The sequence below is a fragment of the Cavia porcellus genome, unplaced genomic scaffold (assembly GCF_034190915.1).
Source record: "Cavia porcellus strain 051 isolate PalLab524CR breed Dunkin Hartley unplaced genomic scaffold, mCavPor4.1 scaffold_10, whole genome shotgun sequence".
In the NCBI taxonomy this organism is placed as follows: domain Eukaryota; kingdom Metazoa; phylum Chordata; class Mammalia; order Rodentia; family Caviidae; genus Cavia; species Cavia porcellus.
The window spans coordinates 23,519,457-24,027,308 of NW_026947493.1; the positions used below are offsets into that span (position 1 = coordinate 23,519,457).

Below are 507,852 nucleotides of genomic sequence, written 5' to 3' on the forward strand. Positions count from 1 at the left end.
TCTTCTAGCCGTTAAGCAATCAAAAAAGGAAACAAAAGGAGATAATATAGAAAACAATAGGGAACATCTACATACGGAAATAGCCAAATAAGTTAAACATACAAAATAAATTTTGTAGAGTTTGGTTCATTGAACAAGGGTAAAAATACTTGACACACTACCTTTTTTTTAGTGTGTAGTTTCGGTTCTGATGAAGAGCATGCTATCTTCGGCTGTACAAAAAGGGCTGGTTAATATCATAATTCTCATTAAAATTTAGATGTTCAATAAATGTTGGCTATTAAATTGGTGGTGGAAAAAAGTATTTCTGGAAACCTCATTTTTAATGAGACTATATTTTTGTAAGGAAATGAGAAAACTTAGTCACTGAAATGAAAAGTAACAATCTATTAAAGAGCAACTTCAAAGCAATTACACTTGTTCATTTATCTAGCATTTCCTAAACATAATTTGTATTTTAAAATTTTATAACTTAAAATAATTGTGTGCCTTTATAATTACACAAGTACGTTTTAAAATTCAGTTGTTATTTCCCTACTAAAATGGACAATTGTAAACTTACATGCAAAATTAACCAAGTCTCTCTTGAGGTTATGTATCAACCTTTGCACCTTCCTTTGGTGCCTACATCAAAATAATTTTAATTTCACTCCTCATTTGAACTCATTTTGTTATCAGTTTAATCTACTTAGTAATTATGGGGAGGGGAGAGGTAGAGAAAGGGAAGCAGTCTTAGACCTTTAAAAATTCATATATTGGGTCTTCAAGTCATTACATTTACTGAAGTTGGCATTGGCATTGAGTAACAGTTGATAGGCCAGGACATGTTGAGTAGTTTCACTTGTTTGAAGGGAATGTCTGCAGCCGTTAACAATGAATTTCTGCAATTGCCCACAAGTCCAGTGAAGAGACATTACTCTTGGAATCAGAAAATACTGTACAAGAAATGAAAAAATGCAAGAGGTCGCATTTTGCCTGCTACGCTAGGTCTTTCTGGATCTAAAGGCACGTTGGTCTGCTCCAAGTTTTCAGCGCTGGCAAACTAGTCTCCGCTCAGTTCGCGGCGGACAGAGGCGCGGCGCGCGGGGAAGCAGGGTCACCGCCTCCCCCCCCCCCCGTTCCCTCCCCCCATCACCACCTGCGCCGGGTGCAGGCGGTCTGGGAGCCCAAGCTCGCGGTCGGACCCACGCACCGAGGGGCCCCGTAGCGCGCTTGCGCGCTCAGTCACGTGGTAGCTGCTCGGTACTGAGCCGGTTAAAAGTCACGACCGCAGAGCATACGAGCTGTTCGCCCGGCTGGCCTAATGCCCTTCGCACCCCTTAAGTCAAGTATGGCGACAGGCGCTCCCTTTTGTCCGACTACCTCCCGACTCCTCGGCTAGGTTCAACTACAGGAAGCGAGCAGACCAGCACGCACAGGCGAACAGCGTTTCAACCGACAATGAAGCCGTAGCCGCACACCTCAGCGGCTCCCGGCGAACAGGCGCGAGGCCGGGAGGGGGAGGAGGAGAAACGCTTGGCTAAGCCCCGCCCCAGCTCGGGCCCTCGTTGGAGGATGCCTCATTCTGGACCCGCCCCTTAACGGACCTGTCGCTTTGTGACAGGCGGAGGGGCCAGTTCCTGTTGGGTGAGGGGCGGAGTCAGACGTTGCCAGAGCTCCGCCCGGACTCCAGGGGGCTCCTCCCCTTGCTCGTCGCGGCGGGGCGGGCGTGAGGGGGAATGTCATTGCTTCTCCGAGCTGTGGTGCCGCCTCCGCCTGCTCCTTCTCTGGCGCCCTCGTCCCGTCGGCTTTCGCCGCTACCGCCACCGCCACCGCCGCCACTGCACTGGGGACACGGATGGCTAGTGGAGCGCGGGGGCCATCTGGCTTGAGAGAGCAGCGATCTCGGCCGCTGCTGAGGCGGAGACTCCCCGCCGCCTCCACCCCCAGTTCCCTGGCCTCGCGGCGCTGAGGGCGGGAGCGCGCTGAGCTCTTCCCTCCTCCTTCCTTTTCTTCCTCCTCCTCCTCCTCCTCCGGGTCCCCGCCCAGCACCCCTCGCTCCAGGCGGCGGCGGCGGCCGCTGAGGAGCGCGAGACCCGCCGCCGGGGCACAACATGGCGGAGCCCTCGGCCCCGGAGAGCAAGCACAAGTCGTCCCTCAACTCGTCCGCGTGGAGCGGCCTCATGGCCCTGGGGAATAGCCGGCACGGCCACCACGGGCCCGGGGCCCAGAGCGCGTCCAAGGCGGCAGGCGGCGCGGCGCCGCCGAAGCCGGCCCCCGCGGGGCTGTCCGGGGGTCTGTCGCAGCCCGCGGGTTGGCAGTCGCTGCTCTCCTTCACCATCCTCTTCCTGGCCTGGCTGGCCGGCTTCAGCTCGCGCCTCTTCGCCGTCATCCGCTTCGAAAGCATCATCCACGAGTTCGACCCGTGGTGAGTGCCGCCGCCCCTCCCCCGCCGCGGCTCCGGGGCGCGGGACGGCGCTGCTGCCCGCCGCGCTCGGTCCCGGGCTCCGCGCGCGCCCCCTGCCCGCGGGCGAAGTTTGCCCCGAGCGGCCCGCGGCGGGCGCCTGTGACGACCGACCGAAGGTGGGCGCCCCACTCGGGACCCGGCGCGCCTGGAGGCGGCGGGTCCTGCTCTTGGACTCGCGGCGATTCCCTGCCCGCAGCGCTCGGGCTCTTTGATATTTGCCGGCGCGTTTTTGCTGCTTGGGATGGGATCAGTCCCGCGGTTGCCCGTCGCCACAGGAGCTGGGACCCGTCCAGCTCAATCTCGCAGTTTTAATGTTCTTACACCTTTTTTTTTTTATACTCTTACACGAGAAGGGACAAGGAGAATGTGGTGTTGTAGGAAAGGAAATAATAAAAATCCTTGAAAGTGATCTGAAAGCTGGCGACTCTTATTCGCCATTAGGTATTTTCAAGAGTGGGTTTTTATTTGTTTGTCTTGTCAAGGCTCTTAACTGCACTCAGCGCCTCACTGTCCCACAATCATCTTGGGTTGCTTTTTAGAGTGGGCTCATTATTCTTTTAGCCAAACTGTCAGCCTCAGTGTGTTAAGCACTGTATCAGATAGCATTGCGTTAGTTCCTTTATTGGTCTCCGCAAGAAGATTTGTAGGTAAGAGAACCATAATGATGGGAGCCCTCGATGATACATCCAAGTTGCTTATAGTATAAGAAACTAGCTGAATTTTTAGGAAATTAGTCTACCCTTAACCCTGGCTAAAATAAGAAAACTATATTGATCTGTGAGTTGAGAAAGTAAGATTGTGTCAACTTTTTCTCTAACTTGATCAACCTGAGTTAAATTTTTCCCACCTGATCGTACCTTTTAAACAGCTTGTTGACCTGTCAACCCTCAGTTAATCTTACTTCCTTAAAATTACACCTATGAAACTTTAGGATATTTATTTGAAATGCAGAGCATCTTCTTGAGTTACTAAATACTTACGTAGATTATAAATGTTTCAGGGGTAATTTATGCATATATTAAAATACTGGATGTAAATTCTGCTTTTATAAAGAGTAAGATTTATACTGTAGCATCTACTAAATACCAGACGGGTTTACTCATGGAGAATTCAATTTAGATAAAAAGTTAATTAGTGTGACATCTTCTGGGAATGTTTTAATACCATCTTACAGATTTTAATTTTCTAAAACTAGTGTTTTGTTTTTGATAACCTTTACGTTTGGAAGTACAGAAGAAAATATTAGTGTGGATTCTACGTAAGCCTGAGAATATTTATGAATCCTTGTTAACTAGATACAGTACTCTTAGGTAGACTTAACTTTGAAACACTTAAGCAAATTAGACAAAAATGAAATTAGAACCAGAAAATGAAAACCGCTGGTATTTATTGAACAGTGTAAAAGGAGAAAGTTCTGTCGTTTCAGGTTAAAATAGCAGAAGTGCATGATTGACCAAACATTTTGAGTAACAACTGAATGAGATGATTTTTGTCTTTTTTCCCCTTACTTTGATTCTAATTTGAAAATTAGAATCTACATCAAAATCAGCCTGAGAGCGCTATTGAAACTGAATAATGTAACATGAAAAGTCTTAGTAGATTGCTTTACAAAGTAGTAAAATATTGTTTTTAAAAAACACTTAGATTTTTTTTTTCCAGTTTTGAGAATATACATAGAGGACATGATCTTTTCTCATTTCTATAAAAATGTATTTTGTCTCTCTTTTTTCATGTGTTAAAACACATTTCTGACGCATCCTTTTGTTAAAACTATCTTTTGGATTTTTAGGCAAAGTCTGTAGCATATACATCTAGGGCTAGGGATATAGCCGAGGCACATTGCCTGTCTGGCAGGTTCGAGGTCCTGAGACTGATTCCTGATACCAAAAAAAGTATGTATCTCTTTAAGTCTTAATAATCTACCTGATTTAGCTATTCTCCTTACTAATAATTTTAAAACTGTATGTTCATTATATTCTTGGTTGATTATACTCCTAATGTTGGGTATATGTAGTGAGTTGTCCCTACATTATATTGTAAATAGGTATTTGTCAGTGTGAATCTCCTGCCATTTCCAATTCAGGTGATTTACTGAGAATTAAGCTTCAGACAAAAATGATTTGCCCTCTTTTGTTTTTCTTTTCATCTATTAAAGATCTCTAGTAGTTGAACATGTTATTCATACAAATAATTCTTGTTGAAAAAAACTTAGGCATAGATACATTATTACCTGCCATTACTTTGGATTTTTAAAGCCATTTTCCCCCACAGCTGCAGATTGTACCATTACTTTAACTGGTCTACCATAGTCTAACACTAAGTTACACACTGTCTTGGAACTTGCTCAGATTATCTTCTTACTAGATAGAGTGGCAGGTATTTTAGTGTTTTTCTCATGCTTTTGTCTACAGAACAAATTTATTCTGGCCTGCCACACCTTCCTCAACTCCTTTTTCCATGTTTGATATCATTCACTTTAGGTGAAAAGCTTATTTACTCTCTTTCTATAAATTTTACAGTAGTTTGTAAATTGTGTGCCATTCAAGTTAGCTGCCAAACTGACTTGTCACACTTGTTTTTTAAATTTGTCACCCAGCTTGTTTTATATCTTACCAACTGTTAAAGAGGTGGTATATGATGTTAATTAATATATACCTTTTTTTTTTTTTTTAAGAATTTGGCAACTTTTGGGGGGACAATCTCCTTACCTTTCACTTTAGTTATTTCCACTGTTCTTAGATCAGTTAATCACAAGGAAGTAGTTTGAGAGTATGTTGTTTATATGTGCCAAACAGTTGGTTGATCATAGCACTGAACTTTTATCTTTTTATCTGGAACAAAGTTGTTGTAACTGTTAATATTTGTAAGCTTTATTAGACAGGTCTTTTTCCCTGATCTATATCGTTAAATTATAGCTTCTTTCATAGAAGCGATGAGAAAAGCTCCCTATATAAGGAGAGCTGCTCTTTTTACCTTCACATAGTAATTTCTCCCTGGAAAGACAAAAAAGTTTCAGTTTTAACTGCAGCTGTCAAAAAAGCAGCTCTCTCTTTGCAGGGCAGAAAGTTTTAAGAGTTGAAACTTGGAGTACAATTTTTTCCATAGAAACTATGATATAGATAGGTTAATTAGTACAAACATGTTTTCAGAGGAGTGGTAAACCTTGGAGCATAAGCTGTTTATAATTTGAGGACTGCTTCAATACTTTTGAGATCTTTTTTTCTTCACTTTGCAGATGAGGAAAAAGATACTGACTTCATGTCTGAAGAATACAAAATGTGTGACAAAACTAGTTTGAGAAGCAAATGTCTCCAGGTCTTGAAAAGTCACTGATTATAGGATCATTAGCAACAGCAGTCCAACTAACTATACATTGGAACAAGTATATTGTCATTAGTTGCATTGTAATTTAAAATTTTTATAGCCTACAGCTTCTCAGATTATTCTAAATTATGCTTGAGTTGCTGAATTAGATGAGGGGATTGGACTAGCCCCCAGTTTTAGTAAGCATGACTCCTGTAAGTGGTAGTCATGGATTTCATGAAGCAAATATCGGTATGTCCCTGCGTAGTTAGGCTCTGTCATGAAAGACCTTGAACCTTTTCTTTTTCTTCGGGGTTTTCTTAAGGCCTGATTTGAGTAGGACTGCATATTCTTTACTTCCTTGAGTAGTTTGCTTAAAGACCTTGTAGAAACCAAAGAAACTCAATTCATGTTACTGGGTCTGTCTGTTATGAATATAGGGAAATTTAGTAGCCTATTTTTTGCCTAATGTGCAGTTTTTATGCTTTTTTAAAAAAAGAGCGTATGGGAAAATGTTAAATGTCTCATCATTGTAATATCTTAGTTATCATTGGTACAGAAATGAGAAATGAGAAATACTAATCTTGAGTGACCAAATCAAATTTTTCCTTAACTTACTTTGAAAACTTAATGATCATAGAGAGCCACAATACTGTAGTCAATTACAGTACAATAGATTTCTATGTATTGGTAAATTATTGTGAAAATTTTCAGACTATACCACATAAATTCTGTGTTTACTATTTTGCTTTGCTTTATCATGTATATGTCCTTTTTTGCTCCTTTTAATTTAAAGAGACCAGTAGGTAGTGTGGTGTTTACTGTTGAATGAGGAGTGTTTTCCCTGTCCCTCAAGTCCACCATAAAGAAGGTATCTTATTTCTGGATAGTATTTGTTTTCTGTAATACAAGTATTTGAACACACTATGTATGAAGTACTGTTTCTGTATCCTTTGTTGGACTGCAGGTTAGGATCAGATTCCATCCATTCCAAGTTTTGGTTAGTGATGGACCTGACTACAATGTAAGTCAGTGTGCTGATCTGTGTCTGTTAATGTCTGCTGAACCTGGTATCTCAGAAGAAACTCTGCAATGGTTAGGAGGGTATTAATGTTGCTTTTACTTAAGTTATGTGAAACTCCTATATTTTCTGAGTTTTTAGAAACTTTTTATTGTTCAGGCTGTTGTCTCTTCCAAGTTTAATCCAGATAGAATTTTTTAGTGCTTTTTTGTTTTGGTTTTGTTTTTTTCTCCAAGTTTAGGATCTGCAAATATATTGTATGGGCCAAATTAATATTATGGAAAAGAGAAGCAGTGTAAATGATTCACCTTCATCTGCACTAACCTAGTTCTCACCCTGAATGATTTCCAGAGATTAAAAACAAAACAAAACAAAAATGTATGTTAGTTGTGCCAAGTGTTGGGAGAGAAAGAAGTAGTTTCTCCAGAGGTTCTCATGGTTTAGTAAGTGTAGTTTAACTGGCATTTTTGTAGGCTTGATAGGAAATCTTAACTACTATTTAAAATTTTATGTCTCTGGAAAAAATCTTCCATGCAAAGATATCTAAACATATTTTGGAATATAACTTAAAATACGAGTTTGTGAATGCCTTTGTTTAATAAAATTTGTACTTGTTTGTAGGCAAAGAATTGATAGTTGCAGTAAGCTGGTAATTTCTTATTCTTGGGGAGTTCAGTATTGTAGGGTAACTTCAGTACATATTCTAAATGGCAAGAGGTACGTAGTTTTTATGGTGTTTAGTGATCTGTTAAGTATCTTAGAATTGAAGAGATGAGGTGACGTTTTTTATTTTCCTAGACAAAATATATTTCTGTTAAGTATTCTCAAAAAGCATGAAGAATGCAGATCTGCTTGACTCTAGAGTCTGTTCTTTTTACTGCACCTTCGGTCTCCAAGGCAGTCTTAAATGATAGTATCCTGCATTTAATTAATAGCTTTTAGTCAGCTGCTCTTAAGTTTTATACACTGGCTTATCAAAATTTCTGGTCAGTTTTTCCTCTAGCTAACTAAGCTGACCAGTTGGTAGATAACTAATTACTGTGTTTTGATTGCTGTAGTATAGGAAAGAGAGAAAGATTGAAAAGTTTTTTTTTTTAAATCCAGAATAAATGAGAAATTTGTTGAAAAGGTGTGTTTTGTTTTGTTTTTATCCAGAATAACTGAGAAATCTTTAGCAACCAATTTTTTAAAGAGGATAACTGAATGGTGGGAGGAGTTGAATGTAAAATCTAATGTTTTCCACTTAGATTTGTCTGTAAAACGTCATAATAATGAGTTTGGAAATATTAATTCATCCCAATGAAATGAATTGTTGGGTGGACAGTTGTACTTTCACAGTACACTCAGAATTCTGTACCCTAGTGAATTTTTAGAATGTAAACTCCCTTTCCTCATTTTTTTCTGGACAAAGCAGCTGAGGAACAGAGGGATTAAATGTGCACAGTGGTACTTCATAGTGTTGCTGGATTCTTTCCTGTTTCACTTGTTTGTATTAGAAAGGGAGCCTTTTGAGGAGTTGTTTGAAAATCGTTATTTTAGAAGATAGGAAGTTCCTTTCTGTGATCACTTTCAGTTGACAGTGTTGGAAATGTTGACAGTTCAGGGTTAGATACGGAAACAAATAGTTTTTATGTGATGCTTAATTTGGAATTGGTGATGTAAAAAGTAGTGTGCACAGGTCACCTATAATAATAAGTTAATAGCTTTAAACTTTAAAACTTCATTCTTTTTGGATTTTACTGTTGATTCATATTGAAAGGGGCACGTTATTATATATGAAGATATAGTCAAGTTTTGTTTATATATAAACTTAAAATACTAGTAATTGGTAATATTTATTTTGAGATTTCCTTTTAATTTCTTTTCCATGTGTTACAGACTTACTACCCATTCTCAAGTAAAGATTTTTCTCCTCAGTATTTCTTTAGCAAGTAATATTTAGCAATCCTTCCAATTTACAGAAAACTTGATGAAATTTTTAAACTTAAAATTTTGGAAGTCTAGCCGGGCTGGTGACTCACGCCTGTAATCCCAGCACTCGGGAGGTTGAGATGGGAGGATCCTTTGGAGTTCGAGACCAGCCTGGGCTACAAAGTGAGCTCAAGGCCAGCCTGAACTGCATAGCGAGACCCCGTCTCAAAAAAGACAAAAAAAAAAAAAAAAATTTTGGAAGTCTATCCTTCACCCCCTCCCTAATTAGATAGTGTGCAGCCTCTGATGTGTGTATGTATGTGTGTGTGTACTAATACTGAAGGTATGTTTATACTGTTGCCTATACCATTACAGAAATTATAGTGATACATTAATTTATACTTAATTTCTACAGTTCTAGTATACATAAACCTCAAATTGTTCATTGCTAGCCGGATTTCTTTTAAGAAGATACAGCCAGATTGATTGGAGAAAAGGATCATAACTGAGAGCTTACTTTGAGAGTAAATTATTATATTATCACCTGTCTAGTCCAAAGTAAAAATAATATATAGAATTATTGGAAAGCATCACTCTTGTAACCTTTGAATTATTTTTTGAAAATGTCTTAAATGTTCATGTAAACATGAGCAAAAAAACTATTCTCCAAAGGCTTTAATTATAGGTATAAAGGTGTTTAGGTCTTTAAAGCATTTCTCAATATGGCAATATATTGAAAAGTGTAAAATCTAATACACAGAATGAACTAATACATAGTAGAACGTGACTTACACAGATCAAGATCACTATTATCACTATTATCATAGGCCCTGCTGTGTGATTTCCCAATTCCCCACCTCTTCCATCTTTTAGAATAATTATATCCTTGCATATTTTCCTGGGTGGTAAAACTTTGTGAATTGCTAATACAGTTTAATTTTGCCTTAAACTTTAGGTGAATAGAATTACGGCTTTTGTATCTTGTTCTTTTTGCTAAATGTTTTTAAGATTCATTTTATTGGTCAAAGTTGTCAAGCGTATGTGGGTAGTAAGGCTTAGCAATAAATTCAGCTGTACTTTCTTACCCACGAGGTTACCTGCTCTTTAAAAGCAGAAGTATCTTTAAGAAAGGAATGGGGAAGAGATCCTCTTCGCTTAAGATTACAGTGATCTCAATGCTGAACTCTTGTTGTTTGAAACAGGGTTTCACTATATAGTTCAGACTGGCACTGAGCTCACTAACCTAGGCTGGCCTTCACAGTTGATCCTCCTGCCTCAGCTTCCTGAGTCTAGGATTACAGATGTGTGCCACCATGCCTGGTTTACAAAGCGGAATTCTTGAGATGGAGTCAGTATTGTCTCTAGATAACCTTGATGACTTTCTTTCTTTCTTTCTTTTTGTGAGTTGAATCCAGGGCCCTCACACTGAGCTATATATCCCCAGTCCTTTTAAAAGTTTTATCATTCTGCCTTTACCTTTGAGTGCTAGGATTGTGAGCATGTGCCACCAAGCCCAGCTGGACAACTACTTTTAAGGAAGTCTGTGGTCACAAGACAGTTTTTCATCTTTTAGCTGAGTATAATGGCACATGCCTGTGATCCCTGCTATTCACAATGCTGAGGTGGATCACTTTAGACTATGAATTTCGGACTGGCTTGGGCATCATAGAGCAATCTTAAAAGCTGTGTCTTTTGTCAACTATTAATCATTTTAAAAAACGTATATACACACATTAAAAAATTGTCATAAAGAAAGGGAATGGTTAGTAACTCTTGAAAGAAGGAAAAGTATCTGAAAGGAAAACTAAGCTGAAGAAATTTAGGAAAGCCCTAAGAAAGGACTGATTATTGGTATTTTCATACTAGATTGTTGACCCTGGTGTGGTTAGGGGTGTGTGTGTGTATGTGTGTGTGTGAGTTTTTTGTTTGTGCTGTGAAATCTTGAAAGTTTTCATTAAATTTTGAATGTTTTCTTGTATTTCTTATTTTCTATGTTGCTTTCTTGCAGTCTGTCATGGCTGCTATTTTTGTTTCTTTCCATTTCTTTTTTATTGATTTAGTAGCTGTCTCTTGGTCTTCAAAAAGATGGAAAATTATGCTTTTAGGAAGATTATTTCAAAAACTGTTGAGGATAAAATGATTCAGAAAATAGAAAAGAAAAAGTGGGTCTTTGTGTAAGAACTTGAAATCTATTGGGGTATGAATTGTGTGTTAGAAAATGTTTCAGAATATTTGAAATGTGACTATAGTTTATAAGATTTTAATCAAAAAAATTCCTAAGTAAAACAAAAAGGAAAGTTCTCTAAGGCATTTCTATTTTTGGTCAAAATGATTTTGTTCTATTTTGATGAAATTTTCCCACTGTGTATTAGTATAGGATCCAATACTACTTAGTAGCTGTGTTTCTTGTGAACAGCTGATGATCTGGCATCAGAGTTCATTCATTCATTGTTAGTTGAAGAAAAATTTAAATCTGGAACTTCAAATTTTGAATTTTCTGCATAAAATTTAAACCTTTTGTCATAAAAATATACATGTTTATATCCCTTACCACAACATTCCATGTAATAGGTGCCTATGTAACATAAAATACTTTGAATTAGATTCTGTTTGGGTAGAGTTCAGTGATTTAAGAGATTTCAGCATTCCTTGTGTTCCACTTACATGAATTCCCCAAGTGGAAATACTTTTTTGAAATGTGTTAACTGTTGAACATACTAGGCATACTATTTTAGAAATAATAACGTAATGATAGCTTATCTGCCTTAGAGATAATAGGCTTTATTAATCAGAGTATCAAATGTACTTTACATTTTGCTTATGAGTGTTAATTTTACTAAATAATCTAGAACTGTTTTGAAGATTTTACCACTTGTGAAAATATACTTCTCATGGTTTATGTCTGTGGCCCCCAGGCTCATGAGTTTGCATTGTGCATTTGTGATGGTTCATTGTCTAGTGCTTGGATTGATGGTGTCAGTGCTACACCCACAAAGGGGTGGAGCCAGGATGTGATATAATGGCAGGAAGAAGGTGTGTCTTGCTCTTTTGCCGGTTCCTGCTTGCTGTTTGTATCCGCCATGAACTGCGGCCCAGCCGTGCCCGCCTGCCTTGGAGCCAACTGAGTGTGCACTGAAACCTCCAAAAACTGTAAGAAATAAGCCTTTCCTTTCCCAACTTGGGCTTCAGGTATTTTATCTCAGGGACAAACATCAAGTAACTAAGACAATACTCAAGGAGACTTAAGTTATTTGTTCTTTGCCTAAGTTGGTAAGATACTGTGTGGTATATTGAATTTTAGTGCTCATTTTCTCTGTTAATAAATGATAATGTAGTGCTATTACTATAGATAGACACATTAAGTCAAGAACACATGTCTAATCTTCCTGCAGTATTTTACACAAAACAGGAACATATTACTCAGTGAGTATTCATACTTACCCTTTATCCTTAATAACCATATTTTTGTTTTGGTAATATTGGATATAGTCTCTTGTAAGTAAGTCTCTTGGGTATTACTTTGATAAATCTTGGATTTGACTGTGATGCCAGGACAATGATTTTGGTAGGGAACTTTGTAATCCCACTTTCAGTAAAGGTATTTCATTGTTACAGAAGAAGAGAGACTTGAAGAAAGGAGATGATAATGCTTACAGAAGAATGATTTTATGTGAATTCATTGATTGCCAACAGCCATTGGGAGATGAATGTTTGGATGGATACTTTAGATCTTTGAGGGAAATTTAGTTTCATGAGTCTTTTCAGTACAATAAGTCAAAGAAAGTTCTCTGACATTTTAACACATTAGTTAAGAATATTGAATCAAAGACTAGTTAGTATCCAAAACCATGTGAATTCCTAAAACCTCTTGATTTAATTCTGTGATTATAGATTATTAATATGCAAATTAAGCTACAATTTAGGAAGCCATTATAAAAACTCAGTTACATTTTAGGAAGGCATCATGGCATGAACTAATACTTAAACTTTACCATAAGAGGTTAAAGGCAAAAACACTCCCTATGAATGCACTTACTTGTTTGCTTCCATTGAAGTGCCTTTTTTTGAGGGGGAAATACAGGGACTTGAACTCGGGACCTCATACTTACCAGGCAGGCACTGTGTTGCTGAACTAAATCCCTGGCCCTAAAGTGTCTTTGGAGTGAAAATAGCTTTATGTAGGTCTAATTACTGGAGGATCATTCAACGTAGTGGACCTTTCGAGTTAAATAAACTAAGATTACTTTGTTTTGTGATGGTGTCACTGCGTAATGCAGACTGACTTTGAACGCACTATGTGGCCCAGGCTGGCTTCTAACAGTGATCCTTTTGCTTAGCTTCCTGAGTGTTGGGATTATAGTCTTTGTATTTCATTCTGTAAGCTGAACCCTAACAAAAAAATGGTCAGCTCTTTAATTATGCCATCTTTCCATGTAATTGTAGTAATAATCCTGTGAGTCCTAAAACTGATGTTAAAACAATCTGCAAGATGCTTTTACTTTATAATAATCTACATTGAAACAATACAAATATTTATCAGTGTTCCTTTTAAAAAACATAGCAAGATTTTTTAAATATGATACATGGATATGTAAAACAAGTTCCTGATTTTCAAAATTTAGCAAACTTGTTCCATGGAAGTGTAATTTTTATCCCCCAAATAATTTTTACTCTACACCATAGCTAAAGGCTTTTATTTTAATATGCTATGTAGTGGTCTGGGATTTGAAGAAGGAGCAGGATAATGAAACTATATGTGGAGTAGATGAAATAAGTTAAAATTGTAGAAAGGCTAATTATATGTTCAAAGCAGAAAAATGAGCTTGAGGAACAACTAAAAAAAATACAGATTTTTTGAAGATTGTTAAAATGAATTGGTCACTTCATTTAAAAGATCTTTTCTCTTGTTTAAGATAATTTTGGTTGTTTAATTTATAGCTTTTAAATGAAGTATCTTATATAAACAGTTTTTATATGAAAAGTTTTCAAAATAAATTCTGGACATTAAAAATTTATAAAAGAAATTTGTAAATTAAGTGTTTAGTGTTAACATATTTGATGTGAATCAACATAATATACGTTTATGTATTTTTATAAGTTGAAATGTATTTAAGATGTAACTTGTGTAAAATGGATGGGTATACTATATATATAATTATAAAAAAACACCTGTGAGCTTCCTGGTAACTACAGAACTGAAATACTAGGACATTACCAATTCATGTCTGTGTCCTTTAGCCCTTTCGTCTTAGCACTAAAAATCATTATTCTAGGTTTTAACATTTCCTTTGTAATATTGAGGAAAAAACCTTCATAATACATGTGCATGTAAACAACAGGCTGAATTTTACTTTACTTGGAGCTTTAAAAAATATTCCCATGTATTTTTCTTGACTTTCATTTATAAATTCCTTCTTGATGGAACATTTGAATTTCTGTTTTTAATGAACATTAAACATATGTTCTGATGAATGCATGTGAGTGCTTGTTAAAGAATATACCTGGAGCTGGAATTTTATTTTAATATGCTACAGTTTATAAAAATACATATCCAAAAACTTGGTGACAGAACAATGCTGATGGGGTACTACAGATGATTATAATCATCTGGAGGCTCCATAAACACGTGGGGCTAGAATGTATCAGATGTGTGGACAGCAGAAAGTTACCTGGAATTTTGATTAGGATTTCAGCTGGGGCATTTGGTTCTTCATGTAAGTGCTTGGGCTGCCTCGAACTGTGGAAGCTGAGTTCCGTGAATTGAGAAGCTGCCAGACCAGCTAAGAGCTAGGCTTGAGTTAGAGCATTTCCACTATATTTTAGTGTTCGTAGTAGAAACAGGCCTATCTCAATATCCAGAGGAGATCCTATATACAAGTAGGGATATAATTATTTAGGGCTATCTTTGGAAACTACTATAATGTGTTTATTAAATTATATTTATCTCCTCTCCTGGGAGATATTTCCTCGGCTGTGCATGTGTGAGGTCCTGGATTTAATCCCTGGCACTACCAAACAAAAGCTCAGTAAGTGTAATTATAATTCTATAAATAGGTTATAAAGTACAGTATATTAAACATGCTGATCTCTGAGCTTAATATATATTTCATATAGGTGAATAAAGTTAGTTTGAAAACATTAAGGATTCTAAAGCTTTCATATATATAGTTAAGTATTTCTAATCATTTCTATCTGAACACCTTTGAAAGGGTGGGGGGAGTTGATTTATTCTTTTTGTCACTTTGTTAGTATGTTTGCTGATAATTTCTATTTGAGGAAGAAATTGGATAGCTTTTGCTTATGGAATAAACTTCACACCTGGAAAAGAACTTAAAAATAATTTTTAGATGCTTGTCAAAATAAATGTACACTGCAGTTCACATTTCCTGGAAATTGTGATTTTAAATGAAATAACCCATGATAATTTAAATTTGTAAATATTGGCTTGCCATTCTTTATTGCTTTACTATATACATTAGCATGTTACAGGTAGAGAAGTTTATCAGTAAACTTAATTTGTGTAAAATATTTACTGCATTTAAAAATCACTGTATTAGTTCACTGAAATTGGTATTTTTCATTTTTTATGCTGCTATAACAATACTGGGTAATTTATAAAGAGCAGAGATGTATTTTCTATGGTTCTGGTATCTGGGAAGTCCAAAGTCAAGGTGAAGACCTTTCTTGCTGTATTAGCCCTTGGTAGAACACCAAGACAGCATGCATGTCACATGTTGCATCCACGAGAGCTAAGTTATGTGGGGGGATGACAAAAGGATGAAAAAAATAAAGATAGAGACAGAAAGCTTGGGATCAGATGGAGCCCTTCCTCTGGATGAGGGGAAGAGACTGCTCAACCATTGCAGTGCTTTATGTATGCATTTGTCATATGCTGTCTTTTTGTTTAACTAGCTGGCTGCTTACATGCACCCCTAAGAACTGGAACACCTGTTCACCTTTGGTATTCCATGCCCTCAGGGCATTTTTTAGGTGTTCCTTCCTTTGGGTGTTCATTGGGCCTCTGTGCTTTCAGCTCTGCAGGTGTGAAGGGTCCACTAGTTCAGCACTCCCATCAGTCACGCGCACAGAATTGCATATGTGCACGTACATCTGTGGGAGATAAATATTTTATAACAAATCCACCCCCTTGATAATGGTAATGATCTGTTCATGAGGGCAGAGCCCTCATGACCTAAACACATCTGAACATTGTTATGTTGAAGGTTAATTTCTAACACAGTTTAGGGGAGACACGAACTATAGTAGTGTTCCGTGCAACTGATTTGAGAGGCTGATCTAGTTTCTTTATTTGATAAGTGAACCTGAGGTCTAGTGAAGGTAAGTGACTTTGTCCTAGGGCTACATCTAGGATTTAGAGCCTTGCAGGCTTAAAATCTTTATTCTTTCTTTCTTCATTCAAACAGAAAGTATGTCCATATTGTAATAGGAGCATATATTTTTTAAAATGATTACCTGTTGTAGTATCCCTCTTAATTTGTCTTGATGGCTAAGTTTAGTACCTATTATGACAGTTTAATGTTTAGTAATTTGTCAGCTTATGAATATCCCTTCCCTTAATTCTTAAAAGTTAAAGATGTTCAGAGGTGACCAGTGTATACTGTTGTTTTAAATGATTGCTTTCTTTTAGGTTATCTTTTGTTGCTTCTCAACCCTTAGAGCAGTGGTGGTGAGCCTCTGATATGCATGCCATAGCTAGTTTGTTATTGAAGTTTCTAAAAGCTTCACCGTCACTGTCCTGTCATATTCCCTGCAGACTAATGTTTATTTTACTCTTAAGCTTACTAGTTAGCTAAACCACTTTAACTTTTTCATAACAGCGAGTTGTTGGTCATTGATATTTTTACTATAGATGATGCTTATCATTTATCTTCTATAGTATATGGGATATGCCCAGGTTTACACATATTTTGTGTCTACATATGTATTATACATAATTAGTATATGAAAGTCCTACTTATATATAACAAATCCTATTTACATGTCTGTTAGATAATGATAAAATTAAAAGAAACAAATCAGTTTTTCCATTTCACATGAATGTGTGCCTGACTTAAATGTATAGTATATTTGATATACAGTATATTCGTGTATGTTACTTAGAAAGAAAGGCTCATGTGCTTGGCCTTTTTTCTAAATTTCTTTAGATTTTAGTCTGTATTGGACTTAGCTAAACAAAAATGTGATTAGAATTTTCCAGATTTTTTGAGTGGCATTAAAATGGTATATCAGCATCTTATTTTGATGTGATTTTTTTTTCCCTGTTGGCTTATTTTTTTCCAGCTTATTAAATATCCTTTATAAAGCAGACGACCTTTTAGAAATGAATACTGATGAAAATTATTAGTTGTCATGGTCAAAGTAGAAATTAAGAGATGGGACTAAAATAGGTAGGTTGGTTAGTATGTACTGAGAATAAGTTTTGTTCTTTCTAGTTTTTTTTAATTATATTTTTCACTTTCACTGAGGAGGTACAGAGTCAAAGTGCTATCTCTAAGTGCAAAAACATTCAACCTTTTGATAACTCACCATTGTTCTCCTGTTTTGCTCAAAAGTAAAGAGATGCTTTGTCTATAGGATAAGTACAATATATTTTCTATAGTTGATGGTTTTCCGTCAAAATGTCCTTGTAGGACATTTTATATGTAGAAGTTATTGAGCCTTAAGAACCTAGTTGCTACTGCTTACATCTAATGGTCATTCTGTGTATTTGTAAGTCTTTCCTTCAGAATTGATGTAGTGAAAATGACATAGTAAAAGAGTTCTTTTTCATGTATCATTAGTAATCTTTCATATATTTTGCTTTGCTATTATTTGCTTAGACATTGATGTGAAACTATAATCCTAGTATGTTTGAATATAGCCTCATGTGAGTTTCCATAGTTTGCTTATAAAAATTTGTGCTGAGTCAGGCCTAGTGATAGGTGCCTATGATCCCAGTTATTTGTGAAGCTGAGGCAGGAGGATCACAAATTCTAGGTTACTCTTAATGAGATCCTGTTTCAAAATGAAATGGACTAGGATGTTGCTCAGCACAATAGTGCAGTAAGTAAATAAAAATTGATTATGTATTTAATTACCCAGACAGTATTTATGTGTATCACTTGATGAATTTGGATTTATTTTAATTTTTGTGGTCCCTACATCCTCTTTCCCCAGTAATATAACTGGTCAGTATGGCATGCTTTGTATTTTGATTTTACCACTAGATGGCAGGAACAATAAAAGGCAGATTGAAATGCCATGTTTAGTTACTTTGTACTTTACCTTGGTTGTTTCCTAACCTCACTGATTACTGAATTTGGGTTTTATATATGAAGTCTGTCAACTAGTAGGATTTAATTTTAAGAAATATTGGTATTTTGTGTATAGGTTGAGAAGGCCTAAGTGTCAAAGTAAAGGAGAAAGAACAGAACATCTTTTTTCTTTTATTCACTGTTTGTTGAATTTTATGTTTTAAATTTCCTTATTTTCTGATTTTATTATACATTTATTGACATGCATGATTGGCCATTTCTTTTGATGGTACTAATAGCTTTACTATTTAATAGGTTGGATACATGTTGTTATGGATTTAAAAACTGGTGGCCAACTTAATACCAGCAGAATTACATCTGTGTAGTGCGGAGTGTAGATGGCCCACCTGAGGAGAGTTGCCCACATGAAAGAGATGTGGAAAGGAAGAACATAGCCTTGTGGGGTCGCCTAACTGTTGGTGGTGTTTGGAGCCATTGATTCTCCTGGAGAAGCTTGTCATGCTGGTTCCCTGATATGAACTTGGCTGTTATTGGAAGAGCTTAGGACCTTGTTCCTGAGAATGATTGCGTTCACTTTGGGGGAGCTTTAGTCTTTATTTTGAGTATTGCTTCCTAGCTCCAGAGGGGAAGATGTGTGCTGTTTAATTTCCAGAAGTTTTTCACACTGCCTTCCTGAAATGTACTTGGCTGTTGTCATCATCAGAGGAGCTCAGGACCTCATTGTCACTGCAGGATGGCTGTGGTACTTTTGGGGGTTATTTTGAGTGTTGCTTCCTTGACTTCAATGTAGAACCCTCAACCTACTGGCACAGATCCTTCACCCTGCTAGCATAGATTTTGTAGCTTCCACTGTTGATCTATGGGCCTTCCCAGTGCAGATCTGTAAGGTAGACTTGCATGAATCGTCGTGACTATAGGCCTCCAGTTGTACTGATGGCGGGTATTATCCTGGGCTCTAGGTCTTCAGCTGAACTAGTGCACGACATTGCTGTGGGATCCAGGCCCGTGGCTGGGTTTTCTATGTCTTTCATGCTATTAACAGATTTCCTGCTCTTTCTTGTATTTAACTCTTGCTCTTTCTTGTATATAACTATGAATGACCATCATAAAGTAATTTATAAATTTTGTGTCCTATATATAATTGTTCTCCTTGTAACCTCTGCCTACAATATATGTTGTCATCACTAAAAGTCAGTAAGAAACTAGGACATTCAGTCCTATGCTCAAGGAAATCAATTCTTCCAATCCTAAGTGAGCATAGAAATTTTCTCCCAGGGAGCTAAACTCTGATTGACACCTTGATTACAGTCTTGTGAAATCTTGAACAGAAGTGCTAGCTAAACTATGTCCTGTCTTATTTCTTAGGCAATAGTTTGAGTGTCTCTTATATGCTAGGTGCTGTGAATACAATGGTGTGGACCAACTAGGCATGCTAGTCAAGTGGAGAAGAGAGACTTGCAACATGTTAAGAACAGCACATGCTATAAAAGGAATATTGGGGCTCACTGGAAGAGTCCTTGCCTTCCATGCAGAAGGCCCTGGTTTGGATCCCCAGCACCACCAATAAATAATAAAAATTAAAAGGCAGGTGGTATGATGAGTGCATATGATAAGATTTAATTGAATATAAGTATTTTTTCATGATTTACTCAGTCTTTTAAAATGTGTGCTTCGTATATTGCTGTCTATGATAATTTTGATTGCCAACTTGACTACATTGAGGAATGTCTTGAAAAGAGGTACTGGGAAATGGAATCATTGCTGTCACTATATGTTATTGACCCCTTTGAAATTGGTTCATAGGAAGAGTATGGAAAAGTTCAGAAGAGTAAACTAGAGAAAACCTAGAAAGCTATAAGCAGAGCTTACTGAGCAATTCTTGTGGGCCCTCAAAATCAGAATGCTGATAACAATGGGGACAGTAAAGGCCAGGCTGATAAAATTTCAGATGGAAGTAAGGGTTCTATTGGAATTGGAGTTACATTAGAACCAAGAATTTGGAGACATTTTGTCCATGGCCTGATACTTTATGAGAGGTAGAATGTTTCAAGTTTATCTGCCAGGGTGTTCAAAGCAGCAACCTGGGTATTTGCAGATGTTCTAGCCAAATTTACACTGAGACTCAGGAGCACAGAAGAACAGAATGGAAAGATCTGGCACATTTGCAGTTTGGTCAGGCAAGAAGCACCTTTCATGTAAGGGGGTACAACTGTAAGCCATTATCACTGTTAAAAAGGAGTCAAATTTCCTCCGAAGCTGGAGGAAGGATGACTGGCAGCAATCAGAAATTCTTTAGGCCATAGCCTTCACAGGTTAACCAGTATAAAAATGAAAATTTTCTTCAAAGTCTTTTGAGAAGAAAGCCCCAGGTTCCTTGCCCAACTTGGACAACTTAAGCCATGCAGACCCTCAGACAGCTGCACCTATGATCCAGGGTAGGTCCGAGTATAGCTAGCATTGGTGGTTGTCTTTGGTGTCATACATGTCCACGATGATGCTGGTTTTGCAGACGTGCAGAAAGCAAGAGTTAATGAGGTTATGGAGGCTTCCATCAAGATTTCAGAGGAAGACCTGCGAGGCTAGGCAGTATGTGGTAGAATTAGAGTCCCTGAAACTTGGTGTGAGAGTGGAGACAGCAAAAAGACAGGAACATGGACAGCTGGAGATAGAAATTTAGAATTTAATATTTAGATGCTAGAAATAGAGACTTAGGAATTTATGTTTATCCAACAAGGAGAGATAAGTCTTATTTTGGTCTGGTCCCTTCTCTCTATCCCCTATTCTTCCCTTTTATTATGGGAATGTTTATTTTTTGCTATTGTGTCTTGAGCTGTATTTTCTGAAAATAAGACTAACCAGAAAGTCAGTTCTAGCATGAGTTTTCAAAATGTTCATAATATAAGCCTCATCCCCAAAATGAGCCCCAGTTAAGGTCATCCATCAGCCAAATGGATGCATTTTGCATTTAGTCCATCCATTGTGACACACAATGGACATTGAATTATAAAATAACACATAATTCAATGTAAGTAAAATTGACACTAATACTTAAAGGATAATACAAATTATAATTAAACATTTGTTAAATACCAAATAGGCGCCTTTGGACAAAAGGTCAACACCTATGAGGCTTACTACTGCGTGGCCAGAGTACTTGACATGTGCACTTGACAATGAACATGTTCACTTGACGGTGAACAACAAATGTTACGTCTAATATGAATCGTGTGTTGTAATGGATATGCTTAATGCACTTGTGTGAAACAAAAACATTTTCTAAATTTTGGTGTTGGCAGTTTTTCATCACTTTTGTGTGGGCCATCATTCTTTAACTGTCATCATTTTTGTTGTCACTGCTGCCTTGTAAGTCTTAGTTAACACTTGATTTAATGGAAATTTTGTGAAGCTTGACTTGCAAGAAAGTTCTTGATTTGGGTAAAATATTCGTGGGATAAAATCCTGGACAGCTGTGTTGGCACTGCATTGCAAGCAGGTTATATGGACAAGAAGTGTTCATTTAAGGAGAACTCTTTTGCAGACATGAGAAACTGGGATGAGTTATTCTACAGGAAATGGAGCCACAAGAAATTCCAGCTGGAATTTTGGTGTGGAGAGTTACGATGTTTCAGAAGAAGATGACTTGATGGTATTTGAATAAATACAGATTTTTTAGATACATAGATGAATAAATACAGATTATTGTATGTGAATAAACGTAGATTGTTGCACATGGAAAAAATAAGACATTCCCTGAAAATAACCGCTGTTGTGTCAAGAGCAAAACTTGATATAAGACCAGTCTTATTTTGGGGGAAATATGGTAATTTGTTTTTTAATTAAGAGATTCATAACCAAGTTTGTGAGTTTGCTTTGAGTTTTGAAAGAGACTTTAAACTTAGGCTTTTGAGCCATGATAGAACAGTTAAAATTTTGGGGATGCAGGGAAGTACCAGGTGCAGATCATATTGTAAGATGATCATGCACTTTTTAGAGCCAGATGTAGAGTGCTATAGTTTGTATCATAACCATCCCCCCAAAGGCCAATGTTTTAAAGACTCATTCCCCAACTTTCCACTTTCAGGAAGTAGTAATGGAAGTTTTAATAGTTGGAGGGGGGAAGTCTTCTGGTTATTAGAGCTATTCCCTTGGAATAGTAGGAATTTGTCCCCTTTTTCTCCTGGTTGACTGCCATGAGGGAAACAGGTTTGCTCTGCTATACACTACTGCCATGTATGCTGCCCTCTACCTCTAGCCTAAAAGCAGTAAGTTCCACCCACCATGGACTAAAGCCATGAGGCAAAGTAAGACTCTTGTTAGTTAGTTTGGGTGTTGTTACAGTAACTGAAAGCTAGCATGCTCTCTGATTTTTTTAAAGCATAGTTCTATCACAAGACTTGTCTTAGCTTTTCTGTTAGCATTATGAAAATAGACTATGTACATGTTTTAGCCCTTTATGTGTGCTTGCCTTTTTCTGAACATTTATCTTTTTCTGCCTTTTTGGTCAAGAATTAACCAGGGTTAAGATGAATATCAGTTGTAGACAGCTTTTATGAATGAGCCCTTTAGATGTTGAGCTTTATGAGAACAGGTGTCCTACTTCCTAGTGTCTCTAGCACCCAGGATGGTGAGATGAGACCTTAAAAACAAAATGTGCTATGGAGGAATTGAAGCTGTTGGATATTGCTGGTGGGAGTATGAATGGTCACTTCTCCAGAGAACTGTTTAATATTTTCAGAATAATTATCTATTCTGTAACCTAAGAATGAAATTGGAAAATGTGGACCCAAAGAAATCAAAACACATTCTTAAAGAAGATCTTTACAATAATGTTCATTCATATTTTCTTAGAATATACAGGCTCTTAATATTTATTATGTCAGCTGGAAACAACCCAAGTGCCCTATAGAAAAAGTAATGAATTATAGTGGTCATAAAGAAGGAATACTACTCTACAATAAAAAAGGAATGCCTGCTGTATGAGTAAATCTCAAAAATTTTAAGTGTAAGACGCCAGACATATATCATAATTATGATTCCATTACATGCAAAGAAATATATGGTAAAAGAAGTGAAAGTGTTTGGGAAGGGGAGAATGACTAGAAAGATGCATGTGGGAACTTTTTGGAGCAATGATTTCAGCTGATAGTTAAGTGATGTTAATGTACACAGTTATCAAAACTCAATCAAATATGTAAGATCTGTGAATTGTAATGCATGTAAATTATATTTCAGATTTTTAAATGAAAAAAGAAAACACCAATGCATTAAGTGTCTTTAGTACCTCATGTGTTCTCTTTTTCTGCTTGATTATATTTGCTCGTTTCTGTTCATGCTACAGGACTGTTAGAGACAGTAGGCTATGTAGGGTCAGAGACCAAATTTTCCTTTAGTTCTTAGAAATGCAACTCACATGTAGAATGCCCAGCTTTATTAGTTCTGAGGTGAAAAGTTATTTGAGAACTATAATTTAGTCATAGGTTAATACCTGTATTTTATGGTTGCATTTTCAAGAAAAAAAAATTGCATTATTATAGTATGCTTTGTATTTTTCTTGGCATGGTTTAGCTTCTTGTTTTTTAGAATTCATAAAAGATGCCTGTTTAAGTGTTGGTAATATAATCCTGCTCTAATTATAATATTGCTAACCACAGTTTGGGATAGCACGATGTTGTATTTGTAAGCCAAAATTTAAAAACGGATTTTTAAACTATATGTGATTACTTTCTTTCCTTAAGCAAATGGAAACTATTAATCGTATGTTCTTCTGAATTTCTTCCTGCCACTTTTTAATTTTTGAGATAAGAAACGAGACTGCATTGTTCTACATTTGGTTAAAAAAAACCCTTCTAAACACTAGAGACATTTGAAAAAGTACCAGGTGATTATGTAACATTTTGTATAACTAATACTATTTCTTGATTTTTATTTCGTTTTCCCTAATGAAAATAAAATTAACTTTTAAGTGGTATAAAGCTAGGTTAAATACTTGAAAAGGAAATAAAGTTTGGGTTCCCCACAACTGCCTCAGCAGTTTCTCAGAGTATAGCTTCTCTAAAATCAATGAAGATAGTAACTCAGCAGGTTTTTCAGTGCTGGTGCATCTTAATTTGTTCTTCAGATAGTTGCCTCCTTTTGTGACACATGTATGGGAATAAGCAGTTTTGAAGTTCTGCACCACTTTCATACTTTTCTGGTAAGAGAAAGTTGTTCTCATTTTAATTAGAATCTCAGAGATCCTCATTCAAAGGCAAACCCCTCCTTTGTCTATTTATGAGATGTTTACGTTGCTAGCTGCTGTTGTGCCAGCGTTGTAGAAACCTACTATAAGGTTAATAAGAAATTATTCTGTGTTGAATGTTTGTCTTACTGTCAAAGTGTATTTGATTGTTTATTATTTCTTTCTTCATTGTTTTTACTTTTGTCCCCCCCCTCCCCACCCTTTGGTTGTAGAACTACATCAATTATTGAGTTCCACTGACTTGGCCTCTGCTTCTGTGTTTCAAATCATCCCAGACACAAGTATAAGAATAATGAGGAAAAAAATACACCTTTCAGCATGCCTGAATTTTCAATTATTTAGTGATGCTGAAAATCAAAGTCTTGTGCATGCTAGGCAAGTACTTTATCCCTAAGCTACACGCCCATATCTGATATTTGTTAGGAATTTCTGGTCAGAATATAGTTTTTCTCAGTTACATCAGTCTTGCAGGAAATAAAAACTTCTTGACAAGGTGTTTACAAATGCCAGAATAAAAAACTGAGAGCTTGCATATCCTGTGTCTTGCTATCTATTCTGCATTGGCTCTTATTTCAGTTACATCATAATCCTTGACTTGGTACCTAGATGTAAAACTTATGAAAAAAGAAGACCATGATGCTTGCTTAAAAAAAAAGTCATGACAAACTTCATGTTTTAACAAAATTTATGATAGAGACACTGAATTTTGATGTCTTCTATTGCAGTTAAGTACAAATATTGGCATACTTTTAATCAAAACTTAATTGAGAAAATTATAGTTCTAATTCTGTCTAGAATTCTGCACTTCTGTCTCTTCTCACTGGCTCTGATTGCTAGAAATACGTCAGATAACTTTCAAACTCATCTTACAACTTTTCTGTTTGTTTTTGTTATATTGGAAGTTAAAGCCAGAACCCTAGCACTGAGGTCTATCTCTAGCCATTTTCTTTATTTTTAAAAAATGCTTTTTACTTTAGACATTTTTTTATTTAGAATAGGTTTGCAATGCATAATGATTACTACATTGTGAGGAGATCTTAATTCTTTTTATGTCCCCTTTCCCTCTCCCTCCATTTCCTGATTCCCTTTCTACTTGCAAAAGATCTATCACCCTGTTTCATATTTTCTGTCTTTTGCTTTTTCTTTTATTTTTAGACAGAGTCTGGCTAAGTTGGTAGGTTGCCCAGGCTAGGCTCAAACATTTAGTAGTCCTCCCAGAATATTTACATTATTGTGTCTTATTGACTCTTGATTTGTTTATGTATTTTTAAAATTTATTTTTAAAGTTTTTTCTGTATGACTGTGGTGTTATTAAATGTCTTTTGTGGAACAAGAAGGTAATAAATTAAGATGTCTTGTAGTTGTTAAAATTCTAAAAAACATTGGTTTTTATGGATTTTGTTTATCAAAACTGTAGTAGAACAGCAGTACTGCCCATACTCTTTAACATTTAGGTATTTTAATAACATTCATTGTGTGCTATCTATGTGCCAGGCACAGTATCACACATTTGGGACATATGCAAGGTCTCAGTTACAATGCAGCTTATTTTCCAAGGCGATAAACAGATGGATAAATTAAGATAAGCTTACTTAATGATTAAAGCTAAAAAAATTGGTAAAATACTTGCCAATGTATGATGTATCTTTTTTTTTTTTTTTTTTTTGGTTAAATACTAGGATCTGATATTTTGGATTTGGGGGGGGGGTGTGTACTGGAGATGAACTTGTGACCTCGCACTGTATGGTGTATCTTTAAAGCAGATGTGGCTATGGGGCTACTGTTATAGATATGAAAATAAAACAAGGCTTTTTGAGGTGGTGTTTCAGTTAAGACCAGAAAATTGACAAGTAGTAGTTAGGCATGTGAAGATCTGAGTTAAAAGGAGGACTCTGAAGAGAAAGATTAGTATATTAAAGCAACAAAAGTAAGATCCCTATGGTCAGGGTACAGTTAAAGGATAATGTGGTAGGTAGATAGTGTTAGGATAGGGATGGCTAGATCAAGTGCTAAAATGGATAATATTAAAAATTAAGTGCTTATTCAGAATGATACTTTTTTTTAAAATTAGGTGTTCTTTATTTTGGGTTTTTTTTTGGTACTAGAGATTGAATTCATGGCTTTAACGCTTGCCAGGCAGGCACTGAGCCACTGAGCTATATCCCTGGCCTTTTAAATGCATATTCATACTTGTTTCTTTTAAAGGATTTTATTTTGTTTTGTTTTGAGATGCGATTGCATTATGTTGCCCATGCTGGTCTTGAGCTCCTGGTTACAAGATCGCCTCCTGCCCCAGCCTCCTGAGTAAGCCTGTGTAACAGTGCCCCACTTCAGTGTTGTTTCCTAAAGAATGGAACAGAAATGTATTTGGCTACAGCAAATATTTTAAATTCCTATATATTATAATACTGAAAAAAATTTTTTTGGCCACATTGGGTATTGAACCCAGGACCTGTGTACACTAACCAAGTGCTGTGTTACTGAGCCACATACCTGCCAATACTAAATACTTTTGTGAGTAATGTAGTACTAATGAGACACTCTAGAGACCTGAACTAAGAAGGATCCAAACAACATTGAATAAAGTGTGGAGTGTTGATTGTTCTCTAAATAAAATTCAGTTGAATGAGTTATATTGAGGGAGGAAAGTGCTAGGCAAGTGCTCTACCCCTGAGCTATAGTTATACTATTTTTACTACTCTCTTTGTGAATAGTGTACTTCTACAGAAAAATATTCAACTTAGTAGAACAGGGATGCCAAAATGTCAAACATTTTGCACAGTTTATGACCTTACCCTAGTACTAAATCAGTTTTCTCAGGGAAGAGTCATGAAAAAAAAAGTTTTAAAATAAGATTATATATAGAATATTCTAGAGAAACTTTAGAAATATTTATTGGAACTTTATAGCAGGTACTATGCTTGATGTTGGAGATTAGATGATTAATTTATTCATATTTCCCTAGAGACTATATTACGTGCGATAGACTTCTGACTTTGCTTTTCATTATTTTCATGATCTTGAACAAATTAATCTCTATGCTTTTGTCTTCACATCTATAAATCAAATACCAATTTCTGAAAGTTGTCATATTGATTTAAATGAGCTAGTAGAAATAAAGGTACTTAAAACAGCATATAGCACATAATAAATGCTCATTAAATGTTAAATAGTCATATAAATTAGGAGTTCCTAAATTAGGAGTTCCTGTTCTCAAGGACCTTTAATACAGTTTCTGTAGGAGATAGATGAAGTCGAATCAATTGTAAATAGCATTTAGTATATTGCTTTGAAAATAAGAGACTAAAGAGCAAGGTAAAAATGAAAGTGTAAGCGTTGCCAACTTTTATTTGAAAAGATACATAAGCCTTAGGAAGATGTGTCTTTTGAGGTAACACTTGAAAGGTAGGTATGAAAGGTTACAGGAGAAGGGTTTGCTTTTCAGTAACACAGTTTGCTGAAATATATAGAAGTAAGAAAATGCATTAACAGCATAAATTAAGGAAAAAACAGAAGTTGAAGAATATGAAGTTAAAAAGTAGGCCAGGGCCATTTCAGGGTAGGGACAGAAAATAGCATCTTAGAAATATTAAGGCTTTATCCTATAGATTTAGTGAAACAATTGAAGGGTCAGTATCATTTTAGAGAGGAAATTCGGTTGTGTAGTGTATATAGTAAAGGTAATAGAAGAATACTGGAAGCTGGGAATCCTGTAAGGAGGCATGTTAAGATAGTCTGCATGAAATCTGAAGAAGGCTTGAATTGGGGAAGTTTACAAGATGGGCTTATAAAATGAAGAATTCTGAGATTACCCCTAAATAAATACTTGGAATAATGGCAACATTTTAACTAGAATAGAGAGCAGTTTTAATGGTGGATGGCAGAGTAAATAATACATTCAGTTACAGGTTATATTGAGCTTGAGGTGCCTGTGGAGACAGATCTAAGCAAGCTGTTCAATATATGGATTTAGAATTTAGGAAAGGAATTGTATCCTTGGGAATCATGTTGTAGTTAAAGTTCAGGAAATGAGCAAAGGAAGAGAGGAGAGATACCATGGCAGTGAAGTGGATGAGCAAGCCTTGACATTAATATTTGGAACATAGTGACTAAGAAAAATCTATATATATGATTGTGGAAAATATGTCCATCCAAGGTACTTAGGGACATTAGCAGTTATAAGAAAAGCAGTGTTCTGGTTCTTTGTATATTTTTTCTTTAAAATGAGATTCAGTTACACTAATTCTCTTTTTGTCTTGTACTGTACAGTCATCCTATTTTACAGAGGGGAAAGTATGTCACACACGTGTCCTTATGTCCTTGCATAAATCACTAGGGCTCCTGCTGAAGGTATAATTCACAGTGTTGGTGTGGAGGTACTGTGCTTTCTCTAAAAAAGAGCAAATGTGATAGCTTGTTATTCATAGTGTCTTATGAAACCTTTGAGAATTTCTATTTCCTGCATGAAAATTTTTAGAAACTATAAAATGTAGTAAACTAGTCCGGAAAGTATGAATGTATATTGTAAGATAATTGTACCAGAAAGGGAAAAAAAAAAAAAATCAGGACTCTCACACTAATCCTAAAGCATGTAGAACAAGAGGCAGTACTAAATAGACAAATGGAAAGAGGTCAGTTTCAGGGACAGAAATTACAGTGCAAACTTTGAGGTGCTTGCTTTGGGTGAGGGTATGCATCATTTGGAATTTAGGTGTTCAGGTGGTGTCTCTTAGGATAGAGTCAAGATTTCATATAATTTAGCCGTAGACTTACGCATTAACTTAGTAATAGAATTCTTTATGATGGAGTATAAAACTCTGAAGTTACAAAAATAGATCTTTTCCATAAACCCAGCATCTTTTTAAAAGGTGGGGCTGCTGCTTGAGGTTTCATTCTGCAGTTTTTGCTACTTAATTGGGTCTGAAGGAGTAGGATGCCTCTTCTCTCATGGAAGACCAAAAGCAATGCTAGCAAAGAGTGAGATAATGAATTAGATGTAAAGGAGAAGGTGAGTTTCCATTTCTTCACTCAGGTGGAGATTGCCACTTATACTTAAGACATTACTTGAATAATATGAGAAAGCCAAAAGAAGCTGCAAATTACTTCCTCTGACAAATTTTTGACATTTTCCCCCCTTTGGAAAGAAGGGGAAAATGACCTAAGACAGGAAAAGATAAGTCTTACGTGGATTTTATTTCTTTTATTTATTAAATGTGGATATGTGAGTAATTATCTCATTTGTCTGTAAGTAAACCAGCTGTTTAAAGGAATGGGGGATGATTTTTTAAATTCAATAAAGAAAGAAACATACATAAAATTCCTATATAATTAGAAGGTACTTGACAAAATGGAAGAATCAGTAGTTACACTTTTGTTCAAATCAAATAACAATAAATGGTTGTGGTGCTAATTAATAAAGTTGTATGTCTTTTGAAACATGTTGCAATAATTGACAGTGGAAAAAATAGACAAACTTTTTACTTGCCAGCCTGCTTGCCACCTTTTTTTCCCTTCTTTCTGCCTGCCAAGCTTGCTTATTTTCTTTCTGGCTTTGTTTCCCCTGCTCCTCACTTTTTCTTAGAATTGGTACTTTGCTTGCTACTAAGATAGGTTTTTGAATTCTGCATAACATGTATATTAAAAGGTCAACTGATCAACTTCCAAATCAAATAGAAATTCCTATTTCTTGTTATACTTCATAGAATTATAAAATGAAGGAGCAGTTCTTTGTGAAAATATTTTCCCATCCTGTCTATTCCTTTTGTTGCATTTAGTACTCAGTGGTGACAGACATTTTTACTGTTAGATTTTCTTCTTCATAAAGGTAGGTGTTTAAAAACTTATTTTTGTTGTACGAGGGTTAGAACTTTGGACTGTACATATCCCAGTCTTTATTTTTTTTAATTTGTAATATGGGTATTTCTCTTCCTTTATCAAATTTAAAAACAACTTGTTTACTCTTTTAGCTCCAGGTCCTTAAGCAGTTCACTTGTATTGAGAAGCAGTATAGCTATTTATATATCACTTTTAGAAACAAAGATAAGTTTACCTGGTCTTTTTCAAGTAAGTATGTCTCCCATTATTGTAGAGTAATTCTAGAGATGCAGATTGAGAAAATTTGGAGGAGCCATTTACTTATTTTTTATTTTTATGAAAATATCAAGCTAGAAATAGATAAAAGATCTTAATGAATTTCATAGATCTTTTTTACTGATGCTCAATTATCAATTTTTGTTACTTGTTTTAAAATCTTTTATTGTAGTTAAAAATACTGAAAGTTTCTTTAAAATCACAGGTCTTGAATAAGATCTCAATTATTTTAGGCTCTTTTGGGATATATATTGTCTTATTACTTGTGTTTTGTTTTCATTTTTATTCTGGTGACTCCCAACTTTTAATGTTATCCAGTTTTTCTTGAGGAAAATTATAATTCATGAGTGTGTGAGACAGTGTATGTCTGTAATTTTCCGTAAGTTGGCAAATATGTGTATTATATTACTCATGTATATAATTTTGTAAGTCATAAATTTATTGCAAATACATACACACATGTATATAGATAGAAAGTTCTGTGGACACATTTTTATGGAAAAGTTAATTGTATAGAAAGGTAGAGCTAATATTACAATGAAATTTCATGGATATATCACCCAGGTACATTAGTTTTCAGTGGTTTAAGTACGAACCATCACCCTGCTATTTAAATGTTTTAAAAACCATAGTAAAGACATGCCAAAATTGAAGTCTGCTTTTGTGTACACAATGGCTTGAGTTTAATGAAAAGAGACTAGAACACAAAAATGTGGTTATTGACAAACAATGGTGTACCCAGACCGTAATAAACATTGAGTATTTTAAATAAAATGCTAAAAACTGTAAGATATCTCCAAAATACAGAAGTCACTAAGAAAAGATAATGCATTGTGGTGTTGGGTACAACCACTTGACTGGCAAGCGTGAGGTGGTGAGTTCGGTCCCCTGTACCGGGGGAAATAAAAGATACTGCATTGTGAGCTGCACCTAGAATAGATGTTTCAACATGATGTTTTGAACCTACATATTAAAGTAGTGGGTGAGGGTATAGAGTATCAGACAAGACCTCTTCAGCAACAATTAGTTTTAGGTCTGAGTTATTGCATGAAGAAAGAATAAAAAGCATGACCGTGTCAGGTTTCTGTGTAGAGAGCACAATGAGTTGAGAAAGACAGTGCTAAAATTGCACAGAAAAGAGGGTGTGATTGATAAATACATTCAACTTTTAGTTATTTCCTGTTAGTAGAATAGGCTTTTGGTCAGTCCAAATGCTCTTTGTATTTACTTTGGAGTTTTAGTGCTGCTGCTAACTTATCCTGTGAATTTACATAAATGAAAATAATCAGACTATCTTTTGTGTAATAATTAAGCTGTAAGAAATTTGTGATGTAAATTTAGATTTTGTACTTTAAGGTATATCTATATGATTATAAGGAGGAATACAAGCAATTTATATTGTCATTTGTCAACAGATTTTAAGACTAAATATTTCTGTTCTTTAATTGAATGTTATTTAACAACAAAGAAAACAAAACAAAACTATTGCTATTTGAGACTTAGGTGTCAAAATTTATACAAATTTTAAGTTTGACCTTAGATTTCTGTTGTCTTTTGAGTTCGTAATGATTTTGCTTGGTAAAAAGATTGTGCTCCTTTAAAAAGTTTAAAATCCAAGAGCTTATTCATATTGTATATCTTGTTAATTATTTCAAACTTATTTTGAATAAAATAGACTTTTACCTGTGTTTGATATTATATATTTCTTTAAATATGTTTTTGTAGTTGAACAGATAGGCAGTTATTAGGGATGATAAGAACAGAATGATACTCCTTACAAAGAAGGCTTTAGATACTGGGTTTGTCATGTAGTCATTGAGACACTTGTCCAACACATAAGGAGGGGTACTAATTCTCATTTTTGAAGTTTAAAATAATGTAATGAAATAGAATTAGTGAACACGAAAGGCTTCTGGTTATAATTAAGATGAAAATTAGATTTTTGTCAGAATGTAAAATTTAAAAATAGTGCAAAGATAGAATGAAATCTAAGCAAAGATGTTTATGGTTTCTAAAGTGAAATAAAACACTTCTGGATAGATACTATAGAACTTTAAATAAACAAGAGATAAAATGTTTTCATGAATTGGATGTATCCACATAATAAGGGTGTTAATTCTGTCCATATTAATTTGCAGAGTACACTGGTACCGCTGCCTGTAAAATTGCAGCCAGAATCATGGGATGAATTCCATGAACAGCATTATGGAAAGAATTAAGTTCGTGAACCAAAGTGCCACTATAATGGAATTACAGTCACAACTGACAAGGTTTTTTCCCTCCAGTGAAATGACAGTCACTTTAAAATTTATATGGAAACACAAAAGAATAAAACTAAAGGCACCATTAAAAATGTTCTGCCTGACATTAAGGTTTACTTTAAAGTTACAGTAATAATCATAGCATAATGTTGGTGCAAGGATACACACAAATATCACTTGGATAGAAGGTAGAATACAGAACATATTTAAACATTAATGAGCCCTTAATATAATAGAAGAAAGACTATACAGTGAAGGAGAAAAAACAGTTGTTTCAGTAAATGATAGAACAGTTAGGAGGAAAGAATTTAAATTGAACCTCTATTGCTCATCATACATAATCACTTTTTAGGTAAAGATCTGATTAGGCATATTTGAACTATAAATCATTATAAAGAAGAAAATAGAAAGTCCTTAAGAACTTTTGAGTAGCAATATTTTTTTCTTTTTGCCTGAAAAAAGTGATAAATATGTTACAAATCTCTGTTCTTTTAAAAAAAAACAATTGAGTACAAAAGTTAACCACAGATTGCAAGATACCACTAATAAAACTGACAAAAGTATAGTACCCAAGATATAAAAACTTATATCAACTGAAAAAATACAAAGGACTTCATACACTTTACCAGAAGAAATTTTGGTGGACAATAAAAATTCATCATGCTTCATGAAAATGAAAAATTTAAAAACTACAATAAAATGACACACAATTGCCTTATTGACAAAATTAAGAAGCTTAATAATCCGAGGTATTCATGAGAGTAAACTATAATTTTAGATGTGGTGTTCAGTTTTGTCTGTAGTTAGATGGTTAGTATTACTCGGAGTGGAGTGTCTGATCAAGTAAACATTTATAATTGCATCTGTGCCAAGTGCTGAAGTTTGAAGGATAGGGTTAATCAGGCTGAAAGGCTAACACCAGTGAATCCAGGTACAGGGGAGGAGTGGCATTCTAAGCAATGAGATGAATCTGGAGAACTGAAAGATGGGGTATATTGAAAGTAGGGAGGTAGGTAGGGTAAGAGATAAGCCTATAGAGTTGTCAAAGAGTGATTTCAATGATTATTGTGAATACAAGGCTTTTTAATGTTAAGATATGAAACATTTGAATGATTTGAATAGAGTTGCAGTATGATCACATTTGCATTTGGAAAGGACTTGTGTGACGGTACACAAATTGGGAAATCAGTTTGACACAGTGAATGAAAGGTAATTAAGTAGAGACTAATTCAGTGGTTTTTGTTTTAAAAGAGGGAAGCTTGATTAGAATGCTAGTAACAAAGTAGAAAAATAATAGACAAGTATTGGAGATATTTAGAAGTGACAGGTTGTTACTATTTGTTTGTAAGATAAAAGAATGAAGGAACTTCCCAAGGATAACACCTAGATTTACGATTTCTTCAACTTATTTAGGGAATATTACTCTGTACTTATTTTCCTATGGTGGTGAGTCTCTTCCCTGTGTGGTTTAATTGTTTATGAGCTCATCTCTACATCTCTGGAGCATTTTGGTATTTATATTGCTGATCAAGATTGAGTCTTGTTTTCAATGGCAGTTTTCATGCTAGGGACTTCCTTATAAATTTAGACTCTACTTTGCATGATATATCACAAAAATTGGCTTAGTTTATTTATTTGTTTGTTTGTTTTTATGGGAGTCTTTTTTCCCATGAGAAAAAAATAGTGTCATGTGGTGAATGTATTGTTTTCTTCTATCTCCTGTTACTGCACAGCCTTTGCATAGTCCTGGCTTGTGAGTACAATAAATACTTTGTTTCTGGCATTTGAATAGGTAGTTCTTTTTTTAAATTCAGCTCATATGAATACTTATTTGGTGGGTGAGCATTTTTAGCAATAACTTAGGCATCCATTTTGTTGCTAAAGAGGTTTTACTTTAAAATTCTGATTTTAAAAATCTTTTTCACTCAGAAATTTTAAAAATATGTTACTGCAGTGCTTTATAGTGTCTGGTATTTCCCACCGACAAATATGATGTTTAATCCTTTATAAAAGTGTCTTTTATTTCTTTGATTTTAAATTATACTTTATCCTAGTATACACTCACCACGTAGAAGTGACAGTATTTTTTTTCTCATGGGAAAGACTCCCATAAGACACACACACACACACATATCCTGCATGCCTCCAATCTTCTGTGTCCTTTAATGATTATTTTGAAATGAGTATAAGAACTTCCAGGTTTTAGTTAATCTAACTTTTCATAATACTTTCTATTTTGTTAAAATTTGCTCTTTTGCCTACTATATTACGCATCTTATCTTTGATTTTTATAGCTCAACAATCATTTTGCCATTTAGAATTTCTTATGGATGCTTTATCATAAGTCTGTTTTGTTAATAGTAGTAGCCTGTAAGTGTTCCAGAGTCACTATGTGTTTACTCAGAGCTACCTTATGCTGCAAGTACTATTATTTGTGTGTTACAGATGAAACAGCTAGAGTACATAGAGCATAAAGTAACTTGCTCAATATAAGTAAGTATAGAAAGAACTAAGATTCAAGCCCAGGCTCTATGATTCCAAAACCAATATTCTTAACTTTCAGAACTTTCTCTCAGGCGGTTTTGACTTTCATAGGTCTTTAAATAAAGATAATCTTATGTTTGTTTGCTGTATTCTTTGGCTGACTTTGTTGCTTAGCATTTGTGATGCTTAAATGCTTAATTTTTGGTTGTAGAAAAATCTGTCCAGGAGCTACATAGTTGTTGTTGAGTGGAGAGTTTTGACTGTTGGGAAGGATGTATGAAACTGAATTTGGGTATGAAAATTTCCTGTACATCTGTGTCCAGCATAGTTCTGCCTCTTACCTCATTTGCTACATTTGAGATGCTTTCCTTCTTGGCAATAATTGAGAGAAGTGGTCCATTTGCCTGTCTTTTTTTAAAATGACTTTGCCTTGAGGATTGTTCTAGGGTTTTCTTTTGGTCCCTATAGTTGCTTTTTTATTTTTTTGACATAGGGTCTCACTATGTAGTTCTGGTTAACCTTAAACTTTGCTATGTTTCTCCTGCCTCAGCCACTTGAGTGCTGGGATTATAAATGTATGCCTCCATGTATGACCCTTCAGCTACTTTATACTGAACATAGAATATTCCTGGAACTTCCCTTGGTGTTTTACTTTTTTTTTTTCTGCTTGCATTTTGGCCTTTGATTCATTTCTTCTCATTTGTCTCTTGTCTTAAAGATTAAATATAATTTTTCTTTATGGCCATATAGATTTTTGCTCTACAGAGATATTACGGTTTATACTGTTGGTACTTTCAGAGATACTATAGTTTTTCTTTATATAATTTTCAGGGTTTTGGACATTTCACAATGTCACATATATTCCTTCTTCCATTTTGATACTATCTTCTGTCAGAGGTTCTTTTGACAGTCATGAACTTGCTCTGATTATGTGTGAATTCTGTGGACTCTTAATTGCTTTTTTCACTCAAATTACAGCTGTTTATTCTGAATCACAAGAGGATGGCAGAATGTTGTTTTAAGCATTATTTTAGCCGATAAGGGATATTATTAATTAGGAGCATAAGCACATTCCTTTGATATTTTTAAATTATTTTATCTGTTATTTATGTAAACTTGAGGAACAAGTATTGTGCAAGATACATTTCTGTGTTCACAGAATTTAATTTTAAAAAGCTATTTTGGTTAGCAGTTTTATAATTTTTCTCAATTCTCTTTTCTTGTAGGTTTAACTATAGATCAACACATCATCTTGCCTCTCACGGATTCTATGAATTTTTAAATTGGTTTGATGAAAGAGCATGGTATCCACTAGGAAGAATAGTGGGTGGTACTGTAAGTATATTAACAGTTATTTTATTATTCATTATATAAATCATTCATTGGTAAGCATTTCTTGAAAGATTTGTATAGTTCATTAGTGCATTTTCTGTGGCTGAAGTTCTTTTCTGATGTTTCTTCGGTTTTCACCTTCCTGAATCACACACAAGCCTGTTTGGGGTTGTGTCACTCTAGCTACTCTTTCTGGCAAGTAGGAGAGATGGGATAGTAATTCAAGTAATACACATATCTGAAGTTCAGATTTTGTTATTGCTTTGTTCTACAACAATTTGGTTTTAAAAAATTTTTTAGGAAGGGATAGAACTTCATAATTTTTCAGGTCTCAATCTCCTTTAAATTATTCTAGGTACCTGAGTATAGAATATAATTCAAGATGAATTTGGCATATAATTTTGAGGTTAAACAATAAGGCATAAATCTATATTTGATATTTCTTAAAGAAACCTTTAGCTTTATTATCTTTTTTTGTTTGTTTTTGTTTTAATTACATTGATTTTTTTTCTCTTCCATTTTATTTTGATACTTTTTCTAACTTTTTGAGGTGATTTGCTAAATAATTGTCAATCTTTCTTTGTAACTAATGCATGCATTTTAAAGTGGTAACTTTCACATTAACAACATTCTGTAAGTTTTATATAATTCTCATCATTCTGTTACAATTTCCCCAGATTTGTGAGTTTATTTATAGTTGTATTTAACTTTTAAGAGGGTTTCATAGTTATCTTTTTTTGGTGCTTCATATATTATGATTCAGTATTTAAGGAAATTCTCTACAGTTTTTATACTTCAAAATTTATTGAGAGTTGATTTGTGGCTTAGGATATATTCACATTTTGTACATGTTGCTGCTGGTTTAGAAGAATCTCTCCTATGGTAGTAACAGATTGTATTTCTAATCTGGAGACTCTTGTCCTGAAGTACATAAAGACACAGTAGTCAAGACGGTCTTCTTAAAGACCATTAATGGTGAATTAGAGAAGTGTTAAAATGGTATTGGGCGTGGTAGTCAGCTATTACCTTTTACTCTTATGATGCTAATCTTATATACCTGACTGTATTATTATTGATGACTATAATTCGCTTCCTTGCATGCTTACAACTTTTTATCTTAAAGTCATGCTCAATGGAGGCCTGTTTGTTTGTTTGTTTGTTTGGTTGGTTTGTTTTTTGCTGAGGAAGACTCCTTCGTGTCCTAGGATTTGGGACTATAGTATCTCTGTAATTTTCTCATTTGTCTTTGTTGGAGCCCTCAAAGTTTTTCATTGGATTTAGGAAAGTTCTGGTCTTTTTCTTTTCTTCCTTTTGGAAAGTTTCTACAGGTTATTGCTCAGTTTGAGGTTTCTTACATGTAATATTATTAATTGGGAACCTCCATTCACACATTTCAATTAGTTTCTTCTATTTTAGGATTTTGTTTCTACTCAAAGCTTTGGAAGGGAGGCAAAGCTCCTTACTGCTTCCTTTAGTATCTGTGCTGCTGAGGCAAGTACATTGCCTCCCTTAATGAATGAGTAGAATTTGTCTAATTTAATACCAGGAACAATATGTGGCTTTGTGCTAAAACTTAACTCTCTATGATCCCTGCGTCGGATGAAATCCTCATAGTCTCCAGTTCTTAAGGTATCGGGCCTGATTTGTTGGGGTTTTGCCCCCTTCCTTTCTGTTGTAGGCATCAGTACCTAACTTTGAATTTTCTCAATTTTAGTATACATCATTTTTGCTGTTGGGGTTTGTTTTGGGATTCTTTTTTCCAGTATTATTCATTCTTTTGCTTGTGTGTGTGTGTGTGTGTGTGTGTGTGTGTGTGTGTAAGCTCCATTTACAATATTATATAAATATGTTAACTTATCCTGAGAGGTATTTTAAAATTCATTTCCATTTTCTTTCACTATTAGAATCATACAGTAGGACCCCATACTGAATATGAAATGGAACAAAGGTTTTATTTTTTAAGAGTGAAGATAAATTATCCTTTATCTTTTTTCCCTTAATCTTTTTATTGTATGAATTCTTTTTATGTTGAATGTGCCATTTACTGTTCTTGATGCAGATAAAAAAATTCTTTTTATTCTGGAAGTTATCTTTTTGAGGGTAGGCAATGAATAGTTAATAATAAATAAGATAAATGGAATGTAATATGATGATAAATTTAGGATTGATTTGCAGTTTTAATAACTGAGGAATAGCTTTAAAATAGTGCCATATTTACCACTTAAGAGTATGACTGGTTACCAACCACCTCTAGTTTAGTATTTCCCTTCCATCCATAAATACTTTGTGATATTAAAACTTACCTTTTAGGAGTCTCAGAAGCCTTTGAATTATTTTTAAATTCTTGTAGGCATAAGAAGAATTAATGGGAATTAGAATTAGCATGTTGGTGCACACGTATAATCCCATTACTCTGAGAGGTAGAGGCATGACAATTGCAAATTCAAGCCCCCCTAAGGCAGTTTAGTGAGACCAGTCTCAAAAAAAAAGCCAGGCATGGTAGTACATGCCTGTAATCCCTGCACTTGGGAGGCTGAGGCAGAAGGATCATTGCAAATTTGAAAGCAGCCTGAATTGCATAACAAGACCCTGTCTCAAAAAGGGATCTAGGGTTGTAGGTCAGTACAAAGGCTCTGAGCTTGTTTTGTGTCCACCCAAAAAAAGGAAAATTACTTGGTGTCTTTTTTTTTTTCTATTTCTTTTTTACTGTGAACAATACATAATAATAAATTTGAGAACTAATGTTATTGTTTTGGGGTACCTCACTTTATATGTAATTATTTTTCACTTTTTTCCTTCCTAGGTTTATCCAGGGTTGATGATAACAGCTGGCCTTATCCATTGGATTTTAAATACATTGAATATAACAGTACACATAAGAGACGTATGTGTTTTCCTTGCACCAACTTTTAGCGGCCTTACATCTATATCTACTTTCCTGCTTACCAGAGAACTTTGGAACCAAGGAGCAGGACTTTTAGCTGCTTGTTTTATTGCTATTGTACCAGGTTATATATCTCGATCAGTAGCTGGATCCTTTGATAATGAAGGCATTGCTATTTTTGCACTTCAGTTCACATACTACTTGTGGGTAAGTAACAGTGTTGTGTTACCATGAATGTCCATAACCTTCCCATTGCAATGCTTTTATTAATTATAATTGCATACAGAGATCACATTATTCATAAATTTAATAATAAGTTTATTAAATAATAATAATAACATTTTTTAAAATACATGACAGGCACTTTTTTTTCTCTCTGGTTAGTAAATTAATGTGTAGACATAAATTTTAATTTTCAGAATAATCTTATGCCTGACTGCATGTGATGACAAGTCATAGTTCTGAAAAGGGGGCTGTCAAACAATTTGGGAAGGTTTTGTTTGCTTTGGGGAAAGTATTACAAAATAGTTATTAGGAAAGTTGATTTGATGGCTCAGTGTTTTAAAATCTGTTTCAGAAACTAGCATTATTTTGTTATTGCCAAGATATTTTAACTTAGTATGGTTTTTCCTGTTTATATTATAGTACTTTGTGTTGGCTTCAACTCAAAGCTTTTCATTTGTTATTACAGCTTTTTACTTTTGCAGTGACGGAAACTGACCAAAAACTTCCACGTGTTGATTTTTTTTTAATATATTAAGTATATTTTTAGGTAACTAAGTGAATGCAACATGATTTTTTCTGTAATAATTAATTTAATTTTCTGTAAAACTACTTGGCTAGTGAGTATTTTTGCTGTGGCCTGAAATTCCAGAAGAGAGTGTTATAATATGATGAGTAGAGACTGTCTCTTGATTTTGAGTTTAAAAGAGAAAAAAAGTACCTTAGAGATAAAGATGAGGAAAAGCAGTAGAATGTTGCCATCACTATTATAGCCTTCAAAAATGCTTTAAATAAAATTCTTCTCATTCTTTGTGTGTAGCTGGGGAGGAGGCTTAAAATTTGGAACTTGTTTAATGGCTTTTAATCAAAATTTTAAATGATACAAATAGTACATATAAAAGTAGATAGGTCTCCGTCATACATGTTAAGTAGAAAAGTAAGTTGCAGAAAAAAGTGTAATACAGTAAATCATTTTTGTAAATTTTAAATGTTACAAACCATGTTCTTTGTTTATGCCTGCATATGATCAAAGTTTAAAGAAAAGGATGTCTTTCCTATCACAACTTCACAAATAGTTGGGTTTTTATTTAAAGATAGACGATACTGAGGAAGTAGTGTTAAAAGAACTTCAACACACGAATTTTTTAAAATAACTGGAAGCAAATGTGGCATTACTTTGAATTGAAAGTCTGAATAACTTGGTTACTATGTAAATTAGTAGTTACTATGTAAATTAGTAGTTCTCTATTAAGTCAGGTTAATCGTATTCTGTAATTTTAAAAACAAAATACCCTGTTTGTGGGAAATTAGGTAACAGAAAAATATAAATAAAAAAGTTAGCCAGACATAACTGTCAATATTCAAGGTATATCTTAAAAAAAATTTTATGTTCTTAAACTCAAAAATAGTATGGTATTCTATTTAATTGTGTGTTTCTTTTTTTTTTTTTCTAATGCAAGTCTGAACCATGGAATTAGTGTCCTAACTGGCTTCTTAACTACCTTCCAACTTTTTTTAAGTTTTCAAAATTGAGACAAAATTCATTACTTGAGACATTGTAGAGTTAAATTATTGCCTTTTAGTATATTCACAATGTTGTACAGCCATCACCACTGTGTTACTTACAAAAAAATTTCATCAACTCTCAACAAACCCGTACCCCTGTCTATTTTCCTTCTGTCCTGTGGTAACCACAAATCTGTTTTTGTCATCTTTATGGGTTTCCCAATTGTGGACATTACATATAAATCTTAGATCATGTGGCCTTTCATATTTTGATTCTTTCACTTAGGATAATTATTATATTATTGCATATATCAGTATTTCATTTTCTTTTTTTATTGTAAAATATACATAGTAGAAAATTCTTTTTTTTTTTTCATAGTAGAAAATTCTATCTGATCTCTAATATTTTTCCACCATCATCGCCATTCGTCCAATTTTCTTCATCTTGTAAAGTCCCCCATTAAATTAACCTCCCAGTCCCTGACAACCAGCATTCTGCTTTTTGTAGCTTGATTTTAACAACTTACATGAGTGATGTTTTCAGAATTCCTGTGTTGTAATGGTCAGAATTTCATCCTCTAAGACTAAATAGTATTTTGTTTTGTGTGTATAGACATGGATATATATCATATTTTGTCTCAATTCATTTTTTGAAATTTTGATAACCTTTACATTTTGTCTGTAGTGCTTCTCCAAAAATGGATGTACAAAGATCTTGCTTTCATTTCTTTTGAGTTTGTACCCAGAGATGGATCTGCTGGATTATATAGTAATTGTAGCTATAATTTTTTTTAGCAAATGTCCTCCTATTTTCCATAGAAACTATACTGTTTAACAGTTCTACCAGGAGTGCGCAAGGACTTTGTTATTCTTTCTTCATCACGCATGTTATTTTCTGGTTTTTGTTTATAGTAGCAATCTGTAGTTTGGAGTTGCATTTCCCCAATGATTCAAGATAAGCACCTTTTGTGCATTTATTGGCCACATGTTCACATTTGGAGAAATGTCTATTCAAGTGCTTTTCTCATTTTGCAGTCAAGTTCTTTGTTTTTGTTGGGTTTTTTTTTTTTGTTTGTTTCTGTTTTTTTATAAGTTCTGAATTTATTTTTTAAATTATTCTTAATACCAAATAAATTATTTGAATTTTTTCCCCATTGTTTGGGTTGCTTTTTCAGTTTATTTATTGGTGTCTTTCGATGCATAAAAGTTAATTTTAATGAAGTCTGTTTTGTTTTTTTCTTCTGTTTTCATGTCCATTGGTGTCAAATTCTTGAAATCCTTGCCTAATCATTGTGGTGAGGCTTAAGAGCTAGGTTTAAGCCATATTGGGTGGCTGGCCTGGTGGTACATTCCTGTAATTCTAGCACTGGAGAGACTGAGGTAGGAGGATTGCTGCCAAGTTGAGGCCAACCTGGGCTACATAGTGAGTTTAAGACCAGCCTGAACTACATGGCAAGATCCTGTCTTGGGGGGAAAAAGTCATATTGAATTCTTTGATCCATTTTTAGATTTTGTGTTAGGAAAGGTCCAGCTTCATTCTTTTGGCTATGGATTTTCAGTTGTCTCAGCACCATTTGTTAAAAAGGTTGTCTTTCCCCATTGGACTATGTATGCCAGGGTCATGTTGCTATATGTCCATGTGTTGCCTTTTTTCCAGTATTGATTACTGTAGTTTCTAGTACATTTTGAAATCAGGAAAAGTAAGTCTTCTCACTTTGTTTTTGTTCAAGATTGCTTTAGGTATTTCAGGTCTCTTGAAATTCCATGTGAATTTAGGTCGGATTTTCTATTTTCCCATAAAATTTTATTGGGATTTTAATAGGGGCTGAATTAGTAAATTACTGTGTAGTGCTGAAATTTTAAAAATAGTGTTTCTGTCTTCAGGTCTGTGAAGATAAGGGGTGTGTTTATTTAGGTCTGTAGTTTCTTTAAGCAGTGTTTTGTAGTTTTCATTGTTTGCAAGACTTAGTTAACTTAATTCTTGGGTATTTCATTCTTTATAGTGCAATTGTAAATGGAACTATTTTCTTAGATTTTTTATTGTTGGTGTATAAAAATGTAACTTGAGTTTGTATCCTGTACCCTGGCTTTACTTATTGGTTCTAACAGAAGTGTGCATGTAAGAGCTTTAAGGTTTTTGTGATATATGATCATATGTAGGAACAGGTAATTTTGCTTCTTCCTTTCTAATTTGGAGGCCTTATTTCTTGCCAGATTCCTCAGGTGAGAGCTTCAAATACCACTTTAAATGGCTTTGACTGAAGTATCATCTTTGTTTTATCCCTGATCTTAAAGGAAAAGCTTTCTTTCACATTGAGTTGGATGTTTGCTGTGAGTTTTAATGTAGAGGCAGTTTTCCTTTCTATTCCTATTTAGTTGTATGTTCTGTTAAGTTTTGTCTTTTTTTTTTTTTTTTTTTTTCTGCATGTGTGCAGATAGTCATATGGGGGTTTTTGTTCCATTTTGTTAATGTGGTGTTATGACTTGTGTCTGGATGTGCCCCATAGCCTCATGCGATCATGGGAGGTGGGCTTTTTGGAAGTGGCTGAATCTAGAGTTTGTCATTGGTTCATTGTCTAGTGATAGGATTGGTCATGTGAGTGCTACACTGCCCTAGGACGGATACCTGCATACAGTATAAGAGAGGAAAAAAGGTTTGCTTCTCCTTTTGCTCTTGCTGCTTTTGATGTCTTCCACAGCTTAGGAACTATTGCCACCCTGCCTTGGAGCCAGCTGACTAGAGACTGAAACACCCACAAAATATGAGTTAGGTAAACTGTACCTCCCTTAATTTGGGGTGTGAAATATTTTGTCTTTGTAGCAAAAGAAAAGCAACTAAAACATGTGATATATTACATTGCTTTGAAGTTCTATGTTGAACCATCCTTGGATTCAGGATTAAGTCTCAGTCATAGAAATAGTCCTCTTAATATACTGCTAACTTTAGTCTACTAGTATTTTGTTGAGGAATTTTATATTGCTGTTTATAAGCAGTTTTCGTCTATAGGTCTTAGTTTAATAGAGGTGTCTTTATATTTGGCATTGAGGTTCCTGGCATCATAGAGTGAATTAGGAAATGTTCCCTTCCATGTTTTGGAGAAGTTTGAGGAGGGTTGGGTTTTTTCAGTTCTTTAAAGTGTTTGGTACAGTTTCCCAGTAGGACATCAGGTCTGGTGCTTTTCATTCTTGGGAGATTTTTGATTGCTAGTTCCATCTTACTAGTTATAAGTATTCACATTCTATTTCAGTATAATTGTTTCTAGGAGTTTTTCTACTCAATCTAGGTTGTTCAATTTTTTTTTTTTAAGAGGAAAAAGAGAAAAACACAAAACAAAGCGGTGTAAGGGTACACGTAATACAGAACTACCAAAAAAAAAAAAAAAACATAACAGTAAGAAATCACCTGTTAGTAGATTACATATTATCATCTTGAAAATAGTTGCTCAAATCACAGTATCAAAGAATACAAGGTGGACATTCAAACAGGGAGACTGCAAACAGCTGTGTTCAATGATCCAAAAACATTGATATAGTCAGCTATTTAACACCCCTAAACACACTTGCTGTTATATCCGTTAGAGCTCTTTTTCTTTTTTCTTTTTTTTCCCTCTCTTTTTTACAACAAAATTTACACATTTTGGATTTTATTACTCCTTAGTGCTTATTACTTTTTTTGGGGGGGGAGAGAATACAGTCAAATATGGAAAAACAAAGCTGTCAGTCAAAACCAAGGATAGACATAGCACATGGTGTAGAACAGAGTACAAGGTTATCAACAATGGTTATCAACGTTGTCTCTTGTTTCCTTAAAAAGATTTGTCTATCTCATTAGATATTATAAAGTTGGACAAAACAGTAGAGAACAAGACCAATTGTAGGCATTGTAAACATTACAGGACTTCCAAAGAAGACAATAGTCAAACCAGAATGGGTATCTTAGTGAATCTTATTGTCTTCAAAGTAGTTGCCTATGTCTTCAAACTTGATACTATCATATAGAATGAAACAGAGTCTAATCAGTCAAAACAAGATCGTGGGAGTATTACAGGACTTCAAAACAAGTTAATAGGAAATCAAAAAGAGTTACTATTTATATATCCTAATTTTTTAAATTTTTTCTTTAAGACAAACATAAGAAATGACTAATTTTTTTTTTAAAAGAATAAGGGGGAGATTGAGATAAAACAGGACATAACAATATAACAATAGAGGTCAAAGCACGACTGTTTCAGCAACCTAGTACTTCACCACCATATAACCCGACTTAATAGTAGTTACCATAGTGTCTGTCTTTTTCCTTGAAATATTTGGATAAAACTTCATATACTCTAGCTTCAAATATTTCCGTATCAAGAAGCCCAGAATAAAGCCTTTCTAATTAATGAGTGAAACCTTTATAAGGCTTCAAGGCCACCTAATGGGGAACCATGATTACCAGGTTGTTCAATTTTTTTTGACACAAGTATTCATATTACTGTCTTTATTTCTGCAACATTAGTAGTAAAGTACCTACTTTTTATTCTGTTTTTATAATTTGAATCTTTATAGCCTAGCCAAAGATTTGTCAGTTTTGTTGATCTTTTCAAAGAACTGACTTTGTTTTCATTGATTTTTCTCTATTGCTTTTTCTGTTCTCAATTTTGTTCTCTTTGTTACAATCTTCTTAAATTTTCTTCATTCTGCTGGCTTTAGGTTTAGCTTGTCTTGTTTCTTCTCCTTTTGTAGTACCTTGTGTTTTAAAGATTTTGCGGGTTGGGGGGGTACCAGAGATCGAACTCGCGACCTTGCCCTCACCAGGCAGGCACTTATGCCACTGAGCTAAATCCCTAGCAGTAGAGGTGATTTTTAAAATCGTTTTTAAAATGTAAGCATTTATTGCTATAATCTCCTGTCCCTTAGCACTGCTTTCATTGTGTGTAAATGTTTTGAAATATTTTTCTTTTCATTTCTCTTAATTTTCTAATTTACCTTTTGGTCTCATTTTTGTCCATTTATGACTGTGTTTAATTTCTGCAGATTTTTTAGTTTTCTTTGTAGCTTCATCTGTTGTATATCTTTTTAAATTTGTTGAGACTTTGCGGCTTAATAAATTCTGTATTCCATATGCATGTGAGAAAAATGTCTATGCAGTTGAGGAAATTGTTCTGTGTATATCAGGTAGACCCATGCAGGTTTACTAAGTCAGCTAAGTGCTTATCTTCCAATGGATTGTTTAATCCATTATTGAAAACAGGTTGTTGAAATTGCCCGCTGTTCTTGTTATTTGTTCTTTGAGTTCTGCTGATTTTTGCCTTTTGTATATTCATGGTCTGTTATTAGATGCATAAATGTTTTTCTTTCTCATATCTTCTTGCTGTATTCAACTTTTTTTGTAATGTATAAAGCTCTTTGTCAGTGTGTATTTTTTCTTATGTTAGTATAGTTAATCCTATTCTCTGGTTTACTATTTGCATAGACTATCTTTTTCCATCCTTTCACTTTCAGTCTGTCTCTTTGGATCTAAAGTGAGTCTCTTGTGAAACACATTTGAATCATATATTTTTATTCATTCTGCCAATCTGTCTTTTGATTAGAATTAATTCATTTAAATTACTGATATTGACTTCTGTCGTTTGTTTTCTTTATATCTTATGTTGTAGGTTTTTTTGGCCCTTCATTCCAAATGACAGTGTTGCTGTCATTTTTTGTGTTTTAATAAAACATTTAAACCCTTTTTTCTTTTGTGTGTGTTGATTTCCTTTTTGTTCTGTTGATAGTTTCTTTTGTAGAAGTTTTTAGTTTTAATAAGTCCAGTTCATCTATTTTTTTTTGTCTTGTTACCTGTTTTTGGTATCATTTTTAAGTAACAGTTGTGTAATTGAAAACTATAAAACTTAACACCTTATTTTTTTCCCCTAAGAGTTATACTTTTCTTTCTTCAGGCCTTAAATTCATTTGAATTTTTAAAGTATTTTAATATATAGTGAGAGATAGGGTGTCTAACTTCATTCTTGTGCAGGGAGATACCGAGTGACCTACCTAACATGGTTGAAAAAAATTATCCTTTTTCCATTGAATGGTTTTACTAGCACTCTTGTCAAAAATCAATTGGTTATATGTATAGGGCTTTATTTCTGGACTAAACTTCATTCCATTCCTGTTTATATGTCTCCTTTATGCCATTATCACATAGTTTTGTCATGTTTTAAAATCACTTTGATATATAAGTCCTCCAACTTTGTTCTTTTTCAAGATTGTTTTGGCTACTTGAAATCTTTATTTCTATATGTTGGTTATACAGGTTGAATGAGATTGATAGACTAATAGGAGAAATTATGAGTATCGTATGTCTTTGAAGAGCCTATAGAATGACAGAATGATAAAACCTACTCATGTGCCAGATTATATTGTGAGCTTTTTCTTTGTCCTTGTATTTTTTCACTTCATTCATCATGAAGACTTAGTATATGTACCTAAGAATTAACATCTTAATTTTTTATACGTATGTTTTCTCGTTCCCCTTCCTTCACCATCCTGTTTTGTTTTATAGCAAGGTATGTAAAATAAATTACGTTTAGAGTGGAAGCAGCTCAATACTTGAAACTAGACAACTTGTGTTTGAGCAAGAAAAGGCATGAAACTTTCTGGCTCTTGGCAAGTTGACATTTTTTGAATTTTAAATCTTATTCATCTTCCTCATAAGTGGAATACAGAAGATGTTTTGGCTACAAGTTCAGAATAAAGATGTGTATTTAAAGTGAAACTGAAAATAAATGAAAGTTTCACGAAGTGAAAGTGAACATAACATTTTGTTGTTGTTGTTGTTGTTGTTTTGAAACCGGGTTTTACTATGTAGTGCAGGTTGGTCTTAAACTCAGTATAGAGCTCAAACTGGTCTTGAACTCACAGATATCCTCCTGCCTTGGCCCCTGAGTACTGGAATTACAGAACTGTGCTTTAGTAGCCACATTAAAATCAAGTGAAATAAAATTAGGTTTTAACTAACCAAATACTGCTTTAAAAAAGCAATTTTGACAGAGCACTTTATCTTTTAAATTTTAAAAACACATACCTTGTAAAAGATGTAAAACACTTTAAAAATAAAAATACCAGTTGACAAATTAATAGAAAACTTATATTTTGGCGATTATAAAATGTTTGCACCTTTATAACTTCATTGGAAGAAGAAACTACAAGTTCAAGGCCAGCGTGAGCTACAAAATGAGTATGAGTCTAACCTGAACTATATATAATGAAACTCTGTCTCAAAAAAGAAAAAAAGGACTGCAAAGGACAACCAAGGGCTGGGATTACAGACAAGCATTATCATCTTGGCTGGGTACACTTTTAGATATGTATACAGTCTATAAAGATCGTAACCTTTTTTCTTCAGAGCCTAGTGATCTTTAAGAGTACAGTGGAGATAGATTGCCATGATATGATTTTTGTTGGTTGCTTGGGTTCAGAGTCCCTCTTATGCCTTTGTAATCAATCTTTAATCCATATTTCTGACAAACATTGATTTGATTTCTAGGCTGCTGTATCAATAGAAACAGACATGGCTGAGTGTCTGGCTTTCTTCACTCCCAATAACACTTTTAAGAGTCATGTACTTTGTTCCAAGGTAGAGTAACAAGTTAACTTTTATTACTGAGTAATACTTTGTTTTTCAGTTTTGTACAGTTACCAATAAAGAAGCTATAAATATTTGCATATTGGTCTTTGTGTGGAGATACATATTAGTGTTACAGTTGGGTAAATGCTTAGGTGTGGGTTGCTAGTTTGTGTGGTAAGCGTATGTTTAACTTTATAAAAAATAGCTGCCAAAATGGCTGAGTTCATTTTGCATTCCTTCCACCAATGCTTCAAAGTTGTATTTACGTAACCCCACCACATTATTATCAGATTTTTAAGATTTAGCCCTTCTAATAGTAGCTTATTTTTTTCTTTTTATTGATACCGGGGATCGAACTCATGACCACCTGTGTGCAAGGCAGGTACTTATGCCGCTGAGCTAAATCCCCAGCCCCTTTTATAGTAGCTTTAAATTGTAATAGTTTAATTTGCTTCTCTTCAGTGACAAATGATCGTTCATGTGCCTGTTTGCTGGCCCTAATCGTTAATGAAATGTCTGCTCAAATTTTTTGCCCATGTTTTGGTTGGGTTTGTCTCTTATTACTAAGTTATAAGTGTTCTTTGTATATTCTGAAAATAAATCCTTTACTAGATAAATGTTGTGCGAACGTTCTTTTCCCTATGGCTTACCCTCCCTTTTAAGAAGTGTCTTTAGAGCAGAAACTTTAAATTTCTGTGGTCTTAATTTGTCAGTTTTTTTCCTAAGAAATCTTCCGTATTTCAAGGATTTTTTTCATATGTTTTCTTGTAGAAACTGAAGAGTTCTATTTGTTTCAGTCATTTCTGTGATCCATCTTTGAGTGGATTTTTGGCTATGGTGTAAAATACAGGTTGAGTCTGTTGGGTTTGGAAATTACTTATTGCAATATTATACGTATAAAAAGACTATACATTCTCCATTGAATTACCTACTTTTGTGGCTTAGTCAAAATTAATTGGCTTTTAGAGGGCTCTGTTTTGTGGCTCTTTTTTGTTGATCTCTAAGAATAAATTTACAAAAGTATACTGTATTATGTAATATAGTTCATAGAAACTCTTGGAATAGAGGTAGCATGAGTGATCCAAGATTTTTGTTCTTTTGTCAGAATTATTTTGGCCCTTAACCTTTTGCCTCCTGTGAATTTTGGGATCATATTATTAACTTCTGAAAAATACCTTCTGAGATTTTGATTTGAGAGGGTTTTGACTTTACAGGTCAGTTTGGAAAGAATTGTAAAGTAAGTCTTCTGATCCATGAATGTAGTATCATATATGTTACATGTTGCAACATGTTGCAATTTTTGCTTTAGTTTTTCTATATTAATTTGGTTAGTCGTTTGATAGCGTCACTTTTAATGTAAGAACTTAAATCTAGAATTTCCCTCTACTATTTTAACCATACCTCCCAAGTATTTTTAATAGAAAAATAATTTTACGACTATCATAAAATTCATCCTTTTAAGTTATTCAATTTAGTGCTTTTAGCATATTCACCATATTGTACCACCATTACCAATATCAAATTACAGACCATTTTCAGCACCACAAACAGAATGACCATTATCGTTTACTTGTCACTGTTAATATCCTCACAGTCCCTAGGAACCAGTAATCTAATTTTTGCATCTGAATTTGCTATCCTGAAAGTCTGTATAAATGGAATCATACATGTTCTTTCATTTCTGGCTTTTTTCATATAACTGTTCATGAATTGCATTAGTTTTTTTCTTTTTTTTTTTTCATATTCAGGTTATAGGTCAATCTTCTACTTCAGTTCAGTCTTCAAAAATTTTTAATAATTGGTCATACATTTGATGTTGTCTTTAAGAGAAACAAAACAAAAGGTATCACCAAGCCCACTTATATCCATATTTTCCCCTCTATTTTCTAGAAGTCTTGTAGGTTTGCATTTATATCTGTGTTTTTGCTTTTTTTGAAAGGTATTATGCCTACATTTCCTTTACATTGTAGTTGTCCAGTTACTTTAGCACTGTTTGTGAAAAATTATCCTTTCTCTAGTGAATGACATTTGCTCATTTGTCAAAGATCAGTTTGTATTTATGTGAGTGTGTTGCTGGGCTCTGTTCTGTTCACTTGATCTGTTCATTATGCTATTCACCTTTTTTTTTTTTAATCGGTACCGGGGATTGAACTCACGACCGCCTGCTTACAAGGCAGGTGCTTATGCCGCTGAGCTAAATCCCCAGCCCCAGTGCTATTCATCTTGATTCCTATAGTTTTATCTTACAGTCAGGTTGTATATGTCATGCATTTTCTTTCTGTAATTCAATATTGTGTTAGTATTTCTGTGTCTATAGCCTTTTCATATAAATCTTTTCCCCCTCCCTTCCCCTCTCCTCTCCTTTCCTCTTTTCCCTTCCTTTCTTTTCCCTTTCCCTTCCCCTTTCTTTTCTCTCCCTCTCCTCTCCTCTCTTCAGTCTTACTATGTAATTCATACTGGCCTCACACTTGGAGTGACTCTCCTGCCTCAGCCTTCTGAATGCTGAGATTACAAGTGCGTGTCACCTTACTGGACAGTTTTTCCTAACCAAAAAGTATTTGAAAGTATTGAGTCTTCATATCATAAACCTGGTATATTTACATTTATTTAGAAGTTAGATTTCGTTTGTCCAAATTAGTTGAAACTATTTAATTTTTTGTGTGTGTCTTAATATGCGTTGTATCCTAAATTGTATTGCATTTGAAATTTTAAATTCCAGTTGTTTGTTGCTGGTATAGAGGAATATTTTTGTGTATTAACCTTGTGTCGTGTGATGTTGCCTATAATTACTGTGTAGTTCCAGTAGTTTTTTGATTCCGTGGGATTTTTTTATGTAGACAGTCATATCATCTATGAAAAAAGCCAGCTTTATTTCTTCCTTCCCACTCTATTAATTCTTTTGCTTACTGCATTTGTCTGCCTGTCAGCAGGGGGCCATGAGTATAAGATTTATTTCTGGACTGTATTCTGTTCCATTGATCTAAATGATTATTCTTTATCTCATTGACACATTGTCTTGATTATGTTAACTTTATAGTACGTTTTTAAATGGGAGTATCATAGATTTTAAATGTGTCTTGTGATCTTGGTAAACGTCTGACCTTGATAAACTTGCATGTTAAATTTGCTTTTGGTTTTGTTATTTCTTAGGTTCTCATACATGCAGTATCATGTTACCTGAAGGAAAAAGGGAAGGGAGAGAATGTTTTTACGCTGCCTTTTCAATCTGTTGTATACCTTTTTCAGTAATTTTTTTTCTCTTGCCTGATTGTGCTAACCACTCTTAACACAATGTTGAAATAATGAATGGGTATTTTCCCTTGTTAGGATTTTTAGTGAAAATTATTCAGGCTTTATATAGGTTTTGATAGATGTCCTTTATCATAGCTTTAAGGAAGTTGTTTTCAGTTTTTCATTTTGAGAGTTTTTATAATATTTTTTCTGTGTCTTTTGAAGTGACAACTGAGTTTTATCTTTTTTTTTTTAATAGATGTACTCATGTTTTCTCAGCTTCAGTACTGTAAACATTTAAGGCCAAGTGTGTATGATGCCTTACATATATTTAATATAAGCATTGTCTCCATATAGTAAATGCCAGTAGTACTCTTTATGTTTCCTTAGGTGTGACAACCAAAAATGTATGTAAACATTGTCACATGTTCCCTAGGGTTAAAAATCTTCACCAGTAAGAAAACTGCATTAATTTATAAATGTTAAAGGTTTTGCATAATGTAATATGCCAAATTAACAGAACCACAGACAAAAACCACACGCTCAATAGATGCAGAAAAAGCATTTGAAAAGTCTGACTCATTGATGATAAAAACCTTATAGAAAATTGGAATAGATGACCTTTACCTCAATCTGATAAAAGCCATCTGTGACAAACCAACAACTAACGTCATACAAAAGAGTCAAAAGCAGAACTTTTACTCTAAAATCAGAAACAAGACAAGGATGTCCACCATCACCACTTGTATTCAATATAGTTCTAGAATCATTAGCCAGAGCAATTAGATAGCAGAGGGAAATAAAAGGAATGAGGATAACAAAGGAAGAAGTTAAATTATCATTGTTTGAGATAATATAGGAAAACCCCAAAAATAAAAAAACTGAGATTTAATAACCAAAGTTAGTAGCATAGCTGGATACAAAGTCAACACTCAGAAATTAACAGCATTTCTATACACAAATAACAAACTCACTGAAAGAAAAATTAGGGAAACAATACCTTTCACAGTAGCTTCCCAAAAAATAAAATACTTAGGAATCTAATGAAGAAAGTAAAAGACTTTTACATTTAAAGCTTCAATATTGTGAAAAAGATCAAAGAGGATGTCAGAAAAATGGAAAAGTATCCCTTGTTTTGGGGGAGGAAGAACAAATGTAGTGAAAATGGCCATACTTCCAAAATTACTATATGGATTTAATGCAATCCTGATACCAATGGCATAACTCAGAATTAGAAAACAATCCCAAAATTTATGTGGAAGAGACCTAGAATAGGAAAAGCAATTGTGAACAACAAAGGTAAGGCAAGGGACATCATAATCCCTGATTTGAGATTATATTACAAAACTACCAGGAATAAAAACAGCATGGTACTGGCAAAAAATAAACCCAAGGATCAATGGAATACACTAGAAGATGCAGAAATAGCTCCAGTCATACCTAGTCACAACACAAAATAGCCTCATTGATAAATGGTGCTGGAAAAACTGGTTTTCCACATGCCAAAGATTAAAACTAGACCCATATCTCTCATCATGCACTAAACTAAAATTGAAATGGGCCAAAAATCTAAATATTAAAATGGAAACACTAAATCTACTGAAAGATAGAACTCTTGAATTTAAAAGTACAGGCAAAACCTACGAACAAAACCCCCATTGTATGGGAACTATTACGAAGATTCAGCAACTGGTGTCTCATCTTATAAAAAATGTTTTGCATAGAAAAGAAATCACCAAGAGTGAAGAGACCACCTAGAGAGTGCAAAAACCTTTTGCCTGCTGTTCCAGAGATAAAAAACAGTGTTTAGACTAAAGAACTCAAGTCAGACACCTCAAATTTAAAGACCCAATCCAAAAATAGACATCTGAAATAGACAAAGTAGAAATAGCAAATAGATTTATGAAAAAAAAATTTAACATCACTGATCATTAAAGAGATGTAAATTAAAACAACACTGAGATTCTATTTTACTTCAGAAAGAATGGCTATTATCAAGAGGTAAATAACAAATGTTGGTGGGACCATGGAGAAAAAGGAATCCTCCATTGTTGGTGCACCCACTGTGGAAATCAGTATGGAGAGTTCTCAAAAAGGTAAAACTAAAAGATCCGTTTGACCCAAATAGTCCCCTTGGTATCTTCCCAAAATAAATAAAAGTATCATACATAGTATAATACATAGTACACACAAAGTAGTAATATATGCACACACATAATGGCACAGTTTGACAGCTAAATCTTGGAAGCAGCATAGGTGCCCATTAGCAGATGAATGGATAAAGAAGATACTTTTTTTTTTTAATACAACAAAGTATATTTACTTGTTACTGTACAAATAAGGGAAGAGAGATTGAAAGGAGGGGAGAGAAGGGGAAATAAGAAAGTATATTATGTGTAGGTACAAATTCCCTATGATGAATGTGATCATTATGTATGTCTAAAATGTACAAATAAAAAATGTTTTAAAAGTTACAAAGCTTTTGGAAATAGAGGTTGAATGGATGGGTGGGGGAATGGGGAAAAAAGAAAAAAAACTACCTATAAAATTAATTTTTAAAAAAAGATAAATACCAGTTGTTTGTGATACAGTATCCTTTTTACACATTGCTGGATTTATGTTGCTTGTATTTTTTTTTTTCAGGACTTTTTGATTTATATTGACATGAGATATTAGCCTATAGTTTTCTTTTCTTGTAATGTCTTTGTCTGGCTTTGAGGATTATACCAGACTTCAAAAACAAGTTAGAGTAGTCTTTGTCTCTTCCATTTTCTGAACTTTTTTATAGATTTGTTATTTTTTCCTTAATGTTGTAGTAGATTTTTAGATCTAAGATTGCTAATTACTGAGTTTTTTAGTGATATAGTTTGATCTGTTGTTTCTTTCTTCATACTTTGGTTACATGTATCAGTGTAGAAAATTTTTGTTTTGATTTAAATTATCTAATGTATTAGATTTTGATATATTGTATATTATGTAGTTGAGTTTAGGGTTTCAGTTTTTTCTTTGACTCCTGGATCCTTTACAGCTATGTTAATTTCTGTGTATTTGAAGATTTCCAAGAGTACTTTCTTTTGTAGATTTCTAAATCTTTTGGTAAAGAACATACATTTTAGTCTTTTAAAACTATGTTGGGTTTCTTTATGGTGTGGCGTAGTAGGAGGCAAATTGTGACTCATTCAGGCCACCCGCCTTATTAAAGGTATACCAGAATACAACTATCAGTATTAGTTTTACATATTTGTGTATGGCTGCTTTTCATTCCAGTGCCAGAATCGAATACTGTAGTTGTGAAAGATGAGTTCTCTGAGACTTAATCTTTATTACCTTGCCTATTCAGAAAATCATTCCTGAATCCTGGTCTAACATGTGCTTTTCTGTTTTTACGTATATAACTCAATGTATTCATATGGTGTAACCATTACCACCGTCCATGTCAACAACTCTTTTTACCTCGGCTGAATCTCCATATCTTTTAATAATTCCCTGTTTCCCCAGACTCACTAGTAGCCTTCATTTTCCTCTCCCCTGACTTTGACTGATCTGACTACAGTACCTTATGTAAGAAGAATCATAGGCATTTATCTGTTTGTGAATGACTTATTTCACTTAGCATAACATTCCCAAGGTTATCCATGTTGTAACGTAAGTCAGAATTTATCTTTAGCATGGGATAATAGTTCATTGTATGCATATGCCACATCTTCCTTACTGTTTCATCTAGGAATGAACAGTTGGATTGCTTGAGTTTTGTTTGTTTGTTTGTTTGTTGCATATATGCCTTGTGAAATTGCTGGATCATGTATTAGATTTGTTTTAGGATTTTTGCAGAACTACCATATCACTTTTCCACAATAGCTGCAGCATTTTACATCCCTATCAACAGTGAACAAAGGTTTCAATTTCTCTACATCTTTGCTAACACTTGTTTTCTGATTTCATTTTATTTTAGTAGTAGCTATCCTAATAGGTATACAGTGGCATTTTGTATCGTTCCGGTTTTTATTACCTTAATGATTGGTGATATAAATCATTTTGTGTATACTTATTGGCCATTTCTAAAGTCCTGCATCTTTCCTTACAGGTGTTTAGAGGCTTTCTAATGACCTCTGTAGGTATGTTTCCTTTTGAAAGGCAGTCTTCATTGTTTGACTTCTAAAAAGAAACCACAATAGAAAAGTACAGAAAACTGCAAGCAGTTTAGTCTCCTGGAAGTCACATTGCACAAAGTGGGAGAGGCAACAACAGTAATCACTAGCCTCTTTGCCTGTACTTCTATGATTAGAAGCAATATAGTTGGCAATCCCAGTATTTGGAAGGCAGGGTTCTTTTTGCACACTGACTTCTGTATGTAGTTGTATTCAGGTTGCTCCAGGAATAGGTGAATAGCTGTCTGCTCTAGTGCTAAGTGAAGGTTGAAGTATGGTTACCTGCACCTCTGCTAAGAGCTAAAATTAACCAAAATAAATCTTCATTTACTGCCCCAGTCTTCCCACTGCCTATAGGGCACAAGCCTATACACTCCAAAGTTCAAAGATAGCTTCTGCCAGTGTAATTATTGTCTAGACAGGGAGCAGATTTCTGATGCTTTTTACTTTACCATCTTCCCAGAATCTTTCCTTGCCTCCATTGCTGAAGGATAGTGTCACAGAGATGAGGTTAGGGTTGATACTTTATGATCCCCACCCCTCAACTGGGAATCAGACTCATGACCTGGCACTTACAAGGCAAGTGCTTGAGCCGCTGAGCTAAATCCTTGGCCCAGGATTGATACTTTTTTTTTTTTCCCTTTTTTTTTCTTTCAACTTTGTGTCATTTTTCTGCCTCTGTCCATTTTTTTTCTCCCTGAAGATAAGTCAGCTATTAATCACGTTATTTTTTCTTGTGTATATTTTCTCTTCTCCTTTTAGAATTTTATTTTTTGACACTTTTACTACAGTGTGCCTAGATGTCATTCTTTGTATTTATTATGTTTGGTGGCTTATTGGGTTTCATGGGTCAAAGGTAATATTTGCTATAAAACTTTAGGAAGTTTTAATTGTTTCTTTAAATGTTCTTTGTTCTCTTTCTCCATAGTCCCTCATTTTGTGTTTTTATCTGTGTTCTTTGGATTAGATAATTTCTGTTACTCAGTTCACTGGTTCTGTTTCTACGCCTAGTTAGTTGAGTTTTTCACTTCTTTATTGTGCTTTTTAGCTCCAAAATTTTTTGGGGTTCTTATTTCACACCTGTATATAAGAACGTATATTCTATTTAATTATTGAAATTTACTTTTGTTATATTTTCCTTCAATTTTCTGAACATAATATTCTTTAATTCTTTGAATGTATAGATAATAACTGAGTAAAGTCTTTGTCCTCTAAACCTAACATCTGAGTCCACATCTGGATAGTTCCTGTTGACTACTTCCTTATCCTTCTTTCCACTGCTGCAAATATGGGTCATGTTTTCCTATTTCTTTGCGTGTCATATAATTTGTAGTTGTAGCTGGGCATTTTATGTAATACAGTAACTCTGGATTCAGTTTGATTTTTTCCTTATATACATTGTTTTAGTAATTTACCTGGTCTCAAATTCTATAATTTGTCACTCATAGTGCTATTTCCATTGATGTGTCTGCTTGGTTATTTGTATTACTTTTACATTACAATTTGACTTCCTAAAGATCACCCATGTCTATAGATTTTATGTCAGCCAAAAGATTTGGGTAGAGTTTATGTTCAAACACTTGAAACCACAAAGTTTCTGCACTGTAGACTGATCAGTTCATGAGGTGAAGAATACATTTAAAATTGTAACTCCTTTGCTTTTACTTTTCCTTGGTTTTCTCTAGTCTTCTCTGTGCACATACATAGCTTATTAGTCATCAGAGATCAGTAGAGGCCCTTCTCTAACCTTTTTGCAAATGTCCATCCATCTCATTTTCAGATTATTACAGTAATTTCTGTCTAGTTTGTAGTTCTCCCATTTGTTTCTGAGTGTATTGTTTTTAGCTACCATAGCTGTTGTTTTCATTCGCCCTACCTCCAACCCTGTGTCAAGTCTTCTTCCTTCAGGAACAAAGCAGCAGATTTTCTTGTCCAGTCTTACACCAGTTAAATAACTTTGTTGTTTGTTTGTTTGTTTTTGCTAACCAACCTGAGTGGTAAAGTTATTTTTTGGGAACAATTCTAAGCAAGACGACCACAGTTCTCAACTTACTTGTCTGCAGTTGATTGATTGCAGGTGATCTGAAGTAGTTATGTGTTTAATCTGTTTCCTCTTTCACCACTCACATCAGTGGGGAATCTCTAAACTTCATACTCTGTATAACCAAAAATGTTTCTTATGTCAGATGTCTTCCTTTAAATTTTTCTTTGATAAAAGGTTTCATTTTAACTGGCTCTGGTGGGCAAAATGTTTTGTTTTTAGTAATTTAATAAATTTCACTTAATGGCCGGTAGCTGAGAATTCAGAAAATAAACTTATTCAAGTATGATAGAATTTGATTTGGGGAAGCTAATTAGCTTTATTTTAAAATTTCTCAATATATTTAAAGCTTCATTGTTTTTTAAATTGATATAACCACTGTTGGTCCCAAAACTTGCCCCTCCATTTTTCTTTGCTTTCACTCTTAAATCTAATTTCTTATGTTTTAGCTCAGTAGTTCTTCCGAAATGCCTTAAGGATAATAAAAGAGATGTAATGAATGCCTTCTGGGTAATATACACAAGCATGATTGCTTTTATATTTTTTGTTTGTAATTTAATCTTCACAATTTTATAAAATAAGGTACATTAACTGGTTAAGATGTGAAGATTCAGAGAGATTTATTAGACTCTTAATTACAGAGAGAGAGTTTTGAATGCAGGTATGCCAGTTAATATTAATTGCCAATTTGACTGGATTAGGAGATGTGACTGGATCATGACTGTGTTGTATTCGTCAGTAAATTAATCCATTGATGTTCATAGCTGAGTATGCTGATAGAGGCAGGCTAAGTCAGAGAAAGTGAGTACTGAGGATGTTCTATCAGATAATGTGTCTTTCCAGGGTGCTCTTAACCTACCTGTGCTCTTGCTTTCTGGCTGCTGTAAAATGAGTAGCTTTGTTTTTTATTGTTTGTTTGTTTTGTCTTTTTCATTTTTATCGGTACCAGGGATCGAACTCATGACTGCCTGCTTGCAAGGCAGGCGCTTATGCCGCTGAGCTAAATCCCCAGCTCCTGTAAAATGAGTAGCTTTGTAATATGGGTCCAGTGAAGAGCAACAAACAGTTAGAACAGGTTAAATAAGGCAAGTTTTAAAGAAAGAAAGATTATCTGTGGTAAAGGAATCCATATTGGTATCCTGTGGCTGAGGGGGAATAGCCAAGGAAAGATAAATTTGGGAGGTGTTGAGAACTCCTACAAAAGGATGGAGCTCAGCCCACTGACAGCAGAGAAGTTCAGTGATTTGGCCAATATAGAAATGGTTTGTAGCCACTCCTTCCCACACAAGATAATAGACCACACTCTGGATTCTAGGCAGGTGAGGGAGAGGGAACTAGTAACCTGTGGCATGCAGTGGGTATATAAGAATCAGTGGCAGCAGAAGACTTTCAGAGTTGCATGGGAGCTTCAGATACCAGGTCAAGTCTATAGAAAGGCATCACCACATCACACCAGTTCAGTCACAGAACTATGTTCTGGGTCCATGACTGTGAACTTCACCAAATGCTCTGGCAAACCCCCAACGTACACCTCAAGTGATTGGAGAGCCCCTTCTCCTACAGTTTTCCTCTAGAAAACTTCCAAGAAAGCTTAAAGAACATTCAACTTAAAAGAAGAAATACTTACTGGGCTCTTTGTTATTTGTCACAAATCTTGATTATGTTTTGAGAGCTGAGAGCAGTAGAGCAACTGGTAGACTGTCTCTTTTTGCTGAGACAAAGTACTTGATCCCCAAAATGAAGGAAGGAAAGATTTATTTAGCTTACAGTTTTTGGAGGTTTCAGTCCATACTCAGCTGGCTCCAAGGCAGGGTGACATGGCTAAGGGGCAGCCATTCATGGTGGCTGCAAGCAAAAAGAGCAAAAAGGGGAAAGCATGCCTCCTTCCCCGCCTTATATTGTGTGCTGGCTACCTGCCCTGAGTGCATGCAGTACTCATACCACCAATTCCAGCGCTAGACAATGAACCAGTCACAAATATTAGATTTCAGTTGCCTCCATGACTGCATGAGGCTTTGAGGAGGCATCCAAACATGAACCATAATATAGATATAAAGGATAAAATAATCATTTGCAAGATTTCCCTGACAGTATTTTTCTTTTTCAGTTCCAGTCTGCTTAGATAGCCCATCCTCTCTACTGTCAAGTTCTACGTTGAGCTTTCCCCCACCTCATTTGCTCCATTGAGCTTTTATTCTATTTTGACTTCAGCCTTTTGTGCCCTTTTCCATTAGATTCCATTGTACTTTCTTGCCCATCTCACCCTCTAAGGATATATTTAGTGTCTCCATGTAGGATTAGGCCTTTCTGAAACTTTGTTTTCTTCTCCTTTGCATTTCCTAATACTACCTTTTCTAAAATGTGTATTTTGCTCTATTTATTTCTTTGGTTTTTATCTGAATGATTTTGAGAATATTACTTGATTCCAACAATCCTTATGATGATCACATATCAAAGGAATTATATCTGTCCAGGAAAATTTTCTTCTCAAGGTGACCTTGTCTCAGGAGGAATGGAGGGAAGGACAAAAAGATAGATGCAAAAGAGAGAGAAGAAATAAAGAAAAGCCTGGTGATATAGTTCAATGCAAAAGCCTTGGATTCAGTCCTTAGTACCAGCAGGGGGGAAAATCTGCATTTTAATAAACTTTCTTGCCTATTTACATGAAGTGCTATAAACTAGATAAGTTTCTTTTCTTACTCTCCATTTGTTCCATCCTTTTTCACACTTATTTTCCCCACAGTTTTGGATGCCACATATAGTTTGTTATAGATACATCAGTAGAGACCCCTTTAAAGTAACGAACCACTAGAAATTTAACTGTATAAAACCCTTAAATTCAATCTTATTTATCAAAACAAAGAGATAAAAGACAAACTTTTTTTTAAAAAAAGCATGATTTATCAACTTTTAAACTTTGATTTATTGTAAATAGTCATTTTAGTTCAGAGTGATTGAGAATTTTACTTACATATAAGGTGTTCTGAAAAATATTTCCTAATACAATTTTTTTGATTATTCATTATGATATTTGAAATTTTCTAAATATAACTGAAATTTTTTAAAAAAAAGATTATCAGAATTTTATGTAAGACTCACTGTGTTGACTTCCCGGAGAACATGGCAGACAAATAACAGCAGCCAAGGAGGCTCTCTGAGATTACCAGTTTAGAATCCAGGAGCAGTGCCGTGTGAGGAGTCCTACGCGAGGGGAGATGTACCCTGTCGATCCAGGAACAAACTAAGCTGAGAGAAACCAACTGGAAATGCAATCCTGATGCTATAACAGGAAGAGATAAAATCTCAGTGTGGAAGCTGGATCCCACACCACTGGAAGCCGCGATTTGAATTTCCTGCTGCCGCTACTGTGTCCCAATCTGCACGACAGAGAGAGAGACGCACAAACGCTCTGAGAGCTGGAATTGGCCAACCAAACGGTGTTGAGAGCGGGACTGGCAGGGAGCCCTGCATCGACCAGCAGTGAGTGAGAGAAATGGGGACCCTTTCATAGACTAGGAGGCTCCAATAGAGGACATTCTGGGAACGAGCAGACTAGCCGGAACAGGGCCCTGCAGTGACTTTAGTCGCATATTCTCCTCTCAAGCGGGAGTGGTGGGGAGGAGCGCTTGGCCTGGTGACGCCGCGGACTAAGATCCAGTAGGCTAGCCCAAATCAGGTCCCTGCGCCTGGTGGTGCACCCTAGCAGTGAAGCCTTTGGTAGGTTGACCTGGAGGGGTGGGCCCAGCAAAGGCTGCCCAGGTCTGTGTCTCCTTAGTACACTGCAGTGGGCGGGAACACCTAGCCGGCGGATTCAAACAAACTGTAACCAACAAAGAAAAAAACTGGGCCTCCTATATACGCTTGTACAGAAGGAACAAAAAGTATGGGAAGAGGTAGCAACAAGAAAGGGTCCTCAGTCCCGAATCCTGAGAACACTGATCCAGGAAAGGTAAATGTAAAAGAGAATGAAGACAGAAAACATACAATATCAGACATGGCACCTATAGGTAGATATAAAGCTGTATCTCCGGAGCCTCATAGACAAGTTCAAAAATGAAGTATTTAGTGAAATAAAGCAAGAAATAAGTAGAATAGTTAGAGAAGTGCTAAGCACCGCCCAATTAAAAACAGATGGTGGAATGGAAGAACAGAAAAAAAGGGGAGAATTGTTTGATGGAGAAAATGGAGAAAACATAGAATATGTGGGTTCACAGAGATTACCAGGAAACTAAAAACTCTATTGAAAGCTGGTATAACAGCTTGAAAGAAACTAAGGATAGATTATCAGAACTGGAGGACAGATTTGTAATGTGGGAGCATGAAACGAAAAACTTAAAAATAACAAGAAAACAAACAGCAGTAATACAAAGACTAGAAGATGATAAGAGGATCTATAACTTAAGAATTAAGAACATAGAAGAAGAAGTAGGGACTAAAATAAATGAACTACAAAAGCTATTCACAGAAATAATCCAGGAGAATTTCCCTAATTTAGCAAAAGGTAAAGATACTCAGATGTATGAGGCATACAGGACCCCAGCCACCTACAACCCAAACAGAGGTACACCCAGGCATATAATAATAAAAATTACAGAAATCCAATATAAGAACAGAATATCAAAAGCCATCAGAGACAAGAAACAGATCACTTACAAGGGAACACCCATCAGAATTACAGCAGACTTCGGCACAAACCATCAAATCATGAAGAGCGTAGGGGGAAATAATTCAAGTTTTGAAAGATAATAACCTCCAGCCAAGATTGATATATCCTGCACAACTGTCCCTAGAAATTGATGGAAAAACAAGGTTCTTCCAGTATAAAGAGGAACTAGGGGAATTTGCAACCACCAATTCAACTCTACAGAGATTACTGCAGGATATTCTAAAAATGAAAAATACCAAGATTCCAGAAACAATGGCAGAGCGGCCACAATGAATGGAGCAGAAAGCAAAATGAAGAGGACAAACTTGACAACTAATGACAGAAAAAGAGCTCAACAGAAATGAGGCAGAGAAGGTTGGATGGTAGGAACAGGCATTTTGGAGGAAACAAGACATCATAATAGCTAGTGCTGATTTAATATCCTCTTGTTTTGAAGTCCCATCAAGCTTTTGTTCTTCTGTCTCCATCGGTTTTAACGTGTTGTATCTTATTGGGTTTTATTATATGTGATAATATAAACAAAAACTTTGATAGACAAGGAGATTATACAGAAACCATTGGTCATTTTCTGTTAGTTGATTCTAAATACTTTTTAATACTGTCATTCTCTTGAGTGGTTTTACATGGTCTTGATATATTTGATGCTACAGTATACGAAGTTATACCCAAAGATTTTAAGGGAAGAGACACTATGGTAACTATTATTATGTCCAGATTATCCTGTGGTGAAACACTATTTTGCTTAAATGGCTATGTTTTCACCTGCACTGTTTTGTTGTTATGCCCTTTTTTTATCTCAATCTCCTTTTTATTATCTACTTTTTCATTTTTATCCTTTTAGTTAAGGGAAAAATAAATAAAAAATAGCAGGATATATTATAGTAATGCATTTTGATTTCCTATTAACTTGATTGGAAACTCTGTATTGCTCTCACCATCTTGTTTTGACTGATTTTTCTCTATTCTGTTATGCTAGATAGTACCAAGTTTGAAAGTATAGGCAACAACTATGAAGACAATAAGATTCATTGTGACACCCATTCTGGTTGACTATTATCTTCTTTTGAAGTCCTCTAATGTCTCCAATGTTTTGGTTTTCCTGGTCTTATTCTTTACTGTTTTGTTCAATTTTATTATAACTGATGATATAGGCAATTCTTTTTAAGATAACAAGAGGCATTATGGTAACCATTGTTGATCACCTTGTATTTTGTTTTTACGTTATGTATTATGTTCATCCTTTTGATTTGACTGACTCTGTCCTGGTATGTCACATTTGGTTTTACTTTCTTTAAAAAAAAAAAGTAATAAGAACTGTGGGAGTAATAAAACCCAAAATATGTAATTGTCATTGTACAAAAGAAAGGAAAAGAAAGTTCTCTAAAAGATGTAACTGCATATGTATTTAAGTGTATAAGATACATAGCCATATAGTTTTGTTGGATCATTGAACAAAACTGTTTGCAGTCTCACTGTTTGAAAGTCCCTCTATAGGCTTTAATTTTGTAACTTCAACAACTATTTCTAAGATGACAATATGTAATTAACTAGTGATTTCGTACTGCTTATTTTTTCTGAAAGTCTGTATAACTTGTACCCTTTTTCTGTTTTTTTTTTTGTCCTCCTTAAATAAAATTTTAAAAAAAGAATTTTATGTAAGATACAGATGATCACATATTCAAGTCAAATAAATTGAAGTGTTCAAGTTAAGCAAACCATCAACATAAAAATGTAGATTTACTGTATACATTTTTCATTAATCATTTTAACGTAGAAAGTAGAAAATGTAGTTTATTTTAAGGTGGTTCATTTTACTGAAAACTACATAACAAAACAGGTGTTCTTACAGTGTCAGCTACTCAGTTTATAAATGCTGCATTTATTATGATAGATGCAGATATCGAGGTCTTTAAAAAAATAACCTTGTCTTTTTATAGCAGAAGTTTACTGTTTAACTTTTTTTTTTTAAATCAAAGGAACTCTGTAAACATTTTCATTAAAAACTTGCTTATTTATCTTTTAGGTTAAATCTGTAAAAACAGGATCTGTTTTTTGGACAATGTGCTGCTGTTTATCATATTTCTATATGGTAAGGTTTCATGTTTGAAACTGTGGGTTCTAACAAATTTTAGCACAATTCCTTGTCACATTCTCATCAACGAGGACTAATTTTCTACTTTCTTTCTCCTAAAGCCATTAGGGTCTTGATTTTTATCTGATGCTCTTTTTTTACTACTATCCTCTTCTTTCATCCCTAAACCTGATCCTATACATAGACTTAAGTTTTGGTGGAGAGGACTAATACTGATTCCCTGGAAATCACTGTATATGATGAATAACATATTTTTCCAGATATTAATTTTTAAATATTTTAACTTTTTATTTACATTTAGAGCTTTTAAAATTATCTCTGGCTTTGTATTTTCAATTACACTGATAAGAAAGATGTTTTCCAAATAATATTACAAAATATAATGGAACATAAATTTTTTTCTGTGAAATATTGAGCACTGGAACCATGTTTAAACTTTTATAATTAAAAGTTGGATAATTAAAAATAATTGTACCAAAAATTAGGGTTCTTCTATTAGGATTCACTAAAGAACTGCTGAATGATGAAATAGAAAACTGAGTTTTTATTAGTCATCATTTACTCAGTGTGATAAGTTGGCCTACCGTAAAAAAAAATGAGAAAACTTAGAAATCTTAGAGAAAAAGATAACCTAAAGTGAAGATTAACTTGTAGAAAGAATGTTCTTTAAGGTCCATCTCGTTTCATCCTCCCCCTCCCCCGCCCCCCTTACTGGCCATCAAATGCACAATCTCACTTTTGTCAAACAGGCTTTATACAGCTGAGCTAAATCCCTGGCTTGTTTGCATTTTTGGTGGGAGAGTGCTGGGGATTGAACCCATGACCTTTTGCTTGGCCAGCAGGCACTTATACAGCTGAACTAAATCCTGGCCCCTATGTTTACATTCTTTAAGACTTGTTTGCATTCTTTAAAGTACATGGAAGGGAAAAAACAAAACAAACAAACAAAAACAAAGAAAAAACTTGTTAGGGTGAGTCTGTATGGGATAGAAAGGAAATAATGCCCTATATTATATTGAAAGAGCGTGCATAAGACTAACAAGTACTTCTCAAAACATCAGATTCTATTTCAAATTGCCTTGCCTTCTCTCTGTGGGTAAATAAGGCAGTATGCTGACACTATGCTCTGTTTTCAAAATTCTAGTGATTCTCTAGTCATTATCTAAAAATGACTGCATACTCTGTATCTTCAGACTACCCTATATAATTTTTTTAAAAACAGGTAAATTCGAGGTTCGATATTTTTTTCACTGTTCTACCTGTCATTTTTACTCCACAGCCTATATAATAGTCTTGTGCTGAAAATTGATAATTTTGCTGATTAAATTATTAAATAATTTTAAACCAATAGAGTAAATATGTGCTTCAGTGGCCTTAAAGTGGTTAAAGTCTAGCATGTGTTCTGGGCAAGCATACTCAGTAATAGCAAATTTATTCTCTTTAGAGTTTAAAATTAAAGTTTGAAAATAACTGTTTAATAAAGGCAACATAATTTTGATGAGAAAAATAGCAAGTAATTAAAGCAGTAAGTAGATATACATTATAAACTGATGGCAGTTCCTTATAAGGGATTCTGAAATATTTTAGATTATGGCAACATCATTAGATTATGCATATGTTCTCCTAAGGTGATAGCATCACTGATTCTTTCAAGCTTTTAGTTATTAGAGTACATCTAAAATTTTTTATCTTAATAAGAGCTTACTGCCTGTTGAATGTACTAGAATATTAATACTTTACTATTAGTTGAAGGTGAACATTCTCTGTTAAGACTGTTTAGCAATTTAGACAAGAACATCCTCCGTATTCTCATTAAGTGGTGTTATATATATTGTGTAGGTCACATCATAATGAAATCTTCTTTTATAATTCATTTGTAGGAAAAACATTTATACCCAGCAGGTACTTTTAAGAATCTCAAAGCGTATTACAGTCCTCCAAATAGTCTTTTTGGTTGAATTGTTGATGAGTCCTAACATTCATTGTTTTACTCTCAGTGAACTTTCTTAAATTTTTCAAAAATAAAAGCTGATTTTTTAAAAATAAATTTAAAACTTTACGGTTTATATTCTATAACTTTGTCACCATGACTGTTTACTACCGGTCTACAAATTACAATGTTCACAGCTTTCCTATTAAATCTAATTTAATTCAAATCAAGAAAATAAGGATAAATAGGTTATATAAACCCACATTTAAATATGATTCAAAATTTCTAAAAATTCTATAGGCTTTATATAGGCTTCTTTTATATTCTATAGGTTTTATATATATGCTGTCATGACAGGTAATTTGAAAGGTAGAGAATATTAAAAAGTAAAACATGACTTGTCTTGGTATTTCTTCTTGCACAGGTCTCTGCTTGGGGTGGGTATGTCTTTATCATCAACCTTATTCCACTGCATGTATTTGTGCTGTTACTGATGCAGAGATACAGCAAGAGAGTCTACATAGGTAAGTCACTAAATTTTTGAAATCTTATCACCAAGACTCACATATATCATTAAACAGATGTTTCCCATTTTGGTCATTATTACCCAAATAAAGATAAAAGTAATTATATATTCATTTTGCTTTTTATATACTAGCAGAACATTTTTATGTAAATGCTTTATCAGTTAGCTTGAGTTTTGTTTCCTTTTGGTAGGATTAATCTGGGCTTAGTATTTGTTGGCTGCTGCTGCTGTTGTAGGGGTGATGGTAATTGTTTGGGTTTTTTTGAGATAGGGTCTCACTATGCAGTTAAAGCTGGCCTTGAACTCCCTTTGTAACCCAGGGTGGTCTCGAACTCTCAGTGTTCCTCTTGCCTCAGCTTCTCATGTGCTGGAATTACAGACGTATGTCACCTTGCCTGGCTTATTCACCTATTCTGTCTTCTTAATTTAGGGACATGGTCATTTGTGTCATGAAAATTCTTTGTTTTTTACACCACACTCATTCAATTTTCTCAATGTAAGAGATTTAAATTGTCAAAATCAGTAGTTTAATAAACACCTGAAATCTCTTTTTGTGTGATACACAAGTAGACTGACTCTCTGTTGCTTCTAGAAAATGTTTTTTACTTGTACTATACACTTCTTAAGTCTTTATACTAATAAGATGTTTATTGATAGATGAAGAGTTAGCTTAGAACTTAGTTTCATTGTAGAACTTTTTTGAATCATAGTGAACTTTTAATGAATCATAGTGATTGAAATCTGAAACTATTGTCTTAATAAAATGTTATACTTCTATTATACTGTTAGAAAATAGTAACAAGATAAAACTTACATTTTTAAATATGTTCAGTTTTTTAGACATAGTGGCTTGGGAGGTCTCAAAAATTGACCATAGTGTTAGCATATGGCCTAGCAGTTGCACTCTTAGTCATTTACTTAAGAATGCAGAAAATAGATGTGATGATGCATACTGGTAGTCTCAGCACATGGGAGTCTAAGACAAGAGGATCAGAGTTTGAGGCCATCCTGACTATAGTGAAACACTGTTGGTAAAACCAAAATATAAGTCACACAAAACTTCTACATCATGCATTATTATTGTTAAGCTGAAAAGTGAAAACAAATGTCTTATCAGCTGATAAATGAGTAAATAAAATGTAACTATATACATACATACAGTGTAAGTATATACATACACTGAAGTTCTATTCTGCCATAAGGAATGGAATACTGATACTTGTTATAGTGTGAACCTTGTAAGCATTATACTCAATTAGCCAGTTACAAAATGCTACATAGGTAAATCCATAGAGGCAAGAAGTAAATTAGTGGTTTCGTGCTGCTTGGGGAAGGGGAAAATGGTAGAGAAGTGTTTACTAATGGAAATAAGGTTGGGGAGGATAGAGAGGTGTTATGAGATTAGTAGTGATGGCCATATAACCTTGTGAATATACTAGAAGCCACTAAATTATAGATTTTTAGAAGGTGTATTTTCTAATATATAAATTATATCAAAAGTAAATACAAAGCCAAAAATTCTTAAGTGTATAGTCCTTATAATATTTCTGAGAATATATATTGTTGTTACACTCATTTTTTAGATAGGATAGAGAAAAAGACATACTAATTTGCTGAAGCTCATAGAGCTGAGTCCTGAACTTACATATTTTGGCTTTAAAGCCCATGATTGTAAGAACCACTATAACTTTATGCCTTTTTATGTAAATAGATAACTTGACTGTCACAATAAGATCAACTTATGACATGTCCTATATCTGAAAAGAATACATAATAATTAGGGTCCCAGAAGAATATAGGTAAAAAGAAAAAGTTATTTAAGTGGTCAGGGGGAAAACATAAAATGTTTTTTGTTTAATTAAAAAACAAACTAAATTTTAATAGGGCAACAGGTAGAATAGGGGAAAGATTAAAAGACATACTGTTGTGAAATGCCCATGAATCAAGGAGCCAAAGTAGATATCAGAAGTAGTCAGATAAATAATGTTCCTGAAAATGTTAAATGGGAATACTTAAAACATCAACAGTGTATAGATCCCCTTGAACATTATCACCCATATGAACTGGACAAAAGGGTGAAATGAGAAAAAAGACTTTGTATTTGCTGAGAAAGATTTCTGTATTTACTGTAGAAACATGCAATTGGTACTACTTTAATTGCCTCTTGAGAACATTTCTTGTTTTTAGAACAAAGAAAAATAAAATAGTTCAGGGATATATGTAAAATTAGATTAGTAAATGTCTCAGGTAATCCTAATAGTGCTAAAATTCTCTACCCTGATTCTTTTATCTCTTAGTGTAAGAGTGTTTCTATCTTTGTATAGTTTACATTCAGTAGGAAGGAAAATGATGGTAGAAAGCAAATAGTTCTCTTCCTTTATACAGACTTTATTAGAATTTTAAATTTGATTCCTCCTGTCTTATAATCATTCTGAAAAGTATATATAAGGTTGTCCTTTGATGTAAGCGTATATAATGTCCTATGTCTACTGTGCCTATCTTTACACAGAAATAGATGGGTAAGGATTTGTAAATGGGAAACTCAGTCTCATTTTATTCTGAGTACCATATTAAATTTATTTTGAATGAATTGTAAAGTAATTCTGAAAAAGTTTGTTTCCCCTTTCAGTAAGATTGTTTATTTGCATGTTTCTTTAAATCACAGCTAGAGAACTGTGTGTTCACATGTCACAGAATGTCCATTCACTTGGGAGGCTGAGGCAGGCGAATCATTGCAAGTTCAAGGCCAGCCTAGGCTACAAAGTCTCAAAAAGACCAAAAAAAAAAAAAAAAAAAAGGTCTATGAAAAGTAATATGGATTCTTTGGTATGAGCAGAGAGAACAGCATGAGTTGGGGAAGAGGTATAAGAAAAACTGAGATGGGGAGGTTTTTTAATTTTGAGGAGAAAAATTACAGACTTTTGTGAAGATACCTTTTGGAGTTGTTTAATTTCATTGTATTAGGAAGTGAATGTTACATAATTATGGCATAAAGAGGATTCTAATGTTTTAATGAAAACTTCCAGTTCTTTTTTCAGTACATGCTTGCAGTACATGGTGAATACATTCCTTGTGGGTTGCTGGAACACATCTGACTTCTTTTTACATCCCTTTCTCCTCCCACTCCCAACATCTCTTAATCCCCTTCTAATCTGTCTATGATCCAGCTCCCTATTTCCTCCTATTGTCTGTCTTTGGTTTTTGCTCACTACTTATACTTTGCTTTTCTCATATGAAAGAAACCAAATGATTGATTTTTTTTTTTTTTTTTTTTTTTTTTTTTTTTTTGGTATTGAGGGTTGAAGTCATGACCTTGCACTTAACAGGCAGGTGGTTTGAGCCACTGAGCTAAATCTTTGGCCCAGAACCATATGATTTTTAAGCCTGAGTGCTTGTGTATTCAAGGTGCATTCGTTTTTCTACAAATGACTCAAATTTATGCTTACTATGTATGAATACCACATTTTCTTTATTCATTCATCTGTTGATAGACATATGGGCTGCATCCAAGATTTAGCTATTAAGAATTATACTACTGTAAATACAGGTATGTGTGTATCATGATATCTTTAACTCTTTCAGAAGATACCTAGAAGGGAAATAGCTGGCTCAAATGGAATTTCCAGTTACAGCTGTTTTTGAAGAAACTGCACTTTGGATTTAATTCTCTGTCTGAGGTGTAGCCTTCTGCATGTGGATAGCCCAGTTTTCCAGTACCATTTGTCTTTCCTCTAACATGTTTTTAGACCCTTTGTCAAAGATCAGTAAGCTGTATGTGTTTGGGGTTGTTTCTGCATCCTTTATTCTAGTTTGCTGATCCATATGCCTGTTTTTGTGTCAGTACCACATAACTTTAAATCTGGTATTATCATATCTCCTGTTTTGCTCTTGTTACCAAGGATTGCTTTTGATATTGTAGGTCTTCTGTCATTCCATATAAATTTTAGGATTGTTTTTCTAGTTTTATAAGGAGTAGTTGGTATTTTGATTGGGATTACATCAAATCTATATATATATCAGTTTTGGAAATATGGCCATATGGGCATCTTTCCATTTCCTGATGTCCTTGTTGATCTCCCTCTTTTGGAGTACAGTATGTGTTTATGTTATATTTGTCTTTCATTTCCTCAGTTACGTTAACTCCTAAATTAATTTTTCTTAACTGTTATTGTAAATGGTATTGTTTACCTAATTTCTTTCTTGGTGGAAGAACTCCCAATTCTTGTATTTATGGAAAGACTGGTTTGTAGGTATTGCAAAACACTGATGGGACATGAAATTATTTGACCTTTCTAATAAGATGTCACACTTTATTTATAAGAAAATTTATAAAAGATGTGAGAACAGGTAATTGGAAAATGTGGAATTGGCTTAAATGTTCAGCAGGGAAATGATTGCTTAAATTACAGTGTTGTGAGGTAGACTATTGTGAAGACATTAAATGTAATCTTGAGTAATTGATGATGTAGGAAAATATTAAAAAGCAGACAGAAAGAATCACCAATGTTTTGTTTCTCTGCACTTCTCTTTTTAGGCTTTCTACAGTGAAGATAAATAAGAAACAAAGTGTACCTTTTAGTTTATAGAAATAAGTATTTCACTGCTCATGATATATAAGGGCCATATTTTAAATGTCACTGGAGCAGCTTGATTATGGTACTGTCTAGATTTTCTGTAGTGAGCTGAGCAAGGAGATTGCTGGTTATTTTTCTTATTATAGTTCAAATGTATTTTTATTTTGATAATGTGCTACACCAATTATTAAATGAAAAGTTTTATGCACATACTGTAGAGTTAGTTTCTGATAAATTACAGAAATTTATATTTTGCAAATAAAGGAAAGATAATCATTCTGTTGAGATTTGAAGTGAAGCCACAATGGCTCAGATTTATTCTTGGTAGCTATAAACAGAATATATGTAATCACAGCTTTACTTATGAAAGACGTAAAAAGATTAAATGTAAAATTTCTAGATTTTATAGCAGCTAGAAGCCCTAGATTTTATCTGATTCTACCATACTGTTTTTAAGGAAATTAAAGCAAATTCATTCATCAGACATATTTATAAAGTGTTTTGTACAATTTGGTGCTAAGCATTATGATACAAAATGAATAAAAGATGACCTAACCGTAAGGCAGTTACAGTATAATCAGTTTTCTAGCAGGTGATCAAAATAGAGATGGGAAGTTTATGAAAATACTACAAAAATCTTTGAATTTGAGGAAGCTGTATTACAACTTTTCAACTAACCATGTGTCGAACATTTTGTAGGTAAATTTCAATCTTGAAAGGAAGGAATACAAGAGGGTAAGAGTATATTTTAAACTCCTACTACCAGGATGCAATTCCTGATCACCTACCTCTTACTGTATAATTTTGGACAGATTACTTGAAGTCTTTGTGTCTAATATTCCCATAAATCAAATGGACATAACAGTTCTTACTTACCTCATAGTATAGAAAAGATAAATGAGAATATATAGGAAAAATGCTTATAACTGAAATTAATTTTTGCTTCCATTGTTAATACTGAAGTTAACAAAAGAATAGCCAAAAAAAAAAAAAAAAAAGAGTTCCAAAGTCTGGGAGAGATAATAACAAAAGTCCAAGTACAATAAAACACCAATGCAAGTCTAATATTATATACTTTGTGATGCACACATCTGTGTGTGTTTGTGTAATAGAGGGAAGAGAGAAAAGAAACATTCACTACAATTATTTATTTAGGTACTACGGTTTATAACTTTTATATTTATGATAATAACTGTATATAATTGTGAAAAGATCAAATATAACTGCAGCTTTTATAGCGAAATTAGCAAGTCTCTTTCAGTTTTTCTTTAAGGGCTCATTACTTAAATTGTACCGTCTGGTTTTTGTATATGTGCTGCTGAAGCAAGCACTACCTTCTGGCTTTTAACATTAAATTTTTTTGATTCTTAAATTTTTTAAAACTTGATGCCATCTGTTGTTATCCCTAACTTTTTAAGATTTAGCTACTATTACTTCTCAAATAAATAGATGCATAATACAATTTCCTACCTCTCTGCTTCTGAATGTATTTATATTACAGTTTTACATTTTTTAGAAAAATATTTGGTATCTTTTAAAAGTGAACATACTACCAAATCTTAATTTTAAAATTATATACTTACATTTTTGTTTTAGCTAGTTCGCTTGATATCCTAAAAAAAAAAAATTAGAAAGCATTTTCTTTAAAGTCAAAACTAACGCTAATATATTCACATAAAGTGTAACAGGTAAAAATAGTCTTTATGTCATTGGCTCTTTATTATCTGTACTAATTGTTACCAGCATGGCCTATTCCAGTCTTTAGAAGTCTATTTTAGAAAGAGGCATAGGAACACTTGTGAAATAATAAAGACTATCAGCAACATACTGAGGTACGGACATGGACTGTTTCATTAAATAGAAGAGAAGCAGCGTTTCTTGTAATAAAACTTGTATAGCTTCACTGGAGTAATGTAAGCTAAAAATTGTTTACCTCCTTTTAAATTAAGTAAATGAGAATTCCAGTATTAAAATCTACCATTAAATATGAGATAAAATTGGTTTATTGTCCTCTGAGAATTGTAAATCAGCTAAGAATTTACAAAACAGCATAAAAATTATTTCTTTTCCATAGATTTTTGTAATTACTGATAATATATAAAAATGTTAAATATCAAAGTAATATTTCACCTTTTGTTGTGTAATTGTAAACCTAGTAATTAGTAACTTTAATTTTAAAGTAATATAGATTGTGATAAGCAGCATATATCTATCTGTCAGAATCATTTGTTTGGCAGATGACACACTGATACACATGTTGAAGGATTCTTACAATTTCCTTAAGGCTTATTTTTTCTTACATTACAAATGTTTCTGTTGAAGGTCCTGGGATTTGTAAAACAATTAGTGAAATTCATTTTTTAATGATTCTAAAATTATGTTTAATATCGCTAAATTTATCATAAAATATTTAGGCTAAATAAGCTGTTGTTTATAATACAATTCAGCATGCATCATTTTGACATGTTTGATCTAAGTTTTGATCTAAGTTTTGATCTAAGTTTTGAAAGCAGTAAAAGGCTGTATTTTATACTTGTGGCAAGTAAAATATTAATACAAGAGATTACGTATATCTTAGATTAGATATATTATTTGCACATATTGAGTATATCATGTAACATTAAAATGATTTCCATACTATTGAGGATTTATAATTTATCAATAATGTTCTGCCTTGTGTTAATTATTTTATGTACTTTTTAAATTCTACACATGTGAACCAAGAGCAGATAGGACTAAGAGTGTTGTCCTGGATTTTCATTTAAAGTTTCGGTATTAGTTACATGCATCTTGCGTATGAGTATTATAAGGCTACTAGGGGAAGGGATAAAGGTATATTGGTTTATGGTAGACTGTTTTACCCGTGGGTATTTTAAAGATTATTTTAGAGGAAAATTTTACCTGATGTGTGTACTGTCCGTGGGACGTGCTGTCCCTTTTTTTTTTTTTTTTTTTTTTTAAAACTGGGAATGGAATCCAGGACCTTGCAATTGCCAGGAAAGCACTTATGCTACTGAGCTATATTCCCAGCCCTTTTCTGCTGTCAAATCTGACTCATTGTTCAGTTTAGCAAGAATTAGTCTTCCAGTACCACCATGTCATAAAACTCAAGATACTTAGAGCAAGGGTCTTGCCTACAATTTAGCAGCAATCATTCCAAAAATTAAAAAAAAAAAAAATTTAAGTTTTTCAGTAGAAATAGACTTTCTACAAACTAAACAGATCAAAGTCAGTTAGTACTTTTAACCAGAAGGACAGATTTGAGATTATCTTTAAGGATCTGGCCTTATAGAAAACTTATGTTTCATAGGCCAGAAGAATTAATTTCTGTGTAGAGGTTAGTAAACGCATGGTGATAATAGTTCATGTATGCAGGAGCCTACTTATAGTAGTCATTGAGATGAAGAAAAGGATGTGTTAAGAAAGCCTCAGTTTTTTAGTAGTAACATACATTTATGATTTTGTGTAGTGTAAACCCTTTGGCTCTGTTGTGCTCCGTTTATGAATTAAATTTGCTAATCATACTATACAGTAAAGTTCTAGAAATTACTGAGGAGCATTATTTAATACTTTTGATTTAGATAACTGTTGCATGTATTTCATGAGTTTTGTATATAATCTTCAAATAGGCACATAGTGTATTTATAGTTGCAGAGTACTTTGATACTGATCTCACTAATCTTTGCCAGAATTAAGTGAATTACTTCCACATAATAGAATTAGACTTTAAAGTCAAATGTGTTTCTGCTAGAATTTTCAGTTTTCTCTATCCTTCATTTCATTGTAGGTGTCAATATATTTACTATTTTAAAATGCTATGGGGTAGACGGGGATATGGCTGTGCCGGACAGCACCTGCCCAGCAAGCACAAGGTCCTGAGTTCGATTCCCAGTACCAAAAAAACTAAAAATAAATAAAGTGCTGTGATGCCGGGGATATAACTCAGTGACACACCTGCCTGGCAAGTGCAAAGTCCTGAGTTTGATTCCTGATACCAAACAAAAAAGCTATGATTAGTTTCTGCTCAAGTTATTTGAATAAGCTATTTCTTGCTTGTGTAAATCTGAAGTTTTGTGAAATACCATTTTCAGTAGTTTATTTACCATCCTACATAGTTTACCATGAATAGTGTCTTTGGAAAAGAAAAAATGTTTTCTCATTTTCTCTTCTGGTCAAGAACAAGCAGCACATGTACACACATGTATATATGTGTGTTGTTTTATTACGTTTAATTAAAAATTTTGACCTTCTTACAAGCCTTTAATCATATTGACTTTTTGTTTCTTTTTTGTTTTTGAGACAAGGTCTCATTGTGTAGTCCAGCTGGCCTTGAATTCACTGTGTATCTCAGGCTGGCCTCAAGCTCATGGCTTGAGCTCCTACTGCTTCAGCCTCCTGAGTGCTGGGATTACAGGCATGTGCCACCATGCCCAGCTAATCATACTGTTAGTAATAAAACATTTTAAGTTAAATTGTTAAAGTATGTATGTTCTTTTTTTGAGATACTAATTTGGTTTAGAGAGAAGTTGGACAAAAAAGAACTATTTTGTTAGCTATTTCCATTAAATTATCAACTAGGAGATAAAGAAAACCAGAAATGCTAATGTAATTTAAGATTAATGAACTTCAAGAGTGAAACAAAAATGTTTAGGCCAATGATGGCAAAGCTATGGCATGCATGCCATGATGGACTGTTGATGTCATTGAAATCTCTAAAAGATTTGCCGTCACAGCTGTTTAGAAGATTGCTATTTGTTCCAGATCAAGATTTTCCTTGGTTAAAAATATACCAAATATATATGTGTCTACTTATGTATTATGTATTTGTATTGATATGTGTCTTTCTAATGGTGAGTTTTCCTGGAATTTTTCTAACCTCATTGGAAGCTTGATCTGTAGTAATAAATGCCAATAAATATGCTTCCACAGGATGGCAGTGTGGTAGCATTTTCATGATGTAGTGATGATTCACAACATTATTGGTTTTGTGCATTTTCTTAGTACTCAACACTTCAGTGCTTTAATATTCTGTGTTAAAAAGTGAGAAAAGGAGGTTAACATGGATGAGTATAAAGTTGCAGCAGATGGGAATAGCAGTTTGGTCAGGGTTCCTAAAGATTCGTGGGAGAGAGAATTGATACAAGAAGATTGGTACATGGTTGAATTTTTGAGGCCTTCCAAGAGCTGTAGAAAGCAGTATAGATCTTACTTATTACCTCTTACCTCTTCCATGCCCATGTCAAGAAGAGAGGAGATCTCATGCCTCTTTGTTTTTATAAAGCCTTTCTCCCCACACCTGTGTACCACACTTGCTCCATTGTACTGTGGAGCTTTATTTACTACTACTATGGTTATACAACCATATGCCTTTGATTTTACCATCTTATTTAACTCTTGGAGGCTAGGTAGGATTAATCTTGGTAGAATTTTCTGTTGTTACAGTACTCTGATCATAATAGTTATATAAAATCTAGAGAAATGCATACACTTATTTTGCAGCTGAAGTTGTATTTATTTTTAAGAATTTAATTCACCATTTCTTATTAATATTTAGGTAAATCCAGTTTCTTGTTTCTGCATTTTAAAATGAAGATTCATAAATGGGATTTAAATTGAGGTGTTAAAATACATGTTATTTTATACATTCAAGAAGAAAACTGCTATTATTAAGCAAGATAAATTTATAGGTTTTGAGACTGACTGCCTGGCAAGCAACCCTAAATATTTTTTTAATGGAAATGCTTACCTATGCATTGCAAAATACTCTCAGATAGGAGATACACTTCCCTAGGTAAACATTAGGGATTAGTGATCCAGAGGTGACCTGGATCCAGTTATCTTAAAATGCTTATCTTTGACTAACTTCAGACATCCAAAATTGTTTCTTTGGCATATGTAGGTAGGTATAAAGGAGGCTAACTGAGAGAGGAAGTTACCAAGCTTAGTCTTCTCATTTTCAGTATGTCTAGAAATGAACTTGAGCTAGTGCCTAAAAGAGATCTTCATTTGTATTTACCAAACAGGTAATTGCTGGTATTTTTACAATGTCAGGTGATGGTCCCATTTGAAGAGAAAGAAAATATGAATATGATTGCAAGTGTGTTTTTGTATTCACATTTATTTTGTAGTGATTAATTCTGGAGAATATAATTACAAGGAAATAAATTGGATAAAGTCCTTACTTTTTTTTTTTTTAATGAAAAACAAACCAGTAATCCATAGAGGCAGATTCAGAAGAAAATTGAGACCAATTGTGCTTGGTATGGGGTTTCTTTTAGGAAAATGAAAATACTTGGATATTAGGGAGAGGTAGTGGTGGTGGTTGTACAATATTATGGCTATACTAAATGCCTCTAAATGTTCTCTTATAGAATGACTTTGTTATATGACTTTCATCTCAGGTTTTTTTTTTTAATATCAGGTTTTGTTTTCTAAGAGATTACTTTTTCATTCAGTTTGCATCATTTACTATAGTCAGTCTAAACACAAAATTAGAGTTTGACTATACCTATCAGTCTGTTTTTGATCATTTGCCAAAAGAATATTGAGCATGTGTATAAAATAGTAAATTTATGTAAGCATTATGTTTTATTTACTAGAAGTAGTAAATTCTCCTTTTTCCCATTTTGTCTTTATAGCATATAGCACTTTCTACATTGTGGGTTTAATATTATCCATGCAGATACCTTTTGTGGGATTTCAGCCAATTAGAACAAGTGAACACATGGCCGCTGCAGGTACGAAAAACATTTACTGTTTCTTCTAAAGAATATAGAAATGAAATACACACACACACACACACACACACACACACACGATTGGCAACCTTCCAAAGGAATAACAGTATGTATTTGTTTTTAGTTTTCATCTTCAAAGTAACAAATTTTTGGAAATTAATTAAAATTTGAATCGTAAATTATCAGTGAAATGTCCATGACTCATAGGTGGTCCATGACCCATTGGAAGTTCATTTGTGTACATTTATAACATTTTATGAGTACTCAGTTCAAGCTAAATACCCCTCATCTGAAGTGCTTGGGATCGAAAGTACTTCAGATTTCAAAGTTTTTCAGATTCTGGAATACTTGTAGACTACCAGTTGAGCATCTCTAATCCAAAAACCCAAGTCATATTAAGTGTTCAAAGAGTTTGAGATTTTTGATACTAGATTTCTGAATTAGGGATACTGGCTTGTATGCAAGAATATAACTTTCTGAGTGGCATTTCATTCTGTTTATTCTCAGTGATGCTTAAAGTTTCCCCATCCTTATCAAAAGTTAGCATATATTACCTATTATGTGGCTCTTCTGAATCTATAAAAAAAAATCTAACTTACATTCTTGAATTGATGCTGTCAATTTGCCAGCTAGTAATCTAAGATTCAGAAAGATGTGTATTTTCATTATACAATAATGTATAGCACCATCAAATATAGTCATCTGTTTTTGTGCAGATGGTTATTACATTTCCTGAAATCTAAATTTTTGAGAATTAATCATTTCTAAATGTAACTTTTTAAGATGAAATTTATTTCAAAATATTAATATGCCAGTTAGGGCTCTCATGTCTTTGTTTAAAATTTTGCATCTAATGCTTTTGTATATGTACTTTTTGACAAATATTACTAACTAGTACTGCTTTAGTTTTGTTTATCTTAGTACTTGCCTTTATATTTACTAATGTAAGGTTCATGGCTTAAAAGAAAAATTTTGTATGACTGGGGCCTTCACAAAAGAAATAGTGAAACTTTTAAAGTTTGTTGAAGAGAAGTATGATTAGGAAATTTATGTATAATGATAATAAACTAGAAAATTTAACAAGTTCTGTTTGTTCCAATTCTTTTTAGCCTAGTACCCTGTGTCTTTCTTGCCTCTGGATATAAGGAACATCCCTTTAGAATGAAGATCTTAGGACCTGCTTAGTAAAATTTGAGAGAATTCTTATTACCCACGTTAGGGTAGAACAAAAGGATAAGGTCAGATAGACCTTTCTGTTTCTGCTATTTCCTCAAACACGTTTCAGTGTTTTGGGATACCTTGTCTTCAACCCCAACACTCAATTATGTTTAAGTATGTAATTGAGTTCATATTCTTATTACCAATGGCAAATAGTAACTATGGATGAAGATTCTCCTGATTGAAGTCATTTGTTCTCTTTGGCAAAGAAATCTTAAAATTATTTCTTAAGGATGTTTTTATTACTTCCCCCACCTAGAAAACATGGTCCTCAAATATAGAGGGAAAGAAAGAAGGTGGTATTTTAAATAAGCTTCAGTCATTCAAATGAGATTTTTCTTAACTGCTACATCTATGGGGAGTCTGAATATTTTAGAAACAAATTTATAATAAGTTTTCTTTGGATATATTAATTAGTTAATTGTCATTTGACAAAGGAAAAGTTGGCTAGATCAAATAACTAGTCTTTGATGTGAATGATAGTAGATATTCCATGAAACTCAAGTAAAATTTTTAAAATGTTATTGGTGAAGTACTTTGCTGATTATATGACTTTTTTTTTAATTAGGTGTTTTTGCATTGCTACAAGCTTACGCTTTCTTGCAGTATCTGAGAGACCGATTAACAAAACAAGAATTCCAGACCCTTTTTTTTTTGGGTGTATCACTAGCTGCAGGTGCCGTGTTCCTTAGTGTCATCTATTTGACTTACACAGGTAGGAGCCATCACCTGTAAAATATGTGTCTTATCTCTAGATTATTTAAAAAGATAATTCTTTCACATATTTTTACAATTTTCATTTATGCTAGAAGATTAAATACTGTGTTTGAGTTACATACTAATAGTACTAAAACAACAAAACTTTTTACATGTTGAATAACATTACTACAAATTGTGATTTGTTTTTTTTTTTTTTTACACAGCTTAATTTTGTTGCTTCAGATTCTGATAAATTCACAGGCATAGTTTTGCTGTAAGAATAGATCCGAACTAAAAACTTCAGAGCTTCCAGTGATAAAACCTACTATGTGTTCAACCACATTCTTTCCCCCATTAGTTTAGTTTTGTTTTGTTGGCACCAGCAATCGAACTTATTGTCGCGTGCTTCCTAGGCAGGTACTTTATGCCACTGAGCTAAATCCCTGACCCTTTTCCCCTTTAGTTTTTGAGTAGTAGTTTATCAAATGAATTTCAGTTTGCTTCTAGATTCTAAATTACTCTAACACTGATTCCAGTCCTTACAAACAAGTCCGATTTTTTCTAAAAATTTCTGTCAAGTTAGTGTATCAGCCTTTCCTCATAACTCATGAAGGACTGACTGGAATAAAATCGTAAGTATTCAGAATCACCTTTGTAACTTGTCAGATGGGATTTGGAAAGCTGTATTAGATCATTTAGACATACCCACTTAAAAGTTTTTTTTAGTGTTTAATGTGATCTTTTACTGGTTGCCAAGATGTTTAAAAGGGGGTTGGGAAACTTCTACAATTTTATCTAGCTACTTGTGCTGATTTTCTCTAGAAACAAGTTCTCCCTGAATTACTGTTTTTATTTATCACTACTTTATTTTATCTGACTTCGAGCTGTGAAATATGTTGACATCCATAAAATTAGAATCCCTTGAACATTAAATTAATCTGTAACAATAAGACAATTTAAAATTTACAAAATAATTAAAAGGCAGATAATTTCCTCTGCATTTTTCCTTCCAAGGTTACATTGCACCATGGAGTGGCAGATTTTATTCATTATGGGACACTGGGTAAGTGCAGATGTGTTATTTTAGCCTCATAAAATACTCTTGTTTCTTCTGTTATGGTATTGTATTTCAGTCAGTACTTGAACTTCATTAAGTATGTAGAGTATCCTAGTTCAATAAATACTGAATTCCTTGTATTTTACTTTTCTTAGTAACACCTGTTTTGAGTGAACCTTTAGAATGAAACATTGTGAGTTGTATGTGTGTTGGTATGTGTATGTGTTATATATTTCTATTCTTTTTTTTTTTGGTACGGGGGATTGAACTCACGACCTTGTGCTTACAAAGAAGGCACTTAGGCTGCTGAGCTAAATTCCCAGCCATATATTTCTGTTCTGTGTGGCCAACTCATTTTAGTTTTGTATGTTAAAACATCTTAGTAACATTTGTGCAATTTGAAGATTAAAGGTTTTGTTCATTTCTTTTACTAATGTATATAAAAATTCACCTTTAATATTTAATACTTAATTTTTAGTGTTTAAGATTAGGTGTTGTGTTATAAATCTACATGCATAAAGATGAAAATTTAACCTCTAATACTATATTTTTTTAAAGTATGAATTACATCTCGTTGCATTTTTTTAGAGAGCTATTTAAAGTGAATTGATAATTGTTGGTTTTGAATTAGACAACTAGTTCAGTAAAACGTTATAAAATATTTCCCTAGAGATAAGAAAATACATGTTAATGATCATTTATTCCCATCCATTTCCTGCTGGTTCTATCTCCTTCCAGGTGACTCAATAAAAACTTACCACAATTACTGAATGAGCATGTCTTCTGATGTGATACAAGCCCCAGAAGGGGTCGTGTCCAGGTCTAATTAAAAGATACAAGCAAATTATGTAGGAATGACTGAAGTATACGTTGAGTTAATCCTGCGGGCTCCCTAGAGGATTTGAGGGAATCAGTTATAGAGTTACTCTGATTAGGCTACATACTAGGTTAACGTTAGCTATACCCATTCTTGCTTTCTCAACTTTCTAAACTTGCACTTCTTCGGAATTTCAGGATGTTTCATGAATAATTTCCATTTCCTTCACTTGCCTCCATACTAGCTCTTTGTCAAGCAAGGCATTGTGGCAATCTGATGTCTTACATGGTATTTTTAGCTGTCAATAAAAAATAGTGAAATTTATTGACACATTAGGAAATGAAGATTAACTACAGAATAAATTCCCATTTGCACTAAGATTTTGTATTAGAAATCAGAGCCAACAATAATAATTTGATGATTTTTCTTAATTTAACAAGGGGCATATCAGTTTTAGTTTTGCCAAAGTGGCCCAAACAGACTGATTTCCACTACACCTTATTGCCTTAGAATATATGCTTATAAACAAGAAGAGGTAGGAGTAGAAACTATCTCTATATATAATCCAAAAAACTTCTAAGAACTCCTTTTTTATCATTTAATTGTAAATAATAAATATTAATTTTTTTTAATATCAGGTATGCAAAAATACACATCCCAATTATTGCATCAGTGTCTGAACATCAGCCTACGACTTGGGTGTCTTTCTTCTTTGATCTACATATTCTTGTGTGTACCTTCCCAGCAGGCCTATGGTTCTGCATCAAAAATATCAATGATGAAAGAGTATTTGGTAAGAGGGATTTTCAAATAAATAGTTTGATTTGGAATGGTTATTTTTCATTTTGAGATTATTACTTCAAGGGGTTTGGCTGTATATATGTAAAATAAGCACCTTGTGTATAGGCATTTAGTCAAGAAAAGAAATGTTAACTGAATTTTCTTTGTATATATTCTAGTTACTGTTTTGATTTGGAGCTAATATATAAAGTTTACATTTGATTCATTGTGGTTTTTAAGTGGTTAATCAGTATACTATGTTATTGAGAACTGAAAATTAGAGTTTGTGATAGCATAATTTTGACTTAATTTTGTAAGTTAGATGTAATTGAGAAAAGATTTTCAGGGACATCCTTTGCCCCAGTTGCAGAATAGAGTATGTTTTCTAATACAGTAAGGATGACCTCTCAATAAACAGTCTGTCCATTAATATATTTGTGTGTGTTCCCAAATAGCAAGACTGAAAAAACAGGTATTTAAAAGGCAGCTGTTTACACAGTGTTATTTCTGTAACATTCAAGAATAAGGAAAGCTAAAGTAGTACTTACTAAGTCCAAATAGTGGTTGCCTTTTTATGGGGAAGAGGAAGTTACTGACTGATGATTGAGGCATGAGAAAGCATACAAGTATACTATATCTTTATCACATGTAGTAATTATATGGGACCATGTATTATATGCAAATCAATTGAGCTGTACATTGAAGAATATGGTACAATTTTAGGAAAAATTTTTAAAGTAGTTCGGATAGAAGAATTCTAATGACTTACTAACTTTGTAAAGTTTATAAGCTTCAATCAGAAATTTGTTTGAATCTTTTTTTTTTTGGTGCCAGGAATCAAACTCATGACCTCACTCTTGGCAGGCAGGCACTTATGTCGCTGAGCTCAACCCCTTGTTTGAAATTTTTGAAAAAGTTTTTTGACAGTGACTTTACATGTTATTCCATTGATTAATAACTTAAGTTCCTCCTCCTGTTTTTCCTTTATAGTAGGCATTAAGCTAAATATTGGCGCTGGCTTAATGACTCAGTGCACAAATCTATTTTTGTTTGTCAGCTATGAATTTTATAATATATAATACCATTGGCAAATTAAGCCTTAATTCGCTATAACTAAAATTTGAGCCATACTTCACTAAATTATTAGTGTATGATTTTTATTTAGTCAGCACTAGTTACAGTTTCTAAATATGACTGTTCATTAGTTGGTCAGTATTACCAATTTAGAAACAGGTTTTATGAGACATTTGTCTACTTTTAAATTTGTTTTAAACTGTGGGACTGAATGTCTAGTTCAGTTTTCTGTAGTTTTCTCTGGAGTACTATAAGAGAACTTGTCTTTGCAGTTGCTCTGTATGCAATCAGTGCTGTCTACTTTGCTGGAGTGATGGTGCGGCTGATGTTGACTCTGACTCCAGTCGTCTGTATACTGGCTGCAATTGCCTTCTCAAATGTTTTTGAGCACTACCTGGGGGATGACATGAAAAGGGAAAACCCACCTGTGGAGGATAGCAGTGACGAGGATGACAAAAGAAACCCAGGAAATTTGTATGATAAGGTGGGAGATTGAAACTAAAGCCGTTTAATATTATGTATTTTATTTTTTCCCCTACAGTAAGAACTGCACATGTTAAGAAATATGATTGTGATGTTTAGTTGTTTTTCAGCTCAGAGAAAGAGAATCAAATACAGTCAAAGAAAAATTCTCATTTTATTTTGGCCAGTTATTTGTTACCCTAAATATTTAAGCCTTGTTTGTGTCCTTTCATTTTGCAAGCAAAAAAATTGGTGCTCTGATAAATCATATAAGATTTTAAACCATATGGACAAGTGCTTATTCTTAAAGTCTGTATTTACTATAAATTTTTATTACCCTTCCCCGCACTGGTGATTGAACCAATGACTCTGAGCATACCACACAAGAGCTTTACCACCGAGTTATATCCCCAGCACTTTTTTATTTTACAACGGATGTCACTGAGTTGCCCAGGCTGGCCTCAAATTTGCAATCCTCCTGCCTCAGCCTCCCAAGTAGTAAGGATTACAGGTGTGTGTTAGTGAGCCTGGATCATTGTAAATTTTTTAAATGATAATCTGAACAATGTTTGAAAATGATATTTATTTTTTTTTTTAAATAGCCTCCAGTTTGTGAGCAACAGGTAGCTGGCCAATACAGTACAATTTTTTTTTGTTGTTACCGGGGATTAAATTCATGACCTAGCGCTTGCCAGGCAAGCGCTTATGCTGCTGAGCTAACTCCCTGGCCCAGTACAATTTATTTTTAACCTATAGTCTCTTGAGTAACAGAACAGGCTCATATGTAGTGCATGGGAGAAAAAGTATTCTAAGAATTAGATTGCTTATCTTTGATGACATTAAACCTCATTTTTATATTGACTAGATTTTTAAGTAATAGTAACCAGCGAAACCTCACGGTATAGGAATTAATGATATTCTTTTCTTACTATGAGATCAATACAATTCATAAAGATTTCTTTTAATGAAAAATACCTGCTTTTATGTTTGTAATTTTTATATTTTGTTTTTTGTCATCTTGCGATTTTTTAAAAATTAGCTTTGTAGCTTTCTGACAATGTTTATTTTGATGAGGTTTTTGTCGTATACGTATATAAATGTTTTTTTAATTTTTTAAAGATAATCTAAGTTTTAACAAGTCTATCTTAGAGTTTCAGATTTGGAAGGATGATTCTTGGTTTTGTGTTCTAGCTGGACATTGCCATTTTCAGGATGTAGGATTGAGATTTTATAAGAATTTTACATATTAACCAGGCATGGTGGCTCACGCCTGTAATCCCAGCACTCCGGAGGCTGAGTTGGGAGGATCGTAGCAAGTTCGAGACCGGCCTGGGCTACCGAGTGAGATCAAGGCCAGGCTGAAATGCATAGCAAGACCCAGTCTCAAAGTAGACAAAAAAAAAGAATTTACATATTCAACTTTATATTGTCAGAAATGAGACTATTGGATTATTGTTTTTGTTTTTAAGACACAAGGAAAAAAAAAACTAAGTTTGATCACAGCTTCCTACTAGAGATACTTTGCTCTGAGATCAGCTTCTGGATTGGATATATTCTGAGGAAACTTTCTGGTTTACATTTTACTTCAGAGCCTACTTTTATGAATTCTAGAAAGGTTTTCATCACCTTCAGAAGAATACCTGAAGTGGCACACACTTCGAGAATTAAATGGGTAGATAACATATCCCCCACTGTTCCCTATGGATGTCATGGTAAATGTGTCTCAGCTGTCCTTGTTCCTACAGGCTGGTAAGGTGCGTAAGCATGTGGCAGAGCAGGAAAAGCCAGAGGAGGGGCTAGGCCCCAACATCAAGAGCATCGTCACCATGCTCATGCTCATGCTGTTGATGATGTTTGCTGTGCACTGTACCTGGGTCACCAGCAATGCCTACTCCAGCCCCAGTGTGGTCCTGGCCTCCTACAACCATGACGGGTAAAAATGTACCATAGCAACTCAAACATTATATGTTACACATTTTTCTTTATCTCAAAAGACAACGATGTGTTATTGATGAGACTGTAAATTCGAGCCTTTTTATTTTTACCTCCTCCTTTTCTGGGGTATTGCTAGATAGGAGCTCAACCACTGAACTACCCCCCAGACTCAAAGCTGTATTGGTGTGGCCTCTTCCACTATCTTTGGTGGAATGAATGGTAATCATTGTATTTCATGCTGTTTTCCATAATACTTGGCATAGGTAATCATATACATAAGTTTTTCCTTCAAACATGCTCATGCTCATGGACATACATCATTATCACTACTATAAACCATTTTAGACATACAAATTGACCACTTCCTAAGCCTGTTGAATCAGAAACCAGGCTGTGGGACCCAACAGTCCGTAGTTTAACAGGCCTGTGTTAGTCTGTGGAGCTAAAACTTAATTGCTGTTTTATAAAGTGTCTTGCCTCTTACCCTCTTCTGTTCACATAGATTAGTGGATAAGCAGAATATTAGACCTATCTCAGAAATCTAGTGGATCAACATCAGCTTTTATACGAGATATATAGGTGACTTGTATGTATATTAATTTGAGAAGTACTTGTCTAGTTCTTCTCCTTTTTGCATTTTCCTTTGGTTTAGTACCTTAAGATTTTAAGTTACCCACTTCACATTTATAAAATTTAATTTAGAATAATGTGATTCTTTTCAGTACCAGGAATATTTTAGATGATTTTAGAGAAGCCTATTTCTGGCTAAGACAAAACACAGATGAACATGCTCGAGTGATGTCATGGTGGGATTATGGCTATCAGATAGCTGGAATGGCTAATAGAACTACATTGGTGGATAATAACACCTGGAATAATAGCCACATAGCACTGGTAAGGATTTGTGTTTTTTTTTTTTTAATAAAAAATCTTTACTACTTAGCAATCTGACTTTACATATAATTAAGTAGGAAAATGGACGAAAGTGCTGTCTGCTTGCTGAATTTTCAAAGTACTACATCGCACATGTATTCAATAAAATGACCTCAGAATGTGCTTATTTTTTAAGAGTGATACTTACATAAATATCACTCAGAGTTGTATTCTGACTATATTAGTAGATTTTGTTATAGCTTTCTCTTATTGGAGAATTAGGCAAAGTCTAAAGCTTTTTAAATGGTATTTTACATTATGAGAAAAAATAATTTGCAGGTACTTAGCAACTAAATTGTATTTTGTGGCTCTGCAAATTATGTTCATTTGGTCTGCTAAATGACTACATAAATTAAGATAATATTTCTCCTTGGTTAAAAGGTTTTTGAATGACTACATAGGTCTTAACAAAGTTGTTTCTATTTGTGTTTACAGTATAACTAATTTACAAGATGGATGCTTGGTTAAAATATTTGTTTCAGTAAAATCACAGGTCTCCCCTGGCCTGGGGTTGTGAGACATTGTCTCTTAAAACTTGCTTATGTTCATTTTTAAATACTAATTTCATAGAACATAATTATTAACAAAGTACTATAACATGTATTCTGGTTTTGACTTTCTATGCTATAAGTTGGTTGTAGTATATAAGCTATTTATAAATCACAAATGTTTTGAGTTCATAGAAAATCATTTCTATAAAAAATTCTTTGTAAGTCAAACTCGATGAGATAACTCCAGTAAAATTATACATTCACTTTATTTTATCCTGTAGGTAGGAAAAGCCATGTCTTCTAATGAAACAGCAGCCTATAAGATCATGAGGACTCTAGATGTAGATTATGTTTTGGTTATTTTTGGAGGCGTTATTGGCTATTCTGGTGATGATATCAACAAATTTCTCTGGATGGTTAGGATAGCTGAAGGGGAACATCCAAAAGACATTCGGGTAAGAAACTAGATAATCCCACATGTGTAAAAGATAGCTCACAATCTTCAAATAACTCTGTTATCTTGCTAATTCCATTGTATTTGTTTTTGCATTTCTGTCCTCCAGATTAGTCTTTTACCTTGAACTTTATTAAAGGTACTAGAAACATTTCCTAGGTTTGAAACTTCTGAAACTCATACATGATATAGTCATTTTACATCAGACTACATGCAGTACTATAATGTCATTAATTTTGGGTGTGTTACAGGCTATCCCTTTTAGATTTGTGTAGGTGTGTTCTACAGTGTTCCCATACAAAACGTTTGACATAGCCTCATGATTATATTTCCATTCTAGCCTGTGTTGCAACCCCTTGGCATGACTACTTGATTCTGCATCTTCATAGCCTCTCCATTCAGTTCTTTCTGTTTCCATGGCTTCTGGCCCTGCACTGACTCATGACCCTGAAAGAAGTCTCTAACCTTGAAATTTCTGTCTTTGTGTTAGTCTTGTTTCCTCTCCTAGTGCAGTAAGACATATGGTCATGACACTTTCTGGATTGAAAAAGGCTATGAGAGAAGTCCCTGGAACCAGACAGACATGAGTCAGAACTAAAACTTTGTCAACTTTGGGCTGTGGGAGGTTAGTGGAGGTCAATCAACATAAATGCTCTAAGCACCAGGTCTAGTTCTGGAATTATCCTGGTGGCCAAGGTCATCTCTATGGGCATATCAACAATAACACATTCTAGTGCTGTGTTGAAAATCTGTAGTGATTTTAGTAGGTGTAATCTTAGCATAGTGTCCAAAACAAAGTAATAATTTGTTGGTATGAAGTCCAATCTTAACCTGACACAAGCTCCATTTTCCTTCATTTTCCTTTGCTGATTTGTACTCTGCCAGTCTATTCTTTCCCTAGAAATTTACATGGGGTTTCTTTTCTTTATGCATCTGATATATGCTTTTACTGTTCCCTTTTTAAGAATGCCTTCCACATACTTGTCATCTCTCCTTTTCTGGTGCATGACATTTGTATTTATCATCAACTCACACACCCGTTTCGTAGTTGGATTGTATACTATCTCTCCTACTCATTTATGAGTTCCTAGAGGATGGGCATCCAAAATTATGCTGTACATGAGAAAGGCACAAAAGATTTGCTATGAAAGAAAAGAATCATTTGAGGAGATTATATGTATCTGTATCATGTGATGGAGCTAAAGCACAGATTTCCTGGACAAATATATTATGACATTTCCTTAGCTGTGGTGAATAAGCATTATTTCCTTATATCAAATGGATCCTCTAAAACTTAGTTCTCCCCATATGTGATTTCCATTTGTGAATTTGCTTTAGCAGTGTTAAAACTGTGACATGTGTTAAGACTTTCTAAATATATGCTTTGAACCCTTTTATATACAAAGGCTAAATCTGTGCTTTTAAAATTTCTCATTTTTATGAGATTAGACTAGAGGATAAATTCATGTGGTTCAAAAATAAAGTTTAAAAGGATTTGTGATAAAAGTTCACCTTACATAAAAGAGATCTCTGTAGTTATTGACATATATACTTACAAATTGCTGAGTATAGATTTTATAATATTCTCACTATAAGAAATATTCTCATATGTCAGTTTAGCTATTCCACAACGTCTACATATTTCAAATAATTTGTGCACCAAAATTTATACACTTTGTCAGTGTGAAAAATAGATTGAAAATCCCTGTAATCTCTATTATTTTTTACAATCCTTAGTTAAGCAGATAACTAAGGAACAAAAGTATGTACTGTGTTTACTTCCTAATGTGTCTCGAGTCTTTTTATGTTGAGACTATGAAGCACTTCATTCTTTTTTAAACTTTTGCAGTGTTTGTATACCAGATTTATTTAACATATCCTTATTTATATGGATGATTTCCAGTTTTTTTAATTTCAAAAAGTGGTGCAACTTTCCACATTCATTACTTTGCCACTCACTATGTATCAGAAGAATAAATTCCTAGAGAAGACATTTCTAAGTACAGAATTGTTCCTTGTAAAGGTTAATTGTAAACCCAATGAAAAATAGTACTGCATACTATTAATAGTTTTCTTTAAAAAATCCTGTATAACAAAAGGAGCTGATTTTAGAGTTCATATTGGAAAATTTAGGTAAAAATTGAAGAGTAGTAATGAAGATAAGGATAATTAAAACAGCTCTAACTGATAGTGAACCATGGTATCAGTATCATTTTTTAAATGTTATTAAGACCTTATACTGCAGTTTAAAACTCAAGGAATTAATTTTGGGGGTGAGGGATATGAATGAATATAGCCTTACAAAGATATCTCAAAATATGGTTGTTAAGGGGAAATAAAACCTGTAATACTGGATTTATTAAGTTGAAGCTGACATAGAATTTCTGATTTCTTTCTTGTAGGAAAGTGATTATTTCACCCCACAGGGAGAATTTCGTGTAGACAAAGCAGGATCCCCTACTTTGTTGAATTGCCTTATGTATAAAATGTCATATTACAGATTTGGAGAAATGCAGGTTAGTTAAAATTTTCTATAATCTTTATCAAAAATAATCTTTTTTTCCTAGAAAACAGGATGTGTTTAATGTGCTTTGTATAAAAAAAGTACTCAACTAAAGATTATTTTTTCCCATTAAATTTAGATATCTGAAATTTGTGTGAAAAATTAGGAAAAAATTTTAGATCAAGGACTTCTTTCCAAAGTATTTTTTAACAGTTTCAAATTCAGCCTTTGCTTGCCATCATCCTACCTTTTGACCTCATGATTTTGGAAAGCATTTGTTCCCAGGAGAAAGGTGTCTCACATAGGAAACTGATCCTAGGTAGGTCACTCTGCTGTCTTTTGCAGAAAAGCCTCAGAGCTGAATTATCAATTCATTCTGTGCTACGTCTCCATTATCACAAATAGCCAGAACTAAGTCGGAATTTCTTAGTAAATTACAATAATGTAGGGCAACCACTTAATGGACTGCAAAATGCAATAAGGCATTGTGATGAAAGAAGAAACAATGAACTTTATGTCATAGTATCTGTTTTAGATCAAGCTGTCAAGTCTTGTAAGTCCCAGACCATTTGCTTCCTCCCTAGACTTTTGTTTTTTTTCTTGTTTGTAAATAGTGGTGGTTGGACTGATGCCTAGACTTCGAGGGAAACCAGAACATGTCAATCCAAAATTCCCTTATGTGACAGAAAAATTATTCTTTGAACTAAGAGTAGTTAAGCAGCAGCAAATGAAGGACTTTTATATATATATATATATTTACTTTCCCATACTGCCTTACATTGGAAACCTAAAGCCACTTGCCTTTTCTCCTCAAACTTAATATTCTTGGTTGAACATGGTATATAGCCAGAGATCTAAGCCATTGTGTTGAGTTACTTTTCACCGATACTTTTCCTGTGTAATATGTGACCCATGTGTTAATAAACTTGTTTTTCTCTTGTAAATCTGTCCTTTGTTACAGCAGTCTATCTCAACTAAGAATTCATGAAAGAATTCAAGTTTTTCTTGTCAACTATTTTTAAAATTTTATAGTTCTTAGGTTGTAAGACTATACTACCAAATTAGTACTTTCAATACTGAAATCTCAGTGAAAATTAATCTTGTATTGCTTTCTGGTGAAATGGATACCCTAGAAAGCAGAGGAAAAATTATGTTTATTCTTACACTGTCACTGGGGATCAAGGTAATTTCAAGCTGAGGTTTGTTTGTATCCCAATTTGTGGAACAAATTTTTATCTTCTTATAAGATACAAGTATGGGTGAAATAAGCTAGAATACTCTGTTTTTAGAGAAGTTTTATATATCACTGTTTGCATGCTGAGTGTGTTGTTTCAAAGTAGATTTGCACAACTAGTTATTTACTTCATTATCCACCTGCAGTCACTGCTCGTAGTGTTACAAATAGAAAATTCTAGACTGATAATCTATATTTAAATTTTTATTTCAAAGGCCATTGCCTAGCTTCTGAACTCAAGCTAAGAAATAAGTACTTGACTATAAGGAGTTATTTAACAGTTTTTCTGGGACAAATGGATTAGTTTCTTTGTTCACTAATGATATTGAAGGATACTTCTTCCCTTAAGTTTATTCATGGTTTTGGTGCCTGCTGTACTCAAGAATGATATATAGTTAATAATAGATAACCAAGAATAATTTATTCACTGCCGAGGATAGGTTTCTTTTTACTTTTTTTTTTCTCTCTCTCTTTTTTTGGGTACTGGGGATCGAACTCATGACCTCACACTTATCAGACAAATGCTTGAGCCACTGTGCTAAATCCCTGGCCCTTGTTTTGTTTGTTTGTTTTGAATAGTTATATCTTCAAGTTAGCTTTTTATTACATGTTTGTTCAAAGATAATTCTGTAGAAGAAATTATTTTGGGGAGGGGTACCGGGAATAGAACTCAGGACCTTGCACTTGCCAGGCAGGCACTTGTGCCACTGACCTGTATCCCCAGGCAAATGGGTTTGTTTTTATAAGTTAACTTTACTTGGGGTAGTTTTGTGTTTCTACATAAATATACTGCACTCTGAGGGGAAAAAGTCTCAACCTCATCACACTCCCTCTAATTCTTCGTAAGTTCCCCACAGTTGACTTCCTTAGCTTTCTTCGTAGTTTCTTTCCCACAGTTGTACTGTGGATAAAATAATGTCATCAGGCTGGTGGAGGACACAGGTAAATTTTTAATAAATAAAAATGCTAGCAGTGTGTGCTGTAGGGGGAAAGGACAGGGTTCTGTTAAGGAAAACTAAAGAAAATTTGCCAATTACCAATCACGAAATAACATTTCTCTGAAGAGGTGGTATTTAGCTGAATCCAAATGATAAAAAGCCACAGTGCAACAGAACCGAATAAAAACCATATCAGGCAGAGAAAACATAGTTGTAAGGCAGGAAATTGTGTTATCTCCATATAGTATGAAAAGGTTTTGATGGATTTCATTTTGATATCATGGGTGTTTTAATGCCTGTACTGTCTGTCCTTTAAGAATTCTATGAAACTGTTACACAAATACATTTATTTTCTTTTCCGAATTTCTTCCTGTCTAGTGAGCAGTGTGTGAGAACTGATTAGTAAGATACATTACTCAGTTCTGTTCTTAATTTTAAAGAGAGGGAGTTTTACTCTAAAGAAGCATTTACTGTCTTCTACAATTGAATGTTTTCCAGTGCATTAACATCTAATATTGATGTCACTCTTGCAGCTGGATTTTCGTACTCCCCCAGGTTTTGACCGAACACGTAATGCTGAAATTGGAAATAAGGACATTAAATTTAAGCATTTAGAAGAAGCTTTTACATCAGAACATTGGCTTGTCAGGATATATAAAGTGAAAGCACCTGATAACCGGGAGACGTTAGATCACAAACCACGAGTCACCAACATTTTCCCAAAACAGAAGTATTTGTCAAAGAAGGTGAGTGCCAAGTGAAGTTATTGCCACAAGAGGATAACTCAAGGTGGTTGGTTTGTATGAGAAAGAATTACTAGAAACTACTATTAAATTTGTTTTCCAGATTTAAAAGACTGACTTATACAAAGTTAATGTCTAGCTAACTTACTGGAGAATTCTTTTCAAACAGCAGTTTGGTTATCTAGCAACAGCTTTTTTTAGATAGCCTGGAGGTTATCTGAGAACCAAATTTAAGATATTTCTAAAAACATTCTGGCTTCACTTTGTGCCATTTACATTCATAAGGTTTATTCATAAAGTATCTGTGACCATCATTTTCCAAACCTATGTGAAACTGAAAATGTCAGATGCTTATTGGAGTTGTGATTAGTTCCTCATCTTTTGGTCAAAGTAAATATATATTGAATCTCCATGTTCCATTCGTAGTATGATGTTACTATATTGAATAATAATAGGCTTTGTTGAGTCCTGAAGCATCAAGATAATTAATTTTCAATGTAATTATTATGACGAAGCATACAAGCAAAAGTTACCAGACTATTACAGTCCTGTTCTAAGAAATACTAAATAAAGTGAAATATTTTTATTGGGCTCATTATTGCTCATTTAATCCAAATAAAGCTTTGATCTTTACTATAAAAGTTGAGTAAAAATGAGTATTTGTGTAGGTCGCCCAGCTGTGGAAGATGGGAAATAAAATGAGCAGTAAAATATTAAGGCTGTATTATAAGGTACTATACTTATAATGCTCTTGATTATTAGACTGATTATCGTCTTAATTTTTGAAAAGACATTTAGATTCCATAGCTCTCATAAGTTATTTTAAAACACTAAGGCAACTACCTTATCCCTTTGTTACTTAAAATATGCACCATATATATTCAGAATATACCTTATTTCAAGTATACTATAAAGGTCCTTAATATTAACTATATGATATGTAAATATAAACTTTTTATGTGATTACTTTCTTTGCCAGATAAGAATTACTGGATCTAGACTAATATATTTAAAGTTGTCACATAGAACTGACACTCAGGTTAGTCATATCAAATTCACTTACCAGGTGTCTGTAGCTCAGATGACAAAGAAGTCAAATGACTCGTTTCTTACAAGCATTAGATAGGAGAAACTGATGAGTCCATACCAATATAGAAGTCAAAGCAAATGCTGCTGATCTAAAAGCTGTCCAAGTCTAGTTACAATTTTTTAAAGACCTGTTGAACTTTATATCTGATGACAGAGATTCCACAGGGAGTACATAATCTTAACCTGACTCTTTTGTCTTTCTATCCATCATTTCCCTTAAAATAAGCAATGTGAATAAATAAATAAAAGTTAAATCTATTATGTACTCAAAACACACATTCTGGTAGCCAGTAATATGTATTTTGAGTTTGTGTTCCATGGCTCTATATTCTATTTTATACTGATACTATAGAGCAGTGATGGCAAACCTTTTAGAGACAGAGTGCCCAAACTGCAACCCATAAGCCACTTATTTATTGCTACCTGCCAACACTGCAATTAAGCCTGATACTGAAGTTTTAGAAAAACAACTGTTATCCAGTGCTCAGCTGCTAGACTGACTTAGCTCACATGCTGACAGAGAGGGAGGGCTCTGTGTCCCTGCTGCAGCAGGCATGCCATAGCTTTGCTACTATTCTTGTAGAGGAATGCTTTTTGTTTACTTTTCTCTTACTAATCTGGTTTTGCCTTTAGAGGAGATGGAGTAGTTGAGGGACTAGAGATTTTAGCCCAGTGCTACAGAAAAGATTGGCATAATCACTGCCAATAATAGGGGGAAAATGCTGTATGTGTTTTATATGTGCATAGTGGGGGGCGCATTATAAGATCTCATAGAAAGGGCTTTATGTTAGGTATGTATAGATAATAACAAAGGAACCAAATTTTTTTGTGCGTGTGTCTTTTTGAGACAGTCTTACTATAGAGTTTAGGCTGGCCTTGAGGTCACTTTATGGTCCAGCTTGGTCTCAAACTCACTGTGATCCTTCTGTCTCAGCCTCTTGAGTGCTGGGATTATAGGCATGTGCCACCACACTCAGCTAAGGAACCAAATTCTTAACCTTTTTTTTTTTTTCAAAATGCTATCTAAAAATAAAATAAAATGCTATCCAGAGCTTTTTGCATTCAACTTAAGTTGATAATATAACATATGTACTTAACAAATTGATGGTAGCCAAATTTTGTAACCTTAAGAAGCGATTGCCTTTTGCCTTGTGTTGTATCTGTTAGAATAACCTATTTTGAAATGAATATTGGGAATATAAGGAACCAAATGTTATATTTACCCTCAGCTTCTAAAATACCCTCTTAGGAGTTGTGTTTGAGCCACATGTGGTGCTGTACACCTGTAATCCCAACAGTCAAAAGGCTCAGGCAGGAAAATCATTGTGAGTTCGAGATCAGCCAGGGCTACAAAATGATTCCAAGGCTAGCATGAACTGAACAGCAAGATCCTGTCTCAAAAAGATTTTTTAAAAAGTTTTGTTTAAATGCAAAAATTAAATTAAGTGGTCAGGTTTCTTCAGCCTAATTAACTCAGTGATTTGATGATGCATTGGTATATTTCACAAAAATAGCTGGGTTAGTCAGCATCTAAGCATGTGTCAGACTGAAGACATATGCCATGTGATTTAAACTGTAAGTTCTAACATAGCAAACATTCTTGCAATAATTTTTGTCAACACATTTGCAAAAATTAGATTATTCTTGCGCTATTATCCCCCCCTGCTCCTCCTTTTTGAGACAGAATCTTGCTAAATTTCTAAATTGCCAGGTTGCCAGGGTAGGTTTGGACTTGCAGTCCTGCTTTCACCTCCCACAGTGCTGGGATTACAGGCATGTGCCACCAGTCCTAGTTGGGAAGTTTGCTTCTTATACCAAAAGAAAGTTTGTTGAGAAGATTTTAGTAGTATGTTCAGTTATTAAGGTTTTTTTAAAAAAAAAATAGTTCTATTAAAAGAGCTATGAAACTCAGGAAATACTTTTTCATTTAAGTGCTTACTTTCCCTGATGATTATAAAATGTGCCATGTGATGTCTCAGTGTTGTAGATGGAGTCATCCTCATTTTGCAGATAAAAAATATTAGGGCTTCAAAAGTTACCGTGCTAAGTTATATTTCTGACACATAATTTTTGGAGACTAAACCAATAGCATCATTATCATTTTCTGATTTTTTTCTTCTAGTGTTATAGTCTATCATGCTTTAAAGTTTGAGTAAGTATTACAACTAAGCATTTAATGGCTCGGGAGATACGGATTCATTCCCTTGATGTGAGAGATGCATTTGAGGAATGTTGTGGTAATTGTGTCATTAAAACTAGGGCCTTGGTCCCGTTGATGTGAGTTTCTCAATATGCTCAGCCATAGGTGGGACGCACTGACAGGGAATCCAGTCAGAGAGAGGGCTAACACTTAGATACTTTCCTGTTAGAAACCTGCGCTAACACTGTGTGTTCTCTTTTCTTTTTAGACTACCAAAAGGAAGCGTGGCTACATTAAAAATAAGTTAGTTTTTAAGAAAGGCAAGAAAATATCTAAGAAGACTGTTTAAACACACTGTTCTGGTTCTTGACTTGAAGCAGTTGTCCTTGTGAGAACCGGTCTTTGCCTTTAGCTCATGTCATGTTTCACAGCAACAGAGGGTACAGAACTATCACTGGTCCAGGTTAATGTACACAGTTTTCCCGGCAGTGTCCGATTTTTAAAAATAAAATTGGTTTATTGAGAAGAACTGTTTCGATTTGTAATGTGAAGCAAGACAGAGCACTGCTGCAGGTGTCTAGCAGCAGATTTTTTTTATTGGTACATATTATCCTTTAAACCTGAGAATTTGGACTAACTGCACCAAAGAACCTTCTAATTTGGTCCCTTCATGCACACTTGTCAATGTTTTTGTTATTTTACAAGACCTGCATTTTATTTGAATTACCCAGATAGCAATATGTAAAATACAAATGACAAAAACTGATGACAACTTCTTGAACAGTAAAACAGTACAGGTCTGAGGAAAAGGTATTAGAAAAGAATTTATACTTCCTTGAAATATATTTATTTTCTGTTTCTCTAGTGCAAAGAATGTTTCATCAAATGTACATTTTCTGTCTCTATTAATGTTTGCTGTAAGCTGCTGTTTCAAATAAGGACCTCTGAGTAGCTAATTGATTCAAACAGATTTTTTATGTTGATACATTATTACTGCTTTTAGCAGTTGTTTTCACAGGTACTTACAGAGCACATTTCATACATTGTTCATTCAAGGGCTAAATTTCTATCCTTTGGAAATCAAGGCAACTGCACAGAATGTTGCTTACCAGGATGGGGTTTGGTACTTTAGTACTGAAGTTGGGACTATGTTTACATGCAAAAGTTAGGGAAGAAACTCTTAAAGTATGTGGGTATCCAAAGTTCATTTTCTGTGACTCCTCAGAATGACAAAGGATTTGTAAACTTTGCCTGGATTTTTCTCACTTTATAACAATTCCATTCATCACAATGATTTTTGCTCTCTGCTCCATATTCTAATACCTTAACCATTTGATGAAACACTCTTTAGTGCTTATATGCATTTTCTTTTATTAAAAATGTGACAATTGTAAAAAAATGCACTAAAATAATAAATGGAGATTGAACATGTTCATTTTCCAGCTTATAGGCAACTTTATACAGACTTGAAAATTTTCTCCAGTTTAGTAAAAGTGAGAGGGTTTTTCCTGCCACAGGACATGGATATAACTTTTTTTTAAATAACAATAACACACCACTGCTTTTGGTGGAAAAGTACAGACTAGTATGTACCTTTTATGAAGAAAAATGTAATTTACAATGTTCAGTGAGAATGTTACTGCTGATTTTCTCTTTCAAGGTGTAGAATATTCTTTGATTTATAGAATTCATTTTTGACCCAGATGGTGGTTCTTTTACAGACCAATAAAATGGCTAAACATTTTTCACAAAGTATAACTAAATCTGGATATCTGATATCTTGTCATTTGGGGGATTTTATTTTACTTTGTTGCTTTAAAATTCAGTGCAGAGAAGTTGTTGACTGTAGGGGAAATAAAGTTAATTCAAATTTTGTGTTAAGTGTTGTCTTTTGCAAATCTTGTTGTCAAAAAGAAGTTACAGAGTATCTCACGTATCTCCTTTCTACCTCACTTTCATGAAGGTTTTAGAGAACATGTGTGGAAAAATTAAACTTTCTTTAAAATTTTGCCTTCCTTTTACCCTAGAATGAAAATCTTGGTTTGATTTTTCTCAGAAGGTAGAGAAAAGAAACCTAATGAAGAGAAATTTTATTTCCTTTTAAATAAAGACAAATCTAATAAATCCTTGTTCCACAAACTTGTTATATAGTCAGTAGTGTTCATTGTAGAATTTTCTTAATTACACACAGGAAAGATGCGGCCCCCATTTTCTCAGTTTTAGGAAACAATATTTTGGTTCATTGTGTTTTGTCAGCAAAATGCTATATTGTAACTTAAGAACTTACGGTTTTATGAAGAAAGTGAAAATACAATAGTGGGACTACATAGACATAGTAAAACCTTGGATTGTGAGTAACTTGTTCTACAAGTGTTTCACAAGATGAACAAACATTTCTGACAAATTTTAATTGGATAAACAAGTGATGTCTTCAATATAATTAGTACACGATACTGAACATTACATGCTCACAGCTGAGCCAGTGGTTCTCACGCTGTGGGATTATGTGCAATGTCGCATTCTGTGAAATCCTCAAATGGAGGCAAAAGCACGTTGTCAGAATAGATTTCCTTGTTCAAGCTACACGAAAAAGATTTTATTGAGCCAGAAGATTACAGTGATTTCATTAGTCAAAGTTGGCCCACGCAGTAAGCCTCCTCTCTTCTCCCTCACACCACCCATGAAGATTTTCAAAGGTAAGTGCAGGTTTATTTTTATTTATATTTTGTATTTTCGTTATTTTCTATATTACAGTATTGTAATCACTTTTACATTGTGGAACACATTTCTTAGAGGAAAATTTGCTTTGAAATACAAGGGTATAGATTACAATCATTTCTGGAATGAATTACACTCACAAGCCAATGTTTTACTGTAGTTGACTTAGGGTATTCTTTAGATCTCTAAATTTATTTTGTATGTGGTCAGTTACACTGTGTATCACATTAGAATTTAAAGCTTATGACCTTTGAAAGTTTTTTTGTAATGTTAAATGTTACTGTATTAACATTAGCATTGAAGAAGTAAGTCCAAAGACAATTATGTTTTCAGGCCTACAAAGAACAATCATAAAATTGGGTTAATGTTTAAATTGTTAAAAATTGTGACAGTGAAAGGAAAGTGCCGATTCCATTCCCCTTGCTTCAGACAAACTCCATTGTTCTTGACAGTGTCAGTTACTATAACAAGTTTTTTTCAGATTATACTTATTCATGGTATCTTTTGATTACCCTGTGTACATTATTCATTGATTGGGTTTGCAGTTGTAGAGTTTCAGTTCATTTGAGTTACTAAGCCATGGCCATGAGCCAAAGACTTGATAGTATAAAAGTGTCCTGTGCAATATTACTGTTTCAATAGCCAACGCCTATTAAGATCATAAAATTTGGGAGTTACTACCTAAAAAGGTACAAAGGGCTATATAGCTCATTGGTGGTAGCAAGCTTACCTGGCATGTGCAATCTGGACTAAATCGCCGGCACTACAAAATATTTTTTATCTAAAAAGCATGAAACATAAAATTTACCAATTTAACCATTTAAAATATGTAGTGTTTAGTGTGTTTATGTTTCTGTAATCTCTAGAGCTCTTCATGTTACTATAGGTCCTTGGCTTAATGAGGGCTTTACTGGACATCTGCCTTGTTATAATCTTCAACTGACATTGAGAAATAGATAAATACAAGCTTAATGGTTATCTGCAGTTCTGATAAGAAATTTTGAAAACAGAAGTCTGATTATGAAACACAACAGAGGCAGAGGTGTACACTTCAGTGAACTACCAAAGTAGGCAACTGTGTAACCCTGACTCAAGCCAAGAACAGAGCAGTGCCAGTATTCCAGAAATGCCCTAAACCATTCCCTCACTGTTATGCCTCTCACCATTCGGAAAGTAACCACTCCTAGCTTTTCTAGTAGTAATTGCTTTGCAAATTGTGCTTTTACACAGTATCTTTTAAAAACATGTTTAAGTATGCCTATTCTTGGAACTATATAAGTAGAGTAATAGGGTATACATTTTTCGTGCTCAGATTCTGTTGGTCAGTATTTGAGATTTGTCCAGGTTGGAAGCAACTGTTTGTTCATTTTCATTGACATAGTGTTCCGTTGGGTTTCCTCTGTGGCTTATATTCATACCTCCATTAAATAACTGATAGATACTTATAGTTTCCAGTTTGAGGATATTACAAATACAGTAATTTACGGATTATTCTTTCTATTATTCACCTAAAAATGGAATTGCTGCTAGGGCATAAAAGTTTTTGTTGATTTTTACATCCTAATAAATCCTTGTCATTCTGATTAATTTTGCCTTTGTAGAGAATAAATGATTTCTTTTTCTGTGAAGTTTGTCTTCTCCAGCTAACTGAGGTTAGCCACTGAAAAATTCCCTTTTTTAGGTTTAGGGCATATTTTGTTCTTTGTATACCTTATTTATGTATGATACCATCTGTGTTGTGTTGTAAATTACTAGGAATTTTATTACAGTCTAATTCAATCTTTTATATGTGTATGGTGTTCTATGCCTCGTTTTAAATAATCTTTTCCTAATCTAAAATTGTGAATTCACTTTCCTGTTTTCCAGGAAAGTTTACCTTTCATACATAGGTTTTTATGGTCTATCTCCACCTAGAATTCATTGGAGTATAACATGTATATCTAACTGTCCCAGCACCTTGTGCATATGTGTGTGGAAGAAGGAAAGAGATGGAGACTAGATATTGAATACACAGCCTTGCACATGCTAGACAAGCTTTTGTATCACTAAGCTACATCCCTGCTGCTTTTCTGAGTCAGGCTCCGAGTTCCCCAGGATGGCCTGAAACCTGGAATGTTTGCCTCAGCCTCCTGAGTAGCTGGTATTACAGGCCACATGACAACCCAGCACCATTTATTGGGGAAAACAATCTTTCCTGCAGCTCTGAATATCTATTAATCAAATTCCTTAGAACTTTTTATTAGTTGTGTTTATCTTTGTGTGTTGACTTAATATGTAGCTATAATTAAGGTAGTTCTCACCTTGCTCTTTAAAGTTCCCTTGGCTATGCATGAGAACTTTTACTTTTTCATGGAAATTTTGGAATCAGGTTATGTTACACTAAAAAAAAATAGATCTTATAAAAATATTGAAATTGTTTAGTAATCTTGTTTTAACTCATTCTAGTGATTTCAGATCATAAGTTCTCTCTTTGTAATGGTTTATATGTAAATTTCTTGCTTTGCTGTCTTAAGACCTATATCCAGTGCAGTACTACAGAGAGAAGATACCGGCCTTGTTCTGTTGTGTGTCACATAGGGACTTTGATAGTTCATCTTTAAGTGTATTTGATGTAGATTTTCTGTAGATCTCTGATCAAACTAAAAATAGCACTTTTGCTTTTAATCATAAATGGGTTTTGCTTCTCTTTTTTTTCCTCTAGTAAAATGATTCCAAATTTTATTGTTAATATGAATTAGTATCTTTTGTTCACAATATTAAATCAAATGTGTATTCCTGGAATAATGGTCTTTTGTTAGGTAGAAATCACTGCTGAGATCATTTATTTCTGGAGTTTTTTTGTGTAGACTCTTAAAATTATTATTTTACAGACACAGGATTGAGATTTTTTTCATTTGTTTTCTGCTTTTCAAGGAATTCATCTGCTTCATCTGCATTTTCAATGTGAAATTGTTGGTAACTATATCACCTAGTTTGTGTGCTTTTTCTTGTTGGGGAATTCTTTTATATAGTCCTTCGATTTCTTCTTCCCTAATACATGAATTGAAAGTTGCAGATTTATTCCAACCATACTTAAAGCTCCTTTGTCACAAGTTTTGATGTCATTTGTTGTAGTGAATAAATTCCATCGTACTACTTTAAACTGTGGGTCACTGCAGTGTACATTTCATGATTTCCAAATATAGTAGTTTTCTAATACCATACTTTACCTATTCTATCTTTATTATAGTCAAGATACTTTGATACTAATCCTTTCAAATTTGAGATTGCTCTGTGGCTAGTTAGTTCATACATAAAAGGATATAGTTCATTTAACATACTGCTTTCAGGATCATATGGAAATATATTTTAAAATACTGTATATATCATATACAAGCTATTTCACATTTCTGAAAGCAGTATGTTCTTTTGCCAATTGAATGTTTCAGTATGCTGCATATTCTGTTTACTGAGGAAAATTAAAATCGCACATTATTCGAGATTTGTATCCTTAAATTGTGAATTTGTTTTGATCCACGAACATGTACACATTTGGAGCTTAGTGGTAAACTAAAATTTCAGCATTATGGGATGGTCATCCTTTAATAGTATTATATACACTTTTATATGGTTCATACTTCTAATCTATCCCACTTAGGTGATATTTTAATTTTGTGAGACTTTTTAGTTTTCAGTAGTTCTTAAAATTTCATTATCTTGTTAAATATTCCTCCTGCCCTGCTCTCTCTCTACTCTAATTAAACATAATCTGGTTTAGGATTCTCTCTTCTGGGTTTGCATTTTGTATAATTAACTCTCCTTCCTTGAATTATCATTGGTTATAGCAAATCTACTGTTAAATCTATTCATTCACTTTTTGAATCATTTTTCAGTTCCAGAATATCTCTCTTTAATGTACTATGTCTGTGATTTAACCTGAAGTTTTTAAAGTTAGGTCTGATAAACCCAGTATTTCAAGTTTGTTTCTGTTGGGTCTTGTTTCTGTTGCATGATTTTCCCCTTTACTCATTGTAATGATTGTGGAGATTTTTGTGATTCAAGAAATTGGGCAGATTTAGGCCTAAGGGTATTAGTTTGCTTTTCAAAAACTTTCTTTGCATCTGCCTGATACATAGAGAAATTAACAAACCAGAATCATCTTAATCCAGTCTGAAGGGTGCATGTTACATACAGAGCTAGCCTGCCATCCATGTAAAGAAGTGAAATTATCCAGGTTCTTTACTCAAGCAAATAGGATGTATCCATTTTCCTAGTCCTATAAAAGCTACTAGAATTACTTATTGATCTCTACCTATTTCCCAGGGTATTTTGGTTATTTTTTTCTTGTTGCTGAGACAAATTACCCGATGCCCCCAATTCAGGAAGTAAAGGCTTATTTAGCTCACAGTTTGTAGAGGGCTCAGTCCATAACGACCTGGCTCCAAGGCAGAGTGGCACATGGCAGAGGGCAATGATCATGGCAGTAGAAAACAGCACAAGAGCAAAAGGGGAGAAGCAGAGAGAAGACTGTTTCTGTCCCTTACATTGTATGTAGGCCACACCCATTTAATTATAGGTGTGCCATGCCCCAGCATTGGACCATGGGTCATTCACAAATTGTAGAAGCCCACCTCCATGACTTCATGAGGCTTTAGGGGGACATGTAGACAAGCCATAACAAGGGAAAATGGCCCAACTATCACTACAACAGTTCCCATCATCTAGATTCTGACCTGGTGATTCACAGGATTGTGGTCTTAGGAAGTGTTAAAAGTTGAGATTTTCTAGTTTTCTTTCGCTGGGCAGTTCAAACTCCTTAGTTGCCAGAAGTGGAATATTTGAAACAAAATTGCTGTCCCAATTTGTGGTAATTGGATACTACCAACCCTAATTTTGCACCTTCCCACAGGTAGAGGCATAGCATTTACTTCATTTCCTTGGGAGTTGTCTCCACTTGTGAATCTTACTCCCTCTATTTTTTTTTTTTTTTTTTTTTTTTTTTTTTTTTTTGTCTTTTTGAGACAGGGTTTCACTATGCAGTTCAGGCTGGCCTTGAGCTCACTTTTGTAGCCCAGGCTGGTCTGGAACTCGCAATGATCCTCCTGCCTCAGCCTCCCAGTGCTGGGATTACAGGCGTGAACCAGCACGCCTGGCTCTAGATCTTTCATTAGGTTGACTTCAGCATGCTATCTTGTTAAAACCAAAAGCTACTCTGTATGAAGCATGTATTCCTCTATAAAGTACATGGATTAACATGGGTTTACGCTCATGTTATTTCCCAGCTTTAAAAAAATCTTTTTAAGTGATTATGTCTCCATTAATGGGGGAGGGGTAGCAGCACAGCATTAGAGAGCACTGCAGAAGATGAGTGCTAATCAAGCTGCTTTCCTTTCCCCTTGGGAATGTAAAATGTAAGATTAATAGGAACCTGTCAATGAGCAGCTCTCCCAGTTTATACCTTATTTATATAAGGAGTCTATACTGTAAATTTATCAGTTGATTGAGTACTATCTGTAGAAAGCTTTTTCCAACTGGCACTTTTGTAGAAAACTGACCAAAATCTTTTTTTGTATTCACCATTCCGTTCCTCTGTCCTTAAATATATCACAGTGGTCTTGAAGTTAGGCAATACATTTTCTATCCCATTGCTCAGTGAATTTTTTTTTTGAGACAAGGTCTTGCTATATAGTTGAGACTGACCTCGAACTCCCAGTGATCCTCCTGTTTCTGTGCTGGGATTACAAGCATGCCACCACCACACCTAGCCTTCAGTAGTAATTACCTGAGACCCTAGGCAAGTAGTAGATATCCAAGAAAACAAGAATGTAGTACATAAACTGTAATGAACCTAAAGCCATAATAGAGCTAAAACTTGAAGAAATGGGTGTATGCAGGGACTTTCTGAAAAGCACTCCACAAAAAAATAGTACTGAGAATAAACAAATGGTGTATCAAATTAAAAAGCTTCAAGTAAAGGAAACAGCCAACAAAGAAACAACTTACAGAGTGGAAGTGATCCTCTCCCCCAATAAAAGACTCAATACACACTTCACAGAAGTAATACAAATGGCCAATTAAGTAAATGAAAAATGCTCAACAGTGCTGGTCATTAGATGCAAATTAACACTCAGGTTCCATCTTACCCCAGAAAAACACCAACAAAAATACTAGTGATACTGCAGGGGAAAAAAGGACCCCTTCTGCATTGTTGATGGGAGTGTAAACTGGTATAACCACTATAAGAATCAGTATGAAGATTTCTCAAATTAAAATTTCCATTTGACCCAGCTATTCTGAGTATCTTCCCAAAAAGTTAAGACATCCTGTTAGAGTAATGCATACCCATATCTGCAGCAGCACAATTCACTGTAACTAAATTTTTGAAAATGGCTTATACAGCCATTAGTAGATGAAGGAATAAAGACAGGTGGTATTTGTATACAGTAGAATACTATGTTGCCATAAAGAATAAACATGTTATTTGCAAAAAAAAAAAAAAAAAATGATGTACCTTGCAACCAAGTGAAATAAATCAGATGTACAAGCTTAAATATTGCATGGTTTCTATTATTTGAGAAACCCAAAATATTAAGAGCAAAATAAAAATAGGGAGATATTAATAGGACTGAGAGATGAGGGGAGTGGAAAAACCATGAGTTACGTATATATACCACCTCTAAATAAGGAATGTAATTGTGCTCCAAATAGCCACAAAAGGATCAAAAGATGGGAGGAGGGTGAAAAGAGGAAGTCTGATGTCTGATACGCACGTACCAACTTCCCACAAGGAATGTCAACATTGCGTATTGTAAACAGATACTTTAAAAAGTCCATTTCTACCCAAGAAAAACTTGGATCCAGAAGAAACTAGGACGACACTTCCAAATGTCAACTACATGAAGAATATTGTACGTACATGTATTATAGAAAAAGGGCAAAAATTAACTGATACATGGCAGTAGTAACAAAGTACACAAAGCATAGGACCAGGTCCTTGGATTTTTTAAGTTTTTCAAAAACATAATGAAACAGTATATTAAAGGAAAAATTCCCCTTTACAAGATTATTGGTCCTTCTATTGTTATATTGTTATGTCCTGTTTTATCTCAATCTTCCCCTTATTGTTTCAAAAAAAAATTTAGTCATTTCTTATGTTTGTCTTAATTAAAGAAAAAATTCAAAAAAATTAGGATATATAAATAGTAACTCTTTTCGATTTCCTATTAACTTGTTTTGAAGTCCTGTAGTACTCCCACGATCTTGTTTTGACTGATTAGACTCTGTTCCATTCTATATGATAGTATCAAGTTTGAAGACATAGGCAACTACTTTGAAGACAATAAGATTCACTAAGATACCCATTCTGGTTTGACTATTGTCTTCTTTGGAAGTCCTGTAATGTTTACAATGCCTAAGTTTTATTGGTCTTGTTCTCTACTGTTTTGTCCAACTTTATAATATCTAATAAGATAGACAATTCTTTTTAAGGAAACAAGGGACGTTGATAACCATTGTTGATAAACTTGTACTCTGTTCTACACCATGTGCTACGTCTATCCTTGGTATTGACTGACAGCTTTGTTTTGCCATATTTGACTGTATTCTCCCCCCCCCCCCAAAGAAAGTAATAAGCACTAAGGAGTAATAAAATCCAAGATGTGTAAATTTTGTTGTAAAAAAGAGAGGGAAAAAAAAAAAAAAGAAAAGGAGCTCTAACGGATATAACAGCAAGTGTGTTTGGGGGTGTTAAATAGCTGACTTTATCAATGTTTTTGGAACATTGAACACAGCTGTTTGCAGTCTCCCTGTTTGAATGTCCACCTTGTGTTCTTTGATACTGTGATTTGAGGAACTATTTCCAAGAAAATAGTGTGTAATCTACTAGCAGGTAATTTCTTACTGTTATGGTTTTTTGTTTTGTTTTGTTTTGTTTTGTTTTGTTTTGTAGTTCTGTATTGCGTGTACCCTTACGCCGCTTTGGTTTGTTTTGTGTTTTTCTCTTTTTCCTCTTAAAAAAAAAAAAAAAAACAAAAAAAACAAGATTATTGGTCTTTTCCTTATAACAAGCAGTGGTGACAAACCTATGGCACACAGGCCACAGAAGGCTGTTCATATTCAAAGCTCTGAAAGGTTTGCCAACACTGATATACAGCAGAGGTTTCCATTTATATTAGTTTAAAAATAGGTAAAACTGGCACATTTTCTTTACATAGTTTTCAAGCTATGAAGCAAAGGAAGAATACCTTTATGTGCAAGGAATAGAATGGAATAGTGGTCAACTTTTGAAAAGAAGCACAGAATAACGGGGCTGTTGGTCAGAAGTGGATGAGTAAGGAAACAAGTTGTGGTAATGTTCTGTTTCTTAAATGCGGAGTACTTACATCTGCTCTGAAATAATCTGTATGCTGTACATTTTTATATTGGGTGAGGTCTATTTAAATAGCAAAGGAAAATGCAAACAGTATGGCAGGCTAGGTCCAGGGCCTCATTCCACTGGAAACAGAACTAGAGTAGCTTTAAAAAACGTAACAAAAAACAAAATAGGCAAAGCTCTAAAAGAACCAGTAAATGCCCAGTCAAAGAAAAGTCCTATTCAAAAAGATAAGCAACTGTATGTTTTGGGTTGGTCGGGTTTTTTTGGTGGTACTGGGGATTGAACTCACGATTTCGTGTTTGCCAGGCAGGTGCTTATGCCTCTGAGCTAACTTCCCAACCCTAGCAGCTGCATCTTTTGATACACCCTTTTCTCACCTCCATAGTGTAAGGCGATGTCACCACCTTTCTGGGGGCTGCCTCGGGAGCCCATCTAACCTAAGGTTTAGATCAGGAAAAGTAACATCTCAAGGAAAGCTGTGCAGAGGTGCAAATAGTGTTTACAAGGACTGCAGAGATTCTATAGACTCAAAACATGTGGGTCAAGAAATTATACTTAGATTGCAACAGACCCAGAGAGAGACTTTCTGGGAAATTATATCTAAAAGCAATGTGTAAACAGCACACACAGGGTCCCAGGCAAGACATGCCAGTCAAAGTTCTGAGAGGTCTTTAAATCATCCTGGGCTGCATTTCACGGATGAGTACACCCTGATTAGTGAAGTAATTCTCTAGCAGGGAGCCCATATCCAAAAGCTTTTCTCAGATGTCCACTTTTGAATAAAAGCATATGAAGAAAGAGAAAAACATGATCCATTCAAAGAAAATGTCCCTTACATAAGCATCAGAAATTTAAAATACACTTAAAGAATTAAAGTGTATTAGACACTTTAAAATAAAATCTTAAAACATTTGAAGACTGAAAAATTAATCTGAAGTACTTAGACTCAAAACTGAAATAATCAGTCATTTGAAATCCAGTCTGAGAAGCAAAAATGATAAATGTAAACAAAGCCTAAGGGATGTTATGGCCACCAAATGCAGACCAACATGTGCAGCAGCAGAGTTCCCAAAGGAACAGTGAGCATAAGGAAATAATGACAAAATCAAATTTAAGGAGAGATGTGAATCTACAAGTTCAGGATCTTCAGGAAACTCCAGGTAGGATAAGCAAAGGGATGTATGCTAGACAAATTCAACAGCAATGAGAATGGTGACAGTAACAGGAAGGCCCCAGATTCAATCCCCAGTATTGCCCTCCCTCCCCACAAAGAGTTAGTCTTGAAAAGAACAACAAAATTTGACAAGTCTTTAGCTGGGTTAAAAAGTAACATCTCAAATGAAAATGAGAACATTACTACCAATTCTAAAACAGTAAACAGGATTTTATCAGGACTGGCATGATAAAGTGAGATTCTCCCAACAAATATTCTAAACTGTATGCCAATAAATTGATTAATCTAAATGAAATGAACAAATTCTTGGAAACACATAACATGCCAAGACTGAATTCATAAAATCTGACCAGGTCTATAATAGTAATTATAAAGAATTAGTAATTTAAAACTACAGAAACGAAAACAAATAAAAAAACTAAGGACCAAGTGCCTTCATTGGTGAATGCTATCAAACATTTAAAAAACCAACATCAATCCTTAAAGCCAGAAGACAACTACTTCAAATGTCCTTAACAAAATACTACTGAAGCACTTCCAACAGCATATTAAGATTATACACAATAGCAAAGTACAACTTAATATTGCAATGTTAGGATGTTCAGTGTATAAATATATATTAACCAAATAAAAACCCACATGATCATTTCAATTCATGCAAAAAGACTGTCAAGACTCCGCACCCTTTCATGATTTAAAAAAAAAAAAGGAACAGACATTATCTCTATATAGTAAATTACAGATATAGAAAAAAAATCAAAATACCATGATGGTGAAAGGCTGATACCTCTTCCACTAAGTTTGAATACAAAACAATACTTGCTTTTACCACTTTTGTTTTATAATACTAGAAGTTTAACCAAATCAATTAGACAATAAGAAATAAAAGGTATCCCAACTAGAAAAAGACAGTGAAATTCTCTTCTGGCAGACACCATGACCCATCTAGAAAATCCGTAATTCTGTGCACATGCACAAAATGAATTCCTGTGAAGTCATAGAATACAAAATTAATACAGACCAAAAACCCATAAAGGAAACAATTATACTAAGAAGAAGCACCAAAAAGTAAAATGCTAAGAAATAAGTTTAACCAAGTAGGTAGATGGCTTGTACACTGGAAACTATAACATATTGCCTAAAAGAAGTTAAAGGAGGCATAAGTAATTGGAAAGATGTTCTGGTAGCTATGGGTTGGAAGATTTAAGATTGTTCAGGTCAAAATACTACCCAGAATCTACAGTCACTACAATTCCTATCCAAATCCCAATGATACTTTTTTTCAGAATTCCATCCTCAAATTTATATGGAATCTCACAGGGGCTCTGCAGAGGCAAACCTATCTTGGACAAGAAAGTAGTGTTGAAAATTTGACACTTCCTAATTTCATAACTTACTAGAAAGCTACAGTAATCAAAATAGTATGGTACTGGCATAAATACAGTCCATGGGACACAACAGCAAACCCAGAAATTCTCGTGTATAAGGCCCAATGATTTTCAACAAAGATGTCAAGATTTCTCAGGCCATACCCTAATAAAAAAATGGGCAAAAAAATGAATGTTTCCTGGAAGTACAAAGGGCCAATACATTTTTTAAAAAAAGATCAACATCTCTGCCTGTCAAATTAAACACTGCAACTCTACCTTATTTTAATTTTTAATTTTTTTAAAAATATGACAAAAAATGCTGGCAAGGTGGGGGGGGGCACCCTTTTACATTGTTAGTAGGAATATAAACTGGTACAACCACTATGGAAATCATGGCAATTGCTAAAAAAAAAAAAAAAAAACTAGAATTTCCATTTGACCCAGCTGTTCACCTTCTAGGTATCTTCCCAAAAGAACTACAGAGATATTACAATGATGCATGTATATTCTTGTTTATAGCAGCTCATAATAGCTAAAGCTTGAAAGGGGAGGTCAACAGATGAATAAAGAAATAAAATAGATTGTGATTCTGCCATTCATGTGAGTCATTAATAGCAAAATGGGTGTATCCTGAAACCATAAGCATAAGCTTAAATGTTACATAACTTAGAAACCTAAAGTACACAATTTTTAAAAACAAAAGACAGAAAGAGGAAGATAAATCATTTGTAAATGGAAAGAGATGTAGAGATGAGAGGAGGAGGACATGGAAATATAAAGAATTAAGGTATGTTAACTATGTGTACCTACTTCCTAAAATGAATGTCAACATGAACTGTAAATACAAATGAATAAGAGGGCAGCCGCTTTGATAAACGCTGCTGGGACAAGTGAATACTGACATGCAAAAGAATGGCCCTGGACAGGGAATACAGTAGAAAAAGTAACTGAAAATACATCAAAGACCTCAATGTAAGACTGAAACTTGAAACAATGAAAGACAACACAGGGCAAAAGCTTCCCAACACTGGAGCTGTTAATCATTACTTGTATATGATACCAAAAGAATAAGTGACAAAGAATTTACACCATCAAAATTAAATACTTTTTGCCAGGCACCGGAGTAGATGCTACTTACGAGGCTAGGACAGGCAAATCGCAACGTTGGAGGCAAACTTGGACAGTTTAACAATATCATGTCTCAAAATCTTAAAAATTTAAAAAGGACTGCAGGTGCAGCTTAATGGTAGAGCACCTGCATATCATGGGTGGGCCTTTAGTTCCAAACTAAAGAAGCTTTTGTGCATCAAAAGACACTGTCAAGAGCCAAAATGCAAACCCATGGACTAGAAGAAACTATTTACAGACCATATAGCTGATAAAGAATTACTACTCAGAGTATATTAGAACTAAAATACAAGTCTTATTTAACAATGGTCAAAAGACTAATCATCAGGGAAATGATAACCAAAATGAGATACTTCATAGTTATTAGGTTATTTTTAAAAATAATTTTAAAAATGTGTTAGGATGTGGAAAAATTCTATCTTTGTGCCTGGGGCGGGGAAGGGTGACTGCAAAACAGTGCAGCCTCCTGCTTTACAAACAGTATGGCAGTTCTTCAGAATTTAACACAGGAAGTTTTTGCACAACCCAGTAATTCTGAGTATGTGCCTGAACCCAAAGATTCAAACAGATACGTACACATTCCCCCATGAGCAATGGATAAACTGTGAGTGGGTGTTACTCGGCCTTAGATTCTGACACAAGCAGCAACATGGATGAATCTTCAACACATCATGCTAAATGAAGTAAACTCGAAGCACAAGTACAATTACAAGTAAGAGTTCCTTGTCAAATTTATAGGGACAGAAAGCAGATTTGCAGTTGGCAGGGACAGTGGGAAGAGAGGAGGGGCAGTTACTCTTCAATAAGTATACAGAATTTGGAGGAAGATATAAAAGTTCTAGAGGTCAATAGTGGTGCTGGCTGTACAGTAATACAAATATGATGCCATTAAAATAGTAAATTATGTTATATATTTTACAACAAAAAATTAAGAAAACGTAATGAGAACTCAGAAAGAAAACTCTTTTCAGAAAAAGAATTAGAACTCATGTATTGATTTAGAAACAGTGTTGGCTTAAATGAGCAACAATGATATGATGTGGTCTGACTATCTGTGTAACATCAAAAATAAAGCCCAGCACACTTAGAAATCCACAGTACGTACAGTCAAAAGAAAACAAGGGGAGGGTAAAGAGGAAATACAAGCAGGTAGGGGAAATGACCCTTTAGGAACTGAGCCCTTAGGTTTTATACATAAGCACTGGTTCACTCATATTCAATTATTCTTGGAATTTTACAGATATTTAAATCTAGTACGTGGTATTTCACAATTTCAAGAAGCAAACCAAATCCTGCCACACCTGAGAAATCAGTCTCCTCCATGTTTTGCTTCCCAGATGGTTCGTGTTTCACAGACCGGACACCAGAGTAGACTTGTTTTAATTCACATGGCCAATTCCCCCTGTCCACAAAATAGTATCTGCTCCACACTCCTTAGAAATAAAATGATTCCAAACACTTTATTCATCCAGACATTTTTTGTTATTGTAGTGGGTCTTGCACTCAATAATCTATATCCCCAACTTTTTCTATGGTTTGGTTTTATTTTTTGAGTTTTGTTTTCTTAAAACCAGGTGTCCCTATGTAGTTTAGGTTGGCCTTGAACTCACTATTGTAGCCTAGGCTGGCCTTGAACTCACAGCAATCATCCCGTCTCTGCATCCTGAGCACTGGAATTACAGGAATGTGCCACATGCCACCAGGGTTTGTTTGTTTATTTATTTATTTATTTATTTATTTATTTTTAGACTTAGGATATTTTGTTGTAAAGGGTTTATGTTTTAAAACAGGGTTTTGCTAAATCAGTAAATTGCCCAGACTGAGTTGAGCCTTTAATCTTCTGCTTCATCCTCCCAGAGTACTGGGATTATAGGTGTGTACCACCAGTTTTGATTTAATCCAGATGTTTTAAGACGATGGTCCTGAACAAATTTTTTTTTTTTTTTTCTTTTTGAGACAGGGTCTCACTGGGCAGGTCAGGCTGGTCTCGAATTTGCAACAATCCTCCTGCCTCAGCCTCCCAAGTGCTGGGATTACAGGCGTGAGCCACCAAGCCCGGCTGGTCCTGAACAAATTTACATTATAATTCCTGGTAGGAAACTGCTCATGAAACACTAGATGAGTCTTTGAACTTATAAAAAATTATCCATAAATAATATTTACCTGGTAGATTTTTAAATGTGCTTAGACCACACTGGACATACACAGAATATCCACATCGATAATGACAAGTATCTAACCAACAAAATGTAAACTCACAACCACCAATATATGAAAACTTTTGAATAAAACACAGACACACAGATGGGTATAGTATTTAATCGAAATATAATTGTCTAATATCTACAAAGTGTGAACAACTGGTCTTAAGAAAGCAGACAAAAGGCACAAAATTGTATTACTACAGAGAAGCATTCATGCTACTGGATTTTATAAATACCATTGGAGTGGCACAGTAAAAAATTAAGCATTCAGCAAAAACCAAATCATTTTCCCTTGCTTTTCATTTTGATCATCTCTTTGACCTCATCTGTAAAGGTCAAGGACTAAAATCAACTGAAAGAATAGAACACTTAGAGAGGCGTATGTATGTTTTAATCACAGTGGCTTTCTTGCGGTGTTTGGGTCAAACAACAGAGGTGCACTTAAGAACAAAAACTCACAGGAAATTCTTTCCCTTTTCCCAAACTAAATACAAGATGGAGGCGGTGGTTGTGCATGTTTTCTACGCATGCATGTATTTAATTTCTAAAGCCCTTTTTTCTTCATAAAAGTAGTGAGATCACTATATGATTTGTTTTCTGCTGTAAAGGAAGCAGCTTCTGAAAAATGCATGACCGGTGCTTTGTGCATGAGAAACTGTCAGAAAGATGGGAAGAGAATTCTAGGTGGAGCCTGGCTCTCGGTCCTTCCGGGGGGTATCCATTCTGGAAGGCTCTGGCATTAATCTCAGTCAGCTCCTACCCACACTTGCCATTCGGCAGGAGAGGAGTTTATATCTCTTGGGTGTGGACAAACAAAACACTGAGGTGGAGAGGGAGGTGAAAACCACAAAAATCAGGAAATTATTGCCACCCACACTTCTACCAGCAGTGAGCTACTTTCTGCTACAGGGACCAATTCAACCCTCATCTGGACAGGAATTGACTAAGTGAAAATTCACCTTTTAAGTGCAAAACATTTTTTGGCAAAGTTAAAAGTGAAAAATAGAAAACTTCAAACCTCATTGATAAAAAGGAGCTCATGATTAAACCTTAATTCTTGGGGAGTGCAGTATTTACATGTGTATTAATACTCAACATATGTGTTGAATACAGATAATGTTCATGTGTGAACATATACAATGTCACATGTGCCCCAATGGCTCTTGAATAAATTCAACTCCCTAGCAGAGTCTGAGGTGCATTTTTCACAGTATATTTCTCTGAAACCATTTCTTAGATGCTAACAAGAATTCTCAGTGAATGCCAACAGAACTTTGATACCATACCACTTTAATTCCTACAAAAACAGGGCTCTTAGGAAAGCTGCACACCATCACCTCATCAGTGTGTCTTCCAGAGGGGGTTGAAGTATACCCAGCCATCACCCTGAAAGAGAAGGAAAAAGGCATTACAGAAGACATCTCATCAGGGCAAACAAGATACAGTCAGAACAGATGCTCCAGCCTCCGATCTCCCAAAGCCATACAGTGGACACCAGGACTTCCACTGGCCTCTGGGCATCTCCCATGTTGCCAGTATTCTACCCAAGCAAAGCCGGTGGTCTCACAGTCCCTTCCTCTGCCTGAGTACTTTCAGAGCCCAGATGATCTCCTGTCTTAGCATTTCAGAAGGAAACCCCAAGAAATGATTAAAACAAACAAGAGTTTTGTCAGTTTACATCAAGATTCCTTGGCAAGATGTCTCAGAAACAGTGGAATAAGAGAAAGAGTGACTGAATGGACAGAGGACTGGACAAAGAAAGGTTAAGGGAGCACCTGGGTGAATTTGCCCAAACCAGTGACCTAACAGATCACAACCTGGAGAGGAACAGCCATCTCACTCTCTTTAGCAGGCAGCAGTTCCAAATAGATCAGCACATAAAAGACCACCATTCATCAATTATCAAGTAAGAAAAAGCCAAGAATCACAAAGGCACATATGACCTGATGCTAAACTAGCAAGGGATATATTAAGTGGTAACCAGTATAGTGCTGAGATGATTTTTATTCTCCACATGACCCAATGCCTTCTATTAAATGAACCACTGGCTTTTATTAAACCTAAGGAGAATTGTGGGGGTTTTTGGTTATCCTTCCCTCAAAAGTGAAGCAAACAAGCTATTTCCAAGAAATAGCCATCTCACTAAAGGATCTTTCCAGGGTTTAACCTCACCTGGACAAGGGTCCCTATGGGGTTTCTACCTAGAGACCCTTAATGGCAGAGTCCCCCCAAGTGGCTTTCTGTTCCTTATATGCCAACCTGTGAAGTGCTGTGTTGCCTGGCCCACCCACAGTGGTGGCAAACCTATGGCACGAGTGCCACAGCTGGCTATTACAGCGAAAGCTCTGAAAGGGGTGCCGTCACTTGTCTGGGCAGCAGGATGCCTCCCTGTAGCAGAAAGCAGAGATTAGCAGTACCCAGGCTAGACAAAGCTCCTTGGGTACATTCTGCCTGGCTCCTAGTATTTAGATTTTTTAAAATTACTTTGTATCATACAAAAATCTAATTCCTCATTTTTAGAAATCCAGATTTCTGGTTCCCCAGGAACCTGCGTCCTTCCTTTCGTAAAGAGTCTGGCATATCTGCCTCATTCCTTAGTGGCCTGCTTCTCTGTGTCGTTCGGTCCCCGAGGGCCTACCTTACAAACCGGGGGCCTGCATCTTCACACCTGTCCGCAGTGTGCTGCTCAGTTACTCCACCAGCAACTTCAGGGGCGTAAGTGTGCACTGGGCACACCGCGCCTGGCCACTTGGCCCACTGGGAGGTGCTCACCTGGGTATCACTTCTGCCTTCCAACATCACTTCACTAAGTGACAGCTCCATTTCAGGCAAGGGATCCCTGATGGCCTGCCTTCAGATTTCCACCTCATGTGGCCCATAATAGACAAAGCCCTGCTCATTCTCCAGCATGAGGGTCCCAGCCCACCCAAGTGCAAAGGCAAGAGTGAAATGCTCATAACTACTTTGTACACATAGTAACTAGGGATGGTGGTGCTTCCAACAGAATAGTGTCCAGGTCTCAGTCCCATTCCTGTCCCTCCCCAGCAGGCTGATGGGACTTTCAGATGACAGAGTACACAAGGGAAGTAGCAGCTGCTCAGTTCTGCCCTCTAGGTGGTTTTAGGCTTCAAGACATTACAAATATTGGTGCAGAAAATTTGTTGTGAATTCTGGAGCAAAACTGGACAGCCAAGCTGTCCCCAGTCCCGCCCATGACCTCCCTGTTCTGCCTGTCCCCATGTTCCCAAACTGTTTCATGAGAAAGAAAACCCTATTTGCCTCCCGCTTGGTACAAACTCTCTTTGAGGGCAAGAGAGGTGTGGCGGTTACCTCCTGGATAAAATATTTCGGTTGCCATGGTGTGCGGAGGCTCTCCCGCTTCCGTTCCTCTATCCGCTGCTTCTCCTCCAGCCGCCGCTTCTGCTCAGTGGCTGCATCAATGTCCCCTAGGCGCAAATATCGGGTCACCTCCTGCCAGAGATTCCTGAGAATGCAGAGTGGCAACAGTCAGGCAGGACCAGGGCCTGGAGGGTGAGGAAGTGACCAGAGAGAGGAGTCTCCAGGCAAGTGCTCTCTCTGAGGCATCTCAAAGTCTCAAGAGCCAGCATTTGGACCCAGGACACTTGTTCCAAGCAGCACCCCTTTCTCAGAGCTCTGAACTTCTGGAGATCAAATCTACCGTAACAAGCTAAGGCAGCATAGAACTCCTCCTGCCAACAGCAATGACAGCAGACATTTACATGGTGGTCACCATACACTTTTCTAAGCATTTTACATGTATAATTTCATTTAATCCTCACAAGCCAGTGACAGCAAAAATTAACATCTACATAGACCTAAGCAATGGAGCTTGAACAACTTCCACTGTCCCACAAGAAAACTTAAAACTAAGGAAAAACACTGACCCTGGAGTGAGAGTGTGTGTGGTGCGGGACTTGTCATCTGCCCCAACATGTACACAAAAAGCTACTTCTCTGTCTTGTTCCCTCAGAAACAAAAATGCAGTCAAGACTGGCCTGTGTCTACCACGCAGCTATGCAGTTTTTCCCTCAGGACTTCCCCGGAATCCGTCTGGATTCAGAACACCCTGTTTTAGGGGTATGGCCAAAAACCATGTAAAGCAGGACATTATCAACCATGTTTCCTCACTTGACTACATCGGAATCCATTTCACACAAAAGAAACTACCAGAATTTTCAATGGTGCAGATTCCCTCCCTGGTCTCCAGGAAATGATCCGCTGTACCCAGCTCAAGGGAAGGCTCACAAGTTCCGCCTCCGCCATGAGGTGCTCTGATCCCTTTCCACAGCAATGGGTTATTAGCACAGTACAGACAGAAAGAGGCAGGAGCCAACCCCTCATGTCACCCCCTGTTACAGGTGGAGTGAAGACGTTTCGTGGCCTGCCCATGCCTCTATCTGTTCCTGATGTCCACAGTGTGGTCTGGTCAAGGCTCCTGCATCAGCCGGAGCCGTGGGGACCACAGAGTGAAAGGCAGAGCTGGTGCCCAGTGACCGCAGCGGTGCCCTGCCTCTGCTGCTTGCCTGCCCTTTCCCACGTGGGTGGTCTTATGAGCAGGGACTCTCTTTGCTGCTTTTCATTTTTCCTCATTGTTACCTTTCTGCCTTTTAGCTCATGGTCAGCACCGTCCTCGGGCGAGGCCTTACTCACTGTCCTCCGCACACTGAGGTGACTCTGGGTTGGGGCCTTGTGTTTGGGTAGAACTCTCTGTCTGCAGTGAAGAGCTTGCTCTGCTCCCTGCCCTGGGAGTCTCTGCACACTACGTGGGCTACTGGGGTGTCACAGGACTTCCCATCAAAGTCCCTCCCTGGACAGGAATGCCCACCCTGACTGCCTTCGTCCTTTCCTTATCTCACTTCCCTATTTTGGGCAGTCTGTCCATCTGTCCTTCCTTCCTCCTCCCCTCTGTGGTCCCCAGGGCTCCGGCTGATGTAGGAGCCTTGACCAGACCACACTGTGGACATCAGGAACAGATAGAGGCATGGACAGGCCACGAAACATCTTCACTCCACTGCTAACAAGGCAGTGGCTCCCTTCCCAGGGGACTAGCTGGAGACCGGAGGCCTTACAGGGCTGGCACCACCACGGCAGCTGAGACAGTGGGTCTGCCCTGCTCTACGCAGTCAAGAAGCTGACCCTCCTCTGGCCCTGCGGATAAGGCCCAGGGAACCCACTGGAGACACAGAGCTCTGAGCAGCAAGGGAGCCCTGGGACCAGCCCCTCGCGCCCAAGGATGCCTCCTCCACAGGGGACAGGATGAGCCTGAGCCATCTCTCCACAGTCCAGCTCCATGGCTAGAAATAGTATACAGGGACAGAAAGAGGCAGAAGCCAACCCCTCACATCACCCCCGCCCCTGCCACCCGGAGGCTGAAATTTGAGTTCCCACGGGCTGAGGCAGCGGAAAGAGCTGTAGTTAAGCTACTCCAATAGCCTCAGGAGGACAGTGGCAGTCCTCAGTTTTGTTCTCAGGGGGCAGCCAGGAAACAAGTCACAGCTCAGTGGGAAGCATATGATTTCTAGATCTGGGAAAGTTCACGAGACGCAGTATGGCAGGGATGGGTTTCTTTCCTTATCACCTTTTCCTGCTACCACCATCCAAGAAGACAGCCAGAGGAGTTTGTGGCCTCCGCTTGGACTCAGAGAAGTCACAGTTACTCTCCTCAAATAACAATAAACAGTGTACTAACCCTACAACAAAGCTAAGGTTCCAGAGAAGCTGAAACTCTTTCTTCAATACATCAGTGAGAATGTATTTGTAGATGCTGGTATATGCCTGTTAGTTTCCACTTAATGAGCACTTCTTCCATTTGGCTGCGACTTCTAGTGATAGCAAACCCTTCCATAGAATCATTTCAAATTTCACTGTAACCCTCTGCGATATTACATAGAGCAGCATAACTTTTGGATTTCAGCAGGAACTGGAAAACCTTTTCTACAAAGGATCGGATAATAAGCATTTTAGGCTTTGCAGGTCATATGGGCTTGATTATAACTACCTTGTAGCAAGGAAGGCAGCCATAAACCAGGTATAGCTGTGAATGATATGGCTCCATTCAAAAAAGAAAAAAGCTTTATAAAATCAGCCATGGGATAATAACACAGACTGAAATATCAAAACGGCATATCCCAAGAAGATTCAACTTGTGTACCTTCATAAACATCACTTTTAAAAAGTTACTTAAATAGTTACATCATACTCATTACACAGGGTAGATATTCCAAATGTTGGTCAGATAAGTGATTTCTCTTTCATTTCTTTGTTCTTTATAGATTTTTCATTTTGTAAGAAAAAGAACTTTAAAATCTTTTATGAAGCAAATACAAGGTCATGAGTTCGATCCTTGGTACCAACCAAAAAAAGAAAAATACTTTCTGAATTGAAGAATTTTCCCTGAGAATAGACTCTAAGAAGTAAAATGTAAGCATTCACACATTTAAAGCTACTGATCCATGCAGGTAAATCACACCCACCCTGGATAGGGGATGCAGAATTCATTATACTACGGCCCCCTTGCCAGCACTGAGTTGTTTTGTTTTGTATGTTTTAAATGACTCTTGCTAATCTGGTAAGGAAACAAAAAACGTATTTCACAACTTCACTGCACAGCTCTTTGGTTACTAGCAACTTTTGGCAGTTAATTCTACAATCAACCAACTTGTCAGCTGAGCTGACGAGTCTTAGCTCCAGCATTCAAAGTGGCCATGGACGACCTTCCTTGCCTTCCCCGAACTGCAGCACAAGCCAGTTCCAGCCAAATGACTCTCCTCCGAAGGGAGACTGGGGTTGGGTTTGGGGATTCAAATGGGTAAAGCAGCCAGAAAGCCATTCCGAGCCGTGTCTAACAGCTGTGCTTTCAAGCTTCGGCTCCGTTCTGTCTGGTCCTGAGGGAAAAGGCTGAGAGGGCCACAGAGGCCAATTCCCACCTGGACTCCATGGGCCCCTGCTTCTCCAGGGGCCTGATCTTCTTCGGGTACACCGGCAGGGTGGTTGTGTCAATTACTTTGGTTTCCCCGTTGCTGTAGATGAACTCCAAGGTACCGTTCCACTCTCCGTGAGCTTTACAGACGATGGTGTTGGTCGGATTGTGCTTTACTTCGGCTGTGACCCTAAATGAATGAATGAGTTTAAAAGAAGCCTTCAGAAAGACACTTATATTTAGAGAAATTTTTAGGGGCGATTGGGAAAGAGGGATTGTTTTTGCAGTTTGGCCTGAAGACTAATTTTTAAAACATGATCTAATATCCTTGATCAGAAAACTGGCAAAATTTAAATGAAGCCTGAAATTAGTTAATAGTAATATAGCAATGTTTCTTATTTTGGAAAATGGTCACAAAATAGTTTTTGTAGTGATACAATTCGCTAGATAGAAGACCACCCCAAAAAAACACTAAAAGACTTCTAGAAGTAATAACCAAATTCAGCAGTGAAGCCAGATACAAAATCCACACAAAAATCATAGCATTCCTCTATGCCAATAATGAAACCACTGAGAATGAAATTAGGAAAAAAGTATCATTCACAAAAGCAACAAGAAAAATTACACACTTAGAAAGTAACCTCTACAGTGAAAGTGAGAGTGCTGCAGGGGATTTGGCTCAGCGATGTAAGCACCTGCCTGGCAAGCACGAGGTTGTGAGTTCAATCCCTGGTATCAAAAAGAAAAAAGAAAAGAAAAGAAAAAAACATGAGAGTACTCTGAAAACGGAAATTGAAGAGGGCATTAGAAAATGGAAAAAATCCCTTGTTCCTGGATAAGCAGAACCAATATACTCAAAATGACCACACTTCCCAAACTGATACATACATTTAATGCAATTCCAATTCAAATACTAGGAACATTCTTCCTAGAACCAGAGAAAGCAATTCTAAAATTTATATGGAACCAGAAGAGACCCAGAATAGCAAAAGCAAGGCTGGGTAACAAGAGCAAAGTGGGAGGCATCTCCATCCAGACTTCAGACTTACATTACAAAGCTTTAACGGCATGGTATTGGTAAAAAAAAAAAAAAACCCCAAAAACAACAACAAAAAAACCCCACCCCTACATGAGGATCAATGGAACATAACAGAAGATGTGCGAACAACCACAGGCACACCTGACTGTTTGATTTTTGACAAAGAGTATACATAGATAGTCTCTTTAATAAGTGGTGCTGGGAAAACTCACCATGTACTAAAATAAACTAAAATCAAAATGGATTAAAGACCTGTTAGGAACACTTAACCTTCTGGAAGAAAAAATAGATAAAACTTTTGAAGTCATAAGTGTAGGCGAGGACTTTGTGAACAGAAGCCTAAGATGCACAGGAGACAGTACCAAGAATCAACAAATGGGACCTAATCACATTAAAAAGCTTCTTCATAGTAAATGAAACGATAAACAAAGCGAAGAGACAACCTACAGAACAGGGAAAAAAAATTTGCTGGCTATTCAAGAACTATTATTTAGGATAAAGAAAAAAAGCCCTTTCCTCTAATAAAGACCCAACTAAAAAAATGGGCAAGATGGCTATGACAAGAAGATGGCAGCTTGTGAGGTAGATGGGTGGGGAGCTTCTCTGGGAAAAACAGCTGAGACGCTGGAATTTCACAACATGGAGAGGGCCGGAGGAGGGGAGAGGGATTCTCATGATCCCAGGAGGAAACTGAAGGAAAAAGAAACATAGGGAGAGGAAGGAGAAACGCGGGTGGAGGGCTGGAGCCCGAGGTGCTCACTGGGACCTGTCCCGTGCTGTGCTGGGCGCACCGTAGAGTCAGAGGATTCAAGGTTGCACTGAAGTCATAGCCACGGATACCAGGAGTTGGTGAGTCCCAGGCCCTTGGTAGGAGGACATGGTGCAGCATGGAGTAGAGCCAAGGTCGAGAGCTGCATTAATTCTTGGTGAGTGCTGGAAATTAGGTCCCGTGGTGGGTGTCGCTGGATGGAAGACATCTTGGAGTGGGGCAGAGCCTGGCACCACAGTGGTGTCAGTTAGCTGCCCCTGGACCAGAGAGGACTGGTGGGAGCTGCTTGGGCTGAGCCACGCCCCTGGTTGGGACCCAATAGCCAGGGATGAAACTGTCCCAACCCTGTGACCTCCGTCACAGCACAGGCTAAGTTGTGGAAGGCACTCGCCAGTTGACTGGCTCAGAGAAAAGGGGCCAGCCCGCAGTCCCTGCGTGCACCTCAGATGAGGGCCTGAGACCTCCACCACACACCTGTCTGTAAGAAACCAGAAACATGACAAGAGAAAAAAAATACAAGAAAACCTCCAGCCACTGACCCCTGGGAAAATAAGCCCAGGTAAATACAGAAGAGAACCAGTGCAGCAATCATGCAATATTGGCCACATCAGCAGACATAAAGAAATATCTTCGTGACCTCATAGACGAACTTAAAACTGAAATTCCAATCCAAGTGAGGTAAGATATAAAAAGATTAATAAAAGAAATGCTAAGCCCCTCTCAAGAAGACACAGATGGAAGAATGGAGGAACCCAGAAAAGGAAGAGAAACCTTTGGTGAAGAATATAAACAAAATCTAGAATACATGAAACAGATCCAAAGAGATTACCAGGAAACTAAAAACATTGAAAGCTGGCAAAATGCCTTGGCAGAAACTAAAGTTAGTCTTTCAAAATTTGAAAATAGATTTGCAATGTGTGATCATGAAAGAAAAGACCTATTAAAAATAACAAGGAAGTAGGACTTCCGGTGTCATGGCTGCCCTGACCACAACGTAGTGCTGAGAATTTCTGTCCCGGCTAGACTGCTTACTGAGACTTCTACGGCCTACAGGCCTCATGGAAGGACTCTTGCAGACCGGAAAGACACACAGTGGTATTGTAAGAAGCAGGAGAAAGTCTCTCAGGGAGACGAGTGGGGACCTTCAGAGTTGAGTCACCAACAAATCTGGATGTAGTACCATTTTGCGTGGCAGAGATAACATCCGCACCCCCTCTCACGGTCACTGTGCTGACGCGATTCTAGGATCTTTTAATATATTATGGAGGATGTCAAAGATGTAAGATCTAGCCAATTGCTCAGTACACACAATTAAGTTGCCATTTGACTCTTCCGGGAGAACATGGCGGACAGATAACAGCAACTACCGGCGGCTCTCTGAAAGACTCGGCTCAGAAGCCAGGAATGGTGCGGACTAAGGAGACATAAGCAGGTGGAGATATGCTCTGCTGACTCAGGAACGAACTGGGCTGAGAGAAGCCAACTTGGAATGCAGTCCTGGTGCTAAAACAGGAACAGAAAAGACTCGGTGTGGAGGCTGGAACCGCGCCATTGTAAGCCGCGATTTGGGTTTCCCGCCACGCAGCGGCTGGCTGCCTCTACAGCGGCTCGGCAAGGGGAGAGACGTGCAGAAGCTCTGAGAACGGCAATCTGCGAACGGCAGGGAGGCGTGCACTGACTTATGGTGAGGTGAGTGAGACAAACTGACACTCTACCACAGTTTGACTCCAGCAGAGGACTTTCTGGGCCCGAGCAGTCCTGCGGGAGCAGGGCGCGGTGGCGACTCCAGCCACACATCCCCCTCTCGGGCGGGATTGGTGAAAAGTGCCTGGCCTGCGTGACGCTGCCGGCGGACCTGGTAGACTGTCCCAACCCAGATCCCAGAGCCTGACGGTGGCCGGGAGGGGAGACGCGTAGGCTGCCTGGTCCGTAACTCCCTGGTGCGCAGCGGTGAGCGGGAACACCTAACTGGCGCAATTCGATCAGGCTGTGGCTGACTGGGAGAGAAGCTGGGCCTCTTATATAAGCTTGCATATATAAGGAACAGAGAAGAAGAGGCAGCATGGGAAGAGGCAGCAACAAGAAAGGCTCCTCGGCCCCCAATTCTGAGAAACAGGCAATAGCAGACACCGCACCAATACACATAAGGCACCATATAGAGAGCCTCATAGACCAATTCAGGAATGAAGTTATCAACGACCTGAAGCTAGAAGTATGCAGAATAGTTAGAGAAATGCTAAGCACCACCCAAGAAAAAACAGGTGGTGGAATGGAAAAACAGAAAAAAAGGGGAGAATTGTTTGATGGAGAAAACAGAGAAAGCATAGAATACGTGAAGCAGGTTCAAAGGGACTACCAAGATACTATCGAAGACTGGCATAACAGCTTGAAAGAAACTAAGGACAGACTATCTGAACTGGAGGGCAGACTTGTAATATGGGAGAATGAAATGAAAAACTTCTTAAAAATAACAAAGAAACAAACAGCAATAATACAAAGACAAGAAGATGATAAGAGGATCCATAACTTAAGGATTAAGAACATAAAAGAAGAAGTAGGGATGCAAACAAGTGAACTACAAAAGCTACTCACAGAAATAATCCAGGAGAATTTTCCTAATTTAGCAAAAGGTAAAGATACTCAGATGTATGAGGCATACAGGACCCCAGCTACCTACAACCCAAACAGAGCAACACCCAGGCATATAATAATAAAAATTCCAGAAATTCAATACAAGAACAGAATATTAAAAGCTGTAAGAGACAAGAAACAGACCACTTACAAGGGAACACCCATCAGAATTACAGCAGATTTCTCTGCACAAACCATCAAATCACGAAGAGCGTGGGGGGAAATAATTCAAGCATTGAAAGATAATAATCTCCAGCCAAGATTGAGATATCCTGCACAACTGTCCCTGGAAATTGATGGAAAAACAAGGTGCTTCCAGGATAAAGAGGAACTGGGGGAATTTGCAACCACCAATTCAACTCTACAGAAAGTATTGCAGGATATTCTAAAAAAAGAAAAATACAAAGAACCCAGAAATAGTGGCGGGGAGGCCACAACAAATGGAGCAGAGAACAAAATGAAGAAGACAAACTGACAGCTACTGACAGAAAAAGAGCTTAACAGAAATGAGGCAGAGAAGATTGGATGATAGGAACAGCTATTTTGGAGAAAATGACATCTTAATAGGTAATACTGATTTAGTATCATCTTGTTTTGAAGTCTCATCTAGCTTTTGTCCTTCTGTCTCCAATGGTCTAAATAGGCTGTATCTTATTGGATTTTATTATGTACGATAGTATAAGCAAAAACCTTTTAAAGACAAGGAGATTATACAGAAACCATTGTTCATTTTCTGTTAGTTGATTCTAAATACTCTGTAATGCTGTCATTCTCTTGAATGGTTTTACATTGTTCTGATATACTTAATGCTACAGTATACAAAGTTGTACTCAAGGATTTCAAAGAAAGAAACAATATGGTAACTACTTTTAGGTTAGGATTATCTGTTGGTGAAACACTATTCTGCTTAAATGGTTATGTTTTGATCTGTGTTGTTTCGTTGTTATGCCCTCTTTTATCTCAATCTCCACTCCATTATTTACTTTTTTATCTTTATCCTTTTAATTAAAGGAAAAAAATAGCAGGATATATTATAGTAACCCATTTTGACTTTTCATTACCTTGATTTAAAGCCCTGTATTACTCTCACCATCTGGTTTTTAACTGATGTTCCCCTATTCTGTTTTGCTGGATAGTATCAGGTTCGAAAGTTTAGGCATCAGCTGTGAAGATAATGAGATTCATTATGACGCCCATTCTTGTTGACTTTTAGCTACTTTTGAAGACCTACAATGTCTCCAATGTTTTGGTTTTGTCGGTTTTATTCTTTACTGTTTTGTTCAATTGTATTATAACTAATGATATAGGCAATTCTATTAGAGATAGCGGGAGACATTATGGTAACCATTGTTGATCACCTGTATTATGTTTTTACATTATCTATTATGTCCACCCTTTTGACTTGACCGATTCTGTTCTGTTATGTCACATTTGGTTTTACTCTCTTCCAAAAAAGTAGTAAGAACCGTGGGAGCAATGAAACCCAAAATGTGTAATAGTCATGGTACAAAAGAGAGGAAAAGAAAGTGCTCCAAACTATATAACTGCATGTATATTTAAGTGTATAAGATAGAAAATGATATCACAGAGTTTTATTGGATCAATGAACAGAACTGTTTGCAGTATCATTGATGGAATGTCCACTTTACAAGCTTTAATTTTGTGACTTGAACAATTATTTCTAAGATGACAATATGTAATCCATTAACTAGTGATTTCCTACTGTTCATTTTTTTTCTGTAAATCTGTATAACTTGTACCCTTTCCCTGCTTTTTTTTTTCTTTTCTCCTTAAATAAAATTAAAAAAAAAAAACAAGGAAGTAACAATACAAAGGCTAGAAGACGACAAGAGGATTTATAACTTAAGAATAAAAAATGTGAGCAAAAAGTAGGAGTAATCGTAAATGAGTTACAAAGGCTATTCACAGAAATAACTAAGGAAAGCTTCCCAAGCATAGGAAAAAGAAATGATATTCAGATAAATGAGGCATATAGAACTCCAACCAGCTACAACCAAAACAGATCTACACCCAGACACATAATAATCAAGAGCCCAGAAACCCACCACAAGAACAGAATATTAAAAGCAGTCAGAGAAAAGAAGCAGATCACCTACAAAGGAAAAATCACCTATAACGACAGACTTATCAACACAAACTATCAAATCGAGAAAAGCCTGGGGGGAAATAGTCCAAGCCCAGAAAGAAAATAACCTCCGATCTAGATTGATGTACCCAGAAAAACTCTCTCTCAAAATTAATGGAGAAATGAGATGTTTCCAAGATGAAGAGGAGCTGTGGGAGTTCATGGCCACAAACCCAACCATACAAAAAATACTGAAGGACATTCTAGAGAGAGAGAAAAAAAATGCCAGGATTCCAGCAACAGTGACAGAGAGGCCTCAATGAATAGTGCAGACATTTTAATGAAGAGAAAAGTGGACAAATAATAGCAGAAAAATAGAACAGCAGAGATGAGGCAGAGAAGGTGGGCTATAATCTTTAATATAGATAGCCTTGATACACTAACAAACAGAAACACAGGCAGAGTAGATTAGGAGGCAGGATCCATCGAGATGCTCTGAATAGGAAATATACTCAACCTGAAAGAGGGTTAATAAACTGAAAGTCAAAGATGAGAAAACGATGCTCTATGTGACAGGGAACCAGAGAGAACTAGGGACAACTCATCCAGAAGCTGCAGATAGGTTGGAAAGTTATGACACTTTTGTGCAGTGTAAACTACAGAGCTAGAAGGAAGGAAAACCTTGTGGCTTTAGTAAGTAAAGGAGTATAGCTCAAGATCAAGCTCAGGATAAAAAGGTTCAGCACCACTCAGATAGATAACAGGTTGACTCCCTAATCTAAAAACTAAAGGAGCTGGTGGGACCCAAAATATACAAAGCATCCTGAGAAAGGGAAAGGTGAGGAATTGCCTAAAAAAGGCAGGCAGAGGGCACTGTTAATAGTGTATCAGGATTTAAAAGCCACAGTAGTCTTATCGCTTTGTTTAGTTTGATTTTATTTTATTCCAGTCTGTCTACTCATACAAGATTTGAGGGCACAGACAGCTATCCCAAAAATAGCAGGCTATTCCAAGGTAACTATCTTTAATTTCCTATTAACTTAAACTGAAGCCCTGTATTACTTACATTTTCTTACCATGACTGATCTTACTTGAAGCTGGTTTGTTAGACCGCTGTTTTACCTTGACTGATTTTATTCGAATTTGGTATGCTTGATAGTATCAAGTCTAAGAGTAGAGGCAACTACTCTGAAGATGACAAGATGCAATAAGATACCCATTCTGGTTTGATTATTAACTGCTTTTGAAGTCCTACAATGTCTCCAAAGTTGTTTTTCTATTAAAATAGCTATGTAATGCTACGTTCAATTAAAAAAAATGAACAAGCAACAGGAAGAAGTACAAATGGCCAAAACATTAAAAAACACTGTACATCATTGGTCAGAAAGAAATGCAAATTAAAACAACACTCAAGAGTCCATCTGAGCCCCAGAAAGAATGGCCATGACCCAGAAATCAGTAACAACAAATGCTGGTAAGGCTGCAAGGCAAAATGCACTCTTCCACACTGCTGGTGGGCATGTAACCACTATGGAAATCGTATGGAGATTCCTCAAAAAACTAAACCTAGAATTTCCACTTGACCCAACCATGCACCTTCCAGGCATCTTCCTGAAAGTGTGAAATAAAGACACATACTGCAGGGACACATGCATATACCGACGTCGATAGCAGCACAATTTATAACAGTCAAATCTTGGAAGCAGCCCATATGTCCAGCAAGAAAAATGGATGAAGAAAATGCAGGATTTGTACACAGTGGAACACTACTCTGCCACAAAGAAAAATAAGTTACTTGTAGAAAATGGAGGCACTGTGGGGCCTTGTTACGTGAAATAAACCAGACTCGTAAACTTAAATCGCTCTTATATGAGCAAAATGAAAGATGACAGGAGAAAGATCTTTCTCATGTGGGAAGGGGATCAAGTGATGAAGGGAAAGAGGGGAAGAGGATGACAAGGAAGTAAAACATGTTATGTACCTGTCCCAGCTCCACACAAAGCATGCAAACATTATGTACTGTAAACATGGACAAAAAAATAACATTTAATGATGCTACACTTTAACCACAAAAGAAGAGCATACAGGAGTGTAGGGAGGGCTTTTCTATCCTAAAACAAGGACGATTCTGAATGTGCTCACAGGTCCAACAGAGATCACTGGGAGAGGGCAGCTCCTACCGGGCCATCTGTGCGTACGCCACTGAGGGTTAAGCAGTGTCCAGATGACAACCTCACTCCACAGTGGTGGTAGGAGGGACCATATTCAACCTGTCTGTAAGAAGCCTCTGTGAACATCTGTGATCTCTCACCGCCCTAGCCCTGTCTGAGGGTCTCTCCCAGGTCTTTACCCTGGCTAAGTGCGAGCAGATACCCACCTGCTTCCTGCCTGCTCCTTTCTGCACAGTCTGAGCAACAGCAGAAATAGGAAGCTGCACCAAAGCAGACAAGGCTAGGACAAAGCTCCGCTCTGTGCAGTGCCTTCCTTGGGCTTGCAAATTTTCTCTAAGCCTGACGACCATGCTAGCTCCTGAGCAGCAGCAGTGAGTTGCACACTGTGGAGGCACAGTGATACAGCAGTAATGTAACAGAAACATCAGACCTCTGTGCTGTGGCTAATGTCTGTGTACCAACATGGTATCACTGAACACGGAGCCTGTGAGAACCCCACACAATCAGCCCTCATGTGCAGTGTGTTCTGGGAGGGCAGCTGGTGAGGGAATCCTCGCACATCCTCCTGTTAGCACCAAAGCAGTTCAAGGACAGGAGCAGAGGTGGAGGCTGGTTTATGCAGTGAGTCTGCTCCAAAGGAGGCTTCCTACAGCTGGGCCAGGAAAACAAATTGCTCCTCAAACAGTCGGCCTCTCCTTCAGTTTAAGCTTCTAAAAGGAAAGACACAAGCCATCTCAGACACAAGATCCAAGATCCCAGAGAATCACAAGCAACTAAGAATCACAAACAACGCCCAGGTTCACATGGGCAATCAGGGCAAAGCAGTCAAACAGGCTGTGGCCACAGTTTACTTCACAAAGACAGAACGTCTTTTACTTTCTTGGGGGGGTGTTCCTTGAATGCATCACCAAAGAATCCCCCATAAATTAAGAGGAGGAGTCCTCAAAAAAACTGCCCTGTGTCGTAGAGAAATGATGTGCTTCTTCTGAAAAAGGTCTGCTGCACATGCGGTGGTACACACCTACAATGCCAGGATTCTAGGAAGCTGAGGCAGGAGGCTTGCTAGTTTGACCTAGCCCAGGCAACTTAGCAAGATCGTATCTCTAAATAAAAAATAAGAAAAGGGCTGGAGATGTAACTCAGTGCAAAACCCTGGATTCAACCTCCAGTGCTGGAAGGGCTGGGGAGGGGGTCCTGTTAACTTTTATTCTCATTTCCAACCTCAGAATTCAAGCTTCTGTTGAAGAAAGGAAGCTCAGGGCACTGTGATAAGACAAAGCCAGTGCACCGTGGCCGCCCTACCTGTGGACTTTCCCTCCGTAGAAGGGCTTCGTGTGGAATGTCACAGTGGCGGAGTACCCAGTCTTGGCGCAGTTGATGCTCACTTTTCCTCCAAGCTCCACCCACGGAATGGTGAGGATGGACCGGGCATAGGCGCTGGGCAGGGTGAAGACGTACTCCTCCCCGTGCTCCAGGAGCCTCAGCACACCTCAGGGAGAGAAGTGGGGAAGTCAGACAGACAGACACAAAAGCACAAGCACATGTACACAACACAGGAGACTCGGAGACCTGGACCAGAGAGGCTCTGCCACAGGAGCACGCCTCTTAACTCCAACAGGTCAGCCACCCACTCCAAGAGCTCAGCTGTGCACCTATCAGAGCACAGGACACAGAGAGGATGTGAGCAACCCAGCCCCAAATTCAAGGAGCGTGGATATGGATCAGTCACTAAACAAGGAGGCCACCAACAAGGTGGCCAGCCTGGAAAGGGAAGGTCTTTTAGGAGGGACAGTCTGCACCTGGGAAGGGACAGAGGAAGACAGCATATGCAAAGGCCCTCGGAGGGGACAGGCCTGGTGAGCCTGCAAGGGCTAAGCAAAGAGCCCCTGTGCAGCACAGGAGGTGGCGTGGGTGCTGACCAGGTCACTGGAGGTGAAACCCTGTCATTTAAGCTTCTACAAAGCATGCTGCTGAGTTCTGCATCTATCCTGAGAGCGAGAGACAACAGCAATGGTTCTCATGACATTAAGGCTACAAACCTCCTGTCCCCAACCTGGGAGAAATACCTACCTAGAGCCAGAATGTGACGCAGGTTGAGGGTTCTCCAACCTTAGATCTAAGGACTCAGCTTGCCTGGATCTTAATGCTCTCTTTTTAAAAAAAACTCAGAATTAGGTGGATTTGTCTGATTCTCCACGGAAAAGAAGTTTCATCAAGATTGACTTGATTATTTCATGACATACAGAGTCCCAAGGGCTGCTGTACAGTGTGCAGTCAGGGGCCCTGAGGACCTGTCAGGTCCCTTCCTTGCTAGTTCTGCGGGGCTCAGCTTGGGCCAGGCCACCTCAGTTTCAAGGGTACGTAAGTCTCAGGGAAGGCAGTCTGTCCTTCGGTCAGGCACTCACAACCAGCAGTGTGTTGCAACAACCTCTTCCTGGGCTCTTCATTCCTCCACTGGGAAAGGAAGTCTAGGCCAATGGCTCCCGCAGGGGAACACTTTCTGGAAGCCAGACTTTCCTGAGGGCCCTCACACACTCTCAGCCTCACAACTATCCCACCCGACAATGGTTACCATTTTAATCTAAGTATGAGACACAAACTCAGAGAGGCTAGGTCATCTGGTTGGCAGCTACTGCTCTCTCAGGCTGGGCATACCCAGGGGGCAGGATTGAGGGGGTTCAAACTTTAGGACCTTCCAGGGGTGTGAGGCAGTGCTGATTCACACAAAGGAGTCACCATTGCTGTTGTTTCTAAAGTAGCACTAAGAAACATCAACCACAGCTCAGTTTACCCTTAAAAATCCCTTTAACAGCCCCTGAGCTACCGTAGACATACTTGGCTCTCGGTTAAGTCCTCTAAAGTCAGTTCTCTCAACCCACAAAGCAGAGCACTGCTCTGTAAGCCCTGGGTGATGCACTGGTCTAGATCATCCCAGTGTGAAAGGATCCTTAGAAAGAAGAACAGGAACCTGCTGCCCAGGAAGGGCAGACCTGTCTTCTCCCCATCTTCCCTTGCCAATAATGTATACAACCTGCCCTTCCTGCACCTGCCTACTTTTATAGCCCTGCCACAGCCGGGGAAGAAGGGTGACACTTGGATGTCTCCAGGAGTGAGCATAGCCACTAATCCACAGCCTACACAGGCAGGAGATCCCCTAGAATCTGAGGAAGAAGTCTTATTAACACCTTCATTCATGACCCAATGGAAAATTCTAGGCCCTAACCTACCTCAGCGACACCGTAAAAGCCTGTCTCTTCTCTGTGAAGGGGCCAGTCTGATCTCCTCCATCCATTGTGCCCCGTCAGCTATTCTCAAGCCAAAGCCCCTGACCCATTTTCTCTTGCTTGCTTGTCAGCTGAATCTTGGCCTGTGAGTGAATGCTTTTGTCTCAGTGTTAATTTCCACCACCACGGAAGCAAGGAGTTCTACGTGGAAACAGACCACAGTGGGAGAGTGGATTCAGAGGTCATTGAGAATCATGGACAACAGATACCACAACAATATTTAAACTCTGCCTACTTACTGTCTGTCTGTCTGTCTCTCTCACTCGCTGGGATTTTAACTGAATGTACTTTATGTAAACACACAATGACATCAGAACAAACAGGCTGCCTCCTAGTCCCCAACAGCTCCTGGGAATGAACTGAGCCCTGGTGCTGAAAAGGAAGCTTTGGGCCTTCCCGTGCTCTTAGACATGTGTCCCTCCTTCAGTGCCTCAGAAAGACCTGGTAACCCTTGAAGACCAGTTCTGCCCCTGCATTTAAAGGTAGGATGGCTGTGTTTGTGACGAGAACCACACAGGAGTGTTTCCACCCCATGGCTTCTGATCAGAACCCTGGCAGAACAGTCGAGTCTGATGTAGCTTTCTGGGTCACAGCCTACTTCCTGCCTCACTTCTTCAAGCTGGGTCGCTTCAAAAGATGAGCTGAAGCAAGCAGGAAAACCCGTGTCACACAGACATGCGGTCAACAGCCGAGAAGAACCAGGGGCAGAGTTAAAAGAGAGAAATTCCTCAGGATGTCCTCTGTACTTTGGTTCCATTCCTACCTCCCCTGGACTCTCAGGTGCCAGCCACAGCCTTACTGCTGCTGGGATGCACCGTGTTGACAGATTTGACTTGGTGGCAACATCCTTCTGGACGGCCACTATGTCTCACTACACCACAGCCCCCTCCCTGCTCCTGTTCTGTGGTCAGCCTTCTCATCTTCATCGGGAACACTGTGGACTCTTGTCCATTCCCACAGCTCGCCAGGCTCCAAAACTGCAGTGCACACAGCCAAGAGCTCTGCGTGTGAAGCCGGCAGGGCTGGCTGACAACAGGAACTCCGCACAGCTGAGATCTCTTACAATGAACGTTGTGGCAGGAGAGGCTACATTACAATCTTTTTTAAAACATGAGTGAGACCATGGCAGATCATTATCCTGTCACTCATCAACCTGGCAATCTTAACTTTTCCGTGCTTCAGTTTCCTCCTCTGTGACACAAGTACGGGGTATGTGGGCCTCCATGTCCACTGACTGTACAGATGATGGAGAAAGCAACTCTGAAACAGGTTAGGCCTCCCCCTGGCACACCACCAGAATCCTAAAGCTTTATACCCTAATTACTCCTCCCACCCTGGGGAGATTCTTAAGACTGGCACTGCCATTTGGGAAGAAAGAGCAAACCTCAAACCTCTGGCAGTGGACTACGCATGTGGGAATGGGTGAGATCTTTTAAAATGTGATGCCTTTCACATAAAGGGTAACATCCCTTCCCGCTCCTGTTGGAAAATTTTCTTACAAACCACGGAGAAATTTCTCTCACAACATGAAGTCAGTGAGCCCCAGGCCTAAACTATTTTGAGGGCACTGGCAAAATCATATTCCTTGGGTTGTTTTCTGAAAGATCATGAAATGTGCGTTCATTCATTGAACTACCTGCGATTATATCTCAGTACTTTTGCAGAACAATGGTAAAGAAAATCTTTCCTTATCAAGAATAAATGACTGCATTAAAATCAGACTTACAAAATGCAAACGAAAGTTACTTCTTCACTTGGCCTAACAGTTGAGAGAAGCTGAAAAAAGCCAAATAATCAAATGCACTGTGGTTAATCCTCAAGAGGGGAGATTTTTACTTGATTTGATATTCCACAAACTGACTTAAGCATTAAGATTTTCAAACGGGTAAATTTAAAATAATTTCATATCTGACTGCAGGCAGAGGAACCAAAACATTCCGAGCAGATACCGACCCATCTAACAGAGAATCGGGATGACTCTGGGCTGTGTCTAGGAGCCCGCAGCCCCAGTGGCCCTAAGCCCCAGGTGCATGCGTCCCCTCCTGTCACAAGCAGGCTCTTCACTGGGGATCTTCTGTTTTGGAGGAAGCCAATTGTGACAGCAGCTGAAGACAGCTAAGCTCCTGGCAGTGAGGTCAGTAGAGCTGTCCCCTAAACAACAAAGGCTTCTGGTTCTGGGACCAGTGTGGTAACAGGGACTTAAGAGGCTGAGCCTGCTGGTGCCCACTGAGTACCTGAAAGCAAGATAAAGCTTGGCATCTCTGCGTTCAATTTATGTATCCTTTATTGCCTTAACACTTTGGGCCAGACCCCCCTGCTCAGCTCTGCACCAAACATGTTAATCACTTGAGGTGTACCTTATAACATAAGCGCTATCAATTTTAAATCTACTAGCCCCTTCAAAACTGAAGACACAAGATAAGCATAATTATTTTCAAGATCTGTAAGGACATCGACTGCCAGTTTTTTCAATAGCCATTTCCAGACCCCTGGGACGCCCGTCTTAAGTCTGCAGCTACCTCAGACTCCAGGAAAAGCAGAGCCCAGCAGACCACACAGCAGTGCAGTGCATCCCACACCAAGCAGAAACACCTGCCCCATGACGAGAACTGAGCCCCACTCCATTGTACCATGGGACATACACTGCTCCCCTTAAGCAATTCTGACTCTCCCAGAACCTTGCAGAACCAGCTCTGAGGTATTGATCAACCAGGCCAAAACTAGACTACAATTACCTGTGCTATACGCAACGCCCAAATCTTGTCTTAGCCCCCTTTTCTATGAAGGCCCCAAAGCTTGTGCCAGCCCCTTTAAGACAGATTTGAACCTTTCTGGGTTGCCCAGCATGGCCACCCTTCGCCACTGCTCATCTCCCTGATGTTTTTGTTGTTTTGTTTCATTTTGGTTTGAGGCAGGATAGCTGTTGCCCAGACTGCCTTGAATTCACAATCCTCCTACCTCCACCTCCTGAGTATGGAGATTCCAGGCATGCACTACCACGCCCTGCATGATCAGCATGATGGGCCGGTGGCTGAGCCTAGTCGGTTGGCACCCCTGAACCCCAAGTTTGCCCTGAGACTCTAGTAACAGACTTAAGGGGCTTTTCCCATCAGAGCTGGAAAGCGCTTGGGGTAGCTACAACCCAAGGGGGCTCACAGAATAATAAAGCACTTTATAATGGTACTTCATGGTGGCCTCATTTGCCATAGCCTGAGGGCACTAATTTAAACAGTAAGGCCACATATTTATATCCAATTTTTCAAGGGGATTTATCTAAGATATCATTTTTAAAATGAGAAGCTGGAGAACACATTACTTCAAAGCTAATCAAAAATTCATGGAACACATCCCACACCCACTTTGTGCCCAAAAGAGGCCTGAGTGCAGGAAGCAGAACCTCCTCTGCGGAGTCTCGGAATTCTTACAGGCATCTCGTGTGAAAAATAAGATCTCATGCTGCAGACGGTACAGCAAGGATGAGGGATCGTGACTACTGAAATGGCCCGAGCAAACCAAAGGTCTCACAGGACTGGACCCATGTCCAGGCCACACACAGCAGGAACACTGAGTGAGGCCAGGAGCGCCAGAGTGCTTCCCAGAATCCTCTCTTGGAACTCAGGCACCAAATTTTCAAGCAGCTAAAGAAAAGCAGAAGCTGCAAATTCAATTCTGCCTCAGGAGTGGCTGCACTGAGGGCTGAGGGGTTTCTCACCCATGGAGGGGGGGGAGTGGGGGCCTCTCCTGTGAATTACAGCCCCAGGTCCACAAAGTTGGAGGGGGCAGGCTAAGAGTTGAGATGTCACAAGCCTCTCAGTGACTTTAGGAGATGGAGGGGAAAGCAGGGCTGAAAAGGAAGACCTCATCATTAGTGGAAAGGCAGGTCCAGAGGTCATGAAAGGAGGCCATGAGTCCCGACAGGCAGAGGGAGGAGCCTGATGGGTAGGTGGTTTAAGCAGAAGGGCTGGGGTCACAGGAGAGGACAAGAATGCAGAGGAAGCTGGGAATGGAGCAATGGCACCAGGAAGCAAGAGCTGGCAAAAAATCTCCAGCGGCATGCGCAGAGCTGTACGGCCCACAGCCATGGCCAGAGCGGAGCACGGATGCTGCTGGGTTAGAGAAGGATGCTCTCGGGACCCTGAGGACAGACTGACGATACGACTGTCAAGTTCCTTCAAATCCCTAAACATGCATGATCTGCAGATCTTTACCTCCGTGGAAAATTTCCAGGTATTCCCTTAACGACAAGAATCCCTGCTTCCAGTTTCACAGACAGACCTCTACCTTACACACCCACCCAACTGGAGAATTAGCCTGCTGAATGCAGGGCAATCTCCAGAAAAGAAGGTGAATACAGATTTTCTGCATAGCATATCAAAAGGTATATTATATCCCCCAAGCACTTTCCCTGGCCAGTCGCAGAGCTATACTGTGTGACCTGGCCTCTCTGCCACCTTTCCACTGCCCACTCCCACCTTCGGGCTCTTCTTTACACAGCAGACACAGTAACACTGCTAAAATCACACCCACCTTCCAGGGATTCCCATCCCATGCAGAGTAAAAGCCAAAGTCCTTTCCCAGCCCTGGCTGCCCACTGGTCTCTTCCACCTGCTCCAAGCTGCAGCCACAGTGGCCTACGCACGTCCCTACGACCGCCCCATCATATCCTCTGACCGAAACCTCTGCGACCGTGAGCCAAAATGATCCTTTCCTCCTTTTCAGCTGACTTTCACAGGCATCTCACACAGACACTAGCATGGATTTTACCATGTTTTACTTCCTTTACCAGACTGCTTGGTCTAAGCACCATCATCTTCTGCCTCGGTTATTCTCATTCTCATGACCTCCCAACTGGTCACATTTCCACTTCTGCCCTCTTTATGATCTAGTTTCAGCAAGCAGTGGCTTAATACGGCTAAACTATAAGTCAGACAGTGACCCTCTCAGGTGGCTCTGTAACTCCCTCGGGTAGGAATCAACTCCCTACCAGTGGCCCGCAGGCCCTACATGGTCCACTCACTTCTCTGACCTCAGCCCTTCAGCCTGGTCCAGTCACATGGGCTTCCTGTCCTCTGCCAGTATACAGAGACCATCCTGACTCTGGTCCTCTGTCTTGTCGCTTCAACCTTACAATCTCCTCCTGAATGCCATGAGACTAGCTTCTCTTTGATCCCTTTAGGTCTCTGATCAAATGTCACTCTCTTGGCAAGGTGTTCTAGGGCAGCCAACCCACTCAACAGCTCACCTGGCCCTTTACTCGTGACCCTCTTCTGCTTTACTTTTGCCTATAGCACTCAGCATTTTCATCATGAAGATAAAAACAGGACTTGGGATCCTAAAAAATATGGATTTGGGAAGGGGTCCGAGGAGCCGTGTACTCCTGGAAGCTGAAAGCCAATTTTTTGTTAGTTTTTGTATTTTTTGCTTTTAAGTTTTCCTGGGACAACAGTCAGTCCTAGAATCTCAAAAGGATTTGTGGCTCAAAAAAGTTGAAAAACCACTAACACAGACGCTTCAATTTAACAAGGATTATTATTGGTTTCTTCAAACAATGAATAAACTTCATTCACAGCTATTTGCTAAAATAGGAACATGCAATCTAGCAGTGGTGTGATTATACTGTGTTCTTACTTCAGAATTTCTAGCACAGAGTCAAAAGATTTGCCTTGGGAATTTTTATGAGCAGCTTTTGAATAGGCAGTACTATTATCCTCATTGTCTCAGAGCCAGAACACTGAGGAGGGTGAATAAAAATGTGCTTTCACAGATTTGGAGCCAACTCCAATATTCTCACACAGCTGAATGAAAAAAGCACATGCCAGGAGGAGCCTATGAAAGCACAGCATGCAGATCCAGGGGGGAAGCTGGCTGCATGAACAAGTGAGTCCCATCAAAGCCATCACCTTGGCCCTACTGAGACACTGGCATACCTGGTCCAAAATTCAGCCTTGTTTCGCTACTCATGCTCCAGTTCTAAAACAAAGTAACCAAGAACCCCACACACAAAATAACACTCATCAACAGATGCACAAACGTTGTTGGAGTAAGAGCCAAGCTCCAGCGCATAATGTGACTTACCTTCCCCTACCATAGAGACCCCCACGGACATGCCCATGAATTTGCTTTTGGTCCATACATGAGTGTTGATGCACAGTCTCTTCTCCTTGCACTCACAGTAAAAGCAAGAGATGGGAGGGTGATGGGACACCTGCTCAGCTATAAATCGGAGCTTGTAGCTTTTGGAAGGGTCATCGGCTGCCGGGTACTCCTGACAGCCAGCAAGAGAAGTCCTCTTGGGCTTGACCCTATATTTGGGAACCTCCCAGGAGCAGTGAAACGTCTCGCCAATGATGGGGTTGTAGGGTTTCTTGGCCAAAGCCCCTTTCCGGCCCTCATGGAAGGCTGTAAGATAATACTCCACGAAGCAGATGACTCTTTCCTCTGGTGTGGCCCCAGCAGTGATGGCCAGCAGCAGGTCGGGGTGTGCCATAAAGTCTGCATACATCTCCAGCAAGGATCGCTTCTCCAAAATAAATGTGGGGAGCACAACCTGCGTTTGAGGGACACAAAAGCAGACAGAAGGCCCCGTGATTACAGGCAAAAAGCAGGTTGCAGTCATGGTCAAGAACTAAAGGTGGACCAGGCAAGGGAACATGTGTTTTTGATTTGTGCACCAGTGACAAATCAAGGAAAATTACATCAATGAAATGAGAATTGACAGCATCCATGTCGACCCACTTTTGTTATGAGTAATTCTCTTCTTTGCTTATCTGGGCTAAAACAATAGTCTCTCTTTCTCTACATGCCATGACTCTTCTAATCCACTCTAACCCTCCTTCACTCTCCAGATGGCAGAGATGAGAAGAAACCAGCCTGGAAAGGCTTGTTCCTCTTCCTCCTGCAGTCCGGCCCTACCATGAAGGGTGTGTGGTGTTCTCACAGACACAGACGCAGATACCATGGCTGGCTGGCGATGAGTCAAACGTGGCCTAGGCAGACTCCACATGACAGATGCAGGGGCCTGCAACATGGCCCATCAGCAGGCAGATGCCATGGAAAGATGGGCTACCCTGTTCCTATCTTTGGAGGCTGCTCTATAAATCAAAACCCCAAGAAACCAATGGGCATCATGCACAGTAAGTGGCACTTTAACATACAGAATCTCCTGGTAAAGGGGGACACAGGGTATGTCTAGGTGTGCTACTGGCTCATCACTGAAGGTAAGTACAACTTAGATGGTGGTCAGGATGGGACAAAGGGAAACCAGGGACTCCACAACTCCAAATGCATACAGCCCAGTGATGATGTCATTTAAAGCAAACAGAGGACTTTCTGATTCTGGGAAGCAGGTAATTTACTACTACAACAGAAAGCAGAGAGCGCCCGTTCCTCACTCCCTAAATTCACTTTGATATAGCTTAGTTCAGGGGTATACTAACCTCTTAGCTGCCAAACACAGCTAACTTTAACCTGGATACCTCCCTGTTCCTCCTCCAACAGATATGCAGGTTTGGGAAGAAGCTGGAAGCCTTGGCCAGATCTGCTGGCTTCTCCTGAGCAGCCACCAAGATTCACCCTTCCATGGCCACTTCTCCTTACTCTTCCCATGTCCCTAAGGCTTATGAAAATATTTCAGAAGGCAAATGATAACTGACCACCAATATCACCCTGGCTTACAGATATGTAACCCTGACTCCTGACTCTTCAATCGGCCCTTTCTTGCAGTAATACGGATATATCAGGAGTAAGAGATGCTCATAGAAACTTAAGTTTTACAAGACCTTCAAAACACAGAGTGATTTCAGAAGAAAGCAGTAAAAGTCCTGCCCATTGGAGAGGTGATGTTTGATATCACACCTCCTAATGCTATTTGTCTTTCATTTAAAATTATGTCTTACTATCTGTGCTAAAAAAGAAGCAATATATAAAACTAATGCAATTCAAATAAATTCATAAAAGATTCGAAATGTCCACATGTCCTCCTAGACAACAGAATAGAGTGATTGAAAAGTTTCCCCGAGTTCTTTCAGCTCTGCCTAACACTACACAGGAAGAAGAGACATGAATTAAACTGTACCTATGCAAATCAGCAGAGATTTCCCAATTTTACCTCAGCCACAACTTGAGAGAATCGAAGAGTTCAGCTGCCCGAGGATGTCACTGGACCAAGAAGAGTGTGTGGGGCACAGCTCAGCCTTCAGCTGTCACCTCTATCACTTCCTGTGTGCTTCTGTTGGGACAGGTTCTCACCTGGCAGCCATCGTGGGGGTCTACTTTGCTGAAGAGGCTCCCGGGGATAAGCAGAGATCTCTCACCAAACCAGCCCCTCAGTGTCATGCCTTTCCTCCTCTCCCCCAACCCAGAACCTACCTCTCCAGGGATCCCCAGATCCCTCACGGCACAAGCTCTAGACAAAGGGAGCTAGAAAGCTCCTAGTGAGGCTGAATCTATTTAAAAGGAAAAGCAGCTACAAATGTCTCCTTCCTACTATCCCAATTGGCTTCTTTCCCTGACTGTCCTTCTCCAGACCCACACAAGCCACAGAGGAGTGAGGGACCTGCAGGGCACACTCCAAGAGCCGTCTGCTCCAGTGGATCTAACTTCAAGCAACAATACTCCCACGTCCGGGGCTTCCTTCTCCCCACCCTGTGGGCAACAGGGTTCCTCCAGCTATGCTAGGGTCCCACCCCAGCCGGTACTGTCCCATTCCTGAGGTGCTCCTGCACTGCTGTCCACAGCTGAAATTCTAACAGAAAACCAGCCACGGCTTTTACTCTCTAACTGCATACTTCTGAAAAGGTCAGGAATTAGGCATTTCCCTTTAGTCAGCAAATCTAAACTCATACGCTAAAGGATTAAAAATAAATTAAAAAACTCCATTCAAAATCTCTAATCACCGAATGCCAGAACCCAAAAGCCTCTGAGCTTCTGTACTTTCACACCCTGGTCTCACAATGAGGTGAGAGAGCAGGGAAGAGAGCAGGAAGGTTCTGGACTGAGGCTGTCTAGGGTTCCCAACTGCCACTCAAGATCCCGTCCTCTCCCTACGACACACCATGACAGCGTGCTTCTGCCTAGAAGAACATTTTCTGCCCCTCACTGGCCTAAGGAGATGGAGATCACAGGACCAGAAGCTAGGTTGGCTGGGCCAGGACCCTGCTTGTCACTGATTAAGTAGGGAAGGACTCGATGTAGGGATAGAGTGGAAACACACCCATTTTCTAGGCCATCTGCTCTCCCTGGCATGGTAGGAAAGCCCACCATTCCAAATGCCAGCATTAATACTATAAGGTGGAAAGAGACCTTCGGGAGAGAGGAGGACAGGCTTGGGTGCCCTTCTTCAGTTTCCACGCTGGTTTTCAAGCCTCCTGCTGTGCTACCTCGAGCCCTTCTTTTTCTCCAGCCAGAGTCAACTTTCCGAAATCTCTGAAAGAGACACAGTTCAGCCCCGTCCCATCACTCTACAGCCTCACACCAAAACCTCCTACTCTGCCCCCCACTCTCCACTGCATTTTCCTTTCTGTCCCTCTCTCCTGCTTCATCTCAGTGACAAAAAGCCACCAGCACTCAGCTCCATGATCACCTCCTCTATGAAGTTCTTTTGGAGTTTCTGCTCCAAAGCCAAATCCACAGCGACTTCATATCCACAAAGCACCCCATACGTATCTTCATCAGAACTTCTCCCATGCGCTTTCCTCTAAGACATACATTTCCAGACTCTCGATCTGAATCCCTGGTACCTGCATGAAACAAAGCAAACCCATGACTGGTGCCTTAGGGGCACGCATTTTCTCTGACACGTAGGTGACCACTTCTACTTCCACATACAGGTTCTCTGCTCGGCACCCGCAGCACCCCAGATGACTTCAAATCAAGCTTCTAGCTGCTGCTTCTCTCAAGCACCAAGATCCAGACCCATCCTGAGGAAAGTCAGGGCTGGGAGCTCACTGAAGGCAGCTTAGACAGAGTTGGTTCATCTGGGGAATATCGTTTCTGACCCACAGAACCCAGGGCATCAGAAATGCTTCCTGAATGACTAATGAATAAGTGGACTCAAAACTGTCCAGCCCTCGTATGTTTAATCTCTTGTGATGAAACAAAAATAAATGAAATGATACTATGACTCACTTTTAAGAAGAGAAAGAGAATATATTTTCTTTTCAAGATACTGAAGAATTTCAGGTGAAATTATTCAATGACTAGGATTTACATCACAATGACACCACAGAGGTTTAGTGAGAAGAGATATAAACAGAACAAGATTGACCAGAAGCTGATTATTGTTGAACTTGGGGAAAAGCATGTGAAGGTGGATTTTGTATTATTTTCTCTCTACATTAGAAATTTCCATTTAAGAAAGTGAAGGGACATAGTCTCAGCCCTCCAACCAGCTGAGCATTCCCTGGGTTAGTTCCTGCCTCTGACAATACTCGTCCCCCCACCCCCCACATCTGACAACCTCCCCCTGGCCTGGAAAATGCCGCCTTTTGTCCATACCCAGGACAGCCGTCACCTCTGAGAAGCCTTCTCCAGCTGTCACAGGCAGAACAGCTGTTCCTTGCTTGTGCTTAGGGCTCCCAGAGAAATGTCATCACCTGTCTCCCCACAAGACAGGGAACTGCTTCATAAAAGAGACGAAGTCTCATCCATCTTTGTCTTCCCAAGCCCTAACTGGCCCTACGCTTCTCTTACTCACAACGGGGACTTAAAGACCTTTGCTGAATGAATGTGTCAGGTTCTAGCAAAGGCCTGGCCTGGAATATGTTGACCTTGCAGGAAGGAAAGCGGATGAGCAGCTGAGACGATGGAGCCTTGCAGGGGCACAAGACAGGGAGGCTTTCATCTCGAGGGCCTCACTGTCCCTTTGCCTGGGAAAGAGCACGGAGAGAGATGCGGTCGTGGGCACAATGAGTGTCATGGAAGAAATATAAAAGAACCCTGGTACAGCCCAAAAAGGTTCCCTGAGTCACCTTGGTGGCATAAGTAGTAAGGCTGAGTGACTTCCAGGACAGGGTCTTCGGAAGGAACGCAGAGCCGAGTCCAGGTATTTCCCATTTTCTCTCCATCGGGGTTAAAAAGGCTCTGCTCAGTGGCCTCGGTGTGTTATTAATGCCCCAATTATGAGAGGAAAAAAATAAATCCAAACAGGAACATTTAAAAAAAAAAAAACAAAAAAAGAACTTTGGACTCTTCAGAAACTTCACAGCCAAAAAAAAGGAAAAAAGAAGAAAATTTTCTAGGTTAAAAATTAATAAGACATGTAACCAGATATAACATAATTTGGATTAGATCCTGAATTTAAAAATAATTTCAAGGGGCATCACTAGGACAATCTGGGAAAACTGGACCATGGGCCGTATGCAAAACAGTATAGATTGAATGTTCTCATTCCCGGGGTGACAGTGTGCTTTGCAGGAGAACCACCCGGGCAGCCCCTCACTGGGAGGTTAGGGAGTCGCTATCACAAGCTATGCAAAGTGCTCTTAAAACAGTTCTTCAGAGAACCAGCATCCACATGTGTACCTGTGCCTGTGTGGAGGGAGCCTGGAGGAGGAACGGAGCACCAGGAGGGCAGGGGGCCAGCTCAGTGGGCTAGCCTGGCACACCGAGGCCCCCTGCTCCATCCCTGGCACCACAAGGAGTGGCAAGGGGTGTCAGGAGATGAGAATGCACTAGGGAAAGAACTGGAAGAAGGCAGGGGAGGGGAGAGATTGGCAGAGAGGGAAGAAGAAAAAAGAAACACAATGGGCCAAACGTTTATGATTAGCCAATAAGTTACAGAGGAATCCACTGTACCATTCTTGTAACTTTGCTGTAGATCAGAAAATATTCAAAATAAAACACTGGACGTAAAAGGGGGGGGGGAGGCTCTACTGGGGCTAGGGATGCAACACCTGAGAAAGCATCAATTTTCACACAATCTTCCAAAAATTGCAGGAACGATGAGCTCACAGCCATTATCGAGCCCAAACTACTTCCATCTGCACTCTGTGCTTTGAAATGATGCATGGCTTTGGCAGAGTTAGAGCGGACGCAGACCAGGCTGGGGGCGGAATGACCACCTCCTCTTTCCTCTCCTGTTGGAATGGGTCACTGGTGTTTACATGGGGCTGGCACCGGGACACTGCCAACAGGATGGCATTCTCTTCACTGAAACAGACTTCCTCGTCTGCTCAGATTTCTTGGTCTCATACAATCTCCTGACCCTCCCCCTCCTTTTCTTGGTGCACCTGCAAAGTGAGCCCCCTAATTGTCTGTTTCTTGGGCAGTGGGTATGGTGGACACAGAGTCAAAACTGCTCAGTACTAACTGGGCTGTCCGCCTCTGACAGTGAGTGATGGCCCAGCTGTTCAAACTGAGGCATCCAAATAGCCTGAGTCGTTGCTGTGGATTTATGGAGCCATCAGTGAGGACTGCCTTTCCCCCATTAATGTAATTAAGCCAATGAAGTACAGTGGAGGAAGTGTTTTTGGGGAAAAAAAGACCTGCAGTGGGACTCAGAGGACAATTAATTACCTTTAAAGTTGCATCAATCTAGCAGTAAATAACTAATCTTCAGCTTGGTCTCTGGGATCCTTAGAAATCTGAAATAAATGATCACCTACTGGAGAAGACAAAGGACGACCAGGAAGAGGGACAGTTCCCTCCCTGCACCAGGGAGCACGGCAGAGGATCCCAAGAGCCATCCACGATGTTCAGCCTGGTACACAGCCACACAAACCAGCAAGTGAGCGGACCCAGACCACCTCCAAGGTTACTTCCAGGAAACACTTCAAGGAAAACTGGGGCAAGGGCGGCAAAACCCAGTCTTACAAAATAAAAGGTCAATAATTCACCCTGCCAAATGTTTCTTCACTTAGCCAGCCTTAACCTTGGGCTTCTTTAAGGGCTCCCTTCAGACCCATCTAATGGTACCTGCAATAGCACAAAAGGCATTCCTTACAAATGGTGTTGGATGGGAGGAATCTAAAATAAACTTTTACATTTTCAAGATTATTTACTATGTGTGGGGCAAATCCACTGAAGTTAACCCCTGTCCCTTATTAATCCCGCCTTTCAGGGCACAAAAGAGAGCCAACTTTTGAGCTGGGATTCCTCTCTCAGCAGCTGCGGACCATCGATCCTTCTGGGCTTTTTGTATTAAATGATAGTATTAAATTACCCAGTACCTAACCAGCACATCAGAAGTGCCTGCTCTATGCTGGCGGTTGTTATATCCATTTGGGGACCAAACATGATGAAGATAAAGGAGATTAGACACAAACTTGTCACAAAATATCGCACTGACAATGTTGAAAACATGACAGCACCATGATAGGGAAAACCCTAGGACTACTGATGCTTCTGTAAATGATCAGTTAAGATAACTGCTCAGAGAAGGGGAAATCGTGCAAAATAAGAAAACTGTTGTAAACATTATAAAACATTTCAAACCAAAACTACAAGGCAAACTCTCTGAGTTTCACACATACCATCCTGTATAATCCCAGAAAGCTGAACACAGATACAAGCATTCTATTTTACAGATGAGAAAACTAAGGCTCAGAGAGATTTTGTGATACCTCATGGCTAAATCAGTAGACATCTGGAGTGTGAATCAACACTGTTTGATCAAGGCCCATGCCGGATGCTTTAGTGGCCCAAGTGGTCTGAAGATGTCATCACTTACCGCAACTCCTCCCATGGGAGCAGGATTGAGGAGCTCCTGCCAATGGGACAGGAGGAGAGCAGGGAAATCAAAACGTCACATCCCCACACAACACAGATTCACAGAGCTCAGGGAAAAGAGCTGGATCACACCAGGTCCTCTATCACCAGGCAGACCCTCAGAAGAGAGAGCAGGTGCTGCTTGATGGTTTATGAGAAACAAGATTTGGGACGCGGGAGACACAAGGCATTGAAATAGCAAAGTGGCTGCCATGCTTGGGATGCTGGTGACCTAGTGAAGTTCACCCTCTGGGACAGCCCTGGCGGTTCTTATCATTTTTGTAAAAATTCTCCACTTTTAAGAAGATGCTTAAGCACAAAAACATTAATTTTTGCCTACACTGATTGACTCTGGAAATTTAACCTAAAGAAAAAAACTAAACAGCAAAAAGCCCTATGCCAAGATATCCACTATCTCATTATCTGTAATACCAAGAAGCCCAAGGGTGGCAGCGTAACCCCTGCTGAGGAAGCAGGTGGCAATGCAACAACCTGGCAGGATGTTACACATTCACCAAAGTGCGCCCAGGTAAGCATGCGCTTTTCCTTAAAGCCTATGGTGAATACATGGATGTGTGCAGTGTAATTCTGTGTCTCAGGGATCAACAAACAACTCCCAGGCCCAGCCTCCACCTGTTCTTACAACTAGTTCCACTGGTTATTTCTGCACTCAACAGCAGAGGTAGAAACATGTACCATATACCACATGGCCCACAAAGCCGAAGTTATTTATTATCTGCCTTTTAGAGAAAGGTCTCTGACCTTTGCTCTGTACCATTCATATATTTAATGTTCTTTTGCAAACAGTTGAGATTTAGTTTTTGAACAGCTTTACTTTTAAAGCTTCTCTGAACATTCCTGACCTTCAACACACATACCTGGTCTCTGTAAAAGCAGGATGGAGGTATGAGGAATAGCCACTGGTAGAATTCCTCACCTAGCAAGGACAAGACCCCAGGTTCAAATCCCTAAGACCACCAAAAAAAACAAACAGAAAAACAAAAAAGAAATATATATATATAAAATAACAAACAGGGTTGATTTATAATGCCACCAGTGAGCGGCTGGGAATCATTTTCACTACCTACACTAGGTACAGTGTAATATCTATTGTTACTGTTGTTACTAAAACGTCCTCCAAAGGGTCACTGGGTTGAAGACTTCGTCACCAGCTCAGAGCTTTTGAGAATGTGACTCGGTCCTGGGGTCTCTAACTTCATCAATGAATCAATTCACTGATGATTCCAGGGCTCAATGGGCTTATCAGGAGGCAGGGTCCCATTGGATGACGGTCATGGAGGGTGTGGCTTTGAAGGGTACATTCTGTCCCTGACTCCTGTCTCTCTGGCACTTGCTTCTCTCTCTGCTCTGTGGCTCCTGGAATGAGTGTCTGGGTTCTGTCACCTGCTTCTTGCCTCGCTACGGGCCCAGAAGCAATGCAGCTGGTCAACAGTGGGCTGAAACCTCTTTTCCTCTTTAAGCTTTGTGTCAGGTCTTTTGTTACAACAAAAAGCCAACACACCTATGCTTCTGTTGCTAGAACAGATGGAATGTCAAAGCTATTTTATTTTTGTGCTTCTTTGATTAGCAACAACAGAAACAAAAATTTTCTAGGACTCACAGAACCCTAATTACCTTTTCTCAAAGTATGAATTTTGTCTGAGATGTTCTTGCTTTATGAGACTTGGACTATACAGCTAAAAACATCTCACACACACACACACACACACACACACACACACACACACACACACAGAAAGCCCAGTCTACTCTGCTCCTTGTTTTAACCACAATGTACACCCCAAATTTCCCCATTTTCTCTGGAACCTTATCCTCTGCAAGGGCTCAGCATTCAGTGTTCTAGATCTCCCCGAACTACTAACGCCAGTGTAGATGAAACTTCTGGCAAATCTGTGACGCCTGACCCTCCATACTTCCCTCAGATGGTTCCAAGCAGCTGGCGCCGTCAACCCAACCTTCTGCGGACCCCACACAGCTCACTCTGGTCAGTGTCACTCACCATCCCTCTCTGCCCAGACACTCTTCCCTAGAAGCTCAAATTGCTCTCTCCTTCCTTGCAGTCTGTTCTGTACCCAAACCCTGGCAGAAGCCTCCTCGGACCACTTTGAGAAGCCATGTCCCACCCAGTCCCTTCCCTGCCACCCTCCCACTGTGCTCCAGTTCTCACCATTGTACCTCCATCTATCTCCCTTTGCTCTGCGTTCCTCCTTCCTCCCGTCCCCCCCCTCGAGTCTGTCTCCCCACTGCACAAGCACCATCAGGATACAGACTCTGATGTTTTTCTTTTTCCACAATAGTACCCTGACTTCAGCACTCAACAAATCATGTCAGATGAATGCGCCCATTCGTTGCTAGTTACAGCCTTTTGTCTCCCTCCTGGACACCAGGTGCGTGGTTCTACACCTGCAGCCCTGAGCCTTCTGTGTCCCTTCTCGCTGCACAGCAGCCACCACAGCACTGCCCAGGACACCACAGTGTTTCTCACCGAACAAACTGCCCACCAGCCTCCATCCTGCAGCCCACACATCAGGGATACTTCACCGCTAGGTAGGTCTGCAGGGTCTGCCCCCACTGCCCCCTCGGCGGGCAGCACTACCTGTCCTGTGCTCTTACTGTCACATTCCCACTTCCACCTGCGCCATACAGCTCCCTCCACCAGGAGGGCTTCCCTCTCCCAACACCCACCTGCCCTTCAGGGGCAACCTACACGGCCTCCTTCTTAGAGTCCTTTTGTGACCTTCACTGTGCTTACTGTGGCACCTTCACGTGCTCCCCTCTTTTCCAGAACACCCATAGTTTACGGATACCTGACAGGCTGGCCAGTGGCAGGGCCCAGAACAAGTTAGGGTACAGCGCCACAGTAGAGGAAAGAGGGCAGACAGCATGCTCCTGAAGACAGGACTCAGCTTTGTAGACAGTGAAAAATGAAAGTGCAAGTTCCCTGGCTCAAAAACTATTCAGAAGTCAAGAAATGCCAGCAAAGCTTAGGCAAGCATGGAGCGCTTCAGCACATGGGCTGCTTGTAGCCCTGCAGGTCGCTCATCTACTTAAGTGTCCTATCTGATGGTCACAGTGAACTACCACAAAGACGGCAGTACACTTGTTTTATAGAAAGAGACCAGAGCCTCACCCTGCGTTGAAGAATTTTCCACCTCCAGGGTACATGGTCCCCAGGGAGCATGCTCCATCCCAGGTTAGTTCTCCCACTGCCAGCTTAGTGAAGACTTTGCTGAATAACATGAGCAAGAACCAAGGGGAGGAGGGGAGACAGCAGGAGAGGGTGTCATCCACTTTTGCAATGCAGCACAATGAAAGCCAGAAGGCTTGTGGGACTGGGCCATGGCAGATTCGCCTCTTCCTCTCCCAAGGGTTCAGCCTGTCACCTTTCCTCTGGGTTTGTGAATACAGCTCCTTTCCCAGCAAAGGACTGAGCTGGTAAACTACAGACTGAAGATGTTTTTTTTTTTTCAGGTACAAAACTGAGTAATGAATAAATGCCATGTTTGTTTTTTTAAAATGAAGGCCATGGATTTGGAAACATAAAGCAATCACTGCCTAACATAATAATAAACAGAAGCGTACACTTGCAAGGCCTTCTTTATTTTAAAGTAAGACAGCTGTTGTGTAAAGCATCTTGGACACTCAAACCTGTCATTATTATAGTTCCCTTCACGTTTTACTGTTTCTTTGTATCTCACCTAGACCATTTCATTACTTACAATCTTTCTATTCTATCACCCATGGTTCTAGTGCTGTATCTTACATATACTTTTTAAAATAGAATCCACAATGAATATGTCTTACACTGCATCCCAGAGCATATAAATCAATGGAACCAAAATAAATGTTTTATGTATGGTGCACTCTGATCTTTTCCATTGTATTTTACCCATTAGAAATGATAGCCTGACCTACTAAATTGGTTTTACAGCCCTCTGATGGGCCATGACCCACAGTTTAGAAACTGATTTTAGATCACATTTGTACACTTCTATGCTTGCACTCCGTCAGAATTAACTCAGTCATCATCTTGGTGTCTATGTAATCCATGAGAATAAAAAAATAGGCAAATTTGTAAAAAGCCAAGCATTCTCTAGCAGAAAAGTGCTGGTGCTTGCACAGCGAGGGGACTGAGATTCGGAGGGGCCGTGGAGCAGAGGACAGGTCTTCCAGTTTGTACAAGGCAGGGAATAGCCACTTATGCGAGGGGACAAGCAGGGTCCTGTGCCCCTGGAATCCTGCACAATTTTGTTCAAGTCACGCAGTCTGCCAAGATGCCAGACATTCTCACACTTAAACCTGCAAAAATACCCAAGAATCAGGCATGTACCTGTGATTCCACACCTGTGAGGTTGAGGCAGGAGGTTTGTAAATTCAATCCCAGCCTGGGCAATAGCAACTCAAAATAAAAATATGAAAAGCGGGGAGGAGGGAGTTGAGGATATAGTTCATTGCAGGGGGCTTCTCCCCTGCCCTCAAGTTTAGTCCTTTAGAATCACTCCTTTAAAAAAAAAAATCAAAGGAAGGCTTGCTTCCTCGGTCTCGTGTCCCCCCCCCCCCCCCTCTAAGTGGCCAGTCACCATCTTCACACTCGTTCCCTGGCCTATGGTTCAGTCTGAGGTGACCGCAAGGAATCCAGACTCCTCGCTGTAGTTGAATCCCAGGCTGTGTGGTTCTGCCCCATCAGGTACAGCCACCTTCTTCCGGCTGCCCTGAACCTAGAGCCTCCGACTCTAGCACCCTCTGTCTGCCTTTCCTACTGCCACTGCTCTTCCACTGCACTGCACGGCTATATCACACATTATGGCCACCCAGAAGAAGAGGATGACAAGACCCCAGGCATTCGGCACCACTGGGTCCTCTGTGCACCACCTGGATCCTCACCCCACCCTCCCAAGGGAGGCACCAGGATGGCAGTAACTGACTCCAGTCCAACCAGGTAGGCTATCCTACAAAACTCAGGCTCTTTCCACTGCCCCTTAATGTCCCATGTGATACTACACTGGCCCACTTGCCTCCAACACAAGGCTACAGAGGAAGAATGTGGAACCTTATCACGATTGAAGATTGACGCTGGAGAGGAAGAAGCAGCCTGCCTGCACCCAGCGCTACCAACAGACCCCCTGGGGGCTCTCCTCCCACATGAACAATGAGTTAGCAAAAAGGCCACCCCTCTTGTGAAAGCTCATGACAGCCAGCCGTAGACCAGGAGTCTTGTCCCAGCTTCACCATTTCTCTGTATAACCACGGTGCCACCCCGAACCTTCTCTAGAACACACAGGAGACATCATCTAACTAGATGCTCTCGAGCTTTTTCTGACGCTCGCCTTGGATAAGGTGCAGCAGCTCCACCAGGGAGCCAAAGCTGAGGGTATGCATTCATGTAAAAATGTCCCTTGTGGCAGGCACAGGGGCTTGGGCCCACAGCCCAGCACTCAGGAGGCTGAGGCAAGGGCGCTGTGAACACTCTGCACTTTGAGGGTAGCCTGGATCACAGACCTCATCTCAGTGTGTGTGTGTGTGTGTGTGTGTGTGTGCGCGCGCGCATGCGTGTATATCCTTCCCAATCACACCTAGCAAATCCACAATGGACACCCAGTGCTGGCCTTTTCCTCACCCTACTCCCCCAGCTCACCCTGGAAAAGGGGGCTCAAAGACAGAGATGGAACCCAGACAAGTGGTGGCAGCAACCTACCTTGGTCAAATCCATTCCAAGTTTGAGCTGTGAGATGAGATGCAGAATTACGCTACGCTGATCCTCCATGACGCCCAATTCTGTCTCTTCTGTATCTTCATGGTCAGTTTTCTCATCTTCAGACAAAACCAGTTCAGGGTCTGAATTTGGCTAGAATGAAAATCATCATTAAATATCACCAGCTGATCTGCTAGAAGTCAGAAGCCCAGCAGAGGGAACTCATAAGGGACCTCAACTCTGTTCTCAGGAGGATTCTCTATGCACCATCTGACTGCCTCCTATGGGTAGGCTCTGTGTTCTGTACCCCTCCTCGCCAGAAGATGATCCCTGACCAAACTTCCTAGCTTTTTTTTCCTTTTTTTTTTATTGGTACTGGGGATTGAACTCACGACCACCTGCTTGCAAGGCAGGTACTTATGCCGCTGAGCTAAATCTCCAGCCACCCTCCCAGCTCTTTAACAAACCAACTATATGACAAGGACATAGCTGTCCCCATCCTGCCTCTTGCCAAACAAGTCCTAGTAATTTGCTCTACCCATGCCACTAATGGACTCAAGATCTGATGTAAAATTTTCTGTTATAAATAAAAGTGGGATTCTCTCCTGAAACTGAAAGTACCTTAAAGAAAATTTTACTGAAATGATTTCTACTCAAACCAATTACGATCACTATTACCAAGTGTAAGAAATCTTAGAATTGGCATTAATTGAGGGAAGGAGACTAAAATGAAAATAAAAGGAGGAACATGGGGGAACTTGATGATGATACAATGATTTGTGCTTGCCACAATCTCTGTTTTCCTCAGTGCAAGTTTATGAATTCAGTTGCTGGATTCGCCTTTTCAAATTCACAAGAACAGGAAAGCTAATCCAATGGGCAACAGGGATTACTGAACATACAAGTTTCCAATACCCATGTGTCAAGGATTCTGGGTCTGTTGCAAAGCTGTGCATCACCCCACTCTCCTGCTACAAATTTACCTATGGCCTTAGGACACAGCTGCTCATCCATAAGCAAGACATTCTGCAGAACACGACAGACTTGTTTCCAATTACCTGTGACAGGTCAGGTATGATATACCGAAATGCAGCAGTTCAGAGGTATTAAATATAAAAGGATAAAGACTTGTCTAAATGTCCATGCAAAAACCCATTTGTTAATCTCATCAAAGAGAAGCATCTTGCATTCAGAACTACTTCTAATATGTGAGCACAAAAGTTAACGATGGTCAAGATGACCTAACTGTCTAGTGTAACGTACATGTGCTGACTGTCCCTTACCAACTCTACAAAGAGGGAGCCATTGTGCTTCTTTCTGTCTGCTGCAGGAATTTAAACAGACTTCTCTGTAGACAGATTCCAGGTTCTCCTGACTCTCTAAATAACCCCAACCATGAAGAGAGGGTTGGGAAGGCCTCAGCAAAGCCTCCAATGCTGGACTTTTGAGTTTTCTGGTTCTCTAGCCTCCTTCTATTACAGGCTATCCTGGCAAGTTACTCCACTAGAGCATACTAAAATAACTGAGAAATGGTTACCTATTCTATCCCAGGAAAGACCGCCCAGAAGGAAGTCTAGGAGGCTCTGATTCTCCCCCCACCCCAGGACGGGTTGCAAAAGCAAGGGTGGGAGCCCAGCATCACAATCAGGGTCCTGAAGCTGCTCTCCTTCACCGACACCAGCTTACTGCTTGCTGCAGTGGCAATGCTGAGCCCGAATGGCTACGGCCAGGATACACAGAGCCACCCTTCCATTCCCTGCCCCACTGGCTCTTCCTTCCCCCTCATCTGGATTCCAGGCCAGTGTCAAACAGGTGCTGTCTCGGCTCCTATGAGTCCGCATTCCCAGTCAGAGGCCACTGAGAGCAGGCAGCTTGGCCATGTACCTCTCCCGGGGCAGAGCTGCTGCAGCTGGCACTCCCTTGAGGCAATTTGTAGGTCACTTGTATGAGCAGAATACCCTCCGCCCAAGGCCACCTTGGGGTGGAGAAGGCACTGCCTGGACATTTTCCTTAAGAAGAAAAACAATGGAAAAGAACTAAAGTCAAACCACGCCACGCCCTGAAGGTAAAGTAAAAGGCAGACCTTTTTGCTAAATGTTTTGGCATAAGGGATAGTTGTTTTAAACACAATTATTCCTGCTTAAAAGTAGTTGGTCTCATAAAATACCTACTGCAAACTCATTGATAGCTCAAATGCGGTTGTGATACGCTTACGGAAGGAAAGAATCATTCTTCCCTTCTCTCCAAAAGCGAATGCATAGGAAAAAGCTTCATCTTTTCCATTTACTGCTACATTCAGTGTGACATCTTTACAGAGGCCTACATCTCTTCCTCTCTGCCTTAATCGAAAGTTACACCCAGCCTGGCCAGTAGCCTTCTGCAAGATCCTGCCACATGATGGATGCTTAGTAATGCGAACACAAACTTCTCTAGCTCCTCCCAGTCTCCATCAACAGGTGTCCTGTGGTTGGGATGATTCTTCTCCAACACTCTCACTGGCCCAGAGAATGAAAGCTGCTATCCAGGGTCCAGAGCCGACTCAACTGGACAACCACAGTCAGTTAGAGCTCTTAGGTCACTGACAGCTGCCAAAGGAAGGAGACAGCCACAGAAAGCCCAACAATCATCTCCTTCACTGGCACAAATCCTCAGCAAGCCTTGCCCCAAATTCAAACAGGATCCAGGGATTGCTATTTTCTCTTTCATGCAGCTTCTGAGAACCTGCCCTCTTTTTTTTTCCCCAGTGGGGAAAAAATGGTTTTGAGTAATTCTTTTCCTACACAAACTCAAGTAAATTATCAGGTTTTTTTTTTTTAAGGCTCCTTTATTTATGTGATTGGTAAGAGCAGCTCAGTCCCTCTGCAGAAAGGGCAGGCCACACTCCGTGTGTCCATATGGGGATGCAAGGAGGGGAGACACAGCACCCAGCAGGCCTGCTGGCAATGCAAACAGATCTGTGGGCATCACACAGTACCCACCAACAGCAGACACTGCCAGGATAATAGCTAAAGATCCAAGGTCCTGATGGAGGTTGAAAGGCACAAACCTCTTCCCTTTCAGGGTCAAGGACTTGCTTATCCTGTTCTGACATGGGATCCAAAGAGACTGTCACTTGTCAGTGTCACTTGATTAAGTGCAATCTACAATCGGGTGCATGTACTCATCACACCATGGCCTTCCCTCCCTTAAAACACCCCGCTTCTCCCCTGGGTACCTCCGCTCACCCACACCCTTCCAATCTTTTCACTTCTAAAGAACTAAAAAACAAACTGCTGGTGACAGAAGATGGCAGAACAGTATTTCTGTATCTCAGAAGAAAAATGGATGTCAGAGTGGTTTCTTAACACTGAACAAATTTATATGACTTAAGAAGAATGTACACATCTTTTTTCTTCAAGAGATCTTTGCAAATGAGCTAAGCCAGCCACAAAAATGTACACGAACTTGAAGATGAGATGGTATTAAATTAAAGAGAAGCAGCCTTTGGAAAAATGAGGTTTTTAATAAAAACAAAAATTATGACTCAATATTTCTACCGCATGAGCACCTCAAGGCATGTGGTGTTACAAATATCAAGTGACTCATGCCTATTAGCCGAGTGAGGAAAAACAAGTAAAAATTTGATGGACAGGGAAAGATTTAATGGGCTGGCTGGGGTTTAGGGACATTCACTGGTGACCCAGCAGTGCCCACAGCAAGATTTCTTGACCTACGTCCTATGGACAGGCCTCAAGACATCCATCACCATCCTTGAAATTTTATGCAAAACTTGCATGGATATTTTTCCAAATAGAGGGTCCATACCTTTTCTGGACTCTCAGAAAGGCCTGTGCCACCTAGGTGACCTCAGGCATCTTCAGTATCAACAATAATGTCACACAAGAGATTGGGGGGAGGCATTCACAGCCTCTGCAGATGTGGCCTTGTTCCTAACCACAGCACTCTACTCCAGATAGGAGGAGCTGGTGCCTGAGTCTGACCAAGAGCCAAAGCAGAAGGGAAAACTGACTTGTGTTCCACTGACACGGGTTCAACAGTTTTCTCACCAGAAACACGGGTAAAGGAGAAACACTTAGCTGTCATTTCAGCTCTTATTTTTAACAAAATCGTAATTCAATACAAATGCAAATTTCAAGGAAGAATGAATGAAATTCCAATCTTTTTTATTCAATACAAGCATGTAACTCCATTACAGTTTGGGTCAGTTCCAGGAAAAACCAAGGAGCAGACGCTTGCCTGTGAAATCCTCTCATGTCCCTGTCATGGGCCGTACCCCTCATGCCCACATCAAACCCCTCTCTGGTACCTCGCCCCAGCTTCCTTCTCAGCGATACCTGCCGATCTTCTCTCCTAATTGAGACCTGGCCCACAGAGCGCTGGAGTTAAGGTCCAGCCCTCTGGCTACACATGCCTCAAGACCTAAGCTCCTAATGCGAGGGGCTAAAATGTCCACTGGCTCCGTGGGTGGCATCGGATAAGGCTTGTAGTTGCAACCCCCAACATTTACAGCTGCCTTCCGCCACCAGACAGGGAGCACTTGCATGCTGGAGCTGTCCAACTGCAGACAAGCAGGGACTCCCTCCAGCAGGATTAGGATGGAATCTCACCGCATCTTCTGTCCAAGTAAGTATGAACCCTAAAACAGATACTTTTACATAGCGACATGTAACAGAAAAAAATAACCCACTGTGTTCACGTGATCTCTAGCTGTCCTGAAATCCTACATGCCAAGGACAGACAATTAAATCAGCTAAGAATGAACATGGCCTTCTCTTCTGGCAGTCAGCACATCACAGTTCAATCAACTTTAAAGCCTGGCAGCTTCCCCCACATGCAGTTACTCTGGCAACTGAACCAGACCAAGGAGTCTACACAGAATGACAAGACTGAACAAATCCAGGTATTATTCGTATGGGAAAACAGACAAATTTTTTATTATTTTTTTAATTTCTTTTCTGCTGGGGATGAAACCCATGGCCATTCATGCTAAGCATGCACAGTACTGTTAAACGAGATCCCCAACCCCTCAAAAAGCATTTTAAGGGTATTCTGAGGGTCAAAGAAGGGCAGGCTGTGGGGGAAATGACACAAAGCACCACCCTCAGATATCCCCAAAGGAAAGAGGCACACAGCAAGCAGCAGAGGGAAGGAGGAACCAGGAACATCACCCCCCTCATTTATAACTTATTTCTCAATTCCACATTTACACAGAGCATGCAATCACATGCAATTACAGCCCCCAGGCTGGGCTGTTTCTGTTCACTGGTGGCTAAAAGTCCAAAGAAGCTGGTTTGTCAGCAAATGAGAAGTTTTGAGAAAACCAGAAGAGGAAAGCTGAGTCAGGGATAAGGGCAAAAGAAACTGTAGAGGAGATGAATGGGAGACAAAGGACAGGAATAAGTAAATAAACAGTGGAAGAGAAGTGGAAGACACTCAGGGACCTGAGTGTCTAAGAGGTACAGGGGCTGGGGATGGAATTCCTGAATACATTTTTTTTCAGTTCTAATGACAGTGTATTACTACTGTTGATAACATTAATGGAACCCATCAAACCAAAGAATTAGCCCTTTTTCATCTCTAGGCATTTCCTATTTACAGTGTATTTAAAAGCAAAGGGTCACAATCATTTTACAATGCTACATTGTATCTTCACGTTAGTAACTCTACATTCTAAGCAGCTCCATAACAGCCCAGTGTCATGTAAACTGGCCCAGCTGCACTTGAAGATCCAGGCAGACACAGTATCCCAAGGTCATCACCCCTTCATCCCCCATAAGAAACTTTTTATCACAGGACTACTCATCACAAGACATTCACTATTATAGGCTTGGAAAAACTGGTCTCCCCACACAGGGACATAAAATTTTGTTGCATCAACTAATGGCTAAAAGAGCCATTCCCAATGACCTACTGTCTTTCCCAGTCTTATCTCAAGTGGGGTTTCTTTTCTTGAAGCATCTCTTTGGCGCCTGTTTCTACTAATTCCCCAAAAGTAGGCCATCTGTGCCGCAGAAGTCTCTCAGTTGATTGGATGGATGCTCCTCTCTGGCCAGAAGTCATGCCAAGGCCAGATGTGGACATGTGTCTTCACATGGCTCTCATACAACGGCCGCTCCTTGGCCTTGATGGAAGGCAGCTGTTCAAGGTTCTCGCACATCAACTCTCCTCTCTGTGGAGCCACTCCCAAAGCCAGGTGACCGACTGTGCCTCAGGGGCCACAGGTGCATTTAGAGGATCTTGCCATTTGGAGGTAGGTTCAAGAACGAGGCTACCGCGAGGAGGAGAACCTGATGGAGAAGCCAGCTGTGCCCTTAACAAGTCCACATATTCACATGTCCATGCAGCAGGCTGGCCCCCACTGCCATTTTGCAGATGCTGATTGTGGTTGACATCACAATCCCGCTGCCTCCAGTGGATGAGCTGGCCTTCTTGCTCTAACCACACATACACACACATTTACCACACTTGGCTCTCATAGACTGGAAGGTCAGATGCTCTTCCTGAGCAAAGGGGCCGACCTGCAGAAAGGTTAATTTTAAACAGAACACACCCTGGAAGGTAGAAGGAAGTCACTTCTGGGGTGGGGAAGCGAAGGGGAGGGCAGGGTGTTCACCAACCAGCCAATATAAGCAGAAACAATTCTGCAGGGAGGATTAACAGGCGTTCCCTTAAGAACATTCCAGGAAAGCAGCCACAGGAAACAGCAGCATGTCTCTGACTCATTTCCATCTATCTGCTAGGGTCTGGCCATTTTTAAATGAAATTTTAAAAAAAAGAAATCTAGGAGGAGAAAAGCAAGCCTAAAGAAAGTGCAAAAAATGCAAAGGAAGCAGCAGTAGCAGGTGGCGGGGAGAGCGCTGCTCTGCTCTGTGGCTCTGTGGCATGCCGCTGGGAACACTGACGAGCAGCATGCAGGGTGGGCGTCTGCAGCGCCAAAGTGTGCAGTACGTTAGCATCACCCTGCAGCCCGGACCGAGGGGAAGAGAAGGGCCCCAGAAGCACCCAGTGGCCTACTAAGTGCCAAGAGCTGTGTCTGGTGTTTTACAACATTGTGTCATGGAGCAGGAGGCTGGCACTTTACAACCAGATCCAGCTCTGAACTGGTTCAGTGCCCAAGGCTCAGCAGGACTTCCTGAAAGCCAAGCTGTGTGGAGGCCAGGAATCGGGATCACCACGGTTCTGATTTTGGTGTTGCATGAGCAACATAAATCACAGAAGCTCATTAGCATTGGGATGAAAGTCATGACAAGGAAAAGGAAGATGCCACCCAAACGGAACATGATCACCAGGCTCCAGAAGACAGTGACACATACCAGCAAGAGTGCTAAGCTTTATTTGTAGATGGTCCTAGAGAAAGTCCTGAAGCCACTAGTTTCTACCTTTAAGGCTCAATATCCTTGTCTGTAAAATGGGTACCTTCCACATCTGGGAAGTCCTAACACATCAAAGCATGTAAGGCCCAGAGCCAGGACAAGGCTCACAGAAATGCCTGGTAAGCAGCCAAGTCCTGTGAAGCCACAACTCTCACCTGAGTCACCACGGCACTTACAGGCATGCTGACCTGAAGCCACTGCTGTCAGACCCACACCCTCCTAACTTCATGGCCCTCGTCTCCAGCAGCACCCTCCTGAGCTGTACAACACCTCCCACTCTCTCCCTCCTAGACCTCTTCAGCAACGGGAACATGAGGGCTCTGGGGTTACCATGGTCCAGGCTCCTCAAATGTAGTCTGTAGTCCTGACCATTAAGCAGCATCACTTTCTAATCTGAGGCTAAAGACTTCACAGGGGATTTCCAAACGTTCTCCACCAAAGTTACAGGCAGGCATGAGGACTTCATGAGATTCACACATAGCAGTAAAAGTAATGACTCAGAGACCATATCCCAGAAACCATCCCCAGAGGACCAGCTATGGTTCAGTGGTGACAGGACCCACGACATGCCATCCATGGCCACCAAGTTAGGAGATGAAAAAAATTCCTTCAAAATCCCATTCTAGATGCTATGCAACTCTGATAAGAGCAACAGCAATGGTTTGGGACACAAATGATACACAGATGAGTCAAACGGTAATCAGGCACCAGGCCCGCACGTTTCTCTCACCTCCACCATCTTGGATTCACAGGTAGGAAAGCACTACATTTGACGTTAAAGCTGTAAGGATGTTAAAGACTGGTCCACTGAATTCAACAGGCTGATATTCTGGCTGAGGAGTGGTACACAGATCTCTCTTCCTTCATCCTAGGGCTAGGTCCAAACAGTCATTTCCAACTCCTCATTTAAGATTTAGTTCACCTACATTTCTGAGGCACCAAGATGGAGACTCCACCCTACCAAGGCACTTCATACTGATTCACATCCATTCACACACCTATCAAGCTATACATACACAGCAATTTGCTTCCTGACTGGATCAGGAATGTCGACTCCTTTAGTAGAGAACACTTAACTATTAGGCTGCCTACTCAGGGCGTGGGTTGAGATCACACCCAGAGCTGCAGAAAAGGGAGTACTATGGTCAGTGAGTATCATCAACCAGGGCATGGCAGAGGAACATGGCGGCCATGTGGCTGTCAGCTTCCCCATCCAAACTCCCTGATGACAGGAACTGGTCTAATTCAGGGTCTCGTTTCCAGAGTCCCAGCATAAAGGATGGCTTATAACTTCTTCAGTAAATACTTTTCTAAAGAAATGAATAAAACCAAAGAAAAAAGAGACTTGTGGACACAAAATTTAAAAGTTCAACTTTAAAATGACAAAGCAGGTCAGTGACAGAAGTCACATACTGTGTTTCTTTTGGAGGTAAAGAACATGCTCTAGAACTGGCCGTGGTGATGGCCACACATACCTGTGAATACAATGGAGTGCGTGATACAGCATCATTTACATTTTTTCAGCCTACTGGAATAGAAATATTAAAAAGTTCTGTCTACTAAACAGGCACACACACTTTTCTTGCCATTATTCCTTAAACCATTCACAGGGTGATTACACTGCACTAGGTAGGTATTTTAAGTCACCTACACGTGACCTAAGCATGCAGGAAGATGTACAAAGATGATAAGTAAATCCTGCACCATTTTAACAAAGAACTGCAGTACCCACTGGCTTCACTATCTGGAGGGGTGAGTGCTGGCTACCAACAGAGAACCAGACTTATTTCTCATGCTATTCTCTAGAAGTTCACTGTCAAATACAGTAGTAACTAGCCACATGCAGCTACTTAAGTAAAATTAAACACAATTAAAATTTAGCATAAACAGCACCGTCTACATTTTGAGTACTCCCCAGCCACAGGTGATTAGTGGCTGCCACATTGAACAGTTTTGAACGAAAATACAGCCACCATGACAGCAAGCTCTTTTGAAAATTCGTAGCAATACATTTTTGTGATACATAATGAATACAATCATCATTAATGCATATGTAAATCCGTACTCCTTTTTATTTCCCCTTCACTCCCCTGCCCACCCTGGATCCCCTCCACCTACAAAAGGAACACTTATTTCCTATCGTCCATTTTTTAGTTTGCTCCTTAAATTGTATGTTGAGCTTTTCTTATACAAGAGAAGCGTACAGCAGCCAGTTTTCCTGGAGAGCACTGCCCTCAAGTTTCAATGTTCTCCCAGGTCTTCTCTAATCCTTGCACAATTATTGCTCTACAAAGCCAGGACCCCTCCCATGATGCCACTCAGAGACGCACTCAGGCAGCTGCATCTGTCCCTCCTCTAATTCCCCACTCACTTGTAAACCTTGCTGGGGCCACGCGCAGGCTTCTGTCACACCTAACTGTTCTGAACTTCTTGGTAATGTAAATCTCAGTACAGATTCTGAAAATCTAAACTTCCTATTGAAACACACACACAAAAAGACAATTTTACAAACATCTCCATCTTGGAAATAAAATAGAGTAATGTTATTGGCATAGCTAGTAGTAAATAAAACGACTCTGTGCCCAAAAACTTAAAAGAATTCCACTATGATTTACTTCTATTGTAACCAGTGGTGCATGCTGAGAATAGATTTCTGGGCTTTCTATATCCAGTTTAAATTATTATTGATTTATGCTTTGTGCTGGGAGATGGATTTCTTCTAATTCTGCAGATGGTAAATGCCTTTATTCAGAAAATAAACACCGTGAGTCTAAAGTCGATAGCACCACACAGTGATTCTTTCAGACTCTAGAGTTAATGACACTAGTTGCTAAACTGCCTTGTGTTTTTCCCAAAAATTACTCAGTTATGGACTTCAACTATATGGCAGAGACAGAAAAGATGCAAAACAACAAGGGGATGCAGGGTGGTGGCAGGCAAAAGCTCTTAATCTGACCTACTCCACATGTGACCTGGACCTGGAGGGCCAGCATCACTGCCACTTGACAGAAAGGCAAGGTCCAGGCCCACTCCTGACTCGGAGTCAGAAATCTGGGGGGCAAGGACACAGACTTTCATTTGCTTGTTTTTCAGCAATTATTTTAATTGAAGTGTAATTGTTAATTTATTCCCAGTACAACATACAGATCTTTGAAACAATTCCATGAGTTACGACATAGCGGTTTTTTAAAACTGTTTTTCAGTGCACAATTCAGTGTTACTAACTGCATCAATATTGCACAATAGACCTCTAGAACTTTATCAGCTTGCAAAGCAAACTGCCCCTGCTGAACAATTCCTCTTTCCCTCCATGATGCTTGCCCTGGAAGAACCGGGAGTTTAACTGTCTGATGTGACCTAAGGTCTGAACACAGCTCTACCCATCCCAGGCCAAGGGGACTGGAGCTAGAAGAGCGACCAGGAGAAGCACAGGCCCCAGGGAAGAGCATGATGGGAAGTGAGTGTGCAGACCTAGTGTCAGCTCTGGGCTAGAGCAGGGATCGATGCAGATAAATGAACAACTTCTCCGGTATAGGCATGTATTTCCCCCCACTAGACCAGCTTCTATAAATGACACTTGGTGATCTCCAAAACAGATTGAGAAAGTTATCAACCTTGATTGAATGAGGGGGGGATTGCATTTCCATCTGTGCCGTGCCAGGTGGTCATTCAATTCTGACTCTGAAATTTCTCTGTCCCCTGTAACCATTTATATCTCTCACCTGGAAATCCTCAAATTATTCTCTCCAATGGAAATTTCACAAGGAACACAAGTAGGAGTATCACAAACCACAGAATAGTTCTGATTTACAAGTCATTAAAAGCAAGAGCCCTTTACTGTGCTTTGCAGGCCAAGAGGGACTGCATCATGAATAATGGAAAAAGCTAAGCGCGGTAAGGCCTTTTCTGCAGATAACACTCTCCTGGCTCCACAGAAGGCACATTCACAGGGCATTTTCAATGCACTAGGCACATAACATACACCAGCACAGCCTTCAAGGATCAAAACCAGGCAAATTCACCCTTTCTTGCATTAAGTGCTGGAGTTTCTAGATCATTATCTCCTGGCTCTCAATCAATGATTCAGGGCCACAGGAGAACAAGAACTAGACATTTCTTTCTTTTTTTTTTTTTTTTAGTACCAAGAATTGAACTCAGGACCTTGCACTTGCTAAGCAGGTGCTTCTGCCACTGAGCTAAATCCCCGGCCCAGGAGCTACACATTTTCTAAAACAATGCAAAGTTTAAGCAATTTTAGACTTTGCATTTTTCTTAAAGCTAGCTCTGGTTTATGCCAATTATGTCCAGGTTTCTGTGAATATTAACAAACTAAGAAAATAGCACCTGGGAGAAAACAAGCTCCAGTGTTTTTGCGGGGAAAAGAAAAACCAAAAGCAAAACAATCACAGCTCTTAACCCCATGGTGAAGAATCACCAATAAGTCTCTGATACAACTACAGTCTCTCAATCTCCTTGGTACCTTTTGGCTCAAACAGCAGACATTTCCTCTGCTTTTTCATTTGCATTATATGAGTCCATTTTTCTCGCCACCGTGACAGAGGACATTAAAAGAAGATTTCCCTGCACTCTTGTTCAAATGTGAGCTGAATAAAGGATCTAAGAGGGTAATTGCAGCAATTCATATTTTTTTCATGTTATTCCATAGCCATAAAACCCAAATGAGGCTCACTATGTCTTCTCCTTTAAAAACTGTCACATTATCATGCTCTTCTTTACCCTGCTCTCAAATGCTTCATTCAATGAAAACTTCAAGGGAAATTTGCGAGACAGCAGCAATCATCTTAGAGTAATGTGAACAGCGTGTGACGGCACTATTAATGATCTGAACTGTGGGATTATTGCCATTAGCTCAAAAAGAAGAATATGGATTTTAGGTCTCCATTTAATAAGGCAGGACTGCCACGCCTCTAAATACTGAAATCAGTTTTTGTTTGTGTGGATCACTGTGATGCACAGAATTTCCATTTCTGCAGGGAAAAAAAGGTCCAATGATGAATTTCCAAGCTAGAATATTTGTCATGCTCATAGAGATTTTGACAGAATTCTCTATTGCTTGATCCCATTCCTAAAACATGATCATGAAACATACTCCCTGTGAGCTTCAAGTCAGCCCCACAGTATGAGACACTCATTTGAAACTGACGTTTAACTGGATATTTTTATTTTACCCTATCATGCACAGCCCAATGTCCCTGAAACTAAAAAAATTCAACTTTCATCATCAAGCATTTCATTTTGGGGAAATTAACCTACTACTTTTTTCAAACTGGCAAATACACTACTTGAAGCTGCCTTAAAAACATGAAACACCACGCTGGTTGTAGCGTGCTTGCCTATAATCTCAGCACTCAGCACACTGTAACCCCAGGCTGAGGAATTCAGAGATTCAGTGATACCATCTCAAACATGAAAAGGGCTGGGACACAGCTCAGCACAGAGACCTTGGGTTCAACTCCCAACACCAAAAACAAACAAACCAACAAAAACACACACAAAAAGAGCAAGACCAGACCCTATCTAGACAGAGAAACAAAGTCCGAACCAGAACCTCTATAGAATGTCTCTCTACATGTTTGGATATTTGCCCCTCAGTAAGGAGGCGCCCCTTCAAGGAAAGGAAAATATCAGCCGCACCACGAAACAATTCATTTTCATTCCTTCTCCCACCACCCAGAAGTACCAAGGATCTGGGAGTTGAACTCCACCACTGAGTTGAGCCCAACCACTACTGAGGTACAGCCAGTCCTCTGACATAGGATCACACTAAGTTACCCAAGCTGGCCTAGAACTTGCACCCTCCTGTCTCAGCCCCCAGGGAAGCTGGCATTACCACTACAACTGGCAATTCTCTGAATGAAGGGACTGCTCAATTCTGGCTAGATGACATCCCCAGGACGGATCAATGTTATCAGTTGGTGTATACTCCCAAAGTCGCTGTGTCTCTCCACAAAACAGCTGGCACACAGACCTGCCCGCAGGGCAAGTCAAGTTGTGTTCCTAAATGGTGACACAAAATTCTGGATTCTAATTTTAAATTAATACTAAATTATGAAAGGACTCCCAAATGCTTCAAGCTACAAAGTCCTTGTGTGAGGACATTTTACAACAGCGACAATGATCAGGATTATTGTCGCTGCTTCTGATTTCTACAAGTGCTCCCAAAATGTAGAAAACAACAGTTTGCTTACTGTATAGAAGAAGTTGTGAAGAATATTAATTAGGAAGTTCAAAAACCCAACTGAAAATTTGCAAAGGCTATACACAAGAGGTTAAAGGCAAAAGAGATACAAATTGCTAATGAATTATAGAAAAATATACTTAATTTTGCCCATAATTATAAAAGCAGAAATTCAAAGCAAGATACCATTGTTCGCCTAAAATAAATAAGAGCTTGATCACTGTTCTTTAATGGCAAAGGTACAGAATAATTGGCAGCTTATAAAGTAGGCTCTTAATCTTAGACAGCATTTCTGTCATAATTATCAACATTTTAAAGTCCCACATTTTGCCTGAATTTCACTTGCATTCCATTACTACGAAGTTTCCTTACATAAAACAATTTGTGTACGTGCACAAAAATATACGTAGGCACAATCTGTAGTAGCAAAACACTGGACATATTAAATGTTTGTCCTCATATCTGGTTAATTACAGGATAACTAAAATATGACTTATAACTGTGAATTAGAAGACATTCATTGAATGGAATGGCTTTAAAGCCGCTCAAAAGAATGCAAACTATCTCTGCATACTGACACAGGAAGATACTGAGAAGCTGTTAAACTAAGAAGCCATAGAACATTACCTATAATATGAGCCCACTGGAATAAAAGGCCTGTAAAAATGATAAACATCTACGTGATGGCTGGGCTATTCCCCGAGACAGACACAGTGCAGCCCTTACGAAGGTGAACATCAGAAAAGTCAGTTTAAAAAGTGGATCTTTACTTTTGCCTCTGTACAAGCTCCATGCTGTTTTTTTTTTAAATGCAATTATGTTATTTTACAGCAATTTTTAAAATTCTCCACTGCCGGGCTATAAAAAGCCTGAATTGTCGGAGATGAGACATTCTGGTTTCATGTCTGGCTTACGTCTAAGACTCTCGGGGGCAGTGGGAAGAGAAGGGGTGACGAGTAGGGGCAGACTGGGAAAAACAAGTTTGAAAAGGTTTTGTCTGTACAAAAAGCAGAGCCAGTTATTTTTCTGCTAATAAAGAATGCAGTGGAGTCATACTTTCTTAAAGGGAGCATTTGAACACTGTGCTCAATTTCAAACCAGAGGGTGATCCCAGTTCACTCCTGCAGCAGCCCCAATGCGTGCTGTGACCTGGCTGACTCACCTGCTATCCCCAAGATGTGCAAGTCCAGGACCACGAAAGGCCACACAGCAGCAGAGAATTAAGGTGACTGATTAGCCGGCCTTGACTTAAGGAGATTTTTCTAGGTGATCTAGGTAGGTTCAATGCAATCTTTAAGCATGCTTTAAGTTAGAGCAGGATGCAGAGAGAAAAGTCAGAAAGAGTGAGAGGACTATAGAAGCAGGATAGAGAGATACAAGGTTTCTGGCTCTAAAGACAGAGGATGTCAAGACACCCGGAAGTCCTCTAGAAACTGCAAAAAACAAGGAAACAGATGCTTCCCTAGAGCCTCCAGAAAGGAACAGCCCTGCCAACACTGGGTCAGACTGAAACTTAAAGACTCCTAAGGCGACAGAGGCATGGTATTTTGTTACAGCAGCAACAGAAAACTAGGAAAACCTACTTCCTTATTTCTGCACATCCCAGGATTCTTCTGCTGCACAAACCTGTAAATATCAGCCTGAAGATCCTACTATGAGCGCTGCCAACTGGCCAGGTGATTGGAGACTTCCTCACAGAAATGCAGGCAAGACACCATCAACAGAACTCCCTAGATGATTATTAAATTAGCTACATATGGAGAGGATACCTGAAAAAATTATTAATGAAGTCCTTTGCTTTTTCTTTCTTTTTTGGCTTTGTTGTTTTTTGTGGTGCTGCCAATCACCACCCTGTGCATACAAGCGCTTTACCACTGAGCTATATCTCCAGCTGAGAAGCCCTTTGCAAATCACGCCACACCATGCAAATAGCACATCACCACTCACAACCAGACTCCTCTGGAAGACCAGTGACCCCCAGAATAGTGTCAGAGTGTAACAACGAACACTCCAAAGGGCCCCCCAGGATACTTCATATCTACAAATGAAGATAAGCAAGCCAGTCCAAAGTACAATTTTAATAAGGACAGACTCACTGCTGTATTCCGAGCACAGAGATGAAGCTTGAAAATATATGATCTCATATAACTGTCACCACACTGCCTTCAGGAAATTACTGCTATGACCACAGATGATGTGCATGCTCAGGTTCTTACAGGCAGTAATCACAGAGCTTGGGTTCAAAGCACTGTCAGACTCCACAGCTGGGACTCCAGAGAGACATCGTACTAATCCCCACCCCCACCAAGTAACAGCTTAAAGGGACAAAATAACAAAATGCTCCAGAGAAGAAAGAATATTGGCTTCATTCCCACCACCCTAAAATCCAATCACCTAATTGCACCTACCAAACCTCTGGGACTTTGAAGAACTTTTAAACTCAATATCCAAACCTCAAACACAGGACCTTCTCTTTTATTATTTTATATCTTATACCCTACCATTTGATTCCTTCTTTTAAAAAACATTTGCAGGGCCGAAGATATAGCTCAAGGCCTAAGTGTCTGCCTGGCAAGTGCAAGGTCATGAGTTTGATTACTGGTACCTAAATAAACAAATAAAAAAAAATTTAAAAATCATTTGCCAAGAATATCAACAAAAGCTTTTGTGTGGTGGGAGCTGGGACTAATAAACACTTCTGCCAGGCTTGCTCAGTAGCTGTGATGAGCATTTGTCCATGCAGAGCACAAAGACTCACCTGACTGAGAACCACTTACCAGGCAGGGCAGTATTTACCACGCACAAATGTTCCCATTATGCAGATTTCTATAAAAGATGCCATCCCAAATAAAGTTCTTAGCACTAAAAATTTATTAAACACAGAGAAACATAAAAGTATATCCTTTCCTCCTGTTTCCATGTCTTCTCTCAATGCAATACACCAGTATCAATCTACTATGAGAAAAGTTCATATTCCCCAAGGAGTAACTTTCTCCCTAAATTACATGATGTAGTTTTTTGAAGCCACTGATACAAGCTGGCTCTACATTCTAGTACATAAACAACTAAAAAGATACTTGGGATCCAAACCGTATTTTCCAAAACACAATGTCATCATGGAGAGAGGTCCCCTCCCAGAGAAACTCACAAATCTCTTCTAAACTCATAAAATCGGTTCAACACTACATATGTGCTATAACAAAGTTGAGATTTGATCATCTTAAAATACTAGTTTTAAATAACGATAAAGTTATAGACCGTACATGAACTTAATTCATTCCATGATTCCAAGAAAGATGGTCATGTTCCTATTTGTCACTCAATGCAGAGCTCACAAGCAAAAAAAAAAAAGTGTTGGAGAGGGGGAGCAGGAATCTGGGGATATGGTTCAAGAACACTTTTGTTGGTCGGCAGTGTGGTTCATAAACAAAAGTGTTCTTGAACCAAGGTACCACTATTTATTTTACCCCCAATACTGGAGACTGAACCTAAGGCCCTCACACAGAGCCATATCCCCAGATTCCTGCTCCCCCTCTCCAACACTTTTTTAAAATTCTGAAACAAGGTCTAAGCCATTCAGGTTGGGCTTGAACATGTGATCCTCCTGTCTTAGCCTTCCAGAGTGCTCTGCTTATATAAGCTTATACCACCAGGTCTCGCTCATTTCTTACCGATTTTAAAGGAAAACAATTCTGACAAAATGATGCAGGAAAATGTGGAGATCTGTGGCGATGTGAGGAACTCGTGGCTCTGTTCCCTGACATGGCTGTATTCTGCCACTCTTTGTACGTGTTAGTAAGGAGGTTATTTACTAGGACTTTTGTAGCCAACAGAGAGAGCAGCATGTGACACAGGACTATCTGGTGTATGCTTAGCTCACGGGTAAATGACAAAAAGCAGAAAAAAGGGGCCAGGGCGTTGGCAGGAGTGACAGTGCACTGTCCTCAAGAGGAGGAAAAGGACGGAGACAGGGATGACACAGCACACGCCCGAAGCACTCGTCTCATAGAGCCTGCCCACTTGATCCCAGCTAGGCCAGGACCTGCAGCAAGGAGGGCTGGGCCCCAGGGAGCTGGAGACAGCATGGGCAGCCAAGCAGCTGGTGGCACAGTATGTTCAAGCATCAGAGAAGGGGCCGCTCCAGTCCTGCACAGCAGGGTCTGAACACCACCGCCAGAGCTGAGAGACTTCCACAGCTCACCCACACAACCCGTTTCTCCCCTTATTCCCACAGCTGCCGTCACCACCAAAACACTACACACTTATAATCAAGCCCCTGCAATGCTACAAGACTCAATGTAAACTGCTAAAGGGATACAAGAACTCACCGATTAACTGAGACAAAGCCCAAAGCATATAGGAGAAATATTTTACTCTTTTTCCATAACATTCTTTCCCCAAGATCATAAATCTCTGAGCGTTGACTTTTCATCTTCAGAAAACAAATGTCACTGGGGCCAGCACATAAATCACCTCAGGAATAGTTCTTCATTGTGGGCAAATAAAAATTTAACCCAGGCAGACAGTGCAAAGGTCTTTTCTGCTGGGATGATTTCATGGGTCCCAGTTCGCGAGGAGGAAGAGGGCGGTTGTGAGGGTCGGGAGCTGCACTTATAACGGTGAGAGCAAGAATCCAAAACAATAGCACTAAAAACTTTCCTACCATATCACTAGTCCTTCAGACTTTGCCCTTCACACAGATCTGATGCTCTCCCTTCGTGGTAACAGGAATGCAAGAAAAGAAGGGAGAAAAGGAGAGAGTGGAGGAAAACCCACATGAAACACTGGGGTGGCTTTAATCCCTCTTCATTCACCAGGGTCAAAGCGCTTACTCCTGGGGGCACTGCTGCAGTACAGGAGAGACTGTAGTTCTCGGTGCTAATTTTTTTCATAGGGTTCCAGCTATTGGCAAATCCAAGGTGGTTATGTCCCCAACACTCTGATGGGTGTCTATGTCACAATGCCACTCTGGCCTGGGGGAGGGGAGAAAAGGGGGCCACGTGATGAACACTCACCCCAGTGGCAAACTCAGCAAAGAGCCCAGAACATCCCACCAGCAAAGCCGTGATTTGAGAATCTCCACTAAACTCTTCCTCTCGTAAAGACATCACTTAGCCAAGAAGATAAAACCTTATCACTGCTGACAAAAAGGAAGGAAACAAGGGGAATGGAGACAAAAGGGAAAAGGACCTTGAGAAAGTAGTGTAAATTGAAATGAATCCTCCCAAAGCTATACAGGAAAATAGAGAATCATGCCCTATAGTGAGAGAGCTCATGAAAGCTGCAGAAGCCAAGTCCAAGAAGTTCTTTAAAAACACACTTAGCTACTTTTGAAGACCTACAATGTCTCCAATGTTTTGGTTTTGTCGGTTTTATTCTTTACTGTTTTGTTCAATTGTATTATAACTAACGATATAGGCAATTCTATTAGAGATAGCGGGAGGCATTATGGTAACCATTGTTGATCACCTTATATTATGTTTTTACATTATCTATTATGTCCACCCTTTTGACTTGACCGATTCTGTTCTGTTATGTCACATTTGGTTTCACTCTCTTCCAAAAAAGTAATAAGAACCGTGAGAGCAATGAAACCCAAAATGTGTAATAGTCATGGTACAAAAGAGAGGAAAAGAAAGTGCTCCAAACTATATAACTGCATGTATATTTAAGTGTATAAGATAGAAAATGGTATCACAGAGTTTTATTGAATCAATGAACAGAACTGTTTGCAGTATCATTGATAGAATGTCCACTTTACAAGCTTTAATTTTGTGACTTGAACAATTATTTCTAAGATGACAATATGTAATCCATTAACTAGTGATTTCCTACTGTTCATTTTTTTTCTGTAAATCTGTATAACTTGTACCCTTTCCCTGCTTTTTTTTTCTTTTCTCCTTAAATAAAATTAAAAAAAAAAAAGAAGTGGGAATAAATCAAATTTTCCTGAGCAAAAAAAAAATAGATTTTTAAAAAAAATTTTTATGTAAGAGAAAAAAGCATGTTATGCCCTCTTTTATCTCAATCTCCACTTCATTATTTACTTTTTTATTTTTATCCTTTTAATTAAGGGAAAAATAAATAAAAAATAGGATATATTATAGTAACCCACTTTGACTTTCCATTATCTTGATTTAAAGCCCTGTATTACTCTCACCATCTTGTTTTTGACTGATGTCCCCCTATTCTGTTTTGCTTGATAGTACCAGGTTTGAAAGTTTAAGCAACAGCTGTGAAGATAGTGAGATTCATTAGGACACCCATTCTCGTTGACTATTATCTACTTTTGAAGACCTATAATGTCTCCAATGTTTTGGTTTTGTCGGTTTTGTTCTTTACTGTTTTGTTCAATTTTATTATAACTGATGATATAGGCAATTCTATTAGAGATAGTGGGAGGCATTATGGTAATCATTGTTGATCACCTTGTATTATGCTTTTACATCATCTATTATGTCCACCCTTTTGATTTGATTGACTCTGTTCTGTTATGTCACATTTGGTTCTACTCCCTTCCAAAAAAGTAATAAGAACTGTGGGAGCAACAAAACCCAAAATGTGTAATTGTCATTGTACAAAAGTGAGGAAAAGAAAATGCTCTAAATGATATAACTGCATGTATATTTAAGTGTATAAGATAGATAATGATATCACTGAGTTTTGTTGGATCATTGAACAGAACTGTTTGCAGTCTCACTGTTGGAATGTCCACTTTACAAGCTTTAATTTTGTGACTTGAACAATTATTTCTAAGATGACAATACGTAATCCAATAACTAGTGATTTCCTACTGTTCATTTTTTTCTGTAAATCTGTATAACTTGTACCCTTTCTCTGCTTTTTTTTTCTCCTTAAATAAAATTTTTTAAAAAAGAAAAAAAAAACACACACTTAGGCTTAGGTTGGTGTGTACTGCTTGTTCAGTGGTTAAGGAGAAACAAAGAGCTGGGGTGTAGCTCAGTGGTGAGGAGCCCCAGGTAACATTCACAGCTTATGTGGCGGGGTGGGGTGCAAATAGTACTCGGTACTGATTTTTTTCTTAACCACGGGAGTTACGACAATCATGACCTGTGTGAATGTGACAAAACATCTTCAAGTTCTCTGACACCTCACACCCAGTCACCTTCACTGCCTGTAGGCCACAGGAAGCCCCTCGGTCACATAGCACCAGCACCTACATAGCAGTGGCATCCTAATCTTGGAAACATCCCATAGTAAGAGCTATTTCTTCTGTTTCTAATCTCATAAGAAATGAAATATGCACAGAATAAACTGGGTTATGAAAATAGGCTAAACCAAGAAGGGTTTCAACAGCCAGCACACAGTAACTGAGTGGATGATCACCCCCTTACTATCCTGGACCACAAACTAATGAGTGTACAGCATGTTTTCAAGTAAAAACAACAACCTTGATCCACCTGAGTTTTAATAAGTCCTGGAAGTCTGACAGCTAGGAGACAATCTTCTACATCAGCTTGAAGGACAGACTACTTTCCCCAGGGGCCAAACTACCAGAAGAAAAGAAGAAATCCTGATGATCAAATCATCATGCATTTCACCATCGATGCCCTCATGGTTCTTCTGAAAGGTTATAATGAGTCCCTCTTCTACCCACCACCATCCAGCACCTATTGAGTAAGTGGTCAAGACCAACAGCTGGAAATGGACCAACTAATAGGAGCATCTTCTGCATGGAGAACTGCAGGGCACTGGTCATTAATAAACCTATCACAGAAGCATGGGTAAGCCATATGCCCCAACTCACTAAAGTCCTTTCTACTGGGGTTTATGAATCACCTAGGCATACATAAAAAAGACAAGAAGTGCAGAACATGCCATCCCACTACCAATGGGCTTTATCACTTCGATTTTTTTCAAATATTTGTGGAGTATCCACTACATGCATAGTACTTTGCTAAACATTCTGTACTTCTGCAAAGCGGTAATAGTGAGCATTCCATCCAAGAATTTGACCTATGAGATGAAACAGGCAACTGAAGAGGACCACTACATAAGAACAATTTGCTGGAGATAGACTTGGGAACCCAGCAGGTAACTGGATCTGCGCTACCACCAGGCCTTGCTCCCACCCTCTTCTGCTAACAGAAACTCCATGCTGGGCTCTCTGCACTCTGAGTGCCTTCTGGTCTCAGGAAAGGAACAAAAATTCTCCACAGTAAAGGAAGGACACTCAAGGGAACCAAGTTTACCCATCATCATCAGAGATGGTGTGTGAGCCAGTTCTGACTGTAATGTAATAGGGGAAGCATATTAGAGCTTCCTTTCCCCCTAAAGAGTCTTACAAACAGCCCCATGTCTTCCTTCTAAGGGATACAATGTGGAGATGCAGCATTTAAAATGATAGCCACCAACCTGCAACCATGCAGCGACAATCACAAGAATAAAAAGCTAACAGTGCAAAGAAAGGAAGAGTTCTGTGTCTTTAAGGCAAACAAAATTTGCTGCGCCAAACCTGGAACCACCAACTGCTGGAATTCTTATGTGAGAAATTTAAATGTATTATGTCTTGAATACTAATTGTTGGATTTTCTGTTACTTGCAATTGAAAGAATTCTACCAAACATAGGGAATGGTTTGGTATAAAGGAAAAGACATTATCACAAAAAGAAAGCAGTCTGGGTATGGATTTTGTTTCTTCCCTGACTAGTTATGTGATGTGTAGCTAATCAGTCAGCCACTCCAATTTGGAGAATGGTCATTTGACCCCGAAAAGCTATCCTAGGATTAAATGATTCAAAGGCAATGATTCCATGACTGGCCTTGTAGCTCAGCAGTGGAACATGAGCATAGGATGCATGAGGCTCTGGATTCAATCCCCAGCACCACAAAAAGCAAAAGAACTAACCAAAAAGGTCAGTGATCAAAGACAAAAAAGTTCATTCTACAGAACCTGGGGAGGAAAAACAAATGAGCTATGTTTGTTGATGGGAGGAGAACTGAGTTTGTAAGGATAAACCAATCACATGCAAATTCACTGTAACAAATCTTAAATGTAATCAACATTTCCGATGTAGCAATTTCATTTGGAGCAAGTTCCTCCCAGAATTCAATAAAGTGATTTTCAATCACTATAAATCATTGGTGGTTGCCTCCCTCCTTAGTCAAACTGTTGACAACCAATACATATGCTTCAAGTATTTTGAACAGACCTTTAAGATTGAAAATCTATGTTGACAGAATTAAAGAATTAAAACAACATACACTTTGGGTATCTTCAAAATGCCATCATCACCCCACAGCTGATACAGATGCGGAATTCAGGACCAGACCAAATGGAGACACGGCACCAGAGGGGCTTTAGAAGGCAGCTTTATTATGCTAGCAGGCTGACGGGAATCTCAGTTCCAAATCATCAGCCTTGACTGGAGTTTTTAATCATTTATGTTTGTTTCCAAAAGGAAGTACACAAAAGGCAGGTAACATAATTTTCCACAGTTGGTTATAAATGTCTTTGTCCTTAATTATTAGGCAGAATTCAGTTTTACAGAAACAACTCCTCTCTGGGGATAATATTCTACAACACAGAGGAAGAATCCCTCACTGAGATGGGGCAGAGGAGTCCAGATAACTTCTAGTGATAACTCTCTGGGATTTGGAAGTAAGAGAAATATTTTTTTTTTTCTGGCTGAGCTATACTTATCTCGCAATTGCAGTCAAAGTATCAAGGCTCATTAAGTTTGCAGTTGTCTAATCATGGGAATAGGTCCTGTCTTTTAGTTGTATTCTTGAACAGTGTTAGAAATGTATTTAATATTAGACAGTTAAGTTTTAAATTTTTATTACATTAAAATACCCTCTATGATACAGCTTCAAGCAACATTTACATTTATGTGTTGGAAATGAATAAAGAAATAAGAATGGTTGAGGGATTGCTCTGGTCAGGCTTCTAGTTGTATGTCAGAGAATTTTAAAATGACAGTTTTAGATGTTATTATTAAATGGTTCCAAAGTCCAGAGATAAAATGCAATTCAACCAAGAGCATGAAAATTCTTCTTGGAGGAGAACTTAGCTTAGTGATGTGGTTTATCCTCAAAAACAATTTTCCTCTCTTGGAGAAGAGAGAATTAGAACTTGCTTATTTGACAATTCAGTTGTGCATTTCTCTAACCAAAATCCAACAGGCTAACTTACACTCTTATCTAGTACTCTGTACACGTGGACATCACAGTAAGCCCCGGAATTACAAATGAGTTCCATCCCAGGAGAACATTTCTAAGTCAGACTTGTGCCTAAGCCCAACAAAGTGAGTCTTAGGGAAAAAGAGGTACCCTGTTCACCCCATTTTTTTCTTTAACTCCTCAAACAGGCTTTTAGCTTTTTTTTGAATAAGCATTAAGTTGACTGGACTCAATGATGATGCTGATCCTGCATTCACAGACTGGGAAGTTTCTCCATCTCCTCTATCCCTGGACCACACTTTTGGGATATTATTGACTTAAATGGCACAGCACGCTTCACCGGCACAGAAGACTTCACCTGTTCCATGACCCTGTACTTGCTCTTTGGAATCGTGACAGTGACTGAAGATTCACACTGTGAGAATGAGCCACGTCTACCACCTTTTCACCTCAGTTCAATCTCTCAATTATTTTTACTTTTCTTTGCACGGTCACTGCTTTGCACCTCCTAGCAGCCCCCACCCCGCCCCTTGCCATTGCCTCTGCTTTCCTCTTGCTTCTGGACATCCCGGACCCTGACTGAGCACTGTACACTCTCACGCTGCACAATAAGCACACAGCAGCACAACTGTGACAGTGTCTAGCAGGCATGTGAGCTACTTAGGTGATTTGTTTGCATTTAGAAATGTTCCCAACTCGAAGTCTGTTTCTTATCTGTTAAAGCTCGCAACTGGAATGTTTAAGTTGGGAAATTACATGTAAGAAGTCTTTGTAACCCTGCTGGATGTGGGAGTGTTGTCGTTATAGCTCTGTAGCTCTGCAACTTAAATGGTTAATCAGGCAAAGCTTCTAACTGGGATGAACAACAGGGTTTAATGGTAGTCAACACTGTGCTCTTGACAATGGACGTAGCCCTTGGAGCATAAGACTAATTTTGTCATCAAAGTGTATAAATGTGTCTGTCAGATGCACATTTATTCTTTAGAAAAGTTCTTTGGAAGGTTATAATTTTGAGTTTTATTAAACAAAGAGTACTTAACAGGAAAAATATAAAGTACTGAATTTTTAGAATTATTTATAAAAAAAGCACCAAAATTTTCAACATCATTTGGTTTTTGGTGAGTGCTTTTAGAATAGACATCAATATTCTCACATCAGCTGTATACTTCCTTACAAAACCTAAAAGATATCAAAAATAAATTTTTACATGACCTACAACAAAACACGAAAAGAACTCGGAAATGAGCTTTGATTCAACTGTCACATCCAAGGCATCTTCACACAGGACAACTGCATGCTTCACACACAGGTATTGCTCACACATACTACATGTGTTTCATTCTCCTGTACTTCCTCGTAAGGCACAGTTGACATCTTTTTTGTTTTCCTGTTGCTGTAGGTTTTTGTGATGCTGTGCCTGCTTGTTCACCTGGCAGCTCAACAACAGCTCTACAATTTTTTGGTGTAGTTCCCCTGGGCAGAAATATTTTGTTTTTCCTCTGCTGTAAATGATCTCTTGTGAGTTCTAGTCACAATCCTTTTAAGAAAATTTCTCTATGATATTTTGCACTTATTATTTTCTTTGTAAACTATCAAACTATTTGTGCCACACACATTTAGGACTGAGTAAAACACAGTCACTGGCCAATGCTTTGTGTTTCCAGTGACATCATAGTTGACAGAATTTACTTTCCCTTTGATTTTATTGTAGAAAGTCAGTCTCTAAGGCTTCCCGTTTTTTGTTTTGTTTTCTTTTCTTTTTGAGACAGAGTCTCGTTATGTAGTTCAGGCTGGCCTTGAGCTCACTTTGTAGCCCGGGCTGGTCTTGAACTAGCAACAATCCCCCTGCCTCAGCCTCACGAGTGCTGGGATTACAGGCGTGAGCCACCACACCTGGCTCAAGGCTTCCATTTTGTTGAGGTTTCTATCAGTATTTCCATCGTGGTGAAATGCTGACATCAGCAGTACCAGTTTGCTATTCTTTGCCATATACAAGGCCAATGTTATATCTTTTTGAAATCCAAAGATTGTACTGCATTTTGGACCCACATTCATATGAATTGCAACATTTCATCTGAAATTTTCACTTTGTTCCTGTGTACAGTTTCCACACGGGTCAATTTGTACTGTTAGCAAATACAACTGGAAACTGGTAAACCAACTGTCAAATGTCACAGTTCAATTAGTTTGAGAGATGGAAGGAACAAGTCTTCCACAACATCGTTGAGTTTATTTACTATATGAATAAGGGCCTGGTAGCTGAGTTCCAGCATAAATGTCTAAATTGAAAGCATTACTAATCTTCACATGTAAAAGGCCACAAATTTTTATGCCATGTTTTGACTCATCCCTTTTCCCATTCTTGTGATCACCATACAAAATCCATACTAACGCAAGCAGACCCATGAATGCTTTCTGTTCAACTAGTGAGGTGTTATCAGTCAATGCTTGTTCCATTTCACTGTCACAGGAACTTTAGCTCACACGTTCAAAGTCAAAGTTCATCATCATCGTCACCGATACCCTCTTCATCACACACCCATATCACTATTCTGTTGTGAAAACATATGTTTTACCATAATGGATCATTTTCATCATACATGCATGAGTAACCTGATGATTCACTTTTGACCTCCTCCAAAACTTGCATATCTGGTTTTTCACTGTACTGAATTGCCCTACTTCTACCTGAAAAATCAAAAGAAAACTTTTTTTCATTCTTTAACAAATCCCAGAGTGGTTGGGTCTATTGGACCCTCTGTGATGCTCTGGTAGACATACACAAAACCAGTTGACCAGGGCCTAAAGGTGGGTCCAAGGCCTGTCTTAATAACTTCTGCTCGTGTGCCTGGGTGCCCCTTGTCGTTTTCATACCAAGTGAGTAAACACACAGATTACTTCCTATATCTTCAAGGAAAATACTGGGATGCACAGCTGACTACCATAATGCTAAAGTATATATTTACAGTAAAAAGCAAGGATGGGTCCTCTGGACCAGCTTATGCCTTGAGGTTAAAAATGTTCCACTCAGGCTCTCCTGTGAAGAACCTAATAGTACTGATTCTCCTAAGGCCAGAGGAAGGTATCTGGACATCTAAATTTTCTCAAGTAACTAACACAATACTATTTCTTATTGCTGCTCTTTTCCCACCTTATCCAAGGAGTATAAAGTTTTTAAAGTTTGCCATATATTTTTCAACTCACCGAATGGAAAAATGGATCCAATGACTACCCATGACACAAGAAGAATGCGCTGGGGTGACATGTGACAGCACTGTGATGTGGGTTACATGATGCTATGTACTGTGTGATCCCATCTCGGGGACATTCTGGGAAAGGCAAAACTATAGAGACAGAAAGTGATCCATGGTTGCCAGGGTGAGGCATGAGAAAAGCTAATTATAAAGTGGCACAGAGAATTTGGAGGTGATAGAACTGTTCAGTGTTTTGATCTGTTGTAACTGACAAATTGAATTTAAAAGGTTGAACTACATTATGAATTATGCCTTCATAAGCATGATTTCTAAGAAAACTAAGATTTTGTCCCTCAACTACATTGTCCAGCAAGATGAGTATGTCTCCATGGCTCCTCAAGACAAGGATGGTCTTCACGTCACATTGTGCTCCCTCACGCCATCACTCCAGCCAGAAACAGAAATCACTTCAGGGATTTCAATCAGAAAGGAATTTGATGGAGGAATCCAGGGCTTGTAGAATCACTGAAAGGACTAAAGAAGGCAGGAGTCCTAGAGGGTTTTAACTCTGATGACAAACCACTATACACAGCAACGAGCCAGGAAGCCACCACGGCCACCACAGCAGCTTCTCACGCCCAAGCAGGTGGGATGAAAGCCCAGTGCAAGGAAGGAGGTCACCCCAATGCCCCTGAACACTAAGGTCTCTTTGACCCTGCCCTTTAGCAGCACATGTAGGGACTTGGTTTTCTAAACCACACACACACACTTACTGCTATGCAATTAGGAACCCAGCTATAAGGAAACTGGGGACATGGAGATGTGGGTTCTAATCTTTCCAATCAAGGGGGTGAGGATGGGGGTGCACACTCAGGGGCACAGGTTGTGCTTGGCATGTACATGTGCTGGGTTCAGTTCCCAGACCCAAATGTAGGGGAAACCCAGAAGGTGGAATGAAGGTACTGGAGCCAGCGCACAGTATTCAGCCCAACCACTACCCTTCTTGTCCTAAAACAAGGCATTATTCAAAAAAGAAAGCATGACAAAATCCTTTCTCTATTTAAATTTCAAATGCTGTAACAGAGCTGAAAAATTATTCTGTAAATGGGTGAAACCAAGATCCTAACTCATTTCACTGAAGACTATTTCACTTACATGGTTAGTTCTAGCCCCAAAAGAATAAAAATTAAGATCACTGCATTTGATAACAGCAACCACCAGTTCCCTTATCTCTCGTGTATTAAACTCACACTATTCTTTGAGCTTTGGCTCTGCTGAAAAGAACAGACTAAGCTTGAAAATACATTTGTTTCCTAGTTGTAGGTTATTTTATGGTAATCTCAAACCAGCAGTGGGGAGGGACATTTTGAATCTTAATTGTTATTCCCATAGACCTAAAACATAATCAAACAACAAACCAGAAGAAAATAAGATTATTTAGCTAATGCGCCACAATAACTAGACTTCTTAAAATTAGTTCTCCAACAACTGCTCACATAAATATATCCTTTGTACTAGGAGCATTAAGGAAACTTCTAAGGAATTTTTAGCCTGTATGAGTTTTGTTTCATTCCTTCTGGAGTTATTTCTCTATTGTACAGAAGGGAGGCAATAGAAAATTTTCCTTTTTCTGACAATAAACCTATGGAGATTTTGCTAGTTTCTTCAATTATAAAGACAGAGAAAAACAGTGACAAAGTACAAGGGGCTAAAATGAAAAATAGTGTCCAACCAACATGAGCTGTTTGGGTTTTGAGAATCAGATATGAGCACTGTCAACTGGAAAAAATGAGGGGAGTCTTTGCCAAAAAATTCTAATTCTCCCTGTTCAGGAAACCATCAAAACATCATGCCACTCCTAAGTCTCTCATTGCTAGAAGGAATTACTGAAAAAAAAATGCTTTATACTGCTCTGACCCAAGGAATAATGGTAAAAATACAACCAGAAGTTAAGAATGGTTCCAATTTAATGGTAAAAGCTCTTCTCCTTCAAAGTATCTTTAAATAGTTGAACTTAGGAGCTACTTATTTCTTACAGACAATTAGATGCTACCTTACGCCAGTGCTAATAACTGGGAAGACAAATGGTGATGATTTTATTAAAGACTCAGCCTCTCAGAGGAAAGCAGCAGAAACACTAAGGATTCACAGAGTAAGGACATCACTAGCCTCAACAAACAGGTCTATTAGGTTATGGCCCCTGTTAAGTTTTTTACCCAAGAACACACAAGAAATGTGAATCTAATTCATGATTACTAAAGCTCTAGGGGTGTCCTTCTCTACTCTTAATTTCCCTGTAGAGCAAGACTTTAAATACATTCATTGTGGTATGACTCCCTCATACAGAACCAGGTTGCTTTTGAGGAGAATAAAGGACATCGTACAGTATTATTTCAACTCTTTAACAGTCAAGTACCCGTCCTCAAAAGCCAACCCACCTAGCGCCCCCCAAAGGAGACAACAGGGCTCCTACCATGGACATAGGTGGCAACTTACCTGCAATTTGCTCACGATATAGGCCAAGTGCCTTTCAAAATTTCACATTCTCTGTTCGCTTCATACTGTATTAAGGCCCCTTAAAGAAGCTAATAAAACACTTGCAGGCAGACCGATTGTACCTTTGTAAGAGCTGGGCTACTAAGTCATTGTTGGAGAATATAATCATAGGAAGCTCAGAGGAAAACTTCAATTGATAACCGTGACTACCTGATGGAAGAAGTGGTCTTAGGACTTTCAACCTCACAAAACAGCCGTTGTAAAAGCTCCACAATTTTCAGCCAAAAGTGACTTCAGCTGAAATAAAGAATAATTCTAACAGATGGTGAACCGGTCGGTCTTGGCCTGGTTCAAGAGACATTTCAAGAAGACATGTACATCAAAGGAAAGAAACACAAAAATGCACTCCTGACACAAAATAAAATAGGCAAAAGGAATCCCTGCTTTTGGTGCCCTTCCTGCTCCCACGTCACAGAGACAGGAGAGCAGAGCTGTGACAGAAGGCAGGTTCCATGGGGCCTGCTGGGACCTAGCTGGCAGTCAAGGTCTGCAGGGATCAGTCCTCTACAAGGCAGGACAGTTCTCCTCCAGCCTAAAACGGGGTACAGCAAAATTGCTCTGCAGACTTGACCACCACCCCATGGACTCTGGCTGATTCAATAGCATGCGGGAGTCGAGCATGTGAGGCAGGAGCTTTTATGATCACAATACACAGGAAGAGGCCACTGTTCAGGGGAGCAACATAATATATTGTAACTGCTCCCATCGTGTCAACAGGCATCATTTTAATGGGTCAGTTAGAATCTCTCCCACTTGAAGTCAAAATGGCTCCCATTTCAATGAAAATAGGAGATTCCTCATTTGAAAAATTACAGTTCACCCACGGCAGCTGCCAGACATAAGGAACAAGAGAAATGGCAGGCAGACATGCAGCTGATTTGGTGTCTCCAGGCAATTCTTCCATTTGATAATTTGTCTCCTCTTAAAGCAAAGAGATGAGCAAGTTACAAATATAATTACTCTATTTCTGAACAAGCAATAACACAAGCTGTGAATGCACTAGGAGAGGATGGCTAGCTTACCTCTGGCTCCGGCTCCAAGGTTTGTTCGTCCTCCGTGGAGTTTGGTAAAATTGCCCAGGTTATGTTGGCACTGGCTGATGGCAAAGAGCCAAGTGTCCCATTTTTCAGCTGCTCTGTGGAATGTGACTTGGACCCATGCCATCCCAGGATGCTTTCTGAAATAAAGACCTAGAATGATGCCAAGTATTTTCCAAATTAAACATTCATAGCTCATGAAATATTTGTACCTCGCAGGAGGAGACTACTTCTGTGGGGCCAGTATAACGCATGGTGGGTCAGTTTAAAGGGAAGTACCAAGTAAGATTCTGACCATACACTTATGAGTTTTGAGTCTCTATGGTACCAGGATCAGACATACAGATTTTTTCTATCACCCACTCCAGACACAAGCAATTTCCAACAATACCAATAAAGCCAGATAAAGGTATTTTTCTTTAATCTCTCAAAGATGTTTTCAAATATTTATGATAAAAACTAAAAGTTAGGTCTTATCAAAAATAGACTGCCCCAAATATGGTTCAAATGGAGTCTCCATGATTATCTTGGCACAGAAGAGATGCCTTCAGCATGGTCACATAGCAACATATTGTCATATGTGGCCAGGTATGATAGGTGACAGGACATCCCGCACCGAGGGCCAACACATGCATATATGATACCAAGAAACATTCTCATAAACACCGATCTGGAAACCAAAAACATATTTTAAATTTTCCTTCAAGATCTTGCTCTTTTAATACTATTTTTAAGAGTCGTTTTTTTTATGGCTTATCTTTGTATGCTTACTAATGAGGGCAGGAGAAGCCTGAGGAGAAAGAATGTCTCTAGCCCCACAACAATTCCACCGTGAGAATTAGGTCTCACTCTCTGCTGATTTCCATGCTAGAAAGTTTGTTCCCATGGAAGAGCAAGAATAAACAACAGAGAAAATGTAGGCCGAAGTAGAAAATCACTTGTGTGACTGAAAACTCAACCTTGCAGTGACTCAGGTGTCCCATTCCTGAAGAAATCCATCAGGCATCTCACTGGAGTTACAAAAAAGTCTACAAGTACTCCAAACTTTGAACACCCCAAGAGGATCTGATTAACCACAGCAAAATGACAGGGGTAAAGGGAAGGGTTTTGTGTGTGTGTGTATGTGTGTGTGTGTGTGTGTGTGTGTGTGTGTGTTATATTCAACCCAAGCACACCTTTATGCAAAAATGTCCTTTAGCGCCAAGTGGTAAATCATATAACTCTGCTGTGGAAGCCTTAAGAAGCTTCTAATTGCAACTGAAATACCATCTAAACTGCTTGGCTTTCCCTGCAGCCTGCCAGCCTCAGTTAATTCTCCTCCTGCTGTGGTCATCAGGTTTCAGAAATGGTGGTATTTTTTTCCCACTCCTCAAATGACACAAGTGCATTACAGTCTCAGAGCCTTTGCACCTACATTCCCTCTCCTGAATGCTGTTCCTCCAGCTCTCCAGCAGGGAAGAACTCTCCTGAGTCAGTACAACAGTCAGCTACGCATCACCAGCAGAGGAGCTTCTGGACCTCCAGGCCCACACAGCGCCCACAGCCACTCCATCCCCTTGCTGCTTAGTGTCTTCAGAAGTCTCAGCACAGTCTGCCCTCAGCCAGTTACCTTGGGTTTTGTTTTGTTTTGTTTTGTTTTGTTTCGTCTTTTTCATTTTTATTGGTACCGGGGATCGAACTCACAACTGCCTGCTTGCAAGGCAGGTGCTTATGCCACTGAGCTAAATCCCCAGTCTCCCTTGTTTACTTCTTGGTGTTTTCTCCCTGCTCTCTGGACTGCCAGCTCCCAAGGGCCTGGCAGCACCTTTGCTCAGGGCTGTCTCCCCAGAACCTAGCAGATGATCTAGCAGAGTGTGCTGACCATGTACACGTGAACCAGTACATGACTACTAAGACGTGCTGAGACAGCAAATGTCACCAAGAAAGTTTTACAGACTCGTTTTAAAAAATGACAAAAAGAAAGACAGGAAGTAGGATGGTGGTGGCCAGAGGCTAAGAAGTAGTGGGGAGGGCTGTTTTTTAATGGTAAGTAGCCTGCATTGGCTGCTCCTTGGGGTATTTTAGTTTGCTTTTAGACAGGGTCCCACTATGTAGTTCAGGATGGCTTGAATTTCCTATGTGGCCCGGGCTGGCCTTGACTCACAGCAGTCCTCTCGCCTCATCCTCCTGAATGCTGGGACTTAGGTGTGTGCCACTACAGCCAGTTCAGAGCCTCAGCTTTACAAGGTGAAAGTGTGTCGGCGATTCATCACACAACATGTGAATGTACCCAGAACACAGGTACGCGTGCACACACAGAAAAAATGGTAAACTGGCCGTGGTGGCCTATAATTCCAGCTTCTCACAGACAAAAAATAGCAAATATAAATCCGACGTAGGCAACTTAGAAAAATCCTATTTCAAAAAAGGAAAGGGGGGGCAAGAAAGCTGGGGTCCAGTGATAAAGTGCCTACCTAGCATATAGAAGGCCCTAGGTTAACCCCCAGCACCATGGGTTTTTCTAACATTAAGATGGCAAATTTTATATTATGCATATTTTTCTACTGACAAAAACATCATCCTTACAGCAGCTATTGATATTTTTAAAAAAGATTTTAAAACGTAAAGAAGAGCAAAAGACAGAGACAAAAGGTAAAAACCAAATCCCACTAAAACGTAACAGGAATCTTCACAAATAATAAGCAGATGGAGTTGGACTAAGTCAAACACATCAAGATTTCAAACACTAGAATTTGCCATAAGAAAGGAATAGATACTTCTTACCTACCCTGCCAAATGACTCTGGCCTCAGAGACCTCAATTCAGACCTTAAATATCAGACAACTGTCCCATAAAAGCAGGCATACTACTTTAAATTTTTTACTTTATTAAACAAGTAGTAGAATCTTTTTCAGGACATCTTAAAAAGTATAAGGGGAAGTAAGATCTGCTTGCCTAGATGATCAGGATGTTTCTTCCGTGATTCCCATACCCCAAAGCTGTCCCTTCCTGGAAGAGAAGACAACCAAGAATACAATCGCAGTGGTGCACTGTATCTTGGGACAAAGACCAGGACTGGATGAATAAGGCAGCAATGCATGCTGGGTCATGTGTGTACTCCATGGATCAAGAGTCTCTAACAACCAGTGAGCAACTCACAACAGTTAGCTGCAGTAAAAACAATCATGGATTTAGGAGTTAAGAGAGACCAATCTTGCTGGAGGGTGAAGAAAAATTCTAATCGAGATAAATGAAAAAGACTGCACAAAGCCTAGAGAAAGATTATTCTTAGGAAAGAATTCATCTCTGAAATTTCCAAAGTAAAATAACAGAAAACACTATGAAAAGTATGTTCTAGGCACGAGACACAGTAAAGCAGCCTCTAGGAAACAAGAAGAGAAAGTCAGAAGAAAACAGGCTGAAGTGAAAAGGGAGATGAATGCATCGATGAACTATTAGGAGGAAATGAAATCGTCTGTACAAAACAAAAGATAGATAATAGGAAATGAGACAGATCTTTTGCAAAAGGGAAGGGGATGAAGAGACAGAGGAGTGAGAAGGGGATTAAAAACGAGTTGAGTTGTGTTTTGTGCAGGCACCAACTCCCCGTGAGGAATGCAATCATTATGTACTACAAACGTGTACTAATAAAAATTTTAAAAAATCCAAATCAGCATTCTGGAAAGCAGAGATAAGGTCTACCAGTGTTCAGGTGCAAAGGATGTAATGACATAGAAGATACAGAACAGAGATCTCAAAGGCAGAGTATCACTGTTTCCAAGGGAGGAGGAGCAAATCAGCGGGATACAAGCAAACCTCACGGCAAACAGACTTGTTCTGGGCTGAACAAAAAGCTATCAAGGCTGCTAGGAGGACTCACCACATTCCTGCAAAGCCAACAGGCAGAAGGAAGCTCACCCCAACATGGTCTGATATTTTCTTAGCATTTGGATTACTGAAACTTCCAAAAGAAAAGCAATATTAAGACATTAAGAACAGAGAGACATTAAGTACAGGTGGCAAGCGATGACCCCAGAAAAGCAGAGCTGGGTGGGCCAGGCCAGGAGTAGGGCCAGGCAAGGAGCCACTCGCCTCCGCACAGACCAAACCATGCACTGGATCTGCTTACACACAATGACTTTAACCAAACTCATAAGCACAGTGACTTTAACCAAAACAGGGAAGGACAAAGGTCAGTCGTCTGGGACTCAGCCTCATTTGTGTCACCCTAACCTCCTGCCGTGGGATCCTTTCTGCTATGAACTGAATGTTCCTCTGTACCCTGTCACTCTGCCCCATTCCAAATGAGCATGCTGTGGTCCTAACTTTCAGAGTGATTGAATTCAGAGGCCTTTAGAGGAAGGAGCTTGATCCAATAGAATTAGCACACACACCGCTCCCCAACCCCTTGCTATGCTGGATTTGAGTCTGCAGTCCTTCTGCCTCAGGCTCCAGGGTGCTGGGATTCTAGGCATCGGCCTCCATGCCCAACTTAAAAGACAAAGAAGTGAAAACCAGAGCTCCTCTGTACATGTACAGAGCAGGCGAAGGCCATGTGAAGACACTGCAAGAAGGCAGCATCACTAGACAGCACCCTCACCAGAAAGCACCTGGCTGGACCTGAGCTTGGACCTGCAGGCTGCACAGCTGTGAGAAAGAAATGTCTGCGAAGCCACACAGAAGCCTTAGCTAAAACACTGTCTTTATGTAAAATTTTGCTATTTTGTTCATCATGGATTCTTTTTGCATCAATTTGCGCTTAAGATACATTGCATTCAAGTTTTGTACCGTTTTTTTCAAGTTCTGAGTTTTTGGTGCCCGTTAAATTCTGCCCTCAAGGCCAGTGCCTCACGCACCTCATGCTAGTCCCAGCCTGAAACAGACTGTGAATAATTTCTCTAAATATGATTATATAATACAACAGCAAAGTCATTTTTGCTTTGGGGTCTGTTTGGGGTGGAGGATTCCAGGAATCTAACTCATGACCTTGTGCTTGCCAGGCAGTCACTGTGCTATGTCCCCAGCCTCTTGCTTTGGTTTTAAGGTAGCATTGGAAATTGAATCCAGGGCTTCTACACTGAAGTATGTCCCTAGCCCTTTTCTTGTTTATTTTGAGTCAGGATCTTAAATTGCTAAATTTCCCAGCATGGGATCAAACTTGAGATTCTCCTGCCTCAGCTTCTCAGAGCACAGGGATTATAACATATATGTGCATGAACAGCTCAAAGTGATTTTAAGAAAAATTAGTCATTATGAAACATTACGTAAAAAGTATCATGCTAACTTAAAATATTAATAGTACAGTGCTTCCCAGCAGGCAGGAGCCCTGGGCTTGATCTGAACACTGCCCCAAATTAATAACAGCCCAGATATTAAAGCACCAAAAATCTAAGAAATGAACTTGGGAAGCAGAGAAAGTTAAAATATGCCCAATCTTCATCATTAATGATCACAAGGATTCAAACTGTCATCTTTGACTTCAGTGACTGCAAAAATATGTTCAAGGATGCTATGAAAAATAATGCAACTGCACTTGTGTTTCATATCATACTTTTCTCCTACACACTAGGAGAAACGTAAAAGGAAGAAAATCTGTGTAGCAAAATAGAAAAAAAAAGCACGATGGAAAAGAGAAAAAAAAAAAGCATAAAGGAGACAAACAAAATACCATTCTTAAGGGTCAAGGTCTGGCGTGGAATCATCTTAATTAGTCCTTGGCCCAGTTTAAGCCTTGGCACGGTAGCAGCTGCCAGGGCCCTGCTGGGAGGCTGTGGTGACTGATGGCAGCCCAGGCTTCTCCCACACCTCCCGGCTTCAGTAAACCCAAAGGCTTTTCCAAAATACAGCACCGCTAAGATGGGAATCCATGAACCCTAGACAGCGTGGGGCGAATCTGCAGTGGAAACCAGGGTATTAGTTCCCAACTGCTTTCTTCAAGGTGAAGCGGCCACTCAGTAACTTCGCGTAGAGTTTCTATTCGTGTTGTTGTTATGTGTAGGTCTAGAGGTCGAATCCAAGGCCTTCACTCTGAGTTTCATCCTCAGCCCTTTTTAAGGGCCTCACTAAATTGCCCAACCTGGAATTGAGTCGTGGTCCTTCTGCTCAGCTCAGTGGAGCTCTGGGACTACACACAGCTTGCACCACCATGCCTTGCTTTCAGAGAGTTGACTTTTCTTTAACCCATCCATCTAAAATATCCTAGCTTTTCTCTTCTCCTATTATCCTACCTAGTGAAGGAATTATTACATTTCTATCTTGGGTCCTCATCATAAAATAAAAGAAGGTGGTTATTAGTGGTGAGAATTATTTTTACCAGATGCAATAGGTGTCAGAACAGCAAGGCGAGGAGGAAAGAACAAGGGAGGCTCAGAGTACAGAAGAGAGAAAGAACGGAAGGAAGTGCAGCCAGCGGAGAAGAGCAGTGGATGGCCAGACAAGCCAAGAGGAGTCCTGCAGCTGTTCACTTAATTCTTCTTTCCAAATCTCATCACAAGAGGGCCAGCAAAACCGGCTCAGTAACTGATACTGCCTATCAATCTCACAAAAGAACAAAATTGTTGTAAAGGCGTGAGTTAAAGACAGTGTTCTCAATCCTGCTGGGAGTCTCCTTCCTTCAGTGACATGGCTCTGGATCTTTTGCACTCATTTATGTCCCAAGGCCCCTGTGCATGCACTGCTGTCTGCCAGGGATCTCAGTCACTGGCCTTGACAGCTCCAGCTCCAGACCCTTTGCTATGTGTGACTTGTACTGATCATGTTCGTGCCCGGCCCTTCCCAGGCACTGGACCAGGCTTGTCTAGTTACACGGATCTGCTCTGAGTGTGAACTTTGTGCCTTGGATTGAAGCCTATAAGCAAAGAACTAGCCAGAAAATAGGGAACAGAGAACTCTGTACCCCCATAACACTCTGAAGGTCCAGATGACATCTGCATTTGCCAACCTCCTATAGCTCAGCACCCACCCACACGGCATAGGTTTTTTCAGCTCTGAGCACAGCCTTTTCCTTCAGGCTATGGATGTATGCGTCCAGGCTGGGAACTACACGCTCAGCCCACGTGAGCCAAGAATGCGCCTCCATCAAGCTGCTGAAGTAGATTTAGCAGGGACGGTAAGGGAGCTTCTTAACATAAGCCTTGACCAAAAAGCAAGACTACTTTATTATTTTCATTACAAACCTCTCCATAAACAGAGGCCGCTTCAGACCCAGTGTATGTCAAACACAACATCAGAGACAGGTCTGGACACCAAAATGTGTAATTGCTCAGTGTGCTTGAAAAGAAATGAGCACAAGAAAGAAGCATTTAAGGACCAAGGCTCCAAAGCCAACATACATCCCACAAGACACGACAAAATGTGATGGAACTTGAAACACTGGAAGACCTGGCATTAATTCACTTTTGATTCAGAAAAGGGGCAGGAGAACAAAACAAGGCCAGAGTCAGTAAAGAGATTCTAAGAGAGTCTAAGAACAATGCATGTGGGTGTTTGGTAAGCCATGTGTACCACGGGCCTTCCTGCCACTGCACAGCTACACCAAACCCTAAGGAAGCTTCCCATAATAAGATTCTACCTTCCATCAACCCACACGGGCACTTCTGAGATGTCCTCATGTTCTTACAGAGTATGGCAGGCAGCTACCTGAGAGCCCAGAGTATGTCAACAAACACTTTGTGGCAATAATTAGGGAGTCACCTTATTCTCTTTTTCCCACTCAGTTTGAAATTCTGAAATTCTGTTTTAACTGTTAGGCAATTATGACGACCTGGATCAAGAAATAATTCAATTTATTTCTACTTGCCACCTTTCAGCCAAACATTTCAATGAAAATGGTCAAAAAGAAGGATGGGCCAAGCAGGGTCATGCTTGGAAGACACGAAGGCAGTGATACCACACACGGCAGGACCTCAGGGGCACTGTTCAGTCTCCCTTTCTCCCAAATACCTCTTTCCATTTCCAACCTGTGACATCTCAGATTCTGCATTATTTGAATGTTGTTCCTTCAGGCACTTAAGAATACCAGGGATCTAGGGAGAAAAGGAGTTTGCTAGAAAATTGGGTCACAAGGTAGATTTTTGGAAAAAGGGTTTATTTCAGGATTAAGAAGTTCCTACTTCCTAGTGCAAGACTCTTGGTCTGAACCCATTTGGTTGCAGAGCCTGAAGTTACTAGTCAAGGTGAGTGAGACCACAAGAAAGTACCCAGGTTCATGGTGGAGCCCTGTCCAGGCCCAGGCACCGAGGCCCCACACACTTTAGAGGCAGAGACTTCTGCACTTGTTTTTTAAGCTGCCAAGGAACAGGACAGGAAAGCAGGTTTGGGCTTCTGCACTGGGCGTAGCTGAACACGCACACATCCTCTTCAACACTGGATTGTGCACCACAAATTTTTTTCTTCTGTTTTAAAGGACATCAGGGAGAAAACAGGTAAAACGTAATAGGATCTGCAGACTGGAGTATAATACAGTTGTATTTGTTAATCTGGTGATCTTGGTCACTGTGCTGTCTACACAGTAGAATATTATTTTAAAGGAAATACATGTAAAAGTATTGCAAAGAGAAAAGACATTACCTCTGCAATACAGTTTAAAAATAACAACATGCTTTACACATAGAAAAACGATGTGCAAACGTCATAGATGTTACTATTTAAGAAATTTGGAGAGGGATATGTAAGAATATTCCACACCATTCTTATCATTTTTCTGTAAGCCCCAAATTTTATTCTGTGGTAGTGGACATGGATAAGGCCTTTACACTAAGCTACGTCACCAGCCCTTTTTACTTTTATTTGATATATATTTTTTGAGACAGGGCCTTGCTACACAGGCTCATGATAGCCCTCTTGACTCAGCAACCTGCATGCTAAGATTACAGGCAGGCACCACCATATAGCTGGCTTCTTCATAGATTTTTCATCTCGAGATAGGGTCTTGCGAAATATTGCTAAACTGCCAGGGCTATGCTCAAACTTGTGATCCTCCTGCCTCACCATCCCAGAGCACTGAGGTTACAAGTGTATGCTGCCATGGTAACCTAAAGTTAATTTTAAAACAAACACATATACACCTGTCCCAGGAGAATTGTGATACTGGCCAACACTGTCCCAGCCCCACTTCAGAGGACCCAGAGCCTGCCTGGTGGTCTCTGAATGGAACACAGAACCCCAAGTATGGGGAAGAGTCTGCCACAGAGGTAGGAGTTGGTCACTCACCGTTGCCACATAGTTGAGTGGCCTTGGGCAAGTCACTTAGCTGCTCTGAGCCTCAGTATCTCATCTGAAAAAGTCATGTGATAGTATCTGCCTTAAAAGGATTTCAGACATAATATTATAAAGGCCAAACCAAGCTCAGGGTATGGGAGCCTGTAATGCCAGCATACTTGGGAGGCTGAGCTGTGAGTTTGAGGTCAGCCACGGCTACATAGTGAGTTCAAAGTCACCCGGACTACACAGCGAGACTCTGCCTCAAAAAAAATTTTTTTGGTGGGTATCACAGCAACAAATCTAAAGTATACACAGTCTCCTTTGTAAAACCAACCACAGTGGAACGGAGAACAAAGAGCACTGGAAGAAACCATGGCATAGAGATCAGCACTCCTAATCTCGCTATGCGCTTTAACTCCAAGTTGCCTATTTCCTCATTAATTAAGTGACCCCAGGTAACAAAGCTCAATAAGCTTCTATTGTCTTATGAATTACAATACTTTATAATTATACACAACATGACTAAGCTCAAGCTATTCTGACCTTTACTGCTGAATTTAACCTTCACTGATATCTTTGTATCTTCTTATTGATTAAACTCTTTCCTACAGGACTGAGGCATCTCTGGCTTCTAGATAAAGAATTTAAAATGTTTCTGTACGTGCTGCAGAGAAACCATCACCCAGGCCCCTAGGGAACCCGCACAGGATGTTCCCGCAGCAACGGTGTGGGGGCTGTCACCAAGAATGGCTGCTGGGTCAGTGGCAGTGGACGCAGGCCATGGAAACAGAGAGAGAGTGTGGCAGATCCAAAAGAGAGAATGCAGGGTGCGAGGGCCACAAATGGTACGATGCACACAGTGGACGTGAAAGCCATTCATGGGATTTGTGTAAATATGTTAGACTTTGCATAAAATGTTACATTCTAATTTGTAAAAGAAAACATACATTGCAAGCCAGAGAAGAAGGGGAAAGGGAGAATGGTGAGACCAAGACAAATGGAGGTATACTTGGATAGAAGAGTTACGTGATGGCCAGTGGAGTGTGTTCATGCACACACACGTGTGCCCCCCCCCACACACACACACACAGAGCCTGGGCAGGAGTCCTCCTGACCCATCCCACCTGAGGGCCCCGGCTTGTGGCTGGAGGCTGCCCCCTGGTGCACGCTGTGCTGGAGCAAGCTGAGGCACTCCCCAAGGCAGCTGAGGGTGGCGGCAGAGGTAGCTTTCAGGAGCAGCAGGTCCTGGTCGAAGGCAGTAAGGGGCCCGGAGCCTGGCAGGGACTCAATGGCATGCACCAGGTTCTTCTGCTGCCCTTCCACCTGGTTCATCATCTACAAGACAGGAGAACAGCAGGGAAGTGAGGGGTGGACGTTGCTCCTGCTAACAGGCTGACCAGCTGGCCCCTGGTCTGGGAATGGTATTGATCCAGGCAGAACTGGCACAGACTGTGCAGGCACTCTGGGCACCTTGTTGAGCTGTGCAATCTCAGGGGAAACTGGTCTAGGTCAGACTCCAAAGGCACACTGATCAAAGAGAATTTTAGCATGTTAGAGCTGAAAAAGACTTTCTGAATACGTCACATTACAGATCTTCAGAAATAGGTCAAGAATAAATACATTAAGAACAGATGTCCTTGCAAAATCCTTGGAGTTCTCTATGGAAAGGCTTAGTGAACACACCACAGTTTTTCCTCACCTCCCTCCTGCCTCAATCTTTTGCTCCTCAGTTGTCCTATTCTGAGGCGAAGAAATGGAAGCAAAACCCTGAGCTAGGATGTACACTGTGTACAACTGGGATCACAGTGCAGCCAGTGATGAACCATTCCACTCCCCCAAAACTCTGACACATGACTTTCTGTGAAACCAGATGCCAGGAAGAGGAGGAAACCTATTACAGCAGATCCAGCCCTACTGCATAATTTGTGCTGGGACAAACCAAGATAGTATCTGTGGTCTGGCTTCAATTCATACACTTATCAGAAGATTAACAGAAGTTTAATTGTGCCTTTCAACTGACCAATCAAAGACAGAGGAACTCCAAAGAGAGCTAGAAAAGGACTTAGTGGTTATCTTGTGGAGTTCATGTCCCTCATGTTTACAACTGACCACATTAAACAAGACGATGTTTATCAAACACTCAGCACTATGTTGGGCAAATAATTAGCTGTTGGGTTCTACAAGTGAGGGTGCTAAAGCCACGGCCCAGGGTCACAGAGCTGGTTGGCCTGTTCTCTGATCCCTTGTTCTGTAGCTTTCTACAAATGCTGCTCTTAATTTGAGGAACATTTCCTGCTTCGTTCCTATCACCCCCCAGAGGATCCTTTTCACCATCTTATCATCACTGGCTGGAAAGAAGCAATAATTCTGTAACGACCACTAAACCTGGCCCAAAAGCCATCCTACGCATGCCCTTTTCCCTTCTATTTCCTTTTGAAAAATGTCTGTCATTTTCTAGAATTCAGTGAAGTTGCTCAGATTCTAAAAAACAAAAGTTCATCCCACTTACAAAGACAAGTGCCATTTCATCCAAATCACTGGAACAGTCAGTGCTGGTGAGTCTGCAGACAGTCTGCGGCACCTCCCTTCACCCTGCACACTCTTACTAATCCAGTCATGCACACTGTCTTTTGCAGATGACAATGGTCATGTAGCTCCTAAAACAGCACCAGGGACACAATGGCTCAATAAGTATTTATATCACCTTTCGATTTTTGCTTAAAAGTCACTTTCTCTAAAAAACTTCCCCAAACTAAATTTCTAACTCCAGCCCAAACCTTCATACTCTGACCTTTCTTACCAATTTTAATTTTCACTATAGCAATTATCACCCTCTGGTTCGACTCACAATTCACTTATTTGTTAAGATCATTTATTTATATTAGTGTGCCAGCAGGGATCCGTATCTGTGTTATTCACTGATAAATCCCAAGAAACAGTAACCACCTGCCAAGTGAATGAATTCAGGGGCTGATGATGTCGCTTTGTAGACAGAGCACTTACTAGAAGGTTGGAGCTCCTGGGTTTGATCCCCCATCAGGTAGAAAAAAAAAATTCTGAATGAACAAACTCAAATCTCACCATTCTGTCACTGAAGGTCAAGAGAATCCACTAACACAGAGTCTACAGAGATTGTTACACCCCATAAGTATAATAGGACTAAACACTGTGTAAGGGCAGTACTTCCATCACCAGTTCACTTTTTTTTTTTTTTTTTTTTGTACTGGGGCTCGAACTCACAACTCGAGCTTGCCAGGCAGGCGCTTAGGCTGTTGAGCCAAATCCCTGGCCCCTATCCGTTTACTATTGCCAAGAATGACAGTCATCTGGCTGCATTTAATTTCAAACAAAATATGTCTGTGCACTCACTGGCTGTCGACCATAACTTTTTATAAATTTTTATTTAAAGAAGAAAAAAAGCAAAACAGTAAAAAAAGGTAGAAATAATATAGAATTTCAAAAAAATAAACACTAGAAATGACTAGTTGAGAAATTACGTACTGTCATCTTAGAAACAGTTGTTCAAGTTCAAAATTAAAGCATACAAAGTGGACATTCAAACAGTGAGACTGCAAACAGTTCTGTTCAACTATCCAACAAAAACTTAGTAATACAGTTATCAATCCTATACACTTAAACATACATGCAGTTATATACTTTAGAGCACTTTCCTTCCTTCTCTTTTTTACAATAGCGATTACACGTTTTGGGATTTATTATTCCTACACTTGTTACTACTTTTTACACTACAGACACAATGTGATATCTATAAATACGATTTTTGTTTATTTCACTAATGAGGATAGCCTCAAGTTGCCTCGATTTACCTATGAAGGCCTCAAGATCATTCTTTTTTATAGCTGATCAATATTCCATTGTATAAAAATACCACATCTTTTTCATACACTCTGCAGTTGATGGGCATCTTGGTTGTTTCCAAGATTTAGCTATCACAAATTGTGCTGCTATGAACATGGGTGCACATATATCACTGTGATATGATCTTTTCAGTTTTTCTGGGAAAATACCCAGAAGGGGAATAGCTGCATTGAATGGAACTTCCAATCCTAGCCTTCTGAAAAATCTCCAGTGATTTCCATAGTGGCTGCACCAGTCTACACTCCCACCAACAGTGGAGCAATGTTCCTTTTTCCCCACAGCCTCGCCAACATTTGTTATCAGTTGATTTCTCAATGGCCGCTATTTCTTCCGGAGTGAGATAAAATCTCAATGCTGTTTTAATTTGCATTTCTTGAATGACCAGTGATGGTGAACAGTTCTTCATGTATTTATTTGCCATTTGTATATCTTCATCTGAGAAATGTGTGCTCATCTCAAATGCCCATTTTTGGAGAAAGGCTTTGAATTTGGGAGGCTTTATTTTTTCAATTCTTTATATGTTCTGGGTATAAGTCCTTTGTCTGAGGGGTTGCTGGCTAAAATTAAGCTTTCACTCTAAAATCAGGAACAAGACAAGGATATCCACTATCACTACTCCTATTCAATATAGTTCTAGAAATACTAGCCAGGGCAATCAGATAAGAGAGAAATACAAAGAATAAAGATAGGAAAGGAAGAAGTTTAATTATCACTATTTGCAGATGACATGATACTCTATATAGAAAACCCAAAAAAACTCCATTAAAAAACAACTAGAGGTAATAAACAAATCTAGCAGTATAGCTGGATACTAATTCAGCATTCAAAAATCAACAGCATTCCTGTACACAAACAAAAAACTCTGTGAGAGAGAAATTATGGAAAATCACCTTTCACAATAGCATCTAAAAAAATGAAATACTTAGAAATCAACCTAACCAAGAATGTAAAAGACCTATATCCTAAAAATTATACTACTCTAAAAAAGAAGATTGAAGAGGATATTAGAAAATGGAAGGATATTCCTTGCTCTTAGTTAGGAAGAACCAACATTGTTAAAATGACCATTCTCTCAAAACTGTTATACAGATTTAATGTAATCCCAGTCAAAATACCATTTACATACCTTACAGATCTAGAAAAAACACTCCTAAAATTCACTTGGAAACAGAAGAAACCTAGACTAGCAAAGGAAATTCTGGACAACAAAGGCAAAGCAGAAAGCATCTCAATTCCTGACTTGAAACTATACTACAAAGCAACAGTGATAAAATCAGCATGGTACTGCCAAAGAAATAGACCTCAGGATCAATGGAACAGATTAAAAGATGCAAACACAAAGACATTCAGCCACCTGATATTTGACCAACGGGCTAAACATGTTGACTGGAAGAAGGATAGTTTCTTTAATAAATGGTGTTGGAAAAATTGGCACTCCACATGCCAAAGACTGAAACTAGACCCATGACTATCAACATGCACTAAAGTCAAAACAGATCAAAGATCTAAATATTAAAACAGAAACACTAAATCTACTGGAAGACAAGGTAGGTAGAAATCTTGGAGACATAGGGGTAGGCAGAGAATTCATGAACAAAATGCAAACTCCATGGGAAATACTTCAAAGAATCAACAATTGGGATGTCATATTGTTGAAAAGTGTTTGTACTTCCAAAGAAATCATCAACAGAGTGAAAAGAAAACCACAGAACAGGAAAGAATTTTAGCCAACTATAACTTTTAACAATAACAAAAAGTAGATTTCAAGCTATTTAAAGTAGTCAGCATTTTCATAAATTCTAATAACACAACTTACTTTAAAAATGTTTAAAAAGATGTTAAAAACAGTGAAATAAATTATATTCTCAACTACAGTCAGACTGCGACTGCTTGTGAGTAACTTGGTCTGTGAGTGTTTAAGACAAGCAAACCCTTCAAAGGAATTTTAACTCAATAAAGGAGTAATGTCTTACAACATGAATAGCGCGTGATGCCAAACATTACATGGTTACAACTCGATCTTCTCTCTCTGTTTTGATATAAAAGTGCTCTGGATTATGGGCAGAAGGAATTATACTTGCAAACCAAGGTTTTACTGTATTACAAGTGATGTCATAATGCTTAAAAGGTAAGAGGAAGTCTTTTTTTTATTTAAAGAGAAAAAAAAGAAAGGAAATAAAATTAAAAAAACAAAGCAGTAAAAGGGTACAAATAATACATTATTTCAAGGAAAAAAATACAGTAATATATCACTAGTTAATAGGTTACATATTGTCATCTTTGAAATAGTTGTCCAAATTATAAAATTAAAGCATGTAAAGTGAACATTCATACAATGAGATTGCACACAGTGCTGATCAATGATCCAACAAAAGTTCAGTAATATGGATTTCCATCCTACACACTCAAACATACATGCAGTTATATCCCTTAGACCATCTTCCTTTCCTCTCTTTTTAATAACAATTACACTTTCTGGGTTATTTTACTCCCACAATTCTTATTATTTTTTGGAGAGAATAAAACCTAACGTGGCTAAACAAAACAGAGTCGGTTAGAACAAAAGGATGGGCATAGTACATGATGTAAAAATAGAATATCAGGTGATCTAAAATGGTTACCATTGTGCCTCTTGCTATTTTTTTTAAAAAGTTGCCTATATCGTCAGGTATAATAGAATTGATCAAAACAGTACAGAACAAGACCAATAAAACTTACACTGGAGACCTTACAGGACTTCAAAAAAAGATAATAGTCAAACCATAATGGGCATCATAGTATATCTTATGGCCTTCAAAGTGGTTGCCTATACCCTCAAACTTGATACTATCAAACAAACCAGAATATAGAATAATCAGACAGAACAAGATGGGGAGAGCAATATTGGGGTTCAAATCAGGTTAACAGGAAAACAAAAAAGTTACTATAATATGTCCCGCTATTTTTTAATTTAGTTTTCCCTTAACTGAAAAAAAAAGTAAGACAAAAATAGATTAATTTTTAAAAAAAGGATGGGATTGAGGTAAAAGAGGACATTGTATTAGAACAATACAGGTCAGAACCGAACTATTTAAGCATCATTGTGTTTCATCCCCAGATAATCTAACATAATAGTAGTCACCATAGTGCCTCCTTCCTTGAATTATTTGAGTATAACTTCATATACTATAGCATCAAGCATATCAAGTCAATCTGAAGCTATTCAAGAGAATGAAGAAATTACAGGGTATTTAGAACCAGAGGAAGTCTTTATCTAACTATACAGAATATATTTCACTGATACATGTTTAATTAAAAAAAAAGCTATATTCCAATTATAATATGGGATAAATACTTGTCATTCTGTAAGCATTAACTATCAGGTAAACTTCAGGTAAGAAAAACTACCATAGGAAATGTCCTATATTACTGAGACAGAGGCTCAGAGATGGATTCACACATCAGCTGTCATTGAAAGTATCTAGTAAGAACCTGCTGCTGGTCGCAGAGGCAGGGAAGCCTTTTAGAAGAGGCATCTGGGGGGCTGGGGATTTAGCTCAGCGGCATAAGTGCCTGCCTTGCAAGCAGGCAGTCGTGAGTTCGATCCCTGGTACCGATAAAAAGGAAAAAGACAGAAAAAAAAAAAAAAAAAAAAAAAAGAGGCATCTGGAGATGGCAGTGGGTGCTTTGTAGTTGCAATGGGTGGGAGACCCACTGGCACAGAGTGGGTGGGGCCATGGTGTGGCCTCCAGAGTAGCCTACAAGAAAAACTCTTGCTGCCTAAACACTTCGGTGCCCCCTGGAACAACTCCAACAGCCTCTTACCAAGAATCAGGCACTGAATGTCTTTCTACATTTCTTGGTAAACTGGGCACTTAAGTCAAAATGAGCCGAGCTGCTTGCTTGGCACAAAGCGGACACCTCCTAAAGATGCCTTTTGTCCCCCTTTTCCATAAAATGTGAAACAGAGCTATAGTTTTCAATGACATGGTGGACACAGATCCTCATTTTATGCTGGTCGCATCAGACTCAAAGAAACTGAGTGACCTCAAAACAAAACAGGTGCCTAGGCCTCAGAGCTGTGTTCAGTTATTACCGTTCACATTCCATGTGCATACCCAGAACACCAAGAGCAGACCCTAAGAGGATCCTGCTGCCTTCCAAGGTGCCCAGAGGCTTAGGAACAAAAAGAGCTTGGCCTCCACCAGCTTACAAACCTGCAGCAGCTGCCTTTAAAAACAGGTGGAGTCACTTGCTTTAATTACACAGACTTCAGATTGGAGTCCCTCCCCCAGACACATCAACACTAATCCCCCATGGTGTTTAAAATCAAACCAAAGAAAACTTCCATTCTCTTTGGCATCTAGTTCCACAGTCAACCGCACTACGAATCAACCTTGTAACCCCGAAACAAAACTGAGGTCCCAATGAAGTTCCACAGTTACACTCTCTGTGTCTGCTCTCAGGCTGTGAGAGCCTAAATAGGTCAACTTGAACTGCACAGATAAGCAAACTTCAGAGGGAGAGGGAAACCCTTATCACCTGTTTCCCATGGCACAGATATACAAACTCTAGTTACAGGAACTAAAGTTAATAGGATTAGTGGCTGGGTAAAGCTTCAAGAACTTGAATACCAGAGGCAAAGATCAATCTTCAATATCACCCTGTTCAACAAGTTTAAATCTTAGGAAGAGGACTGAAGGGGACAGCATGGGGACAGGGCTTCGTTTACCTCAACTGCTTCCAACTCATCTGTGCTATAAACTGCAGGTCTCAGAGCCCCTGAAAAAAAGTCCAGTCCCAACAGGCTGAATATCAACAAGCACAGTTCAGCCATTCGTGTATCGCCAACAACACAGATTCCAAATCCTAAATTTAGGAATCCCAACTGCTTGCCTCCGTTGGCACAGTCTCCACAGGCTCCCTGACGCCTTTGGTAACTCAATCTGTCTTGCTTTGAAGTAGATCGAACAATTTGATGCTAAGGACAAGGTGGGCTGGGTTTGGCATTTCTCCTCAGCCTGGTGGAATTTCCAAGCTCTGAGGGCTTCCATCTGGGTCACAAGGGAAATCTGTGACCAACTCAGGTACTTTTCAACTTGACCTCACCTAGGCTTAACAGCTATGGAGGAGAAGGACATCACTTCAAGAACCAAAACAACCATTATGTGTCCCTAAATATGACTTTACTCTTTCATTAACCCCATAAGCATTATTTTATTTTAATGTGCCAGGAGAATCTGCCACAGAAATTTCTGATGCTTCATTACAAAAACTTCTTAAAACAGCCTGTGGACTCTCTTAGAAAACACCCCACAGTTTGTACCTTGAAATTCTTTGAATTCCGTGCCTTAAAATCTTGGTTTGTTGTTTACACCACTGTTGAATTGTTCTGTCTGGATCCTTTCATAATGTTAATCAAGTCCCTGCACTTTATACCAAACCTCCAATTCTCTGTGCTCAGCTCTGGCCTTCCCCCCAGGAGACCAGCTAGGTCGGTCCCTCTGTGGAAGCCATGTTCTCCTCACAGCCATGAGCAGCTCAGCTCTGCTATCCACAGACTGTGCAGTTAGCACCTGGAGAACTGGCATCCTGATCTGCAGGGACTCTCATCACACTTCTGAGTGTTAGCGCAAAGTCTTGGCCCACGTTTGAACAGTATGTTCCTCTCCCAAGGAGCAGCCAACTTCTCACTCCTGACATTGCACTTCCCTGGCATGTCCCAGGCTACGCTCCTTTTCCTCAGGGCATAACATGTACCTGGAATGATAACTTACCAAGCATTCCCTACAGGCAGAGTCCTAGACACCCCTGGCCACCCCCAACACAAGCCTGCGTAGCCCAGTCCTAAACATTTTCCTCCCAAACATCTCTCAAACCTGATGAAGTGACTGGAGAAAGAAAGCCCCAACAACAAGCACACAGATCTTCAAAACTCCCATGTCTCGGGAGGGTTAAGAGAATGACTGCGGCAACACGGAATAAGATACACAGCAGGAACCGGGGTCCAGCTCCAATGGAAGGATGCTGCTGGCTAAACCGATGAAGTCACTAACAGAGAAGAAAAGCCAGGTGTGGTACACACACTTGTAATTCAGGAGTTTGTGGCAGGAGGATCACAAGTTTGAGACCAGCATGTGTAATTCATAGAGACCTTGGCCCAAAATAAAAAAATTTTCAAAAATAAAAAAAGGTTTGGGATGTAGCCAGTGGTACTGGGGTTCAAGCCCCAGTACTGCAAAATTAATAACAAAAGATGTAAGGAGTGAACTCAGAAACCAGTACCAGGAATGTAACACTTTCTACTGTGAGCCACACAAAAATGCCATAAAACAAGATTTCAAAAAAAACCTGGCCATTAGATCTTCCATGAGCTTACTGCAGGGCTTAGCAAATTTCGTAAAGGGCCAGAGAGGAAATATTCCAGGCTTTGGAGACCATATGGTCTCTGTGGCAACCACTCCATTCTGCCATTGTAGCCTGGGGACTGCCGGGGACAGCAGGGACAGGGCAAATACACAGGGGTATGGCAGTGCTCCAACACAGCTCACATTTGACACATCTCAGATTCAGTGTCAGGCAGTTATCTTTTCCTCAGTCTAGTAACTCTCCTGGCTCTTGGGGATGACTGGTCCTTTTCAACTATATCCTGGACATTTTGACTATTATGTTAGGGAACTTGGGGTGCTATCTGAATTTTTCTAAGCGGGCAGTAGGGTTAACACACAGGCTGCTTTTGCAGGGTGTGGTTCAAACGAGAAACTAATTTCTGAGCTGCTGCAGTGCTATTTCATCTTTGGTTGTCTCCTGCCCATGCAGCCTTTGTGGTCCCTGCTGCTATTGCCTGAGTGACAGGGAAAGCTGCCCAGACTTTGCTTGCAGCCTGGGGCAGGGCTGGGGTGGTCCTCAGCCTTCAGGGACAGGTGCCTACTTGGGCAAGATCACCTCACAGATGACCACAATGCCCCTGCCCGCTAGCTCTAGGGAAGGGACAGGGAGTCTCTCAAGCCTAAAGTCATTTTTTTTTTTAATGCTTTAGAGCTTTCCTTTCCAAAACCTTAATTCCACTTCCAAGTTGCAGGTGCTTCATAAGCAATCTAACCGGTCACGTGGAAGGCTGCATTCAGCTCTTTGATAATGGACTCTATTCTGCTCTGAGAAAATTGTTAGGATCGAAGCATTCATCATATGATCTAAGATGTTTAACTGCTTTCTGATTCACACCCAATTTGCTCTGGACTTCTCAGTGTCATTCCTGAGGCTCACTAAATGACTTAAGCAATGGCCCCAGATTTTTCTGTCCACCTCCAACCTAGAAAGCAGGACAGGCTAATGGCATTTCAAAGTTCACCATTCTGACAGCTGGCCTTTATCATAGGAAGCGAGGGGGACAGAAATTAAAAAGTAGTTAGAAAGATACTCCAGAGACACTGGAATTCTGAAGTCTTTTTAGGCAGAGTTTAATAACGTGTACAGCTCAGCACTGCCAGAAGCTTCAGAGCCGATTATAAACCAACCCATGGTGTGGAGGGGAGAGGAAGGAGGGCAAAGGCATCGTTCTGAGCAACGGGGATGAACCCTCTGCTTTCCTTCACCTTTTACGTTTCCACAACCATTTATTTCCTCATCACCCATGATAACAGCTCCACACTGAACAAACATAAAAGGTAAACTGCGTTACCAAGTCATAAGAAGCAAACAGTTAAGAAGCTGAGGTTCTGGGAGGGCCTAACATTCACAAACAAACTAATCTCGGATCTGTCCGGTCCAGCCCCTTCTTTTTGCAGACAGGAACCCGTCCTTGGTCGGTTCAGGCAGCTCTACTTGAGAGGTCAGGCAGGACTGGCCTCATGATCCTCTGCTCTCCCTCTCACTCTTTCACATATTCTGGAAGCAAAATAGGATCTCCTGCCTCTGGAAACAACTACAGAAAAGTGCCCTTCCCCTGCTCCTCAGATTTACCCTTTCACACTACCTGGACACCCGCTGTTTCATTTTCTCATGAACAAAGGCTGGCTTATTTCATCAGTAAAAAATAGCTATAAAGTTATAAAGAAGGAAGAAAAAATTAACCATTAAATTACCGAGACAAGCCTTGGCATTGGGTATTATTTGGATTCCTCTAATCTGCACCCACACACAGGGTACACTTTAACCTTACAGCACCCCATAAAACTCCCCAGCAAACTCTGGAATGTAACATCTCTCCTGTCTGGGGTTTACTTCAGAGCACAGGAATGCGGGGTTGGAGTATAAGACAGCAAGGATGAAATGAGGCTGGCTTTGGGGAAGTTGAAGCTGCTCATGGGCAATGAAAATCCAATGTTATCTTCTCTTATGTTTCTATGTTTGAAATTTCCTATACTAATCTCTCAAAAATTCTTAATTACAATTTATCTCATTTTCGCATAGGCGGGGTCTTCCTAGGTTGCCAGGCCGGCCTCAAATTCCTAAGCTCAAGTAATGCTCCTGGCCTCAGCTTCCCAAACAGCTAGGCATGGTTCCCTGTGTGGGCTTATCATGCTTTTAAAAACCCGGGTGAAACACACTGTTGAATTGTGCCCTTCTCCTTTTATAGGGTGAAGTCCTAACTCCCAGGACTTCAGAAGCTACCCTGACTGGGGAGAGATCCTAGGTTAATTGGGGTAGGGCCTGTTCTGTTCTGAATGGTCTGAAAGGGAACTTCCAAACAGCCCAGGGGGAGGAGGAAGACACAGAATTAGGAAGACCATCAATAAGCCAGGGAGAGAGACCTGGAACACATCCTTCTCCCATGATCCTCGGGGTAGCAACCCTGCTGACAACTTGATTTTAGACTCCTGCCCTCCAGATCTAGAAACAACACAGTTCTATGGCTTTAGAGACCCTAACTATGCAGAGACTCTAACTTCACGAATGCAGCACTAGCAATCTGGTCTATAAACTGTGGTTGCTTTTCCACACCAATAAACAGAGAGTTAGCTGCATTGCTAACTCCAAGTAAAGCGGACCCTGGCTTCCTATTTCTGCAATGCTGAGCCTCAAATTCGGGGCCTCACATGTGCTCAGCAAGTGTTCTACCATAAACTACACCCTGATTTTTAGAACAAAAGTCCCTTCAGTGCTGTCTCCATTATTTCTTTACCTATACCTTTTGCTAAAAGTGAAAGTGAGGCAGAAAGTACATTTTTGGAATTGCATAACAGAAGATGGTGTACAAGACCCAAAATCTGCAAACCCAAAATATAACTGCAGGAAACTACACCATGCCACCCCACAATAATTCTCCTTGGCATAAGGATTATTGTGAGCTGGTTATTTTGGAAACTATAGACCCAGGGAAAGCACTGAAAATAGAAGTTTCCTTCTGGTAAGGGAAATCTATAGCTATAAAGGAAACTTGTTTTCATATGGCTGATGTCCTTTTGGCAACAGGAAGGAGGGCGAAGTCACTAAAGTCTCCCCAGTGGGGAGGGGACATGTGACATCTGCATAACAAAACATAATCAAGCTGCACACTGCAAATGCTTTCCCTGGATACCTTCCCAACACCTGCCTTCCCCATGCCCCTCCTTCCATTTCAGAGGAAGGTGGCACTCAAGGCTGACGCCTCTGCCACCCCACTTTTCTCTTTTCTTTTGTGTGTGTGTGTGTGTGTGTGTGTGTGTGTGTGAGAGAGAGAGAGAGAGAGAGACTGAGGACTGAGCCTTACACTAAGCCATATCCCAATCTTTTTTTCTTTCTTTTTCTAAAATTGTTCTATGGGGGAGGGGCAGTCCCTTGTTTTTTTTTCATTTTGACAGTCTTGCTAAGTCAGCAAGCTGCCCCAGTTGGGCTCAAATTTAGGATTCCTCTGCCTCAGCCTCCCAGAGTGCTGGAATTACAGGCGTGCGCCACCTCAGGAGGCTCACATTCTAGAGACTGCTTCGCCTCTACTCACTCACATCTCATACGAGCTTAGTTTAATGTCAAAGGAGCGCCATTTCTAGATGTTTAATCTCATTTCAGGAAATCTTTTTTATTTTGCAAGGAGGGTAGGTTACATCTAAGGGCTCCAAAGAAAAACTGCCAGCAGACACAAACACTCTAACTGTAGTTTGCAGTGAGAGAAACGCCACCATAGGAACAAGACGAACAGATTCATGGCCCTTAATCCATTACTCATCAAAGCATGATTTGTGTTTTCTTCTGAGGCAGTTAAGAACTTAAAAGGAATTTTTGCTTTAAAAAAAAAAAGAAAAGAAAGAAAGAAAAAAAAAAGATTCATGACTTGGGTCTACAGATGTCTAACAAGTGACTAAAAAAAAAGCTGGATGGATCTTTCTCTCTCTCTCTCTCTCTCTCTCTCTCTCTCTCTCTCTCTCTCTCTCTCTCTCTGCCAGCCAGGTACTGTGCTACAGAGCTATATCCCCGGCCTGTTGTCTTCCTATCACTTCCATGGCCTAGGTGCTTCCCTGGGGTGTCTTCCAGGGACCCTGGACTTCATGCCATTTGTTAATAGTCACAGGGTCTGTCTGTGTGGTACCGGGTGGTTTCAAGTGAACGAATGAACTTGTACCCCTCCCACCTGTCTCAGTCCCTTGTACCCAAAATACAAGGTTATCAGGTGTGCAGCATCGTGCCTAGCTTTGAGAGGGGCATCTCCACTGCTATGGCCTGGTTCTGGGGAATTATAAGTTTTTTCTTTTGGTGTTTTGAGACAGAGTTGGGCTCTGTCATTCAGGCTGGCCTTGAACTCACAGCCATCCTCTCCTGCCTCGGTGACTGGAAACTTAACCCATGGCCTTCGTGCTAAGCTGCCTACCTAGCCCATTCTAAATTTTCAATATCAATCATGTAAGTAAACGGTGTTCCTATTAACATGATTTTGAGATGGGGTCTTGCTAAGTCAGTCAGTTGCCCAGGCTGGGCTGGAACTTGCCATCTCCCTGCCCCAGTGTCCTGGAGTACAGGGAGCACCCAGGCTACATGGCATGGAGTGTCCTGCGGGTCCAGAGCCTCTCAAACATAGACTGTGACACCAGTTGGTCAGTCAGTCAGTCACTGCTCCATTCAGAACCCTGTAGGTTTGAGGGATAGAGGGGGGAATATCTGAGCCTTCTCTTGGGCCTGAGGGGAGCTGCACCCTCTGGCCTATCCACCCCCTGCTCTGTTTCCTGTGCCCCAGGGTACAGGACTGAACAACCCCCCCTCTCCTCTCTCTCTCCTCCAGACTGATTTCAGGGTCTCCAGTTTCTGGTTCTCAAGGATGAATGTCCTTGACTTTTATTTTGTATCCTTCTCCACTTTCTTAAAACTTTGGATCCAATTCTTGCTCAATTCTGCACAGTCATGTTAATAAATGAGGAAACACTGTCTAAAAGCTGGCAATACAAGGTTGATTAGCTTAAATTTCATGACCTATCTCATCTCCCTTCAAGATAAGATTAACAGGGCCATTCAACTATCAATAAGCACTCCAAGGTCTCTAGTCATTGCCCTAAGCCTAGGACTACCTTGGATTCCAGCAAAGCCTCTACAAAACTACAACTGCCCCAAGCAGAAATAATCACCTCCTAGAGATCACATGAGGTGATAAGGGTCCTCCAGCAGCCATCTTGCAAAACCCCAACACAGCGAGCCCCAGCTAGTCCTTAAAAGCTGTTCCAAGATGATAATATGTAATCTATTAACAGGTGATTTCTTACTGTTATGTTTTTTTTTGTAGTTCTGTATTATGTGTAACCTTACACTGCTTTGTTTTGTTTTGTGTTTTTCTCTTTTTCCTCTTAAATAAAAAAAAAAAAAAAAAAAAGCTGTTTCTTGTTCAGGGGCCTGATTTTAATCAGAGTTGCAACCCCCTCAGCTCCTCAAGCTTTACCATGTCCTCTAACTCTGTGTACTAAATCTATCTATCTATGCTGCACAATACATGTCCTAAAATGCTTTTCTACAAGAGTCAAAGACCTACCTGAGGCCAGATGAGGAGCCCACCTCCTCCCTGGGGGACCTCCTCCGACCCCAACTGGTGACAGTAGCACATATAGCTGGGCCTGAACTCCATCCAGTGCATGCCTGCTTTATTTTAATGCTTAATTACTACTTTTGGCTCCCAATACACTTAATGTAGCAGACAAGAACATGACCATGCAGTTCTCTTTTCTAGCTAAAATGAATTTCCCTAGGGCCAATTACATTCAGAAGAAATGCATCTCCAAAGGGTGCTTGAAAGAGGAAAGAAAAAAACTGGACAAGAATCTCACCCCCAGGCAAATCCTTTACAGAATTTGAGCCTTAGCAAATGAAATTCCGGAGAGACAAATGCATTCATCAGGAATCTGCTTCATTAATTGGAGAGGGAAAGTTATGTTAGGGGATAAGCCACCAGTAATTAATATTTATTGTATCCCCACTGGGTAAATGACACTGCAGTCACCATTTTTACAAAGAGAGAACACAATTCCTACAGACCAGCTGCTTATAATTTAATCCTCAAGGTGCTCACATGAGACAGAACAAAGCCAACAGCATGTACTGAGCTTTGCAATGGATCCAACAACCCTTCGCAGATGCCGGAGTTGAAACAGTATCTTGGTTATTTTGGTTCCTGAGACAAAACACCCAATATTCCAAGTTAAAAGAGAAAAGGTTTATTTCAGCTCACAGTTTTTAGAGGTGTTAGTCCACGGTCACATAGATCCCAGCCAGGAGCCATGGCAGAGAGGTGCAGAAAAGCAAGTCACAGTGACAGCCCTCTCTCTGTCCCTTATATCTTGCCCAGGGTGGGGGCACCCTTAATCTCAGCATCACAACCTTAATCCCAGAACCAGACATCCTAGATCCAGCCACCTCCAAAAAGCCCCACCTATGACCACATGAGGCTTTGGGGGACATCTAGATACAGGCCATAAAAAATACTTTCCAATGACAGAAATGGATGGGCCTGAATCTGATCCCAAACATTCCTCTAATTCTTCTGACTGTGGGCCCAAGTTTTTAAAGAAAAGGGTATGAGTTCATGATGACTGCTCATTGAAATAAAACACATAAAATGCATCTACTGTGTTCCATACACGCATACCCCTCCCCACAGCTCAGCCTGCTGACAGAATCAATCCACCACCACGCTGTGAACTCCACAGGCAGGGCAGATGGAACCTCACTCCGCTCACATGAGATGCCTGACATGCTTGTGAGTGAATGGGTTAGGAGAGAAGGGAAGAGAAGGGAGGGGAGGAAGAGGAAGAGAAGGTAAGAAAAAGGAAAGGACTAGCTCAGGGGGAAAGGAAACGATAACGACAGATGCAAAAAGCAGGCAGGCTAGTGCGCCAAGGTCTCTGCAAGTTTTTCCTAGCAAAGCCAATGACTCCCTCCCACTGAATTTAGCCCACTGCTACCATGTCCACTCAAAGAATAAAGCTATTTCCTCCTTCGCCTGGGACCCTGGAATTTCAGCATCAGCCCTTAGTTCTCTCCACTGCCAATCTCCCAAAGCGTGAGACACTTTAACTGCACATTAGACAGCTCTGGGCACAGGGCTCCAAGTGTCTTAAGTCTCTAATTTGATCTCTATGATCTTGAGACAAAACATACCCCTGAATGAGTTCCAGGTTCAACTTCCAGGGTTGCCCATGGAACACTTTTCTCCCACGTACCCCTTATATGTTCTTTAGTCCTCACAAGTAGCTTTCATCAGGAAACTTCCTCCATTCCCGCAGAAGGTCCCAATCCTCACCACCCACAAAATTCCTCATGGTTCTAAGTAAGTAATGCATTATGTTATTAACTGATTAAATTCTTATGTCTTTTTCAGGCTCTCAGCTCCAGGAGGGCAAAGACCTTTCTTTCTTGTCCACTCTTGTCCACCTAATACCTGGGATAAGGCATAATAAATAGTAGGCGAGAATTTTAAGAGTAGTTGGGAGAAAGAGCAAATAGATACATGAAGATGTGCACCTGGCATCTCCTTGAGAGCTGAGAGCAGTGGTTGTTACCCTTAGTCCTGACTGTCTACTTGACTGGACTGAGAAACACATAGGAAATTAGTAAAGCACACTTCTGGGTTTATGACATGCATTTCCAGGGATGACTGGCACATGAGACACAACACTAAAGGGAGAGTCCTGCCCTGGAGGTGAAGGCATCGACCAACAGGCTGGAATGGGACGCACACAGGAGGAGGAGGAAAGCCTGCCTGCACACGTTCTCACTATTGCCCTGCTTCCTGGCCGTCATGAGGTGAGCAGTTTCTACCTTGGAGTCAGGCGGCCATGGACTGAACTACCTGAAACTCTGAGGCACACTAGATCTTTCCCCTTCTAACTTGATTTTCTCAGCTATTTTGTCATAGAGACAAAAAGCTGACTAACATCACGGCCTGAGTTACCCCAGAGTATCCACTTGTCTACTCCCTCAGTTCAGGATCTCACCTCTACTCACTTCTGCCATATTTGATCCAATATGGAACTCTGGTGCTTATGAGATATAAAGTTTTTTTTATAGGAAATTTCACTGTGCTGCCCAAATTGGCCTGCCGCTCCTCCCTCGGTCTCCTGAGTAGCTGGGACTACAGGTACAATTGCTGCACCTACCTGCACATCATCATGAGAGACTGGCATCAAATGGATCATCAGTTAACACTTTTATCAGCTCAATAATGAGACACTGCACTAAAGTTACACGCTGGTAAGACGGGACTGTCAGGCTTATAAAGTTTCCTGTCAGAGAGTGCTGAAGTATACTACCTACAAGTTCCTTTGCTAAGATCCACTGTAACCAAGCCCCAAACACCTCATCTTTCTTTCATTTGTAGTGCAATTTCACAATGAAAACCCTGTAAAGGGCCAGGTTATAGAGGAGTTGAAGCTCTAAAAGCTCAATTCACACTGCTCTCTCAGTTTATACCTTTTCCAGGGATTTCTCAGGTCTAGAAAATAGCTCAACTAGCTATGATGTCTATTTTCCACCCCCCAACCAGTCCCATGGACCTAACACTTGAAATAACCTTGTGAAAATTATAATTACTAAAAGGAGCTCTGGATTTAGCTACACATGAGGCAATTCTCTCTCAAGAGCCCTTGAGTTTTCCTCATATAATGGAAATTAAAACAGTTCTTTTCAAGTGAATAATTTTGTTTCCCATGACTATCACCAAACTAAAGACACAAATATCTGGGCCAGCGGTGGCCACTTGAAAAGACAGGGTTTGGAAAGTAGAACAGGGGGAAATTCTCACAAAACGCAGCTTGTCTTACTTCTCATGAATGTACTTGGATAACTTTGCACCTCTCCATTTTCTCATGTACGACTGCCTAGAAATCCTTTCCTTCTCATTCTTCATAGTCAGAGTCCTACAGGATTCCACATCTCTTCTCAGTTCTTCTAGAAGTCCTCATTTCCTAGGTTGGAAGTCGCCCTGGTCGAGGCCCTATCAGCTTTGATCTTTTCTCTGTAAGACCTGCAGGTGAGGAGAACAGGCTCCTGCCCTGTTCTCTCTACACCTGGTGAGGGCCAGGTGATACCAGTCAAATCTCCAGCCAACCACTGAGCACACCCTTTAGTCTCCAGATCCATAACTCAACCTTTGGATTTGATCTTTCCAGGAAAAAGAATGTCCACATCAGTTGCTACACTTGTGTAAGCTCGACTGCCTATTTTTGGCTAATCTGGGCATTTATAAGAAGGAAAATACATCTCCCTTTCAGTATAGAAAATATTTAGAAATTATTTCCCTTTAGACTTATCTGTGTACTATTAATTCATTGTCATTAAACTTTTAGAACATGTATAATATTAGCTATTCTTCCAGATATTTTCTCATGTTTCCCAACAGCAAAATAAATGCTGTAATTCTTTCCACACAATACATATTTCACTCCAGGAATAAATTAACTATTTTCACATATATTTAGTTGTAATACAAGGTAATAATCAGCATAAGGAAATACTTACTGGCTCCCTTTTCTTTTGCTGGCTTTTTACCTTACCATTTACCCTGATCCAATAAACTAGAAACTCAAAAAAAAAGAAAAAAAAAAAAAAAAAAAAAGCATGTCTTCTAGTTTAAAAAAATTTTTAATATTCTTCAAACTGAAATATATGCTAGATTTTAATAAAGCTGCCTTTGTTTTTAAGGGCAATTTCTCCAGCATTCGCAGTAAGTAGATTTTTCCCTTAAGGGCTCTATAGCTCTGAGGAGCCTGGCCCATTTGAAGAGCAAGGGTCATCTTTACCCACACGACTGCTGCCCCCTACTGACCAAAGGATGGACATCTTTGCCAGACACAGCCCACTCGGCGGAAATGGTGGCTGAAACACCTACTGGTGTCAAGTCCTATGGAAAGCAAGATAGAAGCCATTAAGGGATGGTCCCTGTGTTGGTTATCTTCCTCTCATTGTTAAGACAAAACACTTGGCACCCAAAATTAAAGTGGGAAAGATTTATTCAGTTCACAGTCTACAGAAGTTTCAGTCCGTAATCAGGTGACTCCCAGTTAGGGTAGCATGGCTGAGGGGCGAGCATTCATGGTGGAAGAAAATAGAAAAAGAAAGAAGAGCAAAAGGGGGAGAACCAAGACCCTTTCTATCTCCTACACTATATGCAAGCTTCCTGCCCCAGGAGGGGGTAGCACTCACACCCATAATCCCAGCACTGGACCATGAATCAGTCACAAATTAGAAGCCCGCACCCAAGACTGCATGAGGCTTTTGGGAGACATCCAGACACAAACCACAGCAGTGCCTTAAAGTCCTAGGAAACAAAAGAGAAGTCAAGGCATGAACATATAAAATAAAGACCACCTCAAAATTACACTGCTATAAGAGTTACAGAGTCAGGACTGCTAGGACAGACCAGTAGGAGTCTCGGATGGGTACAGTAGGGAAGATGAAGAGACCGGTGGTTCCCAACATTTTCCCATTAAGAAACCACTAGTCTCTTCATTCACTCTCCCAGGCTGCATGCTTTCACTAATTCTCCTGCAGAAGAAAACGAGAGCAGAGCACCCAGTAACTATGTACTTAATTCCAGATAACAGCAAAAAAAAAAAGTAACTTTAATTTTATTTTTTACTTTTAGTTATTTTTAAATGGGGGGAGGAGGTGGCTTATAGAGCCCTTAGGAAGAAATTTCAAAATCTATGAACCCTAACCTAGTGTCTCAATGGGATTTTCAAAGGGTCTGGGAATACAGACAAAATACAACTAGTGACAAAGTTCTGTACCTAGAATTTTTTCATCCTGAGGAAACAATCCTTAACATTCACTAGAGTCCCAAAGGGGACTTGTGGCCAATGATAAATCAACAAACATATTAAAGGGTAGGCCCAGTGACATCCAGCAAGGAACTCCTGACACAGACAGAGAGGTCATTTCTATCCTAAGAGGCTGACATTCAAGTTTACATTGAAGAAAAAGTCTATTTTCCCTTTTAATTTGGGGAAAAGTGGGAGAGGGTTATACCAGCCCACCCAACTTTATACTCCATATCACTCTCTGTTATGGTTTATGTCTGGTTGTCCCCCCAAAGCCTCAAGTAATCATAGAAGGGGCAGTCTTTTCAGAAATGGCTGAATCTAGAGTTGTGATTGGTTCATGGTCTAATGCTGGGATTAGGGGTGTGAATGTTACACCACTCAAGGGTGGATAGCCTGCATACAATATAAGAGATTGAAAGGGTCTTGCTCTCTTCTTCCTCTGCTGTTGCTTTTGCTGTTTGGCACCATCATGAATGGTTGCCCCCCTGCCAGGTGCCATCCTGCCTTAGAACCAGCCAATTATGAATTGAAACCTCTACAAGCTGTGAGCTAAATAAACCTTGCCTCCTTTAACTTTGAGTGTAGGTATTTTGTCTTAGCAGTAAAAAAAAGTAACAAAGACACTCTCTATTGACAATGTCAAAGGTTTTCAAAAGTAGGAGTAGGCAAGCACAACAGACTATAATTCTTTTTTTTTGTCGTTTTCTTTTTTATCGGTACTGGGGATCGAACTCTGGACTGCCTGCTTGCAAGGCAGGTGCTTATGCCGCTGAGCTAAATCCCCAGCCTCTATAATTCTTAACTACTGATACTGTGTGGTCAACTCTCCACACAGAGTCAGTCTCTGTTTACTGATCTGACCAGACAGAGTTTCTAACACTTGCTATGTTATCCTATGTAGACACTGACTAGCTAAATGTAGGTGGGTACTAATTTAGAACTCAGCTTCATGAAAAAGAAGTGAAGAATGCATCCAAATTCCTAGCCAGTGAACTTGCTTTTTGGTAAAAACAGCATGTTCTCCACCCTCCCTATTGAGAAGCAGCAGAAGCTGGTGTCTAGAGATGCAGGCTCAGGAATCCTTACTCATTGCAACACTGGGCATGCTGTTTCATCTTGCTTGGCCTCAGTTTCCTAAGCTGAAAGATGGGCCTCAGAATAGCTCTTAATACTCTTTACAACAATCTAAGTGATATCAATAAAGGTGAAACCTCTGGAAGTGTTCCCAACATACCTAAGTGTTATACAGGAGTCTATGCTGCTTTTGTTCCTCTGTTTCCAACAACTAAATGTGACTAAGGTAACATGCTCAGACTAGTGACGTGCTGTGGGAAACAGTAGCACAAGTACCAGCAAGGGTGATGGTGAACAACAGTGCAAAAGTAAACACAAACTGAGATCTGTTGTCCCGGGTCATTTCAGCCAAACATCATAAAACCTTTTTATGTAAGAAGCAAAACATCCAACGCAAGGCTTTGTACTTCTCTTACCTGCCTAAAAGTAGTTTTACAAATAACTATCAATTAGTCAGTTCTCATTCACAGTAATTATGTTACACAAAGTCTCTGCGAACACAGAGGCAGGGAATACTGAGCTGTCCCTCCACAGGAATGGAAGGGTAGGTTTCTGGAATCCTCTAGCTGCAACATTTTCATCAACCAAAGCACCATGTGCCAAGGCGCTTGTTAAACCAGGCCATTGCATTAGTGTGGAAAACCGGCTCTTCGTATAACTTGATTCTCTTATTGGCAGCTTCACTTTCCAGGTTTTGTTGCTCTTGTGATCAACTGGGTACAAAAATATTAAATGAGAAATTCCAGAACAATTCATGAAAAAATAAATTTGCAGGGGCTGGGGATTTAGCTCAGCAGCATAAGTACCTGCCTGGCAAGCAGGCAGTGGTGAGTTCGATCCCTGGTACCGATAAAAATGAAAAAAAGACAAAAAAATAAAATAAATTTGCAAATATGAAGTGCATGCATCTCATAATAATCCTGAATAAAACTCATCAGGTCATCTTGGTAGATTTTATCTATGGTACAGATGAGAAAATTACATCCAAAAGTAGTCAGCATCTTGCCAGAGGCCACCTTACTGACAGACCCCAGAGCAAGGATTCACCCCGCTCCATAGCCCCAGAGCCAGAATGTGTGGCACGACAGGACCCAGTGCCCTCTGTGTCCATCCCCTGGGCCTCTCCGTATGAAGTCCTAACACAATACAGGGCAGCACCTTATTCGGCCTCCACTGAAAACCTGTACATCTGGCAATAATTCACTTGTCTTTGCAAATGCCTCCCTGTGCAATTTAATCCCACTGTGAATATCAATTTTAAGTTCCAAATTAATGTTAGCAAGTAGGATGATTTGCAAACATCAACTATGTGAATGAGGATAAGCTTTATTTTTAAAATTCACCCTCAGTTTCCTGATCGTCACAACCTTCCTCACCTACAAATTTAACACTTTCCATGCAACATCAACTTTTGAAATGTGAGGATCAAGGATTTAATTTTTGCTGACTTTGGGTGACATAACCAAAATAATTTTTCGGTGTGCAGCTCCACAACAATGATATCCACTATCCTTTTTAAAAGTCATTCTCTAGGGCCGGGGATTTAGCTCCGTGGCATAAGCACCTACCTGCCTGGCAAGCACGAGGTCCTGAATTTGATCCTCAGTACCAAAAGTCAGTCTTTATCTCATAAATCCATACTGGCTGATTTCTATTTTTCATAGATTCATATGAGGGAGTGGATTCTGAGACAGGGTCTCACTATGCAATTTAGGCTGGCCTCAAATTCACAGCGATTCTTCTGCCTCTGCCTTCCAAGTGTTGGGATTATAACAGTATGCCACCTGCCCAGCCATGATATTACTTTAGTACTTTCCAGAGTGGTTACACATGAAGACTGGCCTTTTTAGAGTGTACCATACTTTGAATAAAGCTGAGTGCACAGCCAACATCACTATCACTCATGCACAAGCATATCTAACACAGGAATTTCACCTGTGCTACAACTTCACAGCCTTCTTGTACTTAGTAATAGCAGGCAGCACTCAGCACTCTACCTGTCAACCATGCAAGATGGCAAAACCACCAGCGCAATGCACAGATACACGAAAACATGCCCTAAACAGATCAGCAATAGGACACTGGTTTTAAAGTATGCAACAGAAATAAGACGGCAGGTGACTGCCTTGTGCCTCTGCTAGAAGAGACATGCAACTGACTGAAAGTTTCACAGCTCTGGGAGAGTCATGAATGACCAAGAAGGCACCCAAATACTGGTTCTGGGGGGTCACAAATAATTAACACAGAGTAGGCAAATTTGCCATACAGGATCTGTGACTAATAAAGATCAACCATGTAGTTTTAAGTTATTGGAGTATTTTGAAAGTCTAGAGCCACCAAACTAATACAAGTAACTCAAATCTCAAAAGGAAACTATATAACACTGTGTATGTGTGTGCCTGTGCCTATATGTACGTTTACCCAAAACCACTCAGTCCAATTCTCTTTTCACTTAACTGTAGGCCTCTCTGATTACTAAGAGAAGACAGACACTTATTCACCACTATCACTACTTTAAAACAGGCAGCCTAACCTGACTCAATTATTGTAACATTGTGATGAATGGTAAATTACAACAATCTTTGCCACTGCAGTTATTCAAGTTCAGAAAATACACTCAAAAGACATGCCCCCCAAAGCTTTAAAAGTATTGATTTGGATGTAGAATAACGCTGCTCAAGCACCCCCCACACCCCATCTTTTTTGTTTTGTTTTCTTCCCAGTGAATCATTCTCTGGGCAGCTCTTACACAAACCTTACTGGATTTCACAACACAGATCATCCCTTCAGGTGCTAAATGATGCTCACCGATGGGTTCCACTCCGCTTCCTTTAAGTGGTGGTGTTTCCTTCACAGCTCACAGAGGCATCATATTTTAAAGATTTTTTAAGGGGAAAAGAACTAGGGCTGGATTTTCAGCCTTGGAAGTATTAAACAGGGGTGACATCCTCAGCACAGGGGAAGAGCAGTAAAAATTCTGTCCCTGGAGTTACCCTTCCAGGGGAGCAAGACTTGCCATCACTAAGCAGGCAAGTGTGCACTGTGCTGGGGTTGAGCACCATGGAGAGAAGTCCAGCAGGGAAAAGAGCAGGAGACACATAGGGATGCAATCTTCAGTAGGCGGACAACCTAGGTGACCTTGAAATAACTAGCATAAGGAAATAAAAAGCAGCAGTGCGCAGAGCCAAAGAAAAGATGTTCCAAGAAGAGGTGGAGGAAATGCAAAGGCCCAAGTTCTACCTGGCCAGTCGGGGAGAGGGAAGACAATCCTCTATGTGAGAAGGGCTGCATGAGTGGGTTGGTTTGATTTAGATGGAGTGCACTAGCTTTTAAAAAACTGATAGAACCCTCCCTATGCACCACCCAGGTTCAGTAACTGTTAATACCTACCGTATTTGCTTTATCAACACGCATGCATCTCTCTCTCCCATGCATACCTCTTTCCTTTGCGTCTGACCTCATGTTACAGCTATCTTAAAATCTCACCCTTTGTATTTCTGCAGACATCTCCTAAAACCCAGGACATTCCCTTCCCTGTACACAATTCCACATCTGACTTCCTATCATTAACAGTACTGTCATTAAATCATTTGTAGTCCATAGGCAGATGCCCCAGTTAGCAACCGAATTATGTATTTTGGATTTGCTGCTAGTGTCTCGTGTCTCTTTTTAATGGTTAAGTCTTCCACCATCTTCTTCCATGATATTGATATTTACAAGAGATGGCGTTGCATGGGGCAGCTCACGTTGTGGCTCTGCCTACTTCAAGGTGGTGTTTAATTGCGCGTGCCTCCCCCACCCCTCTTCCCTGTATTTTCTGTATACTAGGAAGGCAGGAATGAAAATTTAATTCAATGGTCAGGCCTCTGCATCCCATCAGCAGGCACACCCAGGCAGGGATCCCACAGCAGTGCAGGTGTGAGATGCAAATGAGGTGCACACTGCCAAGGACTCCTCTAACCACTTACCAGCCAACCACATCAATACAGAATGGCCAAAAATTCTGTCATCTTGTTAATTTTTGTAAGGTAATATAGTAGGAAATACAAAAGTGACAATTTCATGGAATCTATTCAGTACAAGAATGGGATGGTTGAAATGACTCCTCCCGAGGGACACTCAGGAATAGTTAGTACATAAACAAACATGCCATCTGAATGATGCTGGGGTAAACTGTCAAGTGGTCACGTGATGCTGCTGCCCTTGTAAAGAGCCATTGATCTTTGGTACCTTTTGCATACCACCACCACCCCTTAATAATAGCCTAGACACCAGTAACTGTCACCCAGTGACTTTGCATTCCTAAATGACATTGCCTAAATCACTATCTCACTGGGCATTGCAATGTGATTTTCCATCATTCTTTCTACATTGAGTAGCTGACACCCACCCCTCCTCATCACCACCACCACTTCTGTAGTTACTGTCATTAGAGATGCAGAAAGCACCTTTTTCATTCCAAATGTTATAAAATAGTACATTATCTTCTTGACACAACTCCATAAACCTTTGAGCACTTCCTGCTTCCTGGTACTATAAAACATCCCAGGCTTATTTTGTACTTTTCAGACTCCAAACCCAGAATGAGCCATTTCAGGGTTGGCAAGTTTCAAATAAAGAAAATTATCTTGACATTTAAAAGAATCACTGTGTCATGAGGAAGGTTGGAGGCAAGAACACCAGGTGGTGAGGGCTGGTAGCGGAGGAGATGGTCATGGGGTCAGAGTCTGGGTGTATTTTAAAGGAAGAGGCACTGAGAATGTCTTAAAATTCTGATAGGGGATAAAAAGAAAAATGGAATAAATGTGGGAAAAAAGGCCTCAGGGTTTGGAGTATGGAAGGATGGGTTTCCGCTTATTAATACCAGAGACAGAGGAGCAAGTTTTTGTTGCTTGCTTGTAGAGACAAAGAAAAGATATATAGCAAGAAGAAATATTCAGTTTTGGATACACGAATGTAAATACTTTTTAACTACTGACTGAGTATCCCAGTGCCACAAGAAGCCAGGACAGGAGACATTCACTCAGAGGTGGTCAGTGTAGTCTATATTTAAAGTCACAACTCTGGAAGCTGAGGCAGGAGGATCACATGTTAGCCTAGCCTGGGACACTTAGTGAACTCCTTTCTCAAAATAAAAAGGGTTGGGAAGTGAAAGCCATATAGGACTTCAAAGCAAGATAATGGGAAACAGACAAAGGCTACCATAATATATCTTGTTATCTTCCCAATAGCTGCCCATACCATCAAACATAATAAAATGAAACAAAACAGTGAAAATGATGCAGAACTTCAAAACAAGATAATAGATTAATAGTGGCTACCATAATGCCCCATCATCTTCAAAATAGCTGCCCATACCATCAGTCTGTTTGTTTGTTTGTTTGTTGTCTTTTTGAGACAGGGTCTCACTATGCAATTCAGGCTGGCCCTGAACTCACTTTGTAGTCCAGGCTGGTCTCAGAGTCCCAAAGATCCTCCTGCCTCAGCCTCCCAAGTGCTGGGATTACAGATGTGTGCCACCACGCCCAGCCCAAAAAAATTTTAAAAGAATGAAAGTGTGTTATTTGTATATATGTATACGAAGATGTTTAGCTATGTCAGATGTATAAGTATATATTGCAAAACAGAATATAAAGACAAAAGTACAATTTACCCATAATCCTATTTCTTACTTTACAATTTATTTTTTATTTTTTGCAGGTGCAGTGTGGTGCTGAGTTTACTGGCACAGCTGCAGCCACCCCTACAAGAAAGTGTTGGGCCTCCTGGTGGTGAAGCAGGGCTTGTGCTGGCAATGCAGGGCCTGGTGGGGCAGAGGGAACTTGATCTTGGAATCGTGGAACTTCTTGACAGCCAACTGCTACAATCTCTTCCTCCTTCATGATCTGGATGGGTGCTGGTGCAGTGCCAAGCGCCCATGTCCTGGTAGCACTGGGTGACAGTGCCTGCCACAGTCAGGTTGCGGTACTCCTGGTACATACTGTGGGTGCCACTGCAGGAGTCCTACCTAGCCCATGCAGGTGCCGAAGCTCTTCACCCTCAGGGAGGATTTCCCAAACCCTGCGCACAGATGATCATCTCCCTGGAAGACTTCCTCATTTTCTTCAGCTGGGATAGGAAGTACCAGAACCAGGACTTGGGTGTGAAAATCCCCATGTGGTAGAGAGGCGGAGTGCTGCACTTCAGGATGGGCAGACAGCACCCCACCACCTTGTATTCCCAGAATGTGCCTGATGCCTTCATGGCGATACCCCGCTGGCTGCCACCCCTAAAGGAAGCCCTACTTTATAATTTAAAAAGCACAGGCAAAATGGCTCAACATCCCTCCTCATGGCAAAAGCACAATCAAAAACAGTGAGGTGCCATTTCAATACCTACTAGGATGATAATCATTTTAAAAAGTGGGAAATCACACAAGTTGGCAAGGATGTGACACGACGGGAACTTTTGCACATTAGTGACGGGAATGGAAAATGCCAACAGTGTGGCGAGTCCTCAAAGAACACAACTTTCTAATTTTTATCTAAAAAAATCAAAGCTAACCAAGAATTTACACTGAATACTTAAATTTAGTGTAAAAATTCAGTGAATAACAGAATAGCAAGACTTAGGAGCACGTTAACACTGGTCTTCAGAACCAGTTCTCTTCTGGAAACTTCTAAAAGCCAGACAGCAAAGGGACTCCTTCAGCCCTGAGAAGCGCAGCACATGTAACCGATCCGGCTCACCCTCCCATGGTCTCAAGAGGCCAGGAAACAAACCACAGCAGTGAGCTTTGCGGTCAGCTCCTAATTAGTTACTTAGACATTTTTATGGTACACTTTCCCATACATTTTATAATATATTTTTCCTTGGTCCTAGGGATTGAGCCCAGGATCTTCACAGCTGGCCCCAAACTCACTTTGTAGCCCAGCCTGGCTTTAGATACACGGTGATTCTCCTGCTTTTCTTCCTATCAGGATCCCAGGTATGCACCCCCACATCTAGCTCCACAACCTTTTAAAATTTTAATACAGCTTCCTTCTGTGCTAGGATTACAAGCATGTGCCAGCATGCTGGGCTTCTTTCCCAATTTCTAGGAAATCTTTCTACAACAGGAGAATTGGCCCTTCATCTAATAGCTGGAACTTTCCCCAGGTTGACCTTGCTTTTGGTGTATTTTGAGGTCAGGAAATCTTTATTTTCTGATGACAAACTTATGATTCTTTTGATTTTTGCTTAAGATTTTTTGAGAGTTTTAAAAGGCTTTACTGCTCCAAAGTACCTTGGACCATTTATGTTGCTTTAGAAAAATACATGAAACTGGGTAATTTATAAATAACAGCAGTTTACTTCTCATAGTTCAGGAGGCCGAGAAGACCAAGATCAAGCGCTGGCTGACGTGCTGTTCTGAAGAGGTCTTGTTCACAGAAGGACATCTCCTGCTGGGTCCTCACAGGTCACAGGAAGAAGGGAGGCGAATGCTGGGTGCTCCACACAGAGCAGAAGCCGTGGGAGAGCAAGGAGCCGCTGCTCCCTACAGCCCTTGTGCGAAGCACTAGTCACCTTTTGAAGGCCTCGTCCTTGAAAGCTGCTGCACTGAGGATTTGAGTTTCAACAAGGTCTGGATGGGGCTGGAGGTTGAGGTGGGAGATTCAGACATGGCTGGCTGGGCCCTGTCAATCACAAAGATCCATGTCCAGAGGGAGACTGAGCAACCGGATGTGACTCTCAGTCACAGCCAGGACGCGTGGGTTCTCACAGACTGGATCTGAAGTACATAAAAGGCTATGGCCACTGACCCCACAGCCACGGCAGTCTTGCTGTCTTGCTGTCCTGTTTCTGCACTGGCCCCTTCTACTTATGGAACATTATCTCTTCTTACTCTTTTCCTTCCACTCTTCACTTTTTCCCTTTTCTTCCTTTACTTTAAATAGAAGTTGTATTTATCTGTTTACTAGTTACCCAGGCAATTCTTTGCACAGGACAGAAAGGGCCTGGGATCTTCAGACACTGTGCTGTCCAGCAGCAGGGGGAGGAGGGCAAAAAATAATACGTTCCCATATGATTCCTTTGAGCTCAGTCTCACTTTTCACACCCAAGTCTTCGCTCTGTTTAGAACACGCCTTGGCGCACTTCTCAAGTAACGCTATTGACTGCAACCCATCACCCTTCAGACCGCAAATGCCTCCCAGACCTTGGTCCCCTCCTCCAGGAGATAAACAGCATTACCTGCTTGACAGGCTGGGCTCTCATGAATGAGAAAACTATGTGCCAGTGTCCTACACAAGACTCAGAAAAGGTGGTGGATGCAACTGCCCCCTCCTGCTTCTTCATTTCTCTTGATCTTTTTGCCTGAGTAATTATCTGCCTACTTAAAAGCATAACAAATATCACAGGGAAATCAAATTGTCATTATTTGGGGTCAGAGATTTAGCTCAGTGGCACAGCATCTGCCTGGCAAGTGTTCAGTCCTGAGTTCAATTCCCAGTACCCAAAAAACATTAAATTGTCACTATTTTTTGAAAATCATTAAACAAATTTGATTAAGACTAAAATCGGGTTTTAGGGCTATTTGTGGATTGATTAGACCACTCTCAGTCTAGACCCGTCATATATAATGAGCTTGGAAGATCTGAGAACAGACTGACACAGTAGATTCTCTGGGAAGGACCAGCTAGATGGTTCAGCCACACCCATCCTATTGGTCACCAGACAACATGTCACAGATAGGCACTCAAACCCAGGTTCATTCACAGACCAAAGACTCAGCGTTTTCTGATAGGAAATTTGAGATGTTTCACGCATGCAGATGTCAGGAAAATTTTTAAAATAAAGATTTGGAATAGCATTTTGTCAACAGGGTGCCTATTTAAATAAATTACAATCACAGGGAACTATCTGGAAATAAGTATAGACATAGAATATGAGTTACTTTTCATATATATAAATAAAATATAGATGGAAACATTATGGGAGAAAGATGGTACTTCCCCTGCCCACACTAACAAATGTATGAACAGTATGGATGTAAACTGATAAAGATGAGAAAACATTAAAATGCAGGGTTTCCTCTTAACACTCTTTCACACTCGTGTTATATTTTTCCCCTCTGGAATAAGGCTATCTAGCGGTCAGCTTGTGGCTACATTTCAGAGATGTCAGCAAAGTGAGGTAAACTATTTTTTCTAGATTCCTCAACATGCAGAGACACTGATAAAAGTTACTGTTACAAATTTTACCCCAGAAAAGGATCACTTTCACAATGCTATTTTAAAAAAGGTAACTTTTATCAAAGTGGAATAAATGTCAAAACAAGTCTCAAAGAAATTATAGAAGGCTGTTTTTGTCCAATTCTTAATTTAATTTAGTTCTTTTCCTGGTTCCATCTGCTGGCGACAGGTAAGCACGTAACTCTTGATCTTGTGTTGCAAATTTAATGGGGTATGGGATATGGAAACTGGAAGATATTCAGGAAACTAACAATTATAGATAATCCAAAAAGCTCACCTTTTCTAATGTTTAAGGACTTTTTAAAACTCCCATTTCAAATGGCTTTGTATAATTATTAAAATATTATATATGTGAGGCTAAGGCAAGAGGATTGCACGTTCAAAGTCAGCCTGCTCAACTTAGTGAGAAGCTGTCTCAAAATTTTAAAAAGGGCTGAGCATGTACCTCAGATCCCATGGTTCAATTCCCAGTACCATAAACAAAACAAAATGGTTCCATTAAGTATTATAGGAAATTTGGAAATACAGAAAAAAATAAAGGAGGAAATAAAACTTAACTATGATCCATTAATCCAGATAAGACACTCAAGTTTGGTGTACTTTTAGGATACAAATATTTAATAAAACATGCAGATGTACATGAATGGCCTATAAATTATGTGGCCTTAAAACTCCACACTTGGAATCCAGTTGAAGGTATCCTGGACAGCAAGAGTAGTGGATAGCATCAGGGAGCACCTTCAGGATTTGAGTACATCATGATGTAGTAGAAGTCTGGCCAGACCTTGGAAGAGAAATCCAATTTGGAAACTCCTGAACAATTAACACAGATTTGCAAAGTGAAAATCTCAACTACAGAATTTTCCCACAGTGCACCGGGCAGAGCAGACTGAAGTTAGAAGTCCCTGCATGCCATCCACGTGTGGGAGAAGTGGTGGGCCAAGGTGAGAGCCAAGGGCATCATCAGTACGGGGGGGTGCTGTCTTGCGAAAGGCATGGTGACAGAAAGAGTCCAACTGGGACAATCAGGATGGCTGAAAGTGAGGGGGTATGCAGCACCTCTGGAAACGGGACTGGCGATATCACAGGGGGACCATGAGACCCACCTGAGCCAAGAGAACAGGCTAGAAGAAGCTGAGACACTCCAGAAAGATTCCTAGGGGCACCCATGACACCTGGGTCTTTTGCCAAAAATAGAGAGTACTTTATCTTTGCAACGTGAGTTGCACAATGAATAAACCTGTGATTTTTAAAGTACACATGCTGCACTTGCATGCTTCATTAATGTTTTAAATTGGAATCATGATACAGATTTTCATGACTGACTTGTTTCCTTTAAAATATTACGACTACTTCGCCACGCTGTTACCTGAAAGGCTATCCCATGTTCCTTAATGTGACTGCTCCTCCTGCTGAGTGACAACTGATGAGACTTTAGGTGAACAATTACTAAAACCACAATTACTAAGATAAAAGTTACAGATAATCAATAAGCATGTGACATTTTTCAATCTCATAACTAATTACCGAAATGCAAATTAGAAGACCAGTTAGGTGCTTCATCTGCCTAGCAAGTTGGTCAAATTTTGCAATATAATGTTGGCAAGGGTTCAGGAAAGTGAGTGGTCAAATACATTATCAGCCAAGGGTGTAAATTAGGAGGACTTTTCTTTGGGCCATTTGGCAATTTGTTCCCAAAGCCTTTAAAAGACCACCCATGTGTGGCAGTACTCGTGAACCCTTGAGTATATGCTCAGCAAGAAACATGTCTGGAATCACCCTCTGAATAATTAAGAGCTGATCTACTATCACATATATAAAATTCGCACATTTCTGTATCATAGATGTTAGATTCACCCTCTGCTGACTACTCAATACTAACGGATAAAGGGTAAAAGATGAGGAGGATACCTCATGGATTCTGCGGCTTTCTTCTTGCCAGCTGCAGGCAGAGATGACACAGGTGACTCCTTGAAACCAAAACCAATCTCTAGGATCTGACTCCAAAGCCTGAATTTGGTAACTTGGAAGCCCCAACCACCCACTGCCACCTAGTGACCCCTGAAATGAACACATACACAATGTCACCCACAGGATGCAACCTATATCCTTTATGGGGAAAGAGGCTTAGGTCACTTGAGTCAGATCCCCCGGAAGGACATGAAAGATCCACTGCTTAGCTCAGAGGGTCAGATGGCAAAGGAGACAGACGTGCTGCCTAAGAAAAACTCACTGCAATGTTACCCCCGTCCTAAGCCATAGGTGGAGGACTCCTTGGTTGGCTGGCTTGAGGCACTGAACATTCCAGACTCCTAAGCAACTCACCAAAAGCAAAAGAGGACAAAGAAGTCTCAATTCTAGGCCACTTGCATCATGAAAATAATCACAGCAGAAAAAATATCTGTGTAGCCCTTGTGCACAACATAACATTTTTATTTTTTAAAAAGTGTCATTTTTAATGCAGGAACAGCCAGCTCTTCTACAAATCTGACTCTATGCTAGAGGAAAACTCTTGTCGTATAGAAGCATTATACATCTTCTCAGACCTCAGAGGCTGGCAGGATGTGCACAGTGGCGTTTAGAGGAAGAATTAATGTGAGGGCACATTTTCGGGCCCAAACCTTCCATTTAGCAAAAGCCAAGCAGCTACAGTATTTAGTACGCATCTGAAGCCAAATGGGGGAAGTCTGGGGACAGAGCTATCAAGGAAGGATTAACACAAAATGAAGTGCGGATGCACTTACCCTGAGGTCCTGACATTTTCTGATAGCCTGGCGTATTTTTTATAAGTATTCATGGCAGAGTGAATTCAGTCTTACAGCCTCGAGACAGCTCACTCTACTCAAGTCCCGATGTGCATTTATCTCAAAACCATCGCCCAGCACAAACTTGAGTTCTTACTGACTACAGGAAAGAGCGCATGGGGGCTCCTTCCCCGCTCCCAACAGGACACCACTGAAAGGTTCAGAATTACTTAAAAGTGACAGCTTGTTTTTGTTTGGCACATATGGGTCTATTTTAAATTCTGAGCTCTCCAGAGTCCAGAGAATAATAAGAACTCACTTTGTCCTCAAGGACTCATAATTTGGATCTCCCGAAAGATAAGCACAAATCTCCCTTCCTTGCGATGCAAAGGTAGTAACCATCAATTGAACCAATTTCGTCAGCTCCCCTATTTCACACAGCTTTCCCTATTCACAAGCCAATCAAAGGGGGCAGAAATACCTTCCTAATTCCTTCTGTCTCTTTCACATCCTGCCTCCTCCTGGCACCTACACCTCCTGTGAACTCCCAGCTGGCAGAAGCAGAAGCTTTTGTCATTTTCTCTCTCCCTAAAATAGCTTCAACAGTAGACGCAGCCAGACAGGACAGCTTCCCTCAGCTCTGCTCAAGTTTTCAGTACAGCAATCAAGCCCCCATTTGTATGACCCCTATGGCACAAATCATTTATGTAGAATATTAAAATATATGGAGGATTTTTCCAAGATTTCTAAAATTAGACATAACAATCAGCAGTAAGTGTCTGATCGTGGAACAGCATATTTACCATGCTATTATTAGGCTTAAATGCTTTGAGGGTTTAGGCATCAAATGTGGAAATTACACTAAGAATCCTGAACTGCACATTAAATACCCGCTCACCCAGGCCCTCAATATTAGGAATTGAACCCAGGGCCTTCTGTATAGAGCTACATTGCTTTTAGTTTTATTTTGACACAAGGGCTCACTAACTTGCTAAACTGCGCAGGCTAAGTTCAAATTTACCATCCTCCTGTTCAGCCCCTCATAGTGCTGGGGTTACAGGCATGCACCACACCCAGGTATCTTCACCTTTTGGAAACCAGAGGAGCTCACAGATAGGTCAATTTTCTTTTTTTTTTTTTTTAATTTTATTTTTTAATTTTATTTAAGGAGAATAGAAAAAAAAGCAGAGAAAGGGTACAAGTTATACAGATTTACAGAAAAAAAATAAACAGTAGGAAATCACTAGTTAATGGATTACATATTGTCATCTTAGAAATAATTGTTCAAGTCACAAAATTAAAGCTTGTAAAATGGACATTCCAACAATGATACAGTTTTCTACAGCTTTTTGTTTGTTTTGGTACCAGGAATCAAACACAACCTCCTGCTTGCCAGGCAGATGCTATGCCACTGAACTATATCTTCCTCGGCTGCTCTCCTATGATTTTCTTAAAAACCACTTCTGATTTACAAAGTAACATGGAATTATGACAACTGAAGTTTTCCAATGAAAAAGCAACTGTAATTAAATTCATCCTCCTAAGAAATAATGCTGTGAAGAACACTGTACCAGAGCAAAGAAAAACAGCTTTTTCAAATACAGAGTTCAGAAAGACACATATTTTATTTATTCCTACCTCTGCAGGTCAGGGTTTCTCAGCCTCAGCTCCATCCATTTTGGGGGCCCAATAACTTGCTGTTGTGGGGCACAGTCCTGTGCATTGTAGGAGGATCAGCAGTATCCATGGCCTTGACCCACTAGACTCCAGCTGTCAGATACCACAGGCATTGCCACATGGCCTGGATTGGATGCCCACTGTTGTTCATAGTTTCTCGCAGCCGAGACTACGCTGGCATAGGACCACATCACCCAACAAGGGCTTTCCTTCAGTGTGTCAACATAGGAGTGCCAGCAACAACGTCACACGTGCCCTTTTCAAGCTGTGATGTCAGTGACCCTCTCCCTCCAGCACTTCTGCCCATTCTCTGATAGGGTCCTTCTAACAAATGGGCAACTTTACTACTCCAGGGTCAGAAGGAATCTCAAGTGTTCAAAAGCAAGGGTAAAACACTAAACTCATCCCTAGAACTTAGATGGGACTCCATCTTTATTCTGTGGTGTTTTAAAATCGTTGATTCAAGGTGTCATCTTCCTCAGGTGACAGCCAAAGGCTGACACTGGATGCAACAGACTCCTCCCGACCACTGAACTTTCTCTTGGTTCTCGGGGCTCCAGAGAGAAAACCAAGTTGAATCATTTCATCTGAATGTTTCCAATCCACAGTTTCTGTGAACCCTGAAAAGATCACAGCTACTTTTATACATCAAGATGTCCCCCAAAGCCTCCTGTGATTATAGGTAGGGCATGTTCCGAGGTGGCTGGATCTAGAGTACCTGACACCAGGATTGATTCATGGTGCAGTGCTAGGCCCAAGGGCACAAGGATTAAGGGTGTGAGTGCTAGCCACTCTGAGTAGCCAGGATAAGCTCTAAGAGGAGTTAGAAAGAGCCCTGGTAGTTCCTTGCTTGCTTTTGTCTTGCTGCCTTCTGCCTGACATGAACTACTTTTTCTCTGCAGTGCCTGTCTGCCACGCCACCTGGCCTTAGAACCGACCAATTACGGACTGAAGCCCCTATGACCTGAGCTGAATAAACCGTTCCTCCTTGGACTTTGGGTGTTGGGTGTTTTGTCTAAGCGATGAGAAAAGTAACTAAAATGGGCAACATTTTAAAGTACACACATGCCATGTTCTACCATGTGCATCAACCATAGTTCTAGTCAAAGAAGAACAATGGTATAAGCTAGTCACTTTTTGCCAGTTCCATGATACAGTATATCAGAAAGATCAACTGACAACTGAGTTCGGATTAATCCTGGAAGTGCCCAGGACCCTCCTGTGACCCTAGACATCTTCTGAGTACCATGCCTCCATCTGTTGAATGGGATTGGGAGCAGTAAGCATTATACAAATTAGCAATGGCCCTGTGTTGACCTGTCAGCCTAAAATCCACACATTTGTAGTCTACATTGCTAACTAGAATATAAATCATCTCTGGGTCCATGCCCAAAAAGCTGCCTGTCAGGCTTTCTTAACACATTTATCTACCAGTAAGGTTGAGTGTCCAATATGGTAGCCTTCAGCACACAGAACAACAGAGCATATGAAATGCAGCTAGCCCCAATCAAGATGTATGCAGTATGAGAAAAATGAACACTGAATTGAAAGATTTAATATGAAAAATATAAAATATGGATTCTATGTTGAAATCACAGTATTTTGGATAAAGTTAAAATTGATTTCTTAATTATTACTTTCAGTATGACTAGTAGAAAGTTGTTCATTACATATGTGTCATGCACTATATTTCCACAGGGCTGTGGTGACACAACCCAGGCTACCCCCATCCCTGTCATACTTGGTTCAAATTAAGAAAAGCTTTACAGAACCCCCTCCATTCTCTACTGGATTTAGTGGCAGAAAACAAGCTCCTTCAAGTTCCCTACACCACAAGTTTGCATATAAATTGCAGAAAACTGTCACTGAAGGCAGATTGCCAGAAGGGTTTCAGACACAAGACCCTTCTAGAATTTCATCTCATGTGACTCTCCAATGCCTGCCAGGCACTGTCACCCTCCAGGTCTTATCTTCCAACAGGCCAAGAAACAGCAAGGAATGGAAGAGCAGTCAGTCACCTGGTGTGACTTCCAGCTCCCCCATTTTCCCACCTGACCTTGGGCAAGTTATTTAACCTCCTCTTACCTCCATCACCTCATTTGTAAAATGCTGATCGTAACAGGGCATAGCTCATGGAGATGTGGCCAAGATGAAGAAGTCATAGTGTCTAGTGCATAATGAGCACTCAAAAAACAATAGCTAAAACCTAATGGCCTTAAACTGGTAAGAGAAGGTATTTGGCTGAAATCACAGAAATCCTATGCACGGCACCAAAAACAAACAAGCTAAAAGATTTTTTTTAAAGCTAGTAAGAACATATATGGTGGGACCTCCCTTCTAAAGGATTTTAATATGTAGTACAATGTTACACAGTAGATATCATAAACTTCCCAGACTAAAGGAATTGTGCCAATTGACTAATAAGTCCCATTTTCCCCATCAACAGAGGGCGGTTCGTTTTGTTTTGAGAGTTCATGTAGGGACCACCCAAGACCTCACATACAACCACCATATGCTCTACTACTGAGCTAAACCCCTGAGCCCCCAAAGATTTTAATATCCTCTGCCTGAGTTCTATTTAAACAATCAAGGGATAACAGGTAAGAAATTTTGAGCACAGAATGATCTTAGGGACTAGGGCTATTAATCCTAATTGTTCATTTGACTGGATTAATAGATACCTCTAGGAAGAGTTGGACTGTTTAGTGTTAACCTCATTGAGGGATTAAGTCATGGGCCAGTCCACAGCTCAGTCTACCAGGAGGTGGGGTCTGCTTGGAGGAAGTAGACTCCAGAAGCATGACTTGGAAGCAGATACCTTTTCTCTGGTTCTTTCCCTCTTAATGTCTTTCCTGGCTGCATGAGACAAGCAATGTCTCTACATCACACCTTTCTGCCATATTTCTGTACTGGGGCCAGTCTTGAACTGAAACTGCGAGCCGAAATATACTTTTCCTCCTCCATGTTGTGTAAGTCAGGTATTTTGTCCTAGCAACTGAAAGATCTCGCCCTACCTTTGCACACTAGCCTGAATCAGGCTGGCTGCAGTGCATCCCTCTGTATTCTGTGCCCTCGCACATGTAAGCCACAGGTATTCTACAAGGAGAACACGTCTTCCCACATTCTGTGCTGTCCTTTACCACGGGGGCACCTTGTTATTTTCCAAGTCAGTACATGGAATGACAGTGAGTCACAAGGAAACAGTAACATCTCCCTTGAGCATTTCAACAGTCATCGCTCTGTAACCAGGGGGACGATTCCAGGCCGAAACATCATCAGCAAAGCTGTGAATGTTTAAGTCCCTTAGATAAAATGTCATTGTGTTTTGATAAGCTTACCTACAACCTTCTCTAGAATCATCTGTAGATTCCTTACAATACCTAACATGGCATAAGTGCCATGCAAATAGTTTGTTATATGCTATTGTTTAATAATAACAAGGTTGAAAAACTCTACATGGGCAGTAGGAGTGCAAATTTTTAATGTTTTCAACCCATAGTTGCTTGCAGAAACCTGTGGACACAGGGTAGACTGCACTGCACTGTCCTCTGGTCACACACAAATATAGCAGGATCTACCTCTGGGAGCAGAGAGAAACAGTACTAATGGTCACATCAGAACAAGCTGCCAGGTCCACTGCACACACCAGCCTGCTAGCAGGAAGCCGAGCCACTGACTGTGACAGGTATGCCAACCTCTCTGGGGCCTGCTAATAAAGAATTTAAACCCAAAGACTGCTCACTATACCAAATCCTCTGAAGCTATGCTTTCTTTTCCATCCTTCAAACCACCCTCTCTCATTGAAAGCAAGTGAGTAGGCAGAGCACCACAGTTTTCAGGAATAAACTTCAGAAAATCACCCAGGGCTTTAGCCAGGAAAAAGATTTTTAATGAACCTTATTTAGGGGTTAAGTTAAAATTCATAACTGTACCATGAAATTCAGTATGCTATAAAAACTTATGATAGGCACTTAAATTTTATTTTGAAAAGAAAATCCTACTGATAACAGTGAAGGAGAGACAGAAGTTGTATAAGCCTATAATAAGAAAAATGTTATCAGAATAATTCTGTTTTCCATGCCCTTTGGCTTTCTCAAAGAGGTTTTTCTGAAGTGAGCCTAAAATAAGAGCTGGGTTTCGGGCTTTATTAATTTTCTTAGATTTTAATTTAGCTGCAAAATAATCCTTTATGGTCTCATCAACCAAAAATGTTAACCTTTTAAATGGTCTTTTCTCCACAGAGAAAGATAAGGCTGCTGAAATGGCCAGAGCAGGGAGGTCTCCAGCAAGGGCACAAAGAAGCCTAGGATTTAACTATTCTGACTTTCTTACAGGTCCTTGTGAGGAATGAGAGTTAGCAACTTTCTAGGGAATGAGATGGGATGCCTCTGTCCCTGTCTCTGTGTCTATCTCACCCCTACCCATCCTCTCTCCCATCAAGATGAAACTGGTTCATAGCTTGGTGTGGTGGTGCATTCCTATAACACCAGCTATTTAGCTGGCTGAGGCAGGAAAATCACAAGTTTGAAGCCACCTTGAAAAACTCAGCAAGACCCTGCCCTCTGCACCTCAAAGACAAAGCACTAAAAGGTCCACACAGGGCTGCACGAACACCTCCATGATACAGTTACATGATCATTATGGTCCTCAAGCCTCCCGTGTCCCCTGCAGAGACAAATAGCTACTGCTACACTACCTGCATAGAGTAAAGACTGAATAGTTGAAAATTTTATTTTGGCTGAATCAGAGAGGAAAAACCCCGGCGACCCTTGACCCATTTGGGGCAGCAACTCTGGCGTCTTGTCTCTCTGCTAACCAGGTGCAAAATCACCTCCCATCAGTCCTGAGTGTTTTGAGGCGCAGGATCTAGAGGTCAAGTTCTGAGCAGAGCCTTCCATAGCAGTCCACAGCCCAAGGTCTATCGTAAGGACCAAACCTAGAGCCTCATTCAGAGACACAGGCCTGTGGCCTGGGAGGGCCTCCTCCATGGCAAGGCATGAACAGGGCCATGAATGTCCTCTACAGTGGGCCACACAAAGGGAACTGTACCAACCTCCGATTGGTTTGTGACCAGACTATCAGTCTCTGCTTATAACAGCGCAGATCTTACGTCCTGGCAGGTCACAGGGGTGGAGTCGAAGGCATGGAAAACATTTCTGAGCTGCTCTAGCAAGGCTTCTCTGGGATACACAGAGAGCAGAAAGCACTTTAGAAGTCCGCTCTCTCATCTGACCCCATGCCCTTCTTTTCCCTTGCCAATCACCTCCCCTTCCCAGCTTTCAGCAGGGCATGCGTCTGTCCCGTCGAAGGCTGAGTTGTCCGCTTCCATCAACAAGCACAACCACGTAGCCTTGTGGCCCTTATAAGTGGTTCCTGAGTAGAGGCAAAGTGTTCAAACTCTGTCTCATTAAGAACAGTCAGGAGCACACTTCTTCCGCCCTTCCTCCCAGTTGAGGAAATGTAACACCTAGATAGCAGGTTCAACCGAGAACAGAAGACCACAGAGTGCTGATAATTGAACAAGCACCAGCAGGCACTACACAGTCACCCATGGACCCTCTATAAGAGAAGAACACACTTGCCCTGTGCCCAGACTCTGGGTTTCTCTATTACAGCATCTAAGTCTGAGGTGAATTAATTCTTCTGGTCTGAGTTTTACATAATCAGAATCTCCCAAACAATTTTTCCTAGATCAATGAGAGTGTTGTGTAAACACCAACTGCTCCATGGGACATTTGCATATGAAAATGATGGCAGATCCTGGTTTCTGATGATCCCACTCCCAGCTTCTCTACCGTGCTCCTCAGAGACAATGACAGGTTCTAGCCTCTCCTCCCTGAGGAGCACTGGCTCGAGGTCAACCTGAGCCAAAGCAGTGCGGAAGGGGCAGAGGTCCACGGACTTCCAACAATGAAGAACACCTTCGCACCGGCCACAGAGCCAATGCTAAGTCGCCGGCACAACAGGGATATATGTGCAGCCACCTTCCTTCAAACCAAAAGGAACAGCAGAATTGGCAGTGTCATCTGTGATATTTAATGTGCGCTGTTTCTGTCCAAGTATCTGCTAAGCGCATCTCATGCCTACAGGATAAACATGCCTTATCTGAAATGAATCAGACCAGAAAAGCTTCAAATTTGGGAGTTTTTTATATTTGGAAGTATTTGCATATATGTGGGGTATTCCACGACTGGGAGCCACGTTCAAACATGAAATTCATGTATGTTTCCTATAAACTTTGCCTGAAGGTAACTTTACACAATAGATTTTTGATATACGTGTACCTACATTTTGCCTGTGACACCTCACATACTGTACCATTAGGTGTGGAGTTTTCTACTGAGGCCTTATGTCAATACTCAAAGTTTCAGATTTTGGAGCATTTTAGATTTCAGGACTCCAGATTAAGGATATTCAACTTGCAATGGGTATTTTAAACACTTAAACCTTCATTAACTTTAGATATTGAAAAGCTGCAAAAAAAATTGTATAAAGTTTCTGCAGGTTAACTTCTTACATAAAAGTAAGACATTTACCAAAACCAGGAAATTCATGTTGCCAGAATACCATTACCTACATCTATGGACACTCTGAATTTCACCCAGTTTGCTAGCACTAATTGCATTATTTTTTAAACTTCAGAATCTAAACTAGGACCACTCATGTTGCCTGTAGCTATTATGTTTTCATCTTTTCTAATCTGTGCTATTTTTGAAAATTTCAGTTCAAATATTTTTAGAAACGTCCCTAGTATTTCCAAGATTGAAGTCATATGTATTTCTAGCAGGAATAGCACCGAGGTGATGTTTTGCCCTCTCAGTCACAGTGTGTATGTTGTTGTATCTCATTATTCCTATATGCTAGTATTGATTTCTTGGCACTGATGCTACTATCTTCTTTTTCTACTTATACAGGATACAATGGCACTTGTGGCATGTGCTATTCAAAGTAGGAAAATACTGTGTCTCCTAAGACTTTCACCTTTTAATCTGAGTATGCTTTGAAGGCTCTGACCTCCAACAGTCACTGCTACAGTGATGCTAGGGTTGATTTTTCTATTTCCCTGCCTCCTTCTCTGCCTTTCTAACTGGAAGCTTTCTCTAACAAATAACTGTTTCTCCCACCCTCTCCCACTTATTTACTTATTCAACTATTCCTATCATCATGATTCCTGTATATTTACATCTAAGAATAACAGCACAAGAAACTTTTAATCCTGACCCTTCTGACAATACTGCCATTGCACAGATTGGAAAATGAAGCAAGGAGAGATTTTAAACCCCTAACGTCACTCAGTTGCTCAGTGGCTGAGATACAAAGCCAGGAAAACTGACTTATAAGTTCTTAAGTAGCAAAAGTCAGCACCACTAAGGTAAATAAAGTGATAGCATCAATTACCAAGAGAGAAGAATGTGATCTACCAACTCAACAGGCCGTATTAGGGTATAAGAAAACCAAATATCCAAAGCTCTTTGTTTTAACTAGCAGAATTGCTTTAAAATTACTTGCTGTCTCCCAGACAAGCACCATTAAAGGCAGCCCTCCCCAGCCCACAGCAGACAGAATCCAACCAACCAAACCTACAGGCAGCACTCAGCAAGGACTGGGGTGGCTCCACCACCCACAAAGCCTGAATGCCAACAGCAATAAACGGCAATTTTAGTGATCTCAATGGAGCTTACAAAACCAGGCTACTTCAGGGGTTATTCAACTTTAATAAGTCTTTCCCAAGTCCTAAATCTGCATCCATCTGCAATTTATCGGGCATGTTTAAATGACAGGGGCTCTAATTTTGTGTGTCTCTTTGGTAAGAATGATCCCAACTTTAATTTAAACACAAGTAACACTTTCTCCAAGGGAGTATCTCACTTGTGTAGTCTCACAATCATGCCTGATTTCCCTTCCGGTTTTCAACATCACTGACAAAATTCATAATCAAAATTATTATTTTAATTGAATAGGCACTCAGCATCCGATGTGTCATTCTCAGTTTTGAGACCTAGCTCAGGCTTGCTCTTTAATTGAATTGACATGAGATTGTAGTTTCTTTAAAAATGAGCCATGAGCATTATTTTGTGCAAGGTGTCCTGGATGCCTCCCTCAGGACAAACTTTTATACCATGACTCATTACTTGCTGAGACTGAACAAATGTCAACCCTCACACAGGTCTTTGTGCTTGTTACCCATGACACAGTGCTTTATGCAGAAAACACCTTTTATTTCAAGCTGAAGGAAGACAGTCAATTCAACTGAAACCTACTCATGATTCACATTCACCACCTTCATGCACATGTCCAGTCACGCATGTTGCCAGTTGTATAATCTGAAATGACTAATAAATGGATTTTCTCCCACGCATATCCCACTAACAAAGAGCCTTCTTGCTCTTGTAAGAGACATAAAGGTCAGCAATTCACATGAAATACCAAAGACAAAAAGTGTCTTCCTGTAACAAAATTCTCTTTGAGGTCCACAGGACCAGAAAGGCCCTCCGCCGACCACCCAACAGCTGACAATTATGAGGTGACTGACAGAGCAACAGTTCCTGAAAATGTGCTAAGTGCCAGACACTATTCAAAGCAGCATGTGTACTTTCCCCCATCAGTCCTCAAACCGGGCAGGAATGGTGGACACCTATAATCCCAGCATTCAGGGAGGCTGAGGCAGGAGGATGACAAGTTCAAGGCCAGCCTGGGATATTTAGCAACTTACCAAGACCCTGGCTCAATCTTTAATACAGCACAAAGGCTCTGGATTCCATCCCCAATCCTGCAAAAAATAGCTTACGAAGTAACTTGCTCAAAGCCATTCAGCTCATTAGGTGGTAAAGTCACGGACTGAGTCCTGGCGGGCTAGTAACAGACCTCAAATGCTCAGGCACTACCCACACTGCCACTGCACCACTTACGTCCAGGAGAGATGAGACTCCGCCTTGCATAAGGCAAGGAGGGAAGTCCAGGAGGATCCTTGCCACTGCTCCCTCCGCCCTCTGCCCTCCGAAGGCCCCAGCAGAGTCCATTCCCACACCTGCAGGCTTTGCCAGACCTACATCCAACCTACCATTTTCCTAGGAACAAACAATGTTCACAGAAAGGTCTTCATCTAAGCCCAACTTGACTGCACAAAGGAAGGAAATTCTGGATGACCTTTCTTCATTACTGTTTGTAAACTGACTTCTTTTTCAGCTCAGTCAAGCAGAAACTGCAAGGGTTGTTATCTTTCTAATATATACTGACCAGGCATCTGCTCTGTGCCAGCAGACAAAGCCAGCCTTGGCTCTCCATGGAGTTTTATATTCTGGAGCAGGACACAGGCCCTGAGCAAATGAAGACAATATGCCAGGCAGGCGCTACCTGAACAATGAAACAAAGCGAGGAGGCAATGATGGGGACGAAGAGGAGGAAGCATCAGGAAGCCAGGCATCTGGAATGGAGAAAACAGACCTGGAAGCCCAGTGTGAGAAAGGAGTTCAACACACAGATGGAGACTGGATCACACAAAGCCTGCAGGCCACGGGTGGGATCTGGATTTCAGTGTGGGCACAATGGAAACCCACAGATGCTTCCTAACAGCTCCACGATCTGACACAATCATTAAACGATTTACACTGCATAAACAAAGGGTGAGGCCTACGGCAGAACAACAGCGAGGCAAAATGACTAACATGAAACAACTATCAATGGTTTAGTCATAGTTAGAACCAAACGCTAAAAGGAAATTAGGAGCCATTGAGGATGATGACAGAAATAAGAAACTATTTCAGGATTGGAAAATATTTAAGTGTTGCAATTCAAATGCTGGGCTATGAAAGAATGATGCACGAGTTACTTCTTCTTTCTTTGCATGAAGAACAACAGAGGCCTGGGTGGGGGGTTACACAGCATGAAGAACATGCCACACTTCCATCCGGATTTTGTTAACTGGGCCACTATGCTGATCCCAAGTCTCACCGAAGATTGTTCAGGTGTAATACTAAGGAGAAAAAGTACATGGTTCCTTGTACTCTGCCGAAACTATAATCACTCCATTTTTCTCCTGCCGTGTCCACAGGTTTGATGAGACAAGAGGGATGGGGAAGGGAGGGGAGGGAAAGGGCAGACACCTCACAGGAGGCCGTTCCACCCCAACCAGGGTGACAGGAGAAGGGCAGGGGCCCAGGGAAGGCTCTGGGGATGCTGAGATCTTATCAGATGTCACATTTGGAGATTTCAGTCCCAGAATGAAGCCAGTTGCCCTAGCAACAGTATCTCTATCCAAGGTGATAAATTACTCTGCTGCCTAACAAATTCAGTTCATTTCTTAAGCAATCAGTGTTCTGGAAATAATATGAGAACAGCAAATACCAACCAGTGGACAGAGAGGGCAAATCAATCACCAGACCTGCTCCAAAATCTACAGCTAGGAAAGCGCTGGAGACTGAGACTGGGAACAGGAAGGAGGATTCATATGACACCCGCAGGACTTAAGACTTCAAATGAAACATAAAAAAAGAGTAATAGAAACACATTTAAAAATTCTACATCTCTTTCTGATCATTCTAATTCATTATGTTATTCTAATATCATTCTCTACCTTTTAGCCTACTTTGTAGAACCCAATGTTTATTAATAATTTGATTTATGCTCCTGCCTGTTTTGCTAGATTTTAAGCTTCTCAACTTCAAAGGCTTTCTCTGTTTCAGAACCTCCAGAACTGGAATGCCACCAAGAACATTATGGACTCACAACATATTTATCAAATGAATAAATTAGTCTCTCTTCTAGGGTTCTAAAAACTATTAGTCAAGCAATATATAAACATATACACACATATGCATCCCATGCCTAATAGAAATAGAAGTATTTTTCAGCAAAAGTAAGACTAAGACAAGAATGATCACAACTGCCACTACTATTGAAAATTATTTTGTTATCTTTTTTGAAGAAGAGAAAGGGCACCGGGAGTGGCTAGGATGAAGAAAGGGTTTTGTTGCTATTGTTTGTTTCTGAGACAGGGTCTCACTATGTAGTGCAGGCTGGCCTTGGACTCACTATGTAGGTGATCCTCCTGCCTCAGCCTCCTGAGTACCAGGCTACAGGTGAGTGGCACCACACCCAGTAACTAAAATCCAGAAAGGAGGGCTCTGGGGTCCTTATTTCTCATACCCAGCATTCACAGAAAGCTTTCTGCCCTGCCCCTCACTGAAACAGGCCTGTAGTTACTAAAGACGCAGTACTCCCCTGCCATTTGTAGGGTTCCCTGCTGGGTGCTATAGCACAGACCCTGTTAAAATAAAAACTCATTTTGGTGTTCCTGTAAAAATAAAATAACTGGAACACAATCATTAGAAGTAAACTGATACGAAACAAAAATGAAGAGACAAAAATGATTATTCCTTGCAATAGTTAAGATTATACACCTTGAAACTCCTACTACCCCCAAAAAATGAAACCAGTTTCATTTATGGAGCCTGGGCTAGACTCAAACTCACTCACAGTGATCCTCCTGTCTAAGCTTCCCAGATACTGGGATTCCAGGCATGCACCACCACACCTAGCAAAGGTCTCATTTTCTAAAGCAACAAAAGGAATAAAATATGTAGCAATTAAAGAAATATGTAGAATCCATAAGCTTTGCTCTTCCAGGATACAAAAGAACAGTGAGGTTGAGGGCTGTCCAACTAGGCCTCCAAGTTTAGAAAGATATCACTCAGACGTCAGTTCTTCAGTCATGTGTAACTTTAATGCAATCCTATAAATTGCCAATAGGATCACAGCAGCCACAGCGTTCCTAAGAACTTAACGAGCTGACTATGAAGTTTCATGAAAAAAACCACTGCCCAAGAATGGCTGCAGCAAAGAATAACTCAGGTCAGTGAGGGTGTTCTGGCCTCGCCAGACAGCTGAAGTCACAGTGCAGGAAACACTGCACATGCAGTACACGAATAGAACAAGCCAATGAGAAGAACAAGACTAGAGAAGCACTTCAACACTTAACTCAGTACGCATCTCACAGGGCTGCTCCAGTGTGGATCTGCACTGTGCCCCCAAAGGGCTGAAGGACTGGTGGCACCACCCCTCCAGGGCATTATGGCACCCTTGGCTCATTCACATCCAGGCATGAGATCAATGTCTGTGCTCCCCCATGTGCCATGCTCCTACCATGTGCTGCCCCCACTTCCCCAGCCACCAGAAGCCTAAAAGCAATGGGTCTACCAGGTCATGGGTCCATAATGGGTCCTCCAACATTGTGAGCCAAAATCAACCTTTCTAACCTGATTATCTCAGGTTATTTCTTAGCACAACAGAATGTTGACTTATGCAACAGTATTCTCGTGTCAGTAGAGAAAATATGGACTGGTCAATACATGATGTTAGCAAACTCTGAAGGCACAAATGGATGCCCCTCTCACTCCGTGAACCAAATAAATCCCCCAAACAAGAATTCAAATATGGGGTGTGATGGCAAATGCCAAGAGGCTGAAACAGGAAGACTGCAACAAGTTCAAGGCCAGCCTGGGCTACATGGTAAGTATAAGGGCACTGAACTACCCAGGGGATCCTACCACCAAAAAAAAAAAATTGAAATATAAAACTACAATCATAATGCCAACTGGTGCAACCACTGTGGAAATCAATGTGGAAGTTCCTCAAAGAGCTAAAATTACAGATCCCATTTGACCCAGCTATTTCCCTTCTGGGTACTTTTCCAGAATTAAAAACATCATACTATAGCGATATATATGTACCCATGTTTATAGCAGCACAATTTATAATAGCTAGATCTTGGAAATAACCCAAATGCTCATTAACCGAGGAATGGATGAATAAAAGATATGATCTTTTTATACAATGGATTACTATTCAGCCATAAAGAAGGATAAACTTGAAATTTTATAGGTAAGGGATATAACTGGAGATCACACTCATAAGTGAAATAAATTAGACTCATGTGTGAACATTGTATTGTCTCCCTAGTGTGAGAGACTGAAAGAGTAAATCAGGTCCAAAATGTATAACAGATATTGTGAAGTGGGAAGAAATTTTTCAAAAGGAAACAGGGTCGGGGAAAGGGGAAAAGATGAAAGGGAAAAGGAAAAAAACAAAATACAAGATAGTTACATTACTGGTTTATCTTAGTTCATTGAAAAGAATGGTTTGTGGTAGTATTGTTTTGGAGAATTTTTTATGCCTATATCTTGTACTCTGATTGACTACTTTAAAGGTAACAATAATTACTGTATTAACTATTATTATTGTCCTACTTTATTATGCAATTTACTTCAATAAAATAAAAAATACAATCAGAATGATGGAAGTAGTTTAAAACTGGTTTGTGGTAAAATTATGTAAATATATAAATTTAGTAAAATTGGTGGTGGGGGTATAGAGCTCAGTGGACACAGAATACAAATAGAATACACAAGGTCACGGGTCTCCGGTACCAAAAAGAAAAGTCAGTAAAACTCACTGAAATGTAAACTTAAAAGAGTGAATCTTATGGCATGGGATATAGCTCAATAAACTTTTAAAAAGGAGACCAGAACAGTATTTGAAAACATAGTCCATTTTTAAAAACTTAATCCCAGAGGGGAAAAGAACTATTATAATAGAAAATATTAAATCTCTAAAGACAGCACTGGCGATTTGACACTGTAAGGCCTCGGGGAAGCTGGCGATGGCAGCAGGGGGGCAGAGCAGAGAAGCCCTGCTGAGGCCAGGGGAGGGCTGGGAAGGACAGCACTGACCTGAGTCAGGGCCAAGGGTCTCCAAGCCCCTCCGTCCTGGGACAGGGTGCCTAGGAAAAGGGCAGGAGCCTTGGACACAGAGGACCGCACAATGAGGCGGGGTAAGAAGACCTCGAACAGTGCTGAGCTGGGCAGTGCCTACTTCCTGACTGCACCCAAGGCCAATGGTGTGGACTGCCGGGGAAAGCCCTTGAAAACCACCTGTGGTAGCCTCAGGTCATGCAGATTCCTGCCTGACATTGAGAACTCAAGGACAAAAGCCTTGAAGTGAGTCATGATTTTACAAACATGAGAAAGAAAAAAAGACAGCTCCTAAGCATATTGCTAGGGTGCATTTCCAAGTGGAAGCAGCAAGACCTAACAAGTATATAACAATGTGAGTACTATACTATTGCTGGTATTTTTAAAACACTATTTTTTAAAAAAAAAATGTACACATGCATACAAAGAATTATGGGGCGTGGTTGTGCACCTCTATAATCTCAGCACTATGGGAGGCTGAGGCAAGGAGGATCACAAGTTCCAGTCAAACATAAACAACAGTGACTTGAGAGATTCTTTCAAAATAAAACTAAGGGCTGGGAATGTAGCTTGGTGAAAAGACCCTGAGTCAACCCTCAGTACCAGTCAATCAATCAATCAATCAAAAAAAAAGATAACACAAAATTATGTCCACCAGCACACATATGAAGCCCACAGGGTGACTGTGTATCTTCAGTCAAAGCAGGAAAAGGAGGCAGTCATTAGAGAGGCCTCTGCCAGCCCTGCTTCTATAAGGTCTGTGGACCTCCTAAAGCTCCTCTCTGTGTAATTAACGCTAATTCAAAGGTCTGATTTGTTTTATGAAGAGTAACATATCAATTAGCTCCAAACAAAAGTAGGTAACTCGTGATCTCATCCAGCCAGGTGCTAACAGAAAATCCAGTGCCTGGATAACTTCCAAGCAGTGCTATACCCAAATTCTAATTCAGTCAACTCCATCAATATATTCCAAATGCAGTTTCATGCCTCAAAAATTGGTTTAAGAGTTTCTTAGACTCTCACAGGAAAGCAGCTGTGTGATTAGGAAATATTACTGCTGATTTGTGTACCCAAATGTTACCAAACGCCCCATAAGACGCTTTACTGTAGTAATTTCCTGTCAGTGACAAATTCTCCCCCCAATCTCATCTCCCCAGTTAGCTAATAGATGTTCATGCTGGAGGTGTGCTAGAACAGTTACACAACAGGAGAAATGAAGAAATTGTTTTCCCAAAACCATGTCAGAATGACAGCTATTTTTATGTTAGAGATAAAAATTTGCACTAAAATGCAAGTTCTCTTTCTTCCAAAATGTAGGGCAGAAGCTTTTGTTTACTCTTATGAATCCTATTTCATCCCTACTAAACCACCAGTATGCATCGTATTCTATCAGTTTTACACTGAAATCTCTCCAATAAGAAGTACATAGGGACTCACTCTGAAAATAAAGATCTTTTTGTGTGTGTGCACCTATTTTACCATTCTATCCTTGCACTGGAGAGAATATCATCAAAATGAAAGTAGCCAGAGGGAAGAATAATCTTGAGAAAGCAATTCTATAATGTCTTCTTCATTGTGACATCACAATTGTCTAAAGACACCAGGCTGGTAACACAGTCTGGCACTTTTTCCTAGTGGAGACAAAAGCCAACTGGCCACCCAAGAATCACACTGCAGCTCACTGTCTCCAAGGTGGATGCAGGCCCACATGTAGGTCTCTACCCAGCCTTGTGTTCTACACAATTACTCATTCATTAGCTCATGTACTAGCAGGGTTTTTCTGTTCTTTAATTTGGCATGTGCAACAAGGTGTTTAATGTAAACCATGGCTACAAATATTAACACCGGTGTCACCTTTATCAGCAGCTATAACCTGGAAAGTGCACATAATCAGGAAGCTATCAGTGAGTATTCTTCTTGCCCTGTCACTACCTAGAAAAAGAATGAGAATCAGAATGAGGGAGGGGACCAGGAGCCAGTATACCCAGGACACTCCAGGGTGAGATCTCCCAGGCTCCCATGCCAGGACAGCTGGCTGCTGCAGGCAGGAGCCGGAGCAGATGCCTTGGGCCCTCTCTGCCTCCATTCTCATCAGCTCCATGGGAATGCAATTTACTTGACAGCATGTGGAGTTACTGTTGTGGTTTGTGTCTAGATGTCCCCTCAAATCCTCATGCAGACAGACTTAGGCTATTTCAGAGGTGGTTGAATCTAGAGTATGTGATGCTGGGATTAAGGGTGTGCAGTTGCCAAATCAGTTCACTGATTGGTTTGGCATGGCCCTAATCCCAGCAGTGTAGATACAATATAAAATGGACAGAAAGATGCTCGTAAGGTCTCCTGTGGGTTTTACTGTCTTCAGTCACCATGAATTGCTGTCCTTCTGCTATAGCACCCTGCCTTGGAGTCAGTGGATTATGGACTGAAATCTCTACAAAGGATGATCTTAGGTGTTAAGTATTTTGTCTCAGCAATAACAGAAAAGAAACTAAGACAGAATTTGGTACCAGAGAAGTGGGGTCATTGCTATAACCATGCCTGACCTTATGATTCAAGAGCCTTTGGGAATGACTTGTGGGAAGAGTTTGGAATGATATGGAGATGCTTTAAAAAAAAAAAAGAGCACTGGAAAGCCTTAGGCTGTTCTGTATGGGAGATTTTGTTTTGAGCTCAGAAGACAATGCCAATAGAAATTCTGCCAGTAAAGACCAGGCTCTAGAGATTTTTTCTGGGAAAAAGGACTGCATTGACTGTTGGACTCCAGATGGTATGTGTTATGCCTTGGCAGAAAGTTTGTCTGCATTTTGCTCATGTCCATCATGTCCAGAGGCTTTGCCTAAGACTAATAAGGGCAATGGGTTAATCTGGCAGAAAAAATTACAAGGTAGTCTCCTGCTGAGGTGATGGTATACCTACCTTTGTGTGGCAGACACAGAAACCTCATATAGGATCCAAACTCTGGAAGCAAAGATCAAGACAGCAGTTCAGGACTGATTAGGCCACCTTAATACTCAGAAGGCACAAAGTGGCTGACTGAGGTGATAAAAGATGGTCCCAATTTCTTTGTTATTCTTTCCATAGGGGAAGGGTCTTGGTCCCCCTGCCTTGAATCTGGTAGGAGATTCCACAGCCGTAAAATATGGCCGAAGTAATCGTTTCCAGTCCTGGCTCTTAAGGAACCAGCAATCTTGCACTTTCTGTCCCCAGCACACTTGTTCCTAGAATCCTGAGCTATCGTGTATGAAATCTGAGGCCACCATACCTATTACAGAGGGCCTGAGACTCCATGGAGACAAACAGTCCCTCCCACAAACGCCACAGAAGCCCCAGACACCTCGGAAAGAGACAAGGACTCTTATCACCCCCCAGCCAAATGGAAGCTAAGAAAAATCAGTGCTGTCATTTTAAGACGTCAAGTTTGGAGATAGTTTCTTATATAGCAATAGATAACCAGGACAGCTTACAATGTTCAACTTCTAATATAAAAGTAGAAGCAAAAGATGTTATAATTTTAAAAGGAAGTACTAGAGAAAATTCCGATCAAGGCAGTAGGAAATGATTACTGTCCTGGGAAGGGTGGCGGGGAAGTGGCTGGCTATGGATACAACTGTATTTAACCTTCAACTTAATAATGTCTGGGCTTCTAATCATGGACAGAGCAATCACCAGAAGGAAAAGCATCTGAAAGCAGATCAAAGATGACTGGGTTTTCAATGAGGAAGAATCTGTTGTATGCTGAAATACTAGAGTAAACTGCAGGAGGGAAAAATATTCCCTGCAGACTTCAACACAGGATAAGGGTTGGGTACCGCGGGGTGGTTTGGGCACCAGAGGATGAACTTGTCCAGCTTCTCTCCTAGTCCACCTGGCACCTGACTTGTGTTACTGTCTCCAGGCGTCAAAGGGAAGCTCAAAGGAAGGCTTTTCGTATTTAATTGCTATATGAGGCAGAACAGCCTTTTGTGTCACAGAACTGTGATATGACATGACTTGCTGCTTAGCTTCCTTCTAAAGTGCAAAGCTTCAAAGACTCTAGTCAGGCATTTTCTGTGTGCTAGCACGAGGAGAGTCTGCCAGACATTCAGTAATATTCTAATCGGAAGAAGAAAAGTTTCAAAGGCACAAATTTGGTCCACCCTTGATGCTGAATCAGGGCTGACTCTTCCAAAGGTCCTGATGACCTGTGGAGCCCTATACATGGAGGACAGTGCCCACACTGGGTTCGCTCTCTGGGGAATCCCAATGCTGCCAACTAGCCCAGCACAGTATACCTGTTACACTGGTTTAACCAGCTGCTTAGCTGCCTAAGTCCCTGGACCAAAGTCAGGCTGCACATATCATCCCATCTCCCGATCCACCACGAGCATGCAATAACCAAGTATTGTCTAATGGGTGACCATCAGGCTCCTTTGTTTTCCATGAGTACAGGGACCTCAGGGGACATCTGTATCTGCAGGGAGACTGTAAGATGGTTGGTTTATGTCAATTTGGCTGAGCCACAGCACCCAGATTATTTGGTCACACATTATTCTACATGTCTCTCTGACGTCTTTCAGGATGAGATTAATATTTAAATTGGTGGACTCTGAACACCGACCTTTTCCAAGTGGGAGAAAAGCTTCCCAGCTGATATCTTCAGAACTGAACCGCACTTCACCTCTCTCTTTCCCCAGGCTCCTGTCCACCAGCTTAGCTTGCAAATATGGGGCTTGCTAGACTCTATTACTGTGTGAATGAGCTTCTTAAAATTAATCTGTATCTGCACACATCCTATTTCATTTCTCTGAAAAACCTGGTTATGTATTAAAAACTGATGGTCAACTTAATGCCAGCTGAATTAAATCAGCATGGTGCTAGGCGTAGATGTTCCACCTGGGGAAAGTTGCCAGCATAAATAGAGCCCTGAGAAGATGAGTGAGGTGTTGTGGGTTTCTCTAAGTGTTGCTCTTTGAGCCGTTGGCTCTCCTAGAGAAGCTCTAGTCCTTACATCAAGCATCGCTTTCTGGCTCTGGAGTGGAAGATGTGTGCCGTTTAATCTCCAGGACAAATTTGTCATGCAGGCTTCCTGGCATGTACTCGGCTGTGCAGAAGAGCTCGGGACCTCCACGGTGCTGAGGATGGTTGTGGTTATTTTCAACACAGCCCTGGTTTTTATTATGAGCGTGACTTCTTGGCTCCAGTGTAGAACCCTCAGCCTACCAGCACAACTCCTTCACCAGGGTACATGTCATACAAAGTGACTCTCGGCTGAACTGAACCCTTGCTAGAGCTAGGGAGGCAACCTCCCTAAATTATGTGGTGGTCACAGGGGGGCGAACCATGTTGGAGGCTATTACTTAGGGGCTTCTTCTTGAATGCCCACTCAGCATGACAAATCTGGTCAGCTCTATCAATTTGGGGGCCTTTCTATCCTTTAGACAGCAGCTTGTAATGGATGGGAATCCCCGGTCATTTGTGTGAATTTTGTACTACCTCTGCTGGCCACTTTGACTTCCACAGTTCACCAAAGTTAAATGTTGGGTATGTCCGCTTTCCATAGCAGAGATGTGACAGCCCTGCCCAAAGACTAGGACGGAAGTTACTGCTCTCCCACGTAAAACTGCTGCGCTCTGGTGACCACTAGTAAATTCATCAAGTCCTCACTCCAGACAGCCACATACCAGGGTCATGGAGAAGTCAGGGTACAAAAATCAGAGTCTCCGTACCTCTAGGACTGCAGACAGTCATGGCCTTGAGCTACCTCTTCCTGACTCCCCATACAAACAGCAACTGGTGTCTCCTACGTGACATCTGGTGTCTGGTATCCGCATAGCCTCCAGCCAACTCTTTTGCCTTATCAACTTGGGGAAGCTTCTGCTCTCAGTTAACTCATACACAAATCTAGAGGTTTTCACAAAGTAGTTTGTAGCTGTAAACAGAGTTCATAAATAATTGCCCTTAAGCAAGAGAGGTTGCCCAGACAGTCCAGATGAGCTGGATTCAACAGAAAGACCTTAATGCAGAGCTGATACTTCTCTGATGATGTTCTGCCTACAGACAATCACTTCCTTATCTATCCAACACAGGTGAGACCAGCCTGGGACAGTGCTAGCATGGGTAAGCCAGGTACCTTACAGAGGTACACGCCTCTCTGCTTAAACACTTTCAACCTCAGTTTCCATCTGTAAAGTAGGAAACCTGAGAGGATCTGTCTCCTTGGGTTGATCTGAGGATAACAAATCATGACCCCAACAAGGAAGAAAGATTACTGTTCATGCAACAGATGCTCTTATGGCTAATGGATCTGTGTCCTTGAGAAAGGAGCTTACAGACTACTGGGCAGTTTTCATAATACTATAACAAAATATATTTGCTAAAACCTTAGATGGACATAAAACATCCCAGCTCTAATAGGTATCGAAGCATACCTAGGGTACGGGGGAAGGCAGTTATTCTAAGTATATAATACAGCTAGGCACAATCTCCCCATTGCTGCTGATTTGGGGCCCAATACACTGCAAGGAAAGAAGGCTTTTACCCAAACCTGGGGTACAGTGTTACCCAGTGGCTAGAATCTCCTTTTTAATGGAAAATCACTCATTTACTCCACACTTTATGGACTACTCAGGGTATACTAGAGGTTGGAGATAACTAGGTTCAACAACAAAACCCCTTTATTGTCTGACTTCTCATCTAAGAAAGTAAACAAATATCTAACTTTCAAATGTAACAAAGAAGCTGGTGAGAATAAACAAGGCCAAAAAGGAATTCTGTGAGGAGGAGAGAGAAAGGAGGAAAAAGGATTTGCATTACAAACAGCTTGGCTGGAACCTACCTTTGGACAAATAACAGTAAGGAAGTTAGTGAACATTTTTGGGTTCCCGGAAGACCAGGCAGTTACTGCTGTCGTGGTCAGCTCTGTCCTTAGCCTCCATCTCCCAATCCCCCTTGGTTTCGCCTGGACAGGCTGAGATGGCACCACAGCACCCTTCTCCAAAGAGAAGCAGGGGAGGAAATGAACATTTTGCTTTTGTGGCTGCTTACCTGAAACACTACTAGTTTAGCTGATACCAAAGTTCAGTGACCCCCTAAAATGGTGCTCTCAGGATCCTGAATGGCTCCATAGACTACATCACTGTCTGTTACACATTTCACAGATGCGGAGGATTTTAAGACTGGTCATAAACACTCGCTAGTCAAGCCAACTGGCTTCCACATCAATAAAGGCTCATTTTACCTTCTAAAACAATAAAATAGCACTTGTACCTATTTTGACATTGCAAGGATCTGTAATATTTTTATTTGACAACACCACTGTACCGCTTTAAAAACATTTGGAAACCACTTCTTTTAACTAACTCCATATTACAACTGTCAAAAACTGAAATCTAGAGCTGACTTCTTTTGAGATGCGGCAAATTACTACTAAAAATACACACTGCAGTTGCTTGTCATTGTTTTTCAAGAAAATTCACAGAATTAATTTAGAGCATTTAAACAAGAACCATTCTGTTCACACAAAGATTAAGTGTACTCTGTGCACCAAGTGTGATTTCCCTGGTGGTGAGCTGTTCTGTAGTCAGTGTGGCCAGTACAGAGTACTGCCTTAAAATTGATCATTTAATAAAACTTGTTAGGGTGAGAGTTTACTATTACTGCTTCCATAGCAAAGACTATCTATGAATCAAGGGTTCCAACCAGACATTTACTATGTCCATGTGAGCCAGGATCAAACCAAATCATCACGAAGGAAAGAATACTGAGCCAACATCCATTTATAAAAATGGCAACTTAATTACAATATCGCCCCTATGTATATTAAGTAAATAGGACATTGCAATTACATGAAGACACATATAAATCCACATAGCTGGAACCACACAAACACGCAGCTCCTCCATATATTAGTCTCTGCAAAAAGTTTATTTAAAACCATGGAAAATTATACAGCCTCAACACCGTTTATCTAAAGCTCTCTCTTCTAAAGTGTGTGTGTGCCTGGAAGAAATACTTAAAACTTAAAAAACAGTTTAAGTAAAGGATAACTCCTATTTTTGCCAATAAATTAGCATTGGAAACTTAATTAAATCTAAATTTATGCTTCACACACACCCATTACCATCCAACAGCATGACCTTTTCTCTCATCAAACGACAGAACCCAAATTCGCCCTATTAAGAATTTTTTTAAAGTCTCAAATGTCACAACTAAAAAAAGTAACAAGTATACTCATACATTAATATGAACATCCATTAGGGTTGTATTTTTCCAGAGAGCATCAAGCAAGGAAGAATTTCATAAAAGTCACACACTACTAGTACCAAGTGAACACAGTCTATTTAAATGAGTCATGTTACAACTTGTTAAAATTAACTTGATGTATAAAAGTAAAAAACCAAGTCAATTTAAATAAAATTAATACTATACATTTTCATTACTGCATACCCAATGAGAGGGTCCAATTTTTGAAATAAACTAGGTTCTCCTTATAAAATGATTCCAGTGGTACATGCAGAGGCTCATACTAATGTCACTTTTGCCCTGGCCACACAGTCCTTTGTCCATGAACCATGGCCCCAATTTAAAAACCCTGTGGATACGTGAATACCTAAAAGTCCTCCTGCCGTTGCCAGCTTTTTCTTCTCTCATATCCAATCCATGAAGCCAATTCCACATCTCCACACACCACTTTCAAAGAGCTCTAACAGTTTAAGGATGATTCCCAAGATCACTCTGTTCAACCAGCATGCTTTGTGATCATGCTGGGGCTGGAAGCACCACGGATAAGCAAGATATGCTCTTTAATATATACGTCCAGTGTCCAGCACCTGGAATGTGCTCAGTGACCACCTGCAGGATGAACAGAGGAACACAGAAGCAAACTCACAGCTCAACACAGTGCTACTCAAGAGAAATATAATGCAAGCCACCAGAGGGATGCTTAAACTTTCATATATAATGGTAAACTTTCTGTGGGCACAGTGCAAAGGGTAGAAAGAAGTAACTGCAGTGAACTTCAATATATTTTGTTTAACTAGATGGAAGGCATCATATCCACACATTATTATGAAAAATGTTATTTCGTGAGCTGGTTTGTACAAGTCTTTGAGGTTGACCATACCTTTGGCATGGTTCTACAGACCATCCACATTTCAGAATGTTTGCTGGGAGCTCTACTGGGGAGTACAGGTGGGAAGCATTTCCATCCCAGTGTGAGGCTGTAGCCAGCTGGTCTTCCAATGGGGTGGAGGAGCACAGGATAGCACAGAGTGTGTGCAGACCACACAAGAACTCACCTGAGGACTGAAAGGCTCGATCCCTGTTCTTCAAATAACAGAGCAGCATCACAAGGGCATTTTAACTTTTAGCAGTAAAAGGGAGTACGATAAAACACCTCACTGTGGAAGGTGGTTTCCTGGAGGAAGAGTAAAACATGACCTGGAGAGAGGGCAGATGGGCAATGAGCCCTGGAGAACACGAGCTGGACTGAGAGACACTTCTGAAGTTAAAACCCAGGGGTTTAAAAACACAGATCCATAGATCAGAATCAATTATTGATGAATTCTTTTCTAGTCAAGATAAAATATTAGAAACAAGAAAATTTGAACCTCTTTTTTTTTTTTTTTGACAAAATTAAACTTCTTCAATGTAACACATTGTATGCCCTTATATGCCCTGAAGGTGGGGAGTGATGAAATAGTGGTAACCACAAATCATAGATTGTCATGGTGCCTTTAGAAATGTCCTTGCTGGGTAATGCACAAAAATTTTGCAATGCTTTGTGGCTCCCTAGATTCTATTCCTAGGCTGGCTGGGGTGGTGCACACCTGTACCTGCAGTACTCGGGAGGCTGAGGCAGGAGGGTCACTCAGAGTTGAGGCTAGCTTAGGCTTCAAAGTGATTCAAGGCTAGTCTGAACTGCAGAGCAAAACCCTGTCTTGAAAAGACAAAAATAAAAAAGTAAATCATCCAATCATTCTTAAACCTTAGTTTGTAAGTAAAGTCCAAAATTCTGGGGGAGCCACTATTTTATACTGTCAGAGTTTATGAAGGGGAACGTAGGGCTCAAGATGTGCCTGTTATTCTGTATATTGATTTTTTAAACTTATTTCACATATATCTATTTAACAACAATACCTCCAGGACTTTATCCAAAATTGCTACACAGTGATTTAGTATCTTCAATATATTAATTGTTTATATAGGGCATTCGCTTGCTGTGTGCATTGGATCTATGACTATTAATAAAAATAGCTCTATGCAAACTGACTTTCCTCTTTCTGCCCCCAATTCCATGGATAATTTCCTCGGGATACACTTCACAAAAAGAAGGGAATTTATGGGTCAATTTATGTTCAGTTATTAGTATATATCACCAGATTGCAGCAAAAAAGACAGGATCCAACTTTTCTGAACGCCTCAACCAATAAAGAGCTATAATTCTGATAACTTCCCTTACAAGTACGTCTTAATCTTTATTTCCTGAATTGTCAGTGATGATACATCTATTTCTCATGATGCTATTGTGTCTCACATTCCCTGTGTTCCTCTCCCAACCACTTCAGCTGAGGACTCTGGGTTCTGACCTCTGCTATCTCCATTCTTCATACTTCAGATAATAACCACTTAATCTTTTAAAGCTATCCCATTATTTTCACCCATACTGTGGCATTCCATTTAATATTTATTCCACTGCCTTTGGCTAGGCTATTTTTCTTTTACACTTTTGATATTCTGGCCCATCTGTCTTATGGATTTCCCCGTTGCTTCAGCGGTCAGAAGTTTATCTTTTCTATACAGTTGCACTGGAAGTACTATTCCATTTTCCTTGAGTTATAAATAAACGCAAAGGTCTTTAAATAAAAGCAGAGTCTTTATACTTAAATTAGTAAGTATGGAACTTTCAGGTATGAGTGGGATTTGCTCAGATAGTTCCCAAAGTGGATCTGACCATATTATAAAATAATAAGACACCATAAAACCACTACCCTTCTCTAATCTGTAGTATGGTGAAGATAATAACCAAGAACTGAAAATTCCAACTCCTCCTAGAGGGGCTCAGTATCCCATAATATTGCTCAGTCTTATTTAAAATTAACTTTCAGCAAGAAGCAATCATGAGACACCTGAAGACATAATGTCACCCAGGAATACAAAACGCAATCGAAGCCTGAAACGGTGGTGCAGGCCGGCAACCCAGCAATCTGGGAAGCTCGGCCAGGGGATCTCAAATTCAAACCCAACCAGGGCAATCCAGCAACTTAGTGAGACCCTGCCTCAAAATGTAAGAACAGGATGGGCACACCGCCCAGTGTGAAAGCCCTGGGTTCCATCCCCAGTACTGAAAAAATTAGAGTACAGTAAAAATGTCTGTGGAAACATTTTACATTGTAATATAATGAAATTACATGGTTAAATTTAGGAATTCCTCCCCATAGGTAGAAAATGAAGCAAAAACAAAGGAAAAAAAGCACACACATTTACAAAATTTAGATCTCACTGTAGGTTATGTATGAAACATAAAAACTGGTAAGTAAATTCATGGAAGGATTAATAGCAGTTACCTGGGAGGAAGTAGGATTATGGATAAATTTTACTTATGTCTTTATATTCTTTCTGCAGTGCATACTTATATACCCGACATAGCTAAACATCTTCATATACATATATACAAATAACATACTTTTATTCTTTTAAAAACTTTTTTACATGAAGGCAGAAAATATTAGTGCATCGTACTAAATCAAACGCTACAAAAATACCCCAACTCTCATTTAATCCACAGCTCACTAAACATAAGCATCCCACGCTCCCCCCACACAGGCCTTTCCTAGCATCACTTGTAATACTAAGTCTAGTAAAGAGTCATTCTAATAGAACACAAAGATTCCCCCAAATACCCAAACTTCCAACTGACTACCCTTCCTTAAAGTTAGTCTCAAAGGCTTATAATTTGTAGTTATAAGAGCTACATAAAAAATAGTGATATGGCTCAATTGTAAAAAGAAAATCATGCTACATAAATACTGACGCATTTGCTAAAAATGATAAAATGATCAGTGTTTAACTTTTCCTTAAAATTCTTTAGCAAGAAAAGGCGAGGGGAGTAAAACAGTAGAAAGCTGAACTGCTGACGTTAGGTGATATATACATGGTTTAGTGCCACAGAATATTATTTAATTTTGGAATTTTTGAAATTTTTCAACTGTGTTTTCCATATCAGTATTTTGAGACAGTGCCATGAAAAATGAATAGCAATATACACACACGAACAATCCATTATACCAACCCATGTAAAACAATTAAGGTAAGAGCCGTGTTTTCGCTTCCTTTTTAACACATCAGAGAACTGTTCAAAGTGGGCAGTCTACCTGAAAATTAGAACAGAACCCTGGCTCTGCTTTTTCTTTCTTAGGCAAAGTATAAGCACATAAAATCAACTGAAAGCATCTTCCATACCTATCTATAGATATGATTCAAAAAATTTTAAATTTCCTGCCCAGAGCCAGATCATACCCGATAGCCAGCCATGAGAGCATCATCGGACTTATGAGATTTGTAACGTAAAGACACGCACTGCTGTGAATGGGCTGAGAAACCTGGTCTCCTGCGAAACACAGACACGGCGGAAGGGCTCCGCTCCTTTCTCCAAGAAGACAGCGAGCTGACCTGGTGGGAGCAGGCTGCAGGGGTGAAGGCCCCTGCAGAGACCAGGCCATCAAGATCAACATCCTTTACCTTCTAGTCTGTTCTCTACAACAGTTACCAGGGCTGATATGGATGCTAAGTATCTGGGATCCCAAGTTGATGACTTCCCAGGGTTTCACAAATAAACACACTCTCCAAACACTTTTCTAAGACATGGGTAAAGAACTCCATGGTTATCACAAGATATTCTATAACTCCTGGCAGGCCACAAAGCAGGTTTTATTTCCATCTTACAGAAAGGTTCAGAGCTGTAATGATTGCTCTTAAACACTAAAGTCCCCTGACTTCAAGGGCAGTGTTCCTTTCACTTCCCGATGCTTCCCCTGGGTGTCTGGGAGGGAAAGATGGAGGTGCTTCACAAGGACAGCGAGGCAGGGCCAAAAAGAGGGCAGACAGCCGCAGGTTTAATACTCTTCGCCTTCAAAATACGACCTCCCGAGTAGCTATATGCCAGTCTTCACCAGGAACGCCGCGACTTGCACTGATCACCCTGCATGGGGTCTCATGCTCTGTGCCTTGCTTTCCCTGTTGCACAGCAAGGTCTCTGAACCCAAGACACAGCACTGATGGCTATTTTCTATGTATTCACTTAGCAGTACTCGCACATGCCGGGCCAGCGCTCTACCACTAGCCACATCCCAAGCCCTACCATTTTATGGAAAGCAGGAAGAGTGGCCAAGGCTGTGTGGCTGGGAGTTCGGCTGCTGGTACCCTCTCTGCATAAATCAAGATGGTCCAAAGGGAGCGGAGTTGGCAGAGCCCCAGCCACATCCCCAACTCCCAGGGCCGCTTAACCTAGCAGGAGAGCGAAGCCTACCTCACGGACTTCGTGGAGCTGGCCGGGATACTGACTCTTGGTTCTTCGGGCGGCTGCAGGCGACTTGTGATGCGTGACGGTGACCACAGCAGGGGCCCCCGCAATGAGGTGTCTCTGGCTACAGGGAGACGCAGAATTGGGTGTTCCATGGGGGAGCAAAGTGAGGCTTCGGCTTCGGGAGCTTGGAGTACTCTAGAATAAGCAACAGTTGTCAAAGACTCAACATCTGACCTGCAGAACATGACTAAGGGTGCCGTTCATTTACCTGGGGCCCTTTCAACCTTCCCCTTCACCTGTTTAGAGGGACAGAGACATGGGGGAGGTACAACATTGCTGCTGTGTGCCCAAATCCCTGATAGCACTTAGGAAAGACAAGTTTTGTTAATGGTCCTCCAGCTGTGTCATCTCTGACTACTGTCCCCTGCCCCACACTATGACCATGAAGAGCTAAAGAAAACTTCCCCAGACACCATGGACTCCTGAGTTCCTTCCTCTGTGCTCACTGTTTCCTCTTCCTAGCACAGCCCTTCCTCCTGGTTAGAAAACTCCTATTGAACCTTCAAGACTCCACCCAGTATGGTCTGCTCTGGGAAGCACCTCCCTGGTTTTCTTAACTTCTCTGCTTTCTTACTCTACTACACTGAGATTATACTTATTGGATAGGGCCTTTCTTCAGAGATTCATTTGCATTTAACTTTCTATCTCCAAGGCATGGCACGCAGTACCTTTTTAATTTATTATGTGCCTAATAAACACTTGCTGGATGAATAAGACTCTAAGTCATACACCTGAATGCTTAGTTCTAGAGCTTACATTCTATCCAGTAGTAACACATAATCCAACTTGCAATTTAACCTATGATAAAGCTGGCATCTAATCTTATTGAAGATAAATTTTCAGTAACTAGACAACCAATGGATTCATCTCTGAAAGACCCAAACTGTTGCAAAAATTTAAATGAAAAAAGCTCACTATAAGAAAACATATAGCCAAGAGGCAGAGAAGGCCTAACACCTTGAAATTCAAAAGCTATAAAAAGAAAAGCTCCATAAATTTTACTACCTAAAAACGGAAAAGTTCTGCAAGGAAATAAACCACTACTACCATCGATAAAGTCAAGTGTTAAACTGAAAAATGCAAACTTTTATAGATAGGCAAAATGGGAACAGATGGTTCATAAAAAATATAAATGGCCCTTAGACCACACAAAACATACGTTCAACTGACTCATAAGATAAATGTAAACAGGAACTACATTTAAATATCATCTTTCACCCATCAGATGCACACAAATGCACACATTTGAGTCAACAACTACTGACAGTGTCCCAGAGAAACAAGTTTATGACAGAAAAAGTGACAAGCTTCTGAGGAGGGCAGGGTGGCAGATCTGTGACAGCTGTCAGGGTACCTGCCTGGGCTCCAGCAAGCCCCATGCCTGAGAATATATCCTCTAGAGACATCTGCATCCAGGTAAAATGTCATCAACCACCCCCTGAGTTACTACAAAGTATGTAATGGCAAACAACAGGAAGCAACTTAAACACCCATCAGTGTGGAACCAGTTAAATAAACTGTGAGAAACCTAAAAATAACGGAATATCCCTGACCTACAAATACTGAATACTGATATGGTCCCTGTTAGTTGATCTTGAAAAATTTCTAAATTATACAATTAAATATAAAAACCAAGGTGCAAAACCATTGTGTGATATGCAAAGTTCTATGTCAAAAGAGAAAAAAAGTGTTTTGGTTTTCATTATTATTTAAAATCATTTGCTTAAAACACAGAAGTACTCTAAGAAGGATACACATAACACTAAAATAGTAGCTACTTTTAGTGGAGAGAATGCAAGAATAGGAAAAAAGGTTTTTTCACTTTGTATGTCTTGTTAGTCTTTTACTCTGAAGCATGTCAATGTGTCACCTATTCAAAAAATGTAATTCTGAGTAAAATTTATGTTCTGAATGTCCTGATGCTTCACTTAGTTTGAGAAAGGGCAGGTGGATGATCCACTGAAATCATGCCAACTTTAGCAGTATAATTATCAAATATTTACTGAACATCTACTATGCGCCTAGCAGAATACCTACCATGGAATGTTAGAAAAATATAAGATATACAAGACAGTTTTCTGCAGACGCTTGTATCACTGGTGATATAAGACACATCACACACACACAGTAAAAAATCAAAGTTGTGTGTAGCAAGATGCTACTTTAGCAACACAGCCAGAAGTTGTTAGAGAAATGAGAAAGGAAAATAACAATGAGGAGCTGATCTCATCACAGAAAGATGCTCTGAGGGTGAAGACCTGCAGCCCAAGTTGGATTTGTAAAGAGAAGAAACAGGGCATCAGAATACATGGCTGGGATCTTCAAAGTTGCTTTGGCCTCAGGTAAACAGCACGGCTCTAAATGGTTAAATGTTGACAATTCATCACATGTTACAAGTCACCAAGAGATCAGGATGTGGGAGCCAGGGTAGAAATCAGAATTCTTGGTTACCCTGAATTCTAAAGGGCCTCTAGATTTAATCTGCACACAACTAATAGGAATACAGGTAAAGATGGGAGCTAGAGTACAGCTCTTAAATAACTTCATGTATATTAGGTGACTAGAGAAATGTGTGGTCTGAGAATCACATTAGCTCAATCACAATGAGCCTGAAGGTAGATAGCTGCCAGAGTTCAATCTTTATTTCGAGTGTGGAAGAGTAAAAGAGCTATTTCCCTAATCCTTTAATAACAGTAAATTTGCCTAAGTATTAAGAGTCCACTGAAATATATTTTGATTGTTTGAAATGTTCATTCCAATCCAAAAAGAGGGCAGCCTTTTCACTGGGCTTTGAAACCAGACAGACAAGTTTCACTTCCCTGCCTCCACCATACTCTAGCCATCTGACCTTGTGTGAGTTATTTAAGCTTTCTCATTAAGCATTAATTTCCTAATCTTTAAAAAAGGGATAATAATAATGACCCTTAAAAGCCATCATAAAGATTAAATTAGATCATGCACGTAAAATGCTTATTACAAAATCGGACATGCAGGAGCTGCGTGTTTCTTTACGTTACTTAAAACTTGATCAGCAGCCATTCCTGTAAGCCAGTGGAGGCCACGGGCTGGAAAAACAACCAGGAAGTCAGCCAACCTTTCCCTGGAGCCAGCCGGGCCATGGGCTGGGAAACAAGAACACTCCTCCCCACCCCCCAGCCCATAGGCAACCAGCTAATTCAAAGGAACACAGGCTGGAGGACGGCAACTGAGGTACATAAACCACTTGATGCTTATATTGATTGACTGGTTTTGCAGGCCTGGTGGGGTAAAACTTGATCAATGGAGGGCTTAGTGATTTTTAAAATGCTAAGAAGTTACTTAGCACAATGGCAGAGTAGCCACTGACCTCCTCGTTATCCACAGCATCAAAGCGGCAATGAAGCCCAAAAACATTTTAATATTTCTATGGTCAACAATCAGATAGCAAGACAGCAGAAGAAAACCTACTGCCTGTCTGTCTGTCTCTCTCATACACACACCCCCACACACTAAATTCTAAGTAGAAGACCTATCAAGAACCAGTGAGGCAATCACTGAAGGCAGCAGACACCTTTGCCTGTAGCAAGATCACCATGAATGGCAATAAATCAAGAAGTTCACCCAGGTGCCAAATTATTCCACTGTGGATGTCTAAACTCGTGATCATGACTTAATGGCTGTCATTTGAATTCACAAGCAGTAACATGAGTCGAAAAACCTTTAATTTTGCATTAGCTGTGAGATTCTCACAGTTAATTCATGCCCACGCGTTTCCTCCCAGGGTAAATGCGAGCAAAGCCATCTCACCTTTGGTGAATCCCACAGGTAATCAGTAGAAAAGGTGAGAAAGAGCAGCGGTTACAAGCACCATCAACGAGCAGGCTGTCTTTCCAACACAGTCTCTCTAAAATGTCCAGGTTTGTTGTAAAATTGTGTGTGGATTTGAACGTTTACCCCTGCTACTAATTTTAAATGAAATATTCACAGAGTCTGACGGAAAACATGGCAGCATTTGGTTCCAAATATTTACTTCAATGAGAACAACTAGAAATGCCAAATGTGCCATCTGTGGAGAATTCTAAGTTGAGCGTGGCTATTGTACCCTCTTTTACCCAAGAGAATTGCCTTTAGACTGCCAGCAGCTGCTCCCTGGCTATATCTGTATCCTGTCCCTTGTCCTTTATACTCCCTACCCGGGCAAGATTGGGGAGCAGAAGAAACAAAGTGTTACTGCCCCTAGCTACTTGGTCATTCTATACAACGCCCACACCATTGGCTGGATGCCTACCCTTTCCAGGTTGCAAAGAGGCAGAGCACACCAGCTCTTTGCATTTTGCAAAAGTAAGGCTCGTTTGCAAAGCGTCAGGACTCACTAGAAAGAGTATGTCCAGTCAAGGGAATCTGGGGACAAGCCGAGAAGATGGAAGGCTCCTCTCCCAGGCTTACAGCAAGAAGCTCTTGACCACCCAAAGGCTTCCAGCCCACCTAGAGCTCTGAGGCCACACGGCTGTCTGGAAGAGTGAGCCAGGCCCTCATGAGAGCATACTTCAGCCACCACTGCCTGCTTTCAAATCCAGGCTGTGCTACTGTACTTGGGAGCAAGTAAAGGAGTCTGGGTAGTCTTGTTTCCAAAACGCAGTATTACCTCCTTCAGCCGATTGTCAGAGAACAAAACAAGAAAATGTAAAGAAAGCATCACATGGCCGCTACAATAAGTATCACCATTAATAATAAAAATGAGGCTTTCAAGCACCACTACGGTGAATGGTAAAGTGCTCTGCAAGCCAAACACCTGAACCTAATGACTGACACTTCCTTAAGACCCCCTTACAAAAATTAATCATCTCAACCACTGAAAAGCCATTTTCTTCCAACACAAAAATGTATTTAAAATATTATTTCACATTTTCAGAAATCCAGCTGTTATAGAGAACAAAGCACCTATAGACAGATTACTACAATGCTCAATGGATACTAGAAAAAGAAGTAACGGAAATTTCCAATTAATAACTGGAACAAAATATAAAGTCTTAAACAGAAAAAGGATGATCACCTGATCCAAAAACTTTTCAAGACATACCAAAGCAGTCTGTAACTGCTGTATTAGAATTTAAAGACTCAGAGGGAGCTAGGGAGTACTGATGTCTTAAATGCACATTTATAGTAACTATATTTCTACTGTAGGAAACTTTTCTGATGGGAAAAACTTCCAAGTTGGCTAATGGCGACAGTATTCAATTGACATTTAATTTGGAGCATAGCTTCTTCATTTTCTTGAATTCCTTCACAGCAAGAGGAGAGAAAAAGACTGGGTGGAGGGGATAGCCCAAGAGAAGCTTAAAAACAAAATTTCAAGCCCATTTCTGTATATTTTACATATAGTTTACTAAAACCGTTTCATTACATCCCTTCTCTCTTCCTCTGGAAAAAAAATAAATGGGCCACTTCCAAAATTGCAAAGGCTAAGCATAAAAATTATGATTTATTCCTTTTCTTTCAAAAGGTACACATATCTCATTAAATAATTTCATTCTGCTGGTAGTCAACATCTGAGTAAAATGTGGGCTGGTTTTGAAATCAATCCATTCCACTGTTTTGCTCATTGGCTTCATATCAACCTTCTCAATTTCTGTTTTTGTTAAAATTTTCTGTTATCTCGAGCTTTAAAACAGACTTAAAGTAGAAATAAAGATTTTTTTTTTAAACTGGGATGTTTTCCAAGTCCATACCCATGATTCACTTTCCAAAGTCATTTTAGCTCTATTTTTCCAAATTTCTGTCTCCTTCTAGAAACCGGAGTTTCAGTCTTATGCTACTCGACCCTAGGTAATTTTTTTCATTGTTATCCACAAACGCTTAGAAAACCTTAAATATTTTTCACTGACTTCGTACCAATACCCTCTTACAACACACGCACATGTGGACATGAAGGGTAAACAGTGGCTCTCCCAGATGGCCATCTCTCCGCAGCTTCTCAACACTCTGTCCCAAATACATAATACAAGCAAATGCCAAACCTGCACACACTCCTTGCAAGGAAACACATGTATTTCCATTTCCCACAAGTAGAGAAAAGAAAATTTGACATTTCTAGCTTGTCTTCTCCCTCCACTGCTCTCAGGTTCCACTCCTCCTCTCGTCCCCCACAAATCCTGCCCGCTCTTCTAACAGAGACTCCATCCACTCTAGAACCTCTAGCTGTTCTTCAGGTCCAGTCCGAAGGTCCACAGAAGGGCTGGTCTCGTGAGCTTGGCCTTTGTATCACAAAACCCGCCTTGTCTTGGCCTCTTCCCCTAGACCCTCGCAGAGTAGTTGAGTGTGATTCTACCTCCTTGGCTCCCCGTCTCTCAGCTCTGCACTCTCCTCAACAGCATCTGCAGGGACCTCTCACATATTCCCAGGGCTGAGGCTCCTTTCAGATGGATGCTTCACTCTGAAAATGTGAAAATCCCCCTTCTCCCACCGACTAAGCCCCGTCCATCCCTTCCACTTCTCATGCTGTGGGACTACAGAACTCTGGAGCTAAAAGGAACCTAAGGAGTGATTCTCGGCTAGACCTCTCTGAAATAGACTTAAAAATTACAACCCCTCCCCCATAGGAAAATGAGTCATCTTTCTAACTATCAGGTACAGGGCCTGCGTAACCTTGCAAATGGGCAAACACAATGAACAGTAATAAGCCCCCATGGCCACAGCTTGACCACATCCCTTCACTGAAAACACACTCAACTTTAAAAATGTCAATACTGTGCTGGGTGTGGTAGCACATGCCTGTACTTCCAGCACTCAGGAGGCTGAAGCAGGAGAACTGCCAGTCTGGGCTACATAGCAAGATCCCATCTCAGAAAAACAAATCAACAAACCCAAACGACCAAACAGGACCAAACAAACAAAAGTCAATACTAAGTCAGTGGTATCTGTTCCCCTTTTCCAAGAAGCCAGAAAAATTTGGAAAACATACATTACCTACACTAGCTACATGTCAGCACAAACTGTCCAAAAAGCAACAATAAGCAAAACAGACAAGTATCTCTGCCCTCATGGAAGTGGTTTCTCGATGAGATACAGACCTTCTTCCCGCCTCTCAAAAGACAAATAGGTAAAAAAATGTTTTAGGTACGAAGATATAAAGAAGAGATAAAGAAGCATAAAGAACTTTTTGCTCTGAGGGAGGTGGCCAGAAAATCTCATGAGAAGGTAACATTTGGTTAAAGACCTGGATGCAGCAAAGGCATGAATCATGTTATCTGGGGAGAAGCATTCTAGGAAGACGCTCTTCACATGTGCAAAAGGTCCTGGGCTCAGTCGAGCAGGGTGTTTGGGCAAGATGGACAGCATGACCAAGGTGGAAGTAAGTTAAGCACAGTACAGGAGTTGCCCTCAGGGACATCATAGATGGCAGGGACCAGTTCTTTATTGGGGAAGGAGACTGTGTAGAGGTATGCTGGAGACTGAACCCAGGGCCTTGCACATGCTGAACAGCCGCTTTACCACAGAGCTACAACCCTGGCCCCAGTTCTGGAAATAGGAACAACAGATAAATGTTAGGCAAGCCAAATGACCTACGAGCTCTGAAGGCTGATACAGACAGAGTGACATGCCGATGGGAACAGAACAAGTCCCAGCAGGCTTTTCCTCAGAGCCTTACATGTGCATTAAGTTTTTATTTGCACACAATTTGCACATATGTACATGGATGTAGCATCCCCACTGAACAGTTTGTATGACAGAATTTTATTATTGCTAGCCTGAAGATGAGCATTTCATGGGTTTATTGCATTCTCTACCTCTGTCTTCACATAATCAGCCCAGAAAGATATTTTATGCCAAAAACGAATCACAGAACAAAAGGCAAACACATGCCAAGAATTCTAAATGATCACTCTGCGACATGGGAAAACGAGGCTCTATTCATGGTTAAACTTCTGTCTCCTGCCCCTGGGTCACACTAGCCACAGGGACGAAAAAGTCCAATGCAATTCTAAGACAGACCTGCTCAAGAAGCAAATCTGATTTTCTTAAAATCGATAACTAATCTCTGACACAAGTGCTCTCATCTACTTAGAGATCATTATCTGCTTTCTAAATGCTCAGGCACAAAAGTGTGAAGCTCCAAAGGGCACTCCTACTTGTGTTTCACATGTATTATGCTAAAGTAGGAAAGGGGAAAATAAAACCACCCCCATCACACCATGTTGACACGCCTGAGCTCATGCAGAGTCCTAGAATCTATGAAACAAAGCTCACTGGAAGTTCAAGAGATGCAAGATTTTCTTACTAACACGAGTAAGAACAGGTTCAAAGGGTTACAGAATCCTTATAAGCTGCTTGTTCATCAGTGAGGAAATGGTCCCAAAACTGCTGTATTTGACCAGAACCTCAGATTTTGACACCAATGTCATCTTTTCTGCTGTCCTTTTTATATGTATGAAACATACAGAGGTATACTAAATATTACGCTAACCCTATGTAATTCTCCCTCCAGGGTTTATCACAGTAGGAATAAACAGAACGCCCTGGCCGTATGCTAACATGGACCAAGGCTTAGTTTAAAAACATAAAGACACTTAGACTATGTCTTTGACTTTTAAGATCCTCAATGTAGACAATGGATGCTGTGATTTACACTGGTAGATATCCCCCAAAGCCTAATGCTTAAGCATAGGTCGTACTTTTGGCAAGTGACTGAATCACAAGTGTGTATTACTTAGCACTGGATTAGCCCACTACTGGGTTTATAGCTGGGGGTGATGTTGGGAGGTGAAGCCTAGAGGGAAGGGCTGGGTCTCTGTGGGCATGGCCTGGATATACATCCCTCCTCCTCCTCCCTTGATCTCTTTCTCTCTCTGCTTGACGCCTGCCATGTCATGGGCTCTGTCTCCTCTGCCATGTCCCTCTACCGTGGAGCTAGCTGACTAAAACCTCTACAAACTGTAAACCAAAATAAACCTTTTCTCCTGTAAGAGTTGCAGATGTCAAGCATCATGTCCCAGCAAAGAATGGCTGAGTATACAATACACAGCTAATAAGATTCATTTAATACTTACTGTGTGTTCTACTAATTTATGGATCACAAAAGAATGAACTTAACTCACTTGCAGATCTCTCCATTTTTCACCAAAGAAGCTAAGAGAATCTATAGAAGTATATACAATATAAAGCCTAGGGCTCTACCATACTTCAAAAACTGATACACAGATTTAACACAATCCTAATCAAACTACCAAAAGCTTACTTCACAGAACTACAGAAAAAATCCTAAAATTTATGAGGAACTAGAGGAGACCCAGAATAGCAAAAGCAATCCTGGATAATAAGAAAAAAGCAGGAAGCAACACAACCCTGGACTTGAAAGCTATATTACAAAGCTATTGTGATAAAAACTGCATGGCACTGGTACAAAGATTGACAGGTGGATCAAGAGAACAGAATACAGAATATAGTAACAACCCTAAGCACATTCAATTACCTTGATCTTTTGACAAAGGGGACAATAATATATACTGAAGAAAAACAGTCTCTAACAAAGAGAAAAACTGGCTATCTGCATACCTAATACTGAACCTAGACCCATCTGTCTCACCAGGTACTATAATAAAATAAAAATGGATTGAAGGTCTCAATGTTAAGATAATATGATGGAAGATAAAATAAGTAAAACCTTAAATCATAGGCTTAGGCAAGGACTTTCTGAACAGAACCCTGGTGGCACAGAAATAGTACCAACAGTCAACAAATTGAATAATATGAAATTAAACACTTTTGCAAAGCAAAACCACCAACCAAGTGAAGAAATAACCTATCCTATATAGTTTACCACATATAAAAATACAGTAAGATATTTCTTCCAGCTATTCCTCAGACAGAAGACTAATATAAGGAACTTTCAAAAACATTAAACCCTCCCAAAACAAAAGACCTAATAAAAAACTGGGGCACCAAAACAAAGCACCATTCTCAGAAGTACAAATGGTCAATATACACATGAAGAAATGGCCAACATCCCTGACTACTAGAGAAATACAAATTAGAATAACACTGAAATTCCATCTTACTCGAGAAAAGAATGGCTATGATCAAGAAATCAAACAACACATCCTGGTAAGGCTGCAGGGTGAAAACACAACCACACTGCTGGTGAGTAAACTAATAAAATCAGTACAGAAATTGGTGTAGAGAGTTCTTTAAAAAACAAAAACCAGAAATTCCATATGACTCAGCTATTCCACTTCTAGATATCTTTCCAGAAGAGCTAAAGACATCATATTATAGTGACACATGCACACTTATGCTTATAGCAACAATTCATAATAGGTCAACCTTGGAAGCAGCTCCTATGTCCATCAACAGACAAATGGATTTTTAAAAAGTCATTTACATACAATGGTGTACTAGTCTGCCATAAAGTAAGAGAAATTTGAGACATTTATAGGAAAATTAAGTGCACTTTGAGACCATAACAGTCTTAGTTATCTTTCTTATTGCTGAGACAAAATACCCAATGCCCAAAGTCAAAGGAGGAAAGATTTATTTCAGCTCACAGTTTGTAGAGATTTCAGTCCACAACAGGCTGACTCACCGGCAGTTGGCACCAGTGAGCAGACAACAAGCAGCAGCACCAACAAGCAACACATAGCAGGTTTTTCTGTGCCTTACATCTTATACAGGCTACACTTAAGGCGGTTAGAACTCACAGCCTTCATCCTACCAGTGAATCAATCCCAGCATCACATCCGTGATCCCAGCAGCACACACCCCAGATCCAGCCACCTCCAAGAAGCCCCTATGACAATATGAGACTTTCGGGCAAACATCTAGATACAAACCATAACAATAATGTTAAGAGAAATAAATCACACATACAAGCTTAAATATCGCATGGTTTCTTTTTTATAAAGAATCTACAAAATATAAATGAAGAGCAAAATAACAGATGATAGAAAGTATGGAGATAGATATTTCTCAAATAGAAAGAGGATCTATTTCTCAAATAGAAAGAGATGGAGGGAGGTGATAGAGGGAGAAAGAAGAGGATGAGAGAAAATTTAGATGTATTACATATATGTGCTAACTTCCACAAGGAGTGTGATCACCACGTGCTATAAACGTGTGCTAATTAAAAAATAAGAAAAGACAAGGCCCCTGTGATTCCAATCACTGAAATCTGCATACTAGGCACATCAAAGGGGCACATGGCCAGGGAGAAGAGCTTGTAGGTTCATCGTGGGTTCTCTCAGACAGGCCTGCACCCTGGGGGGCCCACCAACTGATCTGGGTCACCATGAAGATCCATGTGTTTAGTCCTTACTTTGTTCATACTAACACACTTATTTAAACTACACTGGGTGGGGAAAGTTTGAGACAGAGTCTTGCTATGCAGTTCAGGCTAGCCTTAAACTCATTATGTAGCCCAGGCTGGTCTCAAACTGGTGGTGACCATCCCACCTCAGTCTCCTGAGTGCTGAAATTATAAGCATGCCCACCAAGCCTGTCTTAACTACATAATTTAATAAAATGAAAGCATGGGAAATATTTATCTTTATGAACCTAAGTCAAACATGGTGGCACAAGTCTGTAATTCCAGCAACAGGGAATCTGAAGCAGGAGGATCACTGTGTATTCGAAGCCAGTCCAGGCTACACTGAAACCCAGTCTTTAAAAAAAAAAAAAAAAAAAAAAAAGAATGGAATGAATAAGCGAAAGAAAGAAAGCCTGCCTACCCGCCCAGTCACTTTGGAAAGTGTCAGTGAGAGGCTGGGGATATAGATCACTGGTAAAGTGCGTGTCCTAGCATGCGCAAGGACCAGCACTGAAGAAAGAGGGGAAGGAGGGAGAGAAGAGAGGAAGGAGGCAATCAATGGAAGTCAGCTGCTAAAAAGAGCTACTGCTCTATGCATAGGCATGGTCACTATAAAAAGAATACACAGCACTTGTGAAAAATACAGAAAGATTCTATAATTAGTTTGCTCTACGCTTTCAAGAATTCAAACCAGGAAATCACCGGTGACCCGTTAGAGATATGCCTTGGACCAGAGAAATGATACAGAAATGCAAGCAACACATCAATGATCTGTGAAAGAACTTTGGAACTCATCCAAAGATCATAAAGGCTTCACTTAACATGGATTCATTCCTGCTTCAGATATGTACATTTCATGGTAGATGATACAGGCAACTGCCTTAAACTCGGGATGTGTGTCCAATCTGCACTAGCTAGGAGGGCTTCTGAAGCATCTCAGCCCGAGAATCAAGGAACCATAGCATTCCATGTGCTCTTAAGACTTCAGCTGCAAGAAAACAGCTTTCATGTGTAGGAAAACAGATGCACCTCGAGACAGTATTACTCGCTATGAATTAGACACACAAGCTTCTGTATCACATTGTTTCTCCTACATGAGAAATCCAAATAAATAAGCAAGCAAAATAAAAGACAGGTAATAGGAAACAAGGAGATCTATCTTTTCCAAACAGGAAGGAGACCAGGAGATGGAGGGAAGAGAAGGGAAGGGAACAGAAGTAAAAAGAATTTAGATGTTGCTACACGCGTGTACCAATATCCTATGAATATAATCATTATGCACTGCAAACACATCCTGAAAATAAAAGATGTTTTAAAACAGTATCTATAAATCCCTGAGTGCAAAGGCTGGCTCAGAAATAGCTCCCAGACTCACTACAGAGGCGGCACTCACTCAAAGGTGTTAATACTTGGGCAGCTCAGTCCGGTGTCATGGGTAGAAGATCCCTCACCCAAAACCCTTGGGACTAGAAATGCTCCAGATGCCACCAATTTTCAGATTTTTGTGTTACCTGCATATACACAATAAGACAGGCCGGAAATGGGATCCAGAACAACATTCATTTATTTCCATGTATACCTTATCTATTTGGTTTGAAAATAATGATAAGATATTCTTAGTACACATGCCTTTTTATTGTGATTCATAAGGCGAGGTCAGGTGTGGAATTTTCCACCCGTGATCATCCTGTGAGTGCTCAAAAAGTCTGGGATTCTGCAATATTTCAGATTTCAAAATAGGGAGATTAAGTGCCTCATACTTTGGGGATAGGCAGGAAGGCAGCATGATCCCCAAGTGAAAGGCAGGAGAAAGCTGCTGGGCTTTACATGAACACAATCACTCCTACTTACTTCTTAAAGTGCTTCTGAGCTAGTATGTCACTGTCGTAACAGACACCAGAGCATATAAGGAAAAAATTAAACTCTTATCATTCCCCACATGATGGAAGATGAGAGATTTTTCTGTCGTCTCCTCCGGTCCCCAGAGACTCTACTACCTGTTGAAGATTGCAAATTATTCATATTTTAGAGTTTCATTTTGTATTAAAAATCTAATTGGATTCCTACAACCTTAACAGACTTAGTGGCTTTAAGTCTAATAGATCAATGGGCCTAATTCCCTCAAAAGTAATAAGAGAGAAAAAGAAGTTAGAGGGACTGGAATAAATGAATGTCATTCACTCATAGGCAGGCTGAAAAAGCTCATACTCCTGAAGCTTGGGGAGATAAAGGAAGAGGCCTCAAGTGGCCACCAAAAAAAAGATTATGGGCTGGAAAGGTGACATGAGCTAGACACGCCTGGGTCCTGTCTATATCATCGCAAGCCACATATGAACACCAGAGGCTGAGGCAACTCCTGCTACCCAGAGCACCAGGTCTCAGCAGTGCTGTCTGCCTCCTGCTTTATGGTCTAGGTCTCCACTATAGAAGCCAGAACACAAAGCCCACAAGAAATACAAAAGCATTAAGTGCAAGCCTAGAAGTGAGAGAGAATCAACATCCCACGGGTTTTCTTCAATCCAGGGAAGATGGGAGGCAGTGCACAAATAATCTCTTCATCTACATATGGGATGGAGAATGAAACATGACCTGCATGGTTCCTACAAAAGGCACTGTGGGGCTCAGCTTTAACAGCCTACCACGGTAACCAGCCCAACAGCACACTTCTGATTGCCTTTGTCTTTCCGTATTTCATGCTTCTTAATCTGCCTCTCACTTACCTGGGATCACATTCCTACATCCAAGCCTTCATCCCCCAGGATCGTTTCCTAAGAGATCCCACTGAAAGCAAGAAGTCCCCATTATTTCACAGGGTGCCAGACACTGTTCGCTTTCATCTGTCATCCCTGATAGATGCTGGTCTTCCTTCCTTTCTTCCCCACTCAGATTTATTCACTATAGGCTAGAGTTCCAGTTGACATAACATCAAATTTCACTTCTTCAAGTCTGCAAAGAATTCTCTTGAGAAATAGAGACAACTTTCTGAACAAGGGCCCTATCTAGACACTATAGTTAACTTCAGAAAGTTCATGGTGTGACATCCCCGAAACACATGCCAGCACTCAAGAGCTGTTACAACTCCACGGTCTCTAGTGACCCTGGACTTTCACTCCTGACTGGAGGCAGTAGCCATGAGTGCAGATGCCTTCTGAGCTGGTAAAAAGATGAGGCAACACAGAGATGCTGAGATCTGGGCTACAGAACAAAAGCAGTACAAGACCCTGTGTCCCACATGCAATTGTGATAAGACAGTTCAGATTCTGTCTCACATTTTATGCTGTTAAGTACAAATACTGTACCAGGATCCCCATAACAAAGCACCAATCACATCCTCTACTGGGCAATAAAGAGACCCCATGTCTTATGGGACTGCAACCAAAATCAAGAGCATGTGTAGAAACAAAAACTCTGCAGGAAACAGAATGTGTGGGCTTTCAACCTCGAGCTGCTGAGCTGCCCTAACCTGTATATTTCATGACCCACAGATGGAAGAATAAGGTCAATACCTTACCCAAAAGAATTAAAAAGACTCAAACAGGTGTGCACAAATGTTCATAGCAGCACTACCCAGCACACCCAAAAGGTAAAACAACTCAAATATCCATCACTTAACCAACAGACACACACAAAATGTTTATGCCATACAATGGCAATATTATTTAGCCACAAAAACGAATGGAATACTGATAAATGGCACAGCATGGGTAAACCTCAAAAACACACTAAATAAAGGAAGTCAGACACTGAAAGTTTACTATCACAGGATTCCAATTATATGCACGAGCCAGAACTAATAAGTCCATGGAGAGAGAAAGCAGGTGGGTGGGTGGTTGCCAGGAGCTTAGGGAAGGGGAAAAATGGGAGTCACTGCTTACGGGGAGACGAGATTTCATTTTGAGGTGAAGGCTGTTATGGAACTAGATAGAAGCAGTGGTTATGCAGTACTGTGCATGTACCACTCTTCATGGAAACATCCACATTACAATGGCAGATTTTATTTTCTGGGAATCTCATCTCCATTTTTCAACATAAAGAGTAATACTGTATGGACCAGGCACCCCTCCATGAACATTGCTAACATGGTCTGATTTAGTGTCAGCTCATCTTGAAAGGGTTTCTTTTCTTTACTCCATCAGGTATGTGGAACACAATAAAATACTCTATTGTAAGGCTAATCTGATGTGGGCAGGACTATATACCCAGAGCTTTTGGATAAAAACAGAAGAATCCTAAACAATCACTTAAATTTCTTTTAAAAATAGGTCCATGGCATGAACTACTCTGTCAAAATGAAACCCATTTATCTGTATATACAAGAGAAAGAGTGAAAATAAAGCCCACCAAACCAATGGCAAAAACTGTTCACAATAACTATCCCAAATGGTTAACAGTAGGTGTTTCAGAGAGTTGAGACCGTGACCTTCCTAGGTTTGCTCATCCGTCTCTTGGCTGGCTTCAACAGGACCCTTGCCTGGCTGGGGTCAAGGCACTGAAAAGACAAAGTGTGTGTTCTGCAAAGAGTAAACACAAGAGATGGACAGTAATACAGAGGCTATTTTTTAAAATCCTTCTCGAAATCACTTAATACCAGTGGCCAAATATAAACATACCACTCCCTGGACCTTCTTTTGGGCAAATTCCAAAGGCTTTTCTCAATCACTTTTAGTTTCTCTGCCACTTTGCATGGCACTAACCCTTCCCACCTTTCTAAGTTTCTAGGATGCTAAGCCTTCCCAGTTCTCCTCCTGCACCTGAGCACGCGTCATTGAGCTTGTCCAAGTTCTCTGTCACCCAAATGTGCTGATTCCAGGGTCCAGGCTCCAGGTCTTTATATGTATCCTTCTCAAAGGATTTCTTTTACACCTTTTTTCAACAGTCACCTTTTCTCAGATGAATTGTAAATATCTACTGACAGACCTCCAAAGGAATCCAATTATCCTAGAAAAGCTTTTCACCCTGACCCAATGCCTTACATGTCCCTTTCTTGGCTTCTACTCACAAGTCACTTTAAATTCTCCCTGTTCTCTTACTTGTCACACTTTGGTACCAATCCTATCTACTTTTTCCTTTTGGAAACTGTACACTCTTTTCTTTATACTGGCACCACCCCGACCCGTATCTGTTTACTCCTGGTGGAGTAAAGAAAAGAAACCCTTTTAAGATGAGTTGACACTAAATCAGACCACAGTTTGTTCAGATACAGACATACAGTAAGCATATGAAGGTGTAGTTAAAACATGGGCCCCCTTCACAGTACACAATGAGACACAGAATACGTTTGGAGACAACAAGATTTTTTCCAGGAAATCAGAGCATCTTAAGGAGAAAATTTAATATAGAAAACTAGTTACATGAAGATAGATAAGTGGAAAGAATAGCCCGGGAAAGATGAGGTGACTTAGAGATTAGTAATATGGAAAGTATCACTTTCTGCAGGGCTGGAGGGGGAAAGTGACCCTAGCAAGAGAAGAGAAGCACAGTCCAGAAAATGCAGTGGTCCTTGACCCTTGCAGCTAGACACACGAGGTAGGCCATGTAGGAAATGGGGAGAGGCTCAAGCAAGGATCTGCTGCTCAGCAAAGCTCAACAAGCAGGTCTGCTCTCTGCCCATGAGGCCTCCTAGCACCTCTCATCAGCGACCCCACCCAGAAGGGGAAGCAGAGGCTAAGGGATCCTGGGAAAGACCACACCACAGAAGGAAGGCACAGATGCAGCAGGTGTGCACTGTAGAAGACCGTGAAGCATCCGTTCACATCACAAAAATGTCTTTCTTTATCCTGGATCCAAGCAGCTTATTCAGCTTTGGCTACCTCTGCGATGGTGCAGCAGGGAGACCTGGGTGACTTCTCCAGCTCTGTAACCTTCAGCCTTGCCTACTACTAAATTATCTGCCGTCAGAGACATATTTCATCTTCTCTTCTGCTGTTACTATGAGCTCTTCCTGGAAGGATCATACAATTCGCAGCCCTCTCCCCACTCCACGCACCAAACAGTTTGTTCAGATACAGCATACATACAGCAGGTGCACGGTCATGGTTTAAAACTGTGGCTTTCCGTTTAGAACATGAAGACTGAATTCCACTTCCTGGTTCTTGTTTTACCCAGTGACTTTTCTCTGCAATTCTTTTTAAAACTCATGCTTTACCATTCTCAAATCTCTTATTTTGTTAAGCACAAAAGAAGTCTACATTAAAGGATAGAATGTTATTATGTGAAAGCCAGTACCTTCAACCTCTTGCATTTCTGCTCCCCAATAAATAAGGGTAATGCCTGCTTCCCATATGTCAGTTCCATAATCCCTCTGCCCAGGTTTACGGATTGACGCAGTAACTACTTAAAAATAAAAATAGCATCTCTATCCAAAAACCAAGAATGCAAGGCCATCTAAAAGCTTGGCCAAATGGTCTAAAATATCCCTCACATACTCAATAAAATAGGAAAGGCACATTTCTTATTTACTTAATTGTGCCCCTCATGATATTGACTGTATGCCAATGAGGAATGCACTCAGTCACAGGTAACAGAAACTTGACTGAAAACTGACCAGCAAGGCCAACAATTCAGGACTCCTCATCCCTTTAGCAGTAATTCCAAACTCTGCTACTCCTAGAGCTGCTTTGTTGTTCTTTCCAGCCTTCTACTTAGCCACCTCCTGCATATGAATTATGGCCTAAGGCACAATCCTTCATGATAGCAAGCTTGCTGCCACAGTCCTGTGGGACCTGACACATCAGGGAGAAAACAGACCAAGGAGCTTCTTCTTACAGTGACGTTCTTCTTTTAGCAGAATGAAAATCCTTCCCTTCTGTAACTGGCAGTCTTACTCTTATGAACTGTTAGTCCCAAATGGGTTTCCTGACCACCTCTAGCTGCAAAAGGGACTAGTGAAAGAGATGCTGGCAGAAAAGGGAGTTTGGCCATTAGGGGCTCCAATCTAGTATCATTTATCCTGAGTCCTGGGACCATCGACTCATGGCATGAATCAGGGTCATATAGCAGAAGAGGATATGGTTCCTATCATAGAATATCTCACCTAAGCCACATTTTTAGGCTGCTTGTGAGAAAAAGGACCTCTTGAATACATGAATCTGTGGCAGATTTAACCTCTTCCTTAGGATTTCATAGTTATTCTGTCACCTCAAGCTCATCTTGGAAGCAGCAAGGTTGAGTAAGATTATTTCTCTAGTGTGTCTAATATATGATAGGCCGGTACCAAATACAATTGTTTTGAAAAGAAAGAACTAGAAAAACACACACATATAACCTCTTATCTTTCATAAAGCACAAGAAAAAAATCAATAGTAATGCAAATGTTTTATTCATTTTCACCAATTCAGATAAAGCTGAATGAACCCTAGGCCTCTCTGGCTCCATCTTTCTCAGGAATGACATGAGAACTTATTTGTCATAACTTCCAGTGACATCTGTGATGCCCACCATATCTGCTTCCTAAACTCACACCTCACTGATCTCATAAGTCGCCAGTCGTAGGACCTTTGGTCCTCTCAACACATACTTTCACCTGCACTATCTTCTTTAGCTACAAACCTCTTTCCCTCCTCAGTCCAACCCTTTTTTTGCTCAACACAGACCAGCTCACTTACCCTGCCAGAATCAGCTCAACAAATCCTTCTGCAAACCTCCAGATGGAACTGGTGGGTCCACTCTTTGGGTTTTCACAGTACATTCATTTAGCTAACAAATCCCACGCTAAATGAGTGGAAGAACAGCGGCCATGTGAAAATTATCTTCACAGTCCTTACACTGAGCCGAGGATCTAGCATATATAGGTAGTGATGGTCCAAGGACGTTTTTCTTCAGTGATTCTTCAGTTGTGTGTGCATACATGCATATACATCAAGCCACTTCGATCAATTACAGAAAGTTTGTTTTCTGGCTGTTCTTTTCTCCTTTTTCTACGGTCTTTACTCACTTCTCAGAGGCGTAGTTTATAGGATACGTTAGATGGTACAAATGGTCACAATGCTTTGCAGTTCTTCCATGAGAGGGGGCGTCTGTCCCTGCCTGTTGTATCTGCTTGGTCTCATGATTGCTCTGGCCAACAGAATATGCTGGAAGTGGTGCCATGTCAGCTCCACACCAAGGTACTGGACCCCATTCAGCTTCTGCTCTTGTTAATTGTGAGACACTGTGCAGACACATGAGAACAGACCCAGACCAGCCTGCTGGAACAAGAGCACCATGGTTTGGGCACACCCCACCTCCCACTGCCAGCCACAGCATCCAACTGCCAGTTACGTGAATGAGACCACCCAGGAACACCAGGCCTTCACCACCTGCCACCCTCATGAGACTACAGACATAAATACACTAAATCAAGGTCAAATGAGCCCCGCCCAAACACGAAACATCCAGCAAAACTGTAAGCTGAATAAGTGGTTTAATTTTAAAGCAATCTTCAGGGATGTACACTGCAAAATAACAGGCAACTAAAACATGAGATCTATGGATAAATTTGTAACATTAAAGATGAACAGGATTTGAGAATATCTTCTAATCCAAAACCCTCTTTTTATTAAGAAAACTGATGCTAGGGAAAACTGATCAATCATCTATAAAGCACCCAGAGTAGAACTGAGAGGTTCCTTTAGTCTGGGTCTCACAAAGCCTTACCATTTCACAAAACTAGTAGTAGATTCAGTATCTACCATGTTCTGAAAACACCCATCAAGAGATCATGAGAATTACATCTGTGCAAGCCTATAATCCCAGCCTGGGTGATTTGTCAGAAGCCGCTAAAAACAAAACATAAGCTCAGTATGAAACGTGAAGACCCTGGAATCAATCCCCAGTAACTGAAAAAATGATGTGAATTATAACACACACATTTCATTAATATGTAGATGATTTTTTAAGAAATGACAGACTAATAAAAAATTTAAAAATAGAAAATGACTGATCTATATACCCAGGCACAGGCACGGAAAGATTTCTAATCCCTGTTTAGAGAATACAAACAATATAAATCACAATACAAAATACAGAACATACTCCACTTGCCCTCTTACTGAAAACAATACACACACACAGAAGCCCAGAACAATTTCTCTGGAAAATAAGATAGAAACCAAAGAGCAAGGGGGCAGCAAAGAGCTTCCAACATGAATAGAAGCCACTCCAAATCTCACTTAATGTGCACAGCCAAGTTAAAGCAGGCCTGAGAGAATGGTCCTCCTCCTCTTCCACATAGAGGGCAGCAGCCAAGCGCTCCCAGGTAACTCTCCTGGCACCTTGCACAGAGAAAGCTGGCAAATTATACGGCTCATTGTCATTATAATTATGATATTAATAGCTACTAAGCCTATCTTTGACTAAGCCTCTCTGACACTCTTAATTTATTTACCATGCAATACCTGTGAAATATGAGAAGGCATGTGCTCTTACTTTACAGAATAAGAAATTGAGGTACAAAAAAAAAATCAAAACAGGAAATAGCTCGAAGTCAAAGCCAATGGGAAAGCCACTGAGAACACGCCCATTTCTTGGCTTCCAATCTGAACTGCTTCCATTAATGTGGTGCATCTGCACAGTATTTGGTATTCAAGGCAATGAAGAAAGTGCAGACCTCATGCCATTGGCTTCAAATCCAGCAAATCAAAGCAGCTATCCAAGGCTAGTAACCCAAGCTACAGAAAAACTTCAACAGATAAAAGATACAGGGATTTCTTTATTCTTACTTCAAAACTCAATCAACTTTCTAGTAATACTCTTTCAAAACTGAGACTTAAGAAAGGCATCTCCTCAAGTCTGACCAACCTGCACTATGCATCTCACTGGGAGAAGAGAGTATTTACAGTTGTGCAATGTACTCAGATGCCTGATGCCATGGGAGCCCATGTCTATGGCAAGTTCCAAAAGATAAGTGCTTCTTCCTTAACCGCAGATGTAAAAGCATGGTTGAAGGGCAAACACACCTTTTCAACCCAGTCCTCAGCTCAGCTACCTCCCCATCAGTTACCTTAGATGAGCAGGGACCAGAGAGCCGGCAGGATCCACTCTGTCCATCTGCCCGCAGTGGGATGAGGCAAGAGGATACAACGCTGTCTGTTCGCACCACAGCCGAGTGGGTACAGCCCATGAGGAGGGCCAGAGACACGCTAACCAAGGCCCTGCCAGGCCTGCCTGCCCCAGCACAGCTCACGCAGGCTGTCAAGCTTCACCCTTAAGCAACCATTCCCCTCGGTCTCTTCTCCACCCTTTCAGTGCAGCAGAGAGCTCCTGAGGAAATACAATTTCAGAAAGACAGGATTTGCCTCTTCAGCAGCAACATGTGCCAGTAGTTCCATCTCTTTAAAGGTTTGTGCAGAATTCTGGCAAAGGGGGTCCCACGCTGCAAAGTTTGGTGTCTCCTCCAACCGGAGCCCAAGCTGGCAATCCCTGGAGCACAGTCCTTAGCAGCCAGGTGCAGCAGGATTCAGTGAGCATCCTAGCTTCACTGCTAAAACATCTCTGTTTCTATCTGCCTCCCTCCTTAGGGGAGATGCCCAGGAGTCTCAGTGACATGATGGATAGACTGCTTTGCATCTGGCAGAGGGAACAGGGCTTTTCCCAAGAGCAAAATCTCAACTCAGAACAACCCCACAGGCTTTGCTTCTCTTGATACATGCTGAAACACCATTTCCCAGCAGCCTGGGGGCCAGAGGGAGAAGATGCTGGAATCAAGAGTCAAACATAAGGGGCCGGCTTCAAGCTTTATATCTGTCATATTCTCTGGCCTTGTAGCCATTTAACATCTCTGGACCTCAATTCCCTCCTCTGCCACAACAGACACAGTGCCTACCCTAACTGGGTTATTGTGAGGGCAAATCTTCCATGCCTAGGAGCATTTAGCAAAGTCCAGAAACTTTTGGTCATTCTAATTCATAGCTGGGAGAGCAGAAAATACGCTACCACCCTCTAACTAGTCCAAGCCAGAGAAGGTGTTGAGCATCTCACAGTATTCAGGACAGTTCCCTCACAACAAAGATTATCCAGGCAAAATATCAATAGTGCCAAGATGGCAAATCCTGCTACGAGGTGATAAACGTAGGAAGGGACTTATGAATTACAGATTAACATTTATTATAAGAAAGGAGTGTATTATGTGGATTTTTAAGTTTTAATAGTTTATCCACCTGTCAGACATTCAAAGGGATATTTTAAAACTCAAAGATTGGTTTTCCCATGACTCAGCACATTTTTAATGCAACTCTTAGCTTGAGTAGGAAGGCAAATTATCTGAAGTGCTTTAGAGTGACTGCAACATTTCTGGCCACAATGGGCTATCAGATCCTACAGTTCAAAGCCCAGTTAGTTTTGGGGAACATGAACATGCTACTTCCATGGGCCAGTCTTACTGTTTGTATATTAGTCAACACAGGATGAGAATCAAGGAATTTAAGGCTTCAATATCAGTGATGGTGAAACTTATTGAGACAAATTCCCAAGCTGCAACCCAAAACTTACTTATTTAGTGCAGTGCCAACACTACAATTAAACCTGAATAGTTTTTATTTAGTACTTAGTTCAGGAAAAAAACTCATCCATTAACATCTTTTGTCTTAAAAGAAAAACAACATGTGTGCCATAGGTTCACCACCACTCTTCTGTGCTGTAAGCTGTCAAAAAGCACCATGGCTAGGTACTACACACAATAGGTAGCTTTTAAATGCTTACAGTGCAGTACACCAAAGAACAAACTTTTCAATCCTAGGAGCTATGCTACTTGATCTGCCAAGTAATGGGGCTTAAGGGGGACAGCAGATGCCATTAAGATAAACTGCCAAGTAGATAAGTGAGAAATAAATATCCTAAATACTGGTAGCAGGCATCAGCAAACTTTGCCAGTTGCTGAGCTGGCCTAAAGACGATTCAAGAGAAGAAAGATCAGAAATCAGATGCTCGTGTACTAATGGAACTCAGGATTCCACCTTAAATGTCCATACCTAACCCTAAATGGAGCCCTTGGTAACTTAAGTCTAAGTTCTTAAGGGTGGATGTCAAGGGTACAAGGCAACTAGGGTCAAGTCAGAATGGACTCTTCAAATTTAAACCCCAACAGGCACAATTAACTCCATTTTCCTGCATCACTCATTACAGATTTATTACTCACAAAATTTCTTCCCTGCTTGAGCTCAGAAGTCTCAAGTTACTTCTTCCACATTTCAGCGAGTGCCCTGGGGAAGAGCCTCTGTTCACCTCGAGTTGGCCTCCTTCCCCCAAATTCTCTTCAGCTCACAGAAACCACCAAGTGCTTAGTCTCAGCCAGATGGTAGCAAATGAAGAATCACATTTCTTAAAACCCAGATTAATATGTAAATGACTTATAGGAAATTTCTCCTGAAATGCACACGTCTTCATTCAAAAACACAAGATTTGTTTTTAAAAGTGTAGACTCTACATTGTTTCGGAAAGCTTTTCATATGGAAATACTTTTGAATTTACAAAAACTATAAAAGGAGAACCACATGTACCCTTTACTCCATTTCACTAAGATTTTACCTCATTTGTTTTACATTTGTTCCCCTTTCTCACTCTCTCATACATACATGATGTAAATATTTTAAAAACCATAACATTTTTGACATACATCAGGGCCTTTTAACCTCAATATTCTAACTATTCCAGGTACAAGAAGGTATCTTTACAGAAACACTGTATAACTACAGGACAGTTATCAACTACATTTAATACACTTGTTCATCTTTGAGTTTTTGTTAATGCAAAATCAGGTCTGATGTAGGATCAGGTATTGCATGTGGTTACTGTGTCTCTTTAGGCTCATTTAATCTGGCAATGTGAATTTCACAATTATTTTTTGTGGTGCTGACCAATGAACCCAGGGCTCACACATGCTAAGTCCCCACTTGGCTACTGAGGTACACCACCCAAACGTTGACATTTTTGAAGAATACAGTCTACGTGGGATATATTTTTAGTCCGAATACCCTCAAGTATCTGTTGCCCTCTGGCACCTGACCTCATCTTACTTTTCTTTGCAGACCCTGTCATCACATGGCACAGTGCAGAGCTGTTTGCTGTCTGTCTCTCTCTGAAAGTGAAAGCTTTGTATGTCCAGTCTCCATTACCCAATGCCATATCCCCAAATGCCCAGGTCATGGCACACACACATTCAGTATCTGTTGAAAGCAAAGCCCTAAGCCTCTCTCCAAATGTGAGCAAAAGAAGCACCAGAGATTCCCACTCAGAACAGCTGACCACAACTTCACTGTTGACAGTGAAGTTCGGCGTGGAAAACATCTTCAGGGTTGTCTTCATGCCTCAGTCAAAGCTTCTCATGGAAACCAGGCGTGGTAGTGCATGACCACAATCCCAGCACTCCTGAGGCTAAGACAGGAGGAGCCTGAGTTCATGGCCAGCCTGGAACACAGAAGAGCCTATCTCAAAACAAAAAAATAAAACTTCTCAAAAAGACTCACTATGTAAAATCATCAATGTTCTAGACTAAAAACAGTAATTCAGCTGTTTATTCTAAAACAAAGCATTTAATATTGATGGTGGAATAAATTCATTCAATTTTTACCAAAACTGCACCATTAAAAAAAAATAATACTAATAATAAAATCTAAATTCTCTTTGACCTGAGTAATCTTCCTGGGAAGCACTAACACTTTCCTTTCAGGCAAGGCAGGCAGCCAAATTTTTATATTATGCTTAAGAAGGTATGCAAAATTGTTGCACTTTATTGAGATAATAAAAAACCCCAAATTTTATTGTTTTAATAAAAGCTGTTCTTAAATTGTGTTTTATTTACTCATTTTGATAGTATGTTTAGGAGGGTGATGTTTTACACTTAGTTTTAAGCACCTAAAAGGTAATTATCTGTGAAAAATTCTAGAAGAAAAATGGTTCTGCACTTAATGTAACAGCAAAGTAAAACTGCCCAGTACCAGAAACAAGAAGACAGAGCCAGGAGAAAAGTAAATCCTCAGGTGAGCCCATCCGCCTCTGTCTGCTGCGAGTTTATTGAGATAAACACAACACATAATCGAGTCCCTCTTATACTTGCTACTTGAGAGAACAGATATTACCCAGGATCCCCTTCAGCTTCTGAACCTGGGGCACTTCCTGCTGTACAGAAACAAGGTGTCTCTCATTTTTTACCCAACAATTTGAGGAAGAAAACAAATTTAACTATCAAATCAAGCTAATAAGAAATATGGGTTGACCTTTAGCAGATACACGTGGTGATTTCACATGGACATCATTAGCCAACCCCCTGTAAACTCCAGGGGCATTTGCAGTCCCTGCTGACAAGTTCCACTTACAGGACCAGGATGGGGCCCTACTGGCTAATCAGCCAACCACCCCACCACAAAAGGGCTTGGGTAAGGAAGAGGCCACTTGACATTCATTATTAATCACGAGTCAGACAAAGGGGAGAAAAACAGCACGTCCCCCAAAGAGCATTAAAATTTAAACACTTCAAACTATATCAAGTAAAATCAATCCAGAGTGACAAAAATAGAAGCCTAATCGGAATTGGCAGGAATCCGGAATTATTGAATACCGTCAAGGACATTAAGTTTTCAGACTTTCCAGTGAAGAACATAATGAGTAGCCGGTTAATCAGTGACTACCTGGTGGGAGCATCTGCCCACAGAGACAGCCCTGAGAGCACAGCACTTAGCAAAGCAGCTTCCTCTCCACATTAACAAAAACTATACATTTAAATTTTAACCACCTGAGAAACTGCATCTTTAAGTACATATAATTTAATCAATGCGGAAGGTAAAGTTTTCAAACGGTATCAAAAGGCAGGACCGAATTCCTATATACATTCAACCCTAAGTCCCTGAGCCACCCCTAAGCATGGTACTGTCCCCACGCGTGCGTGTGTATGTGCACCTATATCCTTATTCTGCTTTTTGTTTTGTTACCTGGTTCTACAATGGTGTACCTGCCTCACTTTTTAACTTCTCATCAACTTTAATAAGTTCAATTTTTTAAATAAGTAAAAACACTTTTTGGTAATTTTAAACTCAGTTGTCTATCCAAAATATTCTATCACATATGCTGTGCATCTCCTAGGGTAATAGTCTCAAGAGGCTCATCTTAGGACGCTCCAGTCGGCCAGGCACCCACCAACGAAACAAACTTGGCTCTGTGCTAACAGCACAAGAGACACCATCTCCTGCAGCCCACACCTCAACACAGGACTGCATCCTCGGAGCAGGACCACTGTTTCCATTTTAGCGATAGGGCTCCTTTTGAATCCAGAACTCTCCACCCAACAGCCTCCAGTGCTTGCTTGCACTTCCACAGCCTCCAAGGAGAGGAGAATGAAATCAGCCCTTCACAAGGAGACACACAGCATGAACAACGCCGCACTGATCACATGAAGAAAACATCTGTGCAGTCTATCAACCCTTCTGGGGTGGGAGTTACTGTAATCGGGCTGCAGGGGTGCTCACTTTGGCAGCACATACATTATGGGGTTTGAGTGAGATTCTTAGTTTCTGCTCCTCAGTGGTCCATCCTCAGGTGGGACCTCATTCAACAACCTAGTTACACGTCAGCAGAGATATTCAAATAGAATTGAGTGCATCTGGATTACTCAGAGAACTGATATTTGCGGCATGCTTAATGTTCTTTAGTCCTCACTACCCTACAGGGTTGAAGCCATTATTGGTCCCAATTGACAGAAGAGGAAATCAAGGCTGAGAAGGATTACTCTCTAACTCAAGACTACAAGGTTTGTTAAGTAGCTTGTGAGTGACCCAGTCACAGCTAGAAACCACATCCTTTGGCCCAATCACCTAGTCCGGCCAGCATACCCAATACTTTACTTTGTTCTAGAAAATTGTACTGTCAAACAAAGAGAGGGAGAAGGAGAAAGAGAGGGAGAGAGGGAGAAAAAAGTAAAAAGGGGGGAAAATTCTTGCAGATTATATATCTGATAAAAGTTTGATACCCAAAATGTATTTTATGGCAAAAAATGAATTAAAACTGATGAGAAATTGTTAAAAAGATTTCTCCAAAGCAGATATATGAATGGCCAATAAGTATATAAAAAGATCCTCAAAATCATTATTCTTTTGAGAAATGCAAATCTAAAATCACAAGGTATCACTTCACACCCACTAGTATGGCTGCTGTAACAAATGCTGGCAAGGATATGAAAAAATTGGAACCCTCAGACGTTGCTAGTGAGAATGTGAGATGCGACGGCTGCTTTGGAAAACGCTCTGCTTTTCCTTAGAAGTTAAACTCAGAATTGCCATATGGTCCAGCAATCCTCTTTTAGGTATACACCCAAATAAATTAAAACCTATATAAAGTTCATAACTACATTTTTAATAGGTAAAAAGTGGGCGTGAGTCCATTAACTGATGAAAGGTTTTAAAATGTGGTTATTGTGCATCAAAAAGTGACTATTGTAAGAACCGGCGTCACAGGGAAGAAGACCCCAAGGACTTAGCTCGTAGTGAGGAGTAAAAAGTTTATTTCCATGCGCATGGGGTCCCCCAGGCAAACAAGTGCGGAGGGCCCCGAGGGGGAATTGTGTAGGGTTTTTAAGGGCGCAAGGGGGAGGCAAGCAAGTTTACAGAAGCAGATTGTATTGGTTAGATGTAGGCGACCTGGTTGGGGTGGCCCTCTCGTCTGGGGCGGAAGATGATGTTTTTAACTGTTAAGATGAGGGGAAGGTGGAAAGTCCCCTCTGGTGGCCAACCCAAGGAGAATGTGGGCCACTCAGACGAGCAGAAAGTCTGTCATTTATTTTTTTAACCTGTAAAGAGCGACTGTGAGCCCTCTCTTGAACCTCCGACCAATGGTCGAGGGTGAGGGACAATGGGAACGATGTTGTTTGTCTTATGGTGTTTTGAAGACAAAGAGTGGTTAGCGTACGCGCGACACAACAAATAACCGATCACAACAGTTACAACACATAGGATAAACAGGCCGGCCACCTTACTCTCACGTATTAGTTTTAAATTAGACGAGTTACCTTAGGGGGTGTTTTTAGATTGGCCCGGACGGACCACAGATTGGGAATGAAATTCCCCAGATTGGCCCAGACGGACCACAGATTGGGAATGAAATTTTTTAGACCGATAGGAAAATCTTATTGCAGAAGGTGAGTCACGGAAAACCGTGTGGGGTGTCCCCCTGTCACCAGAGAACAGATAACAGAAATTGCCCCTAGATTGGAGCCGCTCGGCTCGGGGCGTAAAGTACTGGTAGATCGATCTCAAAATGAAAGTAAACAAAAGTGACCGGTCGTACTCACTCGCAGTGTAAGGCGGAGCCGTTGAGGTCGTCTCCCGTGAGACGTAGTATCTCGCTGGGGCCTCCATATGTAAGAACCGGCGTCGCAGGGAAGAAGACCCCAAGGACTCAGCTCGTAGTGAGGAGTAAAAAGTTTATTTCCATGCGCATGGGGTCCCCCAGGCAAACAAGTGCGGAGGGCCCCAAGGGGGAATTGTGTAGGGTTTTTAAGGGCGCAAGCGGGAGGCAAGCAAGTTTACAGAAGCAGATTGTATTGGTTAATTTTGAGCAGCACAGGACTTGGCAGAAGTTGATTGGAGGGGTTTGGGGTTGAGTAACCATGGAGACTGGGGGTCCTAGCCCAGTCACTATGTGCCCAGAACAGAACAGTTACTTGTCTTACTTATCTCGTTGAGACAGAACAACCTTACAGGTGCATTTTTTTTTTTTTTTGGCTCGGTTCTGATAGCTCTGGGGAGTTAGGCATTCCTTTCTGCTCTGCTCTAATAGCTCTAGAGAGTTAGGGAGTTAACCCTTTCAACCCCCCTTCTTCTTATAAATGGCCTTTAAAAAGTTAAAACTTAACCTAGTTAAATTAAAAAAAAAAACAGATAAAACGAGCTTTCTTGGTCTCTTCACTATTAACTGACGGATGGATTTAAAATGTAGCACGTACATACAAGGAAATATTATTCAGTCATAAAAAGGAGTAAGGTACCAATTCAAGCTCCAACATAAATGAGGTTTTTCACTGGGCTAAGTCAACACGAAAGGTTGAAATACTGCATAATTCTATTTACATGAACCAGGCAAATTCCGAGACAAGGGTTACTAGCTGCTGGGGGTAGAAATAGGGGATAGGTGGGAAATGGGAAAAGATTATTAATGAGAACAGAAGTTTCTTTTGGGATAGATAAAATCCTTTGGAATCAAAACAGTGGTAATGGTTATACAACTTGGAAAAAAAATACTAAAAATCACTTAACTGCGTACTTCAAAAAGGAGAATTTTGTGGCATGTGAATCATTTGTTAAAAGCAAAGCTTCTTGCTAGTTTGTGAACGGGCACCATCACCTACCACCTGGTGCGTGTGCTGACACACCTGCTGCACGGGATTATCATGAGAAACACGTAAGGCAATAAAGTGCTTTTCATAGCGCTCACCACAGGTACACGTGTTAGCAGATACCATCTATTATTTCCTTGACCCAAACTGTGCCTTATAATTGTCAGTTTCTTCTCAAAGAAAAAAAAAAAGATACATTTTGCTTTAATTTTACTTCTGACCAATTTACAGCTTCAGGAACAGTCTTCTTCACATGAAAGAATCTTCAAACTTGATTTAATACAAAATACTATAATACTAAGGAAAATAACATGTGGCAACTTGGATCGGTGTTTTGAGGAACCCAAAGCCAACACCACCAATACTAATACAGCCCCTACTAATGCTGTCACTGATAAGTGACACTGATAAGTGACTGATAAGGTCAGGTGCACAGTTGACAGTGCTGAGTGCTTAACGTGCATTCAGTGGATCAGGTCCACTCGCCATGTGTCCTAACAGTGCCAAGTGTAATTTCCCATGGTCCCTGGCATCAAGAACAACCACAAGAGTGTGCATGAAGACAGGAAAGCAATGCTATTACAGGCAAGTCATGGTACCCTGGGAGCAGGGACCCGGAAGACAGGATATGAGCCTGGAGCACCAGACAAAGGAGGCAGAGGCATCTCTCATGGAGGAGATGGCATGGACGAAGCAAAGCAACGTGGAAGCACAGCGTGCCTGCAGACTGCTGGTCTACAACGCTGGGTGCCTACAGGACCTGAAACCAGGGCACAGCCAGTACCATTGTGCTGCTCCCTGGCTCAAACGATCTTTAACAGCATTTAACTTCCTAAGATAACGCCCAGCACTCCATTCTGGCAGTCATCCCTCCCACTCTTCTCTTTCCCAAAAGCAGCATGGGAGAGGTTTTCTCAATCAGCAGCTCCAGTGAATGAACATTTGGCAAACCGGGCCACAGAGACGATCAGTTTCTGCCTCAGCCAAGAAAGGCCTGGGTCCCTGTGGCACAGAGGCAGCAGCTAGAGAAAGGAAAGCAGTGGAAACGCTAATGCCAAGGCCCGAGAGAAGACCACAACTCCAAAACAGAGGGAGGGAAGGAGAGAGGGAGGGATGGAAGGGCCGAGACCCGCACTCCTCAGCCTTTTTAGATTAAGCTTCTGTCCACAGCGACACGGAAAGAGATTAAACCAGACATTAGTAATTCCCTTCTCAGAAACCGTTGAGTTGCAACGGAAGCTTTAATCAGCTCTGTCCACCAGATCGTCCTGTGAAGATGGAAATGCTCTATACCAGCGCTGCTTCGCACAACAAATTCATCAGCTAAATGCAGCTACTGAGCACTGGAAATAGGAGTAAGCGGTAATGAAGAACTGGATTCTACATTTCATTTTTGATTATTTTAAATAGTATCACATGGCTTGAGGCCTCCGGGTTTGACGGCATAACTTTAGAATTTATGTTTTTCCTTATTCCTTAGGTGTTCTTTTAGAAAAGTGGATTGCGTTGGAAATCCCTTCCCACTTACTATAGTATGAGAGTCTGTCAATACTCCCTCAACCCACCCGACCAAAATACCTACGTTGGGAAGCCGGGGGTCCTTGAGAGGATTAGGTCATAAGGGTGAAACCCTTATTAATGGAATCAATGCCCTCACAAAAGCAGCCCCAGAAAGCTCCATGTCCCTTCCACCATGTAAGAGCACAGCAAGAAGTCACTATGACCAAGCAGGTCTTCATCAAATCTGCCTGTACCTTATTTTGGATTTCCCAGCTTCCAGAACGGCCAGGCATTGTTTCTGTTGTTTATAAGCCATCCTTACCTATGGTATTTTGTTACAGGAGCCCAAGAGCCTTTTAATGATTCTGTTATGTCTAAGTTATTCCAAATTGGTCAAAAGGCCTCAAGTTTGCTTAATCATAAAACGGAAGTACTTACCATCATTTGTCAGGTTCCTTCCAAAATTCTGAGACATCAGTGCATGATCAGAAGTGCTCTCTAGGTAAATACAGTTTCATAGTGTTTTGAACTGAATCAACATGTGTGTCTTCATTATTAGCATTAACATTTTGGTATGCACTTGGGCTAATTTTTCAGGTTGCCTGAAACCGTGTGGTTTCAGAGCTCGCAGATGTCACTGAGCCAGCCCTGGCAAGCAGGTGCTTCCTGTTGTGTCATATCCTAACCAAGCCATCAAACCATCTCTACAAAGCCCTCTGGCTGATACTCCAGAGCAACAAAAAGTCAACGAAACTATCATCTTTCATCTCCAGAAACGTCCACTACAGATAGGAAAGACAAATAGTATGCTCAAAGCTCCTCACTCTTCACATTTTGCTATGGTTTGAACATACAGGCAGATAGAATTACCCCCTCCAACTACCCCTTCCCAACCCAAAGGACAAACCTTTGAATTCCCAAAGTAGCACCAATAGCCCCCTAGGCCTCCCCAGATAGTTTCTCAATGTCCCCAAACAAGACTGTCTGCTTCTGGCAACCCACCGGGTTTCTCAGTTGGACCCTCAACTAGATCTCATGTGTACTTAACCAAGTGGGTGGGGACACTGGTCAAGTGACTGACTGCACATAGCCCTGGGGACAGATGCTCTCCCCATCAGAAACATGAAGGACCAACCAGTGCCTGTCACTGGCCAGTCTAGTCTGCCTCTCTTCAGCTTCCACTACTGGACAATGGCTCATCATTGCCCCAATTGCCAGGGGCAGGATCAAACATCACGGCAAAAATCAGGGAAGATGTGTTAGGGGCTGTCACCTGTACCTGCAGTCACTGGGAGGCTGGGTCAACTGGGGCAGGACAGGGAGGGAGCCCTGTGTCAGCTACTCCTGAGGCTGCCCAGGCCCCAGTCACAAAGAACAAGACTGGGCTTTGAGACCACAAAGCTTCACGTGAATGAATATGCAGCTATCATTCCAAGGGGACACACACAAAAAAAGAAGTCTGATTTGGGAAACTTCTTGCATGAATATTTATACATGCATTCCCCAAAACTCAGTGGCCTTCACAGCTCATTCAAGACCTCCTAAGACTCATAATGAATTTAAAATCTTGAATTAGACAATCACATTCCTTCATGACCAAATCTGCATAAGACTTTATCCTAAAATTTGCATTTCAATTTAGAACTCCCTAGCAAGGGCAATGAGCCCCAGCCATACACCAATCTGATCTCACCCGTGTCTTCATCTCCTCACACAGATGAGCATTCCAGGGATCAGGATCCTAGGGGTGACCATCACTTGTTTATTTCCAGGGAGCAAAGGTCCAGTGTGTGAGACAGACAGGAAGCCAAATCATTAAAGCTCAAGGTAGTAAAAGCTAGGCTATCACCAAGCCTGAGGCCCTGCGAGTCTGGTGAAAGGATTTAAATATGAGTAATGGAAACTATTTCAAGTATCTCAAATATCCACATTTCCTTATTTGATTTATCCATAAATGCGGGGAAATGATATACTACCTATGCTATTAGATGGGGAAATACCATTACAGACCAATAAAGACTTCCTTAGTTCAACTTCTTTTCTGCATGAAATCAAGAATAGATCCAGGAATTAGGGCTCAGAAATTACTAAGAAGAAGAAAAAATAAGTAACTCACTGGAAAATAAAAGACAAGAGGGCTAGCAGTGTAGCTCAGTGGTGGAGAACTTACCTAGCATGCATGAGATCATGAGGTGGCCCTGGGCTTAATCCCTAGCATTGCAAAAACACACACACAAAAACCCTCTACTGGAGATCCCAGTAATATCCTAAGAAACAGGTTTCCAATCCAATGCCCATGCAATCATTTTAAAAATAAAATAATCCACAAACAGAAGAGACCTGTGGTCGTAGGCTAGTCTTAGAGTCAATCATGCAGAAGATAAAGCTGTTCAGGAAAGTAAACCTATGACTGCTATACACATATGTAGAGAAAGACTAGAAGTACAGACCTCAAAATGTGGTAATGTATTTAACTCACATAGAAAAGCAAAGGGACACATCTGGAAGGAGGTGCATCTGAACATGTAACATCAGTGTCTTTACACTTTCCTATCTTTGAAATATTTTATACTATGTACAGGTAGTAGTAATATATATATATATATATATATATTTTTTTTTTGTACTGGCAAGTGAACTCACAACCTTGCACTTGCCAGGCAGGTGCTATACCTCTGAGCTAAATCCCCGGGCTCTATAAATTTTTAAACGTTACTTCCACTATGGAAAAGAAGCCTTTAGAAGCTATGAGTAGTTACAATAAGAATATTGTATATTAGGCCAAGGGCAGGGAGCCCAGTAAGAAAGAACCTAGCTGTTATGGTTTGCATCTAGATGTCCCCCCAGTGCCTCCTGTGCTCATGGGTAGGGCTTCTGGGAGGTGGCAGGATCATGGGTGTGAGATACTGATAGGATTAGCTCATAGTTCTGGGTGTGGCTGAATGAATTTAATGAAGGCAGAAGCTGCACTGGGTGTGGGGGGCACCAACCTATAGGCTTGTAGCCTGGATGAAATACAAAATGACAGAAGGAAGGTAGGCTCACTCCTTCCCGTCTCCCCAGCTGTCGACTATTTGTTCTCTGCCATTCCTGTGTGCCCTGCCACCCTGCCCTGGGCCAGCTGACTAAAAAACGGTACATCTACAAACTATGAGCTCAAATCAACCTTTGTCATCTAACTTGTGAGTATCAAGCATTTTGTCCCAGCAACAAAAAGTAACTGAGGCACCAGCCAAAACAAAAGATCAGGAATCCTTGAACCATATCAATCAAGACTGCATCTCAGTTCACCACCACTCAGCTGGTTGAAACTCTCCACTTTAAGAGGAAGTAAAGGGCCAGGGTTATGGTTCAATGGCACGGTGATTGCCTGGCAAGCACAAGGTCCCAAGTTCAATTCCTAGTACCACAAAAAAGAAAAAAAAAGTGACAAACATAACTACAAGTCACACACTGCCCACCATGTAAGCTCTGACAGTCTCAGTCGTCTAACTCAGAAATGAAGATAACACCAGCAATCTCACAGGGCCACAGTGAACAGTGATTCAATTATGGAGGCAGCACTCACAAATGTTTATTAACTATCATTACTTCTTTCAACAATCAATTCCTGTCCCGTTCTCAGGGCTTATCAAACTCTTATAGCATCACAGCCCCTACTATGAGAGTTTCCTAACAGCACCCACATGATGAAGATACAAAGCCACCGATGCTCCTGCCCTGACACCGTGTAAGTTACACAAGTAAATTCCTCTGACGACGGTCCTCAGTGGTCTCTCTCAACATTTTTGCAGTCTTGCAGTGTTCTAAACTGTTTTAATGGTTACCCTGCATTAAAACCAGGATGCTCCAAAAAAAATGAAATACTTAGGAATCAATCTAACAAAGGAAATAAAAGATCAATACATTGAAAATTACAGTACTCTGAAAAAGGAGATCAAAAAGGCTATCAGAAGATGGAAAGCTATCCCCTGCTCATGGGTAGAAGAACCAACAGTGAAAATGGTCATATGCCCAAAACTCTTCTACAGATTTAAAGCAACCCTAATCAAAATACTATTAGCATACCTCACAGATCTAGGGAAAACATACCTGAAATCCATTTGGAACCAGAAGAGACTTAGAATAGCAAAAGCAAGGCAGGGGGCATCACAATGCCTGATTTGAAATTATACTACAAAGCTATTGTGATAAAAACAACATGGTACTGGCAAAAAAAGAAAGCACACTTGGAAATCAATGAAACGGATTTGATGCAGAAACACATTCAGCCACCTTATTTTTGACAAAAGGGCTAAACATATTCAGTGGAAAAAAGATAACCTCATTAATAAATGGTACTGGAAAAACTGGCTTTGTACATTCCAAAGATTAAAACTAGAACTGTATCACTCATTATGCACCAAACTAAAATCAAAATGAATCAAAGATCTAAATATTAAAATAGAAACACTAAATATGTTGAAAGAAAGAATAGGTAGAACTCTTGAAGACACAGGAATAGTCAAAGATTCTATGAACAAAACCCAATCACATAGGAAATACCACAAAGAACCAAAAACCGAGATCTCATCTTATTAAAAAGCTTCTGCACAGCAAAAGAAATCACCAACAGAGTAAAAAAACAATCCACAAAAGGGGAAAAAATTTTAGTCAATTGTCCCTCAGCCAAAGGACTAATACCTAGAACATATAAAGAATTGCAAAAGGTCAAGACTCCCCAAATTTAAAATCCAGCCCAAAAATGGACATCTGAGATGAATACAAACCTCTCAGATGAAGAAAAATAAACAGCAAATAGATACATGAAAAAAATGTTTCAACATCAATGATCATTCAAGAGATGGTAATTAAAACACTTAGACTTCATCTCACCCCAGAATGAATGGGTATCAAGAAATCAACAGTATCAAATGCTAGAGGGGCTGTGGGGAAAAAGGGAATTCTCATTGTTGGTGGGAATGCAGACTGGTGCAACCACTATGGAAATCAGTGTGGAGATTCCTCAAAAAACTAGGGTTAGGGGGAAAAAAACTAGAATTAGAGATCTCATTTGACTCAGCTACTCCCCTTCTGGGCATCTTCCCAGAACAATTAAAAACATCATATCAGAGTGATACATGCGTACCCATATTTATAGCAGCACAGTTCATAATAGCTAAATCCTAGAAACAACCCAAATGCCTATCAATCAAGAAATGAATTAAAAAGTGGTTTTTTATACAGTGGAATACTATTCAGTCATAAAAGGATAAACCTGAAACATTTCTAGGTAAATAGATGGACCTTGAGACCACACTCTTAAGTGAAATCCACCAAATGCACATGTATAAATCTTACATTGTTTCCCTGGTCTGAGAAACTGAAAGAGTAAATAAAAACCAAAATGTGCAATAGATACTGTGAAACAGGAAAAAACTGTTCAAAGGAAAGAGTAACTAGGGAGGGGAAAGGGGGACAAGAAGGAAAGGAAAAGAAAAAAATGATAGAAGGCGAAAATAACAAAGCTTTGTAAATAAGGAGGAGAAGAGGGGTTGAAGGAGGGGGTTAGGAAAAGAGGAATCAAGATATATCATGTACAGGTGCAAATTCCCTATGATGAATATGATCATCATGTATACCTCAACTGTACTAATACACTTAATAAGCAAATTGACCAGCAGTGACAGGATGATGGAAATTGAGAATTATGACTTAAATATTTGGAATACTGGTTGACATTTTCACTTTGAAAACATTTAAATTTTTAACTCTGAAGATATATAAAAAGTTGAGTAAAACTGCTAAATATATAAATAAACAAAATCAAACCAGGATGCTATTTTGTTGATTGTTTCCACAGAAAGTCTTCTACTCTTCCTAGGACACCAGTCCTGCACCTTGCCAATTCTACCTCCAGTAACATCAGAAGTCACAGTTTAAACCCATGGGACATCAAAAAGTAGGAGGTTCTCTACTACCTGGCAGCTCATGTCTATCGGGAAACACAAATGATCCTAAAATGGACCCCACCACCAGCAGAAGAAGCACGTGGTGACCTGATCTCCCATCTGCGAAATAAAAGCAAGAGCAAGAAACCAGGAGACCCTGGTTCCAGGTGCGTTCACTCACCTAGTTCAAGTCTCAGGTCCCTGGCTCCCTAGGCAGAGTCTCCCTGTGCATAACCACAGAAGGCTGGGCCCATAGCCAGGTCTTTAGATCTCCAGTGCCAAGATACTTTAAAGCTTGATTTAGGATCATCCACTCATGATATTTGTAAGAACGAATAGCAAGAAAATTTGCCACATACTCACTTAAGTAGCAAAGATGTAAAAGAGTCAGCTATTGACGTGCACAATAGCATGGGTGAAATTCAAAAGCATTTTTGTAAGTGAAAGAAATGTGACACAAAAAGCTGTGTGAGTCCATCTGTGCAGAACACTCTAGAAAAAGCAAAACTATAGAGATGGGTCAATGGCTACAGTTGAGAGGAGGGTAAAGAGGGTGGTGAGCTGACCCTATCACGGTAAAGAAAGACATTTGGGGGGTATAATTTGATTTTGATGGTAGGTGAATGATTATACAATCTGTCAAAACTCAAGTTTACACTTAAACAAGTAAATCTGACTGCCTCCAAATTATATCTCAATAAACCTGAAAATTTTAAAGGTAATTGATTAGTCAATACTAATCTTCTATAATAAAAAAGACTATTTAATCTTCCACAAGCAAAATAATTCGATTTCTGAAAAAATAGTCTCATTAATCACATATTAAATAAAGGTAGCTTTGGGAACAATTCCTTTTTTTCATTTTACTTCTAGACTGGGGAAAACACCAGGGAGTGATTAAAGCAGGTCAGGGTTTCATAACCACTAGACTTGTCACCTTTAAGCCTTTACCCACTAGGGAGTTTTATGATTCTGTTCTCCTGCAGTCCTCACTAAAGTGAGTTAAAATGCTGGTAGCAGCCCACCCACCCAATATGTGTTCTAAGAAACCTTTGATTTTACCTACAAAGTCTTTAACAGGTGAAAGTTCTAGTAGTTGTAGGGACAATATTCTCTGGAATCTGCTGGGAAGATCTATGAAGAGAAGACAGCATAAACTCCCAACAACCACAATGCTAATCTAGCAACGATCCTACAGTTACCTGGATGCCAGTTTACCATTCACTGTAAGCGCCACTTCATTTTCACCAGTAATTTCTGCCTAAATAGCCTCGCACTTCATAATGTTTTTGCTGAACAAGAAGATCTGTTCACACTGGGAATGTGAACTCATACCTAGTCCCAAAGGCTAGGGCATGAGTCAATGTTAGCATCAACTTTGCCTCCAGTTATCAAATTAGGAACTTAAATGCCCAGTTATTTATTTTGGTTCTATTATTAATCAGTGTTCCTAAAACGAACCAGAAAGTATATCAAGAAATCAAGTTGTCTCTTTAAAGTCTTTTCTTACCAGTAGGATGCCTTCACTTTCCCTTCTCCCCAGTGATTCACCAAAAGAAAAAGAAATGCAGAATTGGAAGTTCAAACTAAGGTATCTTCTTAAGACAATTTAGCAGTGTCTATGAAAATCCAAAAGACACACATTCTATGATTCAGCAATTCCACTGAAATAAATTCATCCTACAGATACAAACTTAGGGAGAGTTAAAAAATGTATATATGTAATGAAAATACTCATAGTATTACAAAAAGGAACATAAATGTCCATGGACTTACAGTACATATACCCACTCCTTGGAGCACTAGCCAGCTACCCTAAAAGGGGTGAATTATAGCCATCTGTCTAATATGGCAAGGTCTCCAAAGTATTATGCAAGTGAAATAACTAAACACTGTGTAGTCCCACTGATACCCAAACTAGATGCAGGTAGAGGTGCTAGACAGCTAACACACATACCACACACAGACTAGTACACCCCTAAGTCACTAGACTGTATACAACAGTAGTTATCTCTAATAAGCAATCAGTAGGGATAGCTCCTTTCTGCTTCATTCTCTAGTTTATAAAAACAAGAAAGTAAAAAGATACAAGGGAAAAAACCAAACTGCCCTGCCTTGATACGTATAAAATACTCCAGAATGTCTAGAACTCCCACCACAATTCCTAGAAAATAAAAGGTCTGACGAGGAAATGTTTTGGAAGAAGGACTCACCTACAATTATTGATAACTCAACTGGGCAAAGTCAAGAGGTCCATGGTGGGTGACTGTGACTGTCAAAAGCAAGTTAAGAACAAGAGGATATCTCATTTTAAAAAGTCATTTTGAAGAAATCATTTAAGACTGCAGTAGGAGCCAGAAGAGCAAAGTGACTTAAGATTTCCCAAGGCCTGATCTAGCAAGCCAGCAGATTATATGGATTCATTTAAGTTTAAAGTGTGCATCTAGCTAACGGATGTAACACAGAACAAGATAACAACTGGATACACTAAATTTGAACTCACAATAGGGGCAGCCATTTGAGCATCAGTTTTAACAAATACTTATTGCTCTGGATAAATGCTTTTGTAATAATGTCCTATTCTTTAGTAACTGAATATTCTTCACAATCTTCGAAAATGCCTTCCTCATCCTCCCACACATCTAACACAAGATCTCTCAAGATCTTGAAGAAAAAAATTACCACTTGGATGCCAAATTACTCAAGAACATTCTTATACTCTTAGAATACAGATTCTCCTTGCAGGGGCCATAATCAGCATGAGGTCTTGGTTTTATTTAAGGATCAGTGACAACAGCTAGTCTTCAAGAACTATAAATCTGATGACTGACTCCACAATGAAATCACCCACGCAAGTTTCCCAATGGGCCAATTAACAGCTACCTAAATTGACTACAGAAAGCAATAAAAGTGTCTTTCTAGAATCAGTACTGACAGTATCTGTGTGTTCTGCCTCTAACAAAATCCGTGTCTTCAGACCAGGCTTTAAATTTTAACACAGCAGGACAAGGATGAATTCCATTACAGTGGATAATTTAAATATAACTGAAAAACATCTTCCCTGAAGACACAGATGACTGGGCAGAGAGCAGCCAACCAGGTGACTCAGAGGCCGCCTGCCTTTCCCTGGTTACTTACCTTCGAATTCGTTTCCATGTGGTATTTGGCACAAGCTCGAAGCTGAGTCACCCAAAACTGTCTCTCTTTTGCATCGGCAGCTAAAATAGAGAACACACAGAAGGAAACACTTGTAGAAATTGTTCCAAAACACATTAAACTTATTTCTACACCCACCTAAGAGGACAAGGGGTTCAGGCACCACCGAGAGGTACAGGGAAAAGTCGGAGAAAAGCAAATGCCAATCAGCGTCCTCAAGGGGCCTGAACTTACACCAAGAACCAAATCACAACCAAGACACATGGTGTGGTGAGCCTATCCCAGTTACTCGAGAGGCTGAGGCAGGTTCAAAGCCAGCCTGGGCAAACAAGTGAGACCCAGCCTCAAAATTTTAAAGAGCTGGGGATGTGAGCTCAGCAGTAGAGTACCTTTGGATTAACCTCAGTACAAAGGAAAAAACAAAAGGAGGAGGGGATGGGGTGAAAAATCACCAAATCATACTGAATCCCACAAAATCCCTCTTGGGACAGATTAAGAATTTATTCTAAAATGTGTTCTAAGAACAATTTCACCATTTTTTTTTTTCAATTTGCTCTGAAAGTCAGTTCCACTTCTTTAAAGAGGCAGCAGGGAAAGAAATGTGATTATTTTTAAATGCTGCTACCTGGTATGGCTGTTAGAAGGATCAGAAGACAGTTCTCAGGGCTCAGTTGAATTTCCATGGTAATATATGTTCTCAAGGAGTCACATGATTCATATGAATAGAACAAGACACCAACTGCTGCCTTACCAAAGGCACCAAATCCCCGGGACATTAACATGCAAGTCAAGTGCGTGGCCATCATCTTACATCACACCCTGTCTCTAAAGAATACATGTGACCTTCTTCCTGAAGCAAGAGGATTTCAAGTCCAAGCCCAGCCTAAGTAATTTGTGAGATCCTATCTCTAACTGGAGAGAGGGAGACATGGAGAGAGGGCGAGAGAGAGAGAGAGAGAGAGAGAGAGAGAGAGAGAGAGAGAGAACAAAGAGGGTTGGGGATATAGCTCAGTGTGAGGATCCTGGGTTCAACTCTAGCACCACAAAAACAAGAAAACAAATATCATGGGCACACAGCAGGTTCTAATAAATTCTAAATTAGCTGAACTGCATGAATAGCTGCATAAATATTGTCATATGATATTAACTACATACATGTTGTCTGGGGGGAAAAATGATTCCTATAGAAATTATACTTGTTTTAAAAAATGAGCCTAAGTGTTATCTGTCAATAAAACCCAACTTCAGCATAAACTTCTGAGAATTCTTAGGCTGGGTTCTGTTTAAGGGATGGAGATGGCCCCTTTCAAATGGAACAAGAATATTTATTTGGCAGTAGGCCTGTTTCGTAGCATAGGATCAGGTGAAATTCGTTTGCAGAGAAAAAGAAAGTCCTCTCCAAAAGCTCAGCAGTGAAAATATTCCCCCAAACTGAATACCATGATGTCACCCTCCAATTCCACCACAGACAGGGATGCAGGAAATGAAAAGCCTGCCGGTGGGTGGGCCGAAGACAAGTTATAAACATGGAAATTTACCCTGCCTCTTTTCAAGTTAAGGGTTTGCTAAAGTTAGCATTTGTGACTATGTCATGCAAATAATAAAACTTTTATGTTTGCTATTAAGATTAGCCTTCTAAAAAAGCTGGGGTTTAATAACCCACAGAATGTTAATGATCCACTGGGCAAAACGAGATGGCTCAATTGCCCAACAAGTTGGAGTTTTTTCTTTTGTGTGGGTCTGTGTCATTTTACAAACCATAAGAAGGGAGAAAGTGCCATCAAATTTTTGCCTGCTATTGTTTCTGCTCTTAATTTCTTAAGCAATAAAGGGCAATTTACAGACGAGGACCATACAGATCTAACCAGCTGGAACGCACGCTGCATGAAATCTCAGAGGAACATGAATCTCTTGGCACTTTCCTGAAAAACCAAAAAACTTTCTTCAACCACAGGCAGTTTCATTTCATAGGGTTTGGGACTGTTTTAGAGATTCCGAAATAGACTTTGTATCTGGAAGATAAAGAAACTAGCTTATGCCCTCTCCTATGCAGTAAAGCCTGGCAGTAGAGGAGAGAAACCAGATCAGTGGGTGGGGAATCCAGGCCCTCAGTGTGGCTGAGGTGACCCCCCATAATCCTGGATAGACAGATGACACGGGGTCGTCTCTTGGTCCTTCTTGATGCTTACTTAGGCAATGTTAAGTAAGAAGGCAGAAACAGCAACTGTCCTCCACGTCTAACACACAGCCCACATCCTCAGGCCTCAGTAAAGAGCACTGATTTGTAACTGTGCCTAAGTGTGTATATGCATTTGGATTTTTGAAACATCAGACTCTCCTGCTGAACGATCTAAAAAATTATACTGCCACAGTCACTATGCAGTAGACACTCCCTAAAAGTGAACATCAGACTCCCTTTTGAGAGTCATCCTCACTTCTGAGGATGCTAGACAGGGATTGGCTTTCAGGAGGCAGAGATGAGAGAGAAATATACAACCACAGAGGATTTGGACAGGACTTGAATAAAAGATCTTGTACCCAGAGAAGGTTCCAAGCATGCGTATGAGTGTCCAACCCTCTTGACTACACAGAGTAAAGAGGATTTATAAATTATATAACATGGTTAACATATACAAACAACTAAACTTCATTATGTTTTTTACAACATTAAAATGAAATAACACAATAAGCCCATGAGGCATGAGCTGGACATGTCAGAGAGACTTGAGGGGAAGGAAATATAGTCTGTAAAACTTTTATTTTTTTTTCCCCTATAGAAAATTCTCCCACAGGGAACTGGAATGAAGATTTATACTGTAAGACCAGAGAAAATAGATAGCGGGTGAATAATAAAAATTCTCAGAGGTCCCAAGCCTCAGCCATCTTTACAATTGTTCCCTTTCCTTGGTCTTTAATTCCTCAATTAATTAAGACAGCAATTCCTGAGGTCAGCACCACCTTCCCAACCTTGGTATAAGAAAGGCAGAGACTGTCACCACAGAGTTCTCCAAACACAGTAAATTATTAAAGGTGATTTTAAAAGAAAACAATTTCTTTAAAAAACTAAGAGAGCCAGCACTACTGCAACTATAAAGCAGCCCACAAGGCCCAAATGAAAAGGCACCAGGTGCAGGACGTACCTCTCAGTTTATACATCTCTCCGCTAGCAGAGTACACAACCAGCATGTGGGGAGCTTCATCACTCATGGACACTATGGCTCCAGACAAAGACAGGACTCCTCGAGGCTTCTGGTGTTTGCTTTGCTCATTCACAAAATACTGTAGGATGCCAGCCTCAAAATCCAGCACAAAGTACCTGCACAGAGAAAGCACATCATTTTTCTCTACCAGCCTACTCCACACAGCAAAGCAGAAAAAATGAAACAATCCTGAAGTTGACATCAGTGCTCCAGTGCTCCATGCTGGAGACTGAAAGATCCTCCCACCGCCCCACCAAAGTCAGCCCGAGTAAGGAGCACAGTGTTCACTGTATTCTTAAATCACAGGGGATCTTCTGACAACCCACAGTAGCAAGGCTAGGTGTATTCAGGACTTGGTACAAAGCCCACCACCTAAGCATCAGAACAACAGGGGACTAACAGAAGCCTTGCCAAACAGCCTCTCCTAGAATGCTCCTCATGGTATCACCAGAACAGCTGGGACTCGGCAGACCAGGGAGAGATGGTTTCACACCCAGGCAGCAGCAATAAGCATGGCCTCCCACCAAGGGCATGAGTACTCTGAGGACACATTGAGCAGCTGGCATCATCTTCCAGGGACCTGTGGGCGCTTCTGCAGAAGTCACTCGGACACCCTTTGACAAACTGTTCCATATAACCTCTTGCACAAAGGACATCCAAGGTCAAAGAAAAACTGCAGATTGCCGACACTCACACAAGTCTCTGTAGCTAAGTATTCACCCCAATTATCCTCTGAAACTATCACCATGAAATGTTCTACACAAATTCCTCTTCTGTATCAAGACGGAAATGTCTTCCTCTGAGACTCAGTCTTTTCTAGTCACCTCAACCAGTACAGCACTGGCTGATCTTTCTGCTTCTCCCTTTGTGTCCCACCCACACCTGCCTTTTCTCACTTCCTATTCTCCAAGTTGCCTTTTATGCCACTGTATCTTTGCATGCACTGCTCCTCTTGTCTAGAGCAGTTACTCAAAGTGTAGTTGACAAATTTTAATGGTACACAACCAACACAACTATGATACTGGTCCACAACAGCCTTTTGAAACTCTTCTTGTATTCAGCTTTGTTTTGTTTTGGTACCAGGAATCGAACTCATGACCTTGCATTTGTCAGACAGGCGCTTATGCCACTGAGCTAAATCCCCAGCCTTATTGTATTGGCTTTGTTTCAACATCCAACTGCACAATCAGTTTAACTTTTATCACTGCAGAATTCAGATGGCAAACACATGGCGCACAGAAGTTACAACCAGTCATGAAACAACCACAACGCAGTTGGGAGGAGGACCTTCACCAGACACAGGTTGAAAAATACCTGTATCGGCCTGTAATATGAATTCCACTTCTTGCCATGTTAATGTTCCTAGGAAGATCTAACATTTCTCCTCATATCACCCAGGGAACTCTCCTTCATGGCACCGGCCACAGGGAACCCTCTGTTTGTGACTCATTCTCAGTCAGTGTCTGGTTTCCCCACCATACCTTACGCTCTGGGGAGGCAGAACCTATATTCCTACAGTACTGGCAAGGTACCTGACACTTGCATTCACTATTCACTTGTTAAGGAAATGAATAAAGAAAAACCACTGAAACCCATAGTTCCTCACCCTGGAACTTGGAATACCTGGACCTTAAAGAGATGCTGCAAAATATTTCACTTTCGAGGAGCACATGTAATGTCAAACATAGGCCAGATGCTGTCCACACCATTAACTGGGGTCCCCACAACAGATTCAGTGTAAGATATACTATAGTCCTTCAGTGACGGTCTGTGCAACTGATTTCAGCAGTACTGTGACATAGACACACATCAAGGCTACAGGTGCAGCTCGGTGGTGGAAGCTGTGCCTCACACGCATGAGGCTCTGGGTTTAAAATGCAGCATGCATGAGTACACGTGCGCACGTGCACACACACACACACACACACACACACACACACACACAATATAGAAGTGGAAAACAGAGCAACATCATCTCAGGATTCAAGATTTGAGAAACTGTGCTATACCAAATAGGTGCACAAATTCCATTCAATTGAATACTGAGTTGTTAGAGCTTAAGTATGTGCAAAGTTTATAATGAAACTGTTAGGTACTACTTACTTTAACCTAAAAGTACCACCAACAAAGTTTATAAACTTCCCACCTGTCTTGTTTTATGTCGATGGCCTCCAGGCCTCATGCGTTTGCATTGTGCATTTGTGATTGGTTCATTGTCTAGAGCTTGGATTGATGGTGTCAGTGCTATACCCGCCTAGGGGTGGAGCCAGTATAGAATGTAATGGCAGAAAGAAAGTGTGTCTCTCCCTCTTGCCAGTTTCCACCTTGCTGTTTGCAGTTGCCATGAACTGCGGCCCTGCCATACCACCCTGCCTTGGAGCCAACTGAGTGTGGACTGAAACTTCCAAAAGCTGTAAGAAATAAACCTTTCCTTTTCCAACTTTGGGCATCAGGTATTTTGTCTCAGTGACGAGTAATAGGTAACTAAGACACCACCTAATTTACTCTGACTAGAAACTAACAGACAAACATTGTGCCCATTTTACAGATAGCCTAAGGTACACAGAAACTAGAAATCCAAGCCCTATTCCTAGGCATCTATTGTCCATGATTCAGTGACTACAACAGTCACAAACTCTATTTTAATCTCACTTAAGTCTTCCTTGTCTCTTCTCTCCATGTCCTTCTCTAGCATGTGCCTAGTAATTTATTCCCCAAAACTCCCTGCTCCAGAAGAACTCAGTGTTGCAGCCCCTCTCCCAGGCACCAAAGGTCCCTCTCCCTCTCCTCCACCCTCTTCGTCCTCCTCCGTGGAGCCAGGAAGTCATCAGCACATGACTATGGCATCTCAAACCTCTACCGCCTCCATCCCCCTAAGAAATCTTCCACTTTGGGTTATTTTTAATATTCCAGATGGCCTGCACAAGATTATTTTACTCCTCTCCTTTGCTCGTCTCTCAAGTCACTGCAATACACTTCTGGTTCTCATGACTAGCATGGAAAATATCAAAGCATGAAAATGTATTATGACCAGAACTAACCCAGCAGTATCAGAGACCGAAGCTGGTAAGAGATTGAGCCAACAGAATGTGACCCCAGGTGATGCAGGCCTGGCCCATAAATACAGACACACACACCACTCTCACACATGCAGTCTAGGACAGTAACAATGGGCACTAGCAAATCCACGAAGGTGCTGCCTCAGACTCTGAATCACCACCTGACAGAGAATCCTCCACTGGTGCCCATCAGACCAGACGGCCACATGGACGACAGGTCACTGAGAGGGAGGCCTGGCACGGTGGCTAGAAAAGGTTCTGCTGCCCTTCAAAACAAGAACAACCAGGATTTAGCTCAGCGACATAAGCACCTCTTGCAAGCATGTGGTCATGAGTTCGATCCCTGGTACCAAAAATAAAGAAGAACATCATCATCAACGGTAATTTGTATGCTGCCAGTGGTCACATTAAGAACTGACTTTAGCCCAGCATGGTGGTGCATACCTATAATCCCAGCACTCAGGAGACTGAAACAGGAGGCTTGCTGCAAATTTGAGACTAGCCTGGGCTACAGTGTGTGTTCAAGGCCAGCCTGAACTGCACGGCGAGACCCTGCCCCCAAAAAAAACCAAAAAGGAAAAAAATAGAGCTGATCTTGCTCAGGAGGAAATGTTCAAATTTACCTATGTTCTATGTCCTTGGGACTGTACCTGCTGGCGGTAATCAGAGCACTAACCTGGCATTCCCACTGATGAGGGTGCCACTCTTACACCCACTAGGGGAGGCACAAAAGGACAGAGACTATATTTTCAACGGAAAGGCTAACACAACTTGTCCTCAACTTCCTTAGTTTCTCCATTCACTCTGTCACTGTGCAGAGGAGAAAAGGTGGACCTCAACTTCTCCCTGCTTCCTGTCCCCACCAGCCCGGCCCCGTAGCCGGGCAGCTCACATTTGCTTCAGTTGCCTTCCCTTGGCGGCATCCTGGCCAAAAAGTCAGCTATACGGCGGCAAAGGACATAATCCAGAAGCCCATACAGAATAATCAACTGACCGGTTTTCTCAGTCAGGATGGCAAAATTACCAACTGATGTCGCATTAGGCAGGATACGGGACAGGTCAGTGACATTTTACATCACCTATTACAAACTGGTACCTTAATTCTAACCTTTTGCCTCAGATGGAGGAGGAGGTTCCTGTTACTTCCTAAAATATTTCAAATGTAAATCCACAAGTCTGAGTCCCGTGTCCTCAGGCAGGTCACCAATAATTCCCTCCTTTTCTAAAGGTGGTTACATTTTTATCTATTGGAGAGGACCAGTAGATTCTAATCAGCAACGTGCCACACTAAACAAAACGGTCTTTCAGCACGGCCTTGAAAGGTGCATTAGCTCCAGTCACACACAGGTAAAAGCTGTCTGTGTGACATTAAAGAGAGCGATTCCTGTTGGTCACATCCCCTGGGAGGGAAGAAAATTAAATCTGGTTTGCCACAGGGTCGTGGCTCTGTCAGGCACTGCTATCCGAAAGCCCAGCTTTCCTTTTAAATAGGAAAGTCAAGCATATTTCATCATTAAGCCAAGCAAAACTGCTAGATAAATAAAAATTCTAAAACATTCTTAAAGGTTTTTCCCTTGTAGAAAAAAGGAGTAAGATAAACCTAAGTCCTAAGTTTTTTTTAAAAACTCACTTTTTATTGAGTATATCTGACAAATAAAATCATACATATTTAAGGTGTACCACATCATGTTTTAAAATACATATACATTATAAAATGATTACCATAATCAAGCTAATTAACATAGCTATCACCTCACATACTTACAGTAATTCTTCATCTCTTCCACTTAGAAATATTTTATAATAGCTCAAATCAAGATTCAAGAAAGAAAAGTATATTCATCATCTCTCTCCCAGAGACAGATGAAAACAATTCAGTGAACACTAATCGAGACAATTTCTTGATATCTTTGCATAGAGCTATCAAGACACTTCTTAAAACAAAACTGGCACTGGCCTATGTACTGCTTTTGACCTGCTTCAGAGTGGACACCTTTTCACCTCAAATCTGTAACATCAAGATCTCCCAAGTATACTCCCAAGTAACTCTTTTCCATCTCCCGTTACCTTCCTTTACACCCCCACTTAGTTCCTTCCACTTTTCTTTTTTTTTTTAATTTTATTTAAGGAGAAAAAGAAAAAAAAGGGTACAAGTTATACAGAATTTCAGAAAAAATAAACAGTAGGAAATCACTAGCTAATAGATTACATATTGCCATCTTAGAAATAATTGTTCAAGTTACAAAATTAAAGCATATAAAGTAGACTTTCAAACAGTGAGACTGCAAACAGTTCTGTTCAATGATCCAACAAAACTTAGTAATACGGTTATCTATCTTATACACTTAAATATACATGCAGTTATATCCTTTAGAGCACTTTCTTTTCCTCTCTTTTGTACAATGACAATTACACATTTTGGGTTTTATTACTCCCATAGTTCTTATTACTTTTTTTTGAAGAGAGTAAAACCAAATGTAACATAACAGAACAGAGTCAGTCAAATCAAAAGGATGGACATAATACATAATGTAAAAACAAAACACAAGGTGATCAACAATGGTTACCATAATGCCTCTTGCTATCTTAAAAAGAACTGTCTATATCATCAGTTATAATAAAATTAAACAAAACAGTAAAGAATAAAACCAAAACATTGGAGACATTACAGGACTTCAAAGAAAGATAACAATCAACCAGAATGGGAGTCATAATGAATCTTATTGTCTTCACAGTTGTGGCCTATACTTTCGAACTTGGTACTATCAAGCACAGCAGAATAGGGAAAAATCAGTCAAAACAAGAAGGTGAGAGCAATACAGGGTTTCAAATCAAGTTAATAGGAAATCAAAGTGGGTTACTATAATATATCCTATTTTTTATTTATTTTTCCCTTAAAAAGATAAAAACAAAAAAATAAATAATTAAAAAAAGGAGATTGAGATAAAAAGAGGGCATAACAACAAAACAGCGCAGGTCAAAACATAATCATTTAAGCAAAATAGTGTTTCACCACAAGATATCCTGACATAAAAGTAGTTACCATAGTGTCTCTTTCCTTGAAATCTTTGAGTATAACTTCATATACTGTAGCACCAAACATATCAAGACAATGTAAAACCATTCAAGAGAATAACAGTATTACAGGGTATTTAGAATCAACTATCAGAAAATGAACAATGGTTTCTGTATAATCTTCTTGTTTATAAAAGTTTTTGTTTACATTATCACATATAATAAAATCCAATAAGATACAACCTGTTAAGACCGATGGAGACAGAAGAATAAAAGCTTGATGGGACTTAAAAACAAGATGATACTAAATCAGCATTAGCTATTATGATGTTTGTTTTCTCCAAAACAGCTGTTCCTGCCATCCAACCTTCTCTGCCTCATTTCTGTTGAGCTCTTTTTTTGTCATTAGTTGTCAGTTTGTCTTCTTCATTTCACTTTCTGCTCCATTCATTGTGGCCTCTCTGCCACTGTTTCTGGAATCTTGGTATTTTTCTTTTTTAGAATATCCTGCAGTATTCTCTGTAGAGTTGAATTGGTGGTTGGAAATTCCCCTAGTTCCTCTTTATCCTGGAAGCACCTTGTTTTTCCATCAATTTCTAGGGACAGTTGTGCAGGATATATCAGTCTTGGCTGGAGATTATTATCTTTCAAAGCTTGAATTATTTCCCCCCACACTCTTTGTGATTTGATGGTTTGTGCTGCTGTAATTCTGATGGGTGTTCCCTTGTAAGTGATCTGTTTCTTGTCTCTGACGGCTTTTAATATTATGTTCTTATATTGGATTTCTGGAATTTTGATTATTATATGCCTGGGTGTAGCTCTGTTTGGGTTGTAGGTGGCTGGGGTCCTGTATGCCTCAGACATCTGAGTATCTTTACCTTTTGCTAAATTAGGGAAATTCTCCTGTATTATTTCTGTGAATAGCTTTTGTAGTTCATTTGTTTGTGTCCCTACTTCTTTTATGTTCTTAATTCTTAAGTTATAGATCCTCTTATCATCTTCTAGCCTTTATATTATTTCTGTTTGTTTTCTTGTTATTTTTAAGAAGGTTTTCATTTCATGCTCCCACATTACAAATTTGCCCTCCAGTTCAGATAATCTATCCTTAGTTTCTTTCAAGCTGTTATGCCAGCTTTCAATAGAGTCTTTAGTTTCCTGGTAATCTCTTTGAACCTGCTTCACGTATTCTATGTTTTCTCTATTTTCTCCATCAAACAATTCTCCCCTTTTTTTCTGTTCTTCCATTCTACCATCTGTTTTTTCTTGGGAGATGCTTAGCATTTCTCTAACTATTCTACTTATATCTTGCTTTATTTCGTTAAATACTTCACTTTTGAACTCGTCTATGAGGCTCCAGAGATATCGCTTTACGTCTATTGGTACCATGTCTCATATTGCATGTATTCTCCTTTGCATTTACCTTTCCTGGATCAGTGTTCTCAGGACTGGGGACTGAGGACCCTTTCTTATTGCTCCCTCTTCCCATACTTTTTGTTCCTTCCATACAAGTGAATGTAAGAGGCCCAGTTTGAATTGCACTGGTGTTCCCGCCCACTGCAGTGTACTAGGGAGACACAGACCTGGGCAGCCTCTGTTGGGCCCACCCCTCCAGGTCAACCTACTGAAGGCTTCACTGCTAGGGTGCACTGCCAGGCGCTGGGACCTGGTTTGGGCTAGCCTACTGGGTCTTGTCAGTGGTGTCACCCAGGCCAAGTACTCTGTACCAATCCCACTTGAGAGGGGAATATGCGACTAAAGTCACTGCAACGTCCAATTCTGGCTTGTCTGCCCAGTTCCAGAATGTCCTCTTTTGGAGTCTCCTAGTCTATGGAAGGGTCCCCATTCCTCTCACTCACTGCAGGTCAATGCAGGGCTCCCCGCCAGTCCCGCTCTCAACTCCATTCATGGATTCCCACTCTCTGAGCTTTCACACATCTCTCTCCTTGCTGAGCCAATTCAGACGCAGCAGTGGTGGCAGGAAATTCAAATCGGAGCTTCCAGAAGCGCAGGTTCCAGCTTCCACACTGAGATTTTATCTGCTCCAGTTATAGCATCAGGACTGTATTTCCAGTTGGTTTCTCTCAGCTTAGTTCATGCCTGGGTCAGCAGGATATATCTCCCCTTGCTTAGGACTCCTCACACCGCACCATTCCTGGATTCTAAGCTGGGTATCTCAGAGAGCCTCTGTAGCTGCTTTATCTATCCACCATGTTCTCCGGGAAGTCCATTCCACTTTTCTAATAACAACCTCCTTTCTACTTTCATGTTTTTTGGATCCCACATATTACAGAAAACCATGCTATATTTGTCCGAGTACAGCTTGTTTCACTTCACGTGATGATCCCAAACCTCAACTGGTTTCCTACAGATGATATAATTCCACTTTTCTTTACTACTGAATAGCACACCATTGTGTATACACACACATTTTCTGAAGCCATTCATCTACCAACAGGCATCCAGGCTGCTTCACTGTCTTGGCCATTGTGAATCATGCTACACAGGTAGCATGTACACAGGATACCTGTGAACAGATCCATAGGTATCGCTGCAGCATGCTGACTTGGATTTCTTCTGGTATATACCAAGGAGTGGTGTAGCTGGATCAAATGGTAGCTCTACTTTTTACTAAAGGTTTTTTTATTTTTTTGTTTTTGTCATCTCAATACAAAACACTCTACCCACAAGCTATCATCTCTCAATTCCTCCCACTAAATCTAGTTCCTAAGGTTCTGTTAGATCCAGTATATGTTCAATTAGTACCTTGGAGCTGTAGTGGGCAATTTCTTTCTTTTTTTTTTTTTGTAGAAGAGAGAAAGTATGTCTTTAATTTTATTTAAAGAAAAAAATAAAACAAAACAGTAAAAGGGTCCAAGTAATACAGAATTTCAAAAAAATAAACAGTAAGAAATCACTAGTTAATAGATTACATATTGTTATCTTAGAAACAGTTGTTCAAGTTATAAAATTAAAGCATACAAAGTGGACATTCAAACAGTGAGACTGCAAACAGTTGTGTTCAATGATCCAATAAAAACTTAGTAATATGGTCATTGCACACTGTAGTGTGCAATTTCACTGCTGTGCAGGAGATCTTCATTGTGGAGACAAAGTGTTCTCTTCACTATGAAGAACAAAACAATCAAAGGATGTAGGGGGAGAAAAAAGAAAATGAAAGAAGAGTCAACTCCATGCACAAAGCCACCTTAATTGTTATCAGGCCAGGTTCTTGGTGGCATCTCTGTCACCCAAATCCCAAGGCCCAAAGATAAGGCAAGGGGCTCAAGACAAGCCACTGCCTACAAACATACCTCAGATAAATCTGGCTGCCTTCAAAGAAATGCAAGCCACACCTCCATGCTCTCATACACACTCGCACCTGCACATATGCACACTTAAAATGGAACCCAGAAACACATGCATCTCACACTCAGGTATCATACATGCTCACAGTGGCACACTCATATAGCCACACCCATCGTCATAAACATACTCATGCACACTTGGACAGTGGCACACTCTCATGGAGCCACTGGATAAGCACACTTACAAGTGCAAGCACATCCACAGGTATTCACACTCACTTGCATGTGCCTTTATTTACTCCCATAGGCACTGCCTGTCTAGTAGGTGCATTTCCAGTCTAGCATCCCTCAAAGTCCTCTGTCTGCCCCATGGCCCTTTCACTCAACCACCCCAACTACCTAACAAAGTTTCAGTGAGGATCCAAACAAACTTTAGGATCTAAATACAGATGAAAGCATATATCTTTACTGGAGGAGGGAAAAGGTCTACAGCATAAAAGCAGTCAGTCACCAAAGCCCAAGCAAAAAGAAAAAGGCCAAGAAGGCTGGGGGCATGGCAGTGGTCAGCAGCACATCAATACTGACAGGTAAATGTTATAACCAAACTGCTGTGCAAGAGAAGCTGAGCAAAACGTGTGGGAAAAAAACAAAAATAGTATTTATATTAGCAGTACAGGTGGAACTGAACCCAGGGTCTTTGCACTAGCAATAATCATTTTGCTTTTTTTCTAAGACAGGATCTCACTATGTAGCCCACCTAACCTCAAATTTGCAGAATCCTCCTATCCTAGCTTTCCACATGCTGGGATTACAGCATGCACTATTACGTCCAGCCCCATATATATATATTTTTTTTTTAATTATTTTTTTTTGAAACAGGGTTTCACTTTGACTCTGGGCTGAAGTCAAACTTAAGACCTTCCTGCCTCAGCTTCCCAGAGTGTGGGAATTACAAGGCATGCACCATCGCATCTGGCTGAAATTTTCCTTTGACACAGACCTCTGCTCCATAGGCTTATCTCAACAAAAAGTAAAATCATTTCATCTAAATTCAAAAGGAAAAATTAAATCAAGAATTAAAGAGCCAGAGAAGGGGAACAGGGACTTTCTCCTTGACATCTGAACACAGTTACTTTCACCAACCACCATGTCACCATTACTAGGAGGGTCCTCGTGAGGACCAGGCCCTCAGTTCCACATCAGGCGGGAAGGCCAGAGCCACTGAGGCACAGCACCCTGAGTGAAAGGGAGCATCCTTACAGACCGGCGCCTGTCGCCGCTGCATCTGCCTGGCCTTCTCCACCCACACTCACTGTCTGAGAAGCAGGTGCTCCTGACTGCTAGGCTGGGAGCACAGCACCTGAGCTTTGCCTACTGTGCCCCAACAGGGGCCACGGTCACCTCATTCTTCAGCTTCTAGCCCTCTGCACAGGGGGCTGTCTGTAGCCCACCCCTTCCAGAATCTCAATCTGGATGCCCACAGACACACCAAACTCAGAGGCAGGGCTCTGGTCCCTGGGCTGTCTCCTCCTCCACGCTCCGAGGGCCTTGACTGTGCAGGGTGGTCAGGGCTATAGGGAACGGTCCTTCCCCACTGTGCACACAGACTCTGGAGCTTCAGTAGCTTCCATGTCCCTTCTGGTATGATCACAGCAAACATCACCACTGAGCCCAAGAAGCGCCCTGTTTCTCAAACTTCCAATCCACTACCGTCGAGAGATGAAATGTGGGGGGCGAAATCAAAGTGAAGCACACTGTGTTGGAAGGGAGGCAAAACTGAGGCTGCCTTTCCCAAATGTATCTTAAGTCTCCAGAATTAATATCATCTGTGAATAATTTACTCAGTGCTTCTTGCAACAGATTCAGGTCCTCCCAGAAGTGAGCTCTGTGGAGCTGCCAGTTTCCCAGCAGCAGGGATCTAAACATCCTCAAGTGGAAGCTTAATCACAGTGATGAGAGAAACTAGAACAAGACATCCCAAACATGTCCCAACCTTGATGGTAAAGGGAAAAACAGCAAGGTCACGAGTCTGATCCCTGGTACCAAAAAAAACCTGTAAAAAAGTTTGGCCATATCTTTCCAAATAAGAAATGAAACTAGTTTTACAGCAAAATAAAATCCATATATTAAAAGACAATCCAATAAAGTATACTTTTTAAAAAAGAACACTAAAATGTTTTGCCTTCTAAACAGTTTCTTGAGGCTTGATCTAGCTACATTCTGCTCCTGAATCAGGAAGCTTATTTAGATGCGTGTGTGCGTAGAGTCCTTATAGTCGAGATTAGGAAAAAATGAAACTTGCATTTCACAATGCTTCCTAAATTTTGCCAAAGCCCCCTGACACGTTCATGAAGAGGCCACACATGCATGATAGCAGTGGCCTGTACCACCTGTGGCAAATTTTACAAATGCATGGGACAGCCACGCCCATAGCCCTGCTGGTTCAAACCAGCAGGAACATGTTAACATACAAAATCCGGTGAAAAATGAAAACCAAGATAAAACTTTACAATTTTATTTGTCACTCTTCAGATCTGCCACGCTTCCCCCACCACACACTCAACAAACACATGAGCACCCTCCGCGATGCAACCCAGATGAATATACTAAAGCGTTAGCCAACCTCATTTTGTCTTGTATGGAAGAGCTAAATTCTCAATCGTAACAGCCCAAGCAGTGGATTTCTTCATCTTGTCACTTTGGAACTATTTTTTTTTTTAATTTAAAGAAAAGTTACAGAAATCACCCGGCACAGACTTTTGCCTACTATGATCACTGCCCAGCATTCTGCAGGTGCTCACCTGGACAGACAGCCCCACATAAAGCACCAGAAGGTTAAGAGACCTGAGGTTAAGAGACTGCTGCTCAAGACCACCTAATAAAACAGCAGCCTCAGTCAGAGCAAACTTTTACCGGGAGCTCTGATGCACTGCACTTGGATTTGATCTATGATGAGATGCAACCTGCTTTTAAAAACTAAAAGATTTAATACTAAAACCAACCTCCACCTAGGAAAGATCAACACAAGCTTTCAGAAGATTGCCTTGTTACCAGCTCTGAGTTAACTCCCAGGGTTCTGGTGCTTGTAAGGAGAAGTCTTTACTACTTTTAAACTTCTTTAGGGGAGTTACTACGGATTGAACTCCTGGGTTCTAGACTACATCCCAGCCCCCAGGAGTCTCATTAAATCATTTACTTGCCCAGGCTGTGCTCAAATTTGCATTCTCCTGGCTCAGCCTCCTACAAAGCTGGGTTTCCAGGCATGCACCACCATTCCCCTCCCAGGCTGTATCTTCACAATCACAAATCTTACTTTCACTCTTACCATCAACAATGCTGGGGAATTACCTGTGGATACTTGAGATGGGCCGAGTTCTGATTCAGGTCTCTGCTTTGAGTCTGAACAAACATCAAATTAACTGGAAAGAGACCCGATACTGCTAGTGTCAGTGTCAAGGCGGTAGGCCCTCCAGCCAGGACCCTCCCTGCAGAGGGAGATGAGAAGCTGTGCCTCAAGGTCAGTAGACACTAGCCCAGGCATAATCAGGCCCCGGGGCTCAGCTCTGCCCTCTAACACAGGACAGGATCAGGCTGTGAGCCCCACTCTCCCTGGCCTCAACAAGTCCTCTTACTTTCTTAGCAGCAGAACAGAAGAGGTACCACTCGGCTGCAGCAGAGGCCAGCAACTTTTAAACTCTGCCTGCATTAAAATCACTTGGACGTGGTTAAGTCCCAAGTTCCCCACCTCATCCACTATCCATGTGTGCCCCGCCTCCTCAGACCTGTGGTTTAGGACTGGCACCGGGGGAGGATGAGGCCTGCTAGGGGAGCATACTTTGGGGGCCATTTGTAAATAAAATGTTGCCAAAAGCAAAGTGGAGCCACTTGTATCAATCTTAATCAAAAAGCAAACCTGGAGGATATGAAGCAAAGGTTCTTAGGCAAGACTGTCTAACAGTCACATCAGGACTGCCAGGGCCATTGGCTGGCCCAGGGGTCACTGCAACTCATGCAAAAAGTACTTCTCCAGGATGCAACAGTTCTGTGACTCTTGATACTAATCACTATGGCCAAGCGTTACTGTTTCAAAACACCTGGTGTAATCTTCTTGCCTGTGAAAACTTCCCCTTGTTGCAACTTCCTGGAGCATGCCCATGGTTTATTATGGCCGGTAAAGTCATGCTGCAGTGCTCCCGTAGTCACAAATAAACAGCACCGTTCCTTGAAGAATCTCTCCTGGTTTTCTGGATTTTTTTTTTAATTTAGGTTGACACACAGATTCTCACTTTTGTCACCTCAGGCATGTTTGTTACTCATCTACTCAGAGCCTCGATTTCTATGTTTGTGACAGCTGAAAGCTGGCTAATTCTTTTCTGCAGACCATTCCACCATCTCTGGTGCCTAAAGGTCTGTCTGCTTCTCAAATAAGAACTTCCAAAAGTATATATTAGGTTCCTAAGTGCAGACAGAAATTGAATTTGATGCTGATGCTCATACTGGATTGTATCAGCAATTTCATTTACCACAATGCCAAGACAAAACACCAGACACAGCCTGTGGTTTTTTTTTTTTTTGGGGGGGGGGTACCACAGAAATATTATTTGGCAGGCACTTGGTTTTCAGTGATGTTTGCTATACATAGGTCCTGCAATATGGATAAGTCACTTTGGGTAAATTTATACAGGTATGGTTAACATGCACATAATGGGGCCATAATTTGTACGTCAATTACTGAATGGCTTGAACTACCATGGCCTGTCTGTCTCATCAGGTGCTTTCTATTAATTTACTAATTAATTTTAGTGAAAAAGATGGATGAAAGTGATTAGCTCAATTTGTACCACCAGTGGTACAAGCCACCAGATTAGACAGTCATGCATATACTTAGGGCGGTGTAAGCTGGCGGGAACATGTTAAAGTAGAAAATCCATATAAATTTAATAATGTTTTGAAGAATGTAGCTCTAATCCAAAAACTCAATTTTTCCTAAAACTAAATTTTATTTGCAAGAATTCACTCATTTGTTTTTAAAAATAATTTGCTAAATACCTACTAAGTGCCAGCTATCATGCTATATGCAAAAGATGCGTGGGGTAGAGGGAGAGGGGGACAGACAATATTTACTACAATAAAAGCCACACTTCAGCTGCAAGAACATGAGCTGGGAGAAGAGTCCGTCAGTCCCTTCTGACTTGTGAGGTGTTCTATGGACAGAGGGACTGAAATCTGAGAGAGGAGGACAGTTCTCAGGAGAAGGACACAGTGTATACCCCTCAAGGTAGGAAGATGAGAGGGTCTGAAAAAGGGTAGGTGGGGCTGGTAGTGCTGTAATCCCAGCACTCCAGGAGGCTGAGGCAGAATTGCTGGCTCAAACCCAACCTGGGAAACTTAGTGAGACCCTGTCTCAAAAATAAAAAATAAAAACAGGTTAGAGACGTTGCTCAGTGTGAAGGCCCTGAGATCAGTTCCCAGAATTGAGAGAAAAAGAAGAAGTGCAGGAGAAGCGGATGGAGCAGAGAAGGGGGAGAAAAGCGCACGGTCAGATGATGTTAAAGATCCCAGGAAGGCAAAGCCACCCGGCCTAGGAGGCGGAGGGAGTTCTGTCTTTAGTATCCAGTGGACTCCCCTGAAGAGTGGTGGATGAGGCAGAGACAGTGCCAGAGCCCCTTCAGAAAAGGAACACGTGGGGTTCCTCGCAGGAAGAGGCTGGGAGAGAAGCCATGTGAACCAGGGACGGCAAACACAAGGCTGCTGTGGAAACATGCTGGTTTTCACATCCCCAACTGAACAGGCTAACAATTCACCCTCCCTCAAATCAGCTGTACAACTAGATGAAACTGTCAAAAGCAACAGTTTCAGCACAGCACAAAGAGACCAAAGCCAGTAAGTAAGAAGTGCTTATTCATGAAAACTCATGAACTTCAAAGGAAGAGCAGGGTGGGGGGTGACCTTGGCTGGATGTCCCCATCACCTGCCCTGCTAGATGGAATGACCAATAGCTCTGCCAGTGCAGCACGGTGCAGCACAGAGAACCACCCTCTGGGGTCATGAGGGAGAGGGCTCATGAGGGGAGTGATATCGCCCAGCAGATGCACTGGAGAGACCAGAGCTTCACCAGCCTGAGGCCACAGTCCTGTCTGGAGCAACTCACAGCCTAGCCAGGGCGCTAACAAGACACACAGCAGGGGAGAAAAGTGTCATGCATCCTTGCTTCTCTAGTAGGCAAGCACAAAGGCTGCAGAGACCACAGCAGGGCTATCATCCAGGCGTACTTGACCAATGGAGAGTGAGCTCATGAGCAGAGAAGACTGATGGGAAATCAGAGCCAGGCAGACATGAAAATGCCTGAAATGCCAACAGGCAGACACAGCAGCTGAGCAATGAGGTCTTCCTGAGAAAAGTCCCTGAGCTCAATCTCTGACCTGTCTCTGGCTGCATACCAAGCAGGCACATCCCAAACATACAAAGAACTCTCACTCCTCCACAATAAAGCAAGCAGCTGAATCAAAACCAGGCAAAAGATCATCCCACCCAAGAAGATACGCATCATTAATAAATAACGGAAAATACACATTAACATTTAAGAAAACAGAAATTAAACCAGCATGAGATATGGTATCACACCCACTAGAACACTGTAATAAAAAGATTAACAACAGCAATGGTGATGATCTGAGGAAACTAGGCCCTTCCTTCACTGCTGCCAATTTTCCTAAACAAAAATAAAAACTTACCTTCCATACCAAAGACCTGAATGCCATTTAAAGTAGCCAGAAGCTGAAAATTATTCAAATGTCCATCAACTTGTGAACACATAAAATGTGGTAGCCACACCCTAGAATACTGTTCAGCAATAAAAAGAATATAATACTGTTGTAGTCAGGGGTTATGAGAACAAATAGAATCAAGACATGGAGTTTATAATATTATTTTATGATGGTTACCCTGAGTTAACACGAGACTGCAGGAAATCTGTCCACAGCACTAAAGACCCAGAATATTCAGCCAAGGGCCTGAATCCCACATCAATGTTCTGCATGGGTCCAGCTGAAGACCTAGAGCCCATGACAATGCCTCCCACGAGTCCAACAGGAAGTTTAGAGTCCATGAGAAGGACTCACACCAGTCTGTTTTACAGATCTGTGCTGGGAAGACCCAAAGGTCAGTGGTAGAAGCTAGAAAGTCTAGGCCACGGGGTGAAGGAGCTGTGCTGGTAGATTGAGGGTTCTATGCTACAGCCAAGAAGTCATGATCACAATAAAGACCAGGGATGTCCTGAAAAGCACCACAGCCATCCTCAGTGACACGGAGGTCCCGAGCACCTCTGCTGATAAGAACAATTGAGTACATGCCAGAAAGCCATAATCGTAAGTTCATTCTGGAGATTAAATGGCATGTCTTCCCCTCCAGAGCCAGGAAGTGATGCTCAATGTAAACTTCTCCAGGAGAACCAACAGCTCAAACAGGAACATTTAGAGAAACCCACAACACCTCAACTCTCCTTCTTCACATCTCTATTTATACTGGCAACTTTCCTCAGGTGGAACATTTATGTTCAGCACCATGCTGATTTAATCCAGCTGGTGTTAAGTTGCCCATTAGTTTTTAATCCATAACAAATAATGATACCTACTACTACAAAGGCAGGCAGAAACACCAAAATGGCACCCAGGATTTGGAGGCACATTTACTTATATTGATGGGCACTGATTGGATCATTACCAAAATGTCAGGCCTGATCTCTGGTGGTCCAGGGTTTATATGGGATAAGCAAGCAGGAAATACAGAAGCAGAATGGCTTGCTAATTGGGGATTGGTTTACATAAGATGCAACATAGTGACCAGCCGTTTCTAAGAGATCAAAGCAACCAAAACTAGAACAGAACTATTACCTGAGCAACTAAGAAACTAAAGTACACTGGCTGGGGGACCATTTTCTATCACACTGCCACAGAGACAAACCTCAAAAATATTATGTGAAGTGAAAGAAGCCAGCTTCACAAACAGCTACACAGTATACAGTTCCATTTATATGAGATGTCACAGAAAAGGAAGCAGACAAAACCATCAGTGGTTGTTTGGGGCTGACAGGAAGAACAAGATTAACTGCAAACTGCTTCAAGGTGTACATGTTAGAAATGATCTCAAACTGAAATGTGGCAGTAGTTGTAAAACTACATAAACGTACTAAAAATAACCGGACTGTACACTTACAACACATGAATTTTATACTATGTAAATTGCAGCTTAATAAAGGTGGTCAAAAGACAAAAATCTTCTGCAGTGTTCCTGGCAATAGTCTACCAGGGTGTGGATGGCAGAATTACTAACAGTGCAAGTGATAAGATTTGATGAAGCAGGAATTCAGTTTGAGACCACTGCTCTGGAAGAGACCTCAGTAGCTGGATGAATGGGTCCGGACGAAGCCCAGAGGCTGCCTGGAGTGCAAATTTGTGGGTCCTGTGAATATAACTTGCCCTTGAACCCACAGATGGGATGAGATTGGAGAGAGGGAGGAGACAGGAAGAGGGAGCTTGGCCAAGACTTGAACTGTAACACCTAAACAGAGAAAGAGACAGCAGGAACAAGACAGAGGGCCAAGAGGAAAGCCAGACACAAAGAGAGAGAGAGAGAGAAAGAGAGAGAAATCAACTATGACCACTGATGACATGTAAGAACTGACACATGTCCTATTTGTGACACATGCTGACCTGTTTATTTGTAGGTCCATGAATTCTCATTCCCTTTCCCTACCATCAAGCAGACCAGTTCTTTCTGATGCAGCAAGCCCAAGGGAAAGGCAAAGAGCACCCTTTCACATTTACTGCTTCAGTCCACCAGCTGTTTCTCAACACCAGCCTTCCATTACTATGGAGGAGGGGCAGAAACACTACTGGGTTGAAACCAGGATCTGAAATTCAGCTGTGCCACTGTTTAACATGCGGTCGGAACTACCAGAGACAGATGTGGCGTAGCCAGCCCACTACTCACTAAATAGCCATTTTCTCTTCTCCTTCAAATTAAGATTTTGGTTTTTAGTTGGGCATAACACTATACCAAAATACATTTCCCAATCTCCTTTCCCTTCCTTTCACCTTTGACAGGGTAGTTTAGTTGGTTACCTTCTAGCTAATAAGTGAGGTATTTCACCTGGCTCTCTGCCAAATGTTAGGATACAGCAGTAAATGACTCAGTTCTGCCCTCAAGAAACTTAGATATGTTCTCTGGGAAGTAACACAAATGTGTTCAAGGAGGGAAAGCACCACACGTATCTCCTACAATATCTGTGGGAACCACAATGCAGAACCCAGGAGCAATGGCATACATACAGAGAAATCATATCACCGCATTAAAGGAAAACTAGCAACCTATTACAAATCTGACTCCTTGTTTTAAGTGAAATCCTCGGTAATTAATTGCAGAAAATCATTCACCATTATTGCTGTATCCTCAATATGCACACACATGCAGCACTAGAAATGATGCTTAACATATTCTACATTTCTTATTTATGATAATCAGGAACAATGGTACATTAATTTGAAGAAACTCCAACTCCAATTACTGTCTGACAGCATCACAAATGAAGTATTCACCACTGATCATAAAGCTTTCAAAATACAGCACCCCTGAGAAATGCATGTGATGACTACATTACACTAAAAACACTCTTGTGGAGAACAGAAGAATTACTGTCTCATTTTTCCAGTATCACCAGAAAACAATAATTACTCCATGAAAGACTGTTTAACATGCTATTTTTAAGGGGGTAAATGCTCAAGGTTCTAAGTATAAAACCTACACTCCAGAAGAACTAATCAAAAGGAAACTCCTTGTATTTTCTGCAAAAGATGGCACTATTTCTTTACAAAATACAGATTAAGATCACCGTGCCCATTGCAGACAAGGTGGAGAGCCAGTCCACTTCCTGGAGGTGGCCAAAAGGAGAAAGGGTGCTGGCAGTTGGGAGTCAGGTTCCACAGAGAGTCTAGGCCCAGAGAGCACACAGAAAGAGGGCTGATTATGGAACAGTGCTCTAGTCTACCCCTCTACCCCAGGTATTATCACAGAGAGATACGCAGAGCATTGTCAGCACAATGCCTAGCTTGGATGGGGCGCCAGCAGCACCCACCGGTCAACCAGCTCCCACGACCTCCCACACACTCTACATCTCACAATAACCACAGGCAAGCGGGGTTAACAGAGACCAGGGCCAACGCTCGGGAGGAAGAGGAGGAAGGACAGTGAGGTCCTAGATGGCACTCCAGTCCTGAGGGCACCTTCCCCACCAGGCCATCTCACCTGAGAAGGACAGGCAGGAGCTGAGCTTCTGTTTCTCCATTCCTAGGTTTAAAAAAAGCACCCAAGGCAGTGAAACATCAAAACAGTACTAAAAGGTGCAGATATCAGAGAAACACTGAAGCTATGAAAGAGAGAAGAAAAAAAAGATAAAACCATTTACAGCAGAAGAAACTGACTAAAAGGAAAACAAGAATACAAGCTTAAAGCAAGTGTTTTAAGAAGCACCAGTGAATGCTGTGAGGCAACTGAAAATGAAAATAGTAGATCTGGAAAATCAGTTTTGATAAGGGCATTGAAAGGCCGTGTGGAAGAGCAAAATGTGGCAGAAGCCTGAACTGGTGAGCTGAGAGATTAATCAAGGCACTCTGAGAGAGACAGCGTCTGAATCATAAAAAGGGAAAAAAATGTGATAGAACAGAAGTATTAGCATCCTTCTCACAACATCTCAGACAGCAAAAAAACTAAAATGCATTTTAAAAGAAATAATTCTTAAAGAAATAAGGCCCAAGAATTTGCCACCGTTAAAGACAGATACAGCGTTTCACATTGAAAGATTTTACACAACACAAAAACAGACTAGAAAAGAAAAAGTCACACCTAACTCTATTACAGGACAGTTTTAAATGAAATCAAAAGGAAAAAAATCTAAGCCAAGCACAGTAACACCAGCAGTCTGGGAAGCTGGGACAGGAGAATCTCCAATTCAAGCCCAGCCTGGGCAATTTAACAACTTAGCCTGTCTTACTTACGTAACTCATTGCTGGGACAAAATACTCAACATTCATAAATAAAAGGAGGAAAGATTTATTTTAGGTCCCAGTTTGTAAGCAGGTCCCAAGGCAGCATGGCATAGCAGAGGAGAAACAGGTCACAGAATGACGGCAGAAAGCAGTGAGACTTCCTGCTTCTTTCCCTTTTCATTCTATCCAGGCTAACAGCCTATTGGCTGGTGCCACCCACACCACGCTGGGTCTTCCCTCTTCATTAAATCCATCATCTACACCCACAGCTATGCTAAATCACCCATAATCCAATCACCTCCCAAAGCCCCACCTAGGAGCATATGAAGCTTTTGAGAAACATCTCTATATAAGCCATAATATGTAAAGGGAATTTTAGAACTTAAAGCCAGACACCATATTCAAGGACACGAAAGGCAGCCTCAGTGTGTTCTCATAGTTAGAGAATGGCAAAACTCAGCTAGTCTTGACAATCCCTACACCATCTGCAACTTATAAAACAGACATATCTCAGCCAGAAACTACATCTTGTTGTGCTAACTTGCTTCAACCACAGACTGGCTCAGTCTAAGACAATGATTGATTCTTCTTGCTCACTCAAGGCCCTGGCCTTAAGAAACCCCCAAAATAAACCTGCCTAACAACATATGACCCAGTCTATATAGCCAATTATAAAATAACCTCTATCAGCCTTTTGTACTTCCTGCTTAAAACATACGTAACTGTCTATCTAACCCTAAGGCAGGGCTTGTGATTTGGAACTCAGTTTCCCCCACCCTGCTAGCAATAAAGAGTTGCCTTCCAAATCCTCTGTGCCTAAGTGTCTTCCAACCATTTGGTCCTGCTTTTTCCACAACAACAGATCCTGTGTTATGGTTTGTGTCTGGATGTCCCCCCCAAAGCCTCATGCAGTCACGGCGGTGCAGGCTTTTCGGACACAGATGAACTAGAGATTGTGACATGATCTAATGTTAGGATTAAAAGTTTAAGTATTATAGCTGCCTAGGTCTGGCAGCCTGCATACAATATAAGAATCTAAACAGGCTTGCTCTCCCTTACTCTCTTATTACTTTTTGTATCTTCCACTACCACAAGTGGTTGCCCCTCTGCCATGTACTCTGGAGCCAATCAATTATGGAGAGAAACTACTACAAACTGCAAGTTAAATAAACCTTTCCTCCTTTAACTTTGGCTTTCAGGTATTTTGTCACAGCATTGAGTGAAAAGACACCCTGTCTCAAAATTTTAAAAATAATGTAAAAGCCAAGAATACAGTTAGGTGCAAAGATCCTGAGTTCAATCTCCAGTACCAAAAAATAAATAATGTAAAAGCTTGGGGGGATGGGGTTCTAAGAAAAAATAATCAGACTGAGTTTTAAGCAGTTTTAACACTATACATGTAAGAGGACAATGGAGTATTTCCAGATTTCTAAAATGTAAACAAAAAGATCTTGGAATTGTTAGTTTGGTATTCAGCTGAATTATCATTATATTGAAGATAAAAACTGAAAAATCTAAAATCCTTTCACTTTGGACACTAAGGACAATGACAGGCTCTGAGGAATCTTGCTAGAGCAACTGCTCTGTAGCTACTACACAAGACATCTAACAAGAAATAAGAGTTTCTAAAGAACACTCCGCCTGGTGTGGCACCAGGAACCAGGCAGTGAGGGCAAATGGATTGCTGATGGCAGCCTACTAGTGGGACACTGAGCTTTGAGCCTCAGGCCTGGAAGAAATCATGCCTTGAATGCCTAAAAGTCAAGACCCTCCAAAGGTCTCAAGTAGTCTCAGATCAGTGGCACCCTTAGGATACTACAAGAAGCAGAAGTAAATCATCGTTGAAGGAAATACCCCTAAATGCGTATCTCTAGACCTCTACAAAGGCCAAGCAACAAGGTCAAAATCAAGACTACCAAACAAATAGAAGGAAAAACCTTTCTCTATGAGAGAGGCTTAGCAGAAACAACCAGAAATGCATTCAAGACTTCCAAGAATGTCTGTCATGGTGATGTACATCAACAATCCCCAGCACTTAGGAGGCTGAGGAAAGAAGATCACTGCAAGTTCAAGGCCAGCCTAGGCTACAAAGCAAGATCTGTCTGAAAAAATAATAATAATAATTTCCAAGAATGGCAGACACTGAAACTTCCAGATATAAAATACAGAACAATGTAGTACGAAATAAAAGGTACAGTCACAGAGATATGCAGACATAAAAAACTATCTGGAAAGAGCACACAGTGTGAATACAGAGAAACCCCTAAATTAAAATCATAATTTTTAAAGGCTCCAAAAAAAGACAAAAAGTATATGATCTAACTTACACATGGAATCTAAAAGTCAAACTTATATAAGTACAGTGGAGAAAGACAGTTATAGAGGTTGGAGAGGTTAGGACGGTACAGAGAGATGTTTGCCGAAGGGCAAATTTCAATTAAACTGCAAGAACAAGGTTTCGAGGTCTATTATATTATATGGCATGATGATTGCAGTTAACAATGTGCTGTAATTTCAAAATAGCTGTGTAAGTAAGTTTCAGATGTCATAAGGTATTAGATAACATTAATTAGCTTGATTTAATCATTCCACATTGTATACCTCTATCAAAATATGACATTGTAGCCTAAAATGTGTACAATTATAATGTCAATTTAAAGTAATAACGTTTTTTTAAAAAACTCTCAAGATGGTTAAAGCAACAGATTAGAAACTGCTGAGAAAAGACTAAGTAAAATGAAAAGTATACTCAAAGAAATGACTTGAAATATAACATAGCAAAACTGCAAAAACCAAAGAAGGAAGACCTTGAAAGCAAAGAGCTGTCATTCACCCTCAGAACGGGAGTAAGTTTCTGCAGAGAAACAACGTGGACTAGAAGACAGCAGAATACTGTCTTCAAAACAGGGAGAGAAAACAGTAATTTAACATATTATGCCCAGCAAAAGTATTTAAAAATAAAACTGAAATAAGTACACTTATAAAAATATACTTTAGCTCTCAAAGAAAATCCTAAGAAGTCACTTAATGTGGAAGAGAAAGAGAGAGAGAGAGAGAGAGAGAGAGAGAGAGACACAGAGGACAAGAAGGAATGATAATAAACTTGAGGTCCTGTAATTGTGTGCATTTGGAGTTTTCTCCTTAATTCTTGACTCAAAACTCCCTCCCCCAAAGCAAGTCACAGAAACTAGAATTTTTCTCCCCCAAGAAGGGTCACAGAAACGTTCAACTTTCCCGGCACTTCCATCCCAGAACTGGCCAAAAAGAAATTCTCTACCTAGCCTTATCTGACAGCTCATAGCCACTCCTCATTGCAGAGGGCTCCAGCCACACCATGGAAGGAAAAAGGGGGCACAGAGAGGCCACGGAGTATCGGATTAGCCAGGCCTTGCAGGGTTTCCCCAACCTGTCTATTAACAATCACACGTATGCAATGAATTCTCCATGAAAATCCAAGACCTCAGGGGCAGAGTTTCCAGACTGTAAAGCTGGGAGGCTCCTGAAGGAGGGCGCAGGCAGAGAATCATGGAAGCTCCACAGGCGCCTCCCCCATGCATCCCTCATCTGCAGCCCTGTTACATCCTTACAATAAACTGGGAAACCTGTTTCCCTGGAGTTCTGTGTGCTGTTCAAGTAAATTACTTGGATAGGGGGTTGTGGGAACCCTGATCTATGTCAGGTTAATCCCGGAGGTTTGTGGCTGGCACCTGAAATTTGGAGCGCTCCTGGAGACTGAGCCCCTAACCTGTGGGATCTGACACCAGACTGCTTCAAAGGGCAGCTGACTGGGGAGGCAGACCTGCTAACTAGCTGCTGGAGGAGAAATTCCCACATTTTGTACAAAAGTAGAGGAGAAAAGGAGCCTTTCTGTTTTGAACACACAGAGGTAACTCTAAACAATATATACTACAAAAAAAAAGAAAAGATGTCTAAGTTACAAGGGTTTTTTTCCCTGAGATTTCTTCCAACTAAAATAATGAACAAATGCATGTGAGACAAGAGAGGGTAACTAAAATTAAAGCATTCACTGGGTTTGTGTATGGGTTTAAAATAGTTAAGACTTTCTAAAGCTCAGTATATATTTCAAGGTAAATTTTCAGTATATATTTCAAGGTAAAACTTCAAGGGAAACCACTAAATAAATGTGTGTAAATTCTGAAAGAGAAAGAAGAAAAAATGGAATATAAACAAAGGAACAAAAAAAAAAAAAATCCAACACCCCGCCCCACAAAAAAGCAAGGCATGAGAGAGTGGGTTAAGGATAGGAAAAGCAGACAAAAAGAAAAACAATGATTACAATGGAACAAACACATGAAAACATATCAATAATCACAAAATGTATACATCAATCAAGCTGGCCTGGAAGACAAAAGATACTATGAATTACACAGCTATAATCCAAACCTAAGCCGTGGGTGTAGCTCAATGGAGAGTCCTTGCCTAGCATACATGAGGCCCCCAGCAACATCTCCAGCACTGAAGAGGGAAAAACATTCCAAATACATCTCTAAAGTGTAAGTACACAATAAGAGGACAGAAACAGATAAACGAGGCCTATGGTGACTGACACTAGGGAAAACATATTTTAAGCCAGGTGTAGTAGTATACATGTGAAATCCCATCTACTTTGAAGTCTGAGACAGGAGGATTGCCAACTTCAAGGATAACATGTTCAATTTAGTCAGACCTTTTCTCAAACAGAAAAAGGGGTAAAGGGGACTGAGGATGTAGGTCCGTGGTAAAATGCTTGCCTAGCATGCACCTAACTTGGTTCAATCCCTAGCATGGGAAGGAAGGAGGGAAAGAGAGATGGGGGGGGGGGGAGAAAAAAAAGAAAAGAAAATGATCAAGAGAGAAAAGCCATTATTAGTCATCTCAGTAGATACAAAAAAAGACAGAAATGTCAAAGTTTAACATGTAATTAAGGGGGAAAAAATGCTTAGCAGAACAAAGTAGAATACTGCCTTAACTGATAAATGGTATTTAAAACACACATACACACACACACACACACACACACACACACACACACACAGAAACCCTAGAAGTGAAAACTAAAAATGTTATAAACTCTCTTATCAAAATCACTAATAGGACAAAAATGTGCACAACCTCTATACTTCTGTCCAACAAGTCAAGTCAGACCCCACATTTGTGGATGTGACCCCTTTGGATTCAATCCACCATGGATCCAAAATATTGGGGGGAAAATTGTGCTGAATAGGTATAAACTTTTTTCTTGTCATTCTTCCTTAATATGTCATAACAACTATATAACAACTACATAGCAATTACATTGTTTTGAAATATTATGAGATTGCTTAAAATATGCAGGACGGTCTGAGTGTGTAGCTCAGTGGGGCACATAGCTAGTACGCACAAGTGCTGGGTTCAATCTCTAGCATCATCCCAGAAAAGAAAAAATTAAAGTATACAGGAGAATGTGCGTAGGGGATATGCAAATACAGCTATTCATAGAAGGAACTGGAGTATCCACAGTTTGGCCTCTGCAGAGGCTTCTCACCCGCTCCCCACAGAGGCTGAGGGATGTCTGTACTGTGACACACTAATGCAAAACTACGATGGCACTAAAAATAATTGAGAGGGTACTAATATTTAAAGCATAGGAAGCAGTCTTCAGAAAATAAGCAGGATTTTAAAAACCTTAGCAACGTACTTGATTAAACTGTTTTAAAACTGCATTTTAAAAAGTAAAGTCACTGGCCATAGCATTGTCCCTTTTTGCCCTGCAGCCCCACTCCGATGAAGTTCCAGTCCCTGGCAGTACCCACCATGCACAACAGGGCACCAGCCATCTGCCTACCCAGCCCTCCCACCTCCCCCTGACCACTACCCGCTTCATACTTCTCACGTCTCGGGCTGGTCCAGCAAAAGGAACCTATATGGCTTCACTCGAAGGGCACTGCTGTCTGCTGCTTTAAATAGCAGTCACTTGTGCTCTATTGTTCTGATATAGGCTGTAGATACTTATTTTGTATTTCTGCCACTTTCCTGATTGCATTTATATTGGGCCATTTTTCATCCACTTTTTTAGATATTACAAGTACTGAGAAGGTTTGCTGTCTCTAACTGCGTCTGGTTTCCTTTTCTTGCCTTACTGCATACCACAGAATACTGTGAATGAACTTAAATGAGCAGGAAACTTTTTATTATTCTTGTTTTAAAGAGACAAGTCTCCGTATTTAACATTCAGTAAGATATCAGCTGGTTTCAGAGATATTCTCCATCGTGATCCATTTCTTTTTATATAATTACTTTGTATTAACCTGTATTAATTACACATATTAATGGTGGTCAGTGTGCCATTTCCCACCTCACACACACCCTTTCCAACCTCCTAGTGATATCACTATTCTACCTTCAGGTAGACCCCTTTTAAGGTTCCACATATAAGAGAACACGAAGTGTTCACCTTCCTACGGCTGGCTTGGAAATACCGCTTCTAATGTGTAAGAACCATTAGTAAATGTTGAGTAGGAGAAGTTGGGAAAATAATACATGAGAATACTCTTCCTATCTTTGCAATTCTATCGCAAATCTAAAATTATCTCAGGATGAAATGATTAATAGAAATAGATGCTGACTTTTTACAAACTGCCTTCTCAGCATCTATTTAAGTAACCATATGGGTTGTGGGTACACTTTTAAATCCTGTAGTCAATGCATAGATTTCATCTACGGACCTTCCTACTTCTGTTCTTACTTGTTTCTAATCCATTCTTCCTCTGTACAACATAATGATTTTTTAAAAACTGTAAATGACATTCCTCTTGTACTCCTGATTAAAATCTTTAAATGGCTTCCCATTGCGCCTACGATAAAATTCAAAATCCTTAAATCGGCCTGAAGGTCTCGCATGACACAGCTCAGCTCTGCTCCCCACTCGCCTCTGCTCTGACCACACTGGCCTTCTTCCCACTTCCGGATCATTCACCTACTCTGTTCCAACCACCTGGAAACCTGTCCTAGTCTGGCTATTTCTTTCAGATCTCAGCCGACAAGTGTCTGCCTGGAGCAAAGTCTTCCTTTCTCCCACTCACCAGGCCCCCTGTCACTCTACGCCATGGTGTATTACCTCTCTCCTGTTTTTCCATTAGTCATAGCCATGATATTATTTGTAGGATAATTTGTTAACATCCATACTCACTAGTCTACAAGCAGCATGATTGAAAAATACAGTGGATATTTAATAATTTGTAATGTATTACAGTAAAAGACACATTGCCATTAATCCCCCTCAAAAGCACGTCCTCTCACCTTCAATACACTTCGCCCATCGTTCTTGCCACTTTCTGAAGCAGTTCTGGAAAACCTCTCTCATGAGTGTCTTTAGCTGTGTTGTCCTGATTGCCTTGATATCCTGTATCAGTTCAAGACATTTACTCTCCAGTCATTTTGACTGTGGAGAAAAGCCAGAAATTCCACAGCACCAGATCCAGTGCATAAGGTGGATGAAGACACACCAGGATGCTTTTAGGAGCCTGAATTTCCACTGGATAGCACTCAGCAGTAGCCTTCAGTGTGGATTTTTTTTTTTAAATCACACCTCATAAAGATGCAAAGAGGACTTCCAGAACGGATTCAGAAAGTGGCAAGATCAGTGAGAGAAACGTACTTGAGGCCAGGGGAGCATTTCAGAGGGATTAATAGCAACTGTCTTTCACTGTAATAAATTTTTGTAATTTAAACATTCACCATATATTTTGATTAGCCTTTGAATGTCCTTAAGTGTAGGAATCACCTCAGGATTCTTCACTGCCACCTCCTCAATACCCAGCACAAATGCCTGGCACATACCGAAAAAGTGTTTAACAAGATTTATAATACAGCATGGCTGTGGCAGGCCACTTACCTTCAGCAGCTGTTTCCTGTCTACAAGACTCCACACCTCACAGAGTTTAGGTGTTGAGGGGGTTAAACCAACTCATGCACACCCAGTACTTTGTTGTTTTTTTTGGTTTTTTTTTTTTTTTTTTTTTGGTCTTTTTCATTTTTATCGGTACCAGGGATTGAACTCACGACTGCCTGCTTGCAAGGCAGGCGCTTATGCCGCTGAGCTAAATCCCCACACCCAGTACTTTGAAGACGGTGCTAAAAGGTTTTCTCCGCCAGTCCCAGTATAGCCCCCAGTGAGTACCAGTACCCCAGGGAGTACCAGTACCCTGAATCCCCTCCTTTACAGTCAGGGATTCCCACATGGGTAATGAGGAAGAAGAGCCAGCTAGCAACTGCAGAAACTGCCCTTCCACGTCCCTGCAGTCCAAAGATACCTGAAAAAACAGAGACCAGAAAGCGTTTCAGTCTCACTCACATTTATTCATTCAACAGACAGACCAAGCATTTACTAAGTGTTCTGGGTGCCAGGAGTACAGTAGTGTGGAAAAAAGATAAAAATTCTTGTCTTTATCTCATGGATTCTCTTAGAAGAGCAGAGAAAGAAAATAATAATTGCTAATTGATGTATAACCTTATGGTTTAGGTATTATTACCCCTTTTGTGAGATGAGGGTCCCTCACCTATCAGCCATACAGCCAATCAGCAGCAGATAAAATATGTACCCAAAGCTATGTTCTAAAAACTACTCCACACTCCTTGTCTCCAAAAGACAAGAGCATACCAATCTTCTGCCTCAGAAAGACCTCGACATCAAACAATTTTAGAAAGGAGGCAGGAGAGAGGGAGGTGAGAAAAACGTCAAATATTCAGACAGGAAGTCAAAGGTAGATGTCTGCTAAACCCAGTGACCCAAGGGTACTCAAGAATAATCTCCTCGAAGGATTCTGTGGGCAGCTAACCCCAGGCAAAGGGAAGGAGAGGACACAAACAAGGGAGAAATCCAAACTCCTGCAGGTGGAAGGATGCTTACGAAGCCTGACAGGGTCCCCCAGGATGGGCAGCATGTTCTGACTCCTCCAGCCATGGTGGCCCCTCCCTTCCCACATCATCTTTAATCTGCCTTCTCATGCCCAGCATTAGCTTTATTGCTTGATTACCTCTCCCCAGCATGGTAGCACACGCCTTCCAGACTGGCAGGAAACCAAAGCACTCAGCAGGAGCCTAACAACCACCCAGTCAGATGTCTCCGAGCTGGCCAGGCCAGACTGGGACCGGCTGGGCAATTAGTCCCAGGCACTAATGACTCCAGAAGCCAAGATGATAGATGGGCAATCAGATCAGGCTGCCATGCAGGGCTCTACAAAAACACACACATTTTCAAAATGAAATCCACTGGCTGGCCAGTTCCACTTGGCATTTAATTATGCTAACCCAAAAGGCTGAAAAAAAGCTACCAAAAACAAGAGTAAAATCTCAACAGTCTCTCCAACAAGGCTCCCAAGCTTCCATGCAACACAATCCACCATGACCACATCAAGGTCGCTCGGGTCCTCCTGGGTGACTTTTGTGAGCACATGGTATACTCTGTTGGGAATATATAACTTCAGACACAACAGAGTGGGCTGAAATTTCTAAAAGCTCTGGCATTCATAGACTCAAAGGCAACATAAAATCATTTCCAATTGGCATCTGAACTGGCCAAAATCTGTGCCCAGGAAAACGGCTAGCGTTTGGCCAGTGAACTCAACGGTAAAACTTCCCTCAGTTGTCTGGGGAAGGTGGAGTTGTCAGTTAAGGGACAGACAGAATTCTGTTTTGAGATTTTCTCCAGAGCATTTATCTTAAATCAAAGGCAGCTACAAACAAAACACAGATATAAGCAACAAAGGAATCAGGTGATAGAAGTGTCTACTTCATAGGATTTTATGCGGGTTAATAAATGATCTGGAGGATGCTTAGGATGGCATCTGGTATGCAGCAAGCACGATATAGTGCCTATCAAATAACCCGTATTAAGGAAATACGAATCAATTATCCTTAAAAATCAGCCTCATCTTGCCTCACACCTCATGTTTTCAGGGGCTGTGTTTGTCACAGCATTCTGCATATATACGAGCTGTGATTTCCTGTTCCTCAAGTCACATGATGACATCAAATTTATCAGTGTTCAGAGAGCATGTGGCACTCCACAAAGAGCACTACTTTCAGGAACCCAGTGATTACTCAGCTGGAGAGATAAGCAGAGGGCTCAGTGAGAGAGGACAAAGATTAATAAACATGACTGAATTTCAGAGGACAACTATGATATTTCCAGAACTCCATCATGCCATCTCTTAGAAGAACATGTAAGACTTTGCAAGACAGCCAAACATTTCTGCTCCTGTCCCTCAGGAAAACGAGCCCTTAATTAACTGTTTTGACTATTTCTATTACCTCAAAGAAAGGAAAAAATAACAGAAAGAAAAGAATGGAGTTTGTGTTCTCTGCAGATCAACAAAGACACGTCTGGATCGATCTTGAATTTTGAGTGCCAATTGCCACATTACACCTTCTGGACTTATTAATCTCACCATGACTTTAGTCAGTGACTCCCCTTGGCTCTGAGGATCTCACAAATGGCCCCAAAGTCAGAGACCTGAAAGAGGCAGGCACTCTTCCGTTTGCTCTGTAGGTTATTTCCCACTTCAACTCCCCAAGCAAGAACAAATGAAACAACCTACTTCACAAAAAGGAAACCAAAAAGGCAATCCCTTTTCACTTAGGTCTTCCCATTTCTCATACTCTTCCATGACAACCTCTGAAACTATTTTTCATAATATACATATAGGCCACCTCCAGCCAGAATTCTTTCTTCAACTCTCCTACCACCAAACCAGAGTTTAAAAAGTGGGAAGTCATTTGTTCCTTGATTATTATCAGTTAATGACATCAAGACTAAAACTGCCAACTAACTGGAAACTCCTTTGAAGCCATGTCACTGGATTAAGCATCCCTCTGAGCTCAATATACCATCATATACATGAAGGGCATTAATACTGTTCTCTAATAAGCCCAAGGTAAAAGATCAGTAAATAAAAGTAAGTCCCTCCACTATCACTGTCCCTGTTTAACTACTATCACCACCATCATATAAAACTCTTTAAAGCCAAAACTAATCAAGAACATGTGTGGTAGTTTATGAATAATTACACTTAACTCGCAAAGTAACCAATCTGCAATCAGGACCCACTCTTACCCTATGGCTCTTCACCCCTACTGGCTACTCATCTTCTCTGATTAGGAAGGCATGGTGAGCTCAATCTGCATAGCAAGGTGGACCACTAGCAGATTTGATTCAAGTCTCAAGAATAAAAGAAGCTGCATCTGATGGTGTCAGTGATGTTTTTAGATCACCCAGGGATAATGGAGAACTCACTGAAGTAAAACTTGAATTAGAAAAACCATCACAAAAGTCACTGTCCTCACCTGCCAGACCTATAAGATTTTGAGAGAATTTTTAAGGCTACAAAAAGCTGATCATTTCTCCAGGCCTCTGGAAAAAGTGAAATTACAGTCTGCCTCTGAATTATTGATGTCATAATTTACTAACGTGTCTCCATAGGTCATGGGTCAACTCTATGCAATGTCACATGCCCACCAAAGGGAACAAAGGCAATACTGAGCAGCTTGTTTCTGAGCATCTCCTATATACAAAGTCCCTGTGGTGGGCTGGGGATTTAGCTTAGTGGCATGAGCACAAAGGCCCCGTGGTATCTTACCAGCAGTAACTCTAAATCTGGGCAGCACTCAGAGCTGCCAACACAAAACCATACCAAACACAAAACCAAAGGATTTGATTATCTCATGTCATGATCTCTAAAACAGGGAAAGTTTTCCTTACTCTACTTAACAACATGTAAAATAAAATTAGTAAACAAGTGATCTCCCCATTATCTTAAGGTAGTTTGTAGAGGGACCAGGCGGGGGACCAGACATTTGAACTTCTGGTCTATAGCTTATTTCATTAAGTTATGAAGTTCCGTGTATTTTAGGTCTAGATTCACTGCCAGGGTCCTTTCTAGATGTTGACGACAGAACAATGAGCAGGAAACATTTCTGTCTATACAGACCTGAAGATCTGTTGGGGGGGGGGGTTATAAACATGTAAATAAACATGTTTCATGTCAATAAATGCTACAGAAAAAAAATGAAGACACAGTGTTAGAGAGTTGGAAAGAGCTACAGGGTTGGATAGCTAAGTTCCATTAGTCAATGAAGAACTGTCTTTAAGGTGAGTCTGCAAAAACACAGAAGGGAGAGGTAAAGGCAGGCCAGCCACAGGAATAACTGTGTTCTGGCCAAGAAGATGAAGTCAGAAGCGAGAGCAGCAGTGGATGCTGGAGAAGAGCAGCAGAAAGCCAGAATAGCAGGAGTGGAAGGCGAGGTGCAAGGTGATTAGTGGCCTTAGCCTGGTAGCCACTGCGGTGAGGGACTGGGACTTCAATTCCAGACAGGACGTGAGGCCCCTGGTGGGCTCAGAGCAAAGACACACTAGAGGGTCACTCTAGAATGGTGCCCCCCCTGAGTGTTGTAAGTGAGGAAGTCTGCTCAGAGCTTACAATCCAAGCAAAATTATGTTGACGTACAATGTAGAATACACACAGATGCACCACAGTGAAGCTTTACCCTTGTACTGTTCCAAGCACAACTTTTAAAAAGCCAGCTGCTTCCACCTGCAGCCTGGTAACTTGTGGCTCTACAGGTGATTTAGAAGCCAGGCGGGAGACAATGGTGCAGGTGTTTCTGGCATGTAAACTGTGTACTTCTGCTGGAGATGTTCATGAGTGAAGATGAGGTTAAGGAAGCAGTGAGACAGGAATAAACACCTCGGCCTTAGCTTTCCCATTCAGGATGTTTGCTTGCCTTTAAACATTCTGTGATCAATGCTCTGATATAACACTCCAATCTCATTGGTCAGGATAGTTTTTAAGTACCTGGAGGATATTGATCTCCTGTAGATGATAACAGCACTTTCGGGCAGTGAGATGTAAAGAGGAGATAGGCAGCTCCCCAGGGGGCACTGCACAAGCATTGCTTTATGTGGCTTTCACTTAACTGGCGATTAGTAACTGATTGGAAACCTTGAAATCATTTCTGCAGCAGCAGTGGATGGGGAGCCGGGCCTGGCCAAAGGCCCTGTAAAGGTCCTGTACCTTTAGGTCACTGAGAAGCATCACGTAGCTCAGAAAGAGATGTTTTACACTAAAATGTTAAAACATGCCTAGCGTTCATTAGGATTCCTAATGAGAATGTTAATTCCTTTTCCTTTCTATAGACTGCGCTATCACTATTGTAAATTCACCTTGAGGTTAATGAACAAATAAATAACTGGAGATCTATGTCGCTGCTCCACACTGATGGCCCTGGCCCTCTGCTGGCCTCTCACAGTTACACTTCTGGAATACTCTCTGGCCTAGGGAACTGGTAGTGATCAGTTATTTCATCCCCAAGACCATTCCTGTCAAAGCAGGGGCCCCACCAAAAGAAATATATTAGCATTCTGCCAGAAAACCAACCTGCTTTGGTTTCCGGTGTTCTGGATTTTGTTTTGTGAGGCTGTTTTTAAGGCACCCAGAGATTAGTCCTGGGAAAGAGAACTACAATAATGGAAAATAAAAGACTCCATTAACTCCACGACCTTGTGGCCAGTCAAAGCTACTGCTACTGTGGCTCAAGGTACAGCAAGAGACACAGAAAAGAGGGGGAGAGAGACAGAGAACTGCTTACTTATGTTGCTTTCTCTTAGCAAATTATTTCATTAGCAAAAAAACGCAAATGGAAGTTTCTAGAGTAACTTACTGATTTCGCAGAGCTTCTCTGGCATCACAACAATTTCACTTCCCTCCATCTCAGATCAAAATGAGTTGCTGTGACTTACATAAACCTACACATTCGCGTTTCTTTCCAGGGCCACTTAGCACATCCCAGTCAAGCAAAAGCTATTTCACCTTCAGGAAACGTCACCTCCATCTGCTTGAATCATGCTCACTCTGAGTAACAGCTTTGAAAACCACCACCTTTTAAAATATGCCACCTGAGAAGTAGAAAATGCCAAAAGTTTGTGACTCCAAGAACCCAAAAGGCTGCCTTGGAATCAGAAGACACTTTGCATCCTTACCTTGATACCTTTCGGGGAGTGGGGTTGCTTCATTTGCAGGACTCCCAGAGACAGGGAATTCAGAGGTTCTCCTCTGTTCTAATTCCTGGCAAATGGAATGCATGAGAAAGCAAAGGCAGTACTGAAATATGACTCAGACTTGCACTGCAAAATGGAATGACCAGCCATCACCTCCTTCAACTCAATCCATTAAGTCTTCCAACCCTTACAACCTTTATAATTTACAAGCACACTCAAATTATCCTTCTGATCAACTGCCTCACGTATCAAAGGTCCCCTGCTTCCTTTATTCAAATTATATATATGAGCCAGTAGGCTCTTCTCAAGCTTGGTTCAGCCAGGCATGGCAGTGCATCTGTAATATTGGACTCTGACAAAATGTGGCAGGAGGATCTGTTTGAAACCCAGCCTGGGCAACTTAGGAACTTAGTGAGACCCTGTCTCAAAATAAGAAACAAAAAAAGGATGGTGAATGTAGCTCAGTGCAAAAGCACAAGGGTCACACCCCAAAGGGACTTAAGAAATTATAGAATGACAGAAACAAACAAACAAACAAACAAACACAGATGTTCTAATCAGAGATCAGGGCTCAAGGTAAGCCTGAGCTATAACTTCTGATTCTTTATCACCATGGTCCTGCTTCTCAAGACACCAAGGCAGGGCTCCTCCTTATCAAGGGCTACACCTCCCACGAGGCTCATGCTGTCTGATGTGGAACTGTGGGAACTGTTAGAACACAAACACCTGGGTGTTAAGAGTTTTGCTTTGTTTTGTTTTGTTTTGGTATCAGGGATCAAACTCAGGACTTCATGCTTGCCAAGCAGGCACACTGAACTAAACCCCTGGCCCTGGGTGTTGAGTTTGCTGGCACCAGAGAGAAGCAGGAGAAAGAAAAAAATGGAAGCAACCATTTATTTGAGGACTTGGGAAGGAGAGGAGCCCACAACGCGCTGGGAGTTTGGCTTTCTCCTTCCAACTGGATGCAGAGGGGCAAGTTATATGACCTCTGATCCGAAGTGGCACATGCCTTGATGATGTGTGAGGAACTGACTGGAATTGTCTGCGTGCTAACGGGAAAGCAACAATTTGGGCAAAAGAGGAAAAAGGAGAGAGTAGCCATCAGGGCAAATGTTCCCACTTTGGCCTTCCGCCATGTTAGATCATCGCCATAACTGTACAGTAATTTATATCAGGGCAAGAATCTTTCACTGGGGATGCTCAAAGGTTTACAACAAAGGCCTGGAACAAGGATTCAAAAGGCCTTGTTTTCCTCAAAGGGTCCAAAAGTAAGTATTTTAGGCTCAGGGGGCCAAACAAAGCAAGTGAACTCTGCTGAGGTACAACAAAGAAAGCCTTAGAAGACTACAAACAGGTGTGGCTATGTTCCAATAACTTTACATACTAAAAAGGTATCAAACTAGATTATCTTCACAGCTGATCATCTCTACCAAAATAACCCTTCCTCTGGAAAGCACCATCAGACCTAGACACCACTTCCACCATTCCCACTACAACGTTCTTCCCTTCCTCCAGGAAGGCGTGGGCTCATACAGGGAATGTGGAAATGCTAGTCCTTTTCCTTTCCTAACATTACCAGCCACTCAGGTCCCTGAGCTCAGGCCTATCTGCTTGCTGGCAACCAAATTAAAGGAGAATATTTATTTTGGCCAAGGGAAAAAGACCTAATTCAAACCTGGCTCTGAGGAGACGGTAGAGGCTTTTTGCCTCAAATCACCATCTCTCTGTGCTTAAGTGTGGAAGGGTCTCTTACAGCAACTACAGAAGGCTGGAGCCATACACTGAGACACACACAGCTCCTGTTTGTTTTACCCTCCAGCCATCCTCTGCTTCCTCCCCTCCCTGTGAACAGGGAAGAAATGGAACGGCCCCTCAGCATCAGTATCTGGATATTCTGACCATTTACCTGGGCTGAGGAGAGGAGGGAATGTTAGTTTTGTACCCACCAGGAAGATGCTTAGATGCTGTTTATCTTTAAAAGAAAAAGGAAAAAAAAAATTTTAACCCTTAAAAGTTTCATTTTATGCTGAGCATGGTGGCACATGAGCTGAGGCAGGAGGATCACTGCGAGTTCAAGACCAGCCTGGGCTACAAACTGAGCTCAAGGCCAGCCTGAACTGCACAGTGAGACCCTGTCTCAAAATAAATAAATAAATACATAATAAATAATTAAGCGTTTCATTTTGCCATGAGGTTGCTCTAATTCCAGCTCTATTATGGACACAGTTGACAAAGGTGGGCAAGGCTTATTTAGGAATAATACTCTGATATATTAACTCATAGCAAATGGTGAAAAGTCAGGTCCCATTGGGGAATTTTCCTCCTCCTCCCTCTGGTTTATACTGGTTTATAATGTAAGGTTTACTGTTATAAAACAACGTAAATGAGCTTAATGCCACCACAGAACACTTAAAAAGAGTTAAAATGATATTTTGTTATGCATATTATACCACAATAAAACAATGGGTTTTTAAAATAGCTTTTTAAAGGCAAAATATTAATAGGGGGAAAAGTGGTGAATTTGAAGATGTATTCTGAGACACATTCTCGCTATGTACTCAAGGTTTGCCTGGAGCTTGTGATACTCCTGCTCAGTCTCCCAAATACTGGGATCACAAGTTTATGCAATCACACCCATTTTAAGAACTGGTTAGTGAGGAGATCTTAATGGCAGAAATAAGCACCATTTTCTAAGCTTGGGCTGAAATGTAAAGCTAAGGGACACAAAAAGCTCCAGCCTTTTTCCAAGGTCAAATAATCAAGCTCCTATTTCTTTATTGAAGTCTTTATGGATTTTGTACATGTCTCTGCTTGGATGCGTGAGCTAAAGGTAGCCCACAATACACTGTTTTACTACAAAGATAACTCAATAAAGCTGTCACAAAAGGACAGGATTTTAACTCTGAAAGGAAACCTGGAAGTTACACTACGCAGCAGCTCTCCTCCTTCTGCTGCAGCCTCAGGCTTTATGGATGGTGTTCTCCACTTGATGGATCACCTCAGAGCACACCCAGTGTGTGCCCGCTCCACCCCCTTCCCTGCTGCCAAGAGAGCATGCCACAGGTGAGCAAGAGAGCATTACTTTATGAATGACCTTGAGTCCAGGCTACTGTTAATTTTAAGTAAAGCATAGCAAACTAAGATGCCATGTTTGTATATCTGTGTGTGCACACGTATATATATGCACACCCATACACCCACATACACAACAGCAACAGTGAGAAGTGATGTATGATACAATCTAACTAAAATCTCTACAATGACCTATGGGCTTAGTATTTATTCAATTCTGTGCTTTCATTCATATCAAATAGGTGGGGGACCTTAACAACAGCCCTGGAGTCCACATAGGCCTTTGTAAACTGAGTCAAAAGCTAGAAATGGCCACATAAGTACATTTTAGAAACCCAAGTCAAGAGGGGAAAAATTTCAAGATCAAACAGCCTGTCTGTGGATATATTAATTGAGAAACTTAAATCACAGGTTAGCCTGCAAAACCGGACAAGGTAATCACAATGCAATATGTTTATGAACTTCTCCAAAATAAAGATTTTTAGTTGCTCCTGACAAGAACCATTTCTTCAGTAGCCAAATGTGAATACTAGATGTAATTCTTATGCCCATTATTCTGTCACATCTCTAACCCACCAAAATCAAGAAGAAAGGATTATTCTTGGAAAACCAATTACTAAACAGGAACTATAACCACCATTTCTCCCTTTTGTTTTCAAGACACCCCTAAAGCAAGCTCAGTTGTCTTCCTACAAAAGTATTTCCCAAAGTGTGTTCATAGGTGTCAGTGAACCAGCTAAGCTTTTAAAACTCAGCCAAAATTAGACAGGACCAAACCCTGATTTCTCCATTATGTGATTTATCACTGAGTAAATATGTTTCTGTTCACTGCACAGCTCCCAAAAAGATACGGCAGCAGGAATGTTTCCCAAACTTACTAATCATGGTAACCTTTTTGACAATGTATCTTAAAGGATTAGTATTCCGTGAAACCCACTTTGGGAAATATCATAGTAAAAAAATAAAAAATACGTTCAAGATTCTAGTTTTTGCAATAAATAGTTACTTGTAAGCCTAGGGCTCTGGATTTTAGCATGAGTTTCTTTTAGTTTTCTAGAATGAGGCAGTCTAAATATCAAGACCTACTTGGTCCATTATAACAAGTACCCAAGTAGTCAGTAGTCAATTCAAATTTATTAAAATTAAATAACAAGAAAAATTCAGTTCCTCAAACACGCCAATCACATTGAAAGTGCTCGGTAGCCACATGTGGCTACAGTCCTGGATAGGATCATTTCCATCTCTGCAGAAGGATCCAGGGATAGCTTTCTCTCCACTAGAAAATAAGCTCCCTGTGTTGAAGGATGTGCCTGTAGTAATTTCTACTGTATCTGCAGGGGCATCCAACACAATGTTTTGAACATAGCATTTTTTGAATAAATATTTGTTGAATGATAACAGGAAAAAAAAGTCATGAGTAAGACTTTCCCTTCCCAACTCTGTCCTCAAATCTTTGGTGACCAACCATGCATGAAAGCCCATTGAGCATAAATATGGCACTATCTCCAGGAAGCCAACAATGACTGTACTATAATGTATTTATTTATTCTTAACATTTGTCCAATTCTAGCCCTAAAATTAAAACACACAAATATAGATCCATTGCCATCAGGTTCAACCCAGGAACCTGCATCATACCATACTGCAAAGTAAGTCATCATGCAAAAACCAGCGTGCATTTTTTATAGAACTTCATACGCACATATTCCCACAATTCAAAAGTAAAATAAGGGCTAGGTACGTATCTCTGTAGTAGAGTGCTTGTCTAGTACGTCCTGGGTTCAGCCATCACCACAAAAAATAATAATAAAGTAACATGAAATGTTCCTTCCTGGCTGGTCTTCCTCAGTGGGGGATTTGGTAGGTGCAGTAAGTAGCTGGCCCACTGCCTCTATCGCAAGAAGGCCAAGCGTAACAAGTGGTTTGTTCAGAGCATTATGAAGCCTCCGCTCTCACAAAAAGCAAAGTATATCTTACACCTTTCCTTCAGGTACAAAAGCTACCCCTAAATCGAGTTACAGTCTTTCATCACCACCCACCAAGAGGATCATTTTCCAGAACCCACACCTCATCGCGGTATATGTTAACTGGTGCAATAAAAATAGGAATGCTTGTTCCACTCAGGACTCTTAAAGACTGAAGTAGACACTTTCGCAATCACCTTTTCCCCCCAACAGAAAGCTCTATAAATCTGTGATTAATTACTTCTCAAGCACCCGTTAATCTCTTTTGCTCTTTCCAATTAACGAAACCAAAATCAGCATGTTTTCATGTTCTTTCCAAAAAGACCAATTGTGCTGTTTCACCCATCTTGCTGTTTCCTAAAAATGACCACTGATTTCTACTTACGCTTCTTTAAACATTCTATTTAACAAATGGTTTTATTACAAGGTTTAAGTTCTATTAGAACTACTCAGACTGAATATATGCTATTTAGATATGTCTCTAATGTGACGTGGTGGTACAGCCTAGAATTCATGAAGCCCTGGGTTCTACCCTAGCACTGCCAAAAATACTTATATATGCATGTCTTTTTTGCTCTAATATTTAGATTTCAAAAAATCTATTTCAATCATTTGGAAAAAAAAAACTGCTTCTATGTAATGTAAGCCTATGTCTCTCCAATTTACTTCCTTTGTGCAAATCAATACAGTGACTCCAGGCAGAAGGTCACCAGGACACTAGATTTCAAAGAGAAGACAAAGGCAGAGTGTGCAGCATCCCACGAGGCTGCACATAGGAAGCTACCTGACAGTTAATGCATCACATGAAGTGACTGATCACTAAGAACTTTGGAAAAGGAATCCAAGGACCCAGCTCCACCCAAGTCCCAACAAGAGAAGAAAGCAATTGAGTCTTGATAGTAAAAAGCGAGTAATGAGATGGGTTTTGCTGTTAGTGGAAAGTGAAAACAACAAATCTATGCTTCTTGATTACACAGAAAAAATGTAAACTCAGGAACCTTTGTTTATTTCCATGAAAGGGTATCTAGGAACACCCTGCCACAGACAAGTGCAACATATGCAAAGAGATAACTCCCAACTGAAGGACCAAAGGCTAAACATCCTACCCACTAGTAAGCTTTGCTTGTAATCAAACAACCAGCTGTTGAGATTGGAGGTTCTTGGAAGGTACAAACAGCAGATTGAGTATGCTGATAAGAATTAGATCAATCAAAATGTCAAAATGTATGGGGAACCGGTAAGCCACAGCTAAGCCAAAGGCAAGCCATGTAAACAAGTTGTTAAGACTAAAGCAGGGCCCTGGCGTTCTTCCCTGCCAACCACAGCATAGATAGCTTTGGGAATGTTTCACTTTCAGGATTCTCAGCAAAACACTGAGACCTTGCACTTTCAGCCCCATCACTCGCTTCCTTTTTTACCATGTGTAAATAAAGAGGTGGACTGTGCTGCATTGTCACTGCTTCTCATCACAAAGGTCAGGTCCGACCTGGCCTCAGCTTGCCTTTTAGTATGTGTCTATAGTTTCTTAATCTCCTGCCACCCCACACTCAGGACCCCATTCTCCAAGCAGATCACAGCAAAAATGTGTAACCTTGACTAAGGCACATTCTTCACCTCTTGGAATCCAATAGAATCACTACATTCACTAGAAAATACAAAAATAGGTAGGAAAATCATACAGAAATAAATTTAAAGATCATATTCTGAACATTTGTGCTAGCTTTAACCCTTCAATGCCCAGTAATCTATTTTAGGAATGCCCACAACAATGAAACATAATGTGTTCTTTTCAAATTCTTGTTCCTTACATTTTCCTAGGTAACACATGCATTTCATCGAAAGTTCAAAAATTTTCAATCTGCAACATAAGTGGGTTAAAAAGAAGTATAGAAGCATCCAGGTACTTTATGCACACTAACATATTTGAAACATTTGAGAAAATCTATTCTACTAAATGAATACATTCAAAAAATAATAAAAAATAAATGGATACACTCAATTAATTATCTCTCAAGAGCTGTTGAAATACTGAGCACGACTTTGCTCCCTGGTTTTTTCTGTCTTAGTTGAGGTGTTTCAGAGAGATTAAATTTTAATTTGTGTTTATAGTTGAAAATGTTGTAAATGGCACTAACAGCCTTAAAAGTCTATTAAATTTAGGAGCTATGTAATATTAATAAGTGACAATAACATAAAAATGACTAGCTTGTAAGTAAAATAATATCTGTAGGTTGAATATAAGGTTCAAGAAACAGTTGGTCTTAAAATGTAGAATTTTAAAACACTTAATAATAGCTGAAAAAGTACAATAACTATAAATATTTCATTCTAAGCAGAAAAGCCCTCTTCCGTCAATAAAGACATACCAATAATTCACTTAACCTTCATGGTATTATTTTAATCTTTCATTTTTGGCTTTAAAAAATAGTAATAATGACAAAGTTGAAAGACAGTAAGGTGAGTTCCTTAACAGACGAAATAAGCCCTTTTAGATTACATGCACAGGAGCAATTGTTCATCTACAGCATTTGGAATGGAAACACTTCGGAAAGGAAAGGGTTAATGGGGTGTAGCGTGGTTGTCACTGGCATCACAGCTGACTAAACAGGAACAAAGCAGAGGTAAATCACTGGCCCGACTGCCTCACCAGCTGGACGGCCACACCTGTATGGGACAGCAAGGCAAAGTCAATGCACGGAAGAGAGCAGGTGACACGGAGGAAACAGCTCTCCATTCCTAATGCCACGAGGGACGCAGGCCCACTGCTGCTGGACTGTCTAAATCTCTCAGAAATCCTGGACAGAAACTTTTATACACATTCAGATCGTTAAGTGAAAGCCACTGGTGGTTAATCATTGCAACTAACAATTTAAAATGTTTGCACAAGCCAGTAAAAGTGTGGATCACAAATGGCCAATCCAAAGCCCATTCGTGGTTTCTGACCTACAGAATAAAATCAAGCTCCACAGTACGAGACCTCATGGCCTGGATCCTGCTTTCCTAATACGCCATCTTCCCATCACACCTTGTGTCTTATAGTCTGCAGCTCCTGAAGATGACTTCATTCCCAAAAATCTTAGGTTTTGCTCAGACTGTACCTTCTATCCAAAATGTCCTGCCCAGGTCACCTGGCAAGATTACCTTTTCTTGGACTCTGTCTTCCTGCCCTGCCATAGATTCAGCCACTCCCTCTGTTACCTCTTACACAGATTGCTGCCATGGCCTTTATAACACTTTATTATCCGTGTAATAAGCCTGACACATCAACACTTACAGCAAACTTGACAGAAGAAAAAGATCAAACCACAACACAGGTAACTTCAGCTGGGCTTCATTCAAAATAAACCCAACCCGAATATATCTGAGCAAAAACAGGAGTAACTGCACCAGGTATAGGCACACGCCTATAATCTCGGCACTCAGGTGGCCAGACCACCACAGGCTAAGCTTGGGCCATTTAGTGACTTAACAGGGCCCTGTCTCAAGGTAAAAAGTCAAAAAGAGCAGCCAATGTGGCTCAAAACATCTCAGCCAAAGGAGGTGGCTATGCCTTACGGAGGGCCAGACTAAAGACTGGACATTCAACCAACGACAGAAAGCATACTCTTTCACCATATCCCGTCTGTCTTTCCAGAAATAAATGCACTTGTTCCAGTTCTTCTCGAGCTCCAGGAACACACCCACCCTGATTGGATGTCTCTCCAAGTTAAATTTCTCAGAGGGGATCTGATTGGGACGTTCGCCTAATCATATCACCAAAGAATAACCCTGCTACACAGAGCTCAAGATTGGCAGATCAAAATGTGCTTTCAAAACTATGTGCTGAATAAATGGCAAATCACTATTTTGGGCCCAGAGAAACATGGAAGTGTAACACAGGGAAAGCAAGTCTGTCCTCCAAACCAGGCTGCACAGAAGGCCTGGTATAAAAGTACATTTTATAGGAAGATAATGGCACTGATATTGCGGATTTTAACCCATGAAGATGTCCACGTAGTATCTTTCAGCTATTACATCTATCCCCTACTTTTTTCCAGGGAGAAGTCCAACTTCTGGTGCTTTCCAGAGGAGTTAAAATGAATGTGACTTCTGAATGACTAATCATCTGCAATGGATGCTCAAGAAATTTAAATGTAAAGGGTTTAACATGTGGAGCATGAGGCTGGAGATCACTGAGTTTGAGGTCAGCCTAAAGTATATAGCAAGATATACCAGTCTGGGGGGGGGGGGCAAAAAAGTAGAAGATAAATGTGGTGGATTAACTAAGTCAACTTGTAATACCCAGCTGAACTGAATCACTGTTTTTCTGGGTATGGAAGGCCCACCTGAGCATCACTGCCAACAGCATAAAAGGAGAACTGGTGGGGAAGATGGGTGCTGTTGATTCTCCTGGGGAAGCTTGTCACACTGGCTTTCCTGATACAAACCCAGCTGTTCAAAATCATATGAAGGGCTTAGGTACTCACTGTCACTGAAGATAACGGCAGTTCTCTTTAGGGGAGCGCTAGTCCTTACCTTGAGCATTGCTTCCTGGCTCCAGTGTGGATCCCTCAGCCTGTTGGCACAAATCTTTTGTCCTACCAACACAGATATTCTAGCTCACACCTCTGACCTTTGGGCCTTCTCGGTGCAGATTCTTGATACAGACTTGCATGAGACATTATCATGGGCTCTACACCTTCAGCTGGACTTGCCGGGGACACTGCAGGGGGATCCTGGACCTCAGCTGGATTTTTTGGGTCTCCAGTGCATGAACAGATCTCTTGCACTCTTCCACATTTGACTGTTTGGGTGAATATTCTAAAATAACCCTGCAAGTTGTGTCCTGTATTAAATCTGTTCCCTTGCAAACCCTGACTATACCAATGAAAATGGTAAAAGTATAGAAGCACTAAAAGGATGAGTGATTGCCAACAATTTAAAGGAAAGAAGCAAAAAAAAAAAAAAAAACACAAAACATGAAGCAGGATATTTAGGATACAGAAAATAATCTGGTTTGTTGGTTTGTTTTTTGGTGCCAGGAATCAAACTCAGGACCTTTCACTTGCCAAGGTGCCTGTGCCACTGAGCTATATCCCTCAGTCCTAGAAAAACTATTCTGAATAATATATAATAGTGATATGTGGCATGCATTTATCAAAACTAATAGAACTGTACATTACAAAGAATGAAACATTAATGTGGGAAAATTTTAAAAGAAAATTATTGAGGACATTGGAAGTTCCCAGGAAAGAATTCAAATTACTTCAAGAGACTCTAATTACAGGCTGGGCATGGCGGCACGTGCCTATAAATACAGCACTCTGAGAGGCTGAGGCAGGAGGACTGCAAATTTGAGCTCAACCTAGACAACTCAGTGACTTATCAAGACCCTGTCTAAAAAACTAAAAGAAAGCTGAGGCAGTAGCTCAGTATGACAGCCCTGGTTCAATCCCCAGTAGCCCTCCCAAAAAAGAATCCAACTGGCTACAAATGTCTAGAACAATCTCACTGAAGAAAATGGGGAAAAGGTACAAACCGTAACTACGTGACTTTGGAAATGAGGGCAATCTGTCAGATTAAAAGCAGAAGGAATTTCACAAAAGCATTATCTTTGGTTGATAAAAATCATTTTCCATGGGCACCTAGGTTAACAACTCTGATACTGCTGCACATGGATTCTGAAACTCAGAAATTAAGTAAGTGGGTGGGAGATGACAGAAACCAACTTTCTTCCTGTTGGCGTATGGGTAAACAAGAGGAAGAAACTAGATCGATCCATGTGGTAATGCATTAGAGATGGAAACAGCAGGTTGTTAAACATGAATTAAACTCAGTACAGACACAGAGATCACACATAGAAATATTTATAAAAATGTGTATACATGCATACAGTAATACTTCTTTTCCTTCTGTCAATTCAGAGAACCTAAAAAAACTGACACCCCATAATGAGTACATGAAAATGCCCAGCTCTTTCTAATACCATCTTCCATTACAGAAATGGCAATTCCAAGAAATACACAAGCAAAGAAATATACAAGCCAGAAGTGAATTATAATGCAAAAATTAAGGAAATACAAAAAAAAAAAAAAAAAAACCCTCCAGAATGATGGTGGTAACGTCAAGGTAATGCAGAAACAAAGTGAAAGAACTCCCAGTGGCCAACAAAAACGAAAATTTTGAGCAACAAAATAAATACAGGACTACAAAAAAAGTTAAAAAAAAAATACAGTAGCACACTCCCCATCCTTGGTTTCATCTTCCATAGTTTCGGTTCCCTGCAATTAACTGCAGTCCAAAATGGAAAATTCCAGAAATAAGTTCTTAAAACTTTAAAATGCACACCTACCATTACTGAGTAATATAATGAAATCTCACTCTGTCCTGGTCTGTCCAGTCCGAACATGAACTGTCCTTTTGTCCAGAATATCCACAGTGTATATGCTACCCACCTTTTGTCATCTCACAGCCATCGAGGTTATCAGATAACTACCACAGTATTAACAGTGTATAATACAGGGTTCATTACTATACCATTACTATACCAAGGCATCTCCTTGGGGGCTTGGAATACATTCCTTTACTGTAGATAAAGAAGGACTACTGCGCAGTCTTCTCATGTATAAGGAGACAGTACTCTATATATGTTTCCATATTTTTTTGGTACAAGGAATCGAACTCCAGGCCTTATGCTTGCCAGGCAGGCGCTGTGCTGCTGAGCCACATCCCCGGCCCATGCTTCTATATTGATATGAACAATAAATAATAAATGGAAAGAGACAAATCTCACAAGCAGAACTGCAAATAAATTATGTAAATACTCTGCCCTTGAGGACTACAAACCTCAGCACCCTTTAAGTGTGGGCTGGGCACAGGAACTTTCTTCCCAGCAGTACAGTGTGAGGGGAAGGGGGAAAGGGATAAGTAACCTCCTGGTGGAAAAACCTAAAATAGGCTCCATCTGGCAGGTAATTCAACAACAGCCCTTCTAAATACTATAGATAATACGCACCCTTAATATCCACAATGAAAATGCTACCTTATCTCTATGATCCTGCTCTCCAAACCCATAGCATGAATTTAATCGTGAGAAAAACATCAGGCAAATTCCAGTGAAGGCCATCTTATAAGGACTCACCCAACCTTCAAGGTCATCTAAAACAGAAAAAGTCTGAGATAGTATCCCAGTCAGGAGGAACCTGAGAGAGACAGGACAGCTGAATGTAATCCGGTATCTAAGCAACACAGGGTAAAAACTAAAGAACATGGAGTAAACCACATTTTAGAGCATAATGAGGTACCGATGCTGCTTCATTAATTATAACACATGTACCACATTAATGTAAGACATTAATAACAGGGACATGGTGAGCTAGGGGAAGCGGATGAGAACTCTGTAGCATCCACTCAATCTTTCTGTAAATATGAAACTGTTCTGAGATAATATTCATGCCTATTAATTATTTGAGTGGAAGGAAAAAGAAAGAGAGGACAAGGGCTCGGGGTGCCTGCTTTCAGGGTGGGCCATAGGTGCCCTGCCAGTGGTCAGGCCTGTGTCCGAGCACGGTCTTCAGCATGTGCTGCACACCCATCTGGGCGAAACCCCCTTAGCTCTACGATGTCACCGTGGGCACTTAGCAACAGAAGCTATTTTTGAGGGGCACCAGGATTTTCCAAGAACACTGTTGAAGGGTGCTATAAGGTTTCACAAGGTATAAAATCACTGGGGGCTTTAAAGGAGCAACTCAGAGATGAAAGAGAACCCTTATTGGAACACTTTACAGAAAAGAACATGAGGCCGAATGCTGGACCATAAAGGACTAAAAAGCATTCTTTAGTTATCTGAGCTACCTACCAGGGTAACCCATCTCCTCTTACTACAAAGCCTGTGAAGACAAGGTAGCCAAATCCTACAAAAAAGCTGAACTGTCTGGGGGGGTGTGGGGAGGGCCACTAATTCTGACTAATTAACATTGTCCCTGGTTAACATCTTGTCTCCCTGGCTCTCTTTAAAAGTCCGATTCCTACCCAAACACCAGTGTGCTGCCTGACACTAATCAGAGTACAAGTGTCACTTTGAAAACCGAAAGAACAAATAAACATCATTGATGAAATGGGAAGAGACTGGGAATTGCAGTGAGGAAATAAATGTTTCAGGTCAACCAAAACTTGACCCTCGTTTTCTTCTTGTATTTTTATAAGTTAAAGATCTTCTTAAGCACAAACTTTATTTAACTTTTTTAAAACCTTGAAATTTCGAAGCATATTTGCCCTTCACAGCCTTGATTGGGGCAGTGAAAAAGCTGTCAGACATCTGCCCCTAGACCAAGGGGACAGCTGTCCCAGGTAGGTGGCACCAACCCTCCACCACAGGGAACCTGGCTGCTGCACCATCATCTGAGTTCAGTGAGATCTGTGAAGTAGATTCCAGACTTCCTGACAGACAGATGAGCCGGATGCCAGAGCTTTCCCCCTATCTCACGGAAAATCCTAAATAACACTACTTTGGTGAAACTGAAACACAAGCCCAAACGGAACAAAGACATATACTAAAAACAGCATCATTTAGCCCATTCCCAAAACCACCTTCACCAGAATGAAGATGTGAAAACTACTTGAAGTATTTGATGAAAAAAAAAAAAAAAAAGACACTGAATTCAGTTGGATCAGGAATTCACAAAACTTTTTCTTTAAAGGCCTAGAGGGTCAGATGGAATTTGTCTCAACCTCTCAATTCTGCCCTGCCATGCCAAGACAGCTATAGGCAACACATGAATGAAGGACTGTGGCTGTGTTCCAATAAAACTGTATTTACAAAAACAAGCAGAAAAGTAGATTTTATCTGCAGGGTGTACTTTGCCAGTATCTAAATTAGGTAATTATGGTTTTTTTTTTAAAAAACTAAAATAGCCATCCATTTAAATTTCAATAACAGACCAAAACCTCATTTATTTGTAAGTCAGGAAGAAAATTAAAATAAATAGATGTCTCCTTCACATGTTCCTTAAAGAAATTGACAGTGACACACTTGTGAACAGTATGTACCTGGATATAAGGAAGCAAAACCTAGCCAAGAACTACCTCTGGGGACTTACTTTTTCTAAGAGAAAATACTTGGAAGAAACATACACCATATGTTAGAGACCAGAACTTCTCAAGGACCCAAAAGTTCATTTTTTTCTGTCACTCTTTTTCTAACACACTCCCCATGCTATGGAACTTTTAGCTAGCTGTTATGTTGTCCAGAACAAGTTCAACTCTCATAAGGGGGAACAGAAGACTCTCTGAGACCCTGCAAACCAAACCTTACCCATCCATTTTCCACATTCCTGCGGACTCCCTGAATGACCTTCTGGCAACATAAAAGGACTTGCCCCACCTCAAACACATCATTTTCCCCCAAACTTTTAAGTCTCCAGGCTCTTAGCTGAGAGGACCAAAGAATTTGTCATTTAAAGCAGGGCATTTTGAGACAGAAATGGGTACTATTAAAAATTCCAGGACAAGAATAATTATGGAACAAGAAATGTGACCCAAGACAAACCATAATGTAGAGTCATTTAGCCTTTATTCATGATGCTTCTTGGTTGGGACAACGACTGCAAACCAATTCTAATAAATGCCCACTCATCCATCAAGGTCCAGGCCAAATAGTTCCCTCTTTTATTTTTGCTGACTCCTATTTGACAGAAGTAACTACTCCTTTGCTTTATTTCTATTCCAACCTAGTATCTCACTTGTTTACATTATTTTTCCTCTAAAGGTAGAGATGCTGCCCCTTATTCTTGGATTTGTGCCGGAGTTGGCTCATAGTTTGGGCCTGACAATGCTGATACATTTTCTTATAATAATAAACTACTCATTTTCCCTCAAAAACCTTTGAATAGCATAAACCGATTATTCTCAACCAAGGGTAGTTTTTTCCCCTTGTCCACCTCAAAGGGTATTTGCAAAGTCTGGAGACATTTTGGTTGTTACAAAATGCTACTAGCACCTAATGGACAGACAAGCAAGGTGCTACCAGTAACCATCTACAGTCCACAGGACCATTACCCACAACAAAGAATTATCTAGCCCCAAAATGGAAACAGTGGTAAGGTTGAGAAACCCTGGAAAAGACAGAACTTCAACTCACTTCCTCACAGAATTATTATAAATTCTGGAATATGGAGACAGGAAGTCATGGAAATTTTTACCATGTATGCCACAAACATATTCAGAAAACAAACACTCTTGAGATATAGAGTAATGTAAGGCAAGTGAAAATGGTGCAGACTTCTTGAACAGATTCATGAATTGTTCTGAAAAGCAGTGACGGTACACATGCCAGGCAGAGTGCTTTGAATGCTACTCTCATGAAAAGATTATTAATTCAGCACATGAACGATACAGCACCTACGCAGCAGAAGTAATAATATAAGCAGAACTTTCTCAAGCAAATACCAAATCAAAAGTAAAGGAAAAGCTGCAAACTCTGGATCCTTCTCAAGTCACTGACATTTGGTATCTAAAGTACATTAAAATTTTATTCATTACAAAAGTTGACACTTTTTCAACTATGTTGTCTTAGTTACTTTTCTCTCATTGCTGGGTCAAAATACCTGAGCGCAAAGTTAAGGGAGGAAAGATTTATTTAGTTCACAGTTTGTGCAAGTTTCAGTCCAGAGTCAGCCCACTCGAAGGCAGGGTAGGGCAAGGCACAGGGGCAACACTGTAAGGCAGCAGAAGACAGAAAAGCAACAAGAACAAAGAAAATAAGGGGAGGAGAGCAAGCCTCTTTTCCTCCCCTATGGGTAAGCAGGCTACCTGCCCTGGGGCAGGTGTATCACTCACACCTTCTCAGTGCACTCCTCTTGCACAGACTCAGGATGTTTGCAAAGTGAGGACCTTGGGGTCTGCTGAATCACCTAGTTAAACTTCTAAATTTCTCAAGTTGACAATGAACAATGACCTAGAACATTAAGGACATGTCCTTTACACCCTAGGATGCAGAATCACTGAGTCCCTTAGTTAAATCAAGTTGACATAACGTATCAACCATTAAATATCTTGAGACTCAAAATGTTTTATATTATATAAAAGAAACTCCAGAGGATACTTTCAACCATATAACCTTATAAAGTTAATTTATGAAGAAAATCCTGGCCATCACCTATGTAACAGTTTTCATTAGAACAAGTCTTACACTTTCTCAGTAACAAAAATCTATACTCTTTAACATTTGCTTGGTAAATTTTCTATATAACTGAGTCTGAAATATTTCCTATACCTTCCTCCCTTCATGAACACAACCTTCATAAATTTACCTTCCCTGGATGCCCAGGTTCACCTTAATATTTTTAATATTGTATTTTATTTATTTAACGTTTTTCAGGGTCACCCACTAAACTGGAAGTATGATTGCTCACAGCAGCCAGTACACTTATCTCTGGACTTTGTTTCCAGTTTCCAGGTTGTGGAAACTTTAAGAGGCAGACATGGAACAAGGTCTTACAGTCACTGGAGGCACAGCAGGACCTGGCCCCTTGTTTTTCTCTTCCCCACCAAAAGGTAAATGGCTTTGCTCTACCACACAATCCTTACCATGATGTGTTGCCTCACCACAAGCCAAAAAACAGTGAAACCAACTGACCATGGATAGAAACTGTAGAGAGGCCACTCGGACTCCATTTTGTCCCGGACATATTCAGTTGACAGTGTTTTGGGACAAAGTGCAGGCCTTGAAACATTCCCCCACTCCAAGGTAAAGACATGAGGTCTCATAAGGACAAGAAGCAAACAAGTTATATGCAAGTTATATTTGCGTTTCTTTGTTCTTTATCTCAATATAAGCTGCTTGCTTATGCTGGCCAGGTGGCAGCCATTTTGCTGACCCTTAGTGTATGTATCCCTTTATTTTCCCTTTGCTTGCAGAACCCTTAGGACAAGAAACCTCAAAATTGTAGACCAAAATAAACCTATTCTCTTGGGAGGCTGAGTATCTCAGGGTTTTTTTGTTGCAGTAACAGAAAGCTGACTAATACAATTGGGAAAGAAGCTAAATGAATGAATGGTTATAGAATTCTACAAGGCAAAAAGCTTTGCAGTGAATTCTCATTTTATGGATGTTGGAGTTTTCACCCCATACCCTGAACCTTGCAGTCAGGGCCACGAAGGAACCCATATAGCTAAACAGGAAGAAGTAATTTCTTTAAAAAGGTACAAACAGATATGCTGCATAGAAAGGATAAAGAAAAGGAACACAGAAAATTAAACATGAACCATAATCAGTAAAAAAAGGTCATTAAACTCCCAGGAGTTCAATTTAGCTTAGTTACATTTGCAACAATCACCTTCTACTCCTAAAGTGCAAACAGCTTTAAGAAAAATAACTGACATTTGCAGATGTTATTTAAAACTCTACAGAAAATGAGCACTTAGGTACTTACAAAACTTTAATTCAGAAGTATTGATTTTTTTTAAAAAAACAAGCAACCCATAACCAAAACATCCTGTCCATTTAGCATCTATCTTAACCTGCCTACAAAAAAAAAAAAAAAACAATAAAACCACTAATTGAGAGTTTCAAGAATGACTCATATTTGTTCTTTAAGGTGACTTTCAAACTTTATCTACACACTCCTAGAAAATAAAGCTATTGAGTGTGTTAGACCCTCCTCACTCCCATTACCCCCACAGCGGATAAAGCCCCCAGGCATCGACCTCAGATTTGCACTAGGAATGCCCTGATTGCACAGTCACCTTGGTTTAACCTCATCTGAACCAGAAATTTAATATGAAGCTACCAGAAAGTGCACCAAGACAGGTAGAAATATAAGAATCACCACCTAAAATTACTCTATTGCTGGGTCTGTTTTTAATAAATATTGGTAGCATTTCATCAAAGACTTGAACACACAATAAATAGTAGCACAGATATGCAGCCCTGAACCCTCCCAGCCTGCATCTCATTCACATCAGCCCAAGATGAAAATTCTTTTAGAAGGTAACTGCCGCAGGCACTGAAAAGCATCCAAGAACCCTCAACATCCGTTCTTGGGAGAAGAAAAAAATAATAGAGTTGGATAGAAATTCTAATCAGAAACAAAGTAAGACTGTCATCTGTCACCAGCATATTTTAAACACGGTCTTGGAGAGTTTGGTCAATGTAATTAAAGAAAATAGAAAATGGGATGCTCAAATATAGGCAAAATAATTTATTATGAGGTATAATTAAAGGAAAGGTCATTAATGATAACAACCAAGTGAAAAGGGAAATACCTGGCAATAAATTTAACAAGACATGTGCAAGTCTTACATAAAGAAAACTTTTCAAAAAATATTCCAAGGCATCACTAAACATGACAGCAATAAGCAAGAAACATATTATGTCCTTGGAATTTTTACATCATCAAAATATTAATTTCCATAAATTAATCTATAAGCTCACCATTATTTCATAAAAGTAATGAAATATCTGGTGGAGGGGAGCTGCAGTAAATAAATCTTCTGGAATGCATATGGAAAAGTCTACAGAGAACAACAGCCAAGAAAATTCTGAAAACAGAGGTAATAAACAGAAAGGAACTCTACCCAAATATTCAACTATGTAGCTACAACCACAGAAACAGTATGGATTTAGTACATGAACAGTGAGTCAGATTAGCAGAGAACAGGCAGTGCGGACACAGCCAATTGCATGTAAAATTCAGAGTATCGCAGAAGTGTCAGATCATGGCTGATGCAGTAAGTGATGCAGTGTTAACCGTGGAGCCACCTGAAACAAAAGCTATGCCCATATTTCTTATCTGACAAAATCAAGTTTGATGCCACAATAAATTAGAAAAGTGAATCAAAAGCTTAAACACTGAAAAATAAAAGTACACAAGATATGTCACATACGTTCTTCTAATGAACCTGAAGTGAAGACGGTTTGTTAACTGTGAGTCTTAAAAATACAAGTGCCCAGAAATTAAAAGCTGTGCATGAGTTTTAAAAGGCCCACTAAAAGCAAAAACTAAAGCAGACCATGAAACGTGAAAAATATTTGCAACCACTATCACAGATAAAAGACAAATTTACTTAATGTAGAGTTTCTACAAATTAAGCAAAGACCCAACAGAGAAATGGTCAAGTAATAATGATAGTTTGCAAATAAGAAAACAAAAATTGCCCTTCAATATGTAAGAAGTGCTGAGGGAAATAACAAAATTTATGAAGTTCTTTTTTAAAGAAGCAAAATCTTCCCATTTCAGGGTAAGAGGTAAAAACAGAAGCAAAACACAAAAATTGAAAACCCTAATTCCACGGTCAAAAAACATCAGAGTTTTCATACTTAGAGGAAAAAGGGCTACCTACATAACTCCTTCTATTCACGCCCTTCAAAGCAGCATTTCCCAAACCCTCTTCCGTGCAAGGAAGGGAGTAAATGGCTCAAATAAGTGCAACTATTGCTCACTCCATGACCCTGGTATCAGGTAGGATTGCATTTGGCTCCGTGTAACAGAAACTAAACTACAATGAATTAATCAATCAGGGCTCATTTTTTCTACTACAACAGCCCCAATATGGGGAATCCAAAGCTGGTAGTCTCATGAAGCCTTCCTTCCATATTTCTTATTTGCACATCCCTATGCATGTGGCTTCTGTTCCTTTAGAGAGGAAGGCAGCAGATGAGGCAAAGGCAAGGTGTATGTCAGCCTCACCTGATCCTGTTTATCATCAAGGGACTGACTAGCAGCTGTCCTGGAAGACCTCGGCCCACAGGGACTTCTGTCTGTCTGTCTCATTAGCTAGTACCAGGCCACCTCTGGCAGTAACAGAGTAGGAGACAAGAAATTTTAACAGAGCAAAATAAGAATTCCATTAAAAAAGAAAAGGTGTTGGGTTAGCAATTTAAAAGGTCTGTCTCATTTGTCTTAGACATTTCAAATGCCTTTTTGATGCAGAAGGTTCAGAGAAACAGTGCAGTAAATAAACATGTTCAAGTTTCTCTAACACCGTCTTTCTCAAACTTATCTCAACACAAAATTACTTCCTTCAACCGCCTGCTGAAACAGCATTCAGTTCAATAGGTACTTGGGAAATGCTGCCCTGGGTACTCTAAGAAGAAAAAATCTACTCTTAGGTAAGCGCTGGTTTTCCTACTGAGAAAGGCAAAGGGATACACTGCACTGAAGCAGAATTCTGGAAGTAAAATTACTGAAACGATCATATTCTACAGGCGGGATTTGATGTTTCCTCTTTTTATGCGTGTTCTTATGTCTGATGCAGAACTCTCTCTTTCCTCTTTATGATGCCACAGCTCATTTCCTCCTCACGTCCCCTCTGAACTCTACAACTGTCACTTCAACAAACCGTCCACGATGCTCACGTTGCAGCCAGCCTCATCTCACCCAGAGCCTCTCCAGCCATCTACCCACCCTCCGTCCTGCCCCACAGGCACTAACTATTCATCTCTTCTCCCGTTTCTTACTATCCCACCACAACAGTTTGGGGCTTAGCATTTACCTGCTGAGTCAGTCTTTTCTACGTATTATATATTCGATCTGCACAAAACAAACATCTTCATACACGTTGTTAATTAAAGGCTGCAACAGATTCTAGAATTACATCCAAAAAGAAATGTTCTATTTTAGAAAAGAAGGGGGAAAAATCAAAACACAGTTTTTCATTCTGGTTCTAAAGCTTTCAAACGAAAGGCATTCATCAAAGGTGTTCCATTAAAATAGTCACCTTATAATTCATTTTGATAGCTAAAAAGGGGGGATAAAGTACATTTTTCATTATTTCTGTGGCACATATGTGTCCTTCTGCCAAAAAAAGGGAAAAAAAAAAAACCCAATGGCTCTCTGTTTTGGAAGAAAAGAAAATGCCACATTTTATTGCTGAAGAAAAAAATTAAATAGGTCAAATACATAAAACTTTCATGAAAAAGCAACACTTCATCTAAGTCATTAAAGAAAAATATGTTTAAACGCCCCAGTGGAATTCCATGCTCTATACTGTGAAAGGTCATTCACTGCTGACTTTCAAGACCCAGGCGTGGCTCATCGCCTTACTTAACGAAGACTCTGAAAGAAGCTAAGCCCCAAAAGCTTCTTATTTTGCTATCCACAAACCAGGAAAAGAGCAGCTGAGACTGTTCACCCCTCCAGCAGACTGGCCTCTATGAAGCCAAAGGGACATAAAATGTGCTGGTGCACAATCCTCCATTCTCTTGGGAGGTGCAATCACTCAACCCAGAGAAGGCACAGCCAACTTGCTCCAAAACAGAAATCTGCATCACTTTAGTCCAGCAGAAGGCTTTCCAAATTGCTTCCAGAGAAAAGACCAGATGCTCCCAATCCCCAGGCCAACCGAAACCCCTCAACTACGCAATCCCATCAGCCTCCCAGCCTGTTGGAAGGTTATACCCCTCCTGCCCCAGCTCTTTCTCACACCCACCCTCCTGAACATTCCTCTGATCCCAAACCCTGTGTCCTCGGAAGCCACAGTCCACCTCCCTTCCTGTCTTGGCCCACACCTGGTGGGAACACACAGCAGCAGCATCTCATTCCTCAAAGCTGGTTCCATCATCAGATGCTCCTCCACTCTTGGGTGGAAAATCCTCTCCCTGTGGCAGTCATTCTGTCTTACTCATGGAAGACCCTATCCCCAGCTCAGCTCTCCCCGATCACCAAGTCTGGTGGTCAACTCTGAGTGACCTTAGAATCTACCAAGTACAATGCCTACTTAGTCCCTGGCCTTCATTTTGTAGCTGGCTTCCCTGTCACTGTCTTCTTTCCAAATACCTGCCCTGGGCTTTCCCACCATTCAGCACTGCCCCCCTCTGACAACACCTCCACAAGTGTCTCCTCACCCTCCTTCTGCATCCATGGATGCCTCCCTCCCATCCAGTGAGGGCAGGTCCTGCCCCCACTTCCTACCTCAAGCCAACATGCACCTCTGCTCAGAGTTGCATCCTGCACCAAGTTAACTCATGCCCTACACTTTCCCCTCTGCTAACAACCTTCCATCATCATTTTAACATGCCAAGACTTGCCCATCTTTAAAAATAAAGAAAACCCTCTCTCAAACCTAAGACCTGCTTTAGCTATTAACTACTACTTTTCACAGTCCAGCCCTGAGGAAATTCTTCCCACCTTTAGCCCACTCCACTAACCCTGGTTTCCTTCCCAGACCACCAGTGAAAGTCCTTAACTGCAGCCTCCAACACACCTCATTAAATGCCAGCCTCAACCATCAAAAGTATCTCTAGGCACTGCCCAATGTCACCCCTGCCAGGGGGCTGGGGTCATCCCCAGTAGAAAACCATTGACTCAAAAGGTTGCAACCTTTATGTTCTTTTGAAAAACATAACTATCAGAGTAGATATGCTAAGAAAGAACACAACTTTTTCATGAAACTTTTGTTTCCATGTCTCATGTGTATTGGTGGCCAAGCATACATAAATAAATACCAAAGTAAAATCTTTCTTGATGTGAGTCAAAAGAAAACATTGTTGAGAAGGCTGTCCTCAGCTCTCCCCCTCTTTAAGTCATTCACAAAAACATACACAGTGAACACTGTAAACTCAGAACCAGCTGGGAAAACAAAGCTATCCCAACCAGAAGAAAGACTCCCTTGGTGGCCACCCTCCCACACTCAGAGGAAATCACAAATCTGATCTAGTACCTCCTCCCTTTTCTTCTTGCATGGGAGTCTTGTGCTATCTCTACTAGTCTGTTCAGTCTGCCATGTTTTAAGAGTGTCATGTTACTCATAATCTTCTGCAGTTTGCTTTTATGTTTGTGAGATTCACCCATGCAGAGAATATGCTGTCCTGGTGTATTTCTTTTCACACATGTAATAGTTTGTTTAATGACAATGCCACAATTTATCCTTTGTTATTCTTCTATTGATGGTCACTTACTGGATCTCCATGTTTGTGTGCACATAAACAATGCTGCTACAAACCTTTCTGATGAAATGTGAACACTGTAGCTCTATCTGGACAGCTCTGAGGGACAGAATCACTGTTCTCCTATACAGTACACTTATTATAGTAGTTATCACATATAACACTTTTTTATATCAGTTTTGCCCATTTTCATTCTGTCAGCAGTGTATTAGTCACCCACTGCATCACCTCCTTGCCATCACTTGTAAACAAGATATTCTTTTTATTTTTGTCACACTTGTGTTAGAGCATTAGTAGCATTTTCTGAAAGTTGACATATCTTGAGGAATTTAATGATTGTTCATGTTTCCCCCTCCCTGAGAAGCCTTGTTTTATCCTTTGTCCATTTTCTGTTAGGTTGTTGATCTTTGTCTTAGTGACTTTTGGTAATACATTAAAAACTCCAAAAATAAATGCTGCATCAATCCTGATGTGTGCTAAGGGTCTCCTCCTAGTCTGTGCATGGTTCTCCTTGGTGCTCTCCTCCTCTGATCCTACGACCTCTCTTACCTTCTTTGTGGTGACCATTGCCTGCTGTATTACTCCTGATCACACCTTGTGGCATCCAGATCCATGGAGCCTCCTGTCTCCTGATCCACATCTCCATCTCAAACTCAACTTGTCCCAAAGCAAAGCTGTACTACCATCCCTCTCAACCCTGCACAGGGGGAAAACACTACTATTCATGCTCAGATCCAGTAATTCCTTTCCTGCTCATTTCCACGTCATCCATTACCTACTCCTGTCAAGCCAACTTCCTGAACACAAGGATTTCTTCCTACCCTCCGCTAGTGTTCTCTTAAGCTGAACACTGACTTCTTTCACTTGGATTATGCATCATGCTGTTGCCTGTCCTACAATTCTAATATAGTCTGCAAAAGACAACCACACATAGCAATCCCACTATTAAGTATTTACTCAAGAAAAATAAAAATATATGTCCACAAGAAATACTAGTAGAAGTACAGTGGTGCACTTGGGAGCCTGCAGCAGGAGGATAGGGAACTCAAGGCCAGCCTGGGATACATGGTTGAGGTCAAGGCTGGTCTGGACTGCATAGTGAGACCTTACCTCGAAACACAAAGAAAAAAGAATGCTCTTTCTTATCAACTATAGCAAAGCCAAACTGGAAAAACTTCAAATGTCTAACAGTGGAAGACAGGTTACATTTCACATCCCAGCAAATACTACTCAGCAATGAAAAGGAACTACTACTTGCTAAATGCAACAAGGTACACAAGTTTCAAATTACACTGACTGAAAATGAACTAGACACAATGCAATACCTGTGCAAGAACCATTTATAGGAAATGCCAGAAAGGCATAACATAATGCACATCAGGCAAGAGCCGCAGGAAGGCAGGATGTGCTGACAATATAAACAGGAACTGCCTGGGGTAATGGAAATACCATGAATTGGTCTAGCCTGGTGACAATGTGAATGTACATGCAGTCGTCGAGTTCATTTTCCTGCTAAGATTTTCTTCGGAGAGCTCCATGACCTCCTGCCAAAGATGTCTGGAATGCCGCTCCCATTCCCCTATCCAATGTCCAATCTCACTCTTTCCCTCACAGGTGACAGAGGCCTCCCACTGGTTTCCAAGCCTCATTTGTATCTGTGGCCACAGACAATGCTTCACTACCAACCCCTCTGCTTAGACAGCCCCATGTCCCCTCCACGACCACGCCCTACTGTCTTTGAGGCTCAGGTAGATGTCACTCCTCCATAAAGTCTCCACAGACCCCAAAAGGAACACAGGTGTCCCCCGTGAGCTCCAGCTTGTTGTCTTTACTGACTTCACAACCCCTTTAGCTCTGAAATGCATGTGTCCACCTGCCTCACTAGAATTTAAACTCCCTGAGGACAGGATCCATAAATTATTCCCAGTTGGGTGTGCCAGAGTTAGAAAATGTATTTGTACAATTAACAGTCATTCAATGGTAAGGAAAGTATTCAGAAAATGTGTTTTCCTGAGACTAATACCCAGAATATATAAAGAACAACACACACACACACACACACACCATTCTTCTCAGGCTAAACACAGAGGGATGGACATTTACAATATCACTGCTTAAGAAAATAGCTTCAAAAGAAAAAATGTAAATATTTCATATTTATCACTTTAATAACCAACACAGCCACAAGAGACTGCTGAATCAAGACCAGTGCAAACAAAAAAGAAGAACAAGACAAATAGATTCTGCTCATTCTTACTCCAAAAGCTGAGATGAAAGGAAAATGGAAGTTATCTTGGATAAATAAATCTCAGAGAAGGCACACTGAGCAAAGAGAAGACTCTTGATGGATATAAAAGCGGTCACGTTTTCAGTTGATTTAAGGAGACCTGAGGGTTAGTCCAACAGACCTCCCTTCCTGTAAATTCCAACAGAATCATCCAGGAGCCAAACAGTAAACGAGAAACGAACCAAAATTCCAGAAGCATCAAGTCTAGACACTCAAACTCCCCGGAAAGCGATCTGGCTGCTTGCCTATTACAAGATCCCTGCTGACCCCATTTTTTTGCTTCCCATTATTATTTCTGGATGGATTGCTAAGAAGCAACTTTAGGAGAAGCAGCTTCAGCTACCTGCCATCTTTCCCATCTCAGAGGGACACCTGCTCGGTAGAAAATTAACCAACCAGTGTAAAATTGCAAATGAAATGAATTCCTTAAATATCAGGAAGCAGAGAATAGAAGTAAAGATCTTTTAGCGCTTCTGGCTGCCAAATGAATCTCCAAAGGGGAGGAAAAATTAACTCTGGCTGTATTTCTGGAAGTGCTATCTGCTTTGCCAGAATATATTTAACATTCCAGAACTATTTCAGTGCAGCTCATCACCAAGTCTTCTTCTCTTCCTTCTCTCTCTGCCCCACCAAAAATTCAAGTATGTGACCCAATATTAAAAGGTGGATCCCTTCCCTAATAAGCATGTTTTAAACCATCGAGCTGTGTTGTCGGCTCCTGCTCCACCATCAGTATCCAGGCCTGGCATCTGAAGCCTTCACAAAACAAACACATTTATTCCAGGTCCATTAAGAAGGGTCAAGGAGAAACGCAGAAGTGGAGAGAAAATGAACCAGAAAGTGAAAACCACTCTCATTCAAAACATGGTATGAAACAATCACACAGTTCAGCTTGTTAACACAATTTTGCTTTCTTTTTCCTATGGCATAAAGAGTACTATTATGCATTTGCAATTTAGCCATTTTAAAGTGTACTGTTCAGTGGCACTGGTTATACTAACAACTGTTGTGCAACCATCATAGGCTATTTTGATTTCAAAATTTTATATCCCTAAAAAATACCCCTCGTTGGAGACTGTCAATGATGCTGCAATAAACATTGTTGTAAAAGCATCTGTTTGGGTCTCTGTTCTCAATTCCATTCAGTGTATAAGTAGGAGTGAATTGTTGAGTTACATACATTTACCAACTACAAAATAATTATACCACTCAATGCAATGCACCATTAACACTTTAAAATATTTCCTTAAAATCTTACTGCCTAGTTATGAACATTCACAAAGATAGGCATTCATGGGTATTTTAACTAAACCACATTTTTTTCACCTAACTCACTGATCTTCAGATAGATCTGAATTGTTTTTCTCAAGATAGACAATGCATAACTTTATTAACCATTTCCTTATTTAGGCTGTTCTATAGTTTTCGTGGTCACAAATAACAAAGCAATGAACTTCTTCACACATTATTTCTTGAGCATCTCTCTGATTACTGTCTTAGGATTTTCTACTACAAGTAAAATCACTAGGTTAAACAGCAGACATTCTTTGGGTTTTGATAAAATTATGCATTTGTCTTCCATAAAAGTCATACACACCTTCCTTCCTAACAGCTATGTCAAACAACTTTCCAGAGCATAAAATAAATTACACAATTCTAAAATAACGTTACATAAAAGAAATGCTTGAAAAATGTAACTCATGTCATAACAATTTTCTTTTCCATTAAAGATGTGACAGGTTAGATGACCTGAAGTTTTTTAGGCATTTAAGAACAAGTCAAGTTCTCAAACAGTGATCCATACTTCAAACTGATAGACCTACTACTGCGTTAGCATATTTAACACATAAGCATATGGGAGAAAGATCTCCCATATAAAACCACTACTGTTCCAATGACACCCAAGCCCAAGTTTTCTTATTTTTTTAATCTAAGCCTGCATGGACTAAAGGACAGCTCCAATATCCAAACCATATTTACTTAGGAAAGATCCAGTGCTTGGATTTTAGTAGAAAGGACACATAAGGACAGATCTACTATTTATAACTTTACCAAGAAACACTTTTTAATAGTGACTTAACAAAAAAGCCATATCTGTGGCTCTGATGTCACCTTTGAAACTCCCTCCCCTATAGCAGTAAATTCATGATAGGTCACAGAAGTCCTAAGGTCACACTGGAAAGAGAGAGTCACCTACAGTTCTTCCTTGCCCAACAAGGTGTCACATTCCTGCCACCAAGAGTTCTGTTCCATGGTCACTGTACCCAGCCTCAGCAACCCACAGTCACTACAAACACAGGCAGGGGATAGATACCACGTGGACCAGAAGTTTCAAAATGACACTTGATAGGTGACATAGGGATTAGTTTTGGTTGTTTTCTATTTATTTGCTTCTTTGACCTTTTCAAAACTTTTGAAGCAGTTGCCAATCTTTAAAAGTTAAGTTGGCTTCATATAAAACCCCCATGTCTGGTTACTCTTGACACAGCCAAGATTGGAAACATTGGGCTCAGTCCACCACTCGGTGACAGCAGGCTCACACTGAGAAGCAGCTGCCCCACGAGATGAGGCTGTACACTCCCATCTGTACCTGCTCCACAGGACACAAGGAGGTGGTCAGCAACACTGACCAGTGGGCTGGGACTGTTTTCCTGAGCCCACAATATTTTTAGCTTGTGACCCCTGGCCTGACAGGCATAATATGTTATGCACACAATTAGAGGTGGTGGGCAAACATCTGCAGATCCTATTGTGACTCAAAGTACTTAAAAAGCATAAATGAAGTCAAAGCACCTTTTACATTTCCACTATGGATTTAACATTATTAAATACTATTAAATGGTGAACTTTCTTGAAACTAACGACAAAGATTAGGAACTGCTCACAACCTTTTTAAAGTTTTTTCTCTTTACTTCCTGACTGCAAACTCATCGCCACTTTGTACTACTGAAGTGATAGCAGAGCAGACACTGCACAGTGCTCTAAGTCGAATGGAAGGAGCAGTGAGCTTAGAGAGCAATGGTGGTGGCTGGGCAGAAAGGTGGGGACAGAACCTGTTTGGGGAGCAGCACATCAGCCAACAGGTGGTAACCTTGGGAGCTGTCAAATGACAGGGTATCAGCTGCTGAGACAAGGAAATAGAGAGCCAGTGTTAGACACCAAGGCAACAATGGAGCAGGGCATCATCTGGTCCCACTTCTCGTGAACCTGCCTGAATGGGAGGTGATGAGAAGCCACCTAAGAGTTCTGAGGATCACATGCTTTACAGAGCTCAGTGGAAACAGTGCAGAAGTGACCTAGAAGAAGAGAAGGCTGGCTCGGGAAAGACCGTCATTAGATGACTGGGACAGTATAGGCGAGAAGCAGTAAGAATCAAAACGAAGGTATGGCAGAAAGAAGCAGACCAGAAAGACAATCGTGGCTCAGTGACTGGTCAGTTATGGGAGAGAAAACGGGATGGAGCAGGAATCTAAATGATTCACAAAGTGTTACATCTTCCACTGGCCACCCTAGGTGTGTGGCCCACCACCAAAGCTAAGATGCCAATTTCTGCCCCTTGCTTAGCAGCTGGCATCACCGAGAATAAGAAATGGAACTGTTATCCTCCTTATAAAAGCACAAGCAACCAGGCTCTAACTGACACTGAGTGTTTCCACCCCTGCCACCTTGTAGGGAACTGTCCATATCACCAACATCAGACCTTATGCCACCTTGGGAATTAGCTCCCAGTCCCTCTCAGCCACCACATGTGACAGCTTCCCTTGCTCAGTCCTTCCCAAAGCTCTGAGAAAGTACTAGGAGTGGTGGGAGGTTTGGTGGAATCTCAAGTCTGCAGCACAGGAAGTCAGACTCATAAAGATCTAACAGGATGGGAAAGCCCCTGTGGCAAAGCTCCACACACTGAGCAGTGAGTGACAGACCAGAGAAGAGACCCAGCAAGAGCGTGACTTAGGTCTCGTGCCCAAGACGCAGAGCCTGGGTAGGAGAGGACTCCTGTGCCAGTGAGAGCATGAGGAAGGGCTCCCAGGAGAACAGTGAAACGAGGTGAGAGAAGCTGCAGCCAAAGGGGAAAAGGAAGGCAGAGACAGGGCTGCCCTCAACCTGCTCCTCCAAGGGAGCTCTCTGGAGGGAATCGCACTGTCACCTTGGACCACCTTGGGAGTGGGCAAAACCTCCTAATCACTCAAGGTACCCCAAGGTGAAGGCTGGGTACAGGTATGAGGAGTTAGCAATTAGTTCCTCCAAGAGTCAAGGGCTAGGTGCACCCTCCCGCTAACGGGATCTGGACAGGACAACCAACACCATCTGCTAGAGTCCAATTCATAAGTTCTTGAGAATCACAAACTGCAGGATAGGAGGGAAAGATAACTCATGATTACAAATCTTTCCATCTTTTCCCTCCCTGGAAACTGTCCAGGAGGTTAACAAACTCATCTCCACCAGGTAGATGAGCACTTCTGAAAAGCCTTGAGCATGGAATATAATGTTGCACCCCAGCCTGTGGCTCACCTCCTAGGAACTGGGTTTATCGTTCCCTTTTACAAGCAGTGGCCTGCAGCTCTACCTGCCTTCTGCTCAGGAGCACCGTAGCCTCAGAGTGAATCTCTATGACCACTGCAGCCATAATGGGCAGTCATCCTCGGCCGTAACTGACAACTTTCTTCCAGTTTTTATGGGGCCTTTTACATCCACTTTATAAAGTTTCATGTTTTACTTTCCAGATTTCATCATGTATACTCAATGCACCCCAAGAGTGCTGCTAAGCATTATTAATATCCAAGAAGTTTTTCTCCACCTCTCCCACTAAAGCATGGTAAGCAATTAGAAAAGATCCCCAAAGCAAGTTTTCCACACAAGTGTACAATCTGTTCCAAGCCACTCAAAAAACAACAGCAAAAAAAAAATAAAAAAATAAAAAGCCAGACAAGAACTTCAGAATCATGGCTGGAGCTAAGTAAGTAACCTTGTAATAAAAGACTATCTGATGATTCAAGATGAAGGGAGCAGGTATTTGTAAGGTGCCAGAGAAATTTCTGAATCACCAGTCAAATCTAAGAAAATAAAAGTTCAAATCAATTAACTCATCAACTATGATTCACTCTCTGATTAAACTTGCAGACCTAGCTTTTAACAATCCTGGGAGAAGTTGGGGAGGGACTTGAGTCGCATAACCACTGCACATCTGTCTCAACTGTGTCCCCAAATACACAAAGTAACACATCAATCAAATGAAAAAACAGGAGACAAAAGCTGTTAAAGTAGCAACAGCAAGGGCTGGAAAAGTAGCTCAGCGATGGAGGGCATGCTTAGCAATGCAGGAGGCCCTGGGTCCAATCCCCTGGACTGCAAAAATAAATAAATAAAATAGTAACAGGTCACCCTCTCAGAGCACCTCCACTGTGTGGGGAACAGCACAAAAGCAGGATGTATACATCACTCTTGGATTTCATAAACCCACTGTATAGAACAGGAAATATTAAAGAATATTAGGACCCTACCTGACACCACCTACTCAAAGGTCCAGACAGAATAAGAACTTCATTGAGAAGTATTAACTTTTAATATAGACACAGCAGAAAATACAGGACAATATTTCTCCAGGTAATTAAAACAAGAAAGTACTGAAATTGTGTTACACTGAAATTAAGAACTTTTGGACCCAAGGTATTGTTTGTGAACCAACTTGGTTGGATCAAGCTGGGATCTGCCCTCTGTGAAAATTCTGCATTGTCAGCTCTGCTGTGTGTCTTAGCTTCCCAGGTACCTGGGAAGAGCCTTTCAAAGGGGAGGGCTACTTCTGTCTGTGAATTGAACAGTAGGTAGTATAGTTACTAGAATTTTAAAAAAGAAGAAGAGTAACTTGAGCATGTGCAGAGTTCTTCTCTCTGTCTCTATGTTTCTTTCTGTCTCTCTCTCCAAGGATAAACAAATTTGGCACCAATAAGACACCATTTATATCCTAATTTACCAAAATGAAGAAGTATTATAGTATCAAAAATTAGAAAAGGTATAGACCAGCATGATGCTTATACTCTGCTGGTAGGCATTAAACTGACAGACCCACTCCCTTGGTTTTTACTTGTTGCTGAGACAAAATACCTGATGCCCAAAGTTAGGGAAGGAAAGGTTTATTTCTTACAGTTCTTGGAGGTTTCAGTCCATACTCAGTTGGCTCCAAGGCAGGGTGGCATGGTGGGGCCACAGTTTATGGCAGCTGCAAACTGCAAACGCAAGCAAGCAAGAGAGCAAGACACACCTTCTTCCCACCATTACATCATACACAGGTGTAGCACTCACACCCCCACCCAAGCAGTAGACAATGAAACAATCACAAATGCCCTATGTGGTCAAGTCCATAATTCATGAAGCTTGGGGGCCACTGACATAAACCATGACATTTCACCCCTGGCCCTCAAAGACTCATGCACATCCTTTATATAAAAGACATTTAGCCCATCTCCAAGAGTTGCCAAAGTCTTAACAGTTTTAGCATTTCTGAAAAGTCCAAGTCTCAAGGTTCCTCCAGATCTATGGCAAACTCTTAACTGTAACCCCTGTACAAATGAAACAAGGTTAAACATTTCCCAAATGCAAAGGCACAAGATAAACATTACCATTCCAAAGTTACAAACGGGAATACAAAGCATTGGAACCAAAGCAAGACCAACATCCAGCAGGGCCAACATTAAGTCCTAGAGTTTTATGCTCAGCCTTTGAAGCAATCTGGTTTCAAGCTTTAAAAGGCTGGTGTCCTTTTACCCTCACGGCACTTTTAAGGATTTCAGCTCTTTTTTTTTAAAGCCTCCTCTGTTTGGTTTTTGTAGCTTTCTTTGGACGATCCACATTCCTGGCTTTTCCAAACTTCTGGGGTCTCCACTGTATCTTTGGTTTTACCCTTGCATCTTTATACATTGCCCTCTCAGGAGAACACTGCTAAGCCTACTAACCCTTTTGTAATTGGGATGGAAGCCATTTTACCCTCAGATTTTGTGCATTTTCCTTGCACCAAAAATCAGCACCATGTAGATGATGCCAAGGTTTGCTGCCTGCTGGTGCAGTAGCCAGGCTTTTATCTCTCTTGGTTGTAGAGGTCGATTGCCTGGATTGCTGGGCTCTGTAAATCTGATTATGATGAAAAGCTTCTCTATGTCACCACCATTCTGGAACCTGGTGTGGCTGTCACCACTTTGGAATCTCATATGGCTGCTGCCATTCTGGAACCTCATGTGGCCTCTGCTGCCATTCTGGAGCATGGTCCTCTGCACCTTTCTCCTCTGAGCAAAGTCTTTCTTTCACTTTTTCAGTTTTAAGGCTGCAAAGGATGGAGACCTACTGCTTCCTAGGATGCCCCCCTGGTCATCTTTTTTATTTCTCTGTTCTGTCTCAGCTCTACCTTTATAGCCACAGCTTTACTGGAGTTTTCCTTATGGCCAAACTCAACATTTTAAACTATCCTGCTAGGTTCTTTGCTCTTGATTTGCAATGTAAATCTGGCTAAAAGCCCCCAACAACAGCCATCCCACAGATTAATCAGTCTACCACCCTTAATCTCAGGGAGTGTCTGTGGACACAAGCAAAATGCAGACAAACTTTCTGCCAACCCACAATATCATCTGGAGTCCAACAACCAATGCAGTCCTTATTTTCAGCAGAAACCTCCTGAGCCGAGTCTTTACTAGCAGGCTTTTTAATCTGCCTTCTGGTCTCCTGAGCTCTGACCAGAACCTCCTCTACAGAGCAGCCTAAGATGTTCCAGCTGTATGCATGCAGGCAACATCTCCAAATCTTTCCAAAGTCTGCCTACAAGCCATTTCCAAAGACTCTTGAACCACATGGTCAGGTATACAGCAACGACCCCACTCCTCTGGTACCAAATTCTGTCTTAGTTACTTTTTTACTCTCATTGCTGAGACAAAATACCTGATGCCCAACATGACAGAAGGAAAGATTTACTTCTTACGTTCTTGGAGGTTTCAGTCCATACTCAGTTGGCTCCAAGGCAGCATGGCATGGTGGGGCAGCCATTCATGACAGCTGCGTTTAAACAGCAAGGCATGAACCAGCAAGACAGCGAGACACACCTTCTTCCCACCATTACATCATATGCTGGTTCTACCCCTAGGCAGGTGTAACACTCATACCACCAATCCAAGCACTAGACAACGAATCAATCACAAATGCTACATTTGGTTGAGTCCATAATTCATGAGGTTTGGGGGCCTATGACATAAACCATTACACCCACTTTAGAAAATAATTTAGTATTACCTTATGAAACTGAGCATCTAGATAACCTGAAGCTGAAAAATTCCACTTCTACTTAATCACAAAGAAATCCTTGCACCTGAGCACTGCGATTCCCACATAACTGTGCACACAGCAGTGAGATTGCACAGGGCGCCCATCACCAGGAAAAAAATCACACACAAAAATTTTGTACAGCATTGAAAGCATATGCACCACAGTTAAATACAGTAAGTAGTTTGGGAACCATGATGGGAAAAAAAAGATAGTTGCAGAAGACCATATACAACATATCTTTTTATAAAATATAGAAATTGAGAAAACTAAATGGCATAGAGATAACAGATTTATCTAAAACACCTGTCGTAAAAATGTATTTTTATTGTTTATTGGTACAATTTCAACAGAATTATTGATCACATTCAACATAGGCAATTTGTACCTGTACATAATGTATCTTGGTACCTCTCTTTTTTTTCCCATTTCCCTTTAACCAGTCTTCCACTCCTTATTTACAGTATTTTTTGCATTTTATCCTTCTTTTCTCAGGGAAAGGAAGGAAGAGTAAAATCTATATTTACATAAAAGCAAAGGAATGATACACTCCAACCTCAAGAATGATTACTAAAGAAAGAGAAGATACTAGGTTGGAGAAGACAGGGAGATGAGCTACTGAGACAGAGGAAAATCACTTGAGTCTCCAGTTTTTCCCAAGCAGCCAAAGGGCACAGCTTGACCAACAGCTGCCCCCCTACCACCAGCAATGGACTGGGACAACTTGCTCCAGTCACTTCCTCTCCTGTCGAGCAGCCATGACTTCACCTGCTATCTAGCAACCATTCTCCTCTACCCCACTCCACCACGAGCGCAGTCCACTGTCCACTGTACTGGGCAGTACAGTGCCACTCCCCACACCTGCCATCTCAGACACTACTGCTGCCTTTCTGAAGAAGGAAGGGCACCATAGCATGGCTAAGAGCAGGAGGGAGGGCTCTCAGCCCATTGTTAATGTCTCCAGCACCACCACTCCCCAACTAACCTTCCAGACAATTTCCTGGTTTCAGCCCTGCTCCCCCTCATTGGCTTGCTGCCATCACAACTGAGGCTGTCCTAAAGCCCTACACCAATCACAAGCCTATACTTAGACCAATCACAAGACTTGAAGCCCCTATACAAACAGTACTTCACATACTTTTCAGAACAGGAGTGGTCCTCCAGTATGTTCACTCCCCTGCACTATAGCACACGTTCTGTTAAAGACTTGGTTTAGTCATCTTGTAAATCTACTAATGATTTATTCCTCAAGTACCATGGGCTTCAAAAGTACTGTAAATCTATTTAGGATTCTTATCCTGAGTACTGTGCATGAATGGATCAATTTAAAAAAAAATACAGTCAAGGCTTCTAGGACTGAGGCTCCAGAGAGTCAACAAAAATCAGTAGCAGAGACCAGCACCCAGGAAAGTCAACTTATGCCATTTGCCACAAGCTGGTGCTGGATAGTGGCAGTCTGCAGCAGTGACCAACACCTGGGTTTGTCAACTTGGCCTACAGCATTATCTCATGTCATCTGGTGAAAAGAGGACTGTAGCAGGGTTGCACTTTGCTGATTCATGATTTCCACCTGAAATGAGTAAAAGAACTCTCAGCTGATTAGCAACACTGCTGGTGCTAACTATGCCTCCTATGCTGAATGGTAAGCTCACACCTATTCATTTCCATATTATGCTCTATAACACATACGAGCATAGATGTTTTTTCTATTTACTAAATATTATACTTTTAAAAGGAAAAATATAATCAGATGATTTATTTGTTCCATGGCAGTATAAAATTACAAAAACGGAAATAGTGGTAAATTGTAGATTTACATTTAGTGTAGTTATACTTACACTATATGGAATATTATCATTCTTATAATTATTACTATTCTTATCCTACTGACAAGGAAATTGAGCTTTAGAAAGGTAGGGTAATTTTACACCGGTTACAAAAAACAAGCTGAGCTTTTAATTCTTAAAATACATGCTTTTAACTCTACACTGTGCTGCTAAGAGTTTCACCAGAGAAGAAAAACAAGATCCCACAAATGCTTCCCAAGATACAGGAATCAGGGGTCCCTGCCAAAGACCCCTTTGTTGTGCAACTCTTCCTTCACTCTATCATCTGGGCCTTCTATGAATGGTCAATGAACATTATTTCATTCATGATTTCTTGGCTCTAAAAGCCATAAATTAACTTACAAGTTAACATATGGTCACATTAAACAAAACAAAATCCTAACTTATAGTAAAACTATAACAGAGCATTTTTATTTTATACATCCAAATAGAGAATCTCAGTGCAAAGTGAAAAATTATGTCTTAATGCACGTTAGGTGGGCTGAGAAATGTTTTCTTCTGTGAGGCACAGGTGTCCTGGTTCTGTTTTTTCTTGCCTTCAGCTTCTGAGCTTCCAACCCCAAGGCCACACTTATGATTTCTCTCCTCCAATTTGTAACTAGGTGGCATTTCCTCCACAGAGCTCCCCAGCAGAGTCCAGGCTGAGTAAACCATCATATCCCACAAGGGTGTGCATTCTGCAGCTGCAATGACTGCTCTCTATGGGTCTCTTCATAGCCCACCAGCTCAGTAGGGCAAGGGCCCATTTACAATACGGAAACCAATGTATGAATGAACACCTTTATGAAGGAAGAGTCACCCTGCTGTGTGAAATTCATTCCCATAAAGGGATGAGAGGGAACAGAGAATAACAGGAGTGGGGGCCATGGAATCAGACTGATCTGTCAGAATATTCCATCTGAAACCAAAGCATTACTAAAACATGCTGGCTTTTTAGAGTGTCTGGCTCCATCTACACCGCTATAACTGAATACCATAAACTAAGTAATTTATGAAGAACAGATTTATTTCCTACAGGCTGGGAGGTCCAAGCAATAATGGCATCTTGTGAAGGCCTCCCTGCAACATCATGACATGGCAAAAGGTCTCATAGTGAGAGTGCCACAGCCTCACGCCTTGTACAGCAGCAGTAATCCTGAAGTGGGGACCTCAAGACCTAACGCCTCCCCCATCAGGCCCTACCTCCTACCACAGCTGCACTGAAGATTAAGTTCCCATCACATGCTTCTGAGAGGAACACATTCACCCATAGCATACAGTTACTGGAATTAGCAGTGCTCATGTACATGAAAATGGGTCCCTATGGTACTTACTTTAAACAGTCGTCACAAATTTGAACTGAGAGGGGGCAGAACACCCACGTTCTGGCTTAGCTTATCCAGGATAGAACCTGGTGGTAGCATTATTTTAAAATTTATCTAGGTACACACAGGCAGAGGTCAGCACACCAACACAGGAGAGAAACAAGGAAGGAAACAGTACTTACCGAGCCATCCTACGTCCAATACTTGGCTACCACCTCCTCCCACAGTGGGACTTGCCTCCTCATTACCCAAAAGTGACCCTCCTTCATCAATCCTCTCTTCCTCCAATGTCAGTTGCCTTCAAAACAGATCCACCTAAGGCTGGAGTCTAGCTCTCTGGTAGCATACTTGCCTAGCATGCATGAGGCCCTGAGCTCACTCTATAGCACCGGGAAAAAAATAACATGTACCTTAACTTTTAAATAAGTCATTACATACAAGCATCTTCAAAGTTCTGTGATGTATCTAGAGAGACACAACATGAAGAGAGATAAAGAAATGGGGGGGAAGCTCACGGACAACAGATAAGCTGCATTTTCTATCAAGAGAGCACGGCGGCTTCAGCGCTCTGGCTAACTGCTTAACAGAAAAGCTAAATCTGTTGCAGCTGACTAGGCCTATAATTTCCAGCATGTATAAAGCATTAAAAAATTCCAACAACAAAAATCAGAAAGAGAAGGCTAGATTCACCCTTAAAAAAAAAAAAACTAAAGTGATTACGTATCTGAGGTAACCATGCATGGGCCCTCTCACCCTTCCTACCATGAACTCCCACTAACACAAGTCCTAAAAGGAGAGAAAAGGGGTCAGAAAGATAGCTGCCCTTGTCAAGATGCCATAGGATAGAAAGAGACTGAATTAAACGGCCTCTAAGCCCCTTCATCTCTAATCGCCTGCAAAGAGATTTTGTATGCACTATCACTGGGTCAGAAAGCAGAAAAAAATAACTTCCAAGTTCCAGGAGGAGGGCTTATAGTTCTCCCTTCATGCCACAGACATGATTTTAAAGCTAGCCATCTCAGCAATGGAAAAAAAAAATCCATGGCTGGTAAGACGTGGTTACAAAGATGCATCTCAAAAAGTTATACTGATGAGAAGAAGCCAGATACAAACAAGTACATATATGTGATTCCGCTTATATGAAATACTAGAAGAGGATAAACTAATCTATAGCAGAGGAGTCAGGAGGATTAGGATGGTGATCATCCAGGCTAGTGAGAGGTGGAGGTCGTAAGAGAAACTTCTAAAGAGATGGTAATATTTGATATCATGTTTGGGTGTAAGGTGTATGCAAACTCACACACAGCAAATTTACACTTAAAGATTTGTGCATTTCTCTGAAGAAAACAAGTAAATAGAATTGATGGTATTTGCTGATATACATACTAAACTATTTATAAGTATAGTAATATTAGCAATTGACTTTGAAATGTATAAAGAAAATGGGTTGGGGCTGGGGATTTAGCTCAGGGGCATAAGCATCTGCCTTGCAAGCAGGCAGTCATGAGTTCGATCCCCGGTACCGATAAAAAGGAAAAAGACACACACAAAAAAAAAGAAAAGAAAATGTGTTGATGGGAGGATGAATAGAGATGATAGATATGTGATGAAGCAAGTATAATAAAATGTTATAGAGTCCAAATGGTAGATACATGTATGTTTACTGTACTTTTCTTTCAACATTTCTGTATGTTTAAATTTTTTCATAATAAATGTTTGTCAGAAAAGAAAACTATATAGGGGATGGAAAAGGCAGGTTAATTGCCAAGAAAATCATAGATAGTACTCACATCCAGAAGAGTGTAAATATTGCTGTCAGGTGTTCAGGAAAAAAAAAAAAGGACAGGAAATGGCAAAGCTGAGCCACACAGTGCTAATTTATTAGACAACTACTATACATCAGAGGTGTAACTAGAAAATCATGTAATACCTTATTTTACCATCCCGACCTCCCCATCACCATTTGATAGAGAAGCAGACTAAAACTCAGAATGGTGCAAAAACTTGAGACATACAAGTTGGGATGTGAAACCAAATTAAATGGCCTCTAAGCCCCTGACTCTAAGCTTCTATATTCTTGCAAAATACAGGAAAAGAACCATGAGCCCAGCATGTCTTTTCTCTTACTAAGATCAGGACCACACCAACAGCACAGCCATAGAACAGCAGCCCTTGCTACTTTCTTGGTAACAGCACTCACATCTGCATTCAACATTTCATTTAATTCTCCCACTAGTCTCTATAAAGTCTCTTACACTCCATCCTCTTCTGCCTTCTCTTCACTACAAGGAGAATCTACCTTATCCATCATCTCCATGCACATTCCTTAGTAACAGATAACACAAAGTGGTTCATTCAGTGTTATCAATAGCTTCTGAAACTGCTTCATTTGTAAAGGCTAAATAAAGCTAAAAACATTTCACTGACTCTCTTGCAGCTAGACTCACCCCAGCAAACCGACTCATGTAAGATTTAAAAAGTAGACAGGACCACAGGAAGAAGCAGCCATAAAGCAGAAGGTCAGAACTTACATAAGATAGTGACAGATATGTTTGAATACTCAGAGCAGCTGTGGCAGATGTTTCATGTTCTAGTGTCATAGGTGCTAAGGCAAAAAAGGGGGGGGGGGCAGTTAGAACCATGCTAGGTTGGGAATTGGTTTGGATAAGCTGTTATTCCTAAATATGTAGCATCCAACCTGATTCTCCCAGAAATATTATAACGCTCTCTAACAAATTTGAAGCTGTTTAAACTGCTCAGAGGGAATCAAAGTCTGTACCTACAATCCTTGATCAGCATTCCTGCTGAAGGACTCTGCTCCTGTCTCCCAGGTTTTGAACCTACACAAATGCCAGACAGTCAGTAAATCTGTCTAATATAGAAAAAATAAAAGCTTCCAATATAAAAGGTAAAATAAGGGAGAACAGGAGAGTAAGAAGGACATACTACCATTCATCAGGGTCTATCAATCTATTCATGGTCTTCTAGGTAAGCAAACCTAGAGTAGCCTTTAAATGTCCCAAGGAATAAAAACAATAAAACATAAAAACAAGGGCCTTTCTTCCTAGAATGAGATTTGGAATAAAGTGTGCCAATCTTGGAGGCTGCTTTGCAAAGGAAAGATCTAATTGCAAAGCCACACTGGAATGGTGGTCTAGAGGCATCCTACTCATGTACAAAGGCTTGCTTTTAACTATCACGTCTCACATGTGAAGTATTTTCGTTCCCCCAAAGAAATGCTGCAGAGACTCCTAGCTTATTGTCATTAAACACAACCTTTTAATTCATAAGATAATACATCTCCACCAGTCACAGTTATATAAGATCCAGAAACAGCTTAAAATGACACAGAGCGGCAGCCAAGGTGAGGGAGCCATCCTAAACCACTTTTAGTCAAAAATATGGAAAGACAGGTGGGTAGACTTCTGCTGCAGCTCATAACTTATCTTGAAGGAAATTGCAAAAATAAACCTTCAAAATATTTTGAGTAACAGCACTGTTGTAAAAAAGAATCTTGCCATTTTGGGGAACACATATTTGGAAATTCTTATCTGAAAAATATGCATTTAGAGTCACATTATGTGAACATAAAGCCTGGTCATTTGCTTCTGAGTTGACTGTGCACCAGCTAAAAAGAAAATTATACATCTTCCACGGCTTAGTATTTGTGGTCATTTGCAAAAAAGGATTTAGGAATTCTCAAGCTGCCATGCATGATACTCTGGTGACTGCAAAGTTAATCTAAAGATAATGCATGACTTTGGCACTGACCATATATTGGACCCTGATTAGCCAATTACCTGACTTACTTTAGTTCTAGTCTGATTTCTACCAATAGTCCCCTGGAATACTGCTATTCTGCAGAGCTCAATGGGTGCTTTATATCTCCTTTACTGAAAAAGTTAAAGGTGCACAAAATGATACTGCACCCCGTAAATTAGTGCTTAAAATATCTTCCCTATTGAATTGTTTGTATCTTTTAGGCATCCGTAGATCCTGATGTACTAACAACTGTCAGATATGTGGGTGCATTCTACTTTTCATACTAACCAGCACACACATACATGAGGATTTCACAAAAGTACACATGAAAGAGAACAGAATTCAAAAGAAAAGAACAAAAAGTATATACTGTTATAATAAGTGTGGTGGAATCGGGGCACATTTTCTTCCTAAGGAAGTTTTCATTCTTGTTATCTGAACTATTTAAAGAAACAAAAGCATCTTTTTGACCATCTTACCTGAGAAGTTTATACCTGAGTACTGGGTTATTCTCTTTATCACCTATAAAGACAAGTTGGTTCTAACTTTGTTTTGCAAAAAGCTACTACACTAGGGGTCAGCAAACAATGGCCCATAAACCAAATGTAAGTCACCACTTGTTTTTGAAAATAAGGTTTAATGGAACACTGCCAGGGGTCTATCTGTTTATATAATGTCAATGGTTACTTTCAGGTTACAATGGCAGAATGGAAATTACTCACTATTCACCCCTTTATAAAGAAAGTTTTATGACCCTCGCACTAAAGCAAAAAATATGAACCACAACACATGTCAATGTACCATCAGAAGTGCCTCCAAAAGATCAAATACCATCTCTGAAGAGTTGGGGTTCTAAGAGACACTTTTAGTAAGTGTCATCCAAGGTAGCAACCCCTCAAGGATGAAGGCTATGCAATGGAATCAAACATGCTACATTTGCTAATAAGCCGAAGTCCACAAAAGAACTGATTCTAAGTGAGTGCTAAACAGCTGCTAGGAAGTGTATCAGCTCTTGGAGAAAAGTCTCCAGTTTTTAATGCAGTCTCATCACACTTAGCCAGACTTCCGGAATTTAGAAGTCTGCCTTCTATTTTTGCAGCACAATAAACAGAATGCTATCTACTGATGGATTAGATGCAGTCCTAAAGGCTGGCTCTTTATTCATCCTCTGAAAAATAAAATAAAGACAACAACAGCTACTGAAAGCAACTACTAAACCCAGTTCTCTTTGCAACGTATCTGAGGAAATTAGCATCAGTCAGTGATAAGATCGCCCCAAAGCAATCATGTCATACTCCAGGAACACAGGGTTCCAGAAAAGCTCTCTGCAGAGAAGTTTTCTTCCTCAGTGAAAACAGCTAATAAATAAACCAGAACATCAGCTGAGTCTCAGGGCATCAGTCAGATAATGTGGAGCCAAGGAGTATTATTTGCTATTTAACAAAACCACAGAGCGAAAAGACCATTTTTAGCATCACCTTTCTGGAGTTTTTCCAACAGTGTCTGAGGGCAAAGATCCGGTTTCTCATTCTAACTTTGCCACAAACTCTGAATTTAACTTTGAACGATCCATGATCTCTCTGGGGCCATTTCCTCACTTGGAAAATGAAACCAGAATGAGTTAGATCATGTGAAGCTCTTCAAGGACCCGGCATTAATGCCCTGCAAAGGAATATGTTAACCTCCCCTCCCCTTGACCGTTATTCAGATTTATTTTGAAAAATGCATCAGAAACAGAATATAGGAAAAATGCCTGGATTACTCCAGAGTTGTGGCATGTGACCACTCTGCTACTTAAAATCAAGTTCTCTCAAATGCAAAGACTGCCAGCTGACTCTCAGGGAAAACACAGCTCACCCTCCTGGGGCATAATGCATTCCACTGGAAAATTGTCCTCCCAAACTCCCCTAGTCAGGGATGGACCATTTTAGCACTTTGCTGAATGTTTAAGGCATTACACACAGAAAAGCTTCCATAAGCAACCAGCAACTCAAGACCAAGGGATTCTGCAGCTAGGGACCCTCAGGAAACCCTTGGAGAACATTAATCGGCCTCCCAGCTAACCCCACCTCACTCCTGCCTTCCTGGAGGCCAGAAACTACTCAAAATGAGGCTGGCACCATCTTGCTTTTCAGACCCTTGAATACCCTCACTATGTTCAGTAAACAAATCAGAACTCTGCGTTCAGTTCACATTTACAGTAATGGGCATCTGCATCAATTAGGATTAGAAACAGACTATGGAAATGAGATGCAACAGGGGAATCAGTTTAAATATTTTGTCACCGGGCCAAATTCTTTATTCAGATCCAATTGACCTAAATGAGACAGCAGGGCTAGAAAGGGCCTGGAAGGCTGAGAGCTAGTTTACATAAGGCAGCCTGCACTGGCTCGAATCAATCATTTCCAATAGGAGTGGGAATCTTTGTCTCCACTTCCAACAGCTCAGAAAGCTAATCGGTATCTCAGAGCCTCCACGAATCCCTGGAAACAGCTGCTAGACACTGCTGACCTACTTCCCTCCCAAGGGCATCAGCCACATGCCAGCTATGCCACCCACCCCAGCCTGGCTCATCACCTGGAAGAAAGTGGCCTGCTTTCTCTCACACACAAACCCTTCTCCTGAATCCTTATTCCTTCTTTCAAAGAGAAACTAGATTCTAAGGTCTAAAGAACTCACCAACTCAGGGTTAAGCTGCAACCTGTACATCAAAGCTGCCTTAAAAATGGCGTAAACCACCTAACAGTTCATAAACACACTAAGAGGTTGCCCTTGCTCAATGTTTAATCAAGAAATTAAGCTAGGGCTTGGTGCTGCCTGTAGTCCCAGCACACTGGAAGGCTGAGGCAAAAAGATGGCAAGTTCAAGCCCAGACTCTGTCTAATAATTTAAACAACGTAATTTGGTGCAAAAGCCCTAGGTTCAATCTCCAGTACCAGTGAGGAGGGGGAGAGGAAGGGAATGGGAAGAAAAAAAGCAGGCTAGGCAGGAAGTTGGCACAACAGTTTAACCTTTTTACTTGCCAGAGCCACTCTACAAAAACACCCTGCTGGAGCAACTCACCCCATGAAGAATACTTTTTTTGTTGTTGTTGTTGTTTTGAGACAGGGTCTTGCTAAGTCACTAAACTTGCTCAGGCTGGGCTCAAACTTGTAAGTTCTCTTACCACAGCCTCCCTGGAGTGCTGGGATTACCACCATGCAAAACATACCTAACAAAGAACACTGGTAGCAAGTCTAACACAAAGTCCTGCAGCTGTGCAACTCTACCCATTATAACAAGCAAATACTGAGCACCCAGTACCGCCAAGACTTGTCACATGACTGTGCTACCAGCCAGCAAATAAGGTATGGGAGGGAAAACCCAGGCTTGAGGGATCTGTAGCGGCCAGGAAACTAAGGAAGGGCTTCAGGTGAAAAGGTGGCCTCTGAGAGCTCAAAAGGCTACACCTCTGAGCTTTATCACTCATTTATTCATTCATTCATTCATTCAAAACCCAGACCCTTGAGAATGCACTCCATCACCTCTAGCCCTCTTATTTTATTTTACAGGCAGATACTATTTTTAAAATTTGAAATATTATTAAAGTCTGTGCATGTGTCAGTGCAAGGGACACACGAAAACTTCGTATTATCCACTCAATTTTGTGGTGAACCTAAAACTGCTCTGAAAGGTAAAGTCTGAATGTGAGGGGAGAAGAGAAAGGTCAGAGAAAAGAGCCAGACAATGAAAATGCCGTTTGTAGCTACCAGGCTCCACCGTCAGCTTCCACTAATCTGTTGATTTCAGCCTCCCGTCTTGGAAATTCTTCAGCACTATCAGTCCCTAAAGTTTATAGCTTGTTTTAAGAGACCAAGTCTTCCCACACTACTCAAGATAAAAATCCCAAGATTTACAGAGCTTTTCTACGCCACACTACCCACAAAATAAGCCAGGAACAGATTTACAAGACTGGATTTCCAGACAAACTCTGGAGAGTGCTGTTCGTAAAGAGTAACAGAAGGGCAGAGGGGCAGAGTCATCTGAGACTGGTTCACATTTGAGGCTGCTGATTGGCTCCACTCTATCATCTCTAGCCCTCTTGTTTTATTTTACAGGCAGACAGATTCAAATTGGAGACTGCCAACTAGTCCAAAGTCAAGCATGCTGCCGTCAAGTAAGCACCTCCTGGAGTAGATGCCGGGTACCTAGGACAGCTGCAGCTGTGGCTGTCAATCAAAGAAGGACCCCTCTGGCTGGGGAGGAGGGGGTTATAGGATGGGGGTACAGAGGAGGTTCCAGCACTTTCTAGTGTATCTCAAGAGAAGGCCAGTGTGGACTACATACTAAATTCAAGGACACCAGGACTATGCTGCAAGACCCTGTCTATATATAGACTATATTTCAGACTACACTGGAAAGTGCTCAAACTAAACAAGGAAAATGATACTTTGATCTGCTAATTATGTTTAAATTTAAGTTGTTAAAAGCTTTTAAACTCATATTTTAGATAGCATAAATTATAATCTAAATTTTATCCTCTATGGAGCATTATTACATGTACAAATATTACTATTCAATTACCACATGAGCAGAACATTATTACATGTTCAGCAGATATTCCTGTTCAGTTCCTAGAGAGCCCCTTCCTTACAAGACAATTATTAAGGGCTAAGGGCACAGCTCCGTAGCGGGGAGACTGCCCAGCAGGCACTAGCCCTGGGTTCCACTACCAGAAACAAAAAATGAAAAAAACAGTTAACTAAAACACAAGTAAGTTCTCTAATTTGTGTGTTACCAGTTTTGGATGGGGGATCCTGTAGCCTACCAACTAACGATGACAGTGATAATTCTGTCAAATAAAAGATTAAATAATAAAATTACTGTTTAAGGGGTGCAAAATTTCAGGAGGCACTCTGGTTGTGGACAGTGGTGATGGTTTCACTACAGTATGAATGTACTTACTGCCATCAAACTGCATTTTTAAATGGTTAAAGCTAAGTTTTACGTACACTTTACCATAATTGATTTCTTTTTTTTTTTAAGTACATTTTTGCAGTACATGACAACTCCAGACGTCGCTGGGAGTTGCCACATGTATATACATATTAATTATTTCCTTCATCCCTTTTCAACTAAAGCCAATATGAAAAGAGATGTAAGTGCTCTGCCTGATTTCTCAAGGCCCCTTTACCAGTGAGAAGTCTACAACTGGAGTTTCCAGCATTTCTATTACATTCAATGTAGTGTGAGGTGCCCGAAACCAAGTTTTCCATTTGGTGCTTCCTACAGAGTCCACAGAGTCACAGAAAGGTGAGTCTGGGATCACAAATCTACCTCTCCCAGTGAAAGGGAGGTCCATGGGAAAAGCCACGTTCACTGTCACTTTGATTTCATTCATTCAAGAAATACTGGCTGAGTGCCTGCTATATGCCAGGCACTAGACCAGGGCACAGGTCTCATGTCTGCTTCCCAGACTTCACAACAGAATGACCTGCTCTCATTAAAAGTACTTCACTTCCTTGGCAACTTCAAATAACAGTGCAGGACATGGTATGACTCTTGTTTCTCAAAGGAGCTGTTTATTTTCTCATTTCCTTTGTACTTTGAAATGATAAAAAAAAAAAAAAAACTTACGTAAGAATTACAAAAATATGACAAAGAACTCTATATCTTTTCACCCCAATTCAGTAGCTACTGGTGCCGCGGCATATCACCTTTATCATGCAATCCAACCACGCCTGTCTCCTTTCCTTCCCTTCCCTCTTCCATTCATGTCCATCTTCTTCCCTCCCCATTCCTCTCCCTCTCTCCTTTGCCCTCTTCTCTCTTCTCCCCTTGCCATCCCATCTCCTTATATGAAATTCTTCTTGAGTCATTTGAGAATGAATTATAAGCCGGATGTGGTGGCCTACGCCTACATTCCCAGCGCTTGGGAGGCTGACACAGGAGGAGTATGGCAAGTTCAAGGCCAACCAGGACTACAAAGTAAGTTCAAGGCCAGCCTGAACTGCATGAGACCCTGTTTCAAAAAAACTTAAAAAAAGAGAGAGAATGAATTGTAGACACCTCTTTTTATCCCTAAATATTTCATTATGTGTTTTTCAAAACAAAGTCATTCTCTTATACAACAGTTTTACCTGAGATACAGTCCGGGGTCAAATGCTGTCAGGCATCCCCACCATGGGAGGAACCTGATTTGAAAGCCTGATCCTCATCCACTAAATGCACTAAAGAGATCAGAGAAACCACTTTCCCTGCCCAGCTCACTCCTGTGCTATCACAGGACCTTTCCTACAGGACCCCCAGGTAGGAGGAAGCTCTCGTTATTTCAAAATCCTTTCCTGAGGGGCTGGAGATTTAGCTCAGCGGCATAAGCGTCTGCCTTGCAAGCAGGCAGTCCGTGAGTTCGATCCCTGGTACCGATAAAAAGGAAAAAGACAAAAAAAAAAAAAAAAAAAATTTGTTCTCCAAAATCCTTCCCTGTGTTACTTAAGGAAGCTCTCTGACAATAATAACTACCTTCCACTCATCTGATCTCCGTGATTCAACGGTTTTATTTACTTCGGTTCTGTACTCACTGAAAGTGTCTGGATCAAAACACTGTAGTGTCCCTTCCACACCTTCCCAAGTAGAAATGATCTAATCCCAGTGGCCCTTCCGCCTCGGCCCTCTCTGTGGATCCTGTTTAAAGCAGTATTATCACCTTTCATCTTTAGCCCCCTAAAGAGCTTTTCTATGCATTTCCCCCAAAGCACCCCCTCATGAAATCTTAACACAACAGATATACTGTACTGTGTATGGACGGTATCTATAGCTGTGCTTTACACATTAAAAAACATATTTGCACCATCACCCCAACACATAGTTTATATAAATTTAAGGGGACAGGGCTGGCGATTGAACACAGACTTCTCACAAGCTACACCCCCAGCTGTACCCCCTACCTTTTGAGATAGGGTCTTGCCAAAGTCACCAAATTGCTCACAATACAAAAGAGTTTGCCTATCCAAACCAAGAGTGGGAGTCGTGATAAATCTTTTTAAGAAGTGTTAGAGAAGCTTTGACTGCCTAACAGTTCCCAAGACACCCCTGGCAGAGATCCCTCAGTGATCTCAGTGAGAGATCTCAGTGAGAGACTGTTTCCCTAGCACTTTTCAAATGGTGGGCAAGGTCTCAGGATACCCTCGATCACCACCCACCCACTCATTAGAACCAATACATATTTCTTTATACCAATTTTCATTTGGTGCAGTACAGGACATGTCATGTTAAGTTCCAAAATGGTGTCCGTTAGGCTGCCTGGCAGAGAATCTCAAGCAGAAATTTTGAGATATGTATCTAACATAACGCCACATACCAGGGAGAGTACTTCATACAATGGAATTATCACCATCCTGTCTTGCATACAAAAAATGAACAAATACCAAGTTCTTGTGATCTCCTGGATTTCATGCAATGATATTCAGGAAACTTAAATATAATAATAAAGCAGTCTGTGAAAGAACAGATTCTGAGAAAAACCTGAATACAAGTGACTTTTACAAACAGTTTTAGTTTCTTTCCAGAGTATAGCTCCAAAACTATAACATAATTAAAAAAAAAAAAAGCAGGAAGCCAGCCCTGGTGGAACACACCTATCATCCCAGCACTCAGGAAGCCGAGACAGGAGGCTCACCATGGTATCAGGCCAGCCTGGGCTATAAACCGAGATCTTGTCTCAGAAAACAAAAAACAAAACACCAACATTGACAAAAAATCAATCAGTATAAGGAACTAAGATCTTCAACCAATTAAAGCTAACTAACATTAACATGACAATTCACCCAATGGCAACCAAATACAGTCTTTTCAAGTACCAAAGAACATACATGAAATGAGCAACCCTTAACAAAGTTAAAAGAACAAAAATAATACAAAGTATATTCTCTGACCATTCATAAAATTGAACTAGAAATGAGTAACAGAAAGATAGGAAAGTATTTAAACACTTGTATGTTAATACATTTTTAAATTAATTCACAAGTAAAAGAGGAAATCTCGAAGTAAGAAAACATTTTGATCTGAACTAAAATGAAAATACACATATCAAAATTTGTGAGGACAACTAAACCAATGCTTATAGTAAAATTTATAATACTAAACGTCTCTGTTAGAAAAGAATAATTCATAATTTAAGCTTTCAACTTAGGAAACTAAACAAAAAGCAGAAGAATAAAAAAGCTTACAGCAGTGATCAATTAAAATGAAAACAGAAAAACAATAAAGGCCATAAATGAAACAAGGAGCTGGTTCTTAGGGAAAAAAAAATCAACAAATTGATAAATCTCTAGCAACACTGACCAAAACTAAAACAAAGAAGAAAAAATTATCCACATCAAGAGAAAGACAAAGGGTGTGTCACTAGGGCCTCACAGACATCAAAATGACACTACAGGAGGGTTAAAGTAACTTTCTACACACAAATTCAACAGCTTATAGGAAACAGACCAGTCCTTCAAGCAGCAGGAACACTGGGCTGAGATGCAGCTCAACCACTGGGGTTGCCAGGATGCAAAAAGCCCTGGGTTTTAAGCCTGGGGTGGGCCAAGGATTTAGCTCAGAGGCTTAAGCCCTTGCCTGGTAAGTGCAAGGTCATTAGTTCGATATGGGGTAGTGGGATAAATTCCCAGCTCACAGCAAGAAAACAAAGAAACCAATTAAAGTCCAATTTTTAAAACACAGACAAAAGACTTTACCAAAGGGGACATCTGCATGGCAAATAATCTTGTGAAAATATGCTGGCGCCCCACATCATTAGCTACTAGGGAATTACAAACAGAATCCACAATGCAGTGCCTCTGGGCACTTAAACAGCTACAGCTGAAAATGCCAGTTATACCAAGTGCTGAGGAGGACTGAGGCAAGCAAGATGTTCAGGCTGAGTACAAGAAAATTCAGGGCCATCTTTGATGAGAGACATTGAGGGGTTTTTGTTGGGGTTTTTTTGTTGTTATTTTTAACTATGTGTAATTTTATTGCATGCATCACAGAATTGTGACAGAAACAAAACCCAATCAAAACCCTGAACAAGGAAAAACAAAAGCACCCTGGCAATGGTCAGTCTTGCTATGTCAGCTTCACTGGATTTTAGAAAAGCAGTCTGTAAAGCAGTCCCTGGTGTCTGGCAGTATGACCTTGGGCGTTCTACACAGTGGCTCCCTGCTCCTCTCAGACACCACCTCCTCTGCTTCCCAGGCCGCCTTGAGCTGAGTACCTCTGCTCCCTGACATCCTCCCCCAGGATGTTCTTTCTGCCTTGGAGCCGGTCAAGCACAGACTAAAAACATGTGGAAGTCATGGGTGCTGGGTACTGTGCCCACAACAGGAAAGCCGCCTAACGCACACCCCACTGAGCCATCTCTCCAGCTGCCATTCACATTGTGCTTACTACATTTCAGGGACTCACTGGACTCAGTCCTCACAGTAGTCCTGTAAGATAGCTATCCACATTAACCGCATTTCACAAATGAGGAAACTGAGGCAGAGAAGGCAAGTACAGTACCCAAGTAAGTCGGGGGGCCATGTCAAAGCCTGCATCCAACTCTGCTCATGAAAGATGCAAGATTCCTGAGCCTCCTTCCACCACACATCTGAGCAGGTGTGATCATAGATGGGCAGCACTCTCCCCACCAGGAGCAGAGGGGGCCAGGCAACCCTCACCCCCAGCAAACCTAGATGGCCTTTGTGACTGCTCAAAGCAGCCGTGTTCCTGAATTTCCTCCTATTACAATGGTCAGAGAGGATAAAAATCAGGTTTATGGAGACCATGCCACTCTTAAGGATATAAAACAAGAAAAGAGTATCTGGTCCTTCCTGTTTTTGGTTTTTTTCCCCCCAGCATTCAGGATCAAAACATTCTCCAGTCTTTTATGTTTTCAACCAGGGTCTCACTAAGTTACCCAGACTGGGCTCAAACCTATGATCTTCCTGCCTCAGCCTCCCTCAGTGCTGGGATTATAAGCATCAGCCACCACGTCTAGCTCATGAGCAGCTCTGGTCCTTTCTGAGCAGCCACCAGGAATCACTCACAGGAAAGAAACCTCCATGCTGGACTCTCCTCTGCCTCAATGGTAGGAAAATTCATACTTCCTGGACCCATGAAGATTATACAACTGCTATCATCTCAGCCTGTGCTTCTCTGGATCAGACAGTATTGAAGTAAAATACACCTTAATGCTTGCAGTATTTAGTATTTCATGACTTTGCAGGCCTAAAGCTGGTAGTTTGATCATCTGTTTAGAGGATAACAATATGCAATGTAGCATCTATGGAGAATCTCCTTCTGAAGGTGGTAACCATTGTTAATTCCCTATTACTTTGTTTTAAAGTCCTGTGCCATTTTCATTGTTTGGTTTGGTTTGGTTTTACTCTGTTTTGTCTTGCTTGATTTTATTATATCTGATGGCGTGGGCTACTATTTCAAAGACAACAAGATATATTATGGTAGCCATTTTGGATTTACTATTATCTTGTTTGGAAGTCCTGTATTGCATTCATTATTTTGCTTTTATTGGTTCTATTCTTTTCTGTTTTGTTTGCTTTTCCTATATCTGATGGCATGGGCAGCTATTTTGAAGACAACAAGAGGCATTATGGTAGTCATTGTTGATTTCCTGTTATCTTGTTTTAAAATCTTGTATCTCTTACACTGCTTTGCTTTGATTAGCTTTATTCGTTTTATTTTGTTTGGTTTTAGTCTCTTTAAAATAAAAATTATTTTTAAAGAAAAAGACTGTATAACTGATGTATCAGAGCACAAACAAGTGACAAACAGGACCCTGCTTCTTAAAAGAGAGTAAAACCCCTCACTGCCGGAGAAACATCTGGCAAGCAGATGTCTAACCAGACATGCCCCATCAACCTGGAGGTTCCTACTAACTGCACCAGTGGGACACTGAGGCACATCCTTGAAGGGACCTCAGCCTCACAGTCTCTACCGTACAGTCTTACTGGGGCAAGGCCACCGAGAGCACACAGGAAAATGACCCATCATAACACAAAAACATCAAAGTCACACTGCATGTGCCCTTCTTAACCACTGTTTACAAGCAATTTTAAAACAAACATCACAATTCTATATAACAAAGTGACAAAGTTGTTGGCTGGAAACTGTGGGTTTTTGCTCTAATTTTCTATGCTAGAATAAGAGGCAAACAAGCAATATGTTTCCCACTTCATCCATTTACAGATGAAAACCCAGCTGATGTTATGTAAGCAACCAAACAGGGAAAGGATAAAGGCACAAATCTCCCAAGCCTTGGGTTTAATGGTCCTTTCATAAGCTGCAAATATGCAGCTTTACCTAGTTTAATGGACAATTGCTCATGGACACTAATAAACTCAACCAATTTCATCATGGTTAATATCTGGAATTGTCTAAGAATCATTTTCCCACACCTGTGTAGCTTCTAAACAGGGCTGGCAAGGCCTGCAGAGGGATGGGTGCCTCGGAGGCCACATTAGAAAACCAGAGATAAGGCAAACTGGACAACTATATTAAATACACTGTACTCAGCCAGCAGTATACTTCAGCATGCCCTACAGCCTTGTTTCAAATAGGCCAAAAGTTTTTTAACCCTTTTAAGTAGTCTAAGTTTACAGAGAAGTTGCAAAAACATAAAGAACTATTTACTGCTAAAGACACAGATGCTTTATCTTATTACATGCATGAATGTGTGTGGACATAGGACGCTTGAGCTATTTGAAAATTATTTGGCAACAGAATACCCCTTCCCCTAAATGCTCCGGTATATAATTATCAAATAACTAGAGCTGGGAGGGGGGGGTGCATGCCTGTAATTCCAGCACTCATGAGGCTGAAACAAGAGCATCACTCTGAATTTGAGGCCAGCCTGGGCTACAAGGAGAGTTCAAGGCCATCCTAAACTGCACAGTGAGACCCTTTCTCAAAAAGACAAAAAGCAAAGCAAACAAGTAAATAAATAAATAACATGAGCACAGTGCTATTATCTAATCTACAGACGTATGCATTTTGCCAATCATCATAATAAGGTCATTCCAGGAAGGGAAGATACCAAATCGTAAGTTATACTAGTTGTCATACAAAGGAATCCAAAGTTTTAAACTAACAAATGTAAAAAGGGAAACAAACAAAGTGAAAAATACTAAAAATACCACAATGCGGAAAAGAACAGGACCCAAGGATGCACAGAAATTCAGACACTTTCATAATGTGAATAACTGCAATTCAGTTCTGTCCAAGTTAACTGAGACTCTGCTTTTATTAACAAAAACAAAAACCAACTATACGCAGACATGACCTTCATTTCACAGACTTGATTCTTTCTTTTCTTTATTTTTCTTTCTTTATTTCTCTTTTCAATACTAAGAATTGAACCCAGGGCCTCTGCTATATTTTCTCTGAGCTATATCCCCAGCCCTTTTAAAAATATGTATTATTCATGAGTGCATGTCTGTCATACATACATAATGTTTACACTCCTTATATGGGGCTGGTGCTTGTATATAACACATGTCAATTCCATTTTTTCATCTCCTTTCCTTTTCTCCCTCGCATTTTTATTTTGAGCCAAAGTCTCATTAAGATGCTAAGGCGGGGCTCAAATTTGTGCTCTTCCTGCCTCAGCCTCTCAGAGCACTGAGATTGCAGGCATGCACCACCAAGCCTAATTTTTTTTATTTAAATAAAAAAAGAAAAAAAAAACAGAAAAAGAAAGGATAGAATAATATAGAATTCAAAAAACTTAACACTAAGAAATCGCTAGTTGATACATTACATATTGGCATCTTAGAAATACTTGTTCAAGTTACAAAATCAAAGCATAAGAAGTAGATAGACAAGGGCCAGGGATTTAGCTCAGCGGTGTGAGTGCTCACCTGGCCAGCACAAGATCATGAGTTCAATCCCCAGTACAAACAAACAAAAAAAAAAAAAAAGAAGTGGATAGACACTCACACATTGACAGTGCAAACCATTCTGTTCAATGATCCAATAAAAATTTAGTAATATGTTCATCTATCTTACACACTTACGGATAGTGTTATATCCTTTAGAGCACAAATTTTCTGAAGCACATCTATGTCCAATTCTTGGAAACTGCCTATCCTGTTATTCAACACACACACACACACGCAAATTGTATAGTTTTGGTTTTCAATACTACTTTCTGAATTTCAACTGACTCCAAAGGAATCATGAAAACTGATATTTGACACAACAATTTCAGTTGTGGAAAACTAACAGTGTTACGATGTACTTTGGGCCAAAGTACCAGCTACAGAGTTGTTATAAAAGAAAAAAGCACACATTAACTAAGCTAATAAAAATTACCACAAAGAGATTTGCTGGAGAGGACTGGCAAAGATGTGAAACACTATACATACCCCCACAGTAGTGCTCAACACACTCACTGCTCCCTAGCACACACTGGCCCTGTTCCATCCAGTCCACCCAATGAACAGGCTGGAGTGAGCTGTGTGGGCAGCCAGGAGGGTTAGTTCCATTTTTATGGTATTGGTAATGGGGTGGGACTCAGACATACAAGAATCCCCAAAGCACATGCATTCCACAAACACATGACCCTATTTTAGCCAAAGCCCACACTCAGCTTAACGAACTGGAAGGCCTTTTTGTAAATCAAGATTCATCTGTCAGCACTTCCAAACAGTCACAGGGCCCAAGAGCCCCCTCCGAGCCCCTGAGGCTCACATGCAGAAGGACAAGGCAGACGCAGGCAAGGGACTGGTAGAGCGCGGCCCAGAGGTGGCAGGCGGGGCAAGGCTATCTCAGGAGAAAGCGGGAAACACAGCCCCAAAACTGTCAGGGTATCCCAGCAGAGAAAAACGCAGAAAGGGCCCCCTGATGACAGTGTAGGGCCTCCTTGGTAGGGAAGGCAATGGCTAGAGAAAGAAACAACAAACACAATGATTATCTTGCTGTGGAATGAGCTGTTCACCCCAAAGTAGCACCTCCTCTGCAAAATGAGGAGCAGATCTCCAAGTTCTCCCCCATAGTAGCAGAAAGAGAACACATACAGGACTCAGATTCTGGCCCCCCAGCTTATTAACATGGCTCACTATACCTCGGTTTCTTCATCTGGAACACAGGGATTTGACTATGAATTGTGCTGCTATAAACACGAGTATGTATCTGTAATACGACGTTGCTAACACTTTTGGAAAGATACCTAGGAGGGAAGTAGCTGGGTTGAATGGAATTGCTAGTTTCAGTTTTTTGGAGAATTTCCATAGTGATTTCCACAGACATTCCCACCAACCCTTCTCCCTACCTCACCGGGCAGCCTCACCAGCATTTGTTACTGATTGATTTCTGCTGACGTCCTTTCTTTCTAGAGTAGGATGGAATCTGTTGTTTTAATTAGCATTTCATTTCTCTAGTGGCCAATGATACTGAACATTTCTCTGTGTACGTACTGGGCATTTGTACTTCAAGCGTCTATTCATTTCACTTGCCCATTTTTTTACTGGGTCTTAATTTTGGAGAGGGCTAAGTTTTTTGGGTTGTTTTTGTATGCTAGATAGGTGTCCTCTTTATGAGGAATCACTAGCAAAAAAAAAATTTTATAACCAGAGATGGTGGTACATGCCAATAATTCCAGCTCTCAGGAGGAGTCTGAAGCAGGAGGATCACCATGAGTCTGAGGCTAGCCTGAACTACAGAGCAAGACCCTGTCTCAAAAATTTTTTTTTTCTTTCAACAATAGTTACATCATGAAAGCTGCCCACAAGACCATCAACAGAATGAATGGATGAAGAAAATGTGACATACAATGGAGTAGTACTTGGCCATAATAAAGGCTGGCTTGTGTTATTTGTAGGAAAATGGATGCACTTTAGACCATAACGCTAAATGAGATCACACACATAAGCTTAAATATCATTGCTTCTCTTATATGAGAAGCCCACAGTAAAAATAAAAAGTGAAATAAATAGAAAAAAAGAAGTAAGGAGATACAGCATTTTCTAAGGGAAGGAGATGGAGAGATGGGGGAGGGAATGAAAAGGAATTAGGATGTGTTATGTACATGTTCCAATCTGCACAACGTTAACATTAGGTACCACACACACACACAAGTGCCAGAAACAAACAAGATTGTACCACCACGGACTGGGGCAAGATCTGCCGGTGAAAAACGGCTTACAAAAGCAGCTCAGCCCTCACTCCCACTGAGAAATTCCAGAGGTTGGAAGCCCAAGATTTGCAAAGTGGTCCTGATCCACAAAATCCTCGGAGGACAGGTTTCATCTATCTTAATGGCCTTTATCCCAGTCACCTCAAGGTTCAAGACGGCTGCTGGAATTCCAGCCAGCCTGCCTGCATTCTAAGAGAAAAGAGAAAAAGTAGGAAGACAAAAATCCCAGGAAAATTCAGTGTGACAACTGCTTACATTCAGAATATAAACCCACGGCCACTCCAAGCTATAAGGAGGAGAGGAAAACGGTTTGATTTCAGACAGTCATGTATCCAACTAAAAACTGGGGTTCTACTATAAAAAAAGAAACCTGACAGATCTGTGACACCCCATCTCATTTTAAGGATTAAGCTGAAAATTACACATATAATATCTAATGTTTGCTGGGCATAGAGCTCGCATCCCATCATGGTGATGCTGACATTTAAGCAGTGTGGTCCCAGGAGCTTCCCAGCCCTCCAGAAAGCAGCCTCCACCACCTGCTCTCTGCCTGTGTTCCAGCCACACAAAGCCATCCTCTTTCCCGGCCCTGACCACTGCCCTCACATCGCCTCCTGTTGCTTCTGTGACATTAGGTCTCCCTCACCTCACTTTATCCCCAGGTGACAAGGTGCCATGATCAGAGGCGACAACGGCAGCTGGCGTTTGGTGCCAGCCAATCCTATGCCTTTCTACACAGCTCCTCGGTGATCCTCCAACTCTGCGTCACAGACATACTGCCCCACTTTAAAAATAAAGAAACTGTGGTATAGGAAGGTTAATGACCTGTCCAAGATCACACAGGTAGCACACAACAGAGGCAAAATTCAAATCCAGGCTACTAGACCTGAGACTTTATTGGCCACCGAATTACCAGTTAATTCCAGTTAACTGTCAGCTTGGCTGGCTTCAGACACCCCTGGAGAGATGACTGGCCAGGGATATACACTCCCTGATGGTCGGTCGGGTTGCCATGTTGGCTCCACCATGCCCTTCTGCCATGATGTTCCTGCCCTGGAGCCCACCAGTTGCAGCTGAGCCATCTGAAGTTGTGAGCTGAATTAAACCTCTCCTCCTTCAACCTGCATCTAGTTGGTCCCATTTCATCTAGCAATGGGAAAGCTGACTGATACAGCAACCAACATGTTGGCTCCTCTGAGAGTGACAGAATGAAAGACAGACATAGACACAGATACACCCCCAAAACAGGGAGACTCGTCCATTTGGGTTAACAAAGCTAACAAGAAAACTGAATCTAATCGTCATGGCACAAGCTTTATTCGGCGGCCAAAGAATGGAAAAGCAGGAACTTAGCTCACACATCAACACCTCAGCTCACTTAGGATGGGAAGATTATATAGACGCAAGCAGCAGAAATGGGGGTTGGGAAACACAGGCCCACAAGGAGGAGGAATATTCATATCCTTTCCTAGAATGGGTGGAGACCTCTTGGAACTCAAGTGCTACCACTTTTTTTCTCTTATGGTCTGGTGTTTCCAGTCATGGTGACTGGTAAATGTGTCATTTAGCATGGAAATCAGATTATAATGAACTTAGAGGTTATCTAGAGGTTACTCTGATGGCCATCTGAGATTCAAGTGCCCAAAGAGGAACTTGTGCACCTCAGACATCCTGTCCTCAAAATATACATGATAGGGTGAGGCAGAAATTCACCTCAGTCACCTGGACTGTACACAGAACCAGTCACATCAGGCTGCCTTGATTACTTGCATGACAGGACTGATGTCATTTTAGAAGAGGAATGGTCAAGCCACATATGACAGGATGCATGCAGCCCACTGCTTGATTTTTTTTGTCAGTTTGTTTATTTTTTATTTTGTTCTGTGGTTGGCAATAGTAGGAATCTAGGCATTTCTCACTGAGTTATATTCCCCACATGCCCAGCCTTTTTTTTTTTTTTTCCTCCTCTGAGATAGAACCTCCAAGCTGAGCTCAAACTTGGAATCCTCCTGCCTCTGTCTCTGGGTAGCTGGGATTACAGCTATACATCATTACACATGGCCCGAGCACTGTTTTATACATAAAGTTTTATTGAAACAGCCCTGCCACTTATTTATAATGAAATGGTTGCCATGGAAACTATAGAGCCCACAAAGTCTGAACTATTTCCCATCCAGCCCTTACAGAACATTCTGCTCTTCATGTTCAGACTGCCAGCTTCTTACAGCAGGGGCTGTGCTTTCTGCTACTTATATCTTCTGCTTTTTCCAGGCAGCACTTGTCACACACACAAAAGGCACCCAACAAATATATGGAGGAGGACATCCCACAGGCCCTCATCACAAGCAAAAAGGGATATGATGGTTGCAGTGTGATGCTGCAAGCTCACTGGGGCTGTGCAAGCTTCCTGATTCTGTCCAGGTTGTACTGAACAATCCACAAGCCCAGGTGGGTTTCATCATGTTTTTAGTGGCCTCCAGAGCACTGCTGGAGTGACCGCTATGGAGACAAAGTGAGGGTCATCTCCACCTGCCCCCTCCCCAGTCCACTCCTCCTCACTAGCCACCATCTCCACCCTTGAGCTCATCCTCCCCAGGGGGCTTCCCAACCCCACACTCCTGCCTCAGCACATTCTACAGGCCATATGACTGGCCCCACAGATGAACTCTTAGAACATCCCAGAAAGAACCACCACAAAGCTGATGTTGGTTGCCTTTTAACTTCTTCCACCTTCATCAATATATTTACAAACAGAGCCAAACCGCACAGAAACACAAATAGTCTTCTTAAAAGTACAACCCAAGAAAAAAAGTTGTTCTTAGCCCAAAGGCCTTCTCTGACCTTCAAGGAATAGAAGTCCTACAAGACTGTGTAATGTTCCTAATTTTATCATTGTTGTTGATATCATGGTATGAAGCACAAATAAAGCACTGTCTTTCTGGGCTGTGACCATATTCAATACAGTCTGGGTTATCAAAAATCAAATTCTGGACTTGCTTTCTTTTTAATTTTGTCTTTGCCTGACCCAAATTGCATGAGTGGAAGCCAAGCAGACCTGCAAAAAAACCTCCTGTGTTTCCAGCTCAATTACTTCAACTCTTCTTTCTTTCAGGGCTCAAAGGCCCAAACTGCTTCTCTTCCCAGAGTCCTCAAACAGCTGTCCACAGCAGACTGTGTCCATAGGCGGCCGAGGCAGGCATCCACCATGCACACGGAACAGTGAAGTCCACTGGGTCCTCCGGGCTGGGAAGAAGGGCCAAGACAGACCTGGAGATTTGCTAAGGGCAGGTCTGAAACAACCCAACAGCTTACTCACGGAGTTACTAACCCTGAAAATGGGAGTGTGAGATGATTCAACTCTAAGATAAGAGTTAAGTGCTGTCTATATGGGATCCATCTGTCCTGTGACCCAGCAATTTCAATCCTAGAGATTTTCCCTAGAGAAATAAAATTATATGTCTATACAGCCACTTGCACACAAATAGCAGCATTAATTATAACAGCTCAAAACTAGGAACAACCCCAATATCCACCAAAAGCATACACAAATTCTTGTATGTAACACCATAATATCATTCAACAATAAAAAGAAACAAATTACTAACTACTGATGGCACAGGAACCTGAACAAATCTGAGAGCATTATATTAATAAACTGGACCCAAAAAGGATATCCTGTATGCTTCCACTTACATGAAATCCAAGAACACACGAAACTGATTCATGGTAACAGAAATCAGATAGGGCTTGAAAGGGAAGCAGAACTGGCTGGAAGGAGCACAGAGAAATTTCCAGGGAAGGAGAGGGTAAAAATGCTCCATATTTTTCAAAGCAGTGGGTACATGCTACAAACAACTATCAAAACTCATCAACCAGGACTTCTAAGATTTTTCATACTAATTAATCATTCTGATGATAAAATAGAAAACACAGATTATTACATGTATACTTTCAAATCTGATTATTCAACAAGATGTAAAGAAACTCTGATTTATCTATTACAGGAAATTAGTTTTACTCACCGGCATTAGAAACAGTTTGCTTCAGAATGTCACCTACCTTACATTTGCCCAGGGGATCTGTCTAGCAGACAGAGAAGAAAGTCCACCAGCCCTTTCTAACAAGCCCACTTATGGTCATAACAGCCACCTGGGCGGGTCTAGGAATGAGATGCCTGTCACCATGGTAACCACTGAAGGGTGGGAAAAGTGGACAGGGGCAGGCAGACAGAGATCTTAAGACCCAGCTTAGAACTATGACCATGTAGCATTCTGAATAATGACCTCACCCTCAAGATGCTCATAACCTAAACCCTGGGACCTGTAAAATACTGCCTTACATGGCAAGAACCCTGGCATGTGACAGAGGTGATTAAGGACTCTGAGATGGGAAGATTATCCTGGATCATCAGGATGGGCAAAGGCACAAGTTCTCCTGTGCTGAGGCAGGGGACAGTCTGACACACACAGTGAAGGCCACAGGAGGGAAGAGGCCATGACTGAACTGATACAGTTTCAGTCACCAGAAGCCAAATGACACAGGGAAGGGACTCTCCCTTAAAGTTCCCAGGGGCAATGCCAATACTTCGTCCTGGCAACACCTTGACTATGGCTCAGGAAAAGAGATTTGAGACTGTTGTCTGCAAAACTTCAGAAAAATAAACCTGTGTTGCTTTAAGCTACAGAGTTTGCAGTCATTTGTTACAATAGCTGTAGGAAACTAATACCAACTGGAAGCCTTACATCCTGTACAGCTTCTGCTGACCACCCATGTTCCCCAGAATCAGCTCAAAATTTCCAATGAGTATTCAAGATAATAAAACTTTTTTTCTTAAAAGACAAGGTCAGAAAATATCTCCATTCCCAGGGAATGCAGGATACATTTCCTCAACAAGAGTCAACAAGAACCAATCATAAAAGGAAACAACTAAAACATGTAGCCACCGTAAAATAAATTTGTGCTTATCAACATATATACAGCACAAAATGAAGTTCAAAGAGGCCACACTATGCCATGGTGCTGTAATCAGAGTGTGGGACAGAGCACAGGCACAGTGGCAGACACTGGCTGCTGGCTACCATCTGGTGTGTTCCTTTGTGAAGCTCTGACCCACACACCCTCCTGATTTGGGTATTTTTCTAGATGTCCGTTGGACTTCAAATTTGATCCTCAGTTACTCAGAGATGATGTGCAAAGGTATGACAACCTTTACTTTTTCTCTCCAGTTGCTTCAAAACACAAAACGGAAGTTTATCTTAGGAAAAAAGAGAAAAAATAAAAATCACCCTTCATCTCACCAATGCAGGAAAACTGGTAACATCTGCTGTGAATCTCCACGGCCACATACTTTCCATACACTTAAAAGTGTGGGAGGGCAGATCCTGTGGGGAGTGGTTAATGCAAAAAGGTGCTCAATAAATGTTTTAAACCATAAGTGAATAAATCTTGGTATATACTGTTTTATAACCTAGGCAACCATCCCTTTACTATTACAGTCAAGAAAGCAATCAGTGTCCCTAAGGATCTTCTTGCACAGCCTCAAAACAGTCTGGCAGCCCAGACAGCAGGATGTGCAAACACTTCTTGGGTACACACAGGCAAGAGCGTAAAACCCAGGGCAGTGATATTCAACTCTAGTATAACCAATGACCTTTAAAACTATTTTAAAACTTTGGGTTATTCTCCCCCCAAAAGCTCACTTGAATTCAATGTTGGCTTAAAAAATTAACATATGTTCCAGAGACGTGTGTGTGTGTGTGTGTGTGTGTGTGTGTGTGTGTGTGTGTAAGCGTGTGCATGCTGGGAATCAAACCAAGGACTTTGTGAAGAGAAAGGAAGCTCTCTAGCACTGAACCACAGCCCTAGCCTTTGCCCAGGGTGACTTATTTCAGTGGAACAAGCAATCCCAAAATGCTGGACACTAACACTGCATTTTAAAGTATGCTTTAATCTGGATCAAGTCAAAAGCAAGCCCCTGCTCTTTGGTCACTACGGTTAGGTTTCGGTGGACCCTAAGTCAGGGTGGGCATGTCCCAAGAAAAGTGTGACCCCTGACTGGAAGACAAAGACAGATGGCTGCCAAGAGCAGGGCAAGTGATGAACAACTTAACACAAGGACAGATGACAAGCAGGTACATGATCAAGAACTATAACATCACTATATTACTACTACTGCTATTGTTAATATGATTAATTATATTACCCATAATATACATTAACTAGCATTGGCCAAATCAAAATTAATCCTGGTTTGATTTCTTCTCCTCTTTACATCATCTTATTAACTCACCATCATGTACTATTATGGTTAGGATATGTTTGTCCCTTGCAAATCTCATGTTGAAATCTGGACCCCAGTATGCCAGTGCTGAGAGATGGTGGGACATTTAAGAGATGTCTGGGTCACAAAGCCTCCACATACATAAAAGGGTCAATGCAACCTCACAGGGACTAGTTTAATTCTCAAAAAAGCGAAGAGGTGCTCTCTTAGGACTAGGTTAGTAATGGCAGAAAATGTCACAAAGCCAGGCCGCCCCTTCATGCTTTGTTATCTTCCGCAGGGATGTGATTGCCCTTCCCCTGTCCACAGTGTTATCACAAGCACAAGGTCTTCACCAAATGCAGCCACCAGATCTTCACAGCCTTACCTGTGGCCCAAATCAAGTTCTTTCTTTAATATATTACCTGGCCTTGGTGTTTTGTGATAGCCTGTCCTCAATACTAGGAACATACCAATGACCAGGACAGGCAAAATTCTCTATCTTCAGAGAACTTATATTCTACACACACACACACACACACACACACACACACACACACACAAACACACGCACGCATGCACGTGTGTGCGCACACAAACCCACCACAGAGCAGGCCAGGTGAAATGCAAGTTTCTAGAGAAAAATAAAGCTGGGAGAAAAGACAGAGATTCAAGGTTTGGGAAGAGAAGGTAAAATATTTGGATCCAAGTTTTTAAAAGATCTCTTTAAAACAACATCATCATTTCTTCCTAGCCCTCTCACCTGCAAACAACTCTGTTACAATTATTTTAATATGGTCCCTCAGTAACCACAGCACTCAAATAAAAACCAAGATTATTATGAACCAGAAAGTCAATTTAAGAAAGGACAAACTGAAAATCCAATAACAGCTACCACTTCTCATAGCCTGCTCCGCCCTGTTCTCAGGCTGTTATACACTAGTGATTTCCTCCACTGCTTACACTGAATTAATGACAAGAGTAGCACTGTTTTCCTCATTAAACAGGAAATAAAAGAGATGCCCAGAGCAACAAAGGCACTGGCCCAAGGCCACATCTGTGCTAAGTCTACACTACTATTTCCCAGTAAGTGCCCAATGATGGCCTCCTTGTCTCAGCATCTATCATCCTCATCCTACTCAAGATTTGCCTTTTGGTATTTTAAGAGTTCTTGCCTCCCCACCCAGAGCACAAAAAAGGACTGGAGGCTGGTTTCATATAGTCCTTGTCCTCTTTTCTCCAGATAACAAAAAGTGAATGGTAAAAAAGACTCTCAATTAGTTAAGTAACAATTTCTAGATCAAATTAGAAATTATTTCCTTAAACACTCAGTGTTATGAATAATCCCCAAGGCGTTCCATTTCAGTTTGAGAGTAAATTAGTCATAGGGCCACTGAGAATTCTTGCAGCCAATCAGCTGTTAGGCACAGACTTCTCAAACCTGACACAGCCCAGACAAAACTCATCTCACCTGCAAAACACGTTCCTCTCCCACCTTCCTCATCTCTGCAAAGGACACCTCAAACCCTCCCCACAATCTCTTAGGACCTACAACCGCAGGGCCATGGTTATCCTCCGCCCTTTTCTATCTTCCTCCTCTACATCCAATCCATCAGAAACTTCTTCCGCTCCACTTTAAATCTGTCTCTCCAGCTTCTGGCCTCCCACAAAGCCCAAGACCTTTGCAGGCTTGTCTGGACCACTGCGTGTGAAGGATTCCTAACTGGCTCCTACTGCACTCTCAAGTCGCCTGACAGAAGCCAGAATAAACACAATCTGAAATTCCCACAAGATCCTCTGTGCTCTGGCATGGTGCTTCAGGTTTACTCTTCCCTAGTTCATTTAGTATGAAAACCAAAATATTAGGATAAAGACAGAGCATTATGGGCTGGGGATTTGGCTCAGCTCAGCAAGTGCAAGGTTGTGAGTTAGATTCCTTGTACCAAAAACAAAATTTTTTTTAAATAGAGTATTCCATTATATTATAACATAAAAAGCCAGACATGGAGGTATATATATATGCCTGTATTACCAGCTTTCAGGAGACTGAGGCACAAGAATCATGAACTCAAGGCCAAGCTGAGACCCTTTCTCAAACAAAACAATACCAAACAAAACAAAGGAAAGAAAAAAATGTAAATACCAGTAGACACTAAGTCCACATTTAAAATCATTTCCAAAAACTTTTTTATCTCATCACCTTTTTTTAAAATCTTCATAGCCTTTCCACTTCCAAAATCCTTTTTGATCACTTATTTAAATGCACTGCTCTTTGATGCCTGTAAGCCTGAACTATTTTCTTTAAATACATACAATAATGGATTGGAGAAACCAGGGATATAGTTCAGTGGCACAGTACCTGCCTGGTAAGCGCAAGGTCATAAGTTAGATTTCCAGTACCAAAAAAAAGGACTGTAAAAAAAACCCTTTGTGACATTTAATCTTAAATTATCTATCAATTTAAGTGACTTAAACTCCTGGAGAGGTAACTGGATCATAGGAATGCAACACTCCTCGGTGGATGAATCCACTGACGTTCACAGCTGGAAGCTCTGTAGAAGATGTGGACCAGCTGGAGGAGGTGGTCACTGGGGGCCGTGCCTCGGGAAGCTCTATCTCTTGCTGTGCACTTCCCCCGTCCAGCTCTCTGTCACCATAAAATGGGCAGTTTTGCTCCACCATGCCTTCTGCCTCAATGTTTTTGTTGCAGCCAGCCAACTGTGGGCTGACGCCTCTGAAACCACAAGTCAAATTAAACCTGTCCTCTTTAAGCTGTAGGTCTGAGGTATTTTGTCCCAGAAACCAGAAAGTTGACCAGTATACCCTTAATGTATTTTTCCTCTTGCTCTAATTACTCTGACCCAATGAGTATGAGCCCAATGTGTTGAACTAACTCTCCTGAGTTGCGTATATTCCATACATACAGTTTTCTCTCCTAAAACCTCTATCACACTGAGTTTGTTTTCTGGCCCAAAGTGCTGTCCTAAGAGTGTCCCAATGGGTCAAAGGATGCCACGAATAAATAAACTAACGTAGAATATGATGCTGAAAGTTACAATACATGCTTTACATTAATTCAGGGATATGCAAGAGAACATCAGGGTAAAAGGAGTTTGAGAGAGATTGACGTTAAGTCCTGGAAGCTGGTAAACAACATTCTCAATGGCACAGCAACTTGGGAGGACTCACCAGGAACTGAGACTGCAGGTCGGTCATTATTGTAACTGAAGACACTTAGAAAGAACTACCAAAGGAAGGCATTATGAGGCCCCAAAACAAAAAGGCAACACAAATCAGTGAGGCCAACTATTTACATCAAAGCATTTCATTAGACTAGAGGAGGGGTGGGCTCACTACTTCATAAGAAGACCTCTGAGTTTTGTTTACTTGAACAGCTTCAGCTCCTAGAACAGAATGGTACATAGCAGGTAATCAGTAAAATGGTCTCCAAATAAAAAGACTAATTGAACAAATAAATATTTTTTAAGGTTCCTATATTTTGGCTTCTCTCTCTCTCTCTTTTTTCTATTCTAGATCTCCCTTTCTAAGACCCCTTGAGAAAGAAGTATTCAATCACTGGCTCATAAATCTTCACTATACCATTAATGGACGCTCAGCCACAGTTCAGAGAATACAACATGGGGAATATAAAATCTTCATGGAAACATTAACATTAGAGACAGTGAATGCTCTTAGAGTCGGCAGTAGACTTGGAAAATGGTCAGTCTACTGAGGTAAAAACATCTTCACTGTCAGCTTATAAACTGCAGTAAATCAACTCAGTAAAGACAGGAGCTCACCTAGGCATGCTCAGGACCGTGCATAAAGCCACACTTTATGCAGGAAGCCTTCAACCAATCAGCTTTATTATTATTAACTTTGCCTGTTCTCATCCTTGTTTGCAACATAAACACTACAGTGAGTTTAAAACTAGGCAACATTACTTCAGTGCTTCCTAAATGCACTCCAAAAAAACAAATTCTTTAATACACACTGCGGGTGAAACACTGAACTCAAGCAAGTAACATAACTGTAATCCAGCATAAAAGCTCTGTTGGCCTCCCAAGCTACTGGAAGAAAAACCATTAAAAGCGCCTGCCTCACACACCAAAAATCTGCTGTCGTTTACCAGGAACTTTGAAGTACTAATCACAAGACAGAATTTCCAAGAATTGAAATTAGATTTAATCGTCTCATATCTCTCTCATCCTACACTATACTTTTTCAGCTTTCAACAAATGAGGGGGAAAAGGAAAGGCAAGAGCAGACACTGATGCTATTTTGAGAAATGAAAGGATTCAAAAAGTTAAGTGCAACTTCCACTAAGATAGTAGCAGATCTCCAAGGAAACCCAAGGGATTTGAGAAGTTCCACATCTAGAACATCAATAGAGAATTCATTTTTCCAATACATCTCAAGTTCCCTTCCTGCAAGTTGGGTTTCATGTTAAGTATCAGGCTAGTATGTTTCAGCTGGCCAGCAATCTGAACGTTCCCAAACAGCCCACAAGAAAAGATGGCCAAGCAAGACTTTTCAGGGTGTGATTCAAATCTCACAGGCATCCTTAAAAGTCCCAAATCTATTAAGATTGAAGGACTATCAAAGACAGGGCAAAGGATCTCATGGACCTCTCCAGTGCTCTTGCATTCCTATTTGGCTCCAGCTTTTTGTTTTTTGTACTTTAAAAAAGTCAGCCGTAGTGTCGCATCTGACCCTTGTCTCACAGTTGACACACTCGCACCTCACCCCAAGTGCCTAGACGCCTATTTCTTTGCTAGCCTCATCGGTCCACGTGACCATGAGTTTCCCAACTTTGAAAGGTGAGAGTACAAGAAACTACCAAAAACACCTAAAGAGGAAGTAATAAAATAGCAAACTTCCCATTTTGAAAGGTAAAGCGACTTTTCTTTTTAATTGAAACGTCCTACTGCAAAGTGGACACTATAAGCCTCGAACCAGGGAAGCCCAAAGGGCCGAGGTTAAATAGCAGGTTTTCGCGCGCGGTGGTACCGTTTTTCAAACACTGAAGTGTAAAAACAACGTGGTGGAGAATTGCAGTGATCCAACCGGACGCACTACAGTTACAGCGGGGCACAACGCACCCACTCTGTTGCAGACATTCTTCAGAAGTGTAGGAAACAGCTGGTGGCTGGGCACGGAACCCAACTTACACGCTCCTCCAGCCACCCCAAACCTTGCAGGTACCAGCACACGAGGAAATCACGGCTGCTGCCTCCCTCCCGCCACTGGGGTGCGACCCATCCCCAGGACTCCACCTGGAGCGGGCCAGGGACGTGGGCAGGGCTCGGTGCACAGGCAACACGGGTTCGCGGGTGGCACCATCACGCGCACAAGCTCGCGCGCACACCCCGATAGGCGCGCAGGGAGGGGCGCGCGGTGGCAGTGGCGGTGGCGGTGGCGGCAGCGCGGGCGGCGGGCGCGTTACCTGTTTTGCCAGCCCTGGAGGAGGTTGGTGTATTTGCTGAGCACGCCCTCGAGCGCCGGCTCCCTCCTGCGAGTGCCTCCCCCAGACGGGCTCGCGGCCACCGAGCCAGGGCTGCTGCGGCTGCCCCCGCCGCCGAGCCCGGCTGCAGAGGGCCGGCCAGAGACCCCCCGGCCCGCCAACGAGCAGGAGGGCGAGGAGCCCGCCGAGGTGGCGCGGCTGCTGCTTCGGCTGCTGCTGTTGCTGCCTCCGCCGCCGTCTGCGCCCTGGGCCGCCCTCTCCATGGTCCGTGCGCGCCCGGGACGCGGGTCCCCGCCGCGGTGGCGGCCCCGGTGCAGCGGCGGCTACTGCTACAGCTCTGAGCGCCCGGGCCGCGAGTGGCTGCTCCAAATCCCCGGGAAATGCCTGACTCATACAGAAGGAAGAGGAGGAGGAGGCGCCGAAGGAGTGCTGGGAAGGAAGCCAACCGGGCTGGATGCAGCTGCGGCCGCCCCTCCTCCCTCCGCGGCCGGCCGGGCCCTCCCTCCACACTAGTTTCCCCTGCAAGTTCGGAGCTAGCGGCCGCTTCTGCGAACCTTCGGCGGGTCCCTCCTCCTCTTCGCGTCTGCGATTGCTCACGCCCTGAAGCAGGGGACGCCCCAGGGCTCAGCCACAAGGTGGGCACGCCCAAAACCCACACCCCGCCGCCCTGGCATTCCCGCTGTCGCCCCCTCTCGGATCCGAAGAGGCAGAGGGAATCTCTGCGCGTCACTTCCCACCCCCAGCCCACCTCGGGACCCAGAAGGAGGGGCGACCCCACCCACCAGGTCCACTCGGATTTGCACCCGCCCCGCCTGATACTAGCGCGCTTTCGACGCGCTGCCTGAGCCAGACACGTACACAGTGACCTGAAGATCAGCTCGCCTGCAGGGCAGAGGAGCGGCCAGGAGGCCCTCTGGGTTCGCCTGTGTGAATGAAGGGGGAGGGGAAGGACAGGTGACTATCACAGGTGAGTTCGCCCTGAGCGGTTTCGTGAAGCCCAGTTAGGCTAAATGTGTAACAGACACCAGAGCAGGACTAGGGTGAGAAGAGAGGGTTTAGGTTCTCTTAGTGCCTCTTTGAAATGAATGCACTAGGGTACAATACACTAACCTCACTCTAAACCGCGCGTTTAGGAACATAGAACCTAAACAAGTCAAAACCGACCCTTCTTATCATGCTGCCCCACGCACAGGAAACCAGAGACTGCAACGGGAAAGCAAGTGAAATGAACAGGAATTTGCATGCATCAAGGTTCTCTGTTAACTGTAATTTCAATCCCCCATCCCCACCTCAAGATACACTACACTTCAACTTCGTTTCCAAGACTAGAAATCTTGCACTTTGACACACATGAGTTGAGTTCTTTCCATCCCACTAATAATTTTTGTGAACATAAATATTCAGTGTAACCTATAAGTTTCTAAAAGTACTTAGCAAAAAGCTTTTAAGGTGCTTGGACTCCCCCACCCACCCATGCAAGTAAACAAAAACCAAAGATGATAGATGATGGGTCATAGGTGATCCTATCCAAAGAATCTCAGGCCTGAACCCTTTCCAACTTCACATCCTTCCAAGGTTTCAGACAAGGGCTAGCTCTAGAAATTTTCATGGAGAAGCTGCCATGGCTCATGAGTAGTTGTGTCCCCAAATAAATTACAATTCTAGATGCCTATAACAGTGCAAAAAGTTTTTTCCAAGACAGAGACTGCTACTCAGACTAACATTAAAGCCAGTTTAAATCTATGATCTCCATCAAGTTACCTCTTAGCGTTAGTTTTCTCACCTTTAAGATGAGACTAATAGTGTTGGCATGATGAGTTCTAAAAGAATGTCATTTGTTCAGAATATTTACTGGTTCTTACAGGAGCAGTATTGACCTCAGATTTGCCCTTGGAATTACTCCGGCAGTGGAATGTGAACACAAATAATAGCCACTACTTCCAAACACCAACTCAGCCATCACCTAGCTCAGCCTGCCTTCTGGTTTCCTTATCTCAGGCAAGCAGCAGGCCTAAAATAAGGCCTCTCAGTAGGCTTAGGTCCTCTGAAAAGACATGGGGACTCCAGAATGGCCCATTGGTACTAGACATGTAATATGCTTCAACTGTTTGTTTTAAGCCCCTGAGAGTTAGCACCATAACTTTGCCTAAATCTACTGATACCTAGGGATCAGTATACAGGGGATACTGATCATAGGGAATGCACTGAATCTTTCATTGACAGATGGGGGAGGGGAGATACCATACTATAAATGTTGTCACCACTCTTTTTTTTTTTAACTGGAGACCCTGAGCTCCTGCTAAAAATGGAGAAGTGGCATCATTTTATTTCATATCACATAAACTATAGATTTTCCACCCTCTCCGGCAGGTCAATCACTGGATGAGCCAGACCAGCAAATTTTCACTTTGGACTAAAAAACAGACCCTCGAGACCGTCTGGTTAAAGGCAGAGGGGCTGATTTTGAGAGAATAATTAAAATCTGGCTGGGCCAGCAGCAAAGCAACTGTTTACAATCAAAAAACCTGGTCTCAAGAAGGCAATCAGGAGTAAGAAGTGAAGCCAGGTGTGGGAGGGCACACTGTAATACCAGCATTTAAGAGGCTGAGGCAGGAGGATCCTTGTGAGTTCAAGATAAGCATGGGCTACAAAGTGAGCTCAAGATCAGCCTCAATTGCATAATAAGACCCTGTCTCAAACAGACCAAAAAAAAAAAAAAAAATAGAGAAAATGGTGTAACTGGAAATCTAACACCCATCTTTGGCTTTGGAGCCAGGTATGACTGGAGCCAAAAGAATCTCTTGAGCTGGGTGGGGTAGCTCATGCCTCTAATCTCAACATTCTGAGAAGCTGGAGCAGGAGCATCCTGAGTTCAAGCCTGGCATAGGCAACATTACCAAGCAAGACCCTGAGCAAGGATAAGTAAGCAACAGAAAACCAGGGGCGAGAATATTAACTCAGACAGAACAAGGACAGTTATGTCAAAACATCAGGAAACCAACAGATAAAGATCCTGCTCTCTTGTAAGGCCCCTAGGCCTGTGTGAATCCAAAAGTACAGGACTCTTGTCAGTGTCCTCATTTGCAGTAAAGTTTTGACAACTTCCCCACCCCCCAAACACACACACACACACACACACACACACACACACACACACACACACACAGTGGGCTTTGGACCACAAGACACTTCCTCTAAAGACCTTGTATGGTCTCAAGTGCTTCCTCCAGATGAGTGGGCCAAGGCAGGCACCCCAGCAAATGACTCCTGTTGGGTTCCCAACTATACATCCTCCTGCAAACCAGGAGTTTAAGAGACCCAGTACCTGGCCTTCTAGGGCCATCCATGCTTCTCATTGGTCCTCTTCTACCCCAAAGTGCATGTTTGACATCTTTAATTAATCTTACTCTTTTTACTCCAAGTGCCTTGCTTGATTCTTTGTTTAAGTTATATTAAAAACCTAGAAATGACTTCCCCCAGATCCTCTAGTGAATGGCAACAGTACCACGAAAAGGTTGAAAAGATTTTAAAAAAAGAATAGCAGAAGAGGGGAAGAACAGCGCTACTGCTACTTCTCAAAATAATGGGCAGAATCCATAGTTCCCAGGAGGGAGTTGACTCCTCAGCTTCTTCAGTTAGCCCTGGAAATCTGGCTTGGGGTTTCCAGGAGTTGTTTATGGAACTCCCTCCTCTAGCTGGAGTGTCATTCATGCCAGTGACTACAAGGCAGAGGGAGGAGTAAGTGGACAGTGACCTATTTGACCAACTGACATGGATGAAGCCTGGTATCAAGTATAGACCGACTTTTCAGGACCAGATCACCCTCTAAGATCACATTATTTACATCTGTGTTAGAAATACCTTGTCTGAAAGCTTGTAACTAGATGTCCCCTCAAAGTCTCATGTGAATATGGGCAGAGGTTTTCAAGGCTGGCTGGATCTAGGGCATGTGATGCTGGGATTAGTATGGTACTAGATTAGTTCACTGATTGGAATTAGGGTAGTTCTGGGTGGCCCCACCCAGAAGATTGATAACCTGGATGCTTGTTGCTTTCTGCCTCCTGCTTGCTCTGCTATGGACTGTTTCTCCCGTGATGCCCCTCTGCCATGCCAGCCTGCCTTGGAGCAAGTCAACTATACACTGAAACCTTCACAAACTGTGAGCCAAAATAAATCTTCCCTTTTAGCTTGCGGGTATCAGGTATTCTGTCTCAGCACCCTAGAAAGAAAGACAGATTTTTTTTGTCCCAGATCGAAAAACAGTTTTGACTGACAGCTTTGTTCTGCCATATTTGACTTTATTCTCCCCCTCCCCAAAAAAGTAATAAGAACTAAGGAGTAATAAAATCCAAAATGTGTAAATTTTGTTGTAAAAAGAGAGGAAGGGAAAAAAAAAGAGCTCTAACGGATATAACAGCAAGTGTGTATAGGGGTGTTGAATAGCTGACTATATTAATGTTTTTGGATCATTGAACACAGCTGTTTGCAGTCTCTCTGTTTGAATGTCTACTTTGTATTCTTTGATACTGTGATTTGAGCAACTATTTCCAAGATGATAATATGTAATCTATTAACAGGTGATTTCTTACTGTTATGTTTTTTTTTTTGTAGTTCTGTATTATATATAACCTTACACTGCTAAAAAAAAAAAGAAAAACAGTAATAACAACTATTTAGAAGAAAACAAGAGACATTATGATAGCCATTGTAGATTTCCTATTGTCTTGTTTTGAAATCTATGTCACTTAACATTGTTTTCTTCTGATCTGCTTTGTTCTGTTTTGTTATGTGTAGTTTTACTCTCTTTAAAACAAAAAAAAATAGAAAATAATAGCTAATGTCTTTGAGGTCTTACTATGTGCTGGACACTATTTCAAGTGTCTTACACATAAGGAACTCATTTAATCCTCAAAATAACCACATAAGGAGACTCAAAGTTCTCATTTTTCATTTTACAGGTGAAAGAAACAGAATCAAAGAGAAGTTAAGCAATATCTTTCCAAAATTTCATGAAGCCCGGATTTGAAATCAGGCAACTGAACTCAGTCTCAGTTCTTAACCACTGTGTTATAGCATTTGTGATATTGCTTCATAATGGATCCAGTTTCATTTTCTGTACTTAATAAAACCACTACAAGTACTTCAGAGTGCCTGGAATTCCATTTCCTGTTATATTTATGCTTGCTTACGAATTGATTCTTGCATCAGTACTCTTGAAAGAAGCAGGGAGATGCCTAGACTCTTAGCATTTGGCCACAAGACCTGCAGTGATACCCCATAAATGTTTATTGTTTGATGAATAAAGCCCAGTTTTATAGAGAAGAAGCAGAAACTCAAAGAGGAGCCACTACTGAACCTAGGTCTTCTGATTCCAAGTACAGCACACTGCCTGAACTGTGGCTGTGATCTATGCATCTCCACCATTCAATGGTGGGGCAGAAATATCAGAATTAAGGTGTGCATAATCCCCCACCTGTGAATAAGCAGCTCTATTAAGACTACACTGAGTTATATCCAGAGAACCCAAGGGTTATATGCAACTCTTAAGTACTATACACAATTATATCAATATTTTCACAAATGGAAATAACACCATTGTATTTATTATCAATATTATTGAAATAAATGCCCATGTATAAATATTCATGTACACAAAATTATAATGTATAAAATTTTAAAAATTACTATTCTTTCCTGAAGAAATAATCACACGAGTATAATTAAAAGGCCTTCCTTGAGGAAATAGTAATTTTATATGTCCTTATATTTAATATATATCCTTCCAGATGTTGTCTACACAGAGATATACTTTTTTTGTTCAGATCAAGTTCACACTGTAAAATATATAATGTTCTATAACATGCCTTGTTAGTAAACAATGTGGTATGGGCAATGTTCTTTAAAGCTGTGTCATCATTGGTAACAAGAGTGGGCTGCTATACATAGACACCTTCATTTAATCACTTCCCTTACTAATAAACAGTAAAGTATCCAAAACTTTTGTTTTGTGTGTTTTGAGGGAGCTGGGATTGAATTTAGGGCTTCATGGATGTAAGGCAAGCACTTTACCACTGAATTACATCCCCAGTCCAATCTTCTACTATAATGAAGAATGTTCTTTATACAATTCTGGGCATTATTTCCTTAGAGTAAGATACACAAATTGCAATGACTGGGACAGACTGCGTAAACACGACATAAATGTGGCTCAGAAATGTAGAATTAGCCCAGAAAGTCTGTGGGTGTTTTTGTTTTTATTTTTGTTTTGTTTTGGTACCAGGAATCAAACTTGACTCATGCTTGCTAGGCAGGCGCTTGTGCCACTGAGCTACATCCCTGGCCCCATAAAGTCTCAGTTATCTCTTACTGCATGGATCCTGGTTCCCTCTCCTCTCATATGTTTGAGTGTTGGCAGGTCTGGGTTGGCCTCGAGAGCCACTGGAGTTCCATCTCCTCAGGGCTCCATTTTTTACTGGCCTCACTGGGCTTAGGCTCAGGACGTGAGAGGGATCAGAGAGAAGACGCCTGAAAGATCTCTCTGGAAGCTTAGCCTGAGAACAGAAACGCTGTGTGCCAAAATTACCTCAAAATGGATGAAAAAGTGAAATGAAAAACGATAGATTTAGAACACATAGAATAAATATCCATAAACTTGGGTTAGGACCATGGGATAAATGCCTGTGGCTTTGGTAAAAGTGAAGCCTGACGGAAAGGGCAAGACTAGGAGGAAAAAACAAAACTGTGGAGAACTATCCCAAGGCCTGAGACATGAATGAAAAATTTGCAGTGCTCCCCAGCAAGATTTCTGTCACCCTGGGCCACTGACTCTGTGTCATCTCTTTCCCCCTTTCTGGATGGGAAATGTGCAAAGCAATTGTCCTACACCTAGCAAGGGGATATGTAAAAGTGTCCTTATTTTCACAGAGTGGAAAATCAGGAGTCAAAGAGCTAAATTTAAGGAGCCTATCACACCTAGATGGGACTTAAGGGATAAAACCATGGACTTCTGGGGGCCTGGGTATGTTTTGCCCAAGGGAGGAAGACAAATAATTTGTGACCAGAAGGTGGGTTATAAATTCAAAATACATCTACAAATTGTTCATTATTCCTCCCTTCAGGTGGTAGAAATTAATTCCTCCCAGCTAGAGTGTGGAATGGATTTAGTGACTTTCCTCTAATGAACAGAATATGACAAAGTGATATGTCATTTATAAAAATGACAGTGGCTTTTGTCTTAGGTGAGATCTCTCCACAGCCTTTTATCTGCTGTATCTAGCTCTATTTATCTGTCCATCTCTATTTCTGTTTTTCTCTATCTCTCATCACATCACTTGCTCTAATGAATTAAGCTGCCATGCATGTCACGAAGACACTCAGATGACCTGCAGAAAGGCTCACACAGGAGGCATGAAAGCATGTCAGCCACTATGTGAGTCACCTTGGAAACCGATTTTGTGAGACCTTCAAACAGCCACATGAGTGACCTTGGATATCAACCTCACCCAGCAGAGTCCTGAGAGGACTGCAGCCATCTTGGAACTATACCTTCACCATAACCAGACAAGAGACGGAGGGTCCTTACCTACAGACACTTTAAGATGGTCAGCGTCTGTGGTCTTAAGCTATGAAATTTGTAACAGTTTGTTACTTAGCAATGGACAACTAATATAGATGCCTACCATAAAATTTGCCGTTGCATGATTTTTATTTTTTTTGGCTTCTAGGCGCTACCATTGTCCAGTATTTCATATCCTGAAAGTATAAAGAGGAAAAACAAGAGAATTCAGTGTAGGTTCTTTAAAAAAGATTTATTGGTGTCATATCAGTAAAAGTATGGGCACACAGGAAAATGGGACAGATTACAGAGTCTACAAATGGTTCCACATAAATATGACCAACTGATCTTTAACAGAAATGAGATGACAATTCAATGCATGGGGTTTCCAGTTGGTTTTCTAAACTAGTTTTTCATCATTGCCATAAAATAGTACATCAAACAATACAAGTTTTTTATTTTTTAATTATGGCGTTTGTAAGGACAGAAGTGGGTTTATGAGTTAAAAGACCAGCAAGGCCATGTTGTCTAAAGGCTCTGAGGAAAAAGAGTTGTTTGCCTTTTTTTTTTTTTTTTTTTGTCTTTTTCGTTTTTATTGGTACCAGGGATCGAACTCACGACTGCTTGCTTGCAAGGCAGGTACTTATGCCGCTGAACTAAATCCCCCGCCCCTATTTGCCTTTTTTTAGCACCCATACTCAGACTGCAGATGTGTCTCAGTAGTACAGAGTTTGCCTATCACATGCAAAGCCCTGGTTCTACCTCAGGTACTCATGGCAACAAATAAATTTCAGCACCTTAGGTTCATGGCCCCTTCCAGTATCATATAGCCTCTGCTGCTGGCATTGTATCTTCATCTGATTAGGACTTGGATGTATCTTCTCACAAGGACCCAGTGATGACATGGGCCCACCAAGGTGGTCTTTCAAACAAATGATGCTGGGTGAGTGAATTGGGGGTCACTATGCAAAAAAAAAAAAAATCAACTTTAACTTAACACTGTTTCAAAATTAACAAACTGGGAAAAGATTTTAGTGAACTCTCTCTCAGACAAGAGACTCTTGTCTAAAATATATAAAGAATTTTAAAAACTCAGGCCCCCAAAATTCAAAGATCCAATCCAAAAATGGGCATCTGAGATGAATACGCACTTCTCAGATGAAGAAATTAAAATGGCAAATAAATACATGAAACAATGTTCATCATCATTGGTCATTAGAGAAATGCAAATTAAAACCACACTGAGATACCATCTCACTCCTGAAAGAATGGCCAGGATCAAGAAAACCAACAACAAATGCTGGAGAGGCTGTGGGGAAAAAGGAACTCTCCTACACTGTTGGTGGGAGTGTAGAATGGTACAACCTTTGTGGAGGTCAGTCTGGAGATTTCTCAAAAAGCTGGGATTGGAAGTCCCATTTATTCCAGCTATTCCACTTCTAGGCATATTCCCAGAAGAACTGAAAGCATCATACCACAGTGATATATGTGCACCTATGTTTATAGCAGTACAATTTGTAATAGCCAGATCTTGAAAACAACGTAAGTGCCCATCAACTGAGGAATGGATAAAAAAGTTGTGGTATTTCTATACAATAGAGTATTACTCAGCTATAAAGAAGTATCACATTGAGATATTTATCAATAAATGGGCGCAACTTGAGATCATACTCATAAGTGAAATAAATCAATCTCGCATGTGTGAATACCGAATAGTTTCCCTAATGTAAATAATGACTCAAATACATAAAAGTATGTGGTAATCATGATTCCCCATTATGTGGCATTGAAGCCTTATAAAGTTTTCACTTATTAATTGGAAAGGCTTTATTCTGGGCTTCTTGATATGGAAATATTTGAAGCAATAATATATGAAGTTATATTTGAATATTTCAAGGAAAAAGACAGACACTATGGTAACTACTATTAAATCGGGTTATTTGGTGGTGAAGCACTAGGTTGCTGAAACAGTCATGCTTTGACCTGTATTGTTATGTTGTTATGTCCTCTTTTATCTCAATCTCTCCCTTATTCATTAAAAAAATTAGTTATTTCTTATAACTAATTTTTTTAATTAAGGGGAAAAATTAAAAAATTAGTAGGATATATTATAGTAACTTTTTTTGATTTCCTATTAACTTGTTTTGAAATCCTGTAATACTCCCACTATCTTGTTTTGACTGACTAGACTCTGCTCCATTCTGTAAGATAGTATCAAGTTTGGGGGTATAGGCAACTACTTTGAAGGCAGTAAGATTCACTAAGATGCTCATTCTGGTTTGACTATTATCTCCTTTGGAACTCCTGTAATGTTTACAATGTTTAAGTTTTATGGTCTTGTTCTGTACTGTTTTGTTCAACTTTATAATACCTAATGAGATAGACAATTCTTTTTAAGGAAACAAGAGACATTATGGTAACCATTGTTGATAACCTTGTACTCTGTTCTTACATCATGTACTATGTCTATACTTGGTTTTGACTGACAGCTTTGTTTTGCCATATTTGACTTTATTCTCTTCCAAAAAAAAAAAGTAATAAGAACTAAGGAGTAATAAAACCCAAAATGTGTAAATTTTGTTGTAAAAAAGAGAGGGGAGAAAATTGCTCTAAAGGATACAACTGCAAGGGTGTTTAGGGGTGTTAAATAACTGACCATATTAATGTTTTTGGTTGGATCATTGAACACAACTGTTTGCAGTCTCTCCGTTTGAATGTTCACTTTGTATGCTTTGATACTGTGACTTGAGCAACTATCTCTAAGACAATAATGTGTAATCTATTAACTGGTGATTTCTTACTGTTTTTTTTTTTTTGTAGTTCTGTATTACTTGCACCCTTACACCGCTTTGTTTTGTTTTTTCTCTTTTTCCTTTTAAATAAAATTTTTAAAAAATTACTTTTAAAATAAGTTAAAAAAATTAACTTAAAATGGATTAAAAACCAAAATTTGGAAAATTCAACTCAAATTTTTAGAAGAATATATAGGTGATACCTTTGTGACCTTAGGTTAAAGAAATAATTTTTAGATAATGTATCAATAGCATGATCTTTTAAGGTATTGGAGGAGGGGCTTTTGAGAGAAGAACTTACTATATTATGTAGCCCAGACCAACCTCAAACTAACCTCCTAAATGCTGGGTTCACAGGTATGTACCACCATGGAACAATCCTTTCTTCTTTAATTGGAAAATTAAAGCTGATCAGAATTAGAAATGATAACTCAGCAGGGTGGCCCACATCAGTCATTCCAGAACTTTGGAGGCTGATGCAGGAGGATAGCAAGTTTAAGCCCAGCCTGTGCAACATATTGAGATCCTCTCTCAAAATAAAAAATGAAAAAGGGCTGGTGAAGTTGCTGTAAAATATTACCACAAATGATACAAATCAGTGCAAAGGTCCTTGGTTGAATCCCCAGCAGTACTGCCCCCAAAAATGTACAAAAGATATAAAGAGAGTAAAATTAACAAGCCAAATATTTACAAATCACATATCTAACAGAGGGCTTGTCTCCATAATATTCAAGGAACTTTCAAAATGCAGAAATAAGAAAATAAACTTCGTTTTTAAATGGTAAAAAGTATAAACAATCATTTCACCATAAAGATACACAGATGCCAAAACAGCCATGAAGAGACGCTTAACATCAGTAATCATTAAGGAAATATAGATTAAAACTATAATAAAATACTTCCCTTATATACCTCTAAACACATACATCCACATACACACACACACACACACACACACATACACATACACAAACTGAGAATACCAAAAGCTAGTAAAGATGTGAAATGACCAGAACTCTAACATTCTGCTGGTGGGAATGTAAAATTAGTATAGTCACTTTGGGATACTGGTAATTTCTTTGAAAGTTACCATATGACCTTGTAATCTCAACTCAGAAATATTTATTCAATAATCTGTTTACATTTTTTAAAAACCTGCATGAGAATGTGCATTGCTTTTTAATTCATCATCAAAATGTGTTCAGCAACACACATATCCCTCAACAAAGAAATGAATGAAAAAACAAATGATATATCCATACAATGAACAGCCATCAAAGAGAGAAAACTATTGATGCATGCAACATCAAAGGCCAATCTCAAGTGCATCACATTCAGTGAAAGAAGCCGGACTCAAACACACACATCACTCATTCACATTTCACTCTGAAAAACACAAAACTATATTGACAGAACAGATCAGTGGTTGTCAAGAGGTAAAGATAGGGCAAGGGTTCGACTCAAAGAGATAATTGCAGTTAATCTTTTGGAGCTGGTAGAGTGATAGAATTGTTCTGCATCCTGATTGTAGCAGTGGTTGCTTTTGTCAAAACTCATAGACTAAGCCTGGGCATGTAGCTCAGTAGCAGCAGTCTTTCCCAGGACTCTAGGTTGGATCCCCAGTACCACAGAACACAACAAAACCTCATGGATTATCCACCAAAAAGAGTGAATTTTATTAAATGTGAACGCCTCAAACAAAATTTGAAAACCAATACACATAAGGTAAAATGCCTTACATGGGTACCTTCATGTTAGATAATATGTTTTCTATGTCAAGGAACACAAGAGTAGATGGATAAAAGGATGTCTGCCTTCCACACTACCTGCATACTTGCTCAAGACTTTGGTTCCCCAGATGATAATTCTAGAATAAGACTATAGGTATCTTATTTGCACACCTCCTTCAAGTTTTAGTGCTGGGAGCACCCAAGGATTAAATGACACATCAAATGTGAAAGTTCTTGGCAAACTGAAAGTATACTAAAAATGCCAGACTTGCTATGGCCACAGGAAGAAACAATCTAGAATTCTAGATATTCACAGTTTGTAAACACATTCAAGATATTGACCCTAAAACCAGAACCTCCAGTTTTGTGTCCAAAGATGAAGTGACCTGCAGGTAGTGTGACAGATGCAGTAGGATGTCACTTCTCATGACCTTCAGTGACATCTCGTGTGCCCAACTTGTCACCTAACAAAATGTTTTGTTCAAGGACTAGAGAGGATGAATCTCAGCATTTTCCTAACAAAGGAAGCTCAGAGATAAACAGGGGATGGCCTTACGGTCACACAGTGATTGGAGGCAGAGTTGCGGCTGCGAGTTGCACGGTAGAATGTTCTCAACTGAATTCCATTTCAATGCCAATTTTAAGTCCTGCACAAAATAGTTCCTCCCAACTTCCCAGTGGGTCAGGCGGAGCACTAGATAACCAAAACAGATAAAATGCTCCAGGGATGTGAAAGGGGAAAAACAACTCAGTGTTCCTATAAAGAAAAACATCTGCCCAAAGAAACCTTTGAAATTTAACTAAATATTGTAACTTTCTTTTTGCTACAATCTACTGGGCAGGACTTGATTTCTATCAATCCTCCCATGCATGAAAACAATGCCATGATTGTGGGTTATCTTGCTTGGAGTTTCTCAGCCTCTGAATATGAACCATCTCTACATCTAAATATGATCCAATGTATGTAGATCTGAACAGTTTTTTAAAAATGTAAACTGCCAAAGGTGGGAGGGATGTTAGCAGACCTTAATAGTTTTAATCACAGACCTAATAATTGATTTTCCCAAAGTTTTAAAAAAGCAGCAAAAACCACTTTACAGAAAATTTTCAATGTACCTTTGTAGGCGCCTGTCCAAAGATAGAGGGCAATTCCACAAAGAACCTATTGCCTCAGGTTGCGCTTTCTTTTTGAATTAAACCTAACATTCAAGTTGATTTCTATAGGTAGGCACTACTGGAGCAAGAAGACCAAGACTGCCTGAATGAAAAGGTTGAAAAGCAGTAAAGAGATCCTGCTCTTAACTCTGGAGAGCACAAAATTAAAGAACACAAAACAGAAACATCCCTGAGTATCTTTGGACAGGTAGAAACCTGAGTTTTGTGAGGACACTATTCCAAATAGGGCTGAGGTTGTGAATCCTAGGCAGCCAAAGCCATGGGAAGAGATCAGAGTGAAGCTCCGTGGTGAGGTCCCCGCTGTCATCTGAAAAGAAAGGAAAAAGTCCAAGCAAGGGCCTCTGTCCTTCTCCCCGCTTACAGTGTGAGAGAAGCCAGCGTAAAGGAAATAATCTTGGAGATTCATCTCTGCAAAGGTGGGAGCCTTTATTTATAGGTATCAGGCCCTTTTCACAGCTGAATGCTTCACTTTCTGACAAGACACATTTAGGATCATCATGTTCTCAAATTTACTGGCAGACATTATGCAGTAAATTATTTCTGGCTATAAAATCAGACCCAATTTATGTGCATAGCAGAGTCCTGTGCATATGACTATTACCATGTCAATAGACAGCATTTAAGTCGTAATAGGCTCTTTAGGAGCACTGACACACATCCTTTATCTTTACTTTTTCCTAGTTATTTATTTATGTATTTTTGTTGTGCTAAAGATTGAATTCAGGGCCTTCCCACTGAACTTCAACCTCAGTCATTATTATTATTATTTATATCAAGGCAGGATTTCATAAACTGCTAAACTCTCCAGGCTGGACTGGAACTTGCTGGAATGCTAGGATTATACGTATGCCCTACTACTCCGGGGGTACCATCATCCATTTTTAAACAGAGGAAATTACTTCACTGGTGGGTGCCAGACAGAAGAAAGATTTTGTTTTTACTTTCCATATCGAATAGCACACTCACAGCATACTCACAGATTTCATCAAATACTTCAGGACAGGAGGTGGAAGGGCCGTGCTGCAGGACTTCTGCACCCCTCAGCCTGGGGGTGCTGGCACGGCCTGTTCCTTGTCTGGGGTCTCTGAGTCTTGGTGTTGTCTTTATTTCCGCTTTTTTTCCTTTTTGCTTTCTTTCGTTTCCTTCTTTCCTCGCCTTCCCCTTCTTTCTGCCTTTCTCCTGTGCTCTTCTACCATCTCAGGCCCTGATCTTCCCCTCCGTTCTCTGTCCCTTTCCCCACCCTAACAGAGGCCAGAGGTCCCCGGGGTCCCCGCAGGCAGTCCGCGCCAGCTGATCCACACTCGTTCTCAGACTTGGGGTCCGGGGTGCCGCATGAGCTCCCGACTGCTCAGTTTGCACCCTAATTTTCCAGCCCTGCGAATACGCTGAGCTTTCCTTTCCCCATGCCCTGCTCGACTTTGCGGCTTCTGGAGTCCTGAGACGTCCTACCTCGGGGTGTCTGGTGTCTGACCTCGGGCCGCAGGTCTCTGTAGATCGGCTCAAAACCAATCCATGTTTCCAAAAGCGCACAGTTTCAAGAGTTCCCCTCCCTTTCTCTTTTCAACTTTTTTTTAAAGTGCATTAACTTCCTATGGAAACATCCCCTTTTAGGTGTGAGGAGCTGTAGCTTGTCACCCACCCACCCCCAGGAGCCTGGCCTGCATTATCTGGGCGGTGGAGGGTTTCCAGTCTGAACCCCCATGTCTGCAGCCCGGAGCTGCTGGCTTAGTTAGCCTTGCTGAGTTTCAAGCCAAAGTGCTGTACTCACATGGAGGTGCTGCCCTAAGGCTCCAGTAAGACGGCTTTGGGTAGCACCTAGCAATTCTCAGTACATAATGAGAGGGTATTTGAGGTTTTGTTTCAGCATTTTTTACCCCCAACATCAAAGCAGACTCTGGGGAGCTTGACAGCTACTCAGAAAGACTAGGTTTGAGGGCCTGTGTGTTGATTTGTTGCTGGGGCTTGTGTGGGCGTGGGGAGGGGGTTGCAATTGAGACGGTGTGGCCCAGCTTTGGGCTTATTTACAGTTTACAAAGGAGATTTCACAACTGTATTAATTTGGGATGGTGATGACTGAGATGCTTCATTCTCTCTAGCAAAATCTAGGAAAAATGCCTCTTCTTATCTGTTCCTTTCATTGGGTACTTTTCAAGTTTTGATTGCTGTGCGCCAACTATTGTTCTTTACTACTTCAAATTTAGTCATTTAAATTTCCCACTTTACAGCTGCTCTCCCCAAATGACTACTGGTCAGTGTGGGCCACGCTGGGACCGAACTGGCCGCAGTCTCCTATTTCGGATCCTTTCTAACTGACCCATGTGAAGTTTTCTTTCCCTACTGTTTGCCCTTGGTTAGAGTAGATCTATCTGCACCAACTACTCTTTTTCAACTATTGTGTATAAATAAAATTTATTCATTGTTTTTGAATTGGTGTGTTGTGTTTTGTTTTGTTTTGTTTTGTTTTGTTTTGAGACAGGGTCTTGCTATGCAGTTCAGGCTGGCCTTGAACTCATTGTGTAGCCCAAACTAGCCTTAAACTCAAAAGAATCCTCCTACCACACTCTCCCAAGTGCTGAGATTACAGACCTGCACTGCTACACCTGGTTTATTCATTGGTTTTGAGGGTCATTTAGACTTTAAGACAAATAGGTGTTTAATATTCAGTTAATTTGTACTGGTAGGAACACATAAGACTGAAGAAGAGGCATAATATAGAAAAAAAAAGACGAGGTATAATTTGAAAATTTAAGTCAGCCAGATGCATATGTTAATCTCCTAGAGAAGGCTTAACATTAATTTTTTACTGGGCCTTTCTCTGTGGTCACCACTATTCAGGGGGTGACAGACTGGACCAGCTGCTCCTCTCTGCTCTCTGGATAGCTTTGCAGTACCAGAACCTGGTGCATGCTGACCAAGCAATTCACCACTGAGCCACATCCTCAGCTACTTTTTGAGTCAGGTCTCACTTTGTAACCCAGGGTGGTCTTGAACTTGTCTCCTCCTGCCTCAGCCTTCCAAGTAGCTGGGATTGCAACTGTATACCACCATATCTAGTTTAGGTAGCATCATTTTAACTCCAGAAACAGGTCACATCAGACTGCAGAGGCACCTGGTGAAGGTATTTGTGGTCTCTCAATTGCCTCAACCTGATCTCTTCCTCCGCCAACCTAATCCTCCTGTAGGTGGCAGTAACAATGGTGCTGACTTTTATGTCCTCTTTTTTGGTGTGTGTCTTTCTTTTCACATAAATATGATTTTCTATTTCTGCTCTGGGAGATTTTTCAGATAAAGACCTCAAAAATCATCTTTTAAACTGGGCATGGTTGCACATACCTGTAATCCCAGCATTTTGGGAGGCTGCAGCAGCAGGATAGCAACTTCCAGCCCTACCTGGGCAACTTAGTGTGTCTTAAAAGTTTTAAAAGGCTTGGGGATATAGTTCAGTTCGAAGGTGCTATGTTTAATCTCCAATTTTTTTTTAATCCCCAGTTTTAAAAACAATCATTTTTTAAAAATCCTTTGTGGTCTGCAGATCTTGCTTTGAGTTTCAGAAGCCCTGGTTACCTCAACTATACCCGACTGTGTGGAACTGGACGACCTTGCTGATGGCCTGTGCCAGGACCTCCTTACTGTTCTAACAGACTGCTCCAAAGTGACTCCAACTGATTTCTCTACTGTCCCAGAACAGGGCCTCAAGGCAGGACATTAAAAGTCATTTGATTCCCTCTTTCAGGTCAGTGCTGACTCCAGAGAGGACTCTTCCGCTCTAAGTGTCCACTGATGCAGCCTTGGCTGTTTCTCAAGTCTGTGGTGCCTGGCTTCATGGCTTCCTAGTGGGGAAGGTCAGAAATGTTAGCCTTCACTTCCTTTCCGTAATCACGCCAGCTGATTCTATTTGAGACTTCTTCCTGTCCCTCATAAGTGAGGGTTCATCATTCTGGGTCTTACACAAGTGTCAGCCTGCTCTTGGTCTGTGTAACCCTTCAGTGTCATGATCATGCTGATGCGACACAATTTGCATGCTATGGTTAACCCTCTAATCCAAGGAACACACCGAAGATCAAAGTCATGTCCAGCTGTTGGTGCAGTGTTTGCTTACAGAGACCAAAGGTCCAGGGCAGATGGCATTCAGGATCATCCTGCCTCCAACTGGCTCCACTGCTTCAAAGCTGGTGTCACAGCCATGATAACCTCCGAGACCACTTCAGGAACAAATAACACACAAACTCCTGGGCCCGTAATCTGTTACTCATTCAAAGCATGATTTCTATTTTCTCCTAAGATAGACATAGAGTCAAAAGTGAATTTTGCTGAAAAAATCACGATTCTTCATTTTGGCTTACAGATACCCAGTAGGTTGGTAATTAAAAATAGAATAAAGCCTGACCTTCATTTGGTAAAACTATGGGTCAAACCCTTTCAGTTCTGCATACAGGCATGTTAGTTATTTAAGGGGTGTCTTTCTAAAAGTTAGCAAAACAAGGCTAACTGGTTCCATATTTATTACCCTTTCAAGACTGAGGACACAAACTTAAGAAATATATAAGGACAATCAGCTTTGCCCAGAATCCCAGAGACCTTCAAGTCACAGGAATTTAGCCTTGGGAACCAAATCACCCTCTAACCATGCAGATTCAACTTTGAGCTATGAAAGCAGGTATGAGATAATAATCAACTGGACTCTGGCCCTCCTGGTTAATCCTTAAAAGTGGGCCTCCTGCTTTGAAGAGTTGCTTAGTCTGGTCCCCTTCATCCGAGTATGTCCCCAGTGAGACAGATGAGAAGAACCTGACTCTGGTTTTTCCCTGTGCTCCCTGATTATCAAACCACCATTCTCCACTCCAGACAACCAGCCAACCAGATGGCCAACCAGCATGGTTCCTTCCCATACTCCGGCCACTTCTGGCCATATTGTTAGCTTTAGAAGAAGGAAAGTGACTCCTTGGAGTGGCTAAGATCAGGAAAGGAGAGATCTGAGCATCTTAGTTGCCTACCCATTATTCATAGCAATATTTCCGCTCTGTTCCTCACTGAAACAGACCTGTAGCCGCTATATAAGAAGCACTTCTCCCCCAATTCTGAGTTTTGGTCTAAGAGGGGTCTCTCCTGTGAACCCCTCTGTGCTGCAGCACATGCCCTGTTGAAATAAAGACTTGCTTTGGTGTTCTTGTGAACCTGTTTGTGATTCAAAAGTCTTTAAATCTACCTGTGATTTTTATCCTGAGTAGTGTGGACAGAGTGCTAATTCAAAAGACAGAGCAACAGACACCAGAGCTCTTCTCACTCAAGCGCTCCAGGGCCCAGCAGCCAGTGCAGAGCAATAGCAGCTGATGGAGTTGACACATGGTTGGCACTGGCAGAGACCAGCACCTGCTAGAGACAAACTATGGTGAAAGGCCAGCATCAGATAGTAACAGCTGACAGCAGCAGTGACCAGCAACTGGCTATGACAGCTGTTGGCACCCAACATTATCTGGTGTCCTCTGATGACATCAGGATTGTTAGCAGTGCTGCTCTTTGCCAATTCATGATTTCTATTTGAATCAAGCAAAAGAACCCAGGCTGAGCGGCAACCCCTTCGGCTACTACCCAAGCTACACATGTGGCCCTGAGTATAATTCCCAGTACTAAACAAATAAAAAATATAAAAGGATTAGGGATGCTGCTCAGTGCAAAGGCCCTGGGTTCAATCTCTGGCACCACTACCACCTACAAAAGATACAACTAGAACTTGTGTAAATGTAAAAGAAATACATGCCAGAGGTTTTATTCAGCTCACTAATTAATACAGAAACCAGGATGACGTTACAATTAATTCAAAGAAGAAATTTGAAATTGCAGAAATTTATATTCTCTATCAAATAAAATTAAATGCTACTGTTGCTATACATACAAGCTGTTTTCATGGGCTTACAGGTGTATACCATTATTCCTGTCTTACTGTGAATTTTCTATAATTTAATTTCTATCCTTAGAGAGTTGTTAAAAGAAAAAAAAGGTCAGTCAGCAGCAAATCAGCCAAATATGTTAGACCTTATGGAATCAGGACATCCCCTGACCATGACTAACACTCCCTGTAATCTTTTTTAGCCAAAGCTTTTCTCCTGTAAAACAATTATTATGCTCAATAACACATCACCTATGTGTGCAAGTGGAGGACACTGAGGATCATTAAATAAAGTCCAGTAAATGGCAGGTCAAGATTCAGATGCACTGGACTCCAGACTCCTGGCCAGAAGCATCCAGGATAGCCAGGCCAGATACACTCCCTGGCTCACACGGGTCTCTCTAGGTCAGCAAGGGCGAACCTTTTAGAAACAAGTGTCCAAACTGCAATCTAAAACCTACTTACTTAATCACAGAGTGCCAACATTGCAATTAAACCTGAAGTTTTAGTTTAGAAAAAACTGAAGATGGAAGTTTGGGTTTAGAAAAAACAAATCATACATTAACATCTTTTGTCTTCAAAGAAAAACAACATGTGTGCTGTAGGTTCATCATCACGGCTCTAGGAGAGACTTCATTCATTCATTCATTCCTCCGTATAGCAGATAGTGCTTTTCCTGTCTGTTCTGTGTTCTGTGATCAATTGCTTTCCTCACTCAACTAACTCCAAACCACTAGGAACAAACCTCAAATGAGAAACTCAAGTTCACTGACACATTTTAGAGAGACTACACACCACCGGAATCAAACAGAGCAAAGGAGAACCTTTCAGAATTGTGTGGGTGTGTAGGTAAAATGTAACACAGTGCAGTAATTTGATAGATTTAAAGCAAGACAAGGCTGGGTATACAGGCATCCTCATAGGTCATGGGCTATGAAGCAAAGAAAGGACCTAGTTCCTCGAAATAATGAGGTTAAAGTAGCTGTGGGAGCTGCGTCCAGCAGCCCCTCATTTGGAGTGCTGTGACAGGGCATAAATCAGGCTGCTTCTGTACCTCAAGGACTTTGGTCTTTTAGGTAAATGTGGAGTGTTTCATTCTTCCTCACATCACTTCAAACAGCAAGGTGCCTGATGCTCTGTGACTTCTGGACGTGAGTGAGAAAGCAATATGCTCATACTCTGAAAAGGATGGGGGGGGGGCGCACACACGCATGCGCACACGTGCACATGGGGATGTGCATATACATGAGTACACACGTGTGCTTGGCCTTGAAGATGTGTTCAATGTTAGCCTTTTGGAATGTTTCAATAAGGAAGGAGTTGGCAGAGCAGAATGTATTCCTGACACCCAATATTCATTCTACATTCTACATGTACACTATACTAGAACATCATCAAAAAGAGAATTTTTGTGGCTCTTTACAGCTACATCATCCCTTGGGGAGATACTTATTGTTAATTTGGAAGCTGATTTTATTCTTTTATTTTGACTTGATGAATGGCCAGGCAGATTTGAATAACTCACACTCATGTTTATTTGCTCTTTTCTAGGTATAAATGACGGACAATCAGATCCTTACAACAGTGTGTGAAGGAGCCTGTGAAGGTTTAATTCAGGTGAAACGTAGGCCAAGAAAGATTCCCAGCTGGGAAAAGCAGAAGTTGGTGGAGATGGTGGGAGAAAGGAGCCTTAGGGCTCAGCCTGGACTCAGACAAGGTGTAAGAATGAGGAAGGGAAGGGAGGCAAAGTTGGAGGACTCAGTGACAGTGAAGATTTTTTCCTAGAATGTTAAGAGTCACTGCATAGCACAGCTGTTATGCCATTACACCAGGCTTTCCTAAAGCTAACAGAAGAAAATACAAGTCACCTTGTAGTGACCGTTATGCTCATGGTCTTCCTGTATATACACAGAAGAAGGGCAAGCAGCACCTCCCCAGAAAGGGCAATGCCACGGGGTTCCTCAAAGACTGCCACCGTCAAGGTACCTGGCTTGTGAAATCTGCCCCTGTTGAGGGGAAATGGAATAATTTTGTAAGTAAGGCCCTGAAACATCCCATCCTATCTCTCGAGAACTTGAAGTCAGGATGGTCCTCCACTAATAATACTGAGATTTCAGAAAAGACAACAAAGGCCCAGAAATAAAATTACCCCAAAGAAACCAGGTGCTGTCCCAGGGGAAAAGAGGACTAAATAGCTGCACGGTGAGACCAGATAATCCTCCTGGTGGCCCTCAGAGGGCCAGTCAGCCAGGGAGCAGAGGACTGTGCTGCATTAGAGATCAGCCTCCAGGGTGCGGGGCTCCGGAGGAGAGGGGACACTCTGTGGCCAGGGTTAGTAAAGCCTAAGAGCTCTCTGGCCTGTTCACCCGGACACTGAGGCTGCTTTCTGCAAAACAATAGCTAATTTTAGGAATGTGAGTGAAAGAAGTGTCACTTCTAGCACCGTGGAGCACAACAGACCCAAGCATGGGAACTTAGTGTCTTCAATAAAATGGTGCCTCTGGGTTTAGGGTTAAGGAAGCACTTGATATTATGATGCACTGTCTTCTTTAAAATGCAGTTTCTTTATTAGTACACATTTGCAGTACACAATGATTACATTTATCATGGGTGTTTGTACACGTACATAGCACATCTTAATTCTTTTTTTGTCCCCTTTTCCTCTCATCCCTACCTGCTCCCACCAACTTTTTATCCCCTTTCCGTTTGAAAAGTACTGTTTCCATTTTTTTCTTTGATTTTCTTTTTTAAAAATCCTTTTCCCCTTCCCTCTCTCTCCCCTTCATCTCTTGTTCCCCTTCCTATTTGAAAAAGATTTCCTTACTTCCTATTATCTATCCTTTATTTTGCTCTTTATTCATATTTTGCATTTCTCATAAAAGAGAAATCAGACCCAGGGATATAGATCAGTGACACAGTACCTGGGTGGCAAGCCTGAGGTTGTGAGTTCGATTCCCGGTACCCAAAAAAGAGAGACAGAAAGAAAGGGAGGGAGGGAGAGGGAGAGAGGGAGAGAGGAAGACAGGGAGAGAGGGGGGGAGAGGGATACAGACAGAGAGAGAGAGAGAGACAGGGAGAGGGAGAGAGAGAGAGAGAGAGAGAGAGAGAGAGAGAGAGACCAGGCACTATTTAAACTTGTGTGTCTGATTTATTTCACTTAACATTGTTTTCTCATGGTACAACTATTTACCTACAAATGTCTCAAGTTCATCTTTCTTTATGGCAAAGTAACACTCCATTGTGTATAAATGTCATGTTTTCTTTATTCATCCAAAGCTTGGTGGTCATATAGACTGCTCTAAGATTTAGCTATTATAAATTGTACTGCTATAAACATAGATATGCATCTATCACCATAATATGATGAATTTAACTCTTTTTTTCTTTTAAAGAGACAAAATAAAACAAAATTTCAAACAAGATAAAAGGAGGATAACAATGGTTAATATATTGCATATTGTTAACTTTAAATTAGTCAGAGTAAAAGCTATGGCATTTAATTAATCAATAGAAGCAGAAACTTTTCTTTTTGATGAACTAAGAGAAATCAGTAATATAATTATTTTTACTATCATTTATATATGTTTGCTTTTTCTTTTTCCTTTTCTTCTTTTCACCATTCTCCCAGCCCAATTTCTCTTGCCTTTTGAAATTTCTTCCTATTTTACAATATCTTTTGTACATTTTAGATCTTATTTCTCTTTCAGCTTCTCACACTAGGGAGATCATACAGTGTTTACACATGTGCGTCTGGTTTATTTTGCTTATGAATATAGTGTCAGGTTGCTTCCATCTACTTATAAAAGTCTCCAATTGGAGCAGGGGATTTAGATCAGTGGCATAAGCCCTTGCCTGGCAAGCATGAGGTTGTGAGTTCAATACCTGGTACTAAAAAAAAAAAAAAAAAAAAAAAAAAAAAAAAAAAAAAATTAAAAGTGTCCAATTTATCTCCCTTTATGGCTGAATAGTACTCCATTGTATAAAAAGACCACATCTTTTTTCATCCATTCCTTGGTGGAGGGGCATTTGGGTTGTTTCCAAGATTTGGCTCTTACAAATTGTGCTGCTATAAACATGGGTACACATATATCGCTGTGGTATGATATTTTCAATTCTGGGAAGATACCAGCAGGAGAATAGTGGTCAAATGGGACCTCTAATCCTAGTTTTCTGAGGAAGCTCCATATTGATTTCTACAGTGGTTGTACCAGTGTATACTCCCGCCAACAGCAGAGCAGGGTTCTTTTTTCCCCACAGCCCCACCAACATTTGCTATTGATTTCTTGATACTAGGCATTCTTTCTGGGCTGAGGTGGAATCTCAGTGTTATTTTAGTTTGCATCTCTTGAATGACCAGAAATGTGGAACCTTTTTTATATATTAATTTGCCATTGGTATTTCTTCATCTGAGAAATGTGTATACACATTAGAGCCCATTTTTGGACTGGGTCTTTAAATGTGGGAGTCTGATTGTTTTGCGTTCTTTATGTGTTCTGGATAGTAACCCTTTGAGAAAAGCTGGGAAACATTTTTTTTTCCCACATTGTGAGTTGTCTCTTGGTTGGTGGTTTCTCTTGTAGTGCAGAAGCTTTTTAATAAGATGAGATCCCAGTTGTTGGTTCTTTGTGATCATTCCTGTGTGATCAGGATTTTATTTTTAAATTCTTTGCCCATGACTTTAACTCCTTTGGGAAGATTCCTAGAAAGGAAATAGCTGGGTCAAATGAGGTTACTATTTTTAGTTTTTTGAGGATTCGCCATACTGATTTCCATAGGGCTTGTACTAGTTTACATTCTCACCAACAATGGAGAAGGGTGTATGTATTCTTTTTCCTACAACCTTGCCAGCATTTGTTATTATTTGGTTTCTTAACTGCAGCCATTTTTTTCTGGAGTAAAATTGTGTCTCAGTTGCTTTAATTTGCATTTCCCTAATAACCAGTGATTTCTTTTCATGTATTTACTGGCCATCTATGTATTCAGTTTTCATTTTAATTATTTTACTTAAAAATGATTTCCTATGGAATTTTAAAAATTAAAAGAAAGAATCATATTGCAACACTTGTTGAAAAAACATTCCTTATCAACTTACGGTAGCCAGAATGGAGCCCGGAGCCCTGAGCAGGCAGGAAGGGCTGGAAGGTCAGGTGGAAAGTTTGCCCTGAGCAACCCGTGTGGCCCCAGCCTGCTGTGCTGGATTAAGGCACACTAGCTCACCCTCTGCCCTCTTATCAATAGGACCGGGAAGGACTATGTATTAATGTCAGTCCATTGTCATCTGACTTTCTTGCCCAGACAAAGAGGACAACTAGGAGGCACTGGAGACCAACAAGGAGCCAGTAAGGACAAACAAAAACAAAGAAGTAAAAATAATACTTGCTTTTCCATGCAAGCCTTGAAAACACGGGGCAAGAAAACTAGAAAATCTTGTTTCTAGGCACTGCATTCTTCAGTCCTGTGTTTCTCTAAGCTTCTGAGGAATGTATACATTGACTTCTAACACTCTTCTGAGTTTGCTTTCACCAAAACTTTTGAGCAAATCCGCTTTGTGCCGGTACCCAGGGAACAACAGAGGAGGGAACCTTGGGTGCTGCTCTGCAAGCCCCACAGTCTTTCTGGGCAGTAGACAAATGGGTAATTGACTCAGAGGCGGCTGGGTCCCTGAGACAAGAAGACAAGCTGATTCTGTCGTAGACCTCGGTGACAAAGAAGATGGCTAGAATTTTTACAGGTACAGTCATGGTAATTTTGGTCCTTGTTTTACGGCGTTTACCATCATATGTATGCTTTATTCTTTGCTATGTAATTCCTGCTCTTACTTCTCTTCTCTCCCCACGAACCGGCACCACTTGGATGGACTTGGTAAGTACGCAGGATATGTTCTTATCTTTGTAAAAACATACAGACATGCTATCATGCTCAAGATCTTCATTGGCCTTTTTATTCATGCAACCCAGTTTGGAAAGTCTACCCAGGGGGCACACGCACGTCTAGTTCTCAGCACCGAACTGCTGCAGCATTCCCCTTGCTGCCTCCAGTCCACATAAAGTGCTCCCAGTGATAAGCCCCGGGCCCTCCAGCTGCCCCACTCAACAGTGAGGAGCTTGGTGACTGAGTTTGATCCCCAGCACTGCAAAAATGAAATAAACAAATCTGCTATTGTGCCATAATTTACTAATTTGTTTAATCCTTTCTAATTTATGGTTTATGTTTTTCAGGGCAGTTTAAAGAACTCTTTGAAAGCCCTGTCTCTTCACTCCCAAAAAGCTACGCTTCCACCTTTTCTTCCTTTAATTTTCCAGTCCTGTCTTTCTATGGTATCTAAGTCCTTCCAAAGTTCACCTTCATATATTGAGTAGGGTAAGGACCCAAACTCACTTTTTCTCCAATGGTGACTCACAGTTGCCTTTCTACCATGGTTGTGGTGCCAATTTTGTCATATATAGCATTAAGGTCCCAAGACTACAAGTTTGTTTCCCAGGCTCTGCCTGTTCCATTGGGCTCCTCTATTCATCCGCAATTACTGCGTGGCTTTTCTACCAGGGCTCTGGGGTGTGTGTCAATATCTGCGAAGTGAGTCATCCCTCTTGGTTTTTCTAGAGGAACCTGACTATCCACAGACATTTATTGTCCCTTCAACATTTTAGAGGAAGACAGTAGAGTTTACCGAAAAAACAAAACGACAACAACAACAAAAGAGACCAATGGGAATATTTATTAGTATTGCACTGAACACATAGCCTAATTGATTGACCATAAAGACTAACTGGAAGGGAATTAGCATCTGCGTTGTATTAAATTATCCTGTCCAATATTGTAGTCTGCCTCTCCATTTATTCAGATCAACTTCTGCCTCCTTTTTTAAAATTATCAACTTTTATCCAAAGAGGTTTTGAAGAACTGTTTGATACTTTTGTTCCTAGCTACTGTATAGTTTTTGTACTTGTGAATGGTTCCCTGCTTCCTATTACTTTTTATAGCTGTTTATTTCTAGGGTAAGGAACGAATACTGCTGAGCCTTCTGCGGTGACCTTTCTTCCAGTGACTTGACTAAACTGCTTATAAATTCTAACCATGCTTTATTGATTCTGTTAGGTTTTTCTATGCAGTTGAGTGTGTCGCTGACAAATAATGACAACTTTATCTTTTCCTTTCTTACTCTTTTTATTCTATTTCTTTTTTATGTCCTGTATTGACTAGAGACATCCACATTGTATTGAACAGTAGTCAGTGGAGATATGAGGCATCTGTGCCTGACTGATGTTGGTACTGGGTGCTGAGCCCAGGGCCCCATGCACGCTCAGCAGGTGCTCTGTTACCACCCCAAGGGCAGTGCCAGCTTTCCCTTGCAGAGAACGCAGTTTAGATTTTTCCTCTGAGTAAGATATTTTACAGTTTTGGGGTATAAATACATTCTTAGTTTTCTATGGTCTTCCTCCCTTCTGTTTTTTTTCCCACTGGATTACACCCAGGGCCATGGCACTGAGTTATATCTCCAGTTCTTTTGTTATTTTTTATTTTGAGACAGGGTCTCCATAAATCACTTAATTGCCCAAGATGGGCTAAAATTTGTATTCCTGCCTCAGCCTTCTATAGTGTTATAGGTATGTGCTGCCACATCTAGTTTAATTTTTTTCAGTACTGAGGATAAAATCCAAGGACTCCAACATGCTAGACAAGTACTTTACCACTAAACTACATCTCCAGAAATATGTCTTATTTCTTATATGCAAAATATTTCTTTGTATTCTTTTGTGCCTGGATCTCTGTTATATCTGACTGCTTTTCACTTTGTGATTTGTTTACTCATATATTTTCTCTTGCTCAGTCTTTTAAAGGTTTATCTAATTAATTATATTGAAGAATCATAGGTTATGTTAAAATATTCTTTTGTGTGAGTTTGTGGTTATCATTCACTGTTTTGGTGATTTTTGTCTCTCTGTTTACTATTGCCTCTCGTTTTATTTTTTCAGGTTTATTTTGCTCTTTAAGCTGATTGTTGAGTTGAATAGTTAAGCCATTTTCAGCCTTGATTGTTTTCCAATAAGCATATCTAAAGCTATAAATTTAAAGGCATATATTTTGGCATACATTATCTGGAATCCATTTGGGAGATATAAAATATTCTCTTTAGGTCTGATGAAATCTTTGTTTTACATTTCCAATATTTCTTGGAAGTTTTCCTATAAATATAATTATACACATGGATAAAGCTTCATAAATAGGCTATTCACTTTAAATGTTCTAGATGTTTATTGATAAGGTGATTACATTACAGTCCTACAATCCCTTTAGCAAACTGCTGTGAACTTGGAGGCTTAAAGCAGCACATATTTGTTTGTTTGTAGTTCTAGAAGGATGAAGTCAGGGTCACTGGCCCTAAAGCGGTGGGGATGAAAGTGATCAACAGGGTGTGCTCCTCTGGAGGCTCAAGAAGGGAAACCTGACTGTTCCTGCTTCTGGCAGCTGCAGACAGTCACAGCACTGCTGCCTCTGTCTCCCTCTTCACCCCACTTCTGTGTGCATCAGCTCTCCCCCACCTTTCTCTTACAAGGCCGTGCGTGATTGCATTTAGGACCTTCCAGCTCAAGGCCTATAACTTTTTTTTTTTCCAATACTGGGGACTGAGCCCAAGAGGCACTGATCTACAACCCTCAACGTATTTGAAGAGATAAGCAGAGGAAAGATTTTCTGAACTGAACCCCAATGGCACAAGAAATAACACCAAAAATCAATAAATGGGATTATAACAACAACAACAACAACAGAGATGACATGCATAACAGAAAAAAATTTTGCCAGCTACTCCTCAGACAAAAAACTAGTATATAGAATATATAAAAATATAAAAAATTAGATATGCCAAAATAAAAGATCCATTAAAGAATGGACATTTGAAATGAATAGATACATCTCAAAAAAAGAAGTTCACATGGTTAATAAGTGCATAAAAATGTACTTATCTTTGGTCATCTTTGGTTATTAGAGAAATGTAAATTGAAAAACAATGAGATTCTGTTTTACTCCAGAAAGAATGGTTATCATCAAGAACTCAAAAAACAACAAATGCCGGTAAGCTGTCAGGAAAAAGGAACCCTTCTGCATTGTTGGCAGGAATGTAAACTAGTACAACTAGTGAAGTCAGTATAGAGATCCCTCAAAAATCTAAAAATAGAAATTTCATTTAGTTCAGTTACATCTCTTCTGAGATAGTCCCAAAAGATTTGAAAACATTGCATGACATTGACAAATACTTATTCATCTTTATAGCAACACAACTGTTAATAGCTAAATCTTGGAAGCTACTACCTACATGTCTGTCTGTGATAGTTAACTGTTGTATCAGTTTTAGGGAGAAACTGCTCCACTGATTGGATTAGCATAGTTCTGGGCATGGCTGATTGGATTTACTGAGGACAAAAGACCCACGCTGCATGTGAGGGGCACAGCCCCGTAGGTTTGTAGCATGAATTAATCAAAAAGGAGAAAGAAGCAGGAAGCTTCACTTCAGTTTCTTCAGAGGAGCTCTAGTCTTCCCCGTTGCCCTGGGACATCTGTCTCCACGCTCCAACACAGACTCTTCGGCTTCCAAAGAAACTCTGAAGTAAGCTCTCGAGTTCTTTGAACTTTGACTGGATTGCTTGGCTTCCAGCAGACAGACAGCCCTTTTGCACCCTTTAACACCTGACTCTGCAGGTCACTGATAAACAGAGAGAGAGAGACAGACAGACAGACAGACAGAGAGACAGAGACAGAGAGACAGGGACAGAGAGAGACAGAGATAGAGAGATATAGAGAGACAGGGATAGAGAGAGACAGAGAGACAAAGACAGAGAGAGACAGAGACAGAGACAGAGAGATAGAGAGATTACTTTAGTGAACCCTGACTGATACAATGTCCTTCAACAAATGAATAGGAATGCAAAAGGTGCTGTGTATGTACAGCTCTGCCATAAAGAAGGGTAAATTTGAGTCATTTATGGGAAATAGATGCAATTTGAGACCACATGCTAAGTGAAATAAACCAGACACAATTAAATATCTCATGGCTTTTCTTATATGAAAAATTCAGAGTATAAATAATTTAAAAAGCAAAATAAATGGTAAACGATAGGAAGCAGGGAGATAGACCTTTTGTAGGTGGGGAGGGGATCTAGGGATGGTGGGAATCTAGGGAGGGGAAGAAGGGGTTGGGGGAGGAAAGGAGTGAGATGTCATGTGTATACATCTTATGTAATAAGTGCCAACTCCCCCCAGTGTATGCATTCATTGTGTACCACAGCATACACTAATCAAAAATTAATTAGGAATAAAAGGCTGGGGACAGAGCTCAGTGTGAAGGTCCTGGATTCAATTAGCAGCGCTGCAAACAAAAAATGGATGTTGGAAAAGGAAAAGAAGGAGGAGGAAGAGGAAGACCATAAGACAAAACTATATATTTATATGGAAACATATCAAAGAAATAAAAAACACAATATGAAACAATAGACTTAGTATTACCCTACAGTATAATCACATGCATTATACATATGTCATTATATCATAATTATGTATGTTATACATATTCTCACATATATTTTTAAGGAGGTCTGAATAGACACACACCACCACCAACAATTATCTTTGGAGAATGCAAGTTGAGATGACCCAGGAAGAGAAGAGAGTTTACTCTTTCTTTATACTTTTTTGTAGCGTATTTTTATTTTATTTATTTAGTTAGGTACCAGGGATCTAACTCATGACCTCGTGCTTGCCAGGCAGGCACTTTTTGCCACTCAGCTATATCTCTGGCCCTGGACTGTATTTTTAAAAATCATGGAAGGTCTTAAGGTCTTTTTTGGTTATAAAATACTTTCCAGCACATGTGCCCAGAGTCTCTGAGACCTGCCAAGCAGGAACTCTGCTTTGCCAGCAATTCTCTTTGCACTGGGAAACAGAACAGTAAAGGAGCCACTTCTGACGCCCTTGACAGTCTGTGGTCATCCTCTTTCACCACTATTTGTTGAACCAGTAGCTCTGTCATCAATGGCTAGGAGGAAAGCATCTGACGAAGCAGCTTCCGGAGGCACCAGACACGTGGGCCACTCAGTTAACCAGACATGGAACTTCTGAGCCATGTCCACCTCAAATGTCCCCTTACTAGTTGGAGAAACTCATGCCAGTCACTTAAACGCTCAGATGTCCTCACCTACAGGATGAGGAATGCCATGGTCTCCCTCACAGACCTCAGTGGTGACTAAACGAGACGATGCATATCCAAGTGTTTGCCATGAGCTGAGTTGCAGCCTTTCTAGGTGTGAATGAATGCACTGGGGACATCAAGGTGGGGAAAAGCAGGGGTGCCATGATAGACAAATTAGATTTGAAATAGCAGGTACACTGTAGTGCAGGGAGCCTTGCACAGCAGAGGAATTTTAGGTTCCAGTGGGGGTGTCAGTGAGTCCCAGATATGTGACTCTCATACAAGCTCCCTCCCCTTCATAGGCCTAAATTTTATCAACTGAGAAATGAAGAAACTGACTACGTACAACCTGCAAGTTTCCTTCAGGTTCACACATTCTGTAATTCTGAGGACTTGGACATCAGATTTACACTTCTGCTAGTCAATCAACACCTTTCTGACATAATTTCTAAATAATACTCTAAGGATAAAAGAGTGAATGAGTGTGGTGATACATGCCTATAATTCCAGTGCTCGGGAGACTGAGGTAGGGGAAATCACTGCAAGCTCAGGGCCAGCCTGGGCTACAAAGTGAGTGCAAGGCTAGCCTGAACAGCACAGTGAAACCCTGTCTCAAAATGACAAGCAAAGGAACAAGAAATTGAATGCATTTCTTCCAGATTGGATCACACCTCCGTACCTCCCTCCTTACTCCTATGGTAACTCCATACTTCCCACTGTGCTGTTAGACAAAGGGTCATTGAAGAGCTGTTTCAGGTTAAATGAAGTCCTAGAAGGGACCCTGCAGGAAGGGGAAGAGGCACTGGGGCTGCCTGTGCAAAGAGCAAAGGCCATGTGAAGACAGCGAGGAGACCGAGATCACAAGCAAGAGAGGCCTCCAAAGGAGCTTGTCTGCACCTTGATCTTGGTCCTCTGGCATCCAGAACTGCGAGAAAATAGGTTTCTGTTTTTAATCAGCCTCTCACACTTTTTTTCTTTGTCAACCCTCGAAGACTAAAGCAGGGTTCAAAAACTCACTGTAGCAGAAGTTTCATTTGAAAATGTTCAAGAGATTTCATGGAATAAACATCAAACAAGTTTTTTCTGGCATTATAAAAGTTTTATACAGAAGCTCTCTCTTGCTGATTTTGGTAATGAGAATAGGTTGTCAATCTAGTTCAATTTGATAGTCTCAAATTTTTACTCTTCAACAGTTCAGTTTGGGAGGCAGAATTAAAACACTGTACTAGAATAATACAGTTCAGAGTGACATTCACCAGGGCAAATTGCTTATTAGTGGCATGACCCTACTTAATCTGTCTGTATCTGAGGTGTTTCGTTTGTTTTGTCTCACTTTGGTTTAAGGTAGGGTATGTTGCCCAGCCTGGCCTCCCCAAAAGCTGAGGCCATAGGTGTGCGCCTACGGTAGTTTGCTATCAAATGAGTGGATTTACTGAGGGTTCAGTGAACTAGGAAAGGGTATGTAAAGACTCGGCATCCACATAAGACATATTTAATAGCTATTATCTTCATCTAGTCTGTATACCCCTTCTCTCCTTTTCCTGATGTCCTTGAAAACATTACTTTAAAGAATATAATATCTTACAACTTGAAAACATTACTTTAAAGAATATAATATCTTACAATAAAATATTTTCAGGACTACATTCTAAATTCAGAGTTTTGCCCAGTAAGAGGTCTGAACTTCTACTGGGACCCAGGAAGGGGCTGATTGTAGTGCCCCTTGTTGAGATCTGACTTGCATATCAAGCACATGTGAATTTTTCATGAATTATTGCGGTCCATTGAGCTTCTAGAATTCTATGGGGCAAATAGCGCTACCATTTCTATCTAAATGGATGAAGAAATTAATATCCAAAGAAGTTAGATAACTTCTAGGGCTAACAGCTAGAAACACCAGCTGTTTATCTCCAGACTACTTTCTTAGAAGCTACTCTGCTGGCCACACCGCAGCTGCCTGCCGGGAAGAGGGAGCTGGGCTGAGCCTCAGAACCCTGTTCCAGCATTGCTGACCACCCTCTCTCACCTGAAGGCCACACCACAGCTGCCCCACCTAAAGGAGGAAACTGGGCTATGCTGCGGGAAACTGGTCCAACCTTACCTGCGACCTTCTTTTGGCCTGGAGAGCACCAGCACTACTGCCACTGCCTGGAGGAGGGAGCAGCCCTGCTGAGGAGGTTTGAGGCCTACCTAGGCCATAGGGGGACCCTCTATCAGCCTGGGGAGCTTTGCCATCCAATGAGCTGGATGGTTATACAATATCCAATCCCTGGGAGAGTATGAGATCCTTGCTCTAGGGGGTTGGGGGCCCGCTGGACTTGCAGCCACACTGGATTGGGCTTAGTGGGATTTGGGCTTGCCTGGACCACACCAGGTGGCCATCTTTCCCTCTGGGAAGCTTTGCTGACAGAGAGGGGAGCTGTGTAGCTTGAGGCGGCTGTAGGTCTACCTGAAAGGAGCTTGGCAACCTTCTTTTAATCTGGGGGCTTCGCTGCCCAAGGAGGAAGCTACACTGCCAGAGGAGTCCCAGGAGTCCAGGACATAAAAGACAATATCCAACATACCCAGAGAAGCTTTGGAACAATGCTTGAAGCATGGAAGTATAGGAAAATGACAAAATGAAAGACCAAAATGCAATCTCAAACATCCAGCCCATCCCAAGAAAGCCTAGGAGCCATGTGCATAGAAGAAAATATATGCCACATACCTGAAATATCTGAAATAATAGTAATTGAAATAAAGAAGCAACTCTGGGAAGCCTTAAAGGAATTCAAACTAGAAATAATCTCTCAGGTAAAAGAAGAAATGATAAAAGAAATTAAGGAGATGCTGAACATATCTAAAGAAGACACAGTTAAAAAATTGGAGGAACTAAACAAAAAGATAGAATCCCTGGATGAACAATATAAGAAACAAACAGAATATATAAAGCATATGCAAAGAGATATACAGGAAATCAAAAATTCCATTGAAAGTTGTAAAAACCGCCTCAATGAATGTGAAGATAGAATTTCAGACCTGACAAGATTGCAGCCACTGAACAGGAAAGAAAAGATCTTTTAAAAATAACAAGAAATCAGAAAATAACAATACAACACCTGCAAGATGATGCAAAGAAAAACAACATAAGGTTGATAGGGATAAATGAAAAAGAAGGGGACAACATAAAGGATGTCAAGAGGATATTTAGAGAAGTAATAGCTGAAAATTTCCTGAACATGAAATTGGAAACTGATATCAAGATCAATGAAGCATATAGAACTCCAAATAGCCATAACCAAAATAAAACTACACCCAGACATATAATAGTCACTATCCCAGAAATCGAACAAAAGAATAGAATATTAAAAGCTGTCAGAGAGGGGCTGGGGATTTAGCTCAGCGGCATAAGTGCCTGCCTTGCAAGCAGGCAGTCGTGAGTTCGATCCCTGGTACCGGTAAAAACGAAAAAGACAAAAAAAAAAAAAAAAAGCTGTCAGAGAGAAAAGACAGATCACCTATAAAGGAAAACCTATCAGAATCACAGCAGACTTCTCAGCACAAATGATAAAGTCAAGAAGAGCATGGAGTGAAGTATTTCAGATCCTAAAGGAAAATGATTTCCAACCTAGACTGATGTACCCTGCAAAACTGTCCTTCAAAATCGATGGAGAAATATGATACTTCCATGACAAAGAACAGATGAGGAACTTCATGATCACCAAGCCAACCTTGCAAAAAATACTAAAAGACAGTTTAGATACACTTAGGAAAAAACCACTAAACAAAGCAGACAATTAAACAGAACAGAAAGATAAAGATGAAATAGCAGAAAGATAATGTATCAACAATAAACCAATATATAACAATAATTATAACCATTAATGTAAATGGTCTCAATGCACCAATTAAAGGAAACAGACTGGAAGAATGGATCAAGAAACAAAATCCAACCATATTCTGTCTACAAGAAACCCATCAAACCCAAAAGGATACTCACAGACTGAAAGTCAAAAGATGGAAAACAATATTTCATGCAACAGGAACCCCCCCAAAAAAGCAAGGGTAGCTATTCTGTTTGCAGACAATGTGAACCTCAAACCATAATGATCAGAAGAGATAAAGAAGGTCACTACTTATTGGTTACGGGAAAACTTCAAGAGGAAGAGACAACTATCTTAAATATATATGCACCAAATTCCAGAGCACCGGTTATATAAAACAAGTATTAACAGAAATGAAAACCAAATTAGCAGTAATACAATTATATCAAGAGATCTTAACACACCATTGACACCAAGGAACAGATCAACCAGACAGAAAATGAGCAAAGAAATAACAGAACTGAATCACACCTGTGAACAAATGGATTTGATAGACATATACAGAGTATTCCACCCAACAACAACAGAATACATATTCTTCTCAGCAGTGCATGGGTCATTCTCTAAAGTAGACCATATATTAACTCACAGAACATATTTAAATAAATGCAAAAGAGTTGAAATTATCCCTTGCATGTTATTGGATCATAGCACTATGAAGTTAGAAATTAATGATAAAAGATACTGCAAAAATCCCACAAACACATGGAAATGAATAACACACTTTTGAGTAATCAGTGGGTCACAGAGGAAATTAAAGAAGAAATTATACAATACCTACAAACAAATGAAAACACAAATACAACTTACCGGAATCTGTGGGATGCAATGAAGTCCTCAGAGGAAAATTTATTGTACTGAGTTCCCATATCAGGAAAACAGAATGAATACAAATAAATAACCTGATGTTACACCTCAAACATCTAGAAAAAGAAGAGCAAGTCAAGCCCAAAGCCAAAAGAAGAGAGGAAATTATAAAAATCAGAGCAGAAATCAATGCAATAGAGACTAAGAAAACAGTCCAAAAAATCAGTGAATTAAAGAGTTGGTTCTTTGAAAGAATAAATAAAATTGATAAGCCCCTATCCAACCTTATTTTAAAAAGGGAAGAAAAAGCTCAAAATCATGCAATAAGGAATGAAAAAGGCAAAATCACTACAGACCCTATAGAAATACAGAAGATCATCAACACCTATTTCAAAAACCTCTACTCTCAAAGGTTTGATAACACAGAAGAAATAAACACATTCCTAGAAGCATATGAATACCAAAGCTAGGTCAAGAAGATGTAAAACTGCTGAATAACCCAATTTCTATTAATGAAATTGAAAACGTAATTAAGCCCTTACCTATAAAGAAGAGCCCAGGCCCAGATGGATTCACTGCAGAATTCTACAAGAAATACAAAGACCTAATGCCAACACTCCTCAAACTCTTCAATGAAATTGAAAGGGAAGCAATCCTTCCTAAATCGTTCCTAGAAGCAAATATTACTCTACTACCAAAACCTGAGAAGGACCCAAGTGAAAAAGAGGATTACCTAATCTCCCTAATGAACACAGATGCAAAAATCCTCAATAAAATATTGGCAAATAGGATGCAGCAAATCATCAAGAAGATCATACACCATGACCAAGTGGGATTCATCCCAGGCATGCAGAGATGGTTCAACATACGTAAATCAGTAAATGTAATCCACCATATCAATAGAGCCAAAAGTAAGAATCACGTGATCACTTCTATAGATGCAGAAAAAGCTTTTGATAAAGTCCAACATTCATTTATAAGAACCTTGCAGAAAATTGGAATAGATGGTCTTTACCTCAATATAATAAAGGCCATCTATGACAAACCAACGGCCAGCATCATACTAAATGGCCCCAAACTGAAGGCCTTTACTTTAAAATCAGGCACAAGACAAGGATGTCCTTTATCACCACTCCTATTTAATATAGTACTGAAAATACTAGCCAGAGCAATTAGATAAGAGAGAGAAATAAAAAGCATAAAGATAGGAAAAGAAGTTAAATCATCATTATTTGCAGATGACATGATACTCTTCATAGAAGACTCCCAAAACTCCATTGAAAGACTCCTAGAGACAATAAATAAATACAGCAATGTGGCTGGATACAAAATCAATACTCAAAAATCAATAGCATTGCTATACACTAACAACAAAATCACAGAGAGAAAAATGAGAAGCCGCACCCTTCACACTAGCAACCAAAAAAATGAAATATTTAGGAATTACTCTCACGAAAGAAGTGAAAGACCTATACAGGGAAAATTATAATACACTGAAAAATGAAATTGAAGATGATCTCAGAAAATGGAAAGACATCCCTTGCTCATGGATAGGAAGAATAAATATTGTGAAAATGGCCATTCTCTCAAAACTGTTATACAGATTCAATGCAATCCCAATAAAAAATACCATCAACATACCTCATAGATCTTGAGAAATCACTCCTAAAATTCATCTGGAGCAAGAAGAGACCTAGATTAGCAAAGGAAATTCTAAGCAGCAAAGGCAAGGCAGGAGGCATCACAATCCCTGACCTGAAGTTATACTACAAAGCAACAGTAGTAAAATCAACATGGTACTGGAACCAAAACAGAGCCAAAGATCAGTGGAATAGATTAGAAGACACAACCACAACTACAAACACACTCAGCCACCTTATCTTTGATAAAGGGGCCAAACATGTTCACTGGAAGAACGACAGTCTCTTTAATAAATGGTGTTGGAAAAACTGGCCCTCCATATGCCGAAAACTAAAACTAGACCCATGCCTATCACCATGTACTAAAATAAAATCTAAATGGATCAAAGATATAAATATTAAAACAGAAACACTAAATCTATTGGAAGACAAATTGGGTAAAAACCTTGAAGACATAGGAGTAGGTAGAGAATTCATGAACAGGACTCAAATTGCACGGGAAATACTTCCCAGAGTCAGTAACTGGGATCACCTTTTATTAAAATGTTTCTGCACGTCAAAAGAAATCTCCAGCATAGTGAAAAGAAAACCCACAAACTGTGAAAAAATCTTAGTGAACTTCCCTTCAGACAAAGGACTTCTGTCTAAAACATATAAAGAATTAAATAAAACTCAGACTCCCAAAATTCAAAGACCCAATCCAAAAATGGGCATCTGGATGAATACACAATTCTCAGATGAAGAAATACAAATCGCAAATAAATACAAGAAAAAATGTTCATCATCATTAGTCATTAGAGAAATGCAAATTAAAACCACACCGAGATTTCATCTCACTCCTGAAAGAATGGCCAAGATTAAGAAAACCACCAACAACAAATGCTGGGGAGGCTGTGGGGAAAAAGGAACTCTCTGCACTGTTGGTGGGAGTGTAGACTGGTGCAACCATTGTGGAGGTCAGTCTGGAGATTTCTCAGAAAGCTGGGATTGGAAGCCCCATTTGATCCAGCTATTCCACTTCTAGGCATATTCCCAGAAGAACTGAAAGCATCATACCACAGTGATATATGTGCCCCCATGTTTATAGCAGCATAATTTTAATAGCCAGATCTTGGAAACAACCTAAGTGTCCATCAACTGAAGAATGGATAAAAAAGTTGTGGTATTTTATACAATGGAGTACTACTCAGCTATAAAGAATGATCACATATTTATAAATAAGTGGACGCAGCTTGAGACCATACTCATAAGTGAAATAAATCAAACTCACATGTATAAATACCGAATAGTTTCCCTAGTGTAAGAAATGATAAGAATACATAAAAGTATGTGGTAAACATGATTCCCAATCATATGGATTTGAAGCCATATAATGTTTTCACTCATTAATTGGAATGGTTTTAATCTGGGTTGTTCGATTTTATTGTCTGTGATAGTATGAATAGCTATTTTGAAGAAAACAAGACATCATAATAGCTAGTGCTGATTTAATATCTTGTTTTGAAGTCCCATCAAGCTGTTGTTCATCTGTTTCCATTGGTTTTAACATGTTGTATCTTATTATATTTTACAATATGTAATAGTATAAACAATTTTTTATAGGCAAAGAGATAATATAGAAACTGTTGTTCATTTTCTGTTAGCTGGTTCTAAATACCCTGTAATACTCTCATTCTCTTGAATGGCTTCACACTGTGTTGATATGTTTGATACTATAGTATATGAAGTTATACTCAAATATTTCAAGGAGAAAGACACTATAGTGACTACTATTATGTCAGGTTATCTGGTGGTGAAACACAATGATGCTTAAATTGTTTTGTTCTGACCTGTGCTGTTCTGTTGCTATGTCCTCTTTTATCTCAATCTCCCCCATTTTATTCCTTTTTTTAAAAAAAGGATTAATTTTTTCTTATTTTTTTAATTAAGGGAAAACTAAATTAAAATATAGCAGAATATATTATAGTAACTTTTTTGTTTTCCTATTAACCTGATTTGAACCCCTGTATTGCTCTCCCCATCTTGTTCTGAATGATTTTACGATATTATGTTTTGTTTGATAGTAGCAAGTTTGAGGGTATCGGCAACCACTTTGAAGGCAATAAGATTTACTATGATGCCCATTATGGTTTGACTATTATCTTCTTTTGAAGTCCTGTAAGGTCTCCAGTGTAGGTTTTATTGGTCTTGTTCTGTCCTGTTTTGTTCAATTCTATTATACCTGATGATATAGGCAACCCTTTTTAAGATAGCAAGAGGCATAATGGTAACCACTGTTGATCACCTGGTATTCTGTTTTTGCATCATGTATTATGTCCATACTTCTGTTCTGACTCTGTTTTGCTTTGTCACATTTGGGTTTTTTTTTCTCCCTCTCTTCAAAAAAAAAAAGTTATAAGAACTGTGGGAGTAATAAAACCCAAAAAGGGTAATTGTTATTGTAAAAAAGAGAGGAAAAGAAAGTGATCTAAAGGATATAACTGCATATCTATTTAAGTGTGTAGGATAGAAAACCATATTACTGAGTTTTTGTTGGATCATTGAACAGAACTGTCTGCAATCTCACTGTATGAATGCCCACTTTATATACTTTAATTTTGTAATTTGGACAACTGTTTCTAAGATAACAATATGTAATCTATTAACTAGTGATTTGTTACTGTATTTTTTTTCTTGAAAATCTGTATTACTTGTATCCTTTTACTGCTTTGTTTTGTTTTGTTTTTTCTGTAAATTAAAAAAAAAGAAGCTACTCTGTTGAACTGGTTTCAAAATGGAAGTATCTTTTATTAAGCTACACATTTTTACTACACTAAGTGGTTATATTTTTAATCTTTATAACAACCCCACACAGTCAGAGCTAGATTTAGTTGGCATTTTACAGATGAGGACACTGAGACTTAATTGTCTTACCTGATTTAGCAAATGGCAGAGCTCTGATGCACACTCAGGTCTGCTTGAGTCCGAGGTTCTGGTTCCAGTAGCTCCCACCTTACCCACACTGTGCTTAAGCGGACTGCACAGAGTACCACGAAGGCACCAATCTGGAAGCCAAGAGGACTGAGTTTTATTCTTGACTGGTTTACAAATGAGCTGTGCAACTTCAGGAGGGTCACTGCACTTCTCTGAGCCTCAGTTTTGTCATTTGCTTGTAGAAAGAATTTGGAAGGGGTGACTTCGAATTCTTTTGGCCGTTAGGGTCTCTAGCCCCAGGTGGATATTAAGCAATTCAATTCATTTTCCCACTAAATGTAAACAAATAAGACTTCAAAATTACAAAATAATGATTGGCTTTTAAAAGGCTTGCTAAGATAAACCACTATGGCAAGGTGATTTGATTCCAACCCTCCTGAAATCAGCTTTATAGAAGAGTTGGTACACAGAGAGATGAGCAGTAGAATTGAAGGTCGGATTGAATGTCTGTGATCTTAGACAAGTATTTATTCTCCTTCTGCCTTTGTTTACTTTTTCATCGAATATATATAATCCTAATACCTGTATGTTTGCCTTGAAAATATTCCTTGCAGATATCAAGATCAAAGAATAGATGCACAGCCGTGTTAGAAAACAGTTTACAATGAAAATGTAAAAATGCAAAACACTATTTTTGAATAAATCTTTTCCAGCCCTAAATCTATCCGTGGCTGAATCTGGAGTTTGGTTCAGTCCATTTAACATGTTTTTAAAAATAGGTAATGTTTCTTGTGCAATCCCACTGGATAAACTGAGCATACATAGGTGGAAATCAAAAGAAAGCCAAAGTGAATTTAGAAAAGCAAATGAAAAATGAGGACTAGGGGTGGGCTCAGTGGTTGAGCGCTTGCCTAGCGTATGTGAGGCTCTGGGTTTTGTTACAGGCAGCTGAGCTAGAGAGAAATATGAATAGGCAATTGGAGAGGGCTGGGCCCCGGAAAACCAGTGCAGAAGACTGGATAGCTTGTAACTGTGGGAAAGACAGTCATCTCTTGCTGTGGGTCAGCCCTCAAGACAAAAGATCAAGCAATACGCCCATATCCTAAGGAAATAATACATTCTGCTCTCAACCTCTGCTGTTCCTAAAAAATTCATCCTTCAATTTTAGAGAACACGAACTCGTACCGGACATAGACTAGGTTGAGAGTTTCTTTCCCCTGTGTTAGTTTGAACTACAGTACCCCCCCCCCCCCGCCAAAAGTGAACAAAGAAAAAAATTGAAGAAGGGGAAAAGATTCACATGGATAGGAGGAATGGAAAGAAAGAAAAACAAAGGATAAAAAGAGTGATTGCTGAGTCTGTAATCTCCAAGACGTGGCCTGAGCCACTCTTGATGTTGGGGGCTTTCCAGTCATCATCACACTCTGATTAGACCACCAGCCTCTAAATTCCCTTGACTTGCGTTCTAGAAAGCAAGTCCTCCAAAATCCACCTTCCAGTCGTGAGGCAGCAGGAAAATCCCACAGCCAAGTCCAGCGTTGTTTTGCTGTGCAGCCACCAGGGGGTGGTACATCCCATTCAATTCAAAACCATTAGGAGAAGATTGCAGAGTGCAGGGTGCTCCAGAGACTACCCCAGGAATGACTTCCTTTCTTGCATTCAGGTGTAATTGACAGTGTATTTACTTAAACAAAGAAGGTGCAAGATGCAGTGAACGATGGATCCGCATGTGAGGTAAGTGTTTCAGGCTGGCATGCAAAAATGGCATGGAAGAAAGGTTCTAACGACAGGAGTACATTGAAAGCAACAAAAGCAATTTGCACCAGTGATGGAGTGAGCTTCAGTTATAGTTGGAAGAGAAGAGGAATTTCCTTTTTTTTTTTTTAACTGTAGATTGAACACAGGGCCTTCACATTAAGCTACCTCTTCAGACCTTTTTATTTCTTTCTTTATTTTTATTTTGAGACAGGATCTTGCTAAGTCACTAAATTGCCCAAGATGGAATTTCCAATCCTGCCTCAGCCTCACAGAGTGCTAGGATTACAGGAATGTGACACTACACCCAGCTAGGCAAGTGTCCTGTGAACCTCTGTATGATATGTTCAATACCCACAGACTAGTTCATGAGAATCGGTCTCATATGGAGATAACAAAAAAGCTAGACATTAAAAAAAAAAAAAAACTGCCCAGTTTTTAAAAGTGCAGTGTAAAAAGTTACTAGCAACTGTTGACCTCAGTGAGCAGGGTGAAATTTGTAATCTGTCATCAAACTTATGTTCGGCTCTCTGATATATTTATCTGAACTGAACTGTCTTCTTCATAGAGTACATTTCTTTCCTTGTTTTTCATTTCTCCTAAACTGGTACATATATAAATCACAACTACAGGTCTTTGAATAGAATGCAAAAACCTCACAGCTATCTGGGTAAAATGTGGTGTGGTTATACAAGAATTTCTCTCCAGTTTCCCTTACATGCTAAAAACCAGAAGTCTGGCCACTGAAGCCATTCTTTGGATACAATTGGTCTTGATAATGAATCTTCATAATTTGCTATAGCATTTGGATTTTATGATTTGTGCTTCTCTATTTTTACAGCTTTATCGAGATGTTATTTATATGCCCTGAAACTTATCCACTGGGGAGCATATGAGTCACAACGTCCAGCAGACAGGTGGAGCTCTGTAGCCATCCTCACCCGTGAACCTTCCTTTCAGCTACTCACAGGAATTATTCCCTACCGCTGGAGCCATGTATTCACTGATCTGCTTCTTGTTAAACTTACGTCTCTGAACATTTCATACAAATAGACTCCTTCAGTATGCATTTGCCTGTTTTTGTTATCAGATGGGGTATGGACAAGCAGGTTCTTACTTGTCCTGATCAATGAATTGGTCAGGACAATTGGTAGATGTGCAAGATTAACATTTATTTTAGGGCAGAAATCAGAAAAAGAAAAGAAAAAAGAGAAGGTGTGCAAAAGACATGCCCAGGGGAGAAAAGGGTGTTTAGAATGAAAAAGAAAAGATATATTCTGCAAACAGAAAGGGCCACTGCAAGAACAAGGGGGCAGTGGTGGCAAAGCCCTTTCGTTGCTGCCTTCCTTGCATGCCTTTGAGTTAGGTGGCCCCACTTGATATGTTAGAGGCTGGTACCAGGTGCAGGGTTCAGCTTGATCCCCCGGGAGGTCAGGGAGCTGCTGTTCCATGCCTGGGGTTAGTGAGTCTCTTCACCTAGGAGGTCTACCCAACTGCTGCACCCGTGTTGCCTGGCGCCAGACTCTGCTACATTTTCACTTTGGTTTTCAAGGTCCATCTAGAATGTAGCACATGTTCCTTTTTATTGCAGAATGCATTCCTTTGTGTGGATATGCTACATTTTGTTTATCAGTTAAGGTCATTTAGACCAGTTCCTGTTTATGACTGCTGCTGGTATAAGTAACTACGTGCGAGTCTCTGTGATGTGAAAGACAAAAGGCATGGGAAAATGAAGGCATTCATTTCACTCAGGCTACTGTCACAAGCAGAGCTTTTGATAGTGGGGAACATTTCTAAGAAAAGGAAGAGGACTTGGGAGTTTTAGAGGCAAGTTAACAAGAGAGCCACTGGTGAGTCTTCTTTCGGAAGAAGATATGCAAGAGGAAGGTGGTTGCAATTGTTTGCTTGAATAAATAAAACGTCACAAACTAGGTGACTGAAACCTAGAAAGTTTGTAGCTCCAGCACTGAGGAATGTTGTTAGGAGGTTGGCGTGTTTGCTGCTGAAGCAATTTAGTGAGATCCAGTCCCATCATAGAAAAGCAAATGTTTTAGGGACATAGTCCAGTGATAGTTTCCTGTGTTCACCCCACCACCACCACAAATAAAACAAAACAAATGAAAAGCCTATAAACTTATTTTTCATAGTTCTAGAGGCTGGAAACTCAACATCAAATTTATTTTTCGTAGTTCTAGAGGCTGGAAACTCAACATCAAAGCTTCAAACAGTTGGGCTTCTGTTGACTTTCAGATGGCTGCCTCTGGGCATGGCCTCACATGATTTTTCCCACTGCTTCCTCTTCTTTTAAAAACACTCATCTTATTAGAGTATGGTTCCACCATTGTGATCTCATTAAACCATGATTGCCTCTTTAAAATCCCTTTCTCCAAACATAATCCCATTCTGAGGCATACTGAGGTTAGGGCTCCGATATACATAAATTCCAAAAGACAGCCAGTGAGCTGCACAAGCCATGTAAATCCACAAAGACAGAAACCAGCTCCTGTGAGCCTCCTGGGGTGAATGAGAATCAAGACCCACCTCACCCGTCCCCGGTCATGGACAACAGGCTACTTCGGAGGACAGGCTGAGTTCCTAGCAACTGAGGTACAAAAAGCAACTGAGGGCAGAGGATTTAGCTGCCTGGCAAGTGATAGAATTTTTGGCCTGGCTAAAAAGATAGAAATATGAGATAAAGTGGCCTTTATTTTAAGAATGCGAAGAGAGACTCCATGACCTCCAGGTTCTGGCTTTCTCTCTGCCGGACAGGTGGTGTGGGGGGCATACATACAGCTTTGGTCTGGGGTGGTGCCTAAAGGGCATTACTGATGCACAGGTAGCCCATTGGAATTCATTTCAGTCACAGGTAAATCGCCTAGGGACGGGGAAAGTGACCTCAAGATAGAGCCCCTTGGTTCTGCCTCCCAGCCTCCCATTGTTGCAGTGTCCCATTCAGGGCAAAATCCCTTCAGCAAGCACATGGCCGAGAGTTTGATCCCTAGTACCACAAAAAGAAAAAGAAAAAAGAAGCCACTGAATGCTTGTATTGTTTGGTTGAACTTGCAGGTCTGGGGCTGGTGGTGCGAGGGTGTGAGCATCTATTGGGAGGATAATAGCATGCAATATAGCAAATATGGGGGATTTCCTTCTGTCTTGTTTTTGAAGTCCAATATTGTTCTCACTGTTTTGTTTTGTTCTGATTTATTGTTTTGCTTTATTCAGTGTTTTGTTTTGATTGGTTTTAATCTGTTTGGTTTGGTTTTGCTAAATCTGGGGGAATGGACACCAATTGTGATGATAACAAGCTATCCTATGGTAGCCATTGTTGATTTCTTATTGTCCTGCTTTGAAGTTCTGTACCAGTTTCAGTGCTTTGTATTGATTAGCTTTATTCTGTTTTGTATGATCTTAAAAAAAATAACCAAATTCCAAAGGACATAATTGAGTCTGTAACATGACCCTCTGCAGCCAGCCTTTCTCAGGCAGAGGATGCTCCTAGCAGTTCTGCCTTCCAGGAGGAGCACAGAGCTCAGAGTTCCACGTTATAAGGACAGAAGTACCAATCCTTTCAGGCAGCTTCCTAGGAGTTGAATTGCTATCTTAGGTTTAACATTTTAAGAAATGGTTTGCCAAAATATCTGCAGCATTTTACATTGCTCCCAATAATATTCAAAGGTTTTTATTTTGCTCTACTTCTGTACCAACGCTCCCTGATGTCTTACTGTTTGTTTTTAGCCATTCTAAGAAATGTGTAATAGTCTCTCATTGTGGTTTTGGTGCCTATTTCCTTAACAGTTAATGATGTCAAGAACCTTCTCATGCAGTTAGCTGTTTGTAATCTTCTCTGATGAAATGTCTCTTCAAATCTGTTGCCTATTCTGGGAAAGAGTAATAAAATGGAAATTACACTTCAGAAAATGTAGCATTGCCCATTTAGAAGTTTGTTTATATTCTGGATAGAAGCCCTTTGTCAGACATACAATTTGCAAATATTTTCACGCCATCTGTAATTTGTGTTTCATTAACTCTGAAGGACAGATTTTTTTCCTTTTAATTAAGTCCAGTTAAATGTTTTTTCTTACATTGTTCTTGATTTTAGTGTCATGTCTAAGCATTCTTTGCCTGACTTCAATGTTTCTTTTAGAAATTTCACAATTTTAGCTCCTTAAACTCTTTATGATTAATTCTGAACTAATTTTTGTTTTGGGGATAAGACAAGGACCAATGTTTGAGAGTTTTTTGTTTTAAGAAAGCGTATCCAGTTGTCCCAAGAGTGTTCATTGAAAAAACTTTTATTTTCCTAATAAATTATCTTAGAACTGCTATTAAAAATCAATTCAACATTAATGTAGGGTTTATTTCTATACTCTTCAATCCTGCTTCATGTGGTTAACTTTATGCCAATATCTTAATACTATACTATCTTATTTATTGTAGCTTTAACAGAAAGTTTTGAAATTGAGAACTATAAATCCTCCAACGTTGCTCTTTCTTTTCAAAATTCTTCAGACTCTGCAAGGTCCTTCATATTTCCATACAAATTTTATGATTTTTATCAATTTCTACAAAAGAGAAAAGATCCTGCTGGCATTTTGATAAGAACTGGATTGAATCCAAACCAATTTTTGAAAGATTGTTATTTAATAATATTGAGATCCCTAATCTAGGGCTGGGGATTTAGGTCAGTGGCATAAGCGCCTGTTTGAAAAGAACAAGATCATGAGTCTAGTCCCCAGTACCAAAGAAAAAAAGAGATCCCTAATCTATACATGTCTATTTGTTTATATCTTCTTTATCTCAGCAATGGTTTACTGTTATATAGGCACTACTTTTGATGAATTTAACCCTAAGTGTTTTAAAATCTATTGTGAATGGAATTGTTTTGTTAATTTAATCTTTGGGAGTTTGTTGCTATAATATAGAAATAAAATTGACTGTACATTGTTCTTATTTTCTGCAACATTACTAGCTTATTAGTTTCAGGTTTTTGTGTGGATTCCCTTAGAATTTTCTGCATAAAGGATTATGTCATCTGTAAATTAAAACAAAATTTATTTCTTCTTTTGCAATATGTGTGCTTACTTCTTTTGTCTATGCAGCCTCACTGTCTTGGCTGTAGCCTCCTGTGTAGTGGTCAGAGTAGAAGTCTTGCCTTGCCTTGTTCACAAGAAGAGCATTAAAGTATTACTTAAATATGTTAGGCATAGATTGTAGATGACGCCTTTTGTCAGTGTGAGGCAGTGCACTTCCATCTAGTTCGTTCACTTTTTTAAACTTGTGATTTGGTGCATCTATGGAGTTGATGGTATAGTTTTTACAAATACAATGTGCATCACATTAATTGGCTTGGCAATATGAATTCACCCTTACATTTCTAGGATACAAAACACATTTGGGATGCCTTTGGTGGTGGTGTGTACTATTTTTTTTAATGTGGCTAAATCTTTGTACTTATACAATATTCATGAGGGACTTTGGCCAATAGTTTTCATCTCTGTCTCTTTGCCCCTCTCCCATCCCCGTATTTCACTTTTCTTTTTCAGTGCTAGGGATTGAATTGAGGGCAATTATGCATGATAGGCAGATGCTCTACTACGAAGCTACATTTTTATTTTGAGATCAGGTCTTGCTAAGTTTCCTAGGCTGGCCTCAATTTTGCAATTGTTCTGCCTCGGTCTCCTGAGTAGCTGGGATTACAGGCATGTAGTTTTGTTTTCATGAGGTGTTTTTGTCTGGCTTTGGAATAGTTGATGCTGCCTTGAATGAGCTGGGAAATGTTTTCTCTATTTGAAAAAAAAACATAAAATAATAGTATTAATTCTTTAACTATTTGATAGCATTCATAGGGAAACCATCAGGATATAGGTATCTCTTTGCAGGAAAAATTTAAATTACTAATTCAATACCTTTACCTATTGTAGGTCTACTAAAATTTCTTTTTTTTTTTTTTCTCAAGCCAGTAATTGTTTTTCTAAGAATTTGCTCATTTAATCTGTTGTCATAAATTCTTGGCATATTTGTTGTTCATAATATTTTTTGTAAGTTCTGTGTTAATATACTCCCTTTCTTCCTAATTTTATGTGTCTTCATTTCTTGGTCAGTCTAGCAGAGGCAGAAGTTTTTTTTTTTTTAGTACTGGGGATCAAACTCACAACCTTGTGCTTGCGAGGCAGATGCTTATGCTGCTAAACTAAATCCCAGGCCCTGCCACAGAGTTTCTTATTTCTCTTCTTCACAGCTTCATCCAGGAATATATAGTATCTAAGACCTGTGGTAGTCTTTGCTTTGCACATCCATAATCTCTAGACTACATGTAATCTATGGAGACTTCTTGCTCTTTAAGGAATTCCTTTTCTCCTTAATATATTATCTTTTAATTTCAATTTAGAACCCAGATATGATCACAGTGATGCCTAAAGGAACAGCCAGATGGACTAAGAATGTGGTTCTAAAAATACATTGAGTATGTGTTATACAAAGGTGCTGTCTACCATGCCCGTCTATGGCCATGTGAGAAAGACAGTAAATAGCTGCGCTGTCACTTCTGTCTAGTGACCAAAGGCAGTTCTTGGGAAATGGCCAGCTATAGTAACATTCACTTGATTACAAAATAGCCCTCAGAGCTTCATTTTGCAGACGCTGAATAACTTCTGCTATTTTTGACTGAGACAGCTGTAGGCTGAGAAAACAGGCCCAAGACTCAGGTTCCCCAGAAAGCCTACCGCTCTAACATCCTCAATTCTGGGCCAAGAAGGCCTTTGTGGTATCGTACAGAAGTGAAGACCACCAGTGCATCACCTCAGTTATGATCATTCTCAGACACTAGTGTAAGAAATATCTGACAGCCAGCCAGCCGAGGTGTCACTTATGCATAAAAAATATATGAGTTACTACTGTTTCAGTCAGATGTAGGAGTGCACACCTGTAATCCCAGCACTCAAAAGGCTGAAGCACAAGTTTCACCATGAGTTCAAGGCCAACCTGGGCTACAAAGTAGGTTCAAGGCCTGCCTGAACTGCTTAGCAAAACCCTGTCTCAAAAAAATTTTTTTTAAAAAGTAACTACCATATTGTGGCTACATGAATTACAAAGGAACATGATTAAGTGTGAACTGGAAGATACAGCTCAAGCTTACAAATGCTAACTGAAGAAGGAAAGAACAGGACTGAGATGCTCATTTAAAAGACAGCACTGTAATGTTTGATTTTCATTTATGGAAAGACTAGAAGAAAATAAAATGCTTGCCGATGTAGTGGTGGACACCTGCGGTCCCAGCTACTCAGGAAGCTGAGGCAGGAGGATCGCTGAGCCCACAAGGTCAAAGCCAGCATGAACAACAAAATGAGACCCTTTTCTTTCTTTCTTTCTTTTTTTTTCTATCAGTACAGGGATCGAACTCACAACTGAATTCTTGCAAGGTAGGTGCTTATGCTGCTGAGCTAAATCCCCAGCCTTGAGACCCTTTTCTTTAACAGCAACAACAATAACAACGTAAATTTTAACAGCTATAATTCTCAATTTGGAAATGAATACTTGCTAAATTTTTTCATATATTTCCCAGTGTGCTTAGCTTTAAAAAATTAAATAAAAATTGTATATGTTCAGATTTTAAGCAAGAGGCATTTCTGCCAGAAACGGAAGTGGCCCTCAATGAGACTTCTCAATTTAGCATTTTTATAAGAAAGGTCAGACCTTGAGCTTCTTCTTTGTTCTTTCACTGAAGGAGCTGTGGAGAGATGGAACAACTATCTGCCATCCCTTTGCTCCCTCAGTCTTTTGAAAATAACACTGGCTGAGCATGTGACGCCTGCCAGCCAAGCCCACACTCTGGGAGGCTGAGGTAGGAAGATTGCACATTTGAAATCAGCCCAGGCAGCTTTGCTTTTTCTTTTGAAACTCAAATTGAACTCAGGGTCTTCACACTGAGCAATATCCCCAGCCATTTTGTAGTCTTTATTTTGAGACAGGGCCTCACTAAGTGGTTCAGGTTGGGTTTCAATTTGTGATCCTGTCAGAGTGATAGAATTTCAGGTGTGTGCCATGATGATGCCCTTGTTCAGTCTGGAAAATTTAGGAAGTTCTGTCCCTGCCCCTGCAAAAAAGAAGAAGGGGAAGGAAGGAGAAGAAAGAGAAAGAACTCCCCTCTGTTTTGCAAGTGAGCTCTGCCTGGGAATGAAGACAAGGTTGAGACTTCCTTCCCTGCTCCTCCTGGCCCTGACAAATCTCTCGTGACGCCATCTTTCAGCGGGCCCCAACTTAGTGTCTGCTGCTCAGAGGTAGAGGACAGAACATGCACTCTCACATACATGCACACTCGAATACATCGGTGTGTGCGTGTCAACTTGAGCTTGTTGTTAAATGTGCTGTGGGTCAGTCAAAATGTCTGAGAGCCACTACACTAAGGAATTCAAATTTAACACGTCCAAATCAGATGACTTTATTTTACTTGATTTCTTTGTGTTTAAACTCAAAGTGTTCTGCACCATTTTCTCTATCTCCATAAATGATATAAGTATCCAACTAATCACTTAATCCAAAGACTGGAAGTCACTGGGTCTCTTTCCTTCAAGCTGTATGACCCTGGCCCCTATCATTGGATGGATACTGCAGGTGCTGATTTGTTTTGGACACCTACACATGTATACACATGCACACACACACACACATGCGTGCGTACGCACGCACACACACACACACACACACACACACACTATACACATTGAAACATAATACAGAATTTATTTCTTCCCTTTTCCTAAAAGAGAGACTGTTACAATGAAACAGGTTTTGCATTTTATTCTCTTTAAGGGGCTTAGAAACTTCTGGAATTCATAAATTCTCTTTCTCTTTTTATATTTTTAGATATTTGTAGTGATTTGTTCATTTTTTTTCCTTGCCTTTTCCCCTGAGAAATCTGTCTCTTTTATGAAAAATAGTTGCTGAAGGAAAGAAAGAACATGGAAGAGATGGTACATTTTTAGTTGGCTGTTTCATCATTGATACTAGAAGCCTATTCCTTTCTGGATTTTTCCTAACATTTCTACAATTCTTTGATGGCACTTATCTTTGTGTTTTCTTTTTCTGGTGCTGGGGATGGTACCCAGGGCCTCATAGATGCTAGGCAAACTCAAGCACTGACCTACTCCCCAGGCCACCAGGTTTGGCCTTGCATCTCAGTTACTGGTACACAGGCTTTGTCCTCCCTAACAACCTGTACTGTTTGAGAAAGGCTTTCTTGTTTCGCCCTTCTCCCCAGGGCCTTCCCCCATCCCAGAGAGCCTAGCACAGTCCATTAGAAAATGCCTTTGCAGACTTCTCCTGTGTGGAGTGTAATGCTGCCATGATCTCCCACGGCTAGGGCTTTAACCCTTAAGGCTTAATAATGGGCCAGTGCTTAAAAAGTGCAAGCCTGAATCTACCTCCATTTCTTCCTCTTCTTTGTTGACCCTTCTTCCAGTCTCCTTCGGAGAATGCAACGACTGTGCTTTTGAAACTGCTGTCAGCTGTAATTGGGTGTCAAAAGATCAGGGTAACTTTCATTGGGTGGTTCAGTGATTGTGCTGTGGGTGAAAGTGTATAGTGGCTGGGTGGGGTGCACACACCTGTGGCCTTAGGATTCTGGGGGGCTGAGGCAGGAGGCTGGCCAGGTCAATGGGGAAACTTATCAAGATCCTGTGTCTAAAAAGGGGCAGAGGGCTAGAGATGTATAGCTTAGTGGAAAGGTTTTGGGTTCAATCTTAGTAACACACACACACACACACACACACACACACACACACACACACACAAAATGTACAGTGAGTGTGAGGGATGAGAAGGAAGGCCATGTCAATTACCCATGCACAAAAGGAGTCAGTCAAGTGTCTTACAAGTGTTAGGGAAGAAACCCCTTTATTTCATTTCTGTAGAGGAATTTCTCTCTCTGCAAATTCTGAATGGCTCTAACTAAGATTTATTTCTAGCATTTCCTTACAGGTCTGAGCCATTCAAACCTGCCGCAGATCTTGGGCTCATCACTCAAGGCAGGGACCCTGCAGGGGTCACTGGTCTACCTTGCTATTCTGCTGTGTGTTCAGGGCGTGTTCCACTCAGCAGCCGAGGAAGCGAGGAAGTGGATGCTGGTGGGAAGAGCGCCAGCTAAAATAAGGTGAATGCACACAGCTCACCTTAACCAGCGTCCTTTCCATAAAGAGACGAAGGTCTGAGGCAGAGCCAGAGATGCCATTTGGAGACCTATTGTTTTTATTTGCCAGATAATGGGGCACAGGCAGTGATTATAACTTCTTTATGTCTCTAGTAGCTCCAGGCAACTACCAGCAATCAACAAATAATTTTTAATAACAATAATAATGATGTTATATCTGAGAGCAATAAATACTCTAACCGTGCCCATGAAAAGTAGCCTGTAAACTACTTCTTGAAATTGCCTTCCAGCCAGTTTCAAACGCAGCTCTCTTAAACCATTAAATAAAACAGAAGAGCCTGTGTCATAAAATGAGAATAGAGATGATGCTAGAGGAGGTTAGAGGCTAAATTTATAGTATCTAAATTTTCTTAAGGAAGCAAGTGATAAAATTTTATAAAGCACAATCTGTAAGTTATATAAAATAGTTTCAGGTTGGAGTTGCGTATTGTCCAACAGCAATTCTTTATCTCTAGGGAGTGATAAGATATTTTAACCAAAAGTTGGAAAGATTGAAAATAATTGAGAAGAATTTAAGTAAACTTTACCTACAAAAAAAGTGAAAGTCTTCATGATTTTGCAGTTTCAGGAAGAGCCAGAAACATCTTGTCATATCTAAATTCAAAATGTATACTAAGCCAATAGAGAAGGCCAAGGTTGTTGATGCTTAGAAGCTTTTTACTTTTACATATTGTAAATAAATCTTTCTTTCTTTCTTCTTCTTTCCTCCTCCTCCTCCTCCTCTTCTTCTTCTTCTTTTTTTCTTTCTTCCTGTTATTTTGCTATCTTGTCACCTCACCTTCTCAGAGTACTAGGATTACAGGAATTGGATACCACTCCTGGTTCATATATCGTACACAATTTTTTAAAAAGATATGATTTATGTGGGCAGCCTATTTCTTTCAAAAACAATTTTTGAGACTTTCTTTTGCATACAATTTCATTTTACTTACTTTATTGCAGAGCCGGGACAGAACCCAGGGCCTCGTGTATGCAAGGCAGGTACTTTTCAGCTGAGCTACATTCCCAGGCCCTGCTGTCCTCAGTTTCAATGATTTAATCTGAAAGCCGAGGACAAACCCAGGGCCTCATGGATGTGCTCCACCACTGAACTGTGCCTCCAACCTAATCCTGCAGGCACTTACTCTACTGAAAGAATCCACAAAAGTCTGACATTAGTAACTTTTAAAGACATAGTTGATGATAGGCTCATGAGAGAATGGACATAGGAAATGAGTTTTCCTTTAAGTAAAGGGATACGATGAGAAATGAGTCTGACATCTTGGAATATTTCAGAAGTGACCTGTTTAAATGGAAAAGACTGTCCTTTAAAAATCTTAAGGAAATTCATGTACATGGAAGAAGTTCCTTGTTGCATGCCCCCCATCCCTGAATAAAAGGCAAAGCAGGAAAAGGAGGATGAATGATTAAATTCCAGCTTTTTAAAATTAAAATGGGGCTAGGGATATACCTTGGTAGGGAAGCCTAGGGTTCAAGCCCTCTGTCTCAGTCACTTTACTCATTGCTAAGAAAAAACACCCCAGGAAAGATTATTGTGGCTCACAGTGTGTAGAGGTTTTGGCTCATCGTTTGTAGGCAGGGTGGCTTGGCAGAGGAGCATCACAGAGGCCAGGCAGTTCAGGGTGGGCAGAAGGCAGGAAGGTAGCCCAGCAGTGAAGTAGCAAACAGCAAGCAAAGGCAATAGCCCTCTCTCTGTCTCTTACATTCCCTCCAGGCTACCTCTCCTGAGAGCAGGTAGCAATCACACCGAGATGGGGCACCCTTGATCCCAGCATCACACACCCTAGATCTGGCCACCTCAGAAAAGCCCTACCTATGACCACATGGAGCTTTGGGGGGCCATTAGGTATAAGCCATAGCACCTTTATAGTGTGGTTTGGGTCTGGACAGTCTCCCCAAAGCCTCCTATGCAGAGCTGGCGGAAGGTGATTGAACTGTGGGCTGCCACAACTGACTTGCTATTGGGAGGTGGGACCTGGTTTGAAGCAGGTCATTGGGGCATAACCTAGAAGGGTATAACTTCCCTTCTAGAGAAGGAAGAAGATCCTTTCTTCTTTCTCTGCTTCCTGGCCACCGTGATGTGAGCAGCTTTCCTTTACTCGGGTCCTTCCAGCCTTCCACTGAAAATCCATGGACCAAAATAAAGCTCTCTCTCCTGTCTTAAGTTGTACGTGTCAGGTATTTTGATCCAGCGATGAGGAAAGTGTCTAGGAAATCGCAGAACTGCAAAAGTAAATAAATAATAAACAAAATACTGTCTAAACAAGACACAGTTTTGTGAACATGAAAAGCCACAAGAATAGGAGATTTACTACTGCAGCTCTGATTTTTGACTCCACTGAGCAGTTGATTTGAGTTGATAACACTATTAATTTCCATCTCTTTAATGTCTGTAGAGCAGAGAGTTGTGTGTTAGCCTTCAATTCAGTGGATATATGTTCCAGTTTCTTGCTAATAGAACAGGAAAATCATTAGGAAAAATTATGTCTGTCTCACTTTCAAATGAACTCTCCATTAATAGAGAATTTTATAAAACAAGATTTGTTTTTGAGGTATGCTGAAAGAAAATTTACATTTTGACAGAAGAGAAGCCCTTGTAGCTATTAATGATACTGGAGAAAAGTCACTCAAATTATTAATGCTTGCTGGAAGCAGTCATATTGTCAAATCACAATTTAATGCATTTCCTTAAAATGTACTTAAATTTTTACAAATTGTGTTTTACCAAATTGCTTTCCTATTATTTCCAATACCATAAAACAACTTGAAATATGTTTTAAAACTCAATGGATGTTTTTAGTAGAATTATTTTGGCCCAGTTTGTCAAAAGAAAAAGATCTTACGAGCTGTTTTAATTCCAAGAAGGCTTTGCAGTATCTGTATAAATCATGTAAGACTCATTTTCATTTTAGCAGGAAGTCTTATATTTTAGTACCTAGAATTAATTAACTTGAACTTACATGATCCAGTAGAATTTGAAATCTGACAAGTCATGGACACCTATCCTAAGGTTAAGAATTTAACTACATGTACCTGGCATCTGAAAGGCACTCAATAAATACTTGCTAAAGGAGGAAATGGGGTAGAGGGGGTTTTCTTGATAATAAAAGGATCACAAACACTAAATTTTAGCCAATGAATGTTGCCCTCGGAGCTACTTGAGAATGTACAGATTCAAATTTCACAGTGGGTGGGCGGAGCTAAGATGGTGGATAGATAACAGCCAGCTACAGAGGCTCACTGAGATAGTCAACTTAGAATTCAACATAATACAACATGGGGAGCCCCGAACAGCGGGAGAGGAATTCTTGCATCCCAAGAAGAAACTAAGGTGAGAAAAACCAATCAAACATATACTTCTGTCCAGCCACCACTATGCAGCCATGAGCACCTCCGGGCTGCCAGCGAGACAGGCATCCCTCTGACTCTGTTGCCGCAGACCCACCAGAGGCTAGGGGAGCAGAACGACTTGGCTCCCACTGGCTTCCCCCTGCCACCACTGCCTCCACCTCTGCTATCACCTCTGCCACCATCTCCATCGCCTCCACCACCTCTCCTGATCTGGGTCGAGTGCTGGAGGGTTCAAGGAGAAGGGCGTGTTGCAGAGTCGTGGCCCAGGACTGGACCTGCTGGGATGCATCGAGGCCTTCGCACTCGATGCTTGCACAAAGACCCAAGCCCATGGCGCCAGTGCTGAGAGGGCCCCTGCTGCCAGAGCGCCCCCAAGATCCCCGGGTGGGCGAGTGTGTCTTCCCTGCTGCCAGGTCTGCTTGACCAGAGCCCCATAAAGCCGCCGCAGTGAACAGAGCCCAGAGAAGCTGCTTCTGAGAACCCCTCTTCAGACAATAATCAACAACACAGAACCAGAACTTTCCAGTTTCCTGCCGTGATTGACCAAGTTCGGGGAATTGGGCCTGCCTGCCTGCGCTCTGAACTCTGGACTGGGTGGCCTGGGATGAGGGTCCCCGCACAGTAGGGAGCCCCTGGGAGGGAGCTTAAGATATTTCAGATAACAGCAAGTTGGGGAGAGCAGCAAAATCCCAGTCAGCAGGCTTCGGAAAGTGCCTAAGCAATACGGAGAAGGTCAGAGACCTCCCAGACACACCTGTCTGAAAGAAACCAGAAACATGACAAGAGATAGAAATAAAAAAAAAAAAAAACCCTGGAAAAATAAGCCCAGGAGAGGTAAATACAGAAGAGAACCAGTGCTGTAATCATGCAGTAGTAGACACAGCATCAGCAGTCATAAAGAAACACCTTCATGACCTCATAGATGAATTTAAGACTGTATTTCTAATCCAAGTGAGGCAAGATATAAAAAGATTAATTAAAGAAATGATAAGCCCCTCCCAAGAAAACACAGATGGAAGAACGGAGGAACTCAGAAAAGGAAGAGAAACCTTTTATGAAGAATATAAACAAAATCTAGAATACATGGAACAGATCCAAAGAGATTACCAGGGAACTAAAAACTCCATTGAAAGCTGGCAAAATGCCTTGACAGAAACTAAAGTTAGCCTTTTGAAACTTGAAGAGAGATTTATGGTGTATGATCATGAAAGAAAAGACTCTTAAAAATAACAAAGAAACAGGAGGAAAAAATTAAAAAGGCTAGAAGATGACAAGAGGATCTATAACTTAAGAATAAAAAATGTGATCAAAGAAGCAGGAGTAACCACAAATGAATTACAGACTATTCACAGAAATAATTAAGGAAAACTTCCTAAGCATAGGAAAAAGAAATGATATCCAGATAAATGAGGCATACGGAACTCTAGCCACCTACAACCAAAACAGATCTACACACAGATATATAATAATCAAGATTCCAGAAATCCACCACAAGAACAGAATATTAAAAGCAGCCAGAGAAAAGAAGCAGATTACCTACAACAGAAAACTTATCAAAATAACAACAGACTTATCAACACAAATTCTCAAATCGAAAAGAGCCTGGGGAGTAAATAGTCCAAGCCCTGAATGAAAATAACCTCCAACCAAGACTGATGTAACCAGTAATATTCTCTCTCAAAATTAATGGAGAAATAAGATATTTCCAAGACAAGGAGGAACTGTGGGAGCTCATGGCCACCAACCCAACCCTACAAAAAATATTGAAGGACATTCCAGAGAGAGGAAAAATACCAGGATTCCAGAAACAGAGACAGAGAGGCCTCAGTGAATGGAGCAGACAGTGGATGAAGGAGTAAAGTGGACAAATAATGACAGAAGAATAAAATAGCAGAAATGAGGCAGAGAAGGTGGGCTATAATCTTTAATATAAATAGCCCTTCTACACTACCAAAAAAAGAAACACAAGCAGAGTAGATTAGGAGGCAGGATCCATTGAGATGCTCTGAATAGGAAATACACTCAACCTGAAAGAGGGTTAATAAACTGAGGGTCAAAGATGAAAAGACAATGCTATATGTGACAGGAAACCAGAGAGAAATTGGGACAACTCGTCCAGCAGACGCAGATAGACTGGAAAGCTATGACACTTTTGGGCAGTGTAGAACTACACAGCTGGAAGAAAGGAATACCTTGTGACTTGAGTAAGTAAAGGAGTACAGATCAAGATCAAGCTCAGGAGTAAAAAGGTTTAGCAACACTCATATAGATAACAGGTTGGTCCCCTAATCTAAAAACTAAAAGAGCTAGTGGAACCCAAAATATACAAAGCACCCTGAGAAAGAGAAAAGGAAGGAATTGTCTAAAAAAGGCAGGCAGAGCACGTTGTTAATAGTGTATCAGGATTTAAAAGTCACAGTAGTCTTATTGCTCTGTTTAGTTTGATTTTATTTTGTTCTGGTCTGTCTACTCATATTAGATTTGAGGGCACAGACAGCTAACCCAAAAATAGTTGGTTATACCACAGTAACTATCCCTAATTTCCTATTAACTTACACTGAAACCCTGTATTACTTACTTTGTCTTACTATGACTAATCTTATTTGAAGCTGGTTTGTTAGACTGCCATTTTGCTTGATTGTTTTCATTCGAATTTGGTACCCTTGATAGTATCAAGTCTGGGAGTGGAGACTACTACTCTGAAGATAACAATATGTAAAAAATATCCATTCTGGTTTTGATTATTAACTGCTTTCAAGTCCTACAATAGCTTCAAAGTTGTGTTTTTATTAAAATAGCTATGTAATGTTACGTTCAATTATATTATGCCTGATGATGTGGACACTTCTATTGAAAATAACAAGAGAAAGCATAGTAACTATTGTAGATCACCTAATATTGTGGTCATATATGTCTGTTTCATTTCATATTTTTCTAGGAATTTATTTTGTTGTCTTGTTTTGATCTGTTTTTCCCTATAATACAGAAAGGATAGATATACATTTAGAGATTCACACATGGGAACAGATTATATAATACATGATGTAATGAACGGATGCTCTGAAGAAGAAGAGACCCTAAGAAATCCAGTGCTAATTCTGTAGTGTTGTGGTATGAAATCTAGTAATACTATCATTCCCTGTTCAGAGTGATATTAGTCTAGTCTCTTATGTTCAATTTCAGCATACGTAAAGATAAAGACAGCTACTCCGAAGAGACTGAGAAACTTTATGGTAGACATTATTGACTTCCCCAAAATCAGGTGCTGAAGACCTAAAAAGCCTTCATCATCCTGTTATGATCTGATTAGTTCTATAATGTTCAATATATATTCAATGTGTGTGAAGATGGGGACAACTATTTGGAAGAAAACTAGAGAAAATATGATAGACAGTGAAAATCTCCTGTGGACTTGCTTGGAAATCTATGTTCCTTTAAATTGTTTCCTTATAAACTGTTTTGTTCTGTTTTGTTATATTTAATCTTACCCTCTTTAAGATAAAAAACAAGTATGTAGGACTGATAACCATATTACTAAGTTCTTGTTGGATCATTGAGTAGAACTGTTTGCAGTGTCATTGTTTGAATATCACTTTGTATGCTTTAATTTTGTAACTCAAGCAACTATTTCTAAGATGATGGTATGTAACTTATCGACTGGTGATTTCTTACTGTTTATTTTTCTGAAATTCTGTATTGTTTCTACCCTTTTTATCTGTTTTTTCTTTAAATTAAAAAAAAAAAACAAATTTCACAGTCAGTCAAAAGTGACATCAAGCTGGGTGTGGTGGTGCATACCTGTCAGCCTAGCACTGATCGGCTGAGGCAGGAGTATTGTCATGAGTTTGAGACCAGCTTGGGCTATCTAGTGAGTTCAAAACTAGTCTGTCTACTGTTTATTTTTTCTGAAATTCTGTATAACTTGTACCCTTTTTCTGTTTTTTTTCTTTTTCTCCTTAAATAAAATTTAAAAAAAAACTAGCCTAGACTACATAATGAGACCAAAATGAGCAAGATAATATATTTCCAAAAAATATATATCTTTTTAAATGACATCAATTTTCACAGATTGTATAAGAAAGAAGCAAGATTCCATTAGAGGTATTTACATGTGAGCCGGGGATATAGAGCAGCAGTGAAGTGCCTGCCTGCCAAGTGCAAGATTGTGAGTTTGATCTCTGGTACCAAAAACTGAAACAAAAGAAAACAAACCCAAAAGAAAACAAAAAGTTATATATAGGTTTTATGGGACATTAACTTCAAAGAGAGGTTAGCAGTAAGACAATGAGCCAATACAGACCATTGTTACTGGATTTTCCTACTATTTAGTGTAAAGAACATAGGAAAGGGGAGAAATTAAGAATTGTTATCAAACATAAATATTCTCCCCTCCAAAACCAAGCTTCCTAGAAGAAAAATAATCAGTAATTAAATAATCTAACCAGGGAAATGATAACCAAATATATATTGATATTCCATCTCACCACAATCAGAAAGACCATCATAAACAACAACAAAAAGTGCTGGCCAGGATCTGAGGGAAAGAAATCATTTTACACTGTTGGTGGACTGTAAATTAGTACAGCCACTATGGAAATCAGTATGAAATTTCCTCAAAAAACTAAAAATAGAGCTCATTTGACCCAACTATGCCACTCCTCGGTGTATACCCAAAGGCATCAAAGTCAACATAGTATTAGGATAAATGTATATTCATGTTTATTTTTACACAATATACAATAGCCAAGATAAGGAACCAGCTTAGGTGCCTACCAACAGATGAATGAATAAAGAAAATGTACCCAATAAAGTGTTATTTGGTCATAATGAACAAAACTTTATCGTTTGCAGGATTTGAATATTATCACGTTTAGCAAAATAAGCCAGACCTAGAAAGATAAATATTACGTGTTCTCCCTAATATGTGGAATCTAAATAAGATGACAAGAAAGTAGAAGGGATACTATTATTAGACAGTGGAAAGAAAGAAGGGAGAGGAAGAGGGGGTGTAAGGATGGGTAACAGAGCCTGACTGTGACCAAAATACATTATACACATTTAACTCCCCTCAAAAAAAAAAAAACCCATGAGAAATTAGAGGGAAGGGGGCAGTGGAGGAGTGGGTAATGGGAGGAGAAATGATTTGTGTATTATATACACATACAAATCTGCCAAAATGAAACCCATTAATCTGTATAACCAATATGCACTAATAAAAGCTAACTGGGAGTAGTCTAATCAATCATGGTCTCCAAATAAAGATTTCCAACTGAAACAAAGAGGAAAAAAAAGATTTCCAGCTGAAAAAAATGATGCTCACTATAGGGTCCCATGCCCTATCTTACCCAGGACCTTGCACACGCTAGCCAGGAGCTCTATCACCAAAGTATGGCCCTTATACTAATATATATTCTGTTTGACACAGTTTCACTATGTAGTTCTTAAACCTTGATCTTAGTATATAACCCAGGCTGACCTCAAACTCATGGCGATCCTCTTGCCTCAGCCTCCTGAGTACTATAATTATAAGCATGTATCACTATGCCAGCTACAGTAAAGTGTATTTAAGACAAGGGCTCACTAAGTTACTTAGGCTGGCCTTCAACTTGTGATCCTCCTACCTCAGCTTCCCAGATAACTGCAATTACTGATGGGCCCAGTATCATTATACAGCACTGCTTTCTGAGGCATAGAGAATTTTACTGTTTTGTGTCTGCAAACTGCAACCCAAGTTTGTCTACAACACATCACCCAGTGCCCTACCACCATTGAACTAACCTTGATCAACACACTGCATAGCAACACACACATAACAATGATAGGGTCCCTCCGTGATTTCATTGCTGCTGAATTGAGATACATCCATGCTCCATCAGACAGTTGCTGTGTCTAATCAATGCATAATGAAGTCACCCACATGCCACGGTCTAAGATCCATTTCTACTGAAGGCGATGCATTTGCATACCATCTGCAGTTCATGTTTCTGATGATACTCCCTGGACTCTCTGAACAACAGGCAGCCACCGAGAAGGTTACTTATGCTTATTCAAATCAAATAGGCATAAGACCATTAGCAGAAGACCTATGAGGATAGGCAAGTCAGCTTGCTCTAATCTGATCTCAACAAAAGTTGGGCATGGTGCTAGTGGGAGCTTTTAGAGGCAAGGCCTAGTGAGAGAGTTTTCTTTTCATAGGGGCTGTGCTGTTGGTATTTGGACTCTAACCCATTCTCTTCCTCTCAGTTTGCTTACTTTACTCTACTTTTTTGCCATGATGTACTGCCTCACCACAGACTGTGAGACAAAATAAACCTTTCCTCTTTTAATCTGATTATCTCAGGTATTTTGTTATAGTGACGGAAAACTAGTACACATGTTCTTTTAAGAAGAGGCAAAAGGGGCCAAGAATATAGCTCAGTGGCACAGTGCTTGCCTGGAAATCACAAGGTCCCGAGTTCAATTCCTGGTACCAAAAAAAAAGAGGCATAAAAGCCAGGTGTGGTGGACATATATGTAATCCTAGCACTCTGGGAAGCCAGGAGGATTGCAAATTCAAGCTCAACCTGAGCTGAGGTAAATTAGTGACTTAGCAAGCCCAGTGCCAAAATAAAAAGTAAAACAAGATCTAGGAAATTAATTCAGTGTAAAGGTCCTGAAGTGACAATGCCCTGTAACAACAACAACAACAACAACAACAAAGCTAAAAATGATATTGAAGGCAGGTGCTTTTAACTCAGCATTGAAAGAGGTTAAGGCAAGAAAAGGAGAAGTTTGAGCATACCCTGGGCAGCTTACAAGATCTTTTCTCAAAACAGCGCAAATTAAAAAAGGTTTGGGAATGGCTGAGGATTTAGTTCAGTTCAAGGTCATGACCTGCCTGGCAAGTGCAAGGTCATGAGTTCAATCCCCAGTCCCAAAAAAACAAAACAAAAAAAGGCCAGGGATGATCTGAGTGGTATATTACCCCTGGGCTTAATCTCTTGTGCTAAAGAGAAATGATATTGAAAGTTTACTTCTCTGTAGTCCTGGAGAACCACGGAATTTTATTTTTCTTGAGTCAGTGTCTCCTTAAATCAGTCAGTTACCCAGACGGGACTCAAATTTGCAGTCTTCTTGCTTCAGCCTCCAAGAATGCTGGGATATAGGCATGTACAATCCTGCCTGGTTGTTTCTTAGTTTTTAAATTGTGGTAATATACACATAACATTTACCAGTAGTGGCATTTATAGAACCACAGCATAATGCTAGGCAAGAGCACTACCACTGAGCTATATCCCTACCTCCCACCCCTATTTTGTTTTTTTGAGACAGGGACTCACTAAGTAGCCTCGACTGACCTTGAACTCAAAGTCACTTGCCTTAGCCTTCCTGACTGCTGGGATTATTGGTGCCATTCCTGACCTATGTGAAAGTCTACTTTATTTTCAGTGCTAGGGATCAAAACCAGGGTGTCACAATCCTGCCAGCCCCTCATAGCAGTCTTACATTAGTTTTATGTGTTTTATACTCTGGGTACATAGATCATTTCTATAGTACATAATGCTTCCTAGGAGAGAAGACAAAAACAAATCAACATATTAATGTTGATTAATCCTTTTAGCTGATTGATCCATTTATTTTTTTATTTTAAAGAGGGTAAGATTAAATATAATAAAACAGAACAAAACAGATCATAAGTAAAATTTAAAGAAACACAGATTTCAAAGCAAGTCCACTGGAGATCTTCACTGTCTATCTTATTTTCTCTAGTTTTCTTCCAAATAGTTGTCCCCATCTTCACACACATTGAATACATATTAAACTTTATAGAACTAATCAAATCATTACAAGATGATAAAAGCTTTTTAGGTCTTCAAGACCTGACATGGGGAAGTCAATAATGACTGCCATAATGTCTCTCATTCTCTTTGTAGTAGCTGTCTTTATCTTTACATATGCTGAAATTGAACATAAGAGACTAGACTAATATCACTCTGAACAGTGAATAATAGTATTGCTAGATTTTATATCATAATGCTATAGAATTAGCATTGGGTTTCTTAGTGTTTCTTCTTCTTCAGAGTATCTGTTCATTACATCGTGCATTATGTAATCCATTTCTGTAAATAGTTTAGAAATTCTTCCCATGTGTGAATCTCTACATGTATATCTATCCTTTCTGTATTATAGGGAAAAACAGATCATAACAAAATAAATTCCTAGAAAAACATGAAATGAAAAAGACATATAAGACTACAATATTAGGTGATCTACAGTAGTTACTATGCTTTCTTTTGTTATTTTCGATAGAATTGTCTACATCATCAGACATAATATAATTGAACATAGCACTACATAGCTATTTTAATAAAAACACAACTTTGGAGACATTGTAGGACTTGAAAGCAGTTAATAATCAAACCGGAATGGGTATCTTTTACATCTTGTCATCTTCAGAGTAGTTGCCTCTACTCTTAGACTTGATACTATCAAGCATACCAAGTTCAAATAAAAACAGTCAAGGCAAAACAGTGGTCTAACAAACCAGCTTCAAATAAGATTAGTCATAGTAAGACAATGTAAGTAATACAGGGTTTCAGTGTAAGTGAATAGGAAATTAAGGATAGTTACTGTGGTATAACCTGCTATTTTTGGGTTAGCTGTCTGTGCCCTCAAATCTAATATGAGTACACAGACCGGAACAAAACAAAATCAAACTAAACAGAGCAATAAGACTACTGTGACTTTTAAATCCTGATACACTATTAACAACGTGCTCTGCCTGCCTTTTTTAGACAATTCCTTCCTTTTCTCTTTCTCAGGGTGCTCTGTATATTTTGGGTTCTACTAGCTCTTTTAGTTTTTAGATTAGGGGGCCAGCCTGTTATCTACTTGAGTGTTGCTGAACCTTTTTACCCCTGAGCTTGATCTTGAGCTGTACTCCTTTACTTACTAAAGCCACAAGGTTTTTCCCTCCTTCCAGCTGTGTTAGTTCCATACTGCCCAAAAGTGTCATAGCTTTCCAGTCTATCTGCGGCTGCTGGACGAGTTGTCCCTATTTCTGTCTGGTTTCCTGTTACATGTAGCATTGTTTTCTCACCTTTGACTCTGTTTATTAACCCTTTTTCAGGTTGAGTGTATTTCCTATTCAGAGCATCTCGATGGATACTGACTCCTAATCTACTCTCCCTGTGTTTCTTTTTGTGTATCAAGGCTATCTATGTTAAAGATTATAGCCGACCTTCTCTGCCTCATCTCTGCTATTCTATTTTTCTGCTATTTTTGGTCCATGTTACTCCTTCATTCCACTGTCTGCCTTGTTCATTGAGGCCTCTCTGTCACTGTTTCTGGGATTCTGGTATTTTTTTTTTCTCTCTCTCTCTGGAATGTCCTTCAGTATTTTTTGTAGAGTTGAATTGGTGGCCATGAATTCCCACAGTTCCTCCTTGTCTTGGAAATATCTTGTTCCTCCATTAATTTTGAGAGAGAGTTTTCTGGGTACATCAATCTGGGTTGGAGGTTATTTCCTTTCAGGGCTCTGACTATTTACCCCCAGGCTCTTCTCAATTTGAGAGTTCGTGTTGATAAGTCTGTCATTATTTTGATAATTTTTCTCTTGTAGGTAATATGCTTCTTTTCTCTGGCTGCTTTTAATATTCTGTGCTTGTGGTGGATTTATGGATTGATTATTATATGTCTGGCTGTAGATCTGTTTTGGTTGTAGGTGGCTAGAGTTCTGTATGTCTCATTTATCTGGATATAATTTCTTTTTCTTTTTTTTGTCTTTTTCATTTTCATTTTTATCAGTACCGAGGATTGAACTCAAGACCACCTGCTTGCAAGGCAGGTGCTTACACCGCTGAGCTAAATCCCCAGCCCCTGGATATAATTTCTTTTTCCTATGCTTAGGAAGTTTTCCTTAATTATTTCTGTGAATAGTCTTTGTAATTCATTAGTGGTTACTCCTGCTTCTTTGCTCACATTTTTTATTCTTAAGTTATAGATCCTCTTGTCTAGCCTTTGAATTGTTTCCTCCTGTTTCCTTGTTATTTTTAAGAGCTCTTTTCTTTCAGGATCACACACCATAAATCTCTCTTCAAGTTTCAAAAGGCTAACTTTAGCTTCTGTCAAGGCATTTTGCCAGCTTTCAATGGAGTTTTTAGTTTCCTAGAAATCTCTTTGGATCTGTTTCATGTATTCTAGGTTGTGTTTATATTCCTCATCAAATGTTTCTCTTTCTTTTCTGAGTTCCTAAATTCTTCTATCTGTTTTTTCTTGGGAGGAGCTTATCATTTCTTTAATTAATCTTTTTATATCTTGCCTCACTTGGATTAGAATTTCAGTTTTAAGTTCATCTATGAGGTCATGAAGGTATTTCTTTATGTCCACTGATGTTGTGGATAACATTGCATGATTGCACTAGTTCTCTTCTGTATTTACCTCTCCTGGGCTTATTTTTCCAGAGTCAGTGATTGGAGGTTTTTTAAAAATTTCTATCTCTTGTCATGTTTCTGGTTTCTTTCAGACAGGTGTGTTGTGGAGGTCACTGGCCCTCTCCATGTTGCTTACAGTTTTTCTTTAGCGTGTTGACTGGGGTTTTGCTGCCCTCTCTAATTTGCTGTTATCTGAAGTGCACACAGGGATGATGCAGGCTAGCCTCTAGCCTCTGAGCCAGTCAACCCACCAGTGCCTTCAGCAATTTAGCCTGTGATTTGCGGACATCACAGGGTCGGGACAGTTTCGTCCCTGGCTATTGAGTCCCAACTAGGGACATGGATCAGCCCAACCAGATCCTACCAGTCCTCTCTGGGCAAAGGGCAGCTGACTGATGCTGCCTCAGTGCCAGAACTGAAGGAGTCTGAGGCAGGAAGATTTTGCATTCAAGATCAGCCTGGTCCACATAACAAGACCACATCTCGAAAAACAAAATTGCCACCCACAAAACCAGAGAAGATAAATTCATAGAGTCATTATGCAGATGGGTTGCTTATAGTGAACAATTTCTTAATGGGTTTCCTTCTGGGGTAATGAAAATATCCTGCAAATAGATAGAGGTGATGGTTCCATAATACTGTAGATCTGCTAAATGCCACTAATGGTAAATGTTACTTATGTTTTACTACAACTTAAAAACTATTTAAGAAAAGCCAGGCATAGTTGTACATGCCTATAATCCCAGTATTCTGGGAGGCTGAAGCAAGAAGATTGCAAATTTGAGTGTAGCCTGGGTAACTGATTTAGGGAGACACTGTCTCAAAAAGAAAAAGTGTGGGGTGCAGGCTGTGGCCAGATGTAGCTCAGTGTCAAGGCCTTGTGTTCAAATCCCAGCACCACAAATGAGAAAGAAGAATCCAGTGCCTACAGGTGGAAGCTGTCAGAGCAGCTCACTTCTCAGGCCTGGGCAGCAGCCCTGTCTGAAGCCTCTCCACATCTGCCACACAGGTTGCAATGACACTTGTTTTTTTTAAAGTATGACATATATACCATTATCCCATAAACTTTTCCCAGCCCAGATAGCCAGGGCATTCCAGGCACTGCCTCAGGAAGGGAATGACTCTGGAAAGTCCAAGTTTTATTTCTGAGTTTTAAAAGAGGAGGGTCTCTTGGCATGAACATGAATGATCTTTGGGGGGGCATGATCAGATTCGCACTCTCAGCCCCAGGAGTTGCTTGTCCAATTAGGTAGGAGCGTGGTCTGTTTTGAATGTGATTTGTCTTCCTCTGAATCTTGTGTTGAAATTTGATCACCAGTAGGGGCCTTTGGGAGGTGATAGGGTTGTGAATGTTCTGTCTTCATAAATGGTTTAATCTACTTATGGATGAGTGGATGCAGGGATTACTGTGGGAGCAACTTTGCTTTAAAAGCTCGCTCCCTCTGGCAAGCTTGCCGGCTCGCCATGCGGTGTGCTCCACCACGCTACAGTGCAGCAGACGCCACTGCCATGATCTCGGACTCCTCAGCCTGCCCACTGTGAGCTAAATGATCCTCTACTGCCCCATACTAGGGACTGAACCCAAGACCTTCGTACTGAACTACATACCCAACAACTGCCCCCACTTTTACATTTTTTATTTTGAGACTAAATCACTAAATTGCTCAGGCTGGGTTTGAGCTCACCACCCTCTTGCCTTATCCTCCCAGGGCTCTGGGAATGTAAGTGTGTACCACCATGCCTGGCTTGTAAACTATTCTTTATAAGTCATCTACTCTAGGTCCCTCAGCTGTAGCAATAGAAAATGGATGAAGACGGGGCCCTGTACCTGGATAGAGAAAGAGGTGAAGGAAGGGGGATTGTGACAAAGATGTCAGTGGGGTTTGGGAATCCCAGAGTGGGAGGGGCCTGATAGTCATTCACAGTGTGGAGCTCTCAGCTGTCTTGTACATGTCTCTGTATGTTGTCAATCTAAGTACAAAAAGCAATCGATCGGGAGAGGCTCTCCAGAGAGCACTGACAGTTATTCTGAAGTAGCCTTGCAGCGGGAGCCATAGAGCATGACAGTAAAGACAAGAGTACCACAGGAAACTTGACATATTCACTGAGTCTGAAGGGAGGAAAGTCTTTAAAAATAAAAATAAGAATCACGTTGGATATTTTGAAACAGTACCCCTTGTTCATGGTGATTAATAAGGCTGGCATCAGTCCAGGGTCGAACAGAACTGCTGAGCCGACGTCCTTGGGAAGTATTTTTGTGGGGCTGGGAGCATCAGCCAGTGTATTAGAGCACTTCCCTCGCATATGTGAGGCCCTAGGTTTAATTCCCAACACTGGGCATGTGCAGAGAAAAGTAGAGGAAACAGAAAAAAGCAATGATAAAGTTTTCTTCATTGTGTGAGCTTACCACTCTGGAAGTCCTTTGTCATTATCATGTGGTCATTGTAAGAACCTTTCCTCCAGGAGGTGGTGATTATTTATTAGCGATGAAAGGATTAAACCCTCACTAGCAGCCTGCCCAATCACACAGAGAAGTGATAAGATGACATACTAATACTGACAAACAGCATGAGATAATCTTTCTCCCAGGGAGAAGGGCCCATCTGTAAGGCTGGAGGAAATGACCCTGCCAGTTTGCAATGGACAACTTCAGTTACAAGGCAGATTTGCCTAGATGAACCAGACGCAGGGTGTCCTGGAAAACGCATCTCTAAGATAATGACATTTACTGAGATTCTTCACATCTTCAATTGTGGGGAACCACCCAGATGATTCTCCTTGACTCCCTTTGAAAGGAAGAGCAACCATCTCCATTTTGGATAAAGTTGGCCCTATCTCCATGCACTGATATGTGCAGAGCTGGCTAGGCCATTTCTTTGTCTCTTCATTTGGCTTTAAGCAATGTAAATTGGGTTGGCTGAGGAGCAGACCTGTAACTTCAGAAGAGACAGGCCAGTGTTACCCGATCCAGTGACTACCCAACTATGTGGTTGAGCCAGGTGGGATGGAGAGCCATGCATGCTCCATGCTGTCAGCTGGGACTGAGCCTCAAGAAAGAGGCTCTGACTTCCTAGGGCAAAAAGGACTGTATATCAGAACTAAAGCACTAACACCCAATTATTAGAAACTACCTCAGTTGTGTTGTGCAGACCTGTCTTGTGATAGCTTGGACCCTGGAATAAATCCAAAGAAGCAAGAAATTAAGAAATTTGGAGCAAAGGCTTTATTTTCAGGCCTGGCCATGCAGCCTCCTGTAGCCAATATGGAAGACTGCATCGCAAGAGACTAAGGGCGGGGTTTTTAAAGCTAAAAAACGCAAAGTTGTTGACCTATTAACATCTGGGATTCTTGGTATATTCCATTGCTCTCTGTGGTTAAACATTTTCCCGGAACAGCACAACTTGCAGAAACATGCGGAAAGGGGGTTCGGGGGCATTTACAAGAAGCTGGAACTTAAGTCTTTACTGGAAATGGAATTTTAATCCTATAGAAAACGGTGTATGCAGAACAGGAAGGAGGCACATTGGTTAGCACTAGGCCATAACATTCTGTCTGCATTTCTTGCCCTCTGCATATGGCAGAGGTGATCTCAGACCTCCTACCCAGCCAGCTCACTGTACTCATGGCAGTCATGTATTTCCCGCCACTCTTACTGTGACTCCTCCCCAAGCCACTCCCATATGGAGAATTAATACAACCTGGGAAGGGCTCTGGGTTGAGGCTTGGTTGGATTTAGAACCCCTTGGCTCCCTGTAACTGTATATATGTCTCAGTGTCTTTATTCTAGCCTTGGGTTGCACTGGAAGTGGTAGATTGGAATTAGCTCACTAGAATTCCAACAACTTCTCCTTGGGATTACAATTTTAAACCTTCCTGGACCAGGACACAACGGGAAAAAGGGTTATCTCTATTCAATCCCTTATAACTCCAACTTCTCACTTTAATGGTGTGGTCTTCTCTTGGACTCACCCCCTGCTGTCTTATATTAAAAAAATGCCTAGTTTTGCTATATTCCTTTACTATTGATAAATTCTCTCATTGCCCACAGTACTGGCCTTCTACAAATTACAAACTGCACCTTACATGGCAATACCCTCCTGGCTTCATATACTCTTTTTTTGGTAGGGCTAACACAAGTGACTCCTTTTGTGTTGGTTATGTATGTGTGTGCCTAGGTATGGCACCAACCCTATATCACCAGCCCTTTTTTAGTCTGAGACAGGGTCTTGCTAAGTCACTAAATTGCTCAGATGGGACTTGAACTTGTGACTCTCTAAGACAGAGGAAAAGCATCTGACTCTCCCTTTTCTCCTGTGCCAGCCAGAGGTGGGTGTGGGCTGGCAATGTTTGTCATGCCCTGCCACCTTGCTAGTCCCATTGAAGATTCCCCAATTCCTCCCCACCATTTTCAGTGGAGAGGAGACACAGTCAAACAGCTCATGCCTGCCATAACAGCTGGGCTATCTTGGATTACACTGCTTGGACCAATCACAGAGCTACACTTGGACCAAAGGGCTGAATTTGAATGAATGACAGACCTACACTTCGACCAGTAGCAGGCCTGCAGCTGCTTTATAAGCAGCACTCCCTTCACACTTCTTGGGTTAATCTAAGAGGATTCCCTCTAGCGTACCAATGCCCCTTGTACTGCCACATGGGGCCTGTAAATCTGCTTGTGATTTAGCTCTTAAGTAGTGTGGGTTTGGGAGGTCCTATAAATCTAGTGAGTAGTGTGGATAGAATGGTCCCATTAAAATAAAGAGCAATAAGCCCTGAAGATCTCTAGCAACCAGCAGCCAACAACAATGAGCAACAGAGGGAAGCCAGCACCCAGAAAAATTAGCACCTGGCACCCAGCCATTATCCAGTGTTCTGTAGCATCAGGACTGCTAGTAGAGCTGTACTTTGCTGATTCACAATTTCCATCTGAATTGAGCAAAAGGACCCGCAACAGATTGGCAGCGCTCACATAATGCTAGGATTATAGGTACATGGGCCACCATGGCCAGCAGTACCTCCATTTCGATTCTGCCAACTTTCACATTTCCTTCATAGCATGCAGCTGACCTGGCACAGAAGTATAGCACAGTAGGTGAGCATGGAACTAAGCTGACCTCAGATCTCTTGTGGTTCCCCTGAACCTCCACAGAAGTTGTCAAGGAAGAAGTTGTCCCTGGAGCCCAAGACCCCAAGAAGCTCTGCAACCAGAGACGACACAGCTGCAACATCTTGAATCAATGACCAAGGACAAAGTGGGTCCAGGTTCACATAGACAGAAACCGGCTGGGGCAGAAATTAGCCCAGATCCAGCTCCTTCCCCAGTGCGCATGTCCCAAGCTTTTTTGGCAGCCATGGCCAAGATAAAAAATAAGAGAGGATTGAACTTAGGTGACCCAGCATGGCAGAGATTACTCAGAATTGAGCAGATTAATGTCCCACGCCCTAATGAAATTTCTCAAAACAAAAGCATTCACTCATTAAAATGAAAACCCTCAAGTTGTAGCTCATCTGTATTTGTGACATGATGCATGCCACAAGACAGTAAAGATTTTTTTGGCAGTGACTTGATCTGTATTTTCAGCCACGCCTTTGTTTGCCACTCCCTCTCCGACCCACATGGTTTCAGCTGCACTGACCGCAGCCCTGCAGGGACTGCCCTGGTGCCTGTACACTTTCCCTTGACTCTAGGAAGCCTGTGACATGACAGGTTTTCAAATGGCCACACACTTCCTACCCAGAAGTGGGAGCCTTTTGTCCTTCCTCTTGAATTTGAGCTAGCCGTTAAGGTTTAGATCTACAATGTACCCCAAAGCCTGAAGTGTGTGGAAAGTAATTGGATTATGGACACACTGTACTCATCCATGGATGAGTTGAGTCACTGAACGTGCTGTTAGGAGGAGGGGTGGAGGTTGGGGGAAAAAAGAGGAATCAAGATATGTTACATACAGGTACAAATTCCCTGCAATGAATGTGACCATTATGTATATTTAAAGCCTAACTGGTGAAATTAATTTTAAAAGAGAGGAGGGGCCTTGTTGGAGGCAGGTCACTGGGGGGGGGGTGTTGTGACCTGGAAGAGAATATTCTTGTTTCCAGCTCGTCTCTTGTCTTTGTGGCCACTGAGTCAGAAATCTGACCACCTGAGGTCACCATGCAGTGGAAGAAGCAGGCCAGGTGGAGAGGCCACAGGTCTTTCCGCCAACAGCCCCACTGAGGTCTCATTGTCTACCCTCAGGCATGGTGGTGCAATCAGTCCTGAACGTGCAGACCCAGCATGGGATCACAGGAGCTGTGGAATCTATGGAGGAGGACCTAGAAGGACATAGAAGAGCTAATACAAGTTGTTCCTGTTGCATCCCTCCTGAATTTTTGAGCCCCAAACTCTAGAACACAGTAAAATAATTGCTTTCTGTTACTGAGTTTTGGGCAACTTATTTTGCAGCAGTTGTACAGGCTGAGGGAGGAGGATCACAAATTCAAGTCCAGTCTGGGTTTTTAGTCCTGAGGCTGTCTCTATAGCAAAAAAAGGCTGCAGATGTAGCTCCAAGTGAGGTGCTGGGTTCAACCTCCAGTACTAAAAACAAACAAGAAAAAAATTATTGGCTCAAAGTATCATATTTCTCAATATTATTTGAAATCATAATTCAATGAAACTTGTAAAAATAGTAGGGAATGGAATTTGATTTCAGAGGATAAAGTAGGCTTCACTCACAATACATGCTGTATTTTGAAAGGTTCCAGAATAACTCAATTGGGTCTTTCTTTTAAAATTAATCTGTAGATCCTGATGTGGTGACTGAGGCCTATCATCCCACAGGAGTCTGAGGCCAAAGGATCATGAGTTTGAGGCCACTCTGGGTTATATAGTGAGACCCTGTCTCAAAAGAGCCTCAAATAAATTAATACATAAATTTATTGTACAACATTTGGCAACCTACAGTATTTTGTTTGCTCACCCCACATTTTGTTTGCTCAGAGTTTTCTAACTAGCAAAGGCCTTGCCTGTTGGAGATCATCATGGGCAGGTTTGTGAGTGAATGAGAAGCAGACCAGAGGATCACAAACTGGTTCTCTAGAGGCATTTTGGGGTACAGTTTCATACGGTACAACTTCCAGGAACCATTCTAAGTGCCTTTGCACAGGCTTCACCCACATGCAAGAAAACATTTTTGAGACACCAGGAGCCAGAGTACACTGCTGCCAGTTGTGAAAATGAGTTTCAATAGGAGCTATTCAAGCAATTGTGTTATAAGTAAACTAACAATTGAGTTCATGCTAACAGATCAGTTTACAAAGGTAGCAAAGACTGTTGGGAAAGAGCCTGGGAGTGAATATAAAAGGTGAAGCTTTGTATACACAGTGAAAGTCACCAGGAAAGGGAAACAGCACCAGGAACACAATCAGTGACTGGAGCTCGGCTTTTACCCAGGGTGTTTTAACCTGAAGGCCCTTCACCTGCAGTCAACCAACAAGCACCTCTCAAATAGGCCTCCCAGAGGCCCCAGATTTCCCACCAAAGCTGCCTGCAAATGATCCCCAAAATGAGGCTACATTTCCTACTCTTCTCACCCCATGGGGCTCACTCAGCAGCATTGTACAGAAAGGCAGGAAGGTATTTGTTTGTGTAGGTGGTGTGAGCCAATGAACAGCAAATATAGGATTCTTTAGTGTTGTATAAAACCAGCATCTGGGCTCTACTGTTTGTTCTGAACTACTTTCTGTGTATTATTAGTTCTTATTTATAGTATAGTACAATATTTTTGCATTGCAAAATACATTTTCTTCATATATAAAAATATCACTTGCTTTAAAAATTGGAAGTCTTTATCTAAACAACTTCTAAAGGGAGGGGAGGGGATTGAGGAGAAAAGATCAAGATATATTATATAGAGGTACAAATTCCTTATGCTGAATGTGACCATTATGTTTATCTAAAATATACCAATAAAATTAATTTATATTAAAAAATCAGCTTCTAGTTGGTTCATATGTTACCTGCAGCTAAAAACCATCTCTGATTTTTGAAGTTTGGAAAGATTGTCACAAAACTATGACAGAGACTGCTAGGATACAACCTAAATACCATTCAGAGATCGGTTAAGTGAGTCACAACACGTCCATGCAATGGGACGATGGTCATTTAAAACGATGAGGCAACTCAAAAATCTTACATTCTGTGTGTGTGTTTACGTGTGTGTGTGTGTGTGTGTGTGTGTGTATGTTGTGTGTGTGTAAGCATCTGTACGCAGGAGATTGAATACAGGATGAGCTACATCCCGGCCCTTTTTATTTTATTTTATTTCAGGGTCTAAGTTACCTAGGTAGGTCTTACACATGCAGTCCTCCTGCCTCTGCCTCTCAAGTAGTGGGGATGATGGGTATATACCACTGTACCCAGAGAATTTGTGTAATTTTTAAAAACAGGCAAAACTAATCCAGGGTTGGAGAAGCCAGGATAGTGGGAATAATGACCAGAGGGCACACTGATGCCTTTTGATAAGAAGTGTTTTGTGATCTGGGTGCTGGTTACATAGGTGTAAACATCTTTGTGGAATATTGATGAGCTATATATACTTTTATGTGATTTCAGCTGACAAAATCTTTTTACGTGAAAAGACAATATATAATGATAAGGAATTAAATTCAAAATATGTGCATCTGAAAAATAATTTTTAAAACCTTTTGTTTATTGGTTTGTTATTTGCAAAATGTTCTCATTGTGTAACCCAGGCTGGCCTCAAACTCGTGATCCTCCTCCCGTAACCACAGTGCTAGGGGTTACACTCAGGACCTTGTGTATACTGGGCAAGTTCTCTACTCCAGGCCCTGAAATTAAGACTTAAAAACCAGAAAAAGAAAGAAAGAAAGAAGGAAAAGAGAAGAGAAGAGAAGAGAAGAGAAGGGAAGGGAAGGGAAGGGAAGGGAAGGGAAGGGAAGGGAAGGGAAGAGAAGAGAAGAGAAGAGAAGAGAAGAGAAGAGAAGAGAAGAGAAGAGAAGAGAAGAGAAGAGAAGAGAAGAAAAGGGAAGGGAAGGGAAGAATGGCTGCTGTCCAAATTACTCCGCAGGCAAGATCTGCTTTCCATCAGTTTGTATGCTGCTGTCTAACCTTCCACACAGGCACAGAGTAATTCAAGAAGCCACTGATGCAGGGAAATGCCTGATTCTCCCCTTTTCTGTGCTGGCCAGATGGGACAGGTGTGACTGGGGCCTGTTACACTTCTTCCCCACCCCCCTTCCACCAATGGACTGGGACAACTTGCCTCAGTTTCTTCCCTGAAGCAGCAACTTCTCCAGGCCAGGAGGTTTGAATATGTTTTGTTCTGTTTCTTTTTATACTAGCAACACTTTCAGCCTTTAATTTTTATCTTAATCTTGAGGCAGGGTCTTACTAAATCACTAAACTGACCAGACTGGGATTCAACTTGGAATCCTCTTGCCTCAGTGTCCCTGAATGCTGGGATTGTAGGCATGTTCCACCATGCCCCGCTCTAGGTACCTTTAGTCAAACCACTTTCTCACTGAGTCTCTAACCCATGAAATAAAGGCTTTAACATAAACTAAGGTTACTATTAGTTCAAGACTCTTCCTAAATGCTGTTGTTTGATGACAATGCTTTGCTCAAAAGACAAAATGAAAGAACAACCTGGAAGAACTAAATTCCTTAATGTTAGTAATTACCTCTAAGCATTGAACAACCCTCAGCTTGGGTAAATAGTTTCTTTCTTATAAAGCTTTCTAATCTAAATTATGTTTTTATCTGATACAAATTTTCCTATAGGACTTCAGGTAGGTTTTTGATCACAATAGCTGATGTTTGTCTGATGTAAATTGTCTTCAGGATTTAGAGAGCTCTTTTAAGCTAGTCCAGATGAAAAGTCAGTACAGCAATAGAAAACTGCCTGCAGTCACAGCTCAAGAGGCAGCTTGCAATGTGGGCTTCCTGCACCAACCTGGATTTAGCGCTGATGTGGCCAACAGCTCACGATTGCCACATATATACGCAGCTTCCTGTGAAGGACTTCCCAACAAACAGCTGCATTTGCTAGTGCTCAAATCCTTAATCTCCTGCTTTTATTTCCTAACACGGTTTTGTAAATATTTAACAGTAAAGACCATCCATTCCATTTTTTAAAGCTGTTTCAGAGGCATGCAAGACAATCAATCCTTTCAAACAGAAAGGATTTTTCCCTGGCATTTTTTTTTTTACCTTGAATATATTGCCAGAGCACAAATCCTGATATTAGTCATGTGTCTTGGATAACCCAATTCACAGCAGTGTGCGTACTAAAAATACTTATGTATTCCCTAGTCTCGAAGAGCATGAGAGCAATCTTTCAAAGCTGCTATGGGATGCAACAAAACTCGAGCTGCATTCCTATGTCGTCCAGCTCTCTCTAGGTTGCTGGATCAACTGGGGCATGTTTCAAGCGCAGAATAACAGCTGCATTTCCTCTGGAGGATGCAGAGGAGAGACTTACCTACTTCTCGGGAAGAAGTGGCTGCTGGCTATTTTTAGCTCCAGGAAGAAGGGATTATTTCCCATTAATCTCAGGTGGGACAGCGGGGATCAGGAAGGCCTGCAGGAGATCAGGGTTCAGGTTGTCAGCACCATGGCTCAGGAACTTTGGGCTTTAACTTAAGGAAGAGTGCTGAGCTCAGGCTAAGCAGAGGTTAGAGTCAGGTTAAGGAAAGTTCTAAGCCAGGGGGAATCAGGCAAGTCCCCAAGGCATTCTGCACTCTGCTCCCTGGTTCATAAAGAACATCAACATATTGCCTCTCTTGGATTGTTTTGAAGATTAGATTCCAGCAAATAAACTACCTGAGAACAAGAGTCATGTTCTCTTCATGGCTGTATATCTGGCTTTTTACTGTGTGCTTAATACCAAATAGCAGTTCACTGAACAATTATTGATAAGTGAATGAGAAGATAAGTGATGACTATAAAACACACAGCACAGAGCAGGATTCATGCTAGATTCTTCATTTGTCAATTGAAACGTTTATAAGAGAGTTTGGGACTGACAGTACCCAATAAATAAATAGAATATATTAATAACAATCCAAGGTTGGTTTGTTACAGGTGCCTGCTTACAAAACCTATATGGCAAGTGTATTGGTTGGCAATCAATGTAATTCCTTCCTTGTATAGAGACTGATCTGAGAGAGCAAGGTTTACACCAAAATATTTATTTTTTTAGTGAGCTAAAATTAATTTTATTGTTTAATATCATAGTCACAAGTAGTGAAATATAAAATACTATATTATGACAATCCATGCAGAACATTTTTGGAAGTCTCTGGATTTTTTTTCTTAGACAAGGTCTTACTACGTAGTTCAGGTTGGCCTTAAATTCACTATGTAGCCCAGGCCAGTCTTGAACTCATGAGGACCCTCCTGCTTCAGCCCTACAAGTACTGGGATTACAGGCATGTGTCACCTCTCCCCGCTAGAAGTCTGTAGACTTTGGAGGAGGAGGGGTGTGAACATTTTTGGGTTTGTGAGTGCAGCTCTGTGTTGAGCTCATACTTGGTTCCCAGCTCCAGCACCTCCCACAAAGAAGGAAAGAAGAAGTGAGTATTCATGTTTGTTTAGTTTTGTTTTCTTTTGTAAATAGCCTCTCTGTATAGGCTAGGCTCGCCTTGAACTCCTACCGGGAATCAGGCGTGCACCATCATACTCTGCAAGAAATGAATATTCTTCACTTGGCATGGTGGTGCATGCTTGTAACCCCAGCACTTGGGAGGTTGAGACAAGGGGACTGCAACAAGTTTGAGGCCAGCCTTGCCTGCATATGGAGTGCAAGGCCAACTTGAACTACATAGTGAGACCATGTCTCAAAAAAAGAGAGTTTCTTATATTCAAGGTTAAACACGAGAACTAAAACACTCTCTCCACACAGGGGTTGGACATGATGGACTGGAACTACCTGCCCTGCACAACTCAACTCTTGTAGTCCACTGTCCTCATTAGAGGGACTCCACTGTTTCAGAAGATGCAGCCCAGAAAATGTCTAGATTGTTCATGATAAGGAGTTTCCCATAATGCTCATCAAATAAACAATAATCTTTAAAAAAATTTTAGTTGAGGAAGCAAAAACAAGATTTTGCCAGGATTCTCAACTTCACTGGCCTACAATTTTTAATTGTGGAAAAAAATGTATGGTTATTTTCTTTTTTTACTTGTTACTTACCTTTCAAATACAATTTCACTTTGATATACTGATACTAAATGATAATTATGAACTCAAGTAGGTCATTAAAAAGCTAGTTTAATATTATTGGTCAAAACAAATCTTCTATACTTGAACTGCTTTCTCATCCATATAATTTAATTTCTAGTTTCAGCCGGTGATGTCAAAGTCTGAAGCACGGTAAGAGTTAAATGTGTGTGGCCTAACACAGAGAATCCTGTCAATGGTTAAGCAAGATGAATAGTCTTACTTGACGGTGCCGACAAGGGTTATAGCTCAGTATTTAACTTTGCAGTGGACAATGGCCCTCTATTCAGACAGAGCAACAGAGGACAGGTAACGGATCTGTAAAGAAAGCCATAGGGAAAAGCCAGGTGTGGTGGCACACTCCTCTAATCCCAGTACTTGGGAGGCTGAGGCAAGAGAATCTTTTGTAAGTTTGAGACCAACCTGGGCTACAAAGTGAGCTCAAGTCCAGCCTGAACTATATTGCTTAGCGAGACCGTCTCAAAAAAAAAAAAAAAAAAAAAAAAAAAAGGAGAAAGCAAGCCAGAGGGGACTGAGCAGGACAGAGGTATTGTGAGCCATCTGCTGACACTGGGAGTGCCCTGCTGCATTCCAGCAAGGACAGCTAAGCCAAGGTCACTGGCTATCTCCCTTACTGACTTGAACCAAGTCATACTTTTTCCTCTGGGAAATCCTGCCACTGGTGACATTGCATTGCACCCAGTAAACTATGAAGAATAAGCCCTGGCACCAAAACCATCACATTTTGTAAAAAAAAAACTTATATGTGACATATTCAATGTCGCAGATTGCTTTTTCTTCTTTTCTCTGAATGTGTATGTGTTTGACTCTTTTTTATTAATGAGCCACTTGAAAAGTATTTTAATATCTTTGCCACCATCATTCATGGGTGTTGCTTTAGAGTTTTGTCTCTTTGAATTTGATTGGTGTGCAAACCAGCATGGGACTATGTGTCATTTTTTTCAGGAATGATAAGAATGTCTGAAACCTCTTTTTTATTTTTCTCAGGAAAAACCCAATTATTCACAGATTTCTGAAAATCAGTGTTGGCAACAACTTTTCTTTGACTCAGTTACCCCCTTTCTAAATATTTTCCCAAAAGAGTTAAAATTCATAGTATAGGTTTCCATGCATGCTTATGTATATAGGGGCACAATTCATAATAGCCAGATCTTGGAAATAGCGTATATGTCCATTGACAGACAAATGGATAAAGAAAACATGGTATTTACACACAGTGGAGTACTACATGGCCACAATAAAAGACAAATCTGAAGGATCTGTAGGAAAATGGATACAACTTGGGAACATAATGTTAAGTGAAGTAAATCAGGCACACAGGCTTAAATATCTCATAATTTCTCTTATATGAGAAATTAAATATATAGATATAAGTATATGGAAATTGGAATATCTATGTCTATGTATATATAGAGAGAACAAAATAGAAGATAGATAAGTAGGACATAGGAAGAAATTCAGATAATTCCCCAAATTACCTTTTCCATTGTTCCAAAAGTATTTTAATGTATATGCTAATTAGTTTCATTTGTAGTACTAGTTTTTCTTAGTTCATTGAAAAGAAAGTTTTGTGTTATTATTTGTTTCTTCTGAGAATCTTTTTTTGTCTATGTCTTATACTCTGAGTAACTACTTTTAAGATTATGATACACAGTATATTAACTATTGTTACTCTCTTATTTTGTTATAAAAGTTTGGATTTCTAATAATGTAGGACAAATTATTATTATTGTTATTATTGTTGGTTTTTTGAGACAGGGTCTTGCTATGTAGCCCAGGCTGGCCTCGAACTCACAGCAGTTCTCCTGCCTCAGCCTCCTGAGGGTGTTACCCTCAGGTGTGCACCACCATGCCTAACTCAGGACAGATTATTCTTAAAAACAAGATTATTACCCAGTCAGCCTCAGGTTTCACTGGGACAGTCTGGCCCCGGTCCCTGTCTACACTCTAGAGGAAATGTTGAGTCTGTTCTTCCTGTTTCCTTTCTGTTCTGACCTTCCAGTATTAGCTCTGGAGATTTCCCAGTCTCTTCTTTGCAGGCTGAGAGTGACAACTTGTGGGCAGATTGTCTCAGTAGCTCACTATGAGTAATGAGAAGTTCATTTCTGATCTTTTCCTGGCACTTTGTACTTTTCTTTTTTTGGAAGCGTGTAAAACTTGAGAAGGAGGAACTCTAAAGTGTCCCAGCCTTTTCCTCCTTTGCAAGAACTAAAACCCTTTAAGGTGAGCCCATAGAAAATGAGTGTTTGCTAACCCTGAAGCCAGGGAAGTCATTTTAGACAAGGAGCAGGTAGCTCTGTGTCTGCATCAGACGACACATGAGAATTTGCCCATCCAGGAGAACGCCTGTGAGAGCCTTCAGTCTTTCTCAGGAGACAAACCTGGCACTCTGTGGAAAGAACAGATTTCTGGGTGAGACCAGGAGGAGCTGTTTCCCAAGTGCAGTACTTAAGAGACCAAAACAAATTTGGTTTAAGGGAAAATTCCCAACCTCCTGGCTCACTGGTACTCTCTCTCCTCTCCTAGGTCTGATCTCATCATTTATGTGTGTAGGGGAGGAACGTATTTTCACTAATAAAGTGTAGTTCCTAAAAAGTTAAGAAGTGGCTATAAGTTCTTTTGTGTGTGTGGCTAAAAGTTTTAACCTGTGAGCTTCCGAAGTGTGTCACTGACACAGACACAAACTTTAGAGTGAAATTTGAGTAAAATTTTGCCTTGTCTTGCTGTAAAGGAAGATCACCTAGGTAATTAGGCAGACAGCACAAATGTCTTAGAGACTTCCTTGCTGTAGGGCTAGGGCAGAATTTTTTCTGAGCATTATTTGACTGTATCTCTAGAAGTGATCTCTTTTGTACGCTGAGAAGTGCTCCAGCCACTTCAGATTTGCCCTTTAGACTTTTTCCTCATTCTCTTTCAAAGAATTGGAAAGAAGTGGTTCCAGTGTCTTGACCATTGGTTTCATTTTGTTGGCAATGCTTCTTTAAACAAGACTGTTACAGCTGGAATCTATTGTAGTTTGTGCTTTTGGAAACACACACTGGGGTCAGGAGTATGAGGGAAGGCAAGGGTACAGTCAGTACCGGTGGCTGGTCCAGCTCAACCTATCTTCTGGCCACTCTCCAGATAGCAGCCACTGGCTCTGGAACAGTGTTGAGAGCTGTTGAAACTGAATACACATGCAGGGCTGTGGTGTGGCCTGGCCATGATTGAACTGAGAACAAGGAGATACCTCAGGGGGCAAAATAGTCCACAGGGGGCAAAATAGGCCACCTAGAGAATTTCTGGATACATTTCCTTAATTAGCATCATCTGTTGCTCTGAGGGGTTCTTGAACTCCTCTCCAGATCTGTTCAGGTTTCCTCCATTGTCCACTCACCTCCTTGCTTATTCTGATTAAGTACAGGCTACCTAGAGTCAGTTGGCCGGCCAGCCAGATAGGCAGAGTTATAAGCTCTACTGAGGAGTTCACTCCTCCTGCAACCCTAAAGACTATGCAATGTGTCTCATTCCTTTGAGCTTGTGCCTTGCACCCATTTGGGAGTCTATGTACAGATCCCAATGGTGCAGTTCACCTCTGGAGACTCCTTGAGAGAATATAAAAATCAAGTGGGGGTTAAAAGGGAGGTCTGTTTTTTCTCTCTTGTGTTGCAGGTGAAAACTCAATGTCAAATTCTCTTACTCCTTTGGAATATATTCTTTTTTTTTCTTAGTGCCGGGGATCAAACTCATGACCTTGCATTTGCCAAGCAGGCACTTACACTGCTGAGCTAAATCCCTGGCCTTTGGAATATATTCCTGATCACTGGAAATTGACTCTCATATTATTGATAAAGAGCTGTATAAAATTTCCTGCAACCACGAATGGCCTGTCTATTCCCCAGAGGCAAAATAAAATGCAGAGGGAAGTATTGATTATGGTATAAAATTGCAACTACAATTGTATTGTAAGTGTTGTACTTTACTTAGAAAACAAGACCCCATGGTGAAAAGCGGGGCAAGACCCCAAGATGACAAACGGGGCAAGACGTCTTTTTTAAAAGAAACGCTTTTATTTTAGCTGGCCCAGTGACATAGTGCAGATGGAATTTGCAAAGCTGTGCAACTGAGTTAGAGTTTTGACTGATTTTTATAGTTCATTTATGATTAGCTCATTGATCATTAAGTACATAGTGATGAGAAACAGAAATAAGGTGGGCCTTGTTCCCCTTTGCTTGAGGTAAGAAGCATTTCACAGTGGGTGGCCAATTCATAGCCCTTGGTCTGCCAATTCTGAGAACATTTGTCTCTCATAAATGGAACAATGGTTGACATAGCATCATTTGTCTCTTACAAGGGGAACAAAAGTTGACATTGCACACAGGTCACTAAGGTAGGGGGAATGATGCATTACAGAACAGCAGAATGACTCGGTCAGTTAATTTATAACTATGTGGTTGGTGCTTGGTTACTAGGGTAACGAGCTCAGTACAGAATGACAATATTACTAATAACTATATTTTTAAGTAACTATTTTTGTTAATTTTCTTTTAATCAATTATTTTAATTTTTAGCATCTTAGTATAACAGTAAGGGAGAAGAAAAGTGGTCAAAATTACCTTAAGTTCAGACTTTCTTTGCATTAAGAGATAATCCTTATTTGTTTGCAAAATGTAAGCCACAGGTAAACCAGAACCTCTGGCCCTTAAGGCACAGTCAGATGAACCTGAGCCTGAAGTCTTGCACTCTTGCCCCTGGGAACCTGAAGATGAGGTTTATAAGGCAACCTTGATCAAAGCCTCTTCCACTATAATTTCTAATGAGACACAAGCAGCATTACAAGCTGCTATTACATTTGGAGATGTATATCACATTGTTAATTTTAGAAGGCCAGAGAACAGATAGCCAGGGGGACAAACAATTGCTACTAGAGCCCAAGCAGCCCTTACACAAGATCCCTACTGGCTTACCAACAAGCCAGGGAATTAGAATAGGAGAAATCTTCAGACATGTGTTCTTGAAGATCTAAAAAGGATGAGAACTAAGCCCTTCAGTTATTTTATTTTTAAACTTTATTTAAAGAAAGACTAAACAAAACAGAAAATAGGTAGAAATAATACATACATTCAGAGAAAAAAATAAACAGTAAGAAATCACTAGTTGATGATTACAGATTGTCTTCTTACAAATAGTTATTCAAGGTATTAAAGTGGAGCATATAAAGTGGGGATTTAAAAAGTGAGATTGCACCCAATTCTGTTCAACTATCCAACAAAAACTTAGAAATATGGTTATCAATCCTACATGCTTAAACATACATACAGTTATCCATATCTTCAATTATGTTGACACTGAATAAACCCAAGCAGGCTAATATCACTCTAAACAAAGAGTAATATTATTGCTGGGTTTCACATTATGACACTCCAGGATCTGCACTGGGTATTTTAGTGTCTCTTTTTCTTCAGAGTATCTGTTCATTTCATCATGTGTCATAAGATCAGTTCTTATAAACTGTTTATAGATTCTACACATGCATGAGTCTTAATATGTATATATATCTTTTCTATATTAGAGGGAGAAACAAAACAAAGCAAGGCAAAACAAAACATATTCCTATAAACACATGAAATGAAATAAACATATAAGACCATTGTACAAAGAGTTCTACTATGATTCCTGTGTTGTCTCTTGTTATCTCCAATAGAATTGGCTATATCATCAGACATAGTATAATTGAATATATCAGTACATAACAATATTAATAAAAATACAACTTTATGTATAGTATAGAACTTCAAAAACCAGCAGTTATCAAAACAGAATGTGTATCGTAGAGTCTTGACATCTTCACCGTAGTTGCCTATACTCTCAGACTTGATACTATCAATCATATCAGTTTTGAATAAAATCTTCTTTGCCTCACTTCTGTTATGCTCTTTTTTGCCATCAATTGTCTGCTTATCTTCTTCATTCTGTTTTCTGCTCCATTCATTGAGGCCTCCCTGCCACTGTTCCTGGAATCTTAGTACTTTTCTCTCTCTCTAGAATGCCTTGCAGTATACTCTGTAGAGTGGGATTGGTGGTTGCAAATTTCCCACATTCCTCTTTGTCTTGGAAGCATCTTGTTTCTCTATTAATTTCTAGAGACAGTTTAGCAGGGTATATCAGTCTGGGATGGAGGTTATTTTCTTTCAGGGCTTGGAATATTTTGTGCCAGGCTCTTCTTGACTTAATGGTTTATGTCAAAGAAGTCTGCAATTATTCTGATGGGCCTTCCTCTATAGATTATCTGTTGCTTGTCTCTAACAGCTTTTAATATTCTGCTCTTATATTGAATTTCTGGGATCTTGATTATTATATGCCTAGGTGTAGCTCTGTTTTGGTTGTAGGTGGCTAGAGTTCAGTATGCTTCATATATCAGAATATCATTTCCTTTTCCTATGTTTGGGAAGTTTTCCTTAATTATTTCTGTGAATAACCTTTGTAGTTCCTTTGTTTGTACCCCTGCTTATTCATTCACATTCTTTATTCCTAAGTTATAGATTCTTTTGTCATCTTCTAGCCTTTGTATTGTGACTGCTTGTTTCCTTGTTATTTTTAAAAAGTTTTCCCTTTCATACTCCCACATTGCAAAATTGTCCTCCACTTTGGATAATCTATCCTTAGTTTCTTTAAAGCTGATTTGCCATTTTCCATAGAGTTTTTAATTTCCTGGTGATCTCTTTGAATCTGTTTCATGTATTCTATATTTTTTTATATTCTTCATCTTTATATTCTTTTGTTTGAATTTGTCCCTTCTTCTGTCTGTGTCTGCTTGAGGGGTGCTTTATATCTCTTTTATTAATTTTCTTATATCTTGCTTTATTTGGCTAAATACTTCCCTTTTGAACTTGTCTATGAGGTCCCAAATATATCTCTTTATGTCCCCTGGCTCTGTGTCTGATATTGCATGTTTGCTGTTCTCATTCTCCTTTGTATTTACCTGTCCTTGATCAATGTTCTCAGGGTTGGGACCTGGGAACTTTTTGTTGTTGCTTCCTCTTCCCATCTTTTTTGCTTCTTCTAGGAGGCTCCAGTTTCTTTCTTTGTTGGTTACAATTCTTCTGAAGCACGCTGGCTAGATGACCCTTCACACTGCTGTGTGCTAGTGAGTTGCAGACAGGGACAGCGTATGCTGGCCCCTCCCCTCCAGATGAGTCAAGCTGCTGTGGCCCCTTACTTTGCACCACCTCCCCTCTGGGTGGTGGTGGCTTTTGCACGGCGGCAGCAGTGGACTTTTTGCTGCCTCCCCTCCATCGGTGGTGGTGGTGGTGGTGGTGGTGGCAGCGGTGGGGGCAGGGGAGGGGGGAGTGGTTGAGTGCTGAGTCCCTCCTGGGCCTGCGGTAACAGGTCTTGCCGGCGGCCCAGAGGCGGTGGCTGGAGCGCAGTGGCGCGGGGACCAGTCAAGTTGCTGTGGCATGCACTGTATTTCTTTGTGCTACCTCTCCTCCAGGTCAGTCAAGCTGCTGTGGCCTGCACTGTCAGTCAAACTTCTGAGGTTTCACTGGGTTAGTGTGGTTAGTGTGTGCCACTGCTGTAGAGACTTGATTTCGGATAACCTATTGAGTCTCAGCCAGGTCACGTGACCCAGCTCACTCCACCAATCCCGTTTGGGAAGGGAGCAATTGACTGAAGTCACTGCTGCCTCTTGTACTTGCCAGTCCTGCCGGTCCTTTAATGTCATCCGCCACAGCCCCCTATTTATGGAATGGGTCCACTCCTGTCACTCACCACAGGTCAATGTAGGCCCCCTGCCAACTCAGCTCTCCTTTTGGCTCACCAACCCCCACACTCAATGTTGAAGTGGTGGGACCTTGGACAGCTTGGAAGTTTGCAGCAGGACCTCAGCAAGTTGCGGTGGGACTTTGGCAAGTTGTGGCGGGATCTCAGCAAGTTGCTGCGGGACCTCGGATGGTCGGCAAGTTGCCTTAATTTCTTCTTGGGATGAGAGACTTCATCTCCCTCTGTTTGGGGCTCCCCATTCTGTATTATGTTGAATTCTAAGTTGACTATCTCAGGGTGCCTCTGTAGCCAGTTGTTATCTATCTACCATCTTTGCTCCTCCCTTTCAGCCCTTCAGTTATTTTAAATTGTCAACTATTCATCAGGAGAAAGATGACAACCTCTTTACCTTCTTAGATCACTTACAAGGGGCATTGATAAAACATGCATTTTAGCTCTTTTTTTGTTTTGTTTTGTTTTTTGGTACCAGGGATGGAACTCATGACCACACACTTGCAAGGCATATTTTAGCTCTTAATTTAATAAAATGAGGGATTATTCTTAAAGATAAGGTTATTGCTCAATCAGCCTCAGGAATTAGGAAAAAGCTACAAATTTGGCTTTTGCTCCAGATAGCTCACTTGTTCCTTTGGTGAGAATTGCCTCTTCAGTATTTTATAATCAAGACCAAGAGGAGGCCAGAGGAGAGATACAAAGAGACCAAGAGAAAGTGGCTTCCTGGGTTGTAGCTTTAAAAGGCATAGACTGCTACTTCCGGGAGAACATGGTGGACAGATAACAGCAACTACGGAGGCTCTCTGAAAAACTAGGCTCAGAAGCCAGATATGGTGCGGACTAAAGAGACATAAGCAGGTGGAGTTATGCTCTGCTGACTCAGGAACGAACTCGGCTGAGAGAAACCAACTTGGAATGCAGTCCTGGTGCTAAAACAGGAACAGAAAAGTCTCGCTGCTGAAGCTGGACCCTGCGCCATTGGAAGCCGCGATTTGGGTTTCCCGCCACGCAGTGGCTGGCTGCCTCTACATCAGCTCAGCAAGGAGAGAGACGCGTGGAAACTCTGAGAACGGGAGTCTGCGAACGGAGTCGAAAACAGGACGGGCAGGGAGGCATGTTCTGACTTGTGGCAAGGTGAGTGAGAGAAACTGACACTCCACCACAGTTTGACTCCAGTGGACTTTCTGGGCCCGAGCAGTCCTGCGGGAGCAGGGCGCGGTGGTGACTCCAGCGACACATCCCCCTCTCAGGCGGGATTGGTGAAAAGTGCCTGGCCTGCGTGATGCTGCCGGCGGACCCCGCAGGCTGGCCCAACCCAGATCCCAGAGCCTGACGGAGGCCGGGAGGGGCGGGCCCCCGCGTAGGCTGCCTGGTGCGCAGCGGTGAGTGGGAACACCTAACCGGCACAATTCGATCAGGCTGTGGCTGACAGGGAGAGAAGCTGGGCCTCTCATATAAGCTTGCATATATAAGGAACAGAGAATATGGGAAGAGGCAGCAACAAGAAAGGCTCCTCGGCCCCCAATTCTGAGAAACAGGCAATAGCGGACACCGCACCAATACACATAAAGCACCATATAGAGAGCCTCATAGACCAATTCAGGAATGAAGTTATCAACGACCTGAAGCTAGAAGTATGCAAAATAGTTAGAGAAATGCTAAGCCCCACCCAAGAAAAAACAGATGGTGGAATGGAAGAACAGAAAAAGAGGGGAGAATTGTTTGATGGAGAAAACAGGGAAAGCATAGAATACGTGAAGCAGGTTCAAAGGGACTACCAAGAAACTAAGAAGTCTATCCAAGACTGGCATAACAGCTTGAAAGAAACTAAGGACAGACTATCTGAACTGGAGGGCAGAATTGTAATATGGGAGAATGAAATGAAAAACTTCTTAAAAATAACAAAGAAACAAACAGCAATAATACAAAGACAAGAAGATGATAAGAGGATCCATAACTTAAGGATTAAGAACATAAAAGAAGAAGTAGGGACACAAACAAATGAACTGCAAAAGCTACTCACAGAAATAATCCAGGAGAATTTTCCTAATTTAGCAAAAGGTAAAGATACTCAGATGTATGAGGCATACAGGACCCCAGCTACCTACAACCCAAACAGAGCAACACCCAGGCATATAATAATAAAAATTCCAGAAATTCAATACAAGAACAGAATATTAAAAGCTGTCAGAGACAAGAAACAGACCACTTACAAGGGAACACCCATCAGAATTACAGCAGATTTCTCTGCACAAACCATCAAATCACGAAGAGTGTGGGGGGAAATAATTCAAGCTTTGAAAGATAATAATCTCCAGCCAAGATTGAGATATCCTGCACAACTGTCCCTGGAAATTGATGGAAAAACAAGGTGCTTCCAGGATAAAGAGGAACTGGGGGAATTTGCAACCACCAATTCAACTCTACAGAAAGTATTGCAGGATATTCTAAAAAAAGAAAAATACAAAGAATCCAGAAATAGTGGAGGCCACAACTAATGGAGCAGAGAACAAAGTGAAGAAGACAAACTGACAGCTACTGACAGAATAAGAGCTCAACAGAAATGAGGCAGAGAAGATTGGATGATAGGAACAGCTATTTTGGAGAAAATGACATCTTAATAGGTAATACTGATTTAGTATCATCTTGTTTTGAAGTCTCATCTAGCTTTTGTCCTTCTGTCTCCAATGGTCTAAATAGGTTGTATCTTACTGGATTTTATTATGTACGATAGTATAAGCAAAAACCTTTTAAAGACAAGGAGATTGTACAGAAACCATTATTCATTTTCTGTTAGTCGACTCTAAATACTCTGTAATGCTGTCATTCTCTTAAATGGTTTTGCATTGTTTTGATATACTTAATGCTACAGTATATGAAGTTGTACTCAAGGACTTCAAGGAAAGAGACAATATGGTAACTACTTTTAGGTCAGGATTATCTGGTGGTGAAACACTATTCTGCTTAAATGGTTATGTTTTGATCTGTGCTGTTTCGTTGTTATGCCCTCTTTTATCTCAATCTCTACTCCATTATTTACTTTTTTAATACTTTTTTAAAATTTTTATCCTTTTAATTAAAGGAAAAAAATAACAGGATATATTATAGTAACCCACTTTGACTTTCCATTACCTCGATTTAAAGCCCTGTATTACTCTCACCATCTGGTTTTTAACTGATGTTCCCTTATTCTGTTTTGCTGGATAGTATCAGGTTCGAAAATTTAGGCATCAGCTGTGAAGATAATGAGATTCATTATAACGCCCATTCTCGTTGACTTTTATCTACTTTTGAAGACCTACAATGTCTCCAATGGTTTGGTTTTGTCGGTTTTGTTCTTTACTGTTTTGTTCAATTGTATTATAACTAATGGTATAGGCAATTCTATTAGAGATAGCGGGAGGCATTATGGTAACCATTGTTGATCACCTTGTATTATGTTTTCACATTATCTATTATGTCCACCCTTTTGACTTGACCGATTCTGTTCTGTTATGTCACATTTGGTTTTACTCTCTTCCAAAATAGTAATAAGAACCGTGGGAGCAATGAAACCCAAAATGTGTAATAGTCATTGTACAAAAGAGAGGAAAAGAAAGTGCTCTAAACTATATAACTGCATGTATATTTAAGTGTATAAGATAGAATATGATATCACAAAGTTTTATTGGATCATTGAACCAGAACTGTTTGCAGTATCATTGATGGAATGTCCACTTTACAAGCTTTAATTTTGTGACTTGAACAATTATTTCTAAGATGACAATATGTAATCCATTAACTAGTAATTTCCTACTGTTCATTTTTTTTCAGCAAATCTGTATAGCTTGTACCCTTTCTCTGCTTTTTTTTTCTTTTCTCCTTAAATAAAATTTAAAAAAAAAAAAAACTAAAACTAAAAGGCATAGACTCTAGGTCTCATTCTTGGGGCTCCAAGAGAACTCCACAACTAAACTCACCTGCTACCACTGCAGATGGCCCGACCACCATAGGAGGGACTGCAAAAAGAGGCCCCTGAGCCATGCCCTGAGTGCAAAAGTGACCACTGGAAGTTGCCTGCCCTTGAAGCAGAGACCTGAAGGCTCAAACTCACCTCACTGGATGGTTCAGCAAGACTGCAGGGACCCAGGGCACTCTCTGCCTTCTCCCGTCGGCCAGACTGTCATCTCCTCGGTGGAGTCCTGAGTAATCATGACTACAGAGGGGAAAGAAACCAGCCTATTCTGGATATTGGTGCGTGTCTCTTGGTCCTGCTTTTTGACCCTGGCCTTCCTTCTAGTCATCACATTTAGTGAAAATTGTAAACAGAGGTCACTTGCTCTTTTTCTTTTCTTTCTTTCTTTTTTGGTAACCTGCTGTTTCTCAAAACCTTTAGGCTGTAACTGGGACAGCTTTCTCTTCACTCATTCCTTTTTAATTATGCCCGAAAGTCCAGTTCCCCTCCTAGAGAGAGATATTTTATCTTGTTTAAATACTGTAATATGCGTGCAACCAGATTAGGTATGCTGTCTTCCGTCATAGAGACAGAAATAGATCCTGAAGTGTGGGTGAGGGGGACTAAAGGTAAAATAGGAAGAGCAGTGAGAGCTGCCACGGTGCATATATGTCTCAAAGATCCTATTATTTTTCCTCATCACACACTATGTCCTCTAAGGCCTGAAGTTAAAAGAGAACCGTTACCTATAATCAACAGTTTAAAGCACAAGGTTTATTTAAAGTTTGTAACAGTCTGTACAACACCACAATCTTGGGAGTTCAAAAACCCAATTGGGAGTGGAGGTTGGTACAGGACCTCAGATTGGTAGATGAGGTAGTAGTGCCAATCCACCCAGTGATGCTGTGGTGGACTTAACTGGTCACCTTGTAACACCCAGCTGAACTGAATAAGAGGGGTTCTGGGTGTGGAAGGCCCTCCTGAGCATCGCTGCCAACAGCATAAAAAGAGAACTGGTGGGGAAGATGGGTGCTGTTGATTCTCCTGGGGAAGCTTGTCATACTGGTCTTCTGATTTGAATTCAGCTGTTCTCATCATCAGAGGAGCTTGGGTCCTTGTCACAGAGGATGGCTGTAGTTTTTTCAGGGGAGCTTTGGTCCTAACCTTGAGTGTTGCTTCCTGGCTCCAGTGCAGATCCCTCAGCCTGCTGGCACAGATCCTTCATCCCACTGGCACAGACTTTCTAGCTTCCACCATTGACCTTTGGGCCTTCCCAGTGCAGATCCCTGATAAAGACTTGCATGAGATATTGTCGTAAGCTCCAGGCCTCCAGCTGGACTTGTTCAGGACATTGCCTTGGGCTCTAAGCCTCCAGCTGGATTCGTGTAGGACATTGTTATACAGGCCCTCAACTGGGTTCTTTGGGTCTCTAGTGTATGGATAGATCTCCTCCACTCTTGCATTTGATACTTTGAGTGAATATTATAAAATAATCCTACAAATTATGTGTCCTGTATTCCTTTCCCTTGTAAACCCTGAGTACCACAGGTTCCTAACCCATACATTCTCTTTTCTCAGATCCTGGAAGATGCTGGTTGGTTTTTGTTGTTGTTGTTGTTGTTTGTTTGTTTGTTTTTTAAAGAGAACAAAGCCAAGCAAAACAGGATAAAGCCAATTAAAACAAATCAGTGTAAGTGACACAGGACTTCAAAAAAATAGGAAATCAACAATGATTACCATAATGCCTCCTGCTGCAAATACCTTCAGACATTGTAAAAATTAAACAAAACAGAAGAGAATAGAACCAACAAAAACAAAACAATGAATGTAATAAAGGATTTCAAAACAAGATAACAGTAAATTCAAAATGGCTACCATAATATATCTTGTTTTCTTTGAAATAGCTGTCCATGGCATCAGATACAATTTACTGTATCAAACAAAACAAAATATAACAAAATCCAATCCAACCAACAAAACAATGAGAATGATATAGGGCTTAAAAACAAGACAATAGGTAATCAACAATGGCCACCACCCTCATAAAGAGATTCCCATAGATGCTACACTGCGTATTGCCGTATTGCCATCCTCTGAATGGGTGATCAGACCACCAGCTGTAGAGCTGCAAACTCAGTGAAACACTAAACACTAAAAGCATTAAGTTGTGTTCCACCTCAATAGCCATCATCACAGCCTGTATTTCTCCAGGTCAGCCACTCCTCTAATGGTGGGGATGTGGGTGAAGTGTTGGCTGTCTTTATTTCAAAGCCCATGCACTGGAAGGGGCTGGCATCTGGCTCTCTTCACAGCAGCTCATGCATGGTGTCGATTCTCAAGGAGGGCTTTCTTCTTGTTGGTTTCTTGTTCTCTTCCTCTGCAGTCCATGAATGGTGCTGACGCTTGGGAAAAGGCTGGCGTCTAGCTGTCCTCTCAGTGGTCCGTGCATTGTACCAATTCACAGAGAGGGCTTGCTCTTTGTTGTGTGCTTATTCTTTTCCCTAGCAGTCTGCAATGGCATAATGCTGACTGGTTTTCAGTGAGATTTTAAAAGATGCCTTCTATTGTATTCCTTATATATATATTCCAAGTTACTTTTTGCTTTTGAAAATCATCATGACCAGGCCCCTCAGCCTACTTGGATTGTGCTTCATCAAGGGTTCAGGGACAGTCCTCATCACTTTGGATGAGTGCTTTCTCATAACTTGTCATGTTTTGAATTTTCCCAAGTCACAGTTTTGCGATATGTAGATGGTGTACTGCTGTGTGCCCCCTCAGAAGAGCACTTTAGCCAAAGTACCTGTACTCTGCTGAATTTTCTAGCAAATAGAGGTTACAAGGTCTATAGATTATAAGGTCTCTAGGCCCAAGGCATAACTTTTCAGCCTTGAGATAAAATACTTGGGCCTTATTATATCTAAGGAAACCCAAAGGCTGAGGGAGGAAAGGAATACTTTTCTTGCAGTAAAGTCTCTAAGAGGATTCCTAGGAATTTCAGGCTTTCGTCAGTTTTGGAGAGTGGGATATGGTGAGATTGCACAGTCCTTCTATCAGCTTATAAGAGAAGCCCAAAAGGCAGGTAGCCCTATTTTAACCTGGGAACCTGATTCTCAGACTGCATTTTCAAAGTTTAAACCATCACTTCTAAATACCCCAGCAATGAGCCTATAGGCAGGGCACTGTTTCGATCTGTCCATTGATGAAAGGGGCGGGCATGGCTTTGAGAGTGCCTCAGCAGTGTCTAGGATCTGTTCAACAGCCTGTAGGGTATCTGATTCACGAACTAGACATTGCGCAAAGGGGTGGCTTGCATGGCTTAAAGCTGTGGTTTAAGCCTTCCCATCTAAGCTGACCAGGCAAAGATGTATGTGCACTTCAAAATGTGGCAGGACTTCTTTCTTCCAGCTTCTTTCTTCTTTCTTCCACACAAACAACTTCTTAAATACCAGGATCTACTTCTAGAAGAACCAGTCATTCAAATAAAGACATGTTCCTCCTTAAACTCTGCCACCTTTCTACCAGAAAAAGAAGAAACTGAGGCTGAAAGATGTGACTGTGGACAGCTAACTTTGCATATGCAGCCCAAGAAGACTTATTATCACACCCCTTACTGACCTTGATTTACCCTCCTCTGGGATGGCAGTTCCCTCACGGAAAATGAGACATGAAGAATAAGGTATGCAGTAGTGACGCTATATCAGACATTTGAAAGATCCTCACTTGCCCCTGAAACCAGTCCCCAACCACCAAGCATTCATAGCTCTGATGAGGGCTTTATAACTCAGTGAAGGACAAAAAGTCAATATTTAAACTGATTCAAAGGATGCTTTCTGAGTGTTACTGGCACATGCAGCCATATGGAAAGAAAGAAATTATCTGACACCTTACAGGATGGGAGTTATAATATTTCCCCTCTATCAGTGTTACAGCCATGAACCACTGTGCCCTGCTTATCCACAACATTCTAGAAGCATCCAGTCCTGATTATACCATTTCACTGGATATGATGGCTTTTTAAATAGTCTTCACTTTAATCAATTCTTCATGTGCTTTTTCTATTGGTATAAAATGATACAGTTTTCACAGGCGTGGTGATATGCATCCTTAATCCCAGCTACACGGTGAGAAACAGGAGATCTTGTTTCAAAATTTAAAAATGCATTTTGCCAATTAGACCTTTAAATCAAATTTGTTGTAATTTTGTCTTTGATACCCCAAATCTAAATCAATCTCTTCCTTGCCTTCCTGCTATACCTCTATAGCACAGGTCCTTTTATCAGGGCGTTTGTGACCTCCATAATTTACTTTCTTTACTTTGCCCTTTTCTTTTTGAAACTCCCAAACCCTAGTCTTGAAAACATCACTTATTTTATGGCCTGTGGATTAGAGCTTAGAAGTTTAGCTAGCAGTTAGACATTGAACAGTAAGCAAACTTGGCCAAATCCCCAAAAGACCTCCTCCTCTCCCTTCATTGATCATAAAAACTACAGAGAGGGGAAACAAACAAGTTTAGCTCAGGTGACCAAACTGCCTGGTGCCCTGTGTGTCAATTAACCAGATGTGTAAGAAGGTCTTGTGACATTCCAAAGCAAAGATAGTGCTACAAAAAGGTGGTATCCACGGTGACCCCCTGACCTTGTGAATTCATACAGGGGTATGTAAGGAAAGAGAACAGAGGAATGGAGGCCAGCCAGCAGTTCTAATTGCCTGTGCTGACTGACTCCTGCAGCTTTTTTAAAATAAACTGATAGAATTGTGGGGGAGCGGTGACAGCTGAAAAGAAGTATGAAATATAAATGACCTTTATTTTGTGAATGCGGGGGGGGGGGGGAATGCGCGGGGGGGGGGGTGGAGAGACACCCTGATCCCCTGCAGCATTCCGTTGGCAATCTCTCCATGGAACATGTGGAGTGAGGCACATAAGTAGCCTAGGTTTGGGGTGGAACCTAAGGGGGCATTAGGGATGCACAGGTGGCCCATAGGTAAATTCCTGGGGGGGGGGAGATGGAGTCACAGGTAAATTCCTAGGGGTGGGGGAGATAGGAGCTCCTTGGTTCTGCCTCTAAGGCTTCACGGGCTACAGTGTCCTGCCTGGGCCAAAACTCTTTCATAAATCTCACTTGTTTCTTGAATCTTGGTGTCCTATGGGTAAATTTTCTTGAGCACACCATTACACTTTGACATACTGGGAATAATAAATTTACCTTTTTCTTTTCTGTATTTTGTGCTACTGTATTCAGGGAGCCTGAATTGGTACATAGAACATAAGAATGACAAAGATGGCCTAAGGAAGCTTATCTGTCATGGGCTCGAAATACAGCAGGTCCCCCAACAAACTGGCTCCCCATCAAGTCTGCTCTGCTTGCCTGCTCTCTCTCCCTCAGTCAGGAATTTTTGTCATCCACTCTGCCTCTTTTATCTAGATTCTATTTTTTATAAAACTGGAAAACTGTGCATTTGTTGCTCTTTTGTGTTAAGGTGATGTATCTTCTATCCTTTAGGAATAGTGATATTGTATTTTAGGACACCAGGAAAAATGATAATATACTTGTGCTTATTGTGGGAAGTTCTAGGGGGCTCTCTTCCAGTGCAAATGATTTTTTGGATGGGGAATACTGTACCTAATTCCTATTCAACCTTTTACAAATGATTATCTTCAATGTGTGTCTCAACTCTTAACGCAAGGTGAACCAAGCAGGACTTGAATCCCAGTTGGTGTGGAAATATTCTTTTGTTGTAGAACCAATACATGTATATTATAGAAATATCTAGAAGAGGTAGATTTAGAAGAGGTACATAAAAAAACAAGTTGGGCTAGGGATTTAGCTCAGCGGCATAAGTGCCTGCGTTGCAAGCAGGCAGTCGTGAGTTCGATCCCCGGTACCGGTAAAAAGGAAAAAGACCAAAAAAAAAAAAAAAAAGTCATCTGTATTCCAACCACATTTTTTCCTCCATTTGGGAGATTGCGTCCAGGGCCTTCACACTAAGCTACATCTTCAGCACCTGTTTTACTGTTCTTTTATTTTGAAACAAGTTCTCACTAGGTAGTCTAGGTAGGGCTCAAACTTATGATCCTCCTGCTTCAGTCCTCCCACATTTTTAATTATTCTGAGGTTCAATCTTTTGTATTTTTAGAGATAAGATCTTGCTGTGTAGCTCAGGATAGGCTCAAACCCACACTGATCCTCCTGCCTCAGCCTCCAGAGTACTAGGGTTATAGGGGTGAGCCACCATGCCCAGTCTTTGCTGTTCAACTTTTTAGCTGTTTCTGTCATTCCCCATGGGTGAGGCCCTTCCTAGGAAACACAACATAAGCCCTAGGGAAAAACAAGGACAGGAGGCTACTTTCCTACTCCCTGGTCCTGTTTTGTCTGAGCTGCTTCCTGGAGGGGCATGACCACACCCACATCTGCACCACCCATGCTGAGACTTCCCCCTTTACCTTTAAATTCTTTGTTCTCTCCTGACTCCCACCTGACTCCCTTTTTGGATTTGGTTCTCCTGCATTTGGGTGAAATAAGCAGCTATGGTTTCTAACACATGGTCTTTCTGGGTGGTTTCTGTTCTCCTGGCACCTTTTTTAAATTGCTATTGGGGATGGAACTCACAACCGCGTGTGTGCAAGGCAGGCGCTTATGCCACTGAGCTAAATCCCCAGCCCCTGCTCCCAGCACCTTTAACAGTGTGTTACGTGTGAGTGTTATGTGTTTGTGTCTCTCTGTGTGTACACGTTTTGTAAACTTTGCACACTTAGTAAATCTTGGTAATTATTTTCCTTAATATCATCTTAATATTTGTAGAGTGAATTATATAGCATACCTTTTAAATAATTTTTTTTGTTTTTCTGTGTGTGTGCTGGTCATCATATGCCACATTAAGAATATACGCTCTACCACAGAGTTACACCCTCAGTCTTCCCAAAAATTTATTAGCAACAGGCTCCAAGACTAAAGTACTTCCTGCTAACTGTAAGTATGGAAGCAACAATTCCAGATATTTAAATAGGGGGCTGGGTTTCCACCCCCCCCATCAAAAAAAAAGCCAGATGATCAAATAGGAATAGAATCACCAACCCCACTGCCTCTGGCACGGGTACAGTTTACTGCCCACAGGATTTCTTAATTCCACCTTGTGGGGGTGGCAGCATTTTGCTTCTCCTTCCTTCTGCTTCTCTTCTGTGTGTTTCTGGAGAAAGCCTGGTCTTCCTCAGCCACCACTGCCTCAGCTTCCCTGCTGGTTTGTAACACTCCTTCCAATACCTGCTGCCTCTTCCTGCCCGGCCATGATCGCCCCATTGTTGGGCATTCAAGTTATTTGTCCCCTATTTTACCAAATAACCAAAAAAATAAATTAAAAATGTGATATTATAAATTCTATTGATTGATCATGGTACCAGGGATTACCCTAGGGAATGATTATGATACCAGGGATTATTTGAAACAAGTCAAATGTGAAAATGTGACCCTCCCGACTCAATCTCCTGATTAGGAGATTAGGATTACAGATGTGAACACTCACCACCAGTTTTATTTCCATAACTGTGTACCTGAAACATATGTCTAACATACCTTGGGACACATTGAAGATATTTTAGTATTTTCTTAGAAAATGGTGCAACTTTTCTATTTACCACTTGCAAAGCAAGATGGACTCCTCAATCTTCCATCAGTACTGGATGTGAGCATACATTTTTTGTTGGGAGCCGCAGCCCCGAGCCCGGTCGCCTCACTTGGCGGACGTGAGGCCTGTAGTAAAGAGTGAGGCCTGAGGTAGATTACCCCTCCCATCGAATATGTTAGTTTCCTGCTTACCGCGTAAACAACCCGCTCAACAATATAGTCTGCCTGGCAACTGATGATGTTAGCCAATCAGCTTGCCTTGCTTACTTTAACATGATTGGACACTGTACCCGTATATATACCGGTGCCACCCCTGGGCGGAAGAAGAAGCCAGGTAGAAGCCCGGAAGTAGAAGCCCAAAAGGAGCCGCGGAGAGCGGACCGGTAGAGGCTTTGGGGCAGACTGAAGCACAAAAGGAGCCGCGGGGAGCGGACCAGAGGAGGCTTCAGCTGGGAGAACCCAGGGCAGGCTGTACGGAGAAGGAAAATAAAAAGAAAAGGTTGTCCACTACCAGACTTTGTCGTGTGTCCTTCCTGCCGGCCGGGAGCGGACATCGACAATTTTTAACTTTTTTTTTTTTTTTTACAGTGACTGAGTATTGAACAGAAAACTGGCCTGATGACCCAGACTTGTCATAGCACTCTGGGAGGCTGAGGCAGGAATACTGAAATTCAAGCCCAATTTGGGCAGCTTCGTGTCTTAATGAGACAGTCTCAAAATTAAAACACAAAAATAAAACGGACTGAAGATATGGCTCAGGGCTAAGGCTTCAATTCAACTCCCAGGAACACACACACACACACACACACACACACACACACACAAACAATAAAACAGAACAAAATGAAATAAACAGAAAGCCAGATGTGAGAGCACAGGTCTGTAATCTCAGCACTCAGGGGGAAGCTAAGGTGAGAGAATTGATTCAAGTTCAAGACCAGCCTGGGCTATCTAATGATGCCCTGTCTTTAAAAAAGCCAAAGAAATATAAACAAAGTTTGCTGGAAGTTACTGAACAGTATGCTCTGATCAAGCTTAGAATAATCCAGGAAAAAGGAGTAAAGGTGTGCGTGGGATCCAGGTGGCAGGATTGGTGGTCACATGGAGCAGGATGGTGGTGAGATGGATTTGGGAAGGAGTATTCAAAGACAAAAAAACCAGCATTTCCTAACGCAGTGGATTATCTGCAAAAAGTTATACGTAGGAGCATATTGTGTCCAATGGAACAAATAAGGGAAAAAATCCTTTACAAACGAATAAAAGAAACATACATGAGTTAAAGGACAAAGCTATCACCAAGTATGGGTGGGGTATTAGGAAAGTGTACAAGAGGAAAAATTGCTTGTGCAGACCACTGCTTTCACTATGGCTAAATATATTTTCATGACATAATAATGTAAACAGGTTAATAAATTAGCTCTAAACTGTGATAAAACTGCATAAAGTGGAGAGGATGCTGGGGAAATGCTGTGGGGTGTGTGTGAGAGTTTCATTGATTATTGTGTATGTGTGTATGTGTGTGCATGTGTGCACACATTGCAAAGGGTTGAACTCAGGGCCTTCACAGTAAGCAACATCACCAAAACCTTTTTAAATTTTTTTATTTTAAGCAAGTGTCCAAGCTGGCTTTGAACTACTGTCCTCCTGTCTCAGCCTCCCGAGAGCTGGGGTTATAAACATATACCACCATGCCCAAGTCCTTCCATGTTATAGGAACCCTGGCCTATAAAATAAGTGGTAGGGCCAGGGATTTAGCTCAGTGGCATAAGCACCTGCCTGGCAATCATGAGGCCATGAGTTTGATCCCTGGTACACATACACACACACACACACACACACACACAAAATCAAGTGGTAGAAAACTTTATTTCTATAAGAGAAATTCAATTAAAAACTAAAATGAGAAGCCAGGCGTGGTGGCTCACGCCTGTAACCCTAGCACTTGGAAGGCTGAGGCAGAAGAACTGTTACAAGTTCAAGACCAGCCTAGGTTACAAAGTGAGCTCAAGGCCTGCCTGAACTGCACAGTGCGACCTGTCTCAAAAAGAAAAAAATAAAAATAAAATGAGAATACTTTTTCATATCTATGAGGCTGAAGAAGTCAGGCAAGTCTGAAGGAACTCTCCCCTGGGCAAGCTGAGGGGGAGGAGGCAGGCTCCACAGTGTGGGAGGAGTGTAAACTGCCTCATTCTGGGTAAGCAACTCCTTGCCATTCATCCTCATGTCCCTCTTAATCCTGGTGCTAATAAAATAATCCCACAGACTAAAAGAAATTTATTTTGACTTGTGATTCTGGAGGTTCGAGGCTGAGGGTCTGAATCTTGCGATGGTCTCCCTGCTGGCCAAGTCCATAGGTGGCGCGGAGGGTCATGTGAGAAATATGGTGTGTATCCTCTAGTTTCTCTCCCTTTTCTTACAGAATTACCAGGAGATCCTAACTCCCTCATCTAATCCTAAACATTTCCCAAAGGCCCCACCTTTACACACATAGTAGGGTGGAGCCATGGTGAGGAGGAAAGGTCAGCATGAGTCTGAGGGAACAAACCACAGCACCCTCAAGCTTACAAGCATGTGTACCACTCGACCTGGAGATGCTAATCTGGGGAGTTAACCCAGAGATATGTGCAAAATAATACCTGTACATTGCAGTTTTGGAGAGCCAGTACTGAGGTCAAACCCAGGGCCTTCTCACTGAGCTGCATTCCCAGATCAAAGTTTATTTATATTTTTTTAATTTTGAGAATGGGTCTTGCTAAATTACCAAATTGTGCAGACTGGTCTTGAACTTTCTACCCTCCTGCTTCAGCCTCCCAGAGAACTGGAATTACAAGAGTGTGCTACCACCCCCAACAACTGTAGCACTTTTAATAAAGAAAATATTAGGAATGATATAAATGATAATACAAAGTATGTTATCTTAAAAAAACAGGGATACTCCGTTAGCTCACAAGCGGCTCTTAGGCCAAGTGGTTTAAACAACAAGTGATTTTTTTCTGCAGCTCAGAGGCTGGAGGTCTGAGATGAGGGTGCAGTGGCTGGGGTGAAGCCCCCACTCCTGCTTGTGTCCCCTCCTGGTCTCTCATGTTGAGTGCATGCAGACAGGAGCAAGTCTCCTCCTAAATGTGCTAATGCCACTAGGAAGGCTCCACGTCTGACCTAATCACTTTCCAAAGCCTCATCTCCAAATACTATCACCTGGGGGGCTGGGCATGTGTTTATTCACCAAAGCTGCACAATTACTTATTTCCTGGGCTAAAAACTGTAATGGCCTTACAGGGGGACTATCAGTGCCATCTGCTGTGGTGGCTGGATTCCTGAGCACATCCTGCCCTGTTCATCTGTCACATCCATGTGACATGCTGAGGCAATGAGAACAGAAACGATCTTTGTCATTTCTGGGAGGAAGCCTGTAGGGGCCAATCAATGGTTTGTCATGTTTCTTCCTGTCACCTGCCACAACAAGCACTACCCTCCAGATGGCAGAGATTCCACTGGGATCCTGCACAAGGAGAAGGTGAAGGGAAGTCACATGGCATGTATGGGAAAGAAGCCACTGGGACGTCTGGAATGTTCGTTACAGCAACGCATCCCGCTTTATTGTAACTGGTACAAGATACCAGTCGCATAAAGAAGAGAAAGGGAGGGAAAGTATGTCTGCAATGGGATTTTCTTGTGTTTTGGTATACAGTGAAAACAAATAACTGTGGTTGCCTGGGGCTAACGGTATTGGGTAGCTACTGGTAGGAGAGATAGTTGAAGTGGATTCCTGTGCAATATAGGAATCCAAACAGCCAAATTGATAATGGAATTTTATTAGCTGAGCTCAGCAACAACTCGCTTAGACCCCTGTTTCAGGGTCCCACCGAGTGGTGGTAAAATGGAAAGTTACAGAGCTTTTAAAACAGGAAACTGCAAAACAAGACATCCTGTTGGAAACATGCTAGCTACAATCTTATGTTAATTTTGGTTGACACCTGTATCCTGCTTCTTTGTTGAGCAGGTTAATTTTTTTCTTGTGGGTGCAGCTCATTCTGCTTTTCTCATGGGACTTCTACCCTGAGTAATTTTTCACTCTTCTGGGTCAAATACAGGGCACAAGTCAAATATAGGGCATGAGATGGTATCAGTTATGCTAAGCTACAACAATAATTTTTATTGTTTTTAAATTTTTATTTATTTAGTTTTGATGCTGGGGGTTAAACCCAGGGTCTTACAAATGCTAAGTATGAGCTCTGACACCGAGCTCTACCCGCAGCCCTATATGGTTTTAGAACTATATGATAGTATTACTTATTCAAAAACCTTAAACAAAAATAAAGAACTCTCTAAGGATGTTGAGTAGAAATATAGGAATAAATGTCAAAGGAAATATCGAAAGTGGTTGAAAGTGACTGTGAAAGGCCAGTTGTGGTGGTGTACTGCTGTAATCCTAGCACCTGGGAGACTGAGGATTACTGTGAATTCAAGGCTGACCTGGACTACAAAGCAAGATCAATCCTGTCTCAAAAAATAAAAAGCCAAAACACAATAATAACAATATTGGTCTGGGGATTTAGCTCAGTGGCATAAGTGCCTACCTTGCAAGCACGCAGTCATGAGTTTGATCCCTAGTACCAAATAATAATAATAACAAAATCAAAATCAGAACCAAAGCCAGCTCAATATTTGACTTGTAATCAAGTATAAATTCTTTTCTAAGTTACTTTTTTTCTCATTGCTGAGCCAAACTACCCAAGCCCCAAAGTTAAGGAAGGAAAGGTTTATGTAGCTCACAGTTTGGAAAGGTTTCAGTCCATAATCCACTGGCTCCAACGTAGGGTGGCACATGGCAGAGGGGCAGCAGTTCATGGCAGTGGAAGACAGTGAAAGCAACAAGAGTGAGACCAGGGCCAAGCCTCTTTAGGTCCCTTATATTAAATACAGGCCACTTGTCCTAGGGCAGGTGTAGCACTCTTACTCTTAATCCCAACACTGGACCACGAATCAACCACAAACTCTAGATTTAGCCACTTCTGAAACACCTGCCCCTGTGACTGCATGAGGCTTTGGGGAACATCTAAACACAAACCATAACAGCTCTGTACTGTGATGATCTCTGCCATCCTGTGGTATGGTATAGTACTAAGTCTGGTACTTTCATCTTCCAACTTCTTCAAGTGATCCAGGTTAATTGGTGATCCAGACATAATCTAGACTAATAACACCCAGTGCTTGGCTGAAACTTTCTTCTAAACCTGGTAGATTAGGATAGGATGGTTTTTAAAAAAAAAGAAACAGCTGTGGGTATAGCTCAGTGGAGAGGGCTTACTTAGTGAGAGGCCCTGGATTTGATCTCCAGCACACAAAAAACAAAACAAAGTAAACAGATTCTCACCCTACTCCACTTCAAGGGGTTGAATAAAGCCTGGTGTACAGAACCCTTTGACAACAACTTAATCAACTCTGATATGAATAAATTACCATTGACATCTGCTCTTGCTAAGTGTCTGGGGTTCTGTTTCTCAAAACCACCTCAGCTGTCTTCATCCATGATACCCTGGCTCCCCCAAGGAATGAGATGAAAGCCCTCGGAAGTTTCCAATCTGTAATTTCTCATTGCTGTCAGCGGTAGTATTGAAGATGGGGGATTTCACTTGAAGCCAGCCATACTGGGAACAAATGTCACCTCCAGTGACAGCACAGTGTGTAACTAGGAAAAAAGTGGTGGTAGAGGTAGCCAAAGGACAGAGTGGATAAAATGTTTCTCCAGGTTGGCCCTAGTGTGTGTCTTACTTGGAATTAAAGGAAGGAAACTAACCAAGGCCATCAACCTGTAAAACTACCCTCTGTGCTACAGAGAAATTTTAAAAAAGAAAGATTTTGAAGGCAGTTTTCTAAAAGCAAAACTTACACTGTTAAATTCGCAATGTAGGCATCAATTTTCTGATGTTGATTGATTGTTTATTTATTTACTTATTTATTTTTAGGTACTGGGAATCGAACTCAGAAGCATACACTTACTTGTCAGGCAGGCACTGTGCTGCTGAGCTGTATCCCCAGCCCCTGACCAACATTTTTAATACGAAATAATATTAAGTGGAAAAGAGAGCAAGACAATGATGTGTGCAATATATTTAATGATCATAAAAGAAGGGGATGCCACGGTTAGTGGCACATGCCTGTTATCTCAGCGGTCTAGGAGGCTGAGGCAGGAGGCCTGAGAGCCCAACCCCTGCCTGGGCAACTTAGTGATTTAAGGAGACCCACTCTCAAAATGAAAAATGAAAAGGGATGGGGAAGTAATTCAGTGTTATGGCCTTGGATTTAACCCTTAGTGAAAGAAAGAAAAAGAAAAAAGAGAGAGAGAGAACAAAAGAGAACATGCATGGAAGGATGCGTAAGAAATCTGTGACTAGTTTCCTCAAGGGACAGACTGGACAGCTGCTGGAAAGAAGGTGAGAGAATTTCACGTAAACTTTTCAGTTCTTTTGGGCTTTTGAATCATGTGAAAAAATTATTCAAAAAGTAAACTAATTAAAAAATAAGATTAATTAAAATAAAATAAGATAAAAGGAAATGGTAATAGTATATGGCAATCCTGTAGTTTATATCTTTCTTAGAAAAAAAACCGGGCTAGGGATTTCTCTTAGTAGTATAAGGACCTGCCTGGAATGAGCTCATGTTCTCTAAAATCAAAGGATGAATTTTAGGAACAATGGAGTTTAAGAGAAGAAATATTTATTGAGAGAAAGAAAGGGGTCCCGAGCAGGTCACCAAAGATTCTGCATTTTCTTTTATAGAGTAAAATCATGAGGTGAGGCGAATCTAAAGTTGGGGAAAACTGAGAACTTGCTATGTTCAGCCAATAAGATTAATAGTTCATCTGAAGCGAAGTTAAGGAAAAAAAAATAGTTCAGGTAAAATTGATTAAATTGGGAACAAATGGGGAAGCGAGTCACGTGGAAAGTGGGCATTCTTAGAGAGCAGTGGCTCCTCCCTAGGGATTGGAATGGTGGCTCCTGGCTTCTCAAGGTGATCCATATTTAATCCTTAAGGATTATACTTGAGGGTGTGGTTGCATTTGTTTTGCCTTCTGTCCTGAGATATGGTCCACAGCAAGAGTTGTGTCTCCTCCAAGGTCATCGGACCTCTGGTCCTCTGTGCGACTTCTTCGAGGGTCTAACCCCTTCTGACTGCCTGTAATATTTCTAAATGGCTCAGCTGCCTGTAACGCTGGCGAGCACGAGGTCATGAGTTTGATCCCTGGTATAAAACAAAAACAAAAAAAATCATCAATTCTCTGTCAGACTTTAAAATAATTAAAGAACATTATTTTTAGTGCTACCGGGGATTGAACCCAAGGCATTGCTCTAGTCTTTTTTAAATTTTGAGACAAAGAATCACTAAGTTATTAATGTTATAACTCGGGCCCCGGGACAAAATCCAAGGAAGCAATATACTGAAAATTTAGGTAGCAAAGGCTTTATTTCCAGACCTGGCGATGGGTCTCCAGGAGCCAATTTGGAGACTGTGTCCCAGAGACTGAAGGGAGGACTTTAAAAAGAGGCTGGAGGAAAAGCGGGGGTGAGGGGGAGAAACAAAGAAACCTGCAGAGCCATCAAACTTGTTGACCCGAGTCTGGAAACTGTATTGCTGTCCACTTAGCTCTGACAATCTCGGGAGTTCCTGGTGTTTCTCAAATTACTCCCATCCTACAGACTGACATTATCTTGGAGTGGCACATCTGCAGCAATATTTGGAGAAGAAAGTGGAGAGTTAATTATCCCAGGACAGCTCGTTTTCACTAGTGGGTGTGAAGGGGTCAAGAGTTACAAGAAGCTGAAACTTAAGTTTTACAAAGATCTGATATCTAACTCATTTGATGCATACAGAACAAAAGGAAAGCACCGATTGGGGTTTGGGCCATAGTATTTCCTGGTAATTTCTTTGAAGCTAAACAGTTCTTAAAATTGGGACAGGCTCATTTTATGACAGATCATCACCAGCTCAGGAAGAGGTCACCAGAAACCCAAATTCTTTATGGCCTAGATAAATCGGTGAGGGGAGAGGGAGGCAATAAGGTGCCATACAGAACAGAAAACGGCAGTTATGTGTCAAGATCAGGTAAAGGGTTAAACTCTCTGCACAAATCTCTCTGCACACAAACAAGTTACTTCAAACAAGTGTAAATTTGTGGGCCATCCTAGTTTTCTTTAGCTCTTTAATGGAGAATAGAGGCGCCTAACAGTGATTAACAACCCTTGTTAGCTTGTTTTAGCACAACTTCTGTAGTTTGTAGAGGGCAACAATGGTTAACATATCAATTAGGTGAGATTCTTGCAATTCTTTACAGAGGGGAGTATTGCTCAACATATCAATTAGGTTACTTAACATATCAGTTAGGGAAAAAGGATAAAAAAACACATTTAGTAACCCACGTTGCAGGTTTGCTATAATACACAAAATAATGAAGGTATTTTCTTAGAGTACAACAGTTAAATTTCCCAGGCTGTGCTGAAATTTGCAATCTTTCTGCCTCAGCCTCCTAAAGTGCTAGAATTATAGGTGTGCTAGGCTCAATCTCCAATACCCCGAAAATATTTTTTAATTTATAAGTCCTTACACCTGGAGGCTATTTCAAAAAAAATTTTCCAACAGGTCACTGTTAAGTAGGTGATTTCTTATTCCAGTATTGTCATAGGGCCAGATGTGATGCCACACATCTATAATCTCAATGCTTGGGAGGCTGAGGCAGGAGGACAATGAGTTCAAGGATAGCGTAGGGTGTATCATAAGACACTGTCTCAAAACAAAAGAAAGGAAGGAAGGAAGGAAGGAAGAAAGAAAGAAAGAAAAAAAGAGAAAGAAAGAAAGAAAGAAAGAAAGAAAGAAAGAAAGAAAGAAAGAAAGAAAGAAAGGAGCTTACTGGGGCTGGAGTTCAATGGTGGAGCAATTACCTAACATAAAGAGGTTCAGGCTTCAATTTCTGGTACCATAACCACCCCCAAGCAAAACCCTAAGAACAAATCATACAAAAAGGACTATCAAGAACTTGTCCAAAAGTCAAGATAGTCAATATAAGGAACCCAGCCAAGAATCCTGATTGTCTGTCTCTAGAATGCCTTTCGAGAAAAATAAAAAAACAGAGACAAGTATTCTTTCAATGGCTGGGAAGTCAGTGTTTCTGGATCCTACCTCTTCCATTATCAAAGGAGCCACTATTTATTGTTATAGCCTAGTTCTAACCATTGCACCTCATTTCTGATTTGTATGCGCTGCTCAGCCCCACCCCCTTCCCATCTTTCTAGGTTGTTTCAATTTCCTGAGAAAGCTGTAAAAGCCTTAGGTATCAGTTTCCTGTAACCCCCTCTACTACCCCTCATCCGGCTATCTGTAATAAAATGTACTGTTCTTTAAGAAATGCTTAACTTCAAGGAAATTACAGGAAGTTCTGTAAGACCCAGATGCTAACTGGGTCAAAGTTCGCAACATTTCTGTGGTTTTCAGCTTTAAACCCCAACCTTTCTAGCTATAAGGTGCGCAGTCTCCAAATTGGCTCCCGGGGATTGCGTCGCAAAGTCTGGCCTAAAATACAGCCTTTGCTCCCCAAATTTTAATTTCTTGCTTCCTTGGGTTTTATTTCGGGGTCCAAACTATCACATTTATTAGCTGTATATAGTGACAAGTGGGGCTAGCAAAGGATTACAATTCATTTGAGAACTCCACTCCCCAAGGTGTAGATAATCTTATGTTTAGAAGTATTTTGATTTGGGGTATAATCCCGTGATGACTTAAAGGAGGTGTAGATGATTTTATGCTTAGAAGAGTCCATGGGAAATCTCAGGTGGGTGGTACCAATAATCCCAATTCTTCCTTTTATCCCTTAGGGAAATACACAAAACCAGTCACTATGAATTTGTGGTCCCCAACAAAAAATTACTTCACTTCCCTCTTTGTTTTGTCCCTCTTTCCCCACACATCCCTGTGTCTCATCTCCTGCTCTCACCCAAACTTCTATTGAAAACTATTGTTTCTGCTACAGTTTGAATGTTCACGTTCCTTCCAAAATCTACATTAAAACTGAATCCCTTGTGCAACAGTATTTACGAGGCAGGGACTTTAGGAGTTGATTTTGTGTTTCCTCTCTTCCACTGTGTAAGGACCAGCAAGAAAGTTTCCAGACACAGAATGCTGGGCCTTAATCTTAGGTAATGTGGATTTCCCAGCCTTCAGAACCATGAGAAATAAAACTTTTCTCTTTATACACGACCCAACCTCAGGTATTTTGTTATGGCAGTCCACAGACCAGGGTGTATATGCTCTCCCAGGCTCCACTTCTTTGCCTTCCATTTTTCTTCCAAGCTTTCATGGCTAGTCTCGCACTGAAATTGACCTTTTCTCACCAGGTCAGTGATGAGCAGGGCTGAGGCTAACCCATGCAGTGCTATGGTATGGACTGGATCATGTTTCCTTTCCTCAAGATGCTTGCTTCTGTTTGTCAGATGACCCTCACAGGGACACAGACAGTGTCCACAGTGTGCACAGTCCCACTGGTGTGTAGTGTCCTCCCTGTATGACACGTGGGGGCCCCACCAGACTTTCCATGAGTCTAAAAGATACACTTCAGTCTTTATCTTTTTCAACGGCTCCCAAACTCCCCTAGGACCATCCGTCCTTGAACCGCTATCTTTCCTTGGCAGCTGTGACCCCACACTGTGTGTCCTTGGTGCTTCTCCTTGCCCCCTCAGCCTCCTCTGTACTTTTCCAGTCCACTGCAGAGTCCTGGCCTTGTTTGTCCTCCTTCGTTACTTGACACAACTTTCTAAGTGATCTCAAGCTCT

General features: G+C 40.3%; 2 protein-coding genes and 1 pseudogene across 5 annotated transcripts; 1 reads left to right on the forward strand and 2 right to left on the reverse strand.

The window, feature by feature from the left end:
- Window positions 1-1,289: 1,289 nt before the first annotated feature.
- Window positions 1,290-98,960, forward strand: Stt3b (STT3 oligosaccharyltransferase complex catalytic subunit B). The gene is made up of 16 exons (XM_063257087.1): window positions 1,290-2,407; window positions 36,256-36,364; window positions 39,165-39,452; window positions 64,677-64,742; window positions 67,100-67,199; window positions 78,414-78,512; window positions 80,299-80,445; window positions 81,444-81,492; window positions 82,942-83,096; window positions 84,430-84,641; window positions 86,365-86,552; window positions 87,277-87,448; window positions 88,260-88,433; window positions 90,835-90,948; window positions 93,641-93,853; window positions 97,348-98,960. The coding sequence occupies exons 1-16, from the start codon at window positions 2,094-2,096 to the stop codon at window positions 97,426-97,428; spliced, it is 2,481 nt and encodes an 826-aa protein (XP_063113157.1). The 5' UTR covers window positions 1,290-2,093; the 3' UTR covers window positions 97,429-98,960.
- A 15,165-nt stretch (window positions 98,961-114,125) lies between these two features.
- Window positions 114,126-401,179, reverse strand: Osbpl10 (oxysterol binding protein like 10). 4 transcript variants are annotated; one of them, XM_063257088.1, is made up of 12 exons: window positions 400,201-401,178; window positions 298,432-298,607; window positions 295,274-295,353; window positions 255,076-255,267; window positions 193,170-193,380; window positions 182,851-183,005; window positions 152,367-152,516; window positions 139,022-139,493; window positions 130,965-131,151; window positions 120,974-121,156; window positions 117,357-117,510; window positions 114,126-115,412 (listed from the first exon to the last, which is right to left on the reverse strand). In XM_063257088.1, the coding sequence occupies exons 1-12, from the start codon at window positions 400,479-400,481 to the stop codon at window positions 115,368-115,370; spliced, it is 2,286 nt and encodes a 761-aa protein (XP_063113158.1). In that variant the 5' UTR covers window positions 400,482-401,178; the 3' UTR covers window positions 114,126-115,367. The 4 variants fall into 4 exon arrangements, with proteins under 4 accessions (XP_063113158.1, XP_063113160.1, XP_063113159.1 ...); XM_063257090.1 differs by lacking the exon at window positions 400,201-401,178 and adding an exon at window positions 369,762-369,784; XM_063257089.1 differs by lacking the exon at window positions 255,076-255,267 and having other exon boundaries at window positions 400,201-401,179.
- On the reverse strand, window positions 219,004-220,936 carry LOC134477851 (large ribosomal subunit protein eL20-like; annotated as a pseudogene).
- Window positions 401,180-507,852: the final 106,673 nt, after the last annotated feature.

Coding starts and splice junctions, on each gene's coding strand:
- Stt3b (XM_063257087.1), top strand. CDS start 2,094: ATGGCGGAGCCCTCGGCCCCGGAGAGCAAGCACAAGTCGTCCCTCAAC. Junction 36,365..39,164: donor GAAGAATAGTGGGTGGTACT/GTAAGTATATTA, acceptor TTTCCTTCCTAG/GTTTATCCAGGGTTGATGAT. Junction 78,513..80,298: donor TGAACACATGGCCGCTGCAG/GTACGAAAAACA, acceptor TTTTTTAATTAG/GTGTTTTTGCATTGCTACAA.
- Osbpl10 (XM_063257088.1), bottom strand. CDS start 400,481: ATGGAGAGGGCGGCCCAGGGCGCAGACGGCGGCGGAGGCAGCAACAGC. Junction 152,517..182,850: donor CCTTGGAGCCGGAGCCAGAG/GTAAGCTAGCCA, acceptor TTTTCATTCTAG/CCAAATTCAGACCCTGAACT. Junction 139,494..152,366: donor TTGGAATGGATTTGACCAAG/GTAGGTTGCTGC, acceptor CCTCAAACGCAG/GTTGTGCTCCCCACATTTAT.